Below are 535357 nucleotides of genomic sequence, written 5' to 3' on the forward strand. Positions count from 1 at the left end.
GTTTCCCCAGACCTGCCCCCCATGGGGTTCTGGTCAATCCTGACACTCCCAATATGTGTCAATAAAGGCCTGTGGAATGAGGAATAAGTAAACGAAGGTGATAATGGCTCCCATCGCTGATTTGGGTGGTTTAGATTACTGGTTTGGGCGCTAGGACAGGTCAGGAGGGGAAATGCCTTATGGTAGGGAAGTTTTCTCAGTATCCCTCAACTCATGTGACTGCTTGGTGATGAAAGGGACAAACTGGTCTGATGGTGGCCCCTGAGTAGGGACTTCTGGGGCACAAGGAAATGAGGACGTGTTGAGTAAGACCATGGGTTTTTCCGTCTGGCAGACCAGGGTCCATATACCAACTTTACCTCTTCATCAGCTGTGTGACTTTGAGCAAGTTCCTTATCTCGCTTGGTAGGCTGGTAGCGGCCCCCAGAGACACCAGGTCCTAATCATTGGAACCTGTAAGTGTTACCTTATTTGGAAAAGGGTCTTTGCAGACGTGATTAAGTTAAGGATCTTGACATGGACAGAGTATCCTGGATCATCTGGGTGGCCCTAAACATAATCACAAACGTCCTTATAAGAGAGAAGCAGAGGGAGATCTGACACACACACGGGAGAAGGCGCTGTGAAGACAGAGCAGAGAGATTTGCAGATGCTGGCCTTGAAGATGGGAGTGAGGCAGCCACAGCCCAGGAGTGCTGGCAGCCACCAGAAGCTGGCAGAGGCAAGGACCCGATTCTCCGCTCGAGCCTCTGGAGGAAGCGTGGCCCTGCTGACACCTCCATCTCAGACTGTCGGTCTCCAGAGCTGGGAGAAAATACTTTCTGTTGCTTTAAGCCGCCAAGTTTCTATTAATGCGTTACAGCCCCAGGAAACTAAGCCGCCCTGCTAAGCCTTGGTTTCCTCACCTACAAAATCTAGCGTGGGCCCCTTTGGGTGCGGAAAAGAAACTCACAAGAGAGCCTAGGAGGTGGCAGCCAATAGGGGCTCAGCTCTCCCAACTCTCTCTTCATCCTTACAGTTGTGGCGTCAGCCCTGTGGCCTTTAGTACGATGTGACCCAACTTCCCTGGCCATAGATTGGAGTCCTTCTGATGGATTCAGTGTTTCTCCAGGTGGCTTGGCTGCAATGGGCCTCCCCAGGCCCCCGGAGCTCCCACCGTCCTGATTCCACCATGTGGGCCAGAGGCTTGGAGGAAGCCAGGCCTGAGAGAGCAGCGTGAGGCCTATGGGAGAGAGGAGCAGAGAAGAGAGAAAGGGACAAGTGTGAAGGAAGCACATGCTGAGAAGGGTGTCGGGGAATGAGCAGGGGCGCCCTTTCCCCTGAGATGCAGCCTGGGGGCTCAGGAGAGGCCCCCTGGGTCGCCCTGGCTGGCACTGGTCAGGTCAGCGAGCCTACCTTGGGGCAGCACGTCTCACCTGGGAAAGCCCTGCCCATCCTGAAGGCTGACACTATGCTCCACAGCACCCTGGGCTGCCTGCTCACAACCCGCACGCCCTGGCTGCATTGTGTCTTCTCAAGAAACCCAGCTGTCAAGAGGACGGATGAGTGAGCAAAAAGAGGCCAGGAGTGAGAGTGGCCAGTCTGACGTAATGAGAACATCCAAGGGCCATGCATTGAGTCTAGCATTTAGGATTGTCCCCTCGAAGACTCAGAGCTACCCTTGCTGCCACTGTCCCTGCCCCATAGGTAAAGATCTGTGCCCAGGAAGGGTGAGGCACCCTGCCCAAGGTCAGCTGGCTTGTCAGGCAGAGCTGGGCATCAACCCGGGTCTGTGGCCCAGCCCCACTTTGGAGCTTCATGCAGCGTTCTGATGCATATCAGGGACAATCGAACACTCCATACTTGCCTACATCTGCTTGTTGTCACACACACAGGTTTCCTTGGAGTGACTGGCCATAAAATGGGAGAGCCATGAAGGGGTGGGACCCAAGGAAGGAGCAGAGGGCTTCCGCCGCTGCCGTCAGTCCAGGGAGGGTCAGCTCCAGGAGGGCGTCCAGAGGGGCAGCTCAGAGGAGGGATGGGCCTGTGGGTTCTTCCAGCACGTGGGACCAGCTGAGCAGAGCAAAGGTCCCAGGACTTAAGCCTTAAGAACTGCATTGAATTTATGGGACCAGACAGGACAGCTCCAGAAGGAACTAATCATCCATCATGCTCCCCTCACTGTCCACTGAACCGGAACTGTTTGGAACCAGGAGAGAGTGGTGCCAGAATGGGAAAGGTGTGGGCAGGACCAGGGCTCCCCAGCCTACCCCTCACGCGGTCCATCTCTCCCAACTCTGCACCACTCCACTGCGGGGCAGCCCCTAGTTTGCTGTCCCATGCTGGGGGTGGGGGGAGGGGTGCTCTCGCCTCTCACCTGATCCTGGAGATTCCAGCCTCCACCTCGTGCCTCGGATTCCTGATCTAGAACCTGCGTTTGTTCAGCGTTTATGCTCATGACTTTGAGACTACGAATTTTTTTTTGGTTTCCTTATTTTATAAAGTTACCATTTGAGATATTTACAGATGAAACGATAGGCTGTCTGGGACTTGCTTTTAGAAATAAACAGGATGGTGGGGCATGGGTGGAGGTCTGCTTTTGTATGCATTGAAAATTTTCCCCTGGAGATCCCGAGGCTGGGGCCTGAGATCCACACCTGGAGACCCGGCTGCTGGGTCCCCGACGCTGGGTGCGACCTGGGCACCCGTGGAGGGGGCGGCGGGAACGCGCGGGCTCTGGCGCCACCTGGCGGCCGTCGCGAGACTGACACCCTGTGGTGCTCCGCGGCCTCTCCAGAGCACCCTCCGGCTAACCACCAACCGGGTGCTCCAAACCCGAACCTGCCCCCCACGCCACGCCAGGCTCGGGCCCACTTTGTGCCGCCCTGACCCCTGGAAGCCGCTTCGGCACCTTAACCCTCCCAGGGCCCACCTCCGACCCTCACTCCCCACTCCCCATCGGAAGCCACGTGGCGCTGGCAGTGCTGGGTGTGAACGGCAGGAGACACTGGGTGACTGTGGGGTTCCATGTGCCACGCTTGTTCGGAGGCCCCCTGAAGGTGGCGAATAGGCCCGGCCCACGCACACGGCACATCCAGTCAACTCCTTAGGGCCTCTCTTTTTGTAATTTTACCAAAATTGCATACAAATAGTTATAGGAAATTTGTATGAAAAAGCAATTCCCACCACCCCACTTCCTCTTCTCCACGGTGGTAGCTCTCAACTCTTCAGCTGATTCTCTTATGTATTTACCTCGTATCTCTCAACAGCAGATTTACATTCTTAGCGTTTCCATCTTCCGTGTTTTCTCCTGAGGATGGACGTTGAGGATGGAGCTGCTCTTCACCCTTCACCCCCTTACACTTCCTGTCTCCTCATCCTCCCACTTATATCTTATTTGGGGTTACATCAATTTTCAGAGTTTATGTTAATAAAATTAAGTAACTACTATTCACAGATGAGCCACAGTTATTTTTTCCTTTCTGCCACAACTTTCTATTTACTCTGGATTTAATAATTGTCTTGCATTTTCTTTTGTTTAGTCCTCCATATATTTATTAATAATTTATCACCAAATTCTTCCCCAGTTGGGTAAATGTCCTTTTTTTAAGGTATGCTTTTTTCCCTGAGGAAGATTGGCCCTGAGCTAACATCTGTTGCCAATCTTCCTCTTTTTTTTTTTTTTTTCTCCCCAAAGCCCCAGTACATAGTTGTATATCAGAGTTGTAAGTCCTTCTACTTCTTCTATGTGGGATGCCGCCACAGCATGGCTTGATGAGCAGTGTGTAGGTCCGTGCCCAGGAGCGGAACTGGTGAACGCCTGGCTGCCAAAGCAGAGCATGCAGACTTAATCACTATGCCACTGGGCCGGTCCCTAAATGTCCTTTTGATAAATTCAAATATGTTAAATCATTTATTAATTTTAGCATTAGAAGACTTCTTTCCCAGGGCCGCTGTCCTGCTTGGATGTAAACAGGTTCATATCTGCGTCTGGGGCTCAGCTGGCATCCTGGAGATGCCCTTCACTTCTCTCTTGGGTGTCAGCCTGTTTTCTCGACCCCTTTTCTTCTTGTCTCGTGCTCTATTCCCCCATTTTAACTGATTACATCCTCCAGTAGCTTCCCGAGAAAGCATGCGTGTGAGGTGCGCTCCCGAGACCTTTCACACCTCCACGTCTGGTTTACCCCACCGCTCCATAGCTTAGCTGGGTAGAGAATTGTTTGGCACTCACTGTCCCGCAGAGTTTTGAAGGCGTTGCTGTGTCTAGTGCTGCTGATGCGACGTCTGAAGCCATTCTGATCCGTGATCCTTCCTGCTGAATCTAGGTTTTTTTCCCCTTTGGAAGCTTTTAGAGTCTTCTCTTTATCTTTCATATCCTGAAAACTCATGACACTGTGCTTTTGCGTAGGTCTAATTTTACTTAGTACAGAACATTTAGGGCACCCTTTCAATATGCATTTCATCACCTTCAATTCTTAGAATTTAGGAGAGAAAATAAAAGTAGAGGATAAGTCCAGGATGTCCAAACTGGAGTTTTGGAAATAGGGAATAAAGACTATAACAGGAAGGAGGTTAATTTGCAAAATCACACAAACGATTTCCAGAACTGAATATCGCAAGTGTGCTGACTGGAAAGCCCTAGGGGGTGCTCAACCCATGAATGAAAAAAGGCCCAAGGCTAGGCACGTGCCAGTGACATTTCTTGGTTTGTATGTTTGAAGCTGCATTTAAATGTTATATAGAAACCATCTGGACCTCAAGATACAGTCCAGGCAATAAATGCTATGGCTGAATAGGGGAGAAATTGACGCTGTTTGGCTGCATGAAGATGTATCCAGGAAGGCTTCAGGGAGGAGGTGGAACTTGAGCTGGTTTGTGAGGGACAGGTGGACAGAGAGGAGGGCTAGACGTTCCACATCAGGGAAACTCTGAGCTTGTAATGAAGCTGTGGTGGGTATGTGTGTGTGTGCATGTGTGTGTGCGCATGTGCATGTGGGTGCACGCATGTGATTGTCCCCCGGTCAGGAGGCGGGGCTGGCTGGAGTATCAGATAAGGTTTCTTGCAGGCGAGGCGGGCCCCTGTCTTGGAGGTTGGTCCTGATCCGGCTGTAGCGGAGCCCTGCTCCTTATCTGAGACTTCCCACAGAGAAAACAATGGCCTTGCTGTGTTCACCCTGAGCCCAGTCATACCAAAGAGGCCCGGGCATCTGAGGCCTCCGGGTGAAGACCGATAAGCAGCTAAGTGTTCCTCTCGGGAGCTGAGGGGCGGTGGGTCCTGCTCATGGAAGTTGCCTTGTGAGACTTCTCCACAACCCTCACTGCCGTCCCCATACAGTCCGATTCTTGGCACCGAGAGGGAGCTTAGTGTCACCCAGCCACCAAGCGGAAGCCAGATAGGAGACAGGATTTGTCCAAGGTCACATTGCTCATTAGTAACAGAGCTGGTTTAGAACCCAGAGCTCTTTTCTCCCACCCTGTGGTCACATCAGCAGAGGCAGCCTTTCATCCAAAGGTTGCCTGCCCTCACCTTCCTGGCCCTGGGGACATCACAGAGTGTCCAGCTGGGGGAGGAGGGGACAGTGGGCCAGAGTGGAGGGGCGGCTGTTTGACTTCAGGATCTGCATTTAAGCTCACGATGAAGGTTTAAGTGCCAAGGGCGATTCTGTCCGCTCTGCACGTGTTCCAACCTGCCACCGCTCTGCGTGCTCACCACCGTGCTCCCCAGGTCGAGGTCAGGACGAGAGCCCCCAGCAGCCCTTGGCAAGCAGCCAACTCCTAGAGGAAACTGGAGCCAAATAAAACATGGGTTCGGTTCAGAAATGCCTCGGGCACTCAGTTTGCAGAAAGGTTGCTGGCAAGCAAGGGATGGTGGTGGCTCCCCTCTGAGGTTGGGGTCAGCTCCTTGAAGGCAGGGGCCGTATCCCCTCAGTGGCCAGCACAGTGCCTTATCTGTAGAACTTGGCAAGGACATTGGTGTAGAGTGGCCGCCTGCTATAGGTTGAACTGTGTCCCCTAAAGGATCCTGAAGTCCTCACCCCTAGTATCTGTGGATGTGGCCTTATTTGGAAACAGAGTGTTTGCAGATGATTAAGTTGGGATGAGGTCACTAGGGTTGGCCCTGATCCGATATGACAGGTGTCCTCATGCAAAGGAGGAAGTTGGACACAGAGAGAGAATGCCATGTGAAGACAGGACTTCTGCTACCACAAGCCATGGGACCCCCAGAAGCCAAGAGACAGGCCTGGAACAGGTCCTCCCTCGTGCCTTCAGAGGGAGCATGGTCCTGCTGACACCTTCATCTCAGACTTCCAGCCCCCAGAACTGTGAGAGGAACAAATCTCTGCTGTTTAAGCCACTCAAGTTTGTGGTCTGCGTTAGGGCAGCCCCAGGACACTAAGGCATTGCCCCAAGCATCGCCTGATCTTTGCCTCCCGCCTGCTTGCTGATCTGTCTTCCCATCTGTCTATGCCAGAGCTGTTTCTCAGCCCAGCCCTTAGGGAGCAGCGTCAGCGAGACGGGGGCCAGCATCCCCCTGGCCCACAAAATGCAAACGGGACCGGAGCTCTGGCCGGCCTCTCACACCTGTGGCTCCCAGAAGAGGGGCATCAGGAGAGGCCCAGAGGGACTGGCTCAGACAAGACACCACTCGCTGAGGGGGCCACAGCTGGTGGAAGAGGGCACGTGGCCCAGGGCCTGGGAAGCTTGGCTCTGTCACAGCAGTGGAGAGAGAGCCTCCTAGCTGCCACCACTCAGGCTCCCACCTTTGAAAGGAAGGCCTGGTGCTTCTCAACAGCAGGCCCCGGGGCACACCCAGGTCAGGAGGGTATTTCTGGTTGTCACAAAAGCAGGAGCGCTTCTAGCATTGGCAGGCAGAGTGCCAAGTGCCTGTAGCAGACCAACGGGGAACCGGTCCTGGGGGAGTCCAACAACCACACCTCGGGAGTATGGGGCTGGGGGCATGGGGGTCCCGTCCTACCTGGCTTGTGATTTGATCTCTAGCCACTTTCTTTTTTCGAGGGAGAACGAGTCATTCTTGCGCTCCCCAATCCCTGCTAATTTAACATCATTTGCATTTGCAGCATTTTAGGTTATTTAACTTGTAAATTTCCCTCAATAATTCCAGCTACGTTACTTTCAGAGGCCTGATTGCAGTATTTAAATTTGTTAGTATTCCGCGCACCTCCCTCCGAGACGTGTGGGCGCAGCCGTCATCAGGGCAGCGGGGAAGCACCGGCGAGGCCCGGCGCCCTCCAGCCGCCGGTCCCGAGCCTCGGCTGGCTGGCACCCTCGGGGATTGCTCTGCTGCACAAAGGGGCTGCCACTGTGCCCCCGGCGGCCCGCGGCCCCTGTCCGGAATTGTCCATAAATGCGCAACTCCGCCCTCTACCCTCCTCCTCGGCTTAACACCCTCCCGGCGGACGCGCTCACCTTCCTCGTCTCAGTCACTCGTAGGAGATGTCACACGATCCCGCTTCTCAACTCCACGCGCTGAGGGGCTGGTTTTCCCCTTGGGTCCCCACCCCACCCCCAGAGTCACTGTCCACCTTCCTGGTCCTGCTCTGTGTTCCGGGGGCTGGTCCCTGGAGGCTGCAGCCGCAGCGGGAGCTCCGAGCGAGCGGAGGGGGAGGAGGTCTGAGGACGATGGTCCCTCCTCCCTTCTGGCTCTCCCTGGGCTCCACTCACACGATTGCCCTCCTTCAGGCCTGGCGGGTCGCAGTTCCCGCCATGGCTGCTCTTTTGGGGCGGCTTGTGGCCTTGACGCTGCCCACATCTCCGCAAGTTCCCCTCTGTTCCGGTTGTTCCGAAACGAACCGCCTGGAAACTTAGTTGGGATCATTTTACTGCGCTCCTGCGTTCTGTGGCTTAGGAATTCAGGCAGGCGAGGCAAAGAGGGGCGAGTGTCTCTGCTCCCCCACGTCCGGACCTCGGCGGAGGGACCGGCGGACTAGGTGATTGACGGCCCAGGGCTGGGGTCATTCGAGGCCCCTGGCTCACAGGTCTGACAGTTGAGACTGCTGTCACCAGAACGCCTGCACGTGGCCTCTTGGCGTGGTCGCTCTGCACGAGCTGACTGGCTTCCTCACAGCACGGTGGCCGTCTTCCAGGAGTGAGCGTCCCAGGAGAGCACGGTGGAAGGGCCTGCGTTTTTATGATCTCGCCTTGAAAGTCACATAGTGTCACCTCCACCATACGTTGCTGTTCAAGGCAGCTAGAACTGCTACTCAGCTGCCTCTGGAGACTGGCGGTAGAGCACCTGGGCCGGATGAGTGTGCCTAGCCCCTCCTCCTTCAGTGGCTAGCTCCCCAGCTGAGGTCCGGGGGAGCTGAGGCGAACTGGGGGCAGCTTCTCCATGTGCTAGTCCTGCAGCTTCCAGGGAGGTTGAACGAGCGAGCGGGTCTCACATTTTCTGCTTTTAGAGCGGAGGGTGACTTTTGCCTGATAAAAGAGTTTCCATAGGTTTATGAATATAGATATATTAAGATAGATGAAAACTTCAGACGCTGGGGAGATTCCTGAGTCCGACGGAGGGAGGATTAGTCCTGAAGCCCAGAAAAAACTGCACTTCTGACTCCTCTGTAGCAGAGGAAGCTGGGGTGTGCCCTCTCCACATCCTTTCGGCGGAGTATACAGTGTACACATTCTTTTCCTTTTTTCATGGGAATGCTATGTTTGATAAAACTTGAATACTGCTATTTAACTGCAGTTTCAAAAATTGTTTTGGAACGTTTTAATTAAACAGGTGAGAAAGTATAGATTCTAGATTTTGGATGTATATAAAGGATACCTTGTTTTGTCATCTTTAAATTAAAATGAAAATTTGTGGAATCTGAAACAAAAAGCAATAAAGATGAGAGATGAAATCAATGGAAATTATTCTGAGTAAATTATTCTGAGAAGCAAATTGTAACAAAAAAATTTCAGATCCCATAAAAAGCAGTAATTGATTCAGGGGAAGAGAGAAATTTTGAATAGAAGTAATGAATAGGTTTTTAGATTGTTTGCTAATCCAGTTAAAGACTCATGCGAGCACACTGGAAAAGGATGCAACTTGTTTGCTAATTTGACATGAGATGCTGACATTGACAAAGAATAAAACTCGTAGATCTCCAACTCAGGGAGGCCCTTCATGACACCGTGACTAATAAATGTCACTCATCCAAAGAGTTTTTGAGATTAGTGACTGAGAAAAAAACTTGAAATGCCCCGAAACCTTATAACTCATATCTGAAACTTGATAGAGATTTCCCTGAATGTGAAAATAATCCTTAAAATTTACAATAATTATTATCACCAGTGGGTTGTAAAGATGTGTTAGTTAGGGTACAATCAGGAGATGGAAACCCCACAGCAATTTGAACAAGGAAGGTATAACATAAAGAATTAACTTGAACCAGGCACTGGAGTAATAAGGGATTGGCTAGGAAGAAGTCAAGAGGATTCCTAAAGAATTCAGGGACAGCAGATATGGGAGCAGCCATCACCCTGGGTGAGACAGGGCACGCACAGAAGAGGTCCCTCCGCAGGGCTGAGATCCAGACCTCAGTGGAGAGATCTTGGCCCTGACTCACTGCTCGCAAAGTCACCGAGGTGCCAGGTCAGCAGAACTTGCTGGAAATCTGCCCCCTGCTGTGTCGAAGGAACCATCCACAGCGGGGGTGTCACGCCTCAGAACTTGCTGCAAAGCCACAGGAGAAAACACCAGGGGAACTTGTTCACGGGACAGCGCCTTATGGGCCTCAAACTCCAGTGAAGCTGCCCCCAGGGGTGCAAGGGAGCTCCAGGTTGCTGGGAATTGTTGCAGCTAGGTACCGCAGAGGCTGCACGCGCTGCTGGAACTCTCACATGCTGTGAGCAGGAGCCAGGTGCTGCAGGATCCTCCTGTGCTCCAGGGGCCTGCCAGGAGGAACACCACGACCAGGAAGAGAAACCCTTCTCCCCCAGAGTCCCTCCAACGCCCTCTACCAACGAACCTTACGGTATAGCAGCTGGCAAAAAACAGCTATTTCCAGGGTCCATTTTTATTACAGGAGAGCAGGCAAGAGAAGGGGTGTTAGGGGCTGAGATGCAATAAATTGATAATTGGCACAGAAGTTGAAAGAAACTTTTCTAAAATGATAAATCAGTAAATTTTTATCCACCATGCTAGAGGAAAGATTATCTTTCTAATTTCTCTGATAAGATTATTTGAAGAGTTACACAAAGAACGTGAAGTCAAAAACTGCAAGAAAAAAGTATTAGAGAGGTGTAGCAGTAGTTAATTAAGAAAAATATTTTATTTTTTGGATTTTATCGTTGCCATATTTTTCAGCTTTTAAAAATTTGTAACGTATTTTTCTCAGTATAAGGAAATATTTACTTTCATTCCTAGAATCATATTTGTAGTTATTGTGTTATTTTTCATAGAGGGGCTTCCCAAATTATATTAGCTTCAGGATCCCCAAGCCGGGAGCTGCCTGTGCTCATGGGACATCCTCCGTCCCAAACTTTTATGTGCTGCTTATCGTCTCAGTTTCCGTGTGAAACTTTCTTTGAATACTTTAGGCCAAACAGATACTCGCCCCCTTCTGGAACTACTCTCAGGACTTCTGACACAAGCTGTGTGGGATTTCCACCCCACGTAGTTCTCCAATTCTCTCTGGACACCAACTGGGTCAATCCAATTCTGGCACTACCCACCCGCAGATGGGCTCTCACAGGCCAGGGGCTGGGTCTCACCAGACCACTCCCCTCACTTCAGAGGCCATCGAAAGTCTCGGTCATCACCTGTGCTTCTGACCAACAGCTGTAGATGGGGGGTTCCCAAAACCCCCTCCTCTGGTTTAATAATTTCCTAGAATGAGTTACAGAACTCAGGAAAACAGCTTACTTCCTAGATTACCAGTTTATTACAAAGGGATACAACTCAGGACCGGTCGGATGGATGAGATGCACAGGGCAAGGTGTGTGGGAAGGGGCCTGGAACATCTGTGCCCTCTCCAGCGCCACCCTCCCAGCACCTCCACATGTTCAGTAACCTGGAAGCTCCCCGACCCCTTCAATTAAGGCTGTTCTTTTGGAGGCTTCATTACATAGGCAGGATTGATTAAATCATTGGGCATTAGTGATTAACTCTACCTCCAGCCCATCTTCCCTCCCTGGTGATGAGGGGGCTGAAATTTCCAGCCCTCTAATCACATGGCTGGTTCTCCTGGAAACCAGCATCCTCCTGAGGCTATCTAGGAGCCCCCAGTGCCCAGTCATCTCAGTAGCATACAAAAAGATGCTTATCATTTTGGAGATTTTAAGGTTTAGGATCTGGTACCACGAAATGGGAGCACAAACCAAGTACGTATTTCTTCTTTTCTTTTTCTTTTTTTTGGCTGAAGAAGATTAGCCCTGAGCTAATATCTGTGACAATCTTCCTCCACTTTACACGTGGGTTGCCACCACAGCATGGCTGACAAGTGGCATAGGTCCACACCCAGGATCCAAACCCAAGAACCCAGGCTGCCGAAGTGGAGTGTGCCGAACTTAAGCACTACACCACAGGGCTGCCACCAAAATATGTATTTCTTAATATGTCTCAGGCACTTTTTTTTAATCTGTATGTTCATTTGGCACCTAGCCCATGCCACTGTCTATTTTTATTTAACTAAAATTCTCTCTAGCTTCCTTCAAAAGTGTCTCCTTTTCCTTGAATGCTCAGAGAATTCTCTACCTCTGTCACAGCAGTGGTCACTTCCTACTTCGTACTATTGTTTGGATGGCAAACTCCTAGAGGCAAGAGGCCATGTCATATATATATACATACACATATATTTGCACTTGATGCCTGGCAGCATTCGGTAAATGTTTGCATGAATTCAGATCCATCTGTGCCACCTCTTCTAGATTATGAACTCCTTGAGGGCAGAGCCAGGGTTAAGGCTGGAGGAACTCAGAGAGGTCATCCAATCTAATGCCCGTGGACAGGTGGGAAGAACAAGGCCCATGGTGGCACAGGCCCTCAAGACCCTGGAGGGCAAAGCCACACGGGTGCCATGTTCAAGTCCAGTCCTTTTTCTACCCTTCTGTGTGTGTGTGTGTGTGTGTGTGTGTGTGTCTGAGTGTGTGTATGATAAAGGAGGAGAGTAGGATGGAGAGAGAAGGGGTGCCTGAACCCCTCTCCCTGGTGGCCGAGTCAGGCATGTTCGCCCCTCTCCCCACTCTTGGCACAGGAAAGTGTGTCGGGAGCACAGCCAAGAGGCTGCTCTTAAGCAACGGGAGTGGCTGGGGACGTGTAATCAAAGTCTCACAAAGGTCTGACAATCAGAAGTCTAGGCCCAGGGTCCTGACACTGGTCTTAAAAGGGGAATTAATGAGTCAAAAGGAATGAACTCAAAACAAATTAATATTCTTCATTTTCCCTCAGATTGTTGTACCAATTTACACCCACACCAACAACCTATGAAGATGGGTACTTCCCAGTTCCTGCTGGCCTTGTCAGCCTTGGATATTGTCAAACCTATGCCAGTCTAATAACAGGAAATGACTTCTCATTGTGGTCACTTCTGTTTCTTTAGTTACTAGAGGTGGTGACTATCTTTTTAAATGTTTGTGGGTCATTTTGATTTTTCTCTTTTTTTAAAGATTTTATTTTTTCCTTTTTCTCCCCAAAGCCCCCCGGTACATAGTTGTGTATTCTTTGTTGTGGGTTCTTCTAGTTGTGGCATGTGGGACGCTGCCTCAGCGTGGTCTGATGAGCAGTGCCATGTCCGCGCCCAGGATTCGAACTAACGAAACACTGGGCCGCCTACAGCGGAGCGCGCGAACTTAACCACTCGGCCACGGGGCCAGCCCCTCATTTTGATTTTTTGGGTGTGAAATCCCGTGGTTGTTAGTCATTGCTGGGTTCCTCTTTTATTTAAGAACTTCTTTAAGCTTTTTAAAAGGGAGGAGTAGTGGGCAGACTCTCCTAGCCGATGGCAGCCCACCACTAGATCGTGGCATATCACGCCTGCGCATAGTGGGTACTCGGTACGCTTGTGTCAAATTAAGGAGCGATCATCCAGGACCCCGCTTGTGAGGTGTGTATTGTGCTATTCTGTCCTGCTCTTTCCCCTCCCCACTGATTCTGGGCTTGGACTGAAATCTTCTCTTGCTTTTGTGGGGAGGGGAGCCAAGGTGGAGAGCAGACATGATATCCAATGAGAACAGGCATCCAGAATCCTACTCAGCTCAAGTTTTCTAGTGAAGATCCTAGAAAATACGCCACGAAGGGTGGCTTGCAGAATATGGCACTTTCAGTTCTTGCCCGACGCTTCTCTTGAGCGGCGACCCAACTCAAATTCTGAATCTCACCACAAGAGGGAGCCCTAAACTCAGGATGATTCTGAAGTTTGGCGACACACTGTCTTCAGTGACCCCTCGCAATTTTCGATTTTCCACCTAAAATTTTTTTTCACCAGTTTAAATGGCTGCAAGGGATGCGACTCCCAGTTACTGTAGACGTTAATATATTTTAGAACAAAACTATTATGTGGCTCTTGGCTATGTATTCAGTGATATCTAAATACTGTAGCAATTTGATACCCCCATTTAGAAATACATAAATAAGTTCTTTAACCAGTCGTTTTTCTTCATAAATTTGTCTTCCCATCCACTTCTCTCATTTAGTTTTATCCTAATATGATATATGTTATGTTTGGGAGTCTTTTATGGATTATTCCTATCATACTTCTCAGCAACAAAAGTATAAATTGAAATTTAAGGAAATTTTATATCCTATAATCAGAAGTCTCCAGGTACTGAAAAGTTTCTTCTGGTCAGGGTATCACTGCCATTATTAGTAATGTATATTTGATTAAAGCAATATAAATATGTTGCCAGTTTTGGTAAATGGTAAACATAAAAAGTACGTTTTTATTGGAAATGCATCTCTTCATAAGGTAAATGAGGTTGTTTTATCTTCCAATCAGTTTATTTATCTCTGTGCTCAATAAGACACATTATTAACATCAATTCCATTCCTTCTTTTTTTTATTGGTATAGATGCTGGTGGTGAGAAACTTTCACATAGATGAGTAAATCATGCTGACAATATGATCAATTCTTGCCATCCTGCCCTGGTTCTGTGTGGTCACGGTGGCATTAACATCCATGTCTTCCCCGGGCACTTAGGCTGCCAGCCTGTGGCCCTCCCCCACAGTGAGCTGCCTCATTTTGGGGAGAAATACTTCATACCACACAGTCAGTGCATGCTGTACTCATTAATTTGACAGTATGCAAAGAAAAAGACCTCACAAAATGCTCAAACCCACTTTCCTGGGTAAAGTTTAGCTCAGCGGCCGCCATGGTTCCTTGCGCCTGTTGGTTCATGGGAATGTCTGTGCAGGCATCAGTCTTTTGCCTGAATCTCATTTCTGTTTTGATCCCCTATGCTGCCTCTACATGTCCTTGTTCCATAAATTAGCCTCCTTCTTAGCACCCACTAAAGTTTTCTTTTTCTCACTGGGAGACCAATCAGGCTGGTCACTTGTTGGAGCAATTTCACAAAATTCATTCTCCCTTTTTTTTTCTTTTTTTCCCCTGCTTTTTCTCCCCCAATCCCCCCAGTACATAGTTGTATATTTTTATTTGTGGGTCCTCCTAGTTGTGGCATGTGGGATGCCCCCTCAACATGGCCTGATGAGCAGTGCCATGTCTGCACCCAGGATCTAAACCTGCAAAACCCTGGGCCGCAGAAGGGGGAGCACGCGAACTTAACCACTCGGCCACGGGGCTGGCCCTCATTCTCCTTATTTCCACAAAAAGTGCACCTGTTGGTGTCAAAGCTCTGAACCATTGTCGAGTCAGCTGCACCACCATTTCATCTCTCTGTGCTCTGCTCTCCGAGCCTTACACTTTCTTAGTCATCCGTGCCTGTGCCTTCAATTTCCGAGTATGTATACAGATGTCTCATAGAGTTGCATCTCTAGCCAAGCTCTCTCCTCTGTTATTCATATTCTTCCTAGACATCCCTCTTGGATGTCCCAAAGGCAACTCTAAATTTAAATCTAATATGTCCAAAATTGAACTTTTGAGTCCTTCCAAACCCCCCCCCCCGCCCCCCACAAAGCACAAAAAAACAAAAAACAAGCTTGGTTCTCTTGTAAGGCCTCCTGTTCAGTGAATGGTGCTACTGTCTACCCAGCCGGAAATACAGGAGCAAGCTTGGCCCCTCTCTCCTCCCCACCTCCCATGGCCCATCCCAACCCCTGGAAGGTCTGATCTCTGGTTATCTCTTGGTTTGGCCTACTTTTCTGCATTCCTGCCACGCACACTAGTTCTTACCATCTCAGCAGCTTCCTGTTCCCAGGAACAATCCTTGCCATGCCCCTCAAGGCTTTGTATGTCCCTCCAACCCTGTCTGACACTATGTTCCCTTGTTCTGTCTTTCCTCTGGTCACACTGTCTTACTCACCGTGCTCCCTCCGGCCACAGGCTGATCTCCTTGTCTGGAACGCACCTCCAGCCCTCTCTGCCTGGTTAACCTGCACTCACCCTTCAGACCTCTGCTCAAGCATGGCTTCCTTCCCCTGACCTCTCAGCAGGTCTGCTCATGCTATAGAGGCTGGAATGAAAGATGGTGGCTACTTGGCTCTCTTGCAGCTAGACATACCCATGGGAGACTTGGGCAGTAGACCCATGTTAGGTGGAAGTGTGCACAGGGAGATTGAAGCTTCTGGCAGGGCAGCACACACATGGAGTTCTTCTGGGATGACCATGGTGGCATTTCTGTTGTCCAGTGTCATAGAGGCTAAGTGGCAGGTGACACTGGAAGCATTGTTTTCAGTGGAACAATTCTGTGATGGGATTGGGCATTTTCTTTGGTTGTGTCATTCCAGATTGCTTTATTTGTTCTAATCCTTGTTCTTTGACCCTCTTGAAGGTTCTAACAGTTACTAAATATACTTCAATAACCCCCTTCCTGTTTCTATCACCTAGAATGGATTCTGTGCTCTGCAACTAACTCCATTGGCACGAGAGTCATCAATGTCAAGATACTAATTAAAGCCAGGGGACTGGATAAAAACCTTTAATCAATGTCCTCTGAGTCCATGAATTCAGTTATATTGTCCACACGTGAAATGACACTAAGACACAATTTTAAAGTAGATAAAACTTGACTTCCCCATTCATCCAGGTGGTCATCAAATACTGTAGGTTATTTTCCCGTTCAAAGCATTTGCATCCAAATTTTTCTCTCTGTTAACTACTCTAAGCCAGGTTTGCATCTCTTTCTACCTTAGAAATTGCAATGACATGAGAGCCCTCTCTCTAGTCCTTCCTGCACCTTGTCATCAGATTGGTCTTACTTATGCCTGTTTCATCTTGCCACTCTTTTGCAGACAAAACAAACCAAACTTTCTGATCTCCTATAATATAAAGTCTAGATTTCTGTGGCTGTCACTCAGGAGTTGCTAGGATGGTCCCTCTCTGTCCTCTTGGACATCTCAGGGCTTGTTCTCTTCCTACCTCCTCTCCAGTCTGCTGGGCCTCTCCCACCTCGTTTACCTTCCACGTTGGGATTCTGAGGAAGTCCCTCATGGTCAGGGACAATCCCTTCCTGTCTGTTGCTGTCTTCAATCATGGGAAGGGCATACGTCAATAGGGATTTCTGTGCTCATGTCATGTGCCAGAAATAGATTCATCTTGAACCTTATGGAGCAATCAGAGGACAGAAACTTCTAGAAGAGCTCCTTAGGAATTATGGTAAATTAATCTGCTGTGTTCATCACTGTGCTAGGCACGGGTGGGAGAAATAGAAACTTAAGATATAGTCTATCTTCCCTCAAAGAGCTGATAATTTACTTGGGAAGATGAAAATTACACACACAAAGAGTCACAAATAAAATAGTATAGAATCAAATCCAAAATCAGCCCTTATCATTGTTGCAAATTATTTCCCTATGTTTGCACCTTTTTAAATTTTTAAAACTAGAAGTGATATGTGTTTGTCTTCAAAATTAGAATACTCTGAAGTATATGGAGGGAAAGTGAAAGTCCTCATTTGCCCCCTTCTCAGTCCCTCTTAGTGAGCGTCATTCCAGCCTGTTCTCAGTGTTCTTGGAGATAAATATAGACATGTTTGTAAATGCACATACAAACACACAGGGTTTTAATGGGACTATACTAGACATATGGTTCTGCAACCTGCTTCTTACAATTTTATGCCTTCCCATGTCCTCATGCGTATAGATCTACCTCATTCTTTTTAATGGCTGAATAATATTCCATAGTAAGGACACACTACCACTTATTTAACCTTCCTTCTATTGATGGATATTTAGTATAGTTTCAATTTTTCCTTATTAAATTAGAGTCACATTGTATTAAAAATTATCTTGTGCAAATTCAACCATATGTTCTCAGCAAATAGCAAAAACAAACACAGGACCCATGAAGCAGCAAGAACAATGAGTAAGCATGAGTGGTTAAGAACACAAGCTCTGGTGCCAGACTGCTTGGGTTCACACCCTTCTCTGGCCCTTGCTAGCTATGTGATCTTGGGAAAATATTTAACATCGCTGCGCCTCACTTTCCTCATCTGGAAAATGGAGGTAACAATGGCGTCTATCTCAAAGGGTCCTTATGAGGATTAAATGAATTAACACAAGCAACACGTTTAGAACAGTTCCTGACACATAGTGAGCGGTTAATAAATGTTAACTATCATTCTACTATCATTATTATTACTAACATATATCGAGCAGAAAGTATAGGGGAAAATTTATTAAATATGGCTAAAATTTATGAGTTGTTCAACATTACTTCAAAATTATTTTGGCTGAAAGAAGGGGATAGGATGTATCTACATTTTTGCATCTGCTGCTCAAGATACACTGCAAAATATGGCAGACAGTCCGAGGAAGGCCCTGATCCCTTTTCCTTGTGACTTTGCTTTTGAGCCAGGCAATGGTAAAATCACAAACAATCTTAATGGTCCCTATAAATCATGTGACTTGTGATAGAACAAAGTGTAATGGTATCTCGGTGGACGCGTTTTCATGGACCCAGAGACCCTGGGCTAAGCCTGCCTGGTGCTTTGGTTCTCCCAGATTGTACCAGGTTTGCACCTGCTAATGCGGGGGCAGAGGTGACTCTTCTCAGCAAGGGCGAGGGTGTTGGTTGGTGGCCTAACCAGGAGAAGCAGAGATGGAAGTGAACAGGTAAACAAACCCTTGTTGCCAAGGGGGAAGTAAATATATCAGGTCTTGGGGCTGCCCCAGATCCTTCCAGTCGAGAGCTGTAGTCAAGTTTCCACGAGGCCCAGCTGCACCACCACGAGACCAGACACGTGGCTGAAGTTTCCACTGTTCCTATTCCCATTTGAACCCTCCATTATTTGAAATTCCTGTGTGAATCTGATCCTTGACCCCAAAGGGTCCAACTCAGACACAAGCAAACTGTTTCACGAAAAAGGAAATATAACCAGGAAGCAAACATGGGAAGGTGTTCACCCCGCTAGTATGAAACACATATTAACATCGCGAGAACTACAGAGTATCTCCTACTCACCCTGCTTGGTTTCTCTGTTCCTTCCACGGTCTTCTCATCCAGCTACGATGCTGAATAAAAGGACTATGTCTCCAAATGGGGTTATTAGTAAAATCGAAAACCTATCAGACTGAAAGTGTGAGTCATCATTCAAATTCCCCCAGAATTTCCATTTATAACCACTCCCCAGAAATTCCTACTTATAAATAGAAAAATCAAGAATGAACTTTTTTCTTTTTAAATCCACTTCCCCATCTATAAAAAATTAGTTTACCGCACAGCTTAACCCAATGCATGTATATTGTTCTGATCAAAGAACTGTAAATAAAGCTGAACTGCCAAACCTTGTTACTTTTCACTTTTCTGGCAAGAATTGGTAACAATCAGCATTAAATTTCACTGCCACGTGAAAGATGTTCAAAGATTTTCTGATTTTACTCCATCAGAAGTACAATCAGTTATGGAGAAGTTCCTGGAGTCTTTATCACCGCAAAACCCATAGCAACAAAAACACAAACACAAATTAGAAAGAATTTTTCACCTCAAGAAATGCAGTTGAAGCCACTAAATGTCAATGTTAGGAATAACAGAAAGGAGGCAGGTTAATAAAATACAGCAAGAATAATAAAAGTTGAATTATTGGGTCAAGGAGAGCACGCATTTGGATTCTGATAGATACTGCCATATCGCCCTCCTCGGACGCGTGCACATTTAACCACCACGAGTAATGTACAGGGTGCCTATTTCCACACAGCCTTGCCGTCACAGTAGGTTAGCAATTTTTTTTTTCCAGTCTGATAGGTAAAAAGTGGTATCTTGGTATTTAATTTATATTTATCTCATTTTGAGTGACGTTAAGTAATTTTTCATATGTTTATGAATCACTTATATTTCCTTTTCAGAGAATCATATTTTTATAGGCTTTGCCCAGTTTTCTATTTCAGTAGTTTTTTTTAAAAATCGAATTGTAAGAGCTCTTTATGTACTGAAGAGATTTGTCTTTGAAGTGATTGGCATGTCTTCCCCCGTTTTGCCATTTATCTTTTGCCCTGACTAAGAAGTTCATTTGGTCCAAGGTAAAGAGCTTTAACTTCAAAGATTTTCCAAGTGTTTGTGTACCGAAAGGAGGCTATCGAGATAGAAACTCTCATTTGGACAGACACAGAAATCAGCCAGCTCGTACGCACTGTGGGCTCCTGGGCGATGCCTGCAAGTCATGAGATGAGAAAAGTGGAACTAAAATTGCTCTGCTTAGTGTGTGCCGAGTCCTCCCGGGGATGGGCCGGGAACACTGGGAGACCTAGTGCCTTTGGGAACACGTCTCTCGTCCTTAAAATGGATTTAGGTGTATATTCTGCCCAAGATTTACCACCGGAGAATGGAACGGCACCAGGAGGAGGGGTCCTGCCTCACCTCCCCTGGTAGAGGGCGTCCGAGGGCGTGAAAGCCCCTTTCATACTGTCTGCGGCAGGGCTCCGAGGGCTTATTCTAGACCCAATACATCCATTTTGGGAAATGTACTGCTGGTACTAATCGTGTCCCGGGGGTTGTCCTAGTGTAGTGAGAAGGACAAATCCTAGCGGAAGATTTTATCCATCAGGCCCTGGTGGGCAGCGTTACTGTTACTCCCGCAGAGACAGCACTCAGCAGCTTGCGCAGGTACCCCCAGGCACCGGTTGGAGCCGGCTGCCGCGTGCAGAACCTATGTTCTCAGGCCTCGCCCCACGACAGCGCTAGAGCAGGTCCAAGGATGGGCTTTGGGATTTGGAAAGGATGGGCCGACAGTCTCAGGCGAGCAAACTCTCTGGGATCCGAGATGGACTCTTTCTGTCTTCCATTCCCGGGTCCGCCTGCCAAAGGCCGATCTCCCCATCCCTCAAAGCTCCGCCAGAACCTGTGCTCAGCCACTGGGCTCCGCGCTCGTTCTCAGGGCAGTTCAGACTGCCTTTGGTTTTCATGCACACGAGTCTCACTTCTTCACCTAGACAGACAGACCCAGCCCAGACGGCAGGTTTGTTAGACTTTACCCAGCGCTGGGCGGAGTGCTGTGGAAGGAGGCGGATCTCCATAGATCTTGTAGACGCTGTGACGGATGCGAGGTAAGCAGGGCCAGCATCGAGGGAGAAGCGCGCGAGGGCAAGGGGCTGGGAAGTCAGGGAGAAGGAACCCAATTTCACCCTGAGGGGAGGCTGGTGGTGGGGTGATGGAGAGCGGGATAAAACCCCGGAGGTTTAGGGGGACAGCCGTGGTCCGGCCCAGACCGAGGGGCGGGTGTGGGAGCGGGACCCAGCTGTAGGAGGTCCGGACCTGCTCTCTGGGGGAAAGGGTCTTCCTGCCAGGTGCTTGGCCCCTTTCAAGGCTGTTGGAGAAACGAAGCCAGGCTCAGTTTCGTCCAAAGTCGGGCAAACTGGGCTGGACTAGTGGTTGGTTCCGCCTCGACACCGCCTCGAATCCCGCGGCCCAGGTCCCCGCAGCCGCCTGCCGGGGTCCTTCCCCAGCCCCGCCCCCCCGTCCTCCACAAGACCCCAGCCGCGGTCCGTTCCCAGCCCCGCCCCGCGTCTCCCTCAGACCCCAGCCAGGGTCCTCGCCAGCCCTGCCCCACAACCCCACCACGTCTTAGCCCCGCCCCGTCCTCGCCCCACCCCTGCTCCGTCTTAGCCCCGCCCACACCCCAGTATCAGTCCCGCCCCGTCTTGGCCCCGCCCACACGCCTGCCCACCACACCGCCTTCTCCCCGCCCACGGCCCGCCCCCTGCTGGCCCCGCCCATAACCCTGTTTCCCCGTCGCGCGAGGGCTGTGCAGCGGCAGCGGGGGCGGGGCAGCCTCACCCGGAATGAAAACAAACGGTGGCCCCCCCGCCGCATCCGGGCACTCGGTGAGTCGCGACGGGCAGGAGCGGCGGTGGCGCAGGTGAGGAGACGGCGGCCGTGCGTCCAGTCCCCGAACCCGGCCTCACGACGCCGTCGGGCGCCCCAGTCCCCGGCACGACCCCGATGCCCCCCGGCCCGGGTCTGGCGCGGCTGCACCTGCGGGCGGTGGGCGCCCTGCAAGGAGGCTTGACTGGGCCGGGGGCGGCGGGCCGGGGCTTCGGGACACGCCGGCGGTTCATCAGGCCTTGGGTTTGCGCTGCGCTGGGCGGGGGAGGTGGGGTATTTTAAAAAGCTTGAGTATTGTTTGGGGGAGAGACAGAAATATATGTATATATTGAAATTAAGCCAATTAGCCAAGCGAAAAGCTTGAATCATAACACTGTTATTCCAGATATGCCATTTGGGATTTATTTGCAATCAAAGCCAGATTTTCTTTGCTATTTAAGGAGAAAACACGGTTGATTTTTCTCCACCCTTGACCAGCTGAGTCTATATTTCTCACCTCCTTCCTTTACTCTTGTTTTTTAATACAAGCGTCTTTTATTACTCTCCCAGAAAATTTAATGTATTTTGAATATATTTTTGTGTATATATATTTGAAAAGCTCTGGGTAAAGGTAGCCTAGATAATTCGTTACAGAAGTGAAAGTGAAATTTTTAAAGCGTGGTTCATAAGGTTTCACTTTCAGTTATGAGCTGTAATGGATTTTTTTCCTGTTGAGAAATAATTGACGTAGATCTCTGCGCTTTTTTTGGCTGTAATAAGGAACCTTGTATGGCAGGCAACTTTCAGTTCTCCAGTTAAAATTGAAGACTGATTTATTAAACTGTTTCCTTTTGGTTTGATTTAAAATACGTATTCTCGTTTATTCTGTTGTCTATAACTGAAGCTTTGTACTTTTCAAGACAGCAGTTTAATCTTTTTTTAAACATTGAGTCTTGCGTGATGTAGGCCCTGCCAGCTGTAGGTTTGCTCCTGGGTGAGGCGTGGGCCTGGCGGCAGGTCTGTGAAGCCCTCTGGGCCTTGGGTCAGGCAGTGGCTCGGATGGGATCAGGGAGGGCAGGGCATTCAGCCTTCCAAATAGCGGTGCGTGGAATGATTCCCCGCCACTTCCCTCATATTTTATTTACAATTTCTGAAGATACATGAGAAGGGAACTAGCTTTGTGTAGTGGTTCTGTAAGTTCATTGGTTTGAAAAGCTAGTGCTCATAGTACTGATTTGCTTTTCTGTGTGAGAAGCTTTCGTTAGTACTTGGAAATCTGGAGTTCTTCCATGCCTCGCCTGGATGCACACAACCCCCTCCTTGATGTGTGTGTTGTTTCTTGCCTTTTCTCCTCCCTCTCCTGATTACCCTCTTTCTCGCCACGAAACTGATACAGAATGAACTTCCTTTTAAAATTCTTACTTGTAGAATACACTTAAGTTATCAAACTTGATTTAAAAAACAGGTGAATTGGGTTGGGGGAGTGGGGTGGAATACAGGCCCTGCATAGAAAAAGGAAAGTTAGTTATCCAGGTTGTATTAACCCTTGTTTTTTCACCCTTTAGAACTTGTCTTCATCATTCAGAAGCTGATAACTTTTTACTTTTCTCACTACTTGTCTGGTCGGGCTGTACTACTCTTGTCAGCTGTTTCACGTCTCTAGCAGCCTCACCCGCCCCTTTGAATGGCTATGCTAGTGAGAGATGAGGAGAGAATTCCGTGGCTGGCGGGTATTCTTTGGGAGAGAGTAGTTACATACTCAGGACACACAAGCAGCAAAGGACTGCGTGGCAATGCAGAGTCTGATGTTGTAGGCAGCAGTCCCAATGCTGGTTGTGGTGCTGCCTCATTTTGTGACCTTGGCTGAGTCGTTTGACAAACCTGGGGCCTGGGTGTTCTCACCTGTAAATGATGATCCAACCAGCGCCAGTGTTAGATTTGAATAGTATACATAGATCTGCCGTTGTGCTGTTATCACAAAATACCATGCAAAACTTTTCTAGTAGTGTAAAAGTTTATAATTTTAAAAATTCAGATATAGAGAATATTTATTATTGATTGTTCACAGTTCAAGCTAGCGTTTCTTTATGTTAACCTGCCAAGGTGGGTGGTGTTTTGTGTTAAACTAGCCAAAATACAAGAGAATTTCTAAGCTCTATGTTGACTTGCTTATAAAAGTTGACTACTTTAAGGATTCACCTTTTCTTTACCTTTTCTCTTAGATCACAGAATAATAGCAGGTTAAGATATAGAAAAGTGTAATAAACTTTGCCACATACCAGCACTTTAAATATCTTTTTATGTAATACATAATATATAATTGAATAAATAATAAATATTTCAATATATATAGAAATAGATATTTTAGAGAAGACTGGAGGTAGTTAAAACCTAATCTAAAAGTAATTTAGATTAAATTGGAGAACGAGGAGTGGAGGGGAGCTCTGCTTACTCTAAAGGCACGTCAACATGTTAAGTACGTTATAAAACACTCTGAAACGTGGGGTGGGGTGTCACTGATGGACTGTTTTGCTTTTAAGAATGGCGCAAAAGGAATATCTCCAAGCAAAATTGACCCAGTTTTTAAGGGAAGACAGAATTCAACTTTGGAAACCTCCATATACAGATGAAAATAAAGAAGTTGGTTTGGCGTTGAAGGTATTTTTCTTTTAAGACATAAATAATTAGCAGTGTTATATGTCTCCTTGGGAAATAAGATTCTGCAGTCACTGGAAATTGCCAGGCACAACCACGTAAACTTTCAGTATAACCAAAAAGCATTAGTAATAAGCAGGTACCCGCTATTTACTGGGAGTTACAAGCTTATTTTTGTTTAGTAAGATTTTATGCATATGAGAATGTTATCTAATTTCTCAGGTATATACTGTTTTTAATACCTTCACAGTGTTGTGTAAAATTGTTAATCTGGGAATTAATTTTGGCCAGCTCGTGAGGCCAGTGAGTGGGTGTGCCGTGTGTGTGAGGGAGTGCCTGGGCAGCTCTCAGTGCTCCTTACTAGCATGGTCTGCTGTAACACGATTGCCCCCCCCGCCCCAGCTTTTTTTACACTGTGGCTATTTGTTCATTTATTTCAAGATATATTTTTCTAATAATTATTCCTCAGTGTTTTACAGCATCATAAGAAATGGCATTATTGTACGTAACTGAAATTTCTAGAAATTAACATTTGCCTGCTTTTTTAAGTAGAGAAACATTAGTCTTTTTGATAGACATCTGTTATATTGGAAGTACCCTAGCATGTACTTCTCTGCTTTCTCAGTCTGAGTATCCAGAGATAAATGATGTGACATTTATCAGGGACTGAGGATTGTCACGAGGGCATCACATTGTCCTGTGTTGTGGCACAATGATGCACTTGGGAGGTGACATCCTTTATTAGGGTCTTGGAATTTCCCATCCTGTGTTCCTGACAGGCCTCACTTTTTAGTTTTTGCTACTCACCTTCTGACCTTTCTTCCTTTTTTTTTTTGCTTGTTATAATCTCTTTGGCTCAGAAACTAGATATGGCATAATAAGAAAGCTATTTCATCTTTGTCCCCACTTCCTGGCACAGAGCTCCTAAAACCCTTGGAATTTCCCCAGTGGTGAGGGTGATAGGAGCATCTTTTGTTCTAATGAGGCAGTTCTTGGCAGTGGCTTCAGAATGGGGCTAGTCGCCAAAAAGATCAAACTCTTATTAGAAGCTTGAAACTTTCAGCCCTACCCTCCAGCCTTGGGGAGGGAAGAGGGCTGGAGCTTGAGTTAATCACCACTGGCCAGTGATTTAATTAGTCATGTCTACATAGTGGAACCTCTGTAAACATCTGAAATGATGGGTTTCGGGGAGCTTCCAGATTAGCAAACACATCTATATGCTGGGAGGGTGGGGCACGCCAACTTCACAGGGACGGAAGCTCCTGCACTCCGGACCCTTCCGGACTCCACCTTCGATACCTCTTCATTGAGATGTTCATTTGTACCCTTTATAATAGACTGTAATCGTATGTATAGCATTTTCCTGAGTTGTGTTGAGTCGTTCTAGCACTTATTATTTTACAGCCAGTACCAGTGATTCAGAATTTTCCATTAAGGAAGTTATTTAAAGTCTAACCTGACGTGTTCTCACAAGTTAGAAAAATTAGAATGTTTTCTCTATTTTTTTTTCTTATTTTCCCCTCCAATGTAGTTGATCAGTTCACTATTCTTTTTTATTGAGGAAGATTGTCACTGAGCTAACATCGATACCAGTCTTCCTCCACTTTATGTGGGATGCCGCCACAGCATGGCTTGACAAGCAGTGCTAGGTCCGTGCCCAGGATCTGAACCTGTGAACCCCGGGCCACTGAAGCACAGTGCACAAACTTAACCACTACACCACCGGGCCAGCCCCTAGTTCATTATTCTTTAAAATAATTTTTTATGTATTGCAGTCACATAGGTCAAGGCCCATCTTTCTTTTCCCTGTAGAATAATCCCAATTATTTTCACTTTTTCTCTTGCATCTATTTTCCTGTCTTTTATTTGTTTCTATTTTTCCCTGGATCCTCTCTCCCCTCTATGCCCCTCCTGATGGTGAGCCGTCTGGATGTCACTGTAATAGGGGTGACCGCCACTCACTGGAGTTCTCTGCTGTGGAGTCCTGCATGTGCTCTTCTGTATTTTGCCCCCTTTTTGTTGAGTTGGTACTACATTGATCTGTGTTTTCTGATTTTTCTTCATAGGATCTTGCTAAGAAGTACTCTGACAAGCTAGAATGTTGTGAAAATGAAGTAGAAAAGATAATGGAAGAAATACGTTGCAAAGCAATCGAGCGTGGCACAGGAAATGAACATTATAAAACGACAGGAATTGCTACAATTGAGGTATTTTTACCTCCACGAGTAAGAAAAGTGAGTAATTTCCCCAAATTTATGTAAGGTCTAATGTTTAGTTAATTTAGTGATGTGGTCAAATAAATTATGATTTTTCCTTAAACAGCTACAATCCAAAGTTAAAGTTCTTTTAAGTTATTTTACATGTTGAGCATTATCAACCGAAAAGTTAATTTTGTGGATTCTTAAACTGGAATATTTACAAGGTAGATTTGCGCCTCTTAGACCTCCAAAACTTTACAAAGCTCTGCGTCACACTTTTCTAGAGTTTGAGTGAACATTTAGAAATATCGGGGAATGAGAGAGTACTTGAGGTTTTCTAAAACGGCATGCAGCAGGAAAGGAATTCGTCCCTTTTTCTGTGCTGGCGGAGGTCAGAGGCAGTGTGCATGTTCAGGCCTCTGCTTTGCCAGTAGCAGGGCCCTGGGAAACCAGACTGCCAGTCAGAGCGCAGCGTGATGGGTGAGTGTGGAGGGAGCAGTTTGCCTGGGCTCACAGGCCTCCTGGTGATCCCACGTTTCCTCCTAAGCCCAGCCAGAGGAGAATGAAGAGGCCCCAAAACCATGTCCCCCTTCTCTCTGCTCAGTGGGCATAGTGAAGGGGATGTCTCTTGCACGCTGAGATGGCCCCAGTGCTGGAGCTGGTGGGCCGGGTCGTTGCGTAGCATAGGCCGGTTCCACTGAATAAAGGCTTATGACAAACCCCTCTGAGCAGAGGCTGAAGCCCTTCTCTGGGACCTCACTGCGCTCCCGTGACTGCACGTGGCAAGTTATGTTCAATGACTTCTCCACCAGGCATGTGCAGTCTTAGTCCTTGAGCACAGAGAGACCTAAGTATTTACGTCGTCTGATATCAACCTTTCTGATATTATAGACAGGGTAATGACACTGTCTTTTGACTTTTGACACAAAAGTGTCAAATTCAAGTACATTTTATTTTATTTGTCTTATTTTTAAATAGGATAGAAAAAACCGGTTGGAGACCCGATTGCACATCACTGGCAGGGAACTGAGGTCTAAGTAAGTATCTGTGCCCGCTGCCCCGGGTGCTCTTGGCCCTGACGTTGGCCCCTGTCATCCTCCGTGGCTATCCTGTGAGAGAGAGGGCAGGTATTACTAGCCTCGTTTTGGGGAATGGAAAACTGAGACGTGTTGAGGCTCACACTGGTAGTTAAGGACAAAGTGAGAACTCAAGACTTGCACCACTCTTCTCCATTTCCTGGTATACTTGAGATCAGATGGGAACTGCGTGTCCACCACCTAACGGGAACTTGATACGTGTTTGAATCAATGCGTGAGTGATATAAATAGGAGACAGCCTGGTCTTCCCCAGATCAGTAGCTTTGACTTTTATTCCTTAGTGTACTAATAACGTGCTATGACATTCAGCAAAATGTTTTAGCGAATTTCTGGCTGTTGGCCCATCTGTAGAAAGAAAACATACCTGCCTGTCACATACTAGTGAAATTCTAACTTTTGAGGCCTGGTTGGTTATTTTATCCACTTACACATTTTTAAATGGTAAGTGTTGTGAGTACCTCCAGGGCTAGACAGCCCACGTTTCTGAAGCTGATTTTCCTCATATTCTTCTTTGGTCTACATCAGGGCTGTTAGGGATGGATTCAGGAACGATTGTTCATTCAACACACGTGAGCAGAAGGTTGTGCGGAACAGCCCCCTATTGTGGGCTCCTCCAAGGAGACCGCAGAAGGCATAGGGAATGGCTTTTCTCCTGACATGCGGCTGGGCCTTCCTGTCCACACGGGTACACCACGCCACTGGTCTCCACTTCATGAGGAAACAAGTAGTAAAACAGATAGTTTAAAAAAGGACATTGTCTCTTAAACCATTTCAAACAACCGTCTGGTAAGCTGACTTTATTGTGGAGTGATGTTTGTGAGTCAGTAAATTGAAATACAGAGGGTTTCTGAGTAAAATGTATAAAATGGCTATCATAATTAACGAACAGTGACAAATTTGATTACCTACAGTTTTCATTGGTTTATTTTACAGAATAGCTGAAACCTTTGGATTTCAAGAAAGTTATATCAAAATTGTCATAAATAAGAAACAACTTCAACTAGGTATGTTATGGCAAAGTATGCAGAATTTTTAAATCAAGCTAATATAGAAATAATGACTTTGCATCTTTTTTTCCTCAATCTTCCTTTGTTCACAGATTTTAGTGGCTTTATTGCATATATAATCCAAAATCAGTTATTTCAGGGTTTAATAAAATAAAAATATAAAACAGAAAACAACTTTTCTAGTAAATATTTTCTGTTTTGTGCTGGTGGGGGAGAAAGACACTCACTATAGGCCTGATAAAATGTGGCAGAATGGAAGTGTAGATGTGCTGAGTGAAATAGGAGTTCCAGTAAATTCTCCCTGAGGGAGAAGAGCTAATGCTGAGTGAGGACAGCAGGGAAGGCTGCCGTGGGAGGTGTTCCAGACCGAGAGAGCCTCATGTAGGAGCCCAGTGATGTGAATTTGAGGAATTGAAAATGGTCCAGTATGGCTAAGTGTGGAAACTGAGGAGAGGGTAGTGCTTTTTAAGGATGGAGGGCCAGACAGAGGCCACATTGTAAAGGTTATAGCAGTGGTTCTCAGCCAGGGGCAATTTTGCCACCCAGGGGACATTTGGCAATGTCTGGAGACATTTTCGAGTGTTGTGGCTTGGTGGCAGGGCTAGGGGGGAGGTTGTGCTCCTGTCACTTAGTGGTTAGAGGCCAGGGGTGCTGCTGAACATCACGGAAGGCACAGAACAGCCCCCACAACAAAGACTTCCCCAGCCCACAGTGTCAGCAGTGCTGCTGTTGAGAAACCCCGGACTCTGTGAGCCTTATTCAGTATCAGAGCCTCTCTCCTAAGAGAAGTGGAGAGCCATTCGTGCTGGGGAGTGACACCCAATGTATCTGTGTTTTAAAGATCACTTGGCTGCTGTGGGGGAATGGATTTGAAGGAGGCATGAAAGGACTTGGGAGACCAGTTAGTTATTGCGGCAATTCAGGCAAGTACTATAGTCTAATCAGTTTCCAGTAGGTTCGGGTGGCCTGGAGAATCAAGTTCACATCCCAGCTTAGTGTAATGCAGCCTTCACAGCCTAGCCCTAGTCTTCCTTTCCAGCATCACCTCTAGCCATTTCCCATGTCTGTTATAGATGTCAGAGATGTCTTTTCACTGTCATCTAATCTCTTGTTAATTCTGTTTGTGGTATCCTTCATTGAGCAGAAATACTTGATTTTGATGTTATCATATCCCTCAATTTTTCACTTTATCGTTTGTGTTTTAGGAAGTTCTTTCCCTAACCCCAGAGCCGCAGGCGTAGGCTTCTGTGTTTTCTTCCTTTAGCTTAATCTGTATGAGTTCTTCAGTCTTCAGAGTCCCCCTTTATATATAAGGATCTGGCTTTATTTTTCATCCAATATCTCACTAAACTTGCTATTTCCACAGTGCTATTTGGTGCCCCCTTTACGTATATATTCTTTCCGTTTACTTGTAGGTTTTTTCCTGGGCCAGAACCATAGAGTTGTGTTTTTTTAATTGAGATATAATTGACATATACTATTATATTTCAGGTATACAACATATGATTGAATATTTGTATATATTGCAAAACGATCACCACAATAAGTCTAGTTAACATTCATCACCATACATAGTTACAAAATTGTTTTTTTCTTGTGATGAGAACTTTTAAGATCTACTCTCTTAGCAGCGTTCAAATATACAATACAATATTATTAACTACAGTCATATGCTGCGTAACAGCATTTCCGTCAATGATGGACTGCATATGCGATGGTGGTCCCATAAGATTAGTATCATATAGCCTAGGTGTGTAGTAAGCTGTACCATCTAGGTTTGTGTAAGTACACACTATGATGTTCATACAATGGCAGAATTGCCTAATGACTTGTTTCTCAGAACGTGTCCCCATCATTAAGTGACACGTGACTGTATAGTCACCATGCTGTGTATAACGTGCCCAGGACTTCTTATTTTTTATTTTTATATTTTATTTTATTTTTATTTTATAAATGAAAGTTTGCACCTTTTGACTGCCTTCACCCATAGAGTGTTTTATTTCTGTGGTTTTGTTATAGTTTTAAAATCTAGTAAGGTGAGTCCCTCTCTTGGCTCTTCTTTATCAAGGTGACTTGGCTGTCGGTGGGCCTTTATTTTTCTATATAAATGTTAGAATGATTTTCAAGTTTCTAAAAAAAAAAATCAAACTAGAGTTTTCCAGAAATGTGTTCAAATTTGTACATTTATAATTCATAATACTGTTTTGCTATTTTTAAATCTGTTTGCATGTGTATTTACCCTTTTTCATTTTGGTTGTTGTCTGCATCTTTGACTTAATTTTTGTTAGGTTTGTATATTTGATTAATATTTTCACAGAGCCACCTGTTGATTTTGTTAATATTCTCTTTCATTGATTTCTGCCCTTATCTTTATTTCCATTTCATGTTTGAGGAAACTGGGTCCTAGAAGATAAGTAGTTTACTCAGGGCCACAGAGTTGAAAAGGGCGAGAACCCGAGGCCTTTGCTTTGAACTGTTACAGTAAGCTACCCGTCCCAGTGCCCTGCTGCACTGTGGCTTCTCGTCCACTGCTGTGAATGGGGCGTACTGTTTCTCGAGCTAGAGGGTAGGAAAATTCATGGATTATGCTTTCTCATTTTCCTTTTATATTGCCTAGCACAGAGCTCTCCTTGTAGTAGATTCTCAAATATTTATTGCTTTGATTTGAGCTCTCCTTGTAGTAGATTCTCAAATATTTATTGCTTTGATTTGAGCTCTCCTTGTAGTAGATTCTCAAATATTTATTGCTTTGATTTGATCTTACGATGAGAATAAAGACAACTGGAAAGGATAAATGTAGTCAGCTCTGTGTTCCACTGGCTGATTTTATCCACTGGTTAGCAGTAACAGTTACACAAGCGGATTTAAATGTATTCTTACTATGTGGCATGGTGGTTCGTAAGTGCTAATACAGGTTTAAGAGTTCCATTTAACGTGGAGAATGGACTGTTACCCAGTAAATTTAGTAGCTTTTTTTATAATATGCATTTCTGATTTTTACAGGGAGAACACTTGAGGAACAAGGAGTGACACACAATGTCAAAGCTATGGTGCTCGAACTAAAACAGTCTGAAGAGGATACAAGAAAAAATGTCCAGGTTGAAGAAGACGAGCAAAATGAAGCCAAACTAAAAGAAAAAAGAATTCAGAGGACTAAGAGAGGACTGGAGATCCTGGCAGAGAGAGGTACACAGAGCTTTGAGCTTTCAGCTCACTCCAGGACTTAAGGTAGCAGCTGATCATGCCGTCGGGGGCGGGGGGGGTGTCACATTTCTCATTGGCTTTCCTTCCCCAGCAGTCTAACTTTTTTTTTTCCTTTTATTTATTTATTTATTTTAAATATTGGCACCTGAGCTAACAACTGTTGCCAATCTTCTTTTGTTTTTTTTTCCTTCCCAAAGCCCCCCAGTACATAAGTTGTATATGGTAGTTGTGAGTGCCTCTGGTTGTGCTATGTGGGATGCTGCCTCAGCACGGCCTGATGTGTGGTGCCATGTCCGCGCCCAGGATCCAAACCAGTAGAACCGTGGGCTGCTGAAGCAGAGTGTGCGAACTTAACCACTAGGCCACGGGGCTGGCCCTGTGTTTAACATTTTTAATGTCACCATCACTACCTTTTTTTTTTTTCTTCTTCTTCTTCTTCTCCCCAAAGCCCCCCAGCACATAGTTGTATATTCTAGTTGTGAGTGCCCCTGGTTGTGCTATGTGGCACATCACCTCATCATGGCCTGATGAGCTGTGCCATGTCCGCGCCGAGGATCCAAACAGGCAAAACCCTGGGTCGCCAAAGCGGAGTGTGCAAACTTAACCACCCTACTTTTTGACATTGAATTAATGGAGTTCCTTTTGGTTTTGTTGCAGCTGAGATGGTGGTGGATCCAGAAACTACCCCATACTTAGACATAGCTAACCAGACGGGCAGGTCCATCAGAATGCCTCCATCTGAAAGAAAAGTAAGCACTGTAAGAGATGTATGGCTTGTTCTTTGATTTGCTCTCAGAACAGAGGTTGTTTTCTGGTTATTTTATCTTGGAACGTTGTAAAAGATTAGAAACAGTTTTTTGGGTTATTTTCCTTTTAAAGATTTTATTTTTCCTTTTTCTCCCCAAAGCCCCCCAGTACATAGTTGTATCTTTTTAGTTGTGGGTCCCTCTAGTTGTGGCATGTGTGACGCCACCTCAGCATGGCTTGATGAGTGGTGCCATGTCTGTATCCAGGATCCGAACCAGCAAACCCTGGGCTGCCGAAGCAGAGCACACGAACTTAACCACTCGGCCACGGGGCGGGCCCCAGAAACAGTTTTCTGTCTCCAGCTCATACACGGAGAGTGTAGCCACACAGTGGGAAGTTTATACAGCAGGCTCAGCTGGTGATTTTAGTGCCGTGGTACAAGATGGCACCACCCCACTGTCCTGTGGCAGTGACTGAACATTCCCAAGTGATGTGACGCTCTGCCTTCAGCATGAGTGGCTTCCTGCGGGAGTGGCTGTTTGGCGTGGTTTATTTTACTAGAGGGACATGTCCCCTAAAGATGGATCAGAACAGGCGCTGGGGGAACCATGTAGTTTGGGAAAAGGATGACGGGTGGTTCTGCTCTCTCTCCCCTGGCTCCGCATTCCCCCTCGTCCTGTTCTAGAATTTGGAAAAGGTAGGAGGTGGTTTTACCTTTGAATATGTCTAGGGGGTCTTTATAGAAGCACTTTACATCTTGGACCCTGAGATCAATCTCTGAGCTGGAGTCCAGTAGCTTCTTAAAATGAAAAGCTCTAATGACTATGGGTCAAGTTAATTTTAATTTTTCTGTCTTTAAAGGAAAGTTTTGAGTAGGTTCCACTATATGAATTACTCTAAGGATTAAAGTTAAGTTTTAGTAAGAGAATTTTGTAGCTATCAGTGGATTGATGTTTGTTTTTTTAAATGTTGGCGATTGTTTGCCCACTGCTCTCTTTTATTAAATGATGACATCCAGATCTTTTTGGAAAACTTTACAAAATGGAATTATATAAAAATTCAAATCTAGGGGGCCGGCCTGGTGGCATAGTGGTTAAGTTCACGTGCTGTGCTTCTGTGGCCCAGGATTTGCAGGTTCGGATCCCAGGTGCAGACCCACACACCACTCATCAAGCCATGCTGTGGTGGCCTCCCGCATACACAATAGAGGAAGATTGGCACCAATGTTAGCTCAGGGACAATCTTCCTCAAGCAAAAAGAGGAAGATTGGCAACAGCTGTTAGCTCAGGGCCAGTCTTCCTCACACAAAAAAAAATCTAATCTAAAAATATTAATGAACTTTAAAAAATTTTGAATCAGTTTTTAAAAATTATTTTGGAAATACTAAAGTTGACAAATACTTTAGAAAAAACTTGATTAAGAGTAGAAAGTAAAATGAATGCTCTTTTCAAAAAGGATACAAAGAATATAAGCATTACTGGCTGCTTTTTTTTTTTTTTAATATGTTTAGTTTTACAGAATACTAGAAATAGATCCAAATCAGCAGATACTAAAATAAACTGGTGAAAACAGGGACAGGAGCTGGTTATGACCATATCAGCCACATTAAACAGAGTGCTTGCTTTCCGTGTTTAGGTGAAATAAAGCTTTAATTATGTTTTTCTCAATTTTGGCTTTTAGATTTAGTTGTGACCTTATACTTTATTTCTTTTTTTTTCTTTGATTTCTTTAGACTTAATATGTTTTTAATATAATTTGTTTTATTATAGTTTATAGTGATGTTTTTTTAAATCCTTATTTTTTCCTAGGCCCTTGTGTTAGCTATGGGATATCATGAGAAGGGCAGAGCTTTCCTGAAAAGAAAAGAATATGGAATAGCCTTGCCATGTTTGTTGGACGCTGACAGATATTTCTGGTAGGCACTTTTGTACTTGGTGAATACCAGTTTTAAGGAAGATGGCCCAAATTATACAAAGCACCCTCCCTCCCAACCCCCATACACTTCAGACTTCAGGTTTTCACTCAAGATGCTTAATGTAAAAGAGTAGTTACGGCGTAGACCAATTTGTGAGCTGTGTCTTCCCTTCATGTTTCTAATTGATCTCTCTTCCCCGGAAAGAATTTTATAAACATATGTGCTTATTTTTTTACAAGCATGTAGAATATCACATCTGTTTTTGTAATGTGTTGTCAGACTGAACTATCCATCATAAAGTCCCCATCAGCTTTTCACTTAAAGGTTTTGGGGTGGACATTGCTGATCATTCTCGAAATCCATTGTTTCGTTAGCAGCTGCAAAATGGAGCTACTTTATTATTCCCTCTGCATTTATTGCTGGAATTCTTTTGAAAAGAATTCTTTTTCCTCATTAGCTCTTTTCTTATACTGAGGTGCAGTCTGCACAGAGAGACAGAATAAAATACTTGGTTCTTTCTCCTTATTTTCTTACTTTCGGAATAAATGAATTGCTTCCTTGGCATCCTCCCAAGATGACATCACCAGTGAGGTTTCCTTTTCTTTTTTCTTTTTAAAGTATCAGTACGAGCTCATGGATTTTAACACATTTGACGTACTTCAAAACCCAGTGCTTAAATTGGCCATCTTCAGCCAGCAGGCAGGTCCTGCGTCCTTCTGACCTACTGCTAGTAGGCTCTGGTCTCTGGTGGCAAAAAGTGGTCCAGACTCATCTTGGACATTTCCTGCCCCAGCCCAGCAGTCCGCAGTTTCCCAGGGACTCCTGGTTCCTCTTCATGGGAAATGGCACAGGTAGCCTAAAATCCAGGCAATGAAATATTTGAAGAAGAGACATGATGTTTGCAAATAGTCAAAAGGAAACAACTTTGGTGTTATTTTTTTTTCCATTTCGGTAAATTCCTGAGGTATACTTCAAGAAGATAAATACAAATGTTGACAGTTTGATGACTGTATTGGCAGCTCCCTTGGATTTCAAGTAAACTAACTTAATCAAAAAGGGGCATTTATTGTCTCAAATATCTGGGAGGAGGAGGCAAAGCTGGAAGTAACTAGAACAAGGGCTTGGTGCCCTAGGGTTTTCTTACTCTGCCGCTTTGTTTCTCCTTCTTGCTGAATGTCGGTTTCATTCTCTGCTGCAGACAGCGCAGGCTGTGAGTTAGGTCCTTAAAATTCAGGTAAATTTCTCATTCCCTTCATAATTGTTTCTAATTTTTTATTTATAGTAAACTTTAAACATATGTAAAAAGACACTAATATAATGAATTCCCATATACTTATAATCGTGATTCTGCACTTATCAAGATATGGTTATGCTGGTTCATCTGTATGAGCCGTTCTCAGTTTTTTTTACTCTGGACAAATCCTCGAAATCATTTTCAGGTCTCAGGGAACCCCTGAATAAAAATAACTGTATCTTCAGTTCATGGTATGTTAATGTTCAGTAAGTAGTAGATATAATAATCCATTAATAATTGTCAGTACCTTTTTAAGGAGCAAGTGACATTTTTTCTGAGGATCTGTTTATTCAGGCCAACTTAGTTGCGTAAGTTTTATGTGAGTGCCCTCTCTTTGTCAGGATATCAGCTCTAAGGCAATCAGTAGTGGAGGGGGAAGAAACTTCAGTGGTTCTATTTCCTTTCCTACTTGATGTTTTTCTACTTTCTCCAAGTGGCTACAAGTTCAAGCACAACTTTCTGTTACACATCGAGGGGTATGGTATGGCGTATGACCAGGAGTAGTTTCTTTCCCTATTTAAAACTGAAAATGGGAGTTCTGCTTTTGGCCAAGAAGGAGTAACAAGGTCTGGATTTACTCTCTTACCTGAAACAACCAGAAAACTGGGCAAAATGTATGAAAATGTCGGTTATCTGACAATGCAGGACAGTTTCCCCTGATGTGGGGAAACAAACGAGGGGAGCCCTGTGATGGCCTCAGCTCACTGCCTGGAGAGAGCTTCCAGGCTGCAGTGCAGGGAGGAGAAACCCACGCAGAACCTCATGCCTCCCCTGAGCTGAAGAGACAGAGATAGGAATCTAGGGAGGCTGAAGCAGTGAGAGGGGTGCCCTGCCTGAGGGAGTGCATTGGAGAGTTTCAGGGGGTCCCCTGTGGCCCCTGAGTCATGATCAGCACAGGCATGGGGAAATCACCACCTGAGAGAAAAGAACAATCTTCAGAGTTCCCAGAGAGTCAAGAATAATTTCTGTTCCCACCAGCCAGAGTGGAAAACTTTGTGATCACAGGGCATTGGAAAGAGAATTCAAAAGGACATTGCCTCAGTAGTAAGACAAAATTAGTCCTAAAGGCTGCTCTGGTCCCACCTGACAAAGCTTAAGGGTAAGCCTTAAAAGGATCACACAGTTTTCAAGTAACACGTTTTTAACTGCTTCCCAGAGCTCACCTGTATTTATAGCAATACAGAAATATCCAACATCCAATTAAAAATTAACAGGCATACAAAAAAGCAAGAAAATATAACACATAATGAGGAGACAAATCAGTCAACAGAAACAGATCCAGAAGTGACACAGAAGATAAAATTAGTAGACAAGGACGTTAAAACAGTTCTAATGACCATGTTCTATATAGTCAAGAAGGTAGAGGAAGGGTGGAGTGTATATTTTTTTTTTTATTAAAGATTTAATTTTTTTCCTTTTTTTCCCCAAAGCCCCCTGGTACATAGTTGTATATTCTTAGTTGTGGGTCCTTCTAGTTGTGGCACGTGGGACGCCGCCTCAGTGTGGCTTGATGAGCAGTGCCATGTCCACGCCCAGGATTCGAACTGACGAAACACTGGGCTGCCTGCAGCCAAGCATGTGAACTTAACCACTCGGCCACGGGGCCGGCCCCGGGTGGAGCATGTTAAATAGAGACATGGAAGGTACACAAAAGACCCCATTGGAATTGAAGAGACGAACAATACAATGTCCAAGATGAAAAGCACACTGGGTGGGTGGGATTAACTGCAGATTAGACATAGCAGAAGAAAAGATTAATAAATGTGAAGACAAAGCAATAGAAATGATCCAACGTGAAACAGAAAAAAGACCCCCAAAAATGAAGAGAACATCCACAAGCTGTGGGACAACTTCAGACAGCCTAATATAAGTGTAATTGGAGTCCCTGAAAAAGGCAGGTGGGACAGAAAAAGTATCTGAAGAGGTAATGGCCAGAATTTTTCCCAGTTTGAGGAAAACTGTAAACCCCTAGATACAAGACCCTTAATGAACCTCGAGTACAAGAAATATGGAAAAAAGAATACCAGGCACATTATCATGCAATTCCTTAAAGCCAGTAATAAAACTAAAAATGACTTTTTAGCCACGCTTTCTTAAAAAGGAAAAAGGGGGGCCGGCCCCATGGCCAGGTGGTTAAGTTCACATGCTCTGCTTTGGCGGCCCAGGGTTTCACCGGTTTGCATCCTGGGCATGGACATGGCACCACTCATCAAGCCATGCTGAGGCGGCGTTTCACATACCACAACTAGAAGAACCCACAACTAAAAGTATACAACTATGTACCTGGGGGCTTTGGGGAGAAAAAGGAAAAATAAAATCTTTAAAAAAAAAAAAAAGGAAATAAGCTTAGCTTATCTTTCTTGAAATTAGTATCTTTATTTTATGTAAAGCTTTAAAACTCGTGAGGCAAATCTAATAAATTTCTGTTAAATAACTGACTTAAGCCCAAATGGGATTTAATTTTTCTAAGGCTGGGTTGAGTAGCTTTTATTTAAATAAATGTACATTAATTAATGTTTTTAACTGAAAACTTATTGACTGTTGAATATTAAAGCTACTAAAACCATAAACCAAAGTAATATTAATAAAACAATACTCAAAGACACAATTTTATAAAAGGCTTTAAAAAAACCTTTTTTTCTGAGTGACACGATCAGCTTCAAATATAGCCCTAACAGTTTCAAATTATTATATACGAGTATTGATTTTGTAATCTCTCTTATAGGCCTATGTATGAATAAAAGTTATTTTTAAAACTAAAAGAATAAAACGTACCTCTTTAGCATGAGACCTGTGATTGGTTTTGGGGTTTTTTTTGCCTCACAAGTACTCAATTCTGGGTCAAACTTGTACCCATGATTTTATTTTTAACTGAAACGAGGCAATTTCTGGCCTGTTCTTGATGCTTACTGAACATGAATGAGCCTATTCACACATCTGAGACACTGAAAACTGTGGCAGATGTCCCTGCTTTCCTGTGAACGGCACGGTAGTCTTCTCTCACAGAAACAGGTGTCTAGCGATAGGTCAGCGAGCCTCACTTTGAGTGTGAGATCAGACCACAGTCCACAAGCTGCTTCCTCTTCCCTCGAAGTCAGGTTCTCAGGCTGAGCAAAAGATTGGGAAAAAGTACTCCTACCCAGTCAGACACTGGTGTGTGTGCATGTGTGTCAAATATGGTGTATGTGTCATAAAACATTCACAAAGAATAAAAATGTTGAAAGAGACAACAAATAAATATGAAAGTCCTTCTCTGATGTGTTTTCTTGTGCCCCGTGGATTGTCTCGTGCGAGCCCTGGAGTACAGCCCTTCCACTCAGTGGACTGCTGCTGTAAGCGTCCGTGACAACACCAGATTTCTTTCGGTTTTTCTTTTTTTTCCCAAGCAGATTTTGATGGGCAAGATGGGAAGCTTGAGGGCATGTAGATTTTGTAATTTTATACAAGAGCAGTCTTATGTTTAGTAGAATACCAATGAAGACAAACAGATGAGACCTTTAAAGTTTGTTAATGTATAAAATGCCTGGTTCCAAATGTTTTCCTTGCTTATTGAAGAGAGAGTTCAAACTTGAGACCTCTATTTGCATTATGAATTTCTAACAATCACAATTTAAAATCAAAATAAATAATGATGTTGACCATCTTTGTCAACATCCTGTTACCTTGTCTGTCTTTCCCTTTCTCTGGGCAGGGGTTCAGCCTGCTGCCACAGCTACCAGGTAGCATTTAGCCTGCACTTTGGCCCCCATATCAACTAGGCATTTAGAGTCTGGCATTTTCTGGATTGTTTTTCTTGCCTGCTTGAATGTAACTGGACATGAATGTCTTGTCAGAATCCTCATCATTTAAGGCATTCATAGTAAGTAGTGATTTTTTTTTTGGCGTATCTTTAAAGCATTGGTTTTCAACTTTGGCTATTCATTAAAATAACCTGGGGAGATTTTAGAAATACAAGGTCCAGGACCCACCTCCAGAGGTTTCTGTTAGAATTGATCCAAATGGGTCCCAGCATCAGTATTTCAAAAAAAAAAGAAAAAGAAAAATTCCTCACATCCGGGTGATTCTAATTTGCAGTCGAGGTTGGAAACCACTGCTTTAAAGCATGGTCTCCCTCTGTTCGCTGAGGGGTTCTGATGCTGTGGCCCCGATTTCTATTTCCTCCTGAGCCTCTTTCCCAAAATAGCGGGGTGGGGGGTGTGTTTGTGTCCTGAGGCATATGATGTTAAACTGCTATCCCTGAGCCCTAACTGCTTTTTCCCCTGAATCTGAAGGATTCAGATTATAAATATGGCTCCCTTCATAAACATTGGTATCTCTGTTTTAGAGCAGTCTTTGGAAATACGCCAAAAACTGGAAAGGAATTCCAGTATTTCACAAAAAGCTTTTTAATGCTGCTTTTCAGTAATGTCATTTCCTTTCTCTCCACCAGTGAGTGTTGCCCAGAACTACTGGATACGGTAGATAACTATGCAGTGCTCCAGCTGGATATAGTGTGGTGTTACTTCCGCTTGGGACAACTGGAATGCCTTGATGATGCAGAAAAAAAATTAAACTTGGCCCAGAAATGCTTTAAAAATTGTTATGGAGAAAATCATCAGAGACTGGTCCACATAAAAGTATGTTACTGTAATTTGTTTTATGTATTATTGAGCCCATTTCTAGAATTTTAGTTTATTCCTGTTAAAGTATTTAGACTGCTGCCAAAAGTTGATTTTTTATAGTAGTATGTAATGTGCTCTTTTAAAGCTATATGTGTATTTATTTTTTATATGTATGTTTTATATATATATATATATATTATTTTTTTTTTTTTTCTTTTTGGTGGGGAAGATTGTCCCTGAGCTAACACCTGTGCCAAACTTTATATGTGGGACGCCACCACATCATGGCTTGGTGAGCAGTGTTTGGTCTGTACCCGGGATCCGAACCTGTTAACCCTAGTCTGCCAAAGCGGAGCACATGTACTTAGCCACTATGCCACCAGGCCAGCCCCTTTTTAAGCTGTATTTTAACAGGATTGTTAAACGTTTTATAAGTTGGGCTGTTACTTTGGTCTCTGCAGGGTTTAGCACAGAGGAACACTGCTCTCTAGTCCTAGAACCCCACTGATCAGTCTGACTGAGAGAGCTGGTGACTGTGTTTGTAGAGTCTAATAAAAGATTTAAATGTGGAGAACAGATATTGTGAACAGTAACAGTTCACATGAATGAGTCACAGCTCAAGAACCGTGATTTGAATAAGGATTTTTCTAAGGTGATTTCCACAAGTCATCAGAATTCTGCTTGGGAATTGCAAGGCAACACACGATATTCCTGCTTTGGGTTTTTGCATACTTTCCTCTATTTTGCATACTTCCTTCAAAAGGGCCACTGTCCTGGGGGTCTGGAGAGAGGTTTCTGACATTGTTTCTTCTCTGTGGGACAGGGATGTCATTCTACCCTGAGATCTTCACTTTTGCCGTCAGCAATAGTGAAGATATACACATTTTAGTAATGCCATTTTGCCCTTGGGGAGATGAAGGGAATTACAGGTGTAAGTAGTAAAGACCTATAATTAGAAATAAGACAGTTTTATCCCTTTTTTCCCCCAATAATTTTAGGGAAATTGTGGAAAAGAGAAGATACTGTTTTTAAGACTTTACTTGCTTCAGGGTATCCGAAATTATCTCAGTGGGAATGGTGAAGTGGCTTGTGACTATCTCAGTAAGGTAAGCAAATGCACACTCCAAAGTTGTAACCATTTGCACCTACTTTTTTTTTAAATCCCCAGAAGTTAAGTATTTTATAAACTCAGTAGTTAGTGACTTGTGAGGAACATGCCTCTCTCGCCCATTCCCTCTCCTGCACATGTACCATAAACGTATCTGTATTTGTTAGGGTTACAGGCAAGATGCTCAGAAAGGCAGGGACTTTGATTGACTGCAAGTTTCCCTGTCCCTCATCTAGTCGGCTAGAGGTGAGCGGGCCAGGGCAGGGGAGCCTCATGTGGCAGCCAAGGCAGCGCCTGTCAGTGCCTCTTCCAGTCAGCAGAGGGGGCAGGAGAGTCCAGGGTAAGCCTCTTCAGAGAGGAGACCCAGAAGTTGCGCCTGTCACTTCTGCGTGCCATTGGCCTAGACTTAACCACCTGGCTACACCCAGCTCAAGGGAGGGTGATAAATGCCGTGTGCACAGCTCAACCCTGGGGGATTTTACTAAAAAAAGGAGGAGATAACGGACACCAGCCCCTCCCGCAATACTCAGCCTATTTTCTCATGTTATATTACATAAAGTCATGTGAGCAGAGAAAGTGGTGGCCGTTTGCGTTCGTACGAGTTGGTAATAGGTCACATTTAGAATTTTTATCTAAAATCTGACATGCCCTAATTCACATTGAGTACTGTCTAATTTTCCTTTGCCTTTAGCTTGGTGTTAAGCTTTAATGTTGCTATAGTTGCATGATTCTTATATTTTTCCCTGTCTATAGGCACATCAACTCTTTAAAGAGCTATATATCGATCCAACAAAAGTTGACAATTTGTTGCAGTTGGGATTTACTGCCCAGGAAGCCCGGCTTGGCCTGAGGGCATGTGACGGGAATGTGGATCACGCAGCCGCCCACATTACCAACCGCAGAGAGGTACCTTACCGTGGGCTCGGCGGCGCTTGTCAGCCTGTGCCTTTGAGTAGGTGTGCAACTTGAGGCAGAGCAGGCCTGTTTCTGAAGGGCCGTAGCTCTCGGATATGAAAGAACAGAAAAAGATAATTCCATAGTAGGTATTGACAACAAGGAACTCTCTATCACCTCAGACCGGGAAGTCAGGAGAAACTTGTCCCTTTTGATTGAGTCAGTTTTCAGACAGCACAATTTCCTTAGTTTTATTTCTTGCTATGGTGACAAGTAGTTCATAAGTTATCCAAGCAGTCTGCTTTCTCTTTTTTTTTACTATAGTATATTTCTAGAAACTGTTTTATAGGGGGTGTGTTTTCCCCTAGGGCCATTGTTATAATTTGGGATGGCATTCTTGCCTAGAAACATGTCACATCATAGGAACAATTAACATTATATTATGAAAGTAAAGGGACGAAACTATAGTCATTTAAAACAATTAGAAATAAGGGTTGGGGAGTGGGTGACATAGGGGAAGGGGATGAAGAGGTACAGACTTCCAGTTATAAAATTAATAAGGCGTGGGGGTATAATGTACAGCACAGGGAATATAGTTGGTAATATTGTAATCACTTTGTATGGTGACTGATGGTAACTCGTCACAGTGATCATTTCATAACATATATAAATATCAGATCACGATGATGTGCGCCTGAAACTAATAGGACATTGTATGTCAGTTATACTTCAATAAAAAAATAAACATTTAGAAATAAGTACAGTAAAAAAACTTTACAATTTTGGAGTTAGAAGGAATCTTACCATGTCTAATATGCCTAGTTTTACAAAAGAGAAAACCGGGGCTCAGAGTTTTCTGGGGTCATGGGTCAAATCAGTGGTAAAATCTAAACTAAGACTGGTTTTCTCATGCACTTTCTATATTGCATATTCCATTGGAGAATAGCATTCTGATGAGTTTTTACAAAGGGTTCTGAAAAGCCAAGAGATTTATAAAGTGGTGAAAGGTACCACTTCACTTCCTAAATAGCAAAAATAAATGTTTTTAAAAAAATAGTGGAGTCGTCTCAGACGTGCATTTAATGAATTAAGCTATAAGCCCTTGGGAAAAAGAAAGGAAAACAACTGTATATATAGTGCAGTTGGCCCTGCTCACTCTTCACTCAGTGGGTGTGTGTTAGTTAGGATGCTTTTGGTTGAAAGCAACAAAACGCCCAATTCACACTGGCTTAAACACACAGGAAAAAGGGCGGGGGAGGAATTTACTGGCCTACCTACTTGTAAAGAGCCCAGAGGTGGGATGGATCTCAGGTGAGTTGATTCACTGGCTTCACCCTGTCCCTGAGTTCCTGGTGTCTGTCCGTCTGTCCCCTCTGTGTTATCACTGTCATCCCATCACACTAAGAATATGGGTCCTGGAATCCTCAGAGAAATCCTGAGCTGCTCGCTGACTGGCCCCCCTTGAGCCAGCCACTGTGGCCAAGGGAATGCCGAGACCTGATTCGACCGGTCGGCCCAGACACAGGGAGCCGGGTCAGCCTCCTGCACCTCAGGGAGGGCAGACCAGGGCCGTGTCCCGTGGAGCATAAGCTCCCAGGAGTCTGCTGCCCTCTCAGTGCCCAGGCTCTGGGTTTGGGCCTCTCAACTCTAGAAGCTTGTCATTTTTGTACATTGTGGCCCTGAGTGCAGACCAGATTCGCATCTGGCCACAGAAACGGAGACTCAAGAAACCGAGATCACTTGCAGTGCTGGCGTCCTAAGAGGCTGCGAACCACAGCGTGGCAGCTGCTTCCTCAGGTTTTCACCGCTCATTTTGCCCATACGTAGCCGTTCACCCTGAGTTTAGGACATAATTCTCTCACGTAAGGTTTGATTCTACTGTACCCATGAAATACTTCAATGCAGTACTCACTGTCATTTCTTTGGCCTGTTGTATTTTTCTAATACTTTCTAAGAAAAGTATCAGAAAGTACTTTAATTTCCTCATGTTTATCTACATGACTAAAAGAAAACTGACTTAGACATTTGTAATTAAAGAAAAAGCATTCTTTGGGACTCCAACGTGTCAGATCTGAATTAGAGAATGCCTGAAGCCTGTGACTGCTGGATGGCAGGGTCTTTCTCTGCTTGAATGTTTTGCATGTTTCTTAGCCTTTTGAAATATAAATGGAAGAAGCTGGAATTGAAAGCAGAGGATGGGCGGGGTAAAGGCATTTTACATGGGGTGCATGTGTGAATAAAAGTCGAAATGCGAGTGACACAGAATAATTTTGCTGGCCTGTGTGGCTGGAGTAGGTGAGGGCAGCTTGGAGGTGTGGGGGCCAGGGAGTTGGAGGCCTGCCTGTGAGAATAAGGCACTGGGCCTGCTTGGATCGAGGACGGGGCCGCTCTGGGTTTGGAGTAGGTGGGTGAGATGACCAAGCCTGTTGCCTGTGCAAAAGGGGTTGGCGGGGGGAGACTGGCCTAGGAGGCAGTTAGAGGATGTCAAGGAGGTAGAGACAAGGAGAAAGGCCTGTTGCAGATGAAGTGGCGGTGAAGGGCGCTGGCTGGCAGAGCCACGATGCCATGGTCAGTCCGGGTTGCTCACTGGTAGGTTCTCCCATGTTGTGCACAGGAAGTTACGGTATAAGGAGCCCGCAGCCCTGGAAAGGCTTTGGACAGTTACTCTGTTCTACCTAGTCCTGCTGCTGGCTCGGCGTGTTTGGTTCCACGGAGACGATGGAAACTCACCTTTTCTTCCTAAGAGATGAGGCCACGTTCCTGCTGTCAGAGTGCAGAAGGGGCACTTGTTATTTGGGCTGAGCCGTGGAGGTAGGAATAGATATGGCAAAGGAGAGAAAGCTGTTTTCTTCGCTCTTCTCGCCGTGTCAGGGTGAGGACTGACCGTGTCCGGAACTGTGCAGAAGCCTGTCCCAGCTCTGTCGCTGACGACTTTGGCCAGCTCATTTACCTTTCTCCAGAGATTTCTGTCTTCTCATTGGCAAAATGATGAGGTTGGATTAAATTAATGGTTTTTAAACTTGTTTTAGTGTAGTTGTTTTTTAAGCAGCAAAATTCCTTTTTTTAAATATTTGTTTTCAAAATAAATTCAGAACTCTCCTGGCTGGGGCTGGGATGGGAGAGGAGAGGAGACTAGAGCCGGCCGCACCCCATCTCAGGCTCTTAGGGCACCACCAGACAGCCCCGAGACTCAGGCTTGAGAACCATGGGATTAGATGACCTTTGTCACCTGATGTTGAGCATCCTGGGAGTTTTAAACAGACTAATAGGCCCTAGAAGGCCCCTAAGTCTTTGCTTCCAGAGTGTGGTCAGTGGATCAGCAGCCTTCCCATCACCCAGGACCTACACACACACATTCAGAGTCACATTTTAGCAAGCTCCCAGGTGATTCATCAAAGGCCGAGAAGCCCTCCAACCCACACAGGAAGCTCTTCGCCATCCCTGGAAGAGGGCCCGTCCGCCTCCCTCTGGGACAGGCAGCCATGAGCTTGCTGGTGCCGATTGGCCTGTGCTGGGGCTGGGTGATGGTAAGTGTGAGGTGTTCCCTTCTCCACCTGGACTGAGGTCTCCAGCTCCCGCTGGTCTGCCCCGGAGCAGCACCCCTGGTCTCTGCCCTGGGAGCCCTCATGCGCTTACTGGGGGAGACAGGTAGAGAGAGGCTCCCCTCTCTTCCTTTGTTTTTCACTTTGCCTGGCAACCCTGGGAATCCTTCAGAGCACAGATTGAGAAGGCTTTCTACACACTCTCATTTCCTAACTCAGTGACTTTGCTTTTTTCCTAAAGGAATTGGCCCAAATAAGGAAAGAGGAAAAAGAGAAGAAAAGACGCCGCCTAGAAAACATAAACTCTTTGAAAGGAATGGGCTACTCCACCCATGCAGCCAGGCAGGCTCTCCATCAGGCCAGCGGGAACCTGGACGAAGCGCTGAAGGTAACGGCTCCCTGCCGGGCCTCTTGGCCTGCCCTGAGCACCTGCCTCGGGCCCAGGGCCCCCCTTCGGTGAAGCTCCCCTCCAGAGGGTGTCCCTCCCTGGTGCACAGAGCCCCGCTCCTTGAATGAGGGCCTTCCTCCTCATTCCTGGTTTGGATCTAAGGGCCAGAGCTCTCTTGTTCTCCACCCAGTGACAGAGCTAGAATGACGGGCCCCACCACAAGCCAGCAGAGCCCGCAGGCAGAAGTTTGTGTGAGGTTTCTGTTTGCAATAGGAGTTTAACAGTAACATGGAAGAAGAAAATGGTGATTAAAGCTTTAGTATAACTTTCTCAAGTTAAAATGTTTTATTTGAATATCTAGTTTTATTTTATTTAGTCAGTAGTAGTACATATTGGCAAAGGGGCTTTTTAAAGAAATCCTCAGGGGACGGCCCCGTGGCCGAATGGTTAAGTTTGCGTGCTCTGCTTTGGCAGCCCAGGGTTGTGCCGGTTCGGATTCTGGGTGCAGACGTGGCACTGCTCATCAAACCATGCTGAGGCAGCGTCCCACATGCCACAACTAGAAGGACCCACAACTGAAAATACACAACTGTGTGCCGGGGGCTTTGGGAAGAAAAAGGAAAAAATAAAATCTTAAAAAAAAAAAAAAATCCTCAGAAGTGACTAACCGGTTGGGATCCAGATGAGAAGGAACTGTACTTGGGTCCACTCCTTTCCAGTTTTTGTTCAAGCAGCAAATGGAATACTTAGTGGGGCAGGGGCCATGCTGAATCTCAGCAGGTGACTTGGGAGACACAACTTCCCGCAGGGAGACCCCCACACAGCCCGGTGGGGAGCAGGCCCTCCAGCTGAGTGGGGGACTCAGGAGCGGGTGGCAGATGGAGAGAAGCTCTTAGGCAGAGAGGCAGGGGCAGCGGGAAGGGCAGGAGTGAGCAGGACCTTGGGGAGCTGCCGGGGTTGTTGAGGCAGGGGCAGTGGGACGGGGCAGAGAATGGCCAGAGATGGGGCTGGACAGCTAGGCCAGGCCAGGTGGGCGGGGGTCATTTTGTTTGTTCTGCTGAGGAGTTCACGCTGGATCCTCCAGGCAGTGGGGGCTGCCCTACCTTTGCCTTTTATCCTCAAGACCTCCCATCCTGTTCCTTGGAAGTCCCCACAAGTCAGCACTTTTTATTTTTTTATTTTAAGGAAGATTAGCCCTGAGCTAACATCTGCTGCCAACCCTCTTTTTGCTGAGGAAGACTGGCCCTGAACTAACATCCGTGCACATCTTCCTCTACTTTATATGTGGGACGCCTGCCACAGCATGGCTTGCCAAGCAGTGCTATGTCCACACCCAGGATCCAAACCAGTGAACCCTGGGCCGCCAAAGCGGAACTTGCGAACTTGACCGCTGCGCCACCAGGCTGGCCCCAGCATTTTAAAATATATGTCCTTTTTGTTGTTGTTGGGGGATGAGGAAGATTATCCCTGAGCTAACATCTGTGCCAATCTTTCTCTATTTTGTATGTGGGACACCACCACAGTGTGGCTTGATGAGCAGTGGGTATGTCTGCGCCCAGGATCCAAACCTGCAAACCCTGGGCTACCAAAGTGGAATGTGTAAACCCAACCGCTATGCCACTGGGCTGGTCCCTGTATTTTTTAATTATAAAAATAGTACATAAATACATTCAACCAATATAGTAGTATTTAGTGTTTAAAGGGAGATGCCCTAAAAGGGTACTTTAAAGTTAACAGTAGGTACTGTGTGACAGAAATCAAAGGGCAAAAGAACTCCACTCTTCTTGACCTTTTAAATCCAGAGCATGACGCCTGCCAGAGAGAAATGACATTGGGCACTCTGCACTGCATAAGAAACCTTTCTGTTTCTAGCCTTTTGTGACCTGGTCCCCATTTTCTTGGAATCCTTCTGCCCTCGCTCTCATCCCTTCCTGCTTCCTCAGAAGCCGTCTTTGTGCCTGGCTCATCTTCACCCTTCAAACCTCAGCTTGGCTGTGACCTTTGGCAGGAAGCCTTCTCTGAACACCAGCCTCCTGGGCCCTAGCCTGGGTCCGGGTCCCTTTTCTCTGCTGCCCTAGCACCTTTTGCATAGTTCCCCAGTGTCCTACACTCATCTGTTTGCCTAGCACACACACTGGGCGCTCAGTCTCTAAGTCAGCAGATGTTGGTGCTGAGTAAAGGGGATTCCTGTGTGTTTTTAGATTCTTGTCAGTAATCCTCAGATGTGGTGGTTAAATGATTCGGATCCTCAAACCAACAACTGTCAAGAAAGTCCTTCCCAGGAAAGTATCAACCAAGTAAGTGAAATGCACTGGCGCCCTCTCCACATGTGCAGCCTTGCGCGGGCTTGGGTGGGGAGACAAGGTTGGTGACATGACAGGGCTGAGTCCTTGGCTCCCTGGGTGCCTGGTGTGGCCCAGGCCTGGCCGTGGGGCCTCCGAGGCCCACGCCGGTTGCAGCGGTGGGAGCAGAGCAGGAGGATTTCCTTCAAGAGTAGGAAGGAGGAGGAAGCAGCTGGAAGGTGTTGTTTCTTCAGGCTTTCCTCCTCTTTCATAGTCCACCACTTCAGGCACCCGTACTGGTTCTGTCAGCCCGTTTCTCCACCTGTGACCCAAAAGGATGTCACTGGTGACTCTGTCCACGTTTGCCCCCCTTCACATTAGTACACCTGGTGCGTGGTGGCCACTTAACTGATGGTACTGGTCACGAGGTTTGTATAGCACTTTGCTCTTGGCCCATGAGCTTACTGCCTTTCTAAGACGACTGGGCACTGACATAGTAGGCACAAGTCTTCCTCCATCCTGTCCAGGTCGCCTCATATGCCTGCTGGGGCTAAAGAGCGGTGTGTGTAAGAAGGCAGCGGTACATGCATGCTGGGGGTTTTAAAAACATACTCCCTCTAAGATAAGGCTGTCCAGCTGGGCATGCGGGGGACAGGCGTGTTGGACGTGTGTCAGCTCCGTGTAGCTGAAGTCCTTTGGCAGTGACCGCCACCTCCCTGTGTCCTCCCCTAGCTGGTGTACATGGGCTTTGAAGCGGTAGCGGCCGAAGCTGCCCTGAGGGTGTTCAGGGGAAACGTCCAGCTGGCAGCTCAGACCCTTGCCCACAATGGAGGAAGTCTTCCTCCCGACCTCCAGTTTTCGGCGGAAGATTCTTCATCAACGCCGTCCACGTCCCCTTCCGATTCTGCAGGTGGGTCTGAGGTGTCTGAATTCTGACCGAGAGCAGAGCATTCTGCTAAACCCGAAGCTGACCGGTGGGGGACGTGACTTCGCTTAGGCTGAAATGGGGACTGAGAAGGGCGGGCTCGGACAGTGTGGCCAGGGCAGGCACAGCCGAGGCTGACGCGGATCAGTGCTGTGTTTCTGTGGCTTTTTCTCCTTTTTCCGTTCTGTTCCCTGAACTCACTCATTACTCTCCTTTACTGCAGCTGCCTCTAGTGCCTCAACAGATGAAGATATGGAGACAGAGGCCGTCAATGAAATATTGGAAGATATTCCAGAACATGAAGAAGATTATCTTGACTCAACTCTGGAAGACGAAGAAATTCTTATTGCAGAGTACTTATGCTATGTAGAAAATATAAAGTCAGCAACCAAGAAAAACTAAATAATGAACAGAAAGAAGTACTAAGTTTCTGCTTATAAATCCTATCATTATGAAAAGCCTAATGCAGATCTTCTTTCTTTCTTCCTTTTCACCTGATTTTGCCCCAGTGCTGCTTGGGGCGGGCAGGGAACGGAGATGGACGAGGTCCTGAGAGGAGACGTGGGGTGGGAGCAGTGCTGGTCTCTAGGGGCCATCTGGGGGAAGGAGCCTTCTCTGGCCTGCTCTTGCTGCTTCCTGGCTGCCTTCAGATTCTGCGGCCCTAACTGTGCCCTCCCTGCTTGGATTTTCCACCCAGAAACGGGAAGGGCAGTTAGGTCTGAAAATAGGGTGGCCACTGGGGAATGTCTCCAGGAAGAGAATGGAGAGGGAAGGCTCCCAATCTGGGTCCCCCTCTTTATCTTGCCCAGCTCTCCTGCCCCCCTGAGCCCACTGCTGATCGTTTCCTTCTTTCCATGATGCAGCTCTGCCTTCCTGCTTCACCTCTCTGCCCTGTCCCTGAAATGTCCTTTAAGTCTTCAGCCATTCCAAGCGTTCAGTGGGCCTCCCAGTGAGGCATCGGCTACAGCAGCCATACCAGATGGCGGCAGGCGCCTTCAGCCTGAAACATCAGTGTTTTATGCTCTTAGTTTAGTGAAATGTGCACTCGAAATTCAGAATTTATATGTGCTCAGAATTCTTCTTTACAAAAATAAAATCTTTTATTAAATGGGAAAGTTAAATGCTAACCAAAGCAACTTATTTTTAATTAGCATTTTCAGACGCTATGCTGTCATATTAAACTCACTGCTGGCTAAGATAACTATCAGAGATTAAGATATATTTTCTCCAGATTTTTGTGGGGCTTTTTTGGTATATCTGTATTACAGAAGACTATTTCTAAAGGTATGTAGTTAGCCTCTTAATGGCTCAAATAACGGTTCTCATCGCACCACGCATTCCTCTGTAGATGTGCATTAAATGAACACCCATTCCAGACCAGGACACAGCTGGCAGCAGCCAGGTGCTGAATGAGTCAAGTGCCAGATGTTCCTGACACTTGCTGCCTTTCCAGGAGTCGCTGGAAGCTCCTGTGACTGAGGGAGGTGGTCACGTTGTTGCTGTCGAGGGGCTGGCTGAAAGCCGTCGACGTCCTCACTAATCGTTTTCGTAAAGCTTGGACAGCAGTCCAGGGTGAATGGGTGGAAATCTTTTGTTGTCATTCTTTTAAGATGGATGATACAGACAGAAATAAACGGTGGAAAATATATTCAAAAGTTGTCAGCCTAACTTTGCAGTAAGTTATTCAGACTCCTCAGCGTTCGCCATGGTGAACATGCCTGGGTGGTCTAGAGGCCCATGTGGAGTTGAGACGCTGGCTTCCTTGGGTTCTCTGAGGAAATCCATGCATCGCCAGTTCTGTCAGGAGAAGGTAAGATCTGAAAAGCTGGCTGGGCGGGGGCAGGGAAGACCCAGCAAGGAGGGAGAGCGGGGGTCCTGCTCCCGGTGTGGGAAGTGGCTGACAGTGAGACGATGAGGGGGTCTCTCAGCCTCGTTTGAGACCTTGTCAGACTCAGGTTTGGGGCCTGACTTGCGGCTTTTGGCTAAGAAGTGACTGTCTGGGCTTGGGCCAGGCGTGGCTTCTAGCTTCCCATGTGCTTTTTAATGATCAGAAGCAAAGCCATGCCAGCAGGTTCCTGACTGTGTCCATTTTCTCGTGAAGAGATGCAGAGAAGCCAGTTCAGAGTTGGGGACAGTTCCGGTGTCCACTATCCATAGGCAGGGCCGCCCGCCTCCACGAGCTGGGAGCCGGCCGTGGTCCTACCTCTGCCTCTAGCTGGAAACTAGACAGGCAGAGGCTGTCACTCTCTGCTCTGGAGGGTAAGAAGAGAAGCAAAAGACATTTGTGACAAAATGCTGATAAACAGAAGGGAGTGAGGTGAGGCTGGGAAAATCAGAGGGGCCTTGGAGTGGCTCTCCTTGGAGAAGAGAACATTCCAGACCTGGGACAAGTGAGGAGGTAACAGTGGGGTAGGACCGCCTGAGTGTGCCATATTCATGGGGTTCCGGGGGCTGTTCCAGACCCACCAGAGGGTGTTTTTAGGGGAGGGGAATAAGGTTGAAGAAATTGCTGAGTCCAAGGACAGAGCACCCTGAGAGGCAGGCCAGGGGTCTAGATCTGAGTGGCAGAACACCAAGGCGCTGGAAAGTTCCAGGGAGGAGCGGGCTACAGATATCTGTAAGGTACGCGTGGTCAACTGGAGGCCTGGGAGCCTATGGCCGAAACGTGCTGCACTCCATCGCGTCTGGTGCCGATGATGTTTCCCATGAAATTCTGCCTGCTCTTGGCTCGAGTGACACTGCTGTGTCCTGTCCCTGTTTTCCAGTCCATATGTCCTATAAGTACTTCCTGTCCCTTCTTCCCTAGCCAACAGAATGCCTTTGAAAATGTATTCTTGCCTTTGATAAATACAAACTTATTGGTCTGCTTTGTAGTCTCAACATCTAGCAAAGGCTTCTGTGTTGCTGAAATAAAAATTACCCAAAGGTATGCTGCTATATAAATGCTAAAGAGTGGTTTACCATTTCCTACTCTTTCTTTGGGGAGAGGCAGGCTGAAGATGAACGCAGCAGCCTGGTGTGGGTCCCGCACCCAGTGGCTGTTGCTCTGGGCATACGGTAACTTGTGTGTGTTTTCTTCTTTGTTGTGGTTGGAGGAGACGGGGGACCTAAGATGACATATGAGCAAGAACTGTTGAGGCAGGAATGCAGCATCAGCTGTCAGCGTCAATGGCGTCTGGTTACTCAAGTTGCCTCTGTCAGCAAAGCAATCTGAGAAGGTGACTCTGTGCCTGCCCTCCCTGAAATGAGCATCAGCTTCCTGGGAAGCCCTTTTGGGGTGGGCGGGCCCTGGAGAAGAACCACTTGGAAGTGAGTGCTCCCAGCCCTGGCAGGCAGCCCATGTGGAACCCCACACCTGTACTGTGTGTTTGAGTCCCACCCAAAGAATGCTGAGTGGTGCTGCCTCTGCAGCTGCTTCTCCCCAGCAAGCCTGTTTTCCTGGGGAAGCCTGGGTTCCCAGGGTTTGGGGGTGTGGCCTAGAGCACAATCACAAAGGTCTGCATCCCTTCTTATCATCTCTGGTGCCAATACTGTACCTGTTCATCTCATCATGTACCTGAGGGGGAGCGATCCACCCATTAGGCTCCCCCTGGGCTCGGGGGCAGGCGCAACCTGCCCTGCAGCACATCTTGCTGATGAAACCTTTTGCATTAAGGCAATGGAGCGCCCACTTCTCTGAATCAAGGGCCCCCTCTGCACAGGGAGGTTTCTGTCCTTGGTGAGCTGCTGAGCTCTAAGGGCAGACACTATCTTCTGCAGTTTCTCCTCCTGCACCAGAGGCCAGCCAGGGCCTGGCACAGAGGGCACTGTGGACGCTGGCACCAACCAAGGGCTGGAAGAGCACCCCCTTCAGGTAATGAGAGGAGTTACTGGGGCCGCTCCAAAGCTTGAGAGCCCGCAGCCATTAAGCTCCTCCCGACAAACACTCCAGCTGCTCTCGAGGGCAGGGCTGGGCTGACTCCTGTGTATGGGGCTAGGTGGCTACTGCTCTGGCCTTTCAACTCCAGACGTCAGAGAGGAGGCCCTCCTCCACTCATGCAGAAATGGGAGCTCCAAAGCAGGGGTAATGCATCTGCGCTGTCACCTAGACAGGCTGAAGAGCTGGTTCCTTGTTCCCCGGCCTCTTTCATGGCCCTCCCCACACGACTGACACTGGGGGGGCCATCAGGCCACAGCCCCTCGCTCTCACCCACGAGAAGTGGCAGGCCCAGGCCAGCTGTGAGGCCCCTGGTTCCTGGAATCCCTCCTCCCTCTGAGACTCAGTTTGCAGAACAAAAGACATATTCCAGAGCACTTTTAACGATGTGTATTTCGGGACAATTTGCCAAAATAACGACAATCTGCAGCTCAGCAGCTTTTTGAAGAAACGTCCCTGTTTTTTGTCAGCAGGAAACGCTTGTCTTCCGGGGACCTCGGGCGCTCGAGGCTGTGGGGCTGGACACCCTGAGAGCCGGGAGGGTCCCAGTGGGCCGGTGAGCAGGCCTGAGACAGGGTCGCTCTGGGGGTTCTCTGGCTGAAGAGGTTGGGGATGCAGAGGGGCGGGGTCGCAGCCTGGGCCGCCCCTCCCGCTCCGGCCATCCGGGCGGGCAGGGCGTGCTCCCTCCGGAGTCTGCCCGTCCGTCGGTGGGGTCAGGCCGGCTGCAGGGGCGCGGCGGCGGCGCAGCCCACCTTGTTGCTGAAGAGGCGCGAGAGGCTGCGCTTGGGGGCGGCGGGGCGCTGCGGGGCGCGCGGGAGCCCGCGCACGTCCCAGAGGCGCAGCGCGCCGTCGTGCGAGGCCGTGTAGAGCACCTGGCCGTGCACCTGCGGCGCGGAGCGGGGGCCGCGCTGCAGGGGACGCCCAGCTCTCCCCCGCCCCCAGCGCGTCACAGCAGCTGTCCCCAGTCCCAGGATTGGTACGCACAAGCCCTGCTCTGCCTCCAGCGGTCGCAGGCCCCGGGCATGGGCGTGAACATCCACTCCCTAGGCGTCTCACCCCAGAGACCTCGGGCTCGGGGAGGAGGCCCCGCCCCGCCCCTCCCCTCGAGGCAGACGGGCTCGCGCTCGCACACCCGACAAGCTCCCAGGGGCCCAGCGGACAGGCGGGAGCGCCTACCTGGATGCAGTTGATGATGAAGGCGTGCCCCCGGAACACCCTCTGCAGCGCTCCGGACTGGGCGTCGAAGGCGCGCGCGCGGGCGTCCCCGCTGCCTGTGAACACTGTGGACACACGGCGCCACTGGGCCTCCAGACCAGAGCCCTCTACCTTCTCCAGGACACCACAGGCCGGGGGGGCACGGAGGGGCAAGGTGGAAGAGTGACCTGGGACGCCTCCGAGGCGGTCAACTCGCCTCACTGGGACGTCATAAGGCTCAAATGGGAAATGGCAGGAGCCCCTTGAAAGGAGGGCGGCGGCACCCTCACTGTCTTACTACATTCTCGTGAGCTCAGGGTGACGAGTACAGGCGGCCCTGCGTAGCCGCAGCTGAGCTTTCACTGGGCTTCAGGGCTGCCTGCCCTGCCCTTCCAGGTGCTTCCATCCCTCCTGAGTACCGCCTGGGCCCAGGTTCCCACTCTCAGGCCGTATGGTATAAGCCTTTGAAGCTTGGCTTCTCTGCCGGTGTTTCTGGCAGCTCTGAAGCCGCTTTGGGGGTGGGGGTGGGGGGTGATCCCTTCCCCCACCATCTTAGCAGCCTAGGGGGCAAGGGCCAACCAGAAACCCAGTCCTCCCAGCCCTCAGTAATGAACTTGGCCCTCCAAACAAAACCAGAGCCCCTGGGGCTCTGGGGCTCATCAGGCGCCCTGCCCAACCTCTGACAGCAGCACGGCCCCAGATTCTGCCTCCCTTGGGCTTCTTCCTACTTTATAACTTAGTCCATGAGTTCTCAAACTCCAGTGTGCACACAACCACCAGGAGGGTTGCTCAGACACACAGTGCTGGGCCCACCTGAATTTCTGTGGAGGAGTCCGGGCTGGAGCCTGAGAACTGCCATTTCTAGTCAGTTCCAGGCAATGCTGGAGCCACTGCTCAGGGGCCACACTGAGAACACTGACCAGGGCCCTCCCTTGTGCACTTATGGTCTTGGCAGGTTTTCCCCGAAACCTGCCCTGACACTAGGGTTTGCATGCAAACAGTTACTTGGTTCGGCATTCCAGGAAGTGGGGAGAGAGACAGGAAGGAAGGACACCCATACAGGACATTGTTAGGCGGTGACTGCTGGGGGCCCTTGGGAGAAAGTGCAGACCACATCTTAGAGTTGTCAGAACCGGGAAGAAGGACACAGAGCTATTTATCAATCGACTCCCCTTAACCACTGGTTGAGGGCCTCTCTTATGGGTGTCAACTCCCAGCCCTCCTTTGACCTGCCCCTCCCAGGAAAAGGCCCTGGGGCAGGGGATCTCAGCTGCTGCAGCAGGAAGCACCCCTGAGCAGGGGACCCACAACATCTGCCACACCCACCCAGCAGCCTGAGCAGGAACAGCTGACACCCTCTGGGGCACCCTAGCCTCGGGGGATCTACTACTTATCCCCTTTCCTGCATCACCTGCCTACTCCCAGCCGGTCTGCAGAGCTACAGGTGAATGCGGCCCAGGAGAGGAAGTTTCATGTCAGGCCTCTTCAGCACCTTTCCTGCCTTCCCCTCACCAACTCTGTGGCTGCTGGGCATCTCGTGGGTGGGAAGCAGATCAGGAGTTAAGTTGGATCATCCTGTGACCCTTGGCAAAGACCAAGAACCCAGTTCCTTACTAGCGGGCAGCAGGTAGGGTCTGTGGGATTCGCTGCAGTGGCAGGTTCCATCCCGGCTGCTGCCGAGGGGAGGCAGCCGAGGCAACATTCTTCTTTCTAGAGGTCTGCAACTTGGGAGCAGAGCCGTAATCACACTTACAGGTTTGGACACAGGAAGAAGGAAAAAATAACTTTTCTGTGTCAGACGCCTAAATCCCAAGGGCGTCTCAGGCTCTACTTTCAGAGATGCACACGCTCCCTTCATCTAACACCTGTGTCGTCAAGCCAACCTGGATTTCCCACTGCGACGACTCTGCCCCTCGTCTGCTCCCCTGCTCTAGCACTACAGATGACTCTCGGGCTCAGTTCCGGGTGGGGCCAGCTTCCTGCTGCTGTCAGGGTGTGTGTGTGTGTGAGAGAGAGAGAGAGAGAGAACAGGGGGGAAGGGAGGGCTGATGGCAAAACAACATTGGGGATCATCCTGGGAAAGACGTTCAGGGCCCTGGGAGCCCCAGTGCCATGGAGGGGTGGCGAGGTTGGGGGGTTTGCTTCCCCAGAACAGTGTCTGTCTTCTGGGAGTCTCTAGGGTGTAAACATGTGGCAGACCAGTTGGACAGAGCCAGCGAAGCCCAGATGTGAGACAATTTGAGACCTGTGGGACAGCTTCTTGCCTCCCCAATAAATCATTCTGCTCTTCTTTCTTTCTAAAATAATCCTGATTAATCCTGGCTGCAATGTCCCCAGATAAGAGATTGTATTATTCTCTCTTGCAGGCAGTAGTCAGATGTATGCAGAAGTCTTTGGGTAGGGCTTCCAGGAAAGATCTTTAAAAGGCCTACTTAGCTAGGACATGCGTTCTTTTGCCCTTCCCTCCTCTTCTTCCTGCCTGCCTAAAAGATGCTGTGATGGCTGGAGCTCTAGCAGCTTTCCTGAACCATGAGGCCCCGTTAAAGATAGAAGATATCTGCTGAGGATGATGGAGCAAACTGTTGGAAGGAAGCTGGGAGCCTGATAACTTTGTGGAGCCATCCATTCCAGCCTAGACTGCCAGTCTCTGAAATTCTTCTACCTGAGAGAAAAATAAACCACTCTCTCATTTAAACTACTGTTATCTGGGTTTTTTTCCTCCTATCTGTAGTCACCTAATGCCAGGTGAAGCCAAATCCACGTGGACTTCAAGTCTGGATGGAGTAAGTGACATCACTGTCTTACTTTGAGAACTAGAATGTGGCCCTGAGACATGCTCTTGACCTTAGGACCAGTGAACATTCAGGTCGCTGCACATTCTTATGGGGCCAAGGTGGGGAGGAGCCCTCACACCCTTATTTGCCCTTCTTTGTAAATAACTGGAGGAACGTGTGCATGAAGGAGGCACAGCCACTGCCCCTGGGCCCTGACCTGCCGGGATGGCAGCGAGGCTCAAGGAGGGACTGGTCGAGTAAGAAGTAGAAAAGCAGAGCGGCCCTTTGCGGGGAGGATTTGGTGGGGGGCGAGGAGTGAAGGGGACAGGCAGCGACGGCGGGGCAGGGCAGGGTGGGGAGGGCCAGGAGCAGGGTCACTTACAGGTGCCCGCATGGTACTTGAGGGCGCTCACGCTGTGTCTGTGGGCCGCAAACGTGCGCACGCGCTCCCCGGTGTCTGCCAGCCAGCACTTGACCGTCCTGTCTGCGCTGCCCGAGTACACGTGCCGGTTCGCGAGCTGGGGGGCGGGGAGAGGGTCGGCACCAGACGTGGGTACGGCCGCAACCGGGCAGCTGGGCAGCTCCCCAAACCTCTCTGTGTGACGGGGAGGGGCATGGGCGGGGCTCAGGGGAGAAGCGGTGGATGAGCCCAACACGCCCCCCCAAGGCCCCCCATCCCCCAGCCCCCGCTGCCCATCCCTTCTCCGCAGGGCAGCGTGGGGTCAGGCAGAGCCGGCTGGACTGTCACCAATCGCTTGGCCAAGTCAGACTCTGCTCCTCAGCTACTTCACCTGTAGTTAAGGATCAGGCCAGCCCCTTCCTCAGGGGAGACAGATCCCACCCGATGGCGTTCAGCACCACAGGAGCAAGGACCCCGGGGGCTGCCCGGATGGTGCTCAGCACCACAGAAACAAAGACCCCCGGGGCTGGCCAGCACTGACATCATCGCTGTCAGGTGTCTTTGGCAGTGCCCTACTCAAGAGCAGCTTGGTGCCCGGGAAGGCAACCGTGAATCCATACCTACAGCCACCGCGAGACTGCACCAGTTGGTCCCTCGTGTTGTCCCGCCTGAAAAAAGGGCTTCCAGGGCAGGGCTTTCATGCTAGACTTCTGCTTGTGGAAGGGCAGAAAGAAGAAAGTTCTAGAAGTAAGCTGACTGGCTGTGGTATGTGTGAGGGCCCATCATGGGGTCCTGCGCCTGCCCCTGGGCTGCCCTGGTAGGGAGGGAGGAGGGCCCTGGGGACAGGCTCCCCTACTTCCCGCTCACCCAGCCAGCTGCAGGGCATTCACACCCTGCTGGGTGTCACAGGAGGTAAGGATAGGGCCCGGGGGAGAGAGAAGGGATTTGGGGGGCACCCCTCACAGGAGCGTCCCCGCCAAGATGGACAGTGTACTAGCCCGAGGGAAGAGCAAAGACTGTTAGAGTAATTCCGCCAATTTCCCTAGAGAAACACCCTGCAGCCACGACAGCTCCCAGCCAGCACCTCTGGCTGGTGGAGGAGAAGACGAGAACCACAGGCCAGGCGGGGTGCGGTCCTCAGCTGCAGTTAGCTGGCTGATGACACAGGGCCTCCCTCTCTGCAGGGCCCAGGAAGACGAGGGCAGACTAGAAGCCTCAGAAAGAGCCATCTGTGACACTGCTGGGCCCCGGGGCCGCTGGAGGCTTAGAAAAGATGAGGCCCTTCTCCCAGGGGCAGCAGGTGGTGGGCCTAGAACCAGTCCAGGCTGTCCATCAGCATCCTTAATGCCCTCCTAGCTCAAGTACACACCTGCCCATCACAGTCACACTGAGCCACTTCCCACTGCAGTTCCTGTGGCTGACTCAGTTTCCCCATAATATTTACCAGTTTAAATCCAAGAACAGGGCTACAATTAGCCCAGCTCATCTTTCCACCCCAGCCACAGCACAGGCCGAACTTGGCCTTGAGCTAATCCCTCTGGCAGAGGGGTGCAATCTTGAGGAACAGGTGCAGCCTCCTTGAGGCAGAGGCTGGGGGTGGTCTCCTGGGGATGGAGTGGGAGCCAGGCACGCCTGCCACCTCTCAGGCTCTGCCCTAATGTCCCACCAGGTTTATGACCAGCCCAGCCAGCAGGGCCTGGCTTCTGGCCTCTCTCGTTGGCAGTCCACTCCCCTGGGACAGGGACGCGTGTGACATCCACACACCTGAGGGGCTCCAGCAGGGTCCAGACCTCACTCAGTCCTCTCACCATCTGCACCACCCTCCAGGAGCTTGGTCCCCGGACATCGACGAGGGCAGGGGCAGAAAAGCCAGCAGGGCTTCCCAAGCCTGCTCCGCACTCCCCTACTCCACTCTCAGCCTTCCCAGCCCCTCCAGCCCAGTGCCCGGATGTGGCCTGGCTTCTCCAGGCTCACCTGTGTCCTCACACCGTCCTCCCCAGGTTTCTGACAAGTCCTGTCTGCCCAGAAAGCTCTCCCACACTGATCCCCCCTCACGCTTCATGAGCAAGCCACCCCCCGGGTCTGCTCCTCATGCTGCCCCCAGCACTGTGTCTGCATCCTGCCCGCCAGGCTGACCGCTGTTGGCCCCAGTGTCTCCTGGCCGTGCCCCACCGTCACTCCTGGAGGCAGCCCCAGGCGTCCAGTGACCACGATTCCAAACCACCCGTTGAGACGCGTGGACCTGTAACAAGGGGAGCGGGTGTGTGCGAGGCCAAGACCCCACTCCGGGGGCCACCCAGGCCACGCGGTCCCACAGCCCCGCCTCCACGCCGAGCATCCATGGTCGCCTCCTGCTCCCCCCACGGCATGTCCTGGTGACGCAGGGCATGTCACACTGTGTTTAAAAAGTGAACAAGCAGCACACTTTCGAAGTACAAGCCCTGAGCCCGGAGGCTGAGGCACCGCTCCAAGCATGCTGTCCTTGGCCGGCTGAGGCCTCTGTTCGCTTTGGCCTGCTTCCTGGAGGGACGCCCATGGGGAGCAGCAGGGCGGCCAGGGAGGCCAGGGGAGGCCCAAGGCAGATGGGGAAAGCAGGACAGACCCCAACGGGAGCACATCACAAAGGCCAGTCCTGCAGGACGCCCTGCAGTCAAGGCAGCTCTGAGGGGACGGGGCTCCTGGGCCAGCTCCCTGCAGCGTGACCCATCCAGGCGCACGCCGGACAAGGCGGGCGGCCTGACTGTGCTGCCGAGGCCCCTGGGATGCGGGTCTCTCCCCTGTTCAGCTCAGCTCACGGCAGCCCATGCACCAGGGCAGGGAGGAGAAGCAGCTGGGCTGGGCTGTGAGCAGGGCTGGGCACTGGACATTCTGGCTCCTGAGCCCAACTGTGGCAAGAGGCTCCCCCACTCCGGCATGGCACGGCCGGTCACACCCTTACACGCCGCTGGTTACAGGCACAGGCTACATGTTCGGTCCTGGGTTCAAATCCTGTCTCTGCCCCTTACCAGCTGTAACACTTTGGGCAAGCTGCTTACCCTCTCTGAGCCTCCATCTTCTCAAGTACAAAATGAAAAAACATCATCTCCCTAGAAGTGGCCATGAGGATAAATGCGATAATGCATACAGCCTGGTCCAACATGGGAGCTAGTACCTCCCCCTAAAATGCAACAGCAATCTCTGCCCCCAGCCCCTCGGGGTCTGGCAGGACAGTGCTTTTGCAGGAAAAGAATGGTGCACCTCGACGATGCCGCAGAGAACAAGCGCTCCCCGCTGCCCTCGGGCTGCCCCCAGACCTGGCAATTCCTCCCCTTCTCTCTGGCTGTATTCAAAATGTTTATTTCTTTAAAAAGATATGAAGTCAATATGACACAATGCTGATATCTCATTTCACAAGTGGGTACATAGCTGTCTGTTTTACTGTTTGCGTTAAAATGTTTCAGAACTAAAATTTTCTCTTTCTTCACAAGGAGCAGCCAGTTGAGCCCCGACCTTGGGAGCTCCTCTCAAGAGAGGGGAGGGAGCAGCCCCCTCGGTGGTCAGTGGGCTTGACTTTGAGTTTCTTACTTGGAAGCTGGACCACCCTTTTCAGAGGAGGCCTGTGCACTCCTGGCTCTGCCCTGACCTGGCTCCTGGAACCCTCTGGGGTTGGCGTGTTCAACCCTGGATACACGTCCCATAATGAACGGGAAAGGCAGAGGCCCCTCAGGGCTTGGCTGATTTCTCAGGCCTCGTCTCTGCTCCTACAAGGCCCAGAGTGGGCCGCATGCCTGCAAGGAGGCGGGGGAATGCTTCAGTGGGGACCTCGTCCATGTGGGGCCGACAGGTTCAGAAGCAAGGCATAAGAGGCTGTGTAACTCTGTACAGTTTCCTCGTTTCTTCCCCGACCTCTGAAAAGGCAGCCCACAAATTTATCTCAACACACGGTGGGCCTGACCCGTCCAGCACGAACAGTGGAAATACCACAGCTCCACGGAACAGGCTCCCTCAGAAGCGAGTCGATACCCCACACTCATCCTAACAGGAAAGTGCACCTCTCAATCTGCAAGCACGAGTGCTTCCTCAGCAAAACAGCACCAGGAGCCAGGCTGCTGGGCTCCCAAAACCATCCAGGGGGCCCAGGATGCTCCTGGGGTCCCCAGTACCCGGGAACCCTTCCCGTCTGCAGTACGTCTGGGAAGGCGCCGTGCTGGGAGGGGTGGGAGTTCTGTGTGGTCCCTTAGAAGACATCATCTCCATGTCGCAGGTGCATGGCCCTGGGTGTGACACGCAGGGGAAGGGACAGAGAACGGGAACTGACGTGAACCCGAGGGTCGCCTCCTATTTGGAGAAGGTGAAGGAGATGGGTGCCTCGACTCCGCGGCTGCGCTTCCCACTCAGACTGGAGATGACAGCAGGGTTGCAGTGAGGGACCCACACAGCAAGGGTCTCAGAGGCTGGGCCGAGAGACTGTCAGGTGGCCCTGAAAGGTCCTGAGTGCCAGGGTGAGGCGGGGAGCCTCACAGAGGCAGATCAGGAGAGGCGGGCAAGGCGCCTTTGCAGCCCCGCGACAGGGAGAGGAGGGAATCCTGAAAGTGGGCAACACCAACGCAGAGACACCCGCGCATCGACGCACGGGCATTTCCCAAGTCACCGTACAACCAGACTTCACACCGGGGAAGCGACAGGAAACAAGACACGGAGACTCGTTTATCTAGTGTCCGAACCACAGGAAGTGTTCCCCCGCACTCCCTAGGGCCGTGGCGTGCGAGGCAGGGTCACAAACGCCACCTGCCGGGCATTGTGCAGGTCCACCGTGGAACTGCTTCTCTGGAAGGTGCCAGGCGTCCACTGTGGCGATGGTGACCCTGGCGCTCTGTCAGGCAGGACCCTACCCCCAACGGCTCTCGAAAATGGGGGCTTTTCTACCTCAATTCCACCTCGGGGTGAAGCGGGCTGTGAATTAATACCTAACTAACTAACCAACGAACCAAATAACGGGACGTTCACTGAATCACGCGCTGGCTGTGCGAGCGCGAGGCTGCCTTTGTGCCAGGCCCTCAGACACTGTCAGGACCGGCCTCCACGAAGGCGCCCGGTTCCTCCGACGGGAAGCGCTCTCCCTGCTCCCAGCTCCGACCCCAGGGGCCTCCACACACTCCACTGTGCCCGTCTGCACCTGGCCCCACGCCACCGCCCAGCAAGGCCCTCTCCCCATGTACCCCCCGCACCCTTCACTCCCTAACTGGGACCTAGCCTGGTTTGTGCTTACGGGAGCAAGACTGACTCCACCCTTGGAGCACCCCACAGCGGAGCACCCCACCCTGGAGCACCCAACCCTGGGAGTTAGCCTTGCCCTGTGGTCCTGCAGTCTCCTGAGCACCCTGCAGAGTGCCAAGCCCCCACCAGCACTTTACTCCCCCATCACTCATTCACTTCCCGTTGCTGTGCCAGGCACTGGGCTCCATGGCCTGGGGCTGACCTAGCAGAGGAGACAGACTCGCTCTTGGCTGGTACCAGAAGTTCTGAGCCAGCTGGCTGCCCAGAGACTCGCTCCACCCTTCTTCACTGACCCAAAGCCTGTCCTGCCATGCTGTACCCAGGACACCATCCCCACTGCTCCCTGCACATCTCTGCCCATCATGCACAATGCTGCTTCCCAGATACCTGCTGGGGTCCTCTCTCTGCCCTCCAGCCACTTCAAACCCTGGAAATTAGAAACCATATGGCGGACTTCCAGCTAGGTCCCCTCCCCCATCATAATGTCCTCAAGCAGGATCTGAGTTAGAAAAATGCCATTTATACAACCAAAAAAGCATGGCAGGGACCCAGCTGCTCTGTGGTTCACCAGGGGTCAGAGGTCATTCCGCCCAGGCGAAATAGAGCCCTTCCTTACTCCATTGTTCCCGGGGTCCCAGGGCTGCCCTTGACCCCCAGAACCCAAAATGGGCCTCCTGGTCTGGCTCTCCAGGGGACCACTGTACTCGGCTTCCTGTTGCCTCGAGCCCACCCCCAGTGCTTCATTTGTGGCTTCTCAGGTGCCACTCAGGGCTGCACCCCAACCCGCCCATCTCAGGCGTGGAAACTGGCCTGGGGAAAGGAAGAAGCTGGCCAAACCCCGGCCAGGAACCCGCAGATCCCAATACCTAGACAGAGGGAGGGACCGTATCCAGCAGACACTGCCGGCCAAGCATGGGCAGCACAGCGCTGAGATGCTAAATAGCAGCAACGGCACAGGCTAACGGGCGTGAGCACACGCCAGGCAGCAGGCCCCACGCCTGTCTGCTGTTAATTCACTAAATCCTCGCAACCACCCAGGGGCGGGCACAGCTTCACCTCTGCAATCCCTAATCCAAAACTTTGAGGCCTCACGTGTTTCAGCATCTTGTGGATTTCAGGAACACACTCATGTTTCCGCAGCACAGGGAGGCATACTCCCAGGATGTGGGATGAAGTGAACCACAGCAAGCCTCGTATGTGTTCAGGTCAGGCTTTGCTGCCAAGTAAGTTTCAGTGCCAAGCCTAAGAAAAAAACTCTTCATGTTTTGCAACTCTCGGATTTAGGAATTATGGACTAGGGGTTGTGGGTAGACATAACCTCACTTTACATGTAAGGAAACCGAAATTCATACACTGACAACAGCCCTAACCCTGCTATCTGTGAATGTGACCATATTAGGAGACAAGGTCTCTAAAAAGGTAATTAAGTTAAAATGAGGTCATTAGGGTGGAACCTAATCCAGTATGACTGGTGTCCTCAGAAGAGGAAATCTGGATGAGAGGGAAGAGCACATGAGGACAGAGGGAGAAGACAGCCGTCTACCAGCCATGGAAAGAAGCCTCAGGAGAAACCAACCCTGCCCACACCTTAGTCTTGGACTTCCAGCCTCCAGACCTGTGAGACAACCCGTCTCTGTGGTTGCAGCCCCCATGCCTGTGGTCCTTTGTTACACAGCCTGAGCTGACTAGTACACTGGTGTAGGGCAGCAGCTCAGAGATGACCCCGGGGCTTCCCTAGCAAAAAGGCAGGGGCCAGGCAGTTCTCACCTCCAGACAGATGACAGAGCCCTGGTGCTCCTGGAATACCCGCAGCTGCTCCCCACTCAGGATGTCCCAGGCTCGGATGGTGGCATCAGTGCTGCCGGTGAAGGCCGTGTGGCTGGGCGTGTCCAGCACCAGGCAGAGCACAGCGCCTGTGTGGCCCCGCAGCGTCTGGTGGCAGCAGCCACTGGCCACCTGCCACACCTTGGCCGTGCCATCTGTGCTGCCCGTCACCAGAAGCCCCCCAGCCACGGCCTCCTCTACACAGGGAGCCCCAGGGAGGTCCCAGGGAGCACAGTAGGCTAGAGTCAGCACACAGTTGCGGTGGCCCCGGAACTCCCGGGACACCTGCCCCTTGTCCACACTCCAGGCACGAGCTGTCCGGTCATAGGAGCTGCTGAAGAGCTGGTTGTTGGCGACCAGGATTCTGGTGGCAAGAGGGGAAAGGTCAGGGTCAGCCCATACAGTGTTGCCCTGCAGACTATCACAGGATCCCTTTGGCTGGTGTCTCATGTGTTCAATGAGCCCAGGTGATGGGAAGCACAAACTGTTCCCAAGGAACGAGAGATATGAATCTGAGAAAACCACAGGGCTGGGGAATCCAAGCCCTTTGAATCAAGTGTGACAGTGGGGGTACCAGGAGAGACCCCCTGGAAATGTCAGGGACCCCAGAGAGAGCCTCAGCCTCTGGGCTTCCACCACCCACAGAACGAAGCCCAGACTCAAGGCGTCCTCGGTCACTGCCATCCACACCTCTACCCGCCCCTGTGTGCACAGCTGCCCAGGCCATAGATCAGCCGCCTCAACGCATCAGCTGGAAGAGGCTCCCCTCTCTCCACTCGTGAGTGGAGAGCCAGCCACACTCACCTTGCGTCCAGTTCAAGGCACTCATTCCTTAACAGCACCCAGAATTGCCCCCAGTCACCCTCCTGTCTGAACCCCTCCACATGCTGGGCCCGTGGTCCACTCAGACCCTCGCCTCAGCAGGGACCAAGGCTCCAATGCTCCCTCCCAACACCTCGCCCGGAGCAGCTACTCCACAGCTACGGAAGCAGGGGCAAAGGGAGGAGGGAGAGAGGGGAGGCGAACAGGCAGGGAGACGGACCCTCCCGCTTTGCCCAGAACTGAAAGGTTTCTGGGGACGCAGGACTTGCGGTTTGAAAACTGGGCAAAACGAGACACGCTGCCACCCCAGGGTCAGGTCAGACTCAAGAGACTGGGCAGGGCACTTCCTACTGTTCAGCCTTGGAGGAGCTGGCCAGCCCTTGCTGTCGCTCTCACAACACTGGTCCCAGGATCATGCCCATGGGTGACCTCCCCAAAGGTGGGACCCATGGGAGGCACAGTCAGACAAGTCACCGTGCAGCTGGGGTGGGCGTCTGCTGTCAGCTCACACAGCAGAACCTTAACTGGGCTGAGGTCTGTTGGCGACACTCCAGCTCCAGGTCACAGCCCCGGGCAGAGAGGTTCTGTCCACACCATGGGGAAGGAGAGGCCTCCCCAAAAGTAAATAATCATGATTCTTACCATTTTGATAAATAAGAACTTCTCCCCAGAAAACACACATTTGTCTTTAGTATAGAACTTTGCATGTAACTTCAAAGGGTCTGTTAATACACCCTTGTGAAGAAGCCCTGAGCCCCCAGGAGACCACCAAGGGCACAAAGGGAGCTGGAATGGGGGCATGTCATTGGTGTGGGGACAGAGGGATCAGGACCCCCCCATCTCAGTGTCAGAGGCACCTCGTGCTCCCTCTTTGAAAAGGTCTGGCCTGCGAGGCTGACGTGGATGGGAGGAGAGACAGCCGCTCACAAAAACAGATCTTCCGCCTGCACACGGCCCTCGCCTCTCTCAGGGCGGGCCCTGCTTCCCACAGGTAACTAAGGAAACAGACAGCACTAAACACGACCACGCCATTCCTGATGGGCTTCTTCCCTAACACCCACAGGCGTGGTTTTCACGACACGCGTATTTCTAAAGGAAAGTGACGACCTGACACCACGTGGCAGGGGTAGGTGATGTTCTGGGGGTATGAGTCCTGCCAGGTGTGGCCTGGCATGAGAAGGCAGGGACACGAGGCCTGGTTGGCACCCCAAGAAGTTCACACACCTGGCCCAGCTCTGAAAATACGGGAAAAAGTGAAGTCCATGTCCTCATCTCAGGGATATCACACATTTGTGAGCAGTTGTTTAATAATGCAAATATCCACCCAGAGCTGTGGGTTTGGAATAGCTGACTGCTCAAAAGTCATGTGTGCTTGCATATGTGTGTGAACATGTGTGTGTGTATACGTATTTGTGTGTGAGAGCGTATGTGTATGAGTGAATGTGTTTGTGCATGAGCGCACATGTATGTGTGAACATGTGTGCATGTTGTGTGTGCACTTGGGAGAGAGTCTAAACCCGGCAGAGCATTCTTTCTAGCCTTAATTGTCCAGATTTCCTGGTGAGGAGCAGCAGACAGTTCCCAGTTCAACCTGAGGGCAAGGTGGTCACCTGAGATGGGGCTGTCCCCTGGAGCCACTCATGGCCCCACAAAAGGAGACTCCCCCACGCACACACTTCTCCTCAATCACAAACGTCTGTCTCAAGAAAGAGTGCTGGGAAGAGGCAAGCAGGAGCTGCGGGGCCGAGGCCTGGTTCTAGCCCCTTCTCTCCCACCTCCGTTAGCGCGGCCCTGGTCTCGCAGGTCTCCAGGCCTCACCTGCTCTGGCTAAGGGGGGCGGGGGTGCCAGGGAGATAAAAGCTCAGCTGCTGGAAGGTCGGGGTGGGGCCGGAGCTCCACTGGGGTCCCTACCCGGGTCCCTCCAGACTTGCTTCTCCACTCAGAACACCCTGAATCAACACAACGATGTCTGCTGGTCTACATCTATCTTGCTACTCAGGGATGTTACCTAACTCCTGCCCTGTTGGTGCATCTTCCCGGTACCGCGAGCAGTTAATGATCCGCCTGGCCCACCCCTTCCCGCCACGGCGCGCTGGACCACGAGCCGAGTGGGTTCCGCCCCAACCCAGGCATGCGCAAAGCTGGCCAAGTGCCCACCCCGACCCAGGCATGCGCAAAGCTGGCCAAGTGCGCGCCCCGACCCAGGCATGCGCAAAGCCCATGCTGGCCGCGTCCCTCTGGCCAACGCCCTTCCCTCTCCATGGGTCCCAGCCCAGCCCAGCCTTCTGACCCCCTCCAAACGGCCGCCTGCGCTGGGCCCCTTCTTTACTTGGTTAACATCCCAGGCAGGTGCCCCTCCAGGTCAGTGTGGCCACGAGGGCCCAAGGACGGGTGCCCAGACTCCTGCTTATACGGGGCATTCCCTCAGGAGTTTGAGAGGCCACCACAAGTTACATAAATAGTGTCAAATTGATCTGGTCAGCAAAGGAATTTCCATGGCTCAGCTCAGACCCAAATTCAATAAGGAAAGGAAAAATTCAAACCTCCTCGAGAGGCAGGGGGGTGAAATATTTTCAACAGCAACATAGAAAGGACAGGTTAAAAATACCCTCGACTCCATCTGCAAAACCTCCATTTTGCTCCTCCTCCAAGCCCTGGGCCACCATCCGGTACCAATTAAGTCATTTCCTCTGGAATTTGTTCCCATCAGTAGGAGCTGTGGCCTCCAATGCCTTTCCCTGTGCCTAGCAGGGGCCAGTTGTGCTGCCAGGGCCCCCTGGTAGGTGGGGGGGCATCCAGGCACAAGTCAGTGTGTCAGTGGTGCTTCCCTGCCCCCACCTCCACCTCCCAAACCCCGGCACCTGCAGCCCTGGGCAGTTAACAGCAGTCCCGCCTGGAGCCACATCTCTCCTGGGCCTTCCATTGCTATGGCTCCTGATGACTTCTCCATGCATCCACATGTGGACTTCCCCAGAGAAGCGAAGTTCCTCCAGGGCAGGGGCCCCACGGTCTACATCTCTGCCCCCCAGGCCACACTGACCTGTTCACAATGGATGTGTGTCCTCGGAACACCTGCAGGCACTGCCCCGTCAGCACATCCCACTTCCTGATGGTGCAGTCAGCGCTGCACGTGAAGGCGGCTTCATCCTCCAGCTGGCAGAAGGTCACGTAGCTTTCGTGTCCTGCAGGCGAGGGGAGACGTGAGCATGCCAGGGCATGCCAGCCATTGTTTTTTTTTTCTGGGAAGAATGTTTGAGATGGGGGAGGGGGGTGAGGGAAGAAAGCAGAGGGCAGGGAGTGTTTGAGGTGAGTCCTTTGGACATGATGATTTTACTCTGGGACAGAGTCTCAGGAACCATGGGGTGCCGAGAGCAATTCAGGGGGCACTCAGTCTGCCCCTGAATCCTTTTGCTCCCTCATCTTCCAGTCTCTTCTTCCTCCCTCCTCTGCTGCCCTCCGCCTTCTTCAATGTCTCCTTTTTAGTCTTCAAACTTTTCAGCTATTTGTATTCACTCAAGTCATTCAACAAACCCAATGCTATGGTGACAAGAAGTATAGAGGCCAAGGGTGTGGTCTTTGGAGCCAGAAGGTCTGGGCCAGCATCCTGATGCTGCTACTGACTGTGGAAGGCAAGCCACTTCACCCGCCCCGGGCCTCGATTTCCTCACCTGAGATGGGGGAGTAAGGATGCCTATGTCATGGGGTTGTTGTGCAGACTGAGTAAATGCCAGGTGCTATCTGTTCTTCTTACATTTGGGGAGAGACACTGTGGCAGGCAGAATAATGCCCCAAAGATATCAGGTCCTAATTCCTGGAACCAAGAAGTGTTACCTCACTTGGAAAAAGACACATTTGCAGATGTAATTAAATTAAGGATCTTGAGATGGGGAGATTATCCTGGATTCTCAGGATGGGCCCTAAACACAATCACAAATGTTCTTTTAAGGAGGCTGAGGGAGATCTGAGGAGGCAGAGAGAGATTTGAAGGTGCTGGCCCTGAAGACTGGAGTGATGCGGCCACAAGCCAAGGAGCCCTGGCAGCCACTTGCAGCTGACAGAGGAAACCAGATTCTTCCCTACAGGTTTCAGAGGGAGCACAGCCCTACTGACACCTCGATAGCGGCCCAGTGACACTGATTTTGGACTTCTGGCCTCCAAAAAACTTCTTGTTTTATGGCATCCACGGTGATCACTGGTCACAGCAGCCACAGGAAATGAACACAGATCAGAGATGATTAAGACACGTTCCCTGCCTTCAAAGAGAGCAGCCAGCCCAGCAGGAGAGACAGTCAGCTGAGCGTGACATGCACTGGGACAGAGTGTGCCAGGGGTCAACAGAGCAGAAGCCTGGATGTTGCAGAGCAGGAAGGGTCCACAGGTACCCGTGGGGCGAGGATGGGAGAAGAGCATTCTGGGACAGCAGAGGGCACTCATCAAAAAAGAAGGAGCCCCAAGGCCAGAATTCAGGTGTTTGGCAGAAATGGTGGATGCGGCAGAGACACCGTGAGCGTGGAGGCCACACAGAGTCTGGGCTCTCGGCCGAGCGCACCTGATCATCCCTCTTACCAGTGCGCCTGTCAGATCTCACCCAGCCCAGGGATCAATGTTCATGTCTGGGGCATTAATAAGCAGCCCTGTGCAGGGGCCAGCCCCAAAGCCAGGTGCTTAAGTTCCCGCACTCCACTTCTGCAGCCCGGGGTTGACAGGTTTGGATCCTGGGCACAGACCTACACACTGCTCATCAAGCCATGCTGTGGCGGCATCCCACACAGAGGAACTAGAATGACTTACAGCTAGGATATGCAACTATGTACTGGGGCTTTGGGGAGAAAAAAAAAAGGAAGATTGGCAACAGATGTTAGCTCAGGGCCAATCTTCCTCACACACACACAAAAAAAGCAGCCCTGGGAGCCCTGCTGAATTACAGTAGGGCCTGGTCTCCGGGCAAGATCTTTCACCTCAGATAACAACTTTTAACAGCACACAGAAGCTGAGTATATTTGAGGGGAATTCAGGGACCAGAAAAATTGACAGAATCAAAGGAATGTTAGACCCAAAAGCCATTTCACAGATGAGCAGACTGTTGCACTCAAATACCCACACCTTTGGGGGATGTTGTATTACATTAAGGTTTCAGTTGAACTTTAAACTCCGTCTAGATGTCTAGGATCAGGGAGAATGGGGTTTAGAATCTCCTAGGCAGTTTCAAGCTGATCCACACTTTTTTTAGCTCTAGGTTTAAGCTTAGTTACTCTCAGAAGAATGCAACTTCCTGGGTTCTAAGAAACAGAATTTTTAAAAAAAATTAACAAAGAAATGTTTTCCACTCTTCTTGGACAGCATATACCAGCCTCTAGGAAAACGTCTCTCCGAATAAAGTAAACACTTAGAGACACTGCAGTTTATGTTTCCTTAAAATACACATCCATTTAAAAGTAGAGGGCAAAATGTGTTTGGCAAAACACAGCCCAGCTTTCTGCCAACCCCAAAGAGTTTATAAAACATTTCAAGATTGTCAACAAACTTTCCCTGAGAGCATGTCTATCTGCTGTGGGGAAGGCTCAGCCCCATCTGGGAAGGAACCACCTGGCTTCCTCAGCCGGAGCTGGCCCTGCGCGGGCATCACGTCCTGCCATCCTGAGGATCTCTAGGGGCCCGGCGTGGCTGGGCGCTAGGCGAGGCCAGGAGAGGCCAGGAGAGGCCACCTCAGGGGCGTCATCCCCATTCCACTTGCTTCCGTCCCATCTCAAGAGCATCCGACAGCAGAAAGGCAAAACGCCAAGCGTAAGTGCAAATTAAGCCAAGAAAAGCACTGGAAACCAAGGGTGGTTAGGAAACCCTGACACTTCCACTCGGTGCAACCATAGCCATTAAACCAGGGATGCTGAAGACCGTGAGATGTGGGACCGCTGTGATGACAAAAAAAAGGATACATACATCAATGAGAATCAGTAACAATATAAATGTATATACACAAAGACTTGAAGAAAAGGAGTGAAAATGAAAAGATGGCTTTTTCCATGTAAAATAACCTCCCCTCTGCAGCTGGGCCAAGCTGCCCCTCTGCCCTCTTGGGGGCGTGGCCCCAGCTGGCTGAGGCTCCCTGCAGCGGTCAAGGCTCTCCCGAGGACAGGCCCCTTCCTCTGTGCACCAGACACCCACCCACATCTGAAAACCCACGCTGACTCGGAGCCCTGCCAGCAGAGGGGCCCTGGAGGCTGCAGAGCGCTGACCGTAATCCAGACCAGACAACAGGGCTCCACGGCCGCTGGGCCTGCAGGGTCACCCAGGGAGCAAAGGCCCCTGCCCCGACCCCGGGGATGGAGGAGGGAGGGCCCATCACGTCTCCAGGGACAACAGCGCCTCGACCACGAGCTTCGGAATTGCGCAGAATAAGCAAAAAAGCCAAAGTAAAAATAAATATTTTTGAAGGGATGAAGAATGCAGATAAGATGCAGTTATTATGTTCTAAAGAACACACTGAGGCTCAGAGGTTCCTGCCAAGGTAGTCGGCCCTCCCGCCTCCCTGCCCGCACGCTCTCGGGCTGGCTGCAAGTTTAAAGTCAAAGGGCCCCCTCCCCATACAGGAGGCCTGCGGGCGCACAGATGGGCTGGAGTGGGCACCAGCCTCAGGGCGCCGGCCGAGCTGGAACATGCCTTGGACTCAGCATGCAAAGCGACGTCTCCTTTCCTTCTGCTGTCCCTAGCGAGTCTTCCCTCTGTCCCTCAGCTCTTCTCCAGCTCACTCTCTGCCGTTTCCCCTAGCCCCCGTATCAAGATCACCACCACCCCTGTGGGCTCCGTGGTCTCCCCACTGCCAGCAGGGTTCAGACAGTTGGGAGCCCAGCAGGAGCATCGCATGACCTGCAGGAGCAGGTCCGGCTACACTGGCCGTGCCTGGTGCATCTCCCTGGAGGAAGCCCGTCTCTGGGCTGCAGTAACCACTCCCACTCTCCCTCCTTCAGGCCTGGGAGTGGCGAGAGTCCGGCTGGTACCAGCCACCAGCACTGTGGGTCCCCTATACTCTGCCCACATTTTGCAAGTGTCCTTTATTAAACTCTCCTTGAGTTACTCTTTTGAAGGCACCATTTTGTTTCCTTCTGGGACCCTGCCTGCTAGAGCTGCCTCGTGATGTGTTCTCTGAGCAAGCCAGAGTGGCAGCTCCCACTCCAGAGCATGGAGGGTGTGGCTGAAATGGACAAGGTCTGACAAAGCCACTTAAGACTCAGCCCCGGCCACCTGGCCCCAGGCTCCCTGCCAGGGCAGGTTGAGGCTTTTGTCACTGGTGCTGCCACAGGGCCTGTCCTTCCAGCCCAGCTTCTCTTGCCCCATGACCTTGACCAAACCACTCGCCATCCCTCCATCCCCATCCTCCTCAATCTGCCCCCACAGGGGAGACCACCCCCAGACAGTGGTCTCTGGAGAGCTGAAGAATGAATTACCAGTGTGGGCTTCTTTCAAATCCGTACTTAAAACAAAGTGCATTTTGATGGAATTCTTCCTTGACGGGGACAAAGCTAATAATGATTTGTTTATGTCTGAGAGCCTTCCCTGAGCTCCCACAGGCCCTTTAAAATATGTATGAGATGATTCAGCAACCCCACTTCTGGGTATAGACCCAAAAGAATTGAAAGCAGGGCCTGGAGAGAGATTTGCACACCCATGTTCATAGCAGCAGCATTCACGATAGTCAAGAAGGGGAAGCAACCCAAGTGTCCATCGGCAGATGAAGAGATTAAAAAAATGCAGCATATCCCCACAATGGAATAGCATTCAGCCTTCAAAAAAAAGGTTTCTGACACACACTACAACATGGACAAACCTTGGGGACATTGTGCTAAGTGAAATGAGCTAGTCACAAAAAGATAAACACTGTATGATCCCACTTATACTAGGTACCTAGAATAGTCAGATTCGTAGAGGCAGAAAGGAGAACGGTGGCTGCCAGGGGCTGGGGGAGGGAGAATGGGGTTCTTGTTCATTGGGGACAGAGTTTCAGTTTTACAAGATGAAGAAGTCTGGAGATGGATGGTGGTGATGGCTGCACAACATTATGAATGTTTAATCTCTCTGAACTGTACACTTAAGAATGGTTAAGATGGTAAACTTTGTGTTTTTCATTACAATTAAAAACTGTCCAGTTCCAGGCCCACCTGGGCCAAGAGGTGAACCTGACTACCCCAGCCCACAGCTCCTGCTTATCTGGAGGTGGAGCGCACACAGCCCCTCCGCTGAGCACTCGTTCTCTCAGTCCAGGCTGCAGACTCCCTGGGGCAGGCGCCGAGACTCCCACATCTTCCAGTCCCACACAGGCAGCCAGCACAGTCCACCCAGCAGGCAGGGAGGGGGAAAGGGCTCCGGACCAGGAGGGAGGAGCGCAGGCTCCACCCAGGGCCTGCTCTGCCCGCGTAAATGCAGGAGGGTGGCTAGCCCTCCAGAGCCTCAGTTTCCTCATCTACAAAATGGGCATTTTAGGGTTGTGAGAAACAAACGAGGAAGAGCTTTAGAGCTGGCACGATATGGTGCCAATGAGATGCTGCTCTTCAACTCGGGCTTGTTGACGTTGGCATGAAGGACAAGACAACTAGCGCAATGAGCCCAGAGCTGCTTATTAACTGGCTGAATCCCACCACAACCTCATAAGGCTAGGTTACTATTGTTATCATCCCAATTCACAGAAAAAGAAACTGAGGTATGGGGGCCAGCCCCGTGGCTGAGTGGTTAAGTTCGCGCGCTCCGCTTCGGTGGCCCAGGGTTTCGCCCGCCAATCACAGACATGGCACTATTCATCAAGCCACGCTGAGGCGGCGTCCCACATGCCACAACTAGAAGGGCTCACAACTAAAAATATGCAACTATGTACCGGGGGGCTTTGGGGAAAAAAAGGAAAAATAAAATCTTAAAAAAGAAAAAAAGAAACTGAGGCACAAGAATTTAAGTAGCGGAATTCAAGCCCAAGCAGTCTGGCTCCAGGGCCCAGGATCTTGACCATTAATGGCCTCTCCCACTCCCCGGTGGGGTCATGCCATTGGGCTGGTACCACTAGGCTTCCAATAAAGAGGAGTGTGCAGTTTATCCACACAGAACCAAAAACCACCACTGGGGCTGGCCCCATGGCTTAATGGTTAAGTTCACATGCTCTGCTTTGGCAGCCCAGGGTTCACGGGTTTGGATCCTGGGTGTGGACCTACAGGCTGCTCATCAAAACACGTTATGGCAGCGTCCCACATACAAAATAGAGGAAGACTGGCACAGATGTTAGCTCAGGGCCAATCTTCCTCAAGCAAAAAGAGGAAGGTTGGCAACAGATGTTAGCTCAGGGCGAGTCTTCCTCACCAAAAAACCTCAAAAAACCACCACCCCCATCATGTTAGAAGATAAGGAAGCTTGTGGACCAGCCATAGTGGGCTAGAACCTTCAGGCTGGGTCCCTTACTACATAGGAACAGACAGGGACAGCAACGCTACTGTGGGAAGTGCTCCTTATCCCACTGATCCAATGAAGTGCCCCAAATAAGCAGGTAGCCACGGGATAAAAGCAAAAGAGGAGGAGGGGATAATTACCTTAAAAGCAATTCCTCTCTTTACAGATTAATTGGCAGTTAAGCCTTCTATTTCACTGCAGTTCACCAGCTGCATTTGAAAGCCAATTCCATTTATAAAAAAGTTCACAGGTTCACGGCTCCACAGGAGCAGAGACGCTTGGAGCACTGCTTCCGCACCTGCTCTCCAGGGGCCTCCAAGGGCGACAACTTGCTCACCAAGCTCCCACCCACAGGGCATAGCCCTGTTCTTCCTCTCCGTCCACCCCTCGGTACAAATTTCCTAAATGCTGCAAGACTCACAGAAAAGCCCCAGCCCCCGGTTGCCTCTGCTGCTGTGAGCTAAGCAAGAAGCTCGTCTGCAGAGGGAAAGCACATGGCAGGAGCTGCCAACCCAGCCACTGTGCCCATGAAGTCCAGGCCCGACCCACCGACAGGCTCTTCACAGCCTTCTGTGCGCCCAGAGCTGCACAAGGAGCTGGCACTCAACCCCAACTAGTAGCTTCCACAACAGAAGTGGAAAGAGCCTAGATTTGGAGTCAGAAGACCTTCAGTGATCAGGGCTGCCCCTGATCAGCCATGTGGCCTTGGGCAAGCACAGCTCCCTGCAGTGTCGTCCTGGTGAGAGCAGGAGCCACACAGTGAGTTAGAAGCCCTCTCGGCCCAACCTGCTGTGTGACCTTGGACAAGTTCTGTAACTGCACTGACCTGCTGTGTGACCTTGGACAAGTCCTTTAGCTGCACTGACCTGCTGTGTGACCTTGGACAAGTCCTTTAGCTGCACTGACCTGCTGTGTGACCTTGGACAAGTCCTGTAACTGCACTGACCTGCTGTGTGACCTTGGACAAGTTCTGTAACTGCACTGACCTGCTGTGTGACCTTGGACAAGTCCTGTAGCTGCACTACGTGCCTTGGGGGATGTTGACACCACCACCTACCTCACAGGTACCTAGAAACACTTAAGATGCTCTGTGTGTTGGTAAATAAATCCCCATGCTCATCTATAAACCAGTGTCAAAGGGAGGCCGGCCCTGTGGCCGAGTGGTTAAGTTTGCACACTCTGCTTCAGCAGCCCAGGGTTTCACTGGTTCGGATCCTGGGCGCAGACATGGCACTGCTTGTCAAGCCATGCTGAGGCAGCATCCCACATGCCACAACTAGGAGGACCCACAACTGAAAATACATAACTATGTACCAGGGGGCTTTGGGGAGAAAAAGGAAAAATAAAATCTTTAAAAAAAAACAAAACCAGTGTCAATTCTATCTAGCTCACAGTCCTGAGGATTAATAACATGACAAGTATTTCGAGGGTTATTTATAAAACAAAGAGTACTAAACAAATGTTAAGACATATTATTAATATTGAGCTGATAGAAAAAATCCTATAGGGTGGGGGAGCTGGCAAGACCCTGCTGTCCTTGGGGGCCACATGAGGACTGTTGCACATCCAAAATGACTCTTTTGCAACTCATGTCTATTAGCGCGATTCCAGCATAAGGAAAGGTTACTTGTGTCCCCTCTGTCCTTGAAAATTCTTGAAGTGCCAACCATTTTAACAGCAGAAACAATCCTAGTAGAAACAGGCAGTAGTTTTTTCAGTTCGATGGCTTTCCTGTTGAGTGGCCTGGCCCTCTAGGGCACCAGAGGATCAGGCACAGATTCACTAGGAAGCAGGTGTTGGTATCCTGAGGGGACAAGCAGCTGTGAGGACCACCAAAGTGGATGTGAAGGGCAGCTGCCAGGCAGAGCTGGGTGGGGATGGCGGGGCAGAGCTGGGCAGGAGGGTGGGCCCTGGAGGCTGGTCCCAGGCTCCAGAGCTGCCCTGCACGCCGAGCCAGGGTGCTCACCAGGCCAGAGCCACCCTTGGAAAGGCTGGAGCTTAACTGGGGAGGAAACTCACCTGCAAACTGGGCTCCCACCATGGGCCCCAGCCCAGGGGCTCCCCAGGCCAGCTATGCATCAGATCCACCTGAAATGCCAATTCTAGAATTTCCTGTTAGAAATGCCAGTTCTAGAGTCCTACCCCATGGGAAACCGGGTCCTGGAAATGCACATATCTGAAAGCCCTCCAGGCTCGGGTTTGGAAAGCAATACAAGTTAGATTCAAGATCCCTAGCAGATCTCAGATCTTCCAGCGCTGGCTGAGTGTCTGTCAGTGTGTGTGACTTTTTTTGCAGGGAGAGAGAATTAAATGTGTCAGTTTGTGGTCAACTCTCCGTTATCCACACCAACTTCCAATTAACTGGCAATCCAAAACGCATCCCTACCCGGCTTTGAAATATCTACCATAACTGCTTTTATCTAAAACCAATAGTGTCGGGATCGGCCAACACTGAAGCTAATCTGTACTCCCTGTGCCTACGAGAGCTGGAAGGCCTGGGGGAGGCCACCCAGGATTTGCTGATTACGTGGAAAAACCAGACAGAGATAAATAACTGCACAGTGTTGAAAGCCCTGTGCTCCATCCAGGGGCTGTCCTGCTGCTCAGGCCACAGCAGGGGCAGAGCTGGAGGGACCTCAGTCCTGCAGTGCAGACACGTGACAGCGACGCGGGGTAAGAAATACACCCACTTCTGACACGTAAGAATAGGGCTGCATTTGTAAAACTGCTTTATAAAATACGCACGTACACCTACTACGTGTGCCTCCTGCTATTTCACAGTTTCCAAATCTGATAAATTGATTTAACAATCCCCTTTAGAGAAGCCTCAACCAATCTCATCCCCTCACCCCTTCATTTTACAGGGGATGAAATGAAGCAGCAGAGACCGGGCTGGGTGGTCCGAGGTGGGAGGAGGGTTCAAATTTCAACTCTACCCCCCACGGGTTGTGTGACCCTGGGAAACTTACTTCCTGCCTCAGTTTCCCCGTCTGCACGAGTGGGATAACAGTAGTGTGAGGACTGTACACGGTAGTGCTCAGCACGGCGGCACCCAACAAGCCCACTTAAAAAGCCCCCGTTGTTACCACAGTGGCCCAGAGAGAGGAAATGTCCGGCCAAAGGTCACACGGCCAGTGAGTGACAAGGGAAGGCGCTGCTTAGCTGAAGTGGTCTGAGTGCCATGTTTTTGTTCAAACGGTTGTAATGGAAATGATTTCATGCAGCTCGTTGACAAGTGATCTTCGCCTCGCCGTGGCGGATGCCCCTCGGCCCCCTGACCCCAATCGCAGCCCGCTCTGCACCCCGCCCCACGCGCTCGGCTGGTCGGAGGCCAGGCCGGGGGAGCGCTCTTCCATGAGCGCCCCGGGGCCGGCGGGGGCTGGAATTTTGGGGAGCAGTCTTCGGGCGGAAAAGCCGAAGTCTGAGGCAGGAGAGCGGGCGGAACAGAGGACAGAGCAGGAGGGTGGGGAGGGCGCGGCGCAGAGTGTCTACCTTGCAGGAGGGCGCAGCACTGGCCGTCCGCGGTGCTCCAGAGCCGGGCTGTGCCGTCCTCGCTGCCCGTCAGCAGGCGCTGTCCGTCCGGGCTCAGGCTGAGCCAGTTGATGCCCCCGCGGTGGTCGGCGCAGACCCTCAAGGCAGACCCTCCGCCCCCCATCCCGCCGGTCGAGCTGAGGACCAGGAAGAAGCTGCGCCCCGCTAGGGAGGGGTGCCCCGGCATCCGCGCGGCTGCTCCCTGCGGCTGTGTCCCGCGGCCATCGCAGGGGGCCGGGACGCCAGGCGCCTGCAGGAACACGGGGCACGGCGGGGGTGAGGTGAGGGACCCTCGCTCCCGCGCTGCCTACCGGACCTCCCGGCCTACTGACCCAGCGGAGGCTGCGCTGCGGGGGGCGGCCCACTGGGGACCCCCTCCAATGGGGCAGCCCCACGGGCGCAGACTGCCCCCTTTCCCCGCGCCCCCTCGTAAGACCCGCACCCCACCTGTGCAGACCCGTCCCTCGGGGCTCGGGCGAGCCGGGCAGAGACGCGCTGGGAAGCCCGGGTCTCTTCGTGGGGCGCAGGCGGTGGGGAGAACCAGGGAAGGCGAGCGCCCCGCACCTCGCGCTCCGCGCGCTCCCCAGCCTGCGCTGCGCGCTCCGGGTTGTGGAGTGTCGAACAATACGGTCCCGCCTGGCTCCTCCTCAGAGACCACCCCTCAACCTGTCCCCTCCCACTTTTCCGGCCTGCGCTCCAGCCCCACCCCGCACTCCCGCAGCCACCCCCCGCCCCCCGCCCCCTGTCCCTTGGGACCGACCTCGGCCAGCTGTCCCCGCGCCCGCCCCAGGGATGCGGAGGTCGGCTCCACGTGCGACCCTCCCAGCTGCCTCGGCTGCGCCTCTGAGCTCCAGCCCTCTGCCACCCCCGCGGGACCAAAGACCGGGACAAGGGAGGAGGAGGTGGACACAAGGGTCTGGGTGGGGGAGACGTGCAAGCCCGGGAACTCACTCCGGTTGGCGGCTGCGCGCCACCACCGGGCAAGTCTGCTCCTTCCAGGCTCCCAGACCTAAAGACCCTGCCAGAGGGGCTCTCGGGGGACTTGGAGGCAGTCCCCCTCGTCGGAAAGCGCCCCTACTCCGCCCTCGCTGAGAAATCACGCGCACATCCCGATTTCTACATAAGTCCCGCCAGGGGACGGGGAGGAGAGTGGGGGTGGGGAGCGAGCCCGGGCGGAGAGGCGCGGTGGGGCTTCCGGGAAAGGTCAGGTTCGCCCCCTCGAGAGGCCGTAGGGTCCTAGGCGCCGGGCTCCCTCCGCTCTCTTTCTGGGGGCGTGGACCCCGCCCACCGCACCAGCATCTTTCGGCCTCCAACCCCACCCCCGCGCCCCCTCCGCTCGGCCTGAGCCTCTGACGGTCCGCTGAAGTCTCTGCGGGAATCCCACACCCCCGGCTGCGAGCCCTCCCGGAGCGCCCGGCTGCTGGTTCCCATTAGAGCAGTTCCGGTGCCTACTTCGCGGGGGGCGCGGAGGGGTGACCCCCCACACACTCAGATCCTCTAGGTCCTAAAGGTAGCAGGATTTCCCGAACCCTCCAGGGCTCTTTCTAGAAGCTGGTCGGGCAACCTTGGATTCCTTTGTGTGTTTGGGGCTGGGGAGAGGGGAGCAGGGTGACTTTAGAAAGCCAAACCTCATCACGACGACAGGACCTTCTCCCAATGATCGACCATGTCCAGACTCTGAAGGAAAACCCATAGTGGGGTCCCACAGGGCGCTGGGCTGTTTATTACCCAAGTGGCCTAACTAGAGAAATCCATTCTTTCCCCAAACTTGTGAATCAGCTTGCAACTCAGCTTAAGGGGCAGACCTTACTTCATAGGCAGTGGGGGCCAGTGAGGGGTTTGGTGGGTCCCTTAGAGTGGGATTTAGAATCGTTGGAAGACTGGTGGAGGTGAGTTGAGAGGAGGCAGGAGGGGGCTGTGGTGATCCAGCAGGAGAGAGGAAGGCAGAAAGGGGAGACATATTCCAGAGAGGGATTCTTCAGAAATTGCATGTGTGCAGGGAGGGAAGTAGGACTCTGCGAGTCTGCACTGTGCTGAGAGACTGGAAGGTGATGGCTGTTGACACGTTTTCAGAGATGCTCCTACAAGCTGATCATGAGTTCATTTTAAGACCTGTGAACTTCAAGGTGCCATTGCAACATCCAAGTGTAAAGACTGATGGGCAGGTGGCAATACAGATGTGGCCTCCAGGTGAGGTGTGGCCAGGTAGAGGGAGTAAGAATCATAGGCGTTCCCTGGAGCAGCAGCCCTCGGGAATGTGCGTCTGAGGAGTGAGACGACAGAGGAAGAGCTTACATAGAGAAGAGCCAGAGGAGACCCAACCGTTCTGGATGAAGAGGAGAGGGTGTTTAAGAAGTGGGGGATAGTGGGGCTGGCCCCGTGGCCGAGCGGTTAAGTTCGCGCGCTCCGCTGCAGGCGGCCCAGTGTTTCGTTGGTTCGAATCCTGGGCGCGGACATGACACTGCTCATCAAACCACGCTGAGGCAGCGTCCCACATACCACAACTAGAAGGACCCACAACAAAGAATATACAACTATGTACCCGGGGGGTTTGGGGAGAAAAAGGAAAAAATAAAATCTTTAAAAAAAAAAAAGAAGTGGGGGATAGCCAAGGCAGGGTGAGATGACCATGGCCACACCCTCAAGGAGCCTGCCTACTAGTGTGCGATACAAGACAACCACATTAGGAGGAAAGTTGCCTTCCAAGGGGGCACACAATATTAGTGAGCAAGATGGGATCATACCTTCTGTTTCCTCCATCCAGCCACCCACACAAACCCTGCTCCTTCATTCTCAGCTCCAGCACACAGAGGGGGTTCAGGAGCGCTGGTGCCATCAACTCATCAATATCAACAAGCCTACCACCCAGTACTACTCACCTCCACCAACTTCCTCTTTCCAAGTTGATTTATCTTTTGTTCTTCTTGCCCTCCCTCCTTTATTCCTCTCCTCTCTCTCACGTTGGTTTGGCACAGTGGTCCCCTGGCGGAGAGTGTGTGTGCAACAGGGTAGGGTGTGTGGATGTGCAGTGAAGACACCATCCTGAACCAGTTTTTCTTCCTTTTTCTCTTACAGGTTGCGAATTACAGACTCTGCGGTGGTGAACTTTGCCCAGTTCTACCAGGAGTGCAAGAAGGCGAGAAAGTTGAAAAACAACGCCCAATTCCCTTGAAACTAGAGTCTCCCGCCCCCTCCATCTTGACACACAGAGTGCTAGAGATATGGGACCCAAGCTAGGTTGGCCAGCAAAACTGTGAAATCAGCAAAAACTGGCCTCCCTCCCCCACGTCATGCCCATAACCCTGTTACAGAGCCCGTCCAGAGGGCCCAGAACAGTTAGGGTGCACAAGTCTCTCCTGTATCAAATCACTGTGTAAACTTAAGTCACCAGAAGACGTCCTGGTGGGCGGGGGAGGGATGGTTAGGTTTTAAGAAGAAACAGGAAAGGGGCGATGTTTAACCAGTGAGGTTGTGGGGGACACGGACAGAAGGAGACCGTTTTGTGCCATGGGTGCTCATACCGCATGCCACACAAATAGCCACAATTCCACCTGCTGGAAAGGACGACCCTGCTGGAGCCTCTGTGTGGGGCCTCAAGAAAGTCAGGCGGGTGCTGGGTTTCTATTTGGGGTGACGAAAAAGTTCTGTAACTAGATAGTGGTAATAGTGGCATAACACTGTGATTGTACCTAATGCCACCGAATTGTACACTTTAAAGTGATTACAGTGGTAAGTTTTATGTTATGTGTATTTACCGTACACATAACATAACATATTGTTGCACAAAACATATCGTGCCATTAAAAAAAGAAGGCTTTATAGGCTCAATACTATTACTACTACTGGTAATGTTTGGAGGACAATTATCAGAGAATTAAAATTATTGTTTGGAGAGTAATACATGACCATATGCCCTTAGAACCCTGTATATACACATGTCCCAGACTGTCAGTGTTGTCGGGGTCCACAGAGGATGGGATCAGCATTAGATGTCAGAGAGAGTCCCCTAGTCTCTGAGCAAGGGTCTGGAGCCAGGCTGAGCTGGACCACTGGGCTCAGGTGAGCCACACTCCCCACATTCTCTCATTCATAGGATGACATTCTCTCAATCTGCGCCAAGGGATCACTGTTCATTCCAATCAGGGTCAAGATTTAAGAGGAAGCGGGCTTAGAAAATCACATCTCCTTCTCATGCCAAGAAAGTCTCCTTTGTTCTGGCCACTCCTGGCCGTTGCCTCTACTGCTGTTCCCCGAAGTCAGGAGTCACGCCCTCTGAGCAAGAGAGTTGCCACTCAGAGACTGACCTTGGGGCACAGAAGGAGGTCCAGAGTGTGGACATGCTTATGGCTCTCCGAGGTCACCCCACATCTGCGACTGGAATGTCTGGGCCTTTCCTGGGTGTCTGACCAGGGCAGTGTTAAAGACATGGCTATTCTATAATATGAAAACCAGCTGGTAAACATCCCATCCTCCTAAATTTTTACTTTATCGCCCCAACAGACTCTTCCTAGCAGCTTCAGAGAAATGTCAGAGACTAACTAGACAAAGAAAAAGGAGTTTTTTAAACAGCTTTCAGAATGTGCTAGCTTTGACTTACTTCCATGTCTGGCCAAGATGGAGTAATAGGGATTGGATTAACCCTCCTGCCTCCTACCTTAAACAACCAAAAACAAACACAGAAAATATATGAAGCAATAGTTTGCAAGACATTGGACAACAGGCCATGAAGGAGAGTAATTCCTGAGAGACGGAGGGAAAAACAAGGTGAGCCTTGCAGTTGGGCCAGCTCACTGCTCTGAGAGCATTTCCAGACCACAGAGCAGGGAGGGGGAACCCAAGTGGAGCCCAACGGACTCCCTGAGTTGAGGAAATAGCTGAGTGTTCAGGAAGAACAAAGTGCCTGGAGTTGGCAGGATAGAGTATCGGAGAGGAGAGACCCCTGGAGATCCACGGAAGGTCCCTCTCTGGTATGCAGCTGGAGACTGATCAACACATGCATGTGAGGAAACTACTCAAGAGGGGAGAAGGAGTAGAGGTAACTGCCCCCCCCCCCCCCACAGGCTGAGAGTAGTGCAGGCAAGGACACGAAAACCGTTACTATAACTGTAGCCCATGTGCTCAAAAGGTGATATAGAAGAACGGAAGACATCAAAGGGTCCCAACTGAATTTTACAGATGAAAACAATGTCTGGCATTCAACAAAAACAACGCAGAATGGGATTAACAGCAGATTAGGCAGGACAGAATAAAATCGTAGTAAACTTGAAGACAGCAGTAGAAACTATCCAAAATGAAAAACAGAGAAAAAAGAATTTTCCAAGTGAAAAGAGCATCAGTGAGCTGTGGGATAACTTCAAGCAGCCTAATATATAAGTAATTAAAGTCCTTGAAGAAGAGAAAAGAAAGTAACGGAAAAAATATTTGAAGAAATAATGGCTGAAAGTTTCCAAATTTGGTGACAATTACAAATCCACAGACCCAAGTAACTCACCAAGCACAAGCACAGGAAACACAAAAGACACAAGCTCCACCAAGAATATGTAAGCTGAATAGTCCTGCAACTATTCTAAAAATTGAATTTGTAGTTAAAATCTTTCCACAAAGAAAACTCAAGGCCCAGATGTCTTTAGTGGATAATTTTACCAAACATTTAAGGAAGAAATAATGCCAGTTCTCCACAAATTCTTCTAGAAAATTGAAGAGGAGGGAATATTTCTCAATTCATTCCATGAGGCTAGTATTACTCTGATACCAAAATCAAAGCCATTATAAGAAAAGAAAATTTCACGCCAATATTTGTTATGAGCATAGATGAAAAATTCTAAACAAAACTTAAGCAACTGAGTTCAGCAATATATAAAAACCACAAAACGTCATGACAAACGAGATTTATCCCAGGAATTCAAGGTTGGCTTAACATTCAAAAATCAATGTTTGGCATGAGAGAGACACATACATCAGTGGAAAAGAGTTGAGACCCCAGAAATAAACCCACACATCTGTGGTCAATTCATTTTCAACAATGGTGCCAAGACAATTTAATGAGAGAAAGATAAATGTTTTCAAAAACTGATGCTGGGACAACATGCAAAAGAATGAATTTAGACCCCCTATCTCACACCACCTAGAGAAATTAACTCAAAATGGCTCAAAGACCTAAATGTAAGAGGTAAAATTATAAAACTCTTGAAGAGGGCTGGCCCAGTGGCCGAGTGGTTAAGTTCGCGTGCTCCGCTACAGGCAGCCCAGTGTTTCGTTGGTTCGAATCCTGGGTGTGGACATGGCACTGCTCATCAAACCACGCTGAGGCAGCGTCCCACATGCCACAACTAGAAGGAGCCACAATGAAGAATATACAACTACATACTCGGGGGCTTTGGGGAGAAAAAGGAAAAAAAGAATAATAAAAAAATAAAATAAAATAAAACTCTTGAAGAAAACATAGGTATAAATTTTCATGACATTGGATTAGGCAATAATTTCTTAGATATGACACCTAAAGCATAAGCAAACAAATGAAACAGAAAAATTGGACTTCATTAAAATTAAAAACTTTTGTGCTTAAAGTACACTTTCAAGAGAGTGAAAAACCAATCACAGAATGGGAGAAAATATTTGTAAATCATATCTCTGATAAGATTTTAGTATCCAGAATTATTTGAAAAACTCAACAATAAAAAGACAAATAACCCAATTTAAAAGTGGGCAAAGGGGGCTGGCCCCATGGCCAAGCAGTTAAGTTCATGCGCTCCACTGCAGGCGGCCCAGTGTTTTGTTGGTTCGAATCCTGGGCGCGGACATGGCACTGCTCATCAAACCATGCTGAGGCAGCGTCCCACATGCCACAACTAGAAGGACCCACAACGAAGAATATACAACTATGTACCAGGGGGCTTTGGGGAGAAAAAGGAAAAAAAAATAAAATCTTTAAAATGGAGCTCTTTCTGTCAAAAAATAAAAAATAAAAAAAATAAAAATGGGCAAAGGATTTGAATAGACATTTCTTCAAGAAGATTACAAATAACCAATTAGCACATGAAAAGATGCCCTACATCACTAGTCATTATAGAAATGCAAATTAAACCCACAATGAGATACCAGGACACACCTATTAGAATGGCTAAAATGAACAAGTCTGGTCCTTCCAAGAATTCTTGCTGGCAAGAATATGGAACATCTAGAACTTTCACATACATTTGGTGAGAATATAAAATGGTATAATCACTTCGGAAAACAGTTTGGCAGATTCTCAAAGAGTTAAACATACACCTACCATATGACTCATCCATTCCTGTTTCTCCAAGAGAAATGAAAGGCTGTGTCCATATGAAGACTCACACATGAATAACACCCTTATTTTCAATAGTCACAACCTGGAAAGAACCCAAACATCCTGTCAAGAGTGTCGCTTGCCTACTCCATGGTATTGCTGCCTTGGCATCCAGTTTGTTGGCCAAGTGGCCTGCAGGGACCGTCCTTGGGCTGCTGTTCCAGGGGTGCCTCCTTCCGTCAGGGTCCTGGTCTGATCCCTTCTACCCTCTCCACCCCTAGCACAGGGTCCCTCCCGTTACCCTACAGAGAGATACTTCACAACTCCTCTTGAAGTGCAATTACTGAGTTTCCATTTGCTGTTAAGGAAAAAGAAACGCTTTTTCCCCACGTTCCAGATTTCAGCCTTAACGAGGCAGAGGGAGGCGTATTTGGTTCACAGAGCTCTTCCCCAGCGTCCTGACTTTTCACTGTGCCAGCAGCGGCCATCTTTGGTTGTGGTTTCAGGCCAACTCTGCTACCTCCTCTTGCAAGCAATTACCTAAAACTAACCCACCTACCCATTGTAATCTACCGTTTGGCTGCCCAATGCTCGCGTGCAAACACCCTTCTTCCCATGGTTACAGTTCCAAAAATGCCCCTGCTCTACAGTGACTACCCCATGTGACCCACACATGCACAGAGACAGGCCTCTCTTCACCCTCCTGAGTCTACAAATCAAGGGGGTCTTTAGCAGGTTGCTTACCGATTTAACTTCTGGAGATCTCTGTTAATCACCAACAGCCCGAGATCTTGGAAGGTGAGAGTGCTCCCTGGGAACTGAGCCCCACTCCTGCCCTGAGACCCACTATCAGGGCCCTACCCGCTGTTCCTCCCACAGTGAGTGCTCCCAGTTCCCAGGGCTCCTTCACCCTCTCTGAGCTCCAAGACCCATTTCCATCACCAACACTCCCATTAGCATTTCATGACAGCCAGTAAGGCCATTTTAAGGTTTCTGGAACTTCCATCACCGATTTATTCCTGTGGCAAGGGTGAGGGAAGGGAGTTGAGCAGGTCCTCTCAGGGTACATTCCCAGGGGATGGGTGGGGTGGGTACACGTGGATGGATCCAACTCAGCATTCAGATGCAGAATCGTGTTCTTCTCTCTTGGTCAAGTACCCTCAAAATCCATTCCCATGTTCTCCAGAATTCTAATAATGTAAATTAGTGAACTCTGGGAATTTCTCTGGGTGTTTCTTTCCTTACTGCATCTCTGTCTCTAGTCTAAGCCATACAAGCTGAAATCCTGTTATTAGGCAAGCAGCCATGAGGGGCGGGGCGTGGAGGAAACTGCCAACTTTCTCCTTCAAGGGAGAAGCATCTTCCTCAGCCGAGTGGGGAGTGGTTCAAAGGATTTGATGGATTGGGGATTCTCTGAGTCCTCCAAATCCTCCCCAATATCCCCATTCCAGTGGTTGGGGGTTTTATTCTTTTCTTGTTAGTGCTTTAAATTTCACATAAAAGCTCTCTAAGAAGTTTGCGGATATAATTGGTGTTTTATTCAGCAACCTATAGAATGAGTCTCCAAACTTTGTTTCCAATGAAATTTTAGCCTTGAGATGAACTTTATGAGATTTAATCTTGATGCAGATCCAAATATCCAGTGTTGTAGAAACAAATATCCACGGTGGCGTCTCCACTCTGCATCCTTTTTGAATAGTTTCACAACAGCAACTGTACAAATAGCCCTCCAAAACTTTGCCTCAGTGGGCACCTGGTCCTGGCTGGCCACAGAGGGCAACTTGACTAGTCACTTTGTCACTCTCTACCACTGGTGGCTCTTTCCATCTATATTTGCTGCCTCGGGCTGCTGCAACAGTGCACCACAAACTGAATGGTGTTGACAACAGAAAGGTGTTGTCTCACAGTCCTAGAGGCTGGAAGTCCAAGATTAAGGTGTCAGTAGAGTTGGTTCCTTCTGAGGGCTATGAGGAAGAATACGTTCCAGGCCTCTGTCGTTGCTTCTGGTGGTTTGCTGGCTTGTAGAAACATCACCTCAATCTCTGCCTTCATCTTCAAGTGGCCTTCTCCCTGTGTGTGTGTCTGTGTCCAAATTGACGTTTCTTATAAGGACACCAGTCATGTTGGATTTGGGACTCACCCTACTCCACTATGACCTTGCTATGGATCAAATTGTGTCTCCCCAAATTCATCTGTTGAGGCCCTAACCTCCAATGAGACTGTATTTGGAGATGGGGTCTTTAGGAGGTAAGTAAGGTTAAACAAGGTCGTAAGGGCAGGGTCCGAATTGATAGGATTGGTGGCTTTATAAGAAGAGGAAGAGACAGAGAGCCTGCTCTTTCACAGCCGTGTGAGGACACAGCAAGAAGGCAGGGCCATCTATCAGGAACCGAATTGGCAGCACCTTGATCTTGGATTTCCCAGCCTACAGAAGGTGAGAAAACAACCTTCTACTGTTTAAGCACACAGTCTGTTATTCTGTTATGGCAGCCTGAGCAGACTAACATAGACCTCGTCCTAACTTAGCTAATCACATCTGCAAGCACCCAAAGAAGGCCACACTCTGAGATGCTGGGGCTCAGAACTTCAACATACACACTTGGAGGGGACACAATTTAACACCGTTCATCCTAGAATATCAACAGGAGTTTAACTACTGTTAAATTACAAAGATAATTATCTTTGACAGTAAGTTTTAAGGACTCAGTGAACTGCAGGAGTTTGTTGGGGAGCAAATGATGTTGTGATGGTACCTGAGTGAAGGATAGGCTGGCAATTGGAGATTCAAGAAGCACCGCGCACCTGAGGGTCATACTCGCAATGCCACGGGTCACAGACAAGCCCTCAGGGCACGGAGGAGGGCATGATACCCACGCTGGTGAACGTGAGGTCAGAGTGGTCTCTCCTCAACCACATGGTGCCCCAAGTACCGCTGGTCAGTAGATTGGAGCACATCAGACGATGCCAAGAGGCCACAGATGATACTGAATCAAATATTTTCTCTCCTTTCTATGCAGACATCACACGATTAGCTCACTTTCCACTGGGGAGAAAAGATGCTCTAAAGAGTTATAGAACCTTTGCTGTGCTCTTTACCCTTATGTCTCAAATTTGGACAAACTGGGAAGAGGATGGCTCCTTTGCATAAATAAACTGTTTGATGATAGACTGTGGATTGAAAAAAAACTCCATCTGTCTTAGTACTGTGCTTCCAACTGCAAGTTCCTAACAGTTCACCAGACAATGAAGTACAGGGCTTGGCAGACATCAGGAACTACCTGTTTGCTTGCTTTTTTGTTATCAGTTAGGAATGCTCTCAGTTGCAAGTAATAGAAAACCTGACTGAGAGTGACGAAACAAATAGGGGTTCATTCCTCTGACATAACAAGCAAGTGAGTGCTGACTTTGGCTTAGCAGCTCAGTGAGCTTGGAGGAAGCATTTCCTTGATTCTCTCTGCTTTTCTCTCCTGATTACAAGAAGGCTGCCTGAGTTCCTGGTATCACATCTTTACTCAAGGCAGGAAGCCAGGGGAAAGGGCCTATTTATCAAGAAAGTAAAAGCTTTTTGAGAAGTCCTTCTAACAGCCTTCGGCTTTCATCTCATGGGCCAGGGCTGTGTCCCATGGCTGTGTCTGGGCACAGGAGGCTGGAAAGAGAGGAGTAGTAGGCTCTCCCAGGCGCATTACTGAAGGCAGGCAAGCGGAGACAACTGGGCTTCGTTAGCTGGTCCACAATGTCCACCACGCCTCCTTAGTTCTTTGTTTGTTCACACCATGAGGTAGTGTAGTGTTTTCCAAACTGGAGAATTGTGACCCACTGGGGCTTGTGAAGTTAATTTAGTGGGTTTCTGACCAGCACTGTTTTCAAGTAAAATAAGATAGAAAATATTGATGTTCAACTGTCTGCTGAGGGTAAGGCGTGTGCTGTGACGGCATTTTCACTTGTGTGTATAATGCCCCGTGGGCAAGTCTGGGAAAGCTCTGCTGTGGGCCCCGGGCAGGGGTCGGTGCAGGCGCTGGTGGCGGCTGGCCGGGGGCACTTTGTGTGTCTTTTGCCACTTATGGGGCAACTGTGGGCAAGTTACAATAACATTTTAAGTCTATTTCTTCAACAAGAATAACATCCCCCCTTCATTCTACGTACAAATGGTTTAACACAGCGTTTGGGGCATGCTAAATGTTCAATAAATGTTAGCTGAGATGTTGTTATTGGTATTTACTGATAACCAAGTCTTACCAGGCCCTGATTTAACAGCCCGATTAGATTCGTTTAGAATTAGCTAAAGGTTCCTACGCACATAAGTGATGTGAAAATCTTCTGCCCCACAGAAAGTTTACTTTGGCACAGTGCCACTGGCCTAGCCCTGTGGGATGTTATTAGCAGAAATCCTAGGAAACTGGCTATTTTCTTTGCAGGAGGGATATGCTGGGGATGCAGTTCGTGAAGTCAGCGTGGGTCCCGAGGATCCAGGGAAGAATGTTCTCTCTGGCCCGAGTCCCAGGAATTGCTGTGCGCCTCCTGGGAGGCTGGTTTCTTTTTATCTTTTGGCCTCTGCCTCGGGAACCCATCCTGCTCCTCCGCTTGCTTTGGCCCAATCGGGAGCCCTTCTCAAAGTCCCGGGGCGAAGAATCAGGACTTTGTGCTGCGTGTAATATTATGGATGCTCACCTTCCCCTGGCCTCACCTTTCTTTCTTCCACCTTTTTCCAAATCCCAAAGATTTCTTCATATACTTTTTAAATTTTATTTTTGAGTAAGATGGACGCTCCCTGGCCTTGGCGTCCAGCCCCCCATGAGGTGTAAAGTGTGGCACTCGAGCGCCCCCTCCCTGTGTGGAGGGCTGCTTCCATCTCTGGAGGCCCCTCTCTCCGTGGCCAGCGGTCTCATACCGTGGGCAGCGCCACTCCTGCTGCCCTCTCCAGCCATGTGGTTCGGGAAGCCTACCCGCCTCGGGCAGCCTGGGCACAGCTGAGAAGTGGACACATTGCCCTGCTCCCCATGCCTGGCGCCCGGGGCAGCCTCCCCAATCCTCTACGGGAAAGGAACCCAGGAGACAACCATCTCAGCCCCAAACTGTGGGCTGTCCGCCCTGGGTGTTGGGGGATGGGCAGGGCGCATGGACAGGGTGTGGTTCGGTCTTCCTGTCCACTCCTCTAACTTTGATCTCCCAACCCGAGCAGTCCTACACAATGGCCAGAACATCTGGTAGAACACAGACCCTCCCACGTGGTGGCTGGCTCACTCTGCCCCTGCCGCCCCCCCCCCCCCCCCCCCCCCCCCCCCCCCCGGGTGTTGAGTCCTGGGGGACTCGGGACAGGCATGGACCAGGAGGAAGATTATCACCTCTGACTGCTCAGCCTGCTCCCCTCACACACCCTGAGCAAGGGGCTGGTCTCAGCTTCCAGCATGGACGTCTCCAAACCCGCAGGCCCCTCTGGGGATGCACCCACAGTCCCCCTCCCGGCTCCTCTCACACGGAGCTGATGCCAAGAAGCAAAGTCAGTTGGACTCCTCAGAATGTTTTCAATCCTTGATTCCAAAGAGGGGCTTAGCCATAGGCTGCAGGGAGGCCAAGAGCCTGTTCACAAGGATGCTCATTTTACAGGTCCAGGCTTCATACCACGCAACGCCAGTTACTCCCTCCAGCGTCACTGGGCTGCCCCGAGACATTTGTGTGGCTGAGCTGGGTTGGGGCTCAGCAAGTCAGGGTTCAGCCCCATCCTCACCCTGTGGAAGGATGTCACCTTGTGCCCTTTCCTCCGCTGTCTGGGCACAGCATTCGGTGGGGAACCAAATGAGATCAATGAGAAAACCACAGATTCTTCAGATAAGGGGGAGGTGCCATCAGATAAGTCCCATAGGGTCTCCAGGATCCAGGAGGGTCTTCCAAACCCAAATGACCTCCCAGCAGCCCTCAGCACCCCAGCGACAAGGAGTTAAATTTTTTTTTTTATTGTAGGAAAATATACAGAAATAAGACTGACCATCCGAACCACTTTTTGGCACACAGTGCAGCGGCATCGAGCTCATTCACATTGTTGTGCAACCGTCACCACCATTATCTCCAGAACTTTTTCATCTTCCCAAACTGAAACTGTGGAGCTGAATTTTTTAAATGTTCTCATTCAATAGGTTTTTATTGAAAATCTGCTGTGGTTTCTGAGGGGAACAAAGATATGGAAGGCACTGAAGGGATTCCTCCCGGTGGGGTGAAGGCGGAGACACAGCAGAGAATGTAGGGAGCCCCCAAGGGCCAGGGGGGCAGCTGGGCTCACCTGGAGGGGACAGGGGCAGGGAGCTCCCCCCAGGAGGAAAAGGGCCTGCCATCTGCTGGTGGGGACACACACACACACACACACACACACACACACACACACACACGTGCAGGCGTTTCAAAGGGCATGTTTTCCCTGTGTTGGACTGGGCCGGATAACCAGTGTGTGTGGTTCCCAGGCAGCAGCGGGCCGGCGGGCAGGAGGACGCAGGGCTGAAGACAGAGGGGTGGCTCAGCGAAAGCCCCTACTCTCCAAACCACAGAGGGAAGACGGAAATCTGTGAGGCATGTGGGATTTTTCAGAAGGTGCTGGCCCACGGTCCACAGACCCCCTGGCCCAACTTCAGACAAATTACAAGCCTGCCCACAAACACTTTGGTGGGAATCTTGTTTTTCTTCTTTCAGACAGAAAGCAGATTTGCTGACAGATTAGGGAACAGGGGGCTGGGGTGAGGGAGAGGTCACGCAGGAGCACAAGCCTATCAGTGAAGCATTAAATCACCAGTTAATGAGGTGCCGCTACTCCTCAGTGGCCGCTGGGAGAGAGGACAAGTTCAAGAGAAACCTCTGGAACGCTTGTAACGGCTGCGAGGCCTGGCTCCTCCCCTGGCTACTGGGGAGCTGGACTGAGCTCCTGGCCCGTGGCGGGTGGGGGGGGGGCCTTCCTTCATCAGCCATTCTCGTGTAATCCCAAGGAAAGCGTGCTGTTATCCTCACTGTACAGCTGGGGAAACTGAGGCATGGAGCAGTGACTTGTCCGAGGTCACTTCCTAGTGAGTACTAGAGAGAGGAGCAGGGTGGAGCCGAGTCGGAATGCAGACCCCGAACTCCCCAGGCAATGCAGCCATTCCTGCTCCCCCAGCGCTCCAGGTGACTTGGAGCTCCTGACCGACTACTAATAAGTCATCTTCACACGGCTCTGTGGAGGCTCAGGATTGCCCACCCCAAATGTGTCTCTTCGCCTTGCCCTGATTATATTTAAGAACAAAAGACTCTGAGAGAAACTTTGACCTTCCCCCTGACTACATAAAAGAAATTTAAAATAAAGGCCTATCCCCGGGACAAGCCATCACCATAGCTAACTCTAACAGTAGACTTCAAGGGTCCTTGCTAAGCCCACTCTTATCAAAGTTCTGTCTACCAAACATTTGCTTTTCCATTTCCATATGAATTGCCTTCCTCCCCTTTGAAGTCCCAACCACCACCTTTGTCTTTAGCTGAGGATGGTATTTAAGGTGAGAGCTTCTGCCATTTTGGAGATTTGCTCAGTTTTCCTGAGTCTCTCCCATGTATACATGTTATAAAGCTTTGTTTAATTTTCTCCTGTTTTTCTGTCTCTTGTCAGTTTAATTTGTAGCCCAGCCAGAAGGACCTAGAGTGGGTAGAGGAAATGTCTTCCCTAGCAGCCGCTTCTCATGGGTTACTGGTTTGGCTTGCTCAACTGTATACCGTTGGAACAACAGATATGCCTGCATTCATTTCACAGAGCAGGAAACTGAGGCCTGAGGCTGTTTGTTTGTGTTATAGGCAGAAATGTGCCCCCACCCCAAAATTCATATGTTGAAGTCCTAACCTTTAGAACCTCAGAATGTGACTGCATGTGGAAGCAGGGTCTTTAAAGGTGTAATTAAGTTAAAATGAGGGAGCTGGGATGTCATCTAACTCATGTTAGACTCTACTCACGTTAGACTCTAGTCTAACATGACGGGGGTCCTTATAAGAAGGGGTGAGGACAGACATATGTAGAGGGAAGACCATGTGAGGATACAGGGAGAAGATGGCCGTCCACGTACCAATGAGAGAGGCCTCAGGGGAAATCCTGCCGACACCCTGATCTTGGACTTCTGGCCTCTGGAACTGTGAGAGAATAAACTTCTGTCGTCTAAGCCCCGAGTCGTGGTGTTTGTTAGAGCAGCCCAAGCTGACTAATACACCTTGCTCTCAGTTCACACTGATGTGAGTGGAGAAGGCAGGTCTGGCTTCTCCCTACGATCCTTGATCCAGGGTAAGGGCGCCTGGATCCCTTCCTCATAGGTCACAGGGAGTTTGAATGAGGTGGTACAGCGGACAATGCTTTGAGCAAGCAATTGCTACTGGGTGGGGTACTATTATTTTAATCACTGTAAAATATACCTATACATGCAAATGTGTGGTGCAGTGTAGGAGAGAGGTTGGGAGCAAAGGGATCAGCTAGACCTCGGTTTGAATCCTGACTGCTGCGTGAGCTTGGACAAGCTGCTTAACCTGTCTGTGTCTAGCTCTCCTCATTTGTAGTGGTGATAATCAGCGTATCACAATCTTGGTGTTATTGTACATAATAAGTAAAATTACATAGGTTCCACTAGTACGGAGCCTGGCATAAAGTCAGTGCATAAAATAAATGCTTAATGGTATCATCCTCAACCACAGGCAAGGGGTGTGAGATCTTAGAGGCCCGAGGCCAGCTGGACCTGCTGATCCCCCTTTCTCAGACCTGGCATGGAGGTTTGAGGGGCCATGGGTCACGAAAGACCAGCTGCACAGGGACAGGGTCCTGGCCTTGGGCAGGGCCTCCCACATGTGGGGACAGCGTGGCTGAGCTCACACAGGAAGCTCTCCATTCCTGAACAGACTGGCAGAGAAAAGGAAAACAAGAGCACAACTTTAAACTAACGCTCTTGCCGACTCAGACACAGTGACGGTACGTTTAAACGTCAGTTTGCTCCGGGCTTAGAGATTTGAACAGGTTTGCTGTTGGTTTTGTGGCGGTTTCTTTCAGTTCTTGCTCCGAACCTTCTCGTGGAGGAGGTTTGGATGGAGGGAGCCGCTGCACCTGGCAGTCCTCAGATCCCGCGGGCTTCCAGAGCACCCTTCCCTGGGTCGGACTGAGGGGCAGTGGGGGTACAGGGCAACCTTTGTGGCCCCCATTTACAAGTGGCAGAAGAGCAGCCAGCACAGCTCCAGCAGTGTAGACGGTCGCCCAGTGGTGTAATTTCTCTGCTTGGGAGGGTCCCACAGCAGACTCACGGGGCCCCACACCTCTGCCTCTCAGCTCGTGGCGGTGGCCATAGTCCAGGGTGAACTGGGGAGCCCTTGATGATTCACCTTTCCCCTTCCTCTCTCAGTGGGGGATGAGAGGGTGGGGGTGGGAGGTACCTGGGAACTGGGGCAACTGTCACCTTGCCTTCCACTGGGACAGCCACCCTATTCTCTTCCACACTCAGGCCCTGCTGCAGAACCCAGCTCCTGAGATTTTTGTTTTTGTTTTTGTTTGTTTTCTTTCAGGGGCCCACTTTTCCCTCCCTAAACTCCAGCTTCCATTCCTACCACACCCAGCCTGTCTGCCAGCCTCAGTTCCAGTTTACATATCAATTCCAAGTTCAGGCACTTTCCCATGAGGGTCTTGAGGGAGTGGCCAGTGGAACTGGGTCTTCCCCAGTCAGGACACCCTCACCTACTTGGAAAAGCACAGCTAGAAGTGCGGTGAGGCGGGGGTGGGAGATGGCGTGGACAGGCAGAGGCCAGCGGTGGGGGCAGGGGACCCCAGGATCGCAGAGCATGGGGGTCTGGAAAGCTGGACCATGAGCTTTACCCAATGATCAGAAGTGGCGGGTGAATCACACCGTCCCAGCTTCTGATGCCTCTTCCAGCCTGGGGCCTTGGTCTGCACCCAGGCGGGAGGAACACTGCTGGGCTCCTCATCTCCATGAACCCCGTCCAGGTGTCCAGTGCCCTTGTGTTCCCAGGAGCCCAGCCCACAGGAGAGGACAGCAGCCAAGGTCTCCTCCCCGAGGAGCACATCCATCCACTTCTGAACAGCGAGGGTCAGTCCAGGCGGCTCTGCAGTTTAGGATTCTGGTGAGGGCTGTGGGCAGGGGCGGGAGCTACCCGGGCCAGCCCCGGTGTCCAGCAGGTTCTCGTCCTCTTTCACTGGGTAGGGGAGGCTGGACACTGGGTGGGGAGATGCTGGGGACCAGGACTCTCTTATTCCCAGAAATCCTACCACCTCCCAGGACAGGCTCCCCCCTTCCTCTCCCCCTGGGGCAGTGTCCCCCAATCCAGCCCACCCCCAAAAGGGTGGACCCAGTGTCCTGGAGAAGGCCCAGGCCACCAAGAATTCAATGGACTCACCCGTGGGGGTGAAGGGAGCCTGGGCCCTGGGTCTGCCCAGGCCTGGGAGTGGCTGGAGTTTGGCTCCTTCCAGCCCTGAAAGCTCCTTCCACGTCTCCTTCCCCGCTCCCCGCGGACTCACCTGTCCACGCAACAACCCCCTTGTCTGCTAAGCCCCCTGCCCACTTCTCTCTCCTTACAGGACACAAGGGGTGGATGTGTCCCTGGGGTCCAGCCCATCCTTTCAGAGCGACATCCCTTATGAACCCGGAGGCCAACATCAGCTGCAGATGCAGACTCCCCAACCCTGGGGCAGGCTTCTGGCTGCGGAGCAGACCACATGGCCCGCAGCCCCATGTTGCTGAGTCAGGGAGAGGCACAGCCCAGAGGGAGCAGACTCCTCAGTCCCCCGCCCCCTCCCCCATCACTTCTCCTTGTCCTTGTCCCTCCCCCCATCGCTTCTTCCCTCCCATTCTCCCCTAAGTGGCCGGGGGGGGGGGGGGGGGGGGGGGGGGGGGGGGGGGGGGGGGCGGGGGTCCGGGGTCACAGGAAGTGCCCTGGCACCACCAGGACCTTGCTCTGGGGCCCGAGGCAGTCACTCCCCCTTGGGGCACGTGTAAAATTAAAGAGTTGGACTTCATGACTTAAAGGCCCCTTCCAGCCCTAATGTTGCCCCAGTGGGTGCCTCACCGTGCCCTCCTCCACCCTTCCCGGTCCCCTCAGCTCTGCCCTGGAGAGTCCTGCCAGCCTCCTGCCCAGGGCCTGGGGTGCCCCCACCCAGCTGCCCCGCGGTCAGGAAGGGGCAGAGAAATCACGCAGGCCGGCTCAGCTCTCCACTTTTATGACCTTTATTCCCCACGGCCTCCTGTCCGGGGAGGGGTGGGAGGGGACCGCCCTCTCCAGGCCAGATGCGGGCTGCCCGGCTAGAAGAAGTTGACCACCCTGCGTAGGGACTGGACACGAGCGCTGGGGGCCTCCCAGTCGGAGAAGCTGCGGAAGTCGCCGCGCTCCACCAGGTACATGCGGCCGCGGTAGCTGGGCTCCTCGTACAGGACCCACCTAGGGCCAGGAGGCCAGAAGGTCAGACGGCCGGTGCTGAGCAGCGCAGCCCCCCTACCCCACCCCGGCCGCAGACCCACTTCACTCTCGGGAGCACCGGTGGCACTCAGCCCTGTTCTTGGCTTATTTCCTCCCCCCGCTGCCTGCCTTCCTTTCACTGCCCTGTGCGTTAGGGTCAGTGCTGAGTGCCCGAGGGTGCACAGGAAAAGCTCACATTTTAAACTGACCAGTCCAGAATGTTCATCGCAAGGAATGATTCCAGGATGCAGGTCTGCCCTTATCGCGCCCCCCCCCCCGCCCCCCACTCTTTCCTGCTCCTGGAAGGGGCTGTTTGCATAGACGCCTGGCAAGGAGCTGGCACAGAATGGGGACCAATTACTATTGAGTCATTCAGCGCATGCTCTCGAGTTCACGTGTGTGCCTGCACTTTTCCAGGCCCTGGAGAGTCCAAAGTAAGTCTACTCACATGTTGCCCCTCCATCACCCAGGGGCAGCAGGTGAAGGATGCCCCGGTAATCAAGAAGCTTTCTCTCTAGATGGGGCGTTGGGGAGGATAAAGGGGGACCAGAAGAGTCGTCTCCCCCTAGGGAGGGAGTGTGGTCCAGGGAGAGACCTTCAGACAGCTGGGGAGCATCACTGTTCCAACCCTGTCATTCCACCACCCCTGAGACAAGCATGGAGCTGTGAGGAGGGACCAGAAAAAGGTCCACGGGGCTCACTGCCCACTGGAGGCGGGGTCTGGAGCCTGTGCTGAGGGGCTAGAGGCGTGGGGGAGGGGGCACACAGGCTGGCCTCTCTGGAGCAGGACTCAAAGCCAATTCGTCCACACCCACTGTTGGTCAAGGCCGCCCAGCCTCTCCGCCTCACTGACCTCTCTTTCACTTTCACCACTGATGGAAAACAGCTTTTCTCCATCAGTCGTGGAGGGGGCTGGTGGCCTTGGGCAGCAAAGTGGGCTCAGTCTCTGGGACCACACACCCAGAGCCAGTTGCTGGGGTCCCTCTGGCTCAGGCCGAGGGTTGCTCTGACCCTGTCTTTGCCCTGAACCCCTACCTTGTCCCTACCAGTTCTTGCCCACTGGCCCCAAAGCACTCTGCAGCTGAGGGAGCTTTTTCCCCATGGGACGTGGACTCAGAATCTATGATCCCATCCAGCTCAGGGCCCAGAGAAGGGGAGTGATTGCCCAAAGCCACATAGCCCACTGAGTCTACCCCCACTCTCCGCTCTCCTGCCACTGTGGGTCCTCTCTTCCCCATCCTAACCCCACATCTGGTATGTGGCAGTCTGTGTGAGGGTCAGGGCTCAGGCATGAAGAGAGAGAGGCTGAGCATGTGAACGAGCAGGCAGCGCCTGCCGGGAGCTCAGGGCGGGCCTGGTTCAGCCCAGCCTTCCCACGTCCACAGAGCACCCATGCCAACAGCACACCCTCGCGCCCTCTCCCCTCCTACCTCCCATGCTTATGGCTCCTCCCATGTCCCCAACCCGCTCCCCATGCCCACGGCCTTCCCGTGCCCACAACCGTGGTGAGGCTTGAGGCACCTCTAAGGGAGTGGGCCCATCCCTCCCTCTCTCACAGAGCTGGGAAATACCCCAAGCAGTGTCATGGGCTGCCCCAGAGCATGTGTGGGTGTCCCCAAAAGGAAGAAGAGGAAGGGACTGGCTGAGCCTCCACTGGAAAGCTTCATCCTCTCCTGGCCCCTGCTTCCTGCTGCCACTGTTGGGGAGAAGGCAGAAAGAGGAAGGGAGGAGGGGCATGGCTTGGCCACATCAGCATGAGGACCGCGCCCTTGAGGGGGGCCAGGAGGGAGAATGCAATGCTGGCACATTTCCCTCCAAGTCCCTCCAGGACATGGACCTGTGGGGACAGGTCATTCCTGAGCTGACATGGGCCCCAGAAGAAAATGACTCTAGGCATATGGGAGGTGGTGGGGAGACCCGCCGTGTGCCCCCCCACCCAGACTCCAGGAAAGGCCTTGAAGGAGGTCCTGTCTGGACCAGGGGAATCTGTCTGGCAGCTTTTCTTTGCCAAGGGCTTGAAATTTGTTTTACAAGTTAAAGTCACAGGAGGCAAAGGATGAGGGCTCCACGGGGAGTCGAGCAGAACCCCTGGTCTAAATGTGGGGTCCACCACGGGCAGCCTCCACGTGGGCCCCTTACCCCTCTGAGCCTCTGTCTCCTCATAGGTAAGGTGCACCCCATACAGTCAAAACTCTTAGCTCCTGCCTTTCCCTTTGCTTCTAAACAAGCCCTGGAGGCCCCTGGGGTGGGTGCAGGGGGATTCCATTAAGGGTCTCAGGACACCTTCCATGCAAAGGTATGACTGTGGCCTCCTGAGACACAATCTAGCCAGGGGTTTTCCAGGTAAATTCTTGTTTTGGGATTCTACCCCCAGATTCCTAGGTGCCATCAACTTAGGGCAAACATGGGATTTCAGAAAGGCGGGGCAAGGCAGATGTGAGAAAAAGAACCCTGGAGAGAACCAGAGGGACAGAGAAATGGCAGGAAGTGAGCAGAGTCCCCCTGGGACTCTGGAAAGGAAGAGAGACCCCTGGGTGAGGGGGCTGGGTGCAGCAGCCAACTTCAGGCCACCCAGGGGAAGGTGGGGTACAGCTCTTCCTCTGGTTCAGCCACTGTGTTCATTCAGTCCCTCCCATGACTGCTCGCTTGCATCCCTCGTGACATTCCCAGATCCTGTACCTCAGACACACAGACAGCAAATGGACCTCTTAGCTGCTGCAACAGGAGCTGGGCTCCTGAAACCCACGTGGGGGCTCTCGTCCTGGGGGGATGGGGCTGAGGTCTGGGGAGCCTCTAGATCAGGGACAATCTGACTTGAAGCAAAGGCCTGGCTGCACTCCCAGCTGTGCCGCTCACAAGGGCTCAGGTAACTTTCTGAGCCTCAGCTTGCTCCTCTGTAAAATGGGGCAACACGCTCCACCCAGCCAGATGGACGGGAGGATGAAGAGATGGCCAACTTGAGTGTGCACAGGGGCTATGAAGCTGTGCACAACGGATGTGCATAATGGGCGTAGAGACTGCCCTTAGCTGACGGAAGGAATCGAGTGTGCAGGAGCCAAGAGAAGCATAGGCAAGCGCAGTGCTGCTGGCTCTGTTGGAGCAGTGCAGACCAGCCCCTCCGGCCCAGGCACCTGGTTTTCTTGAACTGGGGGACCTTGAGCCTTAGCCCTCAGGCACTCCGTCCATCAGAAGTGAGCCACTGAGATTGATGTCCCTCCCCCTGGGAGGCCAGCATGGCGGGGGCTTGCCCGCTTGGCAGGAAAGGTCCAGCTCAGGGGTCGGCTTTGCTGGGTAAGTAAGGGGTGGGCAGGGCCGCCCTCCTCAGAGCAGGCGTCCTCCGGCTCAAGAAAATCCAGTGCAGTCCATGAGATCAGGCCAGTCACAGAGCTGCTGGGCTGCAGTGTCCTCCCACCTCTGCTGCGGCCCTGGAGCGCATCTCCCTCAGGGCTGCCTCTGGGGCCCTGCGTCCCCTCCATGGGCTTCCTGGGCCATGGAGGAAGACAGCCGACTGCTTGAATGGGGCAGAGGAGGCAGCTGAGGGAGGGAAACGGCCTCTGGGGCAGGGGCCACGCTGCCCTCTCTGGGGTCTGACCCATCCCAGCAGCCTCCCCACACCCGGCTGTGCGGGGCCCCACTGGGCCGCTACTCACGCTCCGTCCCCGTACACCTTGATGGCGTTGACACAGTTCTTGGCCCAGCCCCGACTCTGCAGGAAGGGGCAGTCGTCCTGGAACTCCAGGCACTGGCCAGTGAAGTTGCAGCCCTCGAAGATTTCTAGGCGGAAGTGCTCCCCGTGCTGCAGGCGAGACGAGGAAGGAAAGGAGGCAAATGGCCTGAGTCTCCCGCCCAGTCCGCAGAAGCCCGTGTGCCTGTGCGCAGGAACTCAGGTCACCCAGGGCACTGGGCCCCCACCCCCACACAAGCACTTCCACCCAGCACCTCTGCTTGTTCCTGCACATGAGACTTGGTTGGATACAAGGGTTCTATTACTTTAAAAAGCTCCAGAGTTTCTGAAATGGTGCAATCTCCTCTTTCTTCAACTGAAAAATCCAAGGGTCAGAGAGGGCCAAAATTCCCCAGGGGACAGCGGCTGTGCTCAGACCAGGGCCAGCCCTGGGTCACTGGGCTCCCTCCAGGACCCCTACCCAGCCACACCAACACATTCCTCTGTCCTTCACCGCCACCCCCCCGCCCCAGGCCTACAAGCCATGGCCAAGACTTCAAATGATAATATTTTACAAACTGTAATAGAACCTTTTATTAAAATATGAAGCCAAAAATCTAAAACAATACAGATCTCGTTTGCTGAAATGCCAGCTGGCTCACTGGGATGAGGACACGTATCTCCCTATAAGATTCCCCGTGTTTCCAAAAGACAGCGTAGGGCCAGCTCCCAACTGGCCCTGGCACCGGCAGGGGTTGGGTCTGCGTCACAGCTGGCCCCAAGGATAGTTCGTACGAGAACAGCATCTGAAAGATACCTAGGATATGTTTCATGTTCATAGCATTATGCAAGATCCAGGGCCAGTCACGTTAATTCCTTTTTCCAAATGTCCGTGGCCTGGTGAAGATACTAAGAAAGCATTCTTACAATCTGAGATGCCAAAGCCCAGCTGCTTTTGCACCCCGTGTAGAAAAGAGAGGGGGCCCCACACAGGAGGCCTCTTCCCTGGGGTCCCTCAGATGTTCACCAGCACTCCTTGGCCCTGCGTCCAGGGTGGTCCTTCTGCAGACCCTTGGCTGAGCCTCTGCTGGGAGCTGCTCACTCTGCTTCAGAAATCAGCCATTTCCCTCCTGGCCGTCTGGGTCTCAGAGAATGTCAGGGAGGGCTTGTGACTTGGGAGAATCCTAAGGAATGGGAATGCCAGCTCTCAACTCCCACCATGGGGCAACTAGACACACATTGTCCTCTGCCATGGAGAGCGACACCCCTCATTTGCTCTCCCTACACATACTGGGCCACCCTGTGAGATGGCAGCCCCCCAGATTCCCAAGGACTGGCGGCGACCTAAGCGTCCATATCACAGCATCGAAGTCTGAAAAGCACTACAAGACAAGCTGCACGGGCGGGGACACCAGGCCCCCAGCAGCCTTTCTTTCGCTAAATGCTCCCCCATCCGGTTGCAAATCCAAACTTCTAATATTTCCAACAGCGTTTTAAGTGGAAAAATCAGCAAGACTTTGGGATCAGAAGTTGAAAGTGGTTTCCTGATCCATGCCTGAAAACGTAGGCGTGAAAATTTCCAGGGGCTCTCCAGTTTGGTCCCCACGCCATCCCACACCCACAGGAGGGGCTGGGTCCGTGGGGAGACACCTCTCTGTCTTACAGATCCCACGGCCTCATCAGATCTGACAGCTGGGAGGGCCAGGCTCCCTGATTACCTGCGCCTTGTCTGATCAGGACTGACCCTCGGTCTCTCCAGCAGAAAGCCCCCAGGTGGAGCGGCCCACTCACCATTCCCACAGGCCGACAGGAGCCCATGTGGTCATTATGGCCGTTCCAGCGGAAGAAGTCAGGGTAGTCGCCGTGCTCCAGGACAAACTGCTGGCCCCGGAAGTCGGGGTGGTCGAAGCAGACCCAGGCTCCGCTCTCCACGTGGATGGAGTTGACCCGGTTCATAAAGCCTCGGTCCTGGAAGTTGTCACAGTCCCCAAAGACCTCCAGCTTCCGCCCCGTGAAGTGGGTGCCCTCATAGAGAGTGATCTAGAAAGGTGGGTGAGAGGGTGTGGGGTCAGGGACTTCTCTCCCTCAGTTTTGGGAGGGAAGCCTGAGGCCCAACACCCTCCATTGAACCCCGACTCCCAGGCCACTGAAGCCCAGACCTGCTGCTCGCGCAGTAGGTGCCTAACACTGTTTGTTGACTGGGTGAAAGAATGCACGGATGGTGGACTGAGGTCAGCCATCCTGAGGGCTGGAGGTTGAGCAGATTTCAGAAGATGTATGGGGACAAGGAGGACAAAGTCCCCTTTGTCCAGGCGCCCATTTGAAAACAGGCTCTTTTCATGCTCCCACTGCATTTTAAAACTCGATTTTTGTTTAATGTTAAAACATTAACATCCAAGGAAATGTTACATTTCACCCACAACCCCACCATCATAACCCAATATTTAGTTTTCAGGAAGCCAGGTTCCTGGGATTGGGCCCCTTAACGGGAGAGACTGAGTCCACCAGAGCCAAGTCAGGGCCTGGCTCGGGATTAATGGCTTAAAAGAGGGCCTTTTCAGTGTAACCCGTCCCCTTGTTTATTAGGCCACTCCTTTGGGTGGCAGGCATGTGTCAGATGTGGAGCTTTACCAACCCAGCAGTCAGTTCAGAAGCTGTCCTATGGTGATGCAGCAGTGACAGGTTCTCCTTGGCCCCAAACTAAACAACATAAACCACATCAACCCCCAAACTCACTTTCTGCCATGGAATCCACAATTCCAACCATTCCATCACTCTTTGGGTTTCAAGAATTGTGCTCCTGGAACAACTCTGGCTAAGTACAAATAACGTTGCCTGGGGCCTCGTCATTTGTGTTGTCACCGATGGCAGAGCTGCCCTCTTGGCCCCTTGGAGTGGAATCTTTGAGAGCCCAGCTCCCCCTTCCCTCTGCCTAGACCAAGGCACCCCTCGGGGGCCCAGGGGAGGGCGTGGGGACCAGGACGGCCCGGAGCCCTGGGGTTGTTTGTCACTGCAGCACAGCCTAGCTCATGCAGACTGAGCTAGGCTTGAATGTAGCCCCTAGAGACCAAAAGGGTCTCAGATCAGCTAGGAGAGGGAGCTAGAGACAGAGAGAAATTCCTAACTGTCATGCTTCCTGCACAACACAGGTCTGGTGGGGAGCAACCCCCGCCGCCCCCTCCCTGGGGATATTCAGGGAGAACTCGTCCCCCACAGAATTTGAAGGGCCCTCAAATCTCAACATTTGGCAGAGAACCAGCCCCAAGCGCCCCTGAGGAGATCCTGAGGAAGGAGAAGCCCCCTTTAGACCAGCCTCAGGAAAAGAAGAGACAGCAGTGGGCCCAGGGCTGCAGGACAAGTCCAGGCTCTCCCACCCCAACCAAGGCAGCCCTCAGGCCTGATCACCCTCCCTGCTCCCGACCCTAGGGGCGGGGCTGGGGCCCCAGAGCCAGTGCTGGACGGCGTGGGAGGGGCAGGCCGGAGAGGCTCCTGGCCAGGGCCAGGCCGCCGCGTTTTGTTAGAGAAATTTAGCCAGCTTTGCTCCCGTGGGAAGGATGCAAAGGGCGAAGGAAGGGCTCATTGAGTAAGAGTTTGTCGCCCCTCCTGCCCCCGCCTCAATCCCGAGTACCAAGAGCAAGTGGGAGCCGGGTCTCGGGACCTGGCTCCAGGGCCCAGGCGGTTACCTTCAGGGCCGGGGCTGGGAGAGCGCACTTACCTTCCCCGAGCGCTGCGCCATGGTGCGCCCGCCCCGCGCGGCCCGGGGCCGTATATAGCGGGCGGGCCCTGCTGGGTCAGCGCCGCCCGGGACAAAAGATCTGCTGGGCCGGCGGCAGTGCTGTGGGCGCGCTAAGCCCGCGGGGGCCGCCCGCCTGGGAACCCGGCCCCCGGCCCCCGGCCCCTGGCCCTCGAGCCCCGCGTGTGCCCCGCGGTCTCCACCCGCGCGCGCGCACACACATGCACACACACACACACGCACACACACACACATACTCACACACTCACACGCACGGAGCTCCCGCAGCGCGCCCCTCCCGCTCCCCCATTCCGCAAGAGCCTTCGCTGACCTCCCCGGCTCCCGTTCTCAGCTCTCACCTGGTCACCCAAACTCACATGGTTACCGAGTTCTGTCTCGGGACCAAGGATGGAGCCGTGCTCCCGGGGGCAAAAAAGACAGCCCTCGACCGACCTCCTGCCTGCGCTCTGGTCTTAGGTCCCGGCCCCAAGTTCAACTTTCTGCGGTAACACCCCCGGCCCGCCCGCACATCGCTAAGCCCCAGTGGAGGCCCTTGCCTCCTGCCCCTGCTCCTGCCGTCCTGCTCCCGGGAATGCCTGTGTGTCCCTTTCCCATCATTGCTCACCCTTGATCCCCATCTGTCACCTGCCCCCACCCGAGCTGCCTGAGCTGGTGGGTCACAGTGCTCTGCACCCAGACCACCCTGGACGACAAGGGCCGGTGTACAGCAACATGCCGCTCCACTGCGGCGTGAGACTTCCTGAGGGCACAGAAATTCTTGGCACGGAACAGAGGCTCAGAGATTGTTTGTGGAATGAACTGAGTCAACACTGAGCCCACAAGATGTGCAGCCCCCAGATTGCTGGGGAGATGAGACTGTACACCCGCGGTTAGCTGGGCTGAGGGCCAGCTCTGAGATCAAAGGAGAGAGCGCTGTCTGCGCATGGGTGCCCCAGGGGCTTCAAGAGGAGGGGCCAGTGAGGAGGAGGGGGCAGTGGGGCCTGGGGGATGGGGTGGAGGGGGCTGGGGGGTGGTCTGAGCTGCCTCTCTACTCCAAGGAAAGTATATTTTTATCACCACATCACAAATGAAACGCTTCAGGCCTAAGAAAAGGAGGTCATGCAGTACTTGGGGCACAGGGGTGACCTTGCCCCTGCTGTGGGAGGCCGTCCAAGGAGGACAGGACATGCACTGCAACCTGCACCTCACCCTGGCACCCAAGGACCTCCCAGGGGGCCTGGCCTGGCTGTTGCCCACAGGCATCCACACTGGCCAAGCCCCGCATTCCAGTGTTTGCCTCTGGACAGGGGCCCTGCTGGGGAAATATAATTAAAAACAAAATCCCCCAACCTGTAAAGTCTGTCCACAAAGGTAGAAGAGGAAGAAAATGGTTGCATGGCCAGAATGCCTCTGCAGTCTAAGAGATTGCCAGGAAGAGACAGCTCGGCCTCTGCATAGCCAGGCAGGTGCGCTCGCTCGTTACCTACATGTTCTAAAGATAAAATTGCTAATTTCCTCATCTTTCTGCCCAAGATAGGCTTTGCAATTCAGAGTAAGGTGACAGCTGAAGTTAAGCCCTTCTCCTCCCAGGAACCTGGGAGATGGGGCGTCATCTTTGACGATCATGTTTCAAAGAGATGGCCCCCAGTCCTGGAGGAAACATTCCTGGTTGCTAGATTGGCAAGAGGCTTATTTAACCATTAAAAAGATGTACACACCATCACAATCCCTGACTTCAAAACATACTACAAAGCTACAGTGATCAAAACAGCATGGTACTGGTACAAAAACCGGTGCACAGATCAATGGAACAGAATTGAAAGCCCAGAAATAAAACCACACATCTATGGACAGCTAATCTTCGACAAAGGAGCTGAGGGCATACAATGGAGAAAAGAAAGTCTCTTCAACAAATGGTGCTGGGAAAACTGGAAAGCCACATGTAAAAGAATGAAAATTGACCACTCTTTTTCACCATTCACCAAAATAAACTCAAAATGGATCAAAGACCTAAAGCTGAGACCTGAAACCATAAGGCTTCTAGAAGAAAATGTAGTCAGTATACTCTTTGACATCAGTATTAAAAGGATCTTTTCGGACAACATGTCTTCTCAGACAAGGGAAACAATAGAAAGAATAAACAAATGGGACTTCATCAGACTAAAGAGCTTCTTCAAGGCAAGGGAAAACAGGATTGAAACAAAAAAACAACCCACTAACTGGGAAAAAATATTTGCAAGTAATACATCCAACAAGGGCTTAATGTCCATAATATATAAAGAACTCACACAACTCAACAACAAAAAATTAAACAACCCGATCAAAAAATGGGCAGGAGATATGAACAGATATTTCTCCAAAGAAGATATGCGGATGGCCAATAAGCACATGAAAAGATGCTCATCATCGCTGATCATCAGGGAAACGCAAATCAAAACTACACTACGATATCACCTTACACCCATTAGAATGACAAAAATAACTAAAACAAATAGTAACAAATGTTGGAGAGGTTGCGGAGAAAAAGCAACCCTCATACACTGCTGGTGGGAATGCAAACTGGTGCAGCCACTATGGAAAACAGTACGGAGATTCCTCAAAAAATTAAAAATAGAACTACCATATGATCCAGCTATTCCACTACTGGGTATCTATCCAAAGAGCTTGAAGTCAGCAATTCCAAAAGTCCTATGCACCACAATGTTTATTGCAGCATTATTTACAACAGCCAAGACATGGAAGCAACCTAAGTGCCCATCAACAGATGATTGGATAAAGAAGATGTGGTATATATATACAATGGAATACTACTCAGCCGTAAAAAAGAACAAAATCGTCCCATTTGCAATGGATGGACCTTGAGGGAATTATGTTAAGTGAAATAAGCCAGGTAGAGAAGGACAATCTCTGTATGACTCCACTCATATGAGGACTTTAAACCTGTGGACAAAGAGAACAGATTAGTGGCTACCAGGGGAAAGGGGGGTGGGGGTGGGCACAAAGGGTGAAGGGGTGCACCTACAAGTCGACTGACAGACAATAATGTACAACTGAAATTTCACAAGATTGTAACCTATCATTAACTCAATAAAAAATTTAAAAAAGTAAAAAAAGATGTACACACATGTGAGAAGGACAGAGAAAGAAATTCTGCAAGAAAAAGGAGAGGGGGAATTCTCTTCCCTTATTTTCAACTGGAAAATTAAGCCTCAATTTTTTTTACACACAGACTTTATTTTTTAGAGCAGTTTTAGGTTCGTAGCAAAATTGAGCTAAAAGCACAGAAAGTTCCCATATATCCCCCCACACCTACCCCACCACATCAACATCCCCCAGCAGCACCAGCGTGGTACATTTGTTAACAGTTGATGAATCAACACTGACACATCGTTATCACCTGAAGTCCATGGTTTACAGTGGGGTTCACTCTTCGTGGTGTACTTTTATGGGTTTTTGACAAATGTATAATGACATGTATCCATCATTACAGTATCATACAGTGTGGTTTCTCTGCCCTAAAAATCCTCTGTGCTCCGTCATCCCTCCCTGGCGGCCACTGATCCTTTTACTGTCTCCACAGTGTTGCCTTTCCAAAATGTCATCCAGTGGAATCATACAGTGTGCAGCCTTTTCAGATAGGCTTCTTTCACTTAGTAATGTGCGTTTAGGTTTCCTCCATGTCTTTTCATGGCTTGACAGCTCATTTCTCTTTAGTGCTGAATTATATGCCACTATCTGGGTGTTTATCCATCTATTGACTGAAGGACATCTTTGTTGCTTCCAAGTTTTGACAATTATGAATAAAACTGCTATAAACATCCGTATGCAGGTTTTTGCGTGGACGTAAGTTTTCAACTCCTTGGGGTAAATACCAGCGAGAGATTCTGGATCGCATGGTAAAAGTATATTTAGTTTTATAAGAAATCCCCAGACTGTCTTCCAGAGTGGCTGCACCATTTTGCACCCCCACCAGCAATGGATGAGAGTTCCTGTTGCTCCACATCCTCGCCAGCATCTGGCGTTGTCAGTATTTTGGATTTTTGCCATTCTAATAGGTGCGTAGTGGCGTCTGGTTGTTTTAAGAACATCTTCTTTTTAACTTGTATTTCCCTTACAGCACCAGGGCTAGAGCCCACAGACAATGCACACAGGTGATGTGGCCAGAACTCAAAACAGAAGCAGGGATTTGGGGTGTTTTCTGCAAAATATACATGAAAAACAACCAGCCGCAAGCCTCTTTAAAAGAATCGGTAAAAATGAACGGGTGGATAAGATTTCTGCCACTTTAACCTCGATTCCCATTCCCAATGCAACATCTCAATTCTCACCCAGGGTTTTCACTATAAGGAGGTCAGGTCTGCCAAGATTCATACGACATATTTGTGCCCAAGAAGAACCCCTGCCCCAAATAGCTACACACATATGCATATGCAAGGCTGGCAAAACCTCAGCATTAGAGAGTCATTTCTTTGAGTGAAGCATCTTCAATACTGCACTGTTAAACTGTGCCTTGAAATAGGGGAGATCCTAAGCCATATAGGACTGCTAATTGGGGATAGAATGCTCGGAGAATTGGCTCAGAATAGATGTGGTGACAGTGGTACAAGGAGCAGGGCTGAGGACGCTGTCTTCATCTTAAGAAAATCTCAATAACACGCAACCCTAAGCTGCTAGCAGCCGCTCAGTGTGAGAGTTGCAAAGCGTGCGCTGACCCAGGGCCCAACTGCCTGCTTCCCCCCTCCCACCTCTTGTTTGTGTCAAGCCTCTCCCCTTTTTGGGTAATTTAGAGCATAGAGAAGCCTAAAGAATAATAGAAGGAACAGCCACACCCATTCCCCAGGTTTGTCAGATCTTAACATGCGCCATGTTTCTGTCAGGTTGATCTTTTCCTTTAAAGAAAGAAGTCACTGGAAGCCTTCTCTCTCTAGAAATACTCACTATCCTGATTTTTGTGTTTATTATTTCTTTGAATGTTTTCATATCCTAACTGCCTATTTGCATACCAAGAAATAATATACATTTTTATGGTGTGGCAACATTGTATATATACATATATACATGTGTGTATATATATGTATATATATCCTCCTTCAATTTGTCATTTCGTTGTTAGTGACCTCAGTTTCTGAAAAGGTGAATGAATAACTTGGTAAATTTCCTCAGAAAACTAAGTAAAATCTTCCATCTATTTAGCCAGTAAATCGCATGCTAGGGAAGTTCGGTGTGTATTAAAACCACTCAAAGTACACTATGTGTTAACGGGTGAAACCGTCCGACAGTTCCTCATCGTGTGTTGCAGGACACCAAGTATCGCTGGGCCCTGCTTATGGAAGGCCTGCCCCTCCTCCATCATTCTGACACGTGGAAACACCCTCAAATTTCCAAGTGCCCCCAAGGGCCAAGTCTGCCGCCTTTGGGGTCCACACCTCTATGTTACATTGCTGGGTGAAGCCTGAGCTCACCTTCAACTTCTCGGGATGCAGCAGGAGCTTTCCAGGGGGCCTACTGACCAGCAGATGCACCCATGGCAGATTTGTCCAGCTGCTCAACATCTGTCCGTATGTGCCTTGTCCATTTGGGTGTGCTGCTCTGCTGTAACTGCTTGTTTATATCCTTTGCCCATTTTTTCTGAGTCTTTCCTTATTGATGTGTGTGTGTCTGTTAACCTGTTATCTGTTCCTTTGTGTTGTGTGTGCAGTGTAAAGACCTTTTCCCAGTTTGCATGTAGGACCACTAGCCTGGAACCCATTTTTGTTAGTTTCTTGGATTGGGAGTTTCCAGAGCACTGAATAGTCTTGGGGCACCATGCTCCCCTCCAAACTGAGGCCAGGCGCTTCTGACTCTCAAGGGGGGGCCATGTGCAGCATCCTCTCTCTGGAGCGCAGCCTACTGGCCAAACATGGAATGACATTGAAGTCGGTGTCTGCCCTCAGGTGTGTGCTTATCACGCAGCAAGATGGATAAAGACAGGTCGAGGTGGCCATGCTCCTACCCTCGGGAATTACAACCCAGCTGTGAAAGCAGTCAGGAAATAATGAAAAAGCATTTAGAAGTGAGGGTTAAGGGGGATAGCACAAACAGCAAATGCTCCCCCTGCCCCACCCCGCCAAATCAAAGGACATAGATTATCGAAGACTTTACCCCTCTGGACAGGAGATGTTTGAGGTGCAACATGGTGGAAGGTCAGAATCTGGGTAGGGGGCTCAGAAGAGGAGGCATTAGGGGGACAGTGGAGGTGGGACCACAGGAATGTGTCATTAGAATACAACAGACCCTTTCATGAAGTCCTGGCAGCTTGGGGTCACTTCTGCTCTCTTACAATTCTCTAACTTCTGTGACACCAACACTCTGGGTTTCCCAGCTTCCTCTGTTCAGTCTCCTTTCCAGGTTCCTCTCCCTCCTGCATGTTGAAGTCCCTGGACCGGGCCCTTCAGTTCCCCGCCCCCTGCAATCCTACCCACCATGTGTCTTCGAGCACCCCACATCCCTGCCTCCCCCACACCCTCCTGAACCGCAGAGCCACGTGTCCAATGAGATGGACACTGCCACCTCCAACCCAACTGCTCCTCCCTCACATGTGTGCTTCCTTGTGGTCACCGTCATCCTCCTGCTCAATTACTCGGCCAAAGTCAGGTGTCATAGCTGCCTCCAGCCCCATCACACGCTCCCCAGGTTCTGTCCATCCCCCCACCTCTGTCTCCAATCCCACCGCCCGGTTCCAGTTGCCATCGCTGCTCGCCTCAACCTGGCAGGAGCCTCCCACCGGGGTTCCTGGCATCTGTCCTGGTCCCTCTGGCCCATCCTCCACTCAACAGCCACACTGGCCTCTCTCTAAATTATGAGTCACTTCAGGCAGACAGTAAACACCAGTGGATCTGCCTCCCAGTTTAAGAAACAAAAATCACAGACGGTAGGGGCTTCCGGGTCCCTCCCTGATCTGAGTAATCTTTTACAACCTAAAGCCTGATCCCGTCTTCCTGCCTAAAGTCCCTGCGAGGCTCCCATTGTCCTTCATGTAAAGTAGGGTCTGGACACACAGGTCCCTGAGGGCAAGCCCCTCCTTAAATTCTGTGCCCGGGGAACCCACTCACCTCATCAGAGGCCCGGTCCTGGCGTGAAGTCCAAGCTCCGGAACTGGGCTCCCCGGGGCTAATGATCTGGTCCCCATTTAGCTCTCCAGCCTCATCCAGGTTCATCTGTAAACACTCCTCTCCCTACGCTCTCTGCTTCAGCTTGGAACACCCCTGAGCGGGGCTCACCCAGAGGCACCCCCAGGTCTCAGCTTGGGTGTCGCTCCCTAGTGCCCAGGACTCTGCCAGTGATCTGTCCCTCATCTCTGTAGGGTCAGCCGCAGAGGGTAGGGGATGGGTCCCTCTCCATCACTGTATCCTCAGTGCTGAGCACAGAGGAGCTGCTGGTAGAGAGGAGGTGATCGAAGGATCTCACAAGTGGTGGGACCAGCCTGGTGGCCTAGCTGCTAAGTTCAGGGTGCTCCACTTTGGCCGCCGGGTTCCATTCCCTCGGGTTCCAGGCACAGATCTACACGGCTCTGTTAGCAGCCATGCTGTGCTGGCAGCCCACATACTAAAAAATAGAGGAAGACTGGCACGGATGTTAGCTCAGGGCAAATCTTCCTCAGCCAAAAAAGAAAAATAAAAACGATTTCACAAATGAATACAAAGTTGGAAACACTCGCATACAAAAGCTCAGAGATGGGAGAGCTGTGACGGGTGAGACGTGGATGTGCGGGGCCCAAGCACGTCCATCCCCTAGTACTGCTCCCTAATTACTGCCGCAGCTGTTAGTCTCGCTTGATCCTCGAGTTCACTGAGGTCCCGCAGGAAAAGGGTAACGGGCGGGAAGCGGCTCCCGCTTGACGGGGCTGGCAGGGCGGGGAGTGAGCTGTGGCGCCTGGAGAGCCCCTCCTGCGCCCAGGGGCCCGGCAGACGCTTCTCCAGCCGTGCGCTTCCTCCCCGGGCTGCGCTCCCCAGGCGCGGCCCTCCCCGTCCTCACCGCTGCCTCCCGGCACCAGGACAGGGGGGTCCATCCTGGTCGGCTCGGGGAGCACATTGGGGGAATGAACGAACGAGCGCAGGAAGGCGGACAGGGCTTGAGGCCGGTGGCAGCGGATGCTCCGCGCGGCGCGCGCTGGTCCCAAACTGAGCCTCGAAAGCGCGGGCGGCGGGAGGCCGCGCCCTCGGCGGAACCCGCGCCCTTCCGAGGGGGCTGTCTGCGGGCGCAGGGGCGAGACACCCCCGGTCCGCTCCGCGTCAGCCCCCCGCCCGGGTCCCCGCTCTGCGCCGTCCATGCCCACTTCCAGGAGGCGAGAACACGGCTCCCTCCCAGAAGAGGGGCCCGAGGTCTAGGGGGCGGGGGTGTGGGATTAGGGTGGGGCGGGAAAGGGTGGATGTGCAAAGGCTGCACGCCCGCGTCCTGGAAGAAGCCCCTGCCCGGGTCTCCCGCCCACCTGGGCAGCGCCGCCTGGGCGAGGGGAAGACGCGGAAGCCTGGACCCTAGTGGCGGGTACGAGAACTACACACCCTCCCTTCCCGGGGCCGTTGCCGGGGGCCGCTAGAGGGAGCACTTAGAATGCTAATAAATTCAATGCAGACGGTAATAATGAGTCTCGCAGCATGTATATAGCCAGGCACCAAGTAGGACTTAACATATATTATGTCATTTAATTCTCTCGACAACCTTAAGAGGTAATATTATCACCCCATTCTATGGATGTGGAAAGTGAGGCACAGACTGAATCAGTAACTTGCCCAAGGTCACACACACAGCAAGTAAGCAGTCGAGCTGGGATCTGAATGCAGAATCGGTGCTCTTAACCCCTAAGATATTATAATTCTTCACATTCTTTCAGCATTTGCAATTCTACCAGGAAGCCCAGCTTGTCTCTTCCTGCTCTTGTTCTGGTTTCCCGTCTTTACCTCAGCCCTCAACATTCCCGGTCTAATGACTCAGAGGGGAAACACATGCCCAGCCTTTAAAAAATGGCCCTGCAAATGCAAATTAAAAGCACAATGAGACCTCACCATTCATCCATTAGAATGGTGGAAGTTTAAAATACTGACGCTAACAAGTGTTGGTGAGGATGCAGGACGCAGGGCGCAGGGTAGTGGACTCTCATGAGCTCCAGGTGGGAACAAAAAATGGCACAGCCACACTTAGCTTGCGACGTGATGCTCACCCAAAAGAAATGAAAACTTAGGCCAAAGGCTTGCACAGGACGCTCAGAGCAGCTTTTTTCTGACACCCCCAACCTGGAGGCAGTCCAGGCCTCCTTCAGCAGTTGAATGACAAATGAACGGTAGTTCACCCGTACAGTGGAACACCACCCAGCGGTAAAAAGGAACAAACTACTGAAACACACGACAGCACAGAAAACTCTCAAAAACCTCACGCTGAGCGAGGGAGGCAGACGCAAAGACTGAAACTTGGGGGACTCTGTTTATCTGAAACTCCAGCCAGCACAGAATGAGCCTCCAGGGACGACGGCAGGTCGGTGGGTGCCTGGGTCCGGAGGTGGCAGTGGCAGCAATGGGGATTTTAAGACAGGACACAAGGGAACTGTTTAGGGTGATGGAAAATTTCTATATTTTGATTATAGCGGTAGATACCCAAGTGCATAAATTTGTCAAAACTCATCAAAATGGGTGCATTTTACTGTGTGTAAATTACACCTTAAAAATTAACAGTCCTTTAAAAATTCCCCTTTCACCCTAACGCTGCAAACCTCACTTTTTTATTTTTGCTCCTCACCTGCCACATAAATGGTCCACTCCCTCTGGCTCCAGTAACCCCAGTCAAGGAAACTGTCCTCTCCAGGAGCACCTGCCCTTTGGACCGAGGGGTGGTGCTGGGTCCCCACGATGAGCCCCCTCCACGCAGCAGGGACACCAGTGATTCTCTGGACACTTACACCTGCAGCCCCCCTCCCACCCTGGAAAGTTGATGTTGTCACCCACCTCTCCCTTCTACAGCCTCTCCCTAGGAGGAATCAGCCAGGCCCGCCAGCCCCCATGCTGAGGACTCCAGCCCAGACTGCTCTGCTGGGCTCCACAGCTGATGACCTGACTGCCTCCTGGATGTCTCTGTGCACCCAGATGCCATCAGCCTCTCAAGGTGGAGATGTTCAAAGACTGACCCACCTTCCTCCTCTGAAACCTGCTCCACGCCCCACCCAGGGTCTCAAGTCAGGAACCTGGGGCCACCCTGACCTCTCCTTCTCCCTTGCATCTCCTGTCCCTGAGACCTACTCACTGAGCCCCTCAAGAGTTCAGGTTCCTTCTCTTTCCTTTGCTCCCAGGGCCCAGACCCTGCCACACCTGGCAGCCTGCCTGTTCTGCTCCCCGCCTGGCCTCCTCCCCTCCCAGCTCGGCCCCTTCCCGGGCCAGAGGGATATCTCCAGAGCTGAAGCCTTCCTGGCGGCCCCTGCGCTCAGGAGGAGGAGGCCAAGGCAGCCAGCTGGCACAGAGGGAGGCTGGACCAGTGTGGGAATGAGAGCGCCTCTAGTCTGGTCCTCAACCACAAAACCAGAGTGAGGCTGAACCAGCCTCTCCAGGCCGTGCAGATGAAACATGTGGAGTGGGAGCTGGGGACCAGGGCCCACAGCAGGAAGAAGGGGGCACAGGCCCCGGGGACCGACTCCAAATCAAGTTAGGACACCTGCTAAGTTGATGGGAGGAAAGAAAGGACACAGTGGACCTAGGATTTGGGCATTTTGACTTCATGAAATTGCAAAGTGTTCCATCCACAGCACGCGTCCTCAGCCCTAGGGTTCTCACTTGGTGCAATTAGAATCAGCCTGTAGATGGTGCCTGCGGGTGACAAAGTAAGTTCGCGCACACTCTCTTCTCACAGCATGAGGACAGTTGTTACTATTTCCATTCTATAGAGGGAGAAAAGAGTGCAGAGAAGTTACACGACTAAGTCTGTGCTGCTTGTAAATGATGAAATTGTTTTCATTATTCTTCATTTTTAGGTACTTAAAACATATTTTTACCCCAGAGGCAGAAATCATAAAAGAAAGATTGACAACTACATAAAAATGCCAGGAAAAAATATAAAGACAAACAATAAACTAAGAAAATATTTGCATCATTTTGGGTAAGCAACCATCAAGAGACTTATATAGACATTTTTCCAAATAAATATTTTAAAAGATAAGGATGACCATGGAAAATGTCCTAGAGACATGCATATATAATTCACAAAATAATAAATACAGTCAAAAACACGTGAAAAAGTTTAACTTGACTAATAACTAAAGAAATGTAAATTAAAACAATGATTATCAGTTTTCACCGGTCAAAGTGACAGTTTAAAAAATTATTCTCATTCATTGTGGGGCAGGCCGGGTGGCATAGCAGTCAAGTTCACGTGCTCTGCTTTGACAGCCCTGGGCTTCACGGGTTCAGATCCTGGGTGTGGACACACACACCACTCATCAAGCTGTGCTGTGGCGGTGTCCTACATAGAGGAAGATTGGCAGATGTTAGCTCAGGGACAATCTTCCTCTCACACACACACACACACACACACAGAAAATTATTCTCATTCATTGTTAGTGGAAATGTACATTGCAATCTTCCTGGAAGGCAATTTATTTTATATATCAATACTCATAGAAACGTGCCTGTAGACTGACCCAAAAATCCACTCCTGGGAATTTATCTTAAGGGAATAATTGAGTTGGTAGGATGAGTGACAACGAGGTTCCACAGAGCCTCTGGTTCAGTCAGTGCATGCAGCAGACAACCAGAAACAGTGCTCTGGTGTCCAGAGAAGGGAGCTCAGAGATGGATGGGGTGGTCAGAGAAGGCTTCCTGGAGGAGGAGGAGCTTGGACAGGGCAGGATTCACAGAGGCAGTAGAAATGGAGGACATTCCAGGCTGGGAACAATGCACCTCGCCTGGGGGGCTTCTGGTACAGCGAGGAGCCAGTTTGAGCTGGTGGACGGAGGAGCTCTGGGGAAACTGAATCTGCCATAGGGAGGTTCTCTTGTAGATGGAGGGGCGTGTGGCGTGGCGGCTGCATGCCGCAGAGCCTGTGGGCGGTGCAGGCACTCAGGACCCTGCGGACCTGGCTCCCCCTCCCCGTCTCTCCTTCATTGCTGTTCCTCCCTGACCCTTAGTGCTGGCCAGGGTGGCACCCACAAGTGTGTGGGGTGATGGGGCACATTCAACAGGATTCGTGTAGGCTGGGTGTCACACAGGGCGCCTGGCCTGTCTTGTAGGAATTTATGGCCACTGCCTGCCACCTGAGGGGAGAAGCCTTGGTCCCTTCTGGTAGGTTGGTACAGATGGATGTCACCCAGGGGATGTCCTGGTCACTCAGGATAGGAAAGGGCTGGTGGCTGCTCTGCCCTGGGCAGGGGGTGGCTTGTGCTGTGTCATCCTCCACTGTCCCCCTGGAGCAGGGCTCCTGGGTGTCCCGAGTTTCCACAGGCCTGGGCCCACCGAGTCACACGGACCCAGTTTGGTGCCAGTCCCTGAGCCTCAGTTGCCTAATCTGGGAAGGGGGAATCCAACCCCTCATCCACAGACCTACTGTGGGGGCTCAGCAGCAGGTGAGGGGGAGCAGTGGGGGCCGCGGCAGCCATTTCTTTTTCTTTTCTCCTCTCTTCTTTTTTTCCTTTTTTCTGGTGTTTAATAAGTTCTTGTTTAATTAGTGACCACTCATAACAAACCTACCATCTCGCTAGAGTTCTGTACAATTTTTCCATTTTACAGACGAGCAAGCTGAGTCCCAGAAGGGCAGAGTGACAGGTCACAAGAAAGTGAGTGCTGAGTGCTCCTGTCCTGAGCGTTCAGCTGAGAGTGCGTGGCACAGGCTGGCCTTCGCTGGGCAGACAGGGCAGCTGGCTGCAGGGGGAGAGACCCCAGGGTTCCCTGGGCAGGCCTCCTTCCCAGGGGCCAGTGAGGCCCAGGCCCAGCCCCGCTGGCCGGGGTAGCCAGTAAGCCCAGAGCAGCGTTACAAGCAGCAAGTGGCTCTGGAGGGAGGACCAACTTTGTCGCTCCCGGGTCCTGGAACGCCAAGGGGGAACTGTGCCTTCTATTGGCTTTTCCTGTCACGTGCCCCGTGGGCATGAGGATGGGCAGCTCCCGTGTGTCTTTGCTGTTTGTCACCTCCCAGCAGTGCTGGATTCTTTCCTCCTCCTGTCCTCTTTCCACATATTGGCCCTTTCCCGGTTTGGGCATCAAGTTATGCTGGTTTCATAAAAGATGATGGGGAGTGTCTGTCTATTTCTGTTCTCTGGAAGAGTTTATGCCTTGGAGGTTTTGCTAGAACTGGCCTTTAAAACAGTCAAGGCCCAGCGCTTTTCATGTGGTTACGGTTTCGACTACAGAGTCAATCTCTTTAACAGTTATAGTCTATTTGGGCGTTCTATTTTTTCTTGAGTCGATGTTGGTAATTTATATTCTTCTATTCTATTGACCATTCCATTTACATTTTCAGATTTACTGGCATGTAGACGCTCATAGTTTATGTTGAAAAATTTGAACTCTGTTTTACCTGCCGTTGTACCCTCTTTCCATTGCTGACATTCAGGTCTGAGTTTATTGAACACGTGCGAGTGGCCCTCAGTCCCTCCGGTACTTGGTGAGTCTGGCTTTCCCTCTTCCCGTTGGCTCTTCTCTAACCTGCTTCCTGTTCTGCCTCAGGGAGCCCTCATCCGAGCCGGGGAGACCCTGAGGTGCTGTGCGCACTGGGTCTGCAGGTGGGCCTCTCCCAGCTTCCCAAGACTGAAATGTGTTCCCATTATGGGCAGAGCTGGTGCCGCCCACTGTGTAATCAACAGTGTCTCTGGGCGGGGGCTTGTCAAGAATCTAACAGGGACAGTCAGATGCTCTCCTCAGAGGCTCCTCCTGTCTCCTTGGCCTCCCTCCCCTCATCCCCGAAGGGTCAGCTGGGGTGCTCATCACCAGATGGATCTTTCCCAGACAGAGCTGGTCTCCGCCCTGATCAGGACCCTTCATCCCAGTGACTCATCACAGAGCGGCCAGCAGATAGAAGCGATGGAACTGCACCTGCCCAGGAAGGGCGGAAACCGCCCTGCTAACCTGGCGACCGACACTGTGGTTCCTCCCAGCTATTCCTGGGGCCTCGGGTTCAGCTGCCGGGCAGCTCCGGCGGGAATTCCAGAGACCTGTGGGGCTCAGCTCAGCCTCCCAGGAGGGCGTGGCCCGAGGCCTCTGTGTGTGCATGTGTGTGGTGGGGTGTAGTGATGGTGTTTGTGGTGTGTGTTTTGTGTGGTGTGCGTATGTGGGCACAGTGGGCTAATATTAGCAGGGACACAATTTCCACAGCAGCATCACAAATAGGAGAGTCTTGCAGAGATCACTTTGGGAAATGATTTTTGCTTTTGGATCAAAAGTAGGCTGTGGCAGGAGCTCCGCCCCAGTGCGTGTAAAAGGCGCCCACTGACACAGGGTTTTCCTCCTCAAATCCATCCAGGGTGAATGTTGGGCCAGACATCTCTTTAAGCGAAGGAGAGTGTGAGCCCACTAGCCAGGCCCTCGGGAAGGGTGACATGTGAGCTGTTGGTGGCCAGGCACTCATAGGCCATGGTGGCAGGATGGAGGGCCCCTGCTCCAGAGCCCGTTGGGCCAGGAGGCCTGAGAATACAATGCAGCCTGCAGCTGCAAGTGAAGCTGGGATCTGTGGAAACAGAGGGAGGGCCTCACCACATTGGGGCCTCAAATCCCATGGTGTCGTGGAGTGTGCACACTGGACCTGCGGTGACCTGGGGCATGGTACGCTGAGTCTGTCCCTTCCCACCTTCCTGGAGATGGTTAGCACGCAGAGCCCCGGGCAGCGCCGCACCCAACGGTGTCACGAGCTCCTCCCTTTCCTAGGGAGCACCCCGCTTTCAGATTGCCCTCCACCCTGACCCCAGAAAACCCAAGGAGGAATCTTGGAAGGTGAGGGAGGAGAGCACAGGAAACCTTCAGTCACTGGCCACACACACAGGTTCTTTACCTGCCACACACGAGAGAGCCCAAAATAAAAACAGGAACGCCAGGCTGACGGCAAGGAAAGAACTTTACTGAAAGGCAGCCAGACGAGGAGATGGGAGTTCATTAGAACTCAGATCCGCCTCCTCAAAGGATAAAAGGTAGGGGTTTTTGGAAGGGGAGGGGGAGCCTGTGGCCTCGCAGGTCAGCGCTTTCCCACCAGCCTGCGTTTGGCCTTGTGAGGGTGCTTGCAGGAAGGAGGGTGGAGAGATAAGCGAATCGCAGGTGGCTGTCCTTGGTTGTCCACCTCCATGGTGGATGGTGGATGCCGGTGCCAGGAAGCAGAGGAGTTGGGGTCTGGGAGGCTTCAGCTTCTTGATATTCTCTGGACATCAGTTTCCCAGTAATAAAACTTCAAAGGACCCGTAACCAGCCAAAATGTTAGCATGAGGCCCCCTGGGCTCTAACAATTTCTAACTTCCATTTGCCTTGTGAAGTTCAGGGATACAAAGGTCAAAAAACTCTGATATTTACATATGAATGGAACTTAGAGCAGCAGGGGCAGGGGATGAGGGCTTTTGGTTTGAACCCCATATATGCTGGTTCAGTGTAGGGGAACTGCTATCAGGGCTGGAATCACTTCTAGTGAACAGTGCAGAGACTGCAAGCACCGTGGCAGCCGGCCAGCCCCCACGAGCCGCTCACCTGCACCTCCATGTGCACCCCGGGGACAGAGGCAGGGTTTTGGGAACCAACAGGCCCATAGGAGCTGTAGAGGGTCAAGAAATGTGGAAAAAGAAATCAGTCCAGATGTCTGAGTCTTTCTCGGACTCTAGGGGACGACAGAGCAAACCCGACCTCAGGGTCCCAGGTCAACTGCTCTCAACTAATTCCTGCAGGGACCAGGGCCGCGGCAGAGCACCTTGACACCTGGCCACAGCACTTAAAACAGATGTATAATTTGGAGTTAAATCACAGAAACAAGTGGCTGCAAGTGCTACGCGTTTAAGAAAAAGTGTTTGGAAAAACCACCTTAAAATTGAAAAAAAAATTTTGGCTAAAAATTTGGAAATTTTAGTTTTTGCAGTGGAACACCTGAATCCAGCTTGAGAAACATGCATAATTGGAAACAACCAATTTTGTTCAAATGCTTCTTCATTTTGCAGATGGAAAAACAAAGGTGAACCCCAGAAATGTGACTGTCGACCCTGTGGTGGAGCAAGGGTGCGAACACGGCCCCCGTCCGCCCAGCAGTCAGCTCCAGATCTTTTCTTTATGCCAGGGGCTGCCTCTTCCTGAGAGATTGTATATAACTATGTATATGCCCCCCGAGTGTGGAGGGCAGCTCACACATCTGCACACGTGTGTGGGCATGTATGCATTCACATATGTGGATCATCTGGGGATTATGGTCAACTCAGAAAACAGATTCTAGTCTTCGTCCTCACACAGATTTTCCAGGTGACCCTTGGCAAGTGCAGCAGACTAAATAAATGTTTGTGTCCTCCCAAATTCCTATGTTGACATCCCAGCCCCCATGTGATGGAATTAGACGTGGTGGGGCCTTTGGGAGTGCTTAGATCATGACGGGGGAGCCCTCACAGGTGAAGTTAGTGCCTTCATAAAGGAGACCCCAGAGAGCTCTTCTGCTCCACCGCGTGAGGACCACGTCTGTGAACCCGGAAGTGGCCCTCACCCGACACTGAATCTGCCAGGGCCTTGGATCTTGGAGTCCCCAGCCTCTAGACCGAGAAGTAAGTTTCTTGGTCAGAGGCCACACAGTCTATGGTATTCTGTTAGAGCAGCCTGGCTGGGCTGAGACCGCAGCTCCCAGCTTCTTTGAGCGTCGGTTTCCTCCGTCATAAACCTGCAAGTTCTGGCCATGCGTCATTTACGTTCCTTGCACTGAGGATGACCAACTTGCTCAGGTTTGCCAGGGACGGTCCTGGTTATAAAAGTGAAAGTCCCACACTGCAAGACTCCCCTTGCGTTAGTTTCCCGGGGCGGCCAGAACAAAAGCACCACAATCGGGGTGGTTTAAAACGACAGAAATTTATTGTGTCACAGTTCCGGAGGCCGGAGGCTGAAATCCCGGTGGCAGCTCCTTCCGGGAGGCTCAGAGGGAGATCTGCTCCACGCCTCTCAGCTGCTGCCGGCCCTTGCTGTTCCTCAGCGTGCAGACGCCTCATTTCCGTCCCTGCTCTGTCCTCACGTGGCCTTCTTCCCTGTGTATGTCAGTCTCTGTGTCCAGATTTCCTCTTCCGTTAGGGACACCGGTCACATGATTAGGGCCACCCTACTCCAGTATGACCTCATCTTGATTTGATTACGTCTGTAAAGACCCTGTTTCCAAATAAGGGCACATCACAGGTCCAGGGGCTCAGGACTTCAGCCTGTAACAGCCCCTCAGTCCCAGGCAAACCCGGGTGGTTGTTGCCCTCCCACACTCTGAAACCCGGCGCTCACGTCGGTCCTGCCGGTGCCTCCCCTCATTCTTAGGCGTCAGCACCTGAGTCAGTGCTTCCTGGAATGCGGCCCCGGAACCACTGGCACCAGCAGCCCTGCAACTTGTTGGAAAAGCAGATGTCTTGGGCTCCATCTTGGACCCAGGGAATCAGAAACTCTAGGGCTGAGGCCGTAAGGCCTGTGTGTGTCTTACCGAGCCCTCCAGGTGACTCTGAGGCACAAGGAAGTTTGAGACCCTCCGGGCGGAGGTGGAGCCGCCTCCCTGAGGCGTCACAGGGGAGTCAGAGGCTGCCCTAGAGCTGTTCCAGCCATTGTACAACTTCACACAGCGCTCCAGTCACAGGCACAGAGAAGGTCGCGCCTCAGGATGGTTTCTGTTCACACGTTAGAGCCGAGAAATTTAACCTTTGCAGCTGCTCCAGTGGTCACCACCACACTGGGCTTCTGCTGAAGCCTTTTCGGGTAAAGTTCAGGACGTAACCTCACAGAGATGCCACATGTCAAAGCCAGAGATTCCTGTGTTGATTTACTTGGATTCCTTGCTAGTCTGATGACAGGGACAGGAGGAGGGAAAACATGATAAAGCACAAGCTAGGAAGCCAACAGCTCAGCCGGAAGGAGGCTCTCCTTAGGAGCAGGCGGCCGTGTGGGGGTTTTGTTCTCCGAGTAATAAATCAAGGGGCGCGGCTCCCGGGCCTTTCCTGGGCAGCCGCAGAACTGGGAAAAAGGTCTTGACTGCTGACGCCACAGTGTCTCCAGAATCTTATGCTATTTCTTGAGAAACTTCATGCCTTAGAAATATAAGCCAACACTGTTTCCTGAGTTGTAACAGGATGTGGGAGCTGGAGGGACCTTCGGAGTCTGTCTTCAAGGATGAACTGAGGTCCCCGTGCAGAAGCTGAGGGAACAAGCAAGAATCGAGACAAGAAGGTGTGAGGCAGTTGCCCAAAGATACACATTAGCTGCAGAGTTGGGAGCAGAGCTGCTGTTCTGAGTCTGGTCTGATGCTCTATCTATCCGGGGTTCCTTGGGCGTACCAGGGTGTCTGGCTCACGGGCTGTGTTCACACGTAGTGTAGTGCTAACAACAAGAGACTGAGTTGGGAGACCTCCCTGGGCCTCAGGTCCCTCCTCTGAAAACAGATGTTAAGTTAGCTCTCAGTTTCTCTCCAGTTCTTCCAGAGCAGACCTCCCTGGTCATTCTGTTACTCCCTAGGAAGCTATCCAAGGTGCAGAAAGGTAATAAGGATGGCTAACACAAAACTTCTGCTTAGTATAAAACTTGCCCCTCTTGGGGGAGGCGAAGGAGATAGAGGATGGTTCCGAAATCTTCTGAGGAAGGCTTCAGAAGGCATCCTGGTTTCCTGGGTACAGGCTTCATGGTAGCCCGTCAGTATGCATGACAGTCATGGTCAACGGCAGTCCCCATGGCAGCCGGGGGCCTTCTGCAAGCTGCACTCCTCCCGGATCCCCCACATGCGGCGCCCCAGCGCGCACAATAGACACGGCTGCAGCCTGCAGGAGCCAGAGACATTTTCTTGGGAGTCCAGGTGTCTCCAAGAATTGTTAAGCCTTGTTTCCATTTAGATGATAATCCGAAAGGCAGCCTCATATCCTGGGTCATCTGAATAACTTCCTGCTAATGGAGTCCTGCAGCCATCGGAGTTGGAGGCCGTCTGCACTGACAATGGCAGAGAGCACTGCGCAGCGGCACTCCATCCTTATTCTGGGCCGCTAAGGGGTGAATTCAAGCAGGAAGGCCACCTCAGGGCACTGTCTGAACGGTGGGGAATTTCAGCAGGACAAACCCAGAGGAATGCGCCAAGAGGGCCGCCCCAGGGGAAGCTCATCTACTCAACCGTCAACAGACGAGCACCAACCGTGGAAGGATGCCATGAGGACAGTGCAGCCAGCACCTCCAAGAACCCAGCAAGGCTGGTGGATGGTGTCAAAAGAAGTGTCGACCCGTTCAGAGCTGTGGAAATGAATTAAACACTCGCAACAACTCTGGGAGTGTTTGTTTAAGCAAACCTCTGAATTTCAGCACTAGTTCCCGGCATTTTCTCTTGCCCTATCGCCAGCCCCTCCCCAGCGCCACGCTGGCCTAATAAACAGCAGCTGCGAAGCCCCTGGAAGGGTCTCCTGGGGTTGGTGCTCTTACAAAGCCCCATGCTCAGAGAACTATCATACTTGCCACATCTGGCAGTTCTCTGGAAAACTCCACCTGCAAGGCTTGTCTTCATTCGACCTGCCTTTTCCTTTCCGGCATTTGTCAAAAACATTCAGTGGCAATTTATTTGACATTGGAGGAAACAATAAGCCAACAAGTTTTTTTTTTTTTGAGGAAGATTAGCCCTGAGCTAACATCTGCTGCCAATCCTCCTCTTTTTGCTGAGGAAGACTGGCCCTGAGCAAACATCCGTGCCCATCTTCCTCTACTTTATATGTGGGATGCCTGCCACAGCATGGTTTGCCAAGTGGTGCCATGTCCACACCAGGGATCCAAACCAGCGAACCCCGGGCTGCCGAAGCGGAACGTGTGCACTTAACCGTTGTGCCACCGGGCCGGCCTTTTTTTTTTTTTTTAAAGATTTTATTTTACTTTTTCCTTTTTCTCCCCAAAGCCCCCCCCCCGCCCCCGTACATAGTTGTATATTCTTCATTGTGGATCCTTCTAGTTGTGGCATGTGGGACGCTGCCTCAGCGTGGTCTGATGAGCAGTGCCATGTCCACGCCCAGGATTCGAACCAACGAAACACTGGGCCGCCTGCAGCGGAGCGGAGCGCGTGAACTTAACCACTTGGCCACAGGGCCAGCCCCCGCCTTTTTTTTTTTTTTAACACAATAAGCTGGAAAATGAGATGTCCAAGGGGGCTCTGAAAAGGCAAGATACTCTTGGGAACCCAAGGGACACGTACGTAGGGCTGTGCTTGCTGGTGAAAGACCTGGACAAGTCGGGTCGAAAAAGTGCCCAGAGGAGGACTGTCCACTGAGAACACTGCATCAATCAGACTGTCCCTCCTGAAAACGAGGGAGAAACGAAGACATTCCCAGATAAACAGAAACTGAGAGAATTCGCGGCCGGCAGACCTGCCCTGCAGGAACAGATGTCCTCCGGGCCGGGACAGAAGGACATGCTAGAGCCCAGTGAAGACTGAAGAAGGCCGGGAAGGTAAGTACAAAAGTAGCTCTCAGAATTTCTTGGTTGTTAACTTTTTCTCCTATTTGATTTAAAAGGCAACTAAAGCAGCAACAGATCGGTTAATTTTATACAATATACAAAATGTAATTATATGACAATATCACAAATGACAGGGTGGGGATGAAGCTATATTTAGAAGGCAAGTTTTTGTAGAGTTGAAGCTGGCGTTAATCTGAACTGGACTGTTATAAATTAAGATGTTAATCGTAATTCCTAGGGCAATCACCAGAAAAACTAAAGAAACCATATATAACAGCAGAGGCTGGAGGGAAGACAGCTTTGAGCTCCTGGAGCCACTGAGGCCAGGCTGCTTGGAGCAGGGCCTCGGGGCAGATGAGGCTGAGAGGCAAGCTAGGCTAGATCATGCTGGGTCTCGAGGGCAGAAAGTTTGGGTTTTGGCACAATTATTACTAAAGGATTTTAAGCAAGGGAGTAACACAACTGATGTTTTAAACAAGTTGACTTTGGCTGCAGCGTAAAGGGTTTGGAGGGCGCGCTATTACAACAGATCTGAACGCGGTGGAGACAGGGAATGGACAAAGCACAAGCTGGATTTCTGAAGGCGGGGCTCTTATGATTTGCTGATGGATCGGATGGAAGGCTTCCAAGTTCCTATCTTTGGTTTCTAGTGGATAATGGTGTGTCCTTTCTTGCAACAGGATCTAGGGGAGGAGCAGGTTTTTGAGGTAAATCAAGACTTCATGGGGCCAGCCCCTTGGCCAAGTGGTTAAGTTTGTGCCCTCCACTTTGGAGGCCCATGGTTCCCCAGTTCTGATCCTGAGCGTGCACCTACATACTTCTCATCAAGCCATGCTGTGGCGGCATCCCATACAGAAGAACTAGAATGACCTACAACTAGGATACACAACTATGTACTGGGAATTTTGGTGGGGGGGGGGGGGTCAAAACAACAGAGGAAGATTGGCAACAGGTGTTAGCTCAGGGCCACTCTTCCTCACCAAAAAGCAAAAAAAAAAAAAAAAAAAAAAAATCAATTTTGGGCATAATAAATTCGAGATGCCTATGAGACATCTAAGACAAGATAAGCCTGGAACCCACAAAGGTCCAGGTGGGAGGCATAAATTTCGGTCTTTGGGAAACATGGTGGTGAGAGCTCTGGGGCTGGATAAAGTGAAGGAAGAGTGTGTGGATACAAAAAGGGCCCACTGAGAGGCCAACGGAGGAGGAAACAGCAACAGTGGGCCGGGAGGAAAGCAGACCGTGGTGTCATGGAAACAGAGAAGACTTTCAAAAAGAAGCAATCAGCTGGGAGCAACGCTACTGAACGGACACGAAAGAAACCACAGAAAACCTAGTGGATTTGGTGACAAGGAGGTGATGAGCAATTCAGGAAGGGCACTGTCAGGGACACGGTGGGGAGACATGGCGGACTAGAGAGGGCTGAGACAGGATGGATAATTTAGTTTCAGCACAATTCCATCACATTAATTTTAATTTGCAACGTGATCTTATAATTGTATTTATTATGAGCCGCAGAGTAGTTTTGAATATACATCCAGCTTTATATTTGCACTTCCTGCACTTCAGCCACTCTAAGACTGCATTTATGCACCACCAAGGAAAACACTACCTTTTCCAATACAATGCTTTATCACTGACTGTAAGACCCGTTTCAATTAAGAAATGTTAAAATTTAAAAAAAGTGTTAGAAGCAGTGAAATACAGTATTAAATAAAAAACTTAAGCCAAACCTGGCAGTTGCAAGACTTTCTTCAGCAGCTCTAACACATGAGTACAGCAGACACAGAGTGAATTTGGTTATCGACCTTAGTCAACCAGTAACACCTCTAAGACAGTTTCCTCATCTGTAAATAGTGGGGCACTGTCTTCCCAGGGTGAATGGGAAGCAAACCAGCACATTAGCGTGCAGCAGGTACCACTAACCACCTCCCATCATCATCTCCAGGTAATGAGCTCCCCGTCACTGAAAGTCCCGAGCTGCAAGACCACATTTGGACCATGTGACAAACAATCCCTCTAGCAAGCGAATCAACTGTCTTGTGGAGGGGATCTCCGCACTGGGGAGCCGGACTGGACCGACCGCAGGGTAGCTGCAAGGCTCAAGGTTGGAGGAAGCTCTACAAGATTTCTAGCAGATTTCTGTTCTGTTCTTGGCACTTAGAACAGTGCTGAGCACACAGTAGGTGCTCAGAAAACATCTGAATGAATAGGTGAACTGCACTGAGTGAAGGAACATGATGCTGCCTCCAACAGGAGATCCAGTGCTTAGAGGCCCACTCTGTGAGAGCTGAACGTAAGTGTCCAGCACGAATATGCTGCTGAAAGTTTCCATGTACGCAGAAAGAACTTCAGATGGAAAAGGCTGACTGGATCCAGATTTAATGTGGTCCCATATGCTGAATTCTAATGCACGATATTAAGCCTAAGAATAAACCCTGTTAATAAGTAACAATACTACGTTGTCAAAATTTATTTTTAAGAAGTGAGCAGTTGGTGGAGGTCTTCTAAGATTCAAATTTCATCTTGGAATGTCAAGACAAAAACAGTTAAAAGATCTAAAATAATGGCATATTCTAAAAACACAATTTTTCATTAAAAAAATCAGTTATAAGGCAAAATTGTATTTTATTAACAGAGTCGATAACATTCCCTTAAAATGTTGGAAACAGCCCTGCGAAATGTTAACTTGGAAGGGGCATCATTTAAAAACATCACTCACCTTGAACTCTGACCTCCAGTTGAGGTGGCGGCCACCACGCAGTCCAACCGCCTCCCTCCTCACCGCTGCTGCCTGCAGAGCAGGGACACAGCCTGTGCCGGAAGGAGGTGCACGGAGCTCTACACAGAACGCTTCACGCTGGAGCTTTGGGGATGGTGACAGGCAGATCTGTTTTCTAAATCAGATCCTGTCTGACATGGACATCAAGCTAGGCACGAGGAGGGACACGAAGGGTTTCCTTTTTTTTTTAAAGATTTTATTTTTCCTTTTTCTCCCCAAAGTCCCCTGATACATAGTTGTGTATCTTTTAGTTGTGGCTCCTTCTAGTTGCAGCATGTGGGATGCTGCCTCACCGTGGCTTGATGAGCAGTGCCATGTCTGTGACCAGGATTCGAACCGGCAAAACCCTGGGCTACCAAAGCAGAGCGCGTGAACTTAGCCACTCACAGCCACAGGGCCGGCCCCACGGAAGCACTTCTTAAGGTTTCCTTTTCTTCGAGTAGCCTAATTGGCAAGCAGGGAACAAGGCAGCTCTAAGGAACCCCGCCACCTGGCCCGCATGAAACATCCAGTGGAGGCCGGGCCTCCGGGGGTGGAGGCAGAGCTTCAGTCGACAGAGAGCCATCCCAATTCTGGCACTCTACTCTCCCCAACTGCCCGCCCACTGCTGTCCGGCGGCCCCCTCGCGGCCTGGAGCCCCTGCGGTCAGCAGTCCCTGCGGGCTCTGCTCGCCTCTGCCTGCAGCCACAGCCTCCACCAGTTCCAGGAACCCAATGCTGAGCCTTCCTAGAGGCCGAGAAAGAAACCCTCAGGAGGACAAGCTTTCCTTCTTTCAAAGCCACACTGAGCAGCACCAGGGAGTAAGGTTTGCAGCTATTTTATTTACAAGTATACATTGAACACAATGAAATAAACACTGATATATCCAAGCCTAGTTAATAGTAGTGTAACAATATGTATCATTTTGATGATTACATTATTTTAAACAACAAACTACACTGAAAAATTAATGCCAATAAAATTCTTGGTCATAATATTATTAAGAAATACAATATATAAATTGAAAATATGATTGCTTAAAATTTGAAAATGGAAGTGAACTCATTTGGACAGAGTCAGAGTTTAACATAATCTGAAGGGGTTGGAGGGGACGGCGGGAAAGCGCTCTGACCCAAATGAAATCTTTCAGGTTAACAGAAGAGAAATGCAGCCGAGTCTACCGGGAAGGACGCCGGGCAGCCTGCTCCTTCAGTGGACAGGCTCTGCAGAGCTACATCACTGAGCAGGAAGACTTCCCTTGGGAAGCAGCCCCATCAATTTTCTCTGCCTCCAAAATTATCCTTCTAAAAACATCAACAGCAGTCTGAAAAACAAGGAGAAGACCAGTCAGCCTCTCGGCCCATGGGCAACCCTACTAGCCCTTCACAAGGAGGAGTCACTGTCATTTGGGGCAAGAAATCGTCTCTTAGGCCAAATGTCGGTTCCTATACTTTAAATGCAGTCATTGTGGTAGTCAAAAAATGCTGTTGTTCCCCAAAGCCTTGGAGGCCAGTGCCTAGACCCTGTCATTACCAATAACCGCCCTCCTCCCTCACCCCAAGGTCAAGCACCCACCAGACCCATCTTCCTTCTGTCTCTGGATATCCCGAATGCGACAACTCCTAACCCCACAGGGACCTGCTTCCTTGATTCGACTACATTTTCCCTGTCCCTCAGCCATGTCTTGTCCTCACTTTCCTCCCTGACCAGCACAGACTGCACAGCCCACCATCACAGTCCGTGGACTCGGACTCTCTTCTCTGCTGACTGTCCGCCTGCTGGGGTCGGCAACCTCACAGCCAACGCAGCCCAGGGAAACCCATACTGCGCCGGGGCTCACCTGACCTCCAGGACCCTGAGTCCAAAGGGGAGCCTCGGTGCTGCCAGCAGCCCAACTCCATGTCCCTGGTCCAGAGACTCCTCCAGATGAAATTTTACACCTTCTCCTTTCGCTTCAAATTTCTAAAACCTCTCCCCTGCTCTCACACCAGCTGACAGCTGGGTTACAGTTCACCGGGAGAGCAGAAGCAGTGCTCACAAGGGAACGCCACATCCTCTGCGCACCAGACCAAGCGTCCCCTGACTCTGGGCCCTCTACCCTGGCTCCTTCTCTCCCGCTGGCGTGAACGAAGCGCTCCTAAGCAAGCCAACACCAGCCCCAGGTCCTAGCCTCTTGTGCAGCTAATCAAGGCCACTGGCTTCAGCGAGTCTCCCTCCTATTGCTGCAGTTTCAATGACTTGACAATTTTTACTCCTGAGCACTTTGTTACCAACAAAATTGACTAAACTTTACTTAGGACAGTTTACTTTAAAATAGTGGATTTTTAGTAAGTAATACAAATTACAAACAAATTATACTTGAAAACTTTTCAATAAAAAATTTGAGCAGTTCACACAGATTGGTCTCTGATCACATGACTACTGATGCTGTGTGTGTGTGTGTGTGTGTCCACTACATGCACAAATTCTCTCTCCCCCACTAAAACGGACACATAGTAGTAGCCTTCTAGTATGTGTGCGGATTAGAATCGCTCATGGCTCTTCCAGAAGGGCCTCTTCTAAGGGACTAGAATTACTCGTTTCTTCCCACCTGACAGGGAGAAACTCCCTAGGCTCAGGACGCCCCTCACTTCCAGCACACGCAAAGACCAAATGGGCAGGAGTATGACAAGAGCCGCGACAGGGAGCTGAGAAGTACCTAGACATGCCTTTAAGGTACTGATCAGGACTGCTGCTTTCCAAGGACATCTTCATCACCGCTGGACTTACCTAGTTTGGTACAAGAATCTTTTTGCCGTAAAGGATTCATATTACGTCTGTTCAGGTATCTGTCGATCTGATAATGATGCCAGAGCAGACCGAGACAACCATCAGTTGGCTCATCTGGTCTTTGGGCTTGTCTGGCTTAAGATGTTTGAGGCTACCATACAAGACTCCTGCCTTCTTTTAGGCTTTTGGCTAATATCAGACAAATTTGCTAAATTTATCAAAACCTAAAAGAATTACACTAATTGAAATTTTTTCATTTTAACTTTAAGCCTTCGGTGGAATTCATCTTTTATCTGGGTATTCAAAAAGCCCTTTACTACCTGCTAAGGGAAACTAAAAGATTAAAGAATAAACCTACGTAGAAGCATATGAAAACCTTAAGCTAAGGGAAGTATCACACAAACTAGATAGAGAAAAGGCCTGCGTGCCAGTTCAAACAGGAGTTTAGTAACATACCTTAAGCAAACCGTACAGGTCACTCTCACCAGAGAAAGTAACCTGAGGCAACCTCGCCTTCCTAAGCAAGTCCTCTTAACGAGAGTGGAGGTGGGGTCCAAAGCCATCCATGCCTTCGAGGTGGCAGCAAGGATAACACAGTAACTGCCAGACACACATAGCACAGTAACACGCCCCCGCCCCCGCCACGAAGAGTGAGCAACACTGCTGAGGCTGACTTACAACGCCAAATAGAATGAGCGCTTTAGGACCCTCAGACCTTCACCCAGGAGAAGCAGAGAGAAGCTAGCAAACAGACCCAAAGAGAGCTTGGGGCCATTCAACTGCATTTCTCCACCTCCAATTTTTATTATGCAAATTTTCAAGCATACAGACAAATGGAAAGAACTGAACAATAATCAACCTGCCCCGCTATCTGGATTCAGCAAGTGTTAACCTCGTTGCTGTATCAGCTGGCTCACTCTCTCCGTCCATCCACCCACACACCCCATGAGAAAGTAAGCTGCATGGGGCCAGCCTGGTGGCGCAGTGGTTAAGTGCGCACGTTCCACTTCGGCGGCCCAGGGTTTGCTGGTTCGGATCCTGGGTGCGGACATGGCACCTCTTGGGAAGGCCATGCTGTGGCAGGCGTCCCACATATAAAGTAGAGGAAGATGGGCATGGATGTTAGCTCAGGGCCAGTCTTCCTCAACAAAAAGAGGAGGACTGGCAGTAGTTAGCTCAGGGCTAATCTTCCTCAAAAAAAAGAAAGTAAGCTGCAGACATTATGAAACTTGGCCCCTAAATACTTTGGTTTGCATTTCCTAAGAGTAAGGATATTCTCTTCATAATCCCAGTACGATCACTGCACCTAAAAAAATTAACACTTTCCCTAATATATCCAGAGTATAATAAAATCTCCCCAACTGATCAAAAATGGCTTTTACACGAGGGTTTTTAGAACCAGATTCCAATTAAGGTTCACACACAGACTCTTAATCCAGAACAGTCTCTCCCCAAGAGCACTTTAATCTCTACTGCACTTGGGTCACGCACAAGGCCCGTGTTTGCATCCACTAGACAGCCTGAGGCACAGGAGAGAGGACCCAATGTGGGTTAAATTTAAAACTTAATTCTCTTTCCTATACTATATATAGAGTGATCTTAGAAAAGTCATTTTACCTCTTAACTCCTCAACTCTAAAATGAGACGTTCAACTAGATGATCTTAAGGATAGGTTAGATACCCAATCAGGGTTTGATTTCATTCAATTAAAACCACAAGTCTCTTACTCTCTTCTTTTTTTTTTTTTTCCCAAAGATTTTATTTTTCCTTTTTCTCCTCAAAGCCCCCCGGTACATAGTTGTGTGTTCTTAGTTGTGGGTCCTTCTAGTTGTGGCATGTGGGACGCCGCCTCAGCACGGCTTGATGAGTGGCGCCATGTCCATGCCCAGGATTTGAACCGGTGAAACCCCAGGCTGCGAAAGCGGAGCACGCGAACTCAACCACTCGGCCACAGGGCCAGCCCCTCTTAATTCTTATGATCTGAATTCTCACCACCTGCACTCAGGAACTGAACAGATTCAGATAAATCCCTTGCTGTTTGGAACTCGGGAACCAATCACACAGATTTAATATCCCTCGTTGTCTGAACAGAGACGAAGAGGGTTGACTCTGAAGGGACGGCTGGGCTGACTGAGCACCACCAGCTACAAGAACTCTGTGCGGGACACCATGGAGGCCACAAAGGCCAACCACGCTGTCCTGGATCTCAGAGTGAATGAAGGGAGACGAGAGAAAAGAAACTATTGTTAATTTTGGCTGGGTGAATCAAGCAGCGGGGGTCACTGAGAAGGGGAAATTTAAGAGAACCTTGAGGGCTAGGGGTCTTAGTAATGGGAAGGAGTGGCAGAACGGGGAACAAGGAGCACCAGGCTGACTGTGCGCTAGCTCTCCTCACCCCGAACAAGCCAGCCGTTCACCCTCACTGAGCTGTTGCCTCACAGTAATGAAAACCGATCAATCTTTTGATTGATTTGAGGATCAAACAACATAACATGTTGAAAATACGTTAAAAACTAGAAAACACCATATGAATTTAAGTACTTAATTAGAGAAAGGCTATTTTAAGCCAGAGAAGAACATGAGTAAAGGTGAGGCATTTTCAAAGTGCCCACTGTGTTTAAGGAAGTGGCAGTAGTTTGGCGCGATTGTGAAGTACAGGATGTAGTGAGAGAAGAAACGAGAAAAGCGCAAGTCATCACTGCACTCAATATCATGCTAAAGGCTTCGAGCCTTGTTCTGCAGACAATGGGCAACTCACTGACAGTCTGAGTAGAGGGTGACATCATCCGAGCCGTAGCTTTAGAAAGTTAATGGCAGCCAAGAGAAGTGTACTGGGGAGGAAACGGAGGCTGGAGACGAGCTTGGATGCTACGGGTCTAAACTCAAGCCATGGAAGGAAAAGGAAAGAGGAGCTACGGAAGCCTTCTGAAGTGGATGTGACATCCTTCCTGGGACAGGCCTTGAAAGGAATATTTGCAGGACTGAAATTGGTAATAAATGCCTGTAAAATCGTTCTTAATAGTTTTTATGTTAAAAACAACACATATATCTAACTCAGTTTCTCTTACAGAAAAAGGCGGGGAGGTGCAGACAGAAAATTATTGCCAGAGTAATTTAAGATCATTCTTGCTTCTTTCCTGTGTCTGGACTTATTTCTGTATCCGTCTTTAATATAAAACAAAAATAACAATATATGTTCATAAAGGTAGTATTTCCTTTACTATTAACTTCTGTTTATCTCACAAATATTCTAGGTCCCATCATAAGTAGAACACTGACTGAATTAAAACATAAATACAATCTTCCTAAAGCAATGCAAAGACTAACATTAGAAATGGTGGAAGGATAAAGATTAACCAGGAGTGATAGGAGGTGAAACACTGATTAAGAGGAACACATGCCTATGACTGATGGAAGGCAGGCTGAAGAGTTTTAAAGAATAAGTACCTGATTTTCTTTAGCAGAAGATTCCAAAAAAGCTGCATTCCAAGATTCCGCTAATGCTTTCCCTTCTTCATAACTGATCACCCTAAAGGAAAAATAAAATTCTAAATAAAGTACTTTTCTCTGTATTACATAAAACATCTATAATTGATTTATGAAACAGGCTCCACTTTTATCAATTTTTCCCTTACGAAGCAGAAGCAAGCTCTGCTCAGTATTACCATCCACTATGCAACACAGAGGAGCATCTTAACTACGCCCGACTTGGGGAATAGGACACACACCGCCTATGGGGTTACCCATGCTCCAGCAAGCTCTTACAGTTCAGAGAACATAACTGTATTTCCTAGTACTCCAGTATCTGTAACAATAGACTATTTTACACCTAGGTTGTAAGCACCCGAGGACAGGGGCAATTCTGGAGGGGCCACAGTCCAATTCTGTTGTGCACAGGCTGCAGGCATTCAGCCAGCAAGTGCCTTCCTCTCTAGACATCATGGGGATAGGCCTTGCCCACCTGGTTCATCACTCTAACCCTAACCTCAGTCCTCAAAAAAACGATTTGTTCAGTAAATGAGTGTTACTGTTGTCTTTTTACAGTCTGCTTTACGCAAAATGGTAGAAGAATCTAAAGATAATTTTCTACAGTATTTGCTCGCTCTTTTCTACAGGAAACATTTATCAACATATGTGGGATTTATACTGCAGTTTTATTTCTCCTATGTACAATCACTGCCACATTCCTGAACACAGAAACACAGATATGCTACAGCTAAAAATATTCTTGCTGTAAGAACAGTAATTAAAAATGGAACTTCAGTGACTAAATCATCTTAGCCTTGATTTTATAAATCAGTCATTATTTAGAAGCTACATACCTTTCCATATGTAGGTCTTTCTTATTCCCAACCAACATAATAGGTATTCTATTAATATGAGGAGAAAAAAGGAAGTAAAGTAGTCAGTGTGGAGTTTACTGTCCAGGAGCTACTATTACAACAGACGTATCTACCGAGATAAAGTACGGCTACTTACTGCACTTTCCCCACCATATCCAACAATTTGCCATGGATAACTTTAATCACTTCAAAACTACAAAACAAAAGCATGAAATCAGATATCCATTTTAGTGTTGATGTTTTTAGATGTTTATAGTGGGAAAAATATAAAATGTCACAGAGTCACCATTTTAACATAAAATAAACTGAACACAAGGAATTGCTCTATTTTTTCCCACCAATCTTTTTCACATGAGCATTATTTGACACTCAGTAATCCTTACTGAGAGTATTCAAAATGAAATAGGTAAGACATTTAAATAGGAAAGCCTAACACTGGGCTGACAAACCATATAAACACAAATTCTAACCTCTGAATAAACATGTGTAGAACATTCCTTAGCTAGAGGGCCCCAGCAGTCAGCCCGTGTTCCACATTAATATGGTGAAAACACACAAAAAGCAAATCAATTTATGTATTTCTCATCCCGATTAGTAGAAAGCTCAGATCGTGTTCAATCATTATCTATCTAGGCAGCTTCAAGTAAGAAATACGGAGTTTTTATTCCACGAGTGTAAGAGAACATCTATCAGGGTAATTTTTCCCCATAACTACCTGTTTGCTCCACAAGACCACCACTAAAAAACATTTAGCCTAATAACCAAGTCTAACTGTTAGTAACACTAATTCCAGCCTAACCCTTTAAAAGGAGCACGTGGCAGGAGTGAGGCTCACCTTTTGATTGATGTAACAGAATACACAAGAATATAACCATTAATATCTATGGAGTATGTCTGAGGAAAGATGGAATATTCATCCTGTGGAAGAAAAAATAATAACAGTTGAGTAAACTCTTCATATGTCATAACAAGCAATCTTTACCCAAGGTTTTTCACATAGCACCTGGTCAAAGAAATCAAAGTAAACAAAAAGTGGGTTACAATATCATTCTAGAAACATAGCCTACAAACTTAAGATTTATGTAAGACTGGCTGAGGGGTGATAATGTGCTATAAAGCCAATATTAAAAAATGACTGGCTATTTTAAGACTTTTGGGAGACATTCCTGGGAGAAGAGAATGGAATGAATGGAAAGGTGACCGGCTCTGTGATCCTGTATCAAGGGGAAAGCACTACTACGTTTCTTTTATGGATGCAAAGTCCACAATGTCTTAAGACTTCACAGGAAATTCACAAGTGCTACTGGTTTATTCCATTAATCTGCATTTTCATATTCGAAATGTCATATTATCACTTGACCTATTTTCTGCACATGAGTCACAACGGCCTGAGCACCAGTCTACTGGTCGTCAGTAGGCTGCCACCGGCACTTGAGAGAGAGGAAGGGGAGAGAAGAGAATCAAAACACTAGGCTTGATCAGTGTACTCAGACTTTTGAGGATCAAATGAGTTATTTAATGAGCAACTTTAGGGATTAAAAACAAAGGTACACATTATGCAACAGCGTATAGCTAGTACTCAGTTTTATAAAGCTTTACAAAACTCTGCTTTAGATACAGAATTATTAAAGCATAGGAAAGGTTCTAAGGTCAATGTAGTTTTCATTAGCACATGCCACTGTCCGGAACAAACATTTCATTCTCAGTTGAAATACAATTGTCAATATACTACATATCCCAAGCACTAGAGAAAAATAATGGCAATCACCATTATATCAAGTAACTGTCTCTGTTAACTTTGTAATTCCATGGTATGGTAACAACTAATGTTCACAAGGCCCTGAATTACTACCCTATGGCAAAAAACCTTAAAAAAAAAAAAAATCAAAGAAAAATTAACTTTTACTGTAAACTCTCTGATATCATAAACAGTAGTCACTAATCAGAAAGCAGCGCTTCTGCATCACAGAGCTTACTACACACGCTAAATAAAACTGTTTTCATTATTAGTACAACTTTCATTACGTCAAATTCATTTTAGTGTTGATTTATGAAAACAAATTGTTAACAGAATGACAGATTTTTTCACCCAGATTAAAAAAAAAAATTCCTGGGGCCGGCCCGGTGGTGCAGCAGTTATGTTCACACGTTCTGCTTCGGCAGCCCGGGGTTCACCAGTTTGGATCCCTGGTGCCGACCTATGCACCGCTTGTCAAGCTGTGCTGTGGCAGGCACCCCACATATAAAATAGGGCAAGATGGGCACAGATGTTAGCTCAGGGCCAGTCTTCCTCAGCAAAAAGAGGAGACTGGCAGCAGATGTTAGCTCAGGGCTAGCCTTCCTCCAAAAAAAATCCAAATGATTTTAAGTCACCAGCAGATCCAAAGTTCAAATTACTTTTTCCCTGAAAGGAAGATGTGGAAATAAAGAACAGAATAAGCATATTCTAGAAGCATGGTGCAAAAAACCTAGTTAGAAAGCAGAATGAAGGAAAAAGACCGCCCGCTATAACAGCAACCAAAAACGACAAAATTCCTATAAATAAACTTAAGAAAATAAAAGTGCATGATCCATCTGAAGAAAACCTTAAAATACTCCCAAGAAATAAAAGACTTAAATACATGGAAGAGTGTGCCACGGTCTTCAGCAAGAATATGCAGAATCATAAGGCTATCCATTGATCGATCCTAAATTAATATATAATTGTAACATGATCCTGATAAAAAGTATACTTTCTGAGAAAGAACAGCAATTTCAGAGGCAACTGGGTGGAACCCATAAAGCTATGGCAATCAAAATAGTACAGCACCGGCTCATGAATGGAGCAAACCAGAAAATCTATAAAGACCCAAATAAATATGGGAATTAGGTACATGATAATACTGACACTTCAAATCAGTAAGTATAAAAAGTAACCCTCAACAAAATGTATAGGGAACAAATGCAGAGCCATCTGGGGCTAAGTTGGATCTCTAACTCACACCTCAGCAAAAATGTATTCCAGAGGAATCAAAGATTTAAAGATGAAAATTGAAACTATGTGCATAGTAGATGGGAGAATTTTTTAAAAATAGTATCAGTTAAAAAGAGATTAAGTAAATTCAACCAAATGAAAAAGTTCTTTACGGCTGAAAACCTTTCAAAAACAATAAACCAATGACAAATTGAAAGCAAACAATACCTTGCAGCTCAGATCATATACAAAATACTAATTTTCTTCACATATTAAAAGATCTCTCAAATCAATAAGCAAAGACCAACAACTCAATAGAAAAAGGGAAAAGTACATGAATAGACAGGATAAATCACAGAAAAAGAATTACGAATGTCCTCAAACATAGGAAAATATGATCAAACTCCTTCATAAGAAGAAATACACTTATTAAAATGATACTGGGACTATTTTTCACCCAGCAGATTGGCAAATACCAAGAAATGTGGACGGACGGCAGTTAGACTGTTGGTGATGAACACAATGTAGTCTAAACAGCAGCTGAAATATAATGATGCACACCTGAACTTCCTATGTTATAAACCATTGTGACTTCAAAAAAAAAAAGGTTTTCAAACACACAAAAAAGCTGGTTACACATTATGTTGGCGAGTGTGTAGGGAAACAGGCACTCCCATTCCCAGCTGGTGAGAGTGTGAACTGTGACCCTGGCTCCAGCATCCACCATGCAGATTTTCTTACATACATGCCATCTGTCTAAAATGACTAAGATACTGATGCAGCGCTATTGGTGGTAGCAAGACTGGAAACCCCCTAATAGTTGATCGATGGTTAAATTATGATACATCCAAACAATGGGATGGTATGCAGCCACAGGGAGAAAAAAGAGGCTGCAGGTACTGATGTGGAATAATCTCCAAGATGGAAATATACAGATACATTACTTTTTGTGTTAAAAAGAAAAGAATAAAACTACATTGCATGTTCATGTAAAAAGTATCTTGGAACCGCATCCTAGAGCTCAGCAACAAGGGCTGCTGTCGGGGGGGACCTGGGGCAGCCAGCGTGGAGAAGACTTACAGTTCACTACTTACCTTTTGTGCTAGTTTACTTCTGTAACAAGTGCACTTAGTACTGTTTTCTAAAAATAAGCTTAAGTAATACTTGTTTTTTTTAAAGGGAAATTTGACATTATAAAATTGACCATCACTGACTCTACTTAAATTAGGCCCAAATATAATATTTCATTCAAACTAAAAATAATCAACTTGTATTTAACTATGCTCACCATCATCTCTAGCTGGGCACTTAAATCAGCTATAATATAAGCTCCTAAACAAACAGTACTTGCTATCATATATTGCTATACAGCAAGTTCTTATGTGCAATTTTACTCCCAAAATGTGTAAGTTAGTGAACAAATTTACTATATACAGCTTTCAAAGAATCTGTCCTTTAATCACCTTCCCCTAGTACTAGCAGTCTTAACCCCACACCCAGCCCACATGAATTCAATTTAAAAACCGCTCTTGGAGCAGTAAATGCTAAGTGCCGTCTCATCCAGTTTCTACAGAGTGAGGGTAGGACCACAGCAGGAGGAAAGGCCTGTTGTCACACCATCATGGATGGCAAATACTAGCATAACTTTTTATTTTATGATCTCTCAGCTCTGGATGTAGCTTTTAACAACTATTAGCTGCAATGAAAACAACTTATTCAAAGTAGCTAAATTTGGATATACTTTGTGCAAAAATTCTCTAAATATTCTTATTTGGCAGTAACAGAACCCAAAGGAGCAAGACAAGCAGAGCTGGTAACTGACCTTGCTCCTGCCATCCCTCACACCGTAAGCTCACTCCCTGAGATCTCTGATCCTTTTGGGGTCATTCTTTGTATCACTCTATCATTAAAACATTTAAAGACGTGAGATGCCCAAGTGTGCCTTTATGTTTTAGAGTAAAACATAACCTCAGAGGAATATATCTTTTATTTTGATAAGGAGAGTCAACATAAAGAAATTTTCTCTCCAGAGAAACGTTTTCAAGGACAGCTCTCCTCCAAGTATTAAGACACCTGCACGACACCCACTCACACTGTCAACATCGAGTGAGTGTGGCCTCTAGGCACCGCTCTAGCCTCAGCAGCATCAAAGAGCTACAAATAAGGATCAAATCTTCTGTAAGCTCATAAATCGACTCTAAAGCATACAACAATCCTGTGAAGGTAGGTACCACAATTATCGCCAGTTTACAGATGAAGATCTGAGGCACAGAATGGTTCACGACTTTCTCAAGGTCACTTGGTTAGTAAGAAGAGCCAGGATTCAAACACAGGCAGCAGGACTGCAGAGGCCATACTCCAACTATGACATCTTGGTTCTCCTTCTGGTCCACTTTAAATGTATTTCTAGAGTAACATTACATGGAAGTGATTTACCAATTTACATCCTTACCCGCACTTTCCATGAGCTTCATGAAAATTCAAAACAGAGATATAAGGGCAAACTGAAATATCTGTAACGTCACAGTCCCACCATAAATGGTGTGTGGTCATATTTCTCTGCCTAGAACACTCTCAGTTTATACCTGCTGTCTCAGTGAATCAATATACTGAGTGCCCCCTCCACTCTTAAAAATGTCTTATTTTAGGTAATAAATTACATAGTCGCCATAACTATAAAAGAAGAATACAAACCCTAAGAATCCAACGCAAGGTCCCATCCCAGAGGCTCCTCTACACTAATTTCTCAGAGAAGCTAGGTCCTCTATGCCATCACTCTCTCACGGAGACTTCTACTGCTCTCCTTGTTCCAATAAGCTGCAAACTCCCATTACACAATGGACAGGTTCCCTGTAGAATAAAAGCCTAGGAGGACTCTGCTCTAAGAAAACCATCATGAGGCCTGATGACGAAGGCTTATTATATCCACCACCAGGTGGGAGTGTATATGGTCAGTGAGAGTTATGTTCCATCTCTGTGACATACACATTTGATTTATTTTATTTGAAGCTTCCAGAATAGAAACTCCAGGGTTTCTCCAGTGCTGAAACAACTTAACACAGCTACATTCTTGCTTCACTATAGGGTTACACTTTCCCTCCACGCTCACTTCAAAACATAAAGCAGAGGGAGCTCATTCCAAACCCATGAGACAGGCCACATCATTCCGGTCTATCCCAATCTCCCCAGGTTCCAGGAAAAAAGCCTCCATTTAACGTGGCAGACCAGATTATACTACATTCGCCCTCCTCTTAGTCTGATCCTTTGTTGAGCATAAGACGCAAGGTGAGGAGTTAGACGTTCCAGCTTCTTTGCACTCCCCATCCTCCAATAAACTGCAATAGATGCAGCCTAACAGAATGGTTCCTAGTAAAAGCTGGGCTGGCTGCCATGGTGACAGGGAAGTTAAGCTGTCAAAGGATTTTCTTTGTTCCCTTCAAGTTCTCTCAATTTCTTTCATCCTTTGATTACAGTCAATTCCCCTAGCGACCCATTACCCACATCGCTGCTACAATAACCTGTGAATATCTTTTTTGGGGGTTACTTAAGCTCTGGCAATTACTGACTGTCTAGCAAATCAAATTGACACTTCTTACTCTAGCAATCATATAACCATGTATAAACAAGGTCATTTCTGCCCTAAATCTTTCTCCTGCCTTTTCCCTAGAAAAGATTTACTTTTGCTCTTAATGTAGGAGAATACATATTACAAATAGAGGAAGAGCACTAATATGATTCCCTGTACAGAATTAAGTTTAGAAAATAGGAAACCACTATCCCTGTCATAAACATAAACTTTCACAATTTTTTTTTTAAAGATTTTTAATTTTTCCTTTTTCTCCCCAAAGCCCGGCGGTACACAGTTGTGTATTTTAGCTGTAGGTGCTTCTAGTTGTGGCATGAGGGACGCCCCCTCAGCATGGCCTGATGAGTGGTGCCATGTTTGCACCCAGGATTTGAACCGGCGAAACCCTGGGTCACCGAAGCCGAGCACGTGAACTTAACCACTCGGCCATGGGGCTGGCCCCAACACAACATTATGAATATACTTAAAACAACTCTAAAGCAGAAAACAAGTTAATTATTTGAAAAACTGCCATGAAAGTCTTACAAGGACAAAGCAAACAGCCTATTAATATTCCATCCTACACAAATCACAAGGGGTTTTCCTGGCGTTGCTGTTGTGTGTAAAAGCATCAACGCCAGGGCCAGGACTGTCAGAGACGCTGTACGAGATTCTGATACAGGAGATACTTACTTGCCCAGCTGTGTCTACAAGTTGAAGATGATATTCTTGTCCATTCACTGTGATCAATTTTGTGAAAGCTACAGAGAAAAAGGGAATTAAATACCAGTTAGCTAAAAAAATTAACCTTAGATCACTTAAAGCTTGAACGATGACAACCAATTAAGCAGAGTCCCTAATAATCTCATAAAAAGGTCCCACCAAACAAAAAAGAAGAAATCTCTAGTTTACAGATTCTTCCCTACTTCCACAATTTAACTAAGAAACACTGGCTGGCTGACTAAAATCAAGGTTGGGTAAACCCTGAATCTTTTTCAAAGAAAGTGAAATTAGGCACCAATTCATATCCTATAAAAGTAATCTGAATGTTTCATCTGCTGATAGTTCTTTCTCTTGTGCGAAGTGAAATATAATACAGAAAGCCTGAGGTCTAGAATGAACCAAAATGCACAAAAATTTTCATTAATTTATAGGAATTCTAGTTTCAGAGCACAAAAAGCTAGTATTAATTCAAGTGCTAAGAACTTTCAGTATGTAAAAAAATTAACAATTTTATTGATGGCTAAAACAGCAATGGAACAGATGTTCTGTGTGAAGCCATCATTCCCACTTAGCTTAAGGATCCAAGAAATTTGTGAAAAAAAGAAACAAAAAAACCAGACTCAAATAACTTCCGGAAAAGTCAATTCAGAATTCTAAAGAAAAAGACTTCAAACAGACATAGACAAAAGAGGAAAGAACTATTAATAGTAATGGAATATTAAAAAGTAACCACCTGGAACCCTGACAACTACACAGAACAGATTTCTTCTGCATACTCGGTCCCAGCCATCTCGATTCACGATGAGTCCTCAGACCTGGCCAGCCATTCGACTTGATGACAGCCAGGCAGCAGAACCCATCCCTTGCACAGTGGAGAGAAGACCCACTTGTGCCCACTTGGTCCCACTGCCCAAAGAGAAGGCAAAAACAGACAGAGGAAATGATGAGGGAAAACTCTAAGTGACAAGGAGGACAGAGAGGGGATCTTATCTGAATGTTGAGCCCCACAGGGAGAGAAAGGATGGGTGAAAGAGAAGCAGTCATCAAAGAGAATCACACCAGCACCACACTCTCCTAATGCCAGCAGGGGTGCTGGAGTCAGGCGAATACAAATTAGACCAGACCACTCAGGCCATCTGCCACACTTTCTATCATTCTTGTGCTCTTTCTGGAAATTATCACTTTAAGGAAAAGTTAAACCAGATGAAAACTGAATCAGAATATTTCAAGATAGCAAGTACCCAATAAAACCTATTTTATCAATTCTAAGAAAAAATTCTATCGTATTTTTTTTCACATTGTAACCTCTCTGAACTTGGGATGCATCTTGCACCAACTGTGCTTTTTGATCACCGTCAGCCAGGGGGCAGTCAGGACGTTCCTGTGGGAAAACCTGCCACTGACACCTTAGGAAAGATCAAAAAGTGCATTTTAGATTTGATGAAAATTATGTAAGAAACATTGGTGAGCAATAATGCCAGTAAGGTTCAATTAGAACTAAGTAATTGTGGTTATGAAGTACAATGTAATTATTACGAAAAGATTATTGAGATAAAATGTCATTCATTCATCCAAGAACTATTTCTTGAGAGCCTAATATCACCACCTAGCACTGTTCCAGGTGCTCAAGATACTGCTGCAGTCCCTGACGTCAGTGAACTTACAGCCCGGTAACGGAAAGAAGACGCATTCAGACAGACACACACACACTGTCAGGTATCTTCTCTGGGAGAAGCATCGAGGCAGAGGGTAAACATTAAGTGAAAAAGCTCAGTGAGAAAAAGCAAGAAAGTCAATGCAGCTGCGGCTGAGAGAGAACGGGGGTAGGTAATCAGGTTGGGGAGGAGACACGTCTTACAGGACATGGTAAATTACTCAGATTTTTATTCTGCATGTGATGGGAAACAAAGGGTTTTGACCAGGGGAGTAACCTGATCTGATTCATATTCTAAAAAGATCACTCTGGCTAGGCCATAAATAATAGAAATGGACCAAAACGGATAAGGGACATTCGTGGGAGCCCACGATATAGTGGCTATTTGGACTATCATGACCTGAAGAAGATGATGGTGACCTGGACTAGAGGGGCAGAGATGGAGGTGTGAGACACGGTGGAATTCTGGATGTATTTCAAAGGTAGACCCAAAAAGATTTTCTGATTGACTGGAAGTAGGGTGTGAAGAACGGAGAACTGGACGACTCCATCATTTCTGACTTGCGCAACTAGATGCATGAGTTGCCATTTACCACCACATGAAAGGAGCACTGGGGACGGAGAGGAAGGGAACTGAGAGCTGGGTTTAGATGTATGCCGTCTGGGAGCCTATTAAATACTAAAAGGGAAATAAAGTCAGCTGAATAAAAAAGCCCAGAGTTCAGGGGAGAAGCAGGGGCTGGGGTACCAGGAGACAAGCAAATTCCTGAAGAGAGAACATCACTAGAGAGCAAGTGCAGAGAAAGCCTGAGCCTGCGGTCGAAGCCCAGGGCACCTACACTGCCAGGTCAGAAAATGAAGACGATGAAGGCAAGGAGACCGGCGAGGCGCTGGCCAGTGATGTTAGAGTAAAAAGGCAGGAGATGTAATTGTACATAAGATATAAAAGAAAGAAAATAGGAATACACGTTTTCGTATATCCTTGCCCATAAAATGGATCTAACTCCTCCTACACACAGCAGTAATATGAAACTGAAGACCTTCCACCTGTCATGGGAAAAGTGCCTCTTCTTGTTACTAGAAAAAAGAAGTGTAATAAGAGCTATGTCTGTGAGTCCCAGAGACAAGGAACAAATGTGGCTCCCCTGCGCTCACAAGCTCACGTAGAGACGGAACCCTGGCCTTCTCCTACCGCTTTCCTTGAAGCCTCTTCTTCTCTTTCACAATCACTGGAGAAATCAACCTAATTTCCAACCTAAAATCCTGAAATTACTCTGAGCAGACTACTAGTTACTAGTGCAACCTACTAACAAGCAAAGTAATACAGATTTCCAAAATCTGGCATTCACAAAGTCAGATTTGTGTTACTAAACTGTTACTGAGAACATCTAATCCATACCCTACGGAGAAGTCCACCCACCAGGCCACGCTGGATAATGCTGCAAAATTCCTATCAGAGTGTCCCAGTTTTCTGCGAGGAGCTTTACTAATTTGTCCACAGTACTACCTGAGATGGCAGAAGGTGTAAACTGCCGCTATTCTTCTTTTCAATTATAAACTACCACTGGTTAAACTTCATCAGATCAAGTTTGTATTGAGTAGCTAGATCAACACTACAGCAGATAAGAAAGCACATCCGTACAAGCAGTACTTTTGGTCTAAATATTTCCCCAAACTAGAAAACACATAGTTTTATTCTTCCATAACCCTATTTTTCATATTTTTTATTTCATTTTATTTTTTGGGGGGAAGATTAGCCCTGAGCTAACATCTGCTGCCAATTCTCCTCTTTTTGCTGAGGAAGACTGGCCCTGAGCTAACATCTGTGCCCATCTTCCTCTACTTTATATGTGGGATGCCTACCACAGCATGGCTTGCCAAGGGGTGCCACGTCTGCACCCGGGATCCGAACCGGCAAACCTCAGGCCGCCAAAGCGGAACACGCACACTTAACAGCGGCGCCACTGGGCCGGCCCCAATATAGCCCTATTTTAAAACATGACACAGTCGCAGAATTTTTGCTTTTGCAGTGATACTTCACAGAGATGTGTCACCAGTGAATGTCTGCTACATATAAACAACCTGTTCTATATTATAATGTGTAAAAGAACTACTGGGTTATTTCCTGGGGCTGGCCCCGTGGCCGAGTGGTTAAGTTCGCGCACTCCGCTGCAGGCGGCCCAGTGTTTCCTCGGTTCGAATCCTGGGCGTGGACATGGCACTGCTCATCAGACCACGCTGAGGCGGCATCCCACATGCTACAACTAGAAGGACCCACAACTAAGAATATACAACTATGTACCGGGGGGCTTTGGGGAGAAAAAGGAAAAAATAAAATCTTAAAAAAGAACTACTGGGTTATTTCCTGATTTACAGAGTACTGTGTTTTTCAAAGCCATCAAATCATCCATCATTTATGTTGCTAGCCACAAGTTCATGATCGGTTCCATTTCTCTCTAATTCCCTGCTATCACTCAACAATGTTTTCCTACTAAAAAGCGGGAAAGGGTAGAGCAAGGGTTTCGGCCTTGTGGTAGACCGTCAGAGCATGGTAAAAAGAATTGGTGTCTAAATACTCCTCATGAAAGGATTCACATAATCTGACATTCATTTCCGCTATTGCCTAGAGACTTTAATACTTTGAAATTATTTTTGAGATGAAAAAGAAATCTTTATTATTAAACACTATTAGATAGGAAAATATTAAAAGCACGATTAAAGATGATGCTGACAGCCTTTAAGGTAGGGTCATATCATTCTGTTTCTCAGATAACATCAAGTTAAGAAAGTTGGGCTTTCACCTGATCCAATATTCATATATAGAGAAAACGTATTTATATACAACACTATGGCTTTCCTTACAACTCAAATTTTTTTTTTTAAAGATTGGCACCTGAGCTAACAACTGTTGCCAATCTTTTTTTTTTTTCCCCTGCTTTTTCTCCCCAAATCCCCCCAGCACATAGCTGTATATATTTTAATTGTGGGTCCTTCTAGTTGTGGCATGTGGGACGCTGCCTCAACGTGGCCTGACGAGCGGTGCCATGTCTGTGCCCAGGATCCGAACCAGGGAAACCCTGGGCCGCCGATGTGGAGCATGCAAACTTAACCACTCGGCCATAGGGCTGGCCCCAATGACTCAATTTTAAATGGCACAAAGATACACACTTACAAAAACTGCTTTTATGAGCAGGGTTTACAATGAAAACTATCTTCTATCATTAATAAAATTCCCAAACAAGCCTTATCTCTTAGGATACAAAATTCGAAATTGCTATGTATACCAAAGATTAAGGCCAAGATCACACTTTCCTTATGTTCTTATTCCACTGGTGAGACAACCAAACTTGTTCACCTAGCATTCAAATTAATCTGCTCCTCACATGGGCATACTATTCTGTAAGTGACAGCTTCACAAGTCAACTCAGGATGTCGTCAGGACTCTTCCTTCCAGATACCAGCAGAGGTTAATTTCAAACATGGGTTCTCCGAGAGTTGGTTTAGCAACCAACCAGTTTCCTTCCCTGCCACCAGCATAGTGGGACACAAAGAACAGATGAATATTTTAAGCCAGAGGTAGACAAACTTTTCCTGTAAAGGGCCAGACAGTAAATATTTTAGGCTGTGTGGGCCTTATGGTCTCTGTTGCAACTATTCCATAACTCTGCTAGTGCAGAGAAAAAGCTGCCATAGACAATATGTAAATGAATGAACATGGCTTTTGTTCTGATTAAACTTTATTTATGGATGTTGAAATGTGAATTTCATATAACTTTCACATGTCATCTTCCTTTTAATTAATATTTTTTCCAAATATTAATTAAAAATCATTGTTAGGGGGCCAGCCCAGTGGTGCAGCAGTTAAGTTCACATGTTCCACTTCGGTGGCCTGGGGTTTGCCGGTTTGGATCTTGGGTGCGGACCTATGCAACTGTCTGTCAAGCCATGCTGTGGCAGGCGTCTCACGTATAAAGCAGAGGAAGACGGGCACGGATGTTAGCTCAGGGCCAGTCTTCCTCAGCAAAAAGAGGAGAATTGGCAGCAGATGTTAGCTCAGGGCTAATCTTCCTTAAAAAAAAGAAAACCATCCTTAGCTTGTGGGCTGTAAGAAAGGAAGTGGGTCTTTTTGCCTGTGGGCAGTAGTCTGTTAACCCCCCTGTTACAAGTCTCTCTTTAAGATTCTCTTGCAAACTTTGGGCAGATGAAGTTTATCAATCTAGTTGTTAACCGGGCTGTTAAGTCAGCTTTATATCTAATATGCCAATCAGGTTTTGATGAGTGCCATGTTTAAATCTGTATGTTCCTGGTGACAAATCCTAGGCAAGTCCTGGTGTCAAGAATGTGAGACTGGCTCCAGGGCTACCTAGGGTTCTAAGATGGTATGAAACATGACCAGCTTCCAACAAACCACGTTCCCTGGATGGAAGTGTTTCAGATTCTCTTCTGTGATCCCTAGAATCAAGACTTGTCTTATGGTCCTGGGAACCTTCAGGAAGATGACAAAACTGTGGATCAAAATTGGACAAGGTTAAGGTTGTGGCTGGTTTGCTCTTCGGTGCTTCTTTCTGCACACAGCCTGAAATGCCAACAGGCTTTGGAGCCAACTTTGTTTTAATGCTGCACCTGCTCTCTCCAATCCCAGAATAGCTCATTTCCCACAGCCTTCTTTCAAGTCTTTAGGACTGGAAGGGGTTGGGGGGGGGTGGTGCTTCTACAAGAGTAAGGTACAAAGGATGTGAAGTGTTCTCATCCTCCTTCTTTTCAAGCTTGGAATCTCTAAAAAGGGCTACTGTTGAGAGGAAGGAAGAAAAAAGACTGTATTCTCTGTTCTGTTTTCCTAAAGCAGAGTCTGGAATATGCGGTTCCCTCGTAGGACTGATTCCTATGGAACTGAATAACAGCTTCTAGATGGCGGGATCCAGACACTGAATAAAAAAATCACTCAGTATACAGTGGGTAAAGCATTTGGAAGCTTTTCTTGGACCCTGGTTGCAGACCTATAGGTTCACCGAATACTTCCTGCAATCACAGCTCCAGGAATACACAATGGCTGTTTGTATGCAGAGGCAGGCTTCTCAGTTTATAAATCCTTGAAAACAATACTTACTGTTTTCTATGGTTGGATCGTAGGAGTCAACAAATTGGCCTTCAACAAACTGAATCGTCAACGAGGATTTCCCTATAAAAGAGAGCAAGAGCTCAGTATGTACTGGCATATTAAGGTAAAAGATTTTAATTCTACCATTTTACCAAAAAAACCCACTCAAACAGATGAAGAAACTGAAGGTACTGGGACCAGAAAACATTCCTTTAACTAGCATTTGGGTAATTTCAAAAAAAGGAAATAAATTTCATTAATTTGCTTTATATGAGAGGAATTTAAGCAATCAAGCTATTACGATTAGACACTTGTGACATTAACAAATATTCCTAACCGACAAGCACATCACATATTCCATGAGGTAAACAAACTCTTAAATAAGATCTAAGCTAACCTAATTTCCTCTGGTGTCCTTGAAATCTGGCTAATAACGTTAATATGGAAATTAATAAAACATGATTAGTTTCTTTGGGCTCTTTCACATATAGCTGTTAGAAGTGTCACCAAGTACAGCTTTTAAAAAGGGTAATCTGAAAATATGTAACAAAAACCTTTCTTTAAAAAACCCCTTGAAGGTAGAAATCCTGTCTCAATCATTCAGCATCAAAGGCCTAGCACTGTCTGGTGCACAGAAGACAATTAAGAAATGTGTGAATTTCACAAAATCACCAGTAATAATTGGACTTGTATGTTAACAAATCAAGAACTAAAGCCCTAAGTTCTCACCCTTCTTTGTTACCTAAAATTTCTACTAGAGGATTTTGAACAGGGTAGCCTGTGAAGACAGTGCAAGATACAGTCCAGATTATTTTATCACCAGGAAACAGGAAGTGGTGCCTCCCTAATTGCTCCCCAAACCCTTCCTTCTCTCGCACGTGCTCAGAGCATTATGAAACACATGCTCCATATGCTTGCCGCGTCTCGCTGAGCTTCCATCTCAGAGAGCTGCAGGGGGAGCCCAGGAGAGAGGTTTGGAGGCACAAGTCTCTGCTCCTGGGGTCTCAGCTGTGCTTGCCTTCCTCCAAACCATGAAGAGGCACAGTTCAGAGGCGACACAATGTTGCACCAGAGGCAGGCCCCATATACTTAGAAAATAACAAACAGGCTTAAAAGAGGGTGCTGCTGAGAGACAACTAGAAAACCTCCAGGTTAGCAGGCCTATTTACTCAACACAACACACAGTTTAGTGTCTCTAGAATTATTAAAAACTGAAATCACTCTCTATAAAGCAGCCTACAAGAGCTTTTAAAAATTAAATATTACTTCCCTGTTTACAATCCTCATTGCAATTAGAACAGATTCCCAACTCGTAACCATGGCCCTGAATCCCAGGCCTGCCCTGCTCAGGCCGTGCTCTGCCCATCTCCCTAACCCCATCTGCTACCACACCCAGGGCTCCAGTCACATCCCTAAGGACCTGCCAAGTTCCTGGCAGGCTTAGTGCCTTTGTTCTAGCCATCCCCCTAGACCTTTGAATGCATGACTCACTTTTGTCATTATTCTGGTCTGAGCTCAAAGGTCCCTTCTTCAGAGAAGTCTTCGCTAAGACCTCCCCATCGAAGGTGGCGCCTGCTCCCTAACAGTCACTCTATCACAGCCAGCCTGTTTTATTTTCTTTTAGTCCTTGAAGTTATCTGAAATTACCTTCATTCATTAACTAGTCTACCGAGATCAGTACAGTGTCTGACATACTGTAGCACTTGGGTTTCTGAACAAACGAAAGAAATTAAAGCTCAGCCTTCCAAAGAACACTCTCATCCATCCAGACACTACCGAAGCTCTCACTTTCATACACGTGAGTAGGAAACACAATCCAAGTTCAACAGGCATTAGGAAACAATGATCTAGCATTCAGTGGTACCTAATCACAGGCCTGCCTGTGATACAGGGGTGCAGCGGCAGGCCAGGAACTCCATGTATTTCAAACGGACTGTGTTCAAAAGAAACCACATTGTATAGGCTAGCTCATAAAGAAGCATTTAGCTCAAAACATAGCAAAACTATTGTATGTCATGAAAATAGCAAGAAAAAAACTTCTCTTTTATAAGTTAGCAAAACTGAGAAACTTAAATGAATAGTAAAACTCTTATTTACATTGAATGCTATTGCTTGACCCAAAAGAAGTTTAACTGGGAAGAAAGAAAAGAAACTTCTTTAGGGCTTCTGAAGAGTACTTTCAGGTACACTGGTGGGCTTTTGATACCCTTATGTAGGATAAGGGGGGATTTTTTGGCTTGCAAATGGAAGGAAGGGAAGGAAGAAAGCAGAAGATAATTTTTTATAAAGTTACAAAGCAAAAGGAAGGAGTTAGAAAGAAAAAAGGAAAGAAGAGGGTTAAATATGATATACGTGATAAGCTCCCCCAAGAGGGAGGAAAGTGGCAGAAACACGGGATCAGACAGGGGTCTGCACTGGCCCCAGGTAAGTCTCAGTAGCCTTCCCTGCAGGAGGGAAGGCAGAGAAGACTCAGCAGTGACCACACGACATTCAGGAAGCCGCACCAAACTGAAAAGAACATCAGACACGTTCACAAGACAGCGTGAGATAAAGTACAAAAACGGAGTTATGGATAACAAGTGGACCACATTTTAAAAATACAATTATTGGCACATATCTGAAGAAGAGTTCCTCATTCGTATCATAAAGGGCATGAATTATCTGACGGGTTAAAGTAACATTTAATTTGAAAACACAAGTAATCATTCTGGCAAAAGCAGACAATATAGTTCAACGCAAATCACAGTGCAGGTTGACAGCAAACTATTGTCTTCACCGGTGAACTGGGACACAGGAATTTAAAACCCCAGTCCTTAGGGAGCAAGCTGGATTTCTCAATCACACTGGTCCCGGGAGAAAGGGATTATTCATTAGCAGAAGCGGGACTGAAGAAAAGCTAGGTGTCCTTTGGGTCTCTCCTCTAAGGGAAGATCATTAATTATTTAAATTAATTTTTAAGAATTAAATTAATTCTTAAGAAGGGACAGGAAGGCTACAGCTGCTGACATGACACAGAGGTTTTCTGTTGTTTCCACTAAAAAGTAGAATTATTAGACAACTAGTGTTGAAATCTTTACTAGTCAGCATTAAATGATAATTAATCTTGGTAAATAAATCCCACTGCTCATAACGTCCTCAGTTCTGGTCCTAGTCATTTCTGGCTTTAAAGGACGTCCTGGTCCTCTAAAAGCAGCAAGTGGGCTCTTTGGGTCAGGTTCTGCATGCAAGTTGCTTGCAGCTACAAAAAGGACTGTTTATCTACAGTCAACTGTTTACTTACCACCTTTGAAACGATTCCCTCATTATGAATCATGCATTTACCACCTCGTCCTCTGTTCCAATCAAATTCAGATTCTCAAACACTATTTTCTGAGGATATCTCACCAACAATCATGATCTCAGAAGGCTCATAACCTTGTCCAACTTGAGCAGACTCTCCAGCTCCAGATCAACTCTTTGGAGAAATGTTATATGAAAACAACACAGGAGTGATCTGAACGGAACTGAAAAGCAGCACATAACCAGATGTGTGTTTATCAACTTACAAAGAGACACAACCCAATCATTTTATGACATAACATAGTACTATAAAAGGTTTGAAAAGAACATATCCCAATATCCCACAATCAACTTCCAAAAACTCTTCCTCCAAACTAAAAACCACCTTAACTTTAAAAATCATACAAACTATTTTTTAGAAGTTTCTTCTAAACTTTTACCAGGTAAAATAGCATTGACATATTTTCTTGCCATGATAATATGACACAGTAAGTTTTCCACCCGGTATTTTCACTATAGAATATATCCTTTCAAAGCTGTTGACTGAATCTCTCACACTTTGTGATTACTGAAAAACAGGTACTGTTTACACAAAATATTTTAATAGTTTTCAAATTAATCTTGAACTAGTTTTCATGCTTATTCTTCTGAAAAGATACCTCCGTGTAGCAGAGCCACACCCGCTCGCAGCAGCCCTCTCTGGGACAGGCGAGGCACGATGTGCTCGCTGCGACAGGGGGGGAGGAGCAGGCTTCAGTCTATCAACCGGTGTCTCAAGTTCCTCAGCACGAGGGCCGTCAGGACCAGCGTCATGCATCGGGGACACAAGCCACTCCCAGCACTGCTTTCACTTTCACCTCAAACTCTTCACATCACCTCATGGGACTTCAATGTCCGTGTACACAAGCCTCAAAGCTCACTGATCTTGCCACCAATAATCATCTCCACGCCACTTCAGTGACCCACCTCACCATGAGCACCATGAGCACACCATGAAACGCTGGCTGACAGCACCTCCCACATCCTCCCAGTGCCCTCACTGGGGACTCCTACCCAGCCCATCTCTGGAATATTTTCAAACCAGGGGTTGTAACCCACCAGGTCATGAAATCAATACACTGCGCTATGACCAGCACTGTTTTTAAAGAAACAGGAACACCAGACTGGATTGCAAATAATAAAGTTACGAAACTTTGACTCTCCAAATCTCCACGACGCTGCACTTCCTTCCCTATCAGTGTAAGCCCCAAGATAAATCACTGTCCACTAATCTTTTGTCAGAACCCTCCAATTTTCTTTCTCTGGGCCGTCTGAAAAATCCTATCATCTTAATCTACTCATCTACCTTTCGTGAGGCTGTTGAGCTGAGCTGCAGAAAAACTCCACAACTTGGGCTGGCGACCGCTCTCAAGCTTTGGTCTTTTTCCCGGTTGTCCTATCTCTTTAGGAATCCTCTCTGAGGCTCCCTTTCCTCCATAAGCAGTAGTGAAAGTGTGGTCCCAGCAGCATCACTGGGTAGTTTATTACAAATGCAAATTCTTGAGCCCCATCTAAACCTACTGGATGGGAGTATTAACAAGCCCCTCCCCCCAATTCTGCTACACACTGAAGTTTAAGAACCACTGCGCTCAGACAACAAGTTCAGATTTAACTGATCACCCTAAATTACCTATCTCCTCCAGTATCCAGGATGTTCCCAAATTTTCTAGTGCTTTCCGAAAGCTGAGAGCATAAGCATTTAAAGAACATCTAAGATGGGCCAGGCACTGGGATACAGCCATGATTATGAGGTGGTGTCTAACCTCAGAGGTCACCTGCTGTGACCACCTCTACCTTCCACTCAGCCTTGGCTCGGCCTCCATGCATATCAGACAATGTGAACAGAGCCCCTGGGTTGTGCAATGCAGCCCCATCTGCCTGGCCCTCTTTACATTATCACCACGCATCAAAGGAAGAGGTCACACACCCTTCTCTTAAAAGCTCTTCTAGCAGCCCCTTGAGCTCTAGATCCCATTCCCTCCTGGTCTGCTCTAGGCCCTCCTGCTCCTGAAATAGTCAGGAACACATTCTTAGTCTTCTCTACCAGTTTACTCCATTCCATGTGGTTTACTAACAGTGCCTCCAAAACATTTAAATATATTTAAAAATGCAATACCAATCATACTGACTTATGTTCCCCGTTTGCTCTCAGCGCTATACAAAGATGTTGGGTGCTACCTGCTTGACCACGATGATGAGCATACTCTATAGAAAATGGTCTCAGCCACTCAGAGCTCAACTCCACTAACCCAAGTCAAACGCATTCACGAGGATGCATGTGAGCTGGATGTGTTCCACAGGAATCTGACCATAATACCTCACAAAAAGTGTGCAGACTCTGGTTTGAGGAGCCTTCAAGGAAAAGGTCGGGTAAACTGAGGGTAAAGCTATGGAGGCAACTGAGGAAAAAACGCAGCTTTTCACTTTACAAGAGAAGTCTGCAGGGTAGAACCACTGCGAGAAACACGCTGTGACCCCGGATGACCATGTCCACAGGGTCTAAACGCTGACACTGCCACAAAGCAGTGATGAGCTTTGTCCTCCCCCCAGTTCCCCCAGAGCTCACGTTCTACGCGCACTTCACCCCTACTTCTACTTTCATCAGTTACAGCAGAACTGCTTGACTATTCACTTTGTAAACGAAGGAGATCAGCTCCCAAAGTGTCCAACCGCCTTTCTTCCTCCCAGTTCTACCTTCTAACAGCTGTATTTTTACAGTGCCAAGCTCGGTAACAGGTCATTCTGCTCCAAATCACAAGTTTTTGGAGCACTGACTGTGGATTAGCTCATTTCTTTATTCAAATACCTATTAAGCAGCTATTCTGTGCCAGGCACATTTCTAGGCAGTGGGATCTACCAGTGAACAAACAGAAACTCCTTCTTTGGCATGTAAATTCTAATGGAGAGAAACACATTTAAAAAAAAAGCATAACAAACGTGGTAATTTGGAGAAAATCTGCGTGTGTATCTATCCCCTGTAACCACAAGAATTTAACAATGATTTTTTAAACTAATGAACCAATGGATGTAACCAACGATGATGAGCAGCTATTAAGCCCACAAAAAGAGAAATAACCAGACATTATGGGTCTTCCTGATGCAAACACAGGCCACCATACAATTGTAAGGGGAGAGGCAGGGGAGAAGAGAAAGCAACTACCTAAATCCGATCAAACTGCTAGATCTAACTACCAATTTACAAGAAATACATGGAATAAAGGGACATGTTAAACACTATGGGGGTGCAAAGGCAAAACCCAGAATCTGAGTAACACTTCAGGCCCCTATAAATCAGAATTTCCAGGGGTAGGACTCACGCTTCAATATTTTCAGAATTCCTCCAGTGATTCCAAAGCACAGCAAGTTTGAAAACCAGTGTTCTAAAGCAGTGCTTCCCCAACGCTAGAGAATACACAGTTCAGCTGGGGCTCTCGTGAATCCATCCGATCTGGAGGAGGGTGTGGGATTTTCCATTTCTACCAAGGTCCCTGGTGATGCTCATCTCCAAACCAAGTCCTAAAGTCTAGAACACTGGTTCTTAAACTTAGCTGCACTCTGGAATCACCCAGGAAATTCCAAAAACTCCTGCCTGAGTCTCACTCCAGTAATTCTGATTTAATTAGTACAGCCCGGGCACGGGGATTTTTTAAAAAGCTTCCCAGGTGATTCTAACGTGCTACATGTTTGAGAACCACTGCCTTAAAGCCAAGGTCAAGGATGGCAGACTAAAGAGATGAAAGAACCTCTATTCTTGAGTTAACTGACTACTCAACCTCCAGTCTTCCATTTATGTGAGTCAATACCTTTCCTTACTGTTTAAGATTGTATGAGTTAAATTAATTTGCGGTCAAGAGCAACCTAACTGATTACAATATTAATTGTATTATCATAACAGAACTGAAAAATTTCTATCTTCTCATCAGGATCACTCAAATCACTCCTCTTCTATCCGGTAAATTTGTATTTTACAGTGACAGGAGCCTTCTCTGCTCTAAGGAACTTTACACATCACTTGACTCTATACACACTCTTACTTTACAGAAGCTAGAAGTAAAATTCCTCAAGACACTTAGGTCTTGAGGAAACAGGCATCAGTGATGCCTTCTAGTAAACGACTTGAGTGACGCTCATAAGATGCCAAGGCAGAAAGTTAAAGAAAGCCACTGACAAGCACTGGTGCCATGTTTTTTTTGTGTTTGGGGAATGGGGACAAATGAGACAGGACACAGTCACTGATTCCCTACCAGGAACCAAGCAAGCCCACAGGGGATCCTTGACAGGGGCCAGATGAAGGCTGGTAAAAAAAAAAAACCCAAAAGAGGGGGCTGCCAGTGGCATAGTGGTTGGGTTTGTGTGCTCTGCTTTGGCAGCCCGGGGTTTGCGGGTTCAGATCCCGGGTGTGGACCTACACACTGCTTGTCAAACCATACTGTGGTGGCGTCCCATATTCAAATCAGAGGAAGACTGGCAATGGATGTTGGCTCAGGGCCAATCTTCCTCACAAAAAAACCCAAAAAGATCCAAAAGAAAAGAGAGAGTAAAGGTGGGAGGAGGGCAGAGGAAGTAAGACGAAAACAACTCAGGTATGAACCTGCAATCCCAAATTCCCAACCACAAAAAGAACTCTATTACTAAGGGAAAAAAAGACATTGAAATAACTGGAATAGGTGAAATTAATTTTATAAAGACGTGCCAAAGACTTTTAACAAAATAACAAAATGTTAAGTTTCCAAACATTATTGAAGGCATCACTTCTACTTTTAAAAACTTAAGAAAAAAACAGGTGAAACGCAACCAAGTGAATATGAAAAAACTGTTTCATTAACATTCTAATAGAATGTTTTAAAAAACCTAAGTAACATCTTTTGAAATAAGTTCCTACTATGTGACATAAAACATAGATCAGCATTCATTTCAAACAAGCGATGGGATAACTGTGGTAATCTCTACAGGTCAAAAAGAAAAAGTATCCCCCGCACAGTAACCGTCTTTTCCCATTTCTAGGATTCCACTGATTCCAAGACATACCATCTGTTACTGGCGGCTTGGGGGACAGAGTTTGGTGACAGTGCACAAGCTGATTGAAACTACAATACACCCTGGCTTCAGAAATATTAAAACATGAAAACAACACAAGCATCATAGAATGAAGGAAATGTAGTAATTAGTAGGAACAGGATAGTGGGTAAAGGTTCAGGATCTGAACTCAGATTATGGTGTGAATCCCAGCTGTGTCTTTGGAGAAGTTAACCCCTCTGTGCCTCGGAATCCTCCTGCGTGCGGTGACTACGTGAAATCATAAATATAAAGCACAGCCCCTAGCACCAATCACGTGTTCCACAAACGGTTATGAGTTCTAGTACAGCACTCCAATAACGCTGCTCCCAGATTACGATCAACGCAGTACGCTCTGAGTCCGCACACACAGACTGAGACTCTAGTCCACGAGTCACTCTGAAAAAGATGTCAGTACAAACGATCTGACTGCCGTCTACAAGGACCCTATCATCTTCACAAGGAGAAAGACACTCACGTGAAAAGTTAAGCACCTCCCAACCAAGAATTTGAAAGTTAAAAAAAAAAAAAAAAAAGCCAAAGATTTTCCACTTTATCCTGCAATAAAAGCCACTGGAGGTTCTCCAATCAGGAGAGGGACATGAGAAGATGAAACATTAGGAAGATCAGGACGAAATTCTGAAAAATGGACTAGAAATTAAAATGGGGCATTTTAACCTGCTTCAAAATAGATGTTTATAAATACATGGACAAGGAAAGCAGATTAGTGGTTACAAGAGGGGAAGGAGGGTGTGGGGGGGTGAGCATAAGGGGTAAAGGGGCACATACGTATGGTGACTGACAATAATGTACAACTGAAATTTCACAATGTTATAAACTATTACGACCTCAAAAAAAAAAAAAAGGTGTTTACTACAAACCTGGAAAAGAAAAAATTGGAAAAACTAATCTGTAAGGAAAAAAAATTCAGACTATTTTAAGAACATGTATGTACTAGATTTCAAGATTTAGCAGGAGTCTGCAGTAATCACTGCAGTGTGTGGTACCGGCATAAGGGCAGATACAAAGATTAAAGGAATAAAATACAGACTCCAGAAACAGACCTACACATACATATGGTCAACTGATTTCCAATAAAAGTGCAAAGGCAGTTTAAGGGAGAAAGGATACTCTTTTTCAACAAATGGTGCTGAAACAACTGGATAGCAATACTAAAAAAAAAGAGAAGAGAATCTGACCACATCTTATGTGCACCCCGAAAAAAAGCATAGGATCAAAATGGATCACAGATCAAAATGTAAAATCATTTTAAACTATGAAACTTCTGGAAGAAAACACAGGAGAAAAATCTTTGTGACCCTGAGTTAGGGAAGATTTCTTAGGTATAAGACCAAATGCGCAAACCATAAAGAAAAAAATGATATACTGGACTTGATCAAAATTAAAAGCTGCTCTGCAGAAGATTCTTAAGGGAATGAAAAGGCAAGTGACAGACCTGGAGAAAATAGGTGCAAAACACATTGTCTGACAAAGGACATGTATCCATGATATATAACAAACTCAAAATGTAACAAAAACCAAATAACCCAATTAAGAAAATAAGCAAAAGATTTAAACATTCTAACAAAATATTCAGAGGCAAATAAGCACAGGAAACGATGCTTAACATCATTATTCATTAGGGAAATGCAAATAAAATTACGAGATAAACATACCTGATTAAAATAAAAAATACTGACAACACTAGTCCTGGAGAGGATGTGGAACAAGTGATATTCACCCATTTTTGGTGAGGATGCAAATGGAACAGCTGCTTTGGAAGAACAGTTTCTTAAAAATTAAACATACACTTACCATCTGACCCAGCAATCTCATTCCCAGGTATTCACACAAGAGAAATGAAAATATGGTCACACAAAAACTCGTATGCACATATTTATAGTGGCTTTATTCATAATTGCCCCAAAGTGGAGACAGACCAAATGTCCTTCAACAAGTGATCGGATAAACAAACTATGTTAAATTCACACAAAGGAATACCACTTAGCAATAAAAAGGAATGAACTACTGATACACACAACGGTATGGCTAAGTCTCAAATGCGTTACGCTAAGTGAGGTGGCCGGATGCAAAAAACGGCATGACGTCTCATTCCATTTATATAGCATTCTAGAAAAGACAAAACTATAGGGACAGAAAACAGAACGGGGCTAATGGGTGACTACAGAAGGGCACACAGACATTTTTGGGATTGATGGAGCTGTTCTACGTCCTGACTGTGGTTGTGGTTACACGACTGTATGTGTTTGTCAAAACTCACTCAGCCGTACAGCAAAAGGATGTATTTTACTGGATGTAAATTACACCTCTAGTTAAGAAAAAAAGAATCTTGACCTTTACCTCATACACAAAAATTAATTAGAAATGGATCATAGATCTAAATTTAAGAGCTAAAACTATAAAACTTTGAGAAGAGAACATGAGAAAATCTTCATAATCTTTGGGTAGGCAAAGATTCCTTACGTGACAGAGTGAATAAATGATAAACAAAAAAACTGATAAAGAACTGTTATTCTGAATATATAACTCAAAAAGAACCCAATAACATAGACAAAAAACATGAACAGACACTCCACAAAAGATATACGAACGACCAATAGGTATACAGAAAGATGCTCAACATCACTAGTCACTGGAAAAATTCAAATAAAACCATGGCCTACCACAACAGTACGGCAAGAGTTAAAAAGATTGACAATACCAAGTACCAGTGAGGATGGAACTCGTCCATTGCTGGTGAAATTGTAAAACAGTACAAACGCTCTGGGAAACAGTTTTGTAGTTTCTCACAAAATTATATACTTAACACATATGTGACTCAACAACCCCATTCCTAGGTGTTTATCAAAGAGAAATGACTGCATGTCCACACAGACATAACAAATGCTCACTGGAGCTTTATTCTAAGTAGTGAAATACTGAAAACAACCAACAGGTGATTGGAGACAGAAATTATGGTCCATCCATACAAGAGAACACTATTCAGCAATAAAAAGAAAGAATCTACTGGGTCAGCTTTGTGGTGCAGCAGTTAAGTTCACACGTTCTGCTTCGGCAGCCCAGGGTTCACTGGTTCGGATCCCGGGTGTGGACAGGGCACCGCTTGTCAAGCCATGCTGTGGCAGGCATCCCACATATAAAGTAGAGGAAGATGGGCACAGATGTTAGCTCAGGGCCAGTCTTCCTCAGCAAAAAGAGGAGGATTGGTGGCAGATGTTAGCTCAGGGCTAATCTTCCTCAAAAAAAAATAAAGAAACTACTTACACATATGACAACCAAATGACTCTCAAAAACACCATGTTTCCTGAAAGAAGCCAGACAAAAAACAGTATTTACTGTATGATTCTATTTATGTGAAATTTTACAAGAAAAACTAATCCACAGTGTTGGAAACCAGATGGGTGCTTACTGGCAGAGCAGGTGAGGTGTGAGGGAACTTTTTGGGATGATGAAAATGTCTTCTATTTTGATTGGAGTGGTGGTTACACAGGTGAACAAATCTATCAAAACTCATCTAACTTCACACTTAAAATGAATACTTCATTATAGGTAAACTATACCACAACAAAAGTTGACTTAAAAAAAGGTACAAAAAAGGGGAAGACAAGACACTATTTCTTACTAAGTAGAGTGGGATGGTGATTATTAGCTCCGTGACTGCAGGCAGTTTTCCCGAACCTGTTTCTTCCTTTGTAAAATGGAGACGATAACAGTATCAGATACAGGTGGCAGTGAGGGTTAGATGAAAATACATGTAGCATATCCAGCATGCACTAAGTCCTCAACAAATGTCATTATTATTAGTACTACTATTAGCAACTGCTCTTCAAACAAAAATAATCAGCTTAGAAGAAAAACACATTCTAATAATTATATCTAATAAATCTGAAATCTAAGAAAATGACAGAGTAACAACTACTTCAGCTAAAGCCTCTAAATAACACCATAAGAAAACCAATAAACAGAAAAGTGCACATATGCCCAGCTAAAGCAGAAAATTAGTGACTGTTCAGTTACCCACTGCGGATAACAAATCACCTCAAAACTCAGGGGCTGAAACCAGCAGCCATCTCCTCTGTTCACAACTCTTCCATCGAGGCTGGGCTCAGCTGGGTCCTCTGCTGGCCTTGTAGTCACTCCTCGGCTGCCCTAGCTGGGGGGGGGGGGCGGGCGGGCTAGGCTCAGCTGGGACAGCTGGACCTTCTCTCTTCCCACGTGTCCTCTCCTAAGGCCTCTCCTGCATGCTACCCGGGGCTCCAGAGAACACAAAAGCAGAGGCTGCCGACTCTTTAAGGCGTAAAGCCTGGCACAGGCACGCCACCATCTCCGCAGCATTCTGCTGGTTCGAGAGTGCCACAGGGCCAGGGCAGGACTCCCAGGAAGGTGCTTCTCTGGGATCCACCAACAGAGCTGACATCAATAAAACAGACCAGGTTTGCAAAATGCACAATCACCTGGGGTGGTAAGAGGACTGCAACCTGAAGACACCATTGTTAGAAGGGCTAGGAGGAACTGGAGGAAGCTCTCAGTGTGTTCCTTACACGAGACATGATGCTAATCACAGGATTAAAGTACTGCACCCACTTCAGTAAAAAAAATGCATAGTTCCATCAAGAGTAGCAGTAGTCACTGTCGCTTTTTTGACGGGCGGGGTCATACATACATATATCAGGGTCACCAAGGAAGCCTCTTGAAAAAATACACTTAGCTCACCATTCTCACTTCAAAAGGGGCGCATAAGGAGTTCCTGTGTGTTCTGCAGAAGTGCTCGTGGCGGTTCTGCTACGAGTACCCATCCCCACGTCTCCCTCACATACAGAGTCAGATGAGGGCATGTGATGCAGAGAATCCAAATTTTAATTATTCACCAGAACCTACAAGTGAGATACTGTTTTAAGGGTTTACAAAACATTTTCACACGAATTATCTCACTTGTCCTATGAGTTAAGCAGGGTTGACATCATCTTATTCTTTCTCACACCCCCTTCCCAACTTTTTAAAAATAGATGCTAGGAGAGAAAAAAATTAAGGTGTAATTATCATTATGACAAAGACAAGACAGAGAATAACCAAGTAAAACTAGTTCACAAAATTATTACTCATTCAAATACTTACTGGGTGCTTATTATTGCTAAGTATGCTACCAGATATACTCCACTGAGAAGAATAAGAGAAATAAGTTTATATTACAGTATGAAGATTCGAGTTACATAAATAATTTTATTAACTGTCAGGTTATTAAACTAAAAGGAGAAAAACTAAGTACTGCCAAGAAAGGCCATGGAACTGTTAGCCTAAATATTTTAAAAATAGAATATTCATCTCTATAGGATGATTTAGAGGGAACACCAAGTTGGATGGCAGAGGGACAGACCCGAATATGTGCAGGAAATTAATGTGTGGCAACAATGAAGAATGAATTTTGCTAGATTTGTGGCCCAAATTTGGAAGAAGGCTGGGTGTCAGGGTGGGAAAGAGTTAGAGAAAAGCAAATGAGATAAATTCTCAAATTATAACACGATCTTTAACATATTAAAGAGCGTGAAGTTTAAGACTGATCAAAACAAGTAATAACAAAAACTAGGAAAATGAAATGAGACATAAAATAAAGCACATTCATTGGTCTGCATGAACGGTTATTAATAATGATTATTCTTCAAAAGTTCTTAAAAAACCTGCATTGACTGAATTTACGAACACCAATTCATTTCTCACTATACCTGTGCTGTCCAATAGCGCACAGCCAGTAGCCATGGTGGATACTGAACATTCGAAACGTGGTTAGTCCTAACCGAGATGTGTCATATATAGTGTAAAACAGACACAAGATTGTGAAAACTTAGCATGAAAAAAAGTAAGAACATCAACAATATCCAATACATATTGAAATAATAACATTTTGGACATACTGGGCTAAATTAAATATATTATTAAATTAATTTCACCTGTTTCTTTTTACTTGTTTAATGTGGCTACTGGGCAATTTAAAATTCCAGATGTGGCTTACATCATATTTCTATCGGACAATGCTGCCCTATACCACAGGTTAAGGGAAGAGGAACACCTTCTTGTATAAACTTAGCTGCTTATCAGAGACTGCCATGGAGGTCTAAGCAACGGAAGGTTTGTTCATTCTGTATACAGTCCCATTTTTTTTAGGATAATGCTTACCCAGAAACGCGGTCAGATTAAGAACACTATTTAAAACCTATTCACACATTTTGGTAGCACAGTTATACAGAATGAAAAGGTCTAGAGATGGAGCCCACCCCCACCCCCAAAAGCAGGAAAGACAGAAATCCTTGTAGTTGGACTCCAATCCTCAGCGCCTGGTGGAGCGAGCAGCATGAGTGTGTGAGGCCAAGTGGATCTTGCAATTTCCTCTGTTTCCAAGGCAACAGGGAAACCACCGAGCAGTATGAGGGTATGCTGGGGCATACGCTCAGGTGACATGAGGACCCAGGAGCAGCAGAACCCTCAGAATCCCAGTTGCAGGCGCAGCCACCCGTCTCTTGAACCATGGGAATGGTGCGGGTCCCTGGTAGGGCCTTGCAGTCAGCAAGCAAGCATGTGGATCTGGTAGGTGTGCAAATGAATCTTGTCCATCCCCAAATCCTGGTCCCGTTCTACCATTTCTCATTTTAACCAGTGGCACCATTACCCACTCAGGCACTCATGCTAACAACCTGAAGGTTTATCCTTAACATCTCCCACATCACAGTCTTGTCAATTCTTCCTCTGATTATGTCTCAAACCTTTCTCCTCTTCATCCCGCCTGCGCTACCCTAGTCCGTGATACTTTGGCTGGTGAACTTCAATGCATGGCTGGTTTTCCCAGTGCAATTCCCTGCCTGCCCTCATCCACTTCACAGAGCAGTGAGACGGATCTTCTTGAGGACATAAAACAGGACTGGCACACTACAGACCAGGGAACAAATCTGGCCCACAGTCTGTTTTTGTTCAGCCTATGAGCTAAGAATGGTTTTCACATCTTTAAATGGTTGAAAAAAAAAATCAGTATTTCATGACATGTGGCTTAGATGAAATCTTAATGTCAGTGTCCATAAATAAAGTTTTATCGGCATACAGCCACATATACTTGTTTATGTATTGTCTATAGCTACTTGTGTGCTACAAAAGGCAGAAGTGAGTAGTTGCAACAGAGGGCACGTGGCCTACAAAGCCTCAGCTATTTACTATCTGGGCTTTCACAGAAAAAGTTTGCTAATCCTCGTCTAGAAGATGATCTCATTTATTGCTTAAAACTCTGCACTGACTTTCCACTGTTTCGAGAGAAAGTCTAAAACTTTCAAGAGGGCATACACACACCAATAAATGCTTTAAAAACACCAACTATTATAGTAGCAGTAACTGTTTTCTGTGGTTCCCTCGCTAGACTGAAGTTCCCTGAGGGCAAGGATCAGGCTGCCCTAGCCTTTGTGACTAAGCACACAACGACGACGGGCATAGTAGGGACTTAGTTTATTCAAACATTTAATGAATACCTGTTTGAATAACATGTGACACTTACCCACAAACACTGTCCTCTTCAATCAGTCATCTTAGCAATTCAATCTTTTGGGGGACAGAAATCCTCTGGACAGCTAATAAAACCTCTGAACCCTTTCCCGAGAAAAATATGCACACAATCTCGGAGAAAGCTCATGAACTCTACGTTAAGAACCACTATGCTGAGCTGGCAATGCTCCTCAACACGTGACACCCAGAACCGAAGAGAACGCTCTACCTGTGGTTCAGAGCTCCGCTGGCTCACGATAAGAACACGGTCAACTGAAATGCCTAGAAAATTAACCCAGTCTCTCAAGCTGTATGCACACAGACTTTTTTCTGAAACGTAAACACAAGACTTTACATTTGTGGCCTGCATTTTTGTGGTCCTTCTTTCCTCCAGGAGCCACCTCAGTGATGTTCTGGTCTGAATTCTTTGCACAGCTCTCTTATCTCAGTATCAGGAACCCCTGCCCCTGCTGTAGTCCAGGCCATACAGGCCAGGTCAGAACCTCACCATGCTACATCTAGTTATTTCCTAGCAGACGGACTGGAAATTCCATAGTGTTTTCCCACTTCCACTCCAGCCAATGGAGTGTCATACTTACCTTGGTGTGTACAGTCTGCCAAGGTCATTTTGAACCCTCCTCCATTTTGATGTTAGCTGCCATGGTTGAATTTTGCTATTTAGGTTTTTATTCACTCACTCATACAAGTCATTATCAAGAATAAAGAGAACACGTATTTTAAAATATTCTCTTTAAAAGAAATTCCAAACGTGATTTAGATTTGAAAACAAGCAAAATATCAGCCAGATGCATTTATATCTAAGACATACAAATCTTAGAAAAGCATTTTCTTTTCATAAAACTATATTATAACTGTGAAAGTCAGGATTTTCATCTCTATGTTCACAAACTATTTACCATGCTATCATGGAGTTAACATTCTACCTTTAATGTTGCAAATATCAGGATCAGGTATCTTGTTAAAATACCAATTTCTGTTTCAAAAGTTCCTAAGAATTCTTTCTGCAAGCAAGCAAGCACAACAAAAAGAGAAATGGGGAAAGGGGAGCAGGGAGGTAGTGGGGAACTCAATCACTTTCCCCTTCTGACACCACATAACAACCAACCAAGGATGTGGAGGCGTTAATTGTATCAGGTTCTTAACCCGCCCTGCTTTCTTTCACCTGCCCACGAAGTGAAAGACGAGGTTTCTAGCACTTTCGTTCTACAGTAATACCAACTCAGACTTCAAATTCTGACATCCTACGTGGAACTCTTTTATCAGAAGCCTAATATATACATTTAAGAATAGTAAAATACTAAAATAGTATCCAGAACCTCAGTGTTTGAGACGTTAAATTATATTTCTAAATCAATCAAGCAATTCACGTTCAAGGTACCCAGAAGTTTGCATTCTGACAGTTAGCAGTTTAAGCCAGACTGAGTACTCTATCAACTGTTAAGACTTAATGTGATACTTCGTAATCAACTAGAATGAAGAATAAAGGGTTCTCTCAAGTGTGATCACTAAATATTTCGTAATGCTTTAACTTGCACAATCCTGCCCAAGGTCAGTTCTGATTTATTCAAATAACTAAGCACAATCCACTCACAGACAATGTCGTAAAGCTATTCTAGATTCTAAACTAAGGAGAGTGTTGCAGATTTTTGACTTCATAATCACAGGTAGAGGTGGCTGTTTCTCATTTTGTGATAAAGTAGGCTTTTATTTATGTAAACCCCCCCTTCATCATGATACCTGTAGGTGAAAACCACATTATTTGTATACAGGTCCTGGCATGCTGCCACCCTTGCCAATTTTTATTAATCTTTGGGAGCCTCACTCACTATTTCACTAGGTCAAAAAACAACTCACCCCAAATGGCACCAAAATCAGGCCAAGTCAACTGGCATTTCGATCCCCTGCTTTAGGAACTCACTGCTTATTACTCAGAAGGAAGGACTCCCTACTGCTCCTGCAGGGCCCTGCATAATGCGGCTCCTGACTACCTTTCCAACTTCCTTTCCTACTCCCCGCTCAGGATGTTCCAGCCACCCCCGCTTCCTTCCGTTCGCACGCTTGCCAAGTTCTTTCCTGCCTCGCCATCCCTGTCTCTTACAACACTACAGGGCCTCCCCTGGAAGGCTGCTCTAAGACTGCAGTAACCACATCCCCTTGAACAGTATCTAGGATGCAGCCACTCTGGTTGCAATTCTGCATAACAGCGAGCAGCAGTCTAGCAAGATTCTGCATACCATAGATCAGTAGTTATCAAAGGGCAGACTGTGAAAATCCAGGGGTCCCCTGAGAGCTTTTCAGGGGGTTCATCAGGTCAAAACTATTTTCAAAACAATGCTAAGATATTTGCTTTATTCATCATGTTCACATCAGCACTAATTTGCAAAAGCAACAGTAGGTAAACTACTAGCTTGGTATCCCTTAGCATGGATCAAGACAGTGGTTACAAACTGTGGTGAAAAGTCATTGTATTGTTCATCACGAGGAACCCACAGTAAAAAAAAAAAAAAAAAGCCATTTTCATTTAACAGTGTCCTTGAAGCAGTAAGAATGATTAATTGTATTAAATCTGACCCTTAAGTACTTGTCTTCTTGGTATTCGGCATGACACAATGGGCTGGACACGCACAGCGCTCCTGCTGCACACTGAAGGACAACGGCTGGCTCGAGGAGCAGCATGTGCGCAGCTGTTTGGGAAGCGCTCTGAAGCAGCACTGTCATCACAGAACACCACTTTTACTTGCAAGAATGACCAACAAACTATCATTATTTCAAATGTGGATATCTGACATACATTTTCTTGGAAATGAGATTGTCACTTCAAGAAAAACTGGCAGGACCTTCCCAATGATCAAATTCAAACTCTGAAGAGGAAATTAACACTTCGGAAAACCTGCATTACTCATGGAGAGCTTAACAGCTTCCCAATATTTAAATTGTTGAAACTGGTGGTGATATTAAAAAATGTGATTTTAAAAAAGTATCTGTATATTGAAATATGTCAAAATGTGGAAGAATCTGTGTAAGAGTGAACTAATACGTATTTTCCAAATGACCGATGTATGAAGTTATAAAATGAGGCACGCGTAGAAGATCCATTCAAAGTGCAAAGCAAATCAATGGAGTTACATGTAACAGCAGACAAAATTCATCCATGATTTCAGACTGCACATCACAATAACCTCTAAGAAACAACCACCTATGGAGTTTTGGCGAGTATCAAAGAATATCCACAATTATCTGAAAAAGTTATTCAAATACTCCTCCCTTTCCCAACTATGTATCTGTGCAAGGCCAGATTTCCTTCATATTCGTACTTCATTAGAGTAACGTACTGCAACGGAATGAATTCAGAAGCAGATATCAGTATTCAGTTGTTTTTTAGACCAGACATTTAAAGATAGTTGCAAAACTGCAAAAGATCCTATGAAAACCCAGTTGCTTTTTTTTTTTTTTTTTTGCAGAAATTGATAAGCTAGTCCTAAAATTCACAAGGAAATGCAAGGGATGCAGAATAGCCAAAACAATCTTGAAAAGTTAGAGGACTCACACTTCCCTATTTTGAAACTTTCTACAAAGCTACAGTAATCAAGACACTGTGATACTGGCATAAAGACAGACAGAGAGATCAAAGGAAGCAAGTCCAGAAATAAACCCTTATATTTATAGTTACTTGGTTTTTGACAATTCACTGAGGAAAGAACAGTCTTTCAACAAAACATGCTGGGATAACTTGCTATCTACATGCAAAAGAACGAAGGTGTGGGGCTGGCCCAGTGGTGTAGTGGTTAAGTTCATACTCTCTGCTTTGGGGGCCTGGGGTTCACAGGTTTGGATCTCAGCCATGGACCTAGCACCGCCTGTCAAGCCATGCTGTGGCAGCGTCCCACATAAAATAGAGGAAGACTGGCACAGATGTTAGCTCAGTGACAATCTTCCTCAAGCAAACAGACGATTGGCAACAGAATTAGCTCAGAGCCAATCTTCCTCACACACAAAAAAAGAATGAAGTTGCACCCCTATCTCCCACCATATACAAAAAGTAACTCTGAATAGATCATAGATACAAATGTAAAAGTATAAAATGTTCAGAAGAAAATATAGTAGTAAATCTGCATGTCCTTGGATTACACAATGGTTTCCTAGGTATGACACTAAAAAACGCAAGCGACAAAAGAGAAAACAGATAAAATGGACTTTGTCAAAATTTAAAACTTTTTGTTTCAAAGGATACCATGAAGAAATGAAAAGACAACCCACAGAATGGAAGAAAGTACTTGCAAATCATGTAAGATAGCACTTCACACCCATAAAGATAGCTAAAATCAGACACAATAACAAATATTGGTGAGGATGTGGAGAAACTGAAGCCAATTTCAACTGTTGATAGGGATACAAAATGGTGCAGCTGCTTTGGAAAACAGATTGACAGTTCCTCAAAATGTTAAACATAAAGTTACCATATGACCCAGCAATTCCACTCCTAGGAATATACCCAAGAAAAATGAAAACATGTCTACACAAAAACTTGACCAAGAATGTTCATAACAGCTTTATCCATAAGTCAAAACGTAGAAACAACCCACATGTCCATCAATTGACAAATGTGTACATAAAATGTGGCATATTCAAATAACAAAATATTATTTGGTAACAAAAAGGAATGAATTACTGATACATGCTACAACATGGATGAATCTTGAAAATATTTATGTTAACTGAAAGATGCCAGTGACATAGGATCAAGTGTGTCTGATTCCATTTATATGAAATGTCCAGAATAGGGAAATCCATAGAAACAGAAAGCAGTTAAGTGGGTGCCAGGGCCTGAGGTGAGGGAAGGATGGGGAGTCCCAGCCAGTGGGTACAGAGTTCCTTTTTAGAGTGATGAAGGTAAGTATGGATAGATATAAGCCACAAAAACGTCAAAATAACATTTGGCACTAGAAAGTCATAATCACAAATGCGGGCTCTGATTATTCTCTTGTACAGAACAATAAATGACGCTGAAAAACAAGTTAATTTCAAGCTTCAACACAAGGTGACCATTACAGGACTACCCCCACCCACAAGTACACAACCTCAAAATGTTACTAAGCACCTGAACACAGTTTCACATACTAATAAATTTTATATATGGCAAACAATGTTTTACCTTTAAATTTTCAATGAAATGCCTCAGAAAGGGACAGGATAATTTAAAAATAGACACTAAATCAGAATACAACGAGACTGTATTGTATTGGGAACAAATTTAATGACATCTTTACCTATTAAGTATCCAAGTCAAAGGATGCATCTTCCTTACTACCTAAAACATTCTCACAAGGTACTAAGTTGAGTTACTTCTGCTGGACGGCCTTTTACCAAGCCACAGAGCGGCTTCATTTTCTCGCTTACGATCTTTCACATCCCTGTGATCCTGTCCCTCCTGTTAACCTCAGAGACTTACACACAACAAATAACCTTTTGATTATGGTCTAATGGTAAACTAGATTATCAAAGCTCTCTGTAGAGGATTCCAGTAAGAGACGTGCCAGATTTTATTTGAACATAGTTAGCTGGCACCACAATTTTAACTTGGTTAAGTTTAGTTACCTTTGTACTAGAAACAACGGATGGAAGGGAGCTGGTACAGTGGCCATCACTGAAACAATGAATACCAGGCACTCCCTGAAAGCCAGCCTGCCCTACAGGTGACGTGTCCTTAAAAGCTTAACATTGTAAATAAGAGGAAAGTACTTCAGGAGAAAAGCTGTATAAATTACCTGAGAATTACATTTTCCTCACTGGTAGTTTTATCAATGTTTTAAAAAAATACAAAACTTGAAAGCCAAGCAGTAAAACAATCATAGCATTTAATAGTTTTATCTGAAGGCAAACTTTTACAATAAAGTTTGTGATTTGACAGTGTCACTGACAAGTACTCTCCTAGTCAAACTGGCAGAAGATATTTAATCCAGAGAACATTCTAAGAAAGGTGTGGTTTCTAGCTGAGCCTAACATGCCACAACAGCTTAGCATCACAGCTTAACACAACCCAGAAACGCATACGCTCAAATTTCTCTAGTACAGCACCATGTGCAAGCAAACGTGTCAGTAAACTCCTAGAAGTCTCAATCCCGAATAATACTCTGAAGGGTGGCTAATACACGCAATCAGGAAATTACTCGCTTTTTTGATGCTGGCAAAACAAAAGACTCCACAAATTAAAAAGTGTCTGGTTCATAACAAAGATAGACAACTTTAAAATCAAATGCAAATATTGAGAGTAATGCAACTGCTCCAAAATACCTTTTACTTTAATCATCCCTACACTTGAACACATATATGGAGAAAATGGAAGCTACAGTAATATGACATACGGAGGGTATAGCAAATAGGGACTAGAACTTACTCTGTATTCCACTGGAGGCTAATTTAGCACAGTATTTTAACAGGAGTTTAAAGTTTAAACGTTTGTGAAGACAAGGTTAAAAGTGACCTGTCACATCAGGGCTTTAGGAGAAGGATGATTAGAAGAAAAATAAAACAGAATAGATTTCAACTGGACATAAGGACCTTCTTTAGCAAAACAGTGATAAAACACTAGATTTGCTTACTGAAAACTAGAATCACTATCTCAAGAATTTCAAGGGGTAAATAAACGAGGATCTGTGGGACATTCTTTTGAGTTGAAATCGGGTCACCGAGGTACATGTCACCTGTAACTGGATTATTCAGAGACTATCTTCAATTAGTGGGCACTCTGTATCTGACAGAGCTCACTCGAGAGCACGACACGTCATAGTCCCACGGTTCAAAATGCAAAGGAGGAACTAAAGAACCGAGAAGCAAGGGCTTGGTGATTCAGGCTGCCAATAAAGGCTGGATGCCGGGTTCCATACGGGCATCTGGGGAGTGGACTGTTAGTGACTTTAAAAGCCTCAATCTGATGCATGGTTACTTTATGGCTGCAGTTGCTCAGGCTGTCACCTGTCCTTCCCCAACATGTACCTACGATCTGGCACTGTACCATACAAGAGTTACCCCTATGACTCTCGGCACCATCTCTGCACAAGCGTCTCTCAGTCTGATTTGCTCCCCATTCTTAGGATTTCCACCCCCACACCCCCGCCTGAGCACTTTGACAGAGATGATAAAAGGATGAGTAAGCATGCTGCCGCTGATCTTGGTCAAAGAGCACAGAGACCCTGGCACACGCGGCGGAAAACCGGGGTGAGGAAGCAGCACAGAAAGCGAGGGGGAGTTCACCGGCTGCGCGGCACGCAGCTCCGAGCTTTCCTCCGGCAAGTGCTGTTCCCTCCTCCCGCGACCACCACGGACTCCGAGCCCTCGCGCTCGCCTCCTCCCCGCGCTCGGGTGGCCAAGCGCACATGTTCCTTAGACAGTTACTTCTTACAGACACCAGGGAAACAGAAGCGTAATTCCCCCGGGCTTCCAGGTGTCAGAGGCGACAAAGCCTCACCCGGAAGCTGGTTAAGTTCAACGGGTCAGCTTTCCCACTCGTTTTCTGGGATCCTGTCCACCCCACCCCACCCCAGACCGCCCCAGCCGAGCAAAACGGCGACTGCCGGGAACGGTTTCAAATATATGTCAACCTTTGGGGGAGGGAAAAAAAAAAACACACAACTTTTGAATTACTCCAACAGCCTGGTTACAAGTACCTGACCTTATTTTTTTCCCGAAGAAAAATAGGACACCGAGATATGAGAAATTCCTTTCTCTCTGCCTTCCTATTTCGGCCGCTGGCAGCATCCAGCGGCTTCCGAAGAGGGCTCTTTGGGGTTTCTTCGGTGGGAAACTTGCCCTCAGCAGCCAAACGTCCTGTAGGTCCCTGGTTTTCTCTAAAATGCTGAACTTTGCCACGGAGAGAGAACAGCCAAGGCGCTGTTCCCTTTGTTAAAACCCCACGGACTTGACTGAATCTGCGGCGGAAAGGCTGCTGGCAAAGACCACGCCAGCCAGCCGCGAAGAGGCGCAGAGACAGGTGCGGTTCCCTCCGCGGCGCCCGCAGAGCGCAGCGCCTCCACTGCCGCCCAGCCCGGCCGGACCCGGGGCTCCCCGCGCGCCCGCGGCCTCCCGGCCCGGCCTCCCCGCTCCCCGGCCGCCCTGCCCGCCGAACGCGGGCCCGGCCGCGCCGCCGCCTCCGCTCAAAATGGAGGTGGCGGCGGCGGGCGGCCGGTTACGAAACGCGCGGCCGCCACATGGCCGCGCCGGCCCCAAACTTGGCCGGGCCCGCGGCGTCCCGGCGCCCAGGAGAGGCCGGGCCCGGCACGAGGAGGCCGCGCGGCGCCTGCCACTCACCCACAGACCGGTAGCCCAGGATCGCGATCTTCCGGGACTTGGACTGCGGCATCTTGGCGGCCTCCTCAGCCCCGGGCCAACCACATCAACCGCGGCGGCGGCGGCGGCTCCTGTGCTGCGATCGGCGGCTGCCGCGCCGGGGCAGAGCGGCATCCAGGGGCGGGGCGGGCGGGCGCGGCTGCCTGGGCTCTTCGCTCGCGCGCCCAACCGCCCGGAACCGCCGTGCGGCCCCGCCCCCAAACACGCCCACGTGACCGCCCGCCGCCACCGAAGACCGGCGGACCGCGTCAGCACCGCCCCCCCAGCCGCGACTGCCGCCCCCACCTCCGAAACGCACGGAGGCGCGACGGGCGGCGTTTTACTTCAAAGGAAAAAAGAGGGGACGCCGAGATGCCCCAGGAAAAGTCACGACTGAAACTCGCTGCGTCATGACCCACCCACCGTCTTCCGCCGCTTTTTAATTACGCCAATCCTCCCCGAGCGCTGATTGGACAGCTCCCGCCCGCCCGCGCGATGACGCGACGGAAACTCCGTCTCTCATTGGGGGCGGTGAGGAGGCGGAGCCGGGGGCGGGGCTGCTCGCCCGGGAGCTAAAAATAAAATGCGGCTGCGACCGCGCGGTTGGGCGCCAGTGAGGTTTGAAGGCTTGGAAAGTCTCAGGGTTCGGGGGCGGGCGGATGGGCGGGGCGGAGAGAGGCTGGCTCCCCAGTGATTGGTTATAGCAGTGATTGTGAGGGGCGGGGCGAGCTGTGGAAGGCGCGGTGATTGGCGGAACGCTGAGCGGTTGGTAGTCTGGCGCCCGCTGAGCCCTTAAAAGGCGCGAGGCGCGTGGCTGTTGCCGGCTGGGCTGTGGGTTGGCTGGTTCTTTTTTAGTTTATTTATTTATTTTTAAACCCCTTTGCTATATTGGCGTTGGGGAGTCTGGGTTTGAGGATGTAGGTGGTAACTAAGCGTCATCCATGAGTATCAGACAGTGGGAAGAATGGAATATGCATTAATTTAAAATGTTACACATTTCATTAAAAAATGTGCTCCTTCCCAGTTCTCGTCTCAACTCTGCAGCTTGGGGACCCAGCACACCCCACAGGAAATAGGGCAAGTCAACACGTCTTTAGTGTCAGCAGTTGCGTGGCTAATTCGGTAGACAAGCACCAGTCGTCGTGGGCTGGAACACTCCGAACCGTCCTTGGGGCAGGGGTATTTAAGTCTGCTGGGCTCGCCCTCGGATGTGGGCCGACCTCTCCAGGAAGGGGACAAGGGTGCATTTCCCACAAAAGGCGCACTGACAACCCTTTTTCCCAGTGGTGCTGGGGGAGAGATATTGCGGCGGCACCCATGTTAGAGTGCAGCAAGGGACGGCAGCCCGGGAGGCCCCGGTTGTGCAAAAGGAAGGTAAAAGCCCAGGCCTGAGCAATGAGGACGTGACTGGGAGATTTCCAGCCAGGGAGACTTTTCCATCGTGGTGGATATCCTTACCCTTGGTGGTTGCTAAAGAAGCAGATACCTCGCTACCCCTATGAGCGTCCTCTGTTGTCCTCAGGCGGTTTGACAGTCACCTGCGTGGTTGATTGGGACAGCTGCACGGCCCTTCGCCTTTCCCAATGAGCACAGAGAAGGAGCCCCTGGGAAGCTGAGGGGCAGGGTTGGGTTCCTGGGTGTGAAGATGCGGAGGTGACTGTCCCATGAATATGCCTTGTTGAGTTAGAACAGTGGCGCTAAGGCAGAATCATGCCACCATGAGGCTGAAGTACACCTAGAAGAGGGTGATGCGTGCGCGTTCATATCCCGGGGGTCTACAGATTGAAGCGCCAGACGATCAGCTGGAAGTGAGAAATATCTGTGAAGCTCTGTGTTTTATCTTAATGGATTTTTGCATTCTACTCTATAATTAGTTGAAGTATTTTAAAACTTCAGGTCTTAAAATGGACCCTCAAGAAAAATGTATCATTTTTGTCCTGTGGATCTGGATGCCGCCTACCACAGTATTTTGAACTGATGGCACTCGACTCCCTGGTGGATTGTGAAATCAGCTTAGTGAGTGTTACGTTTTTTTTTTTTTTAATAGAAGAACAGAATAGAAAATAGTACCCTGTGCATAGTAAGGAGAAGTATGGTTTCATGACACTTTTGTTGGGTGTATAGTCTATACCTATAGATGTGCTATGTATGTATTGTGTACTTGTTACCGCCTACAAACATAGGTTCCCTACCTGCCACACAAGATGGGCCAGATATCAGGAACACCAGGCTTATGGCAAGGAAAGCGTTTTTATTTTGGATGATATCAGTGGGAAGATAAGAGCGAGCCCTCAAACTCATCTCGTTTTGTCTTGTCTCCCTGAAAGAGGGGAGGCGTGGGGTTTTAAAGGTTGCAAGGAATGTTTCTCTTTGTAGGGATGGGTTGGGAGGGAGCTGCTGTGGCCTTGGGTGCTTCCGCACCAGCCTGTGTGTGGCCTTGGGAGGCTGCTTACAGGGAGGATAAGGGAATTTGCAGGTGGGCAACGTTGGCTGTTTGTCTCCATGGTGGATAGTGGATTCTGGAGCCAGGAAGCCAGGGAGTAAGCAGGGAATGAGTGCTTTGGTTTTAACTCATATATGCTGGGTTTAATGTAGGGGAACTGATATCAGGGCTGGCATCATACTGAGTTCCATTGTAAAATGTATTTATTAATGTGGGTTGCCTCAAAAAGCTTGAAACCAGGGGCCGCCCGGTGGTGCAGCAGTTAAGTGCACACATTCTGCTTCCGGGGCCCGGGGTTCGCCAGTTTGGATCCCGGGTGCGGACATGGCACTGCTTGGCAAGCCATGCTGTGGTAGGCGTCCCACATATAAAGTAGAGGAAGATGGGCATGGATGTTAGCTCAGGGCCAGTCTTCCTTCTCAAAAAGAGGAGGATTGGCAGTGGTTAGCTCAGGGCTAATCTTCCTCAAAAAAAAAAAGTTTGAAAGCACTGCCTTAACCTGGGAATATTAGGAATCCAGATTAAGGAGCACAGTTGTAAACGACAAATTCATTCAAGAAATGTTCCAATTGTCTTAAAACCCTTTAAGCTCAGACACAGGGGTTTTGAAGATTCCTTTATTCCAGAATGGGGAGAATTTGTTTGGCTTAAGAAATGACTCCGATTACCTAAAATACTTGGGATTAAGGCTGTGAATTCACACAGAAACGACTGCAATCGATACGGGAACGTGGTTGGGAGAAACTGGCTCGCTTCTGAATTCAAGTAAGTCCACTGATTGGGTTCAGTTCTTACCCTTTTAAGCAGCTGGAGCTTCTGCCACCAGTCAGTTTCTCTCTGCAGGTTCTGCTTGTTCAGGACTGCTCTGTCTTGTGGCTCCTGCATGCTCCCTTCTCTTGGTGGGTCCTTCCACTATGTTCTGTTTCCTTGGGAACTAAGAATTCCGTCTCTTCTGTTTAAATTCCAGAGACAAAACGTGATTGGTTCAGGTAATTACCGTCATCCCTGAGTGAGGAGCTCATGCTGAACCTGTAGATTGGCCAGTAAGCCTCGAATGGCCTGACCCTTCTGTGTTGCTAGGTGTGGCAGTTAATGGCAGTTACTTGCAGCTTGAACTGTTCGCTATTGCGGGATTATTGTTAACTTTCTGAGAGCATTTCCAAGTCCAATGACATCTGATTTCTAGTCCTAACATTTTTTTAATTCCTGAAGGTAATATACAAAATTTCTTTTTTTTTATACCATTGCATTAGACTAAAAGAGAAGCATGAAAGCCACTGCTATGCTTGTTTTTACTAAAAGGACATTTGTGAAATTCTTTTCCCTTCTTACATGTGAAATGGTAACCCTAAATGAAAGTAGCCATGAAGGTGTGTAGTTGTTGTTGTAGTTGTTTTGCTTATTAAATATTTGGTGAAGGAAGACTGGAAAAGAACTGGATTCATCTTAATCTTGGCATAAGCCGAATTAGACTCAGCTGTTCTCTCTCACATAGGGTATTATACAAAACCAAACAATGCAGATTTGGGGAAACATGTCAAGGTCATTTCATTGGCTGGTCTGTGGATGGCAGAGCAGCTTCCTTGACAGGGCCTTGATAGGCCTGAACTCAGCATCCTAGCAGGAGGCCATCCTGGGGAAGGCAAGTCCCCAGCTTACACTGGGGTGATAAAAGATCCTCTTCTCTCTGAAGCCAGGGACCCGCCCGGCCCAAACCCTGAGACAGAGAGTTGCATGGAGTGCTCCCAGAAGAGGGAAGTGCAGTAAGCCAGCCCGGAGTCCACGGAGGTAGGCCACACGTCAGGGGGATGTTGGCTCAGCAAAGAGCTCTGAGGCTATGTCTAGGCCTACGCAGTGGTTGTAAATTGTTCTTAACTGTTAAGGGTTGAATATGTCCCCCAAATAGATATGTTGAAGTCCTAACCCTCTCAGAAATCTTAGTTGCAAGTAAGGCTGTTGCAGATATAATTAGTTAAGGTCATACTGGAGTAAGGTGGGCCCTTAATCCAGTATGACTGGTGTCCTCGTAAGAAGAGAAGAGACACAGATGCACGCACACAGAGGGAAGACAACCATGTGAAGATAGAGGCAGAGATTGGAGTGATGCTGCCACAAGCCAAGGAGCCCCTGGGGCTCCCAGAAGCTGAATTAGGCAAGGAAGGATCCTCCCCTAGAGACTTCAGAGGGAGCATGGCCCTGCTGACACCTTAATTTTGGACTTCTATGTTGTTTTAAGCCATCTACTGTGTGGCACTTTGTTATAGCAGTCCTAAAAAACTAATCCATCAGCTATCCTCAAATCGTCAACAGAGTTTCATTAAAAGTTTGAATCTAGGGGGCCGGCCCCGTGGCCAAGTGGTTAAGTTTGCGCACTCCGCTTCGGCGGCCCAGGGTTTCACCAGTTTGGATCCTGGGTGAGGACATGGCACTGCTCATGAGGCCATGCTGAGGCGGTGTCCCACACAGCACACCCAGAAGGTCCCACAACTAGAATACATAACTATGTCCTGGGGGTCTTTGGGGAGAAGAAGAAGAAGGAAAAAAGATTGGTAACGGGTGGTAGCTCAGGTGCCAATCTTTGAAAAACAAAAAATTAAATTACAAAAAAAAAGTTTGAATCTAGTTTCTGCTGGGCTATGGATGAAATTGGCCTTCTCCCCAATTCTCCAAGACAGAGTACCCCTAGTAGGAGCTTTCCCCAGCAGAGGGCTGCAGTGCCCAGCAAAGAAAGTCTCCTGAGGGTCCTTGGTAGTCGCCTGGCAAGAGGGCTAGAGCAGAACACCCGTTCCTACCTTCTCCCGAGCCTGTGCACAGTGCCTGGGAGGTGCTCAGGGAGAGCCAGCAGGCCATTTCCTTGCAATAAAACAGGTGATGGCTTCTGCCAGTAAGGCTTGCATTACATGTGCTCTTCAAATGGGCCTTAGATGTGCAATTTAGGCACGGTGTTCATAAACCAAGGGAAGTTCTAATTACCCTTAGAGGGACAATTCCCTATTGGTTCCTCCTCCTGTGTGAAGAGTTCTCAGCGTCGGATTTTATCCAGCATGTTGGCATCCAGGGAGTGTCTTCCATTGGTGTGCAGGAAAGAAAATAGAACTTCTGTTTTATCATTTTTATTTTAAAAATAAAATAATTGAGCTTTGCAAGTATGTAATACATGGATTGACCATGGCACCCTCATGGCCTGTGTGACAGATGGTGGTATGTCCTGACTGGTACAAGAGGTGTCCTGGTGGGACTTCCTCAACAGGGAGGAGTTGGCTGTGTTGCCCTCAATGGTTAGCATTCAGATATTATAATATGTTGCTTTTCACATGAGTTGTTCTGAGGAATTACAGAATATATTATTCAAGTCCTGCTAAACTAAATTAAATCGCACAAAATGGTTGCGAGTGTCAAAAGATTTCCATCAAAGAAACCATGAATTAACAATGAGAATAAAACACAGTATACGCTAAGACAAATGGCGGAGTCTCTGCCTCTTCCTTGTATGAGTTCTCTCCCAGCCACATTAAAGGGAAACATGGTAATCTAATCATACCTGACAAGAAAATGACCAGAAAGTTTTACAAAAAAGCAAAAATTGCCAAGAGGAGCATTTAAAATACGGATTCACATCCACTCTCATTAATGATGACTAAGTATAATTACCCCTTGAGATCAGCTGATGACATGGGCAACATCCCTTAACAAATAGTGAGATGTTTAAAAACTAAGCATCCCAAATACGAAGGCAGACTTTCAAATTTTTCTGCAACATTTTTTGGTTTGGAAAATTTCAAGCATGTATAAAAGTAGAGAGATTAGAACAATGAGCCCCAGGCCCATCACCTGCTTCAGTATATTTCTCAAGACAGGGACAATCCTGTTTCGTCTGTGAACTACCCACTTCCCCACCCACCCATGGATTATTTTGAAGCAAATCCTGGACATCATACCATTTCATACGTAAGTATTTCAATATTTTCTCGGAAAGATGACTTTTCAAAAATATAACATGCCATTTTTACACTGAAAACAAACACAACCCATTGAGGAATCCTTAGTACCACCAAATATCTGGACAATTCAAATATCTCTTAATGCTTCCTAATTTTCCTTAACAATTTGTTTTTTCAAATCTGAATCCAAATAAAATCCATATAATGCAGTTGGTTGCTATTATGTCTTGTCTTTTTTAAAAATAAAGTTTATTTTTTAGAACAGTTTTAGATGTACAGAAAAATGGTGGAGATAGCGTAGAGAGTTCCCATGTGCCCTGCGCCCAGTTGCCCTCATTGTAACATCTACATTAGTGCGGTACGTTTGTTAGAATTAATTAACCAACACTGATGCATTATTGTTAACTAAAGTCCATGCGTTATTCAGATTTCCTCAGTTTTCCCCTAATGTCCTTTTTGCATTTCAGGACCCATCCACGATCCCACGTTACATTTAGTTGCCATGTCTCCTTGGTGAGACCTTTTCTTAGATATTTCTCGTTTTTGGTGACCTTGACAGTTTTGAGGAGTGCTGGTCAGGTGTTTGGTAGACTGTTCCTCAACTGGGATTTGTCTGATGTTTTTCTCAGGATTAGACTGGGATTATGGGTTTTGTGGAGGAAGAACACAGAGGTAAAGCGCCATTCTCATCACGTCACATAAGGGTGCACACTGTCAACATGACATCACTGTTGATGTTGACCTTGACCACCTGGCTGAGGGCGTGTTTGTCAGGCTTCTCCACTGGAAAGTGACTCTTTTTCTCTCCTTTCCACCCTGTCCTCTTTGGAAGGAAGTCCCTGTGTGCAGCCCTCACAGACTGGGAGTCAGGCTGGATTCTGGTTTCCTTTAGCCTGAAGAATTTCCTTTCTTGTAGTCTCCTGGCAACAAATTCAGCTTTATTTATCTGAAAGTCGCCTTTATTTCATTTCCTTAACTTTGTATTTTGAAATAATTATAGATTAAGGGGCAGTTTCAAAAGCAGCACAGAGAGGGCTTGTGTACCATTCTCCAGAGGATAACATCTTACGTAAATATACTGCAATATCAAAACCGAGAAGTTGACATTCGTACAATCCACAGAACTCATTGACATTTCACCAGTTTTACATGCACTTGTTTGTGTGTGTGTGTGTGTGTGTGTAGTTCTATTCAATTTTATTGCATGTGTAGATTTGTGTAACCAAAACCACAATCAAAATACAGAGCTATCCCATCACCACAAAGATATTCCTCATACTATCCTTTTATTTCTATTTTTTGTGCTGGATAGAGAATTTTAGGTAGACAGCGGGGTGTGTGTGTGTGTGTGTGTGTGTGTGTTAATTCTTTAAAGATGTTCCATTTCCTTTTGGCCGCTATTTTTTTCTGATGAGAAATCAGCTATTATCTTGCGATTTCCTTTATGTAATGTGTTTTCTCCCCATCTGTATGCTTTTAAGATTTTCTCTTTATTTTGGGTGTTCAGAGTTTGACTATGTGTTCATGTGTAGTTTTCTTTGCTTTTATGCAGTTTAAAGTTTACTGAGCTTTGGGGCTGGCCTGGTGGTGCAGTGGTTAAGTGCCCACGTTCTGCTTCGGTTGCCTGGGGTTCGCCGGTTCGGATCCTGGGTGCTGACATGGCACCGCTTGGCACACCATGCTGTGGTAGGCGTCCCACGTATAAAGTAGAGGAAGATGGGCACAATGTTAGCTCAGGGCCAGTCTTCCTCAGCAAAAACAGGAGGATTGGCAGTGGTTAGCTCAGGACTAATCTTCCTCAAAAAAAAAAAAGTTTACTGAGCTTCTTAGATTTGTGAGTTACTGTTTTTGATCCAATTTGGAGAACTTCCCAGCCAATATTTCTTCATGTATTTTTTCTGCCCCATGCTCTCTTTCCTCTCATTCTGGAACTCCAATTTCACACGTTTTAGGCAGTTTGATAGCTTTCTCCCAGTCTCTGAACCTCTGCTTATTCTTTTCCTTATTTTTCCCCTTTCTAGTTTAGTGGGGTTTTAAAAAATTTGGATAACATTTTTCAGTTCTAGAATTTCCATCTGGTTCTCCTTTATCGTTTCTGTCTCCTGAAATTCTCCCATCTCTACCCCTCATGCTCATATTTTCTGTAGGTTTTTAAATATACTTATCATAGTTATTTAAAAGTCTTTGCTAATTGTAGCGTCTGGGTGATTTACAGGTCTGCTTTTATTGAATGACTTTTCTCTTGATTACAGGGCATAGTCTTTGTTTTTTTCACTTCTAGTAATTTATAGTGGACATTATGGATGATATATTGTAAAAATTCTGGATTCTGTATGTTCTTCTGAAAACTGCTGAGCTTTGTTTTGAGTTAATATTTGTTTGTGCTGAAAGGTCTGGATCGAAGTTCTCTTTTTTTCGCACATGAATATCCACCATTTGTTGAAAAGACTCTCCTTTCTCCACCACATCGCCTTTGCATCGTTGTCAAAATTCAGTTGCTCATGTATGTGTGGGTCTGTTTCTGGACACTCTTCTGTTCTGTTGGTGTGTTTGTCTGTTCTTATGTCAACTCTATACAGTCTTGACTTCTGTGGCTTTATAATAAATCTTGAAATCAGGTGGTTTTATCTCTCCAACTTTGTTCTTCTTTCCCAAAGTGGTTGTGGCTAATCTAAGTCCTTTGCATTTTCATATGAATTTTAGAATCCATTTGTCACTATCTACAAAAATGCCCGCTGGGATTTTTTTTTTTCCCAAGGAAGATTAGCCCTGGGCTAACATCTGCCAAAGCTCCTCTTTTTTCTGAGGAAGACTGGCCCTGAGCTAACATCCGTGCCCATCTTCCTCTACTTTATATGTGGGATGCCTACCACAGCGTGGCTTTGCCAAGCGGTGTCATGTCCACACCTGGGATCCAAACTGGTGAACCCTGGACCACTGAAGCAGAACGTGTGCACTTAACCACTGCGCCACAGGGCCGGCAGCCCCCTGCTGGGATTTTTGATGGACGTCGTTTTGAATCTATAAAGCAATTTTAGGAGGAATTATATTTTAGCAATGTTGAGTCTTCTGACCCATGAGCAAGGCATATTACTCCATTTATTCAAGTCTTCATTAATTTCTCAGCAATATTTTAGTACTTTTCAGTGTACAGGCTATGCATATCTTTTATCAGTTTACTCTAAGTATTTTATATTTTGATGCTATTATACATGGGATTAAAAATTTTTCAATTTTTGTTTGCTTGTTGCTAGTATATAGAAATACAATTGATTTTTGATTATTGATCTCCTATCCTAAAACTTTGCTAAATTCTCTTATTAGTTTTAGTAGATTTTTTATAGAGTCCATTGGTTTTTCTACATAGATATTCATGTAGTTTTTACTTCTTACTTTTCATTTTGGATGCTTTTCATATTATTTTCTTGCCTTATTGCACTATGATGCTGCATAGAAGTGGTGAGAACAGACATCCTTGTCTTGTCCTTGATCTTCGGCGGTTAAGCAGTCCAAATTTCACCATTAAGTGTGGTGTTTATTTGACTGATGACAAGATACAGTTGGTTCAGACTCTGAGATTTTTGCAAGGGATATGTGTATCTTAAATCATTCGGAAAAGAGAAACATTGACCAGTATGCCAGTTTCATTCTAGAAATGGCCTATCACCAAGGCAAGGACTTCAGTTTCAAATGAGTACCCCTAGGTTTGAATTCCTGCTCTGCTTCCTAAAATCTGCACAGCCTTGGACAAGCTACCCCACCTTCCTGTGTCTCACAAGCCCACCAAGTGGGCCAGGTGAGCTGGCACGGCGGGTACTCAGCCTATGTCCCCCACGCCTGCTGCGAGGGCCGAGGGCCGGCTGAGCTAACACAGCGCGGAGCCTCAGCCCGTTGTCGCGTCCGCTTGCCTCCCCTCTTTTCTCTTCTGGGCTTGGATTAAATGCTCGATTCTGTCCACACTGTAGGACACTGAATATGAAGTTTCCTCTTAACCTTGTTTTCGAATTATTCTGTGATATTTACTTTTCCCTGAATTCTTTCATAATAGTAGTTCATTTCCTGTTACTTGTTCTTTAATGTGGTTTTTGTTAAAGATTTTATTTCCAAGGAAAGGGCAACTTTCCTTTGATTTTGATGGAAGAAAGATTAGCTACATAAATCTTTTGAAATTAAAGCAAGTCAACCAAAACAGAAACATCAAAGGAGTATCAATGCTTCTCTGAACTAAAAGGGTTCCCAGCCCAGAACCTCTAAAGTGGGGAGGGCTCTTACTGCTTGACCTCGAAGGAGGTAGCCCAGAAGAAAAGAAAACCAACTGCAGTAGTTGAGAGGCGAGGGCAGAGCAGCCAGCTGGGGAGGAACCAGTGAGGAGTGTTCGAGGCAGCTCTTGGCTGGAGGAAGAAAGTGGTCTGACCTGAGCATGCCCTACAGAGGTCTCCCTGGGCTGGGCAGAGCCAGGCTTGGTTTGTAAGTCTCCTTTGTCAGTTGGATGCCAGCATGACCAAGGTCAGGGTCAAACAGAAAACTTACAAAACAGGTTGGATGTTAAAAAATATAGTGACGTGCCCTGATAAACTCTAAGAAAGAAGCCAGCTTGAGTTTATTGTGTATAAGAAAATTTGGCTATTAATTTCTTTCCACAAGGATTACAGTTTTTAAGATTAATGCAAGCATAAAATTAGCCAACCTTCAATAGTTGAAGAAAATTTGTCATTCAGTATGCCATATACTAAATAGTGAAAATATTCTAACAGGAAAATTTTAGGAATAAACTTTGCACCCTGGTTGAACAATGGACTGCCTTATAGAATTTAGTTAGCAATATATAAATTCTAAACGGAAATATCCCGTCCTGGTTTGGAATATAGCTTTATCTCAGTGTTTGCTGAGATGCAGAAGCTCGTTAGCAACCTGCCAGCTGATATTAGATAAAGGTCATTACATTAGAACTGTCTGTGTGGATGGTTTTATTTCCAACTCTACTGAGCAGATCAGGCAAGGTGCTCACTGGTTAACTATATAGCTGTTTTCTGGGGTGCTCTTGGAAGACTTTTCACGCTGATAGGACCCTTCTAGAGATTTCTTCCTCATAGGTTGGCATGTTCTGTGCCACATGACTGCAAGTCTGGCCCACCGCTGGCTGGACCAGGATGAGTTGACTGTGGCCTGCTCAAACCTCTGCTCCAAAGGGTGATCTAGATGGTGTGGAGATTGGCTCCGTCAATCCTATCCTCTTGGAGTTTGAATGTGAGATGCGGAAAGTCAGCAGTTGGAGGCAGGGTAGAAGCTGAAAGACGCACAGGGAGACAGGACCCATGAGCGGCAGAAGATACAAAGCAGAGAGGGGCGCAACAGGATAGAAATAGTGGGTGCTGCTGCTCCTCTTGGGGTGACCGAGAACCCAAGTGGAGAAACAGCACTCCACCAGGTTCCCGCGGGGCCAGCCGTGCAGGCTTGCCATCTCTCTTTCCCTCACCTCTCAGTGTAACCTGTCATGAAGGTAACTGGCCCATAGCTTTTTCTCAGGAGCCAGGACACCAGGCAAGGCCTTTGCTTATGTAACCGACTGGTTCTCAGCAGTGGCTCCCGGTGTCGTTGAAGGAGCTTGGTGCAGTGTTGGCCTTGGCCGTTGTCGGTATTTAGCCAGAACACATACAAAGGGAGAGGCAGATAGGCCAACCAGTAATACAGCCAAAAAAAATATTAAAGGGTAGGATAACTAAATTCTGTGAATTTGGAGGATATGTCTTAGAATTTATGATAATTCGTTACTTTTGAAATTTTGGATTGTATAGGTAGATTTCCATTAAACGAGAATTGTCGATTATGACAATTATCAACATTTTGTAATTTTAGTTTTGCAGTTTTTTTCACTCATGAGCCCCCTTCCCCATTTAAGTAACGGTGCTGCATACAGGGTGAAGAGCTAGCAGAGGCAGTCCAGATTACTCGCTGCTCCCGGCTGGGTCCAAACAAGCACAGGCTCACTGCAGATCGGGTTTCATCTGAAGGCACCTGTCTTAGTCTGCTGGGGCTGCTGTAACAAAGTGCCATAGACTGGGTGCTTATAAACACCTGAAACTTATGTCTCACGGTCCTGGAGGCTGGAAGTCTGAGATCAGGGTGCCAGCAGGGTTGGGTGAGGGCTTCTTCCAGGTTGCAGATTTCTTATTGTATTCTCACATGGTGGAAGAAATAAAAAATCTCTTGGAATTGCATTATTCAGAGGTAACTGCTATTAGTACTTTGGTATAATGTGCTCTGGACTTTTTTCTTTTTTTGCTGGGGAAGATTCACTGTGAGTTAAGATGTGTTGCCAGTCTTCCTATTTTTTTTTTTTCCACAAAGCCCCAGTACATAGTTGTATATTTTTGTTGTGAGTTCTTCTGCTTCTTCTATGTGAGCTGCTGCCACAGCATGGCTACTGACAGATGAGTGGTGTGGTTCCACACCTGGGAACCTAAGCCCAGCTGCCGAACAGAGTGTGCTGAATTTTAACCATTATGCCATTAGGGCTGGCTCTAGACTTTTTTCTAATCATATATCTATATATTTATAGACTACAAACATGAAGTCATACTATTCATACCATTTTATGCCATTTTTCTTTGGCAAATATGCATCTGTCTACAGCATAGTTTTGACTGTCTACCTAGTGTGCCACTGTATCACTGTATCATGATGTGTGATAACAGCAATTGGTGGAGCTTTTGCTTGCTTCCGACTGCCTTATATGCACTATCTCAACGAATCCTCATGCCAACTCTACGAGGATAAGTATGATTTGGTATCCCCATTTAATAAACAGAAAACTGAGGTTTACGGCTGTCGACCTGCTCTAGGTTGCATGTCCGTCCAGTGGAGACGGGAATGCGGGGTGTCCGACCCCAGCACCCCCACTTTCAGCAACTGTGCTCGTGTGCTTCCTATTGTTGGGCGCTCTGGTGGCCTCCAGAGATCCACACGCCAATCCTAGTTTGGTATAAATGTAATTTTTTATTTAACCAGATGAACATGTATTTCATAGAACAAGTTTTTAAAGTAAAGGCCACAAAATTTTATGACTTTCCCATTGATATTTAATAAACTCAAATTACAATTTATGCTAATTCCATTCTTGGTGAGATTGCTGTGTTAATTCCCTCCACTTCCCCTCTGTGGTCAAACCTCCCCAGACTCAGGACACTATGTGGTCCCAAGGCTGCTCTGTTTCACAGATGCCTTTGGCTGAGTTCCTCAGCTGCTGACAGGGTCTCTTCCCTCCCAGGCTTAGCCAAGAGAGGAAGAGCTGCCTAGGAGACAAGAAGGACACAGTGCCTCTCCTCTCCTGCCCACTTTAGGACCTCTGCCCCACCCCACCCCAGCCCCTACATACTTTTCCCCATGCCAGAAAGTCAGAAATTAAAGAACATGCCTACATACATTGTGTAAGATCTGCTCTGCCCCTATTGTCCCTACTAGGAGAGCAGTCATTTCCCACGTGTGGAAGAGCACAGCACCTTCCTCAAAAGGCTGTTTCTAGCAACTGCTAGCTGGGTGTAACTTGAACCCAATACAATACTTCTTCTGGAAGCAGAGTGAGTTCATAAATGGGTAAAGGGCTGACTACCAACATTAATAGATTGTGATGATAAATGAGGTTGGCAGCTATTTTCCAATTTGGTTAAGATTATCTCTGAGAAATGCTCAATTTAATCCAGATTTCCTAGGATGATGCTCTGATGGCGTTCTCATTTAGGCTTCTAAATGTGTGATGTCAGTTGGTAGAAACCTAGGAAATGTACTTAGAAGGGGGACAAATTGATTCTAGTCTTCTGCAGGATCAGTATACACTTAAAAAGTTTGAGGTCAGAGCCAGCACTGTAGCCTGGTGGTTAAGTTTGGTGTGCTCCACTTCCACAGCCTGGGGTCCGGTTCCTGGGCACAGACCTAAACCACTCATAGGTGGCCATGCTGTGGTGGTGACCCACATACGGAATAGAGGAAGATTGGCATAGATGTTAGCTCAGGGAAAATCTTCATGTAAAAAGAGGAAGATTGGCAACAGGTGTTAGCTCAGGGCGAATCTTTCTCAGGGAGAAAAACATAAAAGTTCGAGGTCTTTAAATAGGAGCACAAGGAACCCTAGGAAGATGTAAATGCTTTCGAAGAGACACAAGAACAGAGAATCAACTTCCAGATTTTCAACTTAAATATGTACTATTTCCTAGATGGATCTCCCTGGGAATATACCTGAGTTCATGGTGGCTCCTTGCCCACTTTACAAAAGAAATGTAGACCCTTCACCAGTGCTGGATCTCACCAGGTTGCTTTGTTCCAGGTGCACAAAACCCTGAGGCACCAAATAAAGGGGGAAACTCCTTTAGTGATTAATGGAAACATCACAAACCCTTCGTGCTTCCTATATTCTTCCTTTTTATACATGTTTATATCAAGGTTGAAGCCTGGTGTTAGAAGTGAAGTATTTTATCCCGAGCTGAGATATTCAGAAATAGGATAGAGAGGGCTGATGAGAATGACAGTTTTCATTTATTTCCCTCTTCCATCCCTGGGCTGTTGTCAATATATATAATTTTTGAGGGAGAGTTTCATAAGAGCAAAGCAAAGAAGCATTGATAAGAAACAATGTGTATAAAAAACAGCTTTGAAAAAAACCAAACTTATCAGAACACAATTCTTTTCAACTGCTCTCAATACTCATCTCTCAGCTATATCAGTAACGAGAAGGAAAGGAACTTTAAGTGGCCAAAGCAGTATGATAGTTAAGCTGATTCTATTAAATATAGCTGAAAAAATTTCTTAAACCACCAAAATTTTTAACATACACTGGATAAAACCCAAGGATAAAACTTTCATATTTTTTTCACAGCTTGTGTGCATTGTTCAAAAATGATAGTTAAAACCAATTTTATCAAATCATCATGAAATATTTATATCTATTTTAATCAGTCATTTTTATTTCATCTTTTAAAATGTTTAAAATTTCCTACCTCCAAAGACCAAAAAAGAGAAGTATATGCCAGCTGCTGGACCAGTTAGTGTTGGCATTATGTAGTCATACTTTTTTCTCTTTCACTGAATATATAGGAAAATTTGGATCATGATATCTAACAAAATAAAGTTATTTATTTTTTAATATATGATTCTTATTATTTTCAAATAAACGAAAGATGGAAATAGATGGTTTAAAATAAGACTCAAGATTCTGGAATGCTAAATTTTTGTGTTTATGCCAGACTGGAGCATCAGTGGAAATTTCAGAAGCTTTTTGACACTGTATTTCTTGTTTTTAAGTGTTTGTTTGCTTTTTGTCTTTTATGGCATCATGTCAGGAAGCACACAACGTCTGGTTGTCTTGTAACAGGCAGTAGAAACCCCGTCAATAAGATGTTCTTGCCAAAAAGTTAAAGCTGAGTCTGATCAAGCCCCAGGTGTGACCACAGGGATAGAGGAACACGCTCAATGACGCCCTGCGGAAACATCAGCAATCCAGAATGTGGGAAGATCTATAGGACACGTGTCCCGATTTCTTCAGCAAATAAGTGACATGGAAAAGGGAGGGGGGAGGTAGAGAACTCTTATGGATTAAAAGAGACCTGAGAGAGAAATCAACCAAATCCAACATGTAGATCTTGTGTAGGTTCTGATCTGAACACAGCAAATGTGTTACACCAGGGATGTCTGAAAATGGACAGTATTACGTGATATTAAGAGATTTTTGTTAATTTTGTTCAATTGGGATAACGGCATGATAGTTAAATTTTTTAAAGAGCCCCTATCTCTTTGAGATAGTGATGAAATATGCAAAAATTCCAAACAGTAGAAGGGGACAAATGGAATAAGAAATGGAGTAGAAGGAGAAAAAAAAAAGGAGAGGAAAAGTCGTGCAAATAGAAAACACAAAATAAACACAAAATACAAATATAGTAGTAGTTATAACAAATGGACCTAAATATTCTAAAGACAAAAATGGAGAGAATGGATTTTTAAAAAAATCAGATGGATTTTTTATCCATGATTATGGATTTAATCATCATCCATACGATGATTACAAGAGACACATCTAAAACATACAGAAAAATTGCAAGTAAAAATTGGAAAAGAATATACCAAATACTGACCAAAAGAAAATTTGTGAAGCTGTATTGATATAAAACAAAATATGTTTTACTTATTTATTTATTTTTAATTTTTATTTTTTGCTTGAGGAAGATTGTTCCTGAGCTAACATTTGTGCCAATCTTCCTCTGTTTTATATGTGGGATGCTGCCATAGCTTGGCTTAATGAGCAGTGTGTAGGTCCATGCCCAGGATCCCCACCTGTGAACCCTGGGCCACTGAAGGAGAGCACATGAACTTAACCACTACACCACCGGGCTGGCCCCACAAAATAGGTTTTAAAGCAAAACCATTACTATGGATAGACAGTCTTTAAAGAATTATAAAAGGTTTAATTCACCAGGAACATATCACAATTCTAAACTTTTATGCAACCAACAACATTCTATTCATGCAAAATATATTCAGCAAAACTTGATAGAACTACAAAGCAGAAATAGAAATCATGCAGGACACTTTAATACCTTTCAATAACTGATAGGTGAAATAGTTTTTAAAAGTAAGGACAGGAAAGATTTGAACAGCAGAATTAACAAACTTCTTTAATGCCAACCTATGGGACATTGCTCTCAACAAATGAAAAGAAATACATATTCTTTTCAAGCATGTATAAGCCATTTATGAAAAGTGACCATGTAGTGGGTCATAAAGCAAGTCTGAACAAATTTCTAAGAATTCTCATATCGACCACATTCTCTGACCATAATGCAATTAAGTTGAAATCAATAACAAAAACAGAGAGAACCCCCGTGCATTTGGGAAACAGGAAATATACTTCCACATAATTCATGAGTCAAAAAGAAATCAGAAAACAAATTAGAAAAAATTTAAACTGAATGATAATAAAAATCCTACAAATAAACACTGCAAATCGAAGCTTATAGGATACCATCAAAAGGATATTTTTAACCTTAAATGCTTATATTAGAACAACAGTAAAAGGCTGAACATTAATGAGCTTAGGATAACAACAGGATAAATTCAAGGAAAGCAGAAGGAAGGAAAAGTAAAGAGCTGAAATTAAAGAGACAGAAAACAAAAAATTCAATATTATCAACAAAGTAAAATGTTGGTTTTGGAAAGGACCAATAAAATTGACAAGTGTCTAGCTGGGCAGTAGGTCTAGAAAAGTCATTGGTCCAGATTGAAGCAGGAGGATAGCAAGGCCCAGGACGGATGTCTCCAAGAAGGAAACAGATGGGTTACCTCGTGTTTTTGAACTTGGCGTGAGGAGATGAGCATTTCTTGTGGAGAGTTTGAAGATGAATTAATGGTAGATGACGAAAAACTAGGCAAATGAAGTGACGGCTGGGGCCAGCCAAGGACGTGTGTGGGGTCATCCAGGGATGGGACTGTTTCAGGAGGAGAGGGGCACAGGGTCTGTGGTGTCTGGGCATGGACATTGGTATCCAGGCTGGACGAGGAGTGCAGGGAAGTGGGAGGGCAGACCAGGAGGGACTGTGGCGCTGTGGGCTGGCCGCCTCCTGTGGGCTCACAGGGACCCGAGCAAGGGGCTGGGAGAAGTGATGGAGGAGGAGGAGGAGGGCCCCCGTGGCCCGGGTCACTGTGTTCTTTCACTCAGTGACCCCCACTTGAAAATGAGGGAGGACTGGCTGCTGATGGAGCTCCTGGAGGGGAGGCCGTTTGCGTCACTTCTCTTCCCTGCACGCTGGCTCCTCCTCTGGCTTACGCTATCCTTTCAGTTTCACAAACAGAGGTGGGCAGCGGTCTTTCTCCAAGGCAATTTGCAAATAATAGAAGAAGTATACACTGTTCTCTTTTAAAAACAGTTTATACTTCTTAAACAAACCTATTAAAAAAAAACATTTGGGTCAACTAATTTATAGCATAAAAAATAGAACTTTCAGGTGCATAGGTATAATGAACAAATTGACATTATTCATCACCAACTGTTGTGTTAAGATGTCTGAAACCTTTAATATGGTTACTTCTGAGTGACAACTTTCCTGTCAATTGCTAATAATAGTAGCCTGCCCTATTTCTGATGAATGCATTTCAAGGTACCAGAAAATAAATCTCTGTCGCCATTTGAAAACAATCTCAAGTGTTTTTTTTAATCTTAGTATGTCTTTCCTATCACTTATTTTAATTTTAATATGTCTAAGTTAAGATAAAGTTACTTAAAAGGAAATAGACTATTTACTTTTGTAAAAATTTTTTTGTAAAGCTTTAAAAACTTTTTGTTATGGAACATTTCAAACATGTACTCAGTACCTAGCTTTTTCATGCTAATCAAACTGTTTTTTGGGAGTTTCTGAAAATTGTTCCAGCTAGCAAAAAGAGAAAAGGGGCAAAGAAAGAAGGTACCCAGGAATTCTCAAAATATCATGGGATGGCTGCTTCTGGATTATAGGAGGGTCAGGAATGAGCTCCTCGAGTCCTCTGCTCCTTCCATGGAGTTGTCAGGCGCTGTCTCTACCCTCACACCTTTCTGGTCTTTCCTATTCCTGACGCCAGTCTCATTTTTCTCTCTGAGCAGGTGTTGGTGTCCTTTTCTGCATTCTCCTCACGAGGGAAGGGAGCTCCCTTCACACAGGGTCTGTTGTATTGTTCTGTGCTCTCGATCATAACATGAAGGCCCCTCTCTCCTCTGACCTCGGGCGCGCTCTGGGGGTCCACGGGCATCCACATCCTTTCTCTGATAAGGAAGTGCCCTTTGTGAGAGCGAGGGAGCAATGCCCTCACCCCCAGAAGCCTTGCCTCTGCGTCTCCTTCCAGGAGCCCTGTGTCTGTCCTTGAATGTCAAGGCTGAAGGCGGAGAAGACGGCTGCCTCTGAATTTGTAGATGATGCTCCATATTCTGTGGCGTCCGTTGAACTTTATCCAGCAAACCGGCAAGTTAGAGGGAAACGCTTCGTGCGACGGGAGCATTTCACCAGCCCCACGGTCCTAGGAGGTGTACTGACCTTTACCAACCACTCATCAAACATCGGAGACATTCATGAGGCACCTACCAGGTGCCAGAGACCTGCCAGGGTGAGAGTATGGAGATGAGTAGGATGTTGTTACCTTCCTCCAGGGACCCAGGTGGCCACCGTGTCAACGATGACAAGGCCTGATGCTGACATTTGTATAGTCCTTTAGAGGTATGGAGTGCCCTTCCATCTAACGGTGTGTGTATACACATATGCTTATCCCTCTCAAGAGCCTTACAGAGGGGAAAACCCAGGCTAAGAAAGGTGAGTGGCTTTACAGCTGTTTCCTGGTAGCACAGGGCAGTGCCGAGAAGCACATCTTCTGACTGGAGATGCTGGGTGGTTGCCCGCGCCGCGCTCTGCTGTGCAGGAAGGAGGCAGGAGGGACCGAGGACGTGAAGCACAGAGGAGGCAGGCATCTGTCTGTGGGGTGGGGGAGTCACGGGGGCCTCACGACGGCACTCATATCTGACTTGGGCCTTGAGAGAGGAGGCGGGGACCAGCTCAGGTTGCTGGGCAGGTGTGGAGGGGCGGTGCTTTCAGGAAGGTGGGAGGGGCTCAGGGGCTGAGGACACGGCCTGGGACGCCCCTTGGGGCAGCTGTGAAGGGCCTCATCCCCCACCAGGGATGTCAGGCTTGGCCCTGTAGGCAGGGGGTCCATTGATGGTTTCTGAGCAGCGAAAGATGACTAGATTTTTGGTTTAAACATGCAATTTAACGACTCTGATGAATGTAAGTTGGAAGGGTCACCTTTTGGGGCTTATCAGTCTGAATCCATTGGAAAGCTTTGTCAGAAATGCTGCCATTTTATGATGTCTTTTCAAGGAGCGGGGAGCAGAGAAAGGATTAAAAAGCTCACGGAAGCTTCAGACGTTTCCAGTGTCTCTGCTCTGTGTATGAAGACAGTGGGTCCCACATTGGTGGAGGTGCCTGGTGGGCGGGAAAGCCCTGGCCCTGGAACTCAGGGGCTGGGGCTGCTGAGAGAGGTCAAGGTTCAGCTGAGTGCAACCTCTCCCCTCCCCAGGTCGGGCAGGGGAAGGCCCTGCAGCCAGCAGGCAGCTGGCCCCACAGCCAGGGCGGCCTTGTCTCCCAGGAAGCATATTGGAAGGGTTGCCAAAGCAAGGACGGCCTCGGGCGCACATGCTGAAAGGTGGGAGAGATGCTCGCCCTCCTCAGATCTTCGCGGGCCGGGAAGGCCTCGGCCTCATGGGCAGTAATTTGAGGTTCCTACTTGGTCTTTGTAGCTGAGGCCATGTCCTGAGCAGCACAGGGCTCGGCTTTGGGCCTTTTCTCCCTCACAGGCCGTGGAGGCACACTCTACAGGAGGAACGACGGCAGGGAAGGCGCCTGTTCCTAAGACCTGCGAGGAGCACAGCGGGGGTGGAGTTGCGCCCCTGGGGGCGGCTAGGAAGCATTCTCCCTTAAGGGCCCACCAGGACCAGGGGCGTGCTGGAGGGAGCACGGTGCCCTGTGGCCGTGTTTACCTCAGTCTCTCAGATTCACCGTGGTGCTGACCACTCTCCTGTCCACTGAGGGCCCGGGAGCCGCAAGAGAGGACGAGATGTTGAGTTGCTGACATCGAGTAGGAGCAGCCATGAGGCCAATTCTCCATCTCCAACACACCAGAAGCCGGTGCCCCTTAGGGCTCTGGTCTCAAACGGAATTTGCCACGCAGGCCATCCAGGGAGGCAACGCACACTGAAGTCAGAGTGGTTCCTGCGGGTGTTTGGATGCTGACATGTGAGCCCCGGTGGGGAGAGGTCAGCAGCACGTCACGTGCAGAGATGTCTAGAGAGAACTGGGTACCTGACTTTTTTCCCAACCACCCTGCCAGAAGGAACCTTGATATGCTTTGAGCTGAATGATAGTTTTACTATGTCCTTGCTACATTTTTTCTTTTTTAAAGATTTTTTCCTTTTTCTCCCCAAAGCCCTCTGGTACAGTTGTATTTTTTAGTTGTGGGTTTTTCTAGTTGTGGCATGTGGGACCCCGCCTCAGCATGGCCTGATGAGGGGTGCCATGTCCGCGCCCAGGATCTGAACCAGCGAAACCCTGGTCTGCCGAAGCGGAGCACGCGAACCTAACCACTCGGCCACGGGGCCAGCCCCCTAAAAGTAAATTTTAATGCAGTGCGTTTAGTCCAAGAAATAAGATGGGGCTGTCCACAGTGAGAGGGAATTTTAGGGGTTTCACGTGAAGGTGTTTTACGCATGCTCTATATGGAGACTGACAGCTATGCCAGCTTTGCAGGTAATTTTATGTGAAAAACAATTTTGGAGCCTGTTTTAGATTTCTTTTTGAAAATAAAATAACTGAGTAAAATTTACTTTCCAGGTATATCCCTATGGGGAGGAATTTTCTCCTGAGTGCTATTCTGCAAAGCAAAATTCCCTTTTTGGCGAAAATGCTTTGGAAGAAATTGTCAAGGGTCACATGGACCTACAGAATTCACCTGTGGGTTATTTCCATCCCCCCCCTTGCCCAGAAAGGCTGTCTGCTGAATTTTTCTTTTAAAGACAGGTGGATTCAGTTAGGAAGTAACAAATGTAACCAAAAGACCCAGAACATTCTAATTGCATAGGACAGGGTTTCTAACCTCAACGCTGACATCGTGAGCTGGATCCTCTTAGTCGTAGGGGCCTCTACCCACCAGATGCCAGCAGCACACAGCCCTCCTTCCCACCCCCAGTGGTGACAACCAAAAATGTCTCTACTTTGCCAAGTGTCCCCTAAGGTCAAAGTCTCCCCTGGTTGAGAACCACGGGTTTGAGAAGGCTGTATCTGCTCAGGCAGGTGGCTCTCTAAGAAAATGTTATAAGAAACATCAATAAATGTTTACATTTTTCTTAGAGATTAGAATACAAAACAATGGACACTACATTCCTGCAACAGACATGGTGTTTCTGACATGCTCTTGCTCTCATATCCATCATTAGTTCACAACAACCCTTTGAGGGGCTGCCAGTTCCTCTTGGTGCGAGGGCCAGAGTACCTGCTGGGGGCGCAACAGCACCGCGTGAGCCCTCCGCCCGGGGTCCTGGCGAGCCTTTCGGTGATGAGCGCGCTGCAGACACCCGTGGCTCGCCCAGCAAGGGTTTCAACGCGGGTTTCTCTCTTGATAACACTTTTTCCCTTAGAATCCTTCCTGCACCTGGCCTCCTTTAAGCGCCACTTCTCCTGATTCCTAGAAGGGCACTGAGAAGCACATTCACTATAACCCAGCGTTTAGCATTTGCTGAGAACAAATGCTAACTCTTAGATGGGAACAAAAGGATAATGAACCGTTGTTGGTTGTCTGATGACTAGACGAGGCTGCTCCACTCAAACCAACGTGCGTTAACACACTTCCGCACGACTCTAAACCCTTAAAAAGTACTTAGGGAGGGTCGGAGGCCTGCAGGATGTGCGCATGCCTCGTGGGAAGAGGAAATGCTAATAAATTTCTAAGTGGCCCCAAACTGCTGAAGCAGAAGATAGACAGCATGTCACCTGCACATCCGTAGTCTCTGCCCACTTGTGTGTTCTTCACAGACAAGGGGCAGTCTGAGTATAGATGCTTTGAGCTTCAGAACTGCGTTGTTTCAGTAGCTTTGTGACTTTCTTCCTTTCTCCCAAGCGTTACCATTAGCCTAAGTCACAACCGCTCTTGTTTCTATGGGGAAAACATATACTTAAGGCTCTTCCGCTCATATCCGGCCTCCTAGCAAACAAAAAAATTGACACCTAAGCACAAGAAAATCTGCATGGCAACTTTTAATTAAATATGTTCTATTTAATAGTGGAGAGATATAGGGGCTGGCCTGGTGGCGTAGTGGCTAAATTTGGGCACCTTGCTCTGGTGGCCCAGGGTTCACCAGTTTGGATGCTGGGTGTGGACCACTGCTTGTCAAGCCATGCTGTGGCAGGTGTCCCACATATAAAGTAGAGGAAGATGGGCACAGATGTTATCTCAGGGTCAGTCTTCCTTAGCGAAAAGAGGAGGCTTGGCAGTGGATGTTAGCTCAGGACTAATCTTCCTCAAAAAAAAAAAAAAGAAAAAGAACGGAGAGTAAAACAGTTTATGAATAAAATCATTAAGGTTTTTTTCTGATTAGAAAAAAGGATATGAGAATTCATGTTCTCCTTTATTCAGGGAGAAATATCTAAGTGGGAAACTGCATGCAGAATTTTAATTATGTGCTGAAATACACGACATTTTAAAGAACTTCTTTAACAAAATGGTAGATAGTAGGATTTATTTTAATTTCTCAATCTGCAAAAAAAAAAACCCCAAAAACAAAAAAACCAAACTATACTTATATATATACAGTGTCAACATTTTCAGAGCACTTACATCAGGAAACATTGTTTCTCTCCAACTATGACAATACTGCATATGCCACAACGAAATGTACAGAAACAATCGCATCAGCAGTCACACAAACATTGTGATTTTACATTTCAATACACAAGAAAAAAATAGACATCTTCCCGGCACTTTGCTTCCTCGTAACCGCGGCTGTCCCCAGTCCGCAGAGCAGTTTCCACACAGGCTTCCAGAAACCTCATCTTTTAAAGCCGCACAGTGGCTCCTTGAGAAGTCATATCCTTCACAGATCCAAACTTAAATAATGAGAAATCTGCCATTTTAAAATAACAACTGATGGTTTATGAATGGGTATGGTGACGTCTACTCACCAAAAGATGTGTAAAAAACTGCATGAAAGTAAAAATAAATAAAGCTGTTGTAAAGCAGTCTTGCTTACACTCTAGTTCAGAACACAAACATAAAACTGTCATTAAAATTTTATAAAGTAATTATTTATATTCAAATTACGACTGTTCGACAAATCTAATGAAAACAAACTGATTTGGTAAAGGGTCAAAGACTTTTCGCTCCAGCAGTGTCACTCACACCAGGACGCTCTGTGGCGAAGGGCAGTAGTGATGACATATCGCTGTGTTCCGACATAAGGCACTAGATCTGAATATGCCATACACTCGCCTTATGTCATATACCTGTCACATTACCAGTGAGTTCTTTGAAATGAAAACTAATAAAATTTCAGGACACAGTGCACTTTAATGACATACAGCATTTGAAATATTTCAGACAAAGGTCTGAAAATAGCCTTTTGATGCAAGCCTGAATCTTCAAACACATAAAATCTTTCTTTTTTTATGCTTAGTTTCAACATTACTGGAAAAAATACCCATCACTAAACGTTGATATACATTCATAGCCATTTCAGTCTCTTCTCTCGCGGTCAGTGTTCATGAGGCAAAGCGTGACCCAGAATCTTTGTTCAAGTTTTCCCACCAGGGCTTCTCCATTCACAGCGGTCATTCGGTTTCTGTCTCCTTTTGTTTGGCACCTGTCAGTAGATGGAAAATGAAAGTTTCAAAGCAACATAAAAATATGTCGCAGCTGTGCACGTCCTCCATCACAGCAGCAGTGGTTCTGCCCTGCAGCGGCTCCACCCGCGCCCTGCAGGGCCTTATGAGGCCGTTCTGGAGGCTGCAGGAGCTGGAGAAGTGGGGTGAGCAGGTGGGCTTGAGTTCCCCCCCCTCACCTACCGTTACTGCAGCTCGCTTTTAGTCCATATGACACACTGTAGTTCCAAATATGCAAGACTGACTTTGGAAAAGGGTTCTGATAAAATTTTTATAAAAGAAATATGTACTTATGCTTTAGTGAAGGTGCAAAGTATTTCTGTTGTACATACTTACAAAAATGTAAAAAAGAGCATTATAACATGTTTAAGGATAACTGTGCACAGCACCTACCCATATCTGGCCAGGATATTTCAAAATGGGTTGGTAGGGAGAGCTACTATTGTTCTCATCACAGCAGCTTCCCTCCTATTTTCTCATCCGACTCTAGAAGACACTAGACTTTTGAAAGAGATTACCAATCTACAGAAATAAAGGGCTAAAAACCTGTAACTACTGCCATCACACTGCTTACTCCCTGGTTTCATGTGTAGATACCGAGGTTCGTTTGGACAGTCGGACAATGAACTACTGCTAAAAACTTTGTGAAAAAATGTTATATTGAATCAGTGTCTGTAATGAGGAATTATGCCCACTATCTGGTAAAAAGAATAACCACTGGTGCCTTTTATTCACATTCATAGTGGATGCTTTCTAAAAGTGCCTCTTACTGATTATTCGATAAACACCCACTCAACAGGGCTCGTCCTGGGTCCGGTGCCTTAGTGCACACAAACAGCTTTCACTCACACTTTTGGTTTCAACTCAAAGTATCTGGAGGGACACGGCCTGTCTCAGCCGCTCATTCTACAGCTGAAGGGATGGAGGCTCGATGAGGTGAGCGGCTTGCTCACACTCAGCTGCTGGGGATAACCAGACTGGCCCCCTGGTTTGATGCTTATACCGTGCTGTCTCCCACGCGCAGGGGCATCTGCACTGCTGCTGCCAGACGGAGGCAGTCCTGCATTCCAGCAGAGTTCTGCTCCAAATGTCCACTTGTAATCCAGTTATTAGGAACACACAACATTGTCCCAAGTAGTGTTACACACATTCTACTATAGAGAATTCTAATTCAACTGTTGCTGTCTTTCTAATGTTCCTTCTACGGTAACGCGCATTTCAAATCCAGCTCTGGGACACGTTTCCTCCCTGCAGAGGAGCATTAACGGCTTAGAACTTTTGAAATAGCAAATTTAGATGGAAATTTAAACCCATCCAGCCCAACATTCTCATTCTCATGGTTTGCGACACCAAGGCACAGAGAGGATAAGAACTTTACTCTGCGTTGGCGATGCACAAAGAATCTTGGCTGTAGAGACAGAAGAGAGCTGAGATTCCGCCTGACTCTGCCGGGCAAACTGTGTGCCTTGGCCCATGCCAGCCGCCAGGAAAAGGGGGGTCTTTTTTTGAGGGTGCCAAATATGTGCCTGTGGGGATGCGTCTGCCCAGAGATGAGGCCTTTTCCTAACGTGGACAAAGGGACTGGAGAGTCGTATATGAAACATAACCCACTCTCTGGATTGGTCCTGCTCCTTTCCTGACGTGTGAGGTTTGTCCACCATCAAATATAGCTATGTGTGCTCGCTGTCAATGCTGTGTAGCATTCCACTGGATGAATACAATGCAATCTGCCCATTCTTCTGCTCAAAGATATTTGGGTTATTTCCAGGTTTTGGTTATTACAAATAATGCTCTGAACAATCTCACATCCTTTTAGTCATTTTATCAATATTTCGTGATTATAAAGCTTGCCGTGAGTTTCAGGTTCTCTACTACATTTGGCAATGACTGCCCCAGGTCCTGTCTCTACGGTTTCGGCTTCTGCAGACATGGGGTGGGGCTCCCCAGTGTGCATTCCAAGCACTCCCGGGAGCTGCCGCTGCCCTGCGGCCCCTGTGAGGCAGTGCTCTGGGATCACGCCGGTGGTGTCCTCACTTCGGGGACGTGATATGCTTCTCGCTGGTGGTGGGGATTCTTTCAGGCTGGGTATCTAAGTTATAGGCCAACTGCAAAAACTACTCTTAGCTAGTCTGACTGATTTTTGAACCAGAGAAAAATCAATACCGTAGTACACGTGCACTTTAATGTTTAACTTCTAAGAGTTCAAAGTGCACGTCACTTAGTCTCCCCTCTTGGCCTCCGTCTGAGGCCCGAGGCTGGGCTGTGTGTACTTAATGGGGCGGAGGGCAGAGCGGGAAGGGGAAAGAGGGACGGCTGGTGGTTGTGGGGCCCCTTCAGCCCACCCTACTATTAAATGTGTGATACAGGAGAAACACCAGCTCCTCTTTTCCACTCCTGCCCTCGCTGCACGCTCCCTGACTGTGACCTGAGGGCTTGCTCAGACGGAATCTGGCAGAAAATGAGTTTAGTCACCAACACTGTTTGGTAGTTAATGTAATTTCCATACACTATTAATGGAAAAAAGTTTGTGTTTAGGTCTTTTGTTTTATATACTCAAAACACTAGTAAGCTTTTTTTTTTTAAAAAAAAGGGTCGATGAAGACGTCAATGGATAGAACCCAAAGAACTTCCCTCCTATGTTTTCCATTGAGTAATACTGAAAATAAAGCAAAACGGAAGAGAGTGTAGCCTTTCAATGGAAAAGGTTCTGATGAGCACGGCAGTGAAGCCCCGATCATGCAGGCACCGCGGGGTGTTGAAAGGATGTTCCTGAGTCAGAATACTTGCTATAAACTCTTCTCTGTCACCCAAGTAGAACAGTAAAACTTCAAAACCACAATGAAAGTGAAAATGGTTTACAAGGGAACACACAGAAAGCCGCCATCTGCGGGGGGCGGGGGTGGAGAAGCCACCACCTGCTGTGCCCACTCCTCCACCTCCCGCTCCTCCTTCACTTCAGGGCAAAGGTCAGAAACGGGCATTCCTACCTGCCGGTGTGAGTATCAGGGCTTGTAGAATATCTGACAGGGAAATGATACCCACGATACTATCTGATTCGTTTACTACCACCAGCCGATGGACCTGCAAACAAGAGAAAAGGGGGCCACATGTCAAAGTCTAAATAAAAAAGTTTTAAAACGGATGTTAGAAAAAACATCTGTCATATACTATACAATGCACATATCCCACAAATGAGAGGAAGTAACAGAGCAGAACCAAATAAAGGTCTTTGGCTCTCATGTTGAAATGCAACACTGATTTGCTTGCCTACTTTTAAGAAAAACCAGCCAGCTATGCCCTGAGTTTTCAAATTTCAAAATATTAATATAAGAAAGATATAATTCAAAACGTGAAGTACAATGTAGCTAGAATAGTCTCTTAAATAGTTTTCAGTTTTTTAAAGTTGTATCTTACTGTCTAATAACTATCAGATCTATTTTACACGGGAAAGAAGTCCAAATGAGCACTGAAACTAAACAGCTCACTGGTCTTAGACTGTTTATTTCTTATTGTCTTTTCTCTACAAAGTGCATATGTTAATATTCAGAAGATAAATGAAATATTATAATAAGGTGAAATAGATTACATTCATGTCTCATTTTCTACTTGAAAGTCTTTTATAAATGAATGGATAACGTTCTGAGGCATCACTCTAACGAGGCATCCTTACACGCGAAAGGACTAAGAAAGTGTCAGCTTCTTTGATAAAAGCTGCAGGACTGAGGCCTGAGGCCCCCACACGCTCGGCTACCTTGGAGACCATCTTCTTCATACTGAACAGTCAACCCCACTGCAGGTACAAAACGGGGCGCAGGAGGAGATGGAAAGAGGGGTGAATTGTTTTTATTTTTGTCCCTAATGATACTGTATTGGTGATGCTTTTGACATCACAGCTTGCTTTAGGTTTAAAAAAATCACTTTGTCATCTTTCTCATGCCAATCAACAAATTTCTTTTAAAAGTTTCTCTAAAAAAACTTAGGTTCTTCAATAATCCTGACATAATGACACAGTTATTTATTAAAATTATAAGTTAAAATGATGGTTTACATCCAGGATCACAGAATGCTTTATATTCTAAACTAGACACACTTTATTGTTAACACTCAACAACAATAATTAAATAACTATCTTTTGAACTACTGAAGGTCGACGGGAAACCGTCTTCCCTAGAGAACCATGAGACAGAAAGGACCACCAAATATTTTCTCGTCATCTCTCGCTGAGCCTGAACTTATGAATGTTCCTTGTCTGAGGTATCTAAAGGCTGCTGTGATATTTATGTCATATAAATAAACCAACGCTGATACCATATACCCTTCTCCTAACATTATGTTGAAGCTAAAGCTGGTCTTCGCCCCCCAGTGAGGAGTCATCTGGTGAAAGAAACTATTTTTTAAATTTTTTATTTTTCTGAGGAAGATTGGCCCTAAGCTAGCACCTGCTGCCAATCTTCCTCTTTTTGCTGAGCCAGATTGGCCCTGAACTAACATCCATGCCCATCTTCCTCTGTTTTATATGTGGGATGCCTGCCACAGCATGGCTTCATGAGCGCTATACCCAGAATCCAAACCGGCAAATTCCAGGCCACTGAAGCAGAGGGTGCAAATTTAACTGCTGCGCCACCAGGCTGGCCCCAAAAGGAATTATTTTAATGAGGAAAAAGGTCAAGATCTATAACTTAAGAAATTGTTTAATTACATCTTTATTTTCCTCAATGACTTATTTCATATTTCAATGAAATTTCTGTTGCTCACCAGATGAACTTAAACAACAAACCAATCACTTCCTTCTTCTACGAGAGCGCCTGGGACCACAGAGAGCCACTGGCACTCTGCATGTTCCTCACGTCAGCCAGGACTCCATCCCCCAGAGACAGCCGCTCTTATACTGTGGTGCGAGTCTGTCTAGCCTCTTTTATATGCATATGAATCATACTATATGTAGTAACTGACCTTTTCCCTGAGCAATATATTGTTAATGGTTTTCCATATCAACATGATTTTTAATTGTTAAAAAAGATTCCAGAGGAGAGTGATGTCAGCATCATGGTGGAGTGAGCTCTTCCCTTAGACTCTCCCCTCTAAGACACAACAGAAAGGACACTCATAAATCAACAGAGAACATTCACACAACACAACAAACGTCTGAGAGACCCAGGCAGCCACACGTATGAAGGTGGAGGTGCAGGACCCCCCGGGAGGAAGTGGAAGGAGGTAAGGGGATCTCCTCTCCCTCCCCAGCAGCAACCTAGGGTGTGGGACTGCACACAGCTCTGAGAAGAGAAGGGGGAGGTGGAAGCTCTCTGTGGGAATGCCTTCGCTCCCCGAATTGCCTCCTAGAGGTGGATAAGCTCCACATAGATGAGGCTAAGTTACTGTGGGGGTGTCTGCATCAAGCCAGCACCCTAGGAGGGCAGATAACGAAGGCAGAGCCAGAACGTCCCCGGGATCACACACGTGAAAGAAAGCGCCTCTCCCTCCACCTAGTGCAACAGCTTGGCCAGTTGGCCAGAGCAAGGGAGCCCTGCCAGGGCACAAGCACATGTGTTAGTAAAGCAGCAGCTGCCAGCGGGCAATGGCAGTCAGGCCTCTGTCAGCAGAGATGCCAAAGGACAGGCACAGATGCCAGGGTTCACAGCACGCTCAGAATACACTGCTCCTGACCCCTCCCAGTGGCAGCAGGTGGAATCCATGACCAGATATTACCACTATGCGAAGGCACAAATCTACCCCATCAAAGAGTATGAAGGAATATACAAACACCAGAAGGAAAACGACAAGCACCCAGAAATCAAATCCTGAAGGCACAGAAATTTACTATCTAAATGACAAAGAATTGAAATAGCTATCATAAAAAAAACTCAACGAATTAAAAGAAAATTCAGAAAGCTAGTTCAATGAAATCAGGAATAAAATTAATGAACAGAGGGAATTCTTCACAAAAGACATTGAAACTTTAAAAAAAAACCAATCAAAAAAGTTGGAGGTTAAAATCATAATGAATGAGATAAAGAAAAATCTGGAGTTCCTTGAATAACAGAGCTGATATTATGGAGGACAGAATTAGCAATTTAGAGCAGAGAAATATAGAACTGTTTCAGATGGAGAAGGAGAGAGAACTAAAACTAAGACGAAATGAAGAAATTCTCCAAGAAATATCTGACTCAATTAGGAAAGGCAGCATAAGGATTATAGGTATTCTACAGGGAGACTAGAGGGAGAAAGGAGCAGAGAGCTTGTTCAAAAAAATAATAGCTGAGAATTTCCCAAACCTGGGGAAGGAGCTGGAATCACAAGTAAAATAAGCTAACAGAACTCCTAATTACATCAATGTAAAAAGACCTTCTCTGGAGCATATATTAGTTAAACTGGCAAAGCCAATGACAAAGAAAAAATATTAAGGACAGCAAGGCAGAAGAAAATAACCTAGAAAGGAACCCCTATCAGGCTTTCAGCAGATTTCTCAGCAAAAACCTTACAGGCTAGGAGAGAGTGGAATGACATATTCAAAATTCTGGAAGACAAAAACTTTCAGTCAAGATTACTCCATCCAGCAAAAATATCCCTCAGATATGATAGAGAAATAAAAACTTTCCCAGATAAACAAAAGCTGAGGGAATTCATCACCACAAGACACACCCTACAAGAAATAATCAACAAGGCCCTTATACCTGAAAAAAAAAAAAAAAAGGTTTACAAAGCCTTGTGCAAGGAGATAAATAAGGAGACAAAAGAAAAAAATTTCAGCTCTCTATCGCAACGTTATCAAACAATTATAACATTAAAGATAAAAGGTGGGGGGGCCAGCCTGGTAGCACAGTGGTTAAGTTTGGCGTGCTCTGCTTTGGTGGCCTGGGGATCACAGATTCAGATCCTGGGTGTGGACCTAGCACCACTTGTCAAGCCATGCTGTGGTAGCATCCCACATAAAAAAACAGAGAGAGACTGGCCCAGATGTCAGCTTAGGGCCAATGTTCCTCACAAAAGTTAATTAAATAAATAAAAATTATTTAAAAAAATTAAGGAAAATATCAAAATTAGTTATAATCTCGTCATTTTAATCACAAACTCACACAACACAAAATGGAGTAAGTTGTGACAACAGTAACTCCGAAGGGGAAGAGGAAACGAAGGGAACCTGCTTACACTAAAGGAGATGAGAGGCTATCAGAAAATGGACTATCTCATCTACGAGATCTTTTATACAAACCTCAAGGTTACCACTAAAAGAAAATCACAACAGAGACACAAATGGTAAAGTAAAGAGAAAACTGAGAAAACCATCATAGAAAACTACCAAAGTGAAGTGGCATTCTGAAACATATAGGAGGAGAAACAAGGGAAATACAGAACGACCAGAAAACAAGTAATAAAACGGCAGCATTAAGCCCTTATCTATCAATAATAACTCTAAATGTAAATGGACTGAATTCTCCAATCAAAAGACACAGAGTGGCTGGATTAAAAACAAGACCCAATAACATGCTGCCTCCAGGAAACACATCTCAGCTCTAAAGACAAACATAGGCTCAGAGTGCAGGGATGGAAGACAATACTCCAAGCTAAAGGCAAACAAAAGAAAGCAGGTGTTGTCATACTTATACCAGACAAAGTAGACTTCAAGATAAAAAAGGCCATGAGAGACAAAGGGGGTAGTATATAATGATAAAAGGGACACTCCACCAAGAAGTGGAATATAAATATCTGTGCACCCAACACAGGAGCACCAAAGTACATAAAGGAACTATTAACAAACCTAAAAGGAGATATTAACAACAACACAATAACAGTAGGGGACCTCAACACCCCACTTACATCAATGGATAGATCATGCAGACAGAAGACAGCCAACAAGAAAATAGTGGAACTAAATGAAAAACTAGACCAGATAGACTTAATAGATATATACAGAACACTCCATCCAAAAAAAAGCAGAATATACATTCTTCTCAAGTGCACATGGAACATTCTCAAAGATAGACCATAAGTTAGGAAACGAGGCAAGCCTCAATAAAGTTAAGAAGATTGAAATCATATTGAGCATCTTTCCCAACCATTAAGCTATGAAACTAGAAATAAACTACAGGAAAAAAGCTCAGAAAGTGACCAATATGTGGAGACTAAACAACATGCTACTGACCAACCAATGGATCACTGAAGAAGTTAAAGGAGAAATCAAAAAACACCTGGAGACAAATGAAAATGAAAACATACCATACCAACTCATATGGGATGCAGCAAAAGCAGTCCTAAGAGGCAAATTTATAGCAATATGGGCCCACCTGAACAAACAAAGAAAAAGCTCAAATAAGCAATCTTAAACTACACCTAACAGAACTAGAAAGAGAACAAAGCCCAAAGTCACCAGATGGAGGGAAATTATAAAAATTAGAGCAGAAATAATTTAAATTGAAACAAAAAATACCAGTAGAAAGGATCAATGAAACTAACAGGTTCTTTGAGAAGATAAACAAAATTGATAAACTCTTAGTCAGACTCACTAAGAAAAAAAGAGAGTGGGCTCAAATAAAAGAAATAAATAAAAGAGGAGAAATTACAACAGATACCACAGAAATACAAGGGATTATAAGAGAATAGTATGAAAAACTATATGGCAACAAACTGGACAATCTAGAAGAAATGGATAAACTCTGAGACTCATACAACCTCCCAAAACTGAATCAAGACAAAACAGAGAATCTGAATAGACCAATCACAAGTAAAGACATTGAAACAGTAATCAAAAACCTCCAAAAAAATAAAAGTCCAGGATTCTCTGGAGAATTCTACCAAACATCCAAAGAAGATTTAATACCCATCCTTCTCAAACTATTCCAAAAGACTGAAGACGAGTGCTTCCTAACACATTTCACGGGGCCAACATCACCCTGATCCCAAAGCCAGACAAGGACAACTGAAAGAAGAAAAATTACAAGCCAACATCGCTGATGAACATAGATGCAAAAATCCTCAATCAAATATTGACAAACTGAATACAGCAATACATTAAAAAGATCACACAGGGGCCGGCCCTGTGGCAAGGGGTTAAGTTTGCATGCTCCACTTTGGTGGCACAGGGTTTTGCTGGTTCGGATCCTGGGTGCGGACATGGCACTGCTCATCAGGCCATGCTGAGGTGGCGTCCCACATGCCACGACTAGGAGGACCCACCACTAAAACAAACAACTATGTACTGGGGGGATTTGGGAGAAAAAGCCAAAAAAAAAAAAAAGACGACTGACAACAGTTGTTAGCTCAGGTGTCAATCTTTAAAAAAAAAAAAAAAAAGATCATACAGCATGATAAGTAGGGTTTATACCAGGGACATAAGCATGGTTCAACATCCACAAACTAATCAATGTGATACACCACATTAACAAAATGAGGAATAAAAACCACATGATCATCTCAATAGACTCAGAGAAAGCGTCTGACAAGATCCAACATCCACTTATGACAAAAACGCTCAATAAAATGGGTATAGAAGGAAAGTACCTCAATATAATAAAGGCCATATATGATGATGGCCTTTATTATACAAACAGCCAACATCATACTCAATGGGGAAAAACTGATAGCCATCCCTCTGAGAACAGGAACAAGACAAAGGTGCCTGATCTTGCCATTCTTATTCAACACAGTACTAGAAGTTTTCGCCAGAGCAACTAGGCAAGAAAAAGAAATAAAGGGTATCCAAACTGGCAGCGAAGAAGTGAAACTCTTGCTGTTTGCAGACAACATGATTTTATATACAGAAAACCCTAAAGAATCTGTCAGAAAACTATTAGAAACAATTAACAACTACAGCAAAGTTGCAGGGTACAAAATCAACTTACAAAAATGAGTTGCATTTCTATACTTTAATAACTAACAGAAAGAGAACTCAAGAGTACAATCCCATTTAAAATTGCAACAAAAAGAATAAAATGTCTAGGAATAAATTTAACAAAGGTGAGGGGCAGGCCTTGGTGGCATAGTGGTTAAGTTCGTGTGCTCCACTTTGGCTGCCCAGGGTTCGCAGGTTCAGATCCCAGGCGTGGACCTATGCACTGCTCATCAAACCATGCTGTGGCAGTGTCCATATACAAAATAGAGAAGACTGTCGTAGATTAGCAACAATCTTCCTCAAGCAAGAAGAGGAAGATTGGTAACAGGATGTTAGCTTAGGACATTCCTCAACAAAAAAAAAGAAAAAAAAAATTAACCAAGGAGGTGAAAGAGCTATACAATGAAAACTATAAGACATTATTGAAAGAAATCAATGACATAAAGAAATGGAAAGATATTCCAAGCACATGGACTGCAAGAATAAATATAGTTAAATTGTCCATACTACCTAAGGCAATTTACAGATTCAATGCAATCCCAAGCAGAATCCCAATGACATTCTTCACAGAAATAGGACAAAGAATCCTAAAATTCATATGGGGCAACAAAAGACCCCGAATAGCTAAAGCAATCCTGAGAAAAGAGAACAAAGCTGGAGGCATCACAATCCCTGACTTCAAAATATACTATAAAGCTATCGTAATCAAAACAGCATGGTACTGGTACAAAACGACACACAGATCAATGGAACAGAACTGAAAGCCCAGAAGTAAAACCACACATCTACAGACAGCTAATCTTCAACAAAGGAACTAAGAACATACAGTGGAGAAAGGAAAGTCTCTTCAATAAGTGGTGTTGGAAAAGCTGGACAACCACATGCAAAAGAACGAAAATAGACCATTATCTTTTGCCATACACAAAAATTACCTCAAAATGGATTAAAGACTTTAAGGTAAGATGTGAAACCATAAAACTCCTAGAAGAAAATATAGCCAATATATTCTTTGACATTGGTCTTAGAAGGATCTTTTCAAATACCATGTCTACTCGGGCAAGCGAAACAGAAGAAAAAATAAACAAATGGGACCTCATCAGACTAAAGAGCTTCAGCAAGGCAAAGGAAACCTGGGACAAAACGAACAGACAGCCAAACAAGTGCGAGAAAACATTTGCAAATCCTATCTCTGACAAGGGGTTAATCTCTAAAATATATGAAGAACTCAACAACAAAAAAACAAACAATCCAACTAAAAAATGGGCAGAGAATATGAATAGACATTTTTCCAAAGAAGATATACAGATGGCCAACAGGCACATGAAAAGATCACTGATCAACATCACTGATCAACATCATTGATCATCAGGGAAAAGCAAATCAAAACTATAATGAGTTATCCTCTTACCCCCATTAGAACAGCTGTAATCACCAAGACAAAAAATAACAAATGTTGGAGAGGATGTGGAGAAAAGGGAACCCTCATACACTGCTGGTGGGAATGCAAACTGTACAGCTACTATGGAAAACAGTATGGAGATTTCTCAAAAAATTAAAAACAGAAACACCATACGACTCAGCTATCCCACCAGTGGGTATTTATCCAAAGAACTTGAAATCAACAATTCAAAGAGACTTATGCATCCTTCTGTTCACTGCAGCACTATTCACGATAGCCAACACACGGGAGCAACCCAAGTGCCCACTGACTGATGAATGGATAAAGAAGATGTGTTGTATATATACAATGGAATACTACTCAGCCATAAAAAATGGCAAAACCATCCCATTCACAACAACATGGATGGACCTTGAGGGAATTATGTTACGTGAAATAAGTCAGAGAAAGACAAACACCGTATGATTTCACTCATGTGGAAGATAAACTAACACATGGATAAAGAGAACAGATTAGTGGTTACCAGAGGAGAAGGGGCTTTCGGGGTGGGCATAAGGGGTAAAGGAGCACATTTATATGATGACTAACAAATAATAATGTACAACTGAAATTTCACAATGTTATAAACTATTATGACCTCAATAAAATAAAAAAATAAAGGATTCCATCATACAGATGTCCACTGTTCTTATTAATAACTAGGGAGGGATGCCTTACCTATGTCTGCTTATGATCTTCACAAAGCACACAATTCTAAGGACATTAATAAAAAGTTAAGACATATTCCTAAGGCAATTAAAAACTGTTTGGAAAACAAGCAGCGATGAGATGTTAAATTTAAGTAGAAAAAGAAAAGAGTTCATATTGAGATTCTAAGAGACATGTTAAGAGCCATGACAGCTGAAGCCGGGGGAGTGTCCTCAGCGAGGCTGCAGCAGGGGGAACACACAGCGAGGAAAGCAGGGCTAGGTGACTTCTAGCGACCGCTCCTGAAAGGGAGCACTCGCTCTGATGCAACACACCACCTTCGTGTGTCACTTTCAGACAGTCACGGTTGCCCGTTATTAGCCTAAAAAATTATCAAGTACTTTTCTTCTGGGACTGGATTCTTGCATTTATAATAAAAAACATCAAAATGACTTATCATTATGAATTAATTTTGCCTAATTAGGTGTTGCTCCAGAATGAACACGGTTGCATCCTTCAGTCCCAGAATGAAACAGGGTAACATTCCTATCCCCTCTAACAGGAAAGGGGAGAAACAATTTGGGGGATGGACATACCGAATTGGATACACTATAAAATGATGCTGCTTATCTTTTTTTTTTTCTTTTTTAAAGATTTTATTTTTTCCTTTTTCTCCCCAAAGCCCCCTGGTACATAGTTGTATATTCTTCGCTGTCAGTCCTTCTAGTTGTGGCATGTGGGACGCTGCCTCAGCGTGGTTTGATGAGCAGTGCCATGTCCGCACCCAGGATTCGAACCAACGAAACACTGGGCCGCCTGCAGCGGAGCGCGCGAACTTAACCGCTCGGCCACGGGGCCGGCCCCGATGCTGCTTATCTTTTATTTAGAGTGTTATGCAGAGTAGACTTGAAAACGCTACGGGCAGTAAAGTGCAAGGCACATGAGTGCTGAGGGTCAAGGGACAAAATTACTCGACCATCCTCTATTTATCCAAATCAGGAAAGAGGGAGAGAGACTGGTGGGAAGAGAGAAAATTAATTTAAAAAAGAGATCAGAACACATTTTATTGATTTATCATTCACTTTGTTAAAACCAGATAATTGTACATTTTTAACTTTAAATTTGTAAATACCCTAATGGCCTTAAAGCTCCTGGGACTTCCGTTTTCTCAAGTATAGGTTTTTTAAACCATGGAAGTATCTTACCAGTTTATTTGATTCAACTATGTATCAGGACTTAATCAATTCAGTTCAGTGAACATTTATTACAGATGACCTACTAGGCGCCAAGTCACGTGCTAGGTTCTGGAATAAGGGAACCGTGCCATCTGACTGAAGTTGAAGGCTGCTTCATGGGCCATTCCCGTGATTCAGAATTCCCGAGGCACTACTGACTGGTTAGTGCCTGTTGCAGTGCGGCTTCGGCGGGAAAGGGAAGGAGGGCAGGAGGAGGGGACAGCCATCTCACCTCAGCTCTTACTATTCTATCCACAATGGTCTCCAGCACTTCCAGCTTACTGCACTTCACAACACCTTCGAAATACTGTGAGCGGTGCTGAAGGGCCTGGGTCACTGTGATATCTAAGTTATTGTACGTTTTTTCAGCAGCAAGGTTCTGTAATAAGGTAACAGAACGAATTATATGCTTTCATGTCAATTCACATTAATGACCAAAATTAGTAAGTTTAAAGCAACTTGATTTTTAAAAACGTTCATGTTTATCTTAACTTAGTAACACCATACCAGCTTGCAACATGCCATTAGTACTGTTATTTCATCATCTTAATAATAATAATTAAAGCTCGCAAAGCGTACCTTAATTATGAAGCACCCTTGTTAAATTTTGACTGTGCGTCCCACTGAAGATTCCCCCACTCTCACCCTCTGAGGCTCTATACCCTGAGTGAACAATCGTGGAAGAGGTGGCCTAACATTTGTAAAGGGTGAGAAGTGCCACAGAGCTAGGGAACCTGAATGAATGGTCTCTCCCCACGTTTCTGGGGGACCCATCAGAATCAACCAATTATGGACGAAGAACAGGCCATATAAGCCCCAAAGATCCAAACGGCTTCTCAGGGCGCTGATTAACCTGAGAGGGTCCCACTCAATCAAATTCCAATAGGCAGATTTTTTGGTGTCTATTATGTTAAACAGAATAAGATGAAACAAAAGGGTCTGAGACAGCCGCAAAAGAATATTTAATGCTGGGGTCAATAATATGGCAGAAAATGGTGTGCACATTTGGGGCTATTAAAGTTGCAGTTCCTTTTCTTAAAAATAATGTAAAACTCTAAGGAAGTGCCTTTAAAATGAATGAGAAAAAAGGGCATCAAGTGGAAAGCTGTAGCACCAAAATCTACCAAGTAGATTTAAACCAGGGCCTAAAACAGAGGACTTCACATAACTCTATTGAACACATTTGCCGTCTTCTTTAGAACAGCTGTTCCCATTTGCAAACAACGGCATGTGGACGACAAGGGTCCAGAAACTCATGTGTCCACTAAGTACATGAATGTTGGCGGAAGGAATAATGCCTCCCACATAGAAATATGATCATTTACAATAGAATACATGCTGTAGTGATGATAAACTACACATGTACTGAAAGGACAAAGAATTATAAAACGCTACCAAATATTATTCATTGCCAAACTGATGAATATTAAATCTATGAGGAGTCTATGGAATTCTCTGATGAGATCCTCATCCTCAAAAAAGCTAGGAACTATTACATTAGGAAAAAACAAAAAAAATTAATGTTTTTAAGCACATTCTAGATGATAAGGTTTAACAAAATTAAAAATACTTACAATTACATCAAATTTGGAATAAATATCTACAACTTTTCCTAAAAATGAAAATATATGTTAGAAAAATGTCTTAGAAACAAAAAACAACAATAAAATCAATCTTAACTAGATAATTACTAGGAATTGAATATTGCTAAATAAAATTAACTTGTCTATTTTTAAATGGAAACGAAACAGTATCTTAAAGGAAAATGTGAAAATAAGCCAGTTTAAAATTCTTATTATCCTGAGTGCTCCCTGGTGCTGAATTTATTCACCATATCTAAATTTTCATTTCCTCCATTATCTGATAGGCTGAGTCATTTAACAATAATTTTACTCTAATGAGACAAACAGTCGTTTCTGTTCAACTGGGATGGCCAAACACACAGACCTGACTCGTCCACTACAGGCAAGGCCGACACCCGTCTTTCCACAAAGACATTCAGGGCCTTAATGATGGGCGTGTCCGGGTGTATGAAGGCGATGTTGTGGTAGGTCCCGATTCCAAGTACATCCAGGTTCTGCTTCATGAAGGCGGGCTTTGGCATATCAGACATCTAAACCGCAAGATAAACACAGATGCTCTAGAGCCAGAAGGGACCTTTTCAATGTTCACATGTCCACACTTGAATGAAAAACTATGTGCAACAAACTAGTCTTTTCTAACGATCTACCTGGACGTCTGAACTAAGATGGAAATGTTACACAGAAGAATTGTGTCTCTTGTTCAGATCAGTTTATATGTCAACGCTTATATTTAACCACTTAGTAAAATACTGCAAAGCACTAACATTGCTAACATTTCCCCTTCTCTCCACCTACTGAAAAAGTGGACAGAAGAAGGGAACAACAGGTCTGTTTGGAAATTAAGACCCACAAGCCACCAAGAATCCTTTATTCTTAATTATTCACGTTAAATTCCTGGGCCTGCTGTCATCATTAAGTAATATTTATTAAGAACCCACATATTTCCAAACCCAAAGCCTCTGAGCGGCTAAGCTAGTCCCCACCCATCCCACCTCCATACCCTGAATTCTCCACTGGAGGACTCCAATTTTTGTCTACTAGGAACAAAGAATAAGCCAACTGAATAGAATTAAAAGAAACTTTACAAGTGAACTTTTCTTTTCACGGGCTGTTTTAGAGGAGGAGGGAGAAGTCAGAAGAGAGAAGTCTAGGATCACGTTTGACTAAAACACAATAAGGTCTATGGTTTCAAAAATCCACCTTTTATAAAGGGTATAGTTGATTCCATCCTCCTGGTGTACCTTATAATTATCAGGAAAAGATGAACAATTAGAAGAAACAAAATGTTCAAGTCAAAGAGTTCATCAATATTCAAATCATGAGAATCCTAGAAATTTAGAGAAAAAAAAGAAAGACCTATTAGGTCACCTAGCCCATGTCGATGCAGGACAACCCGTTCCACACTGCACGCTCAGGCTAACTGTCCCCTGTCTCCAGGGCAACGCCACTGTTCTCAGAAAACGATCTCAATTCAGTAAAAATCAGGTTCTGAAATTTATTTAAAATTCTGTGTTTTTTATCTGAAAACCTCTGGCTGACTATTCCAATAGCATGACTCTAATTACCATATTGGCCCAAATAGAAGGCAGTACTGGCAGAAGCAACCTCCCCTACTTTCTATAGAAGAGAAAGATGCCAAAGGCCCGACAAACTGTCACTCCTCCTGCGGCAGTGGCCGTGGAAATGGGCTGGAACTCCACCGCGTACCACCTGGGGGACTGTGCACGCTTCGCCCTCCGAGCCAGGTGCCTCTGCACAGAGGAGCTAAACACTGCCCGAGAGGGCCGGGCAGGGGGACCCCGCGGAGGCTGAGGGGGCGGCTGGCTGGGTCAGATGCTGCTCCACCACTACCAGCAGTGACAAAGTTACTCAACCTCGCCTAGTCTCTTCACTGATAAACGGGATCCATCAAAGTACCTACCTGAGAGGGTGGTGGCGAGGGTTAGCTTATCGTGTGAAGTGCTTAGGACAGTGCTGGACACAGCGTAAACGCTAAACGGTATTTCGCTCTCATGATTAACGTGATTTCAAAATTATTACTCTAAGGGGTAAATGGGCTTAGAGCCTGGCACACGGGCGCCCTGAATACACAGCCCCGCCCTGGGTCCTACTAGGCCTCGTACTGAGGCAACTGCATGCGCAGCAAAAGCCGACCCAGAGCTTGTGCACGAGAGACACGAAGTCCGAACAACAATACCCGTCCATCGCTAATTCTCCTTCCCTGGATTGTCTCTTTACCAAACTTCATGCTTTTTTGAAAATTGTACTTCTCCTTCCTACCTTTTGCTTAGCATTTATTTAAACATGAAGAGTGTTATTTTCACATGTAAACTATTAAAATATAGGACTGGTCTGATGGACAAGGTATTCTTCCCCATCACTAAACCCTCTGTGCTTCTGTCCAGCAGAGTGAGGCCGCGTCCCGGGAGCAGCCGCCCTGGCTCCTCGGCATCACGCTGCACGCTAGTTTACCTCCTTATTTGAAGCTGTGGAGAAGGAAAGCGGAAAGCTAATTTGATGTAGGTTTTTAATGTCTATTATATTCTTAAAAAAAAAACTTCAAATGATCTCTTCTGAACCATGAATGAGGCCTCCTACTGGTTCTAGTTGGCCAATTACTTATAACCTCAAATTCAGTGCATGTAATTAAAAGGAAACAATTAAAGATCTCTGTAAACACTCTGGTCCTTCTGAGCCTCACTACTGCTGACCAAGAGGTTCCACGTTTTGGATGATTATGAAGCCATCTCATTCCAAATGCAGCTGAGAAAACCTACAGATAAATATAGCCTAATTTGGACCAACATGGTATAGTCTCTAGCCAAAATTTTATTTGCTTTGGGTTTTCTATCACTGCTGCAGTTAATAAGAAGATAATCCTGGGGACAGTATTTTTCGAATCTATGTTTCTAAAAGCATGATATCAGTAAAGCATCATAGGGTAATTTGCTATCTATATTGGCTCAATTCATCTTCTGTAGTAGTTTCTTAATCTGACTTGCAAATTGCTTTATTTCTGCACATATTTTAGGTGATAAAATATTCTAATTTACATAGAGAATTCCAAGTGTTTTTACTATTTTGATACTTGCACTGAAAGGTGACTGCTTTTCAGTTGGAATCAACTTTGAGAAAGTACAATTCAAACAGCAGCAGGTTGAGAAACTGAAGTTTAGAAATGGAGACCTCAAAATTAACAGTTTCTTCTACTGAGGTAAGAGGAGCCAATTTACTTGAAGTAAATTAGTTAAAGTAGATGCAACTATGTCTTTAGAAACACTAAAAACTACTTACAAAAAGCTGGAGGAACTTGAGGATTCTTTTGTGGGTAAGTATATAAAGTGCATTCCCACTGATAGGGTCAATAACTGGCAATCTGTGGATTTTATTTTTGATCAACGAGTATACAGCATCGAAGAGGCTGTGGGAAAAGCCATTAAAGTTGTTAGGAGGCTTTAAGGAAAAATTAGAAAACTTTGGACCACCCCTGCTTTAAAAGAATTTTCAGTGTTTTATATCACAATAACAAAGGTTGATTGACTTGAAACAGCGTTTTGGAAAAGTTTTAAATTGGAGATCTCAGCAAATTTTTTAACTTTTCACAATCTTTGTTAATAAATCTCAAATATAAGTGTGAGCTACAAATCTCTAGGAGAGTTTTTTTAATAGTGCTTTAATAGTTTAATGCTTTTATTTGAGGAATGACAGAAGCTAACCCCTAGGAAAGCTAACAGATGACAACATGAGCAGAAGAGGGGAGCGGTGGCGTAGCCCCCTGGATGGGCCACTCTGACTTGATGCAGCCTGCTGGCTGCTTCCTTGCTTGGCTAGCCCACCTCTGGCCTCTGCTGTGACCACCAGCAAGGAGGCATGGTGGGGGTATCTGTTTGTTAGGACTTGGAAATGAAATAATGTAAATCGATACTCCACTTTTTCTTGCTAGTGCTCTAGAGTTCTAAGAATGCTTTCTCATTAATGTGGAAATGTATCAGAACCATCCCAGAAGGCCTGGATCAAAACAGACGCGCTAGAAGACTACTGAGAGGAGAGCCCACTCTTCTGACCACCTCTGGACACATGTCCAATAAAGACTGACTTTTCAACTTCAGGGTATGTCAGAACCACTGGGGAGTTGTTTCAACGCACAGTCCTGGGCTCTACCCTCCAAGGACTGATTTAATAGGTTGGGGGTGGAGCCCAGGAACCTGCAACTTTAACAAGCTCCCCAGGTGGTTTCTGTGGCAGGTAATCTGGACTTTAAAACTGCTTAGTATGACCATCTTCCTAGTCCACCACCAATCCTTTGGACCAGCAATGGCTGTGATTTCTATTGTCTTAAATTGACTGAATCTAGTATTTGGAATTAAGGAGGCTGGCCCCTATCTAGATAAAAAATATCTATCAATCAATCATGGTAACAAAACAGATGAATCTGAATGAATGAATGTTTTCAAAGGAGAAAAATCTTACAAGTTTACCTTGCATCTGGAGATATATTCACTAAAGGCTTAAATGTTTCTTGTAAATAAAGCTCTGTATTTATAGAAAGAAAATATGCAATTAGTAACGCATTTGCTGTTCACAATTATTACATAAATTAAAATACACTTCAATTTACAGATAATAATTAGAAGGATTAAAAACCCAAATCAAATATATTTAATTTACTGAAAACTGTTGTGTCAATTATAGTTATGGCTATTTTAAACAACTTCCAAACTGTTTTCAGGATGTTGCCTTTGTGGAAAAATTAGATATTTAAAAACAGTACTACAACAGATGTTGTAAAAATCAGAAGAGAAGTCAAAAAGTCTGATAAAAGAGCAATAGCAGCAGAGGTCACTAGAATGCTGCCAAGTTACTATCGCCCTCAAGAGATGAAGCATTTATGAAATCCTTCAAAACTAGTTTTCCTAAGTTAAAAGATAAAATAAAAGTTATAATAAACTTTGTTCTTTAAATGTTCTTAAGTTCTATTTTACCAAACTAATGCTCAAAGTCTGCATCTTGGGCATCTTTCTACTACGTGGAAATTATCTTATTAAAGATTATCTGTAATTACTTGGCTTTGCTGAAGTTTCTATACAGAAGGAATTCAAGAATATCTTGACATTGTTATTATTACTACTGAATACCATGTAACCTCAAAATGTAAATATACTTAAATTTTGGTCTAACATTACTCATACAGCAGAATGTGATAAGAAGTACCTGTCTTGGTGTTAAGTTATATATTCACTTCACAATAGGCAGTGCTAAAATATGGACCCCATGTTGACTGACTTTGTTTGACTTGATAAAGCCGTCATAAATCAAACACATCACTCAATAAAACTTCCAAATCACACGGAAGGAAAAGAGCCCCCACCCCCTTAGAGAATTCCAGCAGATGTCCAGATGGTGCAGCCAGTCACAAAGGCTGCTTATCATACCAAGCAGATTACGGGAAGTACAAAGCTAACCTTCAATTTTAAAGTAAAATTTTCCTTCAAATGGTCCCTCCATTTCTATCCAGGCTCTTCCCTGAGCTCCCCTCAGTCTCAGACTGAGCTCCTCAGGGATCCCGTCCAGGCTTGGACCCCTGATATCCCTACTGGCATGCCCTCTGCCCCCTCTCCACCACGCCAGCGTGACAGGTCTCACTAGGACAGAACAATTTCACAATCGTAAAATTAGAATTTAAAAAATGGCTCCATTTCAGAAAAGGGTATTGTGATGATAAAGGATGAACTTAAATGTTACAAACAAAAGAAAGCAATCTTGAAGTCATTTTCATGTTATTTGATCCAAATCATCTACTTTAAGGTTCACTTGTTTTATGTTTCTCCATAATTTGTAAAGAAATAATTATTAAATTTCAATAAGAACAGATCCTTGCTTTTGCTAATCTTAGGCACTCCTCTGGTGCATTTCTCATCCAAAGGCGAGTTTGGGGGGAATCCTTAGTAGTGAACGTGGCTTCACTGCGGGGTGGAGACTGGGGCACTGGTCAGCCTACTCATCTTTATCTCCCCAGGCTTTGCAGACAGAACTGTTCTAGGCTGTCTATAAATGTCTGTTAGACAGAATGGATAATGTTTATAGTGGTATGGCATACTATCAAAAGTAAGAGAGAAAGAAAGAAATGCTTTAATGAACGTATTTATTATTAACCAGAAAGAAAAGGATCTGTGAAATTAAAACATATTTTATAAACTAAGTAGAACTTTTCCCCCTGATATTAAAAGATTTTTAACACCCAATAGTGCTTACCCCTCCATGTTTCAATCTTATGTTCCTCTAATTCATAAATCTGTACCTGAAAATAAGAAAAATTCTTTTTTACAAATATTAACACATACAATAAGAAAAAAAGAAATTCTTTCATAACTGCTGCTGAGTCCCATAATTCAGCAGATGGAAACAGTCAAGATAATTCAGAATATTGGAAATATATGTGAGAAATATAAAATGCTCTACATTTCTTTGAAGATAAATGTTTTTATAAACTTGAAATATAATAAACCAGTATAATACTATATTTTCATTAATTTAATTTGAAAATTTCTGATACACTTAAATTTTAAAACATACACACAGACATATATACTCTTTCCTTGGTTTTGAGGATACAGAAGATTCTTAGCATCTTGAATTTAAAAAAGGGCCACTGGTTAAATCATGTGCTAAAATTCAGTCGTTAGGTCAGTTTGTGCTGGACCATAGCAAGCAGTCCTCTCAGAGCAGAAAGGGTCAAGCGCCTGGAAGGGCCAACAGTCACAGAGCAGAAAGGGTCAACCGCCTGGAAGGGCCAACAGTGTGCGGTAACACAAAGCCATTTGGGAGCCGCTCAGCTTTGTTTCAAATCTCAACACCAGCCTTGCCTCTTCTCAGCTGCTATTCTTGTCCAAATTACCTAACCTCTCTAACCATCTCTCCCTTCCTCAACAACTGCATCAAAAGGCCCTCCAAATTCAGCTTCTGTGAGGAGAACATGAGAGACATGAGAGTTCATGGGTTCAGATCCCGGGCACAGACCTACACACCACTCATCAAGCCATGCTGTGGCAACGTCCTACATACAAAATGGAGGAAGACTGGCACAGATGTTAGCTCAGGGTCAATCTTCCTCACCAAAAAACCAAAACAAAACAAAAAAATTACACCTTAGGTCGCATTCTCCTGGGACTTGTGGGGGACATCAGCAATAAGAAAACCTGGCCTCCTCTTGAAGCTTAAAATCCAGCTGGCAGGAATATTATGACAGTCTATGTAAAAACGTCACTGACAACTCCAGAAAGAATATATATCAGCTCATATCTAAAAGGTTATCTCTGCAGGGATGCAGAGAAAGAAGAGATGAACAGGGGTCAGGCAAGGAAAATGGGGTGGAGGCAGATTCCAGCCTGGCCCTGCACCACGGGAGGGCTTTAGGGAAACGGTGAAGGCCCGGAGAGGAAACAGACTTCCTCGTGTTCATGGAACACAGACAGGAGACCAGCGTGCTGGAGGACAGGAGTGATGGATGGGTCAATGACATGGCCTGATGCTGACTTAAGCACCCGATGCGACGGCGGGCTCCAAGTCTGGGAGAGAAGGTTGGGCCAGCACTGACAGGTGTGAGCTGTGGACGATGGGAGAGAAAGCTCGGAGAAGCTGACTTTCATGGCACTGGGGCCAGATGCCAAACCAAGTCTCAGGTGGTAAGTTAGGTCTAACGCAACGACTGTGGGAATACAAGAGCAACCGGAAGGAAGAACCAAAGGTTTAGACATTAATCAAATAAAGGAAATGGAGATGAATGAAGAAATAAAAAGCCCCCCAATTTTGATGCTAGGTGACTGAATGATAATCTCCACAACAGAGAATAAAGCCTGACTGAGGGTAAGGGAAGATGAGGATATGGTTTTAACAAAGTCTAAAGTAGAACACACTGGTCTAAGTGTCCCTAGGAAGTTCTGAGATGAAGCCAGTGCTTAGCCGAGTGGAGGGTTCTCTGCTCTCTGTCTGTACAACCCCTCAGCTCTTTAACTATAGTCACCATCATGGACATGATTCAACTAACACAAGGGTCTATTATGAACCAGGAGTGTTTGGCCCTGGCACGATGGGAATGGTGTGTATGTGTGTGCGTAAGGTACAAAGATGAGTAAGATCCAGTCTCCACCTCAAAGAACTCAAAATCTAGCAAGAAACTGAGATACTCCTACAACACCATTTCTCAGCCATGGCACTACTGGCATTTTAGGCTGGATGTTTCTTTGTTGTAGGGACCATTCTGTGCACTGTAAGATGTTTAGCAGCATCCCTGGCCTCCACCCACTAGACACCAGTAGAACCACCCCACCCTTCCTCCAACTATGACCAAAAATGTCTCCAGACACTGTCAAATGTCTCCTGGGGGGCAAAAATCACTCCCAGTTGAGAAACACCGCCTTACAACTAATCAGAATACAATATGAAAAGTGTCATAAGGTTATTAATGGGGGAGCACTGAAATAGTGACTAATTCTGCCTGAGGGAGACTAATATAGGGAACTCTCCATCTCTACGGTGATACTTGAGTGGGACTCTGAAAGACTAGAATTTCAATGGGCAGGGACTAAGGACGGGAAGGAGAATGTGAAAGTGAAGTTAAAGAAGTGGATTAAGATTTCCAAAGAAGAGATGTCACACAGAAGAGCAGAGAGCCCTAGGCCAAGCCTTTGAAAATACCTACAATGAGGAGGAGGAAGAAAGAGAAACTTAACGGATCAGGTTAGAAGGAGAGGAGAAACAACAAGTATCACCAATACCGAGCGTGAACAATATTCTACCAGGCTCTGTCGAAAGGTGGAGAGGAAGCAACCACTGGCTCTTGAGTACAAAATTTAATGGTTAGGAAAAAAGGTATCTAGTGTCTGTATTTGTGTAAATACAGTGGTTGATAAGAAAAGTAGCAGCCTTGGTTCTCATTATAAAGAGCAGTTCTTTCCAAAACACACATGAAAATTATTGTTTAAAAGTTTCATTTCCATTTTGTAGAAAATCAACCATAGAAAATTTTAGAAAGAAGTTTAAGCTCCCATTATCACTGAAAATTCAATAGGAATGGGGTTTGAAAATAAGACTGGCAGGGGCCGGCCCTGTGCCCGAGTGGTTAAGTTCGTGCACTCCGCTTCGGTGGCCCAGGGTTTCGCTGGTTCGGATTCTGGGCGTGGACATGGCACCGCTCATCAGGCCACACTGAGGCAGCGTCCCACATGCCACAACTAGAATGACTCACAACTAAAATATACAACTATGTACTGGGGCGATTCAGGGAGAAAAATCAGGAAAAAAAAAAGAAAGAAAAGAAAATAAGACTGGCACTCACTGAAGGAAGAATTAGCAAATTTAAGACAGATAACAGAAACTATCCAATCTGAAGAACAATTATACTAAAGACTGAAAAATGAACAAAGTCTCAGAGACACGTGGCACACCATCAAGTGGTCTACACACACGTCACTGAAGTCCCCGCTGGGGGGAGAGAAGGAATCAGACAGAAAAAGTACTTGAAGAAACAGCAGCCAGAAACTTCCCAAATTAGGTGAAAAGACAACTTAGAAGATCATGGAAACTCAACATTCTTGGAGTAGGAGAAATACAAAGAAAACAACACCTAGGCATATCCCAGTTACCACTGAAATCCAATGTCAAGAGAAAATCGTGAACCAGAAAGAAATGGCGCATTACGTAGAGGAGACAGGATAGAAACTTATATTGACTTCTTATCAGAAGCATTGGGAAGCCAAAAGACAACCAAAGTACATCCTTAAAGTGCTAAAGAAAAAAAACACCTTAACTCAATTTCTGTAAAACAGCAAAACTGCCCTTGAAAAATGAAGATGAAATAATGACACTGGCAGGGGAACAAAAAACTGAGATGATTCATTACCAAGAGAACTGGACTACACAATGCTGACAGGAGTTCTTCAGACTAAGGGACATAACACCAGATGGCAACTCAGATCCACAAAAGAATGAGAAATGAAGAATGAACCTATGAAGGTTAACATAAAAAACTGTAAACATCTTTTCCTCTTACTCTTCATTTTGTTTAAAACAACAATGATAGGGGCAGATTAAATGAAACAATATTTTATGCAAAAAATTCAATATTAACTCTAAATAGATAGCGCTAAGTGGAAACTGATACTGAAATCCATACAGCAACCACAAGAAAACACTGCAAAGAGGCATGCCTAAAATATCAAAAGAGCTCTATCAGCCATGATGGAGTAGATAAGACCACACTTAGTCTCCTGCTGAAAAAACTAGACAGTGGGAAAAAACATGTGAGACAACTGTTTTCAGACAGACAACAGGCAGGACAGGACTGTTATCCTAAGAGAAGGGAAGCCAACAAACGGAGCCCCACAATCGCCTCCTCTCTCTGGAGGCACTTTCTGGACCGTGGCGCAGTCAGCCGGCCCTGAGCAGAGCACAACAGTCTCACTGAGTTGTGGAGACAGAAGTCAAAGTCTGGGCGACTGAGCCAAATGGAATTTGCAGGGCAGAGCACCAGACAAGAGGGAGGTGTTCAGAAAAAGAAGAGAAGGCTGCACAGAGATCTCCTTTAGTTTTTAACTGAATACGAAGCTGGGCATGCACGGAGTGCAACCACATGGGGCCAGGCAAAGACTTACACGGAAAGACATCTGCGTTCTGAGCAGTCAGAGTGGAAAGTACTTGCTGAACAACCAGGGAATTCCATGGAGATTCCAGAAGTCAAGCAACTAAACCAGTCAGAGTAAAGAGTAACATCCTAACAAAGCTTAAAAACCAGCCCCCCAAGAAGCACATGAAAAAAGACACTCAACATCATTAGCCATCGGGGAAATGTGAATCAAAATCACAAGATATACCACCTTACACCCACTAGAATGGCTATAATCAAAAAGATGGACAGTAACAAGTGTTGATGAGGATGGGAAGACACTGGAACCCTCATACACTGCTGGTGGGAATGTAAAATGGTGCAGCTGCTGTGGAAAAGTCTGGCAGTTACTCAAACAGTTAACATAAGTTACCATATGACTCAAATTCCACTCGCAGGTCTATACCCAAGAGACACGAAGACTTATCTCCACAGGAAACTTGTACACAAATGTTCATAGCAGCATTATTTACAACAGCCCAAAAGTGAAAACCATTCAGATGTTCATCAACTGATGAATGGATAAGTAAAATGTGGTATATCCATAAAAGGAAATGTCATTTGGCAATGAAAAGAAATGAAGTACTGATACATGCCACCACATGGAGGGACCTGGAAAACATTACACTAAAGAAGCCAGTCACTGAGGACCACACGTTGTAGGATTCTATTTCTATGAGATGTCCAGAATAGGCAAATCTAGAGAGACAGAAAGCAGATTAGTGGTTCCCAGGGTTGGAGGTGATGGGGGGTTGGGACGAGGGTCCCAGCTAAGGGGGGGTGGAGTTTCTTTTTGAGGTAATCAAAATGTTCTAAAATTGGTTGTGGCAATGGCTGCACAAGTCTGTGAACATACTAAAAGCCACTGAATTGTATCCAACATAGTATGCGAATTATATTTCAATATATGTGTTTTAAAAAGCCTCAAAAGGATCCAGCTGATCTGCAAGTCCATTACCAGCCTGCCAAAACAAACTCCAATACTCTTTAAAGGAAGACAATACAGATATTCAACTACATAACATTAACAATGTCTAGCATCCATTAGAAATTATTAGATTTGTAAGAAGCAGGAAAATGTGAAGCAGGAAAAAAGTCAGTCAATAGAATCAGACCCAGGATTCTGGGCCTACTGACAGAGATGATGGGATCAGCAGAGAACTGTAAAACAACTAATATAATATATTCAAGGATTTAAAAGAAAACATGAACATACGGAGAGAAATGGAAAATATAAAAAAGAATCAAATGGAACTTCTAGAGCAGAAAATACAACATCTGAAAGGAAAAAAAAATTAATAGATTAGATACTGTGGAGGAAAAGAACAGTGAAGTTGAAGACACAGAAATAAAATATATCCAAAATGAAGCAGAGAGAAAAAATACAGGCAAAAACCCCACAGAAGTCTCAGTTGAGTAACTGGAGTCCCCAGAAGGGGAGCAGGGGACAGAAAAATATTGGAAGAAATAATATTTAAGAGAACGGAGAAAAAGAATACGATAATCTCAATAGATAAAGAGAAACCACTTCACACAATTCAACAACCATTCATGATAAAAACTTCTGGCAAACCTAGAAAAGAAGGAACATCCTCAACACAATAAGGGGCATCTATGAGAAAACTATAGCTAACCTCATACTTAACCGTGAAATACTGAATGCTTTCCCTCTAAGATGGGAAACAAGGCAAGGAGGTCTGCTCTCCTGACTTAAACACTGTACTTAAACACTAGCCAAGGAAATAAAGCAAGAAAAAGAAATACCACGTTCTCAGATTGCAAGGCTCTGCCAATTCTCCCCAAATTGATCTACAAACTCCCAATAATACCAGCAGGTATTTTTTCTTTTAGTCATTAAGAGACCATGGTATTGGCACAGAGAGAGATAAGCAAAACAGTGGAGCAGAAGAGATCCAGCACAGACCCACACTTAAGGTATTGAAACAATTCTGTAACTAAAAAGAAAGTCCTTTCAATAAATGGTGTGGGTATAACTGTCTTTATTCACAGGCAACGTTACATACAGAGAAAAAGTCCTAACAAACGTACAAAAAAGGCTACTGGAATAAGTGAATTTTACAGCATAAATGGTCAATATATAAAAATCAATTGTGTTTTTACATACTAATGATAAATTCTTAGAAAATAAAATGAGCCATAGCTTTCACAACAGCATTTTTCTGTTCATAACTAGAAAATGAGGTGAAATGTGGAGGAAAAAATGTGCCCTCAAGTAGTAAGAAACACTTTGGGCTGTATATTTAGACATAACTGTTTTCTAAATTTTGATTTAACTAACTACTGCTGAGATTTGTCATAAGAGGCTAGTGCATTTTATCGAAATATATCCACTTAATAATGATACTTGGGCTGATTTTGCTGGTCCAAAAGCAGAGATGCGACTATTATAAGGAAAACCAATATTCACCTGCATTGGTAGTATTTAAGAAATCAGATAGATCATGTGAAATAAATATGGAATACTTACAAAATCTTTGCTAAAATGTCCTTCTAAGAATATGTCTTATGAAGAAACTTATTTTTCCATTTTAGGTAGGAATTTAATTATTGGGCAATACTGACCATTATATGTAAAAACAGTTATGAATTGGATTGTCTTTTACCTTTTAGATACCCCAAATAGTACTAGTTAAAGAAACAGAGTATACAATTCTGTCCCTCCCCACCCTTGCCAAAAGAACAAAAACAAAATAACCCAAAAAACCACAAAAGCCAAAATAAAAGCCAAACAAGCTGGCAGAATAAAAAAAATCAGTGATGGGAAAGGCCGTGTGCAGCTTCCAAACTCTGCTCTGAAAAACAGACCAGGGACCAGGAGCTCTGCCACTTCAGTTAGCCAGCAGCAGTCTTCTCCTAACCACCAGAAAAATGTCAAAACTGAATTTCTTCAATTTTAAGTTTTACTTCTTGAAAACCACAGAGTCCATTCAGTCCTTGCTATAAAATATTGGGGTAATAACTGCATGAAGCTGCACCCACATCAACGGGCCAGTGAAGACAAGGCCCAGGGCATCCTCATCTGCAGAGGGAGGCCTCTCTGGTGATGGCGCCTGGACGAGAGTGGTGCAAGGGGCCTCCTCCGCTCACGGGTCCAGGCAGAGTCTCAGCACCACAGCAGGCCCACAGTGCCATACAGATGACAAATTTAGCGAAGCTTATAGAACATCTAGGCAATAAATTAGCACACAGAATTCCACACACTCGAGGGTTTCTGAGAGCTCAGTAAGTAAGGTATTGCCTTTTATTTTTCCCGAGACTGCCTTCTTCAAGCTTCAAATATAGGACTAATTTACACCGGGGTTCTCTGCACATTACAGATATTTGGCAAAATCAACCACCAGCACTGCTAACCCCTCCTACCAAAAAAGAAAAAACCCACAAAAATCTTAAAATACACACAGCCCTACACACATACATAGAAATGCGCAGCTCCAATTACTGACATAAGGGTTTCTGTCACTTACCATGGGTGATTTATAGTATCTATGTAGTATATTTATGAAATCTGTAATTGTTAGCATTCCTGGAACAAAGAATTATATGTTAAATATGCAACTATGAAAACTTATAAGAAAAATTTCAAATGACGAGCAAACCAGAAATATTCACTAGAAAAGCTCGAAAATATACTTTTAAAATATCAAGCAGTTTAATATATTATTTAAAACTACTAATCTGTTAATTAACTACACCAAACTAAGATAGGCAAATTTAGCTGAAATTGAACCTGACAGCAAGTACAATGGAATTAGTCAGAGTATTTGGCAATTCAATGCGAGAAAACTTACTGATTGTTATAAAACATCACACAAAACTTGCAGCTAAATGTAAATAACTTGAAATACTTTAAAATAATAAAGTATTCCATAAGCTTTAGAAATATGATACTTCTGGGGCACCTGGATTGTTTCCTGAGAAGCATTCTAAAAACAGCGGTTTCAGTAGTCACTATTCATTACGTGTGTACTATGAACCAGACACCAGGGCTACAAAGATGAAGAAGATGTGACCCTGCGCCCCGAGGAAGTTGTAAACTAGAGGGGGAGGCAAACGTAAACTGGTAACTTCAAAATAACGTGAGCCATACTGAGGGAGACGATATGCATTGTCTACTAGAAGTTACAAGATGAAAAATTATGCAGTTTAGGTATTGTGAGTTACACGACATCTTTAATAGTGTAACAAGGATTTAGCAAGGCCGTCAATCACACTGACATCATCTCATCTGCCCTGTCAAACAGGTGTTCAGCAGAGAGGAGGCAGGGACAGAGCACAGGCATGTACGTGTGAGCAGAGGGCACCGACAGAGCGCTGTCTGGCGCAGCCTCCGCAGCAGAACCGTCCTGGGCTCGCAGGAACGGCAGAGGCACAGAAGATCCTTCAGAGAGCCAGAGGGGATAAATCGAAAGAAACAGTAAATAAATATAAAAAGGAAACTCAATAAAGGCTCATACGTGTTTTGAATTTACTAGCGGCCCCACCTCTGCCAGGATGAAAAGAATGTTCTTTATTTTGGTAACATGTTTACTAGGCTGAATTCCAAACCAGCACCTATTAAAATACCTTGGCTTTCTGCTTGTAAGCTTTCTCCTTCCAGATTTTTCCCCGGGCCCACAATGCTTACCTACAAAACTCTGCTTTTTACTCTCCCACAGCGGCGCTGCACGAACACCATTGGCTACTAAGGCAAAGAAGGCCTTTTTAACCTGAAGGCAAATAAGAGAAACAGAACATACTTTTAAAGTCCTTATATCAGGGAGAAAAATTCCTTCAACTAAAATATTCAACCAAATCTTACCAGTTATCTTCAATGTTAAATTTTCTAAGTTTGATAAATTAAAAATACATTAATTTGTTAACATAAGCAAAAGTGTTTTTGTATTATATTTAAAGGCATATGGGAATTGGAGATTATTTTTTGAAACTGAAATAATGCAATTAACTTCAAAAACTTTTTTCTTAATGTATCTAAAGACTCTTGTACAGAGACTTTATATAATTAAAACCATATATATTGGGCCAGCCCCGGTGGCCTAGTGGTTAAGTTCAGCGTGCTGCACTTTGGCAGCCTGGGTTTGGTTTCCGGCTGTGGACCTGCACTGTGGGCCTGTTATGGGTCAGGCCCTGTTCAGAGTACGTTTACATATGGTGTCTCACTGAACCCTCATGACGAACACGCCTCTACCATGACTGGTAAAGAAGGCATCAGAGGTGATGATTTATTAAAAGCCAGAAGCTCAGGGCTGAAAACGATCCTCTAAACACAGAAAGCAAATAAACACAGGGACAATGGTTCCACTTTATTAACAACCGAAGAACTTAAAATTAAAGCAAATTTAAAGTATCATGTATAGCTGCTAAATAAGCCAATATTTTAAAATTATAGCACCTAATGCAAGTGCTATGGTAAAACGACTGGTGGCACCATAAATCGTTAGGATATTTTTTGAGCCACAGGCTTGTAACAACAACCACAAAAATATTCATACCGTGTGTGCACTAGCTTTTTCCCTGTTGAATTACTTACACTAAAATTTCAGGAGCAGGATGCTTGAATCAACGGTGCTCAATTTCTAATATTCAAAGTAGCCCCATTTCTAATATTGAAATTGGAAAAATATCCACCACCAACAAAAGAAAACTTGTTAAATCTTGGCATACCAATGAGAAACAATTATCAGATAGTATAATTATGAAGACTATGTTGAAGTAAAAAAGAAAAAAAAGGCTTATGGCAGTGAAAAATGCAGATTATACAATTATACATTATAATTATAAACTATGTGTTTGAATGGAAAAGATCAAAGACAAATAAGCAAAAAATTAAACTGTATATTAATGAGCCGGGACAGTGAAAGTTATTTCTTTAAATTTTTTTTTTAATGCTGTGGCACAGTTTTCCTTTTAACTAAGAAAGATGGGGCCGGCTCCGTGGCCGAGTGGTTAAGTTTGTGCGCTCCGCTGTGGCAGCCCAGGGTTCGGATCCTCGGTGCGGACATGGCCCCGCTCATCAGGCCACGTTGAAGCAGCATCCCACCTCCCACAACTAGAAGGACCTGCAACTAAGATATACAACTATGTACGGGGCGGGGGGGCGCGGTTTGGGAGATAAAGCAAGAAAAAAAAAGATTGGCAACAGTTGATAGCTCAGGTGCCAATCTTTAAGGAAAAAAAAGAAAGAAAAAGGTTATCTTCTCAGCCACTATATTCTAAAACTCCTTGTTAACTTAATGAAATAATGAAACTATTAATGAACTTAAATGTTAACTTAATGAATAATGAAAAGAAATGAGAGGATTACAGGAACCTAGAGCTTCAAAGCAGACTAGGAATAAGAAATCAGCACCTGTTTACGCCCTTACAGTGACACATTTTGCCTTTATTTAGGATGACTCAAGTAGGTGCCTGGTTCACCCACAAAGGAGTACAGGGACGGCTGGAGGGTAAGGCAGATCTCATCAATTATCTTTTACACTCGGCGGAGTCCAGCACTGTGTCCTGAATATAGCAGGGATCCTATCTACGGGCTGAATGGATTAGTAGAGAACTGGGAAGAGGAGGTGACTAGAGCCAGTCTGCTGACACGGGAGAGAAACACTCCCTAATCAGCACCTATAAATCGATAAAATATTTTTTGAACCACAGCTTGCGTCAAGAATCATAAAAATATTCATGCTGTTTGTGTAACTAAACGGCATCCAGGGACGATGTGCCAGTGTGAATGGTCTGCTCTTTCTACCTGGATGATGCTCCGGGAATCCTTGACTGTGGACCTAGAAGTACTATAAAAAATTATGGAGGAGAAGTCACAGATACACAGATTTTAAAACAAATACCTGCTTAACTTGTTTTTCTAAACTTGCTGGAATAGGAAGGGAGTGGGGGCATTTTTTAAAACCATAAATTGCGTATTGTTTTCTCCAAAATAACAGATTTAAGAGAGAAAACCAGTGTTAAAATCATTCATCAGGATCATTCATAAAACTGTAAGTGATCACAGCTGTTGAAAAGCCATTCCAGAAAGCTCCGAGTTTGGCCACAATGAAAGAGCTGAGAACAACTATACAAGCTGGACAAAACACACAGCTCAGTACTTGAAAGCACCGAGTGCAGCGCACAGGAAGGATTCAAACAGCCGTAGCCCCCGAAAGAGAAGCAGCCCAGGAACTGAGCTCCAGGGGCACCTGCAGCTTTTCTGAGGGCATTTCCCAAATCATCTTCAAATAGGGAAACTTCAACAGAAAACTGTAATCTACCAAAAAGACTCAAATAAAACCCAGGCAGGATGAATACAAATAAAACCACGTCTAAGCACATCATAGACAAGACGCTGAAAATGGAATCAAAGAGAAAATCAGCCAGAGAAGAAAAGACATGTTAACTTTCTAGGAGCAAGAATCAGACCGAGGGTGACAGGAACGTCAGCACGGGTTAATTCTAACACTCAAATACAATGACTGTTCTTTCAGAAACAGAAAGAGCCCCTGCCGTCCCACGATAACCTCTCCCACCAATCTGCTACCTAAAAGCTCTCAAACAGCCCTGAATGCTGCAAAGCTGCTCACCGAGTCCGCAGACCGCTGTAAACCTAAGACAAGGGGAGGCCGGCCTGCGCTGACGCTGACGCTGACGCTGACGCTGACCCTGGAGGCGGCAGGGGTGAGGCCGGCTCGGGGCGTTCAGATGGCCCACGTGTGCCAGCGGGTCAGCACCAGGGAGCTGGTGAGAAAACTCCCAACGAAGCAGCCCAACGGCCAAGAATGGGATGAATTTACTGTGAAAAGTGCCATCACTTCTGCAAGAGAAGAGAAAACCATCGAACATGACGGAAAATACTTGGAGTTCATCTCCTCTTCCTTTCAACAGGTGAAGTTTCGAGACCGACTAAACTCCAACTTTTTGTTGGTTCTGCTACTGAGCCCTCTCTCAGCCTCGACATTCTCGGTTATAAAATGAGACCGGCAGGTAATGCTTTCCCCAGAGGGTACTGCGTGATTAAACGGCCTGTATGTGAAGATATGCAGCCTGGCATCAACACTAAGAGCCAAAAAGAATAACTGCTTTAATCTTGCATCCTGTACTGACGCCACCAGAAGCAGACAGAGGAAGATTTACTGCTTTAATTTCACAACCACATGAACCACTGGCACGCCCACACATCATGGAGGGAGTCACAACTCCACCCTCCAAAGATGCAATATCATACTCTAAAGCGGACGAGATGCACTCACAGCGCCTTAAGAACGTTCCAGAATGTCCCCAGCTCAGGAACCGTGCCCACTGCTCTGGTGGTTCAGCTGCACCTCCCTCCCAAGAATGATGCCTTCAAAAACCTGGCTTTCTTAACAACACGTGTCTGGGGTTGTTTGCGGAGCAACTTAAAACTCTATATAGAAAATTCTTCACAACTACAGAAGGCACAGGGTGTTACCAATTAACCCATAATTAGGATAAAAACAGGACTGGCATGTAGTTCTAAGCTGCAGGAAAAAGCTCTCAGGGGTCTTGAATACCTTTAAAAACTTGTCTTTTCAACTGAGATGCAATTTGCTCTGTTATCAATTTTAAAATTGACTTTTTAATAGAATTTTCAAACAACCAAATGTTATAATTAGATAAGTGAAGATGGAAAACAAAATTTTAATACAGAAATGGTTTTCAAAATAGTAAGCAGGCCTCAGTTGCTCTGAGAGACTCTGGCAATCTGACGGCAAGCGGCACATCTGGGCTCCAAAAAATGGAGATCTGGTTCCTCTGACGCTTCGCTGTTCTCTACACAGTTTTACCCTGATTTTCAGTAATTAAGTTGATTGCAGGACTTTTAAAATTAGTGCTGATGAACAGCTAAAGCTCTTTATAACTATGCAATTTGGTTTCTTACTCAATTTTTACATCAGAGCTTGTCAAATGGGCTCAACTCCTGACGGCATCTCTCCCGTTTTTGATGGCTCTCCACTGTGTGAAGAAGGGTCCACCGTCTGGGCACCTTGTCCCAGCCCCTCCATAATCCAGCCCTAGCCTGCCCTCTGCAGCTCAGGCAGACACGCTGAACTCATCTTCCATTTTTCTGCCTCTGTGTCACAATGTTCCTTCTACTTCAAATGAACTTACCTTCAACTCTACCTATTAAAACCCAATTCAGCTTTAACTTTTAACCCCACAACAAACCTACCCATGTCACTCCAATCACGTTGAGATTCCCTCCTCTGCTCCCACAGTACCTAAGTTATCCCCTTTCTGTTACTTCTGGAGTCCCCTTTGTGATTCCTTAGGTTTAAAAACGGCAGAGGAAAAACATTTCTGACAACTTTTCCTCTTGAAAAGTTACCCCCAAACTACAGGGAGTATAAACTGGAAACAGAATGACCTATGAGAGACCCGAGACCAAAGCAGATGGAGAGAGGGTACTGAGTAACAAAGAAGAGCCTCGTGTGGGGAGGGGTTGGGGGGGTCAGGTGTTGAGAAGCAGACTGATCTCTCCCTGGACACAGAAGACCCAAGGCTGGAGGCTCTGGACACTCTGGGAGGGGTGGGAACAGGGTACAAAAACAAACAGGAAGACTGTTTCAAATCAGGTCATAACCAGAGCCACCCACCAACAGCATCAACAGATTATTTTCTGGAGAAACTGCACAAGAAATACAACAGACAGACAGGAATGTGTGGGGGCTTCCCGTGAAAAAGATGGCGGTCCCACCCCTCTTCAGTGAAACCACGAAGCAAGAAGCCCATCTGTAAACACAGTGCGTCTGCTCAAAGCGCTGGTGCTCACTCTTAATTATGAGCACGAAGCCAAGACTCACCAGCCACTCGACAAAATCTTGAATGTTGAATTTACCCAAGTTCTAGTTTTAGATGTATCTTATTAGAAGGGTTAAGAAAACAGAAAACCTCCCCAAAAGTAGAACAAAAAGGCAAAGAGAGAGAGACACAGGAGAAGAATATTAAAGGATCAACCAGGGGGCCCAAGATCTGCTGAGTGAAGTTCCAGAAGAAAGAAAACAGTAAATTACTGAAGAAATAACATGGAGAACAGAGACCCAAGCAACGTGTGCATCAGGTTCAAAGGCACGTCACGTGCCCAGCACAAAGAGTGAGAGAAGACCACAAGGAGGCACATTAGCATGAAATCCTGAAGTACCAGATTTAGAGAAAACCCCAAAGGTTTCAGAGGGGAAAAAAAATCACATATAAAAGATGGAGATTAATAAAATAACAAATCGCAACAGATTTCTCTTCAGCTACACTGGAAGCCGGAAGCAATGGAACAATGCCTTCAAAATTCTAAATAAAAAGTATTTTCATTACGGAATTCTATACATAGTAGTCTACAAATTGAGTAGAAAGGATACAGATATTTAAAATTTCAAGTAATCACTTCCCATGCATCTTTTCTGGGGAAGTGTTATGGACTGAATGTTTGTGGTCCCCTAAAATTCATGTGTTGGATCCCTAACCCCAAATATGATGGTATTTGGAGGTGGGGCCTTTGGGAGGTGATTAGGTTTAGATGAGATCATGAGAGTGGGACCCCCACGGTAGGATTAGTGTTCTTCTAAGAAGAGGAAAACACCGGAGCTCACTGGCTCCATGCTGTGAGGACACGGTGGGAGGAGGGCACCCGTCTGCAAGCCAGGAAGCGGGCCCTCACTGGGGAACTGAATTGGTGGGCACGTTGATCTTGGACTTCCAGCCTCCAGAACTGTGAGAAATAAATTCCTGTTATTTATGCACCCAGTCTGTAGTGTTTTGTTATAGCAGCCGAGTGGACTAGGTCAGGAAGCTGGCGGGGAATGTGCCCCACCAAAAAGGAGGGAACAAATCAAAGCAGAAAAGGTGTAGAAAAACAGAAGCTCCAATGAAGGAGAGGGTGAGGTAGTTCCTGGGATAACCAAATGAAGACTCAGGTGACAGTGACGAGCAGGTTAGAGTGACGTGTCAGGGTTGAGCAGGAAGACGGAGAACCCAGCGGCAGTGGCTCCAAGGGTAGCTAAAAACCTATCCAACAAGGCTGACTGAAAATTCTATCGAGAAGTTAGAAGGTGTGAAAAGACTTAGATGGTCAAAGAAAATAAAACAGAAGAATTCTAAACTCCAGGAATAACAGTGAACTGTAGAAACAAGGAAATGTAACCGCAGTGTCCACTGGGCTCACCAGTGACTGACAATGACACAGTCAAAACAACGAAGGCAGGCCAGGAAGGTCTTAACTGTAAACTGAGAAACAGTTACACTGGGAAGACGAGGGGAGGGCGGAAGCAATACAAGGAGCAAAAACAGCCATCGACCGAACTAGGAGGTAAAAAATGCATAAAATTAATGAACTGAGGTAAGACGGCAGTATATCTAGATTTAACAGCTGACCTGGTTGTTTCTGAGGAGTATGACAAGCGCATAAGGAACAGGGACAAGAGGTTTTTATTGTAAGCTTTTCTGTACCACTTGACATTCAAAACTACTCATGTGTACGTCTTTGGTCAATAGTCCGTGGAGCTGGTGTGTCCCCTCCCCAGCGTAAGCCTGTGGAGGGCAGGGCCATGTCTGCTCATCTGCACATCCGTCACTTCTTAGCACAGCGTTTCGCCTCCAGTTTTATTCTTTTCTGGAATACTGATATGCTATCAGTTCCTTTGTTCTGGATACCATCTACTTATTAATTGGTCCTAAGAATAATTTAGCTTGTTGAGTAATCTTTCTGGATATTGATTATTATTGGCCACCCCTCCTGGTTTCAAGTCATCTGTAAATTAGATGATGCCAGCAACAAAATCAATATTAGAGTCATTGTTCCAATTGTTGGTGAGCTTAGAGTAAAAGAATCCTATGGCATCCCACCAGCTTCTTGGCTTAGGTTCCCTAGAAAGCAGAGCCTGGCTTGCGCATTGTTTCTGTGGGAATGTGACCCCTGGAGGAGTGGAGGACAGGAGTGAAACAGGTGAGCAGGTGAGCCAGCATGTGGATGAGTGACTGAGATGGCCACAAGTAGGGGAAGACTGACACTTAACTCCACCAGGATCTTCTGAGGACCATCCACCCTGAGGGTGCAAGGCGGAGGTGTTTATCCACCGGCTTCCGTCCTCTGTTGGTTAAGGAGGCTGAAGTATGCCACGGTGGTCCGAGGCGAGCTGCCGCCTGACTGCAACTGCAAGAGGCGAGTGTGGCTGGAGTAACAGGTGGCAGGAGAAGATTTTACAACAGCCACAAGAGGTATCCAATACAACTAGAAACCTTGCTCCAGACTGAGATTTAATCAACATCCTTTTAAGGTCCATAACGAGCCATTAATTCACTCGCTGAGCTGCCAAACTCTACTTCTGTATCTTATCCATCAGGATATCACACAAGGCTCTGTCAAGGGTCTGGCTGAAACCCAGATATGCCTGTCATGGAATTACCACATCTATGGAAAGTCCAAAAAGGAAATCAGCTTCATCTTCTGTGACTTTTTTTGGGCCAATTTATGATAGGCTCCTAGAGATTACTGCTTCTTTTATTTACATTAATAATTCATTCAAACATCTTACCTGGGAGTGACACCACATTCCACACCCAGTTTTTTGAGGAATTTACATCTTTCCTTTCCTCTCTAGCCTGGGTCATCAGACTAATATCCACAATTCCTCCAACATCACTAACAGTTTGGCAGTCTGCTTTCTGCATCCCCTCATTACCCTCGAGTGGGATTCACCTGGATCAGAAGGCGCAGTGGCTCAGCCCACAGGCACCCTCCCATAATCTTGATAGCTATCTTGGGCTGTAATGTCCTCTAATCACCATTTACTGTACCTTTTCAACATTTTGAAATCACTTTCCGTGATAATGAATAAGTACAAACGGAGCCACAGAGACCCACCTGCTCATGATCGGACCGAAGCTCGGGTCTTGAGCAAAAGGCCTGGCCCCTCTCTTTTCCTTCTAAGACAGGCAAGCACCGCGCCGCCTCTACCTGCGCATCTTCATCCAACCCCCAGCTGAGACGACCCTGGGCAGCCTTCCTACTCACGCCCTTCTTCGAGCTTATTTTCAGTTCTATGCTCTTCATTCTATATTTTCTTCCTGTTCTTCCAAAAACTCGTGCTTGGCGAACAGCCACTTATTTGGATACTTGCCTGTTTCCTCTTCTTGGCATTATTAAAAATCACATTGACTGGAATAATTTGAGCAACAAAATAAAGTAGTAATGGATTATAAGCCACTGGAATAAATATATTGACAAATCTATACTGATACAGATGATTAAATAAATAACTAACTGGGGGGAAGAGACGAATGTCCCTTGCAGAGGAATCCTAGTTACTTATAGAGCCCTCGAGGCGGTGGAGCCTAACTGCCACCCCCTAAGTGTGGGCTGTGCAAGTGACCTCCTTCTAAAGAGGACAGTACAGAACAAGGGAAAAAGAGTAATTCTCCAGTGGAGAAACGGACAGACACGACCTCAGCCAGGTGATCGAGATTAAGGCCAACAGCGATGAGTATGTGACAGTACGCACCCATGACATGGTGTGATGAGAACAGCACTTTACCTCTGTGCTCTTCCTTCCAAAGCCTTCCAGAATCCGAGCCTGACTGTGAGAAGAACATGAGACAAATTCCAATAGGGGGCATCCTACAAAATCCCTGCCCAGTATTCCTCAAAATGGTCAAGGTCACCAAAAGCAAGGAGAGTGAGAAACGTGACAGCCAAGAGGAGCCTAAGGAGATGTGACGACTATATGTAACAGAGTAACCCAGCTGGGGTCCTCAAACAGAAAAAGGACATTAGGTAAAAAGCACGGAACTTCAGGTAATAATTCTGTATCAATGCTGGTTTGTTCACTGTGACAAATGTACACCCTACTGATGTAAGTTGGCAAAGATGGATGAAACCGGGTGTGGGCTATGTGGGAACTCTCTGTACTACCTTCACAACTTTTCTATAAATCTGAAACTACTCTAAGATAAAGAGTTTATTGAAAATAGTTATCATTTGTAGGGTGTTGCTAAAAGAATCATACTGCCATGGTGGGAAGACCTACATGATTCTTAATGCTTTCCCCCAAACCCACTCCTGGGAAGTGATGATTCCATTGTGAAACTTTATTTATTTCTGAGCCTCTCTCAACTCCTGAGGTGTCACCACTTAGAGTCTGAAGGCATTAAATCACACCTGCCTTTCTCTGAACTACTGGGCTCCTCTGGAGGGGACGGGGTGTGCCCCCCTCCTCTGCTGTGCCAGTTGCTAAGTCACTGTCTCTCAGCTCCAAATTCTCCCTTCTAACTCTGCTTTGTGATGCCGGGACCTGTGGACCACATTCCGGCTCTGCCACTGGCTCTACGGCAGCCTCTGGCAGAAAGCAGGCTGGCAGGGGCCTGCAAAGCTAGCCTGCGAAGAAGGAGTTGCTTCTACCTGTTTGCTACCTGGATTAGCTCTCAAGGGTGGCCATAACAAAGTACCACAAACAGGGAGCATAAACACCAGAAATTTATCAGAAGCCTGAAGTCTGAGCTGGAGGTGTTGGCAGGGTTGTTTCCTCTCCTGTGTGTTAAAATCCGTCCAGCCTCTCACCTGGCTGCTGGTGGTTTCTGGCAATCTGTGCAATTCCTCAGCTTGCAGAAGCATCAAATTGCTCTCTGCCTTCATCCTCACTTGGTTTTCTCCCTCTGTGCAGGATTCTGTGCCCCTATTTCCCCTTTCTAGGACACCAGTCATACTGGATTAGGACCCACACATCTTTTTTTTTCATTATTATTAACTGAACACCATACTTTATTCAGATTTGCTCAGTTTTCCCCTGATGTCCTTTTTCTGTTCCAGGAGCCCATGTTACATTTAGCCATGATGTCTCTTTAGGGTCCTCTAGGTTGTACAGTTTCTCAGACTTTCCTTGTTTTTTAATGACCCTGACAGCTGTGAGGAGGATGGGTGAGGCATACTGTAGGTTGTCCCTCTGTTGGGATTTGTCTCATGTTTTTTCATGACTAAACTGGGGCTGTGTGTTTTGGGGAGGAAGCCCACAGAGGTAAGCAGCTGTTCTCGTCACGCCATATCAAGGGTTGACGCTGACCTTGCTCACCTCGCTGAGGCAGGGTTTGTCAGGTTTGTCAGGTTTCTCTGCTGTGAGCTGCTCTTCTCTCCTCCCCCTTTCTATGTGGTACTCTATGGAAGGCAGTCACTGTGCAGCCCACACGCAGGCATGAGGAGTCAGGCTCCACCTCCTAAGGGCAGAGGATCTGCATGGATCATCTGGAATTCTTCTGCATGGGACATTAGTCTGTTCTCCCTCACTTTTTATTCAGTCATTCCTTTGTATCAGCATGGACTCATGGGTATTTTATACTTTGGGTTGTAATCCAGCACTACTTTATTTATTTTGTTGCCAAGCAACTCTTCGTCACTGTAGCTTCTCTTTACTACCTTTCAGACCAGACTTGGACAAGCGGCACAGGCGGGGTGTAAAAGGTCTCATTATACCAAGTTGCCAGCCTTGTTTTCCTTTCTAGAATGAAGGGAAGAAAGGAAGATTCTCCCAACTCATGGTTGGGGGGTGTGGGCTGAAGACCCCAGTTTGACCGCCAGCCTCGCCTGCCTCCACCTCAGCCTTCACCAAGAAGCTGGGAGTCGGGGGCCTCTGGTGGGCTTGGTACAGCCCTGGGGGAAGGCTTTAATCTCCCTTTTCCCAAAGAGAAGCTGCTCCCATGGATCCCAGGCTTGAGGCTGAAGTGAGCAAGTGCTTTAAGAACTCCACGTCTAGCTGGCTGCTGGTGCAGCAGGGCCCGTTCTGGAAGACTTTGTGCAGTAGCCCAGGAGCAAGAAGGGGCTACTGCACCAGCACCCTGGTGCCTTCACACGCCCACCTGCTCTTCCCACCTGAGCAGACCAGTACTTCTTTCTCTTCCACCCCCAGCTAACTCCCCAGCTCTGCCTATGCAGCTTAGACCTGGGCTGGAGTTCACCTACGCCGTGTGGTCTTCCTGTGCCTAACCCACCCCGTGCCCCTGGCCTGCAGTGCCCTTCCCCACTCAACCCCCCCTCGAACCCTAGTCTCTACTGCTCACAGTGCTGACTGATGTCCTGGTTTCTTGTGGTGGGCTTCATCACCCCATGGGCTGAGCTCCTTGTGAGCTCACGAGGACCCACACTTCTTAATTAATTATATGTGCAACGACTATTTCCAAAGAAGGTCACATTCTCTGGTACTGAGGGTTAGGAACTCAACACAGGAACTTTGGTGGGGGGAGGGGGAGGGGACACAGTTCAGTCCACAGCAGTCCCTGTGGGCTTCACCCTAGCACTGATGCTCCACTGGGCACCCATTTCCTTCCAGTCCGTCATTTTCCTGATACGTGCAGAATGAGCCTCACCCACGCCCTCGCTCTCACCCAGAGACAGCCCCAGCTCGAAGGCATCCTCTTCAGAAGGCACCAGAGGCCCCTGTGGCCTCCATGATACCTCCCAGCAGGGGTTTTCACACCAGAATCTCTAGAAGGACTTAACTTGGTAAGACATGGAGCAGCGAGCCTCAGCCCTACTTTCTGATTCAGTGGGTCCGAGATGGCCTGAGAATCTGCATTTCCCATAATGTAGATGATGTGGAATGCTGCTGGTCTGGGAGCCACACTTTGAGAATACCACCTTAGAGGTCGTATTTACCCTTTCCGTTATCTAGTTAACTGATATCCAACTAACATCACTTATGTTAATTTTCTGTTCCATGGCCAGTGTGGCTTCTGTGTCCTGACTGGCCCCTGACCGAATCAGAAAGTGGTACCAGACGGGGTTCTGGGAATAGAGCATTTGGGACTGGGTTCACGTCCTTGTCCTGAACACAGTGCTGAGCTCTTGGTCAGTGGGAAAGCAGATCCCGGTGGCCCTGGGCAGGCAGTAGCATCAAGAGGGAACGAGTCACTGTGACTGTGGTGTCACCACCACCCCTGCCCCCAGGGGTGCCGGGATCTAGGCGGCTGCTGCTCTGGCCATTATGGCAGCAAGAGGACCACAGGACTTGGTGCGGGCGTCGTCCTGCAAGCGCGCTGGGCTTGTACAGGGCAGAAACAACAAGCTCAGGTCACGGTCTCTGGTCACAGCTGGAGAACCTGAGAGGCTCTACGGCAGCCCTAAAAAGCCCTTTATCTTGTAGCTACAGGGCTGATATTTCCAAAATCAGACACAAAATGTAATTCTGACGGATGCAGAACTTCACCATCACTGAATTCACAGCCTCACAACGTCTCTGACATCAAAACTGGGACCTTAATTAGGAAGGAGTGTGACCGTAGGACCCAGCACAGGGACATCAGTTGGACTAGACAAAGCTGCGATTCCTGAGTCCTGGAGTTACTTGAGCCTCCCTCGGCAGTGCAAACAGCTGGCTCTGCAGTGTCAGAATCACCTTTCTTCCCCTGGAAGCCGAGTAACAAGCTTTCCTGGGCAGATGCTCTACACCAGCATCATTCTCCAGACAACCACAGCTGCTCTGCTGCCACTGGACCTGTGACTGCGGACTCCAGTATGCTCCAGAGGGGAACGGCTTATGCATGGGAAGAATGGTAAGGTTTTGCTGTTTCACACCTGCAGAAATCTGGGAATTAAGCGTGAGAACAGCTTCTAATAATGTTGGACCAAGAAGGTGGACTTTAACAGCAGATTTGGCAGAATTTATTGATATAGGGGGGCTTACCAGAAAAGTGGATTTAATGTTTAGTGTATGTAGCTGGAAGAGGCTATAAAGCTCTCTGGGTTGACTGCCTGAAATACAGGGCATTGCTGAGTCCGTGTTTAACGAGGTTGAGATGCCAGAACTTCTGTGGCATAACGAAGAGTGAATCCACAGGCTCAGGGCAGATTCATCACGTGGGGCCCCAGAGATACTCCCCGAAAGGGCCCAGAGGTCACGCCCCCACCCAGCCTTTGAGAACTGTACGAGGAGGGGGAACCCCTCCACCCTTGAAAAGCTCCATGCTGGCTGTGCACTGCAGGCCAGACACCAGGGCAAGAGATGGCGCCCAGGACGGCTCACTGAGTCCAGTGGACGTCGGGCCCTGTGGTGGCCAGGCAGGTGCTGGTGCTGACCTGCCTGAGTTAGGGTGAGCACGTGTGCGGTGATGAGCATGCTGTGACCCACGGGTGGTGTGGCGGTGGCTAGCTGATTACAGGGTCCCTAGGAATGACACAGATGCAATGCCTTCTGAAAGGCTTACATTTGACCTATATAATAAGAAAAACTCTAAATCTAGGGGCCAAAACCCTGACTCAAGTCATCAAATGGAGTTGAGTCCTCTCAGCCAGTGTCCAGACCCCTGCTGGCTCACAGACCCAGGCCCCCACTCAGAGGGAGGCCAGGTCCCTGAGGAAGCGGTCTCCAGCTCTACCCCTGCACATACTGTTACTCCCCCACTTACCAGAATGACCATGCACTGGGGAAGAGCAAATGCAGGCTCTTCAGGGTTACTAGACCTTTGCTCTGAAAGGATGCCAATACTAGAACTCAAAATGCCATGTGGTCACTAGTGAAATGGGGGACTTATGGTCTTCAGGTGACAGGTGGAGTCCTGGCCTAAGGTGAACCAGCAGGGGCTCAGGAGCTCTGCAGACCACGCTGTGGTTACTTCCTCAGTTCCTGAATGTGTAACTGAAAATGACATCCCGACGACTGGCAGGACCCCTACGCTGGCTCTCAGACCCATGGGGGAGGGGCACTGTGGTAAGAAGGACCAAGAAGGAAGCCTCTGGAACTTCCTCTTGCTGCCAGGCTAGCCAATCAGATGCAGGCGATCATCCTGGGGGAAGTGCAGAGATGAGGAGAGGCAGAGGAGGTTTACACCACGTCCCAGGTAAGCCGCCTGTCTGGCATGTGACTGCGTGTCCTGGAATTACTGTAAACACTATCACGCGGTGACTCTCAGTGCAGCGGTTGTTCCAGATGTGGATCTTGGGGGACCTGCTGCTGCTGCCCGGACACATCCCTTCTCTCCCCACCACTTTACAAGGACCGTGAGCAGCCGTGTGCTTGGACCGGCACAGCACCAATGTGCCTCAAGGCTACCTTGCCCTCTTGCTCTCTGACTTAACGCCTTAATTACCTGCAAATGGTTGACTTTGGTCCCCAGACCAGTTATGACTCTGATACTTTGTACCCTCAGAATAACTAGGTCTTAATACGTATTGTTCTGCAACTTGCTTTTTTAACTTAAAAAATAAATATATTCTTGACAAACATTTTTTTCATTCTTCTTAAATGCTCCATGGTATTCTACTGCACGCCTCTACAGAAGCGCTCTAAGTAGTCTCTTAGTGGGGACACTCGGGTTGTTTCCGGTACGCTGCCACCCCTGTACTGCCTTTCCTGCTCGCCTTCTTTGCTCTGGAGACGTATCAACGACTACTGCCGTCTGTGTCTAGAAGACACTCCCTTCACCCCTTTCACCCGTATCTTCAGCTTTGCTGTAACCAGCGCCAAAAGATCCCCCGCTCCCGCTTAGCTCCCTCAAAGCCGAGAGCCTCACGGGATTTGTGGCTTCCAGGAGAGGATGCATGCGCAGCTCCCATCAATTAGGGAAATGACATTTACAGGATTAGGGACCTCTGACAACCCATAAAGCGTCACATTTTCCATGTATTACTCACTTTGGCTGGACTCTAAATTCAGAAGACAGTCTATTTCACAGCAAGGGAAATGCTGAGGAAGTGAGAGCCGACACAGGTTGTACCTCCTGTCGCTTTGCTGTTGGTGGAAAACGAATGGCCAGGAGGTCTGGTGCTTGGAAAAGGAAGCCTCCGGCGGGGTGGGAGCACGGGCTGCTCTGGTAGTTCTTTATTGGGGGAATTGAGAACTTCTATTTGTTTTGCTACTGAAATCTGCAGTTACAGTGGCAGAATGTATTTCCTAGAAGTGACTGTCTGCCGCTTTCCCTTCTGTAAGACTACGGGATGCCTCCCTGTCCTCAGTGTCAGAGAACAAGAGAATCTTAAGTTTTTAGAAGGGATCTTGAAGGCTACCTGGTCCGAAGTGAACTTAGCAAAGTCACAGGATATCTGGTCAGTTCGCTAAAATCAGTTGTACTTCTATATGCTAACAAAAAACAAGTGGAAAATGAAATTAAGAACAAAACCATTTTTACATTTCTGAGAACCCTGTGCAGCAGGCACTGAATGCAGCAAAGTGGCCCCAAGAGCCCAGGCGCCTCTGAAGGAGAGCCGCAGGGGCAGTGCTGGGAGCCCCAGAGTGGGCTGGGGCGGGGCGGGGCGGGTCCCAGAGCACCGGCAGAGCTGGCCCAGCCTGGGCAAGTCTGAAAGGGACTGGGACGGACTCGAAAGGGCACCTGACCCCCCGAGTTCCACTGAGGAGCCAGCGGGGGTGCCCTCCACGGATCTCTGCCCGAGACCCCCCTATCCCCATCCAGGTCCCCCAGGCCCGGCGGGCTCTCCCAGGACTGCACTTGAATGAAGCCCGACTGCCCAGGAATCCCAGGCTCCACGGCTACCGCTGGGACCACACCTTAACACCATCCCACTTGGCAAAGATGTACATATAAATACAGACGCTAAATGCATACGTGTAGATACGTGTATACACACATTTTATTATCTAAGTTGGATGTAATTTGATCATTACATTGAGGTATTATTTAGGACTTTTCATTTATGATTATAAGTCACATTGGTATAAAATGAGCTGCAGTAAGCTCAATCTTAATACCAAAATGATCAGGTTCAAATTTTCTGCTAAAAAGAGACCAATTAAGTTCTCTCTCAAGAGCTTACCCACGCTAGTAATTTTTTCTTTTTAACCAGTATTATTTCAAATTTCTTTATATATATTCTACTAAATAACTAAGAAAAAAGATCAGGATCTCCCAAAGGAGCCGCTACAGTCTAACGGTTAACGACTTAGGCTCCATCACACATGGCATAGACCTGTGCTCAAGTTCCTGACCCCGTCGCTCACCAGTTCTGTGGATTCAGCTCTTAAATTCGACAACGTGTGGATTAGGCTTTGCGATTTAAGTTCTTTCACTCTAGAATTTGAGTTTCCTTATTTATAGAAAAAGGACAGTGACAGTACATTCCTTACAAGGCTGCCACAAAGACTGAAAATTCAGATGAAACCTCAGCACAGTGCCCGACAGGCACAAAGGACTCAACAATGTCTGCTGGTGTTGCTGGATTCACACTACCTTATAAAAGCAGCCATCCAAACAGTACACCAAAGACTCATGAAAACTGGGCACACTTACTTGTAACGTAGTATCAAAGACAACGAGCTTTGAACTGGTTGGAACGATGTCGTAACACTTGTGCGACCTCATGAATCGCATGTAAACGCCACTTTCTGAGTCTTCTGCTAAAAAGGAAAGAAAAAAGGCAAGTATCAGTAATAATAAAGAACTTCCTTAATTAGATGAAGAGTATGTATGAAAAACCTACTGCTAAGAGACTCAATGGAATACAAGAAATGTTTTCCCTGTGGGAACAAGAAGGTAAGGCTGTTTACTCGCGCTAATCCTATTCAACGCTGTACTGGAAGTCCTTGATGATGCAATGAGGCAAGAAAAAAAGGCAGGCACACAGATCGAAAAGGAAAAAGCAAAAATGTCTTTATTTGAAGACTATATAATTTTCTACCTAGAAAATAGAAAAGAATCTACAAAAATGTTTCCAGATCTAAGAAAAGAAAATGAGGTTATTAGCAAGGTCATAGAATGCAGAGTTAATAAAAAATGAAAAACATGCCACTGAATTTCTATATACTAGCAATGAACAAGTGGAAATTAAAGAAATTTTTAAAGGTACCATTCACATACATCTGAAACGAAGATATGGATCTACACAAGGAGACAGCACTGAAAAACGTCACTACACGGACACACAAACAAAACGCGTGTTTTATAATTTAAATCTCTGTAAAAGTTAATTGACAACTGAGAAAAGGAATGACAATGCATTGTGGAGCTTCTAGCATATTTATATGTAAACTGCACGACACCACCATCCAACTAATGACGCAGAAACCTAGGTGTCAACCTTGTCATATGGTCTCCTTCACCCTACCAATTTATCTCGATGCACTGTAGAGTTCATACCCCAATCCATCCACTTCTCTCCACCTCCATGGCCACCACCCCAGATCCGATAAACGCCCTAACTTCCTGACAGGTCTCTCTGCTTCCAATCTCCCTGTCTTCAGCCGAGGTCCACACTGCACCCAGAATGGTTTTGCCAGATGCAGATCTAATCATGACACCCCCGGTTTGAACACACTTCAATCGCTTCTAATTCCTTTAGAAAAAGGACAAAATCCTGGACGTAGCCTACAAGAGCCTATCCTGAAAGGTCTGGCCCCCTCCCACCTCCCCAATTATGTGCCCCCACCCCAGTATTTCCTCCAGCCACCAAATCTTAATCCTCCTGAATGCTACGCTCCCTTCCACGGGGCCTTCAACTATTGTTTCCTCTGCCTGGAGTACTTTTTCCATCTCTTCTTGGCCCACTTAACTCCTCCACTAGACCTCAGCTCAAGGACATGAGAAGTTGTGGAACCAAACTTTGAACCCAGATGCCTCTTGATTGCAAAGCTGTGCTTTTAGCTGGGACAAATGGCCCTTCTGTCCGTGCCTGCAGTGACTAACTCCTGTCTTCATGGCTCAGCTCAAGGCATACACCTCCAAGAGACTTCTCTGACAGCTCCACTCAGCCCACACTCATCTGTACACTTGGAGAAGATTTAGACTACCTGGCAAACGTCTGAGAAGAAATAATTACTTTATTGTATATACTCATTAGCAAAGTAAGCGTTAAACAGCATAATACCAAGTTCCTCGACTGTGGAGAGGAGCCCTTGTCAGTCTCTGTTTCCTCTGTGGCAAACACTCAGTATACGCTGATCAGTTTGCTGATTTCTTGATAAACCATGCGAGCCACTCCCAAATCTGTTTTCAATTCTGACCTCTCTTCAGGGTACTATAATTCATAATTCCATCATTCCTGTCAACTTCTGGACAGTTCCCTTCTCAAATATCTCCTGTCCTGCTTGTGGAATAAAGTCGGACCCCGTCGTCTGGCATTCGTGAGCCCCGCGGCCTGGCCTCTCTGTGACCCTAGGTTCTCACAGCCCGTTCTCATGTCCAGGCAGCTCCCTGCTGAGTCCCTGACTGCCTCTAATCTCACAGCCTTGCAGCAGTTCATTCTGCTTTAATTTAAACATCCTTCTCTATTTTTTCTTGTCCAATTTCAACCCAACCTCAGATGCCATCTTACCCACAAAAAAAGTGAACATTTGAGTGCTCGCTGTGGAGCAGACATTTTTGTATTGTAATACGAGGTATTACAATAAATTACCTCATTTAATTTATGTAACAGCCTTGAGGGGTATGCCTTAATTTCTTCACTTTACATATGAGCAAACGGAAGCTAGGAGAAGCCAAGTAATGGCCCAAAGTCAGATAGTTAGGAGGTGCCCAAGGCGGGATTTAAATCAGAGGCCAAGACCCCCACACTTCTCCTCAGGAAACTCTGCCGCTTCATTTGCTCATGAACACACGGGTCCCACAGACACCTGTGGAGTGCTACTGTCTGCCAGGCACTGTCCCCGGTGTGAGACACACAGGTGAACATGAGAGACCCAGTCTCTGCCCCCCAGGCTCACACATGGCGGAGAATGAGGGCACCTGGACGTGCGCAACTCGACAGGAGCAGTGGATCACATACGATCACAGATGTGGGCGACAGCCCGGAGAAAGGGAAGGAAGGAAGTTTAAAATGACTTCTTCCTCTGATTACAGACAGCATCCTGCCTCTCGTTCTCATCAGCCATCACTTCATATCTCGTTCATCGTGATTTGTGTAGCTCTAATATTCTTTCCCTTCTTGGATGATAATTTCTTTCAAGGATCAGGATCTTACCCATCTACTATATTAATAATTCAGTCAATAACTATTCATTGCATATGGTCTTAGTGTGGGTTCTCCCAAAGCTGACCCTGAGGCCTGCAGAAGTGAGACGGGGAAAGAAAAAGTCAAAAAAGATCGTCAATAGGGAGGTTACAGCTTTGTGTAATGAGAGCTGAGGCTGCCAAGGACATAAAACTCATTGTAAGGACCACTCCTGCCCTCTCTGGTTAGGGGTGACCCTGGGGCATGACTTCTGGTGTTTCTGCCCTGCACTCACAGCACAGAGATGCTGACATCAGAGAACCTGGATGCAGGCGAGGCAAAGACAGCATCAGCTACCAACAGCTTCCCTGTGCCAGAGGCTGGGAGTTTCTGCAGGGGCAATGAATGTGCCGCTGCCTCACAGATACTAGGACCAGTGGAGAGAGACGTCACTGTCATCACACCACCGTGAGCGCCGCCACAGGACAAGAACCAGCCTACGAATGAATGTTAGTGTCAGGCACTGAACGGATGGCTGAAATTTAAGTTAGTGTGATTCCATTTTTCTCGAAACATTTATCTATCGGAAAATACGAGTCTTACACAGAAAAGAACTGAACACAGAAAGATCTTATAATAGCTGCCTAGAAAGTTCGGATCCATTTCTGCATCACTGCTCCCACGTGGCCAAGGATGATGTCTGCCACGCTGGTAAATGTCTCGTTTCCTTGTATGTCTGTCTGATGTTTTCCTCACGATTAGACAGGGGTTATGGGTTTTGAGGAGGATCCATAACATAAAAACTTGACCAAACAAAGCAAAATGTTAAATATGTAAAACAAGTTATAATAAAATGTATTTTGATTTGTTATAAGGATAGATTATTATTGCTGTAATAAAACAACATTAATAGCGAAAGTTATTATTAAAAGTTACCATTTTAAGTTAGGAAAATAAAGCAAAATATTATACAATGCCACTGCTTTTCCACATTTAGTATAAACTTCCTGATTACCGATGGCACTATTCGCATTATTTACATCATGATGAAGACTCGAACGGCACTTGAAGGAGGAAATGTATTGAAATAGAAAATAAGAGTAATTTGGAGTTAAATGAAAAAAAAAACAAACATATTCAACAATATCAGGTTGTCTGGAATGCATTATTAAAATTCCTGCAAAGGCAAAAAGTTCAAACTCTCATTATTCAAAAGGTAATTGGAGTTAAGATATTATCACAATGTTCCATCCTTGCTTCTGTTATTTTCTATGTCACTGGCAGCAGCATAATTACAGAGTACTCCCTGGCACTTGGGGTAGTGGTCCACGAAAGGAATGTGTCTGCGGGATGATGTTAAACCTCACTAGCCTTCCCATCTTCCGCTGACCTGACATCACTGTCGGAGGGAGCTGCTGAAGAGCACTACCAGGAAAAAGTGTGTCAGAGGGTTTAATCTGCGAAGGCTAACAAAACAATCCGAAAAACACGACGTCTATGTTTAAATGCATACAATTAAGCCCAGTGACCAGAAAAGCGTGGAAGTACGCGTTTCTCTTTCTGAAAGTAGGCTGACCACATGCCACCCTCCACGAGTCCTCACCACTGCACAACACAGCCCCATCCCTCAGGGCCTGCAGCTATCTCACCCCAACCCACCCCCCCCCCCTCCCCCCAGGAATCCGACACTCAGGACAGCATTGATACTTCCTTTCCAAAGGAGGAGGTTTTGAACTTTGGGAACGTGCTCCCTGTTTCCGCCTTTGCTTTGTGCAAGCTAGTCTCTCTTTGAGAATAGCACCTTCCCGTCCCACTCGGGCCTACTGAAATCCTACCTCCTCTTTGGCAATGGGTTGACTAGTGGCCCCTAAAAGATATGTCTACCTAGAATGTCAGAAGGAGACCTTAGCTGGAACAAGGGTCTTTGCCGACCTAATTAAAGTGAGGATTCTGAGACGAGATCATCCTGGATTAAGGCGGGCGCTAAATCCAACGTCAGTGTCCTTATAAAAGAGAGACGCGGAGAAGACACAGGCACAGACAGAGGCGTGTGAAGACAGAGACTAGAGTGACCCGGCCACAAGCCAAGGAACACCAAGGACTGCAGACAGCACTAGAAGCTACGAGAGAGGGAGGAACAGATTCCCCTCAGAGCCTCCAGAAAGATCAGACCTGCTGACACCCTGATTTCAGACTTCCGGCCCCCAGACTGTGAGAGAATCAAGTCCTGTTGTTCTAAGCCACGGGGGTTGTGGTAATTTGTTACAGCGGCCTCAGGACACTAACACACCTTCCCAGTTCAGTTCAAAGGCCACTTCCTCCCGTAACACCTCGTTAGGGCCTTTGAGTCAGAAGTAATTGCTCCAGTTTTGGCATTCCCACCAGGGCTTTGTGAGTAATTCTCTTTCCGAGTCATTGTATGCCTTGTACTAAAGTTATAAGTCTGCCCTTCCTTTAGACTGTGGCTTTCTGAGGCAGTGGACAGGCACCCGATGGGAGGACGAGCTCACGCCCACTAAATCACAGTCACGTAAGACACGTAAGTACAATGCACAGGACCAAGTACAAATCTGAGGTAACTCCCTTCCATTGCTGTCCTCAGAGAGAAGAATGATAACAAAGCACACAAGTTTCAAAGAATACTGGTGAAGCTAGATTTAACAAGCAGTACAGAAACTTTATATACCTTTACAAGCTTGAAGGGCTGGAAAGGGATATTTTTAGTTAGAGAAATAAGTTACCCATGGAAGTGCCCCTTGTAGTTTTTTTTCTTAAAAGAGAAACAGCATTGATCTAAAGTTTTAAAAATATTTCCAAGATATTTTTATATTGAAGCTATTTTCTTTATTGGACAAAAAAATGTAATTGAAATTGGATAAAATTGCAGAAGACCTTAAAATGTTCACATTATTATACAGAGCAAAACAACCTGACAAATTCACACTTCACAGATAATCACTATAGTCATAAATTACTTTTTCTAAAACCTATTTACATAGAATTTAACTTAGAAAGAATCTGTAAAAAGTGTGCCAGAATATGGCGTGATTCTCTGGTATTTCTACTTAAATGTATGAACATGAAGAGGACAGCCTGTCACTGATAATTTGCTAGTCTAAGAAAGACTAAAGCAGGGAGACAAACAGAACACAGCAAGACAGGGTGGCAGGGCAGGTCCTGGCAGGTCGGCTGCGAGGGTCTCACAGGGGCCGAGGGACGCGGCTCACTCACTCATGCGAAGCGAAGGAAGCAGAGGCTGGTTTCAACGACCTTCCCTTCCCGGAGTCTCTAACAAGGCCGCTACACTGGCAGCACCACACAGAATCTCGCTTGCTCTGGGCCAAACACCCCAGTGAACCACTCTAACCAGAGACATGTCACATCAGAGAACATAATCAAAGCCTGTGTGTTGAGAGGAGAGTAACTGCTCACTCTGATCGCTCCCGTCCGTGTGCTGTCACAACTAAGTCAACTATCGACATCTTCCGTGGCAAACGCAAACCGCCAGCTAGTCACCGAGTTTAATCTAACAGAGCTGTGGGGCCCAGGGGGCTTACAGGACTGATGGACTGGGTGCAAGCCTCATAGGGACCAGTGGCTTCTCCTCAGGGGATGGTTTTTCAAGTACTGTCCGGCCACCACTTCCAGGGGCTCTGCTGGGCCAAAGCAGGCACCGAGAGCGGGAAGAAATGCCCGCCACGGAGCCGGACGCCCACCTTTTTTACTGACCAGGACTGAACACGGTATTTTAAGTCATCTCACAGGTCACAGTAATAGCTTCAGACCATGTCTTAAAGAGCTGAGTGTGTAAGCATTAAAGGCGGTTTAAAACAAAATTTATACATTGCCCCAAACTTCACTAGAAAACCCCCCCCAAAACAAAAAAAACCCTGATTCCTTATTCCCAATCCTCACAATTTTAACTTAATATACAGATATTTCATTGTAATTCCATAAAGAAAAAGATTATCAACACGTTATTTTAAAATTTATCTTTTATTATTTTACGTTTTTCATATAGTATTGTTTCTGTTTAGAAAACCATTTAAAACAGCTGAGCAAGAAATAAGCAAAAAAGGGGAACGTGAAGTTATAAGCATAAGGAAAAGATTAAACTCAAGTTTTTCTAAAGTGCTTAGAAACACAAAGTTAACAAAGTCAAAGTTTAAATAATTTTACAGGACTTGTAAGGGAGCAGAATAAATGAAGTGCATTAGAATTTTCTCCTTTCCAAGCTTTTTGCATTCTGTTTCATGTGTGCTGGGGGCGAAAGTCTCCGCTGAAGAGGAAACGGCACATGCTCTGCTAAGGGGGGAGGCAGGCAAAGAGTTATTAGTAAAGAAGGAAAAGTGTGCGTAAGGAAAGGCACATAGTTTCCCCAAGTAGACAGTTCAAAATTAGTTGCAATAACCCCCTAAGGAATGTCACAGAGCAGTGACCTTGAAATTATATGTGATTCCCACTAGAGTTTTCAAATGGCTGCAGGTTTAATTCCAGGAACCACACGACTGAAGCATCTACCACAGCCAATCTGTTTTTCAGGAAACAGAACCCAATAACTAAGCTGAAGCAACAGCGAGGACCAGGGTCAGCCGACAGGGACCAGGGCCCAAGCACCAGACAGGTCAGCAGAGCAAGAACCACCTTGATGATGAGAATGCCAGGAACCACACGGCTGCCGCCCCAGCCAGCTTATGTCAGATAGGCTGTCAGCAACTTCAAGAAATTTCCTTCTTCCTCTAGTTTATCAGGGATTTTGTTAATGGAGCATATTTTGAATTCTACAAATTGCTATTTCAATATCTCTTGTGACTGGAGGTTTTTCTCCTTTGCTCTGCTGACACTATGTCCTTAACAGACTTCTTAATCAACTGCAGTCTTCTTGCATTTCTAGGACAAAGCCTTGCTGGGTCACAACAGCGCATGGATCACTTTGCTGATGTTTATGTAGGAGTTCTGCCCATGTTTGAAACGCCAGGTGAACCATTTGTTTTCTTCTTTGTGTGCGATCCTCTGGCTTTGATGTCAGGACCAAGCTAGCTTCACAGAATGAGCTGGAAAGCTGCCATCCTTTCTGTGCCCTAAAATAATTCAAAGAACCCAGGCATTACTGTTCCTTGAAGGTTTTACAGGATTCACCCATCAACAGGCCTCTTCTGCAGGAGCAGAGGAAGGGTGAACTTTTAACTACTTTTTTAAAAAAACAGCTTTTTTGAGATATAATTCACATCCGTATAGTTCATCCATTTAAAGTGTACAATTCAATTAACTACTTTTTAATTTCTTTTATGGTGATTGATGAAAGGGATAATTAACCAGGGAAATACAAATTGATAAAATTTATCCAAAAGTGATTGAAAAGATTTTTAAATTTATCAATACAGTTTTATATATTCAGGTTTCCTGTAATGTTATTTTCTAAATTTCTGCACTTATAATTAAGAAGCCCTGGGGCCGGCCCCATGGCTGAGTGGTTACTTCCGCGGCCCAGGGTTTCACCAGTTCGGATCCTGGGTGCAGACATGGCACCGCTCGTCAGGCCATGTTGAGGCGGCGTCCCACATGCCACAACTAGAAGGACCCACAACTTGAATATACAACTATGTACTTGGGGGATTTCAGGAGAAAAAGCAGAAAAAAAAAAGATTGGCAATAGTTGTTAGCACAGGTGCTAATCTTAAAAAAAAAGAAACCCTTCCTATTTCTAATGTTTTGTATTTTCACTCATTTTTTTCTTGAACAGACTTGACAAAAGTTTATCCACTTTATTGGTCTTTTCCAAGAAGTACGCTTTTCTTTCAATTGAACAAGACTACTTTTTGTATTCGGTTTCAATGAGTGCCGTCATTTCAGTAGGGTTTTAAGAGGGAAGAGAGAGAAATGAATATATACAGCAAACCATCTTGAATCCCAAGCGGGGCAGCCCAGTTCCATCAGTTCACTCAGGTGAATTGAGACCGTGCCTCCCCAGGTCCCCATAAGCGCACTGCAGTTCGAGACCTGCACGGAATGCTGTTCTGGCTCATACCGACACGTGATGGTCTGCCAGAGCTTAAATGTATGTCCACAAATACGAGGACACCTTTGGGGTTTAGCAATACAACGGATCCCCCTGCTGCGGGCCCTCTGGCTATCTCTAACACGACACATCGTTGTTCTTCCAATATGTGTACGCACTGTCAGGCATGCCAATTCCAAATCAAAATATGAGACAATGATTTACAGAGTGAAGCACTAACAACAGAAGATGTCTCCATAAGCTCACGGGCCTCATTCCTCCCTCGGCTCTGTCCGGCAGCAGCCCAGGCTTCTCGAGCGGGCACTCCAGGTGCTCCGAGCTCACACGGAGCAAGCGCAGAAGAAAGAACAGGGCTGATCTGGACCAAACCTAGATCAGGACTGCCATCACCTTCTGGGTGACCTCGACCAAATCACTTAATCTCCGTAGCCTGAATTTCTTCATTTATAAAATGGAGACAATCTAATCTCCCCTGCAGGGTGATTCTGAGGAATGGGGATAAATCAACTCAAACAGCCAATCGCAAATGCTGCCACCTGGATAGTACAGACAATACACACACGGGGAAAGTCTGACCGCACAGACACTGAAGCCATCGCCAGATAACAGTGGCTGCTGGGTGACGTGCTCACAGCGACCCCGATTTTTAAATTTCGCTCGGTGCCTTTTCTGTCCTTTCTAGGGTCACCATCACAGTTCTGTTTATGGAGCCTGCACTACACAGCAGACTCTGAAGTCAATGCCGTGCCCATGTTGTCTAATCCACACAGAATCCTATTAGCTAGGTACTATTATTATTTCCTAGTTACACATGAACAAACTGAAGCTTGAAATAACTTGTTTAAGGTCTCACAGACATTAAGGAGAAGAAACGGGACTCCAATCTGGGTCTGACTCATGCTCTTAACTACTAGGACACTAATTACACATGCACTTAAAGGGGGGCCCACATATATAAATGCTTCAAAGCTAGAGAAAACAAGGCAAAAAGGGAGCGCCTGACAAGGGCATAAATAAACATATGAGAATGCGGACGTGTGCACTCTTGAGATCTTCATGGAACAATTAAACATTCATTTCAAAGAAAATGCCGTACATGATCTATAAAATAATTTATTGTTAGCAACTTACTGCTAGTCACCAACGACCAAAGTACAACTGAAGACAAAATGAATCGGGTAACGACCAGAAACCTTGGGGACGTTACATAAACTCAGACACACAGGAAACAGCTCAAAGTGGGACAGGAGCAGCAAACAAAACATTAAAAAGTGACTAAAATTTAACCAAAAGGTTCCCAAATTAATTTCCTCCCCCAAAATGACTCTCCCCTTGTATTATCAGAGACAAGCTAGGCTTCTCGTCCCCTAACATCAGCACAAATGCAATCAGAGTCACAAAAGAAAGACATAAGACTTCTCCTCCGATACCAGATTATGCCAGCGAGCCGTCACATTTCTGACCACCGTTACCGCCTTCGAGCTGGTCAACTACTAGATGTACCACATTCGGACTTCCTATTTAGGTGGACACGCCCTTGTACCTCTGGGGGCCACAGTCGAGTCGTCTTCCTTCCGCCCATTCCTCTAGCTTGTCATCGCGTGTGGATCAGTACACGTTAAATTGGCAAATGGATTTCCTCTCATCGCCTTAAACGGAAATGCCTTATTGCTTCACAAGAAATAACATCAACCACTGAAAGTACACTAAGTCTGTGTGCCAAGGTTAAAGCTCCAAAAAAAGAGCTCATTTATGTAAGAAATGTTTACTGAAAACTAAGTCTCATTCACATAATATCTCTGAGACCTGGTAAATATTAAGTTTTCAGTCCCTATCCTCAGAGAGCTTACAGTTCAATGGCAGAGAAACATGAGCAAACGCGTTTCTCCCCACCAGCCCCTATCAACTGCGAGGGACCGTGAGATAACATGTGGAGGCCTGTCTGAGGCTTCCAGAAAGGCTTCCCCGAGGGAGTGACATTTAGGCTGAGATCTTAAGAAAACCGGCAGGTGGTCATGAGGAGAGGGAAGAGCACTCCAGGGAGAGGGAACAGCCGGTGTGAAGGCTAGAAGGCGCAGAGGAGCAAGGGGCAGTTTGAGGAACTTAAAGGAGGCCAGTACAGCTGGAGGGAAACGCAAGATGAGGCAGGCGGAGGGAAGAGCAGGTAGGGCACATCAGAGAACAGGTTGAGGTATTTGGACTCCAGCCTAAAGGCACAGGAAAATCATGGGAGGCTTTTAAGCATGTTAGTGACATGATTAGAGAGATGTTTTTATAAAATGTCAGTAATTACAGCACGGACAGTTGACTGGAGGGGGCCGGAGCAGATGCTGGGAGACATCCGGCTACTTGAATAGTTCAATAGAAAGATGACGATGGCCTCGCCTGATGGCACAGGTGACAAATAGAGGTAATATGCAGGAAGTGAAATCGAGAGGATTTGATTACTCGGACACGGCAGAGAGAGCTACAGCTGAACATCATTCTTGTCAAAAAAAGAAAAAAAGTAGGTGAATGTGGTGTCACTTACTGAATGAGGCTGGCTAAAAAAAAAGGGGGAGGGTGGCAGGAGACTTGAACAGAGTGACCGTGAAATGAATCAGCAGAGACACAGAGCAGGCAACAAAATACTTCAGGAGAGATCTGGCTGGAGGCATCCGTTTGGGCCTCAGCAGTTCTTAAAGCATCCTGGTAATTAGATACACAGGATTGAAACACTGGGCAACGGGTATCGCGGTAAGGAAAGCCATGGAAGGGAGCAAGACTGCTGAGGATGAGAACAGAGAACAAGAAGAGAAGTGGGCCTGCGACAGAGCCAGGAGGCAGTCCACCAGCTAACGTGCAAGAAGGAAGAGGCAGCGTAGTATGTGAATGAGATCTCACGCAACCTGCTACTAAAAAAAAAAAAAAAGGAAAAGGAAAGAGAAAGAACCATCAAGGAAATGCACAGCAGGAGTGGTGCAAGAGGAATGCAGGAGTGGTGTGCAGCAGAGGGATCAGAGGTCATCTCTGTTCACTGCTACCGAGGGTTCAAAGCAGAAGAGGGCTGCTGAGGGTCCCCCGGGGTCTGCAAAATGGCGCCACTGGGCCCCCCTGAGGAGCCGGGGGTAGCGGTGGAGGCAGGCGGAAGAATGAAGATGAGATGAGAAACGCCGAGGGCTCCGAATAAAGGATGATGGCACACTGCTCAGAGCGGGCTCTGAGCGCCCAGGGACTGTCCACACCCCGGTTCCCTCGCCTTCCCAGACACGTCCCCCGAGCTAAGTTACTTAGCCTCTTACTCTCTTGACTTCCTCCTCTGTAAAAGAGGGATGATACCAATATCTACCTCTTCAGGTTGTTTTGAGGATTAGATGAGATAAATGTAAAAGGACTTAGAACAGCACCTCAACAGACTTGATATGCCAGTGACTATAATCGAGGAAAAGGGATATAAACACTCTTCCATCTTTTTCAAGTAAACTCCAAATGCTTTGTAGTATCCACAGCTTTCCTACTTTAAAGTTCACAGGTATTCTGGTATAGCAACCTGTCAGGGGTTGTTCCCACCCCAGGCAGAGCTGCAGGAGGGAACCACTCCGGCCACTACATGGTCATCTCAAGCACCAGTCTGGACTCCGGTCAGTCGACTGGTGCACTCAGAGCTGAGTGCCCACCAAGAGGCAGACAAAGCTGGTCCTGAGGGAGAAGGTCCCAGAGATCCCCCCATGGCGGAGATGGCCAGGGGGCAGCCTTGGCTCCTGATGACCTTCTAGTGACTTGCGAAGCCTGAGGACAAGCCCCACGTTTGGACGTCCCCGAGTTCTCTTCTGCACTCTCTTCTTGGTTGAAAGTAGTCAGGATCTTTCCACTGCAGCTAACAAACCTCCTCAGTCTCTAAAACCACTGCTCTACTGACCAAATCTAAGACACCGTAAAATGGGAAGCTACAGGCTGACTTCAGAGACACTAAAACGTGTACCTAAAATCTATTAAATATGGCAAGGTTTTAAACATGAGGCCATGTAGAGAAGAAAATTTTTAATTGTAAGTATTTTATAAAATTATGACCAGTTTTATAATCAAGAAACAATAAATCTCCTGCCTAAGAGGAGTATGCCAACCCAGCAGAGAGGGCGGAGTCCAGTCTGGATGACAGGTGCTCCGAGCCTGCCAATACCACAAGACCGGACGACGGGCAACCGGGCTGTGAGCACCAATCTGTCACCACCAGGGGTCAGTACCCCTCACATTACTGTCAATAAACGTCAATAAAAGTGGACTCAGCTGAGCCGCACTGAGAAGCTGCTCTAAAAGCTGAGTGAGGAGGGAATACTTTACTAGGTTACCACAGATACACACAAGGACCATTCTCCCTTAAGGAAATCAGAGCAGCTTCTCTTCTTCATTACCCAACCCCCTCCGAGCCTTTTCATACATTCTCCGCCCAAACGTCCTACCCCGGTGAAACTTGAATGCCGCAGACATACGGTGTCCATCCATGTGCTCCGGCCCTTTGGAGAGCCACAGACCGCTACCTATGATTTTTGCCCCTCCGACAAGAACCAATCTTTGCTCACTTCAGGCAATATCCCCCAGCTGAGAATGAATGGAGTTGGAGTAAACACAAATTTTTGGGTTTTTTTGTTGGTTTTTACAGAGTGGTTGCTGGTTGCTTTAGATCTTATTTTTGAGCTAGAAGGAAAAGTACAAGTTAACCACGTGCTGGCCTTATTTTACAGAGAAAACCCACAATCACAACAACAACAAGACAGGCAAGTGAAGGCCCAAGAGACTATGGATTAGCCAAGCATACAGCTACTTCGTTACAGAGCGGGGCCTAAAGTTCGGAGATTCTCGACTGACAAATAATGCTTTCCCTCCTACAAAAAGTGGCCCCTATTTCTTATGTATTTTTGATCAGTGTGGACTAGGCTGACCAGTCTTTCTATAAAAATAAGTCTGGAGGTGAGTTCTGAAAACATAATACTTTGGAGAAAGCCTTGCAGGGGAAGAGGAAGAGCCAGGACAGAAAAGCTGGCCTGGGAAAAAGGAGGCAGATGGCGAGGGAAGAGAGCGGAGAAGCCGACTCGACAGGCCGCTAAGAAGTGGGATGAACCAACCACAGGAGGTCACTGAAAACCTGAAATACCTGAAGAGCCCAGCCAGCTGCAAAGACAGGAGGGAAGCTAGGAGATAACACGGAGTGTCAGGGGCTGCAGAACCCTCGAAGTAGCGCCAGAATTATAGATATTAATCACGACTAAATCGCTGAATAGTTATCTACTTCAAAAAGCAGTCACAGGTTGTGTTTAGGTGCTTACAAAGTACTTGTGCTTGGTCATGCCATTAAATCAGTTCAAGACAGTTAATCCTGATTGAAAACAAACATAGCCATGACTGATATAATAAGAAATCTGAAAAGCAAACACATCAAGTGATTGCTCTGGGCTAGACACTGCTCTCACCGCTTTGCATATCCTGACTCCTTTCCTCCTCCCAACGTTCCCACAGAGTAACTTCAACAGTCAGCGTGCCCACTGAGACACCGAATCACTGCCCAGCACCTACGAGGTGCCAGCCACACCGGGCACTGGGAAGAGAACTATGAACTGTGGGAGAAGCACAGAAGGGGATTTAGGCGACAACCTCAAAGACAGGGTGAGAGGTGGGTTGAGCTGTGAAATATCAGCAAGATTGGTAGGGTGGAGAAAGGGAGCAAGACGTCTTACCATCAAAACGCCTCATACCCTAAGGCCCAGAGACTGGGAGGGACCACGAGGGACCCACCAGTAGGGGTCTGGCAACTATGCCGGTGGGCCAAATTCGACCTGTTTAAATCACCTTGTACTGGAACACAGCCTTGCCTGTCGATTTGGTCTCAGCTGCTTTCTGGCCCTGCTGTGGCGCCGGCAAGGTGAGCAGTCCCGACAGACACCGAGACCTCGACCCTCTGGCCCTTTACAGAAAAGTGTGCCGACAGCTGTTCCAGAGCCTTGTTATTCAGAGGGGGCTGTGAAGCTGCAGCAGCACCTGGGAGCCCGGCAGAAACGCAGCCCCTCAGGTCTCATCCCAGCTCCGGAGAACGAGAATCTGCCTTTTAAAGAGCTCTCTGGCGATTCTCATGCACAGAGAGGCCTCCAATCACTAGCGCGCATGGCGGGAGGAGGCGGTGGGGCTGCAGATGAAGAGAAACCTGCACTTAATCCTATATATAGACAGGACAGTGGGGAAGATCTGCCCGTAACGGAGCATGCTGTCACTCCACGCTCTAGAAAGGTCTCTCTGTCTGAGTGTGACGGTAAGAAGAGCTGATGGCAGAAAGCGGGTGGGCAGCGGGTGTCAGAACCCAGGCAAAAGAGGACCTGAACCATGCAGGGCAGATGGTGGTACAGCATTTCCTTTCTCCCCAGAAGCAAACGACATTTTAAGAGATTACTCCAACTTCACCAGTGCCTCCAAATTTTTCTAAGAAATACAGTATCAGTTATTACTAGGAAAAAGAAAACACTTGATAACAAAAATATTAGTAATCATGTGTTTCCCTGTATTCCCAAAGCATCTGCTTCTAGGTGATGCCTCCAGACCGCAATGCATACATTAGGACGTCAACTGGGTGAGAAGCAAGTTCAAAGATTAAACGAGAATCTATGCAGCAGCTAGCTATCTATTATGCGGGCTGCGGACGCATCAGTTCACAGGATATTTAAAGGTGCAATGTCTCACTGCCAGGACTTTTTTTTTCTCCCCAGATAAATGAAAGATTCTGCTTGATATTCAGCTTTTCTGCATTTTGGATGAATAAGCAATCTAAAGTTCAAAAGAAACAAAAGCAGCATTTTAGACAACCACGTCAACACTATTCCTTCTTCCAGCTCGGCTAGCAGCTTCCAAGCAATTGCTTAGCACTCTGCCTCCTTAAAATTCTAGAAAAGTTTGACAGGGTTATTTGCGGGATTCAGTGCACTTTACAGGAATGACAGCAACACAGATAAAAATAGATGGGTGACAATGGGAAATTCCCTTTCTTAGAGGCTTAGCTTTAATACTTCACATTCATTCCATTGGCAGAAACAATGCAAAAGAAATAAGGCCTGTATATTTGCTTTGAGAAATGCAGCATAACTAAATTAATAAATCTCAAGTAAGAAAAAAACCCACCAAATTTATGTTGAGAATAATCTCTATGTTAAATTCATTAATAAAAGCCTTAAAAAGTGCATGAATTCAGTACAACGTTAATGGCACTTAAAAAATATTACCTATCATTTACAGAGTACTTTCTACCGCTTTACACTGTACTAAATACCATACACGGAATATCTCATTTAATGCTCAAAACACCCATATTAGCTCCATTTTACAAATGGGGAAACTAAGGCACAGAGAGGTTAAATAACTTGTCCAAGATCACACAGCTAATTAAGAAGTGAAGCTAAGATTTGAAGCTGGGTCTATGCTCTTAACCATAAGGTACCTCTCTAACAGCATCTGCTCTATACTTTCCTCTTGCCCCCACGTGAATCTGAAAAAAGTTTAAATGCAATAGACTCTCATTGTTACTAATGTCAGGGACAAAGAAAAACCCTATGATTTAGACATTCAAAGTCTTAATGGAAAGGGGGGGGCACACCACATTGCCCTGTGGACAGTGGCCAAAATTTGACCTGTAAGATAATTAAACCGAGGAATAATAAGGTGGATTCAATTTAAGATACTGGATTATTTTTCAGTAGGATAAAATTCAAATTAAGCCCCAGTAAAATTCTGAAATGTATCATGTAACTGCTTGTTAATAATAAATATGGATGCAGACTTTTAATAATTACTATGAAGGCATTATCTTCTAGCTAACATGTTTGTAAAATAAACATAGGCACTGGCCTGACACCATCGGGTTAACGTTCTCACACTGGCTGTGCATGCTTATTTAAGCAACTGCCTGACTGTAAACGAACAGAAGTATTACAGGAAAGTTGGCACAAGGCACAGCATCCACATGGCACATTCTTTGTCCCAGGAGCTTTATTCTATCAACACTCTTGGAAAAAAGAGAATCACTAAATAAATAATGGAAGTACGTAAGATAGTGTGGAGGTCTTTTAAATTCCTCAAATTGTCAGGTATCTTAAATACAGTTCTTTTTCGACTCTGAGCTCACCATATTCCATTTAAAACACAAATTTTGTCAAAGAACAAGCTCATCTCCTTCAAATTTTAATAGTTTCAAAATAAGATCCAGGCAAAAGCTCACTGTATTCCACCTTAAACATTAATTTAGCCAAAGAACAAACTCATCCCCTTCACATTTTAACATCTTCCAAATAAGATCCAGGTAAGTAAGAAGAAAGCAGGGCAGGAGAAAGGAAAACCGAGTGGGAGAAGAGGCGTAGAAATGATGGAGTGACAGGGTCACCTGAACTCAGAACCAATCCACCAAGCCACTTCTGGTTCTCCTCTTTAACTTTCCCTATTAAAACAAGGAGACACACCCTGCCGGTCCTATTTTCACAAATACTGGTAAGGGAACCGGCTTGTGTTATCTAAAAGTATGGACTGTGAACACAATTTGGGGGTTACCTCTACGCGGGTGGTGGGATCACAATCACCACTGCATGACACCTTGCTGTCATTCGAGTTCGGCTAGTAAGGACAAAAGGGCCGACCATCCGTGCCGACGGCCGGGTTGCGGGGCTCCCCTCTGAAGCCGGCTAGATCTCACCCTCCGGAAGGCACCGGCGGGCCCCTGCAGACATGCCCCGCCGGCTCGGCGTCTCCATCCCCGGCCCCGGCCGGGCGCGCTGCCCGAAGCCGGGCGGCGGGGTCCCGCGGCCTCCGGGGCGTGGAACCCGGCTGTCCCCGCGCCCCGGCCCCTCGGCGCAGCGACGAAGGCGCGTTCCGGCGGGGGGCACTCACCTTCTTCCTCCAACTCGAATTTCTCCAGCATGCCGGCTTCCGCAGGTCCCGGGGCCGCCGCCAGCGCCGCCTGAGGAGGAGGAGGACAGGGATCAGCATGCGCTCGGCGGCGCAGCCGGCCGGGGCGGGGCGGGGCGGGGCGGGGTGCGGGCGCGGCGGGCGCGCGGGGGCGGGGGCGGGGGCGGCCGGGAGGGGACTCGGAGCGCGGGCGGGTGTGGGGGCGGGCCCGCCGCCCGGCCAGCGCGCCCCGGCCTCTCTCGGCGCCCGGCCGCCGGGAGGAGGGGCCTCGCAGGACTGCGGAGGGCGGATGGCGGGGCGGGGGCGGCGCGGCCCAGCCCGCGGGCACGGAACAGCCCGGGCGGCGCGACCCGGCCCACCGCCGTCCCGGGCCGCAGGTGGTGCGGGCGGCGGTCCGGGCCCTCCGCCCCTCCCCGAGTGGACCGGGCCACCCCCCCCTCCGTGGGCGGCTTGGTATGGACCGGCGAGGAGGAAGCGTGGGAAGAGGCCCCCGAGGAACCAGGGGCTGGCTCGCGAGAGGGCGGCTGGGGCGCCCCCCTCTGGCTACAGCCCTCCTTCCCGCCAGGGCCGCCGAGCGGCCATTAGAGGAGGCCCGTTTTCTCATCCTCGACTCGTCCTCCGCCCCCACCGCACACATCCACTCACCTTCCCCGCCAGCCCCGGCCAGCGCGTCCCTGCAGGTCTAACCTGCGCAGGTGTGGTCTGGGGCCAGCCCAGGGTGGGGCCCGAGGGGGGCGCCGCGGGGTGGGGGCGGGGCGCCAGGGAGAGGGGCTGGGGGCTGCCGGACCCCAGAGGGAGATGGCCCCGCAGACCACCGGGGTGATTGCTGGCTCTTCTTTTTTATATTTCAGATTAAACTGCTCATCCCCTTCCCCTGTTAAAAATAAATTGTTCCGTGGGTTACACGTATTGTAGATGTTGCTATCAGTGTTACCCAGCCCCGGATTTCTTAATTTGCTTCCTCTCTTCGCAGCCCGTTCTCTTCTTTGGGTGAGCCGCTGCCAAAAGCTCACATAAATCTAAATCTGGCCCTGGCCACTCTTGACACTCTGGATCTGGGTATCTGAGACTCTCCTGTCGCCAACCCAGGTTGGCAGGCTGCGAGGCTGGCGGCCGAGGGCTGCCTGGAAGAGCAGGGCAGCCGGAGAGGGGACGGGCACCCCATTCGGTGAGGCGCTCCTGTGTGACAGCCAATTTCTGCCCCACCTACAGGGGTCTTTGGCTCACTGCAGAACGCACACACCCTGATAACGAGATTAGCTTTCTAGCGCTGATCAGGGCTATAAAGGGACCCCAACCTCTTGAAAGGAACTTGGTTCCATCACTCTTGCAAGCCTAGCCTGGAAGAACAAGTGCTGAAATCTCTTTTGAGCTTTCTATTTGCTCTGGCATCTCAGGTGGGCCAATCCTAAATCTTAAACTTTTCCTTAAAGGGGGCGGGAGCGGGGGGAAGAAGAATAAACTAATTTTGTAAGATGTTTCATGGTAAAAACCTACAGCTATGTCATGCTTAACAGCAAAAGACTGAATGCTTTCCCTCTAAATCCAGGAACAAAGCAAGAATGTCTGCTTCCACTCCATTTTTATTCAACATAGTCCTGGAAATTCCAACCATGCAATAAGGCAAGAAAAAGAAATAAAAGGCATGCAAATTGCAAAGGAAGAAATAAAACTATCCCTATTTGCAGATGACATGGTTGTCTGCATAGAAAGTCCCAAGGAATCTACCAAAAGGAACCCCCCAAACAAAACAAAAACCCTAAAACTAGAACTAGTGAGTTCAGGAAGGTCATAGGATACAAGATCAACACACAAAAATCAATCACATTTCTATATACTGACAATGAACATGTGGAAACTGGTATTAAAAACAATACTATTTGCAATCACTGCAAAGAAAATTAAGTAATTAGGTATACACTTAGAAAACATGTACAAGATCTGTATGCTGAAAATTACAAAATGTGGATGAAATGAAAGAAGACCTAAATAAATGGAGAGGCATCCCATGTTCATGGATTGGAAGAGCCAACACAGTAAAGATGTCAGTTCTCCCTCAAATTGATGTCTAGGTTTAATGCAATTCCCATAAAGATCCTGATAAGGTTTTTTGTAGACAAGATAAGCTTATTCTAAAATTTATATGGAAAGGCACAAGCTCTAGAAGAGCTAAAACAGTCTTGAAAAAGAAGAATGAAGTGTGAGGGATCACCCTACTCCACATTAAATCTCACTGTAGAGCTACAGTAATCAAGACTCGTATTGGCAGAGGAATAGACACAGTGTTCAACAGAAACAGAGAATCTAGAACTAGACCCACACAAATGTGTCAAATCAGTGTTTGATAAAGGTGCAAAAGCAATGGTGCTATAGCAATTGGACATCGAAAGGAAAAAAATAAACCTCAACCTTAGCCTCACACCTTATACAAAAATGAGCTTACATTGAATCATGGACTTAAAAATAAAATGTAAAACTAAGAAACTTCTAGAAAAAATAGGAGAAAATCTTCAGGACCTATTCCTAGGCAAAGAGCATCAAAAGCATGATCCATAAAAGAAAAAATTAACAAATTGGACCTCATTAAAATTAAAAGCACTTGCTCTGTGACAGACCTTGTTAAAAGGATGACAAGACAAACTACAGAGTGGGAGAAAATACTCGCAAACCACACAGCCAACAAATGACTAGTATCTGGACTACATCTGAACTCTCAAAAATCCACAGTAGAAAAAGAAAACAATCCAGTTAGAACGTGAGCAAAAGACATGAAGAGACAATACACTGAAAAAGATATACAGAATGCAAACAAGGACGTGAAAAGACATTCAGCATTATTAGTTATTAAAGAAATGCAAATTAAAACCACAATAAGCTATTATTACATACCTATTAAAATGGCCAAAATAAAAATAGTGACGACACCAAATGCTGGGGAGGATGCAGAGAAACAGTATCACTTCTGCATTGCTGTGGGGATGCAAAGTCCTTACACCACTCTGGAAAACAATTTGGCAGTTTCTTAGGAAACTAAACATGCAACTGCCACATAACACATCAATTGCACTCTTGGGCATTTCTCCCAGGGAAACGAAAACTTATGTTTACACAAAAACCTGTCTACGAACGTTCATAGCAGCTTCCTTTGCAATAGCCCAAACTGGAAATAGCAGATGTCATTCAACAGGTGAATGGTTAAACAAACTATGTTACATCTATACCATGGAATACTACTCAGCAATAAAAAGAGATGAACTGTTAAAATATATAACCACTTACATGAATGTGCAGGGAATTATGCTGAGTGAAAAAAGCCAATCTCAAAAGCTTACATACTGTATGATTCTAGTTACATAACATTTTTGAAATGACAGAATTAGAGAAATGGAGAACAGATTCGTGGATGCCAGGGGTGGGGGTGGGGGAACAGAGGTACCTGTGGCTATAAAAGGGCAACATAAGGAATCCTTGTGGTGATGGAAATGTTCTGTATCTTGGCTGTGTCAATGTTAATATCCTGCTTTTGTGATGTCACTCTATATTTTTCCCCCATGAGTCAAGTCAAGCTGATTTAACTGTGTGGAGGAAATGACAATTTGGGTTAAATAAAAAAAAAATTTTATTGAGATATAAGTCACATACCATAAAATATGATTTTCAGTATATTTACAAAGTTGTGCAACCATCTGTGTTTACAACATTTTCATCATCCCAAAGAGAAACCTTGTACTTGTTAACAGTCACTGCCTATTACTCCCTTAATCCTCACTTCTAGCCCGAGGCAACCACTAATCTACTTTCTGTCACCATAGATCTGCCTATTCTGGACATTTCATATAAATGGAATCATATAATATGTGGTCTTTTGTCTTTGGCTTCTTTCACTCAGCATAATGTTTTCAAGGTTCATCCATGTAACATGTATCAGCACTTCATTTCTTTTCATTGCTGACTAATATTCCATTGTATGGATACACCACATTTTGTATTTCTGTTCATCAGTTAATGGATAGTTAGATGCTTTCCACCTTTTGGCTACTGTGAATATTGCTGCTATAAACATTCATGTACAAGTGTTTGTGTGGACATATTTTTTCATTTCTCTTGGGTATAGACCCAGGAATGGAATTTCTGAGTCATATGGTAACTCTATATTTAACATTTTGAGAAAATGCGAAACTGTTTACCACAGTGGCTGCACCTTTTCACCAGCACCACATGAGGATCCCAATTTCTCCTGTACTATAGTTTGCAAGATGTTACCACGGGGGAAACTAGATAAACGGCATGCAGGATCTCTCTGTATTATCTCTTTTACAACTGTATGTGAATCTACAATGATCTTGAAATGAAAAGTTTAATTTTAAAAAAAGTATGGTGGTACATAGTGGAAGTGTCAATCATCCTAATTTTTGAAAAGTTTACACTTTATTGCAGTAATTTTCGCATAATTTTAAGAAGAAATCTCTAATGGATGTTTACTAGGATCACTGTCAATTTCACCTGTAATATTTTTTTGGGAGGCAAAAATGAGCAGCAAGTGGGAGTATGTATTTCTGGAGGCTGTGAACTCTGCAAAAGTAGTCCTCAGACTAAAAAGTCCTGTACCCACTACTGTAGAAGTTGGCAGAGAAAATAGAAATGGAAACACACTAATGTGAGTCTCTTAGGTTTTACTTCCCTTGATAAAGGGTGTGCTGGAGTAGATGAAAATAGAAATGTTTCCATATAATATGAGAGTGAGGCTGAATTTATTCCATAGGTTGTTTTCACTTAGTGAGACATCTCGTTTTCTTTCTTAGAAAGGAGCACAGTCACAGGACACTAGAAAAAGGTGGATGAAATTGTTCTCTGTCACACCCTAGGTTGATTTCAGGAATTTGAAGGCCTGCAAAGCTTTTTAGGCATGCACATAAATGTTGACAGGGTCAGATGGGTGATGGATGAGTTATTAGAAATAACTTAAAGTTGGTGGTCGTTGGTTGCCCTTTCATGGTGATGTTTTCTTAAAGTCTCAACAGACTTCTATGCCAGACTTAATTTTAGCTATTTCAGGCGGGCGGGGAAGCCCGGAGAGGAGGGGAGCAGGGGGAAGGGCTCGGGCAATGCTCTTTGTGCACAGAGAAGGGCTTGCATTTATGATGCTAGCTCAGCCCTCTGGAGGACAAAACTGACAAAGCACGATAGAAAGGCACCGGGTTGTCCTCGCTGGGCCTCATGCAGATCCACAACAGCTCTACCTGTATACCGTCGGCTTCTGCAGCCACTCTGGGCTACTGGACTTCAATGGGGCAGGAGGGAGCGGAAAGCTCTGAGTTGAACTTTATTGAGAGACTGCCTGAAAAATATGGAGCCGTTACAAGTGTGACTTTTTTGGTTGGTGAAAAATGCTAAATTATTAAGGTTTGTCTTACATAATTACGCCCAGGTGCAGCAAAATACAGTATTTTGAATGTAATTTGAATTCCCTATCAGAAGGGAAAACTTAAGACTGAAAACTTAATCAGAAAACAACTGCCAAAAAAACTCTCCTTTATGCACTGAGGTCGGATATGAGTTCACTTTGCTTTTTTTTTTTGGTAATCTTAAATAGCTACTGCAAGAAATAAATCAACCTTAAATACTGGATAAGTAGCTCCTGAATAATTTAGCATATTGAAACCCAAAGCTTTGATGTTTCTCCCTGCTGTCTTCTCTGAGCTCTGGCTTTGCTCTGCAAAGGCCTCTGTGCGGAAGAAGAGGCAGGATGGGGACCTCCCACCCGTGCCAGGGCCGGGACAGGAGCTGCGGGCACCGTCTCCTTCTTTCTCTGCACTCTCTAATCAGCCTTCACCCTACCCCTGTGCTGACTTCCAAGCCTCATCGCAAGCTCACGGCTCTCCTAAGCTCCAGACCGCCTCCTGCTCATCCCTATTTGAATTTTCTACAGACAATTCAAACTCATCCACCTAGAGCAGTGCCTGAGTCCTCTGGCTTTGTCTTAGTGTCCTTTGAGGCGGCCTCACTTGTCTCCATCTCTGCTACAACTCCTTAGTCAGGCTGCCCCATCTCACGCTTGGTTGTTGGACCCGCTCCAGTTCCTCCTGTTGTGCCCTTTTCTAGTCCATTCTCTACCCTGGAGCCAGAGTGACCTTTTAAAAACACAGACTTGTTCTTGTTACTCGCCGTTTAGAACCGTTCGGTGACTCTTGGGAAGCTTTAGGAATGTCGTGCAGACTCCTCAGCGCACAGCAGGGGCTTGATCATCTTACTGCTTCACCCTTGCTTGCCAGTTCCCTCTGCGTCCCTCCCCGAGCCTTGATGCATAGTTCCCGGAATATACTCTGCTCACTGGGCTAAGGGTTTGAACATTCTGGCCTCTCCTCCTGCTTCCTCTGCCACTTGGCTAGTTCCCACTCATTTCTTTAAGAATGAGTCTTAAGAAAAAGGCTCAGTCTTCACCAGAAAGCCTTTCCTGATTCCTGACCTCTTCTCGCAACTTCCCTGGGTAATTGCTTCTCTTCACCCGCAGACTTCTATGAGGCACTTAGCGCAGGGTTGTGATTTACTTTTCTGTCTCCTCTAAGTCCCACAAACTCTTTGAAGGGGAAGAATGACTCTGTTTGATCATCTTTGTACTGCCTGTGCCTGACACATAGTAGGCAGTCTAAAAATATTTCAGTGAAATGAATTGCTCGTTATTAGCAAATCAATTAAGAATGTGGTCGGTAAACATTGATTTTAATAGCAGAGATGGGTTCAGAGATGATTTCACTCCATTTACTCAGGCCTCTCCTGGACCTCATTCCTATTTAGAAACGATTATACCCACTTTCCCTTGGGCGTTGGAACTGACATTTTGAAGAGAAAAGAAAGTGTGCTAAGAAGTAACAGCAGCAAACATTTTTATTTGAATAGACTCTCTCCGAGGACTAGAAGCTGTTGACAGACTTCACATCTTGGTTTGGATATTGGCAGAGGGCTTTGCCAGCTCCTGCTGCCACCCTACAATTTTTGTTTCTGTTAAGTGAAAACAATTGATTTTTTAACATGGTGTAGAAATTTGATAAAAACTAAGAAATATAAGATATTTAACACCTTACCTATTAATTCTTCTGATGGATTTTCATCAGTATATTTGGGGAAAAGGTTTTGTCCGTTTTGATACTTTTTCAAATAACAAGTTTGGGTGCTGAAAATAAATTTAGTTCCTTTCCTAACATTTATTTATGATTTCCTTTAAAGAACGTTTATTTCACAGTATCTTTTCAGAGTGGCAAACAATTTCTACAGTTCAACAAGTCAGCTGAAAATCTGTTTCAAAGGCAGTGTTATTAAATAAGAGATGAAGAAAATGGACTAAATGAAAAAAGTCCTTTTTATCTGGATTCTTTCTGTTAAATTATAAGTTCCCCTAAAAAGTAGACAATGTTAAGATTTTGAAGACAGTCACTCAGCAAATATTTAATATCTGCTATGAGCCAGGAACCATGGTAGGTGAATCAATAAAACCTGGTAGGACTAGAAATGCACAAACATGTGAAGTAGGAACCCTACACAGACATAGGTTAGTTTGTTACTCCTCAAATTCCGGTTCTCTGGAGCTCATCTGTCAGGGTCTGAAATATGTATTTCACTAGCCTTTCACAAGTACATCCATATTTGCTTTTATTTTTTGCTAATCAAAATATTTTATTACTAGGTTTGTGTTTAGCGTGACTTACTGGGAGCTAAACACATTTCTATTTTGTTGACAACTCATAGTACCATAATACTCTGCAAACAAAAAAATATGTATTGTTCAACAAGTTCAATTAACCTTTCAATTCTTAATGCTTCAAGCCACAAACTTTGAAATGTGCTGTATTTCTATTATAAAGCAACACAAAAAATGACGTAAAGTGACAAGGAAGTCTTTCTTCACTGTTCTCTACTCCCCTCCCCTACAATTGGCCTACTCATTGACCCTTTCCAGACAGACCACTGTTAATAGCTTTTCAGCCCTTTTTATCTTGTCATTTCTGGAAACTCTGGCCATGAATTGGCGAAAAGTTACAGAAATGATTGAGACAGATGACTTCCACTTTTGTTCTGCTCTGATCTACATAAAGTGATCAAGAGGAAGTGTAACAGTCAAGCTGAAATAAAGGGACCTGTTAATGCTTCCCTTGCGTCTTCTGCGCTTGGCTCCGGGGACTTCTGTGATCTTTATTCACTCTCTGCCGTGCTACGTAGCTCATCAGGATGGATTCGGGTGAACTGGGGATGCAGGCAATTCAATGCAGATGGAAGGCTTGCATACGTCAAAATGTAAATCTTTTAAGAAAGATTTTTATTGTCTCTTTTTTATTGTGATATAATTTACCTACAACAAACTGTGTCCATTTTAAGTGTACGATTTGATGAGTCAACATGAAACTGCCACTACAATCAAGATACAAAGCATTTTTATGACTCCAAAAAGTTTCCTCCTGCCCCTTGGTGTTTCATTCCTCTTTCCATCCGCGGTCTCAGGCAACCAGTGATCTACTTTTTGTTACTACAGATGTTTTCCAGAATTTTACATACATGGAAGCACACGGTATACAGTCTTTTGCACCTGGATTATTTCACTTAGCATAATGATTTTGAGATTCGTTCACTTCATTTTTATTGCTGAGTAGTATTCCATTGTATGGGTATGCCACATTTTGTCTAACCATTCACCTGTTGAGGGACATTTGGGATGTTTCCATTTTTGACCATTGCGAATAAAGCTCCTATAAACATACACAATCACTTCTTTGTGTGAACACGTTTCCACTTCTCTTGGATAAATATGAAAGAACAGAATGACTGGGTCATATGGTAGGTGTATGTTGAACATGACAAACAGCCAGTTTTGCAAACTGGCTGTACCATTCTACATTTCAACCAGCAACGTATGAGAGCTCCAGTCACTTGACACCCTCCTTAAATCTTGGCATGGTCTTTTTTTTTCAGTTATTCTAGTGGATGTGTGATGCTTTCTCATTGTGGTTTTAATTCACATTTCCTGAGGACTAATGATATCTTTTTATGTGTTTATTGGCCATTCGTATATCTTCTCTTACAGAGTGACCGTACAAATCTTTTGCTCATTTGATTGGATTTCTTTTGTTCTTACTGAGGTGTATGAATGTAGCAGGCAGACTCTGAGATGGGCCCTGATGATCCCCATGTTCTTGTGTAATTCCCTCTCCCTGAGTGTGAGCTGGACCGAGGGACGTGCTTCTAACCAGCAGAATACAGCAGAGGTGTTGGGACATCACTTCCAGGATTAAGCTACATAAGATTGTCGCTCTGTCTTACTAGCAGACTCTCCCCGCTGCTGGACCACGTGAGCCTGGAAACAGTCATTCCCCAGTCAAGCCTTTAGATCTGACCCTTGGTCATACACACGTAAACATTTTATCCCATTCTGTGGTTTGTCTTTTCATATTCCTAACCATGTGTTTCAAAGAGCAAAATTTTGATAAGATCCGATTTATCCTTTCATGGTTTCATGCATTTTGTGTCCTATCTAAGAAATCTTTGCCTCCCCCAAGACTGAAGATTTTCTCCAATGTTTCCTTCTATATGTTTTATATTTTGACTTTTACATTTAGGTCTATGATCCATTTTGGTTTAATTTTTCATTATGATATATGGTAAGGATTTAGGTTTATTTTTTCCATACTGACTCCAGTTGTTCCACATCACTTGTTAAAAAGACTTTATTTTTAGGGGCTGGCTCTACGGTTTAGTGGTTAACTTCGGCACACTCTGCTTCTGTGGTCTGGGTTCACGGGTTCAGATCCTGGGTGCGGACCTACATCACTCGTCAGCCATGCTGTGGCAGTGATCCAAATGCAAAGTAGAGGAAAACTGGCACACATGTTAGCTCAGGGAGAATCTTCCACAGCAAAAAAAAAAAAAAAAAAAAAAAGAAAAGAAAAAAAGATTTTATCTTCCCCCATCGAACTGCCTTGGCACCTTCATCTAAAATCAATTGACCATATATGTGGGCTCCATCTCTGGACTCTCCATTCTGTTTATTGATCTATATCTATACTTCCATCCACTAGCCCTAGTGGTCTAATGGTTAAGATTTGGCGTTCTCACTGCCATGGCCCAGGTTTGTTTCCCAGTCAGGGAACCACACCACCCATCTGTTGGTTGTCAGACTGTGGTGGCTGCATGTTGCTGTGATGCTGAAAGCTATGCCACTGGGATTTCAAATGCGAGCAGGATCTCCCATGGCGGACATGTTTCAGTGGCGCTTCCAGACTAAGACAGACTAGGAAGAAGGACCTGGCCACCCACTTCCAAAAAAAATGGCCATGAAAACCCTATGAATAGCAGTGGAGCATGTCTGATATAGTGCTGGAAGGGGAGAGGATGGCACGAAGAGACCGGGCAGGGTTCTGCTCTCCTGTACACAGGGGCACTAGAGTCAGAATCGACTGGACAGCATTAACAACACATACTTTCAGCATGACCATCCTGTCTTGATGATCGCAGCTGTTTAGTAAGTCTTGAAATCAGGTAGCAAACATTGTCCAACTTTGTCCTTCCTTTTAAAAATTGCTTTGCCTCTTCTAAGTCCTTTGTATCTCCATTTACACTTTACAATAATAAAAAAAAAAAGCCTACTGGCATTTTGGTTGGGATTGCATTTGATCTGCAGATCAGTTTGGGAAGAAGTCACATCTGAACAATACTGAGTCTTCTAATTCATGACTGTGTGATATCTTTCTGTTTATTTGCGTCTTCGATTTCTCTCAGCAATCTTTTGTAGTTTTCAGTGTAGAGGTCTTACATATCTTCTTGTTAAGTTTATTCCTAAGCATCTTATGTTTTTTGATGCTCTTGTAAATGAAATTGCTTTTAAAATTTCATTTTCCAATTGTTTGCTGCTAGCATATAAAGATACAATTGATTTTTGTACATTAGCTTTGTATCCTGTGACCTTGATAAATTGACTTGTAAGTTCTAGTGGCTGTTTTGTTGATTGCTTAGGATTTTCTACATAAGTAATCACGTCATCTAGTGCCTCTTACCTTTAGTTCTTTACTTTCTAGTTCCCTGATACTGTATAATTTTACCTATACTTATGTGTTTAGTGTATTGTATGTATGCTCTGATTCTTATCTAAATAATTACTTTATCCCTTGATTCAGAAAAGATGGTATTTCTGATAGTCTAGATGATATTATATATGTAATATATATAAATATATATGTAATATTATGTATTACAGAAGTACTAACATGCATGAATATATGTGTGTGTGTATATAGATATACGCATATACATTTACACACACACGCACACATATATTCCCCACTTTAGACTCAGTTGCAGGCCCCTTATCAGCAATGTGTGCCCCTCAGTGTGTGGCACATTGTACTAAGTTGTAGTGGATACTGTAGGCTGACTACTTGGCATCCATTACTCTTCCGCCACCTTCTTACCTAGAATAACCCCCTGATTTTGTCACAGTATATGCCCTTTCCTTACACCATTAGGATGGTGACAGTCTTTCTCAAGCTATCCTGGACTAAAGGGAAGGACTTACGGTTGGGGAGAGCCAGCGCCCACATGCATGTCCCTGCCCCATCCTTTATTCTCGCCACAGACATCATGTAGCCCTGATTGTTACTGAGGACCAGCTTTCAGACGAAGCCAGTGCTGAGAGAGAGAGAAAGACCTTGGGTCCTTGGTGACATCATTGAGCAGGCCTGTATCTCACCTTGCCTGGGGCCTGACCCACCTCTGGACCTGCAACACTAGACAATAAGTGTCTTTACCCTTCAAGCCAGTTTGATTTGGAGTTTTCTGTTACTTTGAAGCCAAAAACATCCTAAGCGATATTTGGGTATTATGTCAGATACAGGCCCTGCCCTCAGAAGGTGATATTCTAATTAGGCAACGGTTATATTCTAATTGTGGGAACTATATTTCTGCATATGTAACACTGTAAAAAATTACAAAGTAGTTTAAGTAAAAAGAAAACTGTAGCAACTGCTTAGTGTACACAAATGCTAAGGAATACTTTGAGAGGAAGGCTTCCTTTAACAGATGTATTGAGGCCGATCTTCAAGGAAGCCAAGGAAAGAAGGGCATTTCAGATGACGGCCTGGCAGAGGAAACGCTCTGAAGGTAAAGACACTTGCAGGCAAATGGCCTTCATCTGAGAGCTGAATGTTCTTGGAGAGAAGTTACAGAAAGACTGATAGAGACCACGGGGAGCTACAGCAATGGAATTCGATTTCAGAGGGTAGGATAGAAGAAGGGAATGCAAATTTCCTCCAGCTGTTTTTGGCAATGTGAAAAGATTTTAACATCCGCGTAGAGTGGAAAGGGATGGTTATGGGAGAGCCTGGAATCAGCGAGGATAGTTAAAATGTCTTTACAATGAGTGTAAAAATTATGTGAGCATGTCTGAGAAGTATCGCAGGGATGAAAATAGTTTGGACTTGGTATTTCAGTGGATTAGGAAATAAATAGAAAAGAGACTAGAATATCAGGGAAAATTGACAGGATAAGCCTATGTGAGGTGAGAAGAAAGGAGAAATGCTGTGATAAATCTGTTAAACGTCAGATGTACCTTTTGGTATGTACCTAGAGTGGCTGCGAGTGTGTGAGCATCTGCAGGAAGGGAGGAGTGGGCGGTGTGCACCGTGTTGGGGAAGAATGACAGAGGTCCTTGACTCATCAGCAACGATTCCCAAACTTCAGCCAGGCGCCATTTTTATGATTTTTGTCATATCCCCTTAGGACTTGTATAATTATTGAAATTAACTTTTAAAAGAAACTAGTCTTTAGGCAACAATTCCATGAAATCATAGATTTGGATGTTCTAGATATATTTTTTCCTGATACACAAATATGTAGCTATTAAAATGTTCATCCTTATGCCACCTAAAATCATCTCGCATCCCATAGTGGTACTCACTCTACACTTTGGGAAAACTGGTCTAGGAGACAAAAGGAGTTGGCGCCAAGAGCCAGAAGCCGAGGGCTGGCGTCACCTGGGCAAAGGGAAGAGACTTCTGGCAAGGAGCCGGGGCCTCTCATTGCAGCAACAGACAGGCCAACAGGATGAGAGAGGAGACAGCGCATTTAACAAGGGGTGGCCCAGGAACCAGCACAGCATGTCTACTATGACTGGAATGTGAGAAACCGGGCTGCCAGAAACGCAAGTCTACACCAGTGTTCTGAAAACTGTAAACGGTGACCCACTCATGGGTCATGAAAGCAGTTTAATGGGTCAAGAGTAGTTTAGTTTAAAATAAAATATCATAGAAATATCAATTTGCACTGCAGGTTGTTGAGGGTAATTCTTGTTTCAAGAAAGCTGTCTTACTTATATATACATGTATGTAAGTAGAGGGTCAATATTTTTTTTGTATCATACTTATAGACTAGATAGTAAAGAAAGAGCGTATAATTTCTGATGACTCTTGGTTGAAAGATTTGGTCGTCCAAACGGGACATTAGTTACAGAAGTGTTGCTTGTCACTAAGCATGATCAAGTTTCCCTTCACCAGAGAGAAAGTAGCCAGTGTCTGCAAGGACTGAGTTAACCTGAGGGAAGAAAGATTTCAATTCACTCATTTTTTTTTTTTCCCTTTTTCTCCCCAAAGCCCCCCGGTACATAGTTGTATATTCTTCATTGTGGGTCCTTCTAGTTGTGGCATGTGGGATGCTGCCTCAGCGTGGTTTGATGAGCAGTGCCATGTCCGCGCCCAGGATTCGAACCAACGAAACACTGGGCCGCCTGCAGCAGAGTGTGCGAACTTAACCACTCGGCCACGGGGCCAGCCCCTCAACTCACTCATTTTTAAGTCACAAGTAATATAGTGAAAAATTAGTCTATACCAAACTTCCTTGACATTTTGGTTGGTGCTTTTTAAAGGTATATTCAGATATATAGGTCTACACATCTTGGAGGAATTGCAAGCGTGCACACACACACACACACACACACACACGGGAGTGGCAAAGAATAATGATTACGTAGTATTCCTACTTTTTTTTTTCAAATATCAAAAATGTAGAAGAAAAATAGCCACGGTTTGTTATTTTCCTGCTGAGAAGTGGGTGGTTAAGAAACCTTTCCCCCCAGGGAACGGTGTGTGTGTTAAGATTGGGACCAGACGAGGGGATGAGGTTATCGTCACACATCCTATGAAACTCAGTGGTCCCTGTCTCCTGTGTTCCTGAAGATCGGTGGATTACATACAGTGATGCTTTACAACAGCAGTGCACGCCTACGGGCTGTCCAGCAGTTCTCAAAGTGTGGTCAGAGGACTCCTGACGGGCCTTCAGGGGGTCCACAAGGTTGAAACAGTCCACGATAACATGAAGGCGTTATTTGCTTTTTTCCCACCACTGGCTGTATGTGCCCCATCAAAGTCAACACACCGGAAAACTCCAGCACCTTTGCTCAAGTCAAGGCAGTGACAAATAAGACTAACCTTCCATTCTGGGGGAAAAAAGCCAGTTTCACTTAAGAGTGCCCTTGACAGTGCAGTAAAATTTATTGATTTTTATTAAGTCTCAGCCCTTGAGTACCTGTCTTCTTAATATTCTGAGTGATGAAACAGTAAGTTCACATAAAACCCTTCTGCTTCATGCATTCTTGAAGAAGGCCACTCACGTGGTGGAGCTGCTTTTCTAATGGGACATTGAAAAACTGTGGTTATTCAGACTTGGGTATTTTACAGACATTTGTTTCCAAAATGAACAAAGTGAGCTTGTCACTTCAAGGAAAACCACTGACCAAATACGGTTGCCAATGATAAAATTTGAGGTTTCAAGCAAAAATTACAATTTTGGAAAAGCTCCATCTGCCACAATGAGCTTGACAGCTTCCCAATACTTAGACTTCTCTGGGGGACATTGGCGGCATTATTAATAAATGTGATTGTGCTTTTTGGATATTGTGGAATGAAAGGTGTCAGCACTTAGAAAATCTGCATAAGTCAGTGACCCAACATTTTCCAAGCTACCAATGCATGCTATGACGAAAGCATGCATGGGTTAAAGGTCCACTCAAAGTACAAGATGGATGAAGTTTAATGTAACAGGATAGACTATTAAACAGACTACGGAAGTTCACTATAATGGTTTCAGATTCCACATTGCAACTAATCTTTAAGAAAGTACTACTTGTCAAGAAGACATCCACAATTTTCTGAAGAGGCTATTAAAATACTCCTCCCATTTCCAACTACATGTCTGTGAAAGGCTGGATTTTCTTCAGGTAGAAAAAATTCTTTTTAAAATCCTTTTTCTCTGGATTAAATGCCCTTAGATATGTTAGGTAGGCATTTCTTTCCATTTTTATTGAGAAACTCCCTTTGATTATTAAAAGAGAAAATCTTCATCATCATAGTAGAGACAAGTACCCCTACAATTCAAATTTATATTACCTTTTGTAAACCAAGAAGTCCTGTCATGTCAGTCACTGTTTTTTGTGTGTGTGTGTGTGAGGAAGGTTGGCCCTGAGCTAACATCTGTTGCCAATCTTCCTCTTTTTGTTCGATGAAGACTGTCACTGAGCTAACATCTGCGTCAATCTTACTCTATTTTATGTGGGACGCCGACACAGCATGACTTGGTGAGGGTGCTAGGTTTGTGCCCAGATCCGAACCTGCGAACCCCGGGCCACTGAAGTGGAGCACGCGAACTTAACCACTGCGCCACTAGCCTGGCCCATCACTCACTGTTTTTTCAGTGTTAGAAAAATTACTATGGAATTTGCTTTTTCGAAAAAAAAAGATACTAGCTCTTTGCCTAAATGCTTTTCAACACATATATTTTAAAGCGCAAGGCATTTTAAGCTATTTCAGTGTTGACTAATATAGGTTGAATGACCTTCAGTTTGAAAACAGGATAAAAATGGTCCTTACAAAGTGCGTTCTCGAGAGTTAACAGAGCATGCAGAACTTAGTCACTCCCACCCTCCAATATGACAACGCTACATAACCTCAGGATCCTAATCACAATTAGGAAGACCCAACAGATGAACTGACAGCAATTTGGAAATTCTTTTTTAATCTTACACGCTTCTTTTAGTATACTTCCTACTGTGGGATGAGCCAAATCAGTGTGATCTTTTCATATATTTGTATAAATGTATATTACATATATAACATATATAATAAAATATATTACATATGTAATACATAATATACTACATAGTATGTATTTATATAACTTATCATAGATATAAATATATATTTATAATGATGGAAATCTGTCAAATTTCTATTCCTAAAAAGAGATTGAACCCTATTTAAGTTGATAAATGCCCTCATATATGATATAAGTTTACCTGTCTAAAAAATAATTATTAGATATTTTAAACCATGATGTTTTCAAAATGAGAAGAATTTCTATGTTTTATAAGCACTGGGTTCTTCTTGATCTATTTTTGGACAAACCAATCATTTTGAAATAGTCACACGATGTCCGTTAGCAGACAACAGATATGACAACTCAAGGGAATGACTTTGCCCCTATTTAACTTTATCTTCAAAGAAATATGTCTACATGATGTTAAATGGTGATGAGCAAGGACAAGACTTACATCAAAACTGTGGCCTGGCCCCCAGATGCAATCACTTATCATTTAGCGTTTTCCCTCTCTAACTCATATCGCTAAACAACAAGCTTCTGTGTTATCAGTTTTAGTCATTTCTGCTTTCTTCCTTTGCAGAAGATCAAGATGACCACCCTCAGTGGCACCTTCCCCATCACTCTTGCTCCCATTATCCACATATAGTTATGACCTTTCTTATGTCAATATTCAAGGTTTAACATTATTATGACTGCAAATATTATTCACACCTGAGCCAGACTGTATAATGTACTACAATTACTTTTGCTTTTTACGCATTTTGATGTTTTTGGAGAGTTTAATTTTCTAAGTGCCCTTCACAAAATCATCCCCAAACTCTGCCAAAGCTAGAAATTCCCCCTCAGTATCATCAGACACATCAGGTGACCTGCGGGCTTTGTTCTTTCCTTGGAGACATTGTCCCAGGCTCTCCAGGTTCCAGTCGAAATCTGGACCCTCTGCAAGGTGGTCCCACAGCTGCTTCCCTTCCCCATCAGCCTGGGCACGTCCCTCTGCAGCCCTCCTGACACCTGGGTCTTAGTTCCCACCCTTATCATGAGGGACCAGATGCTTCAGTAACTTCCTGAGGAAAGGTACGTGGGGAGGCAATTTTTTTGAGAACTTGCACATCTGAGAATGGCTTTCAATTTTAAGCCCTGCCAAATTACCAATTTTGAAATCATTTCCCCTCCATTTTCAAAGCATTGCCCCATTGCCTTCTAACTTTTGCTGTTCTGAAGTCTGACGCCATTTTGATTCACAATCCTTTTTTTAACAAAGTAAACTTTGTTTCTACCTCTGCTCTGGAAGCTTTTAGGACCATGTCTTTATCCGTGCTGTTTGGGAATTTCATGATGCTGTGTCTTGGTGTGTGTCTTTCTTCTCTTCCTTTCTTTTTCTTTTGGTTCATTTTGTGCTGGGCATCAGCCTGGAACTCATGCCCTTCACTGATGGGCGATGACCTTGTCTGCCTCTGATTCTCTTCCTGTCTTCCTCGTTCTTCCTCTCTGGACTCCCAGTATGTAGAGGTTGAACCTCCTAGACCAATGCTCTCATTTTCTTTCTTTTTAAAATCAATTTTCATCTTTGACTTTTGTCCACTTTCTGGAAGAGGTGTTCAACTTTATCTTCCGGTGCATGAACGTGTGAATACACATGTGTATCTGTTCGCATATTTTTACATTCCTGGAACTCTTGATCTTGGAATGCTCCTTTTTTATAGGCTCCTCCTCTTATTTCCTGGCTGCATCACCTTTTGCTCCCTTTCTTGCTTCCTCGGAGTCTCTTTTTTCTGTTGGCTTTTGTTCTGTATTTCATCACAGAGGGTTTCCTCCAATGCCTGGCTGTCCAGGTGCATACTTAATAGAGGTGCCCTCCATAGCCAGGCTGGCGGGTCTATATGCGTGGATGGGAATTATTGACGGGTAGGCTTCACTGTAGTGAAATCAAAACGGCAAGCCCAAAGTTTCAGGGTCTGCAGGTCTTTTCTCTAAAGAGAAACTCTCCGTTCTCCTGCCTGGGTGGCAGGTAATGGGGACAGCCCAGCTGCCAACATTTTGAGAACCCGGCAGGGCTACAGGAGCTGGGGAGCCCACTGTCTGAACACAGGCTTTTACTCTCTCTGTTTTCAGAACCCATCCCCCTGGGCAAGCATTCAGAAAGCAAACTTATCTCCTTGCCGAGGGGAGGGGCAGGGATCTCTGAACTTCAGAGGGCCCCGGGGGCCTTCAAGCCACAGCTCCTATGCCCCATCTCAGCTGAAAGTGAGATTTTCAAGAGTAATAACTGAAAACAGAAGCGGCCATCAAAAGAAGCCTTTAAATACAGCAATGAAGTCTTTATGGAAGGAAAAGAAAGCCAACAAAGGGAACTTGACAGAATCACAGAGGCTGCACAGTGTGGCTGTAAAAACCCTTCAAAAGTGGCTTGAAGTTACCTGCTTATTTACCTAAGGCCACTGTCAACGCCTTTTTACTGCCTTGGTTTCAAAACCTGTGGCTTAGTCTTAGTATTCTGTTCTGTTTTATAACTTTCCTAAAAAGAATGCAACTTGAAAATTCAATTTTGATTAGGATTGTTCTCCTGTGGTGGTCCTAAATCGTGTTTCAAGTTTGTGGGGTTTTTTTAAACAATCAATTACAAGATTTTTTTAAAAAGTTTCATTATCTCCAACAACTCAGGACCTCTCCTCTCTCCCTCCCCTCACCTGTATCAGCTCCTTGTCACAGTGTTACGGTGGCTGGTGAAGGCGCCTCACAAATGAGGTGACACAGGCTCGGCGGCAGGGGAACAGGGGCGGCACAGACATTGCTGAGATGGAGGAAACTCAGCATTTTAGGTTTTAGAAGCAGAACAATTATCTAGAGTTGGACGAAACGGAATTCCCTTCAGGTGTCTGCAGTGTGAGGGGCAGGCAGCTGTGCCTCATCGTTTTTTCTCCCAAACCCTTCCTGCCCTCGGGGGGATATCAGAGAGTGACAGAGACAGCAAACTGTGGCAGATAAGGTGGGAGGAGAAGGCTCAGAGAGACTCAGGACACGTTACTGCTGTTGTTTCGATTCACTCTTGAGAAGGAAATTATTTCCAAATTTAACCTGAGAAGAGTTGCCCAAATTACAGGTGTCACTCAGGAAATACGTGAATGGGTAATTATATTTTTTATTTTTCCACTTATGTGTGGTTTCCTTGGGCATTCTTCAGAAAAGAACAGCAATGGTCTTATACTTGTAAAGGACCCCAGAGAAGAGAAGTGAGAGGGCCCCATTCTGGCACTGCCACCTGGGAGTTATTAGGCCCGTGAGTCCTTGCCGGGCACTGCTCTCTCCAGTTTCCTCTTTAAAATAACCCATTAGACAATAGCCAACTCCTCCCCAGGGTGATTAGCTGTCGTTAGTGATCACTCCTCACGCTGCATGCTAAGGCGTGCCTCCTGGAACTGTGTGTGCAGAGCTGCTCTGTGGGGAAGAAACGCACAGCTGCTACAGCAAGGCAGCCTCTCTCGCCCTTGCCCTCGAACTGACTCTGAGGGGCAGGCGGCAGGGGCGAGGCGCGTGGATTCTGGAGCAGACCACCTGGGCTCAATGAGCAAGGTCTTAAACTCCAGCACCCGCCACACAATTTGCCAGGCCCGGAGAAAATGAAAACGAGGGGCCCCTTGTTCAAAAATTAAGAATTTCAAAATGATGACAACAACAGAGCATTAAACCAAGAGCGGGCCCTTCCAAGGACAGGGCCAGTGCAACTGCATAGGTCACATATCCATGACGCTGTCTGTGCCTCACTTTGCTCATCTCTGAAATGGGGATCAACATACTGCCCATCTCAGAGGGCTGTAAGGAACATGTGAGTTAATTACTCATAAAGCACTCATACCAGCATCTAGCAAGGGCTCAAGAAATTATCATCACACCCCCGCAGAGCCTATACCTCAAGTCAGACCATCTCAAACATACTATCCAAATCTGGCGAAAATCCATCCAGTTAGTTCTCTGTGATATGGTAATAGTCAAACAGATAAAACTAACTTTATAAATGTGATTAACAGCAACACGGCCAATGATGACGTACTTTTTTGAACCCTGGGATTTTTATCAGTGAATTAACTATGATGACTGAAAACTCAGTCTAAACCTAAAATCTTAGTACTGCTGTATTATGCTTCATTTTTGTGGTTAAGTTTAAAAAATTACAAGTACATCATTGTTTATCATGGCCACAGAGAAATATAAATGTGCTTGCCTGATGAGTCAAGAAAAATTGGAAAAAAGTAAAAGTTTAAAAAGGATGACAATACAAAATATGCTTCTTGACAATGAGAAGAACCACAGTTTATTCTTCATACGCAAGTATCTTAACCCCACAATATATTTAGCTAAGCGTACATCTCTGAAGGACTGGATCCTTTTATTAGGATCTGAGTAAAGGGATGCTAATGTCTTGGAGAGCATGTCTGAATAAAGTCAACATCTGTCTTCTCTTTTGTTGTTTCCTGATTTTGGAATGGGAGATAACTCCATTGGACAGGATCAGTACTCTGATTCAAGTAACATCATAGAATTCAAAAGCCAAGCAGGGGTAAAAATCTCAAAAGGGTGTTCATCCTTTAATTTAATTCCTTCCTTTAATTAAGATTTCAAAGACTATTCTCAAAGTCAAAACATGTGCCCAGAGCACAGACAAAATGAAGAAAGAAATAGTGTCGCTGAGAATAGGGTGGATTTTGGCCTCCAAGCTCACAGCCTTCTGCCCTCCACAGTCCTGGTTCTGACTCCTGGCTCTGCCACGTGCTGGCTGTGTGTTCAGCACATTGGTCTCTGAGCCTCATGCCCGTGTGTGCTGTGAGCCTGGCAGAGCTCTCTGCTCAGGCTGGGTGCCAATAAGCGGTAGCTGTTCTTAATTCAGGGGTGCCATCTGGTAAAGTGAAAAGAACATGCGTTTCAAAGGTAGGTCTCCATTCAAATCATGTCTCTACCATTTACTAGTCATAATTTTTCTAAACCTGATGTTTTTTTCTAAAATTTTTTTATTGAGGTAAAATTGGTATATAACATTATATAAGTTTCAGGTATACAACACTATAATTCGGTGTTTGTAGACTCTACCAAGTGATCGCCACAAGAAGTCTAGTTACCATCCCTCACCATGCAATTGCCTGCCCTCACCCGTGCTGCCCACCCCTTGCAATCCCTTCCCCTCTGGTAACCACCGATCTGTACTCTGTATCTACGAGTTTTGTTTGTTCGTTTGTTTTGTTTTTCAGATTCCACATATAAGTGAAATCACACATTTGACTTTTTCTATCTAACATATTTCACTTAGCAGAAAACTCTCAAGGTCCATCCATGTTGTTGCAAAGGCAAGATTTCCTTATTTTTTATGCCTGAGTGGTATTCCATCATATATGTATATACCTCTCTCTCACATCTGTTTTTTTTTTAAAGATTGGCACCTGAACTAACAACTGTTGCCAATCTTTTTTTTTTTCCCCCTCTCCCCAAAGCCCTGCGGTACATAGTTGTATATTTTAGTTGTGAGTGCCTCTGGTTGTGCTATGTGGGAGACTGCCTCAGCGTTGCCTCACGAGTGGTGCCATGTCCCTGCCTAGGATCTGAACCACCGAAACCCCAGGCCACCGAAGTGGAGCACATGCACTTAACCACTTGACCACGGGGCTGGCCCCCTTTTGTTTTTTAAAGATTGGCATCTGAGCTAATATCTATTGCCAATCTTCTTTTTTCTTCTTTTTCTTCATCTCCCCAAAGCCCCCCAGTGCACAGTTGTATATTCTAGTTGTAGGTCCTTCTGGTTGTGCTATGTGGGATGCCAGCTCAGGGGGGCCTGATGAGTGGTGCCATGTCCGTGCCCAGGATCCGAACTGGTGAAACTGGGCCGCCGAAGCGGAGTGCATGAACTTAACCACTCAGCCACGGGGCCGGCCCCATATCTTCTTTATCCATGCAGCCACCGATGGATACTAAGGTGTTTCCGTATCCTGGCTATTGTAAATAATGCTGCAAAGAACATATAGGGACATACATCTTTTCAAATTCGCGTTTCGGTATTCTTCAGATTAATACCCGAAGTGAAATAGCTGGATCAAATGGCAGTTCTATTTTCAATTTTTTGAGGAAGCTCCATACTGTTTTCCATGGTGGCTGCACTAATTTACATTCCCACCAACAGTGCACAAAGGTTCCTTGTTCTCCACATCCTCACCAACGCTTGTTATTTCTTGTCTTTTTGAGAACAGCATTCTAACTGGTGTGAGGTGATCTCTCATTGTGGTTTTGATTTGTGCTTCCCTGATGATTAGTGATGATGAAGATCTTTTCATGTGCCTGTTGCCCGTCTGTACGTCTTCCGTGGAAAAATGTCTATTTAGATCCTCTGCCGACTTTAAAATTTTTTTGAGTTCTTTACATATTTCAGATATCAACCTCTTTTTGGATACATGATTTGCAAATATTTTCTCCCATTCAGTTGGTCTCCTTTTTCTTTTGTTGATGGTTTCCTTCACTGTGCGGAAGCTTTTTAGTTTCATGTAGTCCCGCTTGTTTATTTTTGCTTTTGCCACTTTTGCTTTTGGAGTGAGATCCAAAAATTCAATGCCAAGACCAAGGTTAAGAGCGTATTGCCTATGTTTTCTTCTAGGAGTTTTATGGTTTCAGGTCTTACATTCAAGTCTTTAATCCATTTTGAATTAATTTTAGTGTGTGTTATAAGACAGTGATCTAGTTTCATTTTTTTGCATGTGGCTGTCCAGTTTTCCCAACACTAACTGAAGAGACTGTCCTTTCCCCATTGTATATTCTTGGATCCTTTGTCATAAATTAATCAGCCATATATATGTGGGTTTCTATCTGGGCTCTCTATTCTGTTCTATTGATCCGTGTGTCTGTTTTATGACAATACCATACTGTTTTGATTACTATAGTTTTGTAGCATAGTTTGAAATCAGGGAGTGTGATACCTCCAGCTTTGTTCTTTCTCAAGATTGATTTGAATGTTGGGGTCTTTTGTGGTTCCACACAAATTTTAGAATTATTTGTTCTAGTTCTGTGAAAAATGCCATTGGAATTTTGATAGAATTGCACTGACTCTGTAGATTGGTTTTGGTAGTATGGACATTTAACAATATTAATTCTTCCTCTTTCCATTTACCTGTGTCTTCAACTTCGTTCATAAATATCACATAGTTTTCAGTATACAGGTCTTTCATCTCCTTGCTTAAATGTATTCCTAGGTATTTTATTCTTTTTGATGCAATTGTACATGGCATTGTTTTCTTAATTTCTGATAGTTATTAGTGTACAGAAACACAACAGATTTCTGTATATTGATGTTGTATCCTGCAACTTTACTGAATTCATTTATTAGTTATAACAGTTTTTTGAAGGAGTCTTTAGGATTTTCTATATATAGCATCACGTCATCTGCAAATAGTGACAGTTTTACTTCTTCCTTCCTAATTTGGATGCCTTTCATTTCTTTTTCTTGCCTAATTGCTGTGGCTAGGACTTTCAATACTATGTTGAATAAAAATGGCAAGAGTGAGGAATCCTTGTCTTGTTCCCAATCTTAGAGGAAAAGCTTTTAGCTTTTCACCATTGAGGATGATGTTAGCTGTGGGTTTGTTATATATGGCCTTTATTATGCTGACATACCTTCCCTCTATACCCATTTCATTGAGAGCTTTTATCATAAACGGATGTTGAATTTTGTCAAATGCTTTTTCTGCATCTATTGAGATAATCATATGATTCTTATCCCTCATTGCGTTAATGTGGTGTATCATGTTGATTGATCTGTGGATGTTGAACCCTCTTTGTACATAAACCTTGATTCTTAACCTGCAAAATGGAGATAATAATATCTGCCTCCTGTGCAGGGCTGGCATGAGAATTAATTGAAATAGTGTATGCCTGGCCCATAAAAGGCATCAACAAGTGGGTTTTAACAGAGTCCCTAATTTCATAATCTACAAACCAGGCAGGAGAGACTAACTGTCTCGTGTTGTGAGGGTGGGAAGTCAAAGAACCTACCTTACCATAAGAAATCAAACGTGTTGAATGCTTGTAAAGAAAGACGCATAAGCTACGTTACGCAAAGAATGGTGCACAACTTTGTTCCACACATCCCCAGTGCCTATCGTTCTGTGCATTCTCCAAATCCATTGAAGATCACTTTAAGACTGGAAATGACATTTTCATAAATTATTTGCCACCAAGTGTGCCTGATCTGATTCAGTATCAGGCTGAGAATACATGTAGAAACCCCATAAAACAGGATTATCCCAAACACATTAATGAGGAACACGTTATAAGATGATTTTAATTAACCTATAGCTAGTACCACTAAACATCTAGAACAGTGCGTGTTATAATCATTCCACCAAAGTTATTTCTGGTGTAGATGAAAATAAGGAGCTGGTTTATATATATATTTTTCTTTTTTCTCCCCAAAGCCCAGGTGCCTGGTTGTATATCTTAGTCGTAAGTCTTCCTAGTTCTTCTACATGAGCCGCTGCCACAACATGGCAAGTGACAGATGGGTGATGTGGTTCCACAACCAGGAGGTGAACCTGGGCTGCTGCAGCAGTGACAGCACTAACCTTCAACCACTGGGCCAATGGGGCTGGCTCTGGTTTATAGTATTTTGACTGCTGCCCATTTGTATTAAAGGACCAAGATGGAAACAAGGCATAGAATCTCCAAATTAGTGACTGCTGATGATCTTCTGGGTCAATTCAGAATTTAATTCAATAAGACTGGAGGAGAAGAGAAAGAGATATAATTGACAGTTACAGAATTTCTGGTGCCGTGTTGAGCTGCATGAAGGTCCTGCTTGACTCTCTAAGTAGTGAGAAGATTTGGTGACTGAGCAATCAACCCTGGTCCAAACTAATCTGTTACAGTGCTGTTTGAATGGAAATAAAATTTAACCTTATTCTCTGCATGCAACTATTCAACAAAATATACTTGTAAATACAACTTGACCTTCTCACATTTGGTCTTGGTGGTTTATTTGAAAAGCAATCTCTTTACCTATAATTTTGTTTTGAATAGACATTTTATTATGTGTGTTTGTTTTATCCAGGCAATATATTCCCTGCTCTACTGCTGTTTCTGCCTCCTCCCTCTATTTCTCAGAAAAAAAAAAGTGACTTTGCTTTGTTGGGGGGGTCTGTGGTGTGCACACCCCCTTCCATTTAAGTCAGGCCAACAAGCTAAATGCTGACTACACGCTAAGTTCCTGGAGCTATTGGTTCTAAAAGCCTTTTATATTTGCTTTTCCCACAGTATAAAAAGGGCAATGGACAAGTATTTATGTTGACTCTCAGGCTTTCCCTCTCACATCACACAGATACCTTAACATCAGGGGTCCTTGCACGGTCACTGAGTAGACGCATGCAGACCTAATGCATGAGTTAAATGCAGTCCACAGTTTATGCCTAGTGGGAAATAGACTTGTTCTTTAATCATCCATTTGTAAGATTGAATAAGTGGGCAGGCAGAGTGAAAACACAGCCCCATCTACGGAACCGTGTCCTGAGAGCAGGAAGGATCACAGATTCCTGAGCCGCTGAGACCAAGCCTCTATTCTGAAGATAATTTCTTTGATTACTTCAGCATGTAGTGCTATAAACAGCCTCTTGGGGGGCATCCTAGGAAAAATCCTGAATGAGTTAAGTACGTATTCTCTACTAGCTATGTTCTAACACATCAAAAGCAGCTAACGGAAAATTATGTCTGCAGTTCATTCTTAAATTCTGGAAAAGAATAAACCATGTTGACATTACATCCCAGTTCTAGTACCATTGGATATGGGTGGCAAACATAAGTTGGTATTTGGGGATTCCCCCAACCAAGCTTTCATTGCCACACAGAATAAAAGTGGGAGGCCAGATTCAAGTCCAGGAACGAGGACAGATCTTAGGAAGGGAGATCTCGTTCCTTCCCTTCTCCTGCTCATCTGACCCCTCAAACTGACAGCTGAGTCTCAGGCAGGCAACAGTTCAAAACCCTTATGGCCTCCAGGTACTGCAGTATTATATACTCAGTTTCTTAAAAGAATCCGATCGCTACTGAGTAAATCTATTGAAATTGCCCTATTTTTCACTCAAATATCAATCTGATCTCTATCTGATGGTTGGTATGTTATAGTGCTCTCCAGGCTTTATATAATATTTGTCGTTTACTGCGTTGGTCCTGGCGGTGTGCTACATAACTTGAATAGTATAAAGTAATAGTTATTACTGTATGAACACCAAATTTTATGAAAACGAGACTTTTAAAAATGACATTCTCCTGACAACAAAACGACGTAAATTGAAGACAAGGACCTGATTACAATATTAAGTGAAAAGCTAAGTTGCTAAACAGTCTATTCCATAGTCTGGACTTGCTATATGTCCATTTCCATCTCTGTGTGTAAAGGAACAACAAAGGCCCAGCAAAAACGCCCCAGCACAATTGAATCGTCTTGAAGTGGCAGAATTGCAGGAAGCTTTTATTTTCTTCTTTATGCTTTTCTTTTTATAATCAGAGGAATTTTTTTTTTAAAGATTGGCACCTGAGCTAACATCTGTTGCCAATCTTCTTCTTTTCCCTTCTTCTCCCCAAAGCCCCCCAGCACATAGTTGTATATTCTAGTTGCAGGTCCCTCTGGTTGTGCTGTGTGGAATGCCACCTCAGCACGGCCTGATGAGCGGTGCTGTGTCTGCACCCAGGATCCAAACTGGTGAAGCCCTGGGCTGCAGAAGTGGAGTGTGTGAACTTAACCACCCGGCCACGGGGCTGGCCCCCAGAGGAATGTTATTTTTTAAAAAATTCTAATTGTGGTAAAATACACATAACATAAAATTTACCTTCTTAATCATTTTTAAGTGCACAGTTCAGTAGTGTTAAGTACATTTACATTGTTGTGCATCAATCTCCATAACTTTTCCATCTTGGAGGAAAGCTATTTTTTTTTTCCTGAGGAAGATTTAGCCCTGAGCTGACATTTGTTGCCAATCTTCCCCTCTTTTTTTTCTTGAGGAAATTAGCCCTGAGCTAACATCTGTGCCAATTGTCCTCCACTTTATATGTGGGTCACTGCCACAGCATGGCTGACGAGTGGTGTAGGTCCATGCCTGGGATCCAAACCCGTGAACCTGGGCTGCTGAAGTGCAGCACACCAAACTTAATCACTACGCCATGGGGCAGGCCCCCGAGGAAAGCTATTTTTAAAAGAGATAATCAAATACTGCTCCAGATGTATCTAATTTTTAAAATTACATGCAAAGTAAATGGAATGGCTTAACCAGACTAAACCAAGATAATTGAATAGCCTTACCAATTTGTGAATAAACACATTACAAGCAATGGGCTTTTAATTTGTTTCGGATACAGTGTGTGGATAGGAAATCACTGGCAGAGATGTAGAAATCATATTACAATTTCCTCTGTGTGAGAGCTTTTTATTGAACCACCTGCCTCAATTTCCCTTTTTCCGAATAAAATATCTCTTCTTTAATCATGCTCAAATGAGCTGATGTCATCCTTAGGACTCAAAACAAAGATGATTCAGGGTTCTGAGCCGAGCCTCAAAAATAGTGGAAAAATGTGTTACAATACACAACTCCCTGACACAGGTCTGCTCAAGCACTGCTGGAGAGTTTGGGCGGTCACTCATTAACAGGCTATGCGCTCCATTCTCAAAGAGATGCCGAAGGAGGCTTGTTCTAAACTTTTCCACCATTCCAACTGCTAATTTCTACTGAGTCATTAAGGGAACACTGTTAATACTGGTGTTACGGTTTGTGTCACTGTTGTACCAATGGTACTTCACTAGCTAAAGTTAATGCTTTTCTAAGTGTTATGAGTTAGGGGACAATCCTGGTTCTGAGCTGGAGGAATTCCCATCTAAATGCAAATCAAGACAAGCCCATCTAGAATGCATGAGCAGGTACAGTAATTTTTCCACCATTTACTGTTCAGACCCCAAAATGCACTTTCATACAACTGGATTGGTAAGGAAATGTCCCTTATTAGGACGAAACTATGCTGTCTTCACCACACCAGCAGTTATACAGGTAAAGGTGTTCAGAGTCTTGATTTCTTTGACTTAATATATGGTAAATAAAGTGGACAAAGAGAATAATTTTTCTAACTTCTGTTTCTCTACCCTAGACTTATATATCCAGGCCCCTGATAGCTCTCTATGATGTCCCCAAAGAATCAAAGAAAGTGTGCCCAAAATGGAACTTATCTTTCCTATCTACTTCTTTCAGATCTACTTTTCCCTTTCTAATTTAATGACAGTGCCAGTGCCATCCATCCTGTCATGCTAGAAAGTGGAGAGTCACCCTGGAGTCCTCCTTCCACATGCCGCGTATCTGGGCATCACCAAGCCCGGCCTATTTTGTCTCTTACGTACTTTTATAATTAATTCCTTCCTCTAAGTCTCCACTTCTGTGGCCTTAATTCAGCCCTCCGCCATCTCTCCCTGGACTGTCATAGTACTTTCTTCACTGGTCTGCTCACTTAGTCTGTCCCATGAAGTCCGGCCTCTAGCCCATCACTGGAGTAATCCTTCTATTAAAATGTATGTCCGACCAACTCACTCTCTAAACCACTATCAGGGTAGGCAATGAAAAGTTTATGATGCTCACCTGTGCCGATTACAGCAAATCTGCATCTTTCTTTACTAAAGGAGATTAAGGGGAAGAATCAGGGCCCTTCCATCTTAAAGTCATATTGCTCCAAATTTCCTCGATCCAGTCCAAAAGCAGACTGTATAATTTTGTAACGCCCTGAAGGTGAGGAGAACACTGGTCCTCCAGGCCCAACTCTACAAGACTATCTACCGGTTTGCCAACTTTACAGCCAGTCTGATTCCTGGACCTCCTTGGGGGCAGGAGTGATGACTGATGCCACTTGCGCTCTCCTGTGGAACCTGCTCTGTGTCTTCAGTGGGAGAAAGCTCTACCACCTGTCTCCTGCCTTTCTGGGGACGAGTCTCACTCTGTCGCTTGGCATGGGATGTCCTAACAGTTAACTGGATGGCAGTAAAGGGAAGCTCTGGCACAGATCAGTCAGGGGCTGGGACATTTTTTTCTCAAAAAGGCCAGATAGTAAATATTTTAGGCTTTTCAGGCCACCGAGTCTCTGTTGCAACTACTCCCCTCTGCTGTTGTAGCATGAAAGCGGCCACAGACGATGCATAAATGAATGAGGGTGGATTTACTTTACTTACAAAAAGAGGCAAGGGGCCAGATCTGGCCCATGGGCCATAGTGTGCCAACCCCTGAATGACACACACGAGCTCGGATGCTGAGTCGTGTGCAGTGGATAGGCTGAGGAGCCTGTACTTCTCCGGAGGCAGTATAAAACCACGCCAGGAACATGGATCTTGGAGCGCAATTGCCTTACTTTAAATCTTCACTTAGTGATGGCTAGCTCTGGAGCCTTTACACACATTACCTCACTTGATCCTCACCACAATCCTGTGAGGGAAACACTATCTTCCCAGAACAGAGGTGTGTGGGGAAAGAGGGGTCGCAGGTTCAGGACTTTCCAGCTCCTTTCGTCAGCATGTTCACATGCTCAAGTCACGCCCATCTTTGAAAAGAAATGCCCTCTGGATCCCCCTCGAGCTACGGCCCTCACTGCCATCTCCTCTTCACACCAAGCTTCTTGATAAAGCTGTCCACATTCTCCATCCACACTTTGTCACCTCACACTCACTCAGTGAGCCTCTGTAAGCTGGCTGCTGCCCCTTGCTTACAGAAATCGGGGATCAGGACGGTTTCTTCAACAAGAGATACGTTTAATCAAGCCCTGTTACATATTTAAGTGGCGTCCTTCACAATGCCTGCCCCAGTGCAGGAAAAAGACAATCACAATGCAGCCCACCGCCTGGTAGAGGTACTGTTTCTAGATTATTGCAATAAACTCCCGCGGACATCCCCACTCCATGTGACTCCATATTTTAACCATCACCTCTCTCAGGTGAAGGCAGGGTTGCTCTTCTAGGGTGGGAAAGTTCAAGAGGGATCCTAAAGCGGCCACTGTCATGATTAAGGGAGGCAGCTTTAACCACAGGAAGGGTTGGCTCTATCAACCGAGACAGCAAAATAACCCACTATTGGAAATTTACATTTTTGACCCCACATTTGTATCCTGTGATCACAACAATGACAAGTGCATGGCCATGGGACCTGTGAATCTTCAGAAGCAGACCCCTCAGCTGTTAGGTTGTGACCCATGAGTGAAGAGGTGAAGGGTGCTTCTCAACGAGTTAGCTCCAAGGTTCTGATTCTGCAGGACTTACCTCTTGCTGGGAGACTCATGGGGACAGGAATTATCTCAACCGTCTTTGAGGACACAGTGCTTAGCATAGTGATGGCAAATGACAAGGTCTTAAGAAAAAAACATTGAACAAATGAGTTCCCTCCTGAGTCCCTGGGGAGATGACAGTGGCAGGGCATTTATCAAGTTAAAAAAAAACCTTGAGGGGCTGACCCCGTGGCAGAGTGGTTAAGTTCGTGCACTCCGCTGCAGGCGGCACAGTGTTGGCGGCACAGTGTTTTGTTGGTTCGAATCCTGGGCGCGGACATGGCACTCCTCATCAAGCCACGCTGAGGCAGTGTCCCACATGCCACAACTAGAAGGACACACAACGAAGAATATACAACTATGTACGGGGGGGGCTTTGGGGAGAAAAAGGAAAAAATAAAATCTTTAAAAAAAAAAATCTTGAGATAATTAGATCCAACATTCTTTCCTGGGAGCTCAGCTATCCTGGGGAAGAGAATAAAGAAGAATCCCAAAGACCCAGGCCACTACTCAGAAAAATGGGCCAAGCTCTTAGCCAAGTATATCTCTCTTCTTTGGGCTCTGCCTTCTTTCTGCTCATTGAGCCATGATTCCAACAGTGCAGGAACACAGGAAGAATGCCAATTATAATACCTTTTTTCGACAGCCAGAGGAATAGATATCCTCTGCTTGTCTCTTCAACACGCAGGCAACACTTGCCTAAGCTCCAGCTCTCATGATAACCAATCCCATTATGAATCAGTTCTCTCTGTAAGTTCCTACTCCTTGACCCAATGTGAATTTTTTCCCAAACTATTTTTAAAATATCTAATCTGTTGTGAGTAACAGACTATGGAACTGTTAGTTTGCCATTTCTGGGCAGATAGTTTCAACATCAAGACCTTATTAGGTTGTAACTTGATAAAGTGATAGACAGGAATATAAAAACAAAGTAGTGCATATAAAATATTTAACTACTCCTTAATGTCAAGTGATCTGAAATATTTTCAGATTTTTACAGTGCTTCTCTATCTTAAATTTTAAAAAGACTAATTATTCCAAATAACAGTCTTGAAAGACTAGTTAGTGATTTTCTTCTAAATATTCACACTACGAAAACTAAGAGTCCTAGAGGTTGATTCAGTGGCAAGATGGTCAGTTTTTTAGAAGAACACAAAGCTCCTGTGTTTATTATCTATTGCTCAATTGAGTTATGTTACCTCCCCACATACATCATGAAATAAGTATTAGTTATCTATTGATACGCAATGAATCACCCCAAAACTCAGCGGCTTAAAACAATAATAATTTACTATCTGTTATGGACTGAATCGTGCCCCTACCCCCAAAGTTGTCTGTTGAAGCCCTAACTCCCCAGTGTGACTGTATCTGGAGATGGGGCCTTTAAAGAGGGAACTGAGGCTAAATGAGGCTGTTCAGGTGAGACCTAACCCAACAGGACTGGTGTCCTTATAAGAAGAGGAAGAGGCAGCAGGGGTATGTGTGCATGGAGCAAAGACCAGGCAATGACACCACGAGAAAGCAGCCGTCTGCAAGTAAGGAGAGAGGCCTCAGGAGAGACCAAACCTGCCAACATTTTGGACTTCTAGACTCCAGAACTGCAAGAAATAAATGTCCGTTGTTTAAACCACCCAGTCTTCGGTATTTTGTTATGGCAGCCGTAGCAGACGAATACAGTGTATCTCGTGGTTTCTGGAGGTTAGGGATTCACAAGCAGTTCAGCTGGGTGGTCTTGGCATAGGAGCTCTCATCAGATATCTCAGTCAGGAAGTGACTGGGGCTGCAGTCTCATCTGAAGGCTTGACTAGAGCTGGACAATCCCCTTCCATGGTGGCTCTCCACGGCTGGGAAGTGGCTGATGGTTGTTGGCTGGAGGCCTTAGTTCCTCTCCCCCTGGGCCAAGTGAAACCTTTTTCATTCAGCCCCAAACAACCAGCCTGAACCCTATTCTTTATGTATATATTAAATATATTATAGGAAGAAATATGATAGCCCTTATTTTCACCTATCAGAATTTTGGTATTATAAATAAAAAAATAGAGAATAAGTCCATGTATTAGAGGTTGTGATGTACTACTCAGATCCCCTTTCAGGAATGAAGATGTCCCCCCAGCTATTGGGAACATTGCGAACCAACAACCCTCAACTATTAGCTAGGATTGCCATTGGTTGGAGAGAGTGGTCTTGCCCAAGGTCAAGCCCCTTTCCAGGATAGCTGTCATGTAATGGCTGGCTGATGCGAGGGTATAAAAGCCTGGCTGCTTTACCCAAATTTGGGACAACTCTGAGGAGCCACCTAAGCTTTAGTGCTCCCTGTGGGTCTGCCAGACCATCGTTGAGACTGCACTACATCATGACTTCTCCCTCTGCCCCTTCTGCCTCCTGCCTTTCTCCCACAGGTATGGATCCTAAGAGCACTTTCTAATAAACATCCTGCACACTGATCTCTTTCTTAGAGCCTATTTCCCAGGCAACATGAACTGCAACAGTCTACTTTACAGGAAATTGCTCTCAGAGAGGTTAACTATCTGAATTAGACTCCTTAAGTACAGAAGAATAAACCCCTAGACTCTAGGACCTCATGTGTTCAACTGCAGACCCAGCCATTGAAACCAAGTGATACGACACATTACGGTAGGTTGCAAAACTGGACCACACCCTCCACCTCTGCCTGTCATATTGCAGAGGCCCATGCCCTATGCAATATGACTTTGTCACCTTCGCTTCATTCTGCTGGCCAAAGCAAGTTATAAGCCCAACCAAGATTCAAGAGAGAGACGATAGATTCTACCTTGGATAGGAGGGGCTAGAGTGGCCAGTTCTGAACTCACACCTCAAGAGGCCTTCCATGTACTTCCGTCTCTCTTGGAACCCCGTCGCTGCCATGTGAACAAGCCTGGGCTCCCTGCTGGAGAAGGAGAGACTACGTGGAACAGAGACAAGTTGTTCCAGCTGAGGTCACTCTGGTCCAGCCAGTCTCCAAATGACCTAGTAGGTGATCATAGATGTGTAAGCACAGCCAAGACCAGTAGAATGCCCAACCCAAACTGCTGACCCACAAAATTGTGAGCTAAATAAACAGTTGTCTTAAGTCTTGGGGAGGTTTGTTACACGGCAACAGAAAAACTGATCCAGTACCCAATCCTGTCGGATACAGGAATCAACCAGGCAAGAGAAGAAGAGAGTGGAGACTCCAGGCTGCAGCTGATGCCCTGGGTTCCCTGTCACTGGCTCTGGGACAGCAAGCTGCTGCAGGAGCTGCTGCTAATAGCTCAACCTGCAACGTTCTTACAGGATTGTCCTTGAGTGACAGCTGGAGTGCATTTCCCTTATCCTGGGGCCCATAACTAAGTACTGGGGCACAAAAGCCCAGCTTTTTTTTTTTTTTTTTTTTAAATTTTTTTAATTAAGATTATGATAGTTAACAACCTTGTGAAATTACAGTTGTACGTCATTATTAGTTTATTAGTCATGTTGTAGGTACATCACTTCACCCCTAGTGCCCTCCCCCCACTCCCCTTTTCCCCTGGTAACCACCGATCAGTTCTCTTTGTCCATATGTTAACTACCACCTATGAGTGGAGTCATACTGAGTTCGTCTTTCTCTGTCTGGCTTATTTCACTCAACATAGTACCCTCAAGGTCTATCCATGTTGTTGTGAATGGGATGACTTTGTCCTTTTTTATGGCTGAGTAGTATTCCATTGTATATATATACACCATATCTTCTTTATCCAATCATCAGTTGCTGGGCACTTAGGTTGGTTCCATGACTTGGCTATTGTGAATAATGCTGCGATGAACATAGGGGTGCAGGGGACTTTTGGAATTGCTGATTTCAGGTTGTTAGGATAGATACCCAGTAGTGGGATGAAAGCTCAGCTTCTTTGCCTTCGAGGGGGCAAATTCTGGCGTAGTTTACACTTCAGAGCTCCCCTGTCATCAGGCTGAGGCTAGATGTCATCCAAAACCACATCCTCACTTTGCTTCTTCCCTTCCCTAATATCTTACAGCTTTCTGAGAGGACTCTGCAATAAGTAAACAAACCTGCACCTGAAATCTCGTCTCAGGCTCTGATGCTAGGGACTCTGACCCAAGACAGAGGTCAAAAGTGAAATTCGCAGAAGAAAAAGAGGGAGAGCATGGAGGGACTGTTATGGAAAGGAAATTGGAAAAGTATTGATCATTCTAATACCTTCGCTTCAAGTTTTCAACCCAATGGAAGACGATTATTCCATTGGTCCAAGACAAATGCCTGTATCACATGCTTCGACCTCCTAAGGAATGCACCCACTTCCTTTACAAGACCAGAATGTAATGCTTTTTTCCCTTCTATCTTTTTATTTATTTATTTATTTTTATTGCAGTAACATTGGATTATAACATTATATAACTTTCAGGTGTACATCATAGTATATTTTGAATTCTGTGTAGTTTACATCATGTTTACCACCCAACGACTAATTATAATCCATCACCACACACATGTGCCTAATCACCCCTTTCACCCTCCGCCCTACCCCTTTCCCCTCTGGTAACCATTAATCTAATTCCTGTTGCTATGTGTTTGTTTGTCATTGTTTTTATCTTCTACTTATGAGTGAGATCATACAGTATTTGACTTTCTCCCTCTGACTTATTTCACTCAGCATAATACCCTCAAGGTCCAACCATGTTGTCACAAATGGCCGGATTTCATCATTTCTCATGGTTCAGTGGTATTTCATTGTGTAAATATGCCACATCTTCTTTATCCATTTGTCCCTCGATGGGCACCTAGGTTGCTTCCAAGTCTTGGCTATTGTGAACAATGCTGCGATGAACATAGGAGTGCATGTATATTTATGCATTAGTGTTTTCAAGTTCTTTGGCTAAATACCCAGCAGTGGAATAGCTGGATCATATGCTAGATCTATTCTTTATCTTCTGAGGAATCTCCATACTGCTTTCCATGGTGGCTGCACCAGTTTGCACTCCCACCAGCAGTGTAGGAGGGTTCCCTTCTCTCCACATCCTCTCCAACACTTACTGTTTTCTGTCTTGTTAATTATAGCCTTTCTGACGGAAGTGAGGTGATGTCTCATTGTAGTTTTGATTTGCATTTCCCTGATAGCTAATGATGTTGAGCATCTTTTCATGTGCCTTTGGCCATTCATATATTTTCTTTGGAGAAATCTCTGTTTGGATATTTTACCCATTTTTTAATTGGGTTGTTGTTTTTTTTGTTGTTGAGATGTATTAGTTCTTTGTATATTTTGGATATTAATTCCTTATCTGATATACGGTTTGCAAATATCTTCTCTCAAGTGTTAGGTTGTCTTTTCGTTTTGTTGATGGTTTCCTGTGCAGAAGCTCTTTAGTTTGATATAGTCCCATTTGTTTATTTTTTCTATTGTTTCCCTTGCCCGGTCAGACACAGTATTTGAAAAAATGCTGCTAAGACCGATGTCAAAGAGTGTACCGCCTATGTTCTCTTCTAGAAGTTTCATGGTTTCAGGTCTTACATTCAAGTCTCTAACCTATTTTGAGTTGATTTTTGTGCATGGTGTAAGACAATGGTCAGCTTTCATTCTTTTGCATGTGGCTGTCCAGTTTTCCCAACACCATTTATTGAAGAGACTCTCCTTTCTCCATTGTATGCTCTTGGCTCCCTTGTAGAATATTAGCTGTCCATGTGTGGGTTTATTTCTGGGCTCTCGATTCTGCTCCATTGGTCTGTGTGTCTGTTTTTGTACCAGTACTATGCTGTTTCGGTTACTTTTTCCCCCTTCTATCTTAACTGCTCCCTTCCTACTAACTTTTTTTCCCATTAGTGTTTAAATCTATTCCCATTTAAAGGAAGAAACCATCACCTCCATTCTACCAGCTATGGCCCCATCTCCTCCCCTTCAAAGTCAGGATTCTTGAAATAGTTATCTACACTAGAGATCTCCACTTCCTTACCTCCTAATCATTCAAACCGCATTACATGGTTTCTGCTCTTGACCATGCCATTGAAAGTCTTCCTGCCAAGATTATCAGTGACCTCAGTTCTTACATTTCCCGGCCAGTCTGCTGCATTTGACATCGCTGACCACGCCCTCCAAATGCATAAAACACAATGAAACCCATTCCTTTTGCTTCTGTGGTACTGTGTTTGCCTGGTTTTCTGCCTGCTTTCTAGGCAATTTAGACTCCTTTTCCTCTGTTTGTCCCTTAAAGGTCCACGTTTTTCTGGTTCTCTTCTCACCTACCATACATTTCTCTGGATTATTTCATCTACTATCATGGCATAAATTACCATTTATAGTCTGATGACTTTCAAATCTGAATTTCTAGCTTCAGACTCACATACTCAATTGCCCTTTGGACCCCTCGACTTGAATGTCCATGGGCATCTTATTATACCACCACACCTGAACACACACATGTACACACCCCACACGCACTCACACACACGCATGCTCACCTACAAGCCTGCTCCTCTTCCTTGTCTGTTCCCTACCCCAGCAAATGCAACTACCATCCATCCAGTCTCCCAAGGCAAAACCTTTGGAATCACCCTTGATTCTTCCCTCTTTCCCCTTCAGCTAATCAATCACTACATTCCAAATTCCTTTCAATTCGACCTCTTAAATAGCTCTTTACTTTTTAACACTAATCCACTTCTTTCCACCTTTGGCTGCAACCAGGCCCAGATCATTTCACACCACATCTCATCTGAGTTCCTATTCCACCCAAATCCAACCTAATTCCACACCCAGCCAGAGGGATCATCCTAAAATGCAAAGCTGACTATTGCTTTCTGCTGCTGAAGAAAATTTCCACTTCCTTCCTCTGGGATTTGCTCTTCCATTCACTAAGACTGGACTGGGTGTTTCACTCATAATAACTACACAGGTTCTATCAAACTCTATGGCAATTATCTACCTGTCTATACCACCAAAACAGACAACAGCTCCTTCCTTTGCTCAATTAGTTATTAGCTATTTATTGAAACCCTCCCATGCATAATGTGCTGCTAATCGAGCAGTGAGTAGAACAAACATTGTCCCTGCCTCATGAGAGTGACTCACATATTTGTCATCCTGTCACCCCTGCTGAGCAGAGTTTCTGGCACATAGTGGTTACTTAATAAGCATTGGCTGAGTAAATAAATGATAAAATGAATGCTGTCTACTAAAGACTCATTAATTACCCTCACCCCCTTTCCAATTTTAGAATAACATTCATGGGAACAAATTTTATAAAGGTGGTCTTCATGGTCAATGTTTACAGAAAGGGTCTTTTTACTCTAAAAGGCAGGGATAAATTATATCTAAATATTTTCAGGGTGACAGAAGTCCTCAAGCAGCTCACATTCCTCCATGAAGATTATGCTGGTAGCCAAATTAATGAAATCAGCCAAGCTCTTAAGGAACTTAGCACATAAATTAAAGATATTCAACACATCCAATTATAAAGAAACATACTTTATATGAATTGAAATTACCACCGGCCCCGCAGCGAAGGGCTGCTGAAAGCAGAAGAGACCTGGGTCAAAGGATGGCTGTAGAGCTATGAGCAGCATCTGGTGGGAGGCAGCCCCTGGGGGGTTTGGGGGGTAAAACTCACAAGTAGGATGAAGGCCCTGTTTAATGTCAGGTAGCCAATGGGGATGTTATCTTTTAATTTTGAAACATTATATCAAAACAGAAGTGGGAGCCTTGGGTGATCACCCTGGTTTTCTGAAGCTCAAACTATATAAATATTGTAGTCTTGACTGGATCATTTCTTTTTTAAATTGCAATATACACAACATAAAATTTAACATTGTAACCATTTTTAAGAGTACAATTCTTGGGGCTGGCCTGGTGGCCAAGAGGTTAAGTTTGTGTGCTCCGCTTTGGTGGCTCAGGGTTTCGCCGGTTCAGATCCTGGGTGCAGACATGGCACTACTCATCAGGCCACGCTGAGGCAGCATCCTACATGCCACAACTAGAAGGACCCACAACTAAAATATACAACTATGTACCAGGGGGCTTTGGGGAGAAAAAGCCAAAAAAAAAAAAAAAAAAAAAAGAAGAAGATTGGCAACAGTTGTTACCTCAGGTGCCAATCTTTAAACAAAAAAAAAAAGAGTACAATTCAGTGGTATTAAGTACATTCATATCATTGCGCAACCATCACCACCATTATCTCCAGAACTTTTATCATTTTCCCGAACTGAAACTCTGTGCTCATTAAACAATGATTCTCCATTCCTCCCCACCCACCCCCTGGAACCCAGCATTCTACTTTCTGTCTCTATGAATCTGACTACTCTAGGGACCTCAAATAAGTGGAAACATAAAGTATTTGTCTTTTTTATTAACAGCTTATTTCATTTGGCATAAATGTCCTCAGGGTTCATTTATGTGACATTTATTCATTTATTCTGACATATGCTACAATGTAGCATATGTAGCATATGTCAGAATTGTAGCATATGTCAGAATTTCCTTCCTTTTTAAGGCTGAATAATATTCCATTGCATGGAATGATCACATCTTGTTTATCCGCCCATGACATTTGGATCCATGTTGAAATCTCACTCTCCTGTCACACGCAGTGTCCATCATGTATGTGGAATCACAGGCCTTGACCAGGGCCTATGATACATGCCCATGGCTGAGTGTGGGATATAGTGAGAACACTTTCTATCTGGCCCCATAACCACCTTAGAAAGCCTGGAAGGACCCACACTTGTTGGCCCTGACCAAGAGCTTCACACATGCATGAAGTATAAATGGTTAAGAACATCACTTTCCAGCCCCAAGCATGGGGAAACACAGCCTGTGTGCGCTCTCCAGATTCTCCTTTATTTAAACTGGGAAAGCCTGTGGGCTTGTCTTGAGCACAAAACTTCTGCAACTGTGGAAAAACTTCGTGTCTGTGTTTGTCACCATCACTTCAAATGATCTGAAGTCGAAATAACCGTTTTCTCTTCAAATCAGTGTCTCTTCTGAAATGGGGTACCTCTGTTAACTATCACTAGTCAATGAGAAGAAGCCAATACTTTGAGACTTTGACATCTCCCATATCCATTTAAGCGTCTGCTGGTCATTTTCCTCTTTGCTCTCTTCTCTGGTCCTCCCTCTGCTCCATGCGCACACAGGGTCTGTCTGTCCCAGATCTCCCAGCCCACTGGCCTCTGGCAAGGTTTGCCACCAGGCTGGAGGGCAGGAGGAGGAGATGCCAGGATTTCTATCCCTCTGCCTCAAATGGCATCTCTGGCCAGTGGCTGCTTCTCCTCCACAGCTCCAGCTCCTGCCAGGCAGACATGTGTGGTTCCATCTCCCATCTGATGGGCGCTGGTATCATCACACCTTCTCTCACTGTCCCTCTGACCCTAGGGGAGTAGTGGCCTCCTGCTTTTGATAATCTTTGGGTCGCCTCATCATACTATTTTTGGATTTTTTAAAATTCCATTATCTCTATAACTGACTCTCTTTGTTAAAAGCCAAGGAGAACAGAAACCTCTCTAGATCTTTACTCTTTCACACCCAAGAATACAGATGACCTTTTTCCTAGGCCCACAGCTCTGTGGGGCCAAGCCCTGCACCATTCCATGTCTGGACCCCTCACCCGCTTCTTAGCGGCCTTCCTGCCTGCAGTCCATCTCACAGTCTGCTCCAGATCCCAGCAGCCTCAGGGGCAGGCCCCACACCACTGCTCCTATGCCATCTACCTCTCCCTTCTCATGTTACATCTCACACTCATTCCCACCCCACGTCACGGCTCATTTTCTTTTCTAGAAAGCTCTCTCTTCACCTCTCTCCTTATTTAAACCCTACCAATTACTCAAGGCTCAGCTCAGTCGGTGCCACTGCATCGAAGCCTTCACTGCCCTCATCAGATAACAGCACTTCCCCTTTCTCACCTCCTATAGGGTTGATTATTTGTTCCCCTCCTTACCACCACCCAACGTACTCTCTGCTTTTACTTAACGGTTTCGTCTGAGTGTAACTCTGTTCCCAGAAAGACTGTAAGCCCTAGAAGGCAGAAATAGTACCTTGCATTTTATCCCTCAGCACTTGAAGGAAAACTCTGCTAAGCATACATCTAATAAAATAATCATTGAATGAACAAGAAGAGTAATAGTATGTTCTCTGCATGACAAACACATCTTTCTCCTCAAAGACAACAACTGTTATGTTGGACTGTGTTCCCCAAAAAGCCATGTTGAAGTCCTAACCTCTGATCCCCGTGGATGTGACCTTATTTGGAAATAAGGTCTTCACAGATGTAATCAAGCTAAGATGAAGTCATATTGAATTAGGTTGGGCCCTAACCCAGTATGACTCGTGTCCTTATAAGAAGAGGAAAATCTGGACACAAACAGATACAGAGGGAAGACAGCCATGAGAAGAAGTAGGCAGAGACTGGAATGATGATGCTACAAATGAAGAAAAGCCTGGGGCTCCCAGGAGCTGGAGGAGACAGGAAGGATGCTCCTCCTTAGAGACTTCAGAGGGAGCACGACCCTGCCAAAACCTTGATTTCAGACTTCCAGCCTCCAGAACGGTGAGACAATAGCTTCTTGTTGTTTTAAGCCACTCAGTTTGTGCCACTTTGTCACAGCAGCCCCAGGAAACTAATACAACAACTGAATAAAACAGTTACATCCATATAGACAGACTTGAGTGACATGTTCTTAGATCCTTGCTGGGCACAGGAGTAGCGCTGAGTGTCTGCGGTAGCTAACGTGAACCAGGCAGGCAATGACGCATAGAGTCTCCACACTTGGTCTCCCACTGTGTTGAAATGTAGAGCGCTTAAGCGTGGTAGCTAAGCCAGCTTCCTCCACTAATATCCACTAATCCTAATCCTTGGAAGGATGCAAAGACATCTGTTTCACCAAACCACTCCACTTTGAAAGGCTCGCCTTTCCAGGAATGCTTCCCAAGTCAAATGGTGTCAAACTTTAAGTCTTAAAACTCTAGAATAAAATTTCGAGTTTTTAAGACTTTTTTGCTTTGCCTATGACTTTTTACTTTAGTATCCTAATCAAGGGAAATGCAAGTAAAGCTTTTAATGACTTATTTTTAAAAAGAAACCAAAGGAACAAAAAATGTTTTCTGGTCGTGTTCCAGATGTTAGTACTCTTTATTTGGTTTCCATTTGCCCCCTGTGCCCTCAGCATTTTTCCCCCAGCCTATGATTTATGATAAAATATACCAGAAATGTCAGGAGTACACAGCCTTGGCTTCAGCTGTGAAAGATCAGACTCAGCCCTCCCCCCGGCGCCCAGCGGCCCGGCCCGGGAGCAGGCCCAGACTTACGGTTCTGGAGGGAGCGTAGTGTGTCGGCGATGCTGACGGAGGCCTGGCTGAGCTCTGGAAGGAGGACGGACAGAACCTCTGGCCTGTGTCAGGAGGGGAAGAGGAGGCATAGATGCGATTTTCCAGTCGCTCAGGTTCATGCTGATAGGATTCAAGAGGAAAAGTGTGCTGCTTGGCCACTTGGGTGGGTGTCGACGGAGAGGAGGAGAGGCCTGAGGCTGCGGAGGGAACCACAGAGCACTCTTAAGAGTCGGGCTGAGACGGAGGAAGGCAGAGAACGGCTCTTCCATTGCCAACTGTGAAAAAATCTCAAATGGCAAGAATCTAAATTGTTAAACTCTGGATGCTGGGGACAAACTTTTATAAGCCTATTTCTAATCCCTTAGAATCAGCTGTGTCCAGAAATCCCCTCGTCATCCAACTTCAGTGGTGGGCAGCGTCCCCTTGCTGTGAGGGGGGAGATGCTCACACAGTTCAGAAGGTGTCTGGGTGAAAGACTTCACACACACACACCCCCCAGAGGCCGTTTTCCTCCACTGAGTCGAATACCGATTGATCTGCCCTCCTCCCCTGCAAAGCACGGTACCAAGAGCACATGAGTGGAACCATATTACTTGAGATAAGACATGAGAAAGTTCATAACGTATTCAACAGAGACAAGGCTGATGTGGCAGAAGTCACATGACAACGTACACTAAGAACCAGAGGAGACATTACTGTCAAAATGCTATTACTGTCAAAACGTGCAACATACATACTGCCACTGTGAGTTCACAATAGTGAGAAATCACCATGAAGATGAATGCCAGAGGAAACCACAGGGAAGGAGCGGGACTGGGGAGGGGCCTTTCGAAGTGAGGATTTAGATGGACAGGAACCAAGAGGAAGTGGATAGGGAGTGGTGGCCAAAGAAGTGCAGGGACAGCGGGCACATGAATCTGCCAGGAGTAAGAGGCTGTCCACGTCAACAGGGTCTGTGCAATTCAGGGGCCGGCCTCAGGCAGGCGGTCATCACTCACGTCTAGCTGATGATGCCATAGGATCATCGTTATGCGTCAGACTGTGGCCCCCAAAGAGGCATGCTGAAGCCCTAACCCTCAGCTCCTGTGAATGTGACCTTTTTGGTAACAGGGTCTTTGTGGATGTCATCGAGATGAGGTCATACTGGAGTAGGCTGGGCTCTTAACCCAACGTGACTAGTGTCCTTGTAAGAGGAGACGCAGAAACAGACAGACACCCAGAGGAGAAGGCATGTGATGAGGGAGGCAGGGACTAGAGGGATGCAGAAGAGCCAAGGAACGCCCAGCGTTGCCAGCAACCATCAGAGGCCAGAAGAGGCCAGGAAGGACCCTACCCAGAGTCTCAGAGGGAGTGCGGCCCTGCTGACACCTTGGTTTCAGACTCGCAGCCTTTGTAACGGTGAGAGAACAAACCTCGCTCAGTTTGTGGTACTTTGTTACAGCAGCTCTAGGAAAATACTATAATGTTGCCTGATATCGATTCATTTTCCAAGGGAAGCAGAATCAGGATTTGGGTCTAGTCTCTTACACTTATAAATTATAAAAATAAAATTAAACTAAATACTAAATAAAAATTAGTAACTAAATGAAATTTTTGTTTTTAAATTTGTTACTTAAAAATTTCAAATTATGCACGTCAAAGCAAAGATGTCAGCAGCCACAGCCCTGGGGCGCCTTCCGCTACCGCTGACCCGGACTAGATGGGTCAGCCTACAGAGCCGTAAGCCCGGATCTCCTTCTCCAGGCTCCTGTGCCACCTTCCAGGCTCCTCTCCACACAGCCCTGCACACGTGTGTGTTCTCTCTTCTGCTTCCATTCTCTCCCCAGAGTGGCCTCCCATTCCTCAGGGGTCAGCTCATCCAGTCTCCCTTCTCCTGATCCACGGCCCTGTGAGCCCCCTCCCCTGGACTCATAAGGCACATTCCGTCTGCACTGTGTGTTGCCAGTTAACGACAAGCTGTTTAACACTAAAACCAAACACACAGGATGTAAGTCTTCTGTCCTCAACAAAACCCACCAACCTTTTTGGGGGCAGGGACCCTGCCCACACTCTTCTGGTCCCTACAGCACCAGCACTGTCCTAAGCGAGGGGAAGGTGGTTGGTAAACGCCCGCCACCCACCAGGCAGGAGAGGGAAGGGAGCAGGGAAGGGCTGAGGCTCAAACTTAGTCTGAATTCTCTCCCTCCCCGCGGCCAGAGAGTACGTGTAGGGGTACACATCTCCTGGGCGAGAGCTCTGCAAGTAACCATGAAAGGAGGAGCACCATTTTCCAGGGAACCCCTTATCCCCTGAAGCCACACCAAGTGGGAATCCTGGCAGCCAGGCCCCAGACTGCCCTCTGGGAGGCAGCTAGAGCTAAAAGCAGAAGGAGATGGAACGTTCCATCACTGGGGTTTTTGTAGGTCTCAAAACTTAAGATGTGAAAGGCATCCAACGGCAAAGTCCCAAACTCTTGAAAACAAAAGTTCTCCCCCAAAGGTCTTGAGAAGCAGGGCCCGCTTTGCAGTGGGGCTGGGAGTGAGAGGAGGAACGAGAGTGAGGACCCAGGGCAGGAGGAGGTCCCATGGTTTAGGAGCTCTTCACGGGAGACGGGGGCGTTCCGGCAGGCAGGGTGACGTGACACAGGCCCGGGCCTCCTCCAGGCTGGGCTCCAGCATCGCGGCACCAGTGCTCCACAGTGAGGCCCACAGGGCGGCGAGGAATGAGCAGGCCAGCCAAGGCCCAGAGGGGCCGCCCAGGCCTCTCAGCGGGCTTCACTGGGACGGGAGAAGGAAGCTCCTGTGCTGTTTTGTTTGTGGATCCCAGGCACCTCTCGGGCCTCAGGCCCCCAGGGGCAGTGGCATGTCCTTTGGCCGTTCTTCCAGTGACAGAGTCCTCAGCAGGCACACCAGCCTGGCTCCTCATGGTGCGGCCCAGAACAGGCTAGTTCCCAGAGTCACAGTCAGCAGGACGTTTTGTGGTCTGTGCCCCCAACTCCCACCCCGGCCATGGGACACGGAGGCCAGTCCTGTGTGCCTCCCTGGGGCCTGCCCTGCTTTCAGGGCGAGTGCTGGAGACCCGACGGAGGGGCAGGACAGAGCAGGATGGGGTGGGGGCAGTTCAGGCTCAAAAGCCTGTGCCACCAACCACATCCTAGCCACCTGAGAGCCCGTCAGGCAGAGCCCCTGGGTGGGTGGGGGGGGGGGGGGGCGGCCCAGAGATCTCAGCACCCCTCAGTCGGCAGTGAAAAGCAGCCACATCTATCCTAACGCCAGGTACAACCCAACCAGCCCCTCCACCTTGCCTGTGACTTGACTCTCAGACCTAGCTCAGGCCTCCTGGCTCAGACCACGCCCATGCAGGCATTTTCAGAGGCCCAGAGCAAATGCGCCCCTCTGTGAGGCATTTGAGCATTATCTCTCAAAACTACAAACGCACTCATTCCTTGACCCAACAATCCCGCTTCTGGGAATTCCTGCCACAGACATATTTCTATAATTGCTAAATGGAGGGGTGTGGGGTCATTTGTTACCACGGTGCTTGTAAAAACAGAGACTGGAGACACAGATGGTCATCACAGGAAGAGGTCACACAAATTACGGCATGTCCGCACAGACAGCCATGACTCCTACAGGAACATGACAGTTCATTGTTCCAGTCATCTCTGAGATAGAGGGGTAGGTGATAAGGCAAACTGCACAGCCATCTGTATAGAACAATATGACGTATAGTTTCAAACAGGGAAAAGAAAAAAAAATAAATATACGCACATATATTCTGCCTGTGCGCATACACCTAGAGCATCTCTGGAAGGATCTGGAAACAGTGGCTGTGTTTGGTGAGGGGAACAATGGCAGGGAAGACTTTGACTGTATACCTTCTATTTTTCCATTTTTATATCACGTGAATGTATTATCTATGCAGAAAATTGCTGTTTCAGCCACTGTTCCGCTTTTGAGCCAAGAGCCTGGCTACCACTGTATTTAAGCGTCTCCCGCCTCCTGCCCCGCTCCGGGCCGCCCCCACCAGCTCTGTGGAGGTCTGTCTCCTGGACTACACAACTAGACAAGAAGCCCTGGAGGGCAGGCCTGGCGCTCCTGGGCTCGCTGTTGTCCGCAGAGTGCACGCTCCCTCCCCCATTTCTATGTCACGGTCTCTCTCTGCCAGAGGCTGCTCCACGGACAACATTTTTCAGGGACAAAGCCAGCCAGCATTGCGTAAGGAACATTCGTAGCTGGTGGAACCGCTTGCTAGTTCTTTGGGTACAGAACGTTTGTTTCTCAAGTGTAAATAATAAAGAGAATGTGACTCAGCAGCCTGCCACCCAAGAGGGCCCTTCAAGGCACAGATGGCAGCTTCTGCTCCTCCTGTGGCTTGTCCTCTGCAGGCTGTCCCCGCGGGAACACTGCAGTAGTCCTGACCCAATCCCCACTGAGGGCAGGAGAGAAGCTGGACGCAGAAGACGGGCAGCACTAGACAGAACCTCGCGGACGTGCTCGGATGAGGAGAAGGGAAAGCGGGCTTTTCACCTGCAGTGGGAACAGTTCATTTCTGGTGGGATGGAGTGATTCTCCACACCCCTTGAGAAAGCTCCTCTCACGGAAACCTTCCAAGTTCAAAAGATGCTTCCATCTTTCCACCTGGCTTTCCTGCCTCCTCCCTGCTCCCTTCCCAGAGCGGGTGATTCTTGTGGGGAAAACAGAGTGACCCTCTGGACTGTAGGGGGAGACGGGAAAGTTGTGGGGGGAGGGGACAGGTAAAGTGGCATGCGGATTAGGAATATGTATGTAGCTTAGGGACACACAGAAAGAACCATCCAAGAACCCAAACCATGCCCCTCTTTCCACTGACCCCTGCAATACCTTTCAGAGGGGCGGAGTCTTGCGACAACAACATCCTGTTTGCATAATGCCTCACTGTTTACAAAGAGCTCTTGTATGCTCCTGCTCCTTGTGCTCCTCAAGGCCACCCCTGTGTGTGTGTGGGGGGGGTACGTTTATCACCCCACTATACAGACGAGGAAATTGGTGATTAGAGAAGTTCCTTATCAATGATCCTTTAGAGAGTAAACAGCAGAGGTCGCACCTGAATCCAGCGTCCTGACTCCAAATCCCAAACTCTGTCTGCCATGATTACACTGGGATGTTGCCAAGAGAAAGAACACACAGACTCAACACACATTCTGGGTGTGAGAATTACTCTTCCAGAAAGTGGGGTTCCCCAGGCCGACAGGAAGGAGAGCTTGGAAAGCACTGAGTGCCTGCAGGGAAGTAAGAGGTGCCGTGGGAGGGAAAGGGGTGCAGGGCAGAGAGGGGGCGCTGCTGACACGGGGTGGCCTTGGGTAGGCAAGGATGGGCTGCCTGCAAAGGGGCTGTCTCGTCTGTGCCCGCCAGAAAGAGAGGAGACGATGATCAACAGAGAGGAGACTCTTTCTCACATTTATGCCATTTTACCAGTGGGGGGAAACTGTCCTACGAACAGAAAGTGGGGCAGGTAAGAATGATATTCCTAAACTTTTTTCTTTTTGTGAATAATGGTGTCACAAATCATAAGTCAGGAGGAAGATGGGGCAATGGTGACACGATCCCCCATTACTTTTACATAGACCAATTTATTTTTCAAATTGCCAAACTCTGATCCTTCAAGAAAACCATGTGTCTGATCAACCAGCTGCTATGGGCCAAGCATGTGCAGCTGTGGAGGAGGGAGCATGTTAAGAAGGATCAGACGAATCCCGCTTTTCAGCCTGTTTGGGGACAATGGGACAAAACAAAACGAAAAACCCAAACCAACAATACCATGCGGTATAAGCCCTGACAGTCGAATGCCTGTAACCCCAAAGCAGGGGGAGTCTGGGAAGAGGAGAGCCCTGGGCTGGAGGGTGGGAAAGCTCCGCAGACACACCAGGAAAGAGCTGGGCCTCGGCTTCAGAAAATGAAACGGATCTGCCTCCAATTCAGGCCACTTCCTGATGGGCCCAGACAGGACCGGACTGTGGCAACAGTAACCCAGAAGGACAGACAGGTTTCCCCTGTTTCGTTTCTTCTGAGAAGGCTTTTCCTCCTCCTTCTGCTTCTTAGCGGCTCTGTTTAGGACTGGTGTCGGCCTCCGAGAGCCAACAATGCCTTTGATTCTCTGGGGCAGCGGCCAGGACAAGTGAATAGGCCCAGTGAGTGAACAGAAACAGCTCCTGGCAGCCACACAAGACACCAGGCAGCCATGAGCCGGTGACTTCACAGGGCCGGCCGTACTGGCGTGAGCTACATCTGGAGAGACGGGAGAGGAGAAAGGAGAACACGGTGTCACTGGAAAAGAAGTGAGCAGGGCCCTGCAGAAGGACAGCAACGCGGGGTGGGAAGTAGGAGGCCCAAGTTCAAGGCCTGGTCTACCCCTAACTAGCCACAGGCCTTGAGCAAATCGATCCCTTGCCTTGGTAAAAATAAAGCCGGTAGACAGATGCCATGGTGCGCACACACGCTCCTTTCCTCCCCACCACCCCTTGGGCAGGAGCAGCCTTTTTCATGCAGATGGTCTGGAACAACAAGAAAGAAGAAAAAAATCTGTTTTGTTTCTGATCTCAAAACGTCCTTGCTGACTGCTGTTCCAAGAGGATGGGGTGAGAAGAGGAAATATTCGCTTTGCACTGGATGGGGTTTGCTTATATGCAATTTTAAAAACAACTAACTACTCATCATGGCGCTGAGGGCCTTGGTGCTGTTCCTAACTTTGGAGGGATGGTGACGAGGGTCTTGGTGGATAGCGGCTCAGAAAGGGTGGCTTAAACAAAAGCACACAGCCAGGGAGAGGCAGTGTCCTCGCTGCTAAGGAACCATGCTACGAAGAGGGATGTTAAAAGGGACAGAAAGGGGCTGGCCCAGTGGTGCAGCAGCTAAGTTCGCACGCTCCACTTCGGTGGCCTGGGGTTCATTGGTGCAAATACTGGGCACAGACCTACACACCGTTTATCAGGCCATGCTGTGGCAGGCATCCCACATATAAAGTAGAGGAAGATGGGCATGGATGTTAGCTCAGGGCTAGTCTTCTTCAGCAAAAAAAAAAGGGGAGGATTGGCAGTGGATGTTAGCTCAGGGTTAATCTTCCTCAAAAATAAATTAATTAATTAAATAAAAAGAGACAGAAAGCCCTGGGCAGTACAAGAAACACAGTGGAGTGTGCACACAATGGGTCCCTGTAGGGTGCGAGGCAGAACCGTCCAGCACGTGGTGTTTTGCTTGGGGTGCCTTTTCAAGGAGTAAGTTAGCTGCTTTTAACCGTTCATTTCTCAGCTTTCCCTCTGGCCTGGTTATCTCTGCTCCTTCCTGCACTGCCACCTCCTGCTCTCCACTTTTTGCCCCCTCTGCCAGCTCAGTGTCCCAGGGACTGACCCTCACATGCTCAGTAGCCAGCTCCCTGGCCTCCGGCTTCAGAATGGGTGGGGCAGTGGAAGGCACCTGCAGGAGCTTGGGAGCCAGAGAAGAAAGGGCGGGTAAGGAACTAAATTCTCCACCCTCCCCTCACCTGCTGCCCTCCTGCCATGCCTCCACAGTGACATCACCTCTTTCCCTGCCCCTTCAGGCCTGGGCAGTAATGGCCTCCTGCTCATGCTTGTCCCTGGGTTTAGGCCTTAATGTCTCCACCCTCTGGCTCCTGAAACCCCACCCACACTCTGGAAGTAGCCCCTTGGGAATCCCAGCCCAGCATGCCTTCCCTTCCCCACTTGGACTGATACAGCCTCTGCCCCCAAACTGGAGCTGGAAGGGCCTGGGCTCCTGGCCAGCACACCTGGCGTTGACCCTGGGTCCACCCCTCAGACGAGGCGGCAGCAGCTCAGAACCTCGGTTTGGTATTTGAAAACTGAGCTGCCCCGGGCTTTTTGTAGTGATTGAGAAGTAAAAAGGAAAGTGCCCTAGAACCCTAAATAGCTTACTTAGCCTGCACTCGATAAATGGTAGCTACTATAAATAGTAGAGGAGATCTTAGGGAGAAAGACTCTGCTGGCCAGAAACCTGAGCACACTCAGCTGTCTCCAGCTGCCACCTTACTTAGGGGAGCAGAGGTCACTTCTTGCAACTCTAAACCGGTGGTCCCTCCACTATGGCTCAGTGAGGAGGTGAGAAATGCCAGCCTACTCCTCTTTGGCAAGCTGGAGGTCTGACTGGGCAGGCCCGGCCACTGCCATTGCACATTTCATCCAAGTCATGGTCAGCCCAAGCTGCAGTCTGGAAGCCATTCTTGGGGGGAGGGGTGCAGGCCAGGTCAAGGCCAGTCACCGGTTTTCCATCGAGATCGATGATTTAAGAAACTTAACAGAGCCTCAGGCAACAAAGGGAAGTTCCAAGGGCGGCTCATTATTAATTAAATGGTGTTTCCCCTGAAGGTGGGCATCACATCCCATCAATATTTAAGCCAAGGAGACACACACTGCCCTGCAACCCACTGGTCAGCTGTGGGGTTTGCCAGGAAGCAAGAACGCCCTGCACGGAGGCCTTGCCCGTGTGACAGTGACATGCTCCCGCCTCTGCCTTCAATCATTTAATTCTCTTTCCCTTCAGCTCAATTAGAGTTGCTAAGTCATTCTTCAAGACCATTTCTCCATCACCTGCTTTGGTGAGATGCATTCGAGAATGACCATGGCTCATTCAGCCTGCCCATTTTACAACCCACAGAATACAGACTGGAAGAAGGCTATGCTCTGGGGTGCCCCACCGGGACCACGCTCAGCACCTCTGAGAACCACTGCGGTAGGTATTTGGGCTCAGGATCCCTTTGCACTCTTAAAAAATGTTATTTGTGTTAACATGTAATAAGTTTATTATTGTTATTTATAAATAAATTAATATTTTACCATTTTCTCAGTTTTAATTTTCAATATGGTGGCTATCGATACATATCCCTCACATAAACAAAAGCTCTTTGGGGTCCTCATTTTTTTGAAGTAATTTCTCACCAGTATATTTTTTTAAAACATAAAAGGGCGGGGTGGTATTTATTTAATACTTTTTTTGCAAGTGTCTTTAACGTCTGGCTTAATAGAAGATGCTAGATTCTTGTATCTGTTTCTGCGTTTAATCTGTTCAACATGCTGGTTTTAGTTGAAGTATATGAAAAGAAATCCAGCCTTCCTCAGTGGTCTGGGATGTCACTGGGTGCAAACATAATTTGGAAAAGGGAAGACTTCAAGACATCTGAAAGAGTGTTGGGGCCTCGGGGGAACTAGGATCTCACTCTGAGAACATAGCGCCTTCCTCAGCGGCCTCCCAGGGCCCCCTTCCCCCTAGGAGGTGTCAGCACCCTCAGCTGAGGACACACGACTAATCACAGGCCACCTCTTAGCGGTCACTTCATGCGATGTTTGCTTCCCTTCACACAATTGCATCCTGATACCCTCAAGGATAAGGACCACGTCTCAGTGACCAGCAGCACCAAGGACAATTCTAAACATATTTACTACTCGTTGTTTGATTACTTGCCCTAGAGGTGTTTGCCTTTTAATAGGGGACAGAGGCACAACCAAAGATGATACATGATAGAATTTTAGGCATAGTTCAGAGAAAGCGGCATTTCTATTCAGGGCCCTTCAAGCTCTCTCAAATCACACTATCACTGCATGAAAATTAAGGACTTAAATTTGACTGACTTTGGTGAGCAGGTTTCGACGGAATACTTTCAGTGCAGTGTTTCCCCCAAAAAAGTGGAGTCCCACGATCACACAGGTTTAGGAAGCTCTGCTCAGAAGCGCTCTCACCTTCTCCTTCCTTTAAAGATTCACCAGATTGTTGGTATATTCTGGGTCTGAGAAGACCAGCATCAAACGAGCCTCTGTGTTTTGCCTGAACTTATTGGCGCTTTGGATGCATTTTGATGTGCACCGTTTCTTAATTTCTCAGAAACTCTGTGGTGTTTTGGAGGCCACTCTTAAGAAATTCCGGCACAGCTGACTCGCAACCAATTGTGATGTCTGTGTCCTAAACTGGCCCGGACAAAAGAATCCTGAGGGGTTTCTCAAGTACACAGAATCCCTGAGGGGCGGCCTGCGGTAATTCAAGAAGCAGGATAGAACCCTGTGGCCGACATCTGGTTGCTCAGCATCACTTCTGCAGCCCTGGCTGAAGGGAAACTTCCTTACATGAAATATATCCAATCAGGGTTCTTTTTATGATTGTCACAAATCCACCACCAACATCCAGAAGCCAGAACTTTGGTCTGATGATTTCACCAATTTAGTTAAAAAGTGTCCAGTGACGAATCCTGAGCCGAGAGCTACTGCAATGCAACTTTACAACCTCCTTTTATCAAGAGTGTAAAACCAGTGTCAGTTTCAAGAGCCCTGATGCAGAAACCATGGAGAGCAAATCTAACAGACATGGACAATGGCAGCAAGAATCAGAAGAGGACCAAGCGAATTCGGGTGGTCATTATCCCGAAAAGTTAATTTTTTTCCCCTTGGGTCCTTTTTCTATAACTTTGTTTTCTTTCTTCAAATATATGAATAGCACTTAGTGTTTTATTACACAAGTGGGGTTTATTTGTTCATTAAATCTCAAAATATACTTTGTTTGCATTAAATGTTTGCTATCCTCTTCTGATCTCCTAAGAATCAGCGACTGGGGGCAGGTAAGGTGACACAGCTGGCTCACACGGTGCTTAGCATCTGGCTGACACCAACTCTGTGTTTGTTGAATACATGTTGTCTTAAAGTGGGTCAACTTTGTGTCACATCTTCTGGAACTTTCTTTTAATGGGTCACCAACTGTGCTGCAGATAAAGAGCGTCCCCGTAGAAGAGAGGTTACTCGAGAAAGCAGGAGGGACGCAAGGACCTAGCATACTAAACCAGTTTGTTCCGTTGACTGTATATTGATGGGACAGTGCACTTTAATAATAAAATTAAATAATTATTGATGGCCCCCTCCCCCACAAAGTTCCTGTCAGAGACTCCTGGGATACTGGGCTCTTGAGTTTGTTCATCGGTTCTAGCCAGATGGGGATGGCAGGCTCCATTCTCCTCTGTGGGGTCCGATCCTTGTGTAAAGGTGTACTTTGACAACCCAGCACACACCAGTGTGTCCCACCCAGGGCTGACGTCTATGCGACTGAAGGTGCAGATCCAGTTCCCCAGGGGGTGCTCAGCAGATCTTGTTCTAGGGTCACAAAGCACACCCTTAGGCCTCACCAGCCTCGGTCCAAGCATTCATTCACTCAGGCATGGGGGGAGGATGGGACAAGAACTGAGGGTGTGGCTCAGTCCACTTTGGCAAGGAGGTGCCTGGACCTGCGCCAGGCCATGTTCTGGGAGGCTAGCCTGCAGGCACACCCGGCCAGCTGACCTGCACCTGCACCTTGTTTGTGAATTCCAAGAAGACCACAGGCTCACCACCTTGTCCACCCAGTGCGCTGAATTGCCTAGTCCATGCTGGCTGGAATGAAAGTTAGCCTGGAGCTGTCCACTGACTCAAAGGGCAGGACAGAAGGAAGGGTACCGGTAATAACTTGAGGTGGGACTCCAGGAGGAAACCCCTTTGCCTCTCCTCTCCCCGTGTTTCCTGGTAGAGGAGTCTAAGGGAGCTTGGGGAACACCAAAGGCAGTGTCAGCTTATGTCAAAGGAAGAGGAAGCCGCATCATCAGGACACTGGGGTCAAAACCTGAGACCCTGGTGAATCCTAGGGGCAGGCTTGACCTGAGCTCTGAGCCTTGATGGTAGGTTTCTAGATCTTTCTTGATTTTAAGAACCAATCATGTCCAGTGGCAGCTGGACTTTCTGGGGCTTGAACTCTACTTGGGGGGAAACTAGACTTCTCTGGCCTCATGAGGTGCAAACACAGGCAGCCATTCTCCTTTGCTCATGGGGACAGTTTGGCCAATCCATTCCTGCTATGTGTGTGGTCCAGGTTTGTCCCAATGCAGCCATGATCTGCTCTGAGGCTCTGGGTAGAATACCCCTGAGGAGTCTGGGCCGAGAGCGTCTGGCCCCAAGGGTCAGTTGAGCTGCTGTCAGCTCACAGTTCTCAAACTCAGCCAGGCATAGGATCGCCCGGGAGCTCTGAGGATACATATCCCCAGGTTCTAAAGAGTCTATTGGGGGGGTCTCAGGAGAAGCCTGGGAATCTGGGTTTTCTAACATTCCCTAGGTGATCCAGGGGCCAGACAAGTTTTAAATCATTGATTGAATGCAACCTCCTCATTTTACAGATGAGAAACTTCTAAAGTAATTCTAGGGCCTATTCTTTGCGGCCACGCAGCCCCAGGGCCTCAGCACTCCTCCTCACAGCTCCCTTCTTTGAGAGCAAATTCCCTTCTTTCTGAGTCCCAAGTCCCCTGACTGGTCTCTGATGGAAATGACTCTTCCTGTAGCCAATGATAGTGTCACGCAGATGCTCCCTGAATTATGCCTCATCCCTGGACACCAGGTGTTCATACAGCTGCCAGCCAGCTCTCCCCAGGGTCCCTGCTCCTATTCAGCTGGCTGCTTTGAGACCCTGCTGCAAATGCTCCAGAATCATCCATCTCCTAAAAAACACTCTCCTGGTGTCCTCCCCACCCCACCCGCCCCGCCAGGGCCCCATCTCTCAGGTGTAGAGTTTCTTGACTTTCATCTCACGATTGGCTGGGATATCTTTATAATCCAAGGGCTCTGGCTCTGGCCGTACTTGAGTTTCCTCTTCATTCGTGTGTTAATTTGCAGTGAGGTTTTGGGCTGCAAGTTTTGCTTATGGACTCTCAGAAGCTGTTTTACAATTTTTTATAACTGAAACAATTCAAAATACGTTGCAGCATGTTGGAAGTCATCTTGGGAGTCAAAGCATTATGGTGATGTGAGGGGTGAAAAATTCTATTCAAAAAACAAACTTCTTCTAGGACATTTTTTAAGGTTCTTATTCTTCTAGAAGGAATCCAGGAATAAAAGCAGATTTAGAGGGCTTTGTACACCCAACAGCATTCTGTATCCAGCCGTTAAGTAGTTGGCTCTAGCATATCGATACTCGCATGGGTACACTGGCAAAAGAAAACAAAACGGTGGTGGGGGAAGGCAATGGGCATTTCTCAGGCCAACTTGAGATCAGTGTGGCCCCTGCAGCTGCATCTGCCTCAGCCTTTAGCAGAGCAGTTGTCCTCTTCGTGCTCCTCTGGAGTCTGAGTTCTGCTTCACGGACCCAAATACAACCCTCGATACCTCAATAGAGCAGAAGATAAGAGCATGTGTGCCTTTTAATGTTGAAGTTAAAAGGCAATCCTCGGGAAAGGGAGGAGAGAGAAAACCCTCAGCTGCTTTCTAAGAGGGAGAGGTTCCAGAACAATCCATTTCCCATATAAAATGGTTTCTGAAAAATGATTTGCTAATGATTTGCCAACGAAGGGGAAATCGCTACGCCAGTGCACTCTGATGATGGCCTTTGTGGAATCGCAAAAGCAATGGTCTCATCTGGTGCTGTAATGATTAATTCAGCTGAACATGACTGAATCAGGACAGCCCTCACCGTGGGTGGAATCACGGTGAGTGACCTTAGCAGACAAATATCCATGACCTCATGTTACAGTGGAGGAAACGCAAGCCCTGAGGGGTGAAGTGTCAGGCTCAAGGGCAACGTCTAGGTCAGAAGCCGGCCACGCACTGCAATGACTTGGGTCTTCAGATCCCCAGTCGTGTGCTGTCCCTGTACCACGAGAGGTTTCAGATGCTGACCTCCCAGCCATGGAGTATCAGGGGAGGAGACCAGCTGTGTAGGTGAGAAGAGCGAGCACGTGTTCAGAGGGGAGGACACCAGGTGCCCAGAGTCAGAGGTGGGAGGGTGGGACCCTTGGAGTACCCTGTGCACCCCACACCACTACACCCAGGCTCTTGCTGGTCTGTCCTAGGCTCCTCTCCCCACACCCACCAGCCCCCCAATAACCCCTGTAGGCTGCACAGGATGGAGACGTAGTGGAAGGCCATGACTCGGACGTGCTGGATTGGGGAGAGGAGACGCCGAGGCGACTCTAGGTTCCTTCCTGGGTCAGTGTGGTGACTGTCATTTCCTGAGAAGACACAGGGAAGGACACTAATTCAGTAGGAGACCACAGAGCTTCATACTCGCTAGCCGATGCCGAGGTGCCGGGTGGGCAGGGGAAAGGCTTTCTGTCACCGGCCACAGGTGGGGCCTGAATATTTCTGGGCAGGAGCCCCTCCCTGTGCCCTACCCTGCTCAGATGTGTCCTTAGGTCAGGACTCGATTTCCACTCAAGTTCAGACAAGTCTTCTAACCTTGATCTCTCGGAGATGGCTGTTTATAACACAGCATTGTTCAGGCAAATTGCTCCGGCAAAGCCAGCCTGTCCAGCGCATGCAGACTGGCTATGACGTAAATCAGGAGAGCCGGTGTGAGGGTACACTTGGAATGAACCCTGCTGAGATGGGACTACAGGGGGGTCAAGACCGAGGAACTCCGTGCCGGGCCTCCCATCTCTGTGCCCGGGACACGGACGTGCTGTGGCTCTCCTTGCTCTGTCTCCAGCCCCTCTTAGCATTCCTGGTCGTCCACCACCTGTGTATTATTCTAGCTACTGGGGAACTCGCCCAGAAACTGGGAAGGACAGGACTTTTTATTTTTGTGAGGAAGATTGGCTCTGAGCTAACATCTGTGCCAATCTTCCTCTATTTTGTATGTGGGATGCCACCAAGCATGGCTTGATGAGCAGTGTGTAGGTCCGTGCCCGGGATCCGAACCCATGAAGCCTGGGCTGCTGAAGCGGAGCGTGAGAACTTAAATACTATGCAACTGGGCTGGCCCCCAGACATGATTCTTAAACATTTTTGGATCCCAGGACCCTTCGATAATCTGATGAAATCAATAAATGAAGCACGAACACACAAATTACTCTCTTTTCTGAAATAACCTCAGGGCAGTTCTAATTCCCCAAAAGCCAGGTTTTACGAACTAGAGTTCCAAGGGTCTCACATTTTCACAGTTCCTTATTCTTACAGAGTAGTCAGACTCTCGCTGTTTCAGCTTCTAACAGTAGCCATGTCCGCTCTACAGTCTGAACCCCAAACTCAGAAATCTCTGGGGGACCCTCAGTAGGAGAAAACAGGGCCTGAAGATGAGGTGGAAAACCAGCGTGATAACCAAATCAAGAGGAGGCAGAAAGCACGCGTAACTAGGACCTGTCACACCGAAGTTCCCGGAGCATGCTTTTTAAAATCTGAAACTGTGCCTTGAGCTTTTTCTATACTTTCTGCAATTTGGGCTATTTCAATCTGCTCAGAATCCCTGAGAATGGCTCCTCCGCTTGCACAGACTGCAGGGGCCCGCTGCTCGTGAAACGTGGCCCCTCCGGCTGTGCTCGATGCCCCCACCCCGGAATGGTTTCTGGGCTGTTCTGCCTCACCCTGGAGGGGCTGCCAGATCCCCCCACCTCCCTGCTCTGGACTTACTATGGGTGAGGAGGGGCTGTGGGCGATCTAGGAAGGGCTCTGAGCTACTGTCCCCTCCCCAAGGTGTGTCCTGGCTCACTTCCAGATGTGCAGCTCTCCGACATGTCAGGAACACACTATTCTACCTGGCATGGTGGCACGTGGGCCCTGGGAGCACAGATTCCAAACCTTCACTTTGGAAAGCTACATTCATCAAAGCAGGAGCAGGCAGCGGAGGCAGGAGCTGGGGAGACAGGCTGTGGGTGGGTGTGATTCCTGCCCAGCTCCGCCCTCCTGCTGGGTCTCCCAGCAGGCCTAGTGGTGGCTGGCAGCCAGTCTCGGGCATTCCCTTCCCGGGGTGCTGGCTGCAGCCGGCTGCCACGGGACTCCGACCAGGGCTCTCCTGTGGGTCTGTTGACTCAACACATCACCTGACACCACCCGCCAGGCCCTCTGGGTGTGAGGTGCCGGTGAGACGGGACGGGGTGTGCGCGAGGCCAGGGAGGCCTCAGGCCGGGAAGGCATCCAGGCCGTGCCTCTGCCACCAGCGCTGGTTTCCATGGTGCTGCTCTGAGCTCTCAGCTCTCCTCATTCACCTCACGAACTGTGAGTTCCATTACTTACAGGTCCCAGGGATTCATGGGTAGACTCTCTATGGAGGAGGGAGAGGGGAGGAAGGAGAGCCACCGAGGGAAGGGAACTGAGCACCTCACAGTGGAAACACGTGGACTGGCTGCGTCCTTTTAGAGACACCCCAGAACCTCAAACCCGGGATGCGCCTCTGTCCTCAACAACAACACAACAACAGTTCCGGGAGTTCAGGGCCATAATAAAAGATTACAGCATCACGCTTGAATTTTCCCTCGTGCTTTTAGGAGAGGGAACAACCGTACCAGGGGATCTGGGAAAGGGACCTTCCTTCAGGAGAGCCTAGACTTCCCTCCCTCCCAGCCTCTGACTTACAACTACCACCTCTGTCAGAGCATGTTTTGGGGGTAGGGGGAAGGCTCCCGTGTTTGCATGCTTTTAGGGTTTGGAAGGCCCCCTGCCCCCTTCCACATACCTCACCTTCTCCATCAATCTCTCTGCTGACTGTCTCCCCTTCTCATGCTGTTTTCACCTGCAAGGTTCCATCCCTGTTAATCGTGGCCAACCTGCTGAAGGCTGGCCCTGATGACAGCTGCTCGATGTATGACACCAAGGAGGAGCAGCCACTGGGAGGTGCAGAGAGGGGACGGAAGCACAGGGGCGGGACCCCCGGATTCAGGGGTACCCAGTTAGCAGACTCCGCCTCTATGGCATTTCCTCCCTGGTGTCCCCTCACTGGGCTTCTAGAATCGTTTGAGAAATGAGAGCAGGACGCTGTGCTCAGGGGAGCGGGCTTCCTCTCATCAAGCTTCGGACGCTCTCCACGCCTTCAGCATCTACTGTTGCTTAAGTTCATCTGTTGTAAAGCGCTGGTTTCTAGAGTTAATTATTCCTCTTTTTCATGCACCTTCCAACATTATTAAATTAGAGTACGCTGAAGTTACTTCTTTACACATCCTGTCTCCTCCACTAAGCACGAGCCGCAGTGAATCCTATTTGTCGCCGTGCCCCCCGCATGCATGTGCCCGGCACACACTCCTCGCTCAATAAACATCACCTTGGTGACACGGCACACCTTTGTCCAACCAATGCCCAACAAGCATGGTCCATAAAAGAACAAATGGATCAATCGGATTTCATCAAAATTTAAAACTGAAGCTGTTTAAAAGATACTGTGAAGAAAACGAAAAAAGGCAAGTGACAGGGAGAAAATATTTGCAAAACACATATGTGATAAAGGACGCAATAACCAGAAGATAAACAACTCTCAAAACTCAAAAATAAGAGAATAATTCAATAAAAAAAAGTAGACAGAAGATTTAAACACATACTTCACCAAAGAAGATATACTGATGACAAGCACATTAAAAGATGCTCAACATCATTAATCATTAGGGATATGCACACATTAAAACTAGAATGAGAAACCACTGTGCACCTATTAAGGTAGCTAAGAGTTTTTTTTAAACTGACAACACCAAATGCTGGTGAGGATGTGGAGCAACAGGAACTCTCATTTATTGCTGGTGGGGATGCAAAATGGTGCAGCCAGTTTGGAAAATAGTTTGACAGTTTCTTCCTAAGGTAAATATACATTTACCATATAACCCCACAAAGCCATTTGTAGGAGAAGTGAAAACTTATATTCATAAAAAACTTGATGCAAATGTTTACAGTGGCTTTATTCATAGTTGCTCAAAACTGGGAACAACTCAACTTTCCTTCAACTGCTGAATCAATAAACAAACTGGTGCATCCACACAATGGACCATCATCAGTAATAAAAAGGAAAGGGCCGTGGACATATGCAGCAATGTGGATGAATCTCAAATGCATTTTGCTAAGTGAAAGAAGTTGGATCCAAAAGGCTATATATTTTTCCATTTATATGACATTCTGGAAAAAGCAAAAGTATAGAGGACAGAAAGTTTATAGGTTGCCAGAGGCTGAGGGTGGGGGAAGAAGCTGATTATAAAGGGGCATGAGGGAATTTTTTGGGGTGATGAACTATTCCATATCTTGATGGTGGTGGTGATTATACAACTATTTGTTTGTTTGTCAAAAATTCATAGAACTGTACATTAAAAAGGGTGAATTTTGCTGTATGTAATCTATATGCCAATAAACCTGTTAAAAAAAATTCTTTAACATGTGTTTGAGGGGGACTGTCTGTACGGCCTGGGCTGATGGGGGTATGCATTCCCTGGTCCTTGACGTGCCATTTCCCTGGGTCTTGAAAGATGGATAGGTAGGGCTCGGATGGAGACACGGGTAGGGCTCTGATGGAGACTCCTAAGCATTACAAGAGAAGCGCTGCCTTGGCCCTGGGGCCCAAGACCCACTCAACTACAAATAGCAGCTGTAATCTCCCAGTCATCTGAGGAGACAGCATGGAGCCACCGCTACTGAGCAGGGGAAAAGGAGTGAGAGCCTGGCTCTGGGAGCACTCAAGGCTCAGGCACCTTCCTCCCCTCCTGAGGACAGTCAGCCACGCTTGCCAGCCTGTGCCCTCCAGGCAGTTGGGAAGGGAGAGCTGTTGGAGAGAGTTCAAAGGTCAGGCTGGGGACAGGGAAGAAGGTCCCTGCAGAGAGGGCAGGCAGAAGCAGGCCCCGTGAGGCCCTGACACGCAGGCTACCCAACCTCACATTCCACTCGTCTGGGCAGACACAGCTGAGTGGAGCCCAGAGCAGCACCCATGGCCTCTGACAAATCAGTGAGTCATGGTCTTTTCCACGGGCTCTTAGCGTAGGTCCGAGCACCCAGAAAAGCCCTATGACACCCAGCTGTCCAGGAGCAGTGCAGGAGGCCTGAGCCCAGGCCACGAGGAGACCAGGGGCCCTCCCAGGGGCGCATGGGGGTTCCAGAGCAAAGGAGCAAAGGCGAGGCCCTCCCCAAGTGGCTGTTGTCCCAGAGCGGCTTCTGCAGAAGTGGAAATGCCCTGTCCCTCCTCCCAGGCTCACCCCTCTCCTGGGGAGCTGGTCCTCATCTTTGCCCGCTCTCTCCACAGCAGCCACTCCAGGCCTTGCAGAGGGTTCTGGGCAACTGCATCACCGTCAGGGCTTTCTTGGTTTTAAAACATTGTGGTAAAATACAGTGTGCTATTTTGTTTTTTAGAAACTCATACGCTGAGTACATGAATACTTATACATGTTAGTAAATATGTTCTAAATAAGCTAATTTGATGATCAGAACTCTTTCTTAAAAAGTTATTGTTAATCGTGGTAAAACACACAGAACATAAAATTCACCACCTTAACCATTTTTAAGTGTTTAGTTCAGTGGCCTTAGTACATTCACATTCTCATGCAGCCATCACCACCTCCCACTCCAGAACCTTCTTACCTCCCCACGCTGAAACTGCCCCATTAAGTACTAACTCTCCATTCTCCTTTCCCTCCACCCTTCTACTTTCCGTCTCTCTGAATCTGGCTACTCTAGGAACTCATGTCAGCGGAATCACACAGTATCTGTCCTTTTGTGGCTGGCTTATTTCACTTAGCATAATATCCTCAAGGTTCACCCAGGTTGTAGCCCGTGTAGAACCTATTCCTTTTGAAGGCTGAGTAATATTCCATTGGATGGCTAGACTGCAGGGTGCTTTCTTTTAAAATTCCCTCCCTGCTCTGCTATTGCTTTGTTTCTCCTCCTAGGTCTCCAGCTGCCCTTTCCTGTGGCAGCAGCGGCCTCCTTGCAGCCCCACAGCCCAGCTTCCAAATTCCCCCTCACGCGGGACTCAAGGGTCTGAACAAGGCGTTGGGGTGCTTGATGCACCCACTGCTCCTAAAGTTTCCCTGGGGACGGCCTCACTGGCCCTCTTGGTCAGAATCCATCCCTCTTAGCCTACACCGATGCCCGTCCCTTCTTCTGGGCTCTGGGTGTCTGTGGGATGCTAGGCCACGGTCACAGGACCCTAAACGAGTCGCCAGGCCTGCGGTCGGAGGGAGTCCAGGGAGGCGTCACACATTCCTTGCCTCCCTGCAGCCAAGTTTCCGACGTGCTATCTGAGAAGCCCTGCCAAGGGTAATGTGACATTTACATGACACCTGGCGAGGCTGCTGGCAGTGACATAAATGGAGGAGGGAGGGTGGGGGGTGTGTCCCTTGGGCACAGAGCCTGCACTGGGCACAGTCCGATGACTCAGGTTGTGTAAATTAAGGCAGCGGTCACCTGTTCTTCCATGTCACAGAATTACAGAGCCGGTCACCTCTGCCTTCGGGGCTTTTCAGCCTTCCTTTCCTGCACTCCTCCCACAAGAAGCTGTTTGAGAAAATACCTATCAACTTCCTGGGGAAGACAAGGCAAGCGCCATAATGTGAACTATCTTGAGAGACTCCCAGAGAGGACATTCCGTTCCCAGCAGGCACCTGTGATGGGCCATCCTGTGGATTCGCTCAGGCCTATGTGCCCTGTGGGTTCCCCGAGAGCCAGCGTGGAGCTGGACACTGTGCTGGGGGCTGCAAGGGCATAGGTAGGAGACACGGCCCCCGCCCATTCAACTTATTCTGCAAGGACTCCAGTAGCAAAGTCTAGCTCTGTGGCCAACTAGGGCTGCGCACTTAGAATCTGAGCCTCAGTCTGGAGTCAGTGAAATGGACAGATCAAATGTGAACTCTTGCATGCGACACCTCCACCGGCTAGCTCCCAAAGTGTGCTGAAAGCTGGATCTCTTCATGGTGGTCTGAGCAGAAGCTGTAAAGGCTGGCACAGGCCCAGCCCTTAGCCCAGCGTGCAGGGTACCCCTGGCATGGAAACCTTCAAACCGGCCCCACTCGGGGGCTTTGGTCCCCTGTAGACAGGTGGAAACTGTAGACACTGCATCTGCCAGACTCTCAGCACAGCAATAGCAGTCAGGCATTCACCCAGTGGAGGAGGAAGGCCCACCCTGTGCACACACCACCCTAGCCCTTCAGGGCCCTGAGGACGTGAGTTTGATGTCGGCACAAGGGCCCAGTGTGGCCTGCAGTTTCCCAGCACACCTCTGAAAGCCCTGGGGTCTGGCCGTATATTGGGGTCTCTTCCCCAGCCCCTGCCAGGGCTCCGCAGGCCTTCATTCTATTTCAGCAGGAAATACCTCCTCCTCCTCTTCCTCCTCCTCCTCCCACTTCCTCTGTTCATTACCATTCAGAGTGTGGCTCTGACAAGCCTCAGATGCAGCTAATGCTGCTTTCAGAGAAAACTAAAGCCTTCCTGGGGCCTTTTCATTGCCACGTGTGGCCACCTGCAGTGTTGGGGAGGATGCAGGGTCCCACAGCCAGGCTCTGGACAGTGTGACACCATGGGACCTTATTGTGGATGTGGCAAGGTGGCTGCTCTGGTGACCTGGGGCAGGTGTAAAGTGGGGGGCTTTTTGGGGACAAAGCTAGGCTTTCTTGGCTGCTCTGGTCATCTGCTCTGCAGGTCTGGGCTTCCTGCCGGGTGTCACACAGCCCTGAATGTTGTCATCTCTCCTTTGACTCAGAACAAGGATCTCTTTTCCTTGCCTAAATATCGTATGGCCAAGAAGAAACCATCACCACCAATTACAAAAGGTTACAAGAGGTTCCCCCTCAAACTCCCACCCACCATCATCCCCTTTCAAAAACTCAGGCTTCTTCAGAGACGCAGTGAGCACCCCTGTGAAAACCCACCTCTGCCAGAGCCCTGTAATTCAGTCAGCCTACAGTGTAAAGGACTGCCAAGCGTAAATGGTCACTGGTAGAATTTCAGTGAGTGAAGGAAATAACCTATAAGTCAGCAGCCTTTCCGGAAACTCTGGGTAGTAGCCTAAATGCCCTGATGACATTTGAGGCCACCCCTTCTCTGACCTCGATGGCACCCCCCCCACGCCCTGAGTTGTCTTCCCTCGACAGCTGGGATGTTAGCGGTGAAAGTAACCCCCGTTTTAGTAGGAGATCTTGAGAAACCAACCCAGTGAGGGCACGGCTGCCGTTAGTATTTCTGGGCAGGGGGGCAGCCTGGTGACTAGTGAAAATCCCACATGCAGGTTGTTGCCTTCCTCCCCTGGGTGAGGCCACTGCTGGCCGAGTCCCAACAGACCTGAGGGAGATGCCACCCTGCCGGCCCGACGCCTGTGGGGTTACGGTCAAGGTTATGGTCTCAGCCCCCTGCTGAGAAAGAGGCCGTAGGGTTACCATGGGGAGGGGAGTATGGTGGGGGCAGGTGGCGCCTGAGATCCACTCAGAAGGCATTCCTCCTCAACCTTTATCAGGGTGAGCCTGGCATAAAGAACTTCCCCTTTCCTGCTGCAGATGCTTATCTTTTGATTAAGAAATGGCACAGGGGCCTTTCAGAGTATTTCTGCTTTGAAATAATCAGTCAATCAATAAGATGATAAGAATTTACGGGGCACCTTCTGCACAGGGAAGTGTTTGGAGGGGATGAGCCATGCATCCTGTGCTGGGAAAATGGAACTGGGCCCAGGAGACAGAATGAAATGCAGGCGCCCATGAAGCGGCAGTGCAAGGAGGCATATGGTTAAGTATGCAGAAATCCCTTCTGGAAAAAGAAGAGAAGTTCACAAATAAACAAAAGTGAGATAAGGCACGGAGCCTGGCGTGCAGCAAGGAGCTGCAGGCCTTCCAGGTGGGAGTGGCTCTTGGAAGGGGCTGATCTTTGAGAAAGATCAGAATGCGATAAACTGGGGGAAGTTAGGGAAGCAAGAGGGTGGTGGCAGGAGACAGCGGCCTGCTGCTGTAGATGGTCACAAATCAGTAGCCCCCAATTGTACTACGGTAAGCCTCAACAGACCAGAAAGCCTCACAGAGGGGAGGCCTGCCAATATTTGCTGCATCCAAGATTAGTGAAATAGTCTCACGGAAATCTTGCAGTGCAGTTCCGAGCAATGTGGCCTTGGTCTTAATATTTAGTAGGAAAGAGGTCATTGAACAAGTCATCGCAAAATGTTCTCTTCCTCCACAAGGGGAATATGAAGGGACTTTTAGCAGCCCCCGCTCTGACACCCCAATATTTGATGTTGAATAAATCGGGAAGAAGCACGTTATCTGCCAGGCTCTGTTCTGGGTGCTGGAGACAGTGGGCAGAGAAGAGGTCAGCCCTTGTGGAGCCGGGTTTATGATCCTGGCTACTTGGAGTGTGGTCTGAGGACCTGCAGCCTGGCATTGCCAGGAGCTTGTCAGACATGCAGACTCCCAGGCTCCACCCCAGGACCACAGAATCTGAATCTGCCCTTTAAGGAGATCCTTCAGTGACTCACATGCACGTTAGAGCGAGAACTCGGCTCCGGGCTGGTGGCTCAGAACTTGGGCGAGGACCAAAATCACCTGGAAGGCTTGCCAAGCTGCAGGTTTCTGGGCCCCACCCCCAAGAGATGGGGATTAGCTGTTGGGATGGAGGCCTAGGATGCTGCATTTCTAACACGTTCCCAAGTGACAAGCTGGTCTGGGACCCGCTCTGAGAGCCACGTGTTCTAAGGGCAACCCTGGGTATCAGGGGGAGCTGGGGACTCACCTGGCCCCATGCCCGAGGAGAGGCCTGATGGCGGCTTCCCCGTGGGGCCAGGCCACAGTCCCTAACTCACCACACCCATTCCCTCCATTCAGGAAGACTCTGGCTTTGTGCCCAGCCCCGGCTGTCCCTCAGTGCTTGTCCTGCCCATTTAGAGACCAAACATCTCCGCAGAAGCCACGCAGTCTGCCTGGGAATGGGAAAAGGGATCACACAGGACGCCCCGGTGTTTCACGCAGGTGAGGCCACAAAGAATTAAGAGGCAGCCTTGGTGTGCCAACCAAGTCACAAATGCGCTTAAAAGCACCCATCAGAGCGCCAGTCCTTTTCTCCCTTATCTGTCAGGGCTTAGTCGTGCTCAGGGGCTGCTGCCCAGGGAGGCAGCCTCATGGGAGCAAGCAGGCAGCATGGGCTCGGGGCAGTCACCAGGCCAAGAGTGGCTCTGAACAGAAATGCTGAATTATCCAAACTCCCCTCCACAGTCTGCAGCTGTGCTGTCCAGGAGCCAGTCACCAGGCACATGTAGCTGTTTATATTTAAAATTAAATGAAATTAAAACTTCAGTTCCTCATTGCTTTTATGGGTTGAATTGTGTCCCCCAAAAGGATATGTTGAAGCCCCAACTCCCCCCTCCCTCCCCTGCCAAGACCTATGAATGTGACCTTATTTGGAGACAGGGTCTTTACAGAGGTAATCAAGTTAAAATGAGGTCATTAGAGTGGCCCTAATCCAAAATGTCCTTATAAGAAGAGGGAAATCTGGACACAGACACACAGCGGAGGGGCCACGGGAGGACGGAGGCGGGGAGCGCAGGATGCAGCAGCAAGCCGAGAATGGCTGATGGCCGCCAGAAGCTGGGAGACAGGCCAGGAACAGATTCTCCCTCAGAGCCTACAGTAGGAGCCAACTTCTGACACCTTGATTTCAGACTTCCAGGCTCCAGAACCCCAAGAGAGAAATGTCTGTCGTTTTCACGCCCCAGTTTGTAGTGCTGTGTTACAGCAGCCCAAGGAAATAATACAGCTGCACTGTCCGTATTTCTGGTGCTTGATAGCCGCACGTGGCTAGTGGCTACCACGCTGGCTGGCATAGATACAGAACACTTGCGTCTTTGCACAAAGTTCACTGGACAGTGCCGTTCTATAGTTTGCCTTCATAAGCAAGAAGCAAAGATTCACAGTTTGATTTTCAGAAAACGTCAACAACTTTTGTGGGTTGGCCCAATCTTCCGTATTCTGCACATCCCTAGTCCCAGTCCTTCCAAAGGGACAGGGATCCTCACTGTCAAGGGGAAATCAAAGGGCACTTATGGGCACGCAGCACAGAACGATGTTTCACTAAACGACAGGCTGCATATACAACGGTGCTGCCATAAGATCCGCACCACATAGCCTAGATGTGTAGTAGGCATGATGTTTGCACAATGATGAAATTGCCCAACGACGCATTTCCCAGAACTTGTCCCGTGTTAAGCGGTGCATGACGGTATTGGCTCTTGCTCTCTGAGACGAGAAAGTAGACCTTGACATTTAGGCTGGAGTCTTCATAAACGCTGACAGCAGATGGCTAGGATGCAGGTCCACACGGAACCTGAGACTCAGATTCACAGAACGGGCCCATTCCAGCAGCCTTGCCAGGTGTGGTTCCACCTGCTGGTCTAACTTGTCTCTTACGCATGTTTGTCTTCCCTCTCATCTGCTCCTGAGCCCGTCAGGGGCACACCCTATCTAGTGTGTGACTAGACAAATGTAACTTTGAACTTTAACAGTCACCTGTTAATTTATTCCTTGGGATGGAGGCATTCATAGTCCCAAGAATCCCAAGTTAAAGTATCCAAATTATTAATAAGCTAATAAGACTGTAGCATGAATTGATGATTGGGTGAAGGCCTGGTGTGCACAGCCCCCAGAGCAGTGAAGTTGACTTGGGGAGCAGGGTGATGATAAGGAGGGGAGGGTCAGAGCCCAGAGGTCTCCTGGGAGGGGCCCAAGGTCAGGACTGCAGGCCAGCGCCTATGGCCAGAAGCTTGGTGTTACAGCCAGAGGAGAACAAAGGAAGGTTGAGGCGGAACTGTCTTACACGCCCTCGTCACTGCTCAGATCTCCCTGGACCGGTTTACTCTCTTTAGCCAAGCTTCCTAGTGCAGCACACACCAGCCTGCCCGAAGAGAAAAGGGAAGGCCTGGCAGAAAGGCACCCCCACCCGTCCTCCCTTCAAGCATCTCACATTGCCGGTTCTCTTTAATGCCATTCGAGTTCTCTGACTTACTCATCAGTGGTGCCAGAAGTGAAGAAGGGAAAAAGAAAAAGCCGCCCTTCTCCACTACAGAGAATAATGCTCTGCAAAGAGATTGCTCCCAGCAAGAAAAACTGTTTGCAGAACTCCTCTGGCTGTTTTTCCAACGTGTCTCCAACTTATTTTACCAATGGGCAAATAAATTGGTGGATAGCAGCAATTCTGCTCTCAGCTCTGGCCTGAGGTCTTGACGGCTCCCCCACTCTCTTCAGTTGGTGTTACTGAGGAAATGAACACGGACAGCTCCCCTCCTCCCATATCTTCTTGCTGCTCGTGTTTTTAAATATGTTTTATCAGAGCATAATACAGAAAAGTGCACAAATCACACAAAAGTTGTGACTCAGTGAACCACATAAAGCGAGTGCATCATGTGAGCAGTTCTCAGATAAGGAACAGGACTTCACCACGCCCGACCCCAGGAGCCCCCTCCGGGCACCATCCACCTCCTAAGATGATCACCGTCAGGATTCTAACATCACAGATGAGTTTTGCCTGCTTTTGTATTTTATACGAATGGAGCCAGACAGTTTGTATCTTTTGCATCAGGCTTCTCTTGCTCATATCGTTTGTGAGGTTCCTCCATATTTGCCTCATGCAGCTGCAGACTGCTTCTTCACATTGCCGCAGAATATTCCATCATGTAAACTTACTGCAGGGTATTTATCATTTCTGCTGCTGACGGGCAGCTGGTAGTTTCCACGTTGGGGCGATGATGCACGATGCTGTCTGAACATCCTAGACACGGTTCACCAAGAAGCACATAGGCTTCCTTTGGGTTGCTGCTTGCTTTAATTTGACGTGTTTATTCAGCACAAAAATCTCACGGGAGAGGAGGGGAGGGGAGGAGCCTAATGTCGGAGCATTTGTGGAACATCTGCAATGTGCTGGGCCTGCACATCTCATCTGATGGAATCTACACACCACCTAGGAGGGATGTATTCATCCCTCTCTCTCTGTCCTGGGATGCCAAGGGGTGGAGAGAGCCAGCAGTTGCTGCTTAGGGAAACACAGGAGGAGTAAGGCTGGGAGGCGGTGGACCAGATTTCGAACCCAAGTCTGACCAACCCCAAATCTGTATTTAGCAGACAGAGCATGTCCCAGAAGTTAGTGCCCAACAGTCCAACCCCGGCAGCTCAGCCACAGGAAACAAAAACCCTGAACTCAATGAGGTGTCTTTGCAGTATCAGATACTATCTACTGTAAGGTACACCATGGCTGAATTTATCAGCCAAATGCTGAACATATTTTTGATGACTAGCAGTTCAATGAGAATTTCTCAATCTTCTGATAAAATGTAAATGCAACCAGGCTGTACTTGGAGCTGCCCTGAACAGAGGCCCTGGCTGGTGTCTGAAATACCCGATGCAACGTTCCTTATCAAGCTGCTTTGGAAACCCCTCTGATGTCAGAGTCGGCTGAGGATGTCAGGCTCCTGTTTCATCCCTGCTGATAAGAGGAAAAACCCATTTCCTTTTGAGCCACACCAAGAAAACAAAGGATTGTTTGTTTGTTCCCTTTTCTTAATCTGGTCACAAAACACACACACACACAAGAATCGGAGGTTAATCCTGCCGGGAAAGTTGGTGGGAGAGCACTAAGCCCCAAACAGGATTACCCCAGCAGGCTGAACACAGAGCCAGCATCCGTCTGCCAACATCCATCCATCACATAAAGCCGGCCTTGGGGACCATCGGGTGCAGTTCCTGCTGTAGTAGGACTGTCTGTGACAGACGCTCCTCGGGGAGGCACGGTGGAGGGGCTGTATGCACGCGTACGTAATAAGACGTTAGGAATGCCTGTGGGATTGCTTTTTGGCTTGTTTGTGCTGTGCTATCATTGGGTTAGGCAGTGTCTCTCTGTTCAGGAGGGACTGGGAGGAAGTTGTCCATAACTGCTACCCTCAGCTGGTCTGGAAGCCTGACTTAGGAGCCACATGTCCCTGTCAGGCCGGCTCCTGATTTGCTTTCTTATGTAAGGGGACGTGGGACCTGGCCATGCCTGGCGAACTGAGCAGCTATGGGCAGCAGCAGTAAGGGAAACCAGGACTTTTCCGAGAGAAGGGGATGTGAGAGTCAGGCGTGGTCAATTATCACTAGGGCCCAGAGAGGAAACAATTCTATTTGTCCAAAAGATCAGGTCCCAGAGCTCCCATCTAAGATTAGGGTGTGTTTCAGTCTCTCCACCTGAGTGCCCGGGCTCCACCCTACGGGCCAGCAAGAGCCACAGGTCTGCTTCTCTCCTGGCGCGCTGCAAGTTGGCATCACGACCTTAGGGGTCTCAAGGACAGGGCTGGCCTCCAAGTGGCCCTTCTTGGCCAACACCACCTTACAGTGGCCTTTTACTTGACATCCCTACACACCACGACCTCGCCCTTCTAACTCCCGGGATCAGAGTTGTTGGAGGTGGGATTTCGAGCCTGGAGCCTGAGTTTTCTGGGGCTGCTTCTCAGAGTCCAGAGGAAACGACAACAACGTGGAGCCACCTGGTACCCCGTGAGACAGGTCAGAAATAGGTAGCCTCCTTCATCAGAGTGGAAGGTTAGACACCAGCTATTCACGCAGCCTCCATGTGACCTGGCGCAGCAGGTCCTCCTCAGAGGGAAAGCCAGCCCACATGGCTTGGGTTGGGCAAGGGGAGCCGCCGCTAATGGACGGCTTCAAGTTCACCAAGCCTTGCGCAAGGCTGCATCTCTCCATGCCAAGTAAGGTCCACCCCAACGCTGAGCCTTTCTTCGGCCACCCCAGGGGACACGACCAACAGAGCACAACTACAAACGACTGAGGACTACCTGTGCCCTCAGCAGGGGTGACCAGGGACAGGGCGTGACTCAGCCATCTCCCCAGCAGTCACACCTTGGGCCACCTCACCTTTCTGCAACCACAGCTATAACGGCAGGGTTATGATGGCACAGGGCGCCTGACTCCATAGGAGACCTTGGGGCCTGGTGGCAAACTTGCCCTTGCCACCGAATCCCACCTGGCCTGTGATAGCTGGTTTCCCACCCAAGGTGTATGAGAACTACGGAGAAAGCCAGAGAGGCCCAGGGGACACAGCCTGCAGGAGACCCAGGCAAGCTGCAGGCTCGGTCATGGCCAATTACAGTGATGCTGCCGAGTCATGAAAAGAAGGCTAATTATAGTGAGTGCAGTATTTTGCTGCCTGGGAAGTCAGGGATGCACAGGGTATCCTCTAGGAAGATGCCACTGGAACGGCACAGTTGAAGGATAAGTTTCAGCTCTTTTACAAACTCGTTGATGAGAAAGAGCATATTCCCCAGCCCTCTTATAAAGTGATGATTCTGCTTCAGACATTGTTTGGCTGATTTACAAATAGTAGCTCATTTACTCTCACAACACCCCTTCGGGGGCTGGGATTTGTGGCCCCTTACAGATGAGGAAATTGAGGCACAGGGAGATATGTGACTTGTCCAAGGCCACAGAGGTGGTGGGTGTCAGAGCTGTGGTCAACCCATGCAGTCTGGCTCCCGAGTCCAGTTCCTGGGCACCGGCCTCTCCTCCCTCTTGGCCCTGGAGCACCAGAGGAGAAACTGAGCTTTACGTGTAGGTAGTAATGACTAGTTAGAAGTGAGGCTGTGGAAAACCTGCTCACGGCCCTGGACCAGCAAGTCAGGCTGCAGCCTCGCCCTGCCTTTAACTAAGTCAGATTCTCAAAGAGTCCACCTCCACTAGTCTCCCCAGGCCATGAAACGGGGGTCCTGGCCATGAGGGACAGTGATATACCGTGAAGGTGAGTCCTGGGAAGACACCAGGCTCTCCAACCCAGGGGATCGAGGCAGGCCAGAGTGCACGCAACGGCCACTGACCTGCTTCAATGAGATGCATCCTTGGAACGCAAACTGGTTCCGTAATGTAATTAGCCAAAGTCTTCCTGACTTGCTTCCAAGGAATGATTCAAAAGAAACATGCAAACCTGTTTGACTGTCTCCAGGCCTGAGAGTTAGATGTGGTAGTGACAGCAGCTTAAAAAATGCTCCATACAGGCTGCCTCCAGAATATGTTCTGACATTGGTTTCTACTTCTCAGACCTGACCCTGAGGCCACCTCAGCCTGGGGGGAGCCCGCCGACCTGGCCAGGGAGTGGAAAGAACCAGGCACTGGAATACACACCTCAAAGGTGCCTACCTCAGGGGAAGCTGGCTCCTGTCTGGCCAAGCTGGCATCAGTCTTGGGTCTGGGGAGGAGCTCCGTCCTGATCTGCGGGGGTCCAGCCTCACTGAGCCCTGCCTGCTCTCCCATTCAGAAGGAAAAACTCAGAGAGGGGCCAAAAGTTGTTCACTCACTCACCCCAAGCCATTTAGCACCTGGTCAGAGGACAACCTCATGCACCTGGGTGACAACTGGGTCTTGTCACTAAAACCCCGTCCCCCTCTCTCAGAAGCTTCCCGAACTTGAGGTGCTGTTGTCTGGGCTAGACAGCAGTTTGCTGGCAGGAGAACGGAAGGCACTGGCTTCTCACTCAACAAATGCGCTGTAGACTGTGATGAGGCAGGGCCTTGGTGGCTGCCAGGCCACAGGGCAGCATTGTTGAGGTGTGGCTGCTGTGTTTCCCTCATCCTGACCAGCAGCCAGAGCAGCCTCTGCTGCTTTACAGAACCAATAGTGACCTTCTGAGAAACTCATTCACGCCCCCTAGCCTCGGTCAGCTTCCCAAGAGTCTCCGAAGCTCAGAGGGATCAGCTTGCGGCCTCGAGGGGAGAAAAATGGAAACACAGATGGCAAAAGCTCTCTTCCGGCTGCAATCACCTGCTCGCTGGGGGGCGATGGTGAGCAGGTGATCTGTTCTCTAACCACCTCAGCCATCTGGTCACCCCCAACCCCCAATCCTGGCCATTCAGCCCCGTGAAAGGAGCCTATGGGGAGCCAGGTGGGGCCCTTGGAGAGATCCTGCTCCCCTACGGTGGCAAATACAGGACACACAAAGGATTGAGCTGGGCTCAGCTGAGCCTGCAGATCCAGCGCCTCCCAGGGGGCCGCCAGGGGCCAACACGAAGCAGGAAGTAAAGGCGGCACTGGTCCCGAAGGCTGACATTGAACACGGTCGATATTTAGCCAGAAAACTCTTACCCAACCCCAAGATGGTGGGGTAAGGACACGTAGGGACAATGTCCAGAGCATTGGCAGCGGCAAGGCACCGTAAACGCACCCTCATATGTGACTCTAGCCACCACTTGTCACAGGGCATGGTGATGCCTTTGTTGTAAGGTGGGAAAACCAAAGTAGGGAGAGATGGAGTTACCTGATACTGCCCAAGGTCACTTGGCTGAGCCGCACTTGAACCCAGGATTGTCTGGCTCCAAGGCTCACATAGTTTTCCCCCTCATACTTTCCATGTAGCCAGTTACTGTTAAGTATTGTAAAGAAAAAGTATAATGAATACTATCGTGACTTTTTTTTTTTTTTTTACCAGGCTCAGAGAGGCCTAATTAATGAACTCAGAGTGGTAGTAACCACTGGCGTCAGGTTTTGCCTCAGCAAAAACTGTTCAATGAGGCATCCCATTGCTTCTCTGTCCTCCTATGCCAACCTGAGGCCTTTTTGCCATGGAGAAAAGTGGAGGAAATAGAAAATGGAGAATATAAATATCTTCTAAGGGGCATAAAAGTTGTTTTAATTCTGTGACCCTCTCCTTTAACAAAGGAGTGAATTCGTAATGCTGGATTTTAAGGTCCTGAGTCAGCGAGGTGAACAGCCTGGGCCAGGGGTTCATGGTGCCCCTGGTGTCACCTCAAGCAGCAGCTAGCACCACCTCAGCACAGCGTTAGCTTTGGCCGATGCTGCGTCCGTGAGAAAACCCTGTTCACGCTGAATACGTTGTCCTCTTTTCATACCAGTGTCACCCAGGTAATGCTGGCAATGACTAGAAGAATAGTGAAATGTCTGGACAGCACGGCAAATTTGATAGAGAAACTGAGTATAAAAATGCAACTGGCCAAGTACAGGACAGTGACAGCTCAGAACTACATCCACGGAAAGTCCTGAGCGATGCAGATAATTCAAGTTCCAAACAAGCTACAGCGGGCTGGTGGCCGGATGGCCAGTGGAGCCTTGGGCTGTGCCCATTAAACCCAGCACCCAACAGGAGAGCTGCCAACAGCACTTGACCGCTCTGACTGGAGCCCAGCAGGCAAGCTACACTCAATTCTGGGCGCGGGGGACCAGGACACGTGACATGGAGTGCGGGGGACTTGATGACCACTTCACTTTTCAGAAGGGCTTTCAGGAGGAAAAGCATTAACATTGGAGCCCTAAAGAGCAGTCAAGAGTCTAGAAGGATGAACCAAGAGCAGAGAGTAGAGATGATAAAGACGTTTTCGCATCAATTTCCCAGTTACAGCAGCCACTAAAGTGGAAGGGACCACTTCTGTGCCTCTCCGCGGAGCCCAGGCTCAGCTGTGCACGTGGAGATACGACAAAGGCAGGCGGACTTTCAGGAGGTGTCTCAAACGCAGACTCTAAATCCACCTCTGGGTCCTAGACTTTCCCACCCCAGCTCTGCCCAGATTGATTCCGTCTCAGCCCCTTCTAGCTGCCTGCGCCTTGCCCTCACACCCCAGGCTCATATCCGCACTCCATCCCCTCCACTGCTAGGCCTGTCCCCACTGTCCCCCTCACACAATAGCCTCCCGTGACCCCCTACACACAGCTCAGCTACCCTCTATTCCCTGCACACAGAGGCTGCACCCGCCAATGAAAGAAGAGCTGGTTCCCGGCCCCTCTCTCTCTTGAAGCCCTGAAACAGGCAACCCCATCACAATTAGAAGAAATCTCAAGGTACCAGGGCCCCCAGGCCCCACTGATCCCGCCCTGGTGCCTGTCGACACTCCCTTCCCACCGCCGTCACCCTCACCAGGCCCAGCGGGCCCTGACTGTGACAGCCGGGCTTCCACCTGGGCCTCTGCACCTGCTGCCCTCTCTTCCCCAGCTCTCTTCACCCTCCCCGGCTCTGGCCAGACTCTCCCAGACCCACCACCCTCTCCCACACTCCTGCTTTGTTCTCCTCATTCCACTGGCTGCTGCCCGACTTAATACACAAGTGGATACATAACAACAGTGAATCCACTGGGCCTCCTCCCACCAGCATGAGCTCCACGAGGCCAGGAGCTTTGTTTTCCATAGCTCTGTGCCAGCAGAGCCCGACCGGTGCTGGGTGGAGAGCACTGACAGTGAGACGCACAGCAGTGAGGTAACAGGCGTGGGGGTAACAGTGACAGAAGGAGGAGTAACAGTGACAGGGGTACTAGTGATAGCAACAGGGGTACAAGTGACAGTGACAGGAGTAAAAGTGACAGGAGTACAAGTGACAGTGACAGGAGTGACAGTGACAGGAGTACTAGTGACAGTGACAGGAGTAAAAGTGACAGGAGTACAAGTGACAGTGACAGGAGTAAAAGTGACAGGAGTACTAGTGACAGTGACAGGAGTAAAAGTGATAGGAGTACAAGTGACAGTGACAGGAGCGACAGTGACAGGAGTACTAGTGACAGTGACAGGAGTAAAAGTGACAGGAGTACAAGTGACAGTGACAGGAGTAAAAGTGACAGGAGTACTAGTGACAGTGACAGGAGTAAAAGTGATAGGAGTACAAGTGACAGTGACAGGAGTAAAAGTGACAGGAGTACTAGTGACAGTGACAGGAGTAAAAGTGACAGGAGTACAAGTGACAGTGACAGGAGTGACAGTGACAGGAGTACTAGTGACAGTGACAGGAGTAAAAGTGATAGGAGTACAAGTGACAGTGACAGGAGTGACAGTGACAGGAGTACTAGTGACAGTGACAGGAGTAAAAGTGACAGGAGTACAAGTGACAGTGACAGGAGTAAAAGTGACAGGAGTACTAGTGACAGTGACAGGAGTAAAAGTGACAGGAGTACTAGTGATAGCAAGAGGAGTACAAGTGACAGTGACAGAAGTGACAGTGACAGGAGTAAAAGTGACAGGAGTACAAGTGACAGTGACAGTACTAGTGACAGGAGTAATAGTAAAAGGAATAATTACTGAGCACTATGGTATATTCACTTCAGAAAACATTTTAGTTGATATTCAACGGGTTAACGTATTTAAACACTCTTAAGTCTATTCACTTAATCCTCAAAACCGATGAGGTAGATTTTATATATGATGAAACTGAGCACAGCAAGGGCAACCTGCAGAGAGTTAACAAATCTTTGTTGAAGGAAAGAGTAAGTGAACAAGCTACCCAGCACTAGAAATGTTCGAACGGAAACAGAAGACTACTTATCAGGGTGACTGAGAGATTATAACATCAGATGCAGTTTTCACGAGAGCCCTGGCCGGCCTGTGGGGTCTCTCCCACAATCTAGAAACCCTCAGACCCGAGGATTCTTCCTCGCCACAGCCCAGTGGTGGCCCAGGGAATATGTGACACAGGCTGAGCGCTGGAGGAGCGCCACTGGCTGTGTTTGGTGCAGTCGCCCCAGGAGCCCACCTTCCCTGAGGGGACCCAGAGCTGGCAGCAGCCTTGAGACTTCCTGGTGCTGCCTCCTGGTGTGACGCTCACCCCCACCCAGCAGCTGGGCTGCCTCTCAGGTGACGAGCAGCTGAGAAGATCCAGTGTCAGGGTGTGACTGGCCACCCGGGACTCGGCCTTCTTCCCGCAGCCTGCCTGTCACGTGGTGCAATGTCACCAGGCTGCTCAGCGCATCCCCCACCCTCACGTGTCCCTGCCCTGCCCCGTGTGTCCCCACTGTTCTGCCAGCCCTGCGGTGAATGAACAAGAAGGGGCCTGCGTGCCTGAGCCTGGGCCCCCCGTGCCGCTGGCTCTGGGAGTCAAAGGAGGCAGCCACAGAGGGATCTCCCCTCTCTCCCTGGAACTGATCCTATTCTCAGGCCTCACAAGGCTGCAAATGGCTGCCATGGGGACGGCCCTGCAAGGTCCCTCGATCTGGTCCACTGAGAGAGAGAAAGTCCCCAACCCCTATTAATGAAACAAACAAACTGCCCTTGGATCTAACGAGCTGACACCCCCAAAACCAACCCTAGGGCTGGGGGTAGGAGGTGTCCACTGGCTTAACTAAGGGGACAGTTCCCAGGGCTGCCAGCTGCACAAGGGGAGCCTGGGCAAAACTAGGCTCCTATCACCACAAAAGGGGGTGAACGCTGGGTAACAGACACTAGTGTCAACCACACACTGAGGTGCCGGCATGTTTGCTGAGGGAAGACGTGACAATCTCTCCTACCTCGATCTTTTCTTTTATGGAGACGTATGCACAGCTTGATAACTCCAAGGAGAAAAATGCTCTACTCATGCAAATTCATTCCATTTGTATTTGCATTTTCCATCACTCATTTGGGTACAGGATATTTTCAGCAGACTCCCAGCACCCAAAGCAAATTATATTTATGGGGCATCCTTGTGCACTCAGAGAAAGGGGCCATGCCACGGAGCGGAGGGGTGCAAGCTGGTTTGGGTGTCATCATTTTAAGAGCATTTTTTTTTTAAAGATTGGCACCTGAGCTAACATCTGTTGCTAATCTTCTTTTCTTCTTCTTCTCCCCAAAGCCCCCCTAGTATATAGTTGTATGTTCTAGTTGTGAGTGCCTCTGGTTGTGTGGGTGTTGTCTTGATTCCCTCTGCAAACACTCTTCAGCCTGGTGGATGGATCTTCCTTTAGAGGTGAAGCAGTTTCCAATTTCTCCTTTCTTGGGCTCGATAATCAAGTCGAGGCAGGATAACAGAATGTGTAGAACATGGAGAAGGAAGACACAAGGGCAAAAACCCCAGAAGGTAAGGGGATCAGTGAAGACAGAATTCTGAGCCTGACATCTTAGAAATCAGATATGCTAGTTTGCAAACCTAAATGCCCTAAACTGTCTTCTGGGAGCGGGGGAACTGCAGACTTTGTCATCTTTTGCTCTGATCGCCCCACACCCAGCAGGCAGACTCTGTTCTTTAATTCTGGTCTTATAGGACACACCCCTGACTGCAAGCCCGGCTATGAATCTGTAGCTTTTTCAAGTACACAGTGCCAGGTCTCTTGCACGTGTGTAACGCAGTACTGTGATTTTACTTTTTAGTATGGAAAATTTTAAACACATATAAAAGTAGAACAGAATCATAAACCTCCATTTTGCCATCACCCAGCTTCAGCGACCATCAACTCATGAAGACAGTGTGTAAGTGTTGTCACACTAATGTCTGTGTCACTTAAAAGTCTTGTTAAAAATGCAAATTCATGGACCCCATCTCAGACCAAGTATATTACAATTTGGGGGGTAAAGTCCAAGAATCTGCACTTTTCCCAAAATTCCCCCAAAGGATTATCATGGACAGTGAAGTGTGGGATCGACTGCTAGGGGAGAGCCCTGGGAGTGGGTCCCCACTCTGCCATTTACCAGCTGGGCAACTTGAACACATTTCTTGTACTTTCTCAGCCCATGTCTCCATCCGGATACAGATATTACAAGGCTACTGAGGGACAGACAAGACAGCATAAGAGAAGTGCCCAACACACAGCAAATGCTCATGAAACACCCAATGTTCTCATTGACCTGCTTCACTTAGGTTTGGTTTCCAAGGCCTAAGGAAAATGTACCTCAAGATGGACATGTTATAAGGGCTTCCAGAGGGAGCCCTGCCATTTTGTGGTGTTAGGTAGAGCTGTGTGCATTTCCACTTAGGGCCAGTGACCAGCAGAAAAACAAACAACATACAAGCCAGGGAGTTCACATCTTGCTATTAGCCCTCAGGGGTCAGATACGGCTCTAAACGTGAGGTTCCCTCATCCCTTTTTAAGAACACGCAGAGACCAGAGGAGGATGAGTGTGGAAGCTCTCACTGGCAGACATGAAGGGAGCTTGCCAAGGGAATGGATAGAGACTTTCCTCTGGTGCGTGTCACCCTGGGCAGTCATTAAAGGGGCAGGGCTGGGCAGAGCAAGCCCACCTGTCCAGATGGGAACTGAATCCCCTAGTCCTGGTCTCACCAGCTCAGGGCGCGAACGCCAGAGCCCAGCAGTCACAAACCTTGTTCCTCAGCACGGAGCTCAACCCAGCCTTGCACAGAATTGCTGCATAATAACTGCTTACAAAGGCAGATGGGGGACATGTTTCCCCATCACGTCGATGTGGAAACTGGGGCTTAGACATAATCAAGCTTATAATGGGCCTCGGAAGAAATTCATTTCGCAAAGCAGAGGGATTAATGAAATTCTACCAGTTAGTGGTCTGAATTTCTCTAAGGAAAAGTTTCTAAAACCCAGAGCAGAAAACATGTAGGCCTGAGGCAAGCAGCTGACTAAGAGATCGGAACATCTCCGGGGCAGAGGAGGACACACTGACCTGGGGGATGGGGCAGTTGGCCACCTTTAGCTTCTAGAACCATTTAGGGAAATGGGTGTTGACAGTAAGCAAGAGCAGCAGCGACTTGGCCCACAAGAATGTGGGGAAACAGCAGAAGGAAGGAGGCTGCAGGTCGCTAGGAGACCTGGACTGACCACAGAGGTCCTGAGCAGACCCCACACCTGCTGCAGAGAAGCAGGTGCACAGCAGAACCCCTGTTTCCAGACACCGGGCCTGTCTGAAGGTGCTCGGGCTACCAACAAAATACCACGGACGGGGGCGCTTAAACTACAGAAATTTATCTTCCCACAGTTCTCGAGGGTGGAAGTCCAAGATCAAGTTCCCAGTGTGGTCAAGTTCTGGTGAGCTCTCTCCTCCTGGCTTACAGATGGCTGCCTTCTCCCTCTGTCTTCATATGGTGGAGAGAGAAATCTCGTCTCCTCCTCTTTTTATAAGGCCACCAATCCTACTGGATTAGGTCCCCACCCTTATGACCTCATTTAACCTTAATTACCTCCTAAAAGCTCTATCTCCAAACACAGTCCCATGGAGGGTTGGGGCTTTAACGTAAGAATTTGGGGCGAGTGGAGGGACACAGTTCGGTCCACAGCAGCAGCAGAGGTCCCTTGGTGTGCCCATAGCCTGGCAGTGGGTGGCAGCCTCTGTGTCCAGCGCTGTGTGGGAGTCCACTGTCCCTGCTCTGGAAGTGACTTTGGGCACTTCTCGGGAATACCCAGCCTGGTTCTTTGCACCCTGGGGATTCTGTGAGCTACTTGATACATTTTTTTTCTTTCTATTCAAACTAGCTAAAACTAATTTCTGGGCCTGTGGCTAAGACTCTAACTGATGCCAGGCCGTGGATGCCTCCCCTTTCCACGGAGTCCAAAGCTGACTCCTCTGAATTTCCTGATGGATTCTCTAGGTCTCGCTGGCCACATCTGAAAGCAGGCCTGGCCCGCCTCGCCGTGCTATTTGAGAGCTCGCATCCTCTCTCTTTTCAGCAGCGGCCTTTTGGGTCGGAAAGGGCTGCCCGTCTCACTGTCTTCCGGAGCTCCGAGCCTGCCGTGTGACTGCGTGGTTTCTCATCCACAGCGGATTTCTACTCTCTCTGTGCTCACTTATCGATCCCTTGACCAATATTCATTAAGGCCCTATTAAGCGAGCTCAGGGAAATGGAAGCATTGAAGGAGAAACATGAAATGTCTCTCCCTCCCACAGGTTGCTCAGAGACAAGACATACCTTATGAAAACTAAGCAACAGATGTCGTGTTAAGTGCCAGACAGCAAAGTCCCACAGCATGAGGAGACCTCCGCAGCCCCCTGGCCCATGGCGGGGGGTCGCTGCATTCACCTGCTGTGCTCACTCCTGGCGCAATTGCTTGAACAAGTTACCGCCTTGGGCAGGAGGGATGTAAGGACTATGGGGCTCACGAAAATGCACTGCTCAGACCTCCTGCAGCGGCGAGCGTGCACCGGCCTGCACCACAGCCGCCCCCACTCGCTCCCTCTTCACACAGAGGCCATGCCCCTCCAGCCCCGGGTTGCTCCCGCCCACAACTGAGTGCGTGGGCGCGTGTGGAGGCCTATTCCTGCAGGACATGGCACCTGAAGGAGCAAGGCCCCATTTACCCGGTGGGAACATTCTCAGAACCATGCTGCCATCTGAGGCTCTCCCCAGCCACTCTGCCCCCAGGTGTCAGGCCTGCATCCAGCCCGGAGGCGCCCCCACCCCCGCCTGCTCCTGCTCCCTCTGCCAACAGGACGCAGGCTCATTCCCAACACTATCACTCCTGTCTTGCTGAGCAGAACCCACTTGGGCCTGGGGCCCTGTTTGTCCTCACCAAGGAACTGGACAGAGGCCTGCCTCAGTCTCTGCACTTCACTGGCTCCCTTGCCCACCTTGCCTGTGAGACAGCTGGCACGTCCTGGGGGGAACTACTGGAGAGGTCATACCTTCAGTCTGTGCCTTACCCTGGACTCCTCCCTGCTGTCTGGACTGGCTCTGCCTGGGGCACTTAGGGGATAGTCCCAGCCCAGCCCCGCTCCGCCCAAGCTCTGGCCCTAGGTCAGCCGGCTTTGCTGACAACCTGGGAGTTGAGGCAGGCCTGGCCACTGACCCTGGCCCTGGGTGAGCGCTGCTGAGGCGGGGCGCCTCCATTCCAGGGTGGGGGGTGTTCTTTCTTCTTCCTCTTCTCCCAGGACATGGACACAGAAACTGCTCTAGCTGCTGGCAGCCACCTGTGACCACCAGGAAAGGTAGCAGAAGACGAAACGGACATTCAGAGAAAGAACACAGCCCCGCCCTGGACTTCCTGTCCCGAGACAAATATTATTATTGTTCAAGCCAGTTCGAGTTAGACTTTCTGTTGCTCGCAGATCCCAAGCACCCTACAGAGGAGATGCTATCTAATATAACAACATCGTGGCCTGTCAGGGTGAGCCGAGGCCACTAGCTGAGGAGTCTGGTCTGCAGGCAACTGAAGCTTTGTGTGTGTGACACAAACTGTGTTCTTACTGCTATTTGTGGAAAACAATTTTCTTAAAATAGATAGAACAGACCTTGACACTCTGAAGACTAGCACTCAGAGTCGTCTGTTTTGAAAACAAGGCACCGTCAAGCTCTAGAAGATGCACACTGGTAAGAAGGGGCCGGGAGTCCAAGTCCAGAGGGGGACAGAGGGGGAACAGACATGGGCAGAGGGAGACAGAGGGGGACAGAGACGGGCACAGGAGGGCAGAGGGGGACAAGGGGATAGAGTTGGGCAGAGGGGGACAGAGGGGGAAAGAGGGGGATAAAAGGGGATAGAGATAGGCAGAAGGGGACAGAGCTAGTCTCCAACCCTGTCTTTCCTGAGGCAACCTGACGTGGTGAGGCAGGGGCTTGTGGACCCAGGGCTCATCCCCCGGGCCACCTCTGATTCCCAGGCAGCTGTGGTGGACACTCCCCCATGCGGACAGGGCCTTCCCTGAAGCCACAGGTGTCCATTCAGCCCCCAGCTCAGCCTGGCCCTGAAGCACAGCGGCATTAACACCCTGGGGTGATCCTCTACCAGCCTGGACCTACCCCATAACCACAGTAATGCACCCATGGGGCCCCTCCCTCTTCCCACACCCTCCCTGCTAGCCAGGGTCACCTTCCAAATAATTAAAAGCACCCCCGCCCCTCAGCCCTGAGTCTCGGTTTCTGGCTCTGTTTCCCAGAGTAAGAGAAGTGGTATCTGGTTTTTACTGTCCAAGCACAGGATCCATTCATTCAGGAGACACAACTGGAAACATACCACAGTGGACACGTGAATTGTGTGGAGAACAGACAGCTCCACGAGCACCAGGATGACTCCCAGGTCCTTGCAACTGTTCAGGCCCGGGGCAGCAGCCGAGGGAGGTGCATGTCCCTGTGTGCCCACAGGACGGGCCCTTGCCAGTCCCTTGACTCCTCAGCTCAGCCCAGTCCCAGTGCCCTTCCCGAGCCTGCGCTTCCCCCTTTCTCTCCTTCCTCAGCATCGCCCACCGTGGACATAGGCGCCAGAGCCCTGTGCTGCTCACATCCCATCAGTCCCGCGTCCTGCAGAGCCCGCATCTGTCTGATGGGGCCCTCTCCCCTCTCCATGCTCGGAAATGCCCCCTTCCTATTTCCGCCACTGTCTCATCCATCTTTCTGGAACTGCTTTCCATTTAGGACTGAGGCTCAAAACCCACGACAGGACCGGGACCAGAGGCCAGCAGAATGATGCAGTAGCCGGCTGGCCCTATGGCTGAGTGACTTCAGACCTGGCTCCCGTGAGCACTCCCTCTCGTCCAGGACCCAGAGTAACTGCCAGCTCTCGCAGGAGTGGTGCCACCACTGTGCTGCATGCTCCAGGTCCCCTTGGCTGCTGGACCTGTGACAGCAGGGGCACGCACTTGGAACCATATGGGGACATCAAGAATGTTCTGCCCTAGGGGCTGGGGAGCAGCAAGGTGGGCCTCTCTAAGATCTGAGCATAAATTCAGTTTGTCTGAAAGGGACGTATGTTTTGCCTTTGCGTATTCACAACCACAGGCCAGTGCCCCGTCATGCATTTACAGACTACTGAGTTTGTTTTCAAATTGCTTTCGTGGATGTTGTCTGTCCTGACCATTCCACTGTGACTCATGTACCCCTGGTCCCCATGGCGACCCTGTGCAAACACCACGCTCTAGCCCAGACCTAGAATTCTTCCCCCTCATCTGCCGATCCAAGCTCTGCTGCCCTTTCAAGGCCCAGCTCAAGGGCCACCTCCTCCTTGCAACCTTCCTTGACTACTCCTTCCCACCTGTCACCCTCGCAGAATTCCTCAAGCACTGGCTGCAGCCCTTGGTGAGAGAGCTGGCTGCTGTTTCCTGCATGTTAATATTACCTACGTTGCAAAATCCTGCTGGAACAGCTCCTACAGGTAGGTGTAATGCCTAATACTATTTTGTATTTAATACCTATTTTAACACCTATCTTCAGATCTGACAGGGCCAAGAGAGCAGAGAGGTCTCCCTTGTCACTCGGCTATCTTATAGAAGTCTGGCTTCCCCTGGTACCCTCCTCCTGTGGAGCCAAGTTCAGGGACACTAGTGGGTTATCCCCAAACTTTGAGGGGTCCCGATTTCTTGGCTGCTTGGGGAAAGACTGAAAAGTTTAAAAACATGACACTGAGTGAAAGAAGCCCATCACAGAGGCCACATATCCAAGGGTTCCATTTACATGAAATGTCCAGAATAGGCAAATCCACGGAGACAGAAGTGAGCACTGGTTGCCAGAGGCTGCGAGAGTGGGGGATGGTGGGAGGAAACGGGGGGTGATGGCTAAAGGGTACAGGGTTTCTTCGGTGGGGATGAAAATATTCTGAAATTGATGGTGATGATGGATTCATAACTGTGCGGATACTAAAAACCACGGAATTGTACACTTTAACTGAGTGAACTGTACGGGATGTGAGTTATATCTCAAGTTACATGTATTTCTTGAAAGGAGTGCAAAAGAGGAGATTGGGAGCATCAGGCTGGTGTGGACATGTGGAGGGGAGGCCAGGGCGAGGCCAGGTGGCTCCAGGTCTCACAGGGTGCACTGAGATGAAAGATCTAACCAGAGGGAAGATAGGATCTTGTTGGCTCAGGGCCACATTCCATAGAACAGATTACAAATATTCAAATCTCCAGAGTTACTGAAGTTTCTTGAACCCAAGCTGGCGGACAAATGACTTGGAATCCACAGCAGGACGCATTTCCTGGAACGGAAGGAGCCCTGGGTTCTTTCATTTATTCATTCAAGCAAGGATCTCAGGGCTGAAGACATGGAGACCAAAGGGTCTTGCAGGCTAGTGGCGGAGACAGACAAGGACACTGGTGACAAGGACTCCTGACAGTAAGCCCTTGTGCAGGAGCACTACAGGTGGCTTGAAGGAATGGAAAGGGTGGGGGGGCACGGTGGCTGCAGGGAGAGGGCCCAGAAAACCCCCCTGGGGGAGGGACTTCCAAAGGAGGGGGTGACTCAGGCAGGACCCCCTAGGATGACCCAGGATCCCCGAGCTCACACAGCAGGTTTAGAGCTGGGCGGAGTAGTGGAGGCAGCCTGGAGCACAGGCTACAGGGAGGCGGGAGGCAGGAGCCATGGGCTGAGCCAGGACAGGGAGGGGCGTCTCCACTGTCAGGCCCTAGGACGCTCACAGATCCAGGTGAGGGTGGGTTCTGATCAGGCAGTGGCGCCCTCAGGCACACATCCTTGCCCCTGGGCTAGCGCCACAGCCATGCATCACAGTGCAGTTCTGAAACCAGGATGTGGGGGACCCGAGCTCTCATTTAGGTGAGAGTAGACATGGGACAGCCTCCTCGGAGGGCAATTTGGCCACAGCTATCAAAACAGAAAGACAGGGGCTGGCCCTGTGACTGAGGGGTTAAGTTTGTGTGCTCTGCTTCAGCGGCCCAGGGTTTTACTGGTTCAGATCCTGGGCGTGGACACGGCACTGCTTGTCAGGCCATGCTGAGGCAGCGTCCCACCTAGCACAACCAGAAGGACCTCCAACTAGAGTATACAACTATGTAGTGGGGGGCTTTGGGGAGAAGAAGAAGAAAAAAACAAGAAGATTGGCAACAGATGTTAGCTCAGGTGCCAATCTTAAAAATAAAAACCAGAAAGACATTCTTTGAGCCAACAATTTTACTCCTAGGAGTTTATATCACAGATATATTGACACATACGCACAAAAAGTGTGTAAAACGATATTTGTTGCAACTTTTTTTTTGTTAGCAAAGGACTGAGAACAGCTCCATTAATAGAGGACGGGTTCAGTGATTCATAGACTGGCTCTACAACGGAGTACTATACAACCACGAAGAAGAGCAAGGCATCTTCTCCCACACTACCAGGAAATGACTGCCAGCAGAAACTGCTAAGCGGTTAAAAAGCAAGTTGTAGAACAGTATGTATGATATGATTCCATCTGTACACAAAACTAAAAAGCTTGTACATGCGTAGGTTATCTCGGAAAGGAAACGCAGTAACTGTAGCCTCTGAGAGACCGGGGTCCCGGGTGGAAGAAGGTCTGACTTTTTACCACATACCTTTTCATACATTTTGAATGTTCTAACATGCACGTGTATTACCTATTCAGTTGCATATGTATTTAAACAAAACAATACTATGTTAGGGACTGAAGCTGATCTGTGAACTTCCAACATTTTCAGCTCCTTGGCATTGTGCACATCACATAACCTGAGCCCCAGATGCCTCATCTGTAAAACAGGTGCAACGATATTTCACTTTCTTGGAAGCAGGAGGCTGGGCCGAGGGCCTTCTAGATTCCTTCCCACTGTACATCCCCTGTGGACGTAGCACAAAGATTGAGTATCCTAGCCAAGGGGCCTGGGACTGTCCTTGGCATGAATCCTCTGAGCAACTCTAAGCGCTCCTCCCTACCTGTGGCTGGGGGCCTACGAGACCAACGCTGGGCGCTGGGCACAGCTGTGCTTGTAGGACTGTCTGAAAATTCCTCCTTCCTCTTCCACCTGCCCCGCCCCGCCCACCCCACCAATCTTCTCCTCCCTGATGCAAGGACACAGCGCCCTTGGGTTCCTTTCCTCCCCTCGGCATCCAGACCTGCTCCTGCAAAAGGATCTATTCTCAGTCACTCTCCCCAGGGCTCCTGTTGGGGGCTTATCTCTCACTGTGGAAAGAAGGGCTTTGCTCTGATAAAGGAAGGAGAGTCACTGAGGGCAGAGAAGGGAAGGCAGAACTCCTCCTATTCTGAAACCAGCGGGTTCTGGGGGGACAAAGTGAGGCAGCAGCTGTGACACTGGAGGGGGTCTGTGTGGGCAGGGGACTCAAGAGCGGGCGCTTCTGCCTCCCCGTCAGCCGACAGCTCGGCACCCATCCGGCTCCTGGGCTGTCACATCAGCCGGCACTTTCTTATTATGGATGTGCTGCTCACACACCCCAAAGCTGATTAGATAGATGCAGGCCCGCAGGTCCTGATTGAATGACCTTCCCCACTTCCCCAAATGCCTCTGAGTCCTCTAACTGGCTCCCCACTTCTGAGCTCCGTCAGCCCCACCCCAGCCCCTCCCTGCCGCTCCCTGAGGTCTCCCCTCCAGAAACGGGAAACCGAGGACTCCAGACAGGAAAGGCTTTGCCCTCCACTGAGCGGGAGCTAGCGATCTACGCTGGAGCCTGGAGCCGTCAGCTCTTTCTCCTCCATAAGTTCCTGCTGGGATGGGTGGGCCACGGCGATGCCTTGCGTCTCTGGGGTTAGTGTCAGTTCAGATTCAGGGTCCAGTCATCTCTGAAGAGGCTAATTATTACCTTTTCCCAACGCAGTCACCATGGTAAAGGCCGTGGGGAAAGGTCCCTTTGGAGAGGGCTGGGGTAAAGAGTAACAACACACACTTTCACTATTGTAACGGGTCCTTCCTCATGGGGACCCGGCCTCCCCTTCATTCGAGGGGCCCTAGGTCTGTAAACTGGCCCCAGGCTGGGAACTGACTCTGCTTTTATGATCCGAGTTAGACTTCTGTTCACTTGACCAAGAACTCTTCTGCTTATGCAGATCAAGTAAGAACTCAGTAGGCTTCCCATCTCTCTCACTTCTAGGAACACCGATCAGCTAGCCGACACTGTAAGTCTGTGCGGTCAGACCATTCTCACTGTGGCTTTGACTGCCGTCCCTGCCATCACCACGCCCAGCTTGTCTTTGGTGACGAAGTGCTGCTTCTTGGCCCTGCCATCCGGGGGTCCAGTTATCCCCATCACCCTTAGGATTTCCAGTTCGGTGGCTGAGGTTCCCGCTCTAACTTCTGACCTACTGAGAAGAGTGACCACAGAGCTCTTCAAGGATTCTGGGCTCCCCTCACAAATTATCTGTCATGGTGAAAGGTGTGTCCTCTGGATGCTCCTGACGGAGGGGTGAGAAGGTCATCCCTGATAACCTACACTAGCGTTCCAATCTTGTAAGCCTTTGGGAACCTGCCTCTCTCACACCCCAGGGCACGTCTGGCTTTTCGTCTCCATTTAGTGTGGGCACCTTTGGGTCCATGTTTCAGCCAAATAAACCAAACACACCATTGTGCTCTTTCTAGCCCCCAGAGCCCTTCTCCCTCCTCTTGGCAAGCCCAGGAGTGAGTGTCTCCACAGTGAGTCAGCCCTGTCCTGATCCTGGAGACACTGGACCCAGGGAAGGAGGGGACTCCCGCGGGCTGTGCTGTTCATAGCCCCCTGGGCCTGGAAGACTCAAAAGACCACTCAAAAGGCAGGGCTGGTCCTCACTCACCTGCAGCAAATGCCAGGCATGTCTCCAAGTCCCACTGCCTCCCTCCCCGAAAGCCTCCCGGGCTTCTTGGACCCTCTCTAAGGACCCTGTGCCCCCAGGCCACGCCCAGTGTTGCAGCCCCCTGCACATTTCCTAACCCAGTCACTCCTCCTCACCCACTTCCGGTGCCTCCCTCTGTGATAAGCTAACTGTGCTTAGCTGTTAAGAGCCGATTGGTACAGGCTTGAAGAGGCACAGAGGCCTCTGCGAGGGATGCTGTGACAGAGGGTGATGCCAGGACCTAAAAGCTCTGGCATGCGACTGAGCGGAAGGTTGTACCTTTAGGAAATCAGACTGTGGGTAGGGGGTGCGCACTGTGTCCTCGTCATGTGGCAGGTGGCTGCTCCTTCAGAGCCCCACAGGCCTGACACCCCAGCAATAACTCAGACGAGGCCTCCAGGCTCCCAGCACCTCCCCATTACACACAGCCATGGCGTCATGATGCCTCTCGGCCAACAGGCGTGCGGTGCAGCCCTGGAGGGGCATGGCAGCCGTGGGGCCATTCATTTCACCGTACGCGGAGTGGGTGCCACAACCAGGCCTAGGCTGAGAGGAACGAGGCCCATTACTGCCTCAAAGGGCTCACAATCCAGGCAGGGAGAGATGACCATGTCCACTGACAAATGAACAGATAAGCAAAATGTGGTATCTACACATAACAGAATTCTGTCTTAAAAAGGAAGGAAATTCTGATGCATGCCACAGCAGGGATGAACCCTGAGGACATTATGCTAAGGGAAGTAAGCTAGACACAAAAAGACAAACACTGTATGGTTCCAGTTAGGTGAGGTACGAGCTAGTCAGAGTCAGAGACAGAAAGTAGAATAGGGCCTGCCAGGGGCTGGGGGAGGGGAGGAATGGGGAGTAGTTGTTTAATGGGGACAGAGTTTTAGTTTTGCAAGATGAAGAGAGTTCTGGAGATGGATAGTGGTGATGAGTGCCCAGCCATGTGAATAGTTTATGCCACTGAGCTGTACACTTAAAAATGGTTAGAATGGTAAATTTTATGTTGTGTATATTTTACCAAAATATTAAAAATGCAAAAGAAGGAGTGGGCATATCACACTACAAGTCGCCATGTGTGGCTCACAGGCAGTGAGGGGTCCCGTGGAGCCGAGAGGGGGCTCCTTAGGGAGGTCCCAGCCCAAGGACCCATGGTGCCCCTGCCTGCCCCTTGCCCGTGCACAGAGGGCTGCATCCTGCACGGCTGGCTCCGACCACCCGACGTTTCAGCTCGCTTCCTATTCTTGCCTACATCTCCGTTCTGTTTCTGCCAGGACCTCAGAGAGCACCTCAGCAAGTCTCCCATCCAACCTGTAAAAACCCGTCCTCGGGGGCTGGCCCCGTGGCTGAGTGGTTAAGTTCACACGCTCCGCTGCAGGCGGCCCAGTGTTTCGTTGGTTTGAATCCTGGGCGCGGTCATGGCACTGCTCATCAAACCAAGCTGAGGCACGCAACTAGAAGCACCCACAACGCAGAATATACAACTATGTACCAGGGGGCTTTGCAGAGAAAAAGGAAAAAAATAAAATCTTAAAAAAAAAAACCCAAAACTTAAAAAAAAAAAATAAACCCGTCCTCGGCTGGAACATCCTGGGCGATAACCACTAACACAGCTGAAGGCCTACTGTGTGCGGGGCAGGGTGCTCAGGGCGGCACAGTGAGTCTTCACAGCCACCTTTGGAGGACTGCCACCTACCCTGAGCCCGCTTCGGCTGGGCCCTGTCCACACGGGGCACCCCCTGCCCGAAGCCACCATCTCTACACGCTGTCCTCCTTAGAGACCCGCGAGAGGGCCTTGTGGATGCTGGCCATGTCAGATTTTGCCCAGCTTTCAAACATTTCAAAACGCTATCTTACTTTTAAGATTTTTTAAATGGAATAAAAGGCATTAAAAATACATATATTTTCATGGGGGAGTATTTCTCCTCCCCTGGAGCCGAGTTCTGTCTTCCTAGGGGATGCCAGAGAACGAGGGAATCCTGCATCAGTGCGACAGGCCTTCACACCGCGGGAGACGTCCCCACCCCTCCCCGGGTTCACCCCTGTCCACGCCAACATTTCCAAGTCTTTCAACTCCTTTTCATATGACAGGATTTTGAATTCACGTACCACCCTGCTAATTAAGTATTTGACCTTGAAAAATATTTACGATCCCATAGAAGAATTAAGATTTAAGATTAAGAAACTGAATAAGCCCAAATGAAATGACTGTTTATAATTCAGTATTAAATTCTGTGGCTCAGACTATAAAGGAGATGACAACACGAGGTCAAAAGCAGGGGAGATGGGCCCGTCCCTGTGGGCCTGAGAACGCTCGCAGGCAGACTTGCCATCCACTTTGGTCCGCCCCACTTCAGGTAGGTGGCTAAAAAGGCCCCTAGCAGCCACACTGGTGCCCCTCGAAACCCTTCTGGGGACCTGCGGCTGAGCAGACCGGCCCGCCCCCGCCCCCGTTCGATGTTCTTTGATTTTTCTACCCTGGGATGAAGGTGATCTATTTTTAGTGTGAGGCTGCTGGAAGTGAGGAGTTGCTATAGCGACAGCTGGTGGTTACACACTAGGTCCTGCTACAGTTCCCAGTCAGAAACAAACCCCAAACGCTGAGCCCCAGGAAGAAGGCTGCCTTAGAGAGCACAGCTCCTCCCCACCCCTCGGGGGTCCCCGCCTGCTGTCCTGTGTGCTATTCCAGGCTGCGCCTGAGTCCTTGCTGGTGGGGAAGTGGATCAGGATGTGGCATGCTGGGCACTGCCCCAGAGGAACCTTGGGGGGGGCCTCGTCACCTCAATTACCAGGTGAGGAAAAACATCTGCATTTGTGCAGAGCTGGACGATGGGCAGGAGGAAGCTGGTTGTGCAGTGAAGGCTCCAGGTTAGGGAGCACGTGGAAATGAAGACACTCGCTTACAGACTCGCCGGGGAGGCAGGGTGCGCACAGCCGATGCCGCAATATCTACCCAGGCTGCACATCTGCTCCCCTAGCACCAGCAGCCCTGGGCTGTATCCAATGGAAACACACATAAATGGACAAGATCACCACAGCAGCGCCCTGTCAGAGCCCCCACCTGGAGACCGCCCAGTGCCCACCCGCTGGTGGGTGGATGGAGGAGTTGTGGTCCACGCGGGTGGTGGAGCAATGATCCACCAATGAAAGTGAATGAACGTTAGTAACAACACTGGCATGGCTGCATCTCCTGATGTTCCAGTGAAAGAAGCCGGACAAAAAATAAACCTTGTATAGACCTGTCATATAAAGTTCAAAGCCAGACAATGCTAATCCTGGGGGGAGGGAACTGCGGGGGTGTGGGGGAGGCTTCTGGGGGGCTGCGGATGCTGTTCCTTGATCCGCGTGTCGGTTCTATGAGCGTGTTCAAACTGCGCAAATTCACCGCCTATGATCTGCACACGTTTCTGGATGCTTCTGCTTTAGTAAAATTTACATTGACAAGGTTTTAAAAGTTAGTACTGCATTGTTAGTCAAGTGTCGACAAGGTGGAGCCGAAAGGTGTTTGTCCAGGAGGAGTTTGAAGCAGATCCATTCAGGGTGTGCTGGGACCTCCCAGGAGGAGCGGACCTGAGCCCCATATGGCGGCAACAAGTCCAGAGGCAGGAGCGCCTGGACCTGGCCATCAGCACAGGGCGGACTCCAAGTGACCACCACCAGCCTGGGGAGCCCCACTGTGGGGGGCGATCGTGGAGATGGGAGGTGGGTGTAGCAGAATATCCCTGAGCAGGGAGACCCTGGAAGGGCTCTGGAAGGCGAGGGTAATCACCCCCCAGGCTTAGTGCACCTTGGGGGGCCCGGCCCACAGGTGCCAGTCTCAGGACATGGTGATTTGTCTTCCTGTGGTACCATCTGGGCATCTCCTCCGGGTGACTAGCCACAGCTGCTCAGAGGTCACCTCTAGGCTCAGCCACTTCCGTTGTCCCTTTCGATCAGTTTTGGCTACTCTGTGGCCAGGCTGAGTCACCCAGGAATGAGAAGCAGGGAGGACAGAGGGGACTTGGGACTCAATATCCTCTGTGACTCACAAGCAGCCTAGGGTAGCGGCTGGAGTGGGATGAAGAATGCGGTAAAGGGAATGCCTTTCGTGTTACTGCAGGAGACGGGCGGGGGAAGCAGCGCACAGTCATGCATATTCATTAGAGGGAAGCCATGGAAAGAGTGTCCAGGCTCCCCAAGGGCCCAGCGCTGCCTGGAAAGGGGCTAGACACGTGTGACTGACACATCTCTTGGCCTCTCTGGGCTTCAGTTCCCCTGTCTGTAAAGAGGGAACACCACCCTCACCATCTACTCTACCTGCTTTAATATCTCAGAAGCCATGCCATGGGACATCATCGTTGACAGCTCACAGTGATGTCCCAACCACCCAGGCCAGCACTCAAGGTCCCCACCGCGTTCCAGCTCCCAGTCCCTTCCCACACTGGCCTTCTTCTGCTCCTCAGATGACTCGCTCCTGCTCCTGGTCGGCTGCTGCACAGCCTCTGGCCTCTGACATCTGTCTCTCAAGGCCAGCGACATGGGCCCACACATGGCAGGTGCTGGGAGACATCAGCTTAGGAGACACCCTGGCTCAGAGCGATGAGGCTGCCCACAGACAAGGGGCAGGGGGAGGAGAGGCTAGAAACCCCAGAGGCCCTCTCTTGGGGACGATAAGGGAGGCTGCAGCGGAGGCCCCGGCAGGGCTCTGCCCGCGCCCGCGTAGGACCAGCTCCCCTCTGGCGAAGCCTCTAGCTCTCCTTCCCGGAGCCCCTCTCCCAACACCCTCCCTGCTCACACCCCTTCTGGGAGTCCCAGTTCCTTTGGCTCACTCTTCAGCCTGGCATTCTAGGTTTTCTAAAACTCGTCCCATCCTCTCTTTCTGGACTTTTCTTTGAGTGCCCCCCATGTCTCCACCAATCCAGCCTCGCCCCCGGGGGCCAGCGCAGACACCATCCCACCGCGCCTGTCACCAGGGCCTTCTCTTTGGGCAGGACTTCCTCACCCTCCAACCAAACCACAGGCTGCTAGGAGCCATATCTTACATCTTCACACCATTTTCAGCACCAGCATAACACACCTGCAAAGAAATGCACTTATCAGACAGATTCATTGCTGGTTTCTGGCTTACCCAATGACGTGCAGCCAGATACGCATCACAGAAAGGAATGTGTCAACACCTGGTCGGTACAGAGTCCAGACTGCACCGTCTGCTTCCAAGCGCGACTCAGTGGCCCAGAGGCCAGCGTGAAGTTTGCCTGCGCGCCTTTAGCTGAAATACCATCCCTCTCACTCTGTGGTAGAATCTTCTCAAACTAAAGCCATGTTTTAAAACCCACAGAAAGGGATACAGCAATTTCAAACAAATGACCTATTAGTATAAAGCATCCATAGGTCTTTTTTTTTTTTTTAGAACTTAGAATATCAGTTTTCTTAAAGTGAGTCTGCTTGTAGTGAAGCGGACACACAGCTCTAGGGAACACGGAGGTGGACAAAGGTGAACAGGATGACCTCAGAGACAGGTCCCTCATCCCAGCCTCAGTAGCCCTCACCCACCCGTGCCTCAGTATCCTCAGTCTGATGGGGCCACATCTACAAACGAGGAGAGACTCACAGATCACTTGCTCAGTCCTCAAGTAATTCTTAAGTGCTTCGTATGGATCAAGTTCCATGTTAGGCTGTATCAGTTAGGATTAAGTGTGTCCTCATTTAACAAAAACAGTGGCTTAAGCAAGATAGAGGTTCATTCTCCTTCACACAAAATATGCCTGATAGGTAGGCAGTCCAGAGCTCCTATGGCAGCTTCGCAATGTGAATTCAGGCCCCTATCTGTATTCTTTACTAAATTCAGTGTGTGCCTTCCATCTGCAGCAGTCACCTTAGGGTCCAAGATGGCTGCTAAGCTCCAGCCATCACATCTACATTTCTACATTCAAGGCAGGGGAAAGGAAAAAGGGACCAAGGGGGATTCAACTTTACCCTCTTTTAAGAGGCTTTACCATAAGTCTAAACAACATCCCCATTTATAGCCCACTGAATAACATTGTCACAAGCCCTATCGAGCCATATACACTGCCACACAATGAAAACCAGGGTCCTGTTATTGAGGAAAATGGGGAACATGAATCTGGGTAATGACCAGAGACCTGTCACAGGCAGAGAGAATGAGGCACAGTGTCCACACTTGAATCTAACGAGACAGTCCAACCAGACTAACCAGACTCTGTGCTGAGTTATCGTTTTACTGTGAAAATGAGGGAGCCCAGGGCAGGTCCTGGAGAGCTCAGGAAAGATTCTGCGGAAAACATCTCAGAGGGTGGAGGACCTAGAGGAGGAGGGCGGCAGTGGGGGTGTCAAGCAAGGAGAAAAGCACACCCAGCTCCATTCTATCTAGCTCATCTTCTGAAGACAACCGTGGAGCCAGAAGGGACCCTCCTGGCCACGTGACCCCGAGAAGTCCCTCTCGGAGCCTCCTGCCCGGCTTCTCTTGTATCAGCCTGGAAGAAGAGCAAACCCCCCAGGGGCTGCTGTTATCTGGGTGCTCAGTACTGTCAACAAACCCAAACAATGCAGAGGTGGATCAGGGCCTGCCAAAAGCTGCACAGTGGAAACTTCCAGAAGGGTAGGCTGCAAGGGTTCCATTGTTCGTTGTTTGGGAGAAAAACCTGCTTTTCTGGATGGAACTGCTCTTTTCCATCTGCTGCTGATAAACCAGCCACCGGTCAGGCAGATCCAACAGCATGTGGACCCACCTCAGGTGAAGGCCACACAGGTTCCAGCAGGGAAGTGGGGAGCAGAGGCGGTCAGTCCGGGAGTAATGGCCATAGCATTTCCCTGAATGTCCATGAGGGACACTGCACTGAGTGGTGCCCACCGAGGACCATCGCCTGAGACACCTGTGTGGTTACCCTGAGCTCTGGGCAACTCCTCTGATGTGCCAGGCCCAGGCCTGCCCCAGACCTTCGCCCCACTGCTTCTCCTGCCTGGGCCCCCTTCTGCTCTCCTCCACCCATCTCCCCTCCCCACTGGTTGGTGATCTCCCTTGATATGGCCCAGTCTTGCCCAGAGCAGCTTCTGCTTCCCCAACTCCCACCCTCCACATTGAAATCACAGTCTTCTGACAAAATCTCATTTTACCCTTTAACTTTTATCATATTTCAATCATAGTTTATCATACATTTTAATTACCTATTATGCACATTTGCTCAATGTCTAAATGGTGCATCACTGTATCCCCAGCACCCAGACCCATACCCCACAGTACGAAGCTAATAGATGTGTTCAGTGAATGCGTTATCGCAGAGGACGCTGGGGACTGAGCAGGAAGCAGGAACTGAAAGAGTCTGTGATGCTCAAGTCTGAGGTCGAGGCAGGGCAGAGCGCACAGGCAGGGCTGAGGGGTCCGCGAGTGGAGCTCTGGCTCGAAGGAAGCACCTTTCGCGTCAGAACATCTCTCCTGCACCTCCCGAGGGCCCACAGGGCGATGCCAGGTCCTCAATGGGCCCTTGTGTTGGCCTGGCCATACCTTCCTGTCACTTTCATCCAGAAATAAGGCCACGATGAGGTGGGTCTCAGACTCCATGCAAAAGTGGCCATAATGCATCCCTGGCAGGTGTGTGTTTTCAGAACCCTCTTGTCACCCCCCCACTAGCCACACTACGAGCCAGCATGTGGCTGTTTCCTGGAATAGCGTTAATGACGATGGGAGGGAAGGGCGCCTCTGCGCTCGTCTGCGGACACTCACATGGCATTTTCTGCACCCTGGAGGTGGGATGGAGGACCTGAAGGAAACCTGTCAGTACAGATGGCCCTTCACCTTGCTCCTCAGGCCTGGACAGATGGTGTCCTTTAAATGGAAGGAGGTTGGTCTCATCTTGGCTGAGGAACGCATCCCTGAAGGGAAGGAACCCTCACAGGAGCTTGAGCCACTGGGCGTGTGAGGCCCCAGAGTCCAGGGCGTCTGGACGTGGGGACACCAGCCCTCCTCCCAGACTGTCTTGCTGGAGGCTCAGCTCTCAAGGAAGGCAGACTGACCCTCAGCGGAGTTGAAACACTTAGAAGTTAGAGCTAAGGAGGACAAGTGAGGACTAAGGAGTAACATCTTCTATTAACTCTATTTTCTTAGGTTCTCTGTTCTGGATGTTCTGGCACCCGGGGCCTCGCTGACTGGGAGAGGCCGCCCCTCCGAGGGGCAGCCAGTCCTTAGAGAGGGCGCGCCTTTCATGCAAACAAGCCAATCCAGAGCCCAGACGGAACCACCTCCTCTATCTGGCTGTTCCACTCCAGGAGCACTACTCCTCTGTCCTAATCAGGCCAGGTACGCGACATCTAGAGACGGCCCTACGCCCCAGAGCCTGCTGAAATGATCTGCACTAGCTGTCAGCCCGCTGTCTCCGCCTGGCCCGGCCTCTCCCATGGGAACCACAGGGAGGGCGCCTCCCTTCGCTCCTCCTCCTCACCCACCCTGTGCTTCCCCGTGTGGGCTCCCTTTTCCCGGGAACTGTAAGGGACACTCTCTGCTCAATGGCGGTTGTCTCCAGATCCGCTGGCCTCGCTGCACCTGAATAAGAACAAAACCCACACTTTAAAATACATCTCCCTATCCTCTTCGGGGCACTTCCCCTTCTCTTTCTTCACTCTGTACTGGCAGACATTAAAAGGTTTCCCAATACGTATATACAATAAGTTATCTGCCAACAGAAATGCTTTAAGGAAGATACGCATTTCATTCTCACTAACAATTTCTCATAAGCCCTTGGCGAAGCATATCCTCGCTGAGACGATCTCCCAAGGGCGTCCCCCTCGGGGGCGCTGAGGACCGAGACAGTCAATGCGGCCCGGAGCCTGAAGCCCAGAATTCAGAGTCAGGGGTATTGTTCTCTGGTTGTTTCAGCCTTGTCTCTCCAGCAGAGCTGAAGGTCTCCAGAAGGAGGGGACTATCAGGGATTCAGATTACAGCTACGAGGCCACAGGAAGGCTGACGGGGGCTAAGCCGAGCCCGAGTAGTTTCGTCACTTATCTGCTGTTCATTTATGAAATCACCAGTGTTAGCTGATTTGTGCTGCCTCTTTCAGCCCCAAGTGGGGCTCGCAAAGCATTTTAGTTCTTGATAAAACTCCCTTCTGAGTCTGCCTTGAATGCTCCACCTCTTCCTTCTAGGTGGTGCTCTTGGCCCTGGAGCCCAGGACCTGGAGCCCGGGCACCTGCCCTCATGGCGTGGGTTATCTGTGAGCACATTGCACTGCATGGCTCCAGCCCCATTCACGCTGGACTCCACAGGCCCACACGGGTCTGATCAGCTGGGAGGTGAAACACTCCCTCGTGGGGGCTTACACCTGCACCACCACTGTCATGACATATGCATGGAGGTCAGAAGGGCCAGGGCCTGGGCCAAGGGGCGCAGAGGGACAAGAAGCTTCCTGGCCCTCAGGGAACATCCCCGTTGATTTGTTCTCGAGAGTATTTGGACCTCACATATTTTCTCTTTGAAATTATTAAAGACAAGTTATTCCCCGAGGACAGAATTCACCTTGATCTTTAACTGTACCAGGTTCTTGTACAGCGGTGGGAAGCCCGCAGGATGCTTTCCTAGGTACCGATGCTCATGTCCTGGGCCAGGGCCTGTCTGGGCAGGTCTGGAGGTCAGAGCCACAGGGGTCGTCAGACCCAGCCAGGCTTCCAGCCCTGAGCCTGGGCCACCGAGCCATGGTGGCTTCTCCATGATTGTCCAGAGTCCCCACGTTTAAATCTACCCCTTTCTCAAATCTTCTTTCTCCTTTATTTCTCTACTCATTCTGCTCTGCAATCTTGTCCTATTGTCTTTCCACACTTTCAGACACCTGCTGTGCCAGAATCATTTGTCCAGTGTCAAGGGTCTCTGCTCAGAACCGGGGCTCCCCAGAGGAAAGCAGGCCCCAAACCACCCTTCTCACACGCGGCCTCATCTCTCACAGCCCAAGAGTGCTCCGGGAACGAGCACCACTTCACCGACTGTCTCATCCCTCAGGCCTATTGCTAGAACGTTCCTTATCTCTTCTGCTGGGAGCAGGAAGGGAAGGAGCATCCATAGCGACAGCCCCAGCTAGCAGTGTCTCCTTCAATCGCCACCTCAACCCTGGAGGCGCCAGTGCACAGATGTGAAACCGAGGTCCGGAGCGGGTGAGTGAGCTGTCCGAGGAAATGCACACCCTGAGCCGCTCTGACTCCGGGGTGACCTGCTGAGCGATCCAGGGAGCCCTCAGTGAGAGCATGAATCCGGGAGCGCTTAACTAAGGTTTTCCCAGGAAGCCCTCGTCTGGGGCCATTCCTTCCACCTGTTGTCTACCAGGGGCCCTGGTCCAGGGGCCGCCAAGCAGTGTCTGGTGACGGCTACGTGGAGGAAAGCAGAGCAGAGGAATGACGAGCCCTCCCTGCACAGCCTCGTGTGGGCCAGGCTGGAGGCGGCGCAGCCGCAATCGGTTTCCAGCTGGGAGGAGCATTCCTAAAGTTCGTGATTCTCAAGGAGCACCATAAACGCTCTTCTCTAATCCCCAACGCCTCCCCCACTGATGGTTACAGAGTCTGAAAGGCCCCCATACAGCCCCTCCTGCACCTCTAGGAGTCTCCTGTGAGCACAAACTCAGCAGGGAGAATGGGGGCCAGGGCTGGGAGGTCAGTGGGCACCACGACTGGGAGAGGCAGGGCAGGGGCATGGGCTTGAGTCCCAGGGCTGCCCTCACTGTGCTGGGGCCATGGCTAAGACCCCCACCCTGGAGCCTGTCCATGCTCTTCTCAAGACCCCCAGGGGCTTCATCTCATGCAGGTACATTCCCAAGTCCTCCCCATGCACACAGGACGATGAATAAACTGCTGTGCCCGCCCTCCCCACTGCGTCTCCAACCACGCATTTCGCTCTGTGTCCTGCTGTCCAGCTACACTGGCCTCTCGGTGTCCCGGAAACACACCAAGGGTCTCCACCTCAGGGCCTGGGCCTCCCACCCGTCTGCAAGGACCTGAGCACAGGCACCTGTGTGGCCCACTCTCTCCTGTCACTCAAGCCCTGGCAGAGGAGCCGTCCTGCCCAGCTAGCTGCCCTCGTCCTGCCTCCTCCCCCACCGCGCTCTCCACTGCCCAGCATCGCAGAGGAAAACTCGCCTCTCTGTGGAAAAGCCAGGCACAAAAGACAAATGCCATGTGATTCCACCCGTCTGAGGTACCTAGAGCAGCCACTTCACAGACAGAAGCAGAAGAGGGCTGCCAGGGGCCAGCGAGGACGACAGAACGGAGACCTGCTGTTTAATGGGTGCAGAGTTTCCGCTGAGGGTGATGGAAAGTTCTGGAGATGGATGGTGGTGATGGTTGTACAACAATGTAAATGAAAGTAATGCCACTGAACTGTACAATTAAAATTGGATAAGACGGTAAGCCTTACGTTCTGTATATTTTACCACAATTTAAAAAACCACCTCAGGTGTCTGCCTCACCAGGCCCCACGCCCCTGAGGGTGGACTGGCGTCTTGCTCTACCCTGTGCCCCCAGTGCTGGCACAGAGTGGAAGGCCAGACGCTGGTGGGGTTGGGCTCTGTTGAACCTAAAGATGGGTACGTTACACCGTTCTCCCTACTTCTCTATATGCTCTAAAATTCTCATTATAAAAAGCTAAATACATATATTTGAACGAGCGACTGAATGAACATTGAGATCTTTTGAGGCAACCCCTATCAGGATGCCAAGAGCCAGGTGGGCAGCCAGAAGCAGCAAGAAGACCATGAGGGCAATGGCGGGGACAGGACGGGGGAGGCTGCACGGACAACAGACATCACTCTCCAGCCTTGCCCGCTGCTTGAGGCCAAGAGCGACCGATGCCTCCCGCAGTGTCACTCCCAGCCGAGGGCTCCGCTTGCATTAACAGGGGACCAGAGAGCTGGGGCAGGCAGTGTTGGGGTGACGTGTGGACCTGGGCACAAGGAACTCTGGAGTTTTGTTCCAGAAGAGGTTGTCCGCTCACCCCAAGAAGGGCTAACAGGAAGAGCAGGCTCAGCGTAAAGCCAAGATTTGTCATTGGTTCTGGTCTCCAGTGTCACTTAAGACTCGGGCAGCACGGGGACAGAGTGCCAGCTTCCTGTCTCCAGTGCCGCCCTCAGAGGGATCTCTTGAGACTTCAGACAGTTTTTATTTAATTTCTCCCCTCCAACTGCAGAGGGTAGAAAAGTTGCCACAGTCAATTCTCTTTTATCTGATTAGCATAATCCTTTTCTAATCTTCCTTTCACATTTTTATTATCATTGCCACACGCTCTTGGTCGACATAATCTGGATCTCTGTTGGCCAAAGAAATGGAAAGAAACGGCTTAAGTCAAAATTATCGCTCGTCTATCACATGGAGCATGAGAACCTGCGTGGGATGTGCACCCTCAGTTTTGCAGCGGGACGGGCAGGCGCTGAACTGAGGCCGAAAGGGACAAGCTCCCGATGAATTAGAACTCCCGCGGGATTTTATCACAAGGCTCGAAGTGTTCAGAATTCCACTGACAGCCACGTATTCCATACAGAAGTGCCATCCACAGGCAAATACAAACGGACTTAGTAACTGCTGATCTGTTTGCTATGCCTCGATTCTCTCTTTTGATTATTCTGGCTGATCAGGAGGCTGTAGGGACAGCTGTGTGTGTGTGTGTGTGTGTGTGTGTGTGTGTGTGTGTGTGCACGTGCATGGGTGTGTAACAAAGATGTATCTCTTGACCTGAGGAACGGCAGGGAAACCAACCAACAGCATCAAGTGCCTCTTGTCCCGTGAGGAATGGCTCCACCTTGAGTGGAGCAGAGGGCGCAGCGAGTGGTTCCTGAAAAGATGGACAGCCCCAGAGGAAGCAGAAGAGCCTCAGAAAGCTTTACTCGGGGGGGAAAACAGGAGAAGTAAAAGACAGTTTCACCACCCCTCCTGGAAACTCTCTTCGGAGGAAGAAGAGGCCCCCTCTAAGATTCTTTTGGCTACAGGAATAACTATATGAAGGGCAGGAAGTATCTGAAAGGGAATTTAAAAAACAGAACCCTGACTCACCCTGGCTCACTAGGGAACCAGGAACCACCCTGGAACGCTACCTTTTCCACCCACCCCATAATCAGCCATGCTGAGTGAGAAGCTGTGATGCAGCAGACGTTAGGGTTAGAACAGCAGACCGAATGCTCCTTCAGGGACAAGGTCGCTGTCCCTGAGAAGCCAGGAGATCACAGAAGAGGCACACGGGATGGCTTTAGAGAGAGGGATGGTTAAACTGGGTCTTGAAAGGTGGGTATGGTTCAGATAGGTAGGGAGCAGGAGGGGATGCTCAGTCAACACGCCCTGTTTTTCTTCTTTTGGTGTATCCACCCAGCATGTCTGAGGGGCCAGCACCGGCCATCTGGCCTTGCTCTTGGCTCCTCTCCCAGTGAGACTCTGACAGAGGAAAATCAGGACACACCATCAACATGACTACCTGGGCTCTGGCCACCTCGAGGGGCCTTAGCCTGCTTCCCAGATCATACAGGAAGCTTGTGGAGACAGCAAGGACCCTGTGGTCAGAGCTGGCATTTGCACGTGAGCATATACAAAACTTGGTCGACATGCAAATATTATTTCCAATCTCAGAAGCACAGGAGACGGGATGACAGCCAGATTTTAAACACAAGGGGAAAAACCACTGTCTGGCAAATAACAGGCTTTAATACTGGGCCCACCCTGCCCCATTAGCAAAACCAGACTTTTAGTTAAATCATAGGTTCAGATTTAATTCTACAGTAAATGAGTGTTTATTACTTTGTTATTTAAAATATAAGCCTTCTGTTTAAACCACATCTATGAATCAAGCCCAGGATGTTTGTCATTCCTGCCCTGGTTGGGGCAAGGCACTGTGTTCCCATGGAAATTCACCTTTGCATCCCATTAGACACCACCTTCTGGTTCCTTCACGAGATTGAAACCCCTGAATCCCAGAGCTGCTGTCCCCGTCACTTGCAGTCCCCAGGCATCAGTGGCACGTGGGGTCCACGAGCGGCTGTCCTAAAGTAACTGGTTAAGTTGGATGTGGCAAGAGATGCAGGCAAGTCTTATATATACCTTTTTCTCTTCTCACTATTCCAGTTTTCACATCCTTCCCAGATGTTTTGCCAAAGTCATTCCCCACTACACATAATGACTACTTTTTGCCACTTACCATGTCACATTGCACTCAAGGGACACAATTTAATGTACCCATCAGCTTCCCCATCTTTACCACCACTGGGCTATGTGAGTGGGGCCTGTTGTCCCATCTTACAATGGGGTGTTCAGGGACAGCCCAGGTCAGACAGGCAGTCGCGACCAGAAAGTGAACTCCAATTCTTAATAAAATGAAGCCACGATTGAATTTTAAGTGGGTAGGACTCAGCCAGGCCCCCCAGGAAGCTCAGAATGCTTTGGAATCTACCTGTCTGACTCCAGCCAGACAGGGGCAACACCCACCCCAAATCCACAAGTCACCAGAAATACTGAATCGCAGATGCTTTACCACATGTGACAGCCACACTGGTCCCAACCCCTGCAAGTGGAGAAGCTGTTGAAGGTCCTGGAAGCCAGGGAGACCACAAAGCAAGCTTTTCCCCCAGGGGACACAAACCAGGCAGGTGTCTTTCCCTCTCTGCTTAACCCTCGATCTGTCCGATTACTCAGCCACAGGTGAAGGGGGCTGAACAAGTCCTTCTCCCAACACTGGTTTTCTCTCCACACATGCACATTTCATTTTTAACACCTGAGAAGAACAATTCCAATCCATTCTTCCTATTTCCCAAGCCGCTAGTTTTGCCTAAATGAATGACAATCCAATTGATCACTAACCTAATTAGGCCAGGTAGGGCAAGGGAGAGAAAAGAGCCTCAGAAAAAGTAATGCTGGACAGTTCATGATAGCAGCATTACCACCAATAAGGAGATGCTCGCCAATCTATTTACTGCCTAACAATTACATCCACAGTTAAAATGGAGAGGCTGCACACAGCTATTGCTTAGGAGGCTGCATGCACATGCACACACGCGCACACACACACACACACACACACACACACACCCCATGGGGTTTCCCTCCTATGGCATGAACCCGCAGAGAACTGGCAAAGGGCAGTGTCCTACCAAAAAGGCCATGGGGCTCCGACTGGCGCCTCTCGGTGCTTCGGTTTGGGTCCTTGTGTTTCTTGTTCCCCCTGAGACTGCCGAAGCGCTTCATGAGTAGCTGTGGCCACAGGAGCAGTGACAGGTGGACATACCAGAACCTGCAGAACCAGTGTCAGTCCCAGGTGGCAGGGAGCCGGGAGAGGTGCAGCATCAGCCGGCAGGTGCGGGGCGCCCAGCAGCCTCGGCCACCAAGAGCTTAGAGATAGAGCGCGTGCTCAAGCGACAGCCTGCGAGCCAGGCGTCCTCGTAGGGGGCCCTGGTGCTAACGCAGGGTGGGTCCCTCTCGGAGCCAGCAGCCACGGGACACGCAGGGCAATCCCACAGCAGTCCCGCCTCTGATTGAGAGCCCAGCAGTCCTCACGGTCTGCAGCTCCAGCCACAGCGCTGGAGCAGTCCACTGTCCTTATGCAGACAAGAAGCTGCCGGAAGCGCCGGCAGAACCTCACCGTGGGTTTGTTTATATAGTTAAGGTCAGCCTCACACTCAGACACTCCAGGGCTTTTTCCTCCTTGAAATTAAAAAAGGAGGGAAGACGAAATAGGCAAGGGGAGCGCCGGCCCGCCAGTCATGTGCGGATCTGCAGATGTCTCTTTAAAAAGACTGTAAAAGGAAACCACCCTGTACAGACAATTCTTGGCACCAATTGGCCAGAGCACATTCCCATTATGACATGACATCACACAACTATTTTGATTCATGTGTTCCAGGCCTCCACGGGGTCAGAAGGCTCCCGCTGCCTCTGGGTGGAGAAACCACAACTCCCTGGGCTGGAAACTGCTGAATCTGTTTCAGCTCAGGGTGCCTCGCAATGAAAGAAGCAAGACCACCTGTAAGGAGGGGATATAGGGTCCCCCAGAGTTCCATGGAAGGGTCTTCAGCAAATGCACAGTTTGAGCCCTGGACTTGCTGGGAATTGCAGAATGACAGAGTTCCAAGAGATCTTAGAGGATCTAGTCCATTTTATTTCAGATGGGGAAACTGAGGCTCAGGAAGGGGATGTGACTTGCCCAAGGTTCTGTAGCTAATGGTAGAACCAGGACTTGAATTCTAATCTCCTTGATTCCTAAGCCAAACCCCTGGTCTAATTAAAACAAACAAACAAACAAACAAACCAAAAACCAGAAACTTTTTATAGTTTCTATGTGTTTTGCAACTAACAAAAAAAAATTTAAAAACACTAAGTAGGGAAAAAATTTTCAAATTTTCTTTGCTGGTATCTTCACTAGACTAAAAGGAAGTTACAGGATTGGCTACTAACTAGCTTTGTGACCTTGAGAAAGTTAACTTTTGTCTCTGGGCCTCAGTTTCCCCCTCTGTGAACTGAGATGAGACTTGACCATACTGGCACTCAAGTCTACTTCCAGAAGTCTGAACTCTAACGGCCATTCAGTGTGCCCTTCCTCTCCTGCTTGGACTCATGGATAGATGCAGTGATCCAACATTATGCCAGGACGCATGGATGAAAAAACAAAATAGGTCTTGCCCTCAAGGAATTTGCAAACGACTTGGAGAGAGAAAGATAAACTGTTCAATGATACTAACTGGATAAAAAAACTGTATGTGATCAATGGCAAGAGGCCAGAGTGGACAACGAGTGTCATCAGCACAAATGGATGGAGGGGTGACCGCATGGCCCCACTTGGAAAGGAGCGTTTACATTGGCCTTGAGGATTGGGGGGTCTAAGAAAAGGAGAGAGGCCAACACAGCACCTGTGGAGGAACCAAGCCTTCCAAAATAAGGAGCAAACCCCCGCTCCAGCTGGGCCCCCAATATACTAGTGGATTATCTCTGTTGTTAAGTATGGTGGCCCAAACTTACTGTGATGAAACCCTGAAAAAGACTAAAGAGGTAGGTTTTGGAATTTCACATTTAGATTTCTTTTTTTTTTTTTTTCAATTTAGCTTTTAAGAGAAGTTGAAAGGTTCTCCTGATTTAAAAATAAAATAAAACAAAGCAAAACTTCTTGAGGAAAGGACAGCCAGACAAGTGTCCCAGTAAGAAAGGAGCATATGTGGTTAAAAGGAAAATGGAAAGTCTTTGTCTAAGCCAATGTAATATTCTTGTACTATATGATAAACTATGTAGAAAGAGATAACATTTCCAAGTTAGCGACTACAAGTGGATGAGTTTAAATTCATGTGGAAAATAAACAGCGACTTAGGCACGCCTGATGGTTCTGTGCTTAGTTTATACGGTCTTCACTCATCAAGTATTTATTCAGCCTCCACCAGATGCACAGGACGTGTTGATGGAGGGGATCGGGGCTCTGAATAATTCAAAGACATTCTTGTCCTCTAAGAACTAGATTTTAATTAGTAAAATAATAAATGCCATTTGTTGAGTGCCTATCATAGGCCACTGAGCATACTGGTCACCTCACAAGTATTATTTTATTTCCTCCCTCCCACACACCTGTAGGACAGGTATTATTAACATGATTTTATTTAAAGATGAATAACTGAGAGAAGTAGCTTGACCAGGATCACACAGCTAACAAATTGGTAGAACAGGGACTTGAATCTGATTGTCTGATTCCAAAACTCCCATCTTCCCACCGTACCCCACGTTATCACCACACGCACAGAAGAGCTCAACAGTAAGGCCAGAGTCTGGGCAGTGCTCTAGGTTGAACCCTACAGGATGTTTGAGGACCAGTGGGGACTGGAATGATTTGGGAAGGAAAGTTTCTCTCTCCATTCTCACTTGTCATTTTTGATCTTCAGGCTGGGAATTTAAAGGCAAAAAGAGAGAAGAGCCTGATTTCTGTCTCCGTCCACCTTGTGACACAGATCAGTGGAGCAGGGAGTCTATGACGAGCCAACTTGACAAATGGGCGCACCGTGCTGTAGACACCAGGCAGACCTGCCTGCCTGCCCTGAGGACACGTCCAGGCTGCTGAGCACAGAAGCAGGGAGAACATTCTTGTTTCCTCTGCCCTGCAGGGCCGGAACTGACTGTTGCTGCCCAGCTCTGGGCTCCAGACTCTGAATTCACTCTATAGGAACACTTGGTGCTTTTGCAGAGGGACATAAGGATATGGCAACTTAGGCGGAATGAAGAAAAGAATTACCCAGATCGTTCGGGGGCCCTGTTCTATTACTGAGAAGGTAACAGAATATTCTGAAAAGAGATGGTGGAGTTGGCCTGATTCAGCAAAAAGTTGGTTTTGGCTCAACACAGTTATCGGTCCCACAGGATGGGTTCTGGAAAGCTTTTGATGGAAGGAGTAGGGGAGCAGGGTTAAGTGCAGCTTTAAGAAAAGCTACAGGACAACCTTGATGGTAGACACAAATCTCCAAAGAGACTCCAATTACACCAACAGCTACTTTTGACCTCACTCAAAATGCTCCTCCCAGGGCCAGCTTTACCCAAGAGCGGAGAAAAAGGCTGCTGGTGACACTGGACTTCAGAAGTGTAGAAGCACTGACGGCTGAGTAATGTTTACGGGCAGCTCTCTGGAGGCGGGGAGAGGCAGCACTGGCTTGTAGGGTCTGCCACTTACTGTGGCGTAAATACTCCAACCTTGGCCCATTTCAAGGTAACAACGTGGCACAGACAGGCTTGCAAATTTCCTGAAAATTTAACAATTGGCTCTCTTACCACTGGGATCTTCCTGTTTGACTCACACATGCCTGAAATTCCTTAAACTGGGACAACACTTTTTATTCCGCAATTAGAGACGGATGCTGATGCAGGGAGAGGTGACACGTGCACACTGCAGGTTAAAGACCGAGGACTCTTTCTTCAGCACGTCTGACTGATGGGGCTGGGGGGCGATGACCACTCACAGGACCACTAACCTTCCTCAGTTTCCACCATTTGACGGTCCCAAACAAACGAGAGGCGGAACTCCCTCACACAACTGTGACTCAGCTGCCGGAACACGCTCTGATGGAATGCCTTCCACACCCAGGAATGCTTTTCAAGGGGAGGGCTGAAAAAAAAGGGAACTAATGGCTCCCGAGATGGAACTGTATTTTAAATGTATTTTAAAAGGGCCAGGGCCTCTCTGGATCAGACTTTACAGAGCACTCTCTTGGTTGGGGCTACAGCCGGGAAGTCTGGAAGAGGACCAGGTGGCAGGGCAGCAGATGCCTTCTGTGTCGGTGCTTTTCCCCAGGCTGAGGGGACAAGGCTGTCCAGGTCACCACTTTGATGCGAGTTCTACAAGGTTTGGGGAGGGTGGAATTATGGGTAATTCTAATCGTGTTCTTTATGTTCTTGTGGTTGTTGCAGTTCTAGTTTTTCAACTATAAACCTACACTTGACAACTAGAAAAACACAGTGGCATTGAAGAGCACTTCCTGGAGACGTTTTGTGCTGTGAACTTGCTTCAGTGTTTGGTTTTGTGTGTTTCTTCTTTTTCCAGCCAGATGGACAGCTCCCTGAGAGCTGGGGAGGGGGGTCTCATGCAATGGGAGAGAGAGCACCAGTACTTAGTGATCCAGTTCATAGAGGCGGCTCTTGAGCAGGAAGCTCGGTGCTCTGTGCTCTCTGGTCACCTTGGGGGTAGCATATCCTGTCCTGGGGGTGTGTTAGCCTGCCCCCGGAGCCAAGGGAGACAGTGCTGATGGCTCCCCTGCACCGCGCAGGCTCTAGCCTGGGTCAGCAAAAGCTTGGTACTTACCCTGAGGTGGCGTCCACTCAGCAGCACAATGGGGAATGGGTCCAGGTACCCAAATGTTTGGATTTTACAGGGTGCGTTGGTCTCTGCACATCTGGATGCTGCCAACCACTCAAAAGCCAGAGTGTCTATCAACATCACTGGCACTGCTGGGGGCAGGAGAGGTGGGGAAGTCAAGGGGACTGCAGATGGCAAGCAGAGCAGGCGCTTGCTCACCTCTGCTTCAGGACGCCCAGGATGGAAAGCACTCACTCCCTCCGTGCGGCAAGCTCTGCGTTTCCATGCCATGAGCAGTAATGAGTTCTCATACTTCTGAGGTGTAAGACCTCTCTGGAGCCCCGGTTGACCCCAAAATGTGGGTAAACCAGTTCAAACGTTGGAAGTTCTCAGCCGGAGATCCGGGTGGCCTTGTTCCCACCGTCTGGGGAAAGTGCTGAGACATAGGCGTCTGTTGTCCCCATAACCTGGTCCTATTCCAGGCTTCCGGTTGTAGCCCCAACCAGGACTTGTCATCTCTCTGTGGTAGATACCACAGTTGATGCCCAACCTCCATTTGTCACCCACCCTACCCTGTACATGTAACTGCACAGCAATAGGAGGCCCTGAGAGCTGAGGGGGTCCTTGTGGGGCCAAGCAGGTCATGGAGACAGTCCCGCCCTCCTCCATCAGAAGCCCAGGCTAGGCAGAAGCCCAGGCATGGAAGACCCATGGGGGCAATGCTCCTTGAAGCCCAGCCCACCTCTGAATTTCCAAATAATTTCAGAAAGGCCAAAAACCTTATCATTGAAGCCACTGTGGGCACTGTGTTAGGTGCAGCTGCAGACAATTCACTAACAAGGTCACGAGGGGCCTGAACGAGGGAGCAGCAGTTCAGACTCAGTGCAGACCGTCCTCACCACAGGCACTTCATCCACCCATAAGGTGGGTACTTCTCACCACTCCCCCCACCCCCCGTCCAGACAGACCCTCACACACGCCCTTGCATCTGGGGCTTGCAGGGCTGAGGAGGCCTGTGGGCTCCACGCGGATAGAAGCAGTCAGCAGGGCAGGGCCTGGCTGCCATGAGAGGCCTCCATCCGAGCTAACCAGACTTCCACCTGTACCGAGCTTATAGGCTCCCCCCAGAGCACATCCCTCAATTCTTCTCAGCCCTGCTGTGAGGGAGGGAGGCCAGCCCTCACTATTCCATCTAGGAAATAAAAAGAAACAGAGGTGCAGAGAAGCGACATGACCTGCGACATGACCTGCCCAAGATCCATGAGAGGCCAGCGGTAGGGCTGGGGTTAGACGCAGGGCCCTAGTCCAGTGGCATTTAGGACCTCAGGTGGCCTCTTCTCTGTCGGGATGTTGGAAAAGTAGATGAAGACACCTCAACTGAAAATTCACCCCAAAACCTTTGAGGGTCACAGGACAGCACCTGAAAGGCACCCAGATCCCTGAAAGGCTGTGAGCCGAACTCCATCCATTATGTAAGGGGCAGCGGGCCCCTCGCGGCAGGAGCACAGCGCCTTAGCACACATCTGCGAGCACTCTCCTGCGGCTTGCAAAATCCTGTGTCATATTTCATGGAAAGTTCTAAAGGTCACCGTGGCACTTGACTCTGAGTGAGATTGCCAGGTCACCTCATCGAGCCGTGTTCCTTCCCCAGAGCTGTTTATGAGGCTGCGGCTCCGATGAGTGACACCTCCCCCTGCCTCGGGCACCCACACCCACCCCTCCACGTTCCGGCACACTCACAGTCACGCACAGCCTCGTGGCTCCCCAGGAACTGGAGTTTAGAGACTCTGAGTGACAAGAGGGTGATTTTTTTGGCAAAGACAAACCACCTCAGCTTGAACAGTTCAACTCATACCAGTGACGTTTAAACCCAGTGAGCAGAGGGGTATCTTAATTTTAAAAACGCAGAGGAGGACAGAAAAAGTGAAACCAATGGCAATAATTATTTTTAGCATGCCAAGGTATGAAATCCCTGCATATTCTTTAAATCTTAAAAGGCCATCCTATGCCCCTGGGGGCCCCTAGTGGGGGCCTTACTTAACCCCTTCTCGTGGTCCCTGCGGTCCCTGGGGCCTCCATGCCAGGCCAAGGGCTCTGAAGGCACCAAAAACAAGAGTTGACAAGACCTGCTCCTCTCTCCAGCTTTCAGAGTGGCCCCGGGGGTGGACCCTGGGCACAGGGGCCACAAAGCAACGGCTTTCAAAAACTAGATTCCCAAGGTTCTGGAAGGCACGCAACTGGATTTTCTGTTTAGTTCTCTAACTTATGTCTTAGAAAGGCGGAAGTGATATAGGAATGTGCAAAACCCTTGGCAAAGGTTAAGACCCCCATAACTCACAGGCTCGGCGGAAAGCCAGAGTGTGGTCCAGCTGGGCCCTCACCTCCCAGGCAGCCAAGCACGGTTTCCAGTTCCTGGATCCCGGGGCTCCTCCAGGGGGACCCCAACTGCTTTTGCACTTCCTTCATTTGGGGACCACTAGTTGAGAATATGAGGCTTGAGCTGAAGTCTGCCTTTGACCTGTTTCTCCTGAAGAATGAAATACATTATCAAACAAGATGATTCACAGGAAGGTCTCAAATACTTAGGTCAAACACAGCACCTGGAAGCAACGTGGGTTCACTTATGGGCATGCAATTTCGAGCCATTTAGTTTATTCTTCACATTTCTCCCATAAAACAGATCCTAATACAGGCTGAGCCCATTTCATGGGGGCGTTTAAGGAAATCAAATGAGATAAAACAGCAAAAAGATCCTGTAAGCTGCAGAGCATTTTACAAGCGGACGCATCGTCTGAATCTTAAAGCAGCCACGCAAGACCTCCCCTGGGTCAGGCCTCATGTGCCTCGAGGACATCGTGGGGAAAACCGCAGCAAAGCCTCAGTTACTGGGAGGCGCCTCCTCTCCTCCATGCTGACCCAGAGCTGGTGCCCTGGGCTCCACATCGAGGACTGCGCTGGATGCACCCCCCTGGCCTGCCGGGCAGGGACTCAGATGCCCTGGAGCATCATGTATGTGCAGCTCTTGCTCTGGATCTCAGAAGTCAGAAGTAATCGGATAAAACCCTGCTTGTTAGCCAAAACACTCAAAGCCCGAGCATTTTATTTCTTGAATGAGGAGCCAACGGACTTTCCTATGAATAACTTACTGTTTTTCACCATACACACAGAGACCACTGGCTTCTTAGCAGCCAGTTGTGATGGGAGGAGAGGTGGGTGCTGTTCACATTAAGAACCCTGACTGCCACAGAGCACATAGCCCGTACCAGGAGGGAGGCAGGAAGTGTGAAAAGACTCAGCATGTGGTCAGGTGGGTGGAAGTCCTTTATGACAGAGCTCAGCCTTCACATCTCAGTGGTGCTGGACACGTCGATGCGCATCGCAGGGCAATCTAGCAAGGACCTGAAATCATCTCTACAGAGCGAAATTATATTTAGTGTCTTTTGAATGAGAAAACCGCAAACTGTATAATGCATCTAGCCCTTAAAAAGATGCATGTTTTGGTGCTTAATGCCTTCAGTTTCAGATATCTAGAAACTTATGTGGCTGGTTCATTTCCTGACAGTGATAAAATATAAGAATGGTAATCGATAATTCAGGGTGTTTACTAATTTGGACTGGCTTTATCCCAAATTAATCGGATGTTACTATACTCAGTGACATCACTCACTTCAAATTCTTTTCTGTGTAGGCATCACTCTCTCGGGGGCACTACTGCCCCTAAGCAGGGTGAAAATGGGCTCTTGGGGAGGGGGAGACACTCTTTGTACATAAAGAGTACAGATATAGACACACAGTAGATAAATAACATGCAGTATATCTGCTTTATTAAAATAGCAAGGTGGTGATTAGAAAATAATGTCTAAGAAGGCTCCTTAGAGGGTGATAAAAAGGATGATTAATTAAAAAAACATTTCCCAGGAAATTGGGGAAAATGTGGGGAAGTGAGAATTCATCATCCATGATAACAGGAAGTCAATGTACAAGGCTTAACAGTGATGAGCCATAAGACAGTTGAATATGTATATAATTTAAAAAGGTCCCTTTTGGGTTTTGGTGGAGTGGGCCAGGGGACTACTGCCTTTCAATATGTATCATTTTGTATTGTTTGATTTTTTTTTAACTGTGTGACTGAACTACTTCACTGAAAACTAAAACGTAAAGAGGAGAAAACAAAACACACCAAAAAACCAAGTAAATAGTGATGAGTGTCAATAACAGAAAAAAATCAGCAAAGTACATTCTCAATAAATTGCTTTAGCAAAAGCCAAGAAAAAGAAAATTAAAAATGTAGAGAAACACTCTCATAGTGAGCAGCATGAAGAAAGAGCTCCTCCTGGCCGGCCACCTGGCCGTCATCTCCTTTCTCTGCTCTGGATGCAGAAGGTCAGCGGGAGTACTCACCCCAGCCTTCCCTCAGTGAGGACCATAAGAGAATTCACTAATTCACCAACATTCTAGAACCCAGCTTTCTGGCCCTTACGCGGCTTGGGGCTGGTCTAGGGTCTTTGGAGGATCAGAGGGTAAGGAAGGAGGTGGGAGGTTCTCCTCTCAGAGGTCTACGAGCCGGAAGAGGAGCCACAGAGGAAATGCTGAGGAGAAACCAGGTTCACCACAGCCAGGCAAGAGAACTTCTCGATGGTCAGAAGATGAAACTCAGCAACAGATGTTCCAGAGAATTTGCTGGCTCTCCTCTCCCTTCACTAGGGGCTTTCATGATTTGGGGAGTGACAATGAGGCAGACCCCTTGTCCACCAGCCTGTCCTGCTGTCTCATTCTCCAGGAGACAATCATTCCTCAGAATCAACGATACATGGTCACTCGTGCCCACCTCCCTATGCCCCATCCTTCATTCCAACAAGTCTAAGTGTCTACATGACCCAAGTAGTAAGGAGCAACACATTAAGGTATTTTTGGTCATTAAAACCCTGCTGTCATCAAAATTAACAATTTTTGTACATCAAAGTCACTACAAAGAGAGTGAAAAGACAACCCACAGAAAGGGAGAAAATATTTGCAAATTAGATATCCAAAAAGTGTCTAGTATCCAGAATATATAAGGAATTCCTGCAATTCAACAACAAAAAGACGACCCAATTAAGAACTGGGCTTGAATAGACATTTCTCCAAAGAAGATATACAAATGACCAACAAGAGCATGAAAAGATGCTCAATGTCATTATGGAGAGCACATCAAACCACAGTGAGATACCACTTCACAGCAACTGGGATGGCGATAACAATAATAGTAATAATAAAATGGGAGATTATAAGTGTTGGTGAGGATGTAGAGAAACTAGAATCCTCATACCTTGCTGGTGGGATTGTAAAATGGTGCAGCCACGGTGGAAAACAATTTGGTCATTTCTCAACAAGTTAAACATAGAGTTAACAAATGACCCAGAAGTCCTGCTTCTAGACACATACCCTAAAGAACTGAAAACAAGTATTCGAACAAAAACTTGTACATGAATGTCCATGGCAGCACAAGTCACAATAGCCAAAAGGTGGAAACAACCCAAATGTCCAGCAACAGATGGATAAACAATGGATAAACAAAATGTGGTGTATCCACACAATGGAATATTATTCAGCCATAAAAAGGAATGAAGCAGTGACACAACTACAACAGGGATAAACCTTCAAAACAGTATGCTGAGTGAAAGAAGACAGACATAGAAGGTCACATTTTGTATGATTCCATTTATATGAAATATCCAGAATAGGCAAATCCATAGAGACAGAAAACAGATTAGGGCTGGGGGGAGGGGGAATGGGGAGTGATGGCTAATGGGTACGAGGTTTCCGTTTGGGGGCGACGAAAAAGTTCTGGAACTAGATGGTGAAGGTTGCACAACAATGGGAGTGTACTTAATGCCACCGAACTGTACACTTTAAAATGGTTAACATGGTAAATTATATGTTATGTGTATTTTACCACAAAAAAAAGAGTTAAATTAAACCATACAGATACTAGAGGAAAAAATAGGTGAATTCTACAATCTGGATTTAGGGGAAGTCTTTCTTCTGATGCCTAAATGCTCACGGCCACTGTGGAAGGGCCATTTTCATGACTCCTGAGAATTGTCTACTCATATCTTCTGCCATCTTGGCTCAAAGATACCATCTCTGTATTTTCTTATAGCTACACAGTTCTCCACTGTGTGGATGAACCTTCTTTATTTTATCCACTTACTCTCCTATATATAAGAATATTTCCAATACGTCTGCTGAAAGGACCAGGAAGCCATGACACTGCAGGAGCAATGAACACAAGCAGCACCTAGATCTTATTTCTAAAAACTGTTCGACACTAAAAGTAACAAGGGCTCTTTGGAGACACGGCTGATCCCAGGGCCGGGGCAGGGAAAGGACGAGATGAGGCTGGAACACTTTGTTGTATCAGATCATAAGGAAGTGCCCACAACATGATGGGTGCAGTCACAGGACACAGGGACCAGCCTGGAGGGGCTCCTGCTGGCCAAGCCTAGGACAATTTGAGCATCAAAATATGAAAAGGACAAACCAAACCCATTGAATAAAATATGAACCCCTGAGTCCATCCATCCATCCATCCACACGTACACATATAGGGAGAAAAGGAAAATTTCTTTCTTAGTAGAATTCCAACTGACCAATGTAGAATTAGTGATAAAATCAGAAAATCACCCTTTGGCAACCACCATGGTAGTAATTCAGGCAAGAACAACTGACTGACGCTAAAACTAGCAAGCGAAAGTTTGAGGAGAAGAGATTTACATAGTTCCAAAGCAGCTCCCATGAACTATTCACTGCTTACAACGGGAAGTAGTAACTTGATTAGAGTGGAGAACTTCACCGTGGCTGACACCTCCCTTAACCAGGCTTCGGTCAGTATTTCCTGGAATGGGTCAGAGTGACATCCTGTCCTCCTGCTGTGACGCCAAGACAGGCTGTCAGACTGTGTGGGACTCCTGCCAGTGGGGCAAACCTGAATCCAATCAAGAGGAAACGTCAGGCAGCCCCACAGTGGAGGCAGTCTACACAATAAGTGGCCTGTGTAGTCTTGAAAAACAACGAGGTCACGAAGACAAGACTGAGGGCTACTGCAGATGGAGACCGAGGAGAAAGGACAGCCAAACGCAACATATAAATGTGTGATCAGGGATTTCCTCTTCCAAAAAATGATCTTACTGAGATCATCGGTGAGACGTGAATGAAGTCTGAAGCTCAGCTGATACTATTGTATGAATGTTCATTTCCTGATTCTTAAAATTAAACTGTTAGGAGAACGTCCTTGTTTTTATGGAATACACACTGAAGTATTTAGGGGTAAAGGGACATTACGTCTGCAACTTATTCTTGATGGTTCAGATTTCATATAAACACACACAAATACGTATTGAGAGAGAGAGGGTATAAACAAATGTGGCAAAATGTTAACACTGGGGAATCTGGATGGCAGGTTTATGAGAATTCTTTTCCGTGAGTTTGAACTTGTCAAAATAAAATGTTATTTTTAAAAAGGAATTAAGAAATAAAGCGGTCAGGGCAAGAATGCAGCACTTATTAGAATCTCCTTTTACTGTGTCCCGTGCTAGACTCACCACCCCAGCAGGCCCTTAGAGGGCTGGAGAGCTCTACGATCCGCAGGGAAGGGGATTCTTCTGGAGATGTGTCCTCGGCTTCTCCCGAAGGATAACTGCCTCAGCCTGCAGCCCAGCCCAGGCTGGCGCCCACGCGGGCTCCCTGTAGGGACATCTGCGTGACAGCCACCAGAGGGCGCTCTCCCAGGGGACCACACGGGGTGCCAGGCCACATAACTCTGCAAAGCGTTGGCTGAACTTTTCAGGAAACTTGGATGCCACACATACTTTTCCTTTCTTTGTGGGCAGACAAGATGACTCACGTTTTTCTGAAGTCTGCTCAGCCCCGAGATTCAGACCTCACCAGCTGCCCCGATCCAGAAGGCTCCAATGGCGGCGGGCAAGTGCCGAGCCAGGCGGCACAGGGGAGGTCCCGGGAGGGCGCAGCGCTCTCAGCCCCGGAGCCCCGCCCTGGAGCACCCGCAGGCCAGGCGGAATCCTATTTAGCCCGGCACAGGGTAAAATTCACGGAACTCTGGGTTCTGGCAGCATCTGGGGACAGACCCAGGGCCGTTAGGGTAACTTGCGGTGAGCAGCCTAGGGAGGGCGGGGCACCTGCTCTCGTCCCCTACGTTCCCGTCTCCACGCCGCCTCCCCTCCCCCTCAGTGTCCCTCCCCAGCACTACCTAGTGCCCACCTGTCCCCCGGGCCCACCCAAGCCTGTCTCCTTCGTTTCTTCCTTCCTTCCAACGGCCCCTCCCATATAGGAGAGGGGAGCACAGGCCGGAAGTGAGGGGCGACACCTGCGGCTCTCTGGGAGGGGAGCTCTTGCAGGTGCCCCCAGAGGCAGAGTTAAGATGGAAAGTGGGTGCAGGACGCCTCCTAGGGAACGCTCGTGGGGTCTACATCAGAGGCGAGGAAAGGAAGGAGACAGGACAGGGCCCCACACGAACGAAGCTGAGGGGCAATGCAGACCCGGTGAGGCCGCCATAGAGACTTCCCGAGCTGGGATGACCCCTCAGAGCTGTCCTGAGTGGGGTGAGGGGGCCGATCCTTTGTATCATGCACTGACTGGTTGCCGGGTACAGGCCGGCTCAGGAAGGGGCATGAGCCTGTGCCAGGTGGCTCTGTCGGTGGCATAGCCAGAGGCCCAGGGACCGAGTCCCTCATCCCTGAAGGAGAATTCAGGAGGCACAGCACAGTGTCCATCACTAGGGTGTTTCAAACAGAGCGCCTAGCGATGGGACAAGTTTGGCATCTTCAAGGACCAGGAGTGGAGGAAGCCAGGCTGGGACGTGATGAGATGAGGTCAGGGACAGCCAAGGGCCAGACCGTGGAAGAAGTGGCAAGACTTCAGAGTTTAACTTAAGCGTATTGGGGAGGCAATGAGGGTTGAAAACGGGATGAGATGATTGGATTTATGTTTTAAATCTGGGGCGCTTGATCTTGTCAGCCACCTGCTTTTATAAATAAAGATTTATTGGAACACAGTTTACATTTTGTCTGTGGCTGAGTAGTTGCAACAGAGACCAGGTGGCCCACAAAGCCTAAAATATTTACCATCCGGCCTTTTACAGAAAAAACTTACAGACCCTTATTTTAAAAGGCTCTCTCCTTGCATTGTCTCCCAGACAGTCAGATGGTTCCCACGGGGTCTGAGGCCCCTCGAGACACCCCTCCCCCGACAGTTCTCACCCCCATGTTCACACCATTCAGTTTAATGGTTGTGTATACATTCTTTTGCATTAGTAATATATGTAAATATTTAATCTGTCTATGCCAAGTGGCCACTCCAGGTGGCTGTCGGGGCCTCCCGGGCAGGAGTGGGCTACCTCGAGGACTGGACTGATAGTGCTCGGTATCTCTGCCAGTGTCGGAACAGCATGGCCAGCCCCCATCCTAAGGTTGGCCCTGCCTAACCTCGTGATGAGGATCCTGCGTCTGCTGCTCAGCATCTCAGCACTTCACTGTGTTCATCAGGGGAGGAGAGCCACACAGATGAGTCCAGAAGACGAGTGGATGTATACGAGAAGAAAACGTGTGAGAGAAAAGAAAATCAGGAACAGGAGGCCAGAGGGAGGGGTGAGAGGGGCAGGCTGGAGTTTTGGAGAGAGTGAAAAGTGTGATGTCTGGACGGGAGAAGCAAGCGGCTGTCTGTCCTGCAGAGGGGCTGGGAAGGGAAGGTTTTGAGGTGTTTTGTAGGATGAAATTCCCCTGCTGGCCACTGACCCTCAGCTTCTTGGAAAGGCTTCAGGAGTTTCTTTGAGGGGAAGCTTCTAGGAGAGGAAACAGGCTCCACTCTATTCCGGCTGTGTCCTTGTCCTCCCCCTGCCTGTCTCCCATCACCCGTCTGCTCTCCTCCTCTCACGATCTCTTCCTCCCATCACGCCCCAGGAAGGCTCGTGATCCCCACACCCCCACCGCCCTCTCTGCCTCTCGTTCATCAGCACCAGCTACGCAGGGCCCCGGGCCTCCTCTGAGAGGGAAGACCAAACCCACCCATGTGCAGGGCATGCAAATGATGCTCAACAAGCATTCATTAAACACAGGAATCCACAAATGAGGAAGCAGAAGGCTGGACCAGATGTCAGGGATGTCCTAGAGCCAGTTCCTTCCAATGGAAGCGCCACCAAAGTTTCACTAGGAACCTCTCTGCATCCTGTCACCAGTGCTGGGGGTGCACCTGGATGGACCTGTCACCGCATCCCAGGTACCAAGCACGGCCCCCGGTGCATGCATCACTCAGCAGTGTTCACCAGGGGGCTGGTACCCTGCTGTTGGTTCTCACTCCCACTCCTCATGGGTCTCCTGCTCTGCTGGGCACACAGGGGGCTGAGCCTGCAGCTGTGAATCCCAGGCTCTCTTCTCAGCTGGCTTCTGGCTGGGGGGGAGGGAGAGGCCACGGGCAGCATCTTTGGCTGTGGCTGCAGCCCCTCTGGCTCCTGATCCTGCCAGACAGACCAACCATGGCTCCTGGTTCCAGCTTCCACAGTCACCCCTGGGTGCCCCCATCCTCTGTGCTGCCCTCCTCCCTTTGCCCCTCCCACCCAGGGAGGGAGAGGGCTTGCCACCAGTCTCTGGTTGACCTCCCTGACTCTTACTTGTCTTTTCAGCCCCTCTCTCACCTTTATAACCATATAGTCATTACGTTCCATCTGTTTTAAATTCTTAGAGTGGTTCCGTCCCGCTGGTAGGATCCTGACTGACAGGTGACGTGAGTACCTCTTTAAGAAAAGACTGGGGCGGTGTCAGCACAGAGGGGCTGCAGAGTAACCGGCCTCGAATGCTGGGGACGCAAATCCCTGAGTCTGACCCCACTGCATCTTTCTTTAGGTGCAGTCAGCCCTGTAGACACTCTCAGGCTGGTGGGCTCCTGGCATGGGGTGGTCTGCAGGCCAGCCGAGGCAGGCAAGCCGTTGGCCTATGAATGGAAGACTTGGAGGCGCTGAATTAAAGTCTTTAGAAGCCTGAGTTCATTCCTCCACGCACAGTACAAAACCTTTGGCATTTTATGAGAAAACAGACTTTTATTTGAAAAATAAACTCAAGTTGCCAGGAGAGAAAAGAAGAGCTGTCTATGACCCAATACAGAGATGGTGTGAAAGGACCAGGAGTTTTACAAGTTAAATAAACTTCTCTGGAAAGCTCATTTGAATTTCAAATGGCTCTCAGAACATCCTCTGATCCAGAGCCACAGACGAAGGAGCTGGGTTTACAGAACTGAGATGTTTACAAAACTAACCTACTCTCGGCTCACAGTCATCCGTGGTGGAATCTTAGTATTTAACTACAAACAGAAAGTTAAATGTAACTGGGTGTTCAGAGAACCCATGACCTCGGCCACAGTTGTGAGCCGGTCTTAGAAACAGTTCCAACATCAACCATTCCACATCTCTGGCAAAGACCCAGATCTTCCTTCCACCCCACTGATTCTCTGTGCCCTAAAAGTTCCCAGCCAGACGCGCTTCGCAGGCGTTCCAAACCCATCCTGCTGTTTGTGACCATCTAGGGCGGTGTTTTTCCCAGTGCAGTCACGCCCCCTACCCCTGCCCCACCACCAAACCAATGGTGTGGGTCAGATACAACGTGCTTTCAAAACAAACGAGAGCCGAATAGAAACAGAATATATACGCCAGAGTACATAATGTTTCACGAGAAATGGGTATGTGTGTATGTGCTGGATCACGACACAAAATGTATTTCTTACCACAGGCTGCAGTCAAAAAAGTTTTAAACCCCTGCTGAGATGAAGCTACACTTGATGAGGCCTCATCTTACTGCCCCAGGGCTGATACAAACTCCCTGGGCCCCAGGGTATGCCTCCACCTTTTTCTTCCTGCTTGTCCTTCAGACACCAGGTCACCACCTAGGGCAGCCCTTAGTGGAATCAGGGTCGGTGGCTGGCCAGGTCAGCGATTTTCAACACCTGTTTTCTAGCAGGACAAAGATAATGTCCCAGTGCCCAGCGGGGCTGACCTCTATCAGCAGCGGTCACTCGGTGTGGACAGCTGCCCAAGTAGGACAAGATGCCATTTCTTGCTCAGGGAGGCCAGCTGGAAACGCCACCCTCTCTCACCGCTGAGAGCCATCACCACGTGGTCGCGGGCTTCTGGGAAGACAACCGCTTCCAAAAAGTATCTGTCGCACCTGGTTTTGATGCTAGAAACCCCTTCTCAGTTGTACACCGAATGTGTCAACTACCCCTGAACCTTTGCCAGAACCTTCCCTGAAAGGTGGTTTTGGTCTGAGGGTGGCAGGAAAAGCATAAGAGCCCGCCAGCTCTCAGGGCCAGGAGCCAACGAGAGGAAGACGACAGAAGGAGCCCCTTCACAGTGCGACAAGGGCCAGCCCTTTGCTTGCAGGTGACAAGAGCCTCCCATCCTCCATCCAAACACACGTGCATGTCCAGGTGCATTCTCAGCCCAGAGCCCAGGGAGGGCTTCCGGACTGGCTGCCCTTCCCAGGTGGGCACCGTCAGAGGCCTGGGGGCTTGTGTTGCTCAAGGCTCTGACTGGCTCTGGGGGACCCTGGGAGAGTGTGGGGATGTAACACGCAAGCACATGAAACACTGAACACTCGATTTCCCCAGGACAGAAGGGAAGAGACGTGTCTCACCAGCGAACACAGGCTGTGCAGGTGCTCAAAGTGACAGTCCTGTGTCAGGGCTCTGGCAGGCTGCCCCAGGCAGGTAAGCTTTCTGGAGAAGGCAGGGCTTGAGGAGGTCTCAAAGGAGGCGGGAGACCATCAGAATTGAACTCCAGGTCCCTTCCAGTGGCCCCAGCTGGTCCCACCACTTCCATGTTTACCATCTCTCTCTGCACAGTAGCCAGGCTGATCCCTCCAGAGTGTAAGCCATTCCCTCAGCAACACCTTCCAATGGCTTCTGGATCACTCCATGAAAACCTGGAATCCTGGCCTGCACGGCCCTACTCCACCTCTCTGATGTCACCACCCTTCCCCTCCCCCTCAGTTCTAGCCACACTGACCTGCTCCCTGAAGCCTCAGAGCCTGCCCCTGCCTCAGGACATTGGCACTGCTCTTCCCTCTGCCAGGCATGCGCTGCCCCACACATCCACCTGGCAGCTTCCTGGCTCCATCCTATCCCTGCTCCATGCCTCCTCATCAGCTTTCCTGATGGTCCCACATAAAGCAGCACCAGACCCTTATCTCTCATTTTTATTTGTACCATGCAACATTTTTGTGCACGTGATACATTTGTCTTCTCTTCTCCCCTCCCTAGAACGCGATCCCCACGAGGGCCGGGCCTCACTTGTCCACGGCTGTACCCCAGCGCCTGGCACACAGCAGGGTCTCCTTAAATACTGACGGAACAAACGTATACGATGTGCGAGAGAGTCTCTAAGAGGCCTGGTGGGGCTGGTCAGGCGGGAGATGGACCCGTCTACTTTGCAACAGCAGCTCTTCTCTTTGGGAGGTGCATTTGAAGGTGACATCCCAGGCTGGAGAAACCAAGCATGGACAGGGTCCTGCATCCTTCCCCTGGGCAGGGCCAGCCTGCCGCTGGCATGAGGCTCAGCACGTGAGGCTGTATCGCCCCCTAGTGGCCACTCGGCCACAAAGCCAGAGAAGCCCCAGGAGTTTGGGGAGTCTGGCAGCCCTGTTCAGGGGCCCCAGGGCTACTCTCCATCCCCCATCTTTCTGTGAGAATCAGATTCAAACGAACGTTCAGCATAGGAGGTGAAAAGTGGATACACACTAAGCCCATCTTGTCTTGCCTGAGAACGTTAACACGGATCCTTCCTCCTGCTCTGGGGTTCCAGGTCCACAACTGCCCCAGGCCTTGGGCTCTAGTGGGGACCCCCAGCCACCCCTTCAGAGACTCTGGAGTCAAGGACTAGGGGGAATGTCTCAAAATAACATTTTTGAAAAAAGGAAGCTAAGCGGAAGCAGTGGCACAGAGAGAACACAGAAAAAGTGAGTTTACCGAAGGCAGAGCTCAGACCCCGCTCAGACCCCACTCAGACCCCACTCAGACCCCACGGAAAGCCGGCCCAAGAAGCTCGCCTCTTTGCTGCACAGAGAAAAGCTGGGCTGACCCCCATGAGGCGGCCTCTGCTAATCTGCCTGGAGGCCTCCGACGGCTCCTTCGCTGGCTCAGTCACGGTCACCTCATCAGAGGAGACGTCCCTCACCGTCCTAGTCCTACACGAAGCAGTGCCTGCCCTGTCTGGGCTTTGACCCACCTTGTATTCCCTTCATAGCACGATGGGGGGTCGGTGGGGGCGGTCTTTAAAATTTTTTCTTTTTAGTCTGCACCTGGCGGACTCCTTGCATTTTCTTGGTGAGGTACAGGTGCCTGGTTCACCCTGAGGCCAGCGGCCCTGAAGCCAGCACTTGTCCACATGCGACAGGGTAATTCCAGCTGAATCAGACCAACTACAGCACGGGCCCTGGAGCTGGCCCTGGGTAAAACCGGGTTCTCTTAGGAAGAAAGAGGGGGAGCGGCTCTCGGATGGGTTATCAGAGTCCGCCATGCACTCAGTAAGGAGCAAACTGTGAGCCCGAATAAACGTAACTGACCTGGGGGAGGAAGGGCCAAGGGGCAGGGGTGGCAGAGAGAAAGAGGAAGGTGCTGTGCACGGTGGCGAGGGCGGTGGGCCCTGCCCGTGTCTCCTGAGCTGGAGATGCCTCTGCAACAGGCAGGAGGCATTTCTAAGACTGTGCCTAGCGGATGAAGAAGGCGTAGCTATCGGACGGTATTTACACAGAGGAAGACCCACACTGTAAGATATGTATGGATGTGTAAGGAGCAAACAGGCAGGCACTGGAAAGATGGTGCAGGTAGCTCTTCAGGGCCCCAGAGGAGCCACCGCTGTGAGACAGGAGTGCTAATTCAGTGAGGTCAGAGGGGCAGATCGAGTCTGCTCAGGAGCAAAATCCAGGGTGCCACTTCCTTGGGAAAGGAACAATGACAAACTTTGCTTAGCACCCACTGCATTCAAAGCAGACTAGCTCATGCACACTGACTGTCACTCTCAAGCAATGTGACCTGGAACAAGTCACCTGCCTCGTGTCAGGGATAAACAGCTGCCTTGCAGGGTTGCCGTGAGGCGAATGCATGCTCTGAGCTTGCAAAGTTGAACTTGAGCTCCCACAAAGAGCTAAACGCTGAGGGGCTGCAGGAAGGCAGGACCCTCGTGCTACCTTAAGAGATTTGCTTTATGGCACAAACAGGATGGTCACGTACATACTGAGCAGTACAACTCACCGAATAATCCAGAGGGGGCCAGATGGCTGACTCGGGGTGATGGCAGTTCTGGGAGGACAGACAGCCTCATCAGGGTCATGAGGACAAATGGAAGGTGTCTCTCAAAGCAAAAACCCAGCAGTCCAATGGAGAACAAGAGCCAGAGCCGGACTCCAGCGTGTGCCCCTGGCCCATCACGACCCGCCCGTGCACCTGTCAGTCCCCTCACCGGCTCCTTGCCTCTCAGCCTACAAATGCACTCAGGTCTCCCCTATCTTGAAGCAAACAAGCCAGTCCAAAACTCCCATTAACTTCAACCCATCCACTCGCTCCCACTTTCCTTTCCTTTGTCAGGATAGACTCAGTTATGCCACAGTAAGAAATGAGCCCCCAATTCTCAATAGTTTGACTGAAAAAGGGTTTTTCTCTTGCTCAACTCACAGTCCCGCACAAGGAAGGCACCCGGCCCTGGCTGCTCCCCACCAGGGCGACAGACCTGGGCTGCTTGCATCCTGCATCCTCATCACCTCGGCTCTCTTCCCTCCAGCCAGGTAGATGCAGAGTAAAGAACTCACATCAGCTCTTAACTATCTCGGGCAGGAAGTGACGTCCTGTGCTCTGCGCCCTGCGGCGCCCCCCACCCCCACCACCACTTTGGTTGAAGCCTCATCACCTGGTCCCAACCCAGCTGCAGGGAAGGGCTGGGAGGGGCAGAGGAGCAGGTGGCTATTGATGAGCACCAGGATTCCACCATACCCTCCTTCACCTTCCCTTCTGACCCAAACACCTGAAAGAAGGCCGGTGTCCCCAGTTCCTTGCTCCCACCCAATCCTCAGGCCACTAATGCACTTTCTTTGCCTTCCCAGCTCCTGAAACTGCTTTCTCGAAAATTACCAATGCTTCCACGGTGGGGCCACGAGGAACTGGAAGCAGCCAAGATGGCTTCACGTTTTCCTTCCCGACTGGAAAGAGCCGGGGGCATCTGAGTCATGTGGAAGCTTCCCTCGCTGGAAGTACTCTTGGGATGCAAAGATCATGGGCCAAACTGGCTTATGAATCTCGGTTTCCTATCTATTAATTGGTGTCACTTTCCTGTGCAAGGTCACTATATCGGTTTTCTGCAGCTACTCGTGAGAAAGTACCACAAACTGGGTACATCAGAAACGTACTCCTTCTCAGTCTGGAGGCCAGAAGTCTGAAACCGAGGGGCCAGCAGGGCTGCGCTCCCTCTGAATCCTTCCTTGCTCTTCCGGCTTCTGATGGTTGCTGGCAACCGTCGGCGCTCCTCAGCTGGTGGACGCATCACTCTGGTCTCTGCCTTTGTTGTCACATGGCCTTCTCCCTGTGTGTGTCTGTCTTCACACCGCACCTTCTTATCAACCAGCCATACTGGATTAGGGTCCACCCTATTCTAGCATGACTTTATCTTAACTAAACACATCTGCAATGGCTTTATTTCCAAATACGGTCATATTCAGAAATACTAAAGGGTAGGACTTCAACATATCTTTTTTTGAGGCAACACATTTAAACCCATAACAGTTATAAGGATTAAATAAAACTGTATATTTTTATAACCTACCTAACAGTGCCTGAAATGAATTACCTATCTCGCCTAATTCCCCAACTAGCCCTGGCCTGATAACTTGAGTGTAACTCCTTGCTCTGGGCCCCCTGCATTCCTGACCCGGCCCTGACGCTGACTGCAGTGCAGCGCGACCCCACAAGTGCCTTCCTAACCAGGCCGGCCGGTCCAGCCGCTGGTTCTTTTGAACGTGTGTGTGTGTGCAGAGTTACAGGGTATCAACGCGCCTCCAGGAGCTGGAATGAACAGCAGTTTCAGGCTCAACTTCACCTCCTTTCCTGCGACAGCATGTGAAGAGCAGGACACGGGAGCACCAAACAGAATAGTCGGCCCACACCAGTCTCCAGAAAGAACCCAGGGAGCCTCAGGGTGAAGGTGGGGAAGCCGCTCGGTGGGGCAGAGTCTTTGTTCCTCCAGCATCGCTTCTGGCAAACTTCGTCTCCTTTTAATGGGGGGGAAGGGGGTTGCCGGGGGCTTGCAAGACTTGTCAAAAGGAGAAATCCTGGAGCAAACGATGGTGAGTGGGAAGCTGGGGGGCGGTGTCGGGTGGCAGGGGAGGCCACAGGATATTCAGTTCCCAGACGCCTGCCTCCTCCTCCTCCCAGTCGCAGGACTGCTCCCCCTCAGGTGTCTGCATTTGATTCTCTTCCAAACCAGGCCTCTGCCGATCCACTGAGTCAGGGCGGCAGCCCGTGAAGGCCTGTCTGCAGGCGTCCCAGAGGAGGGAGCAGAGCCAGGTCCCTTCCGTGTCTGCACTGGGACTCTGCCGGCCTCAGACTAAGCCTCTGAGCTTAAACCGTTCAGAGGGGAGAGAAAGGGCCCACGATCCCCTAAGAACCTTCCACTACCGTTTGTGAAAGGTGTTGGAGAAGCCGGTGTTCAGCGGGCAGTGCGCCAGGGTGGCCGGGCCAGTTAACAAGGTCGCGATACTTTTGCATCAGTCAGTGAACAGCCACAGCCCAGAGACCACCCTGCCCCTCCTGGGATGTCCACCAACCCCACCTTACAGCAAAAAAGGTTACCCCAGAAGGGAACCCCTGGGACAAGGGTGCCTCTGGTACTAAGGCCAGAACCCCATCTGTCCCCAGAGGTCAGCTGCTGGGCCTTACTGGCTGGTAAGTCTTTTGAATATCATCCCAAGTTAGATAGCCATTGAGGGGTGTGAGGAAAAGGGACAGAAGCGACATTAGTGCCAACGCCTGGGTGCTGGTTTGCGACTTCTCCGTGTCAACACCTCAGAGCTGCTTCAGGACAAGCAGCGTGTGCTCCAGCTCCTCGCTGGCCCCACTTTGCTCACTGGGACGCAAAGAGAAAGGAAAAGAAGATCCAGGTTGAAAAAGTATTCTGTTAAGTTTTTAATGCTTCGCTCTACATTAGGAGTTGAAGCAGGAGAAGCACCAACTCCCCACAACCCTCACCATGTGATGGCGAGATCGCATCAGGACCCTCCTGAAACAGCACACGGCAGAGGGAAGCGGGAGGAGCCGAAACCAGGTGCTGAGCACCCAGACGCCGACGCGCCCTGCACCCTGGAGAAGCCAGGGGCGTCCCGTGCAGAGGTGGGTCTGCGCTCAGAGCCTGCCCCAAACTTCCAAAGCTGATTTACAATTAATGAGAAAAGCAGCTTCTTTACGGTGATTTAGCATTTCTACTATTACATCTTGGCTTTTAACCCAAAACATTATTGACCCAAAGAGATCTCTTTACAGAAAGAAAACCATCCTCAAAAGACAAATCACCAAGAATAGTCTAAAGACTGGATGATGGCTCTGGAGGCAGTTCTCAAAGACGAACAAAAATGTGAAGAATTCCTGTTCCTTATTGTTGAAGGAAGAACAAAGTGTCCAGAGTTGGCATTCAGACTTCCTTGTGTCAAGACGACCAGCTTTCCTAGGTCCTGCCAGGCCCGAGGAGTCCAGGCGGAGGGGAAGCAGGCCTCACTCTCTTTCGAATCTCCCATCACCACCAGGTACAAATCGTGCCAACACAGTGCGAACGTGAACTGCCTGACCACCTTGTCAACTTCCCGGGACAACTCCACAAGGAAGTGACCAGGACCCGATTTACCTGGAGGCTGGTGTTTATTTGAGGCTCAGTGGCTAGGGCTTCAGATATCCAATTTCATAATCCAAAAATCATTCTTGGGATCAAGCCAAAGTAAGGTCTTTGTTTCCGATGGAAATGTAAATAATCCTGAGAGAAACATCTCAGGAACAAAACGCACACTTTTTTTTTTTCTTTTTTTTCCTCCCAGAAGGTTTGGATAGGAGCCTGGGAGATAAAATCTTGAATCCAAAGAAGAAAGAGGAATTCTTCTAGAAATGTCAGGGAGGTGAGATCTGGGCTTTCTAAGTTAAAATGACTAACATCAAAGTTCTCACCGGGTGAGAGAATCGACCTAATGCTACAATTCCCTGTCAAGGGAAGCGGTTTATAGACCCTGCATAAACGAATCTCACCCGGGTTCAAAAGCATATTTGAGAGAGTTAAAGTTTATGTCCTCATAATTCAGAGTCTGCCTTGTTCCACAAAGGATTTAAGGCACTTTACCAGGAGATAGAGAATACACCTGGATACCATAAAAGCAGGCCGGCCGAAGTGGTGAGACCCCCCCGCCCCGCCCCCACCGTGGGGCATGTGACCCGGACCAGGATGCTCTCCTGTCTGCAGATGGTGGAAACCATCTACCTGGGCTGGAGGCTGGGAGCTAACGGCAGAGTCCATGCCCCTGGGGCCAGTTGAGTGCCTCGCTCTGGCTGCGGCAGAGAGACTGGATCTAAGGCCTCCCCAGCGATTCCTATGCTGAATTTACTTCCAGGAGAAAGCGTGCCCCTTTGCCAGCAGAAGACAGGAATCCTGGAGAAAGATCACGGAGACCCCGCGCTCCAGAGAAACCCTCCCACCTGTGGCCACAGCTGCCAGAAGGTGGTGGGAAAGAATGAGCTATGCGGATGGGACGGAGTAGGATCTGCGCTGGTCCGCGCAGGTATGGGTCCTGTAGGAGCCTGAGATGAAGAATGAAAAGGGCTTGTCAGAAGGCAACTAAGAAACCACAGGCGGGGCTGGCAGCCCAGAGAGCAACCGCGGTCTGGAGGGTTGGTAGGCTCTTCCCTCACCCAGGCAGGGTGGATGCGATATCAAGCTCCCCAGGAGGTGGAGGGCGGGCCCTGATGATGGACGGACATCCGCCAACACCGGGAGCAGCTGGAGGCTGCGAGCAGCCAAGGATCTGGTTTTGGTGGCAGGCTCTCTTTCGTGTGGAGGCCAGGGGAAAGCTCTCCGCTGGCAGAACTCCCTGCCTGTGGCTGGAGAGGGAGCATCTGTCTTCACGCTCACGTTTTGGAAGTGATGATCTGTATGGGGTCCACTTTGGTTCGTCCTTCCTTTACTTTCTCTGATTTTTGTCATGCTTATCCGACCCATTGACACTTCCTGGTGAGCACAGGTGATGCCTTGTACTCAGAAGCAGCAGTGGCCTGAGTTTGAGAAAGCCTGGAAGTCACTGATGAATGTAAAAGACGTGTGGGATGCCTTCGAGGTGACAGGCACCGTTCTAGACACAGAGAAAAGAGCCCGGAACAAAAGTCCCCTCGCAGAGAGCTGACATTCTGGTGGGAAAGACGGACGAGTAAACAGATAATATTTCCTGTGGAGAAAACGCAAGGTAATGCGGGAGATTGCTTCTCCTTCACACAGGCGCTGAAGGACCCCTTGAACGAGGGGGGTCCTCTCAGGAGGTCCTGAGGTTGAGAGGGGAGGGTGGGAGCTGGGGGTGGGGTTGTAGCCCCCAAACACAGTGATGCTCCTTTAAATGTGTCCTCTATCCCTTTCCCACTGTCCTACTCAGCACAGTCATGGGGCTTCAGGCTTTGGTTTCACGCTCCAAAACTCTCCCAAATCCTCTTTCTGGACCTTCGCTCAGCTGACCCTGATCCCATCATGCCTCTGTGCGCCTCTCCCTACACAGTCCTCTGCCTGTCGCACAGAAACCCATCCAGCTCTTCTCCACCCAGCTCAACGCACAGAAGCTGTGAGGACCACGCCTGCAAACTTCCAGGGCCGGCGGGAAGGGCCATGAAGATCGGCATCACATTTATAAACATAGTTTCTGCACTCTTTACAAAGGCCTGACACCCCGAGTTTAAGATATTCACCCATTTTGGGGGACATTTTTAAAAACATTGAAAGCCTTGTTCCATGTGGAAATTATTTTGGTGTAAGGAATGAGCAAGGAACCACCTCTATGTTTCTTTTTCCTAAACGGCTAGCTAGTTGTCCTATCACTAGCTTATATGTTGCTAAACTCCACTCCTTTAAAGCAAAGTCTTAGCATCTGGGTTAAAAGTGGATTCAGGAGTTAGACCACCTGAGTTCAAGTCTTGGTTCTACCACTTACCAGCTGTGTGGGCTTTGCACAATGACGTACCCACTCTGTGCCTCAGTTTTTGCTTTGATGAAAACGGTAAAAATACTACTTCATGGAGTTTTTATGAAGATTAGAACAATGACCACATACAATGCATTTAGAATGTACATAGTAGGCATTTATAATTATGATCAATGATTAGGGAGCAAAGTTTAGTAACGTGAAATTAAATCCTTCTTGAGGTCCTGCCTTGTTGACTATGCAAGATTGATTTTGCTTTTTAAAAGATTTCAATCTGATTATTTGCAGTTCACGCACATCCTGCCATGCACTTTCCTTTCCTCACCTCCAAAGGCAAGATCATCCCCTATCAAGTTGTAAAAAATCTTTTGGAGATAAAGATGAACCATTTTCTGGAAGCTTCTATGCCACATGGCCACTTATGACTTCTTGAGATACTAGACAAGGTCTAAACATTTTAGTCTCTGTGGGCCATATGGTCTCTGATGCAAGTGCTTGATCCTGCTGCTGCAGTGTGAAAACAGCTGTAGATGAGAGAAACAAATGGGCCGGACTAAATTCTGATACAGCTTAATTTACAAAAATGGGTGGTAGACTGGATTTTTTCCCCTGGGCTATAGTTTGCCAACCACCATACGAAAGGAAGAGGCAGAAAAGAGGGTTTGTGTTTTGGTTGGGGTGATTGACCCTGATCATCAAAGGGAAGTAGGTTTGCTACCACACAGAGAGGCTGGAAGGAGGCTGATGAAAACCCCAGAGTCCCTAAGACATTGAATCAACGTGCCACTGGACCAGTTGACCAGAGGTAAATATTAGTGAAAGACTGGTACCCTCCATACAGGCAGGCCCTCCAAGAGATAAGATCCTTCCAGAACAAGGGTCTGGTTCACTTCCCTGGGCAAAGAGCACCAGCCAGACTAGGTGCTTGCTGGTCCCAAGACCAGATGTAGCATCTGGAACTGCGGGCTCCATCTGTATCTCTTTCTCAATCTTAGAGCATCTGAAGGTCAAACTATCTCCTTTTTCTTTTTTATTTCCCCTTTGAAAAAGATCGTGATGACAATTTCTATCTTTCCTCTTTCTTTCCCTCTAATAACACACGACAGTGTGTTGGTCAAGCTTGGTATAGATCCATGTCACCTGGGGAGCTTGTTGCACCTTTAGATTCCACAGCCATCATGTAGGCCATAAGTCATGGATAGAAAGACAGGATGCAGACAGAACTGGAGGAGAAATGGGCATTGTCTTGAGACTGAGGACTCGGAAAACAGTCCATTGCAGCGACATCTTTAGTTGTGATGGTTGGACACGATGCTGGGTGGCCTCCCACTGGGGAAGCAGCGAGTACACTTACAACTGTATGTAGGGACTCAGCTTGATGAGGGCATCTTTGTAAAAATGGGATGTTGTGTGTGTGCATGCACGCTGGGCAGTGGGGGGCGGGGGAGGAGAGTGTTATAGGTGTCTGTTGGTTGCCAACTGGGCCTCTTCTCTGGGAACTTCCTGCCCACATCCTGGGTGAGTTCTCAGTTATTCTGCTTTGGCTGCATGGCCCTGCACCCCACCCCCCAATAACTGATGGTTCGATTAGCCCAATAACTGGGCTAATCAGATATCCTATAATGAGGAATTTAAAATGGTAAGTGGAGAGACACAAAGACTAGGAATTCTCTGGGTCTCTCGGAAAGATCTGCGAATTCTTGCTGCCAAGGCCCCCAGAGCCAGCCTGGATCCTTCCCTTTCTGGGTCCTGAGCTCTTCTCTGAATTCCATAAACACCCCCAAATCCTTCCAATAAACTGTCTTCCTTGTTTTAAACAAAGTGGTATGACAGTAAAAGGATGGGGACCAAAAATGGATTCAGAAATAAGGCTCAAAATGCAGCCCTCAATGCCCCTCATAAGAATTTGGTTCTAAGATTTCTAGCAGGCAGTGCGGGCAGGGAAAAGTGGCCCATTACATGATTAGTGTCCATTGCAGAGAAAAACGATCCAGTTGCTCAGAACTACAGCTATTCTGGGTACCAAGAGCGGACAGGAAATTCTCTCAGGGGCCTTGTGTAACAAACAATGTCTTCATGACCATCCTTCCAATGGACACAGCGAGTTTCACGGGCTGAGTCTTATAAACCCCTCCACATAGGCTCATGGCATTACTCTCAAGCTCAATTTTGTGAAATCAGTTCTGGGGTGGCAGGGAGCAATATACAGTCTGGGCACCTTGATCCAGGAATAGAGTCAAGTATGAGGAAAAGCAGATAGGTTGTATACCCTCCAAACAAGCCTCATGCCAAGCACAGGTGAGAATTCCAGCGGTGAGGAGCCTGGACGACCCTCCCAGCGCAGCAGTGCATGCAACAACTGGATGCAGACCTGGACCTTCCCCCCTCGTCAACCGCAGGGCTGGCTCCCATTTGGAGAAAGCCAAGGACCTGGGCTTGGTGGTTCAAGGGCAGGAGCACGGGCAGTTGTCCTGGGACCAGGCCTACCCTGGTCTGAGCAGCCCCTCCCAGAGAGCTTCTCTGAAGAAGCCAAGCTGCCCCCTCAACCTAATCAATCCTTGTCTTTATGAGCTGCCACAGCCATTCCACAGCCTTCCTGAGCCCAGTCTGCATCTGCCTAGCCAGATGGTGGAGAAGGGCCTTAACAAGCTCTGCCTACTCCAGCATCTTCCAAGACAGACCTTTCAAACTGGGTATTTTCTGGCCAAGGATATTGAAAGCCCTTTTAAAATACTGAACGGAAAAAAAGCAACAGGGACTCCTGCCGCCCAGAGAGCTGAAAGTGTGGCCCAAGTTCACTACCCAACATCCCACCTGCAGGCTCTCCCAGACCTCGCAGCCCCCGTATCTTGGCTGCTCCTTCCTGCCTTCAGAAACCACCCTGGTCTTAACAGGCTGACCACCCTTTGCCCGCAAGTCCTCGACATCCCCGCCAGTATTGTGAACTGCAGATCTTGGCTTTGCCTGTATAACCTGTGTACTGGGTTGGAGAGAGCCCCCCCAAAATTCATGCCTTTCCAAGAACCTCAGGATGTGACCTTATTTGGAAAGAGGGTCATTGCAGATGTAATTAACTGAGTTAAGATGAGGTCATCCTGGAGTAGGGTGGGCCCTTAATCCAATACGACAGTTGTCCTTATAAGAAGAGGAGAGAAACACACAGACACAGACACAGAAGGGTGAACACCACGTGACGATGGAGGTGGAGGCAGAGATTGGAGTGACGCTTTTACAAGCCAAGGGACACCAAGGACTGCCAGCAACACCAGAAGCTGAGAGAAAGGCCTGGAACACACTCTGCTCTAGACTCTTCATGGGGAGCACGGCCCTACTGACATCTTGATTTTGGGTTTCTGGCCTCCCAAACTGTGAGAGGATAAATTTCTGCTGTTTAAGCCATGCAGTGTGGGGTACTTTGTTACGGCGGCCCCAGGAGACTGATACAACAACTTGGTTCTGTTGTCTCCAGCACAAGCATGACACCACCTTTGTAGAAACAGGACACCCTGATGCAGGTCTGGTCCCATGTTCCTCCTCTTAGAGCCAGTGCATGATGGAGTATTGGAGAATTTCAGGATTTCTGTCAGAGAAACTGGAGAAGCTCTCGAGGGCATTAGGAAGTCAGTGCCAGGACATACTCCGTATCGGGCTTCATATATAGTTCCCAACTGTATGTCACCCAATGTCTGTGTGAGGACCACTTTGTCATATGACATTTGTGCATTTAGGTTCGCTCATCGTAGCGGATGGCTTTAGGAGTATTATAAACAGTGGCCCATACCACCAAAAAAATTTAAAGGAAGAAGAGAGCCGCCCCTTTCATTTTAAGTCCTAGAGACTGAAATTGCACCCTGGGGCCTAGCCTTACAGATCACGTATAGCTCTAACCCACAGGTGTTGAGTGCAAACACAGCCTAGAAAGACAGGGAGACAACCCCAACCTCTGTTACCCAGGCAAGTCTGTTTTCCAAACCATAGTCTTCCCGAATGGGAACTCTGCAGGTCATCAGCAAGAAGTGGAAAGAGTAGAGAGATGCACTAAGACACAGGAAAGGCCGAGCCAGCCCTGGTGGTTTAGTGGTTAAGAATCAGGGCTTTTACCACCATGGCCTGGGTTCATTTCCCAGTTGAGGAACCACACCACCCATCTGTCGGTTGTTGGCCTGTGGTGGCAGCTCACACAGAGAATTAAACTAACAACTAGGATACACAACCGTGCACTGAAGCTTAAAAAAACAAAAAAAGACATAGGAAAGGAGAAAATAAACTTTACGGTTTGGGTTTACCTTGTATATTTCCAGCTATGATCAATGGCGCTGAGTGGAGAATATTTTATCCTTAGGCCGCAAATACTCATGAGCCTTACGAACACACATTTCCTTCCCCTGTTTCTCTAGCAAATCACCCCCAGTTTCCCAGGGCCCAAAACAGAAAGTCAGGATTTGCCAGAAACAGGTGCCCTCAAATTCCCCAAATCTCAAGCCACGGGCCCTGGGGCCATGTTGGTTGGACTAGAGTGAGGTCTGGGCCTTAGCTTCACGCTGCTACTGTTTTTTAGAGAGGGCTGGAGGCCAATGTTTCATGTGGCTGTCCTTACAAGTCATACTGTGAGCATCCAGACGTTTACAGGTAACCCCCAGGCCATGCCATACCAGACGCATTAGTGTAGGAAAAAGTGACAGGTGGAAACCGACGCTGTTCTGGACGGAGATTTGTTCTCGGAGGATAGACACAGATATGTGGACTCAGCATCAAGTCCCTAACAGCCCCCCGGCCTGCTCCAGTGCCCTGCAGGTGGCAGTGCGGCCAAGTGGCCGTAGGAAGGTCCCCAGCAGGCCGGCACCCACCTGAAACAATAGCATCAATGTCTTACTTTTTCTGGAGCGGGAGAAGAACCTGATGCCCCCGGGCGAGGTAGACGGGTTGGAGTTGGGGGAAGACTCTTTGGACGAGGAGCGAAAGATCCCGCTGAAGCTCATGCGGCGAGGGGAGCGCGGCGGGGACTCCTGGTAGGAGAACGGGAACACAGTTTTGGGAGAGCCGGGGCTGGTCTTGGGCCTCACGGGAGCAGACACAGGGCTGGAGGGCCGGTGCTGGGGGCCCCTGGAGAAGAACCCTTTGGAGGGGCTGCCCGAGCTGAAGGGGCTGTCCGCCTGCAGAGAGACAGATAAATGATGAGGTCACTCTGAGTCCAGGCACTCAGACCTCAGACCTGTCACTATCCTACCTGTTCTCTGTCACCGAGCTGCTCCTCCACGGCACCCTGTCTGAGAAACAGTCCTAAGCTCTTCTACAAACAGAGGTGGCCACCAGTGGTCTGGGGGAAGCACCTGACCCAAGGATGGCCATCCACAGTCCGCAGGCTGGTCAGCACCGCCCAGAGGCCCATGGACCCCCGTCCAGCTCTCTGGAAGGGGCCTCCTGGAGGTGGGGAGGAGGACAGGAAAGGCAGTGGCGATGGTTCCAAACGACACACCTTCCCCTTTATCACGTCTGTGAGTCTGTCTCCAGGCCCTCACGTCTTGAGACCTCACATTTGTCCTTCTTAAGGTCTGACTATGCTAGAATAATGTTCTCTTGCCCTTCTTTGGAGGAAGAAACACAAATCACCAGGATCTGAAACACGGTGGGCCTGGGGCTCCATCCTGAGGGGACCCTGGTGCTAGGAGGTGATGAATTTTTCACCTCCAAGCTGCTTGGGCACTGGAATGACCAGGGCTGCTGACAGAGGTCTGGAAGAAAGTTAACAAGCTGAAAACCTCTGAGGCTTATTTATTGACGACTTGAAATTGTAGTTACGGTTTGAAAAGTGATTGGACTTGGTAACTTTAAGCCAAGGCCCCAACTCATAGACTTCGAGGAATATTGAACGTACCTTGGTGGTGTAGGAGCCTGAGGGCCTGGGTGTGACCCCAGCTCACCCTTCCCTGGGCCATCCCAGGTGTTACTCAGTCTTGCTAAGCCTCGGTCTCCTCTTGAGTAAAATGAGGAGTCAGCCGGCCACTCAGGGCCATCTGAAAGGACATGAGCACAGAACCCGATGGGTAGAAATTTTCCTCTGTACTTTACACTGCTGCCGTCTAACTGGTTAACCTGCAACCTAGGAGCTGGAAGGACCTCAGGGCTGACCCAGTTCTGCAGCAGGAAACAAGCGACTTGTCCACAGGGCTCTGGGGCAAGGATGAGGCCTGGGGAATCGTCCAGCACACTGAGACTCTAGGATGCCGCAGGGCTGGTAACCACAGGCGTGCTGAGAACATGGGCGAGAGCACCCCCTCAGAGTCGGCGCCTGGGTCCACAGTGGCCTCTGTCCGCTTGGGGTGCCTGCAGGACCCAGGACCCCTGTGAGTTCTTCCACCACCAGGGGGCGCCCCCAAACCGGGCTTGCAATTCCTTAAAGGACGCGATGCTCTCTCCGGGTGCCACCTTCAGTGCCCTCAACCACAAGTCCACTTCTCCCTGAGACTCTCCCCAGGATGCTGACGGGCCAGTGGGGCTGTAGGGAGGTGCACAGCCCTTCTCTGAGTGGGCCTCTGCACTGGGGGGGCGTGCACTACAACAGCCATATGACTCCAGCTCACCTCCTTAAAGAGAAGTTCAAGGTTTTCTTTTTCTAACAATTTAATAGGAAAGCATTTAGCCTGTCTGTCTCTAGACTATTCAGTTTTATCACCATCCCACCAACCTGTGGGACTTGAGCTTTCCGAAGCTTTTCCGAATCCTGAGCTAATTAACACGGAGAAGCTCTTCAAGTGGTGGGCTACGTGTGCCTGTGCACACAGGGTGGGAGGTGGCAGGAACAACACATACAAGCAATAGAGATGACCTACAGCGGGCTGGCACAATCAGGGATTCTGGACACAGAGACCAGAGTTTGAATCCTGGCTCAGTTTCCAGCAGTGTGGACGAGTGACTTAAGCTTCAGTGTCCTCATCTATCCAGTGGGGATACCAGGCCGATTCACAGCATTGTGAAGGTGACAGGAGAAACCACAGTGAAGCACCTGGCACAGTTCCTGGCACACGATAAGTACCTCACACATATTTAGTCAGCTCTCATCATGAACTTGGTACGAATAGATAGATCCTTGGTATTTATGGAACATCAGAGAGGCAGGGCTGAATACAGATGCCACGTGTGGTGCAACAACCTCATCCTTCTTTCAGGGGAAAGCACGAAGGCTCTTCAACAAGGGAATGGCACTGTCAGATCTATTTGGGGTAGACCATTCTGGTAGCCTCTCACCGTCACTCACTGAGGGCCACTGAGCCCAAAGCGAGAAGGTGCTGGCTGCCGGCAGAGTGAAGGTCACAAAGCTGGTAAGTGATGGAGTGGGACCTCAGGGCCCATGGCCTCAACCCTCACACCACATCCCTCCTGAGAGCAGCAGAAACAGCTGGGAGGGGAGGCAGCCTGGAAGACGTGAAATGGAAGAGGAGGCAGGGTCAGGTTCGAGGGCAGAGGCAGAGAGTCAAGCTGGGAACCGCTTGAGAGGCTAACCTACAGACGGCCTCCTTGCTTACTTGCTCGTCGTGCTGCACTTGAGCTGTGCTGGGGGAGGAGGGAAGAGAGCTGAGCAAATGCTGACGTTCGGTTCTGTGGCGGGAACGAGGACGGAGGGAAGGTTAGGGTCCCCACGAGGTCAGGGAGAATGGCAGGCAAGACAGCTGCCTTGAGAATGAAGCAGATGGAGAAAGTTTCCAGGGGGTGAAGCTGAATCAAAGACGCCCCTGAAAGCTGATGGCCTGTGGACAGGCCGGTTGGCAGAGGCGGCCCAGAGCCGGGAAAGAGGCAATGGAGCAGGGAAGCCCAAACAGAGAGCCCATCACTCAGGTCACAGGGAACGCTGAGCCAAATGCCACCAGAAAGGGCCTTGGGGCCAGTTGGAACCTTATTTGATGGGCAAGGGGGGAGCCCTAAGAGTCTCCTGACTGGGATTCCTTTCTGTACTCAGAATCACAGGCCAACCGAGTCAGGCACTCAGCCGTCAAGCCTGAGGAGGGAGCCCCAGAAAGCAGAACTTCCCCGAAAATGGCCCAACAACGGTGGCTGTGGCTGGCTCAGCCTTCGCCACGGGGAACCGCGCCAGCTAATCTTGCTCCCAGACAATGAGAAAATGAGCCGGCGGGTGGAGGACGCCCTCTCCCTCCCCCAGTCTGGGCGGGTGGGTGACACAGATGACGGGCACCAATCAGAGCTGCCAGGGACAGGGCCTCACTCATGCCTTAATGCCTTTTAGCAAGCCGCAATAACACAATACTTTGATCAATGTAATTGGATGATTCCCTGGGTTTGGATGAACAAAAGGGGTCCGGAGGCCCCCAAGCATGTGCCCGGCTCTGCGGGAGCTAACGGGGAGCGGATACTCCAGCTGTCTGCTCCCAGCAGAGCTCCGCAGACAGGGCCATTTGTCACGCTGCTGCTAGAGGACAGCTCAGGTGAGGGCCAGGCTGGTGGTGCTCGGATCTTAGCTGTGTCTTAAGGATGCAGAAAAGAGAAGAAGAAGGTTGCAGGTATGTGACAATGAGTGAAGAGTCCAGTAGGGCCAGCTTCAGAAGTGACTGACAGAACTGGACATTGGGCCTCTCCTCGGAGCTTGAGGGATGTGGACATGGACGAAGGTCACAGATGAAGGGCACCAGGAAGAGGAGCCCGAGTAAGAAGAAATCTCGAGATGAGGGTCGTTGGGTCAGGGAGCCCTTCCCTTGGAGCCCGACCCCCGCTGGGGAGGTGGGGGGAGCGCTGGGATGCGGAGCCGAGGGAGTCTCATTCAGGGGCCCAGTGAGCTGATGGCAGGGCAGCTCCAGCCTGAGGCCGTGTGTGGTCCAGACAGAAAGGACTGGTATTCTCGGGAGAGGAGCCAGGAGGAACACGGAGAGCAGAGTTCTTCTACAGAGCCAGCCTGGACAGAAAAGCCCACGTCATGTCTAAAGCCCAGCCAAGTGCAACATCCCAGGGTTCAGGTACATGGATGCACGTGCACCTCTTCACGGTGCCCTAAAGTGGCTGTGCTGTCCTGAGGTCACACCTGCATTCCCAGACCTCCCTTGAGCACGTGCCCTGTGCCAGGCCCCATCCTATGTCTGCCACAGAAACAAGCTCACTGAATGCTTCTATGGAGAGGTGAGCACTGGCTTCACCCCAGGTTTGCCAGTGGGGAGAGGGTTCAGAGAGAATGTCTTATTCCGGGTTACATGGAAGGTAAATCATCGGGAAAGACGAACAGAGATGATGAGCTCCCAGTCCCAGGATCACGGGATGCAGACAGGAAAACCCCTGGTCATTTATGGGGGGTGGGGTGCCCGGGCACTCCGTAGACTGCCCCAGCTGCCAGGCCATGCTGGCTGACCCGGGGATTGCAATGGTTTTGAACGATCCCGAAGATATTGACTGGCACTGACCTTGCTCCAGATGTTGGCCTGGGGGCCACACACCAGAGCTGTGCAGTCAAAGTGACCAGAAGCTCCTGCACGAAGACGTGTTACGTGACAAAGAGCTGCCAGCTCTGGGAGAGGGACATCAGACAGCGGGGTGAGGTGGAGACCTGGGAAACCCTGGATCAAATGATGTTCGGGACTGCTGGGTTGGTGTCCTCAAGTAAAGAAAACCTATCATGGGAAGTTCAGATGTAGCCCATGCACTTAACGCTGTGTGGGCACCTAGAATGCCAAGTGTCCAATTCATACTTAGCTTGGCAGCCAGCCAAGATTTTCAGTCACCACTACCCAAGAACACAGAGTTCCCTAAGGAGACGGAGATCTTGGTCACAGGGTGCAAAGATGCAGAGACACGCCAGGACAGGCAGGAAACACTGATGTGGTACCTGTCCAGCTGAGGATGCTTCCCTGCATGGCCTGTCCCACTGGCCACAGTTCCAAGTGTCCAGACGCAGGGCAACATACTGGGCTAAGCATCAAGCCACCAGGACTCGGACCCGGCTCAAGTATGAAGCCATGATGTGACCACGGGAAAGTCTTTTCACCATTGTGAAGTCCAGTTTCTTCATTTTAAAAATAAATGTATGTGCTGCATGAGACCCCAGGACCTTTACACAAGTCTAGGAAGGAAGTCTCAGTAATGATGGAGATTAACGTTTCCCATCAACCTGGTGGGATGGGAGATGTGGAGTTAGATTTAAGTTAGTTTACACCAAAGTAAGAAATGTGATCACATCTTTAACATCCAACTTCACAGTTGCAAGTTCACACCGATCCACGCTTGTGGAAGTGGAAGTGATCCAGACGCCCTCACATGGGGTATGTCATAAATCCACCAAGGCTCCTGGGGGCAGAGTGTCACGCCCTGCACTGCCTCTGTTCTGCCGTTCCCAGCTGTCCCTCCTCGGGTCCAGCAGCAGCTCCTGCAGCGCCCCCTCCTATTTCCTGTTCTCACTGCCTCTCTCTCGCCTCCCATCATCACGTCCTCAGAAAGGGCTAGACGTCGGGACAACCTAAACCACGCTCTCCTTCGTGGGCGTGCTTACATTTTGAGTGGAATTTGGCAGGTGAGGAGGGAAGCCCTTCCAAGGCAGTTTGGGAATTATTCTCGGTGGACAGTCGCCTGACTGCTATCAAAAGGCCGGCTATGTCGCTATAATTCAAGATCGCATCTAACGGAAAGTAGAACTGCCGAGGTTCCAGGTCAGGAGGAGGTAACTAACGCCTGCGCTCTGCGGGAGGGCAGGGGCGGGAGTGGGGAGGCCAAGGAAAGGTCACGGGCAACGAGGTCCCAAGCACCCCCCGCCTCCACTGTTCACCACGCAAACAGCCTCCATCGAGGCCCTGTCTCCAGAGGCCACAAGATGAGGGACCACTGCCCTCCCAGGTAACCAGGCGCTCTGGCCCTCTGTCTCCTGCAGTCTGTGCCACACGCTGGGCTGTCAGCCTGTCCAGAACATTCGCTGCCATCTGCGGAGTCTGGTCTCCTCTCCCAGCCAGACCAACAGGCGGGCGAGTCCACGTTCCCAACAGCATCATTACGATGTCCTGCAACGTCCTGAGGACACGCTGGGGGCGCAGGAACCCTCGCGGTCCTTTTCTCCCCAGAAAGGACTCGACTCATTTGTGAGGAAGACTTCACTCTGGAATCCCCTGGGGGCCACCATCGGGGGCTGGAGGGAGGTGGCCAGGTGAAGCCCCAGCCCTCGTCAGGTATGTTTACTGCATTTGCAATTCCTCTTAGGTGTTCGCTTAAAGAAAGGCCTGCACAGAGTCCACCACTTGGGGATCCCTGAGCCTGTCAGGAGGGTGACCCAGCCCTGCGCCCACCGGCTCCCTCAAGTCCCCCTGGACATGGGGCCTGAAGACATTTGCAGGCTGGGCCACAGGAACTGCTCATCAGGCTGCCTGTTCAGGGCAGGGAGCTGAGGCCAACCGAGCCCCACAGGCCTGAGCCAACTTGTTGATTCAGTTGTGTACAATTCAAAATGCTTCGTGACTAGACCAGCTTTTTCCAGCTTTGGAACTCCTGCCCCCACCCTAGCTCGCAGCTCCAGGCCCCAGACTTCAGCGTGGCTCTGCATCTCTGCTCCGGGTCACTGCTCCCCGGCACCCCTATAGCTAGGCCCCTTCCTGAAGCCACCTCCCACCAGGGCCATGGGTAACAGGGGACTTGCCACCAAGCTCTCTGCCCCACCCTCCCTCTCGACAGCAGGCTGCCCTGACCTCCCCTTCCTCGCCATGGCCACCCCAGCCCTCACGGGATGCGCACTCCTTCTCGGCTGCCTGACCCTACACAGCCACCAGCCTTGGTGAGACACCGCTTCCTAAGGAGGACAGACTGCCTGGGAGAGGGCAGGATGTGGGCTAAAGACAGGAAAGGAAAAGTGAGAAGGAGGATGAAAGGGAACGAGGGGCTCAGGAAGGGGCGAGGGTGGGGGCAGAACGAGGTGAAGCAGAGGAGAGGCGTGGCGGGAGAAGGAGGCCCCGTGTGCCACAGGACAAGCTGAAAGCCACCAATGGCCTCCAAGCCTCGATGTTACTGACGCTTTCAGCCTCCACTCTGTGCTAATTAGCGCCTCGGGCACTTGACTCATTGTTGATTTTCCGTTACCCCTGCCCACTTTGCGGAGTCAGGCGGGCCACAGTGGGGCCCAGAGGGAGAAGAGAAAGGAGTGAAGCCCAGGAGGCTGTCAAATTGGACAGCTGGGCAGGTGTGAGGGACATGGCCACAGGAGGTGAGCCATCCCACGTGGGCTCAGCAACAGCCAGGCGCGAGGATGGATGTGCAGGTGGGGGTGCGGGTGGACGTGCAGGTGGGAGCACAGGTGGATGTGTGTCTGGGGTCTTGCTGAGGGTGTCCTGCCCCCTTGGCACCTCGGGTGAGCCATGAGAAGCTGGGAGAAAGGTGGCCTTACCTTACGAGAAGAGTGCTTTTCTGAACTCTCCAGGTCTCCATCCAGGAGCGGCATGGCAAAGGAACTCAGGTCCTAGGAAGGAAGAGAGCATGTGGTCAATGACAGTGGCCCTCAGGTGCCCATCTGGCCTCGTCCAGGGGCTGCACATGGCTCCACCTGTGTTATCATCACCCCCTTCCTGAGTCCTCCTTATAAACACCAACCACTAGGGGGGACATAGATGACAGGGTAGAAGGATGGGGTGGAGACGCGCTAGCCCCCCTCAGAGATCCTGACCACCCCCTACATTCCCTTCCAGAATGTGAAACCACTCCCTCCTGTCACCCAGGAAAGCAGCAAGGGAGAGGAGCCCGTGACTAAGGGCAGGGAGGGAAAAAGCCCAGGGGAAAGCCGGAGCGGAGGGGGAGCCCCATCTCGGTGCTTTCGGGAGTGGCCAGTGGGCAGGACTTCATCTCATGACAAACGGGGGACCTTGCGGAAGTGGTCCAAGGATGTGCGCCTTCCTGAGAAAGATGACAGGGGCCGCATGGGGGGGGGGGGGGGTGCTGGTGGCTGTGGCAAAACAGTCAGTAAAGACAGATGACACAGCGGCCGAGGGGAATGTCTGGGGGCGGGGTAGCTGGCCACAGACTCGTCACGTCTAAAATGGAGGCATCATTTTACCCCCAGCCCTGCTCCCCCTTTCTCCTGTATCTGCCTAAACCCCTCCACAGCCCAGGCAGAAACCCCACCTGGGCAGTCCTCAACCCGGAGCACAGGAGAACCGACATCCTCAACCTTTTTTTTTTTTTTTCTTTTTCCCTTTTTTATCGTGGTAAAATACACATAACATAAAATTTACCGTCTTAACTATTTTAAGTGCACAGTTCAGTAGTGTCACGCACATTCACATGGTTGTGCAACCAACCTCCAGATCTCTTTTCATCTTCCCAAACAGAAACTCTGTCCCCATTCAACTATGCCCCACTCCCCCACCCCCAGCCCCGGCACCTCCATTCTACTTTCTGTCTATGAATCTGTCGACTCTAGGGACCTCATATGAGTGCAATCACACGGTATTTGTCCTTTGGTGACTGACTTATTTCACTTAGCATAATGTCCTCAAGCTTCATCCATGTTGTAGCGTGGGTCAGAACCTCCTTCCTCTTCAAGGCTGAATAATGTTCCAGTGTATGGATAGCCCACATTGTCTTTATCCATTCATCCATCAGGAGACAACTGGGTGGCTTCCACTGTTTGAATATTGTGACTAATGCTGCTATAAACATAGTGTTATGAGTTGAATTGTGTCCCCCTCAAAATTCATAAGTTGAAGTTCTAAGACCCCCGTACCGCAGAATGTGACTGCATTTGGTAAAAAGGTCTTTGAAGAGGTAATTAAGGTAAAATGAGGTCCCATGGTGGGCCAGCCCCATGGCGTAGTGGTTAAGTTCAGCATGTTCTGCTTTGGCAGCCCGGGTTTGGATCTCAGGTGCGGACCTACACCACTTGTCAGCCTTGCTGTGATGGCAACACACATATAAACTGGAGGAAGACTGGCAGAGATGTTAGCTCAGGGCTAATCTTCCTCAAACAAAAAGGAGGAAGATTGGCAATAGGTGTTAGCTTAGGGCTAATCTTCCTCAGCAAAAAAAGAAAAGAAAAGAGAAGAGGTCATATGGGTGAGGCCCTAATCCAATAAGGCTGGTGTCCTTATAACAAGAGAAGATTAGGACACAGACACGGAAGGAAGACAATATGAAGGCACAGAGAGAAGAGACCATCTACGAAGTCTCTGAAGAAACCAACCCTGCCAACACCTTGATCCTGGACTTCCAGCCTCCAGAACTGTGAGAAAATAAATTCCCGTGGTTTAAGGTCCCTAGTCTGTGGTCCTTTGTTACGGCCCCAGCAAAGTAACACAAGCATACCAACATCTCTGAGACTATTCTCCAACTGCTCCAAGCCCTTCCCTCCCTCTGGGCTTTGCAGCTCTTCCTGCCCTCCACCCCCAGCCCCCCAACCCCGGTTCACAGGGGGAACTCCTATTGTCATGAAAAGCCCAATTCAAATATTCTCTCTGGCCCGGACCACCCTCAGGCGGAATTAATTCTTCTCTGATCTGTGTTCCCACAGTACCTTCATTACAGACTTACACACTCTATCGGGATCATTTATCAGTCTATTGCTCTAAGTAGACTTTGAATCCATCCAGGGCAAGGGGAAAGCTATTCATCTTGCTGTTCTGTGCCTGCATCTGCCCGGGGTGCAGCAGGTGTGCAAAAGGGCTTGGATCAGCTCCTGGACAAAGCACCCCTTCCCCCAGCAGCAAGCGTGGGGGGATGCGGCGACTGTGCCGATGGACTGGCAGACGGCAGGCCCCCCCTGCTGCAGGTCACTGAGGAGTGAGGAGGAACTGGGTGTGGGCGCTGATCTCCCAGTTTAATGAGAACATTCCTCTCTGGTTTCAAATAATCATCACCCTCTAACATTTGCTCAGCACGGCGGTCTCCACGCACGAAGGTCTTTTCACAAACACTCATTTGTTCCTCATGGAACCATCACGCTCCAGCAACCGAGGCCCACATGGTGAATGACTCAGGCCCAGACTGCCCCGAAGAGCCGAGAGTGGGAAGCGGGCTGGCTCCTGTCACAGGCCGCCTGCCGCCCCCCGGCCGCCAGGACGGAGCTGCAGCAGGTCCCGTGCAGCTGTTTCCCACCAGAGAGAGCTCAGGAAGGTAGCAAACCTACCGAACCCTGCCAGGCCCGGGGCTCGGCACTGGCGCGTGCTCAGTCAAGCATCCCTACAGGGAAGTTCCTTGGCCAGAGCAGTGGCCTTGCTGGAAGGCTCCTCCAGCCCACATTCCACAGTCCATGATTCTAATCTCACCTCTCGGCTCCCAGAGCTTACCAAGAAATAGCGCGCACCTTGGAGGCCAGGGGTGGGCAAGCTAACTGCAGCTGTGGCCACGAGACTCAGCTGGCAGAGCCACTGGGACCCGCCTCTGAGCCCAGCTGATGTTCCAGAAGGCCCAGGCTCCCGGAACTCACCCTGTTATGCAATTTCTAAATTTTAAACTCCCACCAGAGCTTCATGCGTTCCTCACCACCTTGTCCACTCCTCGCCCCATCCCTGGACTTCCTCATTCCGCCACCAGCCAGTCAGGCCCTTCCTGGGTGCTCGGCGGGCGTTTCACTGGGAATATTGAAGCGCCAAGAAAAGTTTCAGACCTGGTTTCTGCCCAGAGATAGCTTCATGGTCTGGGGTTGCCATCAGCTGCACACACTCTGTGTTGCACCTTGACCACACACTCTGGAGATGAGTAGCAGGGTCTTTGGGGAAAGGGAATTTTCAGGATTTGGGCTGATAAAGTCACCTGCCAAGAAAGCATCAGGACAAAAGAGAAAAGCCCCAGGTTTGAGAAAATTCCCGAGATGTGAGCTGACCTAAAAAGTAGTTCCTTTAGTCCCCGTCCCTATTCTTATTCAGAAATTCAGGCAAAAGCCAAAAGTCTACCACAAAAAAGTAAAGTATCAGCAACAGCACTGTCATTAATCTGCCATTGGTATGTCCTTCTTAAATCTTCCAAACGTTGCCTCATTTGGTCCTTAGAGCAGCCCATACAAGCAGGAAAGGCAAGTGGTATCATCCCAGGCTATAGATGAAGATACTGAGGGTCAGAGAGGTTAAGCCACTTGCCCAAGGCCAGACAACCAGACACTAGCAAGCAGGGCCTATAACCAAGGTCCACCCACTCCCAGCTCAGCCTCTTTCTATTAAATTCCACCACCTCCTTGGGGTGGCTCAGCGCCAGCAACAAAAACCAACTTGGTGTCAGAGGCTGTGAAAATATAGAGCTCTTCCACACAAAACGAGTATCGTTGGCACAGTGAGACCTCAGGGGAAGAGGAAGAATGGATGAGGATTTGTACAGCTCAATGATTCATTCCCAAGGCAGCTTACCATACTAACTTTCTCTTTAAGGTCTACCTTTTTTTTTTTTTTTGAGGAAGATTAGCCCTGTGCTAACATCCACCGCCAATCCTCCTCTTTTTGCTGAGGAAGATTGGCCCTGAGTGAACATCTGTGCCCATCTTCCTCTATTTTATATGTGGAACACCTGCCACAGCATGGATTAACAAGCAGTGTATAGGTCCACACCTGGGATCCAAATTGGCAAACCCTTGGCCTCAGAAGTGGATCATGTGAACTCAAACACTACACTACTGGGCCGGCCTCTTGCTCTTTTTTTTTCGTTTGAGGGTTGCCGCCAGGGCATGGCCACTGACAGATGAGTGGTGTAGGTCCGAGTGCTTGGGAACCAAACCTGGGCTGCCAAAGCAGAGTACACCGAACTTAATCCTAAGGTTTACTTCTTAACTGAAAGGCATTCACGCTGATGCTGCAAAGAACAGAAAAGTATCAAGTATCCAGTACCAAATGCAATCACTGCACCTTCTGGCATGTCTACGCTCTGTATAGTTCGGGGTCTTATTTACAGCTCCCCTAGGCCCCACCCCCACCACTTATCCCAACATTTCTCCATAAGAGAATGAACTTTATACTGTCTACAGCCAACTGACTTGTGAGTTCTTGAAGGACGGGGGCTATTTTACTCTTGCTTTACCCTCGACGGGAGGTGCTAAGTGAGCGTGTATGGATGAGCTAGAGTTCTGCCCTTTCTGCATCTCTGATGCTTTGTCTCACAGAACTCCTTTGTTGACGCAGCTGGGACACCCCAGAAAGAGGGCTGAGGAAAGTCACATACGGGACAAACAGAACGGCTGCCAGCGTTAGGGCCCCGGCTGCACCTGAGGGCCAACGAGGGGTCTTAAATGTCAGGGTCACGACAGAACATTCCTGTGAAGTTAACAGGGGTTTGATTCCTACCGAGGAAGGAACACATCTAGGATGGTTTTCATTCTCTGCTCTCGCTGAGCAGACCCGAGGACACACAGCGCCAGCCACACCTGGAGCTACTCTGGGCTGCGGAACAGCTGCCCGAGTGTCCTGTCTAGGCACACACTGTCCAGCATCCCCTGCAGGCAGGAACACGGCCGTTCACAAGACAGAGCTGGGAGGCCGAGCTCCAGCCCGGCTCCATGGGTTACCATCTGGGGGATCCCGGGCTCGTCTGAACGCAGGTTCCCGTCTGTCAGATGAGAGGGTTTGACTCGATAATTTGGAAGATGCCGTTTAGCCCACACATTCTGTTTTCACCTGTGGAACTCGACAGCAGGTGGACCAGGAGCATTTTGACAGAGGACTGCTGTTGAGAATAAACTGCATCTTCTCATCTTCTGTGATTAGTCACAAAAGTAATTTTCTCCTTTTCTCAAACTACCAGATAATCCCCACTGCTCTCGAAGCTCAGGGCTTTGGGCAGGGTCTCCGTGAGCAGGGGCCACAGCAGCGGGCGAGGGCGGCCCGTTTCCTCAGGGACCCCTCACCGGTGAGGCGGGGACGCCGGCGCATCTGGCTGCCTTAACGCGCGTCTCCACCCGCTTCTTAAGGGCTAGCCTCTGGCTCCTCAATCTCTAAGGTCTCTCAAGCTTCAGCACCTGGGTCGTCAGGACAACTGCAGGTACGTCCCCGCAGAGGCAGGCACCGGGCGATTCTGGAAAAGCCAGGTCCTCAGAACCACAGGTACCGGGTCACTCAGGTCCCCACCCGCCTCCTCTCCGCCCTGTCACGAACTCAGGTGAACTGCTCGCACGATTCACCTCGTCTGCACCTCGTGGCTGGAAGGTCGCCTCCTGAGGTGTGGGCCTTGCGAGCCCCTCAGGTGGGGGCACAAATGAGGTGTCCCCCGACTGCCTGGCGTGACTCAATCTCTCAAAACCGCCAAACGGATGGTTCTTGGTACCAGGGGGCAGGGGGGACCAGAGCCCAGTCAAACGGAGCCTCTGATGACCATCCACGTTCTATAACCGCCTCCAACAAACAAGAGCTAACCTGGACCACTGGAGCTGGGCACCGGGGGAGGGACGCGGCCACGTCACAGAAAGCCTAAGCTTAACTCTCGGAGAAGCTCCGGACGTCTCATGAATTCCGCAGAAACCATGATGGCATCATGGTTTCTGACTGCCATCTGAGAGACTTCTTGACGTAAAAAAGAAAAGAAAACCATTGTTTTTCCCTCCTGCGGCCACCTTCCCCGCCTCCTGTCCACCTGGTGGTCCCACTGATTCCCACAGGTGGCTCAGATGGCCCACGGCCAAGGGTGCCTGATGACCGTCTCTCACGCTTCACGTAGGCCTGGAATCAGGTTGAGAAGGTTCTGCAGAGACTCTCACCATTAGAGAGCGGTCCCCATCCGTCTCCCAAGCAGAAAGAGGGGAGGAGGAGTAACCGGTGGATGCAGCTCTGAAGAGGGATTACGAGGTGTGGGCTCCCCCTCGAGACTCTGCTCTCGTCTTGCTAAAAGGCAGCTGGGCCCTGCCCGCCTTAGGCAGCCTCTGCTTGACCAGAGCTACAGGGAAGCTTGGAAGGTGCCCGCGGTCTCCTGGCTTTGCAGTGGAGAATGTGGTGCAGAGCGAAGGGGCCTCGGCCCTGGCCTCCAGGGACCTGCACTCTGGGGGGCCTGAGGGCCCCTGATCCAATTCCCAGGGCCCTCTCTCAAGCCCATCCTAGCTCAGGCCCCCCAAGTGACCTCTCAAAGGCAAATGTCCCGGGGCAGGCCCGGTGGTGCAGCAGTTAAGTGTGCACGTTCTGCTTCTCGGCGGCCCGGGGTTTACCAGTTTGGATCCCGGGTATGGACATGGCACCACTTGGCAAGCCATGCTGTGGCAGGCGTCCCATGCATAAAGTAGAGGAAGATGGGCATGGACGTTAGCTCATGGCCAGTCTTCCTCAGCAAAAAGAGGAGGATTGGCAGCAGTTAGCTCAGGGCTAATGTTCCTTAAAAAAAAGAAGGCAGATGTCCCCAGGCCAGGTTGAGTCCAGCCTCTGTTAACCCCTCAGGGTTAGGAACTTTAATCAACCCAGCTTCTCGTCTTCTTCCAGCCCGAGTTCCCCCCAGAAGGGAGTGGGAGGGCCAGGGTGGTGGAGGCTACAGGGGGTCTGGGTCAGCTGACGGTCAGTGAGGAGGGCGGCAAGTGCCTAGGGAGGGCCCAGGAGACACAGGGAGGAGCCAAGCCCACGGTCTACTGCAGCCCTCTCCGCACAGACCACCAACAGGCGTCTTCCAGCTCCCTTCAACAGGCACAGCCTTGTTGCGTGTCGCTGCCTCAATCCAGAACAATCCAAATCTCCACAGGCGGGACTTTAGACCCAAGCCAGGTGGCGGAAGGAGGGAGATGTTACAGAAGAGGGAGCTTCTGCCTCCAGACCTCAGCATCAACTCCTGCCTGAGTTTCTACTTGCTGGCCTGCCCATGGATGTAGGACTTGCTAGCCCCACAAATGCATGAGCCAATTCCTTAAAACAAATCCCTTAATACGTATATATTATATAATAATGTATTTATATGCTAATTATACATTATGTATACTTAACATATTAGCAACGTAATAATATACATTAAGGATATATAACATATATGGATATTAATTTAAAAATTTTTTCCCTTTATTTATTTATTTTTTGAGGAGATTAGCCCTGAGCTATCATCTGCTGCCAATCCTCCTGTTTTCGCTGAGGAAGATTGGCCCTGAGCTAACATCTGTGCCCATCTTCCTCCATTTTATATGTAGGATGGCTACCACAGCATGGCTCTGTAAGCAGTGCATAGGTCCGCGCCTGGGATCTGAACCAGCGAACCCCTGGTTGCTGAAGCAGAGAGTGTGAACTTAACTGGTGCGCCACCAGGCCAGCCCTGTATACTAATATTACATATTAATATTCATATATGTATATTACAGATTCATATAGGATCTCTCTCTCTCTCGCCTCTTGGTTCAGTTTCTTAGGAGAACCCCAACTGACATGGAGTCCTGGACCTCCTCCCCCTGCGCTGACCTTGGACGAGAGTCTAGGGGCAGGAAGATGGCAGTTTACGGGCTCTCAGCTGCCCCGGGAAGGTGAGTGGGGCCCACTCGGTTGGCAGGGGCCTCTGCACAGACAGCAGAGCCTCGACTTTGCCAAGGGCCACGCAAAATCCCCAAAGGAAATGACTGGATGAGAGGATACAGATGGATGTGAAAGGTCGTCCATATGGGCTTGCTCAGTGAAAAACAGGAACCAGCCTCAACAGGCCCATTTTCACTGTCATGGAAGAACGTTTCCAGTACATAAAGGAGAACAGCAGGCTTAGAAAAGTCCCACAGTCACAGTATGGCCACATTTCTTGGAGCCTCGCTTGTGAACGGGGGCAGTCACTCTTACGTCACTTGTTGGTAAGTGTCACATGAGTTTCTGCCCGGCATCCGTGTGATAACTAAGGCCTTTCTCCCTCTGACCACCCGCAGTCAGTTGACAGCAAGGACCACGTCCTATTCACCTGAGTGACTCACTCCTCCTCAGCACCAGGCACTCGGCCGGACTCAAATGAAAGTTTGTCTTTCCCAAACAAAATGAATACTGGCAAAGGTGCTAATGTGCTCATTCACAGTAAAGTATAAATGACAGAGGGCAGCTCAGAGGGCAGTAAACACAAGGACCTTATGACAAGGGCATGACGTCCTAGTGGGACATCTTGGGTCACTTAGGCCTTCTGAAGGCAAGGACAGACTGAGTGAGCCATCTGTGAGAGGACAGATGGGCCTTAATTTCTAGGGTTGTTTTCAACTCTGACATTCTACAATTTTACTAAGACAAACCTTAAGATAGGGTCTGAAAAGACCAAGTCTGGGTTTCTGGAGAGGGTTAATTTACCCACAAATAAAATGCCAAACCACCAACCAAGACTGGTAGTCTTGGTGTTGAACCCTCTGAGGGTGCCCCACACTGCCTGGCCAGCTGGACGACTCTGGTCATTGGGGCTCCCACACTTGAATGTCCTCTTCATGAAGGAAAAAACCAACCACGAGGGAGAATGGAGGTGCTGCTGGGTGTTCCCCACAGACCCAATGGCCATGGTCAGACTCGTGGCCTTAGACAGCTGGCCTCCCCACCTGCCCTGCCCAATGTCCCACAGGCAGTGCTGGCACCGCAGGGAAAAAACAGGCGGTTTGGGTCTATGCTTGAAGACAAACTGCAGGAGGGAACACCACAAATTAGAATAAAATTGGGCACCCAGGGAACATTTTTATAAGGTCACAGCGCTGTGGGCTGGCTCCAAGACACACCCTCCCCTACGCAGGAGGATCTTGTCCCAGAGCCAGGGCTTGGAGACCTCATTTCTGCTCCCAGCCACCCACCCACTGTGGCTCTGGGACTCGGCCCAAGAGCTGAAGTCTGCAATGGTTTCCGCTCAGAATTTTCAGAATATCAAATGTCCATATTTATAAACCCATATACCAAAGGAGTGTTCCCAAACCCTTTCCACAGGTGCCCAAGGCTTCTTCCATCCCCACCTGTGTCTTCCATCTGCTCTCTGTGCCAGCACGTTATGGACTGAAGCAGCAAACACTGGGGTCTTGAGAAGCAGGTGTCTCCTGCACCGAGCACAGGGAGGAGAGCTGCCTTCCTCGGCTCGCTCACCCTCACGTCACCCTGGGGGAGCTGGCTGCTCCACCAGCATTTGGCCACACTTTTCAAACCAAAAGTCCTAACCTACCGGTGGATCATGAAGTCGATTTAGTGGATTACACAACCACTAAAATGTGAATTAGAATAAAATAAGGACGCATCTCACTGTTTCACAAAATTTTTGTTTCAATTTTTCACACAAGCATACACAAGTGCACATCTCACTGCGTTGTGGACAAAACAGTCCGAACGATTCTGCACTGGATGAACGACGAAGCAGTACACGGAGATTTCAGGGAGCAGAGAGGAGCTGACCCTCTGTCCCTCAAGATGTCACGAGCGTGGAGAATGATGAGCACCACCTGTTCTCCTCCGTCCTGGCTGAAGCCCTCTGACCTCTCTTTGTCCTTTGTACCCAGAAATATGCATGGAGTAAGAGAGAGAGAATCACGTCTCTTCGCTGTCATGGGGAGGTGGGCAATTCCTTAGCTGCTCCTCCGACCCCATCTCTCCCTCCCCTTGCCCTCTGAGCAGTGGGCACCGCTGCTCTGACCCACTGTGGGCAGTTGGCTCCTGCCAAGCCCAGCAGCCCCAGGTCACCCCTAGACCCACAACAGTAGTTATACCCTTGGGGGTAACCACCTAGCCAGAGCCCTACAGAGTGCTACCTGTCAGTACCTGTGCCCACCGGGCCCAGGTGCAGACCTCCTGGTCTCCTGATGCCTAAACCCATGGAATCACACAATCATAGGATGTTACAGTTGGAAAAAATCTTCAAAATCAATCCCTTTCTATTCCAGGTGTGGTAACAGATGTCCAGAGAGATTCGAGCGAGTTGCTCAAAGCCACGTAGCAGAGCTGTGACCCAGCCAGAACCAAATCCTGCTGTTGCAACTTCTAGCCAAGTTCTCTTTCTATCACACCATGCTCTTTCTAGCTTATGTCTCCATCATGTAAGATGGTAACAACAACTATCTTACAGAGGCACAGTGCTGATGGAGGCCCCCAGTACAGGGCTGGTTGCACAGTACATGTCAATGGAAATTAGTATACAAGGCCATCCTCTAATGTATGTTCTGTTGGCTTCTTGGCATCCAGTGACAAAGCTCTTGTTCCAAATGGCCTTTCTTTGACATTCGTCAGCTTTATGTGAATTTGTTACTTCCCAGGAACCCTCCACGCTTGTGATCATGGCCATGAGGGTAAGCAGCTGCTCTGAGAACCTTCCAGAACCACAGAAACCTTAGTGTCCTACTGCCAATTGAAGGATGATGGGCGCTCTGCATAGTGGGGCTCCAGGTGCTTCCTACTAAGGTCTAGTGCAGCAGGTACTAGAGACCAGCGGGTCCAAGAGACGGTGTCTGCCCACTTCCCCTTCCTTCCAGGGCAGGACCTGCCGAGGGCCAGGTTGGGCACTCCGTGTGGGAAATCGGAGTTCTCAGGTAGAAGAGGGATGCACCGGGAGCACCTCATGCCCTCCTACAGAGCCCGGTGGCCACTGAAGCTTCCGGGGACCCCATGCTTGGCCAGAGTCCCCACAGGGCAGGTTATTGACACTCAAAATGGTCAAGTGGCTAGCTCTTTTTAAAAATTTATTCTTTGGTCCTTTTTACTAATTTAGCTCCTGTTGTTGAAAAGGAAGCCGAACTGAGCCTATGCCCTCTCTGTGGTAGGCCTGGGAACAGATTCCTGCCCCCACTCACTGTGTCAGTTAGAAACTCACTTCCCATCTCCATTATGTTCTAGGCCATCCCTCCTCCCAGCACCAAGATGACAGGACTCCTTTCCATGTGCCCAGGTTAGGCCCCACAGCCAGGATGGTCACACTGCCCCTGGTAGGTGCACCCTGGAGTCAGGCCCCAGAGGCGGCAGTAAGTCACAGCTGCCAGGGGTTGAGGGGAGAGAGGCTCCTAGGCAGGGGCCGGGGGTTTTAGGGCAGTGAGACTACTCTGATACTGTCATGGTGGGTACACGTCACTACACATTTGTCAAAGCCCATAGAATGTACAACACATAAACTGTGGACTTCAGTTCACAATAATGTGTTCATACAGGCTCATCAATTGTAACAAATGTACCAACTAACACAAGACATTAACAACAGAGGATACTGGTGGGTAGGGGAAGGCCATATATTGGGACTCTCTGCACTTTCTGCTCAATTGTTTATAAATCTAAAACTGCCCCCCAAAAAGTCAATTAACTAAAAGAAAAACCAGTAATAACCACAAACAGCTAGAGACGGCCACCCAATTACCCCTCATACTGTGTTCACCCATCTACCCTTTGTCGTTACTACAGGAGACAGAAGGGAGCCTACAGTCTACCTGAGGGGCCTGACTGAAGCTCCCCCAAAAGGCCTGTGGTCATCAGTCCACCTGGGGACAGAGGCTGGAGCGGTCACTTTATTGCGTGTCCACGGCTCCCCATCCTTCCAGAACACAGGGAAGCAGGTGCAACACCCACACCCAGATTCAGGGTCTTGAGGCTGAGGGCATTTTGTCCAGGGCTTGGCCTTCAGGCAGAGAAGATAAAAAAGTCCAGAGGTGAAAGAACCAGCCGGGGTCGGGCAGCAAGAGGGCCGGGAGGAAAGTCTGAGAACCCGGACCCAATCTCTCAGCCAAGCTGGCCAGTGTGGACCACGTATTGAGGGCTCTGGCCTTCCCACTCCAGATGGAAGCGGGTGCTGGCCAGAGTCACGAGGCAGCCTCAGAAGAGGGTACAAGTCTCAGGGCCCAGCTGGAGAGAGAGTGGGCACAGAGTAGCTTGGGGTTCCTGGTCGGGGACCCATGGCTACAAACCACAGCACTAATGAATCCAAACAGGGAATTTGCTATGTTTTTAAATTTTTTATGTTTCTTTTTTTGTGGCCAACAAACCCATTCCATTCCGGACGGGCTCATTATATAAGGAGGGGAAGGGAGAAAAATGCTGGACACGAGGCCAAAGTCACCAGAAGAGCAGAAACTTCTGGATCAGCTGCTGCTCCAGCAGGGAGTCTGGTACAAAACACAGAGGTTGTTTGTGGTTTTGTTTTTTCAGGGAAGGGGAAAAAAAAGGCTGCTTCTCATATCCTAGGGATTGGGTTAAAAGTCATCATCTCCTAGGAGGACCTGTCACCGAGATGTCCTTGTGTGCAGGATGTGTCCCTGGGCCTCCATTTGGGCTAGGATGGGGCTAGGAAGAAACAGCTCCCTGAGGGTGTCCTCGGCATTTCTCATCTACTCCCTGCTACAGTGGTTTGGGACCTTTCTTTCTCACTGAAAAAGCACAGAAGATTCTGGGTCAGGTCCTGTGGGGATATTCCTAGAGCCAGAGGACCCCTTGGGACTGTCTGTCCCTTGGCAACGACAGCCCTCTCGTTCTCACTCCTGGTCACCATCAGCGTGTCCTGGAAGCCTCTGGACCATGTATCTTTGCCCTTTGAGCCTACGAGGTCCTGGGGACACCTCCCCCTACTTGGAAACATAGAGCTTTACGTCCTAGGTCCTTGTGCCCGAAGTGAGCAGACTCTGACCATCCAGGTGCCGGACATTTCCCAAAGGTCTGTCCTACACTGATCTGGGAGAGGAGCACATCCTTGGGGAGGTCCATGGAGAAGAAAGGGAAACCCCACAGGCGGTGGGGGAGGAACCAGAGCTGCCAGGGACACTCCCAGCTGCCCACGTGGTCCCCTCTTGGTGTGCACACTACCCCATTTTCATGGTTGAAGGACAGAATGAAAGGATCGCGTAGGCCGCTTCTCCCTTGACCGTCTGTGTGCCTCGCTTGGAGGAAAGAATTACCGCTGACTGAAACCCTCCGAGGTCCCTCCGCCTGTGCGAGAAGTGGCCACACCCCTTGCCTGGCATTTGACTCCTCCTAGGACACAGCCTGATCTCACCCTCTGCTTTCTCCTGCCACACTCTTCTGCCTGTGCGCTGTCACACAGCACACCCTCCATCCCTCCCCATCTTCAGATTGGGGGCTCCCGACCCCCACAAGTTCAAGGTTATTATGTACAAACGATTTTAAAGGTAGCACTTAGGAAGGCAGAATTCCTCTACCGTGACAATTGACAATTGAAAATCTTTTGATTGAGTGGAATTTTACATCAGGGGTTCTCACATTGGAGTTTAAGGATCCGCTGTCAGGGCCAGAAAGTTCTTTCACCTCCTGCGTCACACAGTTTGAGAAGGAGCGCTGGCTGACGCCACGTTCTCCTATTGGGACTGACCTCCCCTTTTTCTTATCCCCGTATCGCCTACTCACCCTTCAAGAACTAGCTACAGTCCCACAAGTTTACGAAGCCTTTTCTAACGAGTCCAGTTGGAAATGATCCCTCACTCCAGTGCCTTTTAATACTTGGGAGTTTAAAATAAACTCACTCAAGACTTGTCCATTCACCATTTATATATAAATTTTATCTCCATATACAGTCATGCGCCACATAACGACACCGACGACGGCCTGCATCTATGACAGGGGTCCCGTAAATTAGTACCATATGGCCTAGATGTGTGGTAGACTGTGCCACCTAGTTTGTGTAAGGACACACTAGGACGTTCACACGATGATGAAATCGCTTAACGATGCGTTTCTCAGAACGTGTCCCCATCGTTAAGCAACACGTGACTGGAGATTGTGCGCACTCTGAGGGCAACAGCTATGTCATCCAACTAATTTTTTTGAGTACGTGGATAAGAAGTAAATTCATAGGATTCAAAAGCCAAAACAAAACAACATATAATTGGACGTTGGCTTCTTCCACCCTCATCCCCATCCACGCTGTGCCCCCAAAGTAAGAACTTGTAGTTGCAAATCCAGTTAGAGTTACTTTTTGCAAATGCATACATCGAGTATTTTCCCTCTTTCTCCTACAAAGGGATCCTGTCATATTATATATTCTGCTCCACACCTTGCTTATTGCTTTACCTATCTGGGAGATCTTGCAATATCAGCACATTGGGATTCTTTGAATATCTGCGGCCTATTCCCTTGTATGGAACATTCTAGTTTAACCAGTTCCTGCGATGAGAATTTTGTCCATCTTCATATTTCCAGGACACGTTCCCAGAAGTATGACCGCCGCTCAGAAGGCAACGCATTTACAATTTCTGACAGATGCTGGAACATGTCCTCCTCGGAACGGGACCGTTTTGCTCTCCTAACTGTGGGGCAGGACCGGATCTGTTTCCCCCACAACCTCACCAATACATGACGCTGCCAAACTTCTGGATTTTGCTGGATCAGTGAGAAATGGTATCTGTGTAACCTACATCTGCACCTGTTTATCTAATCTTCGGTGTGCCATCACAGCACAGAGTAAGGACTGCGTGGGACAGTGTTTCTGCAACTGCAGGTAGGACCCAGGTCCTGAAATCAATTCAGTCCAAACAGGCTTTGTTGTCGTTCTTAATAAAATAGAATAGAACTTGAGGAAATCTGTTTTACAGTGTGTCCATCCAACCCGCCCATGATGTGTAGCTCCTCGGCACGGCTCACGGTCACAGTCCGCAGGCCACTGGTGAGGTGGCCTAAAGTACAGTGTGCACGTTGGCTGTGTGGTAGTTTGCTGCCAAGAAGGCCACCATTCATGTCTTCATGTCTCCCATTGAGAAGTTGAGTCTTTCTTCCATCCCTCAAGTTTGGGCTGTTGAGGTCAACAGAAACATAGCAGAAGTGACACCGTGTGACTTCCGAGTTAGGTGGTGAGACTTCCTCCTGGATCTCTTGAAATCTTTCCTGGGAGAAACCAGCCATGTGTTAAGAATCCCACGGCCCTGAGACCACCACGCCACGGGGAAGCTCAAGCTAGCGACACAGAGAGGCAGCACAGAGACGGAGCTGTGCCACCAGCCCAGGCGCCGGACGCAGGGTAAAGAAGCCTGAGAACTCCGGCCTCAGCCACCATCTGACTGACAGCATAGGAGGAACCCAGGTGAGAAGTGCTGGGCTGAGCCAGGCAACCCTGAGACCCGTAATGATCCCAACTCATGTTTCTAAGTTTTGGGTTAGTCTGTGCTGTAGCAAGAGATGTGATGTAGCAGAAAGGGATGTAATCTTGTGACAGTTACTTAATTTCTCTGTGTCTCAGTTTTCTAATCTCTAAAATGGGAATCATAGGAGTGCCTATCAGATTATGAGCGAACATATACAGATGAACACCTAAAACATCTGAGCTAACACATCAAGAGATTACAGTGAGGCATGACGATCACCGGGAAAACGCTAACTGTTACTTCAAGATACTTGACTGACTTTATGGGCGAGATGCCACCATTTAGGGGCAAGCCCAGAGTTGAGCCATAGAATCATCTCTCAGAGCTTCCATTAGAAAGAAGCAGATTCCACTAAACCTTCAAACCTGCCAAGATCCATCCCAAACTTACAGGTAAAGAGGAGGATGGAGGGACTCTGAACCCTTAGTGACAAAGTTAGGGACAAGGAAAAGTCCCTAAAACTGAGAAAGCCTTTGGGGTGTTCTCCAGGTGAGCTCCTAAACTGCTCAAGGGCTGACTTCCTCATTTATTCCAAAAAAAATGAAAAACAAAATAAGGCGGGGGGTGATGCAGGTTGGGGACTTCTGGTGTAGGGTGGGAGATAACAAAAATAGCAGTGAATGCTCTTGCAGTGTTGCCAGTCTTTGGAAAAGTGGAAAGGAAACTGCACACTTGCTCGTGACTGCATAAGCAATGAGGACAGCCAGTCTCCGCTTTTAGCTGGAATTTCAACTCTGTAACACTGACTATCTAGCGCTGATCAGAAGGCTGGCATCAGGAAGGACTAAATGCAAAAATTATTTATTAACAAATGCTTGTTAGACAATCTTTCAAAACTCAGGATGAATAGAAGGAACCAGGAATCTTGGGGGGATTTAAAAAATATGTTAGAGCCACTGATGAATTTATTCACTCAAACTCTGTTAAGTAGCCACCGTGTGTCTGGAATGGTGCTGGATACAGGGCATTCACAGGAAAGACACAGACCCACCCTCAGTCTCAAGACAGGGCTGGAGGAGGGGACAGATTGCAAAGGGACACAGGGACCTTTTGGGGTGATGGAAATGTCCCATATCAAGATTGTGGTGGTGGTCACATGACCGTCCATTTATCACAACCTGTCTAAGTGTATACTTAAAATTGGTGAATTTTATTGTCTGTAAATTATGTCAGTGAAGCCGACCAAAAAGTGACCGGTCAACCACCACCCATCCCTGTACCCATAGGGGAGAAGAAAGAAAAACCAGCAATCTACAGAACACGGAGCAGATGTCCATGTCATCAGCCCTGGAATACGGAATGTGCTTTTTCACTCAGTGGGAGTGGAACCTTCAAGAAGCAGCTGTGCTGTGCATGATAACTATCCTTTATTCTCTAGCAAAAGTCTCTGGCTTCAGTTGCCTTCTCGGTGCCGGATCACCCTGTTACACCTGTCAGAGAGGGCACGTCTGCCCCTTCTTCCCCACCCGGGATCCGAAAGGCCAGTGTTTCACCTTCCAGAACCCAGGTTAGATGCACAGTTGCTACAGATCTAGGAGGAAAGATATGTTGGATACCAAAAGCCCAATTTCTCCCAAAGATAAATCCCCAACAGTGTGAGATGTCACAAACCTACAGAGGTGCTTAAATTACCGATCCAAAGGCCCCTTACTTGGGTCAAGGCAATATTTAAAAGATTACTGGGAGAGAGAACTCATTAAACACACCCCTTCTCTGAATCGGTAGGTTATTGGATTAGCTGATCTCAGAAGAGGCCCTGAAGGCCTAGGAGAGAGAAGAGAGAAATGCGGATGGGGTGGAGATGGTCAGACAGAAAAAGTGCTTGGGTGAGGCCAGTCCGGGGAGGACTGGAGTGGGGGCCCTAGACATAAAGGAAGGCCCTAGGGGTGGGGAAGGGGAAGCCTAGCGGCACTCAGGGGCTGAGGCCGTGATCCCCCACCACCTCTCCATAAACCGCCCCTTTCCCTCCAGCCACCTAGCAAGTGCAGGGATCACCGAGCACCAAGAACATGGTGGATATGAATGTGATGAAGAACGTCGACCACAGCTAGCTTATCTCAACCCTACATCCTCCCTCGTTGGCACTCCAGATTCTGTCAAAGGGGTGGTCCTGAGACCCTAAGGAGCCTCCACTGTCAGAGGCTAGGCAACGTCAGGTTTATTTCACTGTTAAGTGCATGCAACAGCACTGCAGTTTTCCGGCAGCATTCCAGACAAGGCAGGGCTGGCAGCTCCCAGTCGAGACCCTGGATTAACCAGAGTACCTAGGCATTTGAGATTACTGAAAAATACTCTCTGAATTTTTATTTTTTTCTCAACAGCACAATCATTTCCTTATCTTTTTCCATCAGTGAAATTAGAGAAAGATGATTTGAGGGGAAACTGCTGGACTTGATGCCTAGTTTGACCTTGGGCAAGAAGGTATAGAGTCTTCTTTTTAGGTAAATGAGCAGAGGGGAAAAGGCTGACTCCAGTTCAATGCACTCTAAGGACAAATTCTTCTCTCCTGCAAAGCCAGTCCTCAGTGCATATGAGACACTGCTGAGAACCCAGAAGATTCCCATTCAGTGCGTTGGGATGGGACCCAGGAAGGTCCATTTTAAGAAGCCCCTGGGAGACGCCGGTGCAGGTGAAATAGGCCACACTTGGAGAAACACTTGGGGCTCTGGTTCACTGGCTGAAGTCTTTCCTCCCCACTTACGAGACAGTGGAGGGAAGAGGTGCTCCTCTCCCAAGCAGGGACTGGGGAAGGAGGGAGAGGTGAAGAGGAAAACCAAACAGGCAAGAGTGACCCTCCCTCCTCTCCCAGGCTTGGCAGCGCGGTCTCTCCTCAGGGATGAAGCTTGCAAGTGCAGCAGCCAAGGCCCGGTGCCCTCTCTCCGGGCAGCCGGGAGGAAGAGCATGTCCTTCTGGGACGAGCTGTCAAACAGCTGCCAGTAAGACCACCAAGGGGTCAGGCATAGCCTGGAGGAGTGTCCTGAGACTCTCCCGAGGGACTTGGAAAAGAGGGGTTCCCAGTCCCCTGAGCAGGGCCTCAAAGCCCCCTTACCTGACCCCCAGGACTGACGGGAGCATGCACCTCCTCTCCATCTCCAGGACCCATCCTTCTTTCCAGTGTTTCCCCCGGATTTGTGTTGGAAGACCAACTGGTAAGCGCATTTCAAGGCTCTGTGATTTGAGCAGATAAGTGTGGATGACTCAGAGCGAGTGGGTGGTGACAGATGCCTGCAGCAAGCTCTGAGCCAGGCCTGGCCGGTTCTGGGTAAATGCCTGGCTTGGGTCTTGGCCTAACATGAAGGGCGAATCCCACCAGGGGCCAGAAAGCTCTGGGAATCCGAGTGGACAACCCGTTCAGAAAGGACGAATCCCCAGCCCAGTCCAGCCTCTTCCACCGCCACCCAGCCCCAAGTGGGTACAGGGTCAGCAGCAGGGGCATCGGGACGCCCGTGGCACTCGTGGCAGGAGCCAGACTGGCCTCACTCCAAAGGAGTGGTTGCCACCCTGCCCGTGTGTTTGGGGGTCTGTGCAGGGGCCGTGCCATGCTCTCTGGCCAGCGTCTGGGTACTGGAAGCTTCCCTTTCTTCTCTGTCTTTTGGGTCTCAAAAGCACGAATTCCTGCTCTCTTCTAAAATGCAGACACCCCTCCAAGGACACCCCTCCAAGGACACAAGCAGACTCCCTATCAGGTCAGTCCTGAGTCTGAAATAGGAAAGCTCACCTGGCTTCTGAGATGTCAAGTACTCTTCTCAGGGGAGAGGTTCCGTTACCCAGGAAACCCACCTTGTTTCCTGCCAAAGCCGGGTGGGGAAGTATTAGGTAGTACTAATGGCAGTTAAAGGATTATAGTTAACTTAGTTTTTCAATGAGTAGACATCACCCTTCTGATCCTTATTGGTGAAAATATTCCTCGAAATGTCTTCACAGGTCTCCCGGCTCTGCTAAGAGGCACTGGGTGGGCAGGTACCACCTGTAGGACGGCTCTGGTCTGTGTAAGGAAGATCTTCCACCTCCACCAGCCCCAGAGCTGCAGGCAGGGCAGAGTGGCGGGAAGTGTCCCAGGGTCTCATCTGGAGGGAGCCTTTTTGCCTTAAGGCATGAGACCTCATGTTTTGTCATCTCTTTTTCTTCCCAAGAGAGTCCTGCACCCAACATGGCTCATGGAAGATTCTGGTGCTGGCCCTGGTTAATTGGAGTGTTGTGCACTGTCCCCACACTCAGTGACTCCAGGGGAGCATTCTGATTGTTTCCTTAGGATCTTTTCCCCAACACAGGTCTCCCTTCCACCTTGGAAGTCCCAGAACACCCCAAATGCCCACAAGGGTCAGCCCCAGTTTTACTTCCGGTCGTGAAAGTATGACTCCGAATGTGACTCAGTCAATGCAGCTTGCACATCAAGGAGAATGTCTGTATTTAAGGTCAAAAAACATGAGCTGTTTGGATTATGGGAAAAGAACCAGCCCCACAGAGCTTTCTGAGGCTTGGTGCTTCATCTCTCTCCTTAGCTCATGATTCTGTGTCTGGTTCTCTCTCCAAAAGCAGTGAAACCCTGTCCTAGGAGCTCCCAAACCACAGGCGCCCTAGACCCAAAAGAAAAGGAGGAACGCACTGGGAGAGAGCGCGGACCCCCAACTCTGCAGCCCGCTGCTCTACCCAACCTGGGCTGCCAGGACCCCCACCAAGTTGGCCCCCCCGACACTGCGGTGGGGTAATTGCGGGCGCTGCCTGCAGACGATGGGGCTGGCTGTGCTCTGACTGCCTCGCCGGGTGTCTGTTCTCTTATTTACTGGAATCTGCACAGCGCAGCCCTAACTCACGGGTGACTAACGAGCTGAAGTCATTATTACTAGGCAGATGGCAGACTCCCCTAAAAGCAGACATCAAACAATAAAATGCCACCACATACCTCGCCTGCAAAGTAAAATCAAAACAAAAATCCAAGTCTGGTTTTGTTTCTCTTCTCCTTTCTTCCCCCCACCCCCGCCCCCGCCCCCGCCCCCCCATGCTGTATCTTAGCATGAAAGATGCCAAAGGCAATCAGGAAAGGAATTTATGATCCGGGGAAGATAATGCAAACATGCCACCGTGACCTTCAGGAGCCGGCTATAGCAGGGGAACCACATGCAGAAAGCAGACAACCGGCCCGAGACAGCAAACTGCCCACACGGGCCAGGCGGGGCAGGAGGGAGCAGCCAGACATGACCACCACCAGGGACAGGTGGGGAACTGGCCAGGCTGGAGCAGCAGGGGAACTAGATGGACCCACCAGAACCCAAAGCCCTCCCGCCTGGACTTCCTGATGATTAATCAGAAGGATAAGACCTACAGAATCATATCAGAAAACTCAGTCCCTTCCAGGCACTGCTTTGAGAGGTATTCTGCTGGGCTCAGCTGGGGCCCTCCACACTGAACACTCACGTAAAGGGAGGGGCCTGCTGTTTACTGAGCATCTATTATGTGCCCAGAACTGGTCACACCAACCCTGTGAGGCCTTATTGTTATCTCCATTTTTAGAAGAAAAATCAAGCTCAGAAAGATGAAATAATTCGCCCGTGGTCCCAAGCTAGTAAAGGGTAGGAGACAGACTCCAACTCCAGTCTGCCTCCCGAGCCCAGTGCTGAGAAGCTCTGGGGTCAAGCGGGGAACATCGCTGGGTTCTTGGGCGTCAGGTGCTTGAGATTCGATTATACCCTTCTGGTAACTTAGACTTTAGTAATTGAGGTGAGAGCTCTGCAGTCTGTCATTAAACCCCTTTAGGGCTCTAGGGCCTTAAGTCAGGCTCATGGGAAAGAAATTTGGTCCAGGCAGACAAAAGGTTTCTGGAGCACAGAGAGTTCACCCCCCGTGTGAGAACGTGAGACCCTGGGGAAGCGCTGAGCTCTCCAGGAGCCACTTACCTGTGGGTCCTGCTTAGGTTTCTTGCTAAGTCACCGTGCCATGATGACAGCTAGGATACAAGTTTCTCACTGCCAGGCGTTTGCCACACGCCCGTACAGGGCAGTGGGAGGGACAACTTCGGAGTCAGGAGCCTGCGTTTGAACCCTAGTTAGCCACTGACCAGCTACACAATCTTGGTAAATGATTCAAGTTCACAGGGCCTCAATTTCCTCATGTGTAAAATGAGGCAAACCTCCCAGGATTGTCATGAGAATTAAAATAATTAACAGCCATGAGCATGTCAAGCATAGTGTCTGGTGCCTAATACACAGTCAATAAATATAACCAAAATATAAACAGCTAATAGCAGTTTAAAAGGTGATATGGAGACAGACCCTTCTAAGAAACGAAAACCTGAGCCGACCATGGGGAGTTATCAATTAGATCAATCTACAAGAACTAACTGAATGCAACTTCATACAGAATAATGCATAAGACAAAAGTATTGGCATTAACCTGTACTAGCCCACAGGCTGAGTATGAGGAAATGCTAAAGGGGTTTGCTAGAAGGGGATGGGGCAAGACCAGTCCATGCGGGCATCTTGTGGGAGGAGATACTGGAATACTTCTAAAGGAAGAAAAAGGTCTATAGATTGAAAGAGTAGTTGAGGAGGCTGGAAAAATCCAAGAAGGATTCCATTAGTTAACAACCGAGCTGAATGAGAACCCAAAATTTGTACCTCCATTTTCAGGGGTCGATACCCGGCTATCTAGGACCATTAATTGATGAGGTCAAGACAAGCGTGTTATTCATCTTGGAACGGCCAGTGCCTGGCACATGGGACTCAAGAGCTTATTTCAGTAAAGAGCTGATTTTAACACGGGCCTGGGGACCAGACCTGAGAGAAGCCCATGGCCTGGGATGCTGACTGGCCCACCATTCTCAGTCTACCGCCTCCCTCCACCCCACCCCACACCTCAATAAAGACCAGGTTGAGCTTCAGGCTACCTGGCTTTACTTCCCAGCTCAACCCTTGTGACTTCAGGCAAGATGACACGATTAAGTGCCTTAAATATCCTAGATTTTCAATTATCTTTGATGAATGAATTTAACTCTTCTATAAAAAGGAGTTTACACCTGTCTCATAGGTCTAATGTTGGGCTGAAAAAACAAATGAAAAGCCCCACCTTAGATTTATCCAGCCCTTGGAAGTTTCCCTGCAAAATGGGGCAGCAGCTGGCAAGATGAGAAGTCCTAGACCCAACAGGCCAAGTTTCCACGCCTCTCCGGGTCAGTCAGCCAACTGGGCTGTTCTCAGAGTCAGAAGTCAGCCTGCTGAGGGTCCATGGAGCCCACGGGGCCCTGGTTCAACCTCGCTGCATCTGTTCACCGTATACCCAGGAAGCCTCACCGGCTGAGCCCTCCGTCCCGCGCCCTCTGCTCCCACAGTCCTCTTACCAGCCGCACCTCACAGCCTCTGGAAGGCTCCCCTCGCCAGGTGCTGGGCTCTGCCCTGCTCTCAGGCGTAAGCTCCCAGTGGCACCACTCTGTCTGTGTCGTTCCTGTTGTCCCCCCGGCACAGAGGGCTGCCCGCTGAGCCCCAGCCCCTCCACACAGTCCTCTCCCAGCTGCTCCCAACCCCCGGTGCTGTCTTCAGCACTTAGAATTGGCCAGAAGCCAGTGCTCAAGTCTCTTCTAGCCCCCGAGCCTTGAATTGTCTAATATTCTTTTCTCCCCACCTAGATTGTACATTCAGAAGCACAGAGTCAAGCCTCATTCTTCCCCAGGTCCGTCCCAAATACCAGGACTCAAATACCAGCAATCATGGACTCTAAGCTGAGTTCTCTTCACACACAACTAGTGCAGCCCCTGGCTTATGGGAGGGGATTGAAGGGCAAACAAAACAAAAACAAAAACTAAAAAACTGAAGCGGCTTGCTCCTAGCCCCCTGCATAGTGTCAGCAGTGGTGGAGGCAGGGGCCCACGGGGTCTCCGACTCCAGCCCCTTCCAGCCCGCAGCTCTACTTGTTGCCCCGCAGGCTCCTTCCACAGTGAGGGCTTCTGGTTCTCGGCTGCCACCCTCCTCCTCCCCACCTGAGAGCAGACAAGCCTCCACTCTGTCACGGGGGAGGACGTCTCCCACCTTCCCTTCTCTCCCTTCCTCCTCTCCCCTTCTCTTCCTATTTTCTGTTTCTTCAATGTATCCCCATAAGTGAAAAGCAACAAGTACTCTTGCTAGATAGAGCTCACCCTCTTCCGGCAGGAGAGCAGCCGACTCGTGTATGTGGTCAAGAGCCTTCCCAGGGACGACACAGGCCATGCCCAGAGGCCCCCACATCATCCCCAACCTTCTCTGTTTGGGACAAATTTAATAAATGATGACTCAGGGAAAGGGAGAGAAGGTCGACACTGCTAAGATTTCAGCGAGGGAACTTGAAGGCAGGGTTGAAGGTGGGGAGGACACCCCACACTCAGCAGCCGGCAGCTCCCGCTCCCCGAGAGCTGGGCGGGGGAGGAGGGACTGAACTCAGAGAAGGAACAGAGATGAACACGCCCACACACACACACACACACCACCTTCACTAGTTATTCTCTTTAAATCACCAAGAAAAAGTTATGTAAGAAGAAAACATACAGCGCCGAGGTCGGGAAGGAACATTCGGTTCTGCCTGGGGGTGTTTAATTTACTAAGAGGCTCCTGGAGAACAAAGCGACAATTCAGCATCAGTCTTGCGTACAGAGGAGACAAAGCATCATAAGGGGAAAAGCCGTACACACGGGGACGTGCAATCACCACGCATCCAGAAATCCTGCTCAGAAGGTCTGCTTACTCAGCCCAAGCGGTGCTGGAGGTCTCCTCTTCCCGGGTGCTAATCAGAGGCGCAGGGCTGTGAAATGCTGGCTGACAAGATGCAAGTGATGGGAGACACACAGCGCTCCCAGCTCTGAAAAATCCTGCTGCCTCGCTGGCTCCAAAGGTCCATGAGAGAAGGGGTTTCCCAGCCCCTTCAGCACAGGCGATTTCTAGGGCTCGGCTGCTCTCTGAGCTGCTGCCACTGCACGTCTGCAACAGATGGGGACCGGGGCTGGGTGTGTTCCCAGGCCCCAAAGCAGCGCAACAAGAGGACAGCAGACAGCATGAGCTGGCCTGAGACAGCGCAGGCAACAGTCTTGTTGGCTAGAGCTGGTGTGCTGCTTAAAACACAGGCAGAGCACGGGCAGATTCCCTCATTGACGGGACTGCAGCAAACCGTCATTACCACCTGTGTCAGGGGCTGCTGGGGAGGCAACTCCTTACTACACAGGCAAGGGAGCAGGAGGGAGGGCCCAGCGAGGTCTTTTAAAAAGACAGGCAGCAGGACGAATGAAGGCAGGAGAGGCCCATGATGCAGCAGATAATGGCATCTGGGCTCACTGGGGGTCCTCTGACCAGCACAGCCCCCTGCACTGTCCCCATTTCCCTTCAAGGAGAGGCTGCTTATCTTCAGAGGAAAACAGCACGGTGGCGTCAGAAACCTCAACTCCCTGGGGATCCCTGCCCTGGGAATCTGGACGATGCAGTCTTCTCCCTGGCAAGAATGATGGCTAAGGCCTTCCAAAAGGTTCTGCTGGTGACATTCCCATTTGAATCCCTGGGCCCCCAACTATGACCAGACAACCTGCGCACTTGCAGAAGGCAGCATGGTTCCTGCCTGTATTAACCCCGTCTCATTTTCTGTGATTCTGATGCTTTCATATCTGTGGCCTCACTGAACCCGGGGGACTGCCCCTCTCAGGGTCAGCCAATCCCTACATATGGTAAACTGCTCACCTGGAAGCATGCCTTTCATATGCAAACCAGTCGATCAGAGCCCATAGCCCCACACCTCCTCCAGCCGGGTCACACACTCTGGGCCACTGTCCCCCTGCCCTAATCACCTCAGCGCAGGTGCCAGACAACTGGGACAGCCCCTGCACCCAGAGCCCACTGAAATGATTCAAACCAGGCAATCCTAAGCCTGCTTTCCCTGCCTCGCCTGTTCCTTCCCGTAGAAACCACAACCAAGGCTCTTGCCCACATCTTCCCCTGGCTCCTTCAGCCTCCTGACCCATCCTGGGGCTGCCCCGTGTGGTCTGGTGTGGTGTGCTGAGCCGCCTGTTTCCAAGGATCCATGTGTCTAATAAACTTCTTCCTCGTGACAGTCATCTCGGCGTCTGCATGTCTTACCATACCTGACTAAAACAAATCCTGGGTGCCCTTAACACCTTGCCCTCGGGGGTGTGCAAGCTGGTTGGGAAGAAAACGGATTTGAATCGTGAGGAGAAAATGAGAGTCCCCATTTCAGACCCTGCGATGTTAACCCTTAAATAAAACTTACCAATGATTCCAACTTTTCGCCAGCAGAGGGGTTGCTTTGACAGACAGTGAGCGACCCACCCCTGAAGGTATTCAAGCAGAAGAGGATTCCTCTTTGAAGACTCTATTCTTTGATACAATTTAGATGGCAAATTTGTGGTTCAGGTGAGGGTGAGAGATGTGAAAGGTAGGGAAAGATGGATGTGGATGAGGTAAGCAGGAGGGCTTCACGGAGAGGAGACAACAGAACGTTGCACGGCTATCCACCAAAGTCACAAACAAAAAGGCAACACAGTAAGGGTCTGGGGCTCTGAGGACCTCTACGGGGGTTGGAAGTCTGTACCTTCCTTAAGGTCACTTTCAGCCCAGGTAGGTAAGAGGCAGTCCTCATCCACCCTATGATCCACTCTGAGACCTGAGAGATCAGAGGCATGGGCCTGGTAGCAAGATCTCTCTGGACACTAGGAAGCCTGAGGCCTGGCCTTGGTTCTGGCCCCAAGCAGCTGATTCCCCGAGAAAGTCACCTTAAGCTGGAACTCTGTTGTCTTGGCTGTAGAATGTGCAGTATGTTACCTGAAACACCTCCAGGTCCTCTCCAACCTAACTGCGAACATTCTGTGACAACAGCCGGGTCCAAGTCCTGGCTCAGTCATTTCTCTGAACCTCAGTTATTCCTCAGAGAAAAGAAGCTGAGTGAAAATATTTGCTCTGTGCATCTCCCAGGGCTGCTGTTGGGATAATGGACGAGCAAGCATTTGGACAAAAATAAGCATCAGCTTGGGATGTGCAAGATTATTCTAGAACCAGAGGGCACTGCTGGCGTAAACTTGAGGCTTAGCAAAAAGCTGGTACCATTTAGGGATGAGCGAAGGGCCACCATCCTACAGCCAACCCCCAGGCACTGGTACCAGTGGTCCTCCAGGGAACCAGCCAATCACAATATTTTCTCCTGCTGGTTCTGGAACTAGCCTTGCTGGGTTAGCTGGGCTTGTTTTATTTTCTGTGTGCTTTATTCCAAAGTATACAAACAAGCCTGAGGAAAAAAGCCTAATTAGTTTTGCTTGGAATAGCTGGAAATGCCAGGGAAAAGGGCTGCACCATCCAAAGTGTTCAAAGGTTTCCTACACTTGGAGACAAGCGCCTGGGTGTGACTTACGGGGTGCGGGTGACTTTCTGCAGCTCTGACTGCCAGCAGCTCCACGTCTCGGGTACCTGGCACTATCCACTAGAGACTTAGGAGCGTACACCACTCTGCTCCAGCTCACAAGCTACCAACCACAATTAGGGTCATTGTTTCCACCTGCATTTACGCTCGCTTCCAAAATCTCCACGCACTCCTGGGTTCACGCTGCCTCTTCAGGCTCTGAGCTCTTCCATCCACTCTCCTTAGAGGGTGCAGCTCAGCTCTCTTGAAGGAGAAGCCCCAGTAGATCAAAGATATTAGTAAAGCCGGAAGACCATTGTTGGCCCAACCTGCCATCTCCGGGATATTCCTGCCTGTGCCACCTCCTTTCTGATTCACAGCTCCCCAGTTTACCTTCCTAAACACTGCTTTCTGAGCATTACTCTTAGCACCCTCACTAGACCACAAAAGACAAAGCGAAACCAAAATAAAACAAAACCCAAAACACTAGCTCCATACTACCTACAGAACAAATGCAAAATCTTCAGCGAGGCATTCCAGGCCCGTAGGAGCCTGGCCCCAGCCATCCCACCTTCCACCTCTTGGGCTTGCAAAAAGCTGTCACCCAGAGTCCTCAGGGTCCCTCAGCACCCCATGCCTGCATACGACTGACTGCAGTTTTGCATCGCAAGTCCACATGGGTTCCCCTCCACCCCTAGTAAGGCTTCTCTGGCATCTGTAGGTTACTACTTGGCCTCTCTCCTGGAATTGACTTCTTGGGTGTATTTTTAGTGTTGGCATTTGCATATGCTATCTCAACCCACACACCAGGTAAATGGGGAAAATACTACCTGTTTCATCGATAAGGAAATTGCTGCTCAGAGAGGCTGAGTCGCCAAGGTTACGGACACATCAGTGGCCACGCTGGGCTTCAAACACAGGTGTGTTCCCTCCAAAGCCTGACTGTTCCAACAGGTTCACCCCCCCACCCCCTCTTATTTATTTAATTTTGCTAATTTGTATCTTCTGGTTTTTCTGTGGCACAGGCTTGTTTATTATTTGTGTATTAAAAATAAGAGGAGATGCTCAGGCTCTCAGAGTTGGTAATTCCCCTTTTAGGGGTCCATGCCGAAGAAAATCCAAGATGCAAACAAAGGTTTATGCACAGAGATAGTCTCTGCAGCAATGGGCAAGGCTCAGGTGCCACCCAAGTGGGCCAGAGCGGGATTACTGTCCAGGGAGCTCGGACAGAGCCGTGCATCGTGGAGTTAGGGAGTCACAGCAAACCAGAACAGTGACTTCAAGGAATGCAAATGATGAGGGAAATGTGGCAGGAAATCTCAAACTATACACGGTATTATCTTGGCTGCATAAGTGACAGAAGACTAGAAACACCCAGCACACATGATTGAAAGAATGCCCCTCACCCCAGCCCCCTTGTAACAGACCTGGGTTAGATTTCTTATCTAGCACAACCCTTTACCAAATCCCATGCCATCTTCAGCCATGAGTGAAAAGTCAAATGCTGCGTGCCAAGCTTGTCCCTGTGAATGCAGCCACAGCCCTGACAGCACAGGGCCCCACGGCCCCACGGCCCCATCAGCCATGGTGCCAGGCCCATGTGTCACATCACTCGTGGAAACTTGCAGACTGACAGTAGCTGCTCAGTAAAGCATTATCCTCCTTCCTTTTATAGGTGGTCCCTGCTGACCCTGTGCTCATGGTCAGCAATCCTGGGACTGCCAGATCTGTGCACAGGAAAGCCAGAGGCCGAGGCAGAGAGCTGGTGAGACACCAAAACAAGACAGGTGCCCTGGGCCCAGCGCTTGGCTCCTGGTTGCACTGGCTGCACTTCCATTTCACTTGGAAGCCAAGCAGCCTGGAAGAGCAGGCACGGATGGTGATGGCACAGCGTTGGCTTGGGCGTCCATTGGGAACAGCATCTGAGATTACCGGGCTGAGCATGAGCGCTGATGGTGTGGCACTTTACTTTGGAACCTCATTTCTACAAACAGCTCGAGGCCAGTGCTCCTGCATCCATCAACTCTGTGCAATACATTGGGGCAATTGAGTAGCTTCTAAAATACCCTAATTGGGAATCAACACGTCAAAGAGGGCTACTCGGCACCTCGAACATTGTTATTGAAATCTATACCAGAGGGCTCATTAATCAGCTCAGGAAATGTGAGAACTCCCTTTCATTGGCAAAATGAGTGGTGTCCAAGTAAGTGCCAGTTCAGGAGGATGGCACAGGCGGCAGAACCCTTGAATAAACCAGCTAGGGGATCCGGCCAGCTCGGCAGCCCATCCACCCTGCAGCCCTCGAGGCCAGGATACCCTCTGGGCCCACATCCTCTGTCTCAGAGGACCTGCTGCTGAACTCGGCTTCCGGGTTGGCCAGTCCCATCCTAAGAATACCCTTGGGTTCTGCTCAGAGGGAATCTGCCAAAGGGCAGCAGCGAGACCTCCTCCGAGCTACAAAAGTGGGTTTACCTGCCGCCTCAAATCATCTGTAGGGGTTTGGCAAGCTCTGGTCCAAGATTTCCTTTCATTGTAACATACCACACGGTACTGAGGCTGTTGGGGTGGGGGGAGCGAGGGGGACACAGAGCCTCATCCACCTCCGGTCCTGGAGGCCACTGATATTTACCAAAGTACCCAGATGTGTGCTGAACAGCCAAATTGGCTTAGATTCATTTGCTGCTCGGCACTCACGGGAAACCTCCATCCTGGTAGAACTAGTTGTTCTAGATGTCCTGGATTGCAAAGACATTTGGAATCATTAAGATCTCATGCCCTGATTTCAATGGAGAGGAACCACAAGCGCAGCAAACTCCCCCAAAGGGTAACAGTTTCTCATCTTTCACAGCCACGTTCTGGACCCTCGAAGGTCTTAAGAGACGTAGGCTACTGCCTGGAGCCCGCATGGGGAGACCGCTCCTGGGTCACCAACTCCTCCGTCGTGAGTGTGGAACAGGGTCCAGCCCCCCATCCAAAGAAGTGCCGTGTGCACTGACTGTATACGTACACGTGGCAGCATTTTTGTTTGGGGCATGTCACCTGCCAATCACAGAGTTACTGCCATCAAATAAGCTAACACGTAAATCAGCTCTAAATCACATGCCACCATTGGGCAGTGACTCCCCAGAGGCCACACAGCCGGGCGATTAGAGGGCCAGGCCCAGGACCCAGGAGCTCTTGATTTTGACCCCTGCACCTGACAAGGAAGGGCTTCGCCCTGCCTGCTGGAGAGCCAGCTGGGCTGTGCAGGTGGCCCTAAAGCGACCTCTCCCCTAACTTCACTCCCACAAGCCCAGGGTGTGCACGGTGCAGAGAACAGAGGAGAGAAGGGGAAGCATTCGCCATTCGTGCCGGCAGCCAAGAAGACACGCATAAAGGAGCACTGGTGGATTTGGCGTGAATAAGACACATTCTCGCTTAGGTATTTGCCTGTCAAAGCCAAGTGGGCCTCTCCTCCTCTTGGGGTCCTCTCTGACCCTGCCCCCTGCCCCCAGCCCCGCCATCACAAGGACTCTCCTGCCCCCACAGCCACAGGTTCCTTTGATTTCTATCCTGCTAACGTTTAGGTCCCACCTCACAGTTGCACAGTCCCTAACTGAACACGTCATCTGGGTTCATTGGCCAATCCAGGGGCAGCCTCCCCAGACCCGAGAAGCCAGAGCCCGGCACCTGACAGTGCATTCACCTTCAACGAGAACAGCCTGGCACTCGGGAAGCCCCCATTCTGCTTATGCATCTTGTAGTTCAACAAAACAAGACAGCTTCTCCCTTAACACGACACTCCCGCCCTCCGTGGTCCACCACAGCTCTCGCTTTCTCTCCCGGTGGTCCCTCTCCTAGCAACAGATGTTCATGAAACCACCAAGTATGGAACACAAGAGAAACAGAACATGGAGACCCCCAACCTCATAGACTTTGGTTCTGGCTGGGAGAAAAGTTGTGGAGACAAGAAACAAGCAGGCTGAGGGTCAGTGTAGTACAGACAGCAGCCACCATGGAAGTTTCTAGAAGGAAGTGACTGCTTTGGAAGAAACTTGTAAAAAAGAGCTTTATGAAAGGAGCAAGATTGAGGCTGAGAGTTTGAGAGAGAAGCAGGACCAGATGAAAAAGAAAAAGAGGCACTGGAGGGTCCTCGCATTCTGTATGGCTCCCGAGTACATGCTTGCCATTGGTCCCTGGCACACTGCCAAGGCTCTGGAAGGCTCTAGAAGGCTCTGCAAGGCTCACAGCTACTAGATCTTCCATTTAAGCAGGAAGCCAGCTTGGCTGAGCTTGGTTAGTGGGGCAGGTGCTTCAGTTCTGAATGTCTGTGACCTAAAACTGCCTCAAAGGCACAGCTGAACAGAAGGTTCTGGGCCACCCAGGCGGTGGACGGCCAAGCTGTTGTTGCTCAATACACACCAGTCTTCCCAATTTAATTGAAACCAACCCAAATCACACTGGGGCACAAAAAGGTTTTTTTTCTCCAGACTGCCCTCTGTAACAGTGCCCCTCAGCATGTCCTCTCTCAGACAAACTGCATCCATCTCCCTGTGCCTGCCGCGAGGCATCAAAGTCCTCGCTCATCCTTCAAACTGACGCCACTTTCCCCAGGGTTCCAATTCCAGCCTTGCCATTAACCAGCCCCGTGACCTTGGATAAGTCATTGAACCCCTCTGTGCCTCAGTTTCCGCATCCGTAAGAGGAGATTAATAATAACTGTACCCACGCCACAAGGCTGCTGTGAGGATTAAATGAGTATGGATGTGTATCTATTGAGAGAGGCACACACACACACACACACGTGCACACGTACACACATGTGTTCTAAATATACAGAGAGAACACTGCCCGGCACACAGCGTGCACCGGCTAAGTGTCAGTGCTGACTCTTCTGGAGGTGAACAGGGCCCAGGAGCTGATGGGAACCAGCAACCTGGGAGGCAGCACAGTCCATCTGAATGACGTGTGACCCTGGCATAAAGAAGCCCCATGTGGGCAGCTCACGCTATGACAACTGCCATCGAAGAGGGCCACAGAGACTCTGAACCTTAAGGCAAAGTAGGACAAAGCAGAATGTAAACAACAGAAAGTTCTGGAAATACACACCTGCAGTCAGCCCTGGGGCAGGGCTGGGGCAGAACCGGAAGCCCCTGGCATGAGAAGGGGCAGCGGGCCCGGGGAGGGCCTGGGTAACACTGTCACCTCCTTTAGTCCACCCACCACCCTTTAGCGAGCCTTCTTGGTAAAGGTCCCCCGCAGCGGAAAAGGAGCTGGAGGCAGGCCGGCCAGGGGAAGCTTCAGGGCTGCCAAGCAAACCAGGCGCCGGGCGCAGCACGTGCCCACATGGGCCGGACAGTGCGGCCGGGGCTCAGAGCTGGCGCTCGGTGGGACTTTGAAAGGCAGCGGGCCAGAGGGGGAGGCGGAGTCGTGAGGCTATGGGGGCAAGACAGGTTGTCTGCAGCCCCGTGAGGGATGCGGACGCCGAGGCCACCAGGCTCTGTGGCGTTGGCGGGCAGGCACACCCTGTAGGCTCTGAGTGGGGGCCAGAGAGCGAGCCCAGTAAGATACTACTGGCGCTCCGGTCAGTGTGGGGTACCCGTGGGGCAGGGGGAGCCGCACCCCACAGTCAAGCTCCCTTCTGTCTCACAAATGGCCGTTGGGGTGGGGGGAATGATGAATCCACAACAGAAAAATGGTGCCCAGCATGGGGCATCACTGTGAACATCGAAGTGTCCTTAGGATACCACACAGCAATCTGATTTTGGGCTCCCACGGCCCCCTTGCCCTCCCCACGGCCACGGCAGGAGGTACACGGCCTCCTCCACTGCAGAACCTGCCCCCTGGCCTTGGTCACGGCAGCCGGGCAGGAGCCCGAGCCTGAGCTGGCTGCACGGGGTGGGGGTGCAGGTCAGCCCCCACACGGCCAGGCGTGGCCCCCCACACGCACCTGCCTGTGGACCTCCCCATGAAGCTCCAGAAGAACAGGAAGGTTCGAGTACCCAGGCTTAATGCCTACTTGGATTCACATCATTGACTTTCTCTGAAAACTGAATAAACACTAAAACTTAAGCCGAAACTTTTTTTTTTATTGAGTTAATGATAGGTTACAATCTTGTGAAATTTCAGTTGTACATTAATGTTTGTCAGTCGTGTTGTAGGTGCACCACTTCACCCTTTGTGCCCACCCCCCACCCCAGCTTTCCCCTGGTATCCACTAAACTGCTCTTAGTCCATAATTTTAAATTCCTCATATGAGTGGCGTCATACACAGATTATCCTTCTCTCGCTGGCTTATTTCACTTAACATAATTCCCTCAAGGTCCATCCATGTTATTGCAAATGGAATGATTTTGTTCTGTTTTACAGCTGAGTAGTATTCCATTGTATATATGTACCACATCTTCTTTATCCATTCATCTGTTGCTGGGCACTTAGGTTGTTAAGCTGAAACTTTTGAAGCATTTTAACAATTTTAAAAGAAGTCTCTCAGAATATATTACACGGTTCCTTGCTGTTACGGGTTGAACTGTGTCCCCCTCAAGAAAAGACATGTTGGAGTCCTAACCCCAGCACCTCAGGATGTGACCTTATTTGGAAATACAGTCTTTACAGAAGTAATCAAGCTAAAAACGGGGCCATTAGGGTGGGCCCTAATCCAGAAGGACTGGTGTCCCTATACAACGGGAAATCTGGACGCAGACACAGACGTGTAGAGACGGGGAAGACAGCCATCCAGCGGGGCAGACAGGCTGCAACAGATCCTCCCTGGAGCCGGGGTGGGGGGACACCCACAGACCTTTGACCCCAGAGCCCTGCCACAAGACACCTCTGTGGTTCCAAGCCCCCCAGTTTGGGCTACTTTGTTACAGCAGCCCCAGGAAACAAATATACATGCTTTTCCCCCTTTCGTTTTATAATAGCTTTATTAAGATAGAATTCACATACCATATGATTCACCCATTGAAAGTACACTTTTAAATTGTTTTTAGTACATTCTCAGAGCTATGCAACCGTCACCACAGCCAATTTTAGAACATTTTCATCACCCTCCAAAGAGAGCCCATCCTTATTAGCGGTCACTTCCCACCCCCCTGGCCTCTCTCCAGCCCCTGGCAACCGCTGATCTACTTTCTGTGTCTGTGGATTTGCCTGTTCTGGATGTTTCCTATAAATGGAATCACCATGTGGGGTCTTTCGTGAATGGCTTCCTTACCTTCTTAACCAGAATATAACCTAGTTATTTAAACATGAGTTAGTGTTATATGGGGGGAAACCCACTGGCTTTAGGATCAGAGTTTGAATCTGTTCCCCACCCTCTAGCTCTGTGACCTTAAGAGAATTACTTAACCTGCCTGACCCGGAGCTCCTCCATCTGTAAAGGGACTAACGGCCGCCTCACAGGGCCGTGCGGTGATTCAGTGACAACATGTGTGCGGGCCGGGCATCGCTGATTTGATTAACTGTTAGTCCTCTTCTCATGTCTTGAAGACTAGCTGCCACTCAGGAAAGCTGTCATTTAACACAGAGATGGTGTCGGGGATGCTGAGGCAGGTGGGGCCCAGTGGTCCTTCCACTGAATTCCCCAAACTGCTGAGCTCTCCAGGCAGTTGATGAAAAGCAGTTTTATATCAGGTAGCCCAGGGCTGGGTTCTGTAAATTAAACAGCCAGCACACAAATAATTACTGTTTCCATTGGATTCTTTCGGCCCCTTCCTCGCTATCAGCTGCCCCTTTACTCTGAGTCAGCTGCTAAACACCTTCTCGTTTTCAGAGACTTCTCATGGCTGCCCTGTCTAGGAAGGAACCACGGGGAGCCGTCAGGGGGTCTGACCACCATCCACAAGCCTGTGACCAGCCAGCTCATCATCCAATCGCCAATTAATGTGGGGGAACCTACCACAACTGCCGTGGCAAGGGAACTCATCGCTGCCTCCCCACCACCTGGTTGGCCCGGCTGACAAGGCAGAGGACAGTGACTTAGGGAGGGCCCAGCATCATGACTGGGCTTAGTGACCAAGACAGGGACACCAGAAGGCTGCGAAGACTGCAGCAGCAGGTCGGAGAGCCAGGGGAAGAGGTGGGCTGCTGGGAAGCTCTATAATACGAATCATGAGGGTGGATTTGGCCTCCGTTTATGAGCACTCACCATGTGAGAGAGGCGCTGGGTGGGCACAGACCCCTCTTCCATGTACGTTCAGGGACGGGAAAGCAGAACGTGAGGAGGTGGAATCTTGGACTATCAGACTGTCAGGTGCCCCACTTCCCGGAAACTCAGCAACATCTGGGGCTGGGGAGGGAGGAGGGAAGAAATGACACCCTCAGGCTGATCCTCTGTTCCTCCACCAGGGCTGAGCCCAGAGCCACTCCAGATAGAGGGGAGCCAGAAGGGAGGTCAAGTCCACTCCTGGCTACGTCATTCGTCTGATGGCTCTTAACCTGGAGGGACCATCAGAATCCCTGGGAGCACTCTTACAAAACACAGACGCCCAGAATCCCCTCGAGAACTACTGAATCAAAGTTTCTGGGGCTCAGGAAGACTGAAATGCACCCTAATTCAGAACCACTGGCATAGTCCTGCACCTCACTGTAAAGACGGGGAGACAAACACAGTGAGAAAATGACACGCTCAGGGTCCCCGGGTTGTTCACAGCTTGAAGTGTGGAATCAAAACAGAAGGTGCCTTTGAGAAGGGAAATGGGAAATCGGGAATCTGAGCTCTCCCTTTAAGAAGGAATCACATTTTCATTTAAAGCAAAATAAGAAACAATTCCTCAGACTTCGGCGATTCAAGGGCGGTGCAGTCACGTGCCCTCTGTCCAGGATATTTATAATATTCTACAACTGAGAAAGCCTCTTTGCTGGAAGCTTCACAACCGGCTGAGGCCAAAGGTCCCAGTGCAGGCTGCATTTTGTTCCATTTGCTCGCCCCTCTATGTGTCCTCCTGCCTGTCGCCTGGCGTCCAGATCCTAAGATGATACGTGCCTGGTCTGTGCTGCTGTGTCAGCATCAAGGTGTGTGAAATACGTCGCAGAGAACCAGAGAACCAGAGAACCAGAGAACCGCGTGAAGCCCTAAGACGCAGCTGACGGTAGAGACAGTGAGAACTCACCAATGGAGCCGGTGGTCTCTACATCGCAGAGAGACTGTAAGGAGATCAGAGCGGCCTCCCTGTGGGGCCCCTCCCTCTCGGAGGATTACACGCCCCACCACTGACATCAGACCTGGCCACGTGGCTGGCTTTTCCCAGAGGTGATGTGCGCCACTTCCCAGGGGACCAGTCAGGAGCTGTACTGAGATCTGACACCCCCTCTTATCCCTCTGACAGCGCAGACTCAGGAAGGGGCTGCTCCTTCAGCCTGGGCTCCCCAAACTGGGCGTGGAGCAGAGACACAGCTGCCCGAGTGGATACACAGACTGGGAGAGAAGAAACCTGTCACTGCTCACCGCTGCGATCGGGGGCCATTTCTCACCTAGCATAACCTGGCTGATACTCACTATTTTTCTGCCCCCCTTTCCCTCTTTCTTCTGTGTCATTCTCTAGCCCTATATAAGCTCAGTCTGGCTTACTGTGGTTAAAAAGGTGGCTACTTGGCCTCCTCGCCCACCAGGCTATTTGAGTCAAGTTTAGATTGAAGGGGCCTTGGAGAGTGAGCCCTGAACCCAAATACAACACAACGCAACAAATCAGCAAATCAACAGTTTGTTTCATATTATTCTCTACTTATTAATGCTTTGAGTGTATGTTTTGTATCCTCAACGGTATCTTAAAAAAAACGTCATGACAGTCTTTCTGTAAACACTCATAACCTTTAACATAGAGCCAGACACCCAACACGTGCTTCCTCTTGGCTGGATCTAATTCAGCAAACACACGCTGGACATCTGTTGTGTACCAGGCACACAGGTGACAAGGGCACAGGGATGCAGGGCAAAGCCTCGGCCCTCAGGCAAGTCCCAGTCTGGGGGGAAGGACACATTCGAGACAGTGATTTTTGTCAGAAAGGCGCAAGCCTGCTGTCTCCGCAGGAAGCTTCTGGCCAGTCTCTCTGAGGTCCTCCTCAGGCCCACCCCTCCCTGCTCCTCCCACACTCTCGCCTGGGGACTTGTTCGTGTATCCTTTCCTAGAACAAACGGGTCCGGTAAGGGCATACCCAGAATTACAGACACTGGAGCTTCAAATCTACGTCACTGGTTGCCAGGCCAGACGTCCTGTCCCCCACCCCCCAGGGACTCCTTCACTCCCTTTCCTGCCCCCAACTGCCTCCAAACAAAAATGAGTAACCAAGCAGCCAGAAGGGGCTCAGCCAGCAGCTAGGGTGACCAATTAGTCTTGGTTTGCCCAGGACCATCCTGGTTTTAAAACAGAAAGTCCCACGTTCCAAGAAACCCCTCAGTCCCAGGAGAACCCGGACAGCTGGGCACCCTAACAGAGAGAGGATCTCCCCGCTCCCGGGCGGTCATGTGCTCATGCGTGTGTCTGTCCCCGGCTGCCCCGCCTGAGCCTCCCACACCCAGCCTCGCCTCCTCTCTGACTCCTCTGACTTCAAACTCCACGAATTTCATCCATTTCCTCTTTCCATTTTCCAGCTCTTTGGTAACTGAGGAAATTCCCTCCCACTTTTCCCTTCCTCTCTCTGTTTTATTTATTTGGTAAAAATCTACCCTAATCATTGAATAAGAAGAGAGCCATGGATGTGTGTTTATCATGAAAAAGTTATTACATAAGTGAAAACAAAAGGTTTGAAGCAAAATTAAAAATAACTACCAGGGTCCCCACGTCCCCAAATATATTGAGAATGTGTAGCAGGCCCCTTTAGAATTTCTATAACATTCTTCATTTATCTCTTTTTCCTCCTCTAACCAAACGTGCTCTTGGTAAAATACCACTTTGGAGACAAACAAAACAGCGCTGCAATTCCATTTTGTCTCCTGCTCTTTCATTACTGTATTCGCTCACCCATTCATTCAGCAGAATGTTTTCCTAACGTTGCAAATGTACATTACAACAGAGATCGCAGCCATGGAAGGCCGTGGTCAAGTCAAAGCCACCCCAATTTCCCGTCGGCCAACAGAAATCAGAATCAGAGACAAGTGAAGGTGGAGAGCTGAAACCAGAGAAACAGAGAGAGCAGGGGCACAGCGGACAACACTACAGTCACGTCGCACATTTGGCTCCAACAGAAACCCTAATACCTGGTCTTGGAGTTTCCACCTTAACTGATCTGGGGTGCAGCCGGGTACCGGGAGTTTTAATGGCCCTCAGGCGAGTCTAATGTGCAGCCAAGGTTGAGAACCACCGCAGCTGACCAAACAATGAAGTCACAATGGGTTACAGGACACTTGTCTCCCATAAAGAGAAAACAGTTCCTGGGTAGAAGCACAGCTCTTCTAAACACACGTGCCGATGGAAATTTCTTGAGATGGACGTACAACCTGGATTACCGCAGCCTCTTCTGGCCTGGCTTCTGATGCCAGACCCTGCACATCCCTGGGGGCACTCTGCAAGGACCACAGGGCACCTATCCTGGTGCAGCATTTCCCCAGGTGTCACTCGGGGCCTGTGCTGGGTTCCAGCTCCGGAGCAGATGTGGTGAACTCTGCCTCACACTGCTTCACTCTCCCTTCTCATCCTGTCTAAAAAATGCCAGAGTAGTGATCTGGGTCCACACAAGCCTGGAGTTTGAGCTCACACTGGGATGCAGGAGGCATCTCCAATGGCTCAGGGCCTCCGGGCACCACCTGTTCATTCAACAAGCAGTAATGAGCCCCTGCCACCTAGGAGGCGCTCTGGCCGCAGGCCAGCCCTGGGATGAGTGCAGCTCCTTGTCTGTGGGTCTCCATGCTCATGTGCATCTCCTTCCCCTGGAGCCTCGAGACAGGCCCCCAGGGACAGAGCGGCAGGCTGGGGGTCTCGAGAGGGGATGGGGCTGAATATCAAATCCTGGCCCAACAAGTAGGCTGGGGCCCTCCTTGAAAGCAGGGCCGACATTCGATTCATCTTGGTACATTCACGACGGAGCACAGGTCCCGAGGAACAGCAGATGCTCAGCAAATATTGGTTGAAAGAGAGGATGAATAACACGTGAAAAAAAAGAACGACATACAAAGCCCATCTCGTGGAGGTGACAATGCTAGAAAGTCTGATAAAGCACAGATGAGAGAAAGAAGGGAATTCTGCAGATTTAGGAAACTTACAAACTGACAGTGGCCTTGTCACCTCTCTTTCTTCCTCCTTTAAGGTTTGGCCTCAAGAAGACATTGATATGAAACTGCCAATACATGAGTTCACTTGGCGTGTTCTGATGTGTTCTGAGGATTCTTGGATATGACACCAAAATCACAGGCAACAAAAGGAAAAATAGATAAATTGGACTTCACCTAAATTTATTTTTTTTGGAGGAAGATTAGCCCTGAGCTAACATCTGCTGCCAATCCTCCTCTTTTTGCTGAGGAAGACTGGCCCTGAGCTCACATCCGTGCCCATCTTCCTCTACTTTATATGTGGGATGCCTACCACAGCATGGCTTGCCAAGCAGTGCATAGGTCCGCACCTGGGATCTGAACCAATGAACCTCAGGCCGCCAAAGCGGAACATGTGAATTTAACCACTGAGCCACCAGGCCAGCCCCTCATCTAAATTAAAAACTTGCATGCTTCAAAATATGCCACAAAAAAGTGAAAAGACAACCCACAGAATGGAAGAAAAATATTTGCAAATCATATATCTGATAAGGGACTTGTATCCAAAATATATACAGAACTTTTAAACTCAATAATAAAAAAGACAACCCGATGTAAAAACAGGCAGAGGATATAAATGGACATTTCTCCAGGGAAGATTTACAAATGGCCAAAAAAACCATGAAAAGATGCTCGACAACGCTAGCCGTTAGGGAAATGCAAATCAAAACCACAGTGAGCTACCACTTCACACCCACTAGGGGGCTCAAATGAACAGAGAGACAATAGCAAGTGTTGATGAGGACCAGGAGAAGTTGGCCCCCTCATACACTGCTGGTGGGAATGTAACATGGTAAGCCCATTTGGAAAACTGTCTGGCAGCTCCTCAAAAGTTAAACACAGAGTTACTATCTGAGCAGCAATTCTATTTCTGGGTATAAACCCAAGAGAAATGAAAACATACATCCACACAGAAACTTGTACGTGAATGTTTATAGCAGCGTTATTCCTAACAGCCAAAGGGTGGAAACGACCCAAAGGTCCTTTGATGAACAGATGAACAAAATAAGGCATATTCATACAACGGAATACTGTTCAGCCATAAAAAGGAATGAAGTACTCATATGAGCTACAACATGGGTGAACTGAAACATTACGATAAATGAAAGAAGCCAGTCACAAAAGACCACATATGGCACGATTCCATTTACATGAGCGTCCAGAACAGGGAAATCTACAGAGACAGAGAGCCCGTTTCGTGGTTGCTTAGGGCTCAGGGATGGGGACAGACTGGTGACAGCTACAGGGGAAGGGATTTCTTTTGGAGGTGATGAAAATATTCTAGAATTGACTGTAGTAATGGTTGCACCTATCTGTGAATATTCTAAAAACCAGTGAATTGCTCACTTTAAATGGTAAACTGTTGCTAGGTGAATTATACCTCAAAAAAGCTGTTTAAAAAAATAGAAGGTGTACCAAGGCCACGAAAAAACATCAGCAACCACACTGAGACCCACTTCTCACCTGTCAGACTGGAAAAATGAAGAAGTACGTCTACGCAGTCTGTCAGCGAGCCTATGGGAAAGGAGCAACCGCTCTCACGCACGGCTGCTGGAAGACATATTGGTACGACCCTCCTGGAGGGGTCTCTGGGGGTACTCACCAAAAGCACATATGCGTGCCTGTGAGCACATGCGTTCCCTGCAGACGGCACACACGTCTGCATCAGGCCCAGGCTGCACGTGCTTAGGCACCCTCCTTACTGTGGACGTCGCGCTGTCTACCTGTACTGGCCAACAGACCACCCACGGGGCTCGGTTCAGTCGTGCTCAAGAGAAGACCAATCAGCACATCACCAACTCAGCCAAGGTCACTGATACCACTCAAGGACACACTGAATGAGCAGATCAACATAGCCCTGGTCATGCAGAGAGCAAAGGAAAATCAGGAAAGCAAAACGTGCCTAAAGAGGAAGGGTTGGGAGGATGTTTGGGGAGATGGGCTGTGACTGTGGGAGAGGCAGTGAGAGGATTTTCCTTCCCTTAAGGTCAGAGACTGTGTCTTTTCCTTACTTCATCATGCAGATTCTTTCAGGAATAAGTCTTCCAGCAACGAGAGCTGCATGTGCAAAGGCCCTGAGGCAGGAGAAGGCCAGGCCTGTCCATGGCAGAGCACAGTGGCCAGTGTGGCTGAAGTAACTGATGAAGCCAGAAAAGCAGTGAAACCATACTCTTCTGGATCTTTTAGGCCAATGTAAGGACTAGGTCTTCTACTCTGAAAATGACAGGGAGCCACTGGAAGGCTCCAGAGGGGGATGACAGGATCCGATATGTTTTAACATGATCTCTCTGGCTGTTCTGTTGAGAGCAGACTGCTGGGAGCAAAGATGGAAGCTGGGAGACTGGTGAGGAGGCTACTGTTACAGTCCAGGTGACAGCTGGTGGAGGCTGGGGCAGGTGGAGGCAGTGGAGATGGTAAGAAATGCTGCATCATTCGAGCCCAACACTCCCCCTTAAGACGGGGACCAGGAGGAGAGCATCATGGGCCTGCTAAGCATAACAGATATCGCCAGAACTCCCTTTACAACTCAGCTCCCTAGTTCAATGGCCATCAAACTCTTCTGCATAAAAGTTAGGAGTTTTCTGGGTGCTCCCCTCTATTCCCTACACAAATTTTAATTCCCACGTGACCTTTGGACACCATCTGCTGATGGTGGGACAGTCTCTGGAGCCTCTTGCTGGTCTCCAACGGTGGTGAACTGAGCAGAAAACCTCTCTCTTTCCCCAGCTCAGGGGCACCTGCCCATCTCACCTGCCAGAACCCCACCTAGGTCATCGCCACAGCCCCACGAGGCTGGTGTGAGTCAGGTCCTCCAACGCATTCCTTCTGCTCCGGGACCTGCAGCAGACTGGATTTCCGTCTCCCTTTTCCTGTGAGTGGAGACGACAAAGTCACACGGGCTTCCGCTCGCATCGTGCGGGGCTGGCAGGCAGCAGGTTTTCAGGCTGAAACCTCATGTCTAAACAGCATGGATGGAGAACACCAGGGGAACACCAAGCTTTTCTTCTACTTTCCGGGACTCAGACATACTGGGGTGGGGGGCCTAGAAGACATCTTGGGAGGCCCAGACGCTGGAGGTGTGCCTTAGGGGCAGCGCTGGAGCAGTCCTGACCCCAGGGCAGCCCTTTCCCCATCATATGTGTCTTATCCCCTTGGATTAGGGACCATCCTGCTCCAGTGTGACCTCATCTTAACTAATTACATCTGCAACAACCCTATTTCCAAATAAGGCCCCATTCTGAGGTCCTGGGGTTAGGACTTCATCTACTTTTGGAGACAAGCAGGACCCAAGGTGATCAGGCTAACACCCCAGACCCTATGCTTTTGGTTTTCATCCAGTGAGATGTGGTGAAAATGGACATCACAGACAGCTTCCTGTAGCACAAGTCCTGTCTTTTGGTCATTCCTTTCCTTAACCCTGATTTCCCCTTCACTTTGTGTGTATGTGTCCTCTCCCATGAGTCTGAGGGGACCCCTTCAGTGCCTACCCGCAGCACCAGCATGATACCACGGTGTCACCGCAGGCTGACACACTGGGCTGAACCCACAGGCCAGGGACAGTGAGGACTCCCAGGCACTTTGGTTCAGAAGCAAGAGAAGGTGGCAGTGGGGACCTTGCCCGAGGCATCTTCTCTGACCCTTCCCAATGATGCTCAAGACCTCACCTGGGAACCAACCAGGGGTCAAGTCCCTCCATGCCAGTCCCTTCTCCCCGTCCCCAGGAAAGCTGGGCCCAGTGCTGGCTCCTCCCCCTCTGGGGGAACCCAGGCCTCTTGCTCCCCTTTGCTGGGAGGGAGCCCTTTGGTGCTGCCTGTGTGGTGAGGAGGCTGGAGGAAGCCCCAGGCTGCCCCCGTCCCTGCAGCCCCAGGTGGGGCACAGAGGGCATGTGCCAGGGTCTCCAGGGCTGGAGAACACACACATGGGCTGTGTCGTCCAGCCCCGGGGCCCCTGCCCAGCCTGGCGCTCCCCTAGGCAGGCAGGGCGCTGTGTCCTGGTGGTGGGCTCCCCGTTCTCTGGTCAGGCTTGCTGGCTTCCAGCTGTAGGTCCCGTGACCATTCCCTTAGGACCAGGGGAGACTGGGGATGCTCAGGTCTTGGATCACTCACAGCCATGGAAACTGCACGGGAAACGAGCGGAGCAGATTCTTGGATGTGAAAGGACCCAGCTCAGCCCATTTGCTAAGGTGTCCCCAAACAAGGGTCACCCCGAAACAAGGTCACCCCGCAACAAGGGCCACCTGACCCAACAGCCAGCGCTTATTTGTGGCAGCTCTTGGTTTAAATTCCTCTTGAACCTCCTGTGCTCTGCGCCCAGTGCTGCCCTGGGCGCCCCTCCACAGCCGTCTTTCCCCTAAGAAAGACACATTCTGTGACATAAGTGTGACACCCGCGACTCCCAAGCGAGGGCTGTGTGTGAAAGCCTCGTGGGGGGCCAGCAGCTCTCCTCCCCTCCCCGGTCCCAAGAGAGAGCAAACCCCTTAGCCTGGGGTTGAGATACTAAACTGTTTTTTACCTAAGACGAAAGTTAAATTTCTTCAAATAATATCACAAATATTTTGAAATAGTCTTCAGTTCCACGTCGGGGCCAATTCAGGGCTGATGGGGAGGGAAAGGGAACAGTGGACAGGAGGAAACAATCATGGAGGGAAAACAATGGCGGCTGATCACGAGTGGCAAGGACGTGGCTCCTGACAGCCATGTGCCATCTACACCTGAACGGTTTTCCCAAAGTATTTATAGGGCCTCAAAATAGAAGCAGAGAAATAGTTAATAATATTACAGAAATAGTCATATCAAATTAGCATATATAGAAATAGCTAAATATTTTTTTAAAGACTAGATGCCGCGCTGGGAAAGGGGGCATCCTAAAGTTGAGAGGGAGGAAAAGAGAAGCGGAGAGTTGAGAAGGTTCTGAGGGCTAAATGCGGCTCTTTCTTCACCTCAGGGGCAGTGAGCTTTTAATCATTAACACCTTTATCTTCTCCCCTTAAGATGCTAATGATCAATTAATCACTACTTCTGGCTAACTTCCCTTTATCCTCCTGCCTTTATCCCCACTGAGTGTGCCCGACCAGGGAGGGACTGTTTTCTGGGCTAGAGGAGCCAGGCGGGGGCTAAGCGAATCCAGAGGATACTCGCCTGTGAACCCCGAGCCCTTGTTCCCCACCCCCTGCAACAAAACCAACAGGGCACTTAATGGGGGCTACTGGTGAGCTTCCCCTGGCAAAGTGGAGATGGGAGAAGAGACGTTCGTGAGGTCAGGGCTAGTACAGAATTTAGGGCTGGAGTCTCTGAAGGCTCAGGGCTCTGGGAATGCGGACAGACCAAGGCCTGCGGGCACAAGGAGAGCAAATACCATAACCTGAATTTCATCTTTCTGTTCCCTTTCCCTTCAGGCAGTTCCTCTACTTCTAGAAGCAGCGATGGGGACACAGTAGACCCAGACCAGAGCAGGAAGCCTGGAGGCCGACTCTCGTCTCGACGGCGTGCTGGGCTGGGGTCAGTGGGGCCACAGCATTGCACAACCCGCGGGCATCGTTTTCTAGGTGGCAAAGGGCCTGGTGTCCCCTGGACTTGGGTGACACAGAGGCTCTGCCAGGCTCGGCTGGGCTATCCTCCGTCTGTCCTCCATCTGTCCCCTCTGTGCATTTGGTGCGAGCAGCCCCAGGCTGTCCCGCTGGTCTCAGGCAAGCACGTTTCCCGGACACGTCCACCTGACTTCACCCGAGGCAAGGTCACCAAGAAAAAGAGCAGGTTCTTCCGGTGCCAAGCCTGCAGACTTGCAGCCGCCAGAGACACTAATCAGGCCATTTCCTAATCTTCTAGGAGCGGAACATGCTGTGCTTAAATGCCCCCTGCCCAGTGCTCCTGGACCAAAATCTACCTAGAAAAATATATTTTTTTTTAAGAATCAAAAAAGTAGTAATTTTCTCAGTCATGAGCCGATTACAGAGACTGACCAGAAGAAAGGAAGAAAATATAAAGGAAAAATCAAACACTACTTGACAGAGAGAGCGCAGCACAGCAAAGCCACGGGACTGGAATCCTCACCCTGGTTTGCAGCTAAGGAGCTGTCTGCAGCCCTGCACACAGAGAGCCTGCCCAGAGCTCTTCCGGCCTCAGTTTCCCCACCTAGAAAATGATTGTTGTCCATGAGTCTGTTACTTCTATTTCTCATTCAGCAAACTTGTATTCTGTGTCTACGATTCATAAGAATAAATAATGTTTACAATTCCAAAAGCTTTAGGCACACTCTACTATGTCTTACATTCTAACCCTGCTTTGTGGTTCACCAAATGCTTCACCTACATGATTTCGCCCTTCAACAAGGGAACAAGGGTGTAAAAGAAACGCAGCCTCCTGCCTTGGTAACACTAGGGAAGGAAGACGATGGAAGACTTAGTCTGAAGTGATCGGCACTCCTGGCTGGAGCTCTGTCCAGGACCCGAGGTGCTGAGCCCCAGGCTGTCACATCTGCAATGTCACTGAGCACCGGGAGCAGCTGTCTTCCAGGGAGAGCCCTGCAGGGAGCCTGTGCCGGGAATGGGCCTTTCGCGTGACACCATGTGGCAGAGGCGGCTGTGCAGGGTGCTCTCTGGACCTCTGGGAGTCTGCACATGGGCTGAGGATTCTTGGATAATTGGGGGGGGGGGGGTTCAAGAGGGAGACTTGACCTCCCCCTAATAAGGCACGAGGGGTGAGGTGCCTACCCTCTCTGAGCTTCAGGTTCCTCTTCTGTCAAATGTGAATATTAAGTTAGTTAAAGAAATGCAAACGAATGTATGATTGACAGATTTCAGGTCAGAGCTATGAGTAGGGCCCCTAAACCCAGAGGAGAGAGTGAGTGCATGGGCAGTGTGGGGTGAGCCACGAGGCTGGGTGCAATGATGGGGGGCAGGGAGGGAGAGGATGAAGTCCAGCTTACATGAGCTATTAAAAAAAATGCTTAAAGCTCACTTATAAGCACTTTACATGCAAATTTCCTTTTTTTTTTTTTGAGGAAGATTAGCCCTGAGCTAACATCCATGCCTAGCTTCCTCTACTTTATAAGTGGGCTGCCTACCACAGCATGACTTGCCGAGCGGTGCCATTTCCACACCTGGGATCCGAACCAGCAAACCCTGGGCCGCCAAAGCAGAACGTATGCACTTAACTGCTGCGCCACCGGGCCAGCCCCCAAATTTCCTTTTTAAGCAAGTGCTTGATCTTCAGAATTCAGATGGAGGCACACCTCTAGGAGAGAGAACAGGTAAACTGTGGGATTTCCCTGGAGGTCCAGTTCTTGAGAGTGCTGCCGAACAGGCCCCATCTCAGTTTACAAGCCTGGGTGCATCTGTGCAGGTTTACAAGCCACTACACCAGGCATTTAAAATATCTACACACATGTGTGCAAACGCTTTCACATGCATGCAAACACACAGGTGTCTATCCCCACATGTGTGCACAGACACGTGCATGAACGCATGTATGCGAAGCCAAGGCGTACCTACAAATTTTGAATCAAGCCCATGCAGACACATGCGGGGCACACAGACAGAATTGATGGGCCGTGTGTCTAGAACCTAGAATAAATCATAAAGTTGGCATATGAAAGCGAAGGGGACCCCGCCGCAGGGCTACATTTCGCTTCGTAAGCTGTGAAACTCATAGACATCAGACAGCTCATGCCAGTTCTGTGGTTTCTGAAAGGAATCGGTGGGCCTGCCATTCCTAAGGACCATGGCATTGAAAGGCCGTCAGAGGAAGGCTGAGCTATCACGTGGCTGGAGCTGTTGCTATGTTTTTCAAATGTGTTGCCCTGTTGTTGCTTTCCCAAAAATTTAATAAATTATGTCACCAAAAACATAATAATTGCTGGAGCAAAGCTGAAGTGATATCTTGCTGGTGTGCTTCCAAAGAGAATGAGTCGATTTCTCCTCCTCCCAGGGTCGGGGATCACGCAGCCTATCTCTGTCCACACTGGGGTGGGGCCTCCCAAGGAAGTTTAGACTGGAACTTGAGACCACTAATCACCAAACCAATTAACAAAATAAATTCATTGGGAATCAGCAGACTCAAGGTCAGAGAGACTTGGCCCCAATTCAAACACCTGGACCAAAGCTGACGCCCTCTTCGGTGAAAAGCAGATGGAAATTCACCCTCTGCACATCTCCCACCCGTGACGAGTCATGACCCAAGGTGCCGACGCCCTCAGAGCAGGGCCACGGAGCCTGAGGAGGAGACCCGAGTCTCCGGCCTTGGGAGGCTCATGGCGGCATCGAGAGCAGACAGTGAAGGGAGCCACACGAGCACACCAGTCTGTAGCCGTGGCCCGACGTCTGGCCATGGACAGAGCAGCTGGGAAGCTGTTCAACAATTCAGATTCCAAGGCCTCGACCTGGACATCCTGACTCTTGGTCGGGGTTTGGAGGGTGGGGCTGAGGTAGAGGGAGGCCAGGGAAGAAGCAAGCGCAGAAAGAAATCCTTCCATGTCCTGGGTCTCTTTGAAGGGCTGGAGAGCACTGGTCTCACACTCTGTGGGATGGAGAAGCAAAGGGTGGCGGGGCCGTGGGGAAAGAGCGGGTCCGGGAGGTAAGGCAGCACCTCAGAGACCAGCACTCTGGTCTGCTGGTCTACTGGTGGCCTCTGGGCTTCGGCTCAGTGTTCTGTAAAATGGGAATATTATACTAGGTTACCTCATCTCTGACCTCACTCTGGCTCTCAGCGCCTGTCATTCTGTGAAGTCAGTGGGTTGGAGGTCACGTGGGCTTCCCCAGGCGATGAAGGGGACCTACGATTGGAAGGAGGGGAGGATCTGACTGGGCAGAGGCAGGAGAACAAGAGTCAGAAGACCCTCCCACCGAGGTGAGGCTGCCTACCGGAGCAGTGCTTCTCAAACGCTGGCCCCCCACTAGATCACGAAATATTTTCAGTGGGCCATACCCCACTGGTTTTTTAAAAATGAAATAAAACAGAGTAGAAAATATCACAGTGCCTGGCACAAAGCAAGCACTCTATAGGTGTAAGCCATTATTATTATTTCTCCTGTGGGTCATGGCCCAAAGCTGGAAATACACTTACTTTTACTGTGGATTGTCTCTATTTCCGCACTAGAAGGCAAGCTCCGGGAGGTAGGGATTTTGACGGTTTAGTCAGCTGGCAGCCCCAGCATCTGAATCAGTGCCTGGACCCAGGTAAATGCCAGCAAGGACCTGTTGCACAAATGAATCGGCAGCGTTTCATGAAAAGGAAAGTTCAGTCACCAGGGTTCACTGGAGGTGAGAGGGAAGCAAAAATGGAAGGGTGGGGAGGGACATTTTTAGACTTCTGCCCCCTCCCCGCCCTTCCTCACACAACATACCAAGTTACCAGACACTGAGCGGGGAGGCACTTGCCAGAACACTGTGGTGGGGGAAAGGACCACCTCAGAGGTTGGAGTCCTTCCAAAACCCCCAAGGTAGGACCCTCGAGCTCATCTGCTCCTCGGAACCACAGCACCCCCAGAGTCTGCTGCTCAGGGCCCCGCTCCCTTCATCCTGGGGCTGCGCTCTCCCACGAACCATGTGCACCAGCGCAAAGAAGAGAGTTGTCATCCCATCAGAGGGCTCGCAGGGTCCCTTAGAGAGGCCAGCCAGCTCAGGTCACAGAGCAGTGAAGCCCCCTGAGCTGATCTCGCGGGGCTCCTGAGGGACACAATTCCCCCGAATGCTTAAGTATTTGTTTCTGCAGTTTAGAGGGAGCCACATTGGTTTTCCATTTCTGATAGTCTTAGGATGTTTCTATTAAGAATAGATTTAAGTTAAAAAATGGTACTTAGATAGGATAAAAGTTGTGCTGGTGTGAATGACTGCAATTAGGACCACCCTATCCCACAATGCTCCTCTCTCTCCCTGGGAGGCAAGTAATTTAGGACACTAGGGGGAGAGGGCATTTCAGCCCAGGCATGGACGCATGCATGTCTATCCGTATGTGTGTATGGACGTGTGTGTGTGTATATGTTGTGCATTTGTGTATGTGTGTGTGCACGTGTAGCTAAGTGAGTATTCTTCCAGTTATCTTTGTAAAACAACTTCTACTCTCATAATCAACACAGGATTCAATAGATAGCATGTTCTACTGCATTGCATATTTGCATTTTCCCACAGTTTGATCCGAGGGTATTTCCACAGCTGTCTGTGAAGCGTGGTCAGAGGTGAGGAGAGCCCCCTGGAGCCCACACTTGGGAATGGGATCCAGTTGTTTTGCAGGGGAATTTGTGTTTTAGTAACACACACGAGTCCCCATCTGCGTATTAAATTGTTCTCAGCAAAATCACCAAGGTTCTCCATAATGAAAGTGGGCGTGGGGGTAAAAGGTTGGAGAGGAGATGCCTGTGAGCGAAGAGAGTAGGGTGGAATGGTTCTGGAGTCTCCCAGTGAAAACACAGGGGCCCTGCAGGGAGAATGTGGCCCTAAACTGGGCCCCTGGTATCTAGTGTTGTGCTGGGCTCACAGCAGCATCCCGCACAGCACACACCAGCTCCACTGTGCAGACGAGCTGGGACTGGCAGAAACATGCCTCCTTGGCAAAGCTCCAAAGGGAGCCCCTCAGCTGCTGGTAACTTCCCTCTGGACGAGGGTCAAGTGTGGTTCACTGGCCGGGTGAGCGCCCCACCAAGGTGAAGACGTGAATTAGGCAAGTCGGTCTTAGGTGACTTTCCCTCCATTACCAGCTGGGTTCCTTTTTTCGAGTCACACGCTTACAGGATGATGGCCTCCTGGTGCTTCTGCCCAGCCTCTCAGTCTAGGAGCTGATCCTTCTGAGGCCTTTGAAGCCTAAGGACCTCGCAGGAGCCCTCTGCTCAGGCTATGCCCCCTAGATGGGTACCTTCTCATCTCAGCCCCCTGTCCTGGGGCTTTGCTCATCCTCTGAAGAGTCAGACCCCTTTTTCTTCCAAAGTGACAGTGAGCTAATCTGGTAAACCAAGTGGGAAAGTACTGAGTGCTCTGTGGGGGCTGGCCCAACCCTCCTCTCACCCGCCCAGGCCCCTTCCTCCTGCCTGGGCACGGGAGTCCTTTTAAACAGCTCTTCCTTCTAGACACAATGTTCCCTTCCTCTGGGGTTCCAGGTCAAGATAAAAGGAGATACACGCCTCTGATGTTGGCACCTGGAAGAGAGCAGTTTAGGCACTTGGCACAGCTCGCACAGGCTCACTGGAGACTACTGGGAGTATCTCCATAGAGTGACATCACTGTGACATCTGCCCTGGAGGAGAATTTACACCACAGCAATCAGCCTGCACCACTTTTCTAGAGTCAGTTTACCAGCAGCCTACTCAGCCCAGTGGCCCTCAGGGCGTGCTGCGTGGGGTTCACCTCCCCTCCCGTCCCAGGCTACAAAGCCAAACTGCAACAACGGGGCTGAGGAAAGCACAGTCTGTGTGCTGACCAGATGAAACTCTGGACAAACACTTAACATTTTTTGATGTATCTCGAAATGAGAAAACAAGACTAAGGATAATAAACAACTGTAAAGACGAAGTTCAAATTCAGCCTACACGTGTCATCTCGTTTGTTCTTCACGCCGCATGAGCATCTGTCACAGGTGAGGAGGGGGTGGGGCTGGCGGAGCCCCACAGAGCTGCCCAGCAGGTCCAGGGCCCAGGTTTCCTGCTCCCACGGGGCCTCCTCCCAATGGATCTGGATCTGTCTCTGAATCAAAACTGACGGCTGCCTAGGAAGTTGTCTGTGACCCCTGCTGGAAGCAAGGAGAGCAATGAGCGCGCTGGGGGTAGGAGCAAGCATGGGCACACTGCAGCCGCCCGGGCATGCTTGCTGTCAGCCTGCCGAGGCCAACTGTTGCTAAAGGATTTCCCAATGCGTCTCTGGAGGCAGTTCTGGCAGGTCCGAGCTCTCCGCACTCTCTCCCATACTCGCTCGGCACCCAGGCAGTGCTGGCAACGCACCGTATTCCCTGAATGAACCTGTCTGCAAGGGTCCAAGTGATCTCAGGATATGAGAAGATGATGAGGAAGCTCAGGGTCAAGGCACTGCATGCCCCAGTTTCTCCATGAGTATATTTGTTTCTGTCTGGAGGGACAGGCGAGCAAAAGCTGGAGGGTGAAAAGAAACACGAAACCTCTTTGTATTCGTTTCTCGGGGCTGCCATAACAGCGCACCACAAACTGGGCAGCTTCAAACAATAGAAATTGATTCCCTCCCAGTTCTGAAGGCCAAAAGTCCAAAATCAAGGTGTCAGCAGAGCTCCCTCAGACACCAGGGTGGAGAGAATCCTCCCTCGCCTTCTCCAGCTTCTGGCAGTCCCCAGCAATCCCTGGCTTATGGCTGCATCCCTCCAGCCTCTGCCTCCGTCCCCACATGGCCTCTCCTCCCTGTGTGTCTGTCTCTCCTTGTCTCACAAGGACACCAGTCATGGAAGGGGGCCCACCCTGCTCATCGTAACCAGTTCCACCCGCAAAGACCCTGTTTCCAAATAAGGCCACATTCTGAGGTATTAGGGGTTAGGACTTCAACATGGCTTTTTGAGGGACAATTCCCCCGTAACACCTGCTTTGCTAGGTGTGGCCAGTCCAGGGAATTCCCCCACACTCTTCCCCCAGCACTCTGCCATTTTCCAGAGGATACTGTGCCTGTCACAGCGAGGGGCACCCCCGGGCTGCAGGGTGCCCAGCACGGGGACCATGGGCGCTGGAGGGGAGTAGGCAGGCCCTGGGCAGTACCAGTGAAGCTGAGACCTCATGCCACTTGCAGACCAAGGGGGCCCTGGACACAGGCAGCTGGGTGTATGGAGAATGAGGCAGGATTTGATTGTCCCTTCTGGGCACTCTGAATAATCACCCTGGAACAGAGTGTGTAAACTAGGCACGTCCAGGACAAACCAGATGTGCTCCCCTTACCTAGGGAGTGTCTTGAGCGTTTAATTGAAAGACACCCCTCTGCAAGGTTTCTCCTGGAAGAAGGGATCAAATTTGCTTGTTTATTTAAATTGCAAAGTAAGTGATCAGCAAACACGATATTATTCCATCTTAGAAAGGAATGAAATGCCCATCAGGCAAAATGTTGCTTGTCCTGAGCTCTGCCTTGGAACAACCCGATGTGGTGGACATTCCCTCCATGTTAGCAGGGAAACTGAGGCTCAGAGAAGCAATCGGGTAAGCTAGCCCAAGCTCACAGCCAGCAGAAGCATCCTGAGCTGGATTTGAACTCAGATGGTTCAGATTCCAAAACCCTTAAGTTTTCACAAGCTCCTTCACACCCACCCTACCTCCACCGTCCTGCGTCCACAAAAAGTGCCCCTTCCCCCACAACTGTCCGTCCACCTTGCCTGGTTGTCTCCAGCGAAGCACAGAGAGGCGATCAATTTGAGTCCGTGAATTTAACTCAATGTCTACTTTGATGCCAAGGAGGAAAGGGAAGACACATAAGATCGGACCCCTGCATTCTTGGTTGCTGACAATCTTCCTGGAGGCCAAGTTTGACAACAATGAATCAGAAGTCCTCCAGGAGCTGCTGCCATCTGACCTCAGGCCAGTTTCTCAGCCTCCAAGGCCGTGACCTTCACCTGCTTCCCCCCAAGAAACGAGGGGGCACCAGACCAACTCCACATCCCTCCAGCAATGACGGCCGGAAATGCTGTTAAATGCTTTCTCTTCTCTGTGCCTGAGCGTCTTATTCTGAGAAACAAGTGACTTACATTCTTTCTCCTAAGACAACTGTCGTCTAATGGATTTTTAATGGCCTAGCAGGGAAATAACACAAAACAAACACACACAAAGCAAAGAAAAAGAAACTCAGCGAATGCCAGAGTTCTGCTTGGTTATGACAATAAACCGGTACCTCTTCCTGTGAAAGGTCAACCCACTACTTTCCGGAGCTGGAGTGAGTTTTCCTGCTGTCATCACGCACTTGGGCATTTTGCTAAAAACAAGTTTTCCCCGTTTGAGGCCGGCAAGTTTGGGGCTTCTGGCAAACAAGTTGCTTCTGCTTTTGCCAAGCAGCTTCCCCTTTTCTGGAAACTGCTGGTCCCCCCTGTGTCAGCAGCCTCTGCCAATGGCAGCTGCTCGCCGCGCCCCCTGTCCCGGGGCCAGGCTCTGAGATGTGCATCACAACAGTGCAGTTGTGGGCGAGCTGTTTTTTCTGATGTTGATGTTATGTTTCTCTCCACAGTCGGCTACAAATGGAAATTTCCGTATTCCCCTGTTCAGCAAAAATTACAAGCTTTTGGTTTCATCCTCGCTGTCAAACCATTAACCCTTGAAAGCCCGTGGAACCTAAAGGAACAGCCTGGAGCATGTTCCTGGGGCTCAGGGCTGCGGACACTAGGAGGCCTCAGGTGCCAAGAGTACAAGAAGTGAACGCTTCTGAAAAAAGGGTTGAAAGCCTTACTTTTCCAGATCCCCCTCCACATCTCATGTCCAATAACACTCTGTATTATTATCTTCTGTGAAGAGAGTGCCTCTTCAATCTCATTATCTCTAAAACCCACTCACTGGTCCGACCACTCGGCTTTCCCAGGGGTGGAGACAGGCAGGGAGCCAGGGCCACCTCCCCAGGCCAGGGGCTCACCTCCACAGCCCGGCCCGCAGCACGAGGGCGGGCAGCAGCTGCAGGCAGCAGGGCAGCTCTGAGGAGCCTGCCCGTGAGCCCCACACGGGGCAAGACAGAAGGAGGGGCCAGGCCCTGTCTGTCTCCCGTGCCTCCCCCTCCCGTGTCTAGAAGAATACCTGCCTCAAAGGACACTGCCAGTAAAACTGCTGAACGATGAGTAGACAGACGGACGCCTCGGAACCCAAGCATCTGCACGAAGCCTGCAGACCGTGAGGGGTCAGGTCAGACTGAACTGAAGCTCCTAAAAGATGGAGGCCCTGGGGGGTGGGAGTGGCTCCAGCTCTCAAGAATACAAACCTCATGAGAGTAGGAGCCTGGCGTCCTTCACTGCCGCGTGCCCAGGGCCAGCCCTGGGCTCGTGGGCAGCACGCCATCCTCAGTTATGGGATGCACTAGGTATGGCTGAGGCTTGGGATCCCGAGAACACAAAGGGGTGAAGAGCTTTGCCCCAGGAGTGCAGACTCCAACCCTGGAGACCTGAGGCTCCCACAGGAATGCCATCGCCTCAGAAGTGCTCCCGTCCCACAGAAATGGGGGAGCAGGTGGGGAGAATGCTACACACGACAATCGGAGGGAAACGGTCCATATCCTGAGCCCCCTTCCCAGGAAGCCAGGGCCCCGCGGCCCTTCCTTTTTTCCATCTCAGACCCCACATGTGCCCGGCTCAGCATCAGTCAGCAGGGAGGAGGGAGGTGACGTGGGGACAAGGGACGCTGCTCCTCTCAGCAGCCCAGGAAGGCAGGGACCGTCTGGGCCGTTAGTTCCAGCTCTGAACTAAATTTGAGTCCAGGAGGGGCATCTCCAGAATCAGTCCTGGGTCACTTTCTTGTGTGTCCCTCCCAGAGCTCACGCCCGGGGTGTGCTGATATGACAACTTTTTCTCTTCAACTTGGTAAAAATAGGGCACGACTGTGAGGAGGCCGACCAGGGCTGGATGCGCGCAGCGCACGGCCCCCGGGCCCTGCATCTCAGCAGAGGGGAAGCAAGAGCTGCAGCTGGCGCCTTGCAGCCGAGTCCAGAAACGGGAAGAGAAACACCTGGTTTCGGCAAAGGGGAAAAATCACAATCACAGGGTTGGCAACAAAATAATTTGCATTTTTGAAACCTGGCTATTTAAAAATGGTTCTTAGATACTTTTTTTCCATATGATAATTTCAAGAATTTTATATTGTGGACGGGTCAGATATTAGGTTGAACTCTATGAGATTATCATTTTTAGGTGAAAAAAATGGTGCAATACTGGATATTTCATATGGTTCAATCTAATATCATCAACTGCCTGTCATGGCTGAGGCAACAGGACACAAAGATGAGAATGTGACCCAAACCAAGACCTTCTCACTCCCAGTCCAGGCTCTTCCTACTCGACTGTGTGGCTTCCTGCCCCCAAAAGACGACAGAATCCAGGCCCTCCCCTCGTGTCACAGACATGGAAACCGGGGCCTCGAGGCTGGGCCTGGCAACCCGCCTGAGGACGCTTGGATAATTAGCCACAAACCCAAAGCCAAAATCCACTTCTTTTTGCCCCAGTTCACTTTTTGTTCCACAACATCCCCATGCTGTGCCCAGCTTGGATGATAAAGAAGAGGCCTCCTGTCCCCCCACCCCCCAGCCACTGTCATTTATTTCTCCAAAGATCAGATTAAAAACGAACCTCGAAGGAACTTGATTCAAGCTGCAAATTCCAGAAAATCGAAACTGGTACTTGCTCTGTTTCCTAGTCTATATCTGTCTGTCTACACCTACAAATCCCACCGTGGGCAGTGGGAGGTGCCCACCAAGGAGCCAGCAGGAAGATCAGGTGTGTGTGGGATGCGCCATCAGGGAAGGGGGGCGGGGGGGAGAGAGAAAGCGAGGCAGAAGTAAAAAGGGCTGGGAATGGGCCCAGCTCCACGCCCCCACCCAACACACGGCCCCGCGGAGATGTGCTTGTTTGCTTGCTTAAATAGAATTGATCAAGTCCCAGTGATACTTATTTACGCCCTGTCTTCATTACCAAAAGGATGCTGCAATGCGGTAAGATCAAATATGATACAGGAAGGAAAATCGGCAGCCACAGAAAAACCAAGCAGAGCAGGTCTGGAGTGAGGCTGCACCCACCGCTGTGAGGCCTGTGCCCTTGCAGATACAGGCCACACATTTTGCTCTTCAGGCTTCTCCAAAACTGGAGCCAGCAAATGAAAGAAGATGATATGTTAATAACTATAAGTCATTCAAGTTTGCGCCATGCCAGGGGCTTTACGTGATGCCATTTAATTCTCAGACCAGCCCTCAGGTAGGCATCCTCATTGCTATTTTACAAATGATGCAACTTAGGTTCAGTGATGCTGAGGAGCTCGTCTAGTTCAAGACGCAGCAGGTGGGAATCCCAGGTCCCCGGAGCCCCGTCTCGTCATCACTGTCTTCACAAGGCCATCATCTGAGGAAGGGACTCAGGGAGCACCCACGGGCAACATCTCTCCTACAATGTCCACGGCTTCTGGGCAGGCACTTCTAAGTGCCCCTTCACCCCATTAAGACTCGGAGGGGGAACCGGAAGAAATCTCGCAGGGGAAAGAGCACTGAGTTTGGAGACAACCACACCTCCTTCAAATGTTGGCCTTGCCTATCACCAGTTGCACCCCTTGGGCAAGTCATTCAGTCTATCTGAGCCTCAGTTTCCCCAAGTATAAAAATAGGGGAAATAATATGAACCAGGCAGAACTGACGAGGAGTTAAATGACAAACTACATGAAAGAGGCTGTCACGGTGCCGAGCTCCCAACACAGTAAATGTCTATTTCATCCAAAGGTGACCTAATGGTCTGAGAAACAATCAGATCAGCCTCAAAGCACCAGGGACAGTGACCCCACAGGAACTCAGCTGGCCGGTGCCTCCTGCCTGGTGTGACAACCACAGGGAAGAGAATTGGGTCAGAAGGCAGGTTTTTCAAGCCTGGTAAAATCCACTTCTAAAGAAACAAAACAAAAGAGGAGAAGAGATACAAGGCAAGGAGACAGACGAAAAAGAAACAAGAAAAAAGAAACACAAAGGAGGAGAGAAAATGGAGCCACAGGGGAAAAAAAGTGAAAATGGATGACAAGAGAAACTACTGGTTTGCAGCCAACAGTCTTAAGTATGTGTCTATTTCTCTCAGCTTTACATAAAAGGTGGTACTCTTTTAGGGATCCAAAGACACTAACCAGTATAATTTTTGGAAAGCAACATTAGAAAAAAGCCTATAACCCATCAACTCTCAATCAGCCAAGAACAGATCATTGCTGTAAAAGAACGTTTGCTGAGGATGAAGAGTCATTGGAGGGCTGCACAGGTGAGTAAGTCAGGGCCTGGCCTGGCCAAGGGGCAGGGAAGTTACTGCTTCATACGCAAGATGACCCGAGGGCTCAGAGGAGGGAAAGGTCATTTCTTTTGGCCAGGTGACATTCAGGACCCTTCTTTTGCTGGCTGGCTCCCTGAAGACCACTGAGGCACACAGAGCTCACAGAGACCTCAGAGAGCTCAGTGCTGGGGGTCCACCTGCCGCAGGGCAGCTGTGCCCACAGTGGACCCATCAGCAGCTGGAGGTCCAACATAAAGACTTCAGGCTTGTGCGTCTATAATCAGCCCATAACAATGGCTGGAGGTAAACACCCTCGGCCCTTCCACACACATCCTCCGGGTGACCTTTGCCTCCCGGCACCATCGGGCTGACGGGCATGGCAGTTCAGCACAGGGGCTCAAGCTTGGAGCCTGGCCTCTGTTGTGCAGATTTCCCATCTGTACAGTGGGGACAGTAACAGCATCGACCCACACAGCTCAAGAAGCTAATGCGCACACTCGGGGCATGCTGGCTCAGCATAGTAGCTATTTTTATTAGCGACTGTTTCTCTTCCTTTCCCTTCAAGGCTGACCTTGAGAATCATTTGAGCCAAGTGCCACCTTGGTGGGGCAGTGGGGGGCGGGCACTACCATTTCTTCCACCTTCAATACAACTCTGACCTTTGGTTCTTGTTGCTAGGAAGGAATGGGATAGAGGAGACAAACACTAGTAAGTTTGGCTGTTCTCTAAAGGGTCCAGGGTGCTGGATGCTGAGGGCCCCTCTTCCTGCAAGACTGGGGCACAAACGGCAGGACTGTTTCTCCAGCCATCCCTGGCCCCCATCAGTCAAGTTCTCAGATCATAGGAAGCTCGGAGAGCCAGGGGCCTCTGACGGGGGCTAGATGCTGGCCAGTGTCTCTCGCGTCTGTCACATAACAGATGTGGGGAAAAGCAGGCCCCCGAGGCCTCCAGCAGGGAGCAGGTACTGCGTTTATGGGGAAGGTGCCAGCAGCTCTGGTACCAACATACACTCACTTAGGCAACAGTGACCAACGGGCCGCTCCTGGGCGGCACTCGGTGGGGAATGCAGAACACTGCAGCAGGACCAAGCCCGGCAGTCATCTCGTCCTTCCCGACCGCCGCGACAGGAAGAGCTGAGGGCGGAAACGGGAGAGAAAGGGAGCGGAAAAGGGAGAGAAAGGGCGCGGAAAAGGGAGAGAAAGGGAGCCTACCCTTTGAAATGTGTGATTCTCTAAAGAAAAGAAGACAGAGGTGGCAGCACGGATCCTGGTCTCCGGCTTCAAGACAGCGCTCAGCCCTTCTCAAAAACCTTTACGCAGACCCAGCTGGAGGAGGCACGCTTCACCTGACCAGGAGGCAGCTGGGAGGGCTTCCAGCAGCGAGGCCCACGAGGTGGAGGTGGGTTGCCCTTCCTGTCCACACCCGCCGGAGGCTTCGCACCCAGAACCCGGCCGGCTGAGCGGATGCGCGGTCCGCCAGCAGCACCCAGCACTGTCAGAGCTGAGGAGCACTTCTCTTCTGTACCTGCTCAGCCGCTAACCAGCTTAGTGGTCTTACCTCCCCCAACCCAACATCCCACCTGTTCAGCCAGATCCCACTCGGCAGGTGTGATGCACAGATGTGAAAACCTCCCAGCCTCCTGCTTTTTGATTCCAATGGCCTTCTCAGAACCATGAGTGGAAGATGCCGTTTGGTGAAGGAATCCTCCTGTTTCTTCAGGATCTGTATTGAACCCTCTGGGCCTTCCAAACTGACGCCGTCCAACCTTCTTTTGTTTGGGGGAGAATGGTAAGCTAACCCACCAGGGATGCGCCCACAGCTCTGTCCAGGGGTCAGTGTGTGGAATGTGACAAATAACCGACCCCTGTGCCCACTTAGACAGAAGTTGCCTCGTGATATCAGAAGGAAATCTGAGGTACAGGACTTGCCCAGGTCAGCAAAGCTGGAGATGCAGGATTGGAGCCCATCTTCTGCTACACAGTCCAAGATTCTTTCCACTGTGGCCCACTGCCCCTGCCTGCTGGGACTGTGGGCTGGGGGACAGGAGGTAGCTGGGCACCTGCCCTTTCGGCAGGTCTCACAAAACCATGGAATGGCAGACCTGGAAGCGCCCTGCCAGCCCCCATGCGGCTCTATCATCCCAGCAGACGCTTTTATCCCTCCCTTAATTAAGAACGATTCATTAGCAGCCGGTGAGGCACCCCCAGCCTGGAGAGGCAGGCACGGCAGAAAGGGGGCACAAGCTCTCAAGAAAGGCTCCCCGAGCGAGGCGGGCAAAGATACAGGCCAGAAAGTATCTCGCCTTCATTCTTCGTGACAGAGACCACTGGAACTTGCTGAAACACACTTTATTCCTCCCATGATTCCTCCACTCCCTGCGGCGCCTCCACTCGGCTCCTCCTTACACGCCCCTGCCCGGCTCTGTCACCGCCTCTCCTCCACTTACTCCTTGTGGTGTGTTCTAGTCCATTCCCATACTAGTGGGGTTAAAAAGAGAAGCACAGACTCTGCTCACAGTGCCCAAGGCCTGAGTGTGGTCGGTGCTGTTGGTCTCACCTCACATGGGAAGGAACCAGAAGTCACAGAGGGAGAACAACCCGCCCCACCCCAGGCCCACCTGAGGGCTGGAAGGAATATGACTTGGGGTCCCCAAGTACCCCCCAAGAGCCCCAGAACACTCACTTTCTGGAGTCAGGGTGCAAAATCCCAGGACAGCCCTATTAAATGGCAAATGCCCCAAGGGGACGAGGACAAAACATGGTAACCTGATAAACTGATTCCCCAAAATGCCAGCGGCTTATTACCTTCTCCTAGACTGGAAGACTCCCACCCAATGGAGCACACAGCCCCCCAGAGCCCAGCCTGTCTCCTGTGCCAGCGACTCTACTGGGGCCCCGCCAGCCACGGGGCAGAGGGAGGTGGAGGCAGGCGAGACTCCAGGGGCCCTGCAGGGCCAGTGTCCGCTTCCAGGTGCAGCCTGCCAGGTCTGACTTCCACACCCACCACCCCGGCCCTCAGCAGCCTCACCCCAGACTTGACCTTCAAGTTCCTGGCAAAGGCCATTTCTAACCACCTTCAGTTAAGGGCTCAACTTCCCAGGCCCGAGGCTCCCGCTGGCTTTCACTCTGGGCTCAGGGCCTTGGCCTTTTGGACTATCTCACTGTAAACAAGAAGATTTGTGAAATAAATTTGTACATGTACTTAGCCAAAGCATTACAAGGGAGAAAAATGAAGTCACATTTGAATTTACAATTGAAGAGTCACCTCCACTGAAAAGAATAAAACGATCTTCCTGGTGGGGCCATCCCAGAAAACCTAGAGCACAATGGTGGCTGAGTGGTCTTCCCCACGGGCCCCTTTCCAGGGAGAGGAAACCAACATTCCTAGAGTACCACCTTCTTGCTTTTTTTCCACGTATCTCATTTCATTCTCCCCCAAGCCCTCGAGGTGGAGACTCTTATCCACATTTTACAGGTGAGAAAACTGAGGCTCAGAAAACCTCAGTAAACTGCCCAAGAGACAGGGGAGCAAATGGCGGCACTAGAATTGCAAGCTTGGTCATTAACGCCCAAACTCATGCCCCTCCACCACACTGCCCTTCTACAGAGCGGATGAAAACCATCACGTTTTCCTGCTACACAAAGGATTCTGTTCTGGAGAATGTAGTATGAATGGCCACTAGGTCCACACCCATCCACTGGATGGGTGGAGCTCCCCACCTCCTATGGTTCCTTAAGGTGGTGAGGCTGAGAGGCTGGCGCCTAGCCTTGGCCCAATTGCCCCCTCCTTCTTGCTGAGGCTCGGCATCCCATGTCACTCTAGGTGCCAGACCAGTTTCCAATCAAAGGATTATTATGCCATCGAAAATACCTCCTGGCATATTCATGATGCCCTTACCAGTCAATTAGCCTGAGCAAAAAGCCCAAAAAACTTTCTCAGGTAGGAGATGAAGGAAAAAAACAACTGATACAAAAATGTCCCTAAAAATTGCCCTTTTATTGAACCAACAAGACACGGTTTGTCTGAAAATTTTCTTGCAATATCTGGTTCCCAGAAGACTTGTAAATAATCGATTCACTCAGATTTTTTGGAATTAGTTCACTGAGCTAAGTCAGCATTTGGATCCTCAAAGACAGTCTGCATTTTTTCTTTCCCACTGTGTTAGCTGAGTCTCCGCATTTCCTCACCATCATCGTCAACATCAATGTCAGGGTTGGCCGTGTGGGAGGTGAGTTCCCTGCGGCTGGGACACGAAAGGTGGAGATGCATGCCATCCTCAAAAGAGTGTATGGTCTAATTAAGGAGACAACTCTGGTCTCCTTTGCCTCAATCTGGGACAACTCTGAAAGGCCACCCCAGTTCCAGAATGTTCCAGGGGGTCAGCTGAGGGCTTTGTTGTGACTGTTTCACAGTCCAACTTCTTTCTCTGCCCCATCCAGCTTTCTTTCCTTCCTCTGCCACTAAAAGACCAAAACTGGAGGCATAGCATCATTAGCTAAGAATAATTTTTAAGTGAAGTTAACAAAGATCATTTGAAGTATAGATCATCATTAAACAAAGAATATACCCAGTATGTCCATTTGACTTTAAGTTGTAGTACATTATGGTAGTAAATTCTATGCCTACAGGCCAAGCCCACATAACTTTGCATTGGGCCTTCCCTGAAAACTGATGCTGTCACATCTAAAGACAGAGGGAGATGGATGGACAATGGACAGACATGCAAGCCTGGCGCCTGGGTCTGCACTGAGAGGACTCGATGCTCGCTCACTGCTGCCCACAGTTCTTGTCTTAGAGCCACCGAAAAACAGAACTGCTTGGAAATCATTTTCTGATCTAACCCAAGTTGTAGACATCTCTGGCAGGGAGTCACAGCAGGCCAGGCAGTGGGACTGCGGCTCCCCAGAAGCCTCGCCTCAGCTGCAGCCACGGATGCCCGCCTACCGGAAAGGGTTTCCTCTCTTCCCACATTCCTCGAGGAGAAAACCCAAGTTTTCCTCCCTGCTTTGCCAATGGCCAATCCCATGACCTCTGGCGAGTCACTCATCCTCTGGAGGCTGCCTCCTCATATGAAGTGGTCCATGGCGAGCTTCCACCCTCTCTGGCTGCCAGGGGCCACCACTCGCGTTCTGGGCCACTTCTGCACCTGGTGGGGAAGTCACCTGGCTGAGGTCCTCCCTTAGACCAGTTTGGTACCACTGCCCAGATTTCCCTCTGTCTTTGAGCCAAGAATATTCTATTACCTGTGCCCTAAAGTCATTTTAGAAATTTCAAAATATACTGAACAAGCAAAGAAGAGTGATGAAGAGTCACTTCTCTGTCCTCCTGACCCTGGCTCCTCCCCACAGGCAAACAGCTCCTCGGAACTGAACGCATCCTAGTGATGAAACGGGAGGTGGGGGCGACACTGCCGAACACCCAGCTTTGGAAGGACCGGGCTCCACCTCCACTGCACGCTTCTCCTCTCACCCGCCCTCATGGCCCCACAAAACCACCTGTCCCTGGGAGAAGGCCCCGTCTTCACACAACTGTGGTGCTTGAGCCAATAGGGACCTCAGATTGCAATCCACTTTTTCATATACATAATATATATTACATATAATATGTGGTTATATAATACATATAATATGTGTACATATAATATGTGTATTATATATATGGCTACTCATACAATTAATAACAATATATTACTAAATAATGTTAATTATATATCAATCTGCTTAAGATCTTAATATATTAATTATATTACAATTAATATTTAATTAATATATTATAGTTGGTGTTAATTACATCACTATATAATTATATGTGTTTATATATAAATATATAATATAATGTATATAACATAATTAAATATCAATTATATTATGTAATAATTATGCTATATGTGACATATTAGATATATACTTGAGAAAGGATAGATGTTTCTTGTTCTAAGTCACTACGTTTGCGAGTGTTTTGACAGCAGCAAAGGTGAGCTGAGATGGTGGTGGGAGCCTCCAAGCCTGTGAGTGCAGGGCCACACCCGTCTTGGTTGAGTCTACTCTGAGCCTCCCATGGTGCCTGACACACGAAAGCTTTCGGTAAATGTCTGCTAACTCAGTCAGAAGAAGCCCACAGGTATCTGACAGAAGAGCCAGCACAGAATTTCCCAATTCCCGGTTTAGTCTTTATTCTAACATTCAGTTATTTAAAAAAGAAAAAATGAGAAAGAACTAGAGAATAAAACCTGTGAAATTATAGAAGGTGGATTATTTATTTTCAAGATGAGAAGGGTAACCCCAAGGGCAAACCACTGGAAAGCAGCTCACAGACCCGGCAATTCGTCTTCCATGTGCCCATCACGTGGGTGGTGTCTGTCCTGCCCAGTAGTCCTGCCTCCCACGCCTGGGCTGCCTGGACCGTCCGCGGGGCATCAAAGGCCCAGGGCTGGAGCAGGGCAGAGGAGAGCCATCGAAAACCCAATTAAACACAACAGAAAGTTCTGGCAGGTTGGACTAGAACGGTTGTGAGCCACAGATGGCCTAAACTTCTTTTTCTATGGTAAGGATAGTAACAGTGACAACAAGAGTAATGGTATTTCTCAGCGTTATATTAAAGATAAAGAGAGATGGCTCATATAAAAGTACGCGCCTGGCACATAGCAAGTGCTGCATCAGTATGAGCTGAATCTGATGACAACCATGCCATTCCAGATGGCATCTGGTCATCAATAATAGTGATCAGCCAGAGCCACCATGAATGAAACTACCTGTCAAGCAGCGTCCAAATTGCGAAGAGGAAAAAAGCTCTCTTGGTGCTTATTACACAGTATGCCGCAGACAAGAATGGGGCCTGTGAGGACAGCTTCAAGCCCATGATTCAATGGCTATTTCACGGACGATGCTGCCAGGCCAGGTGGAACAAGGCAAGGGTTTCCAGTTAGCCCACAGACAGATGGCTGCCTGGAAGCTGCTTGCCAGTCTTATGGAAGCTGAGCGGGGGACTGGGCCGGGCTGCCCGCTCTCTCGGCCCCCATCTCCACCCCTGCCCGCAGGACCGAGTCTGGGCAGGTGGTTATGCAGAAGGGACAGAGCAGGGCCAAGAGGAGGTCCTCCGACAGGCACAGCAGCCTGGGTCCTGGAGCTGCCGCACCAGCCTCCTTGCGCTCAGTTTTCTCACAGACCCTGCCTCGGCCCCACCAGCTAGATTTCCCGCAGGGAGAAGAGGGGGATGCGAGGAAAAACCCAGATCTTGGGGAAACGCAGACAACGAGATGAGGACGGTGGAAAGCATGACGGCTCCGTGGGCCTTGGCCCACCATCGTGGGGCAGTGCTGGGAGTCCGGCTGCCTCATTCTGAAGCCCCTGCTCACACGGCCCTACAGAAAGCAGCAGCAGTCTTTTCACCGCTGCCCGAACCCGGCTTTGAAGGCAGGGGCCCTGGTGCATTAGGTCCGGGGGCCGCCACAACACAGCACCACAAACGGCATGGCTTCGAACAACAGCAATGTATTCTCACAGTTCTGGAGACCAGAAGTCTGAAGTCAAGGTGTTGGCAGAGCCACGCTCACTCCGAAACCCCCAGGGGAGGCTGCTTCCTTGTCTCTTCCGGCCTCTGGTGGCCCAGGCATTCCTTGGTTTGTGGCAGAGTCGCTCCGATCTCAGCCTCCCTCTGCGTGATCTCTGTCTCTCTATCCAACCTTCCCTCTTCTTACGAGGGCCCCAGTCCTACTGGATGAGGAGCCCAGCCTGACCTCATCTCAGTTTGGCTAATTACATCTGCAAAGACCCTATTTCCAAACAAGGTCACATTCACAGGTACCAGAGGTTAGGACTTCAACGTATCTTTTTGGAGACACAATACAACTCATAACCCTGTTCACCTTTATATCCCCAACACAGTGCCTCAGAAACAGACATAAACGAATTGGCCGGATTCCTAGTCCCGGCTCCAACCCTCCCTACCCGTAAAAGTGGTGCTCAGCAATTCCCCACCTCTCCACTTGTTATCTGCAAACTGAGACCAGGACGCCTCACTTCCTAAAATTCTCCCCTGGCCCCACAGCATCCTTCCTCCTGCCCTCCCCTGGACAAATGGAGGTCACTCCAGTGCTACCCTGAACTGGCTCTGCACAAAGGGCTGAATCCCCGCTGTGCTCCCAGCAGGAGGCTGGCAGAGCTGCAGGGCTTCCCACAGCTGGGACCTGGCCTCTGCCTCACGGAAAAAAGGCCAAACTCCTGGGGTCACCAGGAGCAAATTGGTCTTCGTTGTACATTCATCAGCAACTTCGCTGCCAGGTCAGAGTATATCAAAACACAGAGGCCTGGCAGAGGCCCTGAAGCCCGGATGATATCTGATTGGTCTGTGACAAGCCATGAGCTGGCAGAGAAGGGCTTCCCGTCAACAGGAAGGAAAGGATGGAGATCAAATTATTTTCAAAGTAGGCGGTGGAAGAGGTGAGTGAGATTCCAATTAACCATTCGGATGCAGGGCTAACCACTGGCTTATGAGATGCCCTCCTCCCCTGGAGGGGAAGCACACCTGACGGCATTCAACCATTTCCCCTGGTCCAGGTCACACACCGTGCAATGGGCACAGTGGGGTCTCTCTAAGAATTCCCTGTGGTTAAGCCTCAGGGACACAGCTTAAGTCCCATGTGGCTGCTCTGCCCGTCCTACAGCAAGGCCATGGTCAATTAACCAAGCAAATTAAGGACTCGGTTTCAACTCGCTGCTCAGCCCTTCATCAGCCTTTGCTCTACATTTTAAGAGACCTTGGCAACATTTTGACACCTGGTTCAGTGTCATGGGGTTATGAGGATGGGTTGGTCCCCCATCCTGACAGAAGTGGGAGACACATGGTACTTCATATGAGCGGCTCAGACTCGCTGTTCTGGGTCAAAGGGAGGGTGGCTGAAGGAGAACGGGGGAAAGAGGGCTGGATTCTAACCCAGATCTTTGGGGTGTCTGCTGCCCTGTGCAGTAACCTGAGTAGCCCCAACACAAGTGAAACGGTGCCCAGAAACAGGAACGTCGCTGGCCGTGAGCTGAAAAAATCAAAACGGGAAAACAGGGAATGTAAAAAAGAATAGCCAGTCAAGCAACAGCATCATTGCAGAGCACATTTATTTGTCTGAATGGTTGTAGAGGATAAAAACTGATTTAGAAGTTATGTGAATGAAGTCTGAGCAGGAGAGAAGGCCCTGGCAAGTCAGAAGTGCTTCCAAGGTCTGTCTTCAGTCAATGGAGCATTCGGCACAAAGTGCAACCCCCGAGCGGAGATTAGCAACAGAACACAGCTCTGCTAGGCTGCACTGGAGGAGGGCAGTTGAAAGAAAACAGGCGAGGAGGGAGACTTGTAAAGCGCTGAGTCCATAACAAGTTTGTGATTGTGGAAAGACACAACATTGAACACACAAACTATACTGGGCTGCTGCTTCTGTCCGGTCCCTCAGTCCTAGAGATGTCCTTTTGGTGAAATAATGATCCAGGATGTAGACAGCTGCATTTACCATTAGGCTGCTATGCAGTATTCAGAGCTGGGTTTACACAAGGATCTTGAACCCTCTACAGACAGGTACGAGGACAGAGCAGGAGTAAGGCAGCCCAGGCTAGACGGGAATAAAGTGCACAGTTCACTTCCACTGTGTTGTCCCGCCACGGAATGGAGGAAGTGCTTGTTCTCAGCTGGACCATCTGTAAAGTGGGGATAAGAGGACGAGAGAGAGGATCCAGCCCTGGCCTACACCCCAAGTCACTGAACGTGTGATTCTGCAAATCCATGCGTTTTGTGCACACGCTGCTTATGTCACCACATCAGCTGGTCCACGGAGGTCTCTGCTCTCTGCAGGGTAGAGTCTTCAAGGAAGGGGACTCCTGTATCTGTCCCTGACCTGCCCGTTCTCTCCACAGGACTCTGCTTATCCGGCATTCAGCCAACACACTAGGCCCACACTTTAGGAAGCCCAGTCTCCGGGCAGCCACACGCAGACCCTGCGAGCTGTCGAGGGGCATCCAGGCCTCGTTGATAAGCCCTAGAGCCACAGGACAGTTCTGGGGGCCCCATCACCAAGTAGCTTGAAACCTGAAGGGCTGAACATCATACTCAGGGTCCTATAAGAGCCTATGCTTACGGCACCCAAGATGCACCAAGCTGTGAAGGGCTGAGTCAAGAAGCATTCCAGTGTGGTCCAACAGGCTGGCCCACACTGGGTTACCCTGGCCAGGAGATGTGGGCATTCATCTTCACTGGAAGCCAGAAATATCCTGCCTTTGTTCAACACTCAGTAGCCAAGGATATCTCTTCTCAATCACAGCTGAAAAAGTGCAGCCGATAGATAGATGGATAGATGCATAGATACACAGATAGCTGGCTGGATGGGTAGATTGATAAAAAGAATAACTCAAGGAGGCAGAAGAAATGGATCAGCATTACACTGCAGAAGTTGAAAATCAATTGCTTCTAAACTCCTATGGACATAAGAACTACCTGGAGAGCTTATCGGAAACGCAGAGCTATGGGTCCCACTCCTCAGAGCTTCTGATTCAGTAGGTCTAGGCTAAGACCTGGGGTTTCATATTTTAAGCAAACACTGGGTGATTCTACTTAAGCTGGTCCAGGAGCCACACGCTGAACGACACTCCCCTAAACCCTAACCCAAAAAATCTTGTTCTGGGTGGTACAAAGTGACCAAGGTCAAGGCCAAGGTCAAAACTGACATCCCCACTGAGCGGCATGGCACCCCCTTCCCCTTGCTGAGGCTTCAGTCCACGGTGTTTTAGTGGTGTGACAGGCTGAGCTCCGTCGTCACTTGGTGGTCCAGCCCCCGGGGGCAGAAGGGCAGCTCCCATTACCACCCGTGTCGAGGCGTCAGAGTGCCGAGCAGGGTGGATTTGTTTGGAAAGGGGCCACTAGTAGCAGGCCTGTCACCAACGTGGAGGGAGCCATGGCCTCAAGCAGCGTGAGGGTTCCCTCTGGAGACACCACAGGCAAAAACATCACTAGCAACAGGCCCGCCCAAGCCAACCTTCTGTGCCTGGCCAGCTGCTCTTGGCTCTATTTTTAGTTTGTCTCCAGTGACTATGAAGGATTTCTGAAGTGCCTCTCCCAAGACGGCCAGGGACACGTGCATCCTGTCAGCAGTAAATATGGGGCCACTGCCTCAAGTCTGAACACCTCGAGGCCTGCCTCAGTGTCCCCACAGGCTCCTGCTTGGATTCCTCTCTCTGAAGCCCTCCCTTCCCCTTTGGCCTCCTGCTGTCATTGGCTTGTAAACAGTTCCAAAGACCGGCCAACAGTCATCAATTAAAATGCGTCTGAGATAGACAGATTTCAGATTTAATAGAGAAGCTGCTTTTTCTCAAACAAAAAAAGGAGAAAAGAGCACGCTTGCTCCCAGCAACAGCTTCCCCGGCAGAGTTCTGGCAGCACGCCCCCGGCAGAGCTGGGCTTCCAATGAGTCATTTCCAGAGCCATTCCCACCCCTCTCCTTGCTGTTCCTGCTTTGCATAAGCCGTGAGGGCTCAGAGAAGAGAACTAAGGCAGGCATCAGCTCACCACGACTCTAGACACAACGCCCACCTTGCGGCTTCTAAAGGCCCAGTGCAACTCCACAAGGAATGTGCGCTCAGTCTTTCTTCCTCCTCTTCTCACTCTCACACCTTCTCTTTCCCCTGACAAGATCCGGGGGAGTTTCCCCATGAAGGTGATCCAAACGGCCTAAGGAGAGGCCCAGATCAAGCAAGGCTGTGTCCTCTGTCAGGCCCCAGGGCCATTCTCCCATCCCACCTGGTCGTCACTTTAGTTAGTAATTCTAAGTCTCCATTACCTGCTATAACCCACAGGTCCTAGGGTGTCCCCTAAATGGATTCCTCCTTCTTGGTGTCTCAGGGCACAGCAGGTGCTATTGGTAGGATGGCCAGGTGAACATGGTTAAAGACATGAGCCTGAGAAGGAGGTTTGCAATGATGTCCCCAACATCCTAGGTCACAGCTCTGTTCATGCATCACAGACAGGGGTGGACACTGAGGCCAGCCGTATCCGAAAGGAACTCATTTCAGTGACGAGACAAGCTACTTGGACACAGGAGGCCTCGTCACTGCAAGTGCCACTGGACACCACCAAATGACCCACCCACAGGACTGCTAGGGCTACAGGGTCTTTCAGGAGCCACTCCTTAGAATCCCAGACGTCCTTGGAAATGGCATTCTCTGGACACCCGTGATCACCTGGCACTGGGGGATGAGGAAGCGGATGCCACCCCCTGCGATTTGCTGTGACTGAGCTCATCATTTTCTCCCAAGTACTGGCTCCTTACCCCAAATATCTCCAAACCGCAGGTCTACTCAGCTCCCGTGTCCCTCACCATTCATCAGATGCTGAAGCTCGCCGGTCTGCCTTCTGACCTCTCACCTCTCCCCTTCATTTGCTTTCTCTTATCATTATTGCTGTTCAGCCCTCAACCCTTACTTTGGATTTTTACCAGAGCATTTGAATCGGTTTCCTTGACACTAGTCCCTCTTTCCATGACTCCACTTTGCACACTGCTACGGGGCTAATTCTCACGAAGCATTGTTCTTATCACCTTTAACTGCTCCTTAGTTTAGAATCTCCCCCAAATGGTCGGTGAGACAATGACTTAGGTTCAGTACTTTATCCCAGGGAGTGGGGGAGTGAGGCAGACAAGCCAGCAGGGGTACACTGACGAACAGAGCACCACTGCGGGCAAGTGGGGCTGGACCCTGCTGGGACCCTCTGAGGCATCCTGCAGAACACACATCATAACTGCCCCACTGCAGGATGGGAAAGGCTGGGGGTTGCCCCTCAGGGCATAAAACCAATCCCAGCACTTCCAGCCCTGCACACTCGGGCTGAGCAAACTGCCAGGGTGCTGGAGGACTCCTTCAGGAATGATAAAGACACAGTGAGAAGCTGTGGGGTGGAGCCGGGCTGTCTGGCAGGACTGCAGTGAACTCTGGGTGGGCCCTGGGCACGTGGGGCAGAGCACCAGCAGCAACTCGGGCAGCTTCTCCCTGGGCCTGCCTGCCAGGTAGGGCTGCCAGATAAGATACGGGATGCCCAGGTAAACTTGGATTTCAGACAAACAGAGGATAATTTTTTAGTATAAATTGATCCCAAATAGCTCATGGGACATTCATATACTAAAAAGTTGTTCATTCTAAAAATTCTAACCTAACTGGGCATTTGGTATTTTTATTTGCTAAATCTGGCAACCCTATTTCAAGGCCCTCCTTGATCTGGCCTCAATCCAGTTCTGATGACCCTGATTCTCAAACCCTTTCCTCCATGAGAAGGGCTCTTCTCTGTACCTGGAAGCAGTCATCCAAACCCCTCACTCCCAACTTCTCACACGGGTCTCTGTCCTGCCTACCATCTCTGGGCATAAGGTTGCTCTGAACACATCTGTCTTCTCTCCCTTCTCTCCTCCCAAAAGCAGGTACTGTCTGCACCGGTCATCTTATGCCCTTGGGTCGTCTGCAGCAAATGCAACCCCTGTGAGGATGGAGCCAGAGCCCCCTCATTCACCCTGGATCTCACCATCAACGACAGCGCCACACACATGTGGTGGAAAAAGTGAGTGAACACTACTTTCGGTAATGGCTGGATCATGCCAAGAACATTGTCTAAAGCAGCCAAGGTCACACCAGCAGCAGGAAGGGTGGTCAGAGGACCCCAACTATATAGTGGCTGTTCCACTTTCACAGCCTGGCCTCTCAGTCCTTTTCTGGGTCCTGGATTGGGTCCTACACTACCACTAGCATCACCCTGGAGCGCCACTCCCCCCTCCCCATTTGGGACCAGCCTCACCAACCGGCCTCGATACAATGTGGCCTGCACACCGGACAGTGTCATTTTCTTTTCTCTCTCTCTCTTCTTAAAATTAGGTGTTCTGATGTAGATGTAATAGCCAGACATTTATATAACACTTTAAATTTGTAAGAGCTTTCCGTGATCTGTTTTCTTTCAACGTCCCTGTAAGGTAGGCAAAGTGGAATTATTATCTCTGACAAACGGGAGAAACTGAGCAGTTCAATGGCTCACTCAAGTGATCAGTGCTAAAGGGAGGTTTGAGGTAGCAAATAAAAATTTACAAACATGGTCAAAAATGTCTCACGTTAGCAATATAAACAGGAACATCTCATTTTCAAATAGAATGCTTATTCCTGCATATGTGGGTCACCACTCTGGGACCACACAGCAGCCAGGGGTCCAGTTACCTGCTCCCTGAGCGTCCCCCTGCCAGGGAGGGCTGGCCACCGGGTCCCAACTTCAACCTCCTCCCTGAAGTACCCCTCAGACGTCTGGGGCTCTACTCTTCCTCATCCAAGTGTTACACACGGGCACAAACACAGGACGAAAGTCCCTAACCGGGTTTGCTGTGGAAAGCGAGTAGCCAGCTGCCCCACCCCAGTCCCCCCGCTGCTGTCAGGGAGGATTAGCTTTAATGAGGTGACGGCCCTGGAGGGTGGGACACACTGTGCACTCCCACCCTACGCCCAAAACCAGTCATGCAGGAGAAGAAAATCACATTTTCCATGGAGCCCTCTACTCTGTGTGTGCGTGTGTGTGGTCTGTGTGTGTGTGTGTCTGTGAGCGCTGTGTTTGGACAAACATTTACTATGTTGGTGGAGGTCGGGGGTCTGACCCCGTTGAGTTTTCTTCGGGTACAGGTAAGGGCAGAACACACATTCCACCACCGGCCCCCACCCCAAGGGGAGGCTAAGGGAGGCTGTGGTGGGCGACGACAAGAGGCTGCCGGCTAGCTGGGCAGGCAAACCGTAGGGTGGGCGCTCCACCTCGCCCGCCGCTTTCTCCAGCTGGACAAAGTCAAGCGCAGACCAATCGGTGTCGCCAAAGTCCGGGCCAGGTGCTGGTTTGGCCGGGGCTGACATTCCCAGCCGCCCCAAATGCGCTAGGGAGCCCCGAGCCCCCAAATGCCCGAAATGTGCTCCCGGGGGGCAGGCAAACGGAACGGCTGCAAAGGAGCCCCCCGCCCCAGGCCCAAAGTCATCCCGGGGGAAATTGGGGAAGAGGTAGGTTCGTTTGACAACGAAGCTACAGAGCCAACCCCAGCCACACCGCCTGCTGTCCCCACCCACTGCCCCTCCCCTCCCCTCCCAGCCATCCCCCGCAGCCGCGCGCGGCTCCACCTCCCCAGAGCGCAGTCCACACGGTCCTTTTTCAACAAAACAACGCGACGCGCCGCCCCCAGCACCCGCACCAGGCGGGATCCGGGGCTACGCCCAGGCGGCCAGCAGCCGCGCCCGGCCCAGGAGCGCGCCCCTCGGCCTCGCGCCCCAGTCCCCACCGCAGACGGTCGCTGGGCCCCGGCGGCACGCGGGTGGGGAGAGACGAAGCCCGGGCTCCGCGGCCCAGCCCCTCCACCGTTCCCCCGAGCGGCCCGAAGTGACAGGAGGGGCACGCACGGCGCGCGAGGCGTCCCGCGTTAACCGCTTCCGCGCCGGGTGGGCGGCGGCGCGAGGGTGGGGGCAGGGCCGGCGAGCGGGGACTCACCGGAATGTGCACTCGCAGCGAACGCCGCCTCTGGCTGGGAGTTTTCTTGCCGCTGCCCCCGCCGGGGCTGGAAACATCTTTCTTCTTTTTGGTGTCCATGGCCGCGCTTCCCATAACTTTAACCAGAAGTTAATTCCGGGTGACTCGTTCCTGGAATTCGGTCCTCTCTTTCCTTGCCCGGCCACTGCTTCTGGCCTCGAGCCGCGCGCTCTTTATTACTGTCTTTCCACCCTGAAGACGCCGCGTGGGGATTTCCGCGGGGAGGGTGAAGCAGGTACCTCGAGTCGCCGCCACCCGGGAGGGATGGCGGTCACCGTGGGCGCCAAATTCAGGTGTCCTCTTCCTCCTCCGGGCTCATCGGAGGCAAAATCAAAGCCAAAGGCTGTCCTGGTTCTCGTCTCTTGCCGGGTTACGCGTGGCAGAGGTCTCCTGCTGGGTGACAAAGTTTTCTTCCTTTTGCAAGGCGAAGCAACATTTTCCACTGTCTCGGCTCCTCCCACAGACTCCCAGAGGCAATCTGAAAGGCAGGTGCAATTAAAAACAGTAATTTGGAAAACAACCTATGCCTGTGCCTAAGAAGAAAATCTGGCGAGAGTGAGACAGTTTGCATATAAAGATAATTCTCGGCTGCAGAATAAACCAGCCCTGAGCCTGGAACTAAGTCCGTCCTCCTCTCTGGGCGAGAGGGAGGGAAGAGGGGAAGAGGAGGTACAAACGCCAATACTCTTCGCAACTGGGCTAGAGCTCGGCTGCCAGCAGAAGTTCTGGCGGCGGCTCGCGCGGCTCTGCCAGCTGGAGCCCCGCGGGAGAGGAGGGCAGGGCGCCCGCTCCGTCCCACCGCGCCGCGGTCCCGGGGACAGCCAGGGGACAGCGAGGGGCCGGGCCTGGCACCGACGCAGGCTGGGGAGCGCGGGCGGTGGAAGGCGGCGTGCATCGAACAGGAAGTGCACGGCGTGCAGCGCCGCTCTCCCGCTCCCCCCGCCGCCTAACGCCGCCCCCGGGTCGCTGCGCACTGTCGCCTGCCTGGCGGGCGGGGGTGCCCCCCCTCCCCTGTGGCCGCGGCGGCGCCGGGTTCGCTCGGAGCTGATTTCTGATCCCGCTGGTCCCCCAGTGTCTCTGTTTATGCCTGGCTCCCTGAAACACGCACACGCGCCGTGGTCCCCGCAGACCTGGCGCGGCGGAAGCATCGGGTTCGGAGGGATGCGCATTGACCCGCACGTGCTTCCCGGAAAACCGCGGCGCCAGGTCGCTCCCCGCCGGCTTGCGGACCTGAATGAGCACAGAGGGCTGTCTGTGTCGCTGGGGCAGTGCGGGTTTTCACCCCCCAGCCCCGCCCCACCTGGCTGTTTTCACGTTCGACAACAGTTGCGCAATGCATCCGCGGTAAGTGTCTGGGCGCAGTATCAGCACAGCCCCACCGCCCCGGAAAACGCGGGGTTCCCAAGACTGCGGAAAGAAATGGGTCAGAGAGAGGGCTCGAGACGCCAGGCGAGGCCCCCACGTGCAGCCACGGTCTTAGAGAGCCACCGCGTTGCCAACCTGGCACCGCCCGTAGCCGCGGGCTCATTGGGGGGGGTTTCAGGGGTGGCGGGGACCCCCCCAGGTGCGCCCCAGGGTGGCGCTGCCTTGGCCGCGGATTGGAAGTAGGATGAGTGTTGGGTCGGGAGTCGCTTCCTCTTCTGCTCTAGGTTCTGAGGACGTGGTGGCCCCAAAAGTCGCTCCAGTGCCCTGAATGCTGACGTCAGCCCCGCTGTTCCCCGTAATCTGTATTACGGGAGGCCGCCCAGAGAAAGAACGCGACACAAGTCGCTTTGGGCACGCCAAGGGGGCCGGCGAGGAGATGGACAGAGGTCTCTCCTCACAGGAGGGGTTCGCCCGCTGAAGGGACACCGCTTACGTGGTGCCTCCCCTCAGCGAGAAGCAAGCCTATTTCAGCCACCGTTCCCGTTTCCCTTTCCCACCCAAGTTTCATCATCGGGTGTAAAATCCCCTGCAGGCTGGATGGTTGCTTGGTTCGTAGGGGTGAGTTCGGGTGCCTTTGTCTTCCTTCTCCTTCTCCCCTGGTCGCCAGTCCAGAATGAAGCCAGACTGGAAAATCGTCCCCGTCCTGGAACAGTGCTGGCTTGACAGAAAGGTCCCGAGGCTCTAGAGGGGACCACCGTCGGAGTTCAAACACCAAGTGGCCATCCCAGCCCCGCCCGTGTGGAATTTCTCGCTTTGACCTTCTTCTGACCAGCTGCATGCAAGAGACAGGAGACTGCATTATTCCAGTAACTGCTGGAAACATTGGTTGGAAGTAGAAAAGAGTGTGCCTTTAGCCTAATGTGATGGAGTTTGGAGGCCCCGGGGAGCCCACCGTTACCCACTCAAAATTACTCCCCAGCTGTCATTTCAGTTTCATCTCTTTATCTTAAAATGTTAACCCCTTTTACAATGATAATTTCCCAGGGATGCAGATCACTCCATTTGGTGAGAACTGGTTTTGGAAAGGGAAGAGGGAGAGATGAGAAGGGAGCAAGGTGACAAAGGGAAAGTCAGGAAGTGCCACGAGGAGGGGATTCGAGGAGGGGATTCCGTGTGAGGAGCCCTGTGTTATTTCTCCTCCCAAGCGCTTGGCCTTGGCCGGTGCTGGTTGATGGGCCCTATTTAGAAAGTATTATAATATGTACTTTTGTCAGTTGATTTGTGTAAAATATGCCCAATCATTCATTAATAAAATTAATTTGTTCTCTGAGTTTATTTTGTTGGAGTGCAGACTTTAGTGCCTGGAAATCCTAAATTAATACATTTTACCATATTGCCTGCATTTTATGAGCTTTTTTTTTTCGTTCCACATGTTAATTTTTCTGAAACCTGGGTGTTTCTTATAGATGGTATCCGAAGAGGCTTACCAGCCATTTTTTCCTTCTGATATTAGTAAGTTAATTATACATCTTCCAATCATGGAGTCTTAGACTGAAGGGAGCCCAGTGATTATTTTGTTTTGGGGTGCTGTCTGAAATCCCATCTTCACTTCCTCCTTGCTGCATGTAGTTATTTTAGCCAGTATCTAAATGTGACATGCCCTGCCATTGACTCCTTCTCAATGCCCTGACCTATGACCTCCCTCTAAAAAGAATGCCATAAAGTCTATACTGAACAAAATACCAAAATTCTAGATAAAGGCAGCATTCTGATTTGCCTTTTGGCTCAGGCTCCAATGTTGGTCAGCTCAGCACTGTTACTGATCCTGTCTTTATGTAAAATTCTGATTTTTTTGGTATAAAATAAAGCTTATATATATTTTTTGTTTTTCAAGATAAAGCAGAGGTTCTTAGTGGTCACCAAATATCTATGCACTCTCCTACCTTTTCCAGCAGCCTGGCAGTTAGAGTAGGAATATGTCATTGATTCTGGCCAATGACATGTGAGTAGAAGCAGTGTGTATTACCTCCAGGCCAAGCAGTGAAGAGTTGGTGTGTCTCCCCAGCTTTCCTTTTCTCATGCTGCCAGGATCCTGGAGACCACGTGCTCCAGATGGCTGACAGTGAGATGGGGCGGGCAACTCAACCCGTGTTGGAATTGGTTGAGTTGGGTTAAGCTACTGAGATTTTGATAATTATTTGTTACCACGGCATAGCCTTGCCTGTAAGAAAATATTGCTTGAAATATTATTTATCTTGATGACTAATTTTTGGGCACCCCCTTAACTTTTACACTTAGAGCAAGTGGCTCATTTGCCTCACCCTGGTGCCACCCTGTCCTTCTGATGGATGGAAAGATGAGGAGGAAAGGTTGGCCGGGACTTCAGGCTGTCCTGGGAACCACCTCGCATGCTCCAGGAACACTGCTTGAGTCCCAGCATTGCCCCTGAGGTGCTGTGTTACCGTGAGCAAGTCACTTCGTTCCCCCTGTCTTAAGAGGAGTGGGATGGTCCTTAGAAGATTTCTACGGCCTCTGTAATGGGGACATGTATTTTGTCCTGATTGTATTCTGTATGTCTTTGTTAATTTTATTGCTTTAGGAATCCCTTTTTTATTGAACTCTACAAAAGTATCATTGCACAATGAATTGGAAATTAAAAACAAACAAACAGAAGGCCCCTGGTCCTTGAGCACAGATGGTTTAGGACAGTGCTTCTCATGGGAGGGAGGCGTACTGAAGACGTTTCCATTTGGGGCATCCTTTCTCTAGGCTGATCGTAGTGAAAGTTGCCGATACACAGCGCCTAGTACATCCCAGTGCTGGCATGTCGTCACGTCCAGATTTTAGCCTATCTATGGGGGAAGGTGTTACTAACCCCACATTACACCACACGTGTGCTGGCGTAACTGCTGTACCACCCCTAACACCCCGGCCTAACATCACCTGCACATTTGATGTCCCCATTTCTGAGTGCTGCCACCCCAGGGCTGCAGGTCATCACACTGGCCTGCCACGACAGTGTCACCTCTCCCCCAGCCAGGGCAATGTTCCATTCAGAGAAGATAATTTAAAATGCTGCACGGAGGACCTGCAACCTAGTTGAGAAGTGAAACACAGAGTACAAGTGTTAACAGAGAGAAACCGCTGCTGGAGAGCTTCTGAAGGGGCTACCCCATGTTCAATTTCACTTAACCTAGTTTTCCTGCTTACTCGTCCCTGCCCCAACTCTGCGTTTTTTGTTTTTTCCATTTTGTCTATTAATATCTCATATAAATGAAAATGACTTTGGAAACCATGAGTCATCTTTGTAGAACATTGACAACTTAGACAGTCTTCATGCTGGTGATGTAGTCTTAAAGTCCAGCCTTGCCCCGTACACTTGGAATGCCACAATCAGAAGGAATCCTGGTGACCATTTAGTTCAAGGGTCTGTAGACAGATGTCTGTGTCTGATGAATTCCTATACTAAGTGGTAATGTGTTCCACTGTCAGAAAGAAGAAAGGAATTAACTTTTTGTCACCCATTAGATGCCAGGTATATTAGGTAGTTCATAGTAATTATTTTATTTCTATTAAAATCCCCTAAGAGAACTCTCATAGACATTTTACAGCCTAGGGAAACAGCTAGCCGTTAGAGCTTTCATATCCATTTAACCTCTATCCGTTGATCCTAATTTGCCGTGCCCTCTGAAAACACATTTAAAAATGTGGCCCCCTCCCCTTTTGAAGGCTTTGCACAAGGCTAACAATACTATTTAGGAAACCCCTTCAGGGTGACCTTGGACAGGCTGTTCAACATCCTGGCTGCCTCGGTGTCTCTACCTGTGACGTGAAACTGGGGTGACAGCAGTGGTTTGTATAGTCAGGAGACCAGGGACTCAATTCTGTGCAAAAAGCTACTCTTGAAAAATGAAACAACAAAGTCTGGGCCTGAGGACTCTGTAAATGCTTTGGTAACTCATTGGATACCAAGCTAAGGGGGTGTTATCTAATCATGAAAGCCAGAGCTAAGAGTCACATTCCGGTTTTTGTTTTCCTTATGATTGCGTAACCTTGTGATAGCTTTTGCTCCCTGGTGCAAATGGAGCCGTTAATATTGATCCGAGCATAGAAGTGGAGGCAGATGCTCAGGACCAGCGGGGAGGGCTGTCGAGACAGCCCCTCTCCTGATGGCTCTTTCCTGGGTCCCTTTTGGTGAGCTGGGGGACCTGTGCAAGCCACCTCCCTTATCTGTGTTTCAGATTGCTCTTCATCCCCAAAGCTACTTAACCATAAGGCCGTCCTGATTGTGAAGTCCGAGAAGTACTTTGGATTAAGGTAAAGGTAAACTTGCTGGCAGTATTCTCCCAAGGGACAGATTCGCCGTTCACATCTTTTCTCTGTTTGATAGCCCGGTGTCTTGACCAGCTCTGTGCCTAAACGCACTCGGCAGTTCTGAAGAATGACAGCTTCAGCAATCAGGATATGTGTGACTACACAGCACTATGCAGTGGGGAGCTGTCTGTTTGCTAAATAAAAAATAGGTAATCCCAGCAATTATGCTCGCTTCCTTGACTAAGGTTAGTAGTCACGTAAACAGCATTAGTTGGGAATAAAGTCTTTGGTTCTGCCAACGGCTGCCTTCATAATTATTTCACACAGTGTCTCCTGTGACTCTCGTCCCGGTGATCCGGCATTACCTCTCGTTGGGGTAGAGGGTGTGGGCTCCTTCGGCTGCAGAATTTGACTAAAGGTGTGTGTGTGTCTTGCTTCTCGACTGAGTTCTGAGCTATGAACACACTATAAGCATGCAGATTAACCCTGGGAAATTTGGAATTCCACTCTTGTCGGAATGTGGCTCATGTTCAGTACAACTTGGAAGGTCTGCTCAGACTGATTTCTGACCTCTCACTCACCCATTTATTTGGGACATGATTAAATAATGCAAGTTAACTGTAATAATTTCCTGAGCAAATAAAATTACTTTGGTAATCATGCTGGCCCCAAAGTTCACATATTGCAGCACAAATCTGAAGGGGACTGGTCTGGGAGGCTGCATCTGAAGCCCTGGCTCACCGGCACCGTTGTCACCATCCATTCGTGTGACTTGCTGCTGCTATCCAGACCAGCCTCTAGAAGGCCAATCACAGCTTTTCACCAAGACTCCAGAAAAAATATATTCGCAATCCCTTGGGATTGGCAGTGTTTGGAGAGCAGAGGGCCAGGTCATGACCTGGATTTTCAGGTGCATGAGGGCTTAGACCTGTTGACCTCTGAGCCCCATTGGAGACACGCGGTTATCACCCTGACTCTCAGAAAAGGCTGTGTCCCTCCCGGAAGGGCCCAGCCACACCCAGAGTTAAACCCAGGCACGACCTTGCTGGCGTCTAGTTGTGTCCTTGGACCTTAGCACTTTATACCGTAATCAATAAATGCCCATTTGGTGCACTGACAGAGCCCAGAGATGCTCTGTTCAAGGACTCTGGACGTGCAGGGAGCCTCTCAAGGGCATAGTGGTTTTTGACAACGCTCCTTATGCGACAGGGTTGTGGGTCAAAAGGTATTTTGTAAAATGTTCCTAAGTATAACTGCTAAGAGTTGCCTGAGGTCTTGGGAGAGGGTGGGGAGAGAGAAACTTTCCAAGTACAGCTCTGTGCCCAGGGCTTGCGTAAGGTCATTTTAGACCATTGCAACACACACTCTGACAGCACCATTGTGCAAAAGGTCTTGCCGTGTTTTTTTCCTATCCCCACTCATTGTGGCTTTTTACCCTCTAGGTCAAAAAATAAAGCATAATTACAAAGTTCATTGTTCCTCGCCCAGCCCCAGAGGACATTTTCCTGTGGTTGTGGCTTATTCACCCATGATGCAGGGGCTCCCAGCATCATATGGAGAGGGATGCACAAGTCTCTCGGGGCAACCCAAAGGGACTTGTGTGCAGCACGGGTGAGTGTGGGGCTCGCTGCTGATACAGAGCACTCGCCAAGACCCCAGGGCTCACACTGGTCAACACCGAGGCCCGCAAATGGTCCATAACCCCTGTGGTTAGGATGCAAGGGGAACAGCTGTTTCGAGCCGAGCTTCTGGGAGAGTCTACATCTTGATAGGATCTTTGGTTCCAAGTCTTTTCTTTATCTCTGTAGGTTGAAGAAGCTGACGTAATTTGTTCGCCAAGAGCTGATACAGCTGGAGAATTGTCCTTATAACCACTCCCTCGTAAGAGACTGATTTTTCAGCCCCTCTGTTGGTTTGCTCTTTTGCGCAGGGGTGTTTTGTGTGGTCGGCTGCCTCCGCTCTTGGATCCACTCTCTGTCCCTCCCTGCTGTGTTGCCTGGAAATGCAGTCCTGGGATCTTTAGCTGACTGATCCCGTCTCCTGTCAGGCCAGGTCTGGCCAGTCGGAGGCAGTGGGGGAGACGGGAGTGTCGGGGGAGGAGGCAGGCCAGGAGATTCTTCCTCCCCGGTTTTGCCGTGGGCAGCATCTAGGGCAGCGCTTCTTTCCTCTGACCAGACCCTCCCTCCGCAGGACCAGCTTCTCCGGGCCGCCTGACTACGGCTCTAGAGTCCTCTGGACACTTGGGCAGAAATCTGGAGGATGTGAGGGAGTGACCCAGTGGGCAGGTGGGGGAGGAGGATTCTAGGAGAGGTCAGGGGGGCAGCTTGGCCGGAGTGGCAAGAGGACAGGTGGGCTCAGTGTCTGGGGACTTCCTTATCTGGGTGAGATGGGATGGTGCTGGAGAACGCCAACTAGAAGAATGACAAGGTCCAATTTAAGTTTGGAAGGACCAGCCTGGCTGCTATGTGAAAGGTTCTAAAGGATAGAGGGGAGTTAGGGAGAGAACCAAGAGACAGTGGATCCAGGGACCACCAGACAGAAGGGCCTCAGGAGGGGAGGAGCGGTGTGCTGTGGATGACAAGAGGACTCGGAGATGGCCATGGGGTCTGGCGACACGGAGCCCACCGGCAGCCTTGATAGGGGCTGAGGATGGTGGGAGCTGCAGCCCGGGGCAGTGGGCTCGAGAGAGATGGAGCAGTGGAAGTGGCACAGGGTGGACAGCTATTTCCAGGAGCTCCGCTGTGCAGGGGAGCAGAGACACAGGGTGGGGAGAAAGCAGAAGGGGTCAGGAGAGGGCTGCTTTATGTTTTAAGGAGGGGATGTTACAGCGCATTTGTGCTAATGACATGACCCTGTCACTGTCAGGGGAGGGAATCGATGATACAGAAAAGAGAAGGGAAACTGCAGGCAGGGAGCGTGGGGGTTCTTTCCTGAGCGGTTCTGGTTTCCTTGTGAAAAGAAAGCAATGCCACCAGCTGATAGAGGAAGAGGTGTGGGAGGTTTGAGGAGAGAGAAAGGTGTGAAAGCATCCTGTAGGGGAGTGGGAGGGTGGCACACATGCGGACGCTTCCCCACACAGATGGAAGCTCGTGGCAGGCGATGTTCTGCCCTTCTCTTAACTCAGCAACACGTCTTGGAGACTGTGCAAATCAGCTTACCCTGTGTTCTTGGGAACATTACTCAATTTATTATGATTATGATTTATTATTTATTACATTATATTTATTAAAGCTGTCCTCGACCGATGAAAGTATAGGCTGTTTCTGGTACTGAAATGCTCGGGTCTACATCATGTCACGCATTTTGGAGTGTTCCGAAGGGCGCGTGCTTAAGAGCAAGGTGCTGGGGCCTGCCCCGCCTGAGTGGTTAAGTTCACGTGCTCCACTTCGGCAGCCCAGGGTTTTGCCTGTTCGAATCCTGAGTGTGGACGTGGCACTGCTCATCAAGCCACGCTGAGGCGGCATCCCACATGCCACAACTAGAAGAACCCACAATTAAAAATACACAACTATGTACCCGGGGGCGTTGGGAGAAAAAGGAAAACTAAAATCTTTAAAAAAAAAAAAAAAAAGAGCAAAGTGCTGGAGCAAATCCATTTCACCAGATGGTCATTTGTTCTTAGAGGCCCATTGGTTTGCACTCCCCTCAACAGTGCGTGCACACACTTATCTCTCTAAACCCTCACCAAAGCAATGTGTTTTCTAACTCTTTTCCAGTCTGTTAGGTGAAAATGGTGTCTCACTGTGCATTTTTCGTCCTATGAATAACGACGAACACCTTTTGCACATTTGTAATTTCCTTTATTCCTTCTGTGAATTATCTATTGTGCTTTTGCCCATTCTCCTGTTGGGTGGTAGGTCTTTTTCTTATCTATTTATAGGAGCTCTTTATATATTGAAAAAATCAGCACCTCATCAGTGCTGTGGGTTGCAAATATTTCGTTTCAGTTTGTCTTTTGACTTTGTTTATCCTGCCTTTTTTCATGCAGGATTTTTCCCATCTAATATAGTTTATCTTATTAATTTGTTTTTGTGGCTACTAGGGTTTTCTGTTATATTTAGAGAAATGCGGCGGGAGGAGCGTGGGCTCTGGAGTCAGACCTGCCTCCACCACTCTCTGGTGGTGTCTCTGCAGGCATGTTGTGTAACCATGTCGTAAACACGGGGACGGGAAAACCCGGGAGTGTAAGCACCTGCGCGTGGGAGAGGCTCAGTAAACGTTAGTTCCTTTCTTGATACCAGTCCCAACAGCAGAGCACGCAGCAGTAGCATGGTCCGTGCTGTTTGCTTTCCAAAATTCCTCTGGAAAATTGCAAACAGTCCATAATTTCCTGGGCACATGCCCTGTGGCCTTCTGGAGTCCATCCAGTCTGCACCCAGAGGTAACGTTCACCCCAGAGGAGACGGCATTTCCTAGAAGTGCTGTCGTGAAGCTGCCATGGGTCCAGGGGCATCCGAGGGCTGACACCTCAGAGATGGAGTGGTATTTCTCACAGAGTGGTCCTCAGGTATTTGCTTCAGAATGACCTGGGAATTTCCTGGGCTCCTCCCCCAGGAAAGTATTTTGGAAACCAGAGACAAAACGGCTGCACACTTTGCCTTTCCTGCCGAGAGAACTGCAGGCACTGTGCCTGCCTGTCCCGCACCAGAAGGTGCGTGGCTGTGGAGGATGACCTTGGAGAAGGGGCCCTGTCCCAAGGATGGCCAGACAGGAGAGCACGGCTGCTTCCCACACAGCTGGCAACTGAGCTGACCTCCCAGCTGTGTGGGCCCCAAGCCTGTCTGAGTTCATTCCCCCAGCGGGGAGAATGTGGGGAGGGGATGTGAACACACTTCCCCTTTCCATCGGATGTACATAATAGCTGCGCCAGACCTTCACTGAAGACAGATGAGATGCAAATGTGGGTTTAAGGGTGGTTGATTTTATGAGAGTCTTTCTAGAGTGACTTTTAGATTGTTGAATGACAGGAAATGAGTTCGAGACCTAGAAATGGGGTAGTCCCTAAGGGCCCAGTGGAAGGAGGGATTTTTATTAAGGCAGAAGAGGGGTCATGCAGGATTTTGGAAGGTATGATGGGCTTTGGACTGGGGACTCCAGAGGGGGAGGCAGGGAGAGTGTTACTTGTGGTAGAGTTGCAAGAAGGAGGGCGCCAGACCCCAGTAGAGAATGCTGTTTCTACCTAGAACTGCTCTCTGAAACCCCGACAAAGAGAACCCAATTTTATTAGGGCCAGAGCTGAGTGTGGCTAACCAACTTGGAGATTTGATCATTTGAAACATAGAAAAGACGTGTGTTAATATCCCCAGAAAGAAATTCCTGTTTGATCATAAAATCAAGAAGAGTTGTCTTTCTCTTGCACTCTTGGATGTTTCATTCTTTGTGGGCCCTGGAACTGACCCTCATGTCTTTTTCACCAGTGGCCAGAACACAGAGCATCAAAGCTGTAACCCACCCACACACATGGTGTCCATTAATTGCTTTATCTTCCACTTTGAGGAACTTGCCTCCCCCACTGGTAGTGGCTGCCCCTCTCAGTCAGTGTTCTGTTGCCACAGAACACTCATGTCGGCTCAGCCAATCATAACCACCCTCACTTGGGGGCTGGGTCCTAGGCAGCCAATCAGAGCCCTTCCCTGGGATTCTAACTGGAGCTGCCTGAGCCCTTTCCATCCTGAGCTCCAGGCTGGAAGACTTCCTCCTGGAACTGCCTCCCCCAGAGGGACAGTAGCCTGAGAGTTTGAGGGATGGAGAGAACATGGAAGCCTTAGTCCCCCTTGTCCCTAAGACCAGTTCTTCCTCTTCCTCTTCCTGTGAGCCAATAACATTCCCACCTTTTCTTAAGATGGGGTTGGATTTCTGTCTCTTGCAAGGCAAGAGTTCTCACTGATAAACTTGTTTTTAATTAATTTAATCTTGTTGTATTTTTGGCTCCCCTGTAGGTTATTCTTTCTAGAACAAGGTGGGGAGGAAAAGACGAAAAGGAGGAGAGAAGCCAAGAAGGAAAGGAAGGCTGTGTAAGCAGAGTTTGTTAATTAATATGAGTGCCTGTATTTCACTGTGACAGCCTGACCCCTGTGCCCCTTGCCACCCCCATCACGTTCCTTGCTGTGGTCAGGTAGCCCTGGCCCTCGTGATCTCCCTGAGGGCCTGCAGCACCAGGGTGTGTATCTCAAAGCCCATTCTGAGTATCTGTGGGAATTTAAGCCTCGGCCAGTCGGGAGACCTGCCCTCCCGTGTGGATGGGCAGCTCCCTGACTCCACGCAGTGTGTGTGGCATGCCAGGGCTGTTTTCTGAGGCTCAGCACAAGCAGAGGTGTTGGATGTTGTTGTTACTCTGGGGATTCAGATGAGTATCTCCAATGGGTGTTCACGGAACTGGACTGCATCAATCTTCTCCTCTAGGAAGAGAATTTTTCTCTTTGTAACTGAAGAAAGCCTGAGTAAAGCTTGCTGACGACTGGGATTATCGATGTCCATTAGGAATTTTTCAAGTTACCTGAGCAAGAAAAAAACAGTGATTTCAGAAGCCAAGAGCCAGCATCATCAAGTGTACGCTGGTCATTTACTTTGACAGGCATAATTCAGTCCTTTTTATTTTTGGTTAAACTCCCACGGCACCGTAACCAGATCGCTCCAGGCGGGGAGGATGGGCTGAGTAGTGAGGAGAAAACAAAGTTGTTGGATTGATACAACTGGTCATATTTCTAGTTCAAAGAATTGCTAAGATCTCATGTAAAAGAGCCCGCTTTCTTTCTGGTTTATTCTTACCATGTCCTCATTTTTCTTTTTTTTTGACCCTAGTATCTCTTTCTGTTTTTAAATTCAGATTCACAAAATGGCTGGTCCTAGGGCCACATGAGATCGCAAAATACCTGCCTTGCATTCTACCAGGTAGAGCAAGGTAACAGGGCACAGACAGTGATGTTACAGTATCCACTGGGAAGATCTACATTTATTCTAATCGTTTTCCCGTGGCTCAAAATATTTTGGAACTCTTTTTTTTAAAAAATTTAGGGCCAGTTCCTGAGGTACAAAAGGCAAAAATATCAATGTCAATAAACTTATGATGGAATATTTATGAAAGTACCCAGCAAAAGCCATGGTATAGAAGAGGCACATAAAGGATCCACTGGAAATTTCTGCTGCAGGTCAAGGTGAAATTCCTTCATCAGTCTCTGCCCACATTTCACCAGCCTGTGAATTTTGCTCTATGTGACCCTTTTAGTGAAAAATTGGATCTATTTTAGGCTGAAATACTAGCATCCAGGGATTACTCAGTTCATCTCTCTCTCTCATTATATGAAGAAATGGACAACTTCAGAGGCTCCCATTTCCTCCCATTTCTGTGTCAGTTGGGCCCTTGGGGAGGTCGATGCCAACATGGCATTAGACATGCAAGAGATACAATGGGGAAACATCTGTGAAGGATAGGGTGCCGAACAGGAGCAGGCAGGGAGAGCCTCAGACCACGCTCCAGGTCAGACACTGGAGGAAAGACAGCAGGAAGGAAGGAGGGTGGGAAAAGCCTCTGACCAGCATAGCTCTGAGAAGGTCTCGTCCAGACTAACCAGGAGTCACCAAGCGAAAGTCGTTGGTCAGAGGAATACTGTGAAAGGCAGGAATGGCAGGTCCAGGACCCCACATGTTCTGTCATTGCATGGGGACAGCCCAGGGAAAGTGTGGCCTCAGTGCACATGCCCCAGAGAACCCAAATGGGAAGCTCTGGGGCTGTCAGTCCAGGATGCCTCTGCAGCGGGGACTTTGGAAGGAGATCTGGGTGTCACCTCCATGGCCACTGCATCCCCCCTTGCACCACACAGATCCGTGTTTCTGTGCGTGTTTGGGGAGCAGCTCCCCCGTGGTTCCTTGGGCCTCTCATCCCGTGGGGAGACTTGGAGGAGGGAGGATGGGTTTAGCTATAAGCCCTATTGTTGCAGCTGGTCTTGGGGCCACGTGGGTGCTCATTCCCCTTCCTTCCCCACGGGATCCGTTCTAAATGGCTTACCTGATGGTGTGACCCAAATCTCGTCCTGAGGGCTCTGAGCCCTTGATAATCACACTCTTCTAAGGCCAGGGTTACAGGGTTCACAGTCACTCTGGGCCAGCTGTGAGGGAGGAGCCACGTGGATCCCTGGGTTCCACTCATTCCCCTCCTCCTCCTCCACCCGTTGCACCAAAACACCCTACCTCCTGCTGATGATCAACGTCAACTAACGCTGCCAAGATGGTGACTCCCCTTCTCACCCACTGGGTCCTGGACACGAGGAGTCAGAAGTGTCCAGTGGCAGCTGTAGCTTGTAGTTCACTGGGATCTTGGCTGTGTCCCTTGGCAAGAGTGTGCCCCCTTTTAGCACCTGGACTTTTAGCTCTGCAGAGTGCAGAGTTGCAGGGACAGGAAGCAGAGAGCCTGCCAGTGGGTCACTGGAGCCATGGTAACTGGGCCACTCGTGCTTCCATTCCATGGTCCAGCTGTCCGCGTGTTCTTCCTATGGGAGATGCGGTGTTATGGAGAGGTCTCTGATTTAATACATCTGAGGGATGTTCCTTCCCTGCCCTGCACAGAATTGCTTCAGAGCTTCAGTGGATGCTCTTCAGTTCACCACCTCAGCTCTCTGTGTGGCTGGCTACTTCTGGATGGTGTGATGGGTGATAAGACCAATGGATCCTACAGTCGTGGTCCCACCCCTGCACCTTCTTAGCTGTAAAGTGGGTCCTCTGCTGGATGCTGTGTTGTGTGGGTTCCATGCCTGTGGGATAGGCTTCCCATCAGCCCTCAGACGGTGGTACCAGCTGAGGCTCTGTGGGCAGGAAAGGCAGATCCATACCAGGAATCTGATGAACCACTGACCCTTCCAAGTTGTAAAGGGCTTAACGTAGCCACCAAGCAGAGGGTTGGTCTCCTGAAGGAATAGCACCATATTAGAGTCAGTGTTGATCCCAGTTGCTGACTGGTTGGAAATTCAGAAGTGGCAGTTGCTAGGTAAGTCCTTGGTAAGTGGGAGTACATGCTGTTGGGCCCATGTGCCTACTTCTCTGCCACTCTGGCTGCTTCATTCATGTGCCCATCTGTCAGTCCCAGGGTGGCTGGTGACAGAGGCCAGCTGCCATCAACCAGTCAGTCATTTTGTATAGTGGGCTGTTCGGTGCCTCTTCCATGGTGGGTGCTGTCTGGTGGACACTAATGTGCGATGCACACATCTTCACACCTTGTGCCCATTCCCATATGTCTATCCATATGCCTCTACCCCAGACTTCCTTGTCTCTGACCTTCTAGTCCTTTTTCTTCCAGACCCCTGACCAGCTTGCTGGACCACTGGCCATTGTCCAGGTATCTGTGCATATTGTCACCTTAGTCTACCTCTCCTTCCACACAACATGGGTGAACAGCTGCCCTGCTCACTGCCTGCCCCTTGGGAAGAGCTGTCTCCACTGTTATTCAGGGCCATCCCTGTTGATGACTGTAATGCAGCTGCCAGACATTTTCAGATTACTCCCTCAGTGGCCGTCTATCAATCAAGCTTGGACTTTTTCTCTCGTCCTTACACTCGTCATATGGGACACCTGCCTCCCGCTGATGGCCGTGGGTGTGAGCTGGGGATGGAGTGCTGGAGGAACCATGGTGGGTGATGCGGGGTCGGGAATGCCTGCTTGTGCAGCTTCCTCATGCCTTCTGATTTTGTTCAGGCTCAATCCCTGAGGTACCATTTCCATCTTACGGTGGACTGCTGCTAGGCCCATAGATCATAGCGGGCAGTTCTAGATGTACCCCCGGACGCTCCAAGGTCAAGGGTTCTCTCCACTGGGGCCCAGTAACACACCAGAATCTGTTTCTCAAAAGGAACACAGTTCTCTGCTGCAGTTGGCATGGCCTTGCTCCAGACTCCCAGGGCCTGCCTTGGGATTCTCTCCTAGCTGGCTGTGACCTCCATGCCACATGTCCTCCCACTGTTGACACCACCAACACTGCAGCAGGTCCTCGGGGAGGAGACCCTAGGGGCTGCCTCCATAGCTGTCGCAACATCAACCCCCTCCCAGACCTCCCACCCCACCTGCCTCGGCTCCCCTCATGCCTCATTCCCCGGTTCTTCTCGGTAGTATCTCCCCCAAGAGTCAGGCAGGCTGCACTCCGTGGCCCAGAAGCACTCCGTGTGGGTTGAATTGTGTCCACCAAAGAGACATGCTGAAGACTTACCCCCAGCACCTGTGGCTGTGACCTTATCTGGAAATAGGGTCTTTGCAGATGTAATCAAGGTAAGATGAGGTCGTTGGTGCAGGCCCTAATCTGATATGACTGGTGTCCTTACGAGAATAGAAGAGACATAGGGACAGACACACATGGAGAGGAGAACACCACGTGAAGACACAGACACAAGGAGAAGGCCCCGAGAGGACGGAGGCAGAAATTGGAGTGATGTGTCTACAAGCCAAAGAACACCAAGGATGGCTGGCAACACCACAGGCTGGGAGACAGGAGAGAACAGAGCCTTCCTAGGGGTGGCCCGGCTGACCCCTAGATCTCAGACTCCGGCCTCCTGCACTGTGAAAGAAGACCTTGCTGTCCCCAGCCGCCCGGCTTGTGGCCTTTTGTTCCTCCGCTCTCCCCTACTTACCCACAGCTTCCCTCCCACTCCTTCAGGGCCTCACCTGAATCCTGCTCAGGCCCTCACTCATTTGCGCCACTTAGCACTTAATCAAAACTGCCTGCTTCATTTATTTTTATATCTCACTTTGCTCCATAAAAGGATTTTAGGCAGCTACTGCTCCCTACTGTTTGCTGAAAGATTTCTTTCTATTTTTTCAAGACTGACTTGATGGTCTCAGATGGCAGAGCCAGCACGTGGCAGGCCTCAACACACCATCTTTAGGGCTTGCAGGGAGAGGCAAGCAGACTTCTGGGCGAGGCCTCATGAACACCCAGCGATCCGGGACCCAACCACGTCCAACTCCGTTATATAGTCTTGACTCCCAGGAGACACTGGGTCTCAAAGGCCTTGGCTCTTTGTGATTTGACGTGCCACAGTGTCACACGACTACAGCAAAGGCTATGAGAATGACAGTCTGTTGGGGATTTGGGCCGAGCCCCAAATTTAAGCCCACCCAAGCCCAAACTCCCCAAGTTCCTTTTTTTTTTTTTTGAGGAAGATTAGCCCTGAGCTAACTACTGCCAATCCTCCTCTTTTTGCTGAGGATGACTGGCTCTGAGCTAACATCCATGCCCATCTTCCTCTACTTTATATGTGGGACGCCTACCACAGCATGGCTTTTGCCAAGCGGTGCCATGTCCGCACCCGGGATCCGAACTGGCGAACCCTGGGCCACTGGGAAGCAAAACGTGCAAACTTAACCACTGCGCGACCGGGCCGGCCCCCGCCAAGTTCTTTAATAGCTCTCAGTAGAAAAAAAAATTAAATTCTAGAGCTTGCCACATGATAGTTAATGCACGGAAAGGGGACAGGAGGACCCATTCCAAATGTAAATCACAGGCAATTTGCATTCAGCATTTCAACAGCCACATTTAGTACCCGTTTTATCTTCAATTTTAATTAAGGCAGAGAGTGGCTCATCCCCAATCACAGCCAGAGAATTAGCGCCTTCTCATGACACACCACCTAATCTAGCAGAACGGCTTCACACGTGACGGCTGCCGGGAGCCCAGCTGTGCTCCTGGGCTCTGCGCTGCCTCCCGGAGGCCTCATTCTGACCTGTGATGTGACAGTTGGGTAGTAATCATGATCTTCATCACAGGATCCCAGAGCATCAGACCTGGGGGACCTTTAGAGGGTCACCCCTTCTCAGTGAGGAAGCCTGTGAGCCACTCCGAGCCCCGGCCCTCGCTGCCAGCTCTAAGTTGACACACTGCCTCCGGCCTCTCCTCCCAGCAGGTCGGGTCTGGATTGCAGCCCCTACCTCCAGCCCCCCCAGCACTGACCACTACACCTGCCTCAGTTTCCTCATCGGACCGTGGGCATCCGCCTCACCTGCCCTTTATTCTGAGACTTGAAGGAGGGAGAATACGTCACAGCAGTTTCTAAAATGGGAAGCCCTCTTTAAATGCAAGTGTTTTTATTGTCATTGTTACATCCCACAAAGCAGAGAAGCCTGTGGAATGAAGGACGCAAGTTCCTTCATGAGGACGGCACGCTTTGCTTTGTCCTGCCTGCTGGGATGGGCATGTCAGAGGCCCATGGGTGGGAGTAATGTCAGCTGGAGCAGAGGGGCTGACGGTGTGGAGCAGGACAGGGGGCTCTGTCCTGGGGCATCTGGGTCCCGTGTGACCCTGTAGTACAGAGCCTGCAGCAGACGTCACTGCCCCAATCGAACGCTGCCAGGTCGGCCTCCCTGTCCAGTTTCGTTGCCTCTCATGCTGGAAGGGGTCTTTGGGGCTCCTCCACTTCAAGCAACTTGAAGGTTTGCTGGCAGGACCCCCAGACCTGACCTCTGTCTCCTTCCTGCCTGTCAGTAACAGATGGGTGCCCCTTTCCCATGAGGCAGGGGGCACGCAGGCCCCCGCCCATTTCACCATCAGTGGCCTTTCGAGGGAGAGCGAAAGCAGCCAGGCCCTCAGGCCGGTCCCAGCAACTGCCTCCCAGCCCAGGGGAAGCTGTGTCTTGAAAAGCCCCAGAAGCCATTTTCTGAAACAGAGAAAAAAAATCACCATTCATCCCAACGAAGATCCGCCTGCAGAATTAGGGGTGCTGCCTTCAGTCAGCGAGACAGACCCGTGCAACCTCAGCGAGTTCAGACGAGAGCGCACGGCTTCCTGTGGTGCCGGGCGCGATGGACTGACCCCTAATCCCGTTTCTCATCCTCATTTTAATGGCTCTGTTATATTTGAACCTTTTATTGTATGAGATCTCAGATGTTTTTCTTCTAAGGAGAAGAGGTACAAATCATGCATTTTATTTACAGCTCTGCAGTGAAGGTCAAAATCAGAGTGTTTGAAATTGGGAGGATTGTAAAGGGAAAAATACCGGTGAAACAGGCTGATATTTGCACCATGCTTTGCCCTCTTCTTGGTTTCAATGATCTTGTAGCTCAAAGGGAGACAAAAGCTCATGGACTAGTTAATGATTCAGCCAGAGGCATTTATTGACCAGGTAATTTCCATGTGGCCAGCATGTCCCATGTTCTCTAGAGGACACGAAGAAGAAAGTGCAGCCCCACGGCACACGGAGGAGATAAGGCGGGCCCTTCCGATAGAATGCAGCCAGTCCCTAACTCATCGGCAGTTACAGCACTGTTACGTGCCTGCCGTGGGACAGCTGTTGCATGAGGTGCTTCCAATCCACCTCTGACCTTTAACACATTCTTTGGTGGCAGGTATCTCACTATTTCACAGATAAAGAAATGGAGACTCAGAGATTAAATAACATGGTCACGATCACACAGCAACGAGTGGCTGAGCCAGAACTTCAGCTGGGTCTGCTGGCCCCAGAGCAGATGCCCAGAACCGTGGAGCTGCAGGGGAGAGCAGCCAGGCTGAGGGGGTCTCACTTTAAATTACGACCACAAGCTTAAGGAGCCCCCGGTACCTTGTTCCTCCCACACCCCTAGAGGATCCTTCCAGCTCCCTCCTCCCACACTCCCCCCTACCCTCACTCCCAGCTAATAACCTTTTATCCCATTTCTCGGACACAGGACAATCAGAGGGGAACCCACACCAGGTCCCACCCCCTCCCGCCCCCTACCAGCCACGACACCCAGAAACTACTCTCTCACCCACTAACAGAGGCATTAACGCCCGTTAAGGCTCCCCTTGAAAGACACTCTCCCCTCCTCATCAGATTCCACCCCCTCCTCTACTCAAGGCAGTTATTCCCTCTCTTTCCCGCTCAACAGCGTTTCTCTCTCTCGTGCAGTGATTCCTAATCTTGCCCACACATTGGAATCACCTGGTGAGCTTTTTTTAAAAAAAAACAGAACGGAGTCCTGTCGCCAAGATTCTGACTTAGTTGGCCTGGAGTTCTACCCAGGCCTCTGGAGACCTAAGGCTGCCCCGCTGATTCCAATGTGCAGCCTCGGCCAAGAGCGGGCTTTCCGGGCCCACACCACCAGACATGCTGCTCTGTCCAGCTCCCTCTCCCACCGCTGCTCACCTCTCTGCTCCCCTTTACAACCAAACTCCTGCAAAGAGCTGGCCGGCTTTCCTGCGTCTCCTTTTCCCCTGATTTTTCTCTCTAGATCCTCCTCCAACTGTCGTTGGAGCCAAGCTCCACTGAAATGCTGTGCCTGCCTCATTGCTGAACCACTGGTCGGTCCTCAGTCCTCATCTTACCCGTCTCCTAGCGCCACGGACCAGTTGATCTCTCCCTCTTTCTCAAAGCACTTCCTTCGCTTGCTGACATCACGCTGTGCTTTCCTTCTGCCTGGCTGGCTGTTTTTCTGTCTCCATTATTATGTCTCTGGTCTGGACCTCTTTCCATGAACTCCAGACTGGTATATCCACATGTCTACTTGACATCTCCTCTTTGGTGTCTCAGAGACGTCTCAAACTGAACACATCCCAGACTCAAGTCCTGCTCTTCCACCCCCACCCCAAAGCTGTTCCTCCTCACATCTGCCCCTCTCACCATGGCCTTGCCAGCCTTCCTGTCACTCAAGCCCAAAACCGAGTTGATTGCTTGCTTTCTTCCTACATACTTCCAGGCCCATGAGCAAATCCAGGTGGTCCTACTGTCAAAGCGTATCCAGAACCCAGGCTTCTCACCACCTCCTCAGTGCCGGTCTGGTCCAAATTTCATCATCTGTCCCCTGGTAACTGGTTTCTACTTCCACCTCCACCCCTGTCATCTAGTCTCAAGGCAACGGTCAGTGATCCTCTGCCAGAAAGCCTCCAAAGGCTCTGCATCTCCCTGTTGTGAAGGCCTATGTCCCTGTAATCATCCACGAGGCCTTTATGATGTGCCTTCCATTCCTCTCTGGACTCGTCTTCCACACTCATCCCCTCCTTGCCTCCACTCCAGCCAGCTGTTCTCCTGGCTGTCGCTACATCATGCCAGAGTCCTTCCTACCTCAGGGCCTTTACACTGGCTACTCTCCCTGCCTGCCTGGAATTTTCTTTTTCTAGATATCTCAATGTTCTACTTTCTTCTTTCCTCCAACTCTCCACATTCAAATGCCACTTAGTGAGTCCTTCCCAGACCACCCTTTCTAAAGTTGAAAGCCCCGTTCCTGGCACTCACTATCTCCCTTCTTTGCTCATTTTTCTCCTTGGCACAAGTCACCTCCCAATACACTACACTATTTACTTACATACGGTGTTTGTTGTCTGCTCCCACGTGAGATGTTAAGCCCATGAGGACAGAGATGTTTGTCTATTTTGTTCAGCGTCCAAAATCCAATATAGTGCCTGGTGCTTAGTAGATGCTCAACAAGTGTTTGTTGAATGAATGAATGTGGTGCAGACTAAGAGCTATGAGGGACTGAGAAGGAGGAAGAACCCTGGGTTAAGTTCCACAACTCTTATTACTAATATTTGGTGCTGGGAGTGCCTCATGAAGAAGACTAGAGCTGAGCCTTGAAGGAAGGATAAAATTAAATAATAATAATAATAATAATAATAATCGTTGGGATAAACTATAAGACGTGAAATCTTAAAAACTACTTCTTCAGAGCTGTACTCAGGTAGAGTTAGGGACAAACCCTGGAGAAGCCAAACCCAAGGTAGGGAGGGTCAGGAAGTTGGGCTGTGAAATAGAAGTATCAGTGATGGGAGTTGAAGTCGAGTCCATGGGGGAGGGACACGGGCTCCCGGGACATCTGGGCACTGCAGCCAATTGTTAGGCCCCTGTCATAAGCCAACTTCGGTAGCAAATTCCCTCCATTTCTTTTTTTTTTTTTTTTAGGATTGGCACCTGGGCTAACAACTGTTGCCAACTTTTTTTTTTTTTTTCTGCTTTATTTCTCAAATCCCCCCAGTACATAGTTGTATATCTTAGTTGCAGGTCCTTCTAGTTGTGGGATGTGGGACGCTGCCTCAACATGGCCTGACGAGCGGTGCCATGTCCGCACCCAGGATCCGAACCCTGGGCTGCCACAGCGGAGCGCGCAAACTTAACCACCCGGCCACGGAGCTGGCCCCTCCCTCCATTTCTTCCCTTGGCCCCAATCAAGAAGATACAGAGTGACTACAGTGAGGGTTATGACTAGTGTCAGACTGAAGTGCTTCTCATGGATGTACTGTGTTGAAGGAAAACCTTCTGTAGGGGAAGAAACAAAAGACGGGCAGATCAACGGTTAGTGACTGGGCCATTCCCCTTCCCAGTCACGACATGATAATTTCGCATCGCCATGACAACTGCTCCGTTCCACACTAAGGGGAGTTTAAGTCTGTCAGATGCAGACACGCTGCATGCACCTTTCAGCCTCTGCCTGATATATTGAAATCACGGGTTTTGCTGTCAGGATCCCAAGCAGAAAGCCACAGCTCCCCCTTCAGGAAAGCGGGTGCATGTGGGCGTTTTCACACTCCTGCTGAACAACCTCTAAAACTCAGCTTAGACTGTGTCCCTCATCGCTTCCACCCTCCTGTCTACTCTCCCTAACCCCTCACATCTGGCCCACTTGCTTCTGCCAAATTCACTGACTTACAATTCTCTAAATGCGCTGGGGAAGAGAACAGTATATAGGCAAAGAAACAAGGGATGAAACAGCATGGAATGTTCTGGAAACTGCAGCAAGTTCCATTTGGACTGGAGCACGTGGAGACTTCAGGGGGCAGGATGGGGAGGAAGGACTTTGGGGTCCTGCAGACACTGGGCTGACCCAGCTGGCTCACTCACCAGGTGATGTTTTGGGCAATTTCTGTAACCACCTAAACTTTGCCTTCCTCATCTGTAAACGGAGACAGCAACACTGCCTTGCAGATCCGTGCCCAGAACCGAGTGAGGTCGAGTGTGTGGCAGCGCCTAGCACAGAAGCAGACAGCAGGTGCCCCAAACATGAGGGAGGTGGGATGATGGGGGACGTCCTTATGCTCCATGCTCAGGAGCTGGGTTTTGTCCGGTGGGTGGCAGGAGCCAGGGAGAGATTTAAAGCTGAGGAAGAGTTGGTGCTGCTATTAATTCCATTTTACAGATGACAAAACTAAGGCACAGAAAGGGTTGGTAACTTGCCCAGGCCACAGAGTTAGTGGGTGGCAGAGCTGGGTTTAAATCTAAGCTCTTCAGCACTTAGCGATCATTCTTCCTCCACTGAACAGAGAGGGAGAGGAGAGGCCGGAAGGGCCGAGGGATGTCAGGGACGTGGAAGAACTGATTGCTACCCAGAAAAAAAAACTGCACTCGGCTTTGCTTCCAACATAGCAGTTAAGCTGCTGAGAAAGGAACGTCAGTGAAGAGGCATTCGTCCACACGTCTTCCTTAACAAGGATAGACCCGCGGCTCTCTCTAGAGCCGGCGACGCGACTCCCAATGCCCAATGCTCGTGAAAAGGCCTGTGTAAAGCCCGCCCGCGCACCGGGCCAGCCTGGGGCCTGTGGAGCCGGGAAGAGGAAGAACTGGTTTCCAGCAGCCGCTTGCAATCCTCGAGCGCAAAGGAGATGTCCCGGCGCGAGGACTCCAGATTGCCCGCTCGCACGCGTACAACAGAGGAGCGTGCCCGAGAAAGCCCAACGCCTGGGTCACGCACCAGGCTGGAAGGTGAGCGTGTCCTCAGCAGCCACCCGTGACTGTGGCGACCCTCTGAGTCAGGGTCCACTGCGCGTATTTCAACCAGAGGGTGTTTACTTAGAGCATCAGAGCCAGCACGGCCCCCGCACAGCTGCGCGGCTGGCAAGCCCACGAAGCCCGCCTGGCTGCTTCCGCTCCCAGGGCTGGGGGTCCGATGGGAGGGGAGGGGATTTGAGGTGGTTCTGCCAAAAGCCCCCAAGCCAGGGCCACCTGTCACTCGGCCATCAAAGGAGGGCCATTCAGTGGGAGTGGAGCCAAGGAGGTGACGCAGCTTCTCCCAGGGACACCCCAGGAAGCACAGAAAGAAAGAGGAGGGTTAGCCTCTGGCGCCCTCCGCCTCCCCTTCCCCCCTCCCCCCTCGCGTACCTCCGGCCTCTGCTCCCCTTCCAGTGCCTCCATTGGCTAGCCAGCGCATAGCTGCGCCTCAAGGGAGCCTGGGAAATGTAGTCCCTACAACGAGGGCAGCGCGGGGAGGGCAAGGATGGGTCCGAGAGCAAAAGGTGGTCGAGGGACACGCCCTCAATCCACCTGGAATGGCCCTGGGTTATCTGGAATAATCTAATTTCAAATATACTGCCCTGTTGTCCCCATACTTAAGCTCCTGAGAGCTTAAATATTGGTCCCCATTGTGCACCAAAATCAGATGTGCCTTCCTGACGCACAGCTTTCGTGCTTCCCCCACTCAGTGGGACTGACCCTGAAGTCTGTCTACAGAGTATTCATCTGAACACAACCCAGCCTTCTCCCCTGAATAAAAAAAATCCATAGCAAAACAGAAGTCAAATGTTATTTCCTTAACGTAATAAAAAATACCTAACAAAGTCATTAAAACAAAAGAGGTATTCTCATTAAATTTCAATGGACCGGAAATTATAAATATTGGAAAGGAGACAAGAATTTGTTTGATGATATCATCACCTACCTAGAAAACAAATTAAAATCAACTGAAAAATGCTTAGAACTAGTAAGGTAGTTCCATAAAATGACTAACTGGAAAATACTTAAAACTTAATGCTTTTCTTATATAATCATAATAGCCAGGGGGAAATTAAAGGAAGAAGGGTGAGATTCACAAAAATCAACATGCAGCTCCTATATAGAGAAAATGGCAAAACTTCTGTGTGAGACGAAGAACACTGGAATGAATGGAGAGGCAGTGGCCTTCTTGCAGAAGGAGACAGTGTGGTAAAGCTGCCATTACTTCCCAAAGGACAACAGAAGGTGAACAGAATCAAATCCTGTCACCCCCACAGGGTTCTTAAGAACTGGAATGTGTACTTTTGAAGTGTCTCCAGGACAATAAACAGAGGCAAAAAGCCATGAATGGTTTTGGGGGGAAAATGCATAATGAGGGGGGCTTTCTTTAGCAGCCTATATGTATCACACAGAGTAATAGCAAAAAAAGATGTGGCAGTGGGACAACAGGAAACATGCAGGACAATGAAACCCCAAATGATCATGTAACCGATGATGATTGTGACGTTTTAAACCGTGGACGGTTATTTATATAATTTATATAATCATGTGGTTGCCACGGTCACACTGGCTGCTATCATTAAACTGCTTTCTCAGGCTAACACTGCTTCTCCAATTCCTTCCAAAGTGGATTATGGGAATGGGAAGGAAGGAAAGAATATGAAACCTCTGTCCCAGGAAGATGAAATCGACATCCTGGCGGGAACTCGTGCTCTTTTCTTCCATTAAAATTAGCCTGCAGAAAGGCCGCTGGAAAGTCATTATCAGCTCTGTGTGAACAGCATTACCGCCTCCTGGAAGGGTTTGCATTATTTTAATAAGGCTGAACCTGTAATGTGAAAAATCCGTGTTAAAGGAGACAGAACACTTTCGGGGGGTAGGGTCTTTGCCCCTATGCTCCATGCCGGCCTCTTTGCTTAACTGCAGTATTCCAAAGATGGGCTCACAGAGGTCCTCTCAGGCCAACACTACAAACACCTCAGCAGACAGTAGTATAAGTCTGCAAAAAAGCAACATTTTAAGAAAGAATTTTAAATACACGTTTCCCAGAAATTGACTCTAATATTTCAGATCTGCTTCGGGGAAAACTGCTATGAAGCTTTGAGTAGCGAACGGCCATCATTTAGGTGACCGTCGAGGACCTTCTAACATGAGATCACTGGTCTCCACATGAGATCACTGGTCTCCACATTTAGCGCTTTAAAAACTGTGGCACCGCGACCTTCTCTCTTTCAACCACCTCTGCATATCAAAGCTCGCGAATTGGATCAGGTATAAAATGTAGGGCTCTTCACCTTGAAAAGCCCACGGAGATATGTGATATGGAAGTAAATACCTAAGAATCAGTTAAAAAACAATTTTGAGTAGTTGTTCTCTAGAGAAAGTTGGGAGCAGACAGCTTTTTAATTTTTTTACTGTCTTTGTCCAATTTTTAAGTCTTTACACTACTTGACTTTTTAACCAACTTGACTCTTGAAACTATATTTGTGTATAATTATGGGAAAAATAAAAACTAAATGAGACCCGCACAGTGCCTCATTTTCCCACTTCTGGCCTCCCACCTCCCAGTTTTCGGCTACCTAGGGTCACTGTCACCAGCAGACAGCAGTGCCTGGCTCTTTGCTTTGCTGTCCTGGATTCCCTCTGACCACAGTGACACAGGCACTAAAAGCTGAAGGAGCGCCCCGGATTGTGCGGCCAAGGATGGAAGACTGGATGTTGGTTCTTCCCTATTCTGCCAATGGGCTCAGTGATAAAACTACACTTCATCATTAAAATGATGAGTAAAAATGGGAACGGAAATCAAACCTTCAAAGAATTCTAACGCTGGGGTTCGGCGTTAGCCGTGCCGGTAGGGAGGATGTTGCCTTCTTTTTTGAAGCTGAGCCTTCTCCCAGCTCCTGAAAGTTCATCACATCGCAGTGACGGCCCCGTTTCCCAACCTGGAGACCGTCTGCAAGAATCAGGCCCCTGGAAGCCTGCACCCTCTTAGTCTCCTGTGTCAGATTTAGCCAGGAAGAGCCAAATGGGCATGATGCCTGACATCAGCAAATCTATGTCAATGCCTAAGCTCTGAGGCAGAGAAATTCAAGTTCAACATATTGGGAATCGGCCAACTAATTTCCAATAACCTTTAGAAAGTCATCCAAGATACAGCGAGGCCCAGGATTGATCACACTTATGGATCCCTTTACCCACTCCTCGAAATTAGTACAATAAGGTGAAATTAGTTTAATACAAATCAGCACGCCTATGTCCATCAGGCTTCTCCAGATTGATACATATGGACAGAGATTTATTTTAAGGAATTGGCTCGTGTGATGGTGGGGACTGCAAGCCTGAAACCCCGCAGGGCAGGCTGACGGGCTGGAACTCAGGCAGAAGCTGGGGCTCTGTCTGATTGCCACGCCCCTCTTGTGTCCCATACAATGTCCCCAACACATGGCGTAGGCCCTGTCCATTTGTCAGCTGTCCTAGGTCTGATCTGCAGAGCCACTGGCATCCTCCCTCTGTGTGCTTCTGGCATTTGTTTCCAGCCCCACATGCTGGCTGAGAGGCACTCCCACCCTCCAGGGAGCTGTGTTCCAACTGGCCAGACCACTTCCCTTCCCCTGGTACATATCGCAACTCTGCGCCCCAACCCGAGGCAGAGACAGGCAGCACATATAAGGAAGCACTCCGAGAGGGGCTTGGGGTGAAGGCCCGTTGGGACACTAGTGGCCTCCTTTTGGCTTCCTTCAGAAGCAGAGCTCGAGGCAAGAACTTGCATCCACGTAAGGCGTTGGGGAGTGAGCTGTAAAAGCAGGATTGAGATAACAAGAAGGAGACACAGAAAAAGAAGAAAAACCAACAAAGGGTATGTTATCAAGGTCACTGCAAAGGGCACCTGATTCTGCTGGAACTTCTGAAAGGCAGAAAACCTCCCAGAACTGTTCACCTGAAGGAGATGAGGCTGGAGCCTGTGTGGTCAGCCGCAGCCACTGTTGGTTGAAGGCCGCATAGGGGCCAGTGCAATCTGAGCCTGGGCGGGGGCAGCTGTGGCATCCAACAGGGACCTGGGGGCATGAGCCACGCAGACCAGAGGCCCTACACCTACATGCAGCCTTCAAGCTACGAGGAGCTCGGGGTCGGGCTGGTGGGCTGCATTCCGGGTGCTGAGGCCTCGTCTGCTCCACGGAGAAATGTTTGAAGGAACAGAGTCTGTTTAGGCTCGAGGAGAAAGGACTGGGCATGTGACAAATGGCTTCACGTACCCGAAGGGCAGTCCTCGTTAGAGACAATGGTGGAAGGAGGGTTGGGGAGCCAGGAGTAGCAGATTCTGCACCAGGCCTTGGTCCAGCCCTCCCTGGGAGGTTCCCACGAAATATTTACTCACCAGACCAGCACCAGACCAGCAACAAGATAAAGGGAAAGAGCACACTCTGTGATGGTTGCCTTCACCTGCTTCTGAATTCCCTGTGCAGAGCATTTGTCAGCTGGCCTGGACCTCAGCAGACATTCCTTCTTCCTAGTTATTTGGGTTTCTAACTAAAGTAGGCCATGAAGCCTGCTCCTTTTCACCTCTCCGAGCCCAACCCTAAACCCTGATTGTACCGGGACCAGAGGCAGCAGGAGGTGGTCAGGAAACGCACAGGCTCAGAGCCAGACTTCACGGCCTGGGCTGGAACCTTAGCTCGACCGTCGAACTAATTGTATGACCGCGGCAAGTTTCTCAGTGTCTCATTCGTTAAGCAGAGATGATAACAGTACCTACCGCACAGGGCTGTGGGGAGGAATAAATGAGTTAGTTCACATAAAGCACTTACGACAGCATTCAGTGTAGTAAGCATGCAAAAATGTTAGTTATGATTATTAGTACTACTCTGCAGCAGGATGAAAGGAAAAGGGGGGGGGAGGAAGGGGAAAGAGGAGAGGGAAAAGGGGAGGAGGAGGGGGAGGAAAAGGAAAGGGAGGAGGGAGAAGGGGAGGAGGGAGATGGGGAGGAGGGGGGGAGGAAGGCAGGCAAGACTACATCAGGCGTTGCTTTTGCTGCCTAGCAATACCACCCACCACCAAGAGTGGTCACATTCCACATTTTGAGAAGTCTGATTATTGTTTTACCTCCTTGGGAAAAGCAAGATGGTGGATAGGAGAAAATCTGAGAACTACCTCTTACCTGGGCGCCTACGCCATGGAGAAGGGAACAGGCTTATTCTATGATGTTCCAGGGTGTTAAACTGGGCCAATAGGGGAAAATATTTGTTCTCAGTGTAATTATAAACTGTCTACATTAAAGTTGTTCTCAAGGAATGACGAGTAGTCAGGCTCAGGGCTCCCCCACGGCCCCTCCCACCTGCTGGGAAATCAAGGATGGGTGCTGCCTGGGCTAGACCTGGCCCGGGTGGCGACACTTCCTCCCACACTTGTAAGACAGAGCGTGGGAAGCAGGACAGAGAGAAGCCCATTCTGCATAGAGCCATGAGACTATTTTTGTATGTAACACTGTAAAATGTGTATTGACAGTGAACTTGTTCCAGGTGGTCAGAGGCATTTTTTAAATATTATCGTATTTGATCGTCACGTCAGCCCCGGGATGCAGGTGTTGTCTGTTAGTGAGGCTCACTTCTTCCCCAGTCCTCTGGGCTACTGAGCACGGATCCTCCTTAAGCGCCAGGGCCTTGGGCCTTATCCCCCTTCCTCCTTTCGAAGGAAGCAGGTTACCTGACTCCTTCTGCTCCTTCTGCCTCCCTTTCCCTGTGGGAGCCAGCTGACAAGACGGAACATTCTTCCTGCTCTGCTCCTCCGTGCCAGAAGTTCTGCTGGGCAGGCGCCCTGCAAGAGAGACCTTGGCTGTCCAGCACTGTCTGTGAGGACGTGGCCAACTCTTCCTAATCCTGGGGCTTGGTATTAGCAACGCTGGGCCTACAGACCAAAAGCCAGGCCTTCCAGACAGGTATATCCTGTGATCTGTTTCTACCCACAGAACATTTCTGACACCAAATGTGTGAGTTCTCTCCGCACCAACCAATTCTCCAACTCTCCAGATACCAGCTGGGTGTCCTACAGTCCAATTCAATTCTGACACTAACGGCTCAGAGTTAACGCAGTTAACGAGACTGCCCCCACTTCAGACACCAGCGGTAAGTCCCAAGCTGCCCCTTACTTCTGACTGACTGGCTATAAAGTCAAGGGGTTCCCACAAGCCCCTCCTTGGGTTTAATAATTTGCTAAAATGGCTCACAGAACTCAACAAAACACTTTACTTACACTCACCAGTTTATTATAAAGGATACAACTTAGGAGTAGTCAAATGCAAATGGAAGAGATGCATAGGATGAGAATAATGTGTTTGGGGGGGCGTAGCACGGAGTTTCCACACCTTCTCCAGACAGGCCATCCTCTCAGTGCTTCGATGTACTCACCAACCCACGAGCTCCCTGAATCTCGCTGTTTAAAGGTTTTTTATGGAAGTTTCATTGTGTAGGCGTGATTGATTAACTCATTGGTCATTGGTGATTGATTCAATCTCCAGCCTGGAGGTAGGAAGGTAGGGCTGAAAGTTCCAACCGTTTAATCATGTCGTGTAGTCTTTCTGATGACCAGCCCCCATCCCGAAGCTATGTAGGGCCCCCACCCACCAGTCATCTCTTGGGCATACAAAAGGTGGGAGAAGGGACCCTGAGCCAATGGATGCAGGTGGCCTCTAGAAGGCAGGAAAGAGAAAGAAACAAATTCTCCCCTTGAGCTTCCAGAGGGAATGCCGCCCTGCCAGCATCTTGATTTTAGCTCCATAAAACTCATTTTAGAGTTCTGACCTCCAGAACAGCTAGATAATATGGTTTGTGTTGTTTGAAGCCACCACCTTTGTCATAATTTATTACAGCAGCAATAGGAAACTGACACACTCTCCATCCATGTCTTTTACTTAGATGATTTACCTGTTGAAGAACTTTGGCCATTTGACCTGTGATGTTTCCTAAGTGAGGATTTTGCTGACTACGTACTTATGGTGCCGCTCTCCATTTTCCTCCATCTTCTGTACGTCCTGCAAATTGGCAGCTGAGTCCAGCAGCTTGATCAGACTCAGATTTCATTCCTTTGGCAAAAACGGTAAGTGATGTACTTTTGTTCAGGAGGTATTGGTTTTTGCTCTATTTTGATTTAGCAGCTGTTGATGCCCAGTGCTCAGATCCATTCATGCATTTGTAGTTGCAAACTGGTGGTATACTTCCTACAGTTAACAACATTTTGTTAGCAGTGATAATTTACAGGGGATCCATCCTTCATCTACTATTTGGTTGTCCAGGGATATTGTTCCCGTAGGAAACACAGGATAAATGCTCAATTCTTTGCTTTTGTTTACTCAATTTTCAAGATAATGAATTGATTGCCTGTCATCCTCAGAAGGTAATCAGTTCTTATTTAAGTATCATTATGAATTTATGGACTTAAACAAATTTGATGTGTTTCAATCCAGTACAATTCTCATCTTTATTGAGTCTAAAATTGTCCCATCTTCCCCCAGTAGGAACTCCTGAGTCATTTTGACATGACCTTAATAGTCATTGGTAGTTCTTTGCTATTTGATATCTCAAGATGTCCCAGACTCTTCTAGTACATATCCTATCTCCAATCCAGAATCAGCCATTTCTTCTAGACTCTCTGGTTTCTTTTAATGGAGAATGGTATTTAAGACTACAATCTAGAGGCTATGGACGATCATTGCATTCTGGTTGGTCATTGTTTCCAGAGTTTGGTCTCTATATATGTATTTATGGAGATATCTGTCTATTTATCCATCATCTATCCATCTGTCTATCTTGAGTTCATACAGAATTTTTCAATTCAAATTGAGAACAACAAGATTTTTACTTAACTGCTTCTGTATTCCATCTATAACTTCCTTCTTCCACACCGAGAATCTTGGTTCTCCATGATATGGAGAATAATAGAATTAAAATGTCCTGTAACTTCTCATTTGCTTTATCCCACATTACATGTACTACAGTCTCAGAACAACAATACTAAAACTATCACACTAATTATGATTAATGAAGACACTTACAAAGTTTGTCTGCATATGCTATCTGTATTTGTTATGATTATACTATGACTATATTGTCAGATCAAATAGTCATCACATTCTGTAATCTCTCCTTTTTAACTCTCACTTTTCTTAGTTGTGTGAGCAACTATATGTTTAATACCCACCACCAGTCCTTAAGTTGATGATTGCAGACATTTAGTTGTCTGAAGCTCGTTCTTCAGTAGATTCCTTGGGAAGAGCTCAAGGGAACAGTATTTCTGGGGTTCTTCCATGCTGACAAGAATGTGTGCTCTTCATACTTAAAAGTATTTTTTGCTCAATATAAAGTCCATGGTTCCTATCTCTCCTTGAATACCTCAGCTATGTTATTCTTGTGGCATAAAGCATTGCTGTTGGAAAATCTGACAATAATTCAATATTCTTTATAAGTCACTTTCTCCTTATTATCTATATACTCAAGGTTTATTTTTTCTTTTCCCTTAAAGTCTTGCAATTTTACTAGAATATGCTTTGGTATTGATGTTTATGGGTCAATATTCCCAGGTACACTGTGTTCTCTTTCAATATGCTGTTTTAAATCTTTGTTATTTCAGAAACATTTTCTTAAATTACAGTTTTTAGTATTTGTTCCGATCCCTTGCTTTTGTTTTTTTGTTCAAGGACTCCTGTTATTCGTGTGTTGGATCTTCTTTGTCTGTCTGCAATATTTTTCACACTCTCAAATACTTTTACCTTTTTCTTTATCTTTTCAGATTTTTTAAAATTTCCCTTCTATTTTTCTTATCATTATCTGTTGCATTTATTTGTTTTTGTGTTTCTTCTTGTTTAGTCTTCATTTCCAAGATGGTTCTTTCATGTTTCCAGTTTTTTAAATTTCTGTCAACTTGATTCTGAGATTTTCTAGTTTTGATTTATGTTGTTCTTTTTCATTTTGTGTCATTTTCTTAATGTCTTTTAGCTTTTTTTGGAATATCTTCTAAGACCGCCTCCAAGAGTCCAGCTAGCTGGTATACGACAAATATAATCCTCTACCCTTGAGTGTGGGCAGGACCTGTGAATATAAGGGATATTATTCCCATGATTAGGTTACATTATATGGCAAAGATGAGAGGGTTTTTCAGCTATAATTAAGATTCCTAATCAGTTGGCTTTAAGTTAATCAAGAGGGAGAGTATCCTAGGTGGGCCCAACCTAATCAGGAGACTCATTTAAATGAGAGTCTAAAGGTCAGAGACAGAAAAGTCAGAGATTCAAAGTAGCAAAGACACTCTCTCATTGGTCTTGAAAAACCAAACTGCCATGTTGTGGAGAGGACCATCTAGCTGGGAACAATAAGTGGCCTCTAGGAGCTGACGTCTTAGTTCTGCAACCACAAGGAATTGAGTCCTGCCAACAACAAGTGAGCTCAGAGAAGACCCCTGAGCCTCAGATAAGATCACAGCCCCAGCCAACACCTTGATTTCAGCCTCATGAGACCCCAAGCAGAGGACCCAGCTAAGCTGTGCTTGGACTCCCAGCCCACGGAAACTGCAAGATAATAAACATGTTTTACGCTGCTAAGTTTTGGCAATTTGTTATGCAGCAATAGAAAATGCACCCAGTCCATTGCCGTGTTCAGTGAGCACGTCTTTGCGGAGTGTGTCCATTTTTTGTAAGGATGCTGTTCTACTCCTTCCGTTTCTTTTCTAAATAATAACTTTGCATGAGATTTGACCTGTATATTTTTCTGCTGTTAATTATCATTTGAAGTTAGTTTTCCTGAACTTTTATATGAAGTTTTATTCTAACTGCTTTTTAACTTAGAGATCCTTCTGTTGTTTTCTTGTAGGAGCTTGCTTGATGACATTTATTGGCTTGGTTCTCAGCTATCTGGATGTTCCCTCTTTTCTTCATTTCTGTTATGCCTTTTCTCCTCAATCTTGATTTTACTCCAAGCAATTTCCCCTTTGTGTGAGTCCCTATCCAGGAAGGGAGCCCTGGGGGGCCAGTTTCAAGAGCTCATAAGCTTGGACGATCCAGTCCTCTGAGGCTTTACTGCAGGAGCCTCACATTCTCTATGGAAATGGGCAAAACCTCTCCTAGTTTCAGCCACTGTCCACAAATTGGCCTGCCGGCTTCTACCTGTTGTTCTGTCAGATGCCCTGTCCCTTCGCTGCATTCCCCAACACAGATGCTAAATCATTTAATGGCCTTTTATTTGTTAGACTGGCCAAGCCTGCAGCTTTGTTAACCAACCCTGAATGCATGGAGCTGAAGCAACCTGCTTCCACGTTGATCACAACCACAAGTGGAGTCACACTGATGCACGTGTCACATTGATTCCTCCGGCCTCCCTGGACCGATATGAATCTAGGTGACTTTGGCCCACATCCCAGGAGACTCCATGGGCAGCTCCTCAGCTGCATCCTATCTGTTGTCCTACCTGGTGTGACGCATGTCCCTCTTCCACTGGGTTGTCCCAATCCTTCTGTGACTCCCTCCTTGGCAGGCGCCTGGTCCACAGGCTGCCATGTACGTGTGAGGCTGAAAGAACAACCACAGCCCCAATCTCTGTTCCCTTTTGCTCTCGTTTGCATCTCCAGTTTGAAGCACTGGCCGGTTGTACACCGGCGGTTAGTAGTGGCTATGACGTGGGCTCTCACATATCCGAGTCTGCTCCTGTGCTGGTCATCCAAAGGTGCATCTGTTCGTCAATGAGTAAGACCTGTAAAAATCACCGTGCAGGTGCAAGACCTGTGCTAGGAGCGCGGGGAATCCAAAGAAACATCGCCTTTCATCAAACCTGAGACATAGCTGCTCGCACACCATTGCTTTATTTACTGCCACACAAGAAACACCCTGACAGTTAAACTGTGATACGTATCGATTTTAAGATGTATCCCGATTTCAGAGTTGTTAAAATGCCAAAAGAGGTGTGTCTTAGAATTGATGAAATACTGGATGAGGCACCGTGTCTCCTTTTAAAGAGCTATAATCTTACTGGAGAGAAAATGCATACACACACTCACGCTAACAACTGGAGGCAGTGCCTGACTGACTGTCAACAGAGTTGTAGAGCTGAGACTGGAAGTGGTTGTTATTGGTTGGATCTTGAACCAAGACATTGGATGGAAGCAATGTCATCTAGGTGTTGTCGACGAGGGCCACTGAGGGGAGGAGAAATGTTAACACAGGGAGAGCAAGCATGCAAAGAAAAGAGAGGTCTAGATGGAGAAATGGGAAATGAGAAAGCAGGAAAGGCAACCTTATTTCCAGATTGCAGTCATCCCTAAGGAGTTCGGATGTTATTCCTTATGCATGTGGAGCTATAGAAAGTTTTAGAGCAGAGGAGGAACACACCAAGCAGTATTTTGGGAATATTAATCTCGTGGTAACTGTGTGTCACACTGGGCATATGGTATATGGAAGGAATAGATTGCAGGCAGGGACCCTGTGTAAGAGACAATGTCAGAAGTCCAGGTATGCAGCAAATAGAATAGTGGTGTGAAATGAAAAGGAAGGGACAAAGGGAAATTTGTACAGAAAAAGTAAACAGCTAGACTTGTTTGGTAAGAGGGAAGAGTCAGGACTATACCCGGTCTTTGAGTGTGGAGAGCTGAAGATGCGTTGCCAGAGGAAGCGACCCCTGAGGCCCCGTTTGCCCCCACAAGCCTTCTTGATCGCAGCAGAAGAAAGCCCTGGGCTCACTAGGTGACCAGGCGCCCATGGGCACTCCAGCCTGAAATCAAATTACGGTTGCCATAGTTCTCTGTTCTAGAAAGTGGTTCTAGTGAAACTGACATCTTCGGTGATACTATACTGGAACTAAAAGTGCATCCTTTTATTATAAGTAGCTGAGACATTTCACAAACAGTCGCATTTGGTTTTGCAACCAACCTCCCTGGGTAGTAAAGCGAGGGCAGGTTTTACTGTACGTGCATCCAGACATCCAATGCCCTTTATAAAAATCATGTAGGTCAGAAGCTGGCCTGGGAAGAAATCCAAGGTCGCCTGATTCAACGTTTGCATCTCCACGTGTGTGTTTGCTCAGGATCTTGCCACCTTCAACAAAACAGAACAGAGTACTATGTAAACATCAGGCACCCTGTAAATGCTGGGTAGCGACCCAGGAGAGGCAGTTTATTCAGAGGAGGAGAGTTACTCTTGTTGACAGGGTCTATACCCATCCCTAGCACCGGGCAAGCTGTGGGCTGGACGTGCTTGGACAGAGCTGGCCGCCAGCCATGGCAGTGATCCCCGTGGCCATGCACAGTCACGGCATTTACCTTGTCAGTTTTTGAGGCTCCCAGAGGTAGCTCTTCTTCTCGAAGTCAAGGTCCGGGGAAAACACTGTGCAAGCAGAGTTCTTTCTTCTTGTTCTTCCAAGAGAACTGTCTATGCAAAGAGTAAGTCCAGTCCCATAGTACCTGTTCATAGTGGACTTTGTCCATCAGTGAACTGAGTGTTGAGGCCCTTCCGTCTAGCAGAGCCCAGGCCCTGGTCTAGAGGGCAGAGATGCTGCAGAAACAAAGCTGAGTCTTTGAACTCAAGAAGCATTGTTCCAGTAGAGGGAGAGGGACTGAAGTAAGTAAACACTTAAAGAAGATCGTTTCAGACACTGCCAGGTGCTATGAAGAAGACCACATGGCAGTGTGGCCCCGAGGGGCTGCTTCACCTGCGGTCGTCAGGGAGGGCCTCTCTGAAGACACCTGAACCATGAGGAGGAGGGAGCCAGCAACGACCTGAGGGGAGCATTCGAAGCAGAGTGAAGTCCAAATACTCAAGCCCTGGGGTTGGAACCAGCTTAGCCTAGTCAGGAGACAGAGAAAAGACCATTATGGTAGTGGGGAGGGCAGGAAGTGGCAGCACATGGCCTGACATCCTTCATAAAGAGTTTGCCTTTTACTACAAGAGGATTGAGAGCAGCCAAATCCGACTTTTTTTGGTGAGGAAGATTGGCCCTGAGCTAACATCCGTTGCCAATCTTCCTCTTTTTGCTTGAGAAGGATTGTCCCTGAGTTAACATCTGTGCCAATATTCCTCTATTTTGTGTATGGGATGCTGCCACAGCATGGTTTGATGAGCAGTGTGTAGATCCACGCCCAGAATCTGAATCCACAAACCCTGGGCCACCAAAGAGAGAGCATGAACTTAACCACTCTGCCACCAGGCTGGCACCTCAAATCTTATTTTTTCTGTAAAACTAGCAGCTGTGTATGGGTGCCCTATATGTGAAGGATAAGGGCAGAAGCGGGAATATAGGAAATGGTGGAGGTGCGAGGTGACAGTCCAGGTGAGGGCTGATGGTCCGGGTGGAGGATGATGTTCAGGAGAGGGATGATAGTCCAAGAGAGGGGTGATGGTCCCCATTAAGGATGCTGCTTCACTTGAGGAATAATGGTGGCCTGGATTAAAATTTTAGCATTACAGATGGTAGAGCTAGGATATGAGAGAACTTGGTGAGTTTTGGCTCAGAAATTGCACAGGTCTCATTTACTGAGTGGGGGGCAGACTTAGGGGAGCAGATTTAGGGGCATTCAGCTGTTCTCTTTTGGCCATGTTAAATTTGAGTCACCTTTTGACATCCAAGTGGTGACTCAAAGCTGACGGTCAGATAGTCCTGTGCGGGGCTCAGATACCGGGTTTGGAATATTTCAAGTTAGACGTTTCAGAATCACGGTCCAGAGACGGTGGACGAAGTCACGAGCTGGCCGGGATTGCTGTGTTAGTTTCCGGTGGCCGCCATAACAAAGTGCCACAAACTGGGCAGCTTAGAACAACAGAAATGTATTCACTCGCAGTTCTGGAGGCAGAAGTCTGAAATCCAGGTGTCATCACGCCTGTGCTCCTTCTAGAAACTCTACGGGAGGGTCCTTCCTGGCCTCCTCCAGCTTCTGGGCAATCTTTTGTGTCACTGGTGTTCCTTGGCTTCCAGCTGCATCACTCTCAGTTTCTGCCTCTGTCATCAAATGGCCTTCTCCTTGTGTCTGTCTGCATCCAGATCTCCCTCTCCTTGCGAGGACACCAGTCATTGGATTAGGGCCCGCCCTACTCCAGTATGACCTCATCTTAATTGACTACATCAGCAAAGACCCTTTCTCCAAATAAGGCCACATTCACGGATTCCAGGTGGATGTTAATTTTGTGGGGACACTATGCAACCCAGTACAGTTACCTAGGGAAAGAGTGTAGCTAGAGAAGAAACCTGTTGAGTCCAGAATCTCGGGGTCCCAATGTTGAGAGGCCAGAGAGGGGAGGGAGCTGCTGAGTGTGGAGGGAAGAGAGAACGCAGGCGAGAGCTGCGTCTCACAATCTGGAGAAGAGTTGTTCTAATGAACGAATGGTAGACCATGTCACACGCTGCTAGAGATGGAGGACAGGGGACCTTTTGGCTTTGGAAACGTGGAAATAATGGGCAACGTTAAAAAGACTTTTCAGTGAAAGGGTAGGACAAAAGCATGATTAGATTAGGCTGAAGACAGAGTGGGGGCAGTGAAAAAAATACAAACAGCATCTTTTTCTATGGAGACATCTTTTTCTATGAGACTTGGAAGTGGAGTACAGAAAAGGGGTCAAGGGCTGTTGAAAAGATGTGTGAAATTGCAGGATGTTTGTCTGAAGATAGCGTGCAGCAGAGTTTAGCAGGAGGGAGAAGTTGACCATGTAGGACAGAAGGGGATGCCATCAGGAGTGAAGTCCTTCAGCACGTGAGGGGCCGAAATTCCGTAGACTTGAGATGGCTTCAGACAGGAGTGGGGACAGGCCAATCATTGTAACTGGAGGGAGGTCATGCACCTGGGTACACGTGCAGGGACATCGGTGGGCCCGGCGTTGGGAAGATGAGGGGTTCTCATTTGACTATGTATATTTCATCTATCGATTTTGGTGAGAGTTGGGAAGGGGGAAAGGACGCTGCAGGTTTTAGGAGAGCGCGGTTGTGAGGTAGACTATGGGAGAGAGGGAAGTAGATGCAGCAACAACAGCCAGGAAGAGGTCAGGCCATGTCAGTGACCGTTCGAGATCGATGTGCAAGGAGTATGTTCAGCAGTCTGTCTAGGGATGTCTAGCAACTGATGTGGGGTGAGGGGTGGTTGGGTTTGATCATAGATGAGGCCCTGCCAGAGCGAGAAGTGATCAAAGAAGGTTAGGGGGCTCCCGAAGGAGCAGTTGTAGTGAAATCAAGGCTTAGCGAGGCAGGAAATAGGATGGGGGATGCCTGGAAGTGGAAAGAGGCAGGGCTGTGGATCAGATGTCCCATTTGAGGGGGAGAGTTGTTGACACGGGAGTACAGAGCGAGTGAGCTGTGAGGAGCAAAGGTGGTGCTCAGTGTGCGAGTCTGAGGTCTCGGAAGTGGGACAAAGTCTAGTGTTGGGCCACTGAGCGGGTGGAGCTGAGGAGGCGAAGGAACCAGGAGGCCAGGGCAGCATGTGGAAATCCATGGGGCATTGTGTTAGTGCAAGAAAAAATATGGCTTATTTAATTTTTTCCCTCCTAAATGGTGGGAAATAAAAGGAAAAGGAAAGAAAGCCGACATTCATTGCCAAGACTTGAGGGGCCAGAGTGAGGACCAACCAGAAAGAGACCATCCCTCCAAAAGCTTGAAGTGCAATTTGAGATGGGAGTGAGATTAGGAGCGAAGGAGTTAGACGTTAACAGAAGGAAATGGTTAACAGAACTGGGGGGCCCCATAATCCACTAATTGTCCTAATAAAACCAATGAGAATTTGCTCCCAGCTTAAAATTTCTGAGGCCCTGCCAACTCTTAATTTTAAGATGGAGCAAATTTTCACTTGTTTTATTTGATCATTAAGCTTGCCCTATAAAAACATCTCCTGGGATAAGATTTCCTCAAATGAATCAAGGCTTTTGCAAGAGGTGGATTTGTTAAATATTGAGCAATAAAGTGTTTGTAGAAATTAGGGGTACAAGTGACAGATGTGTGTATCTTGGCAAAGAGGAGACTTCAGTCACAATTCCGTTCCCTGGTCTCCTTCTGGTGACTGTCCTTTGATTTCTTTCCATTGTAATCTTAGACTTTCCTTGATTGAGAACTTAGCTTAACTTTTTTTTTTTGCATTTTTCTCTTTTTCTACCTCTATGCAGTTGCCTACCAAATTCTCAGGTAATAATGGCTACTGAGAAAGGGGAGAAATTAATGCCCACAGGGTTGAAAGGATTAGAAACCCCAGTAAAACCCCATAAGAACCCTAGTCTTCTCATTTTGCAAAGAGGGAACTGAGACAGAGAGATATTAAGTGACTTGCTCGGCCCCTTTCCCGTGCAGCTGGCAGCCTCATCACCAAGCTGGGATGGCACATGCCGGCACATTCATCAGCACCCCCGGTGTTTATCAGGGATGAGAGGAATTCGTAACACTGTGCTTGTACCCAGGCTTCGCTTTGCTGGCTGGTCACTCATTCATTTTTTTTCTCCAGGAAATCCTTGTTGAGGACTACTCTGTGCTAGGAGCTGGGGTTTCAAAGATGAGGGAACTCAAAGAGGTCACGGTCTAGGAGGGGCATGGAGAGGCAGCAAACAGTTATGCTGCCGAGTGGGAACGCCGTGAGAAAGGTACAGCGTGGTGTTCTGCAGCAGACCCGTTATCAAACCGGAGGGCGCGGGATGAAACCCGAGAAAGAACCCAAGTGCCAACTAAGAGAGCAGTGCTTGTCACAGTCAGATGATGGAATGTTAATCCATCATTTGAAATAATGTTTCTGGAGGCATGGAAAAATGTGCACACTCCAATGCTCCATGAAAAAGGCAGCCTGAGACACTGAATCTAAGGTCTGATACCAACGGTGTTGTCTATAAACCCAAGTTCTGTCATAGGTTATCTGATGTGCTGACTATCTTCTGTTTGCCTCCATATCCACTCTCCACCTTTCTCTGCCTCCTCTGTGCCCTGGAGGCTGACCTGTGTGGGCCCCTTGACCTCCGGCTTCCGGTTGGCTTCCACCAGCGGAAGGCGCTTGGATGGAGGGAGGAGAGTGCAGTCTGGAATGTGCTCCACTGTGTCTCTCCCTGCAGGGTGGCCTCAGCTGGCAGGGTCCCCACCTACACACACAGCTCTCAGCTCCTGCCAGTTCTAACTGCTGCCCTGCACCTCTCCAGGCCTAGGGAGTAAAGGGGCCTTGCCGTTATCAACTCCAGAGGTCCTCACCATCTTCCAGAGCTTCCCCACATCCTGCCCACACCCTCATAAATGGGCCATGATTAATCTCTCCTCAAATGACCTGAATTGTGCCAACTGGTTGATGAGACGTGGCTCATTTTTATTGTTCTCCCATGTGTTTTGCTAGTTTCCTATAATAGTCATCTTTTGGGGCATCTGGCCAATTCATCACTCCTCATTTTCTCTGAGGACCATCTCACAAATCACAAGGGTAGACCATAATTGATTGGGCTAGAGTGAAGACCACTGGGCCAGCCAGATGCTCTTTCTCAGAATGCCCAGTTAGGACATTGACAAAAAGATGGTGGATAGACGTCCTGGGGACAAAGAAAGAGGGATTAAAGGCAGAAAAAGGACAAGAGGTGGCCCTGACCCTAAAGTCCTTGCAGACCTTGTTCTCGCCCCTTCCTACAAGCTGGCATCAAGCTGCCTTTGAGGTCCTTGACACCCAGCCCTACAGCCTTGCAATACCGCCCCTTCCACCCTCTTTTTAGCATAAGTCAGCTTGAACTAGTTTCTGTTGCTTGGAGCTGAATAACTCCTAAAGATTACAATCATGAATTACTTTCACAATTGGAAAATAACTACAAAAGATATATGTTTATTTTTGATAACTTTTTACTTTGAAGTAATTATAGACTCACAGGAAGTAACGAAAATAGTACAAAGAGTCTCGTGTACTCTTCACGCAGCGCCCCCCAGGGTGAATCCTGAGTAGCTGTAGGACAAGAGCAAAGGCAGGAAATGATGGCCAACGAGACTATAGACACTCGTTCACCATTTTTATACCTGCTTTCATTTGTGTGTGTGTGTGTGTGTGTGTGTGTGTACAGTACTATGCAGTTTTATTCCAAGAATAAGTCCATGTATCCACTTCCACAATCAATATACAGAACTGTCCTATCATCAAAAAAAGAGCCCTTTCAGCTGCCTGCTTGTATTTGCACCCACCCCCCATGCCATCCCCTCAAAACCACTTATCTCTTCTCTGTGTCTGTACTTCTATTTTGAGACTGTTGTGTAATGGACTTATACGCTCGGTAACACTCTTACACGCTCTGGAGACTGACTTTTTTACTAAGCATAATGCCCTTGAGGTGCATCCAACCTGTTGTGCGTACCTTCTTGTTACAGAGTAATATTCCGCTGTGTGAATCCTCCAGAGTTTGTTCAGCCGTTCACCCATAAGAGGACACTGGGTTGTCTCCAGGATTTTGCTATTATAAATTAAGCTACTAGGAGCCTTCACGTACAGGGTTTTATATGAACACGAATTTTATATCTCAGAGATAAATGCCCAAGAGTGATGGCTGGGTCATATGGTAGAGGCATGTTTGGTTTTCTAAGAAATTGCCAAACTATTTTCCAGATGGGTCATTTTGCATTGGCAATTTGTTGCAGCCATTTTGCATTCTCATCAGTGATGTATGAGAAATCCAGATTCTCTTTCCTCTGTTTCCCTTTTTTTGGCCTTCTTGTGGGTTACTTGAACTTTTTTAGAATTGCCTTTTAATTTGTCTCTAGTGTCTTTGAAGACAGAGACAGCCAAGGGGAGATGCAGAGCAAGCGCAGGCAGTTGGGTGCGTCAGCCTGGAGAGCAGAGAAGAGCGTGGGTGTCAACATGCACGTTGGAGCCCTTGGTGTCCGGATGGTGTTTAAAATCCAAGGAAAGACGAGGCCACCTAAGGAGAGAGAAGAAGGTTGCAAATGGGCCCTGAGTGAGCCAAGCGCTCACACCAGGAGCTGGGAGCTGGGAGCCACCCAAGGAGCCCCAGGGTGAAGGGGAAACCCCCTCGGTGTTTGAAGAGAGACACACTTAGAACTTTTTCAACTTAATTAAGGTGACAGCATATACATTCTGCTCTGCCATCACTTTTACAGCTTGAGTATTGAGGATATTCTTCCTTGTCATCAAATATGATTTTACAATATAATTTTTAATGATTGTATGGTTTTTCATTGTATGGATATATTATAACTTACGTCTTTTAAAAGTTTCTCCTAGAACCTTGTCCAGAATCAAAATCAAACTGGTCCATACTGGTCTATACTTTGTGGCAACACCTTCTGCTTTTTGGAACTCAGGACTACAGTTGCTTGTCCTTAGTCCTGTCGCACTTTTGCTGTTCCCCACTTTCTTTGAAGCACACCATACATTCATCAAAGGCTTCTGTATACTTCCCCGGTCCTCTGCAATATAATTTGTTCAAATCTGACGGTGACATGGTCTCTTCAAGAAAAGTTAACGTTGGCTGAGCCGAGCTCTGCACTAGATCCCTGGTATCTCAGTAATCCTCACGGCATCCTCTTGCATGACCTTGAGAACAACCCGTGTGCTTGTTTTTGTCATCTCCACTTAGAGATGAGGACACAGTCTCAGAGGGAGGGTGCTCCTGTGAAAGCGGCTGGTCAGGGTATAAACCCCAGGTCTTCTGGCTCGCAGTCCAATGCAGAACGCGGCCTTCCTCCGGCTGGCGTTTGTCCCGCCCTTCATGGTTTGGAGACCATGATCCCTGACAGAATAGAAGCCGAATAAGAGTTCAGCAGCTCTGTGTTTTCATCTGTTCAATTTCACCATCTGTCCCGCTCAGGGGGCCTCTTTCTTGTTCCCGTTTCTCTGAGCATAACTAAAATCTATTTTAAAAAGTTGACCTAGCATCATTTGTGAGCACAGGGCGGCCATTAGCTTCCTTGACAAGGGTTCAGTCTCTGCCCTCCTTATTCTGTCCTATGACGAGTCTAGCAATAGTTGCGAATGTGGGTTTGAAGTTAGGCTGACCTGAGTTTGAGACGTGGCAACGTACCAGCTCTTACTAGCTCTGTGAACTTGAGTGACTCCGTCTCTCTGTGCCTCAGTTTCCTCAGGTAGTACCAAGCCTCCTGTTTTCCATGCCCTATGTAGACGCTCCCACTCCACATCTGGGCTGGTCCTGTGACTGGCTTTATGAGCAGAAAGCGGCAGAAGTGATGCTGTGTCATTCCAGCTCTTGGCCATCAGGAGACCTGGTGGCCTCCTCCTTTGTGCTTTGGGGATCTCCGAGCCATCGTGGAGGATGTCTGGCTGCCCGTTGGCGAACTCATGTGCAAAAGCTATGTGGAGAGGCATGGAGAAGAGGGAGAGGCCCAGTCACCCCTGAATCCCCGCTTGGCCCGGCCCTCCAGCTGTTGCTGCCAGTAGCTGGAGGCTCCAGTGCAGGCAGCCTCCAGGTGGAACAGAACACCCAGCTGAGTCTAGTCAACCCACAGAATCATGACAGCTAATCGAATGGCTGTTGTTTTGAGCCACTGAGAATCGGGATGGTTTGTACACAGCAGTAGATCCTCAAAACATTGTTAAATGCAGGGGCGGGGGAGGGAGGGAACTAATGTAAGTATAGTGTCCTGCAGCCGGGAGCGTCTTGTAGGCTCTGAGCCACTGCGAAGGTAACCCTCTCTCGTGAGCCACGCAGTCCTTCTCCGCAGGACCCTGGGAAGATGTGGCCTGCCTGCCTGTGCGGGGCACCGAGGTGGAGGGTCTGCACTGTTCAACCTCTCCCTGGGCCTCACAAAGCCTTTCTGCCTCCATCAGCCAGGTAAATTGTTCCGTGTCCTGCAGGTCTGGGCAAGGGAGAGGTGGAACGGGGACTCCTGATCCAGCTCAGCCAGAGCCACTCAAGGAGCAGTGACAGGAAAAGACTCACCTTGTCTTAGTCCACTTGGGCTGCTGTAACCGAATACCACAGGCTGCGTGGCTCATAGGCAAGAGACATTAATTTCTCACAGTTCTGTTGTAAATAATGGCCATAATAAACTCTTTTGAAACATAATCTTTGTTTACATTTTAATATTTACTTAGGATAGATTTCTAGAAGTGGTCAAAATATTAAAAGATTTTAAGACTCTTGAAATAATAAAATGCATTTCAGAAACATTTTACTAATTGGCACTCCCACCAGCAGAATATAAGATTATTTAAACGACTGCACAATTTTTAACTATCCTCTTGTTTTTTCTTAACTGATACAAATCCATCGGGAGACCAGATTATAATATAATATGATATATGATATGATATATAAATTTACATACCTATGTAGGTAAACATATATTTGTTTATATACAAATGTATATACACACATACACATGTAAATATCCTTCTCCAAATAATCTTAATGTTGTGGTCACCAATATAAATGCAAAAGACTTTTATCATCCCTCCTACAGGATAGTGATAAGGAAGCTAATTCCTTTCTCCCTTGTTTAGGGGAAGAGAAAAAGAAATCAACATCTATGAAGCAAACTCTTGACCTGGTATGCTGTGAGTTCCTAAAAATCCATCAGTGAATGGTTCATTACTACTAGTACTTATTGCAATCTTAGAGCAACCGGCATGTGATGGAAATAATATTACCCCAAATTTACAAAGGAAGGAAACTGAGACTTAATGAGGTTAATTAACTTTTCCAAGGCCGTGTAATTAGTAAGCGGTGGAACCAGAATTCACACCCGTTGCCTGTCTTAGTTGAAAATCTGTGCTTTCTTTACTGTGAACTATATACTACAAGGAGAGAGAGAGAGAGATGCCAGCCATGAAGGGCCAGGTTGTCTTCATTCTTTCAAAGGATGATGTAGAGAGGGCTGGAGCCCGCTGTTTTCCAAGGCTGGCTCCTGGCTTCTCATTGCTTGCGTCCTGTGCAGAGACCCCTGACCCCCATAGGAAGCCCAGCCTCCAAACGTACCCAGACAGTGTCCTCATCTCTGTCTGAATGTGTTTTAGAAACCCTCAGTCCTCCTCCTGTGTTCCTCTTTCATCTCACACCACTACCACACTCACAACACTTCTAACACCAGATATAGGGGGAGGGGCGCAGGGCCGGTCCCACACCAAACAATTCTCTGTGACACCAGCTGGGTGTCCTACAAGTTAACTCAATTCCGACACACCTACCTGGGGATAGCATCAGATCCCACAGGCTAAGGACTTAGTCCCACAAGAGTGCCCCACGCCCACTTCAGATGCCAATCGCAAGTCCATGTTGTCACCTGTGCTTCTGACCAAGGGGCTATACGTCAGAGATTTCCACAACCCTCCTTGGGTTTGACAAATTTGCTAGAGTGACTTACAGAACCCAGAAAAAGGTTTTGCTTACTACATTACCAGTTTATTATAAAAGAATACAACCAACGAACAGCCCGATGGCAAAAGACTCGTACGGCAAGGTGTGTGGGCAGGGGCGAGGAGCTCCCGTGCCCTCTCGCCTCCCGCCACTCTCTCAGCACTTCCACGTGTCCACCATCCCAGAAGCTCTCTGAACACCATACTTTTGGGATTTTTATGGAGGCTTCATCGTGTAGGCACAATCCATCATTAACTCACCCTCTCTGAAGAATGGGGAGTGTGGCTGAAAATCCAAGTTTCTAATCACTGCTATCGACCAGGGAATTCCAAGGGATTTAAGAGCCCTGTGTCAGGAACCTGGGTCAAAGACCAAATGTTGGAATAAAAGATGCTCCTAGTTCTCTTACTGCTTGGGAAATTGCAAGGGTTTTAGGAACTCTGTGCCAGGAAATGGAGGCAGAGACCAATATACATATATATATACATATATTATCTCACAGGGAGTCAGCCTGACATGTGGGATAAAAGCCAGCTCTCAGGTCATAATAATTATATGACTATGTAATAAAAACACTTTACTAGTGAATTGGGTAGTTGGCAGCTGTCTTCTGAGAATTCTGGAGGACCTTGACTTTTCCCTGTGTTAACCCCTCCTTTGAGGAGGCCCTTTGTTGTGCATCCTGGGATCTGCATCCAAGTCGCCAACAGATGAGTTGCAGGACGCACCTTCTTCTCTTTGTGAAAATTAAGATAAGCTAGGCCTGTGGTTTTTCTCTTTTTCTTTCCTTTTTTTTTCTCCCTCTCCTCCCTTTTACCCATTCTTCCTCAGGCGCCGCCATTGAGTGTGTGCCCCTGGGAGCCTGTCTCCTGGCGGGAAGGAAGCTGTGACGTGTGGCCTTGGCGCAGAGACCTTTCTGTGCTTCCCTCGCTACCCCAGGCTGCGCGGTAGTTCCCGTGACCCCTGACCTGTGACACTTCAGCTCACAGGCAGTTTCTCACATTTCTTCCTTGGTTTCTGTCGGTCACAGCTTCTCTCGCTATTCAGCGTGACAGTGATCCCTGAGTCGCTGTGTTTGGGGGAGGCAGGACCCATGTGACCGACCCTGAGCCAAACTCAGGTCTGAGACTGGGGGAGTGCAAGCTTCAGACCGGCTCCACACCCTGCCGAAGGGCCCATTAAGGAGACCCCACGAGGGGCCAGCCGGTGGCAGAGCGATTAAGTTCGCACGTTCCGCTTCTCAGCCACCCGGGTTCGCCAGTTCGGATCCCGGGTGCAGACATGGCACCACTTGGCAAAAGCCATACTGTGGTAGGCATCCCACATATAAAGTAGAGGAAGATGGGCATGGATGTTAGCTCAGGGCCAGTCTTCCTCAGCAAAAAGAGGAGGATTGGAAGCAGTTAGCTCAGGGCTAATCTTCCTCAAAAAAGAAAAAAAAAGAAAAAGGAGACCACACGACACGTCCCACATCACACTGCTCAGGCCAGGATGACACACTTCTCTAGTTTAGAACCATCCAGAGCCTTTCGACCCTGAACAGAGGCTGACTCTCCAATATTCTCTATCTATACTATTAATTTTTTTCCTCACCTACTTTTTAAATTGTGGTGAAATATGTACACCATGGAATCTACCATTTTAACCATTTTAATTGTGCAGTTCAGTGGTGTTCAGTACATTACTGTGAGAACCATCGTTACCAGCCGTCTGCAGAACTTTTTCATCTTCCCAAACTGCAACTCTGTCCCCATTAAACACTGACTCTCCATCCCCTCCCCCAGCCCCTGGCACCCACCATTCTGCTCTCTCTCTCTGAATTTGATGACTCTAGGTACCTCATATGAGTGTCTTTTTTGTGACTGGTTTATTTTGCATGGCATGTCCTCAAGGTTCCTCCATGTTGTAGGAAGTGTCAGGATTCCCCTCCTTACGAAGGCTGAATAATTCTCCATTTATATATAGACTGTATTTTGCTTATCCAGTCATCTGTCAGTGGGCACTTAATTTAACAAACATTTCTTGAGTGCCGACGATGTAGCAGGCACAACTACTGAAGATAAGGTTGCTATTGAGGGGTCAGCCCTGTGGTCAAGTACTTAAGTTCACGTGCTCTGCTGCAGTGGCCCAGGGTTTCGCCAGTTCGGATCCTTGGTATGGACATGGCATCGTTCGTCAGGCCATGCTGAGACGGCATCCCACATAGCACAACCAGAAGGACCTACACCTACAATACACAACTATGTACTGGGGGGCTTTGGGGAGGAGAAGAAGAAGAAGAAAAAAAAAGGAAGATTGGCAATAGATGTTAGCTCAGGTGCCAATCTTAAAAAAAAATAAAAATAAAAAAATTGCTGTTGAGGTAGTCTAGGGGGGCCCTGCCCTCCCAGAGGTGAAGAGGCGCTAAATAGTAACGGCCAAAAGTAAGGGCAGTTCCTTCCCAGTCCACGAAGGCACCAACGAATAGACTATTCTTAATTTACCTATCCTCCACAATTTTTAATAAAACCATTGGCACTTCATTGAAAAATGAATAAACAGCAGAAATATTAATGGACAAGCTTGCAAATCACCATTCACAGTTTAAATCTTTTTTTTTAATTTTTATTGAGTTAATGATAGGTTACAACCTTGTGAAATTTCGGTTGTATGTTACTGTTTGTCAGTCATGTTGTAGGTGCACCCCTTCACCCTTTGTGCCCACCCCCCACCCCAGCTTTCCCCTGGTAGTCACTAATCTGTTCTCTTTGTCTACATTTTTAAATTCCTCATATGAGTGGAGTCATACAGAGATTGTCCTTCTCTCTCTGGCTTATTTCACTTAACATAATTCCCTCAAGGTCCATCCACGTTGTTGCAAATGGAATGATTTTGTTCTGTTTTACGGCTGAGTAGTATTCCATTGTGTATATATACCACATCTTCTTTATCCAATCATCTGTTGATGGGCACTTAGGTTGCTTCCATGTCTTGGCTGTTGTAAATAATGCTGCAATGAATAGGGGTGCATGGGACTTTTGGAATTGCTGACTTCAAGCTCTGTGGATAGATACCCAGTAGTGGAATAGCTGGGTCATATGGTATTTCTATTTTTAATTTTTTGAGGAATCTCCATACTGTTTTCCATAGTGGCTGCACCAGTATGCATTCCTACCAGCAGTGTATGAGGGTTCCTTTTTCTCCACAACCTCTCCAACATTTGCTACTATTAGTTTTAGATATTTTTGTCATTCTAATGGGTGTAAGGTGATATCTTAGTGTAGTTTTGATTTGCATTTCCCTGATGCTCAGCGATGATGAACATCTTTTCATGTGCCTATTGGCCATCCGTATATCTTCTTTGGAGAAATGTCTGTTCATGTCTCCAGCCCATTGTTTGATGGGGTTGTTTGATTTTTTGTTGCTGAGTTGACCATTCACAGTTTAAATCTTTGAGAGGGTGCTCCTAATGGCAAATTTAAAGAACAGCCGTAAGACAGCCAGCCATTCTGTTGTATCGTTTCCAACTGCGGTGATAGGAATAGCTATTGAGGATTTCTCTGGGTTCCACCGATAAGCGGCGAGAGTCCTGGTTTTCCGTGCTGTTCCAGAGAGCAGACCCGAGCCCCTGGCCAAGGTTCCCGAGGGTACCCTCCGTCCCCCCATGTCTGCCTGCCCTCTGTTGTCTCTTTTTCTCTGCCTGCCGTGTGCTCTTTACTCTGCAAACACCTCATCCAATTGCATTTTTTAAACACCGTTCAGTTTATCACTGCGTCCTGTGATGTGTCTTGGGAGATTTCTGAGCGTGTGGAAAGCACCCCGCCTTCGCCCGAGGGCGGAGGGGAGCCTCCGACCATCCCTGGTCCTCCTTCAATCCGGCCAAGCTTCCCAGGATGCTGTTCGTCTTTACAGCCATTTCTACGTTTATACATCTGGTTGCTGACTGGTTCTAGATCGCCCTCTTGTGGGCCGTCTATGAAATAAAACACACCAGTTATTTCTAACAGATACGATAAGGAATCAGAGATTATAAGAAATCGATTTCTGTGAAATACCTGAGCGGAATAGAAGCTTTAATTGTTTTTATTACGAAACATTATGAACTTATAAAAATGATACGGAGAGTAATAAAATACCCATGCACCCACACACCAGCTTTATCAAATCTTAATGTTTTGCCCCATATTTACTTCAGATCTTTTAAAAAATAAAATAGATACGGTTGAGGGCCCCTGTGTCCTCTCTCTTTCTGCACATGCCCCCCACCAAGATAACCATTATTCTGAGTTTGTATGTATCACTCCTGTACATATTTGTATACTTCTGTACATATATGCGTATCAATATAATACAAACTATTGGTTTATATTTTTTAAACTCTATGAAGATGGTATCATACTGGACGTATTCTTTCACAATCTGCTTTTCTCCCTCATTATTATGCTGGTGACGTTTATCCTTGTGGCTCTGACTCATTCATTTTTCTCTTCTGTATCCTGTTGATTGTATGGATACCACAATATAATTACCAATTCTCTTATTTTGGGATATTTAGGTGGTTTTGAATTTTCCTCACAACAAACCACGCTGTACTGAACATTCTTGCGCTCGCCTCCCTGTGTTTGAGTGTGAATTTCCCTGGGGGGTTCCCTAAGGGCAGATCGCTGGGCCCTCCTCTCTGGTTTCTTCCACTTTCCTGCATATCACCAAAGCTCTAGTGAAAGGATCGTACTGCTCCACATCCCGCCAGCATCCAGCGCTCTCTATTTCCCTCTCTCTCATCTGCCCTGCCGTGGGCCTCCGGGTAGAGGGAGCAGTCTACACCATTAACTGAGCACCGCGTGATGAACCTGGGCGGGGATTTTCTCATTTGGTAACAACAACATCCTCATGAGGCAGGCAGGTGTTAGCACGCCTGTTCTACGGGGCGTCAGCGAGGTGCAGGCATCTGCCTGAGGCCACAAACGTAACAAGCAGCAGGGCCACACTGAAGCTGACAGCCTCACCTGTCTGACTCCGAGCTGCAAAGGTCCTTAAAGACTGGCACCGCGGGCCCCCGAGGGAGTTAGGGGGAAGACCCCTTGCCGCTGAAGACTCGCAGCCTGGTTCCTAGAGCCGAGAGAGAAAAGAACAAAAAAGGATAAGCCATTTAATTTTTTAAATTATGAAAATCATCATACATGCAAAATATATACTTAATGTTAATGTACAAACAAAGAAAAACAATCAGATGAACAGGTGGTAAGAAAGGAGTGAGAGGGGCCGGCCTGGTGGCACAGTGGTTAAGTTCGCACGTTCTGCTTCTCCAGCTGGGGTTAGCCAGTTGGGATCCTGGGTGCGGACATGGCACCACTTGGCAAAAGCCATGCTGTGTTTGGCGTCCCACGTATAAAGTAGAGGAAGACGGGCACGGATGTTAGCTCAGGGCCAGTCTTCCTCAGCAAAAAGAGGAGAGGATTGGAGGCAGATGTTAGCTCAGGGCTGATCTTCTTCTTCTTCAAAAAAAAACCAGAAAGGAGTGAGAAAAACAGAAATTAAAGGCATCTAGACATCTAAGAAAAAAATACTTCACTGTTAGAAAATAGCACTGGAAAACCTTATTTTTTAAATCACGTATTAGTTTTCCTTTTAATTCCTAGGAATCAGTGGTCATTTTATGACAGTGCTGGAACCTAAACCTGCTTCACCCTGTGCTCGGAAGAGCTGACCTAAATAGTGTGTGGTGGGAGAGAAGAGCATAGAAACGAGAGAAGGTGGGGCACGTATCTGACTAGAAACAGAAGAAAAACAGATATAGGAGTCGGGTGGGAGAACGGAGAGGAAAAAGGAAGCCTGTTCTATGGCTGCTCTCTGCTCAGCCCCCAAAGGAGCTACGAACGCCTTCTGCGTCCCTGCGGAGCCGTCTGCTGTGCACTGTGGAGTCTGACCAAGCCCTTCGGGGCATGTGGCTCTGCGCACTTTCTAAAGAAACTTCCCCCTTTTATTTTTAAGAGAAGAAGTTAAGTAATCCACATATCAACAGAGCCTGCCGAGTCATCTAATGCTGACATCTACTTGAATTAAAGGAGAAAAATGCTAGGGTGCTTGTGGGTTTTGTTTTTACCAAGACAAAAATGTGTAGGCTCTATATATATTAGAGTTGTTCATGTTGACTTTACTTAGAAAGAAAATGACATCCACAATAGAGCAGTCCAAGCAAACCAGAAGTGAAAGTTAACCGCGCTGCAGGAAGTCAACAGGAAGCAGCAAGCGTGGGTATGGAAGTGAAACCACTTTTGAAAAAGCCCTTCAAGAGCAGAACGGCTGAGGGAGGAGGTTTTCCGAGCGTGAGTCAAAGGCTATAAATCACCTATGTACTTTTTCTCCCAATTTTTTTGGGTGGTAAAACACACAAAAGTTTATCATCTTAACCATTTTAAGTGTAGAGTTTAGGGGTCTAAAATACTTTCATAATGTACAACCGTCACCACCATCCATCTCCGTAACTCTTGTCATCTCGTAAAACTGAATGACAACTCCTCATCTCCACCCCGCCCAGCCCCCGGCAGCCACCGTTCTACTTTCTCTCTGTATGATTTTCACTACTCTAAATATCTCATATGAGTGGAACCATACAGTATCTGTCTTTTTGCGACTGGCTTCTTTCACTTAGCATAACGTCCTCAGGTTCATCCGTGTTGTAGCATGTGTCAGAATGTCCTTCCTTTTTAAGGCTGAATAAGAGTCCCTTGTGTGGATAGCCCACGTTTTGCCTATCCACTCAACTATCGATGGACACTTGGGTTACTTCCATGTTTTAGCTATTATGAGGATTGCTGCCCGAAAAGATTCTTATTTGGCGTGTGAACCAAGCTACCAACATCAAAAGCTCCAAATAAACTGTTTCTCATTAAATCATTAATATTTTGAAGAACTAGCCTAGGGCCCTAGAATTTATGTATTTCTCATCTTTAAAACATCTTCAGCTGGCAGATGTTCTTGGTATCCCAAAACCCAAGATTTTAGGTCTTTTATTAATTAAAGACAAAACCCGTCTTTCCCTCAAGAGGTCACTTGTTAACATCTACCAAAAACAATTTTGGAATTACTTCTCCAGGGGAGCTGGCCTCATTTGGCCAAATCCGTTCATGGAATTTGAATCAATGTCTTGCACAATGTCTTATTCCCTGTTGAAGATGTGAGCCACTGTAGGATAGGGAGGGCACAGTCTTTTTCTGTGTCTCTGATGTAGCTTAGCACGGGTCTCAGTACAGTGTCTTTAGCTACTTCAACCCGAAGGTGCCTAAAGATGAAAAACCACAACATCTTCCCCCGACCCCCAAATATTCACATTTTGCCATTGCTTACAAACTCCTCAGTCTTGTACTAAGCATTGTAACCTTGAGTCAAATAAACAAAACACTGATTTTGAGTAGAAGCAGGCGGCACATGGTCTGTCAGATAAGGTGGTCCTCCTTGGGCATTAGACAAGGGAAGGCCTCTGCCTGACATTTACTACCAGATTCTTCCTCCTCCCCAACCCCACAGCCCCAGCCCTGGGCCCACAATAATCCCCCCCGCCCAACCCTAAGGCAGCAAATCATTAATTTCTTTTATTTTTTAATTTTTTATTTTTTATTTGATTGAGGTCATAATGGTTCACAACATTGTGAAATTTCAGGTGTACGTTATTATTTATCAGCTTAATTTCTAATGGGAACCTCTCGTATTACAACCCTGCTGGTGAGTTTCCTGAGACAACTGCCCACTTCCGTGGGAAAAGCTTACTACACAGTTACTGGGAGAAACGCTGCTTGTACCCGGAGATGATGGGATCCGAAATGACGGTGGCAATGGATTGTTTCAATGATTCAGAACCTGAGTGGATAGGGACTGGATTCTTATGAAGGGTTTTTAAGACAAAGAAGAGCGTAGGTTAGCAAGTGTGACCAATAGCATGTGGAGGAACTTAGAGGCCAGAGCAGTGTGTTGGGGAGGTCTGTAGGCCTTTGTCACTGGAGCAAAGAATCACACAGAATGGAATCTTTGGATAAATGAGGTCAATTGGGCTGGTTGGAGGAAGCAAGGCAGGATGAGACTAAGGTCACTTCATTAACTTCTAATTCCTTTTTTCCCTCCTCCATCCTTGTGTTTCCTTTTCCCCTGAAAAGATAATCACATTTGGCATCGCTTACCAATTCCTTTGTCTTCAGTGTTATATTATTTGAGAATTCATTTAGTGAATGTGTGCTAGCACCTATCACATGTCAGGTACAGCGTCCGACACAGAGAAGGACGAGACTGGGGCTCTGCCCTCCAAGAGCTTACAATCCCCAACAACTCTTGGGATGGTTTGCAGTAATGGGCAGAGTTTATACTCAAGCGTTTTTGCCTGTTTTCTTTTAACCTGCATTCCCTATTTCTGCTTCTCTGCCCTTTGGTTTAAGCATTGCTTTTTTTCCCTCAGGAGGCACAGGAACAGAAAGAAGACAGTTTTCCTGACTCTTAGTTTGAAGTTTTACTGTCTTAACAAAACAATGCCTTCCCGTCAAGTCTTTTCGTTTTCTGTTTCCACTTGAGAATAAAGCTCAGGGCTGCTGTGTTTCTCTTTGTAATTATTTAATTAGAATCAACTAGGATGAAACATGACTACTAATTTGAGAGAAAACATGTACTGTTTCAGCCTCCTAATTTCCTTTTATCCACAGGGAAAGCTCCAGGCGTTCCCCTCACTCCCACGGAGTTGACCTCCATTCTTGCCCACTGCCTTGCTCTCTCCCGCATGTCCCCGCCTTCTGGAAGTTTTATCTTTCTCCCTCCAGCTCCTGCCATCCCCCTACCTGCGTCATGACTTCGTTCTATGCCTGCTGTTCTGTTTTGTACGTTATCGCTTCCCCTTATGAATCGATCCTGGAAACTGTACTCTCGACTCTTGGTCCAGTGTTCTTTCCTTGCTACCAGGCTGTAGCAACTGAATTCACTTGTTATCGTGTGTCCTCCCCTAATTTCTCACGTGATTCTTTTATCTCCCTGGTAACCCTTAAGCAGCTCCTGGGCAGCATCCATGTCTTCTATGTCCTTTATATCTGCAGAAAAATATGGAACATCTAGCATGTTCTCAGTTTATACTTGTTTATTTTAACACTATTCACATTTTCTCTATCTTTATCGTTTTCTTTCATGTCTCTTATATTTGGGGTAGGCTGAACCCCTGTTCAAGAATATCCAAAATACAATAGAACAACAAAACAAGAGTCTATTTCTTGCTCACTTAACTACCCAGGGTAAATATTCCAGGTTGCTTGCATGGTCATTCAGGATCCTGGCTCATGGGGCTCTGCCATCTTGAACATGTGGCTTCCATGGCTGCGTTGATTGCCATCACCCTAGGCAGAGCATGGAGGGACGCTCCTGGGAAGCTTCTGGATCAGGCCTGGAAATGGTGCATATCATTTCTGCCCACATTCCATTGAAGAGCCCATAGTCATGGCCGCATGCATCTGCACCAGACTGTGGACCATATGCCCAGCTAGTACGGGAGAAGAGGAGAAGGGATTAGGAGGGACAACTAGCATTCTCTTTCGCACTCTTCATACTTTTCATTCCATCACTTTACTCCTTGCATTCTACCAAAGTATTCTTCTTGAACTCAGTTCTATTGAGCCGAAGCATCTGAGAAGACGTGTGTGCAATAGAGATGTGTATTGGCTTGCTACAGCTGCCGTAAGAAAGTGGTACACACTAGGTGGCTAAACAAGAGAAGTTGATTGTCTCGCATTTCTAGAGACTGGCAGTCTGAGACGAAGGTGTCAGCAGGATTGGTTTCTCCTGAGGCCTCTTTCCTTGGCTTGTAGAGGGCCTTCTCCCCACTGTGCCTTAACATGATCATCCTCCGTAGATGTTTGTGTCCTAATCACTCCTTATAATGAAACGAGTCATATTGGATTAGGACCCACCCATAGACTTCATTTTAATTTAATCACCTCTTTAAAGACCCCATCTCCAAATACAGTCACATCTGAGGTACTGAGGGTTAGCACTCTGACATATGAATTTTGGGGAGACACAATTCAGCCCTTAACAAGATGACATCCAGAAGAATGAAACACAACTAGATCAGCAGGAAAAATGCTGTTGACTTCTCTTTCCCTCCTCCCTCTAGTCCTTTTTCCTACTGACCACCTTGCCGATATTCTCCTCAAAGTTCCCTTTATGATGATTGTCCACAAGGCCCATTTAAAGCGGCTTTGAAGGGAGGGCTGAGAGAAGGACACACAGTCTAATTTACCGAGGCCATTCCTCAGAAGAGGTGGCAGCTGGTCCTACCCCCAGGGAAGGCAAGGGGCCACCCTGTACCTTGGGTTGCTTTGTGCCCTTTCCCAGCAGGTATAGAAGTGGAGGTCCTACACTTCAATCACTCTGCTATTTTCAGGATTCGGTCAGGATTCCTAGCTGTGTGCCGGAGTTCCAAGAATACAAAGACGAACAAGAGACAGTTTCTTCCCTCCTGGAGCCCAAAGGCTGGTGGGAAAGAAGGATCAGCAGTTACTGTTGGTTTTGCAGTAAATTGGCAGCAATCATTCAAATCCTAATGGCTCAACAAACGTTGTGTCGGACCTTTTCCAAGTGTCACCTGAAAAGACTGTCTCTCAGTGTTATGACGTGGCCCTCTCTGATTGTGCACCAGTTCCCCTTTTTTACAAATGACAATGTCCCCAAGACTTCCCCAAACACTTCACCTGCACAGCCACCCTAGGAAGTCAACACCACTCTCCACCCTTAGAGATCAGTCAGCCGAGCTTCAGAGGGGGTTACGTCAGCCTTTTTCAAACAGAACGGAATCACATCGCTGTTCGCTGGCTCTGCAGATGGCTTCTTAGATGAGGAATTTTTTCCCTCAGATAATCTTAAGTGGAAGCTGAATATGTAATCAGATAAAGGCGGAGATGTTCTGGTTGAAGGAGGAACACTTTCTACTTTATGATCCACACCTGCTCCCAGGACCCAGAAGCACCCCGGAAAGTCCCAAGGGACCCAAAGAAGGTTGGAATGTAGCCTCTAGCTGGGTGGCCATGGACTAAGCAAAAACTATTATATTTCAGAGGTAACATTTTAATTGGATTTGTTCAGTTCGAGACGCTCCTTAGACAGTTGGATAAATTAGTTTGGAACTCAGAGGAGAGGTGGGACTTGGAGACATGAATTTGGGTGTCGGTGGTGCCCAAATGGTGTCTTACTGTCTAGGGATCACTGAGGTCGTCTAGGAGAAGGCGTGGAGAAAGGATAATAGAGGATCTCGGACTGAACCCCACAGCACTCTGATCCCAGAGGTTGAGGAGGTGAGGAAGATGCAGCAAGGAAGACTCAAGGAGAGTCTGCTTCAGGCAAGCCAAGTAGAGAGAATGTTTCAAAAAGGAGGAAGTGACAACCGTGCCAAATCTGCTGAGAGGCCCACAGACGAGGCCATAATAGTGACTATTGGCGTGCAGCTGTTCCTTGGTCCCTTTGATGAAAGCAGTCTAGTGAAGCGCGAGGGATGGGGACTGATGAGATTGATTCGCAGGGGGTGTAGTCGGAGTACCGTTAGATTATGCTGGGTAACAACTCACCCTTGAAATCTCAGGGGCTTAACACAACGAATGTCTATTTGATGCTTAAATTAAGCCTGCTGCGGGTCTGGTGTCTTCTAATTATGCCTTATAGTATCTACATTCTCTATCTTGTAGCTATGCCATCTAACATATTTCAAAGGTCACTGCAGGAAAAGAGAGAGAGAGATCTTTTACTTACTCTTAAATCCCCTGGACCAGAACTAGTCCTTTGACCAGAGCTAGTGGTATGGCCCCATCTAACTGCAAAGGTCTGTAAGTCTTCCCAGGTACCCGGAGGAGAACCAGCCCTGGAGACCTCATGTGACTTTTACCGCAGGGAGTAACGGATGTGAGAGATGGAGAGAGTGACCAGAGAGAGCTCTTCCAAGATTTTCCATGAGGACAGTGGCTGGAAGAGGACAAAGAGTCAAAAGAGAGTATTTTAAAGATGCTCATGGACAAGGTTCAGTAGAGAGGGAGAAACTAATGGTGCAGGAAGCCGAGAGAAACGTAGATGTGAAGTCAGCACTTGAGCAGGCCAGAGGACGCGACTCTGAGCTGAAGAGGAAGTTTGCCTCCAGTAAGAACAGGGACCTTGCTTCTTTTTAAAAAAGAGAAGTCAGAGAGTGTGCGCAGAGGTTGGTGGTTGGTAGAATAGGTGGTAAGGAAGAGATGAGGTGGTTCTCATCTAAGTGCTTCTATGTTCTCAGGCATCACGAGCTGAGAATGAGGGTGGGAGGGAGGGGAAGTTGGAGGTTTGAGAAGACAGGTGAAGGTTGGCTGCCTAATTTCTGCCTACTTATGGCTTGGATGTCACAATTCCAAACCCCTCTTCTGCCTCACTTCAGACACTCTTGGCCTTGCCCAGTCTTGTCCTTGCTGCCATAATGTGACTGGTTCTCTGATGGGGTCCGGCTGAGTTCACCCTGATGCACATGACAGAGCTCATCTGGGATCACCTCTCGTCCCTCTTGTCTCCTGCCCCAGGGACTCCCCTTAGTACTACCAACACTCAGCTCAGAAACATGGGGGAGCTACAAACCTTCACCCAGTAGAGACAAGAGCTTGTAGAGAAGTACCTCCCCTTCTCCTCCCCGGACAAGCCTGATGCATAGTTTATGGGTGTTTATATGTTTTCTCCCATTCTCTAGGTTGCCTTTTCATTCTATAGGTTGTGTCCTTTGATGCACAGAAGTTTTTAATTTTGATGTAATCCAATTTGTTTGTTTTTTCTTTTGTTGCCTGTACTTTGGTGTCATATTCATGAAATCATTGCCAAATCCAATGTCATGAGGCTTTCCCCCCATTCTCTTCTAAGAGTTTTTACAGTTTTACCTCTTAACATTTAGGTCTTTGATTCATTCTGAGTGGAAACAACCCAAGTGTTCATTAACAGATGAATGGCTAAACAAAGTGTGATATTTTCCTACAATAGATTATTATTTGGGCATAAAAACGAATGAAGCACTGATACATGCTACCCCATGGGTGAACCTTGAAAACCTTGTGCTAAGTGAAAGAAGCCAGACACAAAGACCACATATTGTGTGATTCTGTTTGTATGAGATGTCCTGAATAGGTAAATCCATAGAGATAGAAAGTAGATTAGCGGTTGATGGAGGCAGAGAAGAGGAAATGAGAGTGACTGCCAGGCGTTATGGGGTTTCTTTTAAGCTGATGAAAATATTCTGAAATTAGATAGTAGTGATGGTTGCACAACTTTGTGAATATACTAAAAAACACTGAACTGTATACGTTAAAAGCGTGAATTTTATGTTACATGAATTATTTCTTAATTAAAATTAAATAAAAGTAGAATAAAATTCTATTGTCTGAATAAAGTCCTACGTGCACCTTTCTCAGAAATGTTTGACTTTATTACAACAAACCAACCACATAATACTTGCAAATCTCCCATGATAATCTGTCCAAATATTGTGCTTTCTCTTAATTTTTTTTTTTTTTTTTTTTGGTGAGGAAGATTGGCTCTAAGCTAACATCTGTTGCCAATCTTCCTCTTTTTCCCTCAGGAAGATTATCCCTGAGCTAACATCTGTGCCAATCTTTCTCTACTTTATATGTGGGAAACCACCACAGCATGGCTTGATGAGCTGTATATAGGTCTGTGCCTGGGATCTGAACCCACAAACCCCGGGCCACCAAAGCAGAGTGAGCAAATTTCACTACATCACCGGGCCAGGCCCTCCTAAATTTTTTGAGTATATAACATACATACAATGAAGAGCACAAACCTTCAGTGAACAGCCCAATGAACGTTTGTGTATGTAGGCTCTGGGAAACCTTCACCCAGATCAAGAGGATATAGAACATTCCGGCACTGTGAAAGGCTCTTTCTTGGCCTCTCAGTAACAAGCACTCCATATGCACCTCCACCCTGAACAGTGGTTACTGTACTGTCACTCTAGATTAGTTTTGCCTCTTCTTGAGCTTCAGAGAAACAGGATTATAAACTCCCGTCTCTGGCTTCCACCCCTCCATGCCACGTCTGAGAGATTCACTGTGGTGTTGCACGTGGCTG

The 535357-nt window shown here is 48.3% G+C and overlaps 5 protein-coding genes and 5 long non-coding RNA genes across 57 annotated transcripts; 5 read left to right on the forward strand and 5 right to left on the reverse strand.

The window, feature by feature from the left end:
- Positions 1-20462: 20462 nt before the first annotated feature.
- On the forward strand, positions 20463-50845 carry NUB1 (negative regulator of ubiquitin like proteins 1). 10 transcript variants are annotated; one of them, XM_070265244.1, is made up of 15 exons: positions 20463-21388; positions 23874-23991; positions 26055-26222; positions 27165-27223; positions 28217-28287; positions 31294-31476; positions 32152-32252; positions 34050-34156; positions 39880-40066; positions 41050-41157; positions 41913-42065; positions 45837-45983; positions 48185-48280; positions 48998-49175; positions 49414-50845. In XM_070265244.1, the coding sequence occupies exons 1-15, from the start codon at positions 21312-21314 to the stop codon at positions 49590-49592; spliced, it is 1932 nt and encodes a 643-aa protein (XP_070121345.1). In that variant the 5' UTR covers positions 20463-21311; the 3' UTR covers positions 49593-50845. The 10 variants fall into 10 exon arrangements, with proteins under 10 accessions (XP_070121345.1, XP_070121346.1, XP_070121355.1 ...); XM_070265245.1 differs by having other exon boundaries at positions 32152-32243; XM_070265254.1 differs by having other exon boundaries at positions 21214-21353; positions 32152-32243.
- A 2636-nt stretch (positions 50846-53481) lies between these two features.
- WDR86 (WD repeat domain 86) lies at positions 53482-79621 on the reverse strand. 5 transcript variants are annotated; one of them, XR_011438045.1, is made up of 7 exons: positions 78778-79621; positions 78292-78580; positions 68417-68558; positions 64498-64918; positions 57457-57669; positions 54283-54386; positions 53482-53990 (listed from the first exon to the last, which is right to left on the reverse strand). XR_011438045.1 is itself a non-coding variant. In XM_023640021.2 (7 exons), the coding sequence occupies exons 2-7, from the start codon at positions 78515-78517 to the stop codon at positions 53820-53822; spliced, it is 1200 nt and encodes a 399-aa protein (XP_023495789.1). In that variant the 5' UTR covers positions 78518-78580; positions 78778-79621; the 3' UTR covers positions 53482-53819. The 5 variants fall into 5 exon arrangements, 3 of the variants coding, with proteins under 3 accessions (XP_023495789.1, XP_070121357.1, XP_023495791.1); XR_011438046.1 differs by having other exon boundaries at positions 79091-79216; XM_023640021.2 differs by having other exon boundaries at positions 57457-57592.
- Positions 79622-96794: 17173 nt separating this feature from the next.
- CRYGN (crystallin gamma N) lies at positions 96795-105029 on the reverse strand. 2 transcript variants are annotated; one of them, XM_070265259.1, is made up of 4 exons: positions 104796-105029; positions 102495-102743; positions 100690-100835; positions 96795-97021 (listed from the first exon to the last, which is right to left on the reverse strand). In XM_070265259.1, exons 2-4 carry the CDS (start codon positions 102657-102659, stop codon positions 96886-96888), a joined length of 447 nt encoding a protein of 148 aa, XP_070121360.1. In that variant the 5' UTR covers positions 102660-102743; positions 104796-105029; the 3' UTR covers positions 96795-96885. The 2 variants fall into 2 exon arrangements, with proteins under 2 accessions (XP_070121360.1, XP_070121359.1); XM_070265258.1 differs by lacking the exon at positions 104796-105029 and adding an exon at positions 104419-104550.
- A 23602-nt stretch (positions 105030-128631) lies between these two features.
- On the reverse strand, positions 128632-178217 carry RHEB (Ras homolog, mTORC1 binding). 3 transcript variants are annotated; one of them, XM_070265260.1, is made up of 11 exons: positions 161347-161456; positions 160931-160996; positions 160718-160833; positions 160573-160612; positions 148924-148995; positions 142133-142200; positions 135757-135839; positions 135058-135114; positions 134901-134948; positions 134026-134107; positions 128632-129133 (listed from the first exon to the last, which is right to left on the reverse strand). In XM_070265260.1, the coding sequence occupies exons 4-11, from the start codon at positions 160574-160576 to the stop codon at positions 129041-129043; spliced, it is 507 nt and encodes a 168-aa protein (XP_070121361.1). In that variant the 5' UTR covers positions 160577-160612; positions 160718-160833; positions 160931-160996; positions 161347-161456; the 3' UTR covers positions 128632-129040. The 3 variants fall into 3 exon arrangements, with proteins under 3 accessions (XP_070121361.1, XP_070121362.1, XP_023495792.1); XM_070265261.1 differs by lacking the exon at positions 160718-160833; XM_023640024.2 differs by lacking the exons at positions 160573-160612; positions 160718-160833; positions 160931-160996; positions 161347-161456 and adding an exon at positions 173152-178217.
- An 18609-nt stretch (positions 178218-196826) lies between these two features.
- On the reverse strand, positions 196827-476954 carry PRKAG2 (protein kinase AMP-activated non-catalytic subunit gamma 2). 30 transcript variants are annotated; one of them, XM_070264151.1, is made up of 17 exons: positions 476800-476954; positions 475631-476147; positions 403103-403174; positions 395621-395900; positions 303884-304101; positions 262155-262224; positions 244606-244709; positions 228017-228098; positions 226857-226915; positions 218964-219009; positions 217190-217244; positions 216006-216132; positions 213076-213241; positions 212703-212740; positions 211361-211507; positions 200969-201062; positions 196827-197962 (listed from the first exon to the last, which is right to left on the reverse strand). In XM_070264151.1, exons 2-17 carry the CDS (start codon positions 475742-475744, stop codon positions 197931-197933), a joined length of 1704 nt encoding a protein of 567 aa, XP_070120252.1. In that variant the 5' UTR covers positions 475745-476147; positions 476800-476954; the 3' UTR covers positions 196827-197930. The 30 variants fall into 30 exon arrangements, with proteins under 30 accessions (XP_070120252.1, XP_023494500.1, XP_070120266.1 ...); XM_023638732.2 differs by having other exon boundaries at positions 244606-244712; positions 476800-476923; XM_070264165.1 differs by lacking the exon at positions 476800-476954 and adding an exon at positions 265062-265171 and having other exon boundaries at positions 475631-476306.
- LOC111773290 (uncharacterized) lies at positions 310070-314449 on the forward strand. Of its 2 annotated transcripts, none has more exons than XR_002807669.2 (3): positions 310070-310199; positions 312436-312624; positions 313771-314449. It is a non-coding gene; the product is annotated as an uncharacterized lncRNA (long non-coding RNA). The 2 variants fall into 2 exon arrangements; XR_011438050.1 differs by having other exon boundaries at positions 310083-310199; positions 312976-314449.
- LOC102149696 (uncharacterized) lies at positions 342708-349506 on the forward strand. Of its 2 annotated transcripts, none has more exons than XR_011438049.1 (5): positions 342708-343574; positions 344613-344893; positions 345244-345348; positions 347190-347361; positions 349029-349506. It is a non-coding gene; the product is annotated as an uncharacterized lncRNA (long non-coding RNA). The 2 variants fall into 2 exon arrangements; XR_011438048.1 differs by lacking the exon at positions 349029-349506 and adding an exon at positions 346103-346307 and having other exon boundaries at positions 347190-347599.
- LOC138923855 (uncharacterized) lies at positions 365605-369164 on the forward strand. Its single transcript, XR_011438052.1, has 2 exons — positions 365605-366732; positions 367608-369164. It is a non-coding gene; the product is annotated as an uncharacterized lncRNA (long non-coding RNA).
- On the reverse strand, positions 436039-441247 carry LOC138923854 (uncharacterized). Its single transcript, XR_011438051.1, has 3 exons — positions 441165-441247; positions 438117-438257; positions 436039-437620 (listed from the first exon to the last, which is right to left on the reverse strand). It is a non-coding gene; the product is annotated as an uncharacterized lncRNA (long non-coding RNA).
- LOC102151002 (uncharacterized) lies at positions 476874-478364 on the forward strand. Its single transcript, XR_011438047.1, has 2 exons — positions 476874-477013; positions 477702-478364. It is a non-coding gene; the product is annotated as an uncharacterized lncRNA (long non-coding RNA).
- Positions 478365-535357: the final 56993 nt, after the last annotated feature.

This window comes from Equus caballus, chromosome 4 (genome assembly GCF_041296265.1).
Source record: "Equus caballus isolate H_3958 breed thoroughbred chromosome 4, TB-T2T, whole genome shotgun sequence".
Classification (NCBI taxonomy): Eukaryota; Metazoa; Chordata; class Mammalia; order Perissodactyla; family Equidae; genus Equus; species Equus caballus.

Coding starts and splice junctions, on each gene's coding strand:
- WDR86 (XM_023640021.2), bottom strand. CDS start 78,517: ATGCCGGGGCACCCCTCCCTAGCGGGGCGCAGCTTCTTCCTGGTCCTC. Junction 57,593..64,497: donor GCTCTGTCATCTGTCTGGAG/GTGAGAACTGCC, acceptor CCCGCCCCCCAG/CTCGCGAACCGGCACGTGTA. Junction 53,991..54,282: donor TCATCATCAACTGCATCCAG/GTAGGCGCTCCC, acceptor TCCGCGCCGCAG/GTGCACGGCCAGGTGCTCTA.
- RHEB (XM_023640024.2), bottom strand. CDS start 173,203: ATGCCGCAGTCCAAGTCCCGGAAGATCGCGATCCTGGGCTACCGGTCT. Junction 148,996..173,151: donor CCTGGGCTACCGGTCTGTGG/GTGAGTGGCAGG, acceptor TCTCTTTTATAG/GGAAATCCTCGTTGACGATT. Junction 135,840..142,132: donor TTGTAGACACAGCTGGGCAA/GTAAGTATCTCC, acceptor TTTCTTCCACAG/GATGAATATTCCATCTTTCC.
- PRKAG2 (XM_023638732.2), bottom strand. CDS start 475,744: ATGGGAAGCGCGGCCATGGACACCAAAAAGAAGAAAGATGTTTCCAGC. Junction 228,099..244,605: donor TCTTTGATACTACGTTACAA/GTAAGTGTGCCC, acceptor ATTTGCCTTCAG/GTTAAAAAGGCCTTCTTTGC. Junction 213,242..216,005: donor TCAAGTTCCTCCAGCTTTTT/GTAAGTAGTTTT, acceptor CTTGCGGTTTAG/ATGTCTGATATGCCAAAGCC.
- NUB1 (XM_070265244.1), top strand. CDS start 21,312: ATGAAAACAAACGGTGGCCCCCCCGCCGCATCCGGGCACTCGGTGAGT. Junction 21,389..23,873: donor CAGGAGCGGCGGTGGCGCAG/GTGAGGAGACGG, acceptor TTTGCTTTTAAG/AATGGCGCAAAAGGAATATC. Junction 40,067..41,049: donor AGAGACTGGTCCACATAAAA/GTATGTTACTGT, acceptor CAATAATTTTAG/GGAAATTGTGGAAAAGAGAA.
- CRYGN (XM_070265258.1), bottom strand. CDS start 104,439: ATGGCGCAGCGCTCGGGGAAG. Junction 100,836..102,494: donor CCTGTCGGCCTGTGGGAATG/GTGAGTGGGCCG, acceptor TCTCGCCTGCAG/CACGGGGAGCACTTCCGCCT. Junction 97,022..100,689: donor AAGGTGTACGGGGACGGAGC/GTGAGTAGCGGC, acceptor TCCTGGCCCTAG/GTGGGTCCTGTACGAGGAGC.